Source organism: Antedon mediterranea, chromosome 7 (genome assembly GCF_964355755.1).
Source record: "Antedon mediterranea chromosome 7, ecAntMedi1.1, whole genome shotgun sequence".
Classification (NCBI taxonomy): domain Eukaryota; kingdom Metazoa; phylum Echinodermata; class Crinoidea; order Comatulida; family Antedonidae; genus Antedon; species Antedon mediterranea.
In genome coordinates, this window is record NC_092676.1 from 20,229,332 (window position 1) to 20,806,047 (window position 576,716).

A 576,716-nucleotide genomic window follows, 5' to 3' on the forward strand; every position below is an offset into this window, starting at 1 on the left:
ATAGCACTATATAAATGTCAAATTATATATTATTTAAATTAATTGACAGACAAATTTGACTATTACCATGTTTTATTGGTGTTTTTTATTGAATTATCAGTACATTGATATTTATGAAATGCATTGGGTGTACAAAAAGAAAAAATAAATTATGCAAATCAACCGATGAAACAATAAATTATGCAAATCAATAGACAAAATGTATGCAAATCACATGGTTACGAGTTTCCATTGAAAACTCTACAATCTGTGATATTTGCAGTGGATGTTGACAAGTGTGACAAAACCAAAGATTTCAACACCATGAAAGTGATCCTTACCAGCACTACTGAAGTTAAATCCATTCATAAAAATGTGCATAGGAATTTGAATACCCATTGAAACCGTGTATATTTTATGCCATAAATTTTATTTTGTTTTACCTTTAAGTATAACTTTTATTTAAAAAAAAACAAAAATATTATATTGAGTTCATTTTTTTCAATAAGCTCATCAACATTGTGAATGAATTATAATGAAAATTACTACTATGAATCAAATTTGACGACATGATTTCTCTATCTTATATATATATATATATATATATATTATAACATTTCATAGAAATCACTTTATTATTTTATTAAAGGTGGTTACACATCAGCAGTGAATATTAATTTGTTTTGGCTTGTTTCTTCAATGCTCTGGCACGAGTACTTTTAAGAATGCCCATGGTGTTCTTGGTCACCATGCTTTCAGGTAAACACTCTAGAACGTATTTCTGTAGAAGGAAAGAAACAAAAAAAGGTAAAAATCTAAATCTAGGTATAAGATGAGATCCTTCTGGATCCAATGCCCTGGATCTACAATTATATGGATCTAGCATTATTTGGACCTATAATTATCTGGATCTACTGTTATATGGATCTACTGTTATCTGGATCTACCATTATCTGGATCTACCATTATCTGGATCTACCATTATCTGGATCTACCATTATCTGGATCTACCACCGATTTCCAATTAAAAAATGTTCCAAAGGCTTTCCTTAATGGGTGAGAACACTGGTCTTAAATTAGGTGTTATTTTATTTGCTATGTTTAATAATTACCTGCAGAGCATGGGAAGTACATCCCATTGTCAAACTCTCCACACCAACTGTTCCCAATGCACTGCTTACATATGTGTCTGGGCTTGGAATTGTCCAAGACTTTTTCTTTATCTTGCTAAGTTTTGTTGTCACGAAGTAAGGTGCAACACACTTTAAAAAGATTTTTAAAAAAAATTGGAAACATCTTTTTATTTATTTAAATAAATTCAAAATTACAACCAACAACAAACACATCCTAAAAAAGCTACTTTTTATTCCATTCTAAATGATCACATGATCCCAATTCATAAATGAATTATCAGCACAAAACACACTTTATATGATCATATGCAAATGAAACAGAAGAACTTGAATATGTTATCAGTAATCCGATCCACTCAAGCATTATGACTGACTATGGGTTATCAAAAATATCTTTGAAGCTATTGTCTTTTGGAAATAAACGAAAATAAACCAAATCGCATGGGCACATTACACTTTTCTTGTCAAACTAGTTTGATAGTGTAGACAGAGCTTTACAATAGGATTATGAGCTCCGGAGATCAAAGGGTTTATCTGTGGCTGCGACATGATCCCCTTAACAACACTGTGCCACAGAGAATGTACATAGTACAATACTGTTGATGTTTTGTTGCAGCCATACATAAGATCAAAGGACTGTTACAAGTGTCCTGTTGTTAGATTGCCTTGATTAGTTTGTGGGATCATATTCCAACATAATTTATATCAACTTACTTGAACTACAATGCCTTTGTCTTGATACTCATAATGGAGGCATTGTGATAGAAAGTTTACATATGCCTATGAATAAAAACAAAATACTTTAATATAAAAACTGGCATCTTTCTGTTAACCCTTTCACTGCGGAGCGTTATTCCCACCTCTGTGCATAATATATATTTAAGAAAAACATATGATATTTTAATTAATTGCAAAAAAATACTAATTGAGATAATTGTGTAATTATTTTTGTGGTGTGTGATGGGCAAAGGGTTAGTCTACAGTTAGGTATTAAAAAAAAAGTAATTTGCATATTGATGACGTCATGTGACGTCATTACAGGTATTTTGGATTTCGTTTTTTTTATCAAATCAATGATAAAAACTATATTTTCTATAAGAAATTCTTATGGAATACGTTTTTCCAACTGGATATTGATGAAGATACGTATAAAAAATAAAAATATAAAAAAAAATTTAATTATTTTTATTGTTTTATAAAAATTATGCACAAATCAAAGTTTTGGGTCAAAATCGTGAAAATAATGACATTTTCGAAAAATTCCCTATAGTACAAAAACTAACTATTTTTTCAGAATTTTTTTTTTTTGCGTGTTGTGATAAACACCATGTTGCCCTATTGGAGCTGGTAAATTTGTGTTACTTTCAAAATGGCCGCCATTACGCTACTCAACACAACTTTCCAAGATAGAAATACTATTATATACTATACTATATATAATATAACTATAGAGGGCGCATTATTTTCAAGACGATAATACAACTATAGAGGGCCGTTTTTTTTTGCTGGAAAATTTTTTTAATGACTTCCAAAAATATTCAAGTTCATCAAAAAAATACAGAGGGTGCTATATATTATAGGCAAATACGATTAAATCATTGTTTTGCCCATACCCGGTAATACCGGGTATACGTATTTCAACGACGTCTGTTTATACCCGGTAGTACCGGGTATACGCAGTGAAAGGGTTAATTTTACAACTTAACACAACACCTGCATTTTGTATGGTGTGCAATTTTGGTGTGTGTAAACTCTGGCGAGTTGAAAGAGTTACTAGACAACCAAATGTTTTGTAATTTTTGTATTTTTTTAATGTCTTAATGTCACATAATAGTTATCAAATTTGAAGCAAAAATAAAAATTGCTATAAATTAGCAAACCGTCTTTTTATTTTCTATGGGAGTGATTTATTTTAACTGCAAAATGGTCTGATTTGATTAACCTTCATTTGTTCAAGTATTTGGGGGATAATACATCATTAACACATAGTACACTAAACACAGTTTTACCTTGGTTGCTGAGTAAAGAGCTAAAAGTGGACATGTTGATAAACCAGACGCGGACGACACATTGATGATTGCTCCTTTCCGCCTTTAAAGAAAAATTAAATTAAATTTACTCTACAGATCTAATAATACTAATATATTCCATATTTTTATAGTAGAGAATAGCAGTTAGTAGTGAATAAGTAGAGAGCAAGGGGAGGGGTTTAGAGAGCAAGAGGGAGGGGTTTAGAGAGCAAGGGGGAAGGGGGTTTGATGAGCAAGGGCAGGGGTTTAGAGAGCAAGGGGGAGGGGTTTGGTGGGAGGGTGTTAACAGATTAGCTTTTTAATTGAAATACTGTACAATACAATCAGTAATACCAACAAAAGAAAACACACACAAACCTTGTTTCCATTTGTGGAAGACAAATTGCAATCATCTATAAATATAAAATGTATAATGTTTAGGAATTAGTTTTAATATATAATAATTAATAATAATAAATTTAATCATTTATACTGTACATACAGTACAAGGAGAGGGAAGACAGATGGTGGAATGGTAAAGGAACCAGGATGGCATGGAGTCCAATACCTGCCTCTACAATTGTTGTTTGTGAACAGTGATACTACTGGGGCCATCTAGAATAAATGTTATTACTCGGTCATTTTTGGATCTAACATGTATGGAAATATACTTCTATAATGCAGCTAGTAATCAGCGTCAAGTTGTGTCTTGACCTAACCAGGTACCCATCTGTACACCTGGGTGGAGAGGTAAATGTAAGTAAAGTGTCTTGCCTAAGGATAAAAGCAATGTGACAAGCATTGGATTCGAACCCATGATCTCATGATCAGAAGTCCAACATCTTACACACTGCACCACACGCCCTCACAAGTTTGCAAGAACATTCCATCACATCATTTAAAAACCCATCTTTTTTCTTTTTCTTTGTAATTTCTTTCTGTTTTTTCTCTCAATCTTTTGATTATATAAGCGCTTTATAAATCATTAACATTACAGTATATTAATATGAAAAATATTCAAAGGCCAAGTTTTTTACCGGATATGAATCTAGAAGCAGCAAAATAGTACTTAAATTAAAGACTATGTTCAAAATTAGAGATTACATAACAATGTCAGTTGACCTCAATTATATTTAAAATGTTTTTACAAACTTCTCTGCACACAGGTGTCTATGTTTTGTACACACTATCAAACTTTGTGACAAAAAAATGTGATATGCCCATATATGGACATGATGATGTCATATCACTACCATATATTGGCATATCACTTTTTTTTTACTAGTTTGATAGTGTAGACAGAGCTTAATGGTCTGCTTGCTATTAGTAGCTTTATTTTTTTGCAATGAAAATAAAACATTAACAAATATCCTTTTAATGGTCGCAATCCGTTGTCTATCATAATCGAAGAAATATTTTAATGCAACTATTACGGTTTTGATCCTCGTAGCTATAATCACATGATGTTATTTTGACCAATCATGGTCTCTTATTTACATAGGTTATTCATATACTAAAGATAATAATCTTCTAATGGTACTAAGATGCTTTCTATTTGAGATTTTGACAATATTCCATTTCATAAAGAAAACTTTCATTGAGATAAAAAAAGGAAGCATTTGATCCATTACTACTATTATATAAAAATCTCTACATTAATTACAGATATGCATTTTTCTCCTGTCCTTCCCATTGTATTTTGTTTAATATCTAAAGTGCATTTCCAATCTTAGAATATGAGAATGAGAGGATATTAAAATGTATATGAATGGTGATCTTTTCTTTAGTCAAATTTTTTAGATTTTTAAAATCAATTTAATTTATGAAATTAAAATTAATTATTTACCTTTTTCACATGACCTTCATGTTAAGAATGAGGATGTACAAAATTAGGACACAAGTAGCATTAGATAGTTCTTGTTTATGAATAACCAATTAGTCAGTAAACTAGATTGTATAGTATAGTAAACTGGATTAATAGATCAAAGTATTGAAAAAGTCATTTATACAATGATCACTCATCTTTATTTGACATTGGACAAATATTGGAACAATAAACTATTTTTAATAAACAGGTAAAATGTTATACAACCATAGAGATAATAATCGAAGGCTAGAGGGAGTACTCGTGACTGGAAAGTGATTGCAACAGGAAGGGGAACCAACAAGATGGCGACAGTAAATCCGTTATTATAAATATTACGTTATGTATCATACGTGAGAATGTAAAGAATACTTCTCACATTTATATGGTCAACACAGGTCGATTGCAGTTGTCATCTTCTTGGTTCTCTCCATGAAGAATCACTTTTTGAACTGCTAAAATTGGGGTCCGCCCTCTAGCCAATCTAATAAAAGTTCATTGTATAGAGTATCACGGTGTGACGTCACAACAAAAGAGGGCGCTGTATGGTTGCTAGCAAACCAAAAAATGCGTTCAACGCTACTATGTTGATAAACTGTAAAGATCTGTATTTGTATCAAATTATGTATCTTAGATTGATTTTTTAAAACTTAAACTGTAGTTGAAGAATAAATAGATTATTAAAAACAAATGTTTATTGATCTTTTGAAATTTTAGTTTGTTTTTATTGAAAATTATTAAGTTTTAAAATGACTACTTCAATAAGCCTATTCCAAACCATTGGTGACCTTGGAGTCACTCAGGCAGGTTGAACGCATATTTGTGACGTCACACCGTGATACTCTATACAAACATAGTTCACTTACCATTGACATGGACAAACAGTTACAGTTAAGCATATCAACAATTTTCTGTAGGAAAAATAAATCAAAATTCAGTGTTTATTTAATACAGTTATTTTCATAATATTTTTACACAGAAAAAAATATCTTTGCCTAAACGCTGTTATGAAGAGCTACACTGACATAGACCCCAATTACTAGAAGACTGCCTCTTGGATGCGACTGGCATCAGTGGAAGGAACAAAACTGTACTGTACTGTAGACCCTAATTACACTTAGATTGGGCCAGGCTATAAGTCGGCAATTGGTACTGTAATTGTAAATACTCCAGAGTTAGGTCAACCTTAGGGCAGCCACTCAGATCTTGGGACCACCTCTCAAGGAGCTTATAAGTGGGCCAGCGCATGCAGTGAACTATGACCACTTGCTTGAGAAATGAAGTAATAAATTGTCAGTGTGTAAATATGGTCATACAGTATAATAATAATAATAGACAGGCTAGTGATATTAACAAGTTAACAACTGTGTATTCGTTACCTGTTTAACATTTTCAAGCTCAAGGAAATAGTTGGGGAATGGATAGGACATGCCAACATTATTCACCAGTACCCCAATCTCTAAACCATCTAACTGTGTTTCAATGTCACCGTAGATTTCTGGACCTTTACAAAAATCCACTGCAATAACACGAGTTTGCACTTTGTATCGGCTCACTGTGAATAACAATGATAGAGAGATGTGATGACTAAATCACTTACCCCAAATGAATTTGCTTATTTCTACTATTCGGCAGTGTTGAGGCAAAACACCATATGCCTCTCAATCTAACAACAGGATACTGAGCTTCGGAGATCAAAAGAATTATCTGTGGCTGCGACACAATCAATTCCATGGCTCTTACTGACATAAAATTTGTCCCTTGTGTGTATGAATAAATCTATTTTGTACTTTAATGGGTGGTTGGGCCATGCAATATTGAGAATTTGTAACAAGATACAGTCTCGATTTTGAATTTTTACAGTACCTATTTCAGAGGCTGTTTCTTCCAGTTTAGACATTGTCCTACTGATGAGAACCATATTCAATCCCATCTTTGCAAGCTACAAAAAAAAGGAAAATAAAAAATAAGCATTATACAAAATACAAAGTACTGTACTAACTGTAGGTGAATAAAGTTGTTCAACTAAAGTACAACATTTATATAGCTAAATTTCACGAAGAACAATGCGCTTAAAAAACCAACATAAATGTTCCTTTGCCCAACTGAACAATATTTAAAGTGTATTAATTAATAGACTTGTTTGCCTTTACCATAAGTACCTACCTGTTCAGCATATGCCTTACCAATACCATCTGTGGCTCCAGTTACAACTGCAAAATTAAGTAGTCACCATTTTTAGATTTAATATTTAGGAATGTAGAAAGAGAATAAATCAATGCAATGTTACATCAACGTAGGGATATAACACACTGTAACTACACATATAGAACTCATATTCTGCTCTGGTTACCAAGTAAAATTTTGTGTTTTTTTCGATGAATTTTAGGCAATCAAAACAAATTGTTTTCAATCATACAGTGATGTAGGTCTAGGCCAATATTTTAAGGCTTAATCTACTAAGGGCATTTTACAGTAAATTTTTACGATATTTTAATTAACATGGTGTACTGAAATTCACTGTTTTTTACGCTCGGCTGGTCATGAATGTTTTTTTTTTCATCTCTCTCATCATGGCCTCTCTGCGCAGCAGCACAAAGGTGTACTCTACTACTACTAGCTAGGCTAGTACTACTATAGCTCTATCTAGGTAGGGCCCAAACATAATAAGGGGCCTATAATAGTCCCCTAAATGTTTTATAAATAGAGTAGGCTAGGTCTAGACCTTTATTTAGAGTAGGCCTGATGTGGTAGTTATCATTTTCATAGGTAGGCTTCTTTTATGTTTTACCCTAGGCCTACTTGGACGCCAGTCGTTTGTTTAATTCTCACAGTAAGACGCCGAGTTGAACGCGTTTCTTTCGCTAACACACACACACTTTCATTACCATACCTGCCCATTTTCCAAGCTTAGCTAGATTTGTGTTTAAACCCAAAGAACGGCTAAAAAAGTACGCCTTTAATGCACGGATAATAGAAAGTAGTATCTTGAAAGCAAGATAACTGGCAGTGACTGCTCCAAGCGCAGCAAATGCTTGGTTCAATTCAATAAACATGATGCAAAGTTTGCAGCATGCAGCCTGTCATCCAGCTACTAGCACAGCGTGAAAAAAGAGAGATAGAAAAAAAAGTGTTTTATGCGCATGTGCAAAGTAGGCCTATTTTGTGTCCCTCCTCCTACTATCTGATCTAACTCGCAACCATCAATCCTGGCCCTCCCCACCTTCTGTCTAAAACGCCAAACCCCCTACCTACCTCCAGAAGATATTCTTGTTATGCATAAAAAAATATTGCACAATTATTATACCTTAATCGATTTAGGTATAGTAAGCTGCGTTAATATGAATCATAGTATAATGTGTAAGGTAGCCTATGGGCATAAAAAACCCATAAACCAGTGTAATCCAACTCATTTTATGAACACGTTCCGACCAAGTAGGCTCCGGTAGATATAGGAAAATAAAATATAATTCAATTATAAATGATAGACTTGAAGAAAGAAGAAGAAATTATACAATGTCGACATAATCATTTCATCTTAGTCTACCGTACTGTTCTCTTGACAGTACTTCTACAACCGGCACGGCCGTTTCTTCTTGATTTAAAATCGCTATAGGGGATTATACCGGTCCACCATGTTTATCATCCTGAATATCGTGCAAAACAAGCATTTTCTAAATTGAATAAACGAGCTTTCTTTCAATTATTCCAAAACTATTGTTTTTTTTATTGAAAAATAATCACTGTAATTAATTGTAGTGGATCACCTAATTTATACAAATCGTGTACTTTAAAAAAAATGTTTTTTCCGACGAGTTAAGTAGGGTGTGGCCTACTAGTTCATTACTTGCGTTCGTGCACGTAGGAGGAAGAATAATGACGTCGTTAATTTAAAAGCATTATTAATATTAAAATACTTTGGCCTAAACGTAATCTTAGCATTTTAGTAATGATACAATTATTATTTTATATCATTTATATAAAGGCTAAATGATAATTAAAACATAATCATTGTATCAAATTAATTAATGTTGAGGTTTGTATTTTAAAAGAAGAATAATAACGTCGTTAATAATTTTTAAAAAGCATTATTAATATCAAAATATTTTGGCCTAAACGTAATCATTACTATAGTAATGATACAATGATTATGTTATATCATTTATATATAAATGATATAACATAACCATTGTATCAAATTAATTAATGTTGAGGTTTGTATTTTAAAAGAAGAATAATGACGTCGTTAATAATTTTAAAAAAGCATTATTAATATCAAAATATTTTGGCCTAAACGTAATCATTACTATAGTAATGATACAATGATTATGTTATATCATTTATATGATATAACATAGGCTTAATCATTGTATCAAATTAATTGATGTGAGGTTCGTATTTTAAACTGACCGTTCGATAAAGAAATCCCCACATCCTCATTATTACTTGTTTGACCAAGCGACTAGGCCAGACCAGTATGCATGTTAAAATTATTAAAAAATTAATCAATTTGTATTGTAATATCGCTTGTAGGCCAATAAACAAAATAAACAAAACAATTGTTAACTTTTAAATTGGATAACGTGTTTGGATGTTCTCATTTATCACAAAATATACTTTGTTAGTATACGGTATACCTCATATTCTTTTTTCAATCCGTCTCTGTCAAACCTGCTCAAAACGTATTTTGGGCTGATCAAAAAAAAAAAAGAATCGATGCGTTTCATATACAGTTTAACAATAATTTATGTTATTATAATTTAATTAATGTAATGATTAAAAGCAAGCTACCGGCCTAGGTATTATTTTGATTGAAGGTTTTATGTTTTCCCTATATTGTTGTTGTAGGCCTACACAATACAATATATTGATTTTTTTTAAACGAATATCTTAACAATAATGATAAATTCATATTCCTTTCACCGTATGTAATTATTCTGTAAAGAATGAATATAAGTTGAATGGAGATAATCATTTCATGAATTGTTCTCTTGATCGAACCGCAGCCGATTTGAATTGAACAGTCAGGCTTTGAACCGAATGGAAATATTCTCCCTACTCAACGAGTACCGTACATCATGTATGATACCACCAAACTTTACTGTTAAATTCTAGATTGTGAGGCATTTGATGAATAGACAAACTGCCTTAAAATACCGTGACATGTTTCGGAAAACTATTCTCATCATCAGAACTAGGAGTTGATTTCTGTTCTGATGATAAGAATAGTTTCTCGAAACATTTCATAGTTTTTTAAGGCAGTTTGCCTATTCATCAAATGCCTCACAATCTTGATTTCAACGAATTAAAAAATGTTATGTTGTAGATCAGTATTCTTGAACATGTTACTTCTCAATTCCATTGTAATTCCTTAATTATAAAGTAGACCAATTTAACACAACTGTCGACGGTACAGTAAAAGTGACAGTAGGCCGGCAGGTTTAACTCGCTTTTCAGTAGGCCTAGTCGGTGTGAAATACACTCATTTACTTGCAATGTGAATTGTACACTGAAGTTATTTATATGTATTTATTCATTATAAGGAAGCTTTCGATTTGCAATGACGTAGGATCTACCAAGGCAATGTAACAACGGGATGCTGAGCTCCGGAGATCAAAGAGTTTATCTGTGGCTGCGACATGATCAGTTCAACACCCCCTTATCAGAAACCGTGGGCCGCGTGGCGGAGAATATGTGCATAGTACAGTTACTGTTTATTGGCAGTTCTAATCTTCGCAAGGCGAAAAAAAAGTAAGTAAAAAAGAAATGTATTTGACCAATTCTTGTATTGTTGAGTTACATTTTTTTACCAGAATATATAAGCTTATCATGATAGTCATGGTATCTTTATTTTGTCCAGAAATTTATTTTGAAAACTGGCTTATCATAAAACAGTAAAAAATACACAGAAAAATAGCACCAACAAGAAGGAGACCACAACACTGTTATTTGTTCTTATGTGTTGCTGTTCAAAATTGTAGCCTGATCGTTAACGTTATCAACACAGATTATTTAAAGAAGATAGAAAACCCGTATTATTTTGATTCCTGTTATTTATTCATGGGTCCCAATTAAAGAAAGAAACCACTTAAATGTTATTGCACGAGTCACTTAATTAGTAGTATTTAACTAAAGGCCCTATCATTATCTGAATTAAACCTTTAGACCATCCCTCTGTTAATTATGCTGATTACTGTCAATTAATTCGCACCTTCCACTTGCGCCAATTCCGCAAAACAACACGTGATAACTACTTCCTTTGTGGCTACACTTCCAATTTTTGCTAACGAAGGCGAGACTCTGCGTAATCATCGGTTAGGATGTAAAAATGTATTAATTTAATAGGTAAGTTAGAATGTATCATCAATTCTAGTTGAAATTCGAGGTCAAAGTCGTCACGAACTATGATTAAAAATATACAAAGCATTTTCGAAAGTGACATCTGATGAGAACCGGATCATTGACAAATTTCATAAAATGTGCTTCATATTATGTAACACCTAGTATTATATACCTAACCTTGATACAGGCACTAAATGTGATACACATGTGATGGAATTATTACTATTTTATAATAATAATTTATCCGTAATTATTACGGATTTTGCCTCTATAATTATTTTATGTGGAAATACAAAAAAAAAACTTTAAACAAATTGATTGTTTTGATATTGAATTAGATATTTAGGCCTAAAACCTTGTGAATGTTATATATTTTTTAAGCAAATGACTCGACTCGACTCCATACACTACATAGGCGCGCATAGTTGGACACAAAGATGCCCGGTAATGTACCACTTGACTTTCTAAAATCTGTGAATGCGCCGAAAGGTTTGTCATTAAGACGATTTTCAGAATAGCAAAAAGGAATGAATGAGTTTTAACAAAGGATTATAAATATATTTCTTTTTAGTGCAAACTTTGCTTCTCTTCGTCATGTCACGTGCACTTTTTACAGTCGATTAATCAGTATAGGCTATACATCTAACAATAAATAAATTAAATTATGATAGTACATTTTATAAGGCTAACATAAATGTCAGGTGCACTCTTACACCATTTGATTTTCTCTAAAGTAATCAACAGATACCGTATAGACGCGATGATAACTTACATTGTGTTTCCCTCTCCAAATGGAACCTAATTGCTACAATTTGGTCCTTATAATTATAACTTCAATCTTTACTTTTTAGAAATAATCGATGTGTTATTAAAACATTAGGCATTCATTTTCCATCTTCTTTTTAATCAGCAAAGTGTGTGTTATCATAAAAAACTACCTTTTACGATGAATTTTTATCCTAATTACTGGAAATTGTTCAAAATGAACGAAATGAATGAATAGATTTGAATCCAATTGTTCAGTCTTTGACGACACATTCTGATTTTGTGAATAATAAACACTTGCGCATGCGCAATAAAAGGCAAATGTATGTATATAATAACGTGTTAGACCCTCACACTTGAGAGATTGGCCAGCATGGTTTAAAAGCTGATTTGAAGATAACACATTCTATCACCCCAGCCGTTTTAGGTTACCAGGTACGTTAACATAAAATAATATTCTGTAAAACAAAATGTGCTATAATTAATAACGGATATACAAAAAGTGACTTGCGCATGCGTAGTATAATATAGGGATTTCTGAATATAAGACGTCTACTTTTTGGAGAGATTAAGTTATTTAGTTCGTAAGCTGATTTGATGAAGAAGAGGTAAATGCTTTCGCTAGAAAATTAATCATTGGTTTGCAGGTATGTTAATGTATTACTGATTACTTATAGGGCTAGAGTAAAAATGAGTAGGCCTAATAAAAAGTTGTAGGCCTAGGTACTATGTGAAGAATAATAATGTGTGTGGCCTAAGTAAATGGATAATACATTTGTATATTTTCTTACGGAGAAAATACATAATGTAGTTTTCCATAATTGTACATATTTCTTATTATTGTCAAATGTAAAATAAGTTATTACATATTTAAATTATGATTTGACAACAAAAAAAACAAATAAAAAGCTATTCGCTTGTCTAGATTTGGCCTTATAAAAGTATAATTGCTCACTTAAGTAACGCAATTATAATTAAATAAATAATACCTTATTATTATTAATATTATGTGTAGTAATTTTATAGGATTTTTTATGTTACGGAATTTAGGCAAATCAGTTCGTAACAATATTACTAGTGTGTATAATATGCTCAATAATAGGAAACAGTTACATTACTGAATTAACTCTTCCACGGTATTTTGAAAATAAAATTGAACAATTATGAGAATTCCAGTTCAAAAATATAGTGGATGATGTAGTACATAAACAATTTGACCTTCAATATTTTATAATGTTTTAGTATTAGGCATAAGCCTTTTTCTTTGTTTTACAAATCCATTAAATATTCTAATTCAAATCATATTTATCTATGGAAAAAAAATGTTCTTTAATAATAATAATAATTAGATTTGGTGTTAATTGTAGGAACAAACAGTACTATACAGTAATTTTTTCTTTATCATTTATTTTTCTTGCACGATACAAACTTTACAGCAATCAGAACTGAAAAATTAGAAGTTACGGTATGAAAAAAACAATTAATCACAAACCATATTTATTTTGAAATATTTTTATGAACAGAAAATAAGAAGAAAGGAAATGAAAATAAGGCTTTTAAAACTTTTTAGATTTTTAAGATAATATTTATTTCTCTAATATTTTCCAAACTCTCACAGGTTTTAAGCTTTCCTTTCAATGCTAAAGTACTAAGTTGACGACACATTGCGTTCAAATCCAAAACAAATGGGAGAAAATAAGATTAAACGTACAAATAAGGCATTAGCTCTAATTTCTATAAAAAGAAGACAAAGTGTACAATCAAACACTACTTGTTTGTTTAGGATATTTATTTTATTTCATAAAAGAACTATATACTGTATGTTTGAGAGAAAGTGTATGTTATGTATAACATTTTTTAGAAAGGTAGCCCTAATTTATATTATTTATATTTTAATGTTTATGGGCTAAACTTGATTAATTGTAACCTTTCCCTTGATATAATTAATTATTATTATTTGTATGTTACAATGTTTATAATTTATATTTATGGGTAAATAAAGAAAGAAATAGTAATTGAATTTGTATATAATTTCTATACATTATATTTTATAAAATTTCTATGCATTTTTTTCTTACGGGATATAAGAATTCATATTCGTGTTTGTGTTCCCTGTGATTGGCCGTGATTGGTTGAAACCGTTCCACGTGTTCGTCTCCAGGGAAAGGAGTGTGCCCTGAAATAGGACGGGTTTACTGTACATAAATGTTAAGGATTTTAACCAGTCAATATTTAATCAAAACAGTTACAATTATTACTAATATTAATGTGATTCTATAAAATAAATAATTAATAACCTTTCTCAAGATTCGTGTCTAAGGTATATTGATTATATATATTGATTTTTTTAGATTAAGGAAAAACCAATTCGAAGATATGCTTTTGTTGAACATGCACTCTAAATAATTAATACCTTAATCGTATTGTTAATGATCACAGCAATTATTAGGGGAAACAGAATATCTAGGTTGAGTATGAGTTACGTGTGGTGGCCACAGACCAAAACGAGACTCAATTAAGGTACTAATAGATTGGGATCATGGGGTTTGATACAACTTGTATACTATTTTGAATGTATACCGTATCATGTCTACTTGATAGTAAGAAGACCGAACGTTAAGCGAACAAAACTCGGCGTCTCAGATTCTGTTTCATCTAATAAAAATATCCTATATATGACGATAGGAAATTTCATTGCTTGCATAATAATTATTATGCTTGCATAATAATTATTATTGCTGTTTATTGGTAGTCAATAACAACATATTAACATAGAATGTGTAATTGTTAAATGATTTGATGCGTAAATATTAAAAACTAACAAGATACAAAAGATTATAAAAGACACCAAATTCAATCAATTCTTTATAATTACAGTTTCCTTCATCTATCACCCCGAAGCAAAAACTGCACAATTTTTGATTAATATGAGGAGCGCAATGTAGGATTAAGGATTAACCCATAATCAAGAAAATATAAACAATATGCCAGAACATTTGAGACCGGGTTGCGCGCTTCGAGTCTAAAGAGAATAAATTATTCACGTGGCTATATTGATTATACAAATTTAATACAAATATAGAAATATACTACAATATATTTTGAATATTTATTTATTCATTTCCTTTTATTTCGGATATACATATACAAATAAAAAAGAAAAAAAAGAAAACAAAATTTACCAGAAAATTAACAATAGCGACTTCCACAAAAAAACCTACAATATTCTAAAATATCAATTTGCACCAAGACTGGTTGGTAGGTTGGTTTGTGGAAGTACGTTAACTTTGGTTTTAATTAGACTATTACAACTGTCAGGAATTCTGTTCTTAAAAACATGAATGGAGTTATATTGTTTGAAGAAACTCAACGGTTCTTTTTTTTAGAACTAATATACGTTGTATATTATCTGGAGTATCTCCAATATTCATAGAATGAGGAACGTTCTGCCAAAAGCGCCTAAATCTAGATACAATTTAAGACAAGTTAAAGAATTTTGCATTCCAAAAAGTAAAAACGGAACGATCAAAAAATATCATTGTATAACTTTGGTCTCTTTCACAAGTGGTAGGCATAAATATCCCTGCACAGTCGTATCTTCCCCTGACTTCTGTTTTGTCTGTTCTTCGATGTTTTGTGTAATTTGATTTTTATTGTTGATGGATATGATATATTTTCATTTAAGTATAAGTATATATTTTTGTATAATTCAACCCAAAAGTTGCAATAAAACTATTTTATCAGTTATCAGTTTATTCGTTACAAACATCGTGCTTGCGCTATTTTAACTAGGTAATTTCAGTGGTAGCTTACGTAACCAGTTGTCAAAGCAAACTCTAAATGAGTTTACATAGGCCTAACAGTCTTTCAATAAATTTACTCCATATACATTAGACTTGCCCCAAGTCTGTATACATTGTCTTTTTTTGTTTTGTTTATTTGATTTTATTTCGATTTTTGTGTGAATATATTCAAGCTGAAGTATACGTATGAAACGCCATATGTGCCAAAACATTTATCTTTTTACTAATATTAAGACAAAACTCTCTATGGAACCCAGACTACATATACATATACACTGTTTAGTACTTTTTTGAATAAACGAGTTTAAACTACGCCATAAATATGTCGTTCACTTCACGTTGCACATCTTATCTTATCGTATCATGCCTACTTTTTAATAAGAATAACGACCGTTAATCGATCAAATGATTCTCGTAGTATATCGTTAATGAATAACATTTTCATTCTAAAAACTAATTATAAGTGTAAATACGATATTCAAATTCTAATTGATCATTCTTGACCGCAAGTTGTCAGGATACCATACGGAGAATATGTACATATACTGTTGGTATTTGTCGCAGCAAGACATAAGATGAAAAGACTGTTACGAGTTCCTATCTTTGCAAGGCAATCCTGTTGTTAAATTGCCTTGTAGGATTATCATTATAGCGCATTTGTAGTCTGTATTAAGTAAAGAGGAATGCATTGATACAATTTGATATACGCCCAGGTGGGCGAGGGCGTGGGAGGGGTCCGAAGAGTCGTGAACCCCATGCCACCCCTCCCCTTAGATGTATCACACATTGTAAATGGTATGACTAAACGATGCATTCTTTTGTATTTTACAGATTTATACTTTGAAATAAGTTCATGATGAACGCAACTGATGACGATATGTATTCTCCACTATCAACAACCGAGTGTGAAGAAATCATAAGAGAGCCTATTGATTTTACAAATCCGTATACAGGATTACTACTAGGCTTCGGTTTGATAGGCTCAATTGGTAACGCTATGGTAATTGGCGTGATCGTCAGCTCCAAGTCTCTTCGATCTAAGATGACCTACAAGTTGGTGTGCAACCTCGCATGTGCAGATTTCATAGCATCACTTTTCATGATTCCACGACCAGATGTACTCTATGATCAAAGCATTGCGATGAGATTTGTCTGCCGAGTTTACGGTTCTGATTTCCCGCTCTGGATGAGTTTTGTAGTGTCTGTAATGGCATTACTAATGATGGCGTTGGATCGTTACTGGGCCATCGTAACTCCACTGAGATACCAGACAATCGTGTACTCAAAGAAGCGCTACCTACTCCTTGTCTTCCCGTGGGTTGCTGGAGTTTTGATACAGGGCTTCTGTATAATCGTCAGAGATGTTGATGAGTGCGGTAAATGTAAGAACTTTTACAACTGGGAATACGCTCTACCTTTAGTCGGCAGTTCGGTGTTTATATTTTCCTACTTAATACCTATCACCTGTATGATGTTCGTTTACTACAAGATCATACAAGGTATGGCTACAATGGCGAAAAACATGGTCACATACAAACAAGACCAGTCAGCTAAAAAGTTAGAGAAAACTAAGACAAAGATGGTGTGGGTATTCTTCGGTTTGACTGTATTCTTCACAATAACATGGGGGCCAGATCAGTTCTTATACCTGTCATACACTATGGGTGCTTCTGTGTACAAGGGGACGGTATATAACAAACTTATCGTTCTTATTGCGTATGCGAATAGCATAATAAACCCACTAGTGTACGCGTTTACGCAAAAGACAGTGCGAAAGAAATTGGGAATCGATTGCAAGAAGAAACGACGACGAGATCAAACAGCATACTCAATCGACAACAATTCATCAGCAATCGACAACACAAGCCAGTCAAGAATGTCAAATACCTCTATAAGTTCCATTTAAAGTTATATGTGGCACTGCAGTTACAGAATACTCGCAACTTCATATGATTTTCGTACGGATGTCAAGAGACAAAAACTAGTCATTCAACCCAAATGGCATGGCTTTCGGAAAAGGGTCTACTAATAGAGACGCGCGATAGCACCCAATGCACCTCGCATGTCACACGTAATGTAATTGTTTACACAATCAGTATTGTATCTACAACATAAATGTCTATTGACTATTCAATTATCCACTATTATTTAGTGCAACGTGGAAAAAAAAACTATGCATTAACAAAATCGATGACTAGGTACTTTATATCAATATTATTCAAACGCGTGCGCACAAATACTGTCCTTAGTAATTCAATGTTGATAGATAATACTATAAAGATGAATTCATTGTTTCGTTACGAGTTATGTGTTTGCTTATAATTTAAAAGAAATTTAATATATATAATCAATATGAATTATTATTAGTAAAGAAAGATCAAAGCGCCGTACATAGTAATAACAGAACCGGTATAATGATATATAACATATAAATGCTTTAAGATCGCAACTTAGGAAGCAAGTAAGTTTTAATATGCTTCTTAAAAACATGAGAACTAGGAGCCTGACCAATTACTAAGGAGATACTATTCCAAAACCAGGGATAGAAAACGCATTGTCCAAAACCCCTAGTGACAGGGACAGAAAGGCCTAGAATGTCCATGGATGATCTAAGGCCAGTTATAGGCCTAGCCTACGACAAGGCCCATGTAAATGAATGATATCTTGCAATGTATTTCGGGACACTATAAACAATGTTGTACTTATCAAGTCAGGATTTTTACAGGGGGGTTTTTTTTCCCCAAAAAAAGGCACTTATCCCCTTTATGGGAATTACCCTCCGGTGTAACCTCCCCCATCCAATGACTGCCTTATAAGATTTAATATCAAACGTCCTATATCAAAACACCAATGAAAAGGCAGAAGAACACTAAATTGCTCTCCCTGTGTGCTCCCCTACGAACCCCTGGCTACGGGCTTGGTAATGCAGTGATGCGATAAAATATCTGATTAGGCCTACTAACTCAATTTTTATTTTAAATTCTACCCATGTAATCAGCCTTGTTTGTTTCCATTAGTATTGTAGGCCTACTTACTTCTTCATCACTATTTCTTTAAATACTATATTTTAGGGCTATTCAGTATTTAGTCTTAAGTGCCGCAATAAAATTACCACACCACATATTTTTGCTTCATTCAAAGAAAAATGGTAAACATTCTACATATATACTATTATCTTAACACCTTTTGTGATTTCTAAACACACGTGTTAAGTGTAGTATGTTATGAAGTCACATAACATTCAGTTAATGAGACAAAAAATACTGTGTTTAATATTTATGACAATTGTTTTAATTAGCTTCGTTGAATGTTGACAAATTAGTTTTAAAGACAAATTTATTTATTGTTGCAACCTGGAATATAGCACCTGATTCTCGTATTTGAAAAAGAGGCAATGTAGGCCTATAAAGTGTAGTCAGGAGACAGAGGGCTGTAGTCAGTCAGTAGACAAGAAACTCCAGGCACTGTTTATTGCGTTCGAACGCGTTCAATTGAGTCAATAAATAATTTCCACTAAATAAAATGATAACGCGTGAAACATGCCAAAATCTTTCATTGATGTGCGTCCAAAACTACTTTTTTTTGGTTGCTATATTATTCAAATATTCCTATATATTGGAATTTACGAACATTGAAGCTTAAAACGTGCTGAGAAATTTTAATTTAATTTAAAACTTCCTCATATTATCAATTTATAGCATAATACACAATTGTCCTTTGTAATGTCATGTACAATAAATATTTAGTGTCACTCCTCGTGTACGAGTTAATTTGGCACATATAATTATTAGTCACGCACTGTGATGCATTTATCAAATTGATATTCAGTATTAGATGTTATGGACACATTATCATTAAGAAATAATAATACACACTGCAGGTCTACTTTTCATGACAATATCGAAATATTGATCATGTTTGACGGCGTCGTGTATGCATCACACATAATGTCTCTTTTGGTGATTGTTGTACTGTCATCAACCTTGCGGCTACTAAAATAATATTTGTTTGATACGTGTTTTGTATTAATTTTAAAATGTTATATCGTTTGAGTATCTAATCAAGTTGAATCGATTAACTATTGTTATTTATACAATGCATTGTACTGACCACTACCGACTTTCGCCCGTATACTATGTAAATGAGTTTGTACTTATGACGTCATCGAATTGAAGAAATAAATTCAGTCCTTAAGTCCAATTTAAGTTAAATTACACAAACCAATGTCAGAGACTGAGATACCTACCTGTGGCATGCCATTGTTTAGTGTCTATAACTTTTGTATGGGTATGGATGTAATGAAATAGACTACACAAACCAACAGTGGTTTACCGCCTGTCCTGTGGCATACGGTATTGTAGTATCTTTGTGGTGTGGTAGTCTAGAGGTAGTAGTGTGCTTGTGATAGCAAGTACGAAATCTCACCAAATTGACTTAGAGCATCAACAATGGGTTTCTCTCTATTCTGTACCATTTTATCCAGGAAGAGTGTATTTTAAACTCTCATAATTGGCCATAAATGTCTTTCTTCTTGCCTTCCATTCCAATAGACGGTACCGTATTCAACCGAGCACCAGTTACTAAGCAATAGACTTGTGTTTTGTAAAAATAAAAATTGATAGATAGATATAGAACTTTGTATGAAAGATTTGAGAAAGAAAACAGCAAAATGTTTCCCACAAAAAGTATATTTAAATATAAAATGTAAAGACAATCGAATCATATTTGTGCATTTTTATTCTAAATGATGCTATTTTTTATATTCATAATGTGTTTTGTAATGTAACGTTTAGTGCAATAAAATGTATAGTCACATGGTTACCTTGTGGTTTTATCTATTTTGTAAATCCAAAATAAAGTAGTTTTGTCTTTTTTGTTTATCTCAAAATTCTCATTTTTCAAATTACTATTTTATTTTACATCTTGTCTTTTTTTTAAATCGAAAAGTACTCCTTATTTGTAAGTTAAATTAACCTAATTTCTCCCATTTAAAAAAAAACATGGTTTGATTTGAACGCGGTTGTCGTCAACTTAGTACGTCTCTAGCCTTCAGCAGAATTCACATGAACTTTTTGAATTTACAGGCACAGTATTAACTTTGTGTACTTTGATAATAGCAACCCTCTCGCCTAGCCTTTTTTTCAGATTCAAGATGGAAGCATTAGATTCATTTAGAAACAATTTTACTTTTATAGAACAGTGATGAATGTGTGTATTATTATGAGAGAGTGACTGACCTATTTAACTTAGTGAAACTGAGTTAAATAGGACATTCAATCATTCAACATGTCTTTATTTCCAAATGACAATCGAATTAAATAATTATTACAATTAAGTTTCCACAAACGACTCAATGTAATAACAATACGATAAGCAATAACATTTTGATAGAATTTTAAATAATCCAAATGATACTTAATGTATATACACTATGCTGTTCTAGTTTGTATTATAATAAGAACACTGAATTCGATTTACCTATATTAACAACCATTATTAAATAAACAAAGAAAAAAACATACAATATAGAATGAATATTTTTAAAATTTTTTTTTTTAGCTTATTAAAAAACCAGAAAAGTTTTCCAAATGCAAATTAACCCACGATCACATAATATTGGCGATGATGTATAGTTTAAGTTTTAGTGGGATTTACTTTTTGGCGTACATGGCGTGTCATAGCCTATTTAACAGGAGCAGAACCTACCTAAAAAAGTTGGCAGAATCTAGTCAAGTTCAAGAACTGTCATTTTATTTTCATTTATTTTTTCAATTATTTATTCGACACAATCGGTCAAGGGGTTGCGACAGCAACAATGCGCCATAACACGAGTGTGTCCGCAACCATAATACAATACAATATAAACGAAATTTGCTTTCCGAGCATAGAGGTATAAATAAATTAATAATTGTGTCACACTGTTTCTTGGTATCCATTCAGTGATAGTTTGCCAAAATGTAATGCCTCGTTTTTAGTCGCGTGGACGCGACTCTATAGTTCACTATGTCGGTCGGTCGGTCTGTCTGTCTGTCTGTCTGTCGGTCTGTCTGTCTATCGGTCTGTCTGTCGGTCCGGTATCACTATGCGTTTTATCGCTTTTCTGTACTTTTTGAACTGTTTTGATATCAACATGTGGGCATTTACGTGAAATTGTGCACCTCCTATTGTGAATGACGTTAGAGTTGCGCAACACGCGCATTTAAAATTTTAAAATGCGCAAAATTGATTTTTAATCAACTTTCTACGCGTTTCTTGTCATTTTGAGCTGTTGGCCTTGTTATTCTGCAGGTGGCGCTATGTTAATTATTCTGCCAGAGTCATTGCTTATCATATAAGATAATCAGGGAAACTGTTAATAGTCTTTTTATAGAGATACACCATAAATACAACATAAATTGTGTGGCATTTAATCACAAGATGTCAATCGTACAAGATCTTTCATTAAAAGGTTTCTTTACTCTTGACACTACTCCTTAAGTTACACGATATTAAATTGAAACATTGATTCGAGTTAAAGCAATATAGTAGTCGATGATCAGAATCTCAATTAACCAGTTGATATTCTATATGTTTAACAAGTTCATTTGTAATGTAACTATTCCACACGAATCTCAGTTCATGCGTGAGTTGACAGGAATAAAAGGAGACAAACATCGTTTTTTACTAGTTTTGTTCTAGAAGTTCATATTATGAACAAACCATGTTTACGAAACGATTCAAAATATGTGTTATGTAAACGCAATGTCGTGTCTGTAAAATGATCTAGATAATTGATGGGTTTCACTAACGCCTAATTTATTCTAGCTAATAATTTTCTATCTATTCAGTAAACAAAATTCAGTTACGACAATAAAGCAGCATTATTAAATGTATTATATTCTGATTCTTTCTTCAAGAAGACACTTCTCTCAGAAAGTTTTTGCAGCAAAGATTTTGTTATTTAATGTAAGTTGTAAATCTTTTTTTGTTTATTTGTTATTTTATACATTTTCTGTGGTATAATTTTGGCCAGTATAATGTTACAGAATTAATTGTTTACCTACACTGGTATATATACTACCGAAACTACAAATTTGGCAGTGTTTCGGTTATACAGATTTCCTATGCGAAGGTTTTCATCGTTAAGATTATATTTTTATTGTTTATGGCTAAATGGCTAATTTTCCGATACATTAAAGCATTGTTGTAAAACTTGTTCTTAATTACAAAGGAACCGTTTAAACTGAATGTCTAAGATGAACACGACAACGTGCGAAGCTACAGTTGTTACCAATACTGCTGAAGACCCCTTCAAGATCATGGTGATGTGTTTTGGGTTGATAGGTTTAATTGGTAACTCTATCGTAATTTTCGTCATCATTACATACAAATATCTTCGATCAAAGATGACATACCAGTTAGTGTGTAATCTGGCCGTTTGTGATTTCACCTCATCTTTATTCATGATTCCTGTATCTGACATCAAATACGATCAAAGTATTCTAATGAATATAGTTTGCCGAATTTATGGTTCACACTTTCTAATGTGGGCGTGTTTGTCTGCTTCTGTGATGGGCCTGTTGATGATCGCATTGGATCGTTATTGGGCTGTAGTCACTCCTCTAAAATACCAAACAATCATTTTCTCTAAGAAGCGTTACTTTATGTTAATTTTCCCGTGGCTTGCTGGAATGTTCTTACAAGTATTTAATGTCTTTGCTAGCTTTGTCGATGAATGCGGCCAATGCCTGGAAACATTCCATAGAGATTATGTGTTTACGCCTATTGCAGTAACCGTTTTCTTATTTTCGTACCTAATTCCTATAATATACATGTTTTTTATTTACAAGACGATAATCAAAAGTATGGGGGAAATGGCAAATAATATGAATAAATATCAACAAAACCATGCTGCTAAAACTCTAACAAAAACTAAATCCAAAATGATGTGGGTTTTCATGTTCTTGACAGTTTTCTTTACAATAACTTGGGGTCCAAATAAGTTAATTTGGCTGTATGCTTCGTTAACTGGTCACTCGTTATGTAACAAAATGCCCCAATTATGTAAAATCATGTTACTAATAGCGTATTCAAACAGCATTCTGAATCCGTTTGTGTATGCGTTTACACAGAAGAAAGTTAGGAAAAATGTATGCTTTAAATAAAAATGTTAATGACAGGGAAAGTTGAAAAAGTATAACAAAAAGATATTTAACGTGTACAGCGATGGTACTACACCATAGTAGGTTGTACGCACTTATAGGCCTACATATTTTACAAAATATAAATAAGATTTTTTACTGACAGTAATCATTAGATTGATTATATTTACAACATAACTAGTTTCAGAAAACAGCAATTGATGATATAAGAAGGTACATGCTGGAGTTAGAATTAAATCACGAAGTCATTGATACCCACATCATTGTCATTTTTAATAATTTGCCTTTTGATTGATAAAGATAATGATTTAGAAATATTAGGAAACATAATCTAAGTTAACAACTTAATTGTATATTTCTACTCTGAACCACTGGAGCACATTCCACTATTGTGCAATACCAAAAGTGTCCAAACTTTGAAAAAGTGAGGCCAGCCATGATTCTATATTTCTAACTTTATTCTTATCATAATGCCATGCCGCAGCATTTTCATAGTTTGTTTTATATTACCCCAATTGTAAGTGCCTTTATTAAAAATAGAAGAAAAGTCTGATTACTTTTCAGAACAATTACAAATTTACCAACACAATACTGTCGCAATCACTGGCTGCATTATACTAATTGTTCTTGTATGTTTGTTAGTTTTTCTTTTAATAGCGATACAGCAGACCATATAAAATATAACTATTGTGTGGCGTCATTTAATCACGAGATGTCAATCGTTTAGCATCTTTCATTAAAAACCTTTTTTTTCGTATTGACATTCCTCCTTAAATTACACGATATTACATTGAAACATGATTCGAATTATAGAAATAGTAGTCGGTATGAACGAACCTAATTATGTAACCAAATCTCAGAACAATAAAACCAATTCTTAATTAACCAGTTGATGTTATCATGAAAGACAATGATAATTGTTTGGATTGAACTAGTCGAGGATTGAACAAAACTATCATCTAAGCTAAAACAGTTTATTTGTATCGGATGATGTTCTTCTCTATGTTATATAACGAAACTGTCCACGTGAATCTTAGTACAACGAAGCAAGTTGAAAGGGCCTGAAAAGGAGATTCACCTTGGAGGAAATTTAGGTAGGCATCGCAGCGACATTTTCTAACCGAATTAACATGTTGTGGTGGGCTTCTAGAGATAATAATGTAGGCTGCTTGGTTGTTTAATATTTTGGAAAGGTTAATTTAAAACAGGCAAAAACATTTGGAAACAACCAATGCCTAGCTGTTCACGCTAATGTATTTTAATGAACTCGTTTTGTTTTGGCAGTTTATGAACAGACCATGTTTACGAAACCATTCAAAATGTGTGTTATGTAAACGTAATGTCGTGTCTGTAAAATAGTCCAGCTAATTGATGGGTTTCACTAACGCCTAATTTATTCCAGCCAATAATCTTCTATCTATTCAGTAAATAAAATTCAGTTACGGTAATAAAGCAACAATATTAAATGCATTATATTCTGATTCTTTCTTCAAGAAGACACTCCTCAGACGTGTATTAAGTTGTTTCAGCGAAGATTTTTTAATGTAATGTAAGTTGTCAAATTCTTCTTTCTTTTTTGTTATATATATTATTTATTTGGTATAGTTTAGGCCTGTTCTCACCAGTCTAATGTGTGATTCCATTAACTTTCCGACACGAATTTTTCTCATGTTTCGGTTTCTATATTGGTGTATAACATTGTGTACAAACAACTTGTGCAGTGTTTTTCGAAGGTTCCTTGGTTAAAATTATGTACCCTAAAATATTGTCAGTTGGTATGGATAAAAACGCTTTTTTAATATATCAATAATCATTTTGACTAAACTTGTTCTTATTTACAAGAAACTAATTGTCGAAGATGAACAAGACAACGTGCGAAGATACAGTTGTTACCAATACTGCTGAAGACCCCTTCAAGATCATGCAGATGTGTTTTGGGTTGATAGGTTTAATTGGAAACTTTATCGTCATTTTCGTCATCATTACATACAAATCTCTTCGATCAAAGATGACATACCAGTTAGTGTGTAATCTGGCCGTTTGTGATTTCACCTCATCTTTATTCATGATTCCTGTATCTGACATCAAATACGATCAAAGTATTCTAATGAATATAGTTTGCCGAATTTATGGTTCACAATTTCTAATGTGGGCGAGTTTGTCTGCTTCTGTGATGGGCCTGTTGATGATCGCATTGGATCGTTATTGGGCTGTAGTCACTCCTCTAAAATACCAAACAATCATTTTCTCTAAGAAGCGTTACTTTATGTTAATTTTCCCGTGGCTTGCTGGAATGTTCTTACAAGTGTTCACTGTCTTTGTTAGCTTTGTCGATGAATGCGGTCAATGTTTGGAAACATTCAATAATGGTTATGTGTTTACGTTTATTGGAGTAACCGTTTTTTTGCTTTCGTACCTGATTCCTATAATATACATGTTTTTTATTTACAAGACGATAATCAAAAGTATGGCGGAAATGGCAAATAATATGAATAAATATCAACAAAACCATGCTGCTAAAACTCTAACAAAAACTAAATCCAAAATGATGTGGGTTTTCTTGTTCTTGACAGTTTTCTTTGCAATAACATGGGGTCCTGATAAGTTCTTCTGGCTGTATACTGCGTTAAGTGGGCAATCGTTATGTAAAAAAACGCCCCAATTATGTAATATTATTTTACTAATTGCGTATTCCAACTGCATTCTGAATCCGTTTGTGTATGCTTTTACACAGAAGAAAGTTAGGAAAAATGTATGCATTAAATAAAAATGTTAATGACAGGGAAAGTTGAAATACAAAGTAACAAACAAGATAGTTCAACGACTACATCGGTGTTAATGCAACATACTAGGTTGTACGCACTGGCCTACATATTGCATATATAGATAATTATTAACTTACATTAGATGAAGATTTAGAACATAGCTTCGGAAAGGAGCAATCCTGGATGCTGGTAGCCTATAATAAGAAGGTGCATGATGGGGATGAATTTGTAGACATTTTTGTTTTTATTTCACGGAAAATAGGCCCACCGGTAGGCCTACTTAAAGACCCCTTCCCTGCAATTTTGGACGTTTTTTGGAAAATAATACATAATTATATATCACTTTAAAAACATTAAACCATGTCATTCCTTGTCTTAAATGTACGTTTTATGGTAAATTATGATAAAAAGTGAGAAACAATGCACTACCTAAGTAGCTCGCGGCGATCGACCTCTCGTGGACGGTCTTAGGCCTAGCCTAGCTAGGCTTAGTTTTGTAGGCCTAGCTGGTAAACATCGGTAACGTACGAACATCGTACGCGAGCTATATACCTATCCTGACGTTGTATAGTTGCTGCATTAATTGTCTTTCTATTTTTGCCAGACTCCGTTGATACAAATTGGGGAAAACCCAGTATTTTCGCTGAAAAGTTAGGAGTCTTCCATTTGTTTTGGCCTCACGATCGATCGAAAAGTGGGGGAATTACAGGTGAAAAACAAAAATATCAATCCGCGCGCAATGCATTTTGGGATTTATAGCGGGCCGCTATAATTATTAGAATCGGCTTATTTTTCACATTTTTAACCGTTTAAAGACGAAAAAAGTTATCGCAATAGGACCATATAGTATTATTTTTACATTAAATATAGTTTGTGATCTTAAATTAGATCTAAAAAACGTAGGGAATGGGGCTTTAAAGAGGTAATATTATTAAACTATAGTGATCCATCCTGTCTAAACTGAACGTATGGCGAGGGCTCATCGTCTGTTCAAAATGTATATAAAAAAGAGATAATTGTTAGAAATATTAGTTAACATATCAGAAGTTAACAACTTTATTATGACGTATCTATTAAGCACTATGACCATGATCCTACTATTACGCAATTTACCAAAAAAGTGTTTAGTTGTATTGTATTTGAATAACTGACGTTTGTGTTCAAAGTATATCGCCCTCTCTTTCCAAAAACAAACGTAATTGCTTTCAAGAGGGCGCAATTACTTTATTTAACAATTTTGCCTATTTCAATGCATTTTAAATATGATTAAAATAGAGTATTGGGATATATGATATACTTGAGTTAAAATTGGTAATAGAATCCCTTTTAAAGTTGTTATGTATTTTGTTTTGTTTTTGTTGGAACTGGAATTTTCTCTGATCTATAGAGGGGTAGTAGCTCTGGAATATGGGCAGCAGACGATCAACAAGAAATCATCGTCGATCGTTCGTCCTACGTGTCATATATCACAAGAATGAGTAATCCGCGATTTTCCCTGTAACATTAATATTGTCCATGTGGTAGGGCGCCGTCATTAGTGTGGATGTATCTGGGATGTATACAACTTTTTGTGACGGTTTCACTAATCAAAGGCTGGACCACCTGATGATGAAAAATGTTATCAACTACATGCCAACATCATGTTAAATACTATTTGGATATTTAATTGTTCGTTTTATGCAATTTATTTAGTAAAAACTGCCGTATAAACAGTTTGCTTTATCAACCGGACGCTACGATAGCGTGACCGGACGTGTTGGTGTTTACGCGTTTTCACGAAGGATAGTTTAATAATATTCCTATATTTAACTTGTTTCTGGTTAAAAAAATAAATGTTAATGACATTTAACATTTTGTCCTATTAATAACATGTATTTTATACTAATTTATATCATAAAAACAATACTTAATTTACCGGGCGTAGAGTAGTACACGGCAATGGTAAAGAATAGGCCGTGCTGAGTAACGATTCGTTGATTTTTGGTGTTGCTGTGTTAGACCTTTTTTGTGAACTAACTTAGCATGTTAGTAAATAATTGTCTGTAAAAGTGAATGTACACTAGTTTGTTAATATATTATTATAAAATAGTTTACAATTGCAAAAACTATTATCATAATTCTATTTAATGTGACATGTATAATATCTATTAAATCAAGTCTTATCAAAGATCTTATAATCTAAAGATGTGACACCATCCGCGTTTACGCGTAACACTTTAGAAGTGTCAAATTATAGTGCGCCCCCTCGCTTAAACAAGTAACGAACTTTTGCGTGACGATCGCAATATTCTTTAGAAAATGGGATTGAGGAGTCGCGCCAAAGTTTGTATGGTTAAGAAACACTGAATGAAAAGAGAAAAAGTGGAGGGATGTACTGTGCTACAATTAATTGTAAAAGCAATTCAAAGGCCAACCCACAACTTTAGTATATAAGATCTTTGGTCTTATTTAGTATGCCCTTATGAGGGCGGGCATCACTCACTGGAGCTCTCTGTTGTTACAAATTTCTCATGCAAAAATCGCGGAATACTCATTCTTTGCGTGTGATATATTCTTTGGTATCGTGTGTACACAGCGCGCCACGGTTAAAAGGATGACCTGACACGAATCTGACACTCTTTCTTTAAATCTGAAGAATATCACCTCCTCCATCCTACACATGGTGTCGCCGCCCACACTCATTGTTTGTTGTTAAAGTTGGTAAGTTATTTATATTGGTTTTCCCTATAGGCCTACAAATATTATTTTAGTTGATGCAGGTCTAGCTAGCTACTACTACCTAGCCTAGCCTAGCTAGGCTAGGCATGACACCTAGGCCTAGGCCAGAGCCTATAGGCCTTAGTGCTTACTACTACTAAGCTAGTAGGTAGTAGTAGGGCCTAGCCTAGTAGGCCTACTAGTAGCTTTAGCTAGCCTATCTAAATTAGGCCAAGTCTAGAGGGCTTACTTACTACAGTAAGTGACTTCCTAACACTAACAGTAGAGTAGAGTAGGCATGTATTACTATTAGTACTATTAATTAATAATATTAAATAACAATGAACATATTATAGCATAGGCCTCTAGTAGGGCCTAACTAGGCTAGCTAGGCCCATAGACTAGGCCTAGCCTAGGCCTAGCCTCTCTAGGCTAGTAGGCCTATGTTATTATCCTGCCTGTGGGTGGCTGGCAATACTTTTGCCGAACAATATAAAAAAGAGTTAGAAAGGTAGGGCTCAGGAGGGGCCTAGGCTGGTAGCATAGCACTAAACTAAAAGAAGTAGGCTATACTCAGCTCTACTCTATTAATATAAGGTTTATCGCAAATAGCGTGTGCGATGCATGATGGGAAGGATTTGGGAGCAAACGTCACAACGCGTACGTACGTGATTTGTTGTTTGCACGTACGCGTCGTGACTTTTGCCCTCCAAACCATCATGCATTGTGCAAGCTATTTGCGATAAACCTTATTATAGGCCTACCTGGTTTGAATAAGAATTTATTTTTAAAACATTGTTTTAAAACGTTTTTCGTTTAAAAGTGTCCTTAAATAATCATTTTATAATATGAAATGTATACTTTTTATAAGTGTCATCAAGTTAAAAATTGCATACACTACACATCAGCAAATAGTTGTCAATTAATAGCACAAGAATAATTATTTTTATCTAAAACGTACTTAAATGACCTGTAACATTTATACGTTACAAAACAACTAATGCGATCTGATAATGGAATATAAGGATTATTTATGCTCCTGATAGACAGAAACTAATTGAAGAACAATTTAAAGGTTAGGTTTATGAAATACGAGTCTTTTATCTTCTGTTTTGATACATTGAACTTTTAACACAATATTGATTCTGTCGTATTCGATTTACATGCTAAATCATTAGATAACTACAGATTATTTGTCCATATGAATTTATCGTTGTGAATTTCCTTCATGATTAAACAAAGATATATTTCCGGACAGCCTGCTAAATATATGTAACGTAAAATCATATTAAATTTATTTTTATTTAATTGATTTTAACCTCTTTGCACTTTTATCCTTAATACATATAGGCCTATATACACGTCATGAGCTAGTTTGCAAAGTGTCGAATTGCGATGCGGCGAGTTTGCCTATAGGGGCGACTTTGAAAATGGACGAAATACCGTACACGGTACACAATTGGTAGTTAGTTACCTCTGCTAAATTTGAATTATCCCCGTTTTCATTTCGTCAATGTGCAAATTCTTGGTGCGTTATATCACTTTCCACAACATGACAAATAGCTAGAATGATGACAGCTATATTAAGCCCGAAGATATTTGATTAATAATACAAGTAATTAATAACAGGTATAATAGTCATGGTAATAATTGACCGATAGGTTATTCCAATCCAGTGTGTATTCTATTTCATTACCTCCATACCTGAAGATATTGTATTGTTAACACCCCACGACAGGTTAGAGCATCTTGCCCATTTTCGAGTCGAGTGGCCGAGCGGTTAAGGAAGGAAGGCAGGGGCGTTGCAAAACCATAGCTATCAGCAGTTTATACAATCGGCACCGGTTCAAGGCACGCCTTGACCATTGATCTGGTGGTAGTCTTCTCGGATAAGGGACCCTTAGGGGAGTAGAAGGCTGTGGTATGAATGTGTCGTCCACACCTGTGCGCAACTCAGCCCAGTAGGCAGGCAGGTTATTCCCTCATTCACATGTTTTTTTAACTCTCGGAGTACAAATTAGTACTAGGCCTAGTACCATACATGAAGATGCCTTTCGCCCCTTTCACATCGCCTACTAGTTTACACACAGCGGACCAGCATGCATCATTTTGTATGTGTGCACCTAGGTATGTAAACTCCGTAATAAAAACACGGCCTATAAATATTAAGTTGAATAGGTTCCAGGCGACGATTCGACTCAATATTGATAAAAAGACAAACTTGTTTTGGCACATATTGCGTTTCATACGTATAATATTTTTAATTGGAATTAAAAATTATGGAACCAACAATACGTTTTGTTCGTATTGTCATTTTCATTTTATTTTAATGTGTGCGGACCGTTTGCGATCTCATAACTCAGTACTACTGTATTATTATTCATTTTGGACATTTTGACATTTTTTATTTCTTAAATCTTATATAGATATTGTTAACGTGATTTTAAGCAATGAATTCTTGATGTGAGTTTGAGCCTTGCGGCTAGAGATTATACGCTTTCCGATGTGAAGAGAATAAAATGTTAACTTGTCTATATCCACGCAGCTGGATGGCAGCGCATCTATCTTGATTTGTTTTTTTGTTTTATTTTTATATGATTTTTAATCAATTCCGTTAATAATTTTGTTTTATAATCAGTGATGTGGTTCAAGGTTATATAAAGTTTAGACCTCAGAGATTATAACTGTCGTAGCATTTCTTTAAAATCATGCGTAACACTACCATTTCAACGACATTGTTGGGTTGTCGTAAAAATATGTTTGAAAAAAGTCACCCGATTATATGTATCTGTCTTCACACATGTCATTATATGTCCAGTATCATGGTAAATTCTGTAATACAGTGTCACGTATCACATGTGACGCCGCCTTTGGCAACAATACTGTACAACAGTATGCTCGAATGTGACAAAATTGAAAGCTGGTGTTTTCAAGCTCATTTATTTCGTACGTTAGCCAGTCTTGCATTATACTTGTGTGTGTTTCGTAATTAAAGGCCAGTTTACACAGACGAGTGGTAACGGTAATAAAAATATAGTCTATGTTACTCCTTATGACCATTTACACACAAGGACGGGCGGTTTCTGCTCAGGATAGATACATTCTATGGCGGAAAATTGCTATATGGTTTTCCACTGACCGTTACCGCTCGTCTGTGTAAATTGGACTTGTTTGTTTGTTTGTTTGTTCTATCTTTATACTGGGTGACCTCTTCAGTCAAAGACTGATCTCCCAGAGGGCCCAGTTGGTGATCAGTGGCTGTGATGTACTAATACACCGGAGTAACCCCCTACTCGTCTCGAAAGATGTACTAGGTTCTTTAAAGTGCACACGAGCAAGTTGTGTACACTGGACCTACGGTTTATAGTCCTTATCCGAGAAGACTCGTTCTACCACCAGAACCATGGAGTGAGTGAGCCTCGAACCCCTGCCGATGTTATGGCTACGTGATTACGGTTCCACTGTCTTAACCGCTCGGCCACTCACTCACTTAACGCGGTACGCCCCCTTTGGTTACTGCATTTACTGATTAAAGATACCATTACTCGTTAAAAATATCCTGTTATTTTTTCTTATGAATATGAATAAATTATGTCGGTTTTGTTTAAAGACTTTAGTTTAATCATGTCTATGTTGACCTAGAAGGAGAGTCACGAAAACGACCAAACCAATCACAAGCTACAATTCCGATGAACCATCGCGTTGTGATTGGTCAAATTATTTATGGCGCAATACGTCCCCGTTTGTGGTAAAGCTTCTTCATGTCACTGTGTGTTTTATAATGTACATCTAATAAAAATAGTACATATTTACAAATTACATTTAACAGAGCGCCAATGTTTCAAACCAATGATTTGATGTCTTTATATACTGCTTCGAAGTAATATTAAATAATTAATAATACAAATTATATGGCATACAGACAAAACCCGAAATGTCGATTGGTGGTAACGTAAAAAAAAGGACAATAAATACTTGGGGAAACTAGTCTTTATTGTGACCTGTGTTTTCTCTATGTCCAATAAAAAAAAAATCCTGATGCAATTCATTTAATTTCATTCATTTATCTTTTTATTTCGGAATATCATGGGGACATAATCGACAAATTATCGTGCAATAATCGTGCAATTATCGACAAATCTATTTAATCATTTCAACGGCATTTTTGTTTGGACCAGGTGACTTTATGACGAATTCAAGGAAACCCTATGCATTATGTGTTATATAATGTAAGTGCAAAGTATGTGTTATTGTTGAACAATTTCGCACATTATAATTTAAAATAAGTTTTAACTTAGTAGTTTTATTGGATTGTAATTATTGTCTTTTTTCCCCTCAATTATAATTTATTTAATATAATGTATTATTACGTCACACGTAATACATAATACTGCTATTAAAGCCTGTTTTCCTGTCGACGTTATTCGACGCTATCGTCGTTGATCGTTAACAGTTCAATGACGATCGTTTGAAAACGATCAAGTTGAAATGATAACGATAGCGAGTACCTTTTCCTGTAAATCGTTAACATTTCAATGTTTACGTAGAAGATTGCCGATTATTGTTAACGATAGCATCGAATAACGTCGACAGGAAAACAGGCTTTAGATTCCCGTTATTACGCTGAGCTCGAGCATCGGCTTAGTACCGTGTCATGCGGCTGTAGTCATCAGTCAACGTAGTTAGATATTCGTCATCCCTTGTAGCCGGTTTACTGTTTTCCGTCGTCATTATCATCGTAAAATCAAGGCAATAATCATAACAATCACCATACGTCATTATCATAACATTAATCACCTTCTTCAATGCGGAAATGGGTGATTGGGTGACTGACTCTTCAGAAGAAGGGTAATCGTGGATGCATGCGTATATTATCATATTCCCCTCGTTCGTTCCATGGGCGGAGAAGTGTCCCCTTACGCTTGGTTCCCACTACTAGCGAGGCAACGTAACGCAACCTGCGTTAAAATGTCCTTCCAGTAATCGTGCTTGCCCTCGTCTTCGTAAAATCAAAACCGCGATGTTTACAGCATTTTTGCGTTGTCGGTTTCCACTTGTGATTACCGCAATATAGCACTTTTCGTCAATACGCTGCGTCGCTAGTGGAAACCACGATTTAATAAAGATGTCCCTTAATGGGGGTATCTCAGGGGAGGGATTGCGGTGACTGTTGTGGATGACACATATCTATTAATACAAAGTATGCTTCATAACATTTCTTGAATTCTTTTGCAAATTTATTTTCATCACCTAATAAATATTTAAAATACGCATATACATATCAATAAATAAATAAATATTGCCTCTTTTTTAAAACTTTATACAACAATAAATAATTATATTATAAGTAAACAATATATATTATATTACGCTCGAGCTGTCGATAACTCGGTATCTATTGTACAGACAGTGATACAGTGTTACATTATATATCATATGTGACGCATGTTTCATATAGGCCTTAACCTTAAACATAACATAATACAGGCGCCACGTGTGATACATTATGTGTATTAAGACATTTGCTTGTATACTGGACATATAATTTCATATGTGGTGATACAGTACAAGAATTGAATTCTGGCAATTGTGTAGGCCTAGTGTTATAGCGAAATATACGGAAAATATTCCGTCGTCAAAATATATATATAATAACTTGAATACCATGAATATCGCGAGTTTCATAATTAATAATTCTATATTGGAATGAACAGCAAAATAATTACATCATTTTCCCTGTTTTCAGATGTAGCCATTAGGCCTAAGACAACGTTGCGGCAAATTTAGCTAAAGAACAAAAACATATTTTAAAATCATTTTATGTAAGCTATGATTCCCACTTCTACTACCGCATTCCTTGTGGTGCGTGCATCCTAAGGCGTGGTCCCCACTAGTGACACAACGCATGGACGTACCTGCAATGCAAACGAGTTGACCAATGACAAGCCACTGTTCAAATAATCCATCGCTTGTGATTGGTCAAATCACTTACGTTGCGTTACGTCCTTGCGTTGCGTCGCTAGTGGGAACCAAGCCTTATGGGAACTAAGCTTTACAGACAAATTAAGACAATGCATTGCTTTTGCAAGGATGCTATGAATCTGGTGTAAAATCAATTTATACATAGCTGACACATAAAATGGAAATTCTATTCTATGCTATTTGTGAATTGTTAGACATTTTTAAATTCGTTTAAACTTTTTTTCCTAGTTTTGTTTAGCTTTGTTACAAAAACCCTCATTTTGATTTTGATAGTACACTGATTATAGGAGTGGAATATATAATATCTAAACAAAATAAATATTATGTAGACGCGAGGCTTTATTTTATTTGTATTTTGACCTGCATAAAGTCGTATTCTGGTACTGGTAGTGTTTAAAAAAAAAACATCTATGGCACACCAGAGCGGACTTTATAATTGGCTTCAACAAGGTGAAATGTGTTCGGTTTTCGATAACTTTTCAAAATACTGTGGTTGTCATAAATAACGAAGTTTACTGCGAATCAACACGGTGTGGACAGCTCTCTAAAGTAATAATACTTTGGTCGCTTATAACTGAACATGTACAGTACTAAACACAACGTTTCATGATTTCCTTGCCGGCCTGTTTCTGCTCAACATGAGCTCCCTCAAAGCATTTGATGGTCCGACAGGTTGTCCATTATTATCGATTAAGCCTTCGTCAAGTAATTGTTGATATTTTTGTCTTGCATCTTCTACTCTTACTCCCCATGCTTGTAGTAGATTTACAAATGCATCAATAGCGTCTGCAATGAAAGAATGACATAAAACATTTAGATTTTGTGAACTGTATTAATCTTTAAATGGAACCGCGTTTCTCCAGCCGCTCGGCCGTATAAAAATTACATTTCTGATCACGTAATTTAAAGATACACGTAAACATAATGTATACGCAGTACAGCAATGTTAATATCAATCTATCTCTTTGCAATATCCATAATTGAAAGAGATAATCTGCATCATGTAGTGTAACATAGATGTTGGTTTATAAGGATTCCAACATGGACGTACGCGAATCGTAATTTGACCAATGACAAGCGACAGTTTCGGATGACTCATTGCCGCTTGCGTTGTGATTGGTTAAATTGTGAAACGTGGCGCTACTTATGACGGTGCGCGTCAAATTCATGATTTCTGTCTTTGTATCATTCTTGACTTAGATTCGTTAAAAGTTGCTTTTGAAAATATTACAATTTAGAGGATGTCTTGAATGACAACTTCAATTTATATTACTGAAGAAAAATTGGCTTTTAGTGCATCGTTTGACGTTAATCACTTTTTAGTTTCAATGTTGGGGACTCACGCGACACTTTATATTTATTGTTACCTTTTTCTATACAATTGATTTTGACCAAATGATTAAAACAAATGCCAATTGCAACTTACTTCGTTTTGAAATACGTTGAATCTCATGATTATTTTGCTTTTGTGATTGTGATGCCGCCTGTTCCATTGTCTGTCCTAAAATGAGTCGACAAAGTAGCCTTGATGTAAGGGAATCAGCTAAGCAAATTTCTTCTACTGTTGAATAATCTAACGTTAGTGGTTCTTCACTATCTTGATATACAGGTCTGCCATTTACAGTAGATGATGTCGATGATAGTAAGATTGAAAGTACCAGTAATATCAGTGGAAAAGTATATGTTCTTACTTCCATTTTATGTATTTCTGTACAGATAAAACAAATATATATATATTTTTGTTATTAAACAGTAAAAATTGATATTTGTAATATTTTATACAAAACAACGAAATTTGACTTTCGGATAAACACAACATTGATATGAAATAGTATTAGTAGAAAACATGCACACAAAACATTTGGTTTAACACAGTTATGTCGCCCCCATGCGATTTACTTAGACATACTTATAAGATACTGTATATAATTGGTTATTTTGTCGCTAAATATCTTTTTTTTTCTTTTTATTTCATTTCATGGATAAAAGTGGGAACGAAGATTTAGTCTATAATTATGTAGATAATACGATCTACTGTAAAATATGACGTGGGTCAAAGTGGGAACGAAGCTTTAATCTTCTATAATTATATAGATAACACAATATACTTTAAAGTGGATACTGTATAATCTTATTTTATGCGTTTATATTATAGAATCATGATATTTCATAAAGGTAACACCGTGACTATTTCAGGGCAAAGTACGATCATACATCAGCATTACATCTTGACATACAAAAACCTTGCCACTAAATGTTTTGCATAATTATCGTATATATTTACTTCTCTTAAAATCGCATGCGACGAAGATATTGAGCGGTTAATTCCCCTTTTAGATCTGTGTATCGAGACCATGATAAAGTAAGCTTGGCTGCTTATGTTATCATAACAATTATGCACTAATAAATATAAGAACGCAGCAATAAGCAGGTGGCGTTGCTGAAATTGCTGCGACCTATTGTCATAACGCTTTAAAAAGGCATCAGGAGTGCCTTTAATCTCATCAGTGCGTGCGTCAAAGAAATAATAATCAAAATAATTTAACAGCCTAACGAGCACGAGTAAAACAGTTGCTGAACATCCATGAATAATAACATGTTTCGTAACTGTTATTTTCTTCCGGTTTCCAATTCATTGGATGATTTGACTGTAACTTACGGTGGCGACATGTCCGTTTATAAATAGATGGACTATTTCATCGCTCATTACATGTCATGCATCATTTAAGCGCGTTCGTAACCATGGTGATGCAATTAAGGGAATCGATTAGTATTTTGTTAATGGAATTAAAATATATTTTTAAAGTCAAATTTGTTATCTGGGGAAACAACAATTGTTTGTTTCACGCGATGTGCCCTAGTATTTCTTATGTTAGTTTTTCAGAATGCGGTTGAATTTAATATGTGATAAACCTAAGCCTTTGATTCAGTAAATGTAGCACTAATCAACACATCTATAAACCCAAACCTAATACATATTCAAAGGGCAAGAAAAGTTGTGATGTCGTTCACACCTAAATAAATTTACAAGTTTATAACAAAAATGGTGGTGCCATATATTCAGATTTGAATTGACCCTTGGTTTTGGTGAGCCCCATTTCTCGCGTCCGTGTGAACTAATCTTTAGCAGTTGCGAAGGAGCACATAATTTGCTATTAACCTTGATCGCTGCAACAAGATGATGACGAGCAAAATCACCTTTAAAGTTAATCAACCTATTCACCTGCATTAATCAGGAAAAACTAATTATCTTTTCTGCAATTTTGATAAATGTGTTTATTACCGACATTAAACCGTGATTGTTCTCGAATGTGGGTTATTATATGTAGTTCTCTCTTATTAACTTCCACTGCGAGATATTAACCAAATATCTACACACATCAATTCTTGCGTCTAATTTAGCATTAATTACAACGCTGCCACACATCTTTCAGTTTTAATTTTATATCACAAACATTTCTTTCATTGTACAGTATTCCCGTATATAAACAAGCTTGGTTTAGAGCAGCATTGTGAAATATGTTCTTTAATTCTAGTTTCTAAATGCTTTTGTATGAATTTATCTGAATGAATGTCAGTTTTAATAGAATGTATAACAGGGTATTCTCGGAAACGTTAAGAATAAAGACCCATTATTCTAATTAATAATAATGAATAATAAATCACAAATTGTAGTTTTCGAGAGACATGCATAGCTAGATTTACGATAGGTTTGTGGAAACGCTGTGAGTGTAAAACGCGCGGTTATTACGGTTCAAAGTAACAAAATACACGTCACATGCGCAGTTTGGTGAATATCGCTCACGCAATTTGAAACGGTTTTTCAAGCGATCAATTACGCGGAACGCGTACACCCTCATTGACACAACGGTTGCGCGATAGGTTGCACCTCGTGTTCACCTCATATATCGGTGTGAACCAACCCAGGCACATACGCGTCGATTGATATGAAACATTACTTAAATAATTGTGACGGATTTCACATATAATTGTTTTATTTTTAATAATTGGATTAAGTCATCGTACTGTCAAAGAACTTTAAATGAAATCGCAAACAATAATTCGTGAACTATTAGTATCATTATCATTCGGCATGTCGAAATATGACCAGACTAGCGTAATACAGTAGCGAAGTAAATGTACTATTTGTCGAAATACCTTGCTACAGTTATACCATACGATTGGAATGTCAACCTTTTAAACTATAAACTAAAATATTTGATTGCGAAAATAGATTTATCCCCTAAATCCGTCTCATTCGTTGGAATGAACAGTTGCAATACTTGCGCTATGCCACATTCCGTCGTCAATTAGACAAATTTCAATTACCAAGTGTGCACATATATTATTTAATAGGAAAACACCTTTATACACTTTAATTTTAACGTGAAACGGATGCAACCTATTTGTACTGTAAACTGAAACGTCTTCAGAAGCGAACATCACTGTTTTATTTAATCGTATTGATCCCAAAATGGAAAACGTACACATTGGCGCACTTCCAATGCGTTCATTAATCGATGCTATATATGGCAAAGGTGGATGTTGGCAATTCATTCATTCAATCTTGTAGTAGTAAAACGGTCTTGTTTACTTCCGTGTGCCATGTCGTAATGAAAGATGGTTCCCTAAACATATAATTAACGTCTATAAATTCAATATTAGAGTACTGAATAACGAAAGTCAATTAACACATTTCTAATTCATTAATTCGCTAATGTTTCGCAACGGAATTACACGCTTCTAACCTATTATATTTGATAGGAACGTGTTTTTTTTTTGCCGTATGACTATCAATAATGAAAGGCAGGAGCTGAGGAACACAGTATTTGTCAAATTAGTGGTAAATCATGAATAGGCATTGTAGAAATGAAAAGCGTCACCGTAGATAAACAGTTCTTAATTTAACATAAATTATTATCAAATTATACACAATTTATACTTAATACTCAACAGCGATGATTTTTCTGCAGATACTCGATTTTGTCGTATTTTTTTTTTTTTTTACAGTAAAACATCTTTAAAGTGGACAATATTATTTATCCTAATAATGTCGCCAATTTCCGATTTTACACTATGGAGGTACATACCTCTATGATACAATCAACGTTTAGTCACATGACATACTGCAGAAGAATGATCAACGATGAATATGGATTATTGGTATATTAATACAAAAATATGGGGTGGGCTGAACGATTTTCAAAACCAATAAAAAAAATAATAATAATAATAATAATAAATAATAATATATTTATACAGGATAAAACAATCAGATAACAGTGTATCTGTTTTACATTGTGGTCCTGTCTTAATCAAAATATACAAAAGAGAAACTTAATTAAATATAATACATGTCAGTTTTTATGAAAAGAAATGAGATTTGTATCTAGCCTTAAAGGACGTAATTGTTGGTGCCGATTTAATATTAATTGGCACCAAAGGACGAATTCATTTTACTAAGAGTGTATTTAGGTATTGTTACATTCAAATTTTCTACTCCACGTGTTAAGTGGGTGTGAATATCGCGAATCAAAAAATATATATAATAATAAATAAAAAAACTTCAATAACGGATAAAAAATGAATGAACGAATACAATTTACATGTCTTTTTCTTACGCATCAATACGATACTATACGACAGGTAAGTGATAATAATGCCATTCGTATTACGAATTGAATGAGATAATAAACCTCGATATCATCACACTGTATTTCGATGGCTTACATTATTCGTTGAATCCTCATTTCAAAAGAGTTACCGAATATTGTTGGAGATTAGCTACACCACGCTAACCGACGAAACATTATATCTGCCGGATTACTTCAAAATCTCACTTAAAAACATTCTTTTCAGCTTGGTGACAATTTGCATATTAAAAACCGACCAAGAATGCCGCAGTTAATAATGCATGATTATCTCGACTGAGATACAAAAATAGATAATAAATAGATAAATACAAAAAAAGGGGGAAATTAAACAAGTTAAACTAAAGAACAAGAAATGAAAAGGTTTTGGAAAAAATTACTCTCTCATTAAAAATCTATTAACCTTTAAAGATTGTATATTTATAAGCGTGGTTTGAAAAAAAAAAGAAAAAAAATATTTAGCGACAAAATAGCCAATTATATACAGTACCTATATTGGGTGCTTTATAATGATATTTATAATAATTAGTGTACACTTACCTATATAGATTCTTATATTATATGAATATGAATATACATGATATGCATAATTAATTATTGATAGAACATTAATATTAATACTTACAAATTGATTAATTGCAGTGTAAATTATTATTTCCCGACTTGTCGCTCTATTCCAATAGTAATATTTGTTTCTCAAAACTTCGACACAAAAAGACTTTTAAATCAAGAAAAGAAATTGTTTCATCCTATTCATAAAATATCTGCTTTGGAACAAATAGCAAATAACTTCATATATATATATATATGTGCTGCCACCCCGCAGTATACACGCAGCCAATGGGTGTCGAGTTGAACCGGTTCCGGATCTTAGGGGCGTTACATCCATTTCAGTGATCTGAAGAATTTCTACTTATTATTAGTTAGTACGTTTACGCAGATAAAACAACAGTGATATCGATTATATATATTAATATAAATAATAGCATGTACAGCTATCGCTATTGCACGTAACTATTTGATACACACAAGTTGTATATGACTCTGTGGAGTTAACAGTGCCGAATATTATAATCACAGTGTGTTGATAACAAAGTTTGCGGTACACGACGTTTCGATCAATATACTTTGATCGTCCTCAGGAGTGAGAACGATCAAAGTATATATGGATCGAAAAGTCTAGAAACTCAGCAGTTCTTTTCAGATATACGTGGTATAGGCCTACCGCAAACTTTATATCAACATTACATATGATTTTTCCATGCAAACTTTTAAACAATATAATTACAGTGTGATTATGAATTAGGATGACAATGGAATTGCGGTAAAATATTCAAATAATAATTGTATTACAGTAGTTTCGCCTCCTTTGGGACACTCCTGTAGGGGGACACTCCTGTAGGGGGACACTCCTGTAGGGGGACACTCCTGTAGGGGGACACTTCTGTAGGGGGACACTTCTGTAGGGGGACACTCCTGTAGGGGGACACTCCTGTAGGGGGACACTCCTGTAGGGGGACACTCCTGTAGGGGGACACTCCTGTAGGGGGACACTCCTGTAGGGGGACACTCCTGTAGGGGGACACTCCTGTAGGGGGACACTCCTGTAGGGGGACACTCCTGTAGGGGGACACTCCTGTAGGGGGACACTCCTGTAGGGGGACACTCCTGTAGGGGGACACTCCTGTAGGGGGACACTTTCCCATGAAACGAACGACAGGAAATATGGCACGCTAACCCGTCAATATGAAATATGCCTATATACTAAATGTGACTTATTTTACATGTTTGCAATTATTATTGTAAATTATTACCTATACAACAGTTCAGTCTTTACTGAAATCATCAGTTTTGTTTTGTCATTATAATACCACTAATATGATTGATTTGTACCACGCAGGAATTTCGTGTGAACACTTTTTATTGAGGATCGTACAAAAATCCGTGGGTCTTTTTTTGAAATAGCATCCGAATTGATTGCATGGTTAAGTTTTTAGTATGTCCTTAGACATAAACCAACGGACATCTTACTGACCACAATAACTAGACGTTTGACAGAATATGACATCAAAATCGTCATCATATTTGTTTGACACTGTCTGGTCACAAGTGGGCCTAACCGTTATAATTCAATTCATCACAATTGACCATTGTTATATTAGTGTAGACATGGCCGAAAATGAATTTATTTAAAATTGATTTAATAAGTTTATTTTAAACAGTTTTTAGGATTGTAACTTTTATTTAATAGCGTTTTCTCCACATTTAGACACAAAAAAAAACACCCTCGGCTATAGAAAATTAAGCAAAGCACTCTTCTTTTGTGAAGAATTGTATTAATTTGGAACCTGATTTATATGGTATTTTTCAATAAGTTGTTACGTTGTATTTATTGTTGACCGGTACGGATGACCAAAAGTAAACATTGGAGATTGGAGATTTAAATCGTTTAAAAAATGAGCAGTGATTGTGAATGTTGTCTGACTACTAAACTCATGGCCGGGTATAAAGCATCAACTGTAGAAACGAGACGCTTGTTACAACCGTTAATGTAGAAAACGCCAGCTTATGTCGAAACAACCGTTGATGTAGAACAACCAACCGCTTATGTAGTAAAACCTCCAGCTTATGTAGAAACACCAACAGCTTATGTAGTAAATAAAAATCAACACCAGCTAATGTAGAAACAGTCAACAGCTTATGTAGTAACGAAAATTTCCTCCCAGCTTATGTAGTTACTATCGCCAGCTAATGTAGAAAATGTTATATATTTTACAAAAATGTCTCATTCATGTGCAAATGCATCGATCTTTACTTAGCTATCAGTCTTTCCACCTCTTGGTTGTTTCGACATTAGCTGGCGTTTTCTACATTAGCGGTTGTAACAACGCTTCGCATCAGGCATTCTTAAAAGACTTGCTTCAAGTCTGTAGTTATTGTATTTTTTTTGTAGTCCATCAGTCGGCGTTTGGTTTTTTTTTTGGGTGAGATCAAGATTATACGTATGAAACGTCATATGTGCCAAAATATTTTACTAAAATTAATTTGAAAATACGTCTAGATCCTAGACTACAGGCCACCGCCTTTGCGCTCTGATAAAAAGTTAACTGAGTAAACTCATGTTTTAATGTGATTGATGTTCCACTATTTGTTGATGATAAATGTCTTCATCTCGGCTTAGCGGTTGCTGAAAGTTGCATTTAGCATGAATATCTAGATTATTGTTCTTAATTTGTTTGAATTTACATTGATCACATCACAGTAGCTAATTATTCATTCCAAAGTAAGAAAACATACACATTCCAATAAGTACATATAGCAATAACGAGCTTTTTAGAATATTCGTCTAAGTTTGAAGTTACAACAAGTGGATCATACGTGATACTGTATCTCAGCCTGCTGTGGATTAACCCGGTTTCCCACTAGAACGCAACGCAAGGACGTAAGCCAAGCGAATTGACCATTCACAAGCGACATCGCTTTTGATATGGCCAATTCGCTTGCGTTGCGTCTAGTGGGAACCACCAAACTTTAAGGAGAATGATAATGCATAGGATGATGGCTATGATAATATATAACAGGACACAAACGTTGACGACGTGCGTTATCAAATGTTGTTAATAAGTTTCTCTCTTGTTCCACGTGACGGATCTTTTTTTTTGACAAAATGTAAGTCTGGCGGATGATAATAAACGTTACACAATGAATAAGTCACTCTTGTTTAAGTCTCCTTGCGTCATTGCGGTGGTGTATTATATCCAGCTACGAAAACTGAGAACATAAATGGTACCCAACCTATGTCAAAATGTCAATACTAATATACAATAATTCACGGCAACCATTTTTAATGTAATGCGAATTTAATCCCATCCACCCACAGCAACCTTTGAATATATGAAATGATAACATCAATAATTGTATGATTCATTTTTTTTCCAGTAAAGCCATTTATTTTGTGGGGCCTTTTACAATCACAGCATCTCGCGTGCTTGTAACGTTTATTTCTGCTGTGCCACAGAATAAGACCAAACAACGCTATAACGTTAAATGACATCGCGGTACATAAATAAAAACCGTTGGTTAATAAGTATTGCGCGTGCGCGCTCAGTAATACGTCACACCTGATATACTATGTTTCATATGTCTATTGACAAACTGAAAAACAATATAATTGTTAGATGTAATGGGTTTCGGATAAATCATGCTGTATAAAAAGGAATTATCACGGGGAATGGGTTAATTGTTAACTTCCAACTAACCATAACCTACGTGATTATCTCCTATGAAACCTAACGCGTAATAAGATGACGTCACATGTATGGTTGCTATTATTGCGTACGCGTTCACATGTGTATTTCACTCAGTAACGAGGTATGGTCTTTGTGTTTCGTTCACACTTACCTAATAGTGTCAATGACTTTCACAATATACATGTCAATCATTTATTCTAATATTTATCTCCATATTGATTGTGTTTATAACTTCACAATGGGTGCTGCGTGGTGGTTTAAGTGGTAAACTAGATTCGCGTTCACACGCGCACTCTCACGGATTATTTCCAGGTTGTTTTATACTGACAGCAGCACGATCAATCAAACTTCATATGAAGGGGTTTACAAATTAGGAATGACAAACACCATTATCATCGTTTTAGACCGCCAACCTGAACATGAATGACAAACATGAATTTCTAGGAACAATTATCTTCCATCTAACCTACAGTACGTCACATGACTAATAGATACATAATGAAAGTGTTATGTATATACCATCATTACCTAATAGTGTAGCCACACGATTTAAAAAGTAGCGATAGTATTCGTCATCAGCGAAAATGTATATAGCTATTTGACAATATAAACAAACTGTGAGAGTGAGTGCCTGTGAAAGACTGTCATTCACCCCCTGACCCGAAGATCGTTATTTTACTGCTGTGGTCAGGTTTTCCTATTCAAATATTTATTTACGGTTATTCATGAACTTAAATGGATAAACGATTGAATGTTGTATTATACAAGTGATTGATCAATTATAACAGCAACATGATCAATGTATTACCCGGATAAATAACCAGGATGGAAGATTTAATTGGTCATTATGGAATATCACGTGATTTTTTTTTAATTATGCAGTAAACATCCACATCATTAAAGATATATTGTCCCCCTGAAAAAATACTTTTTACAAATGTTGTTGTTGAATATGCCATTTTAATTCCACATAATAGTTATTCACTTTGACCAAAAATTGAATCTAAATGAACTGAATATAAATATTGATTATAAGATGAACCCTACGGCACTCATAACAATATTGTATTTTTGTATTATATTAAGGTTAATCATGTATCAAGTGTACTATGCCACATTTGTGTTTCCTCGCATGAACTTTCATTATTTTAGAAGTACAATGTTTTGTATTTATTTTATCTCAGCATGACTCTTTATAATTCTGTGGTATCATCAGAAGAAATTCGTGATAAATGAACGACGGGGTTGGTTTCAAGTTAAATTAAAGATGGAAATGGAGGATGAAATAAATTCGTTACTTCTCCATTTCAAGCGGTTGAAAAGTAAATGTTTTCCGGTGGTATAGATCCAAATTGGACAGAGCTCACTGGTCGATAAGACCAATTATCGATGCGAATCCAACTGGTTGGGAGAGAAACAAGCCCCTCTCAACAACACAGTTAGACCTGTTCTAAGTATTGTATCTTAATTTGTTCTGTATCTAGCAAAGTGTGGTTATAAAGTTTCACATGTTCGTCACATATTACAAATGTATCAGGAACTATTTCTAAATGTTGGTTAAAGTTATGAGAAACAACGTCACCAGTTGCTCAATGAATGAGTGATAAAAATGTTATAAACCATTGTCAATCAGCAATTATACAACTTTGTGATAGGCGTTGTTGAGATATCATAATGTACATTATGTGTCGATCTTAATTGTTCTGTTTTAGAAGTTCAGTGAAATCAATTTAGAACCATTAGAATACAACATGTTAGTTTGGTTCGTATTGACGTTTCTTGACGTCTCTGACGGATGTTGTGATTTATAAAAGAATGTTAAGACATTCGCTGTCAGTCAAAATTATAGGAAGCAGTTTTTACTAATTATTTTCAAAAGAACGTGGTAATGTTTCGGAAGAAACCGGAGACAATTCCATGATCGATAATGATAAAAGAAGAACAGTTAATTGTTACGATATGGTGCTATTTTGGTACCTCTTTACAGTAGACTGTGTATAGGCCTACGAGTATAACTCATCTATCCATCTCACCTGTGTTTGAATTGAATCTCAATTTTTTTACTTGGCTGTATCTACTTATCGCTTCCAATTGACCCATAATGGCGATGAAAATTGTCAATAACAATTTAGTAATATTAGACTGTAATACTCATAAATTTGTACAAAATTAATGATAATTTCTTTGAATAATGGATAGCTACTATTACTAAGTATAATTTCATTTTTAAAATAGAGGAGATTAAACCGTCCGTTTTTCTTATCGTTCCTAGAATAAGATAAGCCGAATAATTGTCATAAATGACACATTATCGGTACCTTTACTATTAGTAATTTATCACATATTTTAACCAAATGGCATTGATGTAAACGTAAATATTAATGGGTTTCTTTTTAAATGTTTAAATGTTTTAATACCCATGTAAAATGATCGTTATATTAATGAGGAATAATCGTGTACACATACATATTAATTTCGCATTCATGTTACCGGAGCCTTCCATCATTCCTTCTTTTTTCACTTATTGTCTTCTTCAATTTATCTCACTATAAATAATCCTTGGAGTCAGCATGTTTGTTGTCATCATTGTCTTCTTCTCTGTTCTTCGCTGTCAATTGTAGTCGACATGTTTGTCATCATTTATTGTCCTCTCTGTTTCTCGCCTTCATCTCCATGCTTGTCAATATATTCTTCTACGTCTATATGTTGTCTGTTCATAACCGTTTTCAAAGTCTTATCGTCATTTTCGCCTTGATCTCCCGTTTACGAAATCGCCATCATCTCCACAACCGGTATATTTAGTCGCCGTATCTAGAATTCGACACATTAATTCACGTTAAACACAGATGAATATTATAGATGTGCCTTATTTTATTCACAACATCATACACGTTTCATAATCTATATTATATTACAATAGTGATATTCTGCGCCCCAGATTAACTTATCATGTCCAATACATTTACTATTTATTGCTGTCCTCATCATAACTTTACTTCGGTACTTAATACACGTTCATTTGTCATTTTGTTTTCTAAATTATCTCTCTTTTCCCACTCTATTTTTCAAACTTTGGTGAATCTATCTATCAATTTCTAACAATGTCTTTTGTTCACGTTTTATCAACTTTTTCATTTTTCTAATAAAAATTATTAGTCCATCAAGATATGCATTGACATAGTTCAGCAGATTTTGCAGACTAAAACTCTACTAATAAATTGAGCGATTATTATTTCTATTATTAATTACTTCATTGCTATTATACTGTATTATTCGAATATTATTACTGAATATTATCAATAGCCATATTATTAATGATAGTATTGTTGTTATAATAACATATAGTAATAATAATAAACAAAATTTCATATTAAAGTACGATGGATGTAGTAAATTTGTGATTTGGGAGTGTCCCTGAATATCGGTTGGCTGTTAGTGTTTATTTGGAAGTGTCCACTTGATAGAGGTGTCTAAAAGGGAGTGATTTTTAGTGTATTTTTCTTATTGACTCGATAAAACAAAACATTTTTGCGATACTATATTTATTTCGTCCGACTTACGTCATCGCTTTTATATTATCAGTGTTCGATTATTTTGGTTTTAATAGTTTTATCAGTAGGCATATACTATAATGATAATATTATGAATGTATTATTAATAATAAAAATAAAGACAAGTTCACTAGAAAAGTGCAGAGCGATATTGGTGTTGAAAATAAAGCAAAAGATATCATTAATATCGATATTTTTATTTTTAAAAAAAGTTTCCAATATTTTGTCCATTACCATTACAATCCGACATTCGATTTTTCTATGTTACCTAATCTTGTCATTATGTAATTTATTGTTTCTTAATAATTAAAAAAAAACATTAGCTTTAGTCATTCATGAAAAATCTATTTAGATTTTTTTTGATAATTAAAAATATATGGTCCACCCGCAAAATATGTTTAAATTTTGTTTGGTGAATATGCCATTGGCATAAAAATTTGAACAAAACAAATGTATTTACATGAAAAAACTGTAAAAAGCAAAAAGGATCAAATTGGCTGCCAGCCAATAGAATTTTTATTGAATTTAACCATTTATTATGTTATTTTATAAGTGAAAACATTTTTGTTTTGTTCTACAGCTCACTATGTTGGTCGGTCGGTCGGTAAACACTAACTCAAATTTGAAGCACGCCACTGCAGCTATGTATATGGCCTTGTTTTTCCTACGGAAGTGATGAACTTTATTAAAACTACAAAGTAACATATATTCAATGTCTGATTTAATTAATCTTTATATTTCATGTTTTAGGGGGACAATACATCTTTAACACAAGAGTATTTACATCATTATGTAGATAATTAAGTAATTGAATTAAAAAATTAAAATCATCCTAAGATGATGTAATCCCACGCGTGACATCATCTTAAAAAGCTTTGACGGTTTCAAAAGTCAAAGATGATTTTAAATTTATAAATAGAATAAATTAATTAGACCAGCTTGTTATTGCGCTTCTTCTCCAACAATATTAAATGCTGACATATATGACGAACATTTCGATTTAGATTTTTGTATCACAATCTTACATTCGCATTTTATTACCATCTTTTAAAGCTTTTTATCTAAACGTTATTTGTAGGCGTAGATTAATATCATGACAATAAGCTAATTTAGTACTTTGTCACGTTTCTACTGCACATTTAGCACTGATTTCTTACGACCTAACGGCCTTTTCGTGGACAGATCTGGATATTTTATTGTTGTTTGTGTAATGTTTACATTAAAAGTCATGGAAAGTTTATTATTCATTTCCATTTACAATCGTTCTTGGAATATTGCGTTGTTTTCAATTGTTGAAGAGTAAAATGAATTGTTTATTAATTGTGGTGTGTTTTTTTTTTCAACTACTGTATGTATATCAATGAGTAATCGTTATGTGTCTTTTATGGACTCTTCGAAGTTTTAGTTCATTTTGCTGTAGCCTACACATTTTTATAATATATATAGGCCTAAGTCTTCTATATTCTCTTGTAAAAGAACAAAATTTAGAAAAGGTATATTTTACACTCCATTTCGTTCTCCTCTTTCTTCACCATTTATTTAATTTTTAAATGTGATAATGTGTATATTATAAATGAATTGCAAGTTTCTCCACAATCAACGTTTCCTAATAATCTTAGTAATGACTATCGGCACGGTCAACATTGCGTGCAATTTACTATTTTCTATCGGTCGGACAACCGTGCGCAATTTACTATTTCCTATATGCACGGTCGACATTGTGTCTAATGTATTTTTTTCACATGGTTATTGTTTACAAAGTTTATTATTATTTTTCCTAGAGAAGTGTCCAAATGTCAATTGTGTTTTAGAACTGTTTCTATAAAGATTTCGTGTAGTTATAAATATGCAATATCCATTGAGTGCTTGACTGTGATCGGGTTTTTGTTGTTAATATAATTGATCGATCCTTTTAGTTTCTTCTCATCATTCATTACCTTGCCGCATTACGGTTTACTTGATGCATTTAGTTAAATAGTATTAAAGTAATGTGAATTATTTTTGTTTTTTAAATTATTACCGTCGTATAAATCTACATTTACAATTGTTTTGTTTAACAGATCAGAAGACGTTCTACAAATATGGATCGGTAATAATTAGGCCTTTCAATAAAACGTGTCAAAACTAACTCGAATTCATGTCGACAATGAGATGTATTTGCTGTTACAATTGATCATGAGGTTGGATATAATAAATGTACAAGCAAAATCATGATGTTTTAGGTGCGGCCTAAGGTATTGTGTGTGTGGGAAGCCCCGTATGTCTAATTTCGTGGAATTTACTTTTTTTTCTAGAATAACTCAAGGTTAAATGGTTTTACCTACTTTACAAGATCTTTTTATATAAATATATAAATAAAATGATAATAAATCTACTCGGTTAGCGGGAAATGGCTTTGGTCATGTTACAAAAGGAGCTAAGAAGTTGTCAAAACAATACATATATACCGGTACTATCTGATAACTTAACCACATAAACTCATAGAAAGTAGAAAGCCTGTTGCCATTTTCCCCTTACTGTACTGCTTTTGTCCGCCGTGGGAGATGACACACGTTTTTCAGCATCAAATTCAGGCATCACAAGCTGTACTATACTTTGAGTTAATATTTTCTTCCATAGCTTTATTTAATTACTAAGCCCGTGCTTAGGAAAGAAATATATATAATTAGTAAAAGCATCTGTTTAATAGATACATTTTATATAATATAAATTGACGTGCTTTGGTAGCAAAACAGGACACTCAAAAGTGTAATGCAACCGCGTACTTAGTCTCATAGACTAATCCATTAATTCCGAAACCGACTATTAAATTCGGAAACAAAATATAGATGAAATTTGGTAAATATTATTTATTTTATTCTAATTAATTTCACTATTACCACCGATGGTGTCTTATAGATACCGACATTTTTGTCAATTACTTCCGATGCCATTGACCTCTCAACTTATTGGCTTCATAAGTACCTCCGATGTGGAAATATAATATATCTTATTTTTAACATGCCATAACTTAGGATCCGGCAATGGCTCGAACAACCACCGCTTACAGGAGAGAAGTACCTGCGACATTTTTTTTCATAATACTCACGGACATGTTTGTCCTTTCTGCATATGCAGTATATCTTTCCTCGCGGGATAAAAGAATTCACACATTTATTTTTCATACATTTATTTGTTTGACAATCGGTGGTCCGGTCGTGTTTGCGTGAGCAAAGAAGCGCGAGAACATATCGTGTCAGCAGCCCCTATCATTAAAACTTAACTCGGTGCTTAAAGGGATAGGGATGGGGAGGAAGTTAGTTTCCCTCTCTGGGTAGAATTCCCTAGTATATGAGTATCCTAGTGTTTCAAAACTCCCTGAGGCATAAGCATCTTTATATGCAGACGATTTAGTAGGCCTACTGTAAAGCTCTGTCTACACTATCAAACTAGTTTGACAAAAAAGTGCCCAAATATGGTAGTGATATGCCCAAATATGGTAGTGATATGACATTAAGTCCATATAGGGGCACATCACATTTTTTTGTCACATAAAGTTTAATAGCATAACAGAGCTAAAGATGAGTTCCATGCGTTTCTGAAATCCGCCTTTGAAATATATAAATTTACAAATAATTAAGTAAATTTATATATACAGTAGATGTAATAATATTACATAATAATAGACAGATTTATATAGCGCAAATAAACGATGTCTCTATGCGCTCGACAATAACGAGAAAGAGTCGAAAACAAAAGGACGAGAACAAAAAGACAAAAACACCAAGCTAGCACACAAACCGGAGTATGGGGATACACCATCATCACCAGAATATGTTATGTAATATGTTATATTAACTTCGATTAGGTAGGTAAGTGCAGTCACAGAATAAGTTCTAATATAATAAATATAAATAATACTAAATATATATAGTAGTAAAGGGAAATGAACATTATTAAGAATCATTATACTATAATATCCCCTGTCATTGTTGTATAACTATTATACTATCGTCGATAGAATGAACGTGATGTGAATCTAAAGTCAAGTGGATACCATTATAGAGAAAACGGTGTCAAGGTGTATATATCGACGCACCTGTCGGTAAGTTCAAACGGAAATCGCGAGGGACTGCCCGTTTATAGAAAACGTACGGTAATTAATGGATGAAACCCCACCGTTTTGAGTAATACACAGTACTCCGGAACAATACCGTTTGGAATAATCCGGAAAATGCTTAAAGTGTATGCGTGATATATGAAGTAGGCTTTATTTATCGTATATAAGAGGTTTTTCATATTCACTGGCGGATCCGGCAGTTGATAATACATTTACAGGCACAGAATAAATTCTAAACCGCCCAGTGATATACTGAAAATTAATAAATTAATTTGAAACATTAAAAAAAAGGAAATCGGTGAGAATGAGAAAAAAACCCGAGATTCGAACCCGGAACGTTCTGTTTGATATGCAGATGCCCTAAACATTACACCACTAGACTGGTATCAATACGTTACGGACGCGCAGCAGTGATCCTACAATTATCAATTCATAACAACGTTTAACAATTTGAATTCATAAATTGTATGTAAAGTTGTTTGTAAAAATGCTTCCAGGTTAAGAGAAGGATTTTGTACTATTCGTCACTACTACTCTTTATTTAAGTTTTAATGGTTCGGTTTAACTATAATTTACACCACCACTAAACTGACCATTTGTCGAGTGTCACCACCGCTAAACTGACCATTTGTCGAGTGTCACCAACACTAAACTGACCATTTGTCGAGTGTCACCACCACTAAACTGACCATTTGTCGAGTGTCGCCATCAATAAACTGAACATTTGTCGAATGTCACCATCACTAAACTGATAATTTGTCGAGTGTCACCACCGCTAAACTGACCATTTTTCGAGTGTCACCAATAATAAACTGACAATTTGTTGAGTGTCACCATCACTAAACTGACAATTTGTCGAGTGTCACCACCACTAAACTGACCATTTGTTGAGTGTCACCAACAATAAACTGACCATTTGTCGAGTGTCACCATCACTAAACTGACAATTTGTCGAGTGTCACCACCACTAAACTGACAATTTTTCGAGTGTCACCATCACTAAACTGACAATTTGTCGAGTGTCACCAGCACTAAACTGACAATTTGTCGAGTGTCACCACCACTAAACTGACAATTTTTCGAGTGTCACCACCACTAAACTGACAATTTGTCGAGTGTCACCACCACTAAACTGACAATTTGTCGAGTGTCACCACCACTAAACTGACCATTTTTCCAGTGTCACCAGCACTAAACTGACAATTTGTCGAGTGTCACCACCACTAAACTTGACAATTTGTCGAGTGTCACCAGCACTAAACTTACCATTTTTCGAGTGTCACCAGCACTAAACTGACCATTTTTCGAGTGTCACCAGCACTAAACTGACCATTTTTCGAGTGTCACCAGCACTAAACTTACCATTTTTCGAGTGTCACCACTACTAAACTGACAATTTGTCGAGTGTCACCACCACTAAACTGACAATTTGTCGAGTGTCACCACCACTAAACTGACAATTTTTCGAGTGTCACCACCACTAAACTTGACAATTTGTCGAGTGTCACCAGCACTAAACTGACCATTTTTCGAGTGTCACCAGCACTAAACTGACCATTTTTCGAGTGTCACCGCCACTAAACTTGACAATTTATCGAGTGTCACCACTACTAAACTGACAATTTGTCGAGTGTCACCACCACTAAACTGACAATTTGTCGAGTGTCACCACCACTAAACTGACAATTTGTCGAGTGTCACCACCACTAAACTTGACAATTTTTCGAGTGTCACCAGCACTAAACTGACCATTTTTCGAGTGTCACCACTACTAAATTGACAATTTTTCGAGTGTCACCACCACTAAACTGACAATTTTTCCAGTGTCACCAGCACTAAACTGACAATTTGTCGAGTGTCACCACCACTAAACTTGACAATTTGTCGAGTGTCACCAGCACTAAACTTACCATTTTTCGAGTGTCACCAGCACTAAACTGACCATTTTTCGAGTGTCACCACCACTAAACTGACAATTTTTCGAGTTTCACCACCACTAAACTGATAATTTGTCGACCCCACCACTAAACTTGACAATTTGTCGAGTGTCACCAGCACTAAACTGACCATTTTTCGAGTGTCACCAGCACTAAACTGACCATTTTTCGAGTGTCACCACCACTAAACTTGACAATTTGCCGAGTGTCACCAGCATGCACTAAACTGACCATTTTTCGAGTGTCACCGCCAGTAAACAAACCATTTATCTTCCATGCATTCTGGGCTCCATATTTCTTTAGCCAATTGTAACAACTTTTACATCACATTTCTATTTTAATCTTTAGATTTCATCGCTATCATCTGTATGAAAAACCCTACAACTTTAGCATCCAATTCTACCATCCAACAATATACAGAGATGGGCCTCTTTGTGAAAACAAGCCCTTTTCGAGGTTTTATGGACCCTTCTTTTGTGTATGTCTAAATCATCTCTGTGCGTTAGTCACTCTCTACCAGTGATACACTTTCTCCCAGTGATATAATAATGTTATGCCGTCAGAAAGTGCGACGTTTACTTATTTATAAGGAGCACCTCTATCACCTCATCAGCAGGACCCAACAATGTGTCCCCTAATAGCGATATCCTCTGAATAAGGGTGGCTCTTATATTTCCCCTTTTAGTTCGTTTCACATGGCAGACCCCCCCCCCCCACCCCCCTTTCCCCAAGGACAGATTCTTTACTAATATTTATTAATAGATTATGACGATTCGATTTCGAAACGATTCGATTTCGTAATGATTCAGTATCTTTTCGCAGAAAGTAACGTGTTCAGTAAATGATAAGTCCTCCTCCTCCTGCGTTAAACATGTCATTTCTCATGACGCATTCAATAATAGCGACATTATCACATTAAAACTCATTAAGTAGGAGTAACCATTCCAACACAATGGCCGTAGTGTTAAACATTATCCTCCCTCCATCAGTGGCGTAATGGCTATGAGCGCTCACTGGCTAAACCCAGGGGCCCCGGAGCTTATGGGAGCCCCTGAGTAGGGCCGGCTCTGAGGAATAAAAAAGGCATTAAAATATGTCAACAAATTCTAAAAACGCTGTCTTCCAGCGGTGTAGGGCAACTTTTTAAAGTTCCTAAACCAGGGGCCTCTGCGTTACGCCAATGCCCTCCATCCACCCTCCCCTCCTGGTTTGTTTCACTGGAAAGTGTCCCTAGTGGGGTATCCTAAGAGAATAACGTCTTCACCAAGGGTCATTCAGCCGGCAATTATTAAAGTCCTTCCCATTCAATTAACTAAATTAAAGTAATAAATATATGCGCGTAAGTATAAAACAATTACCATGCACAATCGCAGAATTTAATATTTTTCTCTAGGCCTATTTCAAAATAATAATAAAGCCATTTTCTGTCCATGTCACGATACATAATTTGTAGTCGTATTACTATATGGTTATATTAATATGCAAAATGATTCTGTGACGGCTACTTTCGTTTGAACTTCCACAAATATAGTATATTAATTAAAATGAGTAATTTATTAAAATGATCTTAATTTGTGCGATATTATAAAACGTATTAATCTTTTGCAGAATTATGAGTCAGTGATAGTGATATATTTGTGCGCTTTGTATCTTTATATGGTCAAGCGCATGGTTCACCGCAATTAATTTCTGAGATTATTAACTAATCACGATGCATCAATCATCATAAATGAGGTACAGATCAAAAATAATAATATTTCATCACTATGTGATATAAAGTACTCTATCAAATCACAGAGGAATTACTTTAGAGCAAATTATGTTTAGATCGTACCCGCAGTCATGTGTAATATGGTTCAAGGCCATGTGTGTTAATTAACCCGTAACAATCAACTTCACCACACCTTCATTGTATCTAGGATACATTAAAATCACATAATTGTTAGAATGGGGAAAATTATACGCGTAAAATAATCGTACATGACGTAAGCATTGTCGTGTTTACCGCGTTGTTGTTGTTTCAGTTAAAACAACATGATTGCTTTCATATATAAATAAATAATTGTATGTATTAAGTGATATAAAATAGCATGTTTGTCAATGCAAATGTTCTAGTATAATATCGTTTATGCATTACCAATTCTTCCGTTATCAATATATCATGATTCTTTATAAATTGTTATCGTTATTATCATCTTATATTGTGATATTATTATTATTGTTATTTTAGTAGTATATTGATATTAATAATAAAAAATATTATTAATATCGCTGGTGTTACAATGTACGATAATCATTAAATGGCGGTGATATCTTTAGCGTGGTTTCCACTAGGACGTACACGTGTTGACCAATGACAAGCGACGGTTCGAATAATCCATCGCTTGTGATTGGTCATCACGCTCGCGTTGCGATGTTGCGAACCAACCAGACATTAAACGCAGCGCAAGTGAGTTGATCAGTAAAATGCGATAGAATATGATAATTCGAACTGCCGCTTGTCATTGGTCAACTGGCTTGCGTTGCGCTTACGTAGTGGAAACCAAGCTTTAGTAGTAACGTGAAAAAGGAATTTCAACAAAATGGAAAAGCCTATTATCAAGCCTGGTGACAGTCGTACATTACACATTTCCATTTGAGTCAATGCGCAGTCCCTGTTATATTTTGTATGTGTTTTTATTGTATAATTAGTGGAGATCTTGACTGCGTTTTTTTTAGTAAAATATTTGAATGAGAAAAATGCTCGAAGGTTTATGTCGATCAGAAACTGCTAATAGTTTTAATACGGGTTGAACTTATGTATAATTAGTAATAATTCGTAATGAGTGGGAGTCAGAGAGCGAGTTGGTGTTATATTGAATGTGATATTTTAGAACTCTGTAAACAAGTTATCGATTTAAATTAAATTACGCCAACTGTAGATTGAATAAAAAAAAATGAATAATCAATTATTGATGCCAACTATACATTAATAGAGAACCATGTGATGATGGTGTGTGACGTGAACGTCAAACGTTAACAAACATAATTTGTTTCACTCGGAAGTTATCTATCAATGTATCATGAGAATAAAGATCAGTAGGTTACGAGACTCGAGGCAACATTGATTCTACTATCGTCTGCGCATGTCCACCAATCGGCTTGTGAAGGTCATTTTGCTGGCGTTTGTATACTTACAGGCCCGTAGCTGGGGGGGGGGGTGGTGTTTACCGCAAACACCCCTTAACCGACTGCGAACCCTCATCCCTGACATGTCCAATACCCTCACCTCACCTCTGAAAATCCTTCAAATACGTGCCCAACAATACAAAAGGTTAATCATAAATTGAAAGATTCGTAAACTCGTTCGTGAATAACTCTAACTTCTTCCCTGTATTATCATATGTCGTGCGATACGTGTCTGTATGAATTATGTGTGAGATTACCATTTCCGGCCATCTAGGTGTATCATTTAACAAAATTGGCTTCGGCTCAGGCCCAACCATGGAGGGGGCGGGGGGGGGGGGGCGGGAGGGGCGGGGCGGGAGGGGACAGTGACCCATCCCCCCCCCCCCTTGACAGATCCTGTCCTATTTAAAAAAAATGTATTTATTCAATTTCCAGGTATACAGACAACAACATTACCAAACGAAGTGTGGATGGAGTACCCTGTGGATTGCCAACAGTGCAAGCACTATCAAAGTGGCTCTCCAATACTCCAAACCACATACATAAATCACATAAAAATTGAAGACACACAAGATACAGATCAAAAGATCATAAATATGAAAACTACAATATGACATAAATAGGACACCTATAGGACACACCCTCCTCCACTCGCCTTCGCCAAATATGAGAACAACACAACGAGTAGGCCTATGATGAGTCTATATATTTGCGAAGACACCGCCACTTAAGTTTGCAGCTATATAAGTCTTATGATTATGCTCATTACGTTTTGATACGCTACTATAGTTGCGTAATTATTAGGGCTGCGTAATTAGAGCTGCGTCGTAAACTCAGAAGGTTCGAAATGAAATTTTAAACTTGTACAGATAATTATGGGGAATCGTTTTGAAAACAATTATAAATTTTGGGTTTTGGTTAAATATTAACGACGTTTCGTGTTCACGAAAATCGAGTCATTTTGCGCACTCGTAGAAGCATTTTTCCCATGCGCAAAATAAGTATTGGCTAATATTTTGTGCACGTCGCGTAAAAACGACTCTGTTACCTCAACCATCTATGCAATTGGTAATACCATGTCTCATTAAAAGAAAATCATTTCTGAATTCATTTCGCATTTACATGTTATTATCTTCAACGAATTTTGGTTAATTCATATATAAAAACACCAGTATGCCTCAAGGCGTCACTAGTTTATCCTACTTTTAATTTGAGTAATTAATTTAATATATAGATGTGCGAAATGTGTACCCCGCTGGGGAGCTTAACTTGATTATTGCCCAAAGTGATTAATGGGTACCTATTTAAACGATTTGTTACAATTGGGGAAAAAAGAAAATACACTTTGTACAATGTTGGAAATAAATCCTTTGTCATTTACGAAACACAAAATGCTGTCGCCTAATGGATTGGTAGGGAAATGATTCATTTATCCATCGGTAGAAACATCATCATCATTTCCATTTATTATTATCTGTATGAATAATACATTGAAAATGGTGTTGCTCTAAAACATTTTTACACAACACAATGCAAACAAAAAAACAACTAAAAAACAGTACAAAACCTCAAACATTCTGTGTTCTTTTGCATTGAAACTGTTGCGGAATCTATTTGTATGAGAGACGATGTACAGGTAGCTTCTACCGCGCTTTAAAAGAAAAGGATCACCATGCGTTATATGAATTCTCAGCGTGTTTTGACCTAATATTAGTAAAAATGCACATATGGCGTTCCATACGTATAATACTCCAGAAAAAAAAAATGAAAAGCCGACTGGTGAACTAACATAAAAAATACAAATTAAATACAGACTTGGGGCAAGTCTTATTTGTAAACACAAGATGACAAATATTTTAACTGCAGTTATTGAACTACAGTTACGAAATAACCTAAACTCAGTTAAGAAATAACCTAAACTCAGTTAAGAAATAACCTAAACTCAGTTAAGAAATAACCTAAACTCAGTTATGAAATAACCTAAACTGCAGTTATGAAATAACCTAAACTCAGTTAAGAAATAACCTAAACGCAGTTAAGAAATAACCTAAACTCAGTTAAGAAATAGCCTAAACTCAGTTAAGAAATAACCTAAACTCAGTTAAGAAATAACCCAAACTGCAGTTAAGAATAACCTAACTGCTTCATAACCGAATACTGACCAATTCCGCCAGCATAGACGTATACTTTTAACATTCGGATTAAGGATATGGCCTGGACATATATGATAAATGATACGATATATTATACGATAATATATACGACATTCATTAACACTTTAAATGGCTTTTAATTCCGTTTTTCTAAGTTTGATGAGAAATATAAACGATTTTGTAACTTTCCACTTCTATGCGTAATCCATTGTTAATAAGGAATTCTCATATTACAATAATGGGAATTCGATATCATCAGTAATTTACTATTAATAATAATATTCATAATTTTGTATATATGATTTAAACACAGCGAAATGATTTCATTGGTTTCTTTAACTTCAATGATTAGATAATCAAATTATTGATAGATATTCACTTATTATGTGTATTGATTAGCAAAACGTATTCGTAAATCGATTAATTTATTGATTTCATTGGTTTGCTTCGATTATTCTGAGAACAAGCTTCAATAATGGAAAATCGATTAACTATTGATAATACAGAACTTTTTTATTATGAAATATCGACTATCGAAAATCATTTTGCTTACTGTGTGAATCGATTATTTTATTGATTTCATTGGTTTGCTTCGATTATCCTGAATACCAGCTTTAATAATGGAAAATCGATTTACTATTGATAATACAAAACTTTTTATTTAAAATATTGACTATCGAAAATAATTTTGCTTACTGTGTGAATCGACTGATTTAATTGGTTTACGATGGAAAATCGATTTACTATTGATTATAATAGAAAATATTATGAAATATTGATTATCGAAAATGACGAAATGTGAATCGATTGCTTTTATTGATTGTATTGCTTCACAACGATTATCCTGAGAACCAGCTGTATTTTCAATTACATGTCAAAGTTCAATGATATCAAAAGATAAACGCTTTCAATAAGTTAATACAAAAATCATCTAAAGCTCTGTCTACACTATCAAACTAGTTGACAAAAACGTGTGATGTGCACATAATGGTAGTGATGTGCCAAAATATGGTAGTAATATGCCAAAATATGGTAGTAATATGACATCACCATTACCATATATGGGAACATTTTTGTCACATAAGGACTGTGAAACTTTATCTAATTATCCTTAGTTCATTTTGTTCTGTTTCCCTTGCTTGACGTTTTCTGTTTTGTGATATATTTCTGGTGAAAATGATGTATTTGTATGTTTTGAACCATTTTGAAATGTATTTTATGTATGAATTGAATAAATTCAATCAATACAGTTTTATAGTGTAGACAGAGCTTTAATAAATCAAATTTAAACCAAAGAAGTGAAGATAATATTAATACTTATTTCCTCTATTTGTATTTATAAATAATACTCTATTTTTACTTTTATTTACTAAAAGTATAATATTGTGAAAAATATGAATGTATATCATAACGTCAATCTTCCCTGTTATTATGCTGCGTGTCACACCACCGGAAATATTTTTAATTTAGTGCTTAAAATAGCACACATCAAAATCATTGTTTTAATTGGCTAATTCCTTTAAAAAAAATCATATATACTAAATATAAATATACTATAAATGCATGGATTGGTATAAAATTTGTGCTCAAAATACGCAATGACGTAAGTGTGCCACAATATAGACGGCCAATCAGGACGCGATGGATCATTTGAACTGTCTCTTGTGATTGGCCGACTAAATTGCGTTGCACCTGTTATGTGTATACGTCGTTGCGTCCAAATAAGAACTTATTCCATGAATGCACTGTCTTTAATTCATTCATTAAAATCATCATTATTTATTAACAGGCATTTATTTATATGGAAATGTGTTTTGTCTAATGTAATCTTTAGCATAGTACATTGTACCTATAATTTGACACAATTAGAATAATATATTGCATTGTTCTAGGCATATGATGATTTGCATTATACCTTCCATCGTAATATATTCTTACTTCCCAACTTTACACAATGCAATTGTTTTAATCTATTTAAAACGCTTAATCCAAATAATTTGTTGTAAACATTATCAAATGCGGATGCAAAAAAAAATGAGAGTTTTAATGGCAAGAAAGAACAATGGCCTCAAACGAACTATAGCGGCATACATTGAGATGGACATTTTTTCCTTGCAAGGTAGTAAAACAACCCTGCATATTCGAAAAGTTAAAGATATATTGTCCCCCAAAAACATGAAAAAAATTTGATTATTTTGTAGTTTTAATCAAGTTAATCACTTCCGTAAATATTTTCACTTATAAAATGACAAAATAAATGGTTATATTCAACCAAAAACTCATTGGTAAATGAAATTTGACTATTTTTTTCTATACAGTTTTTTAGGTAAATACATTTTTTTTTCGACTAAATTAAAATGACGTATTAACAAAAATGGTGGACAATACATCTTCAAGGAGATTTGTCATAGTCGCTTTTAAAAATGTGACAATTGTGCTTTTGAAATATAAAGGATAGGGCGGAGACTCGACGTGACAAGATGCGCCATTTAGAAATTACACTTTGCCGGAAAAGTTTGGTTTAGGTTTCACTTCATAACACTGTTTTACTTTATTTTGCATACATTTAAAAACTTCCGGAATTGTCCCCAACCCCAAGATAGTACATAACGCAACATGTATGTCATAATGTTTCGCAATCCGCAGCGAATCAAATCCCTATTTAGCCATCAGTGCAAGCTCGGTGGTCTAAAGATGTGAACGCAAGGCTAGTGATCCGGATCCGAGGTCGTGGGTTCGAATCCCCTTGCGAGTTTTCTCAATGTATAAAATACAAAATGACGTCAGAGTAGGGGAAACCTCTGACCTGATCCGAGCTTAGGGATGTTATTTTGTATTTCCCTTTTTTTATGAGTTGTATATTATATAATGACTTCAAACGGTGCCGGTACCAAGGAAGAGTTTATACATTCACTTTTCGCTAAGGAGTACTTATTTGTCCCTATACAAAAAAGATGTTCGAGTTCGGGCCGAATCAACTCTAACCTATAACGCTAAATGTATTACACACGGGACATTCCAACCCTTTAAAAGAAAAAGAAGCATTTTGCGGGCCTACTCATGTATAATGATAATGCCTGTATAATGGAAGGCTTATGTAAAGCCTTGTCTACACTATCAAACTAGTTTGACAAAAAAAAGTATGATGTGCCCAAATATGGTAGTGATATGACATCATATCATCATGTCCATATATGGGCATATCACATTTGTTGTCACATAATATGTAGACGTTACAAGTGAAACACATAAGAATATGTGTCATTATCCCTCTGCATATTAAGTCGCATTCAAGTATGAGACTTTAAAAGTAGCCAATGAAAACGGCCCTCGCTAATTACAAATAAAGAAGTAACTATGTAGAAGGGAAAAATGTAAAATTTAGTACTATATTTTAAATAGACTGATGACGTAATCTTGACCAGGATTTATACCTAGACCTTTATACATGATGGTCGTCACAACACCCTGATTGATCCGGATCTATATTGACTGTTTATACTTCCTATGTTTGGACACAAGGATATATTTCATTTTAGCTGTCAAATTTCTAACGAACTATTCCGTTATATCAATTACTATTAAACGGATGTGTTATCTATTTGATGATGACATGCTTTCAGTGGATTTACTGCATGCTAGTTCGATTGACCAGACGAGTTACGCAATAACCTCACACTTCCTAATTTTGTCAGACAACTACTATACGTGCGATAAAAATGGTACGGTTTGACGCATGCGCGCATCTCTTCTTTTTCCTATTAACTGTTTAGATTTGAAGATAGTCCTAATAATGTATTAACCATTTTATAACGAACTGTAATCAATCAAGTTTCTTTTTTTCAATGATAAGACAAAATAGTAAAAAGCATAAAAATATCAAAATTACAGAGTGAAATATTGGACAGCAAGGACGGAAAGAAAAGGCAATTACCTGCCTTTGAGCTCAACTTCCATTTGGTTTAGAAGATATCAAGCAAATAATGTAATAAATGAATTAATATCAAAATACATAATTATAATAAATATAATACAAAGTGAAATCATTATTAAAGATGATATAATAATTAAAAGTTGATCACATACCTAATACAAATTCTGTGACTTTAGTTTTAAAAGATTTCCTATAATTATTATACCTTATATAATTACTTTTCGCTTAATTTCTGGTATTTTTTCTATGTCCACTTATACCGTTATATCGAATTGAAATAATTATTATTCTAGGAATACCGGTATGTATTATTAATCTATTTTAAAGTGAAGTGCTTTCAATGACTTTAGTGATTCGGTGATTTATTTCGATTTGGAGCATCACGTTTTGTTACCAATTAAATAATTTGTCGTTGTGTTCCGGTCAAAACTTTTAAAAGGAATGTTGGCAAACAGATATTTTAGAATGATGTGCAAATATTTATGTTGGTATTTCTACCTGTTTATCCCTTTTATTGGGTATTTCTGTTATTTGCAATATTATCTGGTCAGGGTAATATTAAAGAACCCAGCGCAGGCCATGGTCATGTTCGAACATCTTCATCGAGGGGGTAAAATACAAACATTTTTCAAAGATTCCATAATAAAGTTATTCTATTTCAGTATTTAGTATATTATGTGAATAAGATTTAGCATATGACAATCAACAGACCTTTAAGCCAACAGGTGTACGGACACCTTACTACATTCCATCGCATCAGTTCATCTATTTCTTCCTTATTCATTGTTTTTATTGAAAGATATAAACATGTTATGTAGCGGTTTCGAATACTTGGAACCCCGTTACGTTACGGGGACCTACGACGAGCGAGTGACCAAGCGGTTAAAGATTGGTTCCGATTTGGACGCAACGCAGCGACGTATTGATGCAAAGTGCTGTATTTCTTAAAAATCACAAGTGAGAACCGACGACGCAAGAAGCGGGGGAAAACATATAACACAATTATTAGAAGGGCATTTTCTTACGTTGCGTAGATTGCGTTACCTTTCGTCGCTAGTGGGGACCAAGCTTAAGACAGTGAAAACCCCATACCTTGCCATATTAACATCAAGGGTTTGAGCCTCACTCGCTCCATGTCACTGCCTCTATGGTTCTGGTTGTAGAACAAGACTTCTCAGATAAGGACTATAACCCGTATGTTCAGTGTACACATATGGCTAATGTGCAACCTTAAAGAACCCATGCGGTAGTACATCTTTCGAGACGAGTAGTCGTTACTCCGATGTAGTAGTGTACACACAACCACTGTCACACACAGACTCATCATAACTCATCAAGGGGGGGGGGGGCCCTAGATTGTCAGCATATGCTGTTTAGAGTCACCCTCTATAAATAAGGTGAAATTTTAAAAAAAGCATATCATGGGCAAATTATGTAATCAGTGTTATGGTTTGGTTAGACTTAGTTTATGGCCTAATGTAAAATCATATTGTGTGTACTAAAATTGAACAATACATCAAATGTTTAAAAAACATCATAAAAGTCCAAGCCAAAAATAGTTGCCACAGAATAAATACGTACATTTCCCACAAAAATGTTTACAATTGAAAGGTTAATTTATAGCTTTATAGTATACCAAATATATTAATGTATCTGTTTAACTTCAGTTATGTTTTCCCACAGATTTTGTAATTTTAACGCAAGGCATGCACTTCTAAAAGCAGTATAAACGGACACCATGATTCTAATTTAGGATTTGAACCAACGACTTTATAATGATGTGAACTGTATTCGCTTGTTGGTAAGTCAGAGCTATCTTTTCATTTTACGAAATGATTTTACTCTATATTTGCTAATCGTTCAGATGAGACATTATTCCCGTGTATATACGTTAAGGATATGTTTGTGTGTGTCGAAACGAGTAGGGGATCGTCTCCCCACTCTTGCACCGATCATACCCGGCAGCGCTCTTTATGAATGTCGACGGGACGAGTTACCGAGGGACCTGTGTCTCCCCTTGTACTGATCAAGCTAGGCAGCGCTTTCTTTGTGGCTGCCGTCCAAATGAGTAGGGGATCGTCTCCCCGCCCTTACCATGGTAGAGAGCGATGTGACCGTCCATGTGTCTAAACGAGTAGAGGATTGCCTTCATACATTTTGTAGAATATTGATCATTGTATAGACAGCGCTCTTTCACGTCTGCCGTGACTTTGCTGATGAATACTGGAACATAAAACAATAATGTATGTAGCTGTCTGTTATGTTTAATGCAATATCCTTTTGATGATACGAATTTCTTTTGTTTTTTCTCAAAGGAATTATCATTTATATTAAAATTATCTATTCTAGCTTTAATTCTGACCTAAAACCATATAGCAGGCCAAAGTGTCTTCACTGTGTGCAATTTACAATTTATTACGTCTAGACGATTATGGTGAACAATACTGATATTATGGAATGCATTTACACTCATTGAGATAGAAATAACATCAAGTATAGTTTCTTCTCTTTCAACAAACCGCATCATAAATGATGTGTAGTGACGTGTTTAGGACGTCGCGTTTTAAATAATCAGGTACCGTATATACGTACCTGTAAGGTAACGTGTTGAGAGCGTTGTGTTTTATATAATGACAGATATAGATTGTACTAGTTACTAGTTTTTTTATGTGCTATTTGTTTGTATTAGAGCCTATTAGTTCATTGACCTCTAGTACACGCTCACCTTTTCCAAAAACATTTGTTTTTGTGTACGATAGATGTCGCCACATCAATATTATTACCGTACGTAGTTAACGTTTTTTATATAGGCCTAGACTGAGCACTAAATGCATGTTTGTGTTAAGTTGTGAGCATGGCATGTTCAATCATGTCATCGTTGTCTTCACCATCACATAGGGCCTACATTAACAACATGCCGCAAATGTACGGTGTAATTAGCTAATAGATACGTCACATTAGGACATCAAGTAAATATCTAGATCTTACGGTGATGAACGAGAACTCAAATAAGCTTATGAAAACTGGTCAATGAATTTGGATTTCTCAGTGGGAGATAAATTTGTCCTTCTGATAGTCCAGTAAAATATTTTGGTATGTAAAATGATTGCAGTGGTCAAAATAAAGTATAAATACCCATGGGCTAATATAAGGAAAACAACGTAAACAAAATAGGATTTTTTTGTTGTTCAAGTCCAAACCAAAATCCGGTTTTTTTTAACCCTATGATGGTGTTGTATAATGTTTGAAATAATTGGGAATACCAGGGAAGAGATATAATATTCTACACCCTAATTTAATCATGGTTTTATCAAGAATTTAAGGCATTTAAGACGATTTTAGTTTGATAAATCCGGCCCATGGATACTAAACAGGCCTAGATACGTTTTTTTTTTATTATTTAGGCTAAAATGATTTAAAACCTAAATTGTTCGATTTTGTCTTGTATTTTTAGAATTTATTTCTAAAAAAAACTTATAGGCCGGCTACTTTTGAATTCATAGTATAATCTAACCGATGTTTGTTTATATCAGTCTTATTATAAAGTTCAGATATTAATGTTGATATCTATCAAATATATACAGATGATGATTGAGATAGGCCACACTCTATTCAAGATTTAAGATAAAGAATTTGTCAACAGAAGTATTTTTATTATTAATAAATAAAACTTATATTCTCATAAAACCGATGAAGCGTGCGTCGCTTACCGTAATAAAATAGGTGCTGCTACCCCCCAGATCTGCCACAAATAAAATAGGTGCTGTTACCCCCAGATCTGCTACCACAAATAAAATAGGTTCTGCTCCCCCCAGATCTGCCACCACAAATAAAATAGGTGCTTCTACCCCCCAGATCTGCCACCACAAATAAAATAGGTGCTGCTACCCCCCAGATCTGCCACCACAAATAAAATAGGTTCTGCTACCCCCCAGATCTGCCACCACAAATAAAATAGGTGCTGCTACCCCCCGAGATCTGCCACCACAAATACAATAGGTGCTGCTACCCCCCAGATCTGCCACCACAAATAAAATAGGTTCTGCTACCCCCCAGATCTGCCACCACAAATAAAATAGGTGCTGCTACCCCCCAGATCTGCCACCACAAATAAAATTGGTGCTCCTAACCCCCAGATCTGCCACAAATAAAATAGATGCTACTACCCTCCAGATCTGCTACCACAAATAAAATAGGTGCTCCTACCCCCAGATCTGCCACAAAAAAATAGATGCTACTACCGCCCCTCCCCCACCCCCAGATCTGCCACAAATAAAATAGATGCTGCTACCCCCAGATCTGCCACAAATAAAATAGATGCTACTACCCCCCCCCCCCACCCAGATCTGCCACAAATAAAATAGATGCTGCTACCCCCAGATCTGCCACAAATAAAATAGGTGCTGCTACCCCCCAGATCTGCCACCACAAATAAAATAGGTTCTGATACCCCCCCTCCCCCCAGATCTGCCACCACAAATAAAATAGGTGCTGCTACCCCCCAGATCTGCCACCACAAATAAAATAGGTTCTGATACCCCCCTCCCCCCCCCCCCCAGATCTGCCACCACAAATAAAAGAGGTGCTGCTACCCCCCAGATCTGCCACCACAAATAAAATTGGTGCTCCTAACCCCCAGATCTGCCACAAATAAAATAGATGCTGCTACCCCCCCAGATCTGCCACCACAAATAAAATAGGTTCTGATACCCCCTCCCCCCCCCCCCAGATATGCCACCACGAATAAAATAGGTGCTCCTACCCCCAGATCTGCCACAAAAAAATAGATGCTACTACCGCCCCTCCCCCCACCCCCAGATCTGCCACAAATAAAATAGATGCTGCTACCCCCAGATCTGCCACAAATAAAATAGATGCTACTACCCCCCCCCCCCCCCCACCCAGATCTGCCACAAATAAAATAGATGCTGCTACCCCCAGATCTGCCACAAATAAAATAGGTGCTGCTACCCCCCAGATCTGCCACCACAAATAAAATAGGTTCTGATACCCCCCTCCCCCCCCCCCTCCCCAGATCTGCCACCACAAATAAAATAGGTGCTGCTACCCCCAGATCTGCCACCACAAATAAAATAGGTTCTGATACCCCCTCTTCCCCCCCCCCCAGATCTGGCACCACAAATAAAAGAGGTGCTGCTACCCCCCAGATCTGCCACCACAAATAAAATTGGTGCTCCTAACCCCCAGATCTGCCACAAATAAAATAGGTGCTGCCACGAATATTGTCACTAGCAAGCGTACAGTATTTTGATTGACATAATCTGTTGTTATTTGTCTCTTTTTTTTCCTCAATTTATACTTTCATGGAATGTGACATTTACAAAACCATAATACGTGAACATTTCAACCTGTGCTGTGTCACCTTCATGGGGACTACTAGTGCATACCTAATACTAGATTCCGAGTAAAAATACTACTAAACTAAAAATATTCAAAACACCTTGATATTAATCAACAGATTACAGCATTATTCATTTAGTTAATGTCATTCCTTTGATGCATTCGAGCATAAAAACAATTTACTTGAGCAATAAGCAACATGTTTTTCATGATTTGACCGTGGCGTGCCATATGCGGAATCTTGGTTATTTCAACAACGATTTTAATCGAAGGGTGACTCTATTAGTATTACGTAATTAAATTCAATATGTGAAATATCAACAACAATAGAAAAAGTATTTATCTTTAGATAAGGACAAAATATTTTGTTAAAAAAAACTCCATAACGATAACTATTCTGTTGAATATCAATACCGTGTCTAAACCCTATGATAACACTTATATTGCTAAAACATGAAAATGATGCAGTAAAATAGGGGATGATTCAAAGGAGGGGTTGTAGGCCTACTATTTAAATATATAAATTAAATATAGCTTATAAGGGGTTTCGATGCTTAGATATTATTACTAAATAATTTAATTCGTCACATTGACGAATTATAGGTGATCATTTTTATAATTTTTAACAACGATGCACGTACGCTGTGATAGTCAAAACAATGTTTACTTGTAAGAGCCTATGTTAGTAAGCCCAGGGAGGTATCTTTCCTTGTATGCCTGATACAGTCGGTGAGGTGGCCCACGTGTGTCATGTTTAGAGCGTCTTGTGTGACGTGTCTAATCTAACCATGATGTTTATTATCTTGTGCTTCTTGCTGCCGTGCTTCTCCCCCTGTGAATGTATCATCACCTTCTGTATTAAATTCACTATTGATGCTACCTATAGCGTCACTTGGAGGAACGCGCCTAAAATTAATACTTATAGTAATAAATCGTTTACACAATGTAATTTGATTCATATTTTTGAACCTATAATCATTCATGAGAAACTAGAGTTTTGATCCCAGAGTTGCCAACACCTTTGTGACACCTATAGGTTATACTATATTTATTTTGAATTAATTTTAATTATTTATTCACTCACACCTGCTACCAATTGAATTGGTTTAATTTTCATTAAAATGCAAATCATTGTGAAGAATATAGGCCTAAACAATGAGTGGGCGAACCTGTTAAAATGACCTATAATATCTAAATGACTTTACATGTAAACAGCATCTTAATTTGTCATTGTAGCGTACTTATCTTTTTATATATGGACATACAGTGTTTAGGCGTCCTAATTACTGCAATGCGTAAAACACCTTTATTCATTTAATTCAGTGATACTGTCAAAAGACACTATAATACAGTAGTACGTTGAAATGCTGAAAATAATGCTAGGCCCTTCGGTATTCCACAACTGGGTACTATCTAATGCAGTATTCCATCCTCGATAATTGTGCAACTGTTAGAAAGATCAAGGTACACAAAGTAACGTTTACGTGCACGTACATTATAATGCCAAAAATTACGTGCACGTAAACGTCATTTTGTGTATCTTGATCTTTTTAACAGTTGCAAAATTATTATCGAGGATTAGTAGGCCTATTATCATTGGCAATGATTTAATTACAAAAACTTGATAAAGTTTGATAACAAATTTTGTATGTATTTATGTTTTTAAAATTACGCAAGTTCTAGATTGATACTCCAGTCATTTGTTTATACTAGGCCTATAAACATGGAATTGTGAGAAACTTTACCGTTTACAACCACGGGAAACAAACGTATATCATTTATAAATAGCATATTATTATTGACCTAAAAATAAAAAAAGTACACGTCAGTTTTGTCAAGACATCCTATTGCTTTTGTAGTTTTATCATTCTGATTGATTTATAGTAAGGAATTTTAATTGATGGATAATATTAAAGTCGCCCAAATTCTGTTTTACCTCCGCTAAGATCAAGCCTGTGTTCAGAGGTTTAAATAGTAAATATGCTTCCCTTTGGAATTATAAATACCAAAAGGTAACACATTTCGTTCAGAGTGCGTTGAACTACCGTAATACAGTATTATAGTAAAAGTGAAAAATAAGGAATGTTTTTCGTACTCGTTATTTAGGAAGAGTACCAGCCCATTAACTAATTTCTCAATGATTTGGCTTATTAATAGCAAGATTCCAGTGATTCAATGTAGGCCTATCACCCTACTCAATATATTGATTATGGGGTGCTGTCATGACCGTGTTTTTTTAACGAATTTTTAAAAGAGTTTTGCTATTTCTTTGGTCAACTACATTGTCAGTGTCGATATGTATTATTTATTTCATTTCAAATTTTAATTTTTAAACGCAATATAATAGTAATTGTAATAACAGGGACGAGTGCAGAGCTACTTCCCTGATAGTAATGACAATAATATTTAATAATAATTTTAATTTTTTATTATAGCCATTAATTTCCCCTCCGTTTATACCCTCATTCATAATCTCTAAGAAGCCTAATTATATATAATTATAACAATTATGTTTAAATGATATTACCTGACACCATACTATACTCACGTCACAAAATGGCTTACATAAATTCGCTACACGCGACACAGTATAATCAGGGAGTTGTAATACACCATTATGTGTATCACATGGTGGTGCCAGCATGTATCATGGAAAGGTTTGATCAGGGAGTTGTAATTATACTAATTACAACTCCCTGATTAGGTTAATGGTTGTGTTATGGTCTATGATACTGTCATTACATGAATCTGTATTACGGAATGTTCCTATGATACTGGAGGAGAATCTAGATACAGTACCGATAATCGGTCGCGTGTCAATAATTATGCTGCTTGCTTTTTTCCGCGAAAAGATCCATGCGCAAGAGGGCGTATTACGCCTGCATTAATTTTGTTTGTATAGTTTTAAATAATATCAGTATATTATAATGAATAAAAATCTTTCTCTTAGAGAAAGCTATACTAAACAATATCTAATTTACGATCATGTCGCTGTTAAAAAAGATATATGTATCTTACAACGCAATAAAATTGAGCCTATGCAATTATAATACAGTATATCACATGAGGACGTAAAATGCGCTTAAACTAGATTTTGAGATGTTCGTTTATAATAGACCATGATATGTCTTTATATTATGCGTCTTAATAAAGTGCAAAGCCTGGATTTAGTTACTTGACTCTCAATTAGGTAAAACATTTCAGACTAATTCTAATGATATTGTTCCACTCATTTGTCGTTAATATTATTACTAATATGGGTGAATATGTATTTACACCGTCAGTATAAAACTATTAAATATTGTAGACAATTACACGATAATTGCATTAATAGTTTAATTCACTTTATTTTAAATGCAATAAAATAACTTTTATTATCTGAAAGTTCTCAGGTTACTTTGAAAGTACCTTTTAAAAAAATAAAATAGATGACTCCAGCAATAAACAAAATTCCAATAATTATTTATTTTATTATTCGCAGTAGTTATTCTAATTATCGTTCAATTATTGTATTCTCATTAAGGCTTTGTCTAAAAAAGTATGATCTTCTTAAATAGGGTAGTGATATGCCCAAATAGGGTAATGATATGCCCAAATAGGGTAGTGATATGCCCAAATAGGGTAGTGATATGCCCAAATAGGGTAGTGATACGCCCAAATAGGGTAGTGATATGCCCAAATAGGGTAGTGATATGGCCAAATAGGGTAGTGATATGCCCAAATAGGGTAGTGATATGCCCAAATAGGGTAGTGATATGCCCAAATAGGGTAGTGATATGCCCAAATAGGGTAGTGATATGCCCAAATAGGGTAGTGATATGGCCAAACATGGTAGTGATATGGCCAAACAGGGTAGTGATGGCCAAACATGGTAGTGATATGGCCAAACAGGGTAGTGATATGCCAAAATATGGTAGTGATATGCCCAGATATGGTAGTAGTGATATGCACAAATAATATGGTAGTGATATGACATCATCATGTCCATATGTGGGCACATCACATTTTGTTGTCACATGAAGTTTGATAGTGTAGACAGAGCTCTAGGTCCTACCATTTGCTATCTATCCAAAATGGGAACTGAGGAAAATGGTGGTGTTTTCGGGGTGTCACCTTGCGACATCTTCCTCGGACGCCGAGTATTATGGCAAATTGGCACACAATCAAACCTCATAGTTATGATTTATTCCTCTCAAAATAAGATTCTACAATTTCCATTAAAACATTGTAATTGCACATAATTCATTCTATCTATACTTATTACCACCGGGGACATACGTTATACATACATATCTGTTCTAATATAACAGTTCTAATATAAGAGTTATAATTACTAAATAAATGACGGTATTAAAGTCAACGTTTTGCAATCATTATATGTTTTACTAATGTTTATTGACTGTATATTCAGGGAGATGTAAATCTCCCTGGTGCATATTACGACAACAATTGGCAGAATATTCATAAATACCTTGAAACTAATTGTATTTTATAATTAAATTTTTCTGCGGTAATTTTAGCCTAAGCAATATTTAAAGATGTATTGTCCCTTTGACTAATTCCCAAAAAAAATAATTTTTTTATTTCGAAAAAAAGTGGGTCATTTTGAAGTATCATAATAGTTATTAACTTTCACCAAAAATTAGTTGAAACAAAAATAATTTAACCGAAATATGGACGTTTTTTTTTGTTAAAAATCCTAATTAGCATCATGCATAATGCATACTCGTGGTTTGAAATCTTTCGAATATTTTTTTTTCATTTTTTTTGTGTTTCAAGGGACAATCTTTAAGATTTGAAATACAATAAAAGCTTAAAGATGTATTGTCCTGAAAAATAATTCTTACAAATTTTTCTTTTTAATATTCCATTTTTATGTAACATAATAGTAATCCACTTTGACAAAAAATTTGATCGACAAAAAATGTTTTTTTGGTTGAATTTTACCATTTATTTTGTCATTTTATATGTGAAAACATGATTTTTTTCGTTTTTTTTCTATTGAAGTGATTAACTTGATTAAAACTACAAAATAACATATTCAAAGTCTGATTTAATTAATCTTCATTTTTCATGTTTCTGGGGGACAATACATCTTTAAAGGGATGAGGAGTTTGTTTGTGATGGTTTCTGGGTCATAAGGCATCGTAATGAGACAAGGGAGAATAACATAAAATGTCTGATATGAGTTCTGTAACAAAATGTATAGGCCTATCAGGGGAAATTGGAATCTGTAAGATGTATGTAATTGATTTTACGATATTAATTTGTTTTACGAAATCAGATTACTTAGAACCTATTTCTCTCTTTTGTTTCGTACGAAGGATGTGAACCTCGGTCTCCGCATGAGTCTTGTTTGTGTTCCATGCTCTAAAAGCAATTATGTGATTTTCCAGCTCCTTTATGTTTCTTTTTATTGTAGTAAAATTATAGTTTTTTTTTCAAAGAAAGCATGTGAACCTCGGTTCCCGCATGGGTCTTGTTTGTCATTCATAATTTAATAGTGTTAATATTTTCAGTATGTCATAAAGATAAATGAGAAAAAAGTTTTTAAAAAACTCTTCGTTGACATAAAACTAATATTTCTGTTACAAAACACGATGGCGATGAACTCCAAAGATTCGGATAAAGTTCGTTGTTATGCAGAAACACCAAACTCATCTTCAGACATGTAGCCCCAGCGGGGGAACGACATCGGCAGGGTTTACATTCGCCGGCAGACAAGGCTAAATTTGTTTGACGCAGTCAGCAAGCTACAGGAAATCATCAGAGTGAACTTACGTCGACTGACAACATAGACTAATTATTGTAGTCGACACCTCGGGTATAGACCCTACCTTTATTAATCCCGCAGGTTTATTGGAATGAACCCACTAAGCATCAAATGAATGAGACACGTTATTGTATGTGTGAAAGCCTTACATTTTATTCAATAAAATTAAAATGTAAATGTATCGTATACATAAATCCAAATAAAAGAACCATTGAATGAGAACACATTGTCACAGTGAACCCTGTTTGAGTTCATATTCCATGGTGGCGTCGTTCATTATCTTGAATTTATGAACATTACTTAAGCTCTGCCTACATTATCAAAAAAAAGTGTGATGTGTCTAAATATGGTAGTGATATGCCTAAATATGGCAGTGATATGACATCGGCATACATTTTTTTTGTTTGTCATATAAAGTTTAGACATAGCTTAAGATAACAATAATAAAACTTATATTTAATTAAAGAACAATTGATTGGGAAGTTATAGCAAGACACTTCCATCTGCAATCAGTATAGAGCTAAATAATTCCAGTTCAAAATTATGTAAAAAGTAATGGATTTAATATTGTCTTTTGCACCGATCGTCACGTAGATTATATGCGGCGTTTCATCGTCGACATTGTCAGATATAGTGAGTATATTCACGACGAAGTGTTTGTATTTTCAAGTTGACACACTTCGGGTGTAAAAATTCGATATCATTTTTGTTTTATTTAAAGATTGATGATAACTGCCAATATTAACACTTGAGTCTCGTCTAGTCATTTCTTTAGCGGGTGATTTGATTTTTCTCCAGTGTATAGTTATGACACGCCATGTATGCCAAAATGTTCCTTTTTATGAACATAACTAACATCATTATAGTGGAATTATTTGTGTTTTATTACGTTGAGTTTATTTAAAACAATAAAAACATTGATAATTATTGTTTATCCATAAAACATTTACATGTTTTACTTGATGCTGCTACATTAGTGACATCTTAGAAGGCTTAATACATTGATCAACTTAAATTACATAATTATATTCATATAACATTTGTAGTACCATCATTTTACTCTCTCGTGAGTTGCAAAGTATCAAATTAAAGTCAAAAAATTAATATAAATCAGTCAACGGATTGAGACGTAACGTAGCGTAATAGATGGCATTTGCAAAAATCTTACGAGCTTATTAAAATCCATATTTTGTAAAAGCAATAAAACGAATTTGATTTGTAACATGTGTTATTCTGATTCTACTGGGTGATGTCGAAATCTCTTTGTAATAACGTTTTATTGTTTTCGTTATTACATGTACCTTGTATTCGTTACCGAACTGCAGATAACATTATTAGATTGTCTTACACGACTTCTGATAACCATACGATTGGTGATTGACAAGCGAACGTAAGACAATTCCATTATAAAGTTATTTTACATCTAATAATAAAATTCGTAGAATTCGGCGTTTTTTTATGGCTTAAATAGTAAGTTTTAGTATATTATCTTATAGCAATCTGAATTGTAATCATACAGTTATGATTGACAAGAGAATAAAAACACGATTTCATTATAAAGTTATGGATTTCTAATAATAGAATACATTATAATGACGTTGTTTCATTACTTTCATAATATAGGACCTATTTCCGTCATACTTTTTTTTGTATTTTAAATTCCAAGTAGACCTATTAAACTGTTTGTAGATTCAACAATTTGACAAGCATAATTACATGTTTGTTGCAATCCTCTTAAAATTTCTAGAAGTTTTTATCGAACTTTTGAAATCCGAGAAAGTGTTAACGCATTGTATTTGCTTATATCAAAGAAGGACATTTGTTTGCATCATGACTTTGAATGGATGGATATCTTTCTTTAAAAATATGTTTTCAAATATATTTTATTCTGACGTCATTTCCATAATTTGTATTGATAAACATAATGGTGTATCCGATAGCGGTACGCCATACTGACGGCAAATAAGCGAACAGATAGGAATAAAAAAACCGTACAAATGTTGTTATTTATACATTATTACGATTTTCTTCATCTATATCAAGATAGCATTTCGCAGCCTCCGGCTTTGTTCGAGTTTTTAAAATGCATTTCGGATTGAATACCACTCTTTTACGATCAACACATGGATATCTTATAGAAAGCGAAGTCATATTTGTACTTGATTTCGAGTTGTAATGCAGAAAACGTCCCAGTTCCGAGTACATGAGGACTAGATATTGGTAAACTGATTCTAAATAAAAGAGTTTATTCACTTCACTAAAGTGTCATAATGTCCGAATTTCAATTATCTTCACGAACATCAATGAGGGATTGTTCGTTTTTACAAACGTACTAAGTCACAGAAGTGTAAATTCAATAATACAAAATACAGTAATAGTAAATGTCGTATATATTATGAAAGTAAATGAAATAACGTCATTATATTATAACATATAAATATGTAAAATATAATTTCTCCCATTATTTGAATGGAAAGGGACGTCTCAAATGTCTACACTATCAAACTAGTTTGACAAAAAAAGAAAGTGTGATGTGCCCAAATATGGTAGTGATATGCTCATATATGGTAGTGATATGACATGGGCACATCAATTTTTTTTCCACATAAATTTTGATAGTGTAGACAGAGCTTAAAGTGGACACTAAATTAGAGGTTATGGTATAGTACACCATGCAATGTGTGAGTCCAAAAAAGGAAATAATAAAGTTGAGAATGTCTCGATATTTCGGTCATTGGGCCTATGCTAACTACATGTCTTCTGGGGTAAAGTTAAGTAGACGAATAATATACCAAAACGTGGAGATATTCTAAACTGTACTTTATTTCCTTTTTTTGGAAACACATGGTATACCGCAAACCTTACTTTATATAAGAAATGTCTCTTTAAAGAATAATTACGATTTGTGGCATTATATTAAAATTAGATAGAGACAAGAATGTTACACGCACAAACTTTAGCTTACAATTTCATTTTTTAAGGTGAAGTTGGTAAGGGGACGGGGGTACTGTAGCAAGAGAGTTAAAAACGATTTACAGTAATAAGCATTAAATATCATCCAGACATGCAGTGAAATTAGGCAAATATAAATATTCTTTTCCTCTTGCATTTTGAATTGAGTAAGTCATTGATTATGGGCATTTTAGAGTATAATGTAACATTTGAGAATGTAAACACGTTCATAATTGAAACTATCTACAACTTCGGAAACATAAATCGGAATAAAATGATATCGATCTGTGTATGTGAAATTATTTAAAGATATATTATCCCCAAAAAACATTGTGATTAAGGAAAAAATGCTCTAAATATGCAATTTCGCAGTTTAATAAAGTTTATCACCTCCGTAGAAAAAATTTTATAAAAAGACTAAATAAATGGTTAAATTCAACCAAAAACCCATTGACTTCCAGTCAATTTGACAATTGTTTTACTTTAAATTAGTTTTCAGGTAAATCATTTTTTTCCCGATCCAATTTTTGGTCCAAACGAATAATTATTATATGATATTAAAAATAGAATATTCAACAAAAACATTTTTTTTTCAGGGGGACAATATATATTTATAAGTTCATAACAAACTTTCGATCCAATTTTTAGTCCAAGTGAATAGTTATTATATGATATTAAAATGGAATATTCAACAAAAACATTTGTTTATTTTTCTTTCAGGGGGACAATATATATTTAAAAGTTCATAACAAAACTTTCTTAAGCTCTTTCTACACTATCAAACTAGTTTGACAAAAAAAGTGTGATGTGCCCAAATATGGTAGTGATATACACAAATATGGTAGTGATATGCCCAAATATAGTAGTGATATACACAAATATGGTAGTGATATGCCCAAATATGGTAGTGATATACACAAATATGGTAGTGATATGCCCAAATATGGTAGTGATATACACAAATATGGTAGTGATATGCCCAAATATGGTAGTGATATACACAAATATGGTAGTGATATGCCCAAATATGGTAGTGATATGCCCAAATATGGTAGTGATATACACAAATATGGTAGTGATATGCCCAAATATGGTAGTGATATACACAAATATGGTAGTGATATGCCCAAATATGGTAGTGATATACACAAATATGGTAGTGATATGCCCAAATATGGTAGTGATATACACAAATATGGTAGTGATATGCCCAAATATGGTAGTGATATACACAAATATGGTAGTGATATGCCCAAATATGGTAGTGATATGCCCAAATATGGTAGTGATATACACAAATATGGTAGTGATATGCCCAAATATGGTAGTGATATACACAAATATGGTAGTGATATGCCCAAATATGGTAGTGATATACACAAATATGGTAGTGATATGCCCAAATATGGTAGTGATATACACAAATATGGTAGTGATATGCCCAAATATGGTAGTGATAATCCAAATATGGTAGTGATATGACATCATCGTGTCCATATATGGACACATCACATTGTTTTTTTTAAACATAAAGTGTGATAGTATAGACAGAGGTTAAGAAGCCCCCAATAGGCTACACAACATGACATTGATGAAAATCCAATCAGGGAATTATAGGTGAACATAGTTCAATCTTTTGATTTTTGGGTTTGTTTACGTCATTTTATTGTCTGTGTGTTAAGGGTCATTGAGTAAATCTTAGACAGTAAATGTTGTAAGAATAATACGTTGAAATCACCTACATTTCCAATACTGCAGTTTTATTACGAAATTAATCTTAATTTACTGGCCGCAACTTTCAGACAATTATTGACAAAATGTTATTAAAATATATAAATAACCTATATAGCTTAACATCGTAGAAAGATAGCCTTGAGAATAAAAAAAAAGTATTGATTTTTTTTTCAAATTTCAAAGAAAAGTGTAGATTATGGTTACTGTATCGTATTGCTATAACGTAATGTTTGATAGCCGTTGGCGATTAGCAAGGAGAGACATAATAAACGTGATTTGACAAGAAAAGAGGTTGATACAACTGAAACAAGGTTCAACGATTTACTTTACATTTGACAGCAGTATATGAATTTTGCGTTTGACAGTTCTCAATAATCTTTCTTCAATCCTTTGTAGAAAGACGTAACCATCATACGTTCATAATTTATCAGGATTCCTGTTGATCACACTTCCCCTTTTAAAATATTGAACCATCAGCAGCAACGCGTCTTCAAATCCTGCATTATGCTAAAAAGAAACCTCTTTTCTATGCAAATCTCTATGCTTGAAATACATTTGGAAAATCTTTTTTCAACCACCACTCGTCCATATCAGACGTTCTGCTGATGGTACTCCTCCTTCCTTTAGTATCTTGTAGCCATCATCATAGTACATATCCAAGGATTCCTGTGTCCCGCTAAAAAATGTCCTTTCTACCAATCTTCAATTTTTTAATTCCCATTTAGAAAATCTTAAGAAGAAACAACCACCATCCATCTATATAAGACGTTTTGATGATGGTATACTTCCGTACTTTAGGATCGTGTAGCCATCATCATAGTACATGTCAAAGGATTCTTTTGTCTAGCTTAAAATCTTCCTTCTACCAATCTTGAGGTTTCAAATCCATTTTGAAAATCTGTAAATGAAGCAACCACCATCCGTTCATAAGACGTTTTGATGATGGTATACTTCCGTACTTTAGGATCGTGTAGCCATCATCATAGTACATGTCAAAGGATTCTTTTGTCTAGCTTAAAATCTTCGTTCTACCAATCTTGAGGTTTCAAATCCATTTTGAAAATCTGTAAATGAAGCAACCACCATCCGTTCATAAGACATTTTGCTGATGGTATACTTCCGTACTTTAGAATCGTGTAGCAATCATCGTACATGACCAAGGATTCCTGCATCCCGCTAAAAATCTTCATTTTGTCATCTTCATGTTTCAAATCATTTGGAAAATCTTAAAAAGAAGCAACCACTATCAGTCCATATCGGACGATCTGCTGATAGTACTCCTTCATTTAGAATCTTGTAGCCATCATTGTACATGTCCAATGATGCATGCGTCCTGCTAAAAAATCCCCTTTTCAACCAATATTTATGTCAAATCATCTGGAAAATCTTAAAAAGAAACAACCACCGTCCGTCTATAGACGTTTTGCTGATAGTATACCTCCTTCTTCATTTTTTAGATAGTACTAAATATCCCTTAACAAAAATAATAATAACAAATACTAAATTGAATATTTCTACGTTCAAAACTTGAATTAAAATTGTTGTAAATTTAGTTAAAATGCATTATTATATATTACTAGGCCTAGGTGTGTTTGTTTTTTGAGTCACGTGCAAACGCGACTCTACAGCTCACTATGTCGGTCGGTCGGTCGGTAAACACTAACTCAAATTTGCGCATGTGACTGCAGCCATGTATATGGCCTTGTTTACATTTATGCTGATGATATTCTTGAAAACGCAAATTGAGATAGAACACCCACTATTAATATTCTATTTTTGTTCTCATTTTTCTAGACAGTGGCTTGACTCCAATCATTCAATTAATTGACTATTATCATAGTTTTCAGACAACGTTAATTCTTTATTTAGCATCTGTTTAGATAGTACAGGATCGTTTTCATCGTCCAATTATTGTCAAGTCCGTTTTAGCATCATTCCCATTCAATTGTCTGGTATTTTAATAACTATATTATTATTATATTCATAATAATAATACATCGAGTGAACATCTTTTTACAGTCATTGTCAATCATCGCTGTACTCCCGCGGTGTTTGCAGAACATTTCACAATAGTTGTTGTCATTCATTTAATTTTCATTGTGGGAATTACGTGTCTTTGATTTTAAATGAAAGTTCCGTTGTGTAACCACTCATTATGTACAAGTATGTAAAATAGATTACCTTGATGTACTTAGGCCTGCATATTCCGTTAAAACGGACTGGTCGCTATTACACTGTGGTACTTTAACATCTTGATAAGAACGGGAAGCTTTGTTCCCCTGGACGTAACGTAAAGATGTAAGCGTAACGTGAGTTGGCCAATCGACAGTTATACAGATAATCGATTTCTTAAGATTGGTTAAATTAATTGCGTTGCACTTCCGTCATTGCGTGCGCCCTATTAAGCTTAATTCCCACTAGCGACGCAACGTAACCGCAATCTACGCAACGTAAGAAAATGCCCTTCTACTAATTGTGTTTGCCCCCGCCTGCGTGAAATCAAACCTGCAATGTTTGCAGCACTATTGCGTCGTCGGTTCCCACTTTGCGTCAATACGTCGCTGCGTTGCGTTCTAGTGGGAACCACGCTTCAGTGGGAACCAAGCCTTGGTTCCTCTAAAGAAACACAATGAAGTAGAATCAACGCAAGCGTGTTGTCCAATGACAAGCGACAGTTCGAATAATCCATCCCGATGGATTGGTCGAACCACTCCCGTCCTTACGTGCGTCCTAGTGGGAACCAAGCTTTAAGAAGGATGATAATGCATGATGGCAATGATAATATTGATGATTATGATGATAGTGTTAGTGATGGTGACAGGAGAATACTTTATTCACGATACGATATTGTAAAAAATGAAAAGAGTATCATAAAATTTACCAAAGAAAGAATTTGTTTATTTTTTTATTTGAAGATGAATATCATTTCCTTTTTATTTGTTCATTGAGAATGCGCATTTTATGCAATGTTATTATTACTTCATCAAAATGAATCAAGGTTCTGTTCAATAATACAGGGATTATTTCAGATTTAGTTAAATCATGTTTAATTTACATATTATTTTAAAGGAATCATAATTCTATGTTTAGTTTATAAAAGTCTGTCTACACTATCAAACTAGTTTGACGAAAAGTGTGATGTGCCCAAATATGGTAGTGATATTCCAAAATATGGTAGTGATATTCCTAAATATGGTAGTGATGTTACATCATCATGTCTATATTTGGTCACATTACATTTGTTTTTTGTCACATAAAGTTTGATAGTGTAGACCGGTAGTATAGATAGTGAAAAGTATTTAGTTGGGCACGATCATGTTTGCGCCTCCTTCCGACAAACGAAAACGACATGTTTAGGCTATTTAATTTATAGTATATTGTGCAATGGTGATCTTGCCCACTCGTTGGCTTAACGTTAATCTTGTTTATCAATAATATGACTAGTAGTAATGAGGATCATTAACGAATAATCTTGTTTAATCCCCTTAGATATATCTCCCTTTTATAGTAGATAACTTTTCATTAAATGATTCCGGCCACAATATATTATATTAGTAAATTGTATTGAGTAGTTACCCCAACAAATCATGAACGCACTTATATTATAACAATGGTCTATCGCAAATTACGCAGTTTACGGTTGGCCTACTACTCGCGAAGCAGGATTATAATTTTAATCAATATCTGGCCTGATCCAAATCATTGATTGATTAATTTAATCAGACTAAAGTAAAAGAGAGGGATTATTTAAAACAAATAGACTCTTCATTGACGGAAACAACAAATTGCTTGTTGTAGGCCTACACCAAAGGAGATTTTAGTTCCCAGGACGAACCGTGCAGTCATTTAAAACGACATTTCATTGTCATCGAAAAGGATGGTTCACCAGCACTTCAGAGGTTTCTTTCCTGACATCCATGAAGACATGCACTTACACTGGGAGATTGGGAAGTCCGTGGTAATTGAGCGCTGAATATTCTTGTAATCTCACTCACAGTCACACTCGATTATCAAACCATACAGAACTAAACCACTTGAAGCTATGCTGAACGGGTTGTAATAATATAGGTAGAACCCCTAGAGGACACCTTTGGGACCAACAAAGTACCCCTTAATAGAAGTGTTCCCTGGGCCGTCATGTTAAAACGTTTGCCAGAACGTTTCCTATTGTTAAACTTCTAACAGTTCATTTCAGAATAAATACCGGTAATTGAAAAGGAAACAATAGTTGAAGAAGACGAGATACATGATGACATGCTAAAATGATATTATAAAACCAAGGATAATGTTTATTTTAATATGCAAGAGTATCACAAACAACCCTTGGGAAGTATTATTGGATTACGCGGCTGGCATGGGAGCACGTACGTGTGACGTTTCATCTGTAGGCCTACTTATGTGACGTCAACTGTGTGTGTGTGTTTTCTTGTCTTCGTTGTCTCTTCTTCCGAGGAAGCGTCGTGCCTGGGTGTGACGTTTCATCTGTAGGCCTACTTATGTGACGTCAATTGTGTGTGTGTCTTCTTGTCTCTTCTGAGGAAGCGTCGTGTCTGTGTGACGTTTCATCTGTAGGCCTACTTATGTGACGTCAACTGTGTGTGTCTTCTTGTCTTCGTTGTCTCTTCTTCTGAGGAAGCGTCGTGCTTGTGTGACGTTTCATCTGTAGGCCTACTTATGTGACGTCAATTATGTGTGTGTCTTCTTGTCTTCGTTGTCTCTTCTTCCGAGGAAGCGTCGTGTCTGCGTGACGTTTCATCTGTAGGCCTACTTATGTGACGTCAACTGTGTGTGTGTGTGTGTGTCTTCTTGTCTCTTCTTCTGAGGAAGCGTCGTGCTTGTGTGACGTTTCATCTGTAGGCCTACTTATGTGACGTCAACTGTGTGTGTGTCTTCTTGTCTTCGTTGTCTCTTCTTCTGCTGAGGAAGCGTCGTGCTTGTGTGACGTTTCATCTGTAGGCCTACTTATGTGACGTCAACTGTGTGTGTGTCTTCTTGTTTTCGTTGTCTCTTCTTCCGAGGAAACGTCATGTCTGCGGTTGTGTCGTCCGTCGGCCATTTACCGTTACCTGCGGTAAACGGCCGACGGACGTTTAACCATATTAAGTGTTGATGACGCAGAACTTGTTTTGATTATTCATAACGCCCAAGTACCTACATAACCTTTAGGGCCCTGGATTGAGGGGATTGGAGAACTTACAGAAAATAAATGGATAATGTCACCATAAAATCTCTATAGGTTTATGAGAAATGCTATTTCTAGTATAGAGAAATGTAAAATGTAAACCAACGTGGGTGAACACCTGTCAAGATATAGTAGCAATTACAGGTAGACTTTTGAGAATTCAACTTGGTGCTTATTCGCGAAGGGATGCTGTATTCGAGTAAAGTAGGTTAGGCGTGTGCGCGATACAAATGGAAACTTTGACGCAAAGCCGTAAGATAATGACGCAATCGAAACGCAACAATGATGATCTTGCGTTGATTGAGAGAATGTGGGTTGTTGTAATTACAATTTTAGTTTGATTTTCTAAATCCCAAGTACTCACAACTAACGGCGGAAATAATCATAGTTTCCCATAAATTTACATTTACTACACACTAGGGCATTCTATATCAATTTTTGGATTAGACTTTTCTGGGAATTTTTACGGAATTATAATAAAAATGATTCATATTTTAATAATAGATCTGGACACCATCGGTCTTCTGTATGACGTCAGAAGAAGTATTTGATTTGATCTTATTTAAATTGTATTTATTCAAAAACACCCCCAAGAAAGGAAAGAAAGAAATGTATACATAATACATGAAAATCACAAACGTAAATAACAAAAAAGACAATCACAATTTACATACAAAATATTTAAAAAACATTTAAAACACCTTTGCTATATTTAAGTTTAAATCTGCAATAAATGAAATTGTAATGCTTTTGCTGTGTAATTGTTCATTATTTTGCTAATTTATACTATTTAAAATTTAAACAAATTGGTTAATGGCGCGACTGTTGGTATAGACTAATCTAACACACTGTAAACCTTCACACTGAGATTAGTCTGAATAAGATCATAATATTTTTGTTAATTTAAAAATACATTTAAAAGTAAACAAACATTATATTTTCACCTTGACTGTTGGTTAATACTACACCAGACTAATTCAAGTCACTTTTCATCGTATAACTTCCGCACTTAGATTAGTCTGAAGAAGAAGATCAAAATGTTTTTATTAAATTATTAATTATTATAACTCTTCAGTAAAACTAACACAAGGTATTTACCCGTAGGAAGTTTTTGAAAACCTTGACTTATGGATGGATGTCCGTTACAAATATTTTATCTAATGCAAATTTGATCAGACGCGTTAGCAAGTTCACGGATATTTCTGTCAAGGGACACGCATACACAATTTAGCCGACAGATACATTTGAACCATAATGTTTACCATAACACGTGGAATACTGTACTCGCGTGTATGTTTTTTCAAGTGAAAATCGAGTAAGCCTTTATGCAGTATTCATCTAAAGAAAAATATTATCTATTATTATTTATTTTTTATGTTGACATAAAGTTTCGAGGTTTCGATCAATATACTTCAATCACCCTCATGAGTGAGAATTCTAAATTCTCCGCAAACCTTCAAACAATATGTATTTTTTCCCCATGGATAACCTATACTTCATATATAATAGGCGTGGGGGTCCCGGTGAGGAGGGAGGGCAGCCGGTGGAGTCTGAGAAAAGTTTACTAGAGTAAAAGTATTTTCCTTTATAACATTTACGTGAAGATTATTGTTGTCTATTTGGCTTTTATAGCGTACAATTTCAATCAGCTTATTTTTCATAATTCGTTTGCATGAATTCACTCACTTATTATCAAATCATCGCATCTATCATTTCTATCAAACCACCGTCCCAACTGACATGTTCATAATAATCATTTACGACTATCTGAGTGAAAGAAAAAGGAAAGAATTAGTAGGCAGGGAATTTTAAACGGGGGGAACGCTAAAAATATTTAGATACTATTGTTAGTAAGTGTAACTTGTTTTTTTCATTTTTCACTGCAAAACCTTGGATTAGATAGCAAAACTAAATTTCATCTGTACATTTTCTTTCGATTATTGTAGCACTATTTTTAATTCACTAAATGTTTAACCATCAGTTGTCATTTGCTTGTTGCCCTTTCCCTGTAAATACCGATCATTCATTTACCTTTTATTTTAACCTTTTTTTGTAACACATTTTTGCCCTTTTGCCATGTTTGTTTGTGTTCGTTGTTTTTCGTCTTCTGGTTCTTTAAAAAAAAAATCTATATATATATATTTACAAATATTGTATTTTTTAATGCATCCTGTTATTTGCCTTTGGCTGTTGGATGTGAATGTGTATTTGTGAATTAAAGTGAATGATCTTTCAAAAATAGATAAAAAAAAAACTGTAGGCCTAGGGCTAGGCCTAGTTCATATAATTCCATTCAAACGGGAACCCATGCCTCTTTAAACATCTTTATTTCCGTAGGCCACATCCAGTGACATGTTCGTTATGGGGTAAAATTGCGTTGAAAAAAACACAAGATACATGTTGGAGGTTGGAGCACAATAGGTATGGACATTTATTGAATATTCTGTATTATTAAATTGTTATTGCACACGAACGACGTTGATGGCAGTATCTACAAAATGTTTACACAGCAAACAAACAATTCTCTGTACCAAGATAAAAATCAAATTAATAAAATAAATCCTAAATTAAAAGGACAGGTTATTCATCCATATTCTAGATAAATATCAACCTTTGAAAAAATGTTTTCATTGGTATTAAAAATATTATAAAACTATAAATAATATAATTTATATTTTAGATAAATAACAGATTACAGTATAAAAATACTACACATAAGTAACCAAGTTAAAATTAGAAACAAAGTCCAAAATATTAAAGAAAAGAAAATTAATGTTTAAATAATAAATATCTATGATATCAAAGTAATCGTTTATAAATTAATTAAGTGACCGCACAATTTGTTTTGTGCCTGTTAATTTATAATATATATTAGAAAACCACACTTTCTTGTCTTAAAGCCTCTGAAAATGAAAAAAAATATTGTCCAATAATATAATTTCTAAAGTAAAAAATTGAAAATTAATATAAAATTTTCTTCACACAAACAAAAGCTCATTATCAAATCAAATGTAACAAGTAACAAAATTGTAAAAACTGTAATAAAACTGCAAAACTGTACAATAGCAAGTCTTTCTAGATATCTTGCTTTGAAACTGAAGATGTAAAAACAAATTCTTCACAATCATATATTAATGACTGCAATTATTTCTATTTTTTTGGGGGGGGGAGGGGGGGGGGAATGCCACCTCATTTTACCTTTAATATGTGAATTTGTTAAGTACTTTTGTGTCTATTTCATTTATTGCTAGATTTAAACGAACACGACCATAGAAGTAGCTAGGCTAGGCTAGGCCCGGCCCGGCCCGGCTGTGCTAGGCTAGGTGGCAGATCCAGGAATTGTACAGGGGTATGTAGCTCTATGAATAAATTAATACATTTTTTTTCTGAATTGATGTGTAAAGTTGATAAAATAATAGAATAGGTAAACTGTTTCTATTCTGAAACATATATAAAGGTGGGATTAAAAGGAAATGGTGTGACTTATATTTTATACCTGAAATGGGCTTATACCAGAAGATGGGCTTATACCAGAAGATGGAATTATACCAGAAGATGGGCTTATACCAGAAGATGGGGTTATATCAGAAGATGGGATTGTACCTGAAGATGGGCTTATACCAGAAGATGGCCTTATACCTAAAGATGGGTTTATGCAGGAGAGGGAATTGTACTTTAAAATTATAATAAATAGTTTTATTAACAAAGTTTATAAAACAAATTTATAAAAATATTATTTCTTAACCTATTCTATAAAAAATTCATAAATAAAATCATATAAAATTTAATATAAAATATAGAGCAAAATCTAATGACATAAATGTAAATATTTAAATGCTTAGAAAGAATACCGCTGCAAAGATTATCTTTTAAAAATATGGATTGTAATAATTTGATATATGTTGCACATGGATACAAAAACTACTTTGAAAGTAGCTTTGTGTCAAGGACAAATGTCTGGCCAATTATAAATAAAGAAGATAAATAAATTTAAGAAAATTTAACATTGAATACAAAAGTCAAACCGATGACACCGAAGATAAAAGAGCAAGCAATGTACGATGTTGTCGTTCCTGTCAATTCCACAATGACGCCGAAAAGAAATGACGCAACCACTTCCGCAAGGAAATATGCTCCATCAAGTAAGGCAATATCCGTACCTTTACGATTTAAAAGTTTCGACGTATCAACATCGGGAAAAAAAACCTACGAAAAAAAAAATTGAAATAAGAGAATATCATACTAAAGGTTTTAAACTGTAGTCTGGATTGATATGACATTAGAGAGCTTCGATTTGGAGAATTCATTGTGCGCATGTAGAGAAGTTGGAACATGTTTCCTAACGCAATTTCTTAGTGGTTTATAGGTCTGTCAAATCTTTCGTCACGAGTTGCTGAAATCAAACACTCCTTTTTGTACAAGGAGTGTTCTGTTTTGAATATACCCTTTCCAGTTTTATTTAAGTGACTTGCACTAAGTGGATCACCTATTGTGTTTGTAATTAAACCAAAGAGCTTACCTCTGGCTGTTCGTGATACATGGTTAAAACTGTGTAGGGTAGAGTAGTAACAACAACATTACCAAATCCAGTTAACGAAGCTAAGAAAATAACCACAGCAATGTTATCCAAGAATAAGATGAAGAAAGTTGCCATTGTAAACATGGCCATACCGAATACATAAACTGCTTTAGATCCAAACATGTTGATTACATATTCCAGGGATGCCGAGAATATCATGGAAGTCACACTGTTGAGAAGTAAACCCCAACTGCCCATACGAATACCTAAAAAAAAAGTTTTTTTTTTTAAATTTTGGTTTTTAATTTTTTAATGTTTAATTATTATTTTGTTTTTAATTCAAAGTTAATAGTGTAAAGGGTCTTTCACGCCTATTCCGGCATGGTTACGGTCCAGCACCGGCAAATCAAATTGAACGTCAATGTTTCGTTGTCACACGGCTATACGTTAACAATTGCCATATAGCCACGTGTAGTATAAAAAAACATTGATGTTCGCTTTGATTTGTTGTCATCAGACCGGAACCGTGCAAGAACAGAAACGTGAAAAAAGGTTTTTTTTTACCTTCTTCATATAGATGATTATTAGCTGATTCCTTGGCAGCATCAGGGTTGCCATGATAGAGAGATTCTCCCATAAAATCTGTAAAGTACAGGCGGAAGCCCATGATGCCAATACAGGTAAATAGATCAGCATACCACAACTTCTTAAAGTTCACAGGCATAGAGGTATATGAATTATATGTGTCAAAAATGGTTATCTTGGTAATTGTCTGAGAAATTGTTTTTATAAATCTGAATACTTTAACTAGAGGTAACAGTAGCAAGGTAAAACATGAATTTAATGTTAAATGTTCATAAAAAGATTTGTGTATAGTATTTGCAGGTGATAACACGTCTGTTTTGTGAGTATCATTCGGTAAAATGTCCAAATTGCTGTCTGCAGTTTTTGTAGAATTTTCTATCGATAGAAGTGCTTGTTGCCTTTCATTTGCTGATGTAACACAGTTCGTATTTAAATTTTCCAATGGCGGATCGATTGCTATACAAATAGAAATAAGCATAGATATAATAAATATAACCACGAGAATAGCAAAAACAGCGAGTTCTTGATCTCCTACGTAAATGCCAAACGAATTATCCATCCAGTTGATTGACGTGATGAGATAACCGAGACATCCACCTAGACTCATCATTAACGAGAACATTGCAAAGCTTCGGTTGTATTGAGCTGCCGTCTTACACGGGTCCGACAACAACGACTCAAGTGGCGTGTAGCACGCTTGTGAACTGAAATCGAGCAGGATGACGGATAAAGCCATTATGCTTAACTCGGCAGAATGCTTGGATATTGGAATTATGTGGGTCATTCCATGCGCTATTTTATTTCCATTAGGAATAAATATAAGTGATAATAAGGTTATTGCACAAAGTAGTAGGATGAACGGTTTTCGTCTACCGAAACTTGAGGTACATTTGTCGCTCATCACGCCCATTACTGGAACACAGAACAGGGCAATGAGTGGTCCTATAGCCATAACAACACTCATGCCACTTTCTGAGAAGCCAGCCTCCAGTAGCATTGGTGGAAGGTAACTGAAGGCTGCTGAGGTGCATAGTTCTAGGCTGCATGTTATTAAGTTTAAAAATATCAAATAGCTTAACCCAAATCTGAGGTCAACCGTCATTGTACTAGAAAACTAGTCAAAGTGACCCATCTTCAGTATTGTCCATTCTTTTTTATTACCTGGAGAACAAAAAAATAGATTTATTACCTTTTAATTGTAGTTTTAAAAAAATGGGGGAAATATACCTCAAATGCAGGATGAAATTTTGTGGATGTTATGTCCATGTAAACATAATGAGAATACAGAATACAGAAATTGATTGGTCCAAAAGGAAAGAGGAAGTTGAAACAATTGACAAAGCTATTGAACAGTGAAAACTGAAACAAAAAGGATGTCTTTGGCCTCAGTATTGCAGTGTGTTATACTTTGAACCATTTTCTAAATCCTTAATCAAATATTTAATATTTGTATTAATAATCTATGATAAACATTATCAAATCAAACTGTGAATTACAAGCTAACACAATGCTGCCGATAAACTATTTTATAGTTAAATATTTGGTCAAGGATTTATTACACTTTCTCTACAAATAAACCTCATCCACTGAGCTTCAGTTTGTATCGATGAGGGGGTTTGGCGAGCAATTTGCAACTGGGTTGTTCTGGGGTGTGTATATCGATATGATTTTTTATGACTTTGTATATTATACTGTATGTATAAAGCTAGGCCTACAGGGAGCAGTCTGCGTGGCGACTAACTAGGCAGGATTTTCAGGCTATCCTCCTGACCTCACCTTGACTACAACTCATGTTCCTAATGCAATGATGGGCTAACTTAACTCTAAGCACAAGCCTTTTGTTAGATCTTACAGTCTAACAAGGTTTCCAATTAGTATAGGTCTATTATAACTGTATAAACATAATTGCTAAAATAAAAGTATTACTAGGCCACTAGGCCTTTTAAGACAGTTTCGCAGATTTGACACATCATTAATGCATACCGAAACATGTTTTTTTCTTTGGTATAATGTAAACATTCAAGACAAAAAGATAAATTTCATGCTTGACTGACCTCAGTGTTGGGCGCCGCGCGCGGCAGAAAGTAATATACGAAACTGCTTGTTGTATGGTGGATATTAATTACCTCCCGTTTTCAAAACAGCACTTAATTAACACCAAAGAATATAATCATCATGATTATATATTCTTTGTTAACACCCTTTCCCTTTAGTGTACGATTGAGATTGAACAGAATGAAAATCATCAAATAAGACCTTTTTACTTTTACAAAACATGGATTGTTTTTCGCGCCGCGGCTCTAGCCAGCTATGTCCCAGGAGGACACATTCATTAATAAGCTGTTTCATAGCGGTAGCTTTAGTATTTAAGGCTGACAGTTTTGCGAATTTGGAAACTCGACTATAATTTATAGGTAGCTGCTGGACCCAAAAAACGTCTGGGAGAAGAAAGTCTATGAAAGCCTTTGCTGATAATACAGTATTATTGAGATGTAGACGGAAATCTGTAAAATCTTGTTCAATAAATAATAACTTCGTTTTTGCTGTCAACCAGGCCGGTATTATAATAAGTCACTGTCAAATAATCATTCGATAATGGTCAAAACTTTATTTTGGCTCTGTCAACATAAAGGGAGGTATTTACAATGACTTTCTTTTGACTGTCAATCTAGGCCAATGTTATAATAATACGTCGTCAGATATTAAATCATTGAAACAGTCCTGGTAAATTTTTTTTTTGGTTATCAGATGCCGTGGGGGGGGGGGGGGGGGGGTCCAATCAATTATCGTCAGAAGGTGAACAATCAGTCTAGGTAGCAGCAGCAGATTATTAGGAACGCCTGCTCCATTAATTAATCCAGAAAAAGGTTTGTACATTATCTATTTGTTTATTAGCCTTCTCCTAACACAATTATATATATTTTTTAAAAAGGTTTTATAAGTGGTTTCAACATTTATGATAGTAATGTCACAGTTCTGTGTCTGGACGCAAGTTCATAGACCTACTAGTTATATTATTCATATTAACTGATACTACTCTTCATTTACCGTAAAGTTCAGTTTTAATGAAATATATAATATAAATTGGCTTCGTAACAATTATTTAGTGTTGAAAAGGTTAGTTTTTTGGTGATAGGTGAAAATGACATGTAACTTCGTAATCAATTTTTTTTTTATAAAGGCCCAATTACACTATGACGATAACGACGGACGATAAATATATAGCATGCATTTTTTTTACATAAACCAAAAGAAATTAGAAAGGTTTTCGTTCTAGACCTATAGGATAATCATTTATGCTGTCTTTGATAAAAATAATGTTTTTCAAATTCCAATCAAATGACGTCATGATAAATAAAAACAATAAAATCGCTGTATTGTCACGATATTATTGGTCTTACTAATCATGACGTCATTTGATTGGACGTGTGAAAATATAAGAGCAAAGCAAAATTGGGCTTATCAACAAATAAATACTTTCGTTCAAAATGTAAAATAAGACTGCACAATTGGGCTTATCAACAAATAAAATACTTTTTTTCAAAATGTAAAATTAAGACTGGAAAATTGGGCTTATAAACAAATAAATACTTTTTTTTTTCAAAATGTAAAATTAAGACTGGAAAATTGGGCTTATAAAAAAATAAATACTTCCGTTCAAAATGTAAGAAAACATTTTTTTAATATAATCCTTAAGCTCTGTCTATACTATCAAACTAAATATTGATGTGCCCATATTATAATATAGACATGACGATGTCATATCACTACGATATTCGGGCATATCACTACCATATTTGAGCACATCACACTTTTTTTGTTAAACTAGTTGGGACAGTGTAGACACAGAACTATGTATAAATCACAAGAAGTCCCAATTGTTCACTTGCGTTTTGATTGGCCGACCTATTATATTAGATTAATGAAGACTGTTCTTACAACTGTCCAGTCAAAAAGTTACGCGGCGTTTTTTTGTAAGAAATATTTCTTGTTTATAATTAACGTCAAACTAGCCGTGTTTTTGTAAGAAATACGTGTCTTTTTTAAATCGCAAGAAAGTTTCAAATAAGGGCCACCCAAAAGGCCAACAGAAATATTTTTTTAATGGTTTACTCTTATTATAACTGTATCCTATGAAAACACACTGTCGAAGGTTGCGGATCTGCTGGAGGAGGGGCGCGGTTGACAAATAAAACAAATGGATTATATTACTTAAAAATAAAATAGATAGACTAACTAAACTGACGTCACTAAAGTAAACATTAGTAATATGAATAATTTCCTCACGAGATAAACCTTCCAATCCTGCTACTGTAGTCTTTCAGTTAAAATTTTCAGCTATTATAAGCGCACGACGTGTAGCCTACAGTTGGCTTATAAATATATAAATAGGCATATGCGCTTTAAAAGTCCAAATTAAGTAGGCCTAAGAGTAAAAAGGTGGCCGACTAATATAAAATCAGTTTAACTTTTTTTTGTAAATTCATCAGTGAAACACACGTGACACATGTGTGTTTACAACGAATAAAATAAAGTTACATAATATGTTGACTGAAACAAAAATAACTTTTTTGGGAGCAGCCGCCCAGAATTTTTTGAGTGCATTGAAAATGAGGGCGGTGTTTATATTGACGTGTCGCGCTGATTGTTTTTAATTTGACAGCGAAAAAATAGGAGAATGTTTTGACAAAACTAACATCTTTTAATAGGTAAAATTGTATTGTTTTAAGTGATATTAATTTTTTATGATGTACCGTTGTGTTTTGTTGAAAATATATAATGTTTACCTATTCATAAATAGTGTTTATAAATGCTAGGCCTCGTGTACCAACAACTTGCAACCTCCTCACTCCTTTCTCTCAGGCCGCCGCGGTGGTGGTCTTCTGCACCATCAGTACTAAGCTTAAGACTAGCCTATGAGTATGAGCCTGCTGAAAAGTTGGAAACAAACCGAATAAACGTGATGCCAATCAGGGTTTGATTTAGGAAGAAATATATGTGGCATCCAAATACATTTTTCATATAACCTCTTCACAAACACAGTACTATTAGTATTACTAAACTAAAATAACCATATCATCAAACGAAAGAACCGTTTTAAAATATTAACACAAAACAATGCATACAGTATGTACAGTTTACATTACAATCGATGGCCATAGGCTATTATGTGTAGAATAGAAGTAGTCCAGTTTTTACTATTGATAGATGAATAAAAACTACAATGTTTGATATAAACAATTGAGTGACTATTGATGCAGTTTCCTCCAACTTCTACTCTCTGTGATCTACATACTGATTGAATTCATGCCATAATTCATTATCTAAAGTCATAATTCGTTAATAAATATCTTTGAAGGATATACAATACAGTACTTAAAAAATACCAATGCAGAGTTCTCAACTTGCTATAGTATAATTAATTACGGACTTTCTGTAGCTTATTTAAATGCGAAACTATTGTTAAAGAATTTAAAGACATCACATTTATATAAATAATAAATAATCATTTTTGTTTATGTTCTTCAGATGCTCATAAACAATGAATAAATTCAGCACAAAGATGTTATATTAATTTTAATCTAACAAATGATATTTGAAGATGAATCGAACAACGAGAAAAGAACTTTTAGATACGATTGACAAGCAGCAAGATCAACTAACTCGCTGTGAAGGTAGACTTAGAGGTACAGTATGTTTGGTTTATTTACAGTATATGAGAAAGCAATATCCAAGGGTAATTGGTGTGCATTCTCCATACCCCCCCCCCCCCACTCCCCTCCTAAAAATGGTGGTTATCATTCCAATCTCTTCTACTGATTTAAAAAAAATGACCTATATGTTTTTTTACAAAGACCACAAGCCCATCTTCTTGACGTTTGTCACAGTTACATAATTGTTTGTATTCTCTGTTCTGTGCTTCTTTGGTTGAATTGCACTAATTGGTGTTACACAACAACTGACTTATGCGGAGGGAGTAAAAACAGGATAGGACTAGTTTGATATGTGGACAGCGCTTTAGCGTAGTTGTGTAGGAAAGGAAGAAAACTACATTATGCTAATAATACAGTAATATGAAAGTCGGTATTATTTTGGGTTTGACAGGAAATTAAATGCGTCTTTTTTCAAACTGTGTCCCCCAGGAATCCAACCAAGTACAGAACTCACCTGCTTCTAATGACGACAGGATGTCCATAAGACACTTTCCTTACTGTTTCTAGAATTAATTACTAACTTAATGTTTTAGTTTCTTCTTTATTTGTGATAAGAATAACATTCTGAGCCCACAGTTCTCCTTGAACCTAATATGAACTTATTAAAATTGAAACAAATATCCACCAAGCAGTCAACTTAATAATATAGTATTAATAAGTGAAGATGTTTATGTAGATCCAGAGGTATTCTTGCAGTAGTTGAGGTGCTTGGCTACCTAAGCCAAAGTCTTTGGTTCAAATCCTGTCTTATTCTCAAGCATTTTATAAACAATTATAACTTCCTCATTGTTGTTTGATTTGCTTGTGTAGAGCATTTCATGTCACTATTTCCAATTAATTAATAGTGATGAAATAAAGATATATATAGGTAACTTTATTTCCAAAAAATGTAACAAAACCACACACTGTGGATTTACAAAACCCGATAAGTTCTTACATGCATATCTCTCTTACAACAACAAAAACTATAAAATAACGTTAAAATAATTGTTTAAAATAACAAAAGCCACCTATTTCTGTGAATTAAATGAATTAAGTCGTTTAAATTATTAACTTAAATTTTCTGATAAATAAAGCATTTTTAAGTGTACTTAACAGATTGGTTTGATGTTTTCCAATTCGCCCTTTTATTGAATTAGAGTGTACAATACCAAACACCAATGCTAAAAAAGCAGGAGTATCTTCACTCACTCTAAGTATATGGTTAAGCATAGACCACCTAAGTTTAATAAAGATATGATAAATGATAATTTATTCATTGGTGATTTTGCTAATGATGCTGCTTTGAAAAGTAATACAACAACAAGTTGATACTAATGGCCTACAAATTAATAATTGATTTCTTTTCAGATGTTGTTAAAGCATACAAAGGATTGTTGAAAGAGAAAGAGGCATTAGAGGCTGGTGTGAATGCACTTACATCAAAAGAACCTGAACGTATAAACAATCAAGAGAGAGATGAAAATGATTTAAATAATGATTCCACCAATAACAAGGTTTGTAAACATTCATTTCAATTTTAACTCAACAAAATATAGCTGTTATAATATTAATATGTTTCACCATTCATTGTGTAGTTGTGGTTTTTAATTATAGTTGAATAATTATAGGTCTAAATTGTGGCCTTTAAAAATAGAACATTAGTTCCAGGTCATTGAAAATCACTGTTTTTAGTCGCGTGGAAGCGACTCTATAGTTCACTATGTCAGTCGGTCTGTCGGTCTGTCTGTCGGTCCGGTATCACTATGCGTTTTATCGCTTTCTGACCTTATCTTGATATCAGTTTAATCTAGCTAAGTCAATTGTTCACAGTATATTCCTTATGGCCAGGAATCGATGTGGTTATGTTTTCACGGTGCGCAATAAAAAATTACGCGGTCAACGCACGATTTAACGAAATCATGTTTGTAATCATATCTTCACAACCATGAATCACAATTAAATAAAATTTGGTACTCATAAATTTCAGGGCATAAATCATCATATGGCAATACAATTACGTGCGTAGCGCATGTAACGCATGCGTACGCGCGCTTAAAATTTTCAAAATTTATTTTCGATGAAATAAGAGTACGTTTCAGGCAATTTTAAGCGTTTACAAAATTGCCATGAGTGCGCAGATTTTTGCGCGCGTACTGCACGTTAAATGTTATTGCGCACTCTTTTTGCCCGATTTCTGTTTTCTTGACTTACTTTTCAACTCGAAATTACGTTATACGAGCACGTCAAAAGTGACAGGCTACGCACGTGTAAATTAAAAAAATATAACTGTTTTTAAACATTTCAACATGTTCAGTAATTTCGGTCAGTTGGTAGGTCGGTCGGTCGGTCGGTAAACACTAAGCACGCGACTGCAGCCATCTATATGGCCTTGTTCTAATTATAAACAATTTCTAAAGCTTCACCTGCATACATTCTCACCTCCATTTATGAGCACCCACACTTCCGTTTCTTAGCATCCAAACCACCCACATTAATCCTCTCCTGACTCTATTTCTGAACATCCAAACTTCCACCCACATTAATCCTCTCCTGACTCCATTTCTGAGCACCCAAACTTTCACCCACATCAATCCTCTCCTGACTCCATTTCTGAGCACCCAAACTTTCACCCACATCAATCCTCTCCTGACTCCATTTCTCAGCACCCAAACTTCCCTCTCATGACTCCATTTATGAGCACCCGAACTTTCACCCACATCAATTCTCTTCTTACTCCATTCTAATCTTTTCTCTATCTCAAGTTCTGGAAAAACAAGCCATGATCAATGATGTTATAAATAAATTGATTGAACATTTCAGGAGTCAAGTGAGGAACAAAGGTCTACAAAGACCAAAGATGAAGTACAACAACTACAGCAACAGATAATTACCCTGACCAACTCATTAGCAACTGTAACAGCTCAAAAATCCAAGATGGAGGCTAGTTTTCAAGCAGACAAAAAAAGCTTAAGGGTATGTTTAGTAATTTCTGTCTTGATTGTATTAGTTACAAGTAAAGTAAGTTTGAACCCAGGACCTTTGGTTTGGAAGGCAAGCATATTAACCACCAAGCTACAGTATTATTCCACAATGACAATGACCTTCCGACTTTTCCCTATCATCAGGGCAGTTTTATTTTTCATGATACTGTTACTGTATGTCCCTGACCGTTTCTTATATCCCTGACATTTTCAATTGCCATATAATTTGCTAAATTTCCCAAGAGTTTCCCTTCTTTATCTATATTACTTGAAATAACAATAAATAAATATTTTCTCTGAAATCAAAAGATTAAGATTTTATATCAAGTGCAACATTGACCACATTGTTTTTGAAAATATGAGAAAATGTATTTGGTATTAAGAAATAGTATGTCTGAAATTTAACATTCTTTCCTCCAGTGGGAACAAAATATTGAATATTTAAAGTTCAGATTAATAAAGTACCGTACATGTCGCAATATTATGAAGACAAGAAAATGAGTTTAATATAAAGGAACGGTCAGTTTACAGATTTATATTTCCCCTGGTGAATACAAATTTCACATTCTGCTGAATAAAGAGAGTGGGCACAAGATAAGATAAAGTACATCCCATACAACAATGATTTAAACATAAACAGAGTTTAATATCACAGTACGGTCGTTCTATGAAATTATCTTTTCCCTGGTGTAAACTAAAACACAGTCTGCAGAATAAAAAAAGTTGATTGGACAAATTATTAGATAAAGTACAACCTAATCAATGTAGAATTGTTGTCTGACCCAAAATAAGTAACTTGAAACAAAACATGTTATAATAAAATGAAAAAGTAGAACATTGTAAATAAGTACCTGCTATTGCTAAAGAAATTAAGAAATTATTGTATGTAAATAATTAAATGCTAGTTTTATTATATTTCTCCACAATTGAAACATTTTCGGATTAGGTCTTCTACTGACTAACACCAGCAACAGTGCCGCACCTACCAGATGAGCCAGTAAACTGGGTTGACTCCCTACTCTTCCGAAAGAAGAACTGGGTTCTTTAAAGTGTACACTGAACCTTTTTAAGTCCTTAACCGAGAAGACTTATTCTACCACAAAACAATGGTAAAGGAGAGCCTTGAACCTGTGCCATTTTATGGCTACAGTCTGCGTGCGCCCCTGCCTTAACTGCTCAGCCATTCGACCCTCCCATACCACAATGTTCTGGAGAGAACAAAAATACTTAGAAACAACCAATTATCATTCTAAGAAATGATGACTCAAGGTTCTTTACAAAGATGTTTTGAATATAAGACAAATTGTTGTTATTATTTCAATAATGATCAGCAAAAACTTGCATTGTCATTGACTGTATGTAATGTCTTGAGACATGTGTGTGGTCTGTATTTAGAAAAACCACATTTCCCCAGGTCTAGCTAGTGTTGTGTTGACTACCGCTTCCAAGTATGGTTTTTTAGATAATTTTAATTAATGTGATAAATTTAGATCATTATATTTAGTGTTACTGTTAGTAACATAAAATGTGGCACAATTGAGACTAGACTTATTTTTGGTCATCATGTGATGTGTTTAACAACATTAGGATGTAAATGCAGAAAGTAAAAATAAAACATTGTTTCTTTTTAAAGGAAATCCTAACTATTTTTAGAAAACAGAAACTAGTACATAGAATAACAAATAGTGGAACTTTTTGAGTAATTGCAAAATATTATTACAAATTTATTACAAGTTATAGAATTAATATTAATAATAATAATTATGTATTTATGATCCGCTTTTGTGATAAAGCGCTTTACATCAAAGTGAATTGAAAAGCTTAATTAAAAACACTAAATAAATGTGAACCAACACAAGTTACGCAAAGGGTCAGGGTCAATAGTTTGGGAACAATATCGCTTTCAGAATTTCTTTAAAAGTTGAACATTTTGCAATACATACTGTACGGTACACTTCTATCATGCAAAAGAATTCTTTCCCACCCCTTAATTAATAATAATAGTTTATTCTTATTTAACGCATATAAGCAAGTTCTCAATGCGCTGAACATTATTAACCCGGTCATTTTTTTAATCATACACGTATGGAAACATACTCCCATAGTAATGCAGCTATTAATCAGCGCAAAATTGTGCCTTGATCTAACCTGTACCCATTTTATACACCTGGGTGGAGAGGGGCAAATGTAAGTAAAGTGTCTTGCCTAAAGGATACAAGCAATGCGGCGAGAGTTAGATTCGAACCATGATCTTACGATCAGTAATCCAACGTCCAGCACACTGCGCCACACATGCTCAATTAGGTTTTTTTTTTTTTTGTAATTCCTTTTGTTATACTTTTGATTTATAGGAGGATAATGAATCAAAAACAGCAACAATTGTTGAAATAACAGAGGAACTAAATAAAACACGGGTTGAATTAACCGAACAGTTAGATGATGCTAAAGCAAGACTTCGTTGCCAACAAAATGAAAGAGAACAGGAACACATTGATCACGCGGTGATGCTCCGTGAGCTCCAAACTCTTCTGGCACAGGAGCGAACAGAAAAAGAACGACTCGAACATATGGTAAATGCTTGGTTATACAGTCAACTCTCCCAATACGGGACACCTTTGGCCCGGCTTAATTTGTCTGGTTTTCTGGAAAGTCTGGTATTCAGAATGTGTTTATAATGGTAAAAGGGAATTTGGGACCTTTTGGAGCTCAAGAAAAGTCTGGTTTTAGGAGAGTTTCTGGTTTTCAGAGAGTCCGGTATTAGGAGAGTTGACTGTATGAGGATTTTTTATCTATCATTATTCGTTTTTATCCTAGTAAGAGGCCATTCATTTATAATACAGCTTAGTTGTTTTGTGATTTATTTGTAGTACATTAAAAAACAGAAAGTAGTGCATTTGAACAACATAGAGTGACGTACATATAGTTCCCAGTAGACAATGGAACAACTAAACACTTCATATAATGCTTAATAATACTATAATTCAATAAAGTATGTCACTCATAAATTCCATATTAACTGTAACATCTGTAACTGGCTTTCATCTTTTTCAGAGTTCACCCAAAATGTCATTGACATAATTTGTTTTTATTGCATAAGTTGCGTTGCTGGATTTCCAAGAAATATAAGATATTTGTTAGTAATATTTAAGATATTCTTAGCGCCCTCTATTTATGGTGCAATTTAACTAGTGAACGTGACATTTTCCGTACAAATGACAGATTCTTAGAAACATTTCGTGCCCAGCTATAATGTGACACAGATTCATCTTGTTTGAATATACCACAAATGTCCCTTGTGTGTCTTGTCAACATCATGCCCTTTAAATTTTCTTCAAAGTTTTTTTTTAATTTAACATCATGTGATCCTACCCACCAAAGTTGTGGCTTCTCCCTGCTCTAGCAATGATAGGCAGGTTAATGTTCTTTATTGACCCGTGTTGTTATGTTGTCTTAAAGGTGTGTTTCTTCACAAATACTTACTATAATAGTAATTTTTCCCTTGTTGAAGATCTTGAATTTATGTTTGTCACCTTTTTGAGAAGGATAGTGAATAAATTCACTTATACTTATCCTTGGCAATTTGCCTAAATTAAAACAAACCCTCCAGGTAAATGTTTGGCCTATTTATTCTATTAGTATTTAATCTTTCAAACCATTACACTAGTAATGTAAATTATGATAATTGTTACTGTGAACTCATTTTTGTATCTTTGAGTATTATATTTTCTTTAGGCACTTTCAGCACAAGCTCTGCTTTTTTGAAAACAGTGCCTCCTTCATTTGTTTCTGTATATTGTAAGAAATTAAATGTGTTATATATGTTTGTATATGAATCATTTTGTTGATTGATATGCAATATAAGGAATCATGTCAAAATTATTCTGTTGTAGTAAAAATACTACAGTAGCTACATTCTTTACTGCAGTAATGTAATAATGATTTCAGTTTATGAGGCAGTCACAGCAATAAAGAGTGTGTATGATTAAAACTACAAAATGTAGTTACTGCAGTAATTAATAGTTTGTTGTATTCTAATTGATTCTAGGTTGAAGTATTAGAAGATGAAACAGCTAGGCAAAGAAATACACCAAACAGGTAAATAAAAACAAATTGTGCAACCTTAAACCCTAAAAGACAATTTACACTTGTAAGCGTTAAATATCATATTTTATTGTAGAACTAATGAATACGAGAAAACAGTTAAACGATTATCAGATGAACTGGGTGTTGTTCGTGCTAAGTTAAGAGAAACTGAACTCGGGGCTTCCAAACCATCACCTATGCTTCTACATCTCCAACGAGAAATGGCTGAAATGAAGGTAATTGTTTTAGAGTTTAACAAAATGCAATTGATTAATCTTTTGCTCCAGATATTCAAATGTAAAGCTCTGTCTACGCTATCAAACATTATGTGACAATAAAATGTGATGTGCCCATATATAGACATGATGATGTCATTTCACTACCATATTTAGACAGAGCTTTAGATGAGATGCAGAGCTCTTCTTGACCACCTAAAGATTTTCTTTTATAGGCACAGCACAGAATGCAAGTTGAATTAGAACAACAGAAGTCAAAAGAAGCACAGGAACAAGTGAAACGCACTGCATCAATGGAGGAACAACGGGTGGCTGGGTTAGAGGCTAAACTCTCAGAACTATCTGATGTTGTCGGAAACTACTCTAGAGTTAGACAACAGGATCAGCTGGCCATACAGTAAGTTAATTTGTAGAAAATAATTCTAACTTTATAATAATAACTATTTTAATAAAGGTTTCGGGTTCAAATCTTGGTTGGGGCGAATTTTTCTCATTCTCACAGATTTCCTCATCATTTCAAATTAATTAATTAAATTTCAGTACAGGGATCACTGGACGGTTTAGAATTCATGTTCTGTGCCTGATGTGTGATATATTATAACTGTTATTTTGCATACCCAAGTGTATATTATTATAAGAACTTACATAATTTCAGGCGATTAAAAGAGAGAATTACCCAGCTAGATTTGGAGAACACGGCGTTGGCGCGAGCAGCCAATAAGAGTGAAAAGATGGGTGATGACCTTGATGAAACAGCCAGTGTCACAGAGATATTGGAGCGCATAACCAAGTATAAAGGACTCATGAAACTGGCTTATCAGAGAGAAGAAAAACCTGTTGATGTTGATGGCAAGTAGTTTTTATTCTGCAACTTTTTGAACAGTTTAAAATGGTTTATCAAGCGGACACATCTGAAATGATTTTATCATCTTGGTATTGATTGTAATAGATCTCTAGGTGACTCGGTCAGCCATCCCTTAAACATGGCTAACATGTATTGGCACACAGGGGTAGCCTCCTACTTTTCCTACTGGGTTATTTTAAGTGCACATGAGCCAGATGTTTACACTTTACCTCCAGTTTAATTTCTTGATCTAAAAAGACACCAGAACTGTTGTCTAAGAGTCCTTAAACTTATTCCGATATCATGGCTGTTGTTTTTGGTTACTACTTAATAATTGTTAAAGTTTCCGTATTGTCATTGTTTTGTGGTGTATTGTAATTCTAAATTCTAGTGTGCTGTTCTTAAGGGGTTTTTTTTCGAATTAAATAAAAGGCATGCTTGACAATAATATACTGTTTAAAGAATACAACATTACTTCATCATTGAATCTCGCTTCTTTTTTTAGAAATCTGTAACATAGATGACTACTCAAGTTTGGATAGTCAGAATCAGCATCATGCGTGTCAACAGGAACTGAAACAACTTAAGGATGAGTTTGAAAGGTATAAGATGAGAGCACAGAGTGTATTGAAGAGTAAAAATACCAGGGTTAGTAGACAACAACTCTTACTTTTAATATAGTCTCTGTAAAGCTCAGTCTACGCTATCAAACCTTCTGTGACACAAAAATGTGATGTGACCAGATATGGACATGTTGATGTCATATCACTACCATATTTGGGCACATCACACTTTTTTGTCAAACTAATTTAAAAGTGTAGACCATGCTTTAGGCTTGGTTCTTGCTTGGAAGCAACAGAACCAAAGTTGAGTTGACCAAACATAAGCGACAGTTCGGATGATCCATCTTAATGTGAATGATCATCACAAAGTAACTATACAACATCAAATTGCAGGATGGATAAACTGTTTAATAATTTTATCGTGTTTATAGACTAAGTCTAATTTGAGGCTTAGGGAGTGAAGTTGAAAGATTCGTGAGTTACAACCCTTGCACTAGGTCATGATTGAACCCCGGACCTTGCGATTGGAAGGCAAGTACATTAACCACCAAAGTACAGCTCTACTACAAATGTTAACATTTTCTTCATCTATTGCAGGACACCACAAGCAATATGGAGATAGATGGGCTGCAGACGCAACTAAGTGACATGAAAGACAGGATTGTGGTGCTAAGACAGCAACTAGATGACCAAGAGGATGAACATAAAAACAAGGTAATCTGAGTTGAGATTTTTAAGCTCTGTCTACACTATCAAACTAGTTTAATAAAAAAAGTGCGATGTGCCCAAATATAGTAGTGATATGACATCAATATGTCCATATATGTGCACATCACATTCTTTTCACGTAAAGTTTGATAGTGAAGACAGAGCATATTCATCATCAACATCTTCAGCATTAATATCACTTTCATTATTATTCCCATCATCATTTTATCATTACAACTGACAACTTATTTCTAAATCTCTTTCTAAAGAGCTTTAGTAGTATAGTGAGTAAGTAATACCAAAAAGTGACAATGTTATTTTTTTGCAGATATTAAAGATGGAGGCTGCAATGAAGAAGATAAAAGATGGTCACAAATCTGAAATGTCCCAAGCTCAATATGACTTTAAGGTTTGAATGACAACAACTATTTCTTTAAGATATAAATAACACATTTAAATGCCAGGTGTGGAGATTACTGTGAGTGAATGGTTAAGCAGTAGGTAAGCTGTAGGTTCAGTGTACACATCTAGCTCGTGTGCACTTTAAAGAACCTAGTACATCTTTTGAGATGAGTAGGGGATTACCCTGGTGTACTAGTACATCACAGCCACTTACCAGTCTCTGACAGAAGAGGTCGCCCAGTATAAATAAATAATAACAAACTGGTCAATTAAAAAAAATATAGTACATATCAGAGTTGACTAACCACTGTTAGCAACTAATTATTTATTTAATTTATATTAATTTAGCAAAGATCGGCCGAGATGGAGCAGCAGATTCACAAACAACGTGATCGCACACTTGCCTTGCTCTCAGATAAAGATAAAGAAATTGAAAACTTAAAGCAACAACTTCATCCACATAATATTCCACCTTTCCAAAGGTAAATCTATAATTATTTTATGACATGGGCATGTATTTAAAGCCAATATTGATTGCCTGGTTGGGGAGATTTGAATGATTTATATTGGATGATTACATTATATACATTGAGTATAGTGCCTTTTTATACTACGTTTCACAGGTGTTTAAAAAAATTTACAATTTGAAAATAGGTTTTAAGATTCGATTTCAATAATTTAATTTCATTTCGATCCTCAAAGTAGTTTTTGTGATAATTCCACCAATATGGGCCAATACAGCTTTTTATGTTCCATCTCCGAAAATGTAATCCAGCTTTTCTGATAGAAGCTGTCATAATTACAAGTTCAGGTTCAACTCTCCTCCGAGGGAGACTTTATTATGTATATAGGTAGTAGGTCTTTTAAGTAATTTGGACCTCCACCCAGCACAAGACGATGATTCAATATACAATACATCGATTAAAATATTTCAATATATAACAAAGTTACTTATGCTGGGTAATCGGATAGTAACGTATAATTGTTATCTATATACAGTGATGCAAGCCCGTCTTCCAGATCTTCCAGTGTATTTACAGATAATGATGATGAGCATGATGATCCACATGCTGTTCAAGCTGAAGCCACTGTCACACAGCTGCATAACAGACAGTCAGCTGCACTAGTGAGTCTTAAGCTCCTCTCAATTGCATACAAATATCGGTATCTTTGTCAAAAAAATAATACAGTATAGCAGCGTCAATCGGTTGAAGTGGTATTTACATAGGTTAAAAAAAGTCATGCACGAAATAATTCAAAATATAAAAAGTAAAAAATGGACCGCCATATGACTAGCACCCAAGTTTCATTCATGTGTATGCCCACCACCACATGGAAGACAGTAGAAGAACCAGGTCTATCCCCTTATTGAAAATGCTGTTTACAAACTCTATAATTTTAGTTATAAAAGAAATATATTTTTAGGTATATCCTTACTTGCAATTTTTAAGTCAAAGAGATGTCAGGAAATCAAATTAAACAAGAAATATTTCTTACAAAAAACGCTGCTCGCTTATTGAAAAATATTTTTTATTTCAAATGTTTTTGAATGTGTCATTTTATTGTCACATAATAGTTATTTTACCTGAAAAAAATGTAATTTAAAGCAACAAATACTTAAATTGTCTGTCAGACAATGGTTTTTGGGTTTCTTTTCTTTTTTTATATGTGAATAAATATTATTTTTTTGTTACAGAAGTGAATACTCAATTTCTGTCACTTTAGTTAATTTTATTGCTAAGGTCAAATCTGGGGGTCACTTCATCACCCTAGATATTTCAATTGTGAAGTATCCTTTTACAAACACAAACTTTAATGGACTGTTTCGATAATAATTCAATGAATATCTGACAGTGAATATACCAGAAAAATGCTTAGGGATTTGTAATTTTAGCATGACATGTCCTAATAGACTCTTTCCCAGACGTTTTTTGGGTCTACTGTAGCAGCTGGAATCAATAAATCATAGTGGAGTTTCCATTTTCACAAAACTGTCTGTCCTTAGAACTATAACTGCTGCTTGCTTTAGCTTCTGATTGAGTAGTCCTAATGGGACGTAGCGGGCTAGAGCAGCAGCGTGAAAACATTAATCGTTTCCTACATAAAACTATTTGCTGTTTTACTAGCAAAGTTATACTTACCTATAGCTTGTTTTAAATACGATTTCTCACTCTTTACAAGGATCTAAGTCTGAAGCCTATATCTAACATCAGATGACTTAACTAACCAGCATTACATCTATGACTGTATGACTTGTTGGAAACAAAAATGCCAGTTTACCATACCCAGTACTGTCTTAACTACCACATGCATTTAAATGATTGCCAAAAAATTAACAAACTAATGTTTATATGGTTATTATTTTCAGATGAAGGGTGTTGGAACAGCTTCGTTGCTGCACTATGCAGAAGAACAGTCAAGAAAAGAGGTTGAATTGACGATTATTAAGAGAAAGAAGTTAGAACTAGAAACAGCCTTACGACAACTACAAGAGAAACACGCTGCAAGTCAGGAGACCCACCAAAACGAGGTCGAGAAATTGAAAGAAGAAGTGCAAAAATGGAAACGAAATCGGTATGATATACTTATAGAGTATTAAATAGATAAATTACATTGCCTTAAGCCCCTTCTACACTATCAAACTTTATGTGACAACAAAATGGGATGTGCCCATGGGCACGATGACGTTGTTTCACTAGCATATTTGGGCACATCACACTTTTTTTGTCCAACAACTTTGATAGTGTAGACAGAGCTTTAGTTAAAAGATCATGTGTTACAATAGTTGGTAATTTCATTTCATAGTAGATTGATAAGATTTTATTTCCATAATTATTTTCCTTGACTAATCCGATTTGATATTTTTTATTGACACAGGTCTAGAGAAGGCACGAATCTAGAGTATTTAAAGAATGTTGTGTTGGGATATATACAAACAGATGATTTCTCAAGTAAACAAAGTTTGCTCCATGTCATCGCTACAATTCTACATTTTAGTCCCAAAGAGGTAAGTCAGTTTAAGAAAAATTTAGAATTGTCAAGAAAAAAATTGAAAAGATTAAAGTTGGCAAGAGTAAAATTAGCTAAATTTAAATTGTCAAGAGTAAAATTAGCAAGAGTAAAATTGGCAGGATTAAAATTGGATACACTAAAATTGTAAAGACTAAAATTGTCAGCATTAAAATTGTCGGGAGTAAAATTGCCAAAAGTAAAATTTTCAAGATTATAATTGCCAATATTAAAATTGTCAAGAGTAAAAATTTCAAAAGTAAAATTTCAAGAATAAAATTGTCAGGAGTAAAATTGTCAAGAGTAAAATTATCAAGATGAAAATTGCCAAGAGTAAAATTGTGAAGATTAAAATTGTCAAGAGTAAAATTGTCAAGATTAAAATTGCCAAGAGTAAAATTATAGAAGAGTAACATTTTCAAGAGTAAAAGGTAAGATCAAGTTTCTGTAATTGAATGCTATTGTTGCACTATAAATTAACCTACACATTAGCACATATAGACTAGTCCAGATTTGAGAAAAATGAAATGCTGTAGGCATTTGTGTTAAAAGCGAATAAACATGTGTTTTAGGGTAATTTTGGGGTGCTGAATTCAAATTTGCTGTTTACCCGGCTCAATTTTTAGATCTTCACCCTTAAAATGTGAAAAACAAAATGGCCGCCATTTCAGACTTATTTTGGCTTATAACTTGACTTCTAAGTGACGTAGCAAGTTAAAAATGGTGTCTATACCTATGTTTGTGATAGTGAAGATTCCAACTATATTGTTATTAAAGTTGAAAATATTCTATTTCAGCCGCCATGCTGAAATCCAAGATGGCCACCATTTTAAACGTATTTTGGCTTATAACTTGACTTTTAATTAACATAGGAAGTTAAAAATAGTTTCTATACCTATGTTTGTGATACTGAGGATTCCAAATATATTGTTATTAAAGTTGTAAATATTCTATTTCAGCCTCCATGTTGGAATTCAAGATGGTCGCCATTTAAAACATATTTTGGCTTATAACTTGACATATAAGTAACATAGTAGGTTAGAAATGATGTCTATACAGTACCTATGTTTGTGATACTGAGGATTCCAAATATATTGTTATTAAAGTTGTAAATATTCTATTTCAGCCGCCATGTTGAAATCCAAGATGGCCGCCATCATTTTAAACGTATTTTGGCTTATAACTTGACTTTTAATTAACATAGCAAGTTAAAAATGGTTTCTACCTATAGTCCAGTAAAAGTATGGTTGAACCTAGAACAAATTGCAACATAATTTGTTTTTGTTTTGTCTGGTGGATATGGTCCAAATTAACATCATATCCAAAGTTTACCAAAATCGGACATCGTGAAGTGGGTTCATTAGCATAAATAAAAAATGGCCGCCATTTACCATTTTGAAGCCCTGTATATTATCTCCTTATAATATGGTTGGTTTTACTTATAGACCACCTACTGTAAGTGAATTACTAATAATTATTATTAATCAGATGTCTTGTTAATTTTGGACTGAACAAAAGATGCATGTTTCGAATTCATTCATAATTCATATCTTTGTTTCTTTGCAAGTACAGATCGTTTCTCATTCGAAATGCCATTGAAGATGTTACCATTTGCTCCCCAGTGTTTTCTTTAACTACAGATTTTTCCACTATATTGCTTCTTCTTGCTTAAAATATTTTATTAATGATGGCAAAGTAATAGTAGGCCCCTAATAGATTTAATGCTCCATCTGCATTCATGAAAATGAAAAAGTTTCGATTCTATTTCCTGAAATTTTTTGCCAAGGAAGTTAAATACTGCTTGTTGTAGAAATTTAAATACTGTAATTAAGTACCAATTATCAATTTATTCACCATTTCAAATTATTTCAAATTCATAAAGATTTATAACAAATGCTGGTGTGGATGACATAAGAACAAAGCTTGTTTACCGGTCACCGGTAGTGATGGCAAGTTAGAAAATTACCCAAACCCTTTGAATACCGTTGATATGCAGTATCTTTAACTGATGGTTCTTCATCCTTGTTGGCACAATATAATGTACTTTATGCTCGATGAATCTTGGAAACAGCATTATAATATAAGCCAAAAAAGTTGTTGACTTGGTCACCAAACAGGTAAAATTCTGGCAATGAAATAGCAACTTTGATTGCAGATGAAGATGCTCACTTGTTATACCAAGAACTGCAATATGACATTATTTATTTCATGTGTCATTTCAATTTTGGATGTTTCCATACACGTTTGATCCAATAGACTGGGGTAATAATGTTTCACAACATTAGGCGCTATATAAATCCACGATATTATTGTATGAAAACTATTAATTTGGTATCTAATTATTATACTATAAATTAAACTTATATTTATGTGTGTAGGCCTACATATTACCACTAATAGCAAAGCAATATAGCTTAATGTTTATTGCGTAATAATTGTTTAATGGGCTAGGCCGGCTATGTGCAGGTGTTCACAGGTCCCCAGGGCACAGAGAACTACATTCACAACAGGCCTAGGATATGCGCAAAAGCAAGGCACGTCAGAAATGTATGCGAGGCATCGTTTTACCATCATCAAAAAATGCGAGGCATCATTTTATCGTTTCCCAAAATTTAGGATCGATTATTATTCTTTGAAAACAGAACAGTATCAGCAGTAACATATTACAGCATTTTTATTGACAAATTAACAAAAATATATTGAGATTAAACGTGTTTTTCACCAATAAATGCATGAGAAATTGACGCATTCCACTTTGTTTTAGTCCTCTATTATCATTTTGGCCGTGAAGCTAGTTAATTCTATTTCCTTATTCTGAATTGAAGGCATTATATATAATACTGTAGATGAAAAAACCTCAAAACGAAACCTCTACTTCCTCTGGTATCCAGTATCATTTACTAATATGGCTAATGCTATCATCTTACACTATTGATAATTTTATAAATTACAGTACCTTTTTTTTGTAAACATTTTGTACTGTACTTTTATAAGTGTTACCCCAAATTTCACAACAATCATTAATATATGGTAATATCAATGCATAAATAAAATAAATTATACACTACTTTTTAGCAGTTTTCTCAATTTATATATTATTATTATACTGATGTCTTTATCAATTGTTGTTTGTATACATTTAACATGTTTGTTTTTTTACCAATTTTACAATCTATTTCTATTCCGAGAAATGTTTTGATATAAATACGTTGTTGTTGTATTGAATTAATTCTGTGAAGTCTTTTTGACCAACTCTTTCATTATCATTATGAACAAACAATTTGAACATTGTTGTCAACTTATACCAGCCTTATGACTTGAATGAAAAAAACAATCGTTACATAAAAATATACAACATAGCATGATGAGTGTATACACGAATCTATTTCGATACGCTAGGCCTATTTTAAAAATATAAATAATTTATTATTAGGCCTATAATATAGCATAATAGCACGTTAAGAAATGCCTCGCACCTTTTTGAAATTGTAAACTATATGCCTCACCTTTTTGAAATTGTAAACTATATGCATCGCATGCCTCACACTTATATTTGGTGTGCCTCGCTGCCTCGCACAATCGAATTGGAACAATACAATGAAAACCTCAGTGGTCTAATGGTTAGGAGATCTGCATATCAAGCAGAAGGTTCCGGGTTTGAATCTCGGAGAGGGCTTTTTCTCATTCTCACAGGTTTATATATATTTATTTTTTTTTATATATTTTTTTCTCTTTTGTGGCGCAAACACTACTTTTATTCACATTCCTATTATCTCATGTCATTAAATCATATTATTTAACACATTTTTGTTAATTCCAAATGTCATCAGTAACATTTTTACATTTATGAATTCCGTATTACCTCCTTTTTTCATTAATTTTCTAAACACTTGACAATGATCATCATTATCATCTATCTCGTTTTAAAATATTTTACACATAAAGAACAATCCCTTTGTGAGTTTTTTATTTTCATTTGTTTGTTTGCCTTGCACTTTGTTACTACCCTGTGTGTGTGTGTTTGTTTAAAATAGGCGCCATCTTTGATTTCAACATGGCGGCTGTTTACAACTTTAATAACAATATATTTGGAATCCTCAGTATCACAAACATAGGTACTGTATAGACATCATTTCTAACCTACTATGTTACTTATATGTTAAGTTATAAGCCAAAATACGTTTTAAATGGCGACCATCTTGAATTCCAACATGGAGGTTGAAATAGAATATTTACAACTTTAATAACAATATATTTGGAATCCTCAGTATCACAAACATAGGTATAGAAACTAATTTTAACTTGCTATGTTAATTAAAAGTCAAGTTATAAGCCAAAATACGTTTAAAATGACGGCCATCTTGGATTTCAACATAGCGGCTGAAATAGAATATTTGCAACTTTAATAATATAGTTGGAATCTTCACTATCACAAAAATAGGTATAGACACCATTTTTAACTTGCTACGTCACTTAAAAGTCAAGTTATAAGCCAAAATAAGTCTGAAATGGCGGCCATTTTGTTTTTCACATTTTAAGGGTGAAGATCTAAAAATTGAGCTGGGTAAACAGCAAATTTGAATCAGCACCCCAAAATTACCCTAAAACACATGTTTATTCGCTTTTAACACGAAATGCCTACAGCATCTTATTAGAGTGGAAATATGACTATCTGGACTAGTCTGATATTGAGAAGTCTTGTGCACCTATTAGTCGTATATGATAGAGTATAGTCCTTGGTTGGAGGACAACTCCATTCACACTTGATCCGTTTCACAGAACCGATGACGGAGAAGTTTTGTTAAATAATGGGAAATCCTATAGAGAATTAAACAACGCAGTGTGAATGTGATTTTAAGGTGTGGGATTATACTCTGAATGCATTAGCAATGAAATTAATAAATGTGTGCGTGTGTGAATTTGATGTCAAACACTACTATATTTTGGCACACTTTTTTTTGTCAAACTAGTTTGATAGTGTAGACAGAGTTTAAACTAGGGATGTTGGATTTTACTCAGTAATATATTACTATCTTGTACTTTTAAAATCAAATTTGTTTATTTTTCAGGTTGATAATGTAACTAAGAAATTGGCAGCAGGCTGGTGGGGCTAATAATATACAGTACCAAGATATATAACTTATGTAAAACTTTATCTAATGTCGTTACTGTTTTGTTCTTGAAAGCGTTAAATATTATATTTATATAACTTGCTTATTCAGCATTATTTATCTTTTGATTTTTTGTTTTTAATTACCTAATTTTGATTTCCTTTGAGCATTGATACTGTAATTGATTTTAATTAAGATGAAATTCGGGACTATTCTATTTTAAATTGTTAATATTTATATAAATATAAATCACCTTTTGTATCAGATTTAGACACAATCTCTTTCGGTTGTATGGAAATGTTTTGATAGTTTCAAATGATACTTATTGGTTTATCTTTACACAGGGTGCTAGGAAGAAGATCTTGCGTTATTGTAAAATTATAAGTTATTGTATAATTCATCTAAATAAATTATCTACAGTTTTAATATTTGATTAGCTATTTTATGGACTGGATAGTAATATTTAATTAATTGTGCAGGGGGGACTTGGATGGTCTTTTTTGAAGGTTCAGCACCTAAATAATGTACCATACCCTGTGTATAAGCTTGTAGAGAGTAGAGAATTTCAACCATCTTTCGAGAGATTCACTGATATACACAACATCAATCAACAATATTATTCTGAAATATAAGTTACAATTTTGTTTTTTTTTCCTTTTGAACTTAAAGAGTACTCTTGTCAAATCCATTGAATTATTTATTTTTTAATAAAGTGTATAAGGATAATAAAGTGTATTATGGTTTTAACTGTTTTTCACCGACTTTGTGTAACAATTCTCGCCGAATGCTGTCAAGTATTATTATTATATAAAGCATAGTCTTTATGTGAAAAACATTTCATTGTCAAAATCAAGTTTAACTGTCAGCGTTAATCTTCAACTTGCGTTCCATATGTCTCTGTTTTACCGTATTTCAAGTTCATTTAGTTCATCTGTGTCTTTATCATCATCATTAATAACCTTTCTTCCTCCTTCTTATGTTACTAATAATTTTTCATAAATGTATTGTAGTGGAAACCAAAATATTCATGCACAAAGCAAATACTGTAGAGTATTTAACATTTTTTATTATTAATGCTCTTTTTGTAAGACTATTTAACAACTATTAGGATAAGCACTTCCAGGTAAAAGCTTAAAATTTACAAATTTATATATACAGTATATATATTGCCATTTTTATTTACAAACTATATATGTTTACTAAAAATAGCATATAATTTCATAAGATTAAAAACGTATTGAAACTGTGTTAGTCTAGGTTGCTAACAGCTATCATGAAAAAAATCCCCATTTATTTTTTTTCAAGTTTCAATGAATGATTACTACTTACTTAATTACTAATTTGCTTACTAATACGTTGTACAGTGCTAAACATTTCCTCAAACTCTGTATATTTATAGTTTGAATAGGTTTTTGTTTCTTCAATCTGTGCTTATGTTCTGATATGCTAAATTACTGTCTATATTATTTGTATGAGCTTGTCCTGTAACGAAATACGAAATTATTATTTGTATGAGCTTGTGCTGTAATGAAATTGTCTTTTTACGAACCTACATATAAATGATATGGTATTTAAAATGATTGGTTGAATTTGGTTTAAATATTTTCCAAACGATGCAATATTGTAATGTGTCCTCTTTGTGAAACAATGTTCTTTTTTAGTTTCTGAAAAAAAGTTCCTGATTATTTCTCCAATATAAAATAATGATGTGGTACTTTAGCATCTGTTTGGCTAACTTCTTCTTCTCTACTGTTATTGTCTTCATCTGTGTTCTGATCTCTATTGTAGATGTAGTTAGTCTCAGCACTTGTTGCTGTATCTTTAATTGTGTGGTTCACTCCATCATCAGCATTTATTGTAGGTGGAACGTTAGTAGTACTGGCGGAATTCAAAGTGGTGCTGTTTCTCTGATTACTTCCAGCAGATTGTGGAGGATTGCCAGATTTTCTCTTGAGTAGGTAGATGAGAATGAACACCACTATTAAAAGAATCATTGTCGCTGATGCCAGGATTGTGGTTAGTTTGTTTGCACTCTCCTGAGCAGTTGCCTTAGTTGGCGAACTTTGGCATTGATTAGTTGCATTAGTTGTCATTCTGTCTTTCACTGTAAATTCTATCTCATCAGAGCTGCTTTGAGCAGTAGTTGTCACCAGACACTTTACAACGTAATCACCAGCTGTTAAATTGGTGAAGCATCTTTCATTACCATGAAAATTAGTTAAGTTTTGTCCATTTAACATCCAAGTATAATGTTCCTCACTAGATCCACACGTAGCCTGACATTTAAAGCAACGTTCATGCAGTTTATATATTTTGACTGTTAATTGAGGGTAAACTTTTAAAAGCAATGTATAGCAGATTGAAAATTGTATATCAATTCCAGAAATACAATAAAAGAATATACCATCTCCCCATTGATAACCTTTAAAGGTCTGATTAAAACTTACTGTCTGTGTGTCCTTATATAAATGATACAACTCTGTAATGTAATATTTACCTTGGATCCATCCAATTGTCACTTGATAATTGTTGTACTGTTCTTTTATTTGTTTCACCTTGCATCTGATTGTTACCTCTTCGCCTTCTATGATGTACTTTATTAAGTTCTCACAGGCAATTTTCCAATCAATATATCCAAGCTGAAACTTGACGTTTACATTGACGTTACCCAAAGGAATCAGAAAGTACTGATTATCATCATCTTGGCAGATGTATATTCCAGCATTTTGTTGTACATTGAAATAGATGAACAGTTCACATTTAACTCTTGTCAACTTTGATGAGTATCGTTGGAAGTTACTGTTGCCAATACTATATGAACCATATAATGAAACATTATACTCTTTACTTGATGGTATGATCTTCACAGGTTGCATCCCATTTTTGTTGGAATGATACAGTGAATCAAACTCAACATCCTGTTCTTCTGCTGTAACATCTCTGACAAACAGCAAACTGATAAACACTATTAGACACAACATCATTTTTGTTTATTAGTTTAATTAATTGGATTAAACTTCTTTGTTTGATAACTTGGACTGAGTAAACAGATTCCTATTTCAACTGTATGTATTTCTGCTAAATGGTGAAACCAAACTAAATGTCTAGTTTTCCAAAGAAAATAAAAACGTAAAATGTATTGTTTTGCTGCCGTCATGTGTGTAGTTATATTTATAATAAAAATATAATTTTACTTTCTATTCTTAAACTTAACATGATTTTATCAATAACATTTAACTTTCAGTGTGAAATATCTATAAGTAATGCCCTTTTATTTTTTATTTTATTTTATTCAATTTCCAGGGGTAACATACAAAAATCATAAACAAGGTACGGCATCATTCAACAAAACAGAACAAAAGTACTATCAGCACCTGCGGGTAACCAAAAGTGGATCAGTTCAAAAGAACTGCACTGTCGAGTGGCTTTCCCAACTAATAGTACGAAAAACGCAATAGACATGAAAACACAGTGATAGTCTAGATGAATTCGATATCAGTAATACATTTTTTCAAATCCCTTCTAAACCCCCCAAAGTTAAACAGGACTTTGTTACGAACTTCACGCGGGATACATTCCCATATTCGAGGGAAATTAACAAACAGGGAGTATTTAAATGCATTAGTTCTAGCATACATGTGTTTAAAGGTGAGGGACTCTGGATACCGAGAATTAATTAAATTATGCAAACACTTAACTACAAAAATTCAATACTATGAAATTTCATTCTTTGAACCATATCTGGTAAATTTAGTATCTTAAGCCTGTCAGTGAAATCGCCTTCAACACACAATTTAGTAACCCGTCTTAATGACTTGTTAATAGCTATATTATGTTGTTTTTGATGTGGATCCCACACAGGAGCACCATATTCAATAACAGGTTGACATAGTGCATTAAAAAGTCGTAGTAAGATGTTGGTGTCATTGAAACCTACAAACCGTTTGATAAACCCAAGCATTCTCATAGATTTCATCGATACATCATTAACGTGAGCAGACCATGTTTTTAATTGCACTATTTTTTAATGTGGGAAAATATTTTCATGAAATTATAATAAGCATCTATATTACTCTAGTAGCTAGATCAACTTTCGTATGCACTTTGAGGTTCAGAGAATTTGACTTCAGAAATTGGTTTAGGGTGGTCAAACAATCATTGTTGGCTTGGTTACACATTTTGAAAATGTGGCGAAAGGTCAAAAGGTCAGGGTGAAAGGTCATAAGACCAAACACTAATATGTCCTTAAATCTCAACAAACTGGTCACAGCGAAGTAATTTTGGTCTCAAATTGATCAGAAGGTATACATTTATATTCAGTCTAATGGGACATTTTAGTCAAAAATGACCGGAAATGCCATTTCTGACCTTTGACCCACACCCCAGGGCATGTATGTATCTCCGTAACTACTGACCGTGGACACTTGAATTTGGTCTTAAATTGTTCAAAATAAACATTTTGTTATTTGTTGCACATTTTAAAAAATTTTACAAAAGGTCAAGGGGTTAGGGTCAAGGGTTATATGAACAAATATAAATAGATACTTGTATCTCGGTAACCACTCGTCGCAGCAAGTCAATTTTAGTCTCAAAATGTCCAGAAGGCATGCTTTCATATTCAATCTAATGGGACATTTTAGTCAAAAATTATCAGAAATGCCATATCTGACCTTTGACCCACATATCATGGCATCTTCATATCTCTGTAAGTACTGGTCGTAGAAACTTAAATTTGGTATCAAATTGTTCGAAATATACATATTTACATTCATTGTAATATAAAATGTGGTTAAAGGATGAACAGAAATACTATTACTAATGTTTCAAACAAAAAACATATCTCTACATAACTTATCCTTAGACAGTAATGTTATGCAATAACTGATACTTTAAATTGTTTCAATTTCAAGTACTAGTTATTGCTGTCCCCAAGAACATTTTGAAAGAAACGTCAAGCTCAACAGTTCTTTTCAGAATGCTAGAAGTAACTTGCCATGCGTATCCGATTAAACGCCCCGGGCATTTATTGTTCAAAGGGGTTTTTAGGGGGAGGGGAGGCATCTTTATTTGGGGTATAATATGGTAATATGTATAATCAAATAAATACCACCTAGATGTAAAAAAAAATACAGCACAATTAATATCAAAAAGTGAAAAAAATGCTTGGTAAATTGTAGATTATGGTAGTTAATGTAATGTGTTGTGATACAATTATTGTGTGAATGCATGTGGCGGGCGTATTCCACATGATGTTCTATTGGAGGAATGGTGGTGTTTATTTATTTAGGTATTAACCACTTTTGATCGCCATTTGAATCGCAAATTTCTTACTGTGAGTGTTTGGTACTGTTAGATATAATATAAATAAACAAATATACAAATAAGCTTTATTACTTTGAGTGTGGGTAGGCCCTACTGTTAGATTATAAACACATACAAATAAATAAACTTTATTGCTTCTCAACGTTTGTATTAATAATTTAAAAATATATAAACGTCGTAGTGGTGTATCGTTACATGTACTTTTCTATTTCAATCGACTATGACAGTGCGAGTTTTAACAAAGTATTCAATCGCAAATGTTTTACTGTATTTAGTGGTATATTATTTATAGTCCTATAAAACATAAAAAAATATTTCGTTACTTCGAGTGGATATGAATATATTTAAAAATTGTTCCTCTTTGTACCTATCCTCTTCCCCATCCCTCAACCCTAATGTTACATACAAAACACAAATTGGGTTTGTTTAAATGAGTCCAAATAAAAAAATTTGACTCATTTTGTGACAAGTTTCTCTCTCGGAAGTAATTCCAAGGGTGCTAATTTTGGTTGACTACATAAATAATTGTGTCTATTTATTCGTTTCTGTAAACAACAATGTATTAAAGTACGTAAATTTGAAATCTTCTCGCTGGAATTACTGTGTATTCGAGAGCCATCTGTGGGCGCGACCTAGATGGTATGCAAGCGTACCATCTAGTGGTTTTAATTAACCAATCACAATTATATGATTTTGAACAAATGATGGGTCTTAAAAGCTAATGATTGAACAAATTATTAGGCCATTGAAATCATGACGATATAAATTATTATGTTCTTTTATTTCTTAATAAAAAAGTTCCATTTTAATTGTATCAGCAAATTATTTAATCTCTTTTTTTAAATTATATTACAAACATTCTAACATTTATTAATGTATTGTATTTACATTTCAAGTATTTATAAAAAGTACCTCTATATGTATTTTAAGTAAAGTTAAATGTTTTTCAATTAAATTTCATGATATTTTGTTAAAAGCCAATAAATATCGTATATAAATGATATACTATTATGAGGTACACTATATAGTTGTAATATTTTTCATTTGCGATTTCTGTGAAACAATATTCTTTAACTCATGTAGTACATTGAAAGATCTCAGAAAGATATAAAGTTTTTTAGTTTATTACTTGATAATTTCTGGTGACTTCTTTCCTGTTAGTTTCTTCATATGTATGTTTATTGTCATTCTCACTATTTCATGTCGTATCATCAATTGTGTTGATTGCTATTATAATGAGCATTTATATTATTACTAGTTCCATCAGGTTGTGTTGTTGGCAGACTTTTTCTTTAATAGATACATGAGAATAAACACAACTACAGAACGACTGTGGTTGATGTATTATTGCTATTATTATGCTTACGTTATTGAAATTAGCAGTTGCATCACAATAGCGTAGGCATACTGTCTTTCACTGTAAATTCTATCTCATCAGAGCTGCTTTGAGCAGTAGTTGTCACCAGACACTTTACAACGTAATCACCAGCTGTTATTAGACTTTCATTGCCACGATAATTATTTAAGTTTTGTCCATTTAACATCCAAGGTTCACCAGCCATCTCTATCCAATGCTTGCCTCACACATTTTTATAACTTTTGTGTGTTGATCCATTTTTTGATGTCATCAATCCATATCCTACGAGGTCTGCCCCTTCTTCTTTTACCTTGTATTATTATTATATTCTAATGTAACCAATCAAATATCAATATCATACTTTTTTTCTTGCTGCAGCAATCATTCTAGTGGAATCCAAAATAATCAAGCACAAACAAAATGTTTTAGTTAATATTGTATTTAATATTAATGCAAATTCGCTTTTTGTAAGCCTATTTAAACAGAATATTATCCAAAAACCCAACTATTAGGCACTTCCAGGTAATAACTTAGTGGATTAAACAAATACAGGAAACACTTAAATATTTTAAAAAAAAGTTAATATATGCACAAATAAAGTGTTAGTTAGATATTACCAAACTGATATATATTTGCTATATTTTGTTATATTTACAAACTATTATAATTTCATAAGATTGAAAACGTATTGAAACTGTGTGTTAGTTTCGGTTGCTAACAGCTACCATGAAAAAAATTCCCATTTTATTTATTTTTAAGTTTAAATCTTTACTTTGCTTACTAATACTTTGTACAGTGCTAAACATTTTCTCAAACTCTGTATATTTATAGTTTAAATAGATTTTTGTTTCTTCAATCTGTGCTTATGTTCTGATAAGCTAAATTACTGTCAATATTATTTGTATGAGCTTGTCCTGTAACGAAATACGAAATTATTATTTGTATGAGCTGGTGCTGTAACGAAATTGTCCTTTTACGAACCTACATATAAATGATATGGTATTTAAAATGATTGGTTGAATTTGGTTTAAATATTTTCCAAACGATGCAATATTGTAATGTGTCCTCTTTGTGAAACAATGTTCTTTTTTAGTTTCTGAAAAAAAGTTCCAGATTATTTCTCCAATGTAAAATAATGATGTGGTACTTTAGCATCTGTTTGGCTAACTTCTTCTTCTCTGCTGTTATTGTCTTCATCTGTGTTCTGATCTCTATTGTAGATGTAGTTAGTCTCAGCACTTGTTGCTGTATCTTTAATTGTGTGGTACACTCCATCATCAGCATTTATTGTAGGTGGAACGTTAGTAGTACTGGCGGAATTCAAAGTGGTGCTGTTTCTCTGATTACTTCCAGCAGATTGTGGAGGATTGCCAGATTTTCTCTTGAGTAGGTAGATGAGAACGAACACCACTATTAAAAGAATCATTGTCGCTGATGCCAGGATTATGGTTAGTTTGTTTGCACTCTCCTGAGCAGTTGCATTATTTGGCATACTTTTGCATTGATTAGTTGTATTAGTTGGCATACTTTTGCATTGATTAATTGCATTAGTTGGCATACTGTCTTTCACTGTAAATTCTATCTCATCAGAGCTGCTTTGAGAAATAGTTGTCACCAGACACTTTACACTGTAATCACCAGCTGTTAAGTTGGTGAAGCATCTTTCATTGTCATCATTACCATGATAACTATTCAAGCCGTTTAATACCCAAGTATAATGTTTCTCACCAGATCCTTCTGTCGCCTCACACTTAAAGCAATGTTCATACATTTTCTTTATTTTCACTGTTATTTGAGAGCGAACTGTTAAAAGTAATGTATAGCACTGGTTTTCACTTGCTACAGACCTAGCAATTTTGGTAACACAGTAAAAGAATATACCATCTCCCTGTTCATATCCTGTAAATGTCTGACTAAAAGGCAATGTCCTTGTGTTCTTATATAAATTATACGACTTTATAATGTTGTTTTTCCCTTGGATCCATCCAATTGTCATTTTATAATTTTTGTTTGGTTTTGTTATCTGTTTCACCTGACATCCAATTGTTATTTGTTCACCTTCTATGATGTACTCTATCAAGTCTTCACAGGCAATTCTCAAATTAGGATCTTGCATCTCCTTTCTTGTGACATGTGAAGGAATCAGAAAGTATTGATTATCATCATCTTGGCAGGTGTAAATTCCAGCATTTTGTTGTACATTGAAAGAGATGAACAGTTCACATTTAACGCTTGTCAACTTTGATGAGTATCGTTGGAAGTTACTGTTGCCAATACTATATGAACCATATAATGAAACATTATACTCTTTACTTGATGGTATGATCTTCACAGGTTGCATCCCATTTTCTTTAGAATAATACTGTGAATCAAACTCAACATACTGTTCTTCTGCTGTAACATCTCTGATAAACAGCAAACTGATCATCATCATTAGACACAGCATCATTTTTGTTTATGAATAAGTTTAATGAATTGGACTTGTTGTTTGATAACTTGGTCGAAGTAAACAGATTCCTATTTCAACTGCATCTATTTCTGCTATGGTTAAACAAAACAAAATATTTTGCAATAAGGAAATAAAAACCTATAATGTCCTTTTTTAGGTGCCATCATGTGTACTTATTTATATTAAAAATAAAACTTTACTTTCTATTCCCAAAGTAAACTTAATATACTTTTGTTTATGACTCGTTCTGTAACTTTTAACTTTTCAGTTTAAAATATTAAAATACACATCCAAGCTTGAAAAATATATGTCGTCGTATTAATTGCACTCAGTATTGTGAGCCTAATTATGTCTGGAAACAATTTTTTCCATTAAACAATTATAAGCAAAGTATTAAATAATCTATATATAAATTTACGTAAGGGCAAAATGCGGTAAATCGCGCCTTACTTCTAGGATTTTTTCTCGATGGTATATAAAGTTAGTTCGTACTTTCGGTACTGATTTTAACCACCTGATGTAACCCTGTTTACTAATTAAATTAAGTTAGATAATTAGTTATCGACGATTAAAACGAATTTAGGTTCAACGATTTGCCCCAAATAGGGGTGTTTTCCGATCGTGGTATACACTGTCTAATGGATGTCCATCTTGAAAAATACCCGCCATAAAAATGAGAGGAGGCTTCGCATTTTCCTATCTCCTCCTACAATAATTGTTTTTAATAGCTGAAAACCGGTTGAACAGCTAGAGTACAGCATCATAATGTTGAAGACAGGCCGAATTTCTTTAAAAAATACTATTTTTATAGATTTAATATATGTTTATACAAATGTATTGATTTGCGATGAATGGAACATTCCAATCTCTGTTCCACAAGTGTCTATTCCCTCAGGCGTCGTAAAGGCAAGTACTGTATACTCATAACAGAAATTTGATCCATTTTTTTTTTCAATCTGTGCTGCAGAGGTTGGATATAATTTTTTTTTTAACGGATAATGAGCTAGCGTTTTCACTCGCCGTATATTATGTACAAATCTTTATTATTGCAGTTATTGAGTTATAATAAAGATAATTTAATATTTATTGACGATTAAATCGAATTTATGATTTTCCCCGAATAGAGGTGGTTTTCACAAATTGTTTTACATTATACAAACATATACACGTGGTAGTGATGTATCGTTACATGTACTGTACTATTTCAATCGACTAGGACGGTGATAGTTTCAACAAAGTATTACATCGCAATGTTTTACTGTGTTTAGTGGTATATTATTTGTAAAACATGAAAACAATAATAATAATAATAACTGGTACTTGATAGCGCATTATGCTGAAAGCCTCAATGCGCTTTACAAAGACAGAACAATTTAGAAAATTACAAATTAAAAAGGTGGGTTTTGAGGAGAGATTTGAAGCGGGATTTGAAGACACTGGTGGAAGTAGCCTGACGGATTTCAATAGGCAACGCATTCCATAGAGAAACGGATGCCGAAGAAAATGAACGATTTCCATAAAACGTGGAAGGATGAAATATATGGGCAAGAAGAGACTCAGATCTAGATCTCAGAGACCGCTTAGGAACATAAGGTTGAATAAGTTCAATTATTTCGTTACTAAATGGAAAAAGAATATATTTAAAAAATTTTTGTTTTTGCACCCATCCTCTTCCCCATCCCTCAACCCTAATGTTACATACAAAACACAAATTAAGTTTGTTTAAATTTAACTTAAACAATTGGTCTCATTTTGTGACAAGTTTCTCTTTCGGAAGTAATTCCCAGGGTGCTAATTTTAGTTGAGTACATAAATCACAGTGTCTATTTATTCGTTCCTGTAAACGTCATGTATTATTGTCCTGCGGTACGTACATTTGAAATCGCCAGTTTTTTAACGCTGACATTATTATGTATTTGAGAACCATCTGTGGGCACGACCTAGATGGTACGCGAGCGAAGCGAGCGTACCATCTAGTAATTATAATTTATCATAATGTCTATCTATATTTTGTTTCATCTTCACGTTGAAGGTTGGAGGTCAAGCTTCCCCAGCCGTTTCTATACAATGCTTGCTTTTTTTTAACTTTTTGTGTTGATCCATTCTTTGATGTCATCAATCCATTTCCTACGAGATCTGCTCTTTCTTCTTTTACCTTCTATTATTATTATATTCTAATGTAACCAAAAAAAATCTTGCTGCAGCAATCATGAAGTGACTTATTGTAGTGGAATCCAAAATAATCAAGCACAAACAAAATAGTTTAGTTAACATTGTATTTCAATATTAATGCAAATTCGCTTTTTGTAAGACTATTTTTAAATAGTTTAAAAAAAAAGAATATTAACCGAAAACCCAACTATTAAGATAAGCACTTTCAGGGAATAACTTAGTGGACTAAACAAATACAGGGAACACTTAAATATTTAAAAAAAAAGTTAATATATGCACAAAGAAAGTGTTAGTTAGATATTACCAAACTGATATATATTTGCTATATTTTGTTATATTTACAAACTATTATAATTTCATAAGATTGACAACGTATTGAAACTGTGTGTTAGTTTCGGTTGCTAACAGCTACCATGAAAAAAATTCCCATTTTATTTATTTTTAAGTTTAAGTGTTTACTTTGCTTACTAATACTTTGTACAGTGCTAAACATTTCCTCAAACTCTGTATATTTATAGTTTAAACAGATTTGTGTTTCTTTAATCTGTGTTTTGGCCTGATGCTAAAATTCTGATCAGGCATCATCATAAAAAAGTCTTTTATGATATGAATCTACATGTAAATGATATGCTATATAAAATTATTGATTTTTTTTGGTTAAAATATTTTCCAAACAATGCAACACTGTGATGTGTCCTCTCTATGAAACAATGTTCTTTTTTTACTGTGAGTTTCTGAAAAAAGTTATTGTTCCTGATTATTTCTCCTATGTAAAATAATAATGTGGTACTTTAGCATCTTTTTTGCTAACTTCTTTTCTGTGATTGTCTTCATCTGTGTTCTGATCTCTATTGTAGATGTAGTTAGTCTCAGCACTTGTTGCTGTATCTTTAATTGTGTGGTACACTCCATCAGCATGTACTGTAGGTGGAACGTTGGTAGAATGAACACCACTATTAAAAGAATCATTGTCGCTGATGCCAGGATTATTGTTAGTTTGTTTGTACTCTCCTCCTGAGCAGTTGCATTAGTTGGCATACTTTTGCATTGATTAGTTGTATTAGTTGGCATACTTTTGCATTGATTAATTGCATTAGTTGGCATACTGTCTTTCACTGTAAATTCTATCTCATCAGAGCTGCTTTGAGAAATAGTTGTCACCAGACACTTTACACTGTAATCACCAGCTGTTAAATTGTTGAAGCATCTTTCATTGTCATCATTACCATGATAACTATTCAAGCCGTTTAATACCCAAGTATAATGTTTCTCACCAGATCCTTCTGTCGCCTCACACTTAAAGCAATGTTCATACATTTTCTTTATTTTCACTGTTATTTGAGAGCGAACTGTTAAAAGTAATGTATAGCACTGGTTTTCACTTGCTACAGACTTAGCAATTTTGGTAACACAGTAAAAGAATATACCATCTCCCTGTTCATACCCTTTAAATGTCTGACTAAAAGGTAATGTCCATGTGTTCCTATATAAATTATACGACTTTATAATGTTGTTTTTCCCTTGGATCCATCCAATTGTCATTTTATAATTTTTGTTTGGTTTTGTTATCTGTTTCACCTGACATCCAATTGTTACCTGTTCACCTTCTATGATGTACTCTTCTAAGTCTTCACAGGCAATTCTCCAATTAAGATCTTGCATCTCCTTTCTTGTGACATGTGAAGGAATCAGAAAGTATTGATTATCATCATCTTGGCAGGTGTAAATTCCAGCATCTTGTTGTACATTGAAAGAGATGAACAGTTCACATTTAACGCTTGTCAACTTTGATGAGTATCGTTGGAAGTTACTGTTGCCAATACTATATGAACCATATAATGAAACATTATACTCTTTACTTGATGGTATGATCTTCACAGGTTGCATCCCATTTTCTTTAGAATAATACTGTGAATCAAACTCAACATCCTGTTCTTCTGCTGTAACATCTCTGATAAACAGCAAACTGATCATCATCATTAGACACAGCATCATTTTTGTTTATGAATAAGTTTAATGAATTGAACTTGTTGTTTGATAACTTGGTCGAAGTAAACAGATTCCTATTTCAACTGCATCTATTTCTGCTATGGTTAAACAAAACAAAATATTTTGCAATAAGGAAATAAAAACCTATAATGTCCTTTTTTAGGTGCCATCATGTGTACTTATTTATATTAAAAATAAAACTTTACTTTCTATTCCCAAAGTAAACTTAATATACTTTTGGGCGCTAATGCAGTTTCGTACCCACCCCTTAAAATTACTCAAAATCTTCATCCAACCTACTCACGAGTTGTCTACAACATTCTGCAATCATAAAATTGTAAAAAATCGGAATTTTTTTATTTAAAACTATTTTTAATCAATTAATACTGAGCACCCTTCGGAAATACATCGCCAGCTTAGCTTCGCGAAAATCATCGCTAGGCCTGCCGATAAAAGTACGGAGGCCTCACAGGACATTAACTCTATTAATAGAGTAAACAGTTGCGTTCTATAGAGGGCGTAGTTACTAACGTTTAAAGCACGCACCAAATAATTATAATTTTCATTATTTCCGACATGCGTTTCGTATTTTTAATAAAGAAAAGAAATACTATACAATTGCTGTATTCATCATTGTGGGTATCATCATAATTATGTTATGTTTTTAATTTGTTCTTTCATTTTACTAGTAGAATTTCACACATAAAAGAAGATAAATATGGAACTGCTGACTCTTGAAGATATAAGTACTGACCAATTTTCCTCTGTTTTAGTTTATTTTACATTATGGTTTGTAGGTCAAATAAATAAATGAAATGAATAAAAAGAATTACAGTACTTCATTCCTGAGTTACATTGTTAATGTTATAACACAATAATCAAGCTATGACGAATTAATTGTTTTAGTATTTGTTATCACTAGCTAGTACTAGAAACGCTAATGGTTTCCCTGTTTTAAGATTTTATAGAAGTATATTATTATTAATTAACATTTTTTATTCACCTATGAAAGACCTCTTCAAATACATGGAAATAGGAAATGCAACAAAAACAGAAAGATATAATTTATTGAAATGTAATGTACAGTAATACAATAATTATAATAAAAATGTTTTCCATCAATTACTAGAATTTATTTTACTTCTGCTGACACTGAATACATCATTTCATGTCTTTTATTTCTTCTTTTTTATCTTCTTTCCTGTTGTGTTTATTAAAATAAAATCAAATAAAACATTACATAATGAAGAAACTATTCATTAATTTATTTCAACAATATTTTATGAGGGTGGTCCATCCAGCCGAAGCTGATCATTAGGGACCCTTACAAAAAATGTAATTTGACAAGACAATAACACACAATATTCAAAATAAATAGAAGTTCTAAAAATTAACAACATAATTAAACACAAAATATTTCTTTATGAAAAAAACTTAAAATCCGTTTCACGAGGAACATGTAAAAAATATTTTATTATCGCCATAATATGATCATAACAGCGTCCTCTATAGATCGATGCCCTATGAGGCCTCCGTACTTTCATCGGCAAGCCTAGCGATGATTTTCGCGAAGCTAAGCTGGCGATGGAAGGGTGCTCAATTATTAATTGATTAAAAATAGTTATAAATAAGAAATTATCGATATTTTACCATTTTATGCTTGCTGAATGCTGTAGACAACTCGTGAGTAGGCTAGATGAAGTATTGAAATCATTTTGAGTAATTTTAAGGGGTGGGTACGAAACTGCATTAGCGCCACTTTTGTTTATGACTCGTTCTGTAACTTTCAACTTTTCAGTTTAAAATATTAAAATACACATCCAAGCTTGAAAAATATATGTCGTCGTAATTGTACTCAGTATTGTGAGCCTAATTATGTCTGGAAACAAATTTTTCCATTAAACAATTATAAGCAAAGTAATAGTTTAGTTAACATTGTATTTTAATATTAATGCGAATTCGCTTTTTGTAAGACTATTTTTAAATAGTTTTAAAAAAAGAATAGAATAGAATATATCGTTAAAATTGCTCAATTAGCGGATGACACCGTAATTTTTTCACATGACGAAGGTAGTTTAAAATATTTCTTTAATGAGATTGAGTCTTTTTGTAGTGTTTCAGGGTTAACATTAAATAGAAAAAAGACAAATGGTATGTGGATTGGTGTAAACGAAAATAGTGTTTCAAAACCATTAGATATTACATGGACTAGTGAACCTGTTAAATTTTTAGGAATCCATATAGGTTACAATAAGCATTTATGTGAAAAGAGAAACTGGGACAAAAAAATTACCAACCTAGAAAACGTATTAAATTTATGGAAAAGAAGGAATCTTACCTTTTTTGGTAAAATAACTATTATAAAAACACTTGCATTGTCTAAGTTTATATATAACGCAAGTATAATTGATGTTCCCAAAGATATAGTTAAACAAATAGAAAAACTATTATATACGTTCCTATGGGGAACCAGAAGGGAAAAGATAAAGAGAATAACCTTAATTAAAAATATTAAGGAAGGTGGTTTAAACATGCCAGATATTAGCTCTGTGGTTGAATCACTTAAACTGAATTGGGTCAAGCGACTGTTAAGTCCAGATCCAGGTAAATGGAAATGCATACCAAAATATTTCCTTCACCCAATTGAATATACAATAAAAAGTACTAAACTTAATGTACATGATCATGCTAACTTGAGAGATATGCTGTATATACTGGAGAGTGATGGTGTAATGGTAATATCGGACTAGCATGTGATAGGCATGGGTTCGAGGTTATCTGTACCATACAAATTGCATCCTTAGGCAAGATGCTTTACTCTCATTGCCTAATCTGGTAGGCGCTGCACTGCTGGCTGCCGTGGGTCCGTGGAGGGCCTAATCCGAATTTCCTCACTGAGGACAAATAATAATACAAATACAAATTCTACAAGAACATGATTAATGCTGTTGTAAAATTTAATAATATTGTGTATTCAGAACCAACAACTTTAATAGAAATAAAAAATCAACAACTATGGGAAAATAAGTTTATACTATCTAACAATAAATCATTGTACTTCAAATCATGGTTATATTCTGATTATAAAATAATTGGTGACATATTTATAAATGATAGAGTATGTACCGCAGGTGAAATAATCTCAAATTTGTATAAAAAACATAATGGTTTAATTGAATATTTACAGCTTATGAATGCCATACCAAATGGGTGGAAAGAAATTATTAGAAAAGACAATACAAATAATCAAGATGTAGGTAATAATGACTCATTGTTGCATAAGAACATTAAAGGATCTATCTACTATAAATATTTTATAAACAAACGTTCCACTGAACCAGGTTCACAAAGAAAATGGGAATGTGAGCTAAATAACGTAGAAATAGATTGGAATAAAGTATGGTATTATAAGGTATACAAGATGAAACATATAGTTAAAGTTGCTCAATTCAACTTTAAACTCTTACATTGAATATTACCGTGTAAAAAAAGATTAAAATTGACAAGTATTTACACTTGATTAGAATATTGTAATGACATATGAGCTTTGACACGGAACTGAATAAACGACCTCTTTGGTCACGAACCTGATCGAGCGTGTATGACTATGAATTATATGATATTCTAAAGTCTCAAAACATGTCAATGGCGACGAGGATTGGTATACAAAGTATATAGGCGTATTACGTGAGTTATATACAAGTTACTGAGAATGATTAGGCTAGACACATTGGACAATATTCCACCATTTGAGGTAGGAAACGATCCAACTAATTTAGCGGCAAGATGGCGGCAGTGGAAAAAGGCCGTGCATATTCTCATCACAGCGAAAGGCGTGACAGACGCGACACAGAGAGAGGCAATTTTATTGCATGCGGGAGGCATACGCCTGCAAGAAATTTATTTTACATTGCCCGAAATAGTTGTTGAAGACGGAGAGGCGAGACCTTCTGCTTATGAAATCGCCATAAAGAAGCTTGATGCTTATTTTGAACCTCAAGTGAACTCACCATTTGAGAGACATAAATTTAGGAAATTAAGCCAATTTGAAGCAGAATCGGTAACAAATTTTATAATATATATATAAAGAAAGTGTTGTTACAAAAAGGTAACGATTTGACTCTACCAAAAGCAGTCAACATAGCAAACTCATTTGAGCTAGTACAGAAGCAGTCGGAGACTATGGCAACGGGCAGTACTAGTAGAACAAGTAATGTAAATGCAGTTCATCATCGTACAAATCATAGAGGTGCATCGAATGACAGAAGTAGTGGTAGTGGCAAGTATTATAAACATAAACAAACACATCAGCAGCAACAGAATCCATGTTATAGGTGTGGAAGAGGCAGACACAAGCCGGAAGATTGTTGGTTTAAAGAGAAAGACTGTAACAATTGCAAGAAAAAGGGACACATTGCATCACAATGCAGAACAAGAAAGAATACGAGTACCAGTAAGCGACAACAACAACAAAATCAAGTACAAGCTGAAGAAAGCACTAGTGAAGAAAGTGATGACAGTGTAATGATGGCTTCAATGATCAGCGAGTCTAATGCTTCTAACCCAATAAAAGTTGATCTTGAACTAAATGGACAGAAATTTGACTTTGAGGTTGATACAGGTGCTACATTCACTGTTGTACCTGAATGCGTATACACAAAATTATCAAATGTTTCTCTTTTAGAGACCAATATCTTTTTTAAAAGTTTTACAGGTGAACGGGTTAAACCCTTAGGTACATGTACTGTAAATGTGCAGTATAAAAACCAATGTAAGAAACTAGATATGTATGTTGTAAAAGAAACCAATCAATTGTTATTTGGCAGAGATTGGCTGCAACACATTCAACTAAATTGGTCGGAACTAATACATAGCCCACACTATGTTAACATTGTAAATGTCGATGCTCAGATAAACAAAATACTAAATGAACACAAAAGTTTGTTTAATGGCAAATTAGGTCAACTTAAGCATACTAAAGCCCATATTGAAATGAGAGAGGGGGCTACACCTATTATCAGTAAATGTCATCGTGTACCCTATGCTTTAAAAGAACCAGTTAACAACGAAATTGACCGATTAGTCGAACAGGGAATATTAACACCTGTTAAGCATACAGAATGGGCTAGTTCAATAGTGACCATAAAGAAAGGAGAGGGTATCCGAATTTGTGGTAATTATAAAACGACTATTAATCAAAATTTGAAACCAGTGGCCCCGCCCAATATTAATGTAGACGATATCTTATCAAAACTGGCAGGGGGACAGAAATATTCAACGTTAGATTTAACACAGGCATATAATCAGATGGAGCTTACTGAACCATCAAAGGGTCTGTTAACGTTAATAACTGAGAAAGGTTTCTACCAAGTAAATCGACTTGTTTACGGTGTGGCTTCTGCCCCATCTATTTGGCAAAATGCGATGCTTAAAATTATTATTGGCCTAGAACAAGTCATGGTTTATTTGGATGATATAATAATAACAGGAAAAGATGATGCTGAACATCTTAAGAATTTGGAAAAAGTTTTGATTCGATTGGAAGAGGAAGGTGTAAAACTAAAACGTGATAAATGTCATTTCATGAAAGAATCTGTTACATATTTGGGTCATGTAATTGATAAAGATGGGGTGCATAAAAGTCCCATTAAAGTTGATCAAATTATGCAAATTCCACTTCCACAAGATGTTGGACAAATGAGATCATATTTGGGCATGATAAATTATTATCAATCATTCATTCCAAATTTAGCTACCTTATTGAGACCATTATATGCAATGATATGTAAAGGTAAATCATTTGTGTGGACTGAAGAAGCGCGAACAGCTTTTGATAATTCAAAGCAAGCACTGGCTAACTCAGGTTTTTTGGTACATTTTGACTCAAGTTTACCAGTCAAAATTGCGACGGATGCTTCACCGTATGGGGTGAGTGCTATACTTAGCCATATGATCGATGAGCAAGAGCGTCCAGTCAAAATTGCTTCACGCGCATTAACTAAAGCGGAACAAAATTATCCTCAGATAGAACGAGAAGCGTTGGGAATTATTTTTGCGCTAAAGAAGTATTATCCATATATTTATGGAAGAAAATTTACACTGATAACGGATAATAAACCTTTGGTTACCATATTTGGGCCTAAAAAGGGTCTACCAGTGTTAGCTGCGGAGAGAATGCAACGTTGGGCATTATTTGTAGCCGGGTTCAACTATGATATTGAATTCAGATGTAGTAAGGCAAATGCTAACGTAGATTGTTTCTCCAGGTTACTAATTGATAAAGCGGAAAACATAAACATAGATGTAAATGTTAACTTTATGGACATGATAAATGCATTGCCTATAACAGCTGACGAAATTAGTAAAATGACTAGTAGAGATAAACATCTAAGTAAAGTGAAACGCCTAATAATGAATGGTTGGGTGTCAAATGATGATAAAACCATAGAACCATATTATTTAAGACGTAATGAATTATCGATAGAAAAAGGTTGTATTTTGTGGGGAGAGAGAGTAGTACTCCCTCCAAGGCTCCGTAGCAGGGTCATGGATGATCTACATTGTGGTCACCTGGGAGTTGTTAAAATGAAGAGCATTGCTCGCTCTTATATTTGGTTTCCGAATATTGATTCTGAAATTGAACAGTTGGCTAAGGCATGCGATCCTTGCCAACGTATTCAAAATAGACCAGCCACAGTGCCGATGCATCCCTGGGTACCTGCTAGGGAACGTTGGGAAAGAATTCATATTGATTTCGCCGGTCCATTTCAAGGAAAAATGTTCCTTATTGTAGTTGATGCATTTAGTAAATGGCCAGAAGTAAAAATAATGAATTCGACCACATCCACGAACACAATTGAAGCACTTCGACAAATGTTTAGTCAATGGGGTCTTCCACAAATAGTAGTTTCGGATAATGGAAGTCAGTTTACGGCTTCAGAATTTAAGGATTTTATGAGAGCAAATGGCATAATTCATAAGTATTCATGTCCAGGTCATCCGGCTACTAATGGTCAGGCCGAGAGATTTGTTCAAACAATGAAACAAGGTTTGAAAGCCGCAATTGATGATAAATGTTCAATTCAAACAAGGTTAAGTAAATTTCTGTTAGCGTACAGAAACGCTGAACACAGTGTAACTAAACAATCACCTGCTCAATTGTTTGTAAAGAGACAGCTGAGAACAAGATTAGATTTACTTAGACCTAATGTTAATATAACAGTTAGAGATCACTTACATAAAGAGATGGAAAAATCTAATAAGAAAATGAGAAGTTTTGTTGTGAATGATCAAGTATATGTAAGAGATTTTAGGAAGGAAGGGAGTCACAAAATTAAATGGGCTCCAGGAACCATAGTTGAAAAAAAAGGTCCATTAAAATATATTGTTAAAGTGGGATCATACACATGGAAAAGGCATACAAATCAAATCAGATCTAGAATGGCTGATGTTTCAGAAACCGAGACCGGTAATCTGGAGGATTTGTTAGACCAATTGCTTGATAATGATAATTTAGAAAGTAATGTAATAAATGACAAAGTTACGGTAGTACCGGAAACACCCACTAGGACCCCAGCTCCAGTGCGAAGGTCAAATAGAGTTAGAAAAGAAAGAATGAGATTAATTGAAGAATGTTATCTAGGAAACGGGTAGAAGAAGTAATTAAGAAAGAAACAGTCAAAGTATAAGATAGGAGAATTAACAGAATGATGTTTTATGGAATGATGAAAAGATTGTTTAAAACATTCTGGAAATGTTTTTGTTAAAATGTTTTTGTTGAAATAGTTGATTTACTTAAAACATAACTTGTGCAAATTTATTCAGAAGATAACTTTTAATTAACAAGGGAGAATGACAAGTATTTACACTTGATTATAATATTGTAATGACATATGACCTTTGACACGGAACTGAATAAACGACCTCTTTGGTCACGAACCTGATCGAGCGTGTATGACTATGAATTATATGATATTCTAAAGTCTCAAAACATGTCAAAAATTATGGAATTTGGCAGAAAATAATTTATGTGACAATTGTATAAATCAGATAGAAAGTGAACAGCACATGCTGTTTGAATGCAATGCCATTCAATGGACATGGCACAAATTTAAAGGTGTGCTGGCTAATTGCTTTCCAGCTGAAGATAATATTACATGGTTTAAAATTGTTACAGGAACAAAAAACAATATTGTAAATGAATTGATTTCTATGTTTTTATTCTGTATATACAAGGTACACATAATATCCAATGGTGGAAGAAAAGATAAAGATGATAAAAAAAAGATCTGGATTCTTTTCACTGCTGAAGTTAAAAATCTAATAGAAAATGAACATATGTGTAACTTCATTAAGGCACAACGTAAATGGGGTGCAAAAAAGGAAACTCTGTTACAATTGATAGCATGAATATAATCTGTATGAAGTGTTTTTTTTTCATGTTTTCTAAAATGCAATATGTTTTGTTTATTTCCCAATTACAAATTGTATACAGAAGTAGAAGTAGTATTATAATAAGAAGTCATCGGGTATGAAGCGTCTCACATACACACAGAGCCAAAATGGCATCTTGGACTTGCACGGTGTATGGACTCTAACCTTACGGTTTTCATTTAAATATTTCATTCCACTCTATCATCCTTATCTAGTTTTCAAACTTTTGCATTCCTCTTTTTTCATCTCATCCCTTTTGTCTTGGTGAAAAGGGAGGATATTTTATATTCCTCCTCTGAGTTTATAGCCTCTCTACCAGAACATGAACAAGATTTTATAAGTACGTTTTTAATGACAGTTCATAGACTTTTATTACCATCTTTTATCTTTATATTTTAATTAACATCTTTTTAAAATTGTAAATGAAAGCATGGTTATTATATTGAAATCAATCATCTTTTTATGTAAATATGCCTACTTTTTAACTACCGGTACTTGTTAACTTGTAACAATCTTAGTAATATACAACAGAAATAGAAATATTCATACAAATAATTAATTGCTACAATGTACCTTTATTTTATATATAATATATATACATATAAATCTGAGAATTATAATAAAAGTGGGAAGACCCCACACAAGACAAAAAAAAAAAAAGTAATAGTTTAGTTAACATTGTATTTTAATATTATTGCAAATTCGCTTTTTGTAAGACTATTTTTAAATAGTTTTAAAAAAAGAATATTAGCCGAAAACCCAACTATTAGGATAAGCACTTCCAGGGAATAACTTAGTGGACTAAACAAATACAGGGAACACTTAAATATTTAAAAAAAAAGTTAATATGTGCACAAAGAAAGTGTTAGTTAGATATTACCAAACTGATATATATTTGCTATATTTTGTTATATTTACAAACTATTATAATTTCATAAGATTGAAAACGTATTGAAACTGTGTGTTAGTTTCGGTTGCTAACAGCTACCATAGTCCAGTCAATTTACAGTTTCAACTCCCAAAAGTAGACAAAATTGCAACAAAAGATTTTTTTTACTCAACTTAAAGTTAATTTTACGATAAAAAACATACAAAAAGTCTACCAAAATCGGACAACTGGAAAGGTGATAAAAAGACAATAAATCATAGCACTATTTCATTAAAATATGTTCGTATTCGGCGTAGTAATATTGTTAGAAATTGTACCATGAAAAAAATCCCCATTTATTTTTATAACTTTTTGTGTTGATCCATTCTTTGATGTCATCAATCCATTTCCTACGAGATCTGCCCCTTCCTCTTTTACCTTCTATTATTATTATATTCTAATGTAACCAAAACAATTCTGGCTGCAGCAATCATGAAGTGACTGATTGTAGTGGAATCCAAAATAATCAAGCACAAACAAAATAGTTTAGTTAACATTGTATTTTAATATTAATGCAAATTCGATTTTTGTAAGACTATTTTTAAATAGTTTAAAAAAAACAATATTAGCCGAAAACCCAACTATTAGGATACACACTTCCAGGTAATAACTTAGTGGACTAAACAAATATAGGGCACACTTAAATATTTAAAAAAAAAGTTAATATATGCACATAGAAAGTGTTTAGTTATATATTACCAAACTGATATATATTTGCTATATTTGTTATATATACAAACTATTATAATTTCATAAGATTGAAAACGTATTGAAACTGTGTGTTAGTTTCGGTTGCTAACAGCTATCATGAAAAAAATTTCCATTTTATTTATTTTTTTACTTTGCTTACTAATACTTTGTAGGCTACAGTGCTAAACATTTCCTCAAACTCTGTATATTTATAGTTTGAATATATTTTTGTTTCTTTAATCTGTGCTTATGGCCTGATGCTAATCAGGCATCATCATAAAAAAAAGTCTTTTATGATATGAATCTACATGTAAATGATATGCTATATAAAATTATTGATTTTTTTTGGTTAAAATATTTTCCAAACAATGCAACACTGTGATGTGTCCTCTCTATGAAACAATGTTCTTTTTTTACTGTGAGTTTCTGAAAAAAGTTATTGTTTCTGATTATTTCTCCAATGTAAAATAATGATGTAGTACTTTAGCATCTTTTTTGCTAACTTCTTCTTCTCTGCTGTTATTGTCTTCATCTGTGTTCTGATCTCTATTGTAGATGTAGTTAGTCTCAGCACTTGTTGCTGTATCTTGAATTGTGTGGTACACTCCATCAGCATGTACTGTAGGTGGAACGTTGGTAGTACTGGCGGAATTCAAAGTGGTGCTGTTTCTCTGATTACTTCGAGCAGATTGTGGAGGATTGCCACATTTTCTTTTGAGTAGGTAGATGAGAATGAACACCACTATTAAAAGAATCATTGTCGCTGATGCCAGGATTATTGTTAGTTTGTTTGCACTCTCCTGAGCAGTTGCATTAGTTGGCGAACTTTGGCATTGATTAGTTGCATTAGTTGGCATTTCTTCTAGTTGGTCTTTCACTGTAAATTCTATCTCATCAGAGCTGCTTTGAACAGTAGTTGTCACCAGACACTTTATAACATAATCACCAGCTGTTAAATTGTTGAAACATCTTTCATTTTCATCATTACCATGATAACTATTCAAGCCGTTTAATACCCAAGTATAATGTTTCTCACCAGATCCTTCTATCGCCTCACACTTAAAGCAATGTTCATAAATTTTCTTTATTTTCACTGTTATTTGAGAGCGAACTGTTAAAAGTAATGTATAGCACTGGTTTTCACTTGCTACAGACTTAGCAATTTTGGTAACACAGTAAAAGAATATACCATCTCCCTGTTCATACCCTTTAAATGTCTGATTAAAAGGCAATGTCCTTGTGTTCCTATATAAATTATACGACTTTATAATGTTGTTTTTCCCTTGGATCCATCCAATTGTCATTTGATATTTAATATTATTTTTTCTTATTAGTTTCACCTTACATTTGATTGTTATCGGTTCACCTTCTATGATGTACTCTATTAAGTCTTCACAGGCAATTCTCCAGTTAGTATCTTGCGTATCCTTTCTTTTGACACGGGAAGGAATCAGAAAGTATTGATTATCATCATCTTGGCAGGTATAAATTCCAGCATTTTGTTGTACATTGAAAGAGATGAACAGTTCACATGTTACTTTTAACTTTGGAGAATTTTGTTTTAAAACATTGTTGCCAACACTATATGTACTAGACACATTATACTCTTTACTTTACTGTATGATCTTCACAGGTTGCATCCCATTTTCGTTGAAATAATACTGTGAATCAAACTCAACATCCTGTTCTTCTGCTGTAACATCTCTGATAAACAGCAAACTGATAAACACTATTAGACACAACATCATTTTTGTTAAGTTTAATAAATTGGATTCAACTTCTTGGTTGTTTGATAACTTGGTCTGAGTGAACAGATTCCTGTATTTCAACTGTATGTATTTCTGCTGTGGTTAAACCAAACAAAATATTTTGCAATAAGGAAATAAAAACCTAAAATGTCTGTTTTTAGGTGCCATCTCGTGTAGTTATTTATATTAAAAATAAACTTTACTTTCTATTCCCAAAGTAAACATAATATACTTTTGTTTATGACTCGTTCTGTAACTTTTAACTTTTCAGTTTAAAATACTAAAATACACATCCAAGCTTGAAAAATATATGCCTTCGTAATTGCACTCAGTATTGTGAGCCTATAATTATGTCTGGAAACAAATTTTTCCATTAAACAATTATAAGCAAAGTATTAAATAATACTTATAATTTATCATAATGTCTATCTATATTTTGTTTCATCTTCACGTTGAAGGTTGGAGGTCATGCTTCGCCAGCCGTTTCTATACAATGCTTGCTTTTTTATAACTTTTTGTGTTAATCCATTCTTTGATGTCATCAATCCATTTCTTACGAGATCTGCCCCTTCCTCTTTTACCTTCTATTATTATTATTATATTCTAATGTAACCAAAAAAATTCTTGCTGCAGCAATCATGAAGTAACTGATTGTAGTGGAATCCAAAATAATCACGCACAAACAAAATAGTTTAGTTAACATTGTATTTTAATATTAATGCAAATTCGCTTTTGTAAGACTATTTTTAAATAGTTTAAAAAAAAGAATATTAGCCGAAAACCCAACTATTAGGATTAGCACTTCCAGGGAATAACTTAGTGGACTAAACAAATACAGGAAACACTTAAATATTTAAAAAAAAAGTTAATATATGCACAAATAAAGTGTTAGTTAGATATTACCAAACTGATATATATTTGCTATATTTTGTTATATTTACAACTATTATAATTTCATAAGATTGAAAACGTATTGAAACTGTACTGTGTGTTAGTTTCGGTTGCTAACAGCTACCATGAAAAAAATTCCCATTTTATTTATTTTTAAGTTTAAATCTTTACTTTGCTTACTAATACTTTGTACAGTTCTAAACATTTTCTCAAACTCTGTATATTTATAGTTTAAACAGATTTTTGTTTCTTTAATCTGTGCTTTGGCCTGATGCTAAAATTCTGATCAGGCATCATCATAAAAAAGTCTTTTATGATATGAATCTACATGTAAATGATAGGCTATATAAAATTATTGATTTTTTTTGGTTAAAATATTTTCCAAACAATGCAACACTGTGATGTGTCCTCTCTATGAAACAATGTTCTTTTTTTACTGTGAGTTTCTGAAAAAAGTTATTGTTCCTGATTATTTCTCCAATGTAAAATAATAATGTGGTACTTTAGCATCTTTTTTGCTAACTTCTTCTCTGTGATTGTCTTCATCTGTGTTCTGATCTCTATTGTAGATGTAGTTAGTCTCAGCACTTGTTGCTGTATCTTTAATTGTGTGGTACACTCCATCAGCATGTACTGTAGGTGGAACGTTAGTAGTACTGGCGGAATTCAAAGTGGTGTTGTTTCTCTGATTACTTCCAGCAGATTGTGGAGGATTGCCAGATTTTCTCTTGAGTAGGTAGATGAGAATGAACACCACTATTAAAAGAATCATTGTCGCTGATGCCAGGATTATTGTTAGTTTGTTTGCACTCTCCTGAGCAGTTGCATTAGTTGGCATACTTTGGCATTGATTAGTTGCATTAGTTGGCATTCTGTCTTTCACTGTAAATTTTATCTCATCAGAGCTGCTTTGAGCAGTAGTTGTCACCAGACACTTTACAACGTAATCACCAGCTGTTAAGTTAGTGAAGCATCTTTCATTGCCATGATAATTATTTAAGTTTTGTCCATTTAACATCTAAGTATAATGTTCTTCACCAGATCCTTCTGTAGCCTCACACTTAAAGCAATGTCCATGCATTGTCTTTATTTTCACTCTTAATTGACTAGGGTAAACTTTTAAAAGTAATATATAGCACCGATGGTTTTTATTTTTAAATTTGGTAACACAGTAAAAGAATATACCATCTCCCCGTTCATAACCTTTAAATGTCTGATTAAAAGGAAATGTCTTTGTGTTCTTATATAAATGATATGACTTTGTAATGTTATTTTTCCCTTGGATCCATCCAATTGTCATTTTATAATTGTTGTTTGGTCTTGTTATCTGTTTCACCTTACATTTGATTGTTAGTTCTTCACCTTCTATGATGTACTCTATTAAGTCTTCACAGGCAATTCTCCAATTAGGATCTTGCGTATCCTTTCTTGTGACACGGGAAGGAATCAGAAAGTACTGCTTATCATCATCTTGGCAGGTGTAAATTCCAGCATCTTGTACATTGAAAGAGATAAACAGTTCACATTTAACTCTTGTCAACTTTGATGAGTATCGTTGGAAGTTACTATTGCCAATACTATATGAAACATTATACTCTTTACTTGATGGTATGATCTTCACAGGTTGCATCCCATTTTCTTTAGAATAATACTTTGAATCAAACTCAACATCCTGTTCTTCTGCTGTAACATCTCTGATAAACAGCAAACTGATCATCATCATTAGACACAGCATCATTTTTGTTTATGAATAAGTTTAATGAATTGGTCTTATTGTTTGATAACTTGGTCGAAGTAAACAGATTCCTATTTCAACTGCATCTATTTCTGCTATGGTTAAACCAAACTAAATATTTTGCAATAAGTAGGGAAATCAAAACCTAAAATGTCTTTTTTTAGGTGCCATCACGTGTAGTTATTTATATTAAAAATAAAACTTTACTTTCTATTCCCAAAGTAAACTTAATATACTTTTGTTTATGACTGGTTCTGTAATTTTCAACTTTTGAGATTAAAATACATATCCAAGCTTTAAATATATGCCGTTGTAATTGCACTAGATATTATGACTTTATGTCAGGGAAAAATATTTCCATGAAAAAATTATAAGCAAACTATTAAATAATCATAATTGATCATAATGTCTATCTAAATTTGATTCCATCTTTACGTTGAAGGTTGGAAGTCATGCTTCACTAGCCGTCTCTATCCAATGCTTGCCTCACACATTTTTTATAACTTTTGGTGTTGATCCATTTCTTCCTCTTTTACCTTCTATTGTATTATTAAATTCTAACCAATCAAATATCAATGTCACTTTTTTTTTTAAGTGACAGACTTTTTACATGATGGATCATTATGTGGAGTTGTGGCTTGGTGGTTATGATGCTTGGTGACCAATCTAAGGGTCCTGGGTTCAAGTCCTGTCATGTCAGGATTTTTTCTCATGACAATTTGCAACTCCACTTTCAAAGACTTGTAATAAGTCTTTGTTTATGTAGAGCATCTGTCGTGTGAACATGAGAGCAACCTTTTGGAGGACGGACAGTGATTGAGTTCACTTGTGGTTATCCTTGGCAATTTGCCTAAAATTTAATAAAAACAAAATTTAAAAAAAAAAGAAATTATAAGCTTTATGACCCAATATGATAAAGCAGTAGGCAAATTCAATCATAGTGATAAAAATGTTTTAATTTTTAATGATTCCTAATGACACTATTTAAAAATTACAATTATTTTGTGATCAACAAATTTATTTAATATCTTTCTAAAAATAATAATATACAAATTCTATGTACTATATTACATTAGTAAATACTCTATTTACATTTCAAACATACTTAAACGTTTACAGATTAAAGCATGACAAATTATTGTATATAATTAAAATTCTTGGTGAATTCCATGTTGAAACAAACTGTTCAGTTTGTGCTCTTCTCAATTTGCAGGTTCCTCATTCAAATAGTTTTGTAGGGTTTATGAAAGTTAAAACATTGTTTATTTTACAAATCATTGTCTGAAAAATTGAATTGGAAATGGCTGCGACTTCTGCTTGTAAAATATATATTCCAGATTCCAGATATACTGTAAAGTTCTTCCAAAAACAAGCTACCTGTAACTTCAGGATTTACTTGTAAATTATTTTGTTCGGAGAGTACTATTGGTACAAGTTGTATAGTGACAGCTGGTAATTGTTTGGAACTTGGTAAAGTCTTGTATCATGAATGCAAAGATTTCACCCTTGCAAAACGAGAGAGTCCAAGACGTCGGGGTTGACTCAGAGATATCAGTTTAACACCGCCTAAAGGATTCTCTCCACCTTTAAAGATAAAAACACATAGCATAAATTAATTTTACAATGCAAAATCAAAAGTGTGAACACCACAGTCTGGTATTGAATACATTGTTGTGTTTGTATTGCCCTGTAGCATAATTGTGTAATTTTTTTTTATTATATTTTTATATTATTACTATTATTTATTTCTTATTTACTTATATTTATGCATTGTATTGTTTATTATTATTTGATAAAATCATTATTAGTAGTTATTTTAAAGCTCTCTTAAGCTTATATGGTCTTTTCGATGCTTTGTTCCTATTATTTGAATACTTTGAATTAATCTGTATTAACTTATCAAGTTTGATGCATTGTGGAATATAAACGATTTAATGAAAAAATTGTAGGGCACATTGCTAGGGGTCGTGTGGATGGTGAAATAAGAAGCTGGTTTAGTGAGTGTTCTTTTCCAAATTACTGTAGGTAGGGGTAAGCAAATTTGGGACTGTAATTTTCTATATTTTACCATTGTTGTTTTTAATTATATTTATGTAAAGGGTATTAGGATCCTGCTTATGTTCTAAAGAGTTTATTGTTATTTATTTATTACTTTTTTTTAATTTCTTTATTTGGTAATCAAGGTTAAAAAACAATTAAAACATAGAAAAACAATTGCACGGATAAACAGGCCTTGATTACAAGGAATGCCAAGAAAAGTTAAAAACTTAATTTCACTTGGGTCCTGTAACAAAGAACTGATACAAAAGTACATACAAAATTACAAAAAGATTACTGAAATTTTAGGTAAACAAGCTTTCATTTAAATTCTTAAAACATTTTTGATTGAATATAATTTTAATGTCACATAATAATGTTCCACTTTGACCAAAAATTGGATCGAAAAAAAAAAATATTTATCTGAAAAAATGTAATTCAAAGCAAAAAATAGTCAAATTGGCTGCCAGTCAATTGACTTCAAACTACAAAATAACTAAACCTATTCAAAGTAATATTTAATTAATCTTCATTTTTTATGTTTTTGGGGGACAATATATCTTTAAGTGCAAAAAAACAACTGAACCCATACCAGGAGACATGACTATAGGCTTCCTAACGATCTCTTTTGGTGTGCAGTATGTAGCGGTTTTTGACACACCACTTCTATTAGCTGGTGGTGTGAATCCTCTGCCTATTGTCTTTGTTGGAATCATGGCAGCACTTTTAGTTGGTAATGAAGCTGTCGGAACTCTGCTAACTGAAGTCATTTTACTAGGAGGTGATGCTTTAGTTTTTTTGTCAGCTTTCCCTATATATTAAAATCAAAAATATTATTGAATTTGATGAATCTGTCTAACAAATACATATGTAAACTACAGTAATTTTTCCCAACATGAACCATGACATTTTGCCGATAAACATTGTTTTGAGGAAAGTTGTATAACCGTTTTTTCACAGACGTCTTCCAAAAGCTTAAAAACAGGAAAGAAAGTTGTTAAACCAGTAAAAACAAAACATACCTGTCGTTGGCTTGGATTTCTTGGTAGTATTTTTTTCCTTATTTGCTACAGTTTTCTTTTTAGGTTCCTTTGTCATCTTTTTTGGTTTGGATACTTCATAATCACTTTCGTCACCATCATCAGAAAAGTCACCATCGCTTCCGTTATCCACATCACCTAATAAAAATGTTCTCATTTTATTTAATAATTAGGGATGGTTTTACACTACAATTGCGGTCATTTTTATACCCCATGTGTATGCATGCATGTAGTATAAGAGTAAAGATGTGTACAGCAAACAAACGTACAAATTCTCTCTCTTACAAATATATTCTACAGTGTTAACACTAATTATTACCCATAAAGTGTGGTTTTCCCTAGACCGCGATGTATTGACACAAAGTGCTATATTTCATAATCACAAGGAACTGACAACGCAAAAGTGCTGCAAACATTGCTACAGTATATCAAATCAGTTTGATTTCATGCAAGAACACTGTAAAACACAATAGTACAGCACGTAGCCAAGTACGCTGAATGAACTTATTATTTTTTTTTTTATTCTATGTCTTTAGGCCAAGGATTACCAATAGTAAATTAATCACTGTAATCCCCCTGATAGGTGTATAGTCCTTTTCCGAAAAGACTTGTTCCACCACTAGCGAGTCGGCCTCAAACCCTTGCCATGTTGCTGGCATTTTAGGTACGTTAAACGACGCCCCTGTCTTAAACGCTCGACCATTTGACTCGCCATTTGAACCAGATCGAGTCTACGACAACTGGCGTTGATGTGCAATAATCAGGTTTGATTTCATGCAGACTGTAGCAAACACTGAGGAATCATATGTAAACAAAGATGATTTAAACTAACCAACATGGAAATCATCATCACTATCATCGTCTTGATTCTCTGCTAATGATTTTCTCGGAGCTGAAGCTCTTCTTGATGGTTTGCCGCCCTCTCTGACATCTTCTTCCAATATCTCAATACTTGGTTCATGGGTAGCAACACAGTTCTGATTAAGTTGAGGAGGCTGTATGGATGTTAGTAAAGAATGCGGAGCTGCAACAACTGGTGAGACATTTGCTTTTGATGGTTGTAAATTACTTTCATCTAAAAAAAAAAAAAAAAAGGAGAATTTATTATTATATTTATTTCTGCCATTATTCTAAGAAATGCAACAAGACCCTTTGCCAGTCTACATGCTGAATGTGTATACTTTCAGTAATTCAAAATGTAATCGCACAACAGATTTTACCTGCAAAATATATCATTAAATATTATCTAATACTAATAAGTTTGTATTAGTGATCATTTATTCAAATGTCTTACTTCACATTAAGGTAAATTATGCCCAGTATCGTAGGTAGATTCTGTAATACAGTGTCACACGGACATCACATAATGCCCCTGTATTATGTTAAGGTTAAACCAATGGCTGGGATATTGTATACATTTATATAGGTACAGTACCAAGAATCAGCTAGATTCTTGGAATAGTAATTTCATGTTTTATTGTTTTTATTTTTCAAGTTATAATATGTTAAAGTACACCTTTTTACCATTATTATTGTGAACTACAGCTGCTATTTCATCATTTTCCTTCTGAGATTCTTGCTTTGATAATTCCAACACTTTCTGAATTTCTCTTTCAAATGACTGTTCCTCTAATTTTTCCAATGATATCCTTTTATTTTAAAAATACAGTAAGTACATTAGTTTTCCATGGTTTGGTAAAACATTCCAATTTGTTTTGCACTCAAGTAAAGTTTAATTTATTTGTTCATACCTTTCTCTTTTCTCTGGAAGTTCACTCCTCTTTTCTGCTGCTGTAGATTTCTTCTTTTCATTTTTCAATTTTGTAGTTTTAGTTTGTTTATGATTAGTTGCTTTTTTGTCTACCCTTATTTTTTTAAGTGGTGGTGTTGGAACTTCAAAATCATCTATAGTAGATATAAAATAAAAAATAGAATTAATATATAAATATAAATAAAGTTTTAATTGAATGTTAAAACAGTAGGCTAATAATATTAATAAACAACCTGACCTAAATATGTTTACTTATTATTAATTATTTACACAGCCGACATCAGCTCTTAAAATTGAAATATACTGTATATTTTTGTTGAATACTAGTGTAGTATATTACATTTGCTTAAGCCACAGGATTATTAATAGATGTATAGGCCTAATCAAATAATTTAAAGAATTATAACAAAATAAATTGTTGTTACCATCACTTCCATCTTGTTGAACAAATGATGAATAGTCAATAGCTTTACGCGACCTGAAAGAACAATGGGAAATACAAATAATAAGATAAAAAAGTATACATTAAAAAGCAAACGTCTAAGTTATGCCTAGGCTGACACAACGGGCAGCCAGTTCACTGACACTCTCTGCTCAGGTGGCTGTGAGTGATCTGATCGAGAGAGTGTTGCTGGTTTGGTTAGGCCTAGCCTAAATAGGCCCCTACTTAGCCTAGCTTTGAAGATGGATTTCATTAAACACTGCCTGATAATAAATTATAATATAAAATTTACCTATGAGGTCTACCAAAGTCAGACATTACACAGATAATAATAAAATCAAGTAAAAAACATGAACAGGAATGTGAACCCAAAAACAATAACAAAATCGAACTTCCCGCTCTAGACTCTATAAACCAGACTTCGCTCATCTCTCATGAAAGAGAGGATCAAGATCACGACAGGAAAATAGTCTACTAGGCCTAGGTCAATTAAGGTCAGTAAACATCAACACACTGATTTTTTATGCAAGTTCCAAATAAAACGTTTTTTTAGTGTGAATTTGGTTATCTTTAAGATGGAAAATGAATTCCAGTTTCCATTCAAGTATAAGGGAACATATTCAAAACTGTCAGTTCCTATTAGCTTCCCATTTGACGCAAGTATCGATGAATTTGTAGGCCGGTTAATGACCGCACACAACTTGCCCTGTTTCATTCAATCGGGTAGGTGGTGTACTGCCATGCTATATAGCTAGGCATATGCACGAAAGGTTTTGGTCGTTTCATCCCAATATTAAGATGCATAGTGACTCGTTACTAACTTACTGTCATTCGAGAAACTATGCAGCCATGCATCCATTTAATTAATGTCATGTGAGTGGGGTTTGAAATTTAGGTTTATGATGTTAATTTTGGATATCATAATCATCATTTTTTGTTTTTACAAATGTGTTTTTTTGCAAATTATTTCATTTCAGACCTACAGAACTCGCTGACAAACTTTATTGCCAAAGGGACAGCCAGTTATCATGATTCTTGTGCACAGGAGGCATTGAAAACACTGCAAATTGGTGACGATGATATTGGCAATCTTGCAGAAAAATGGGCGAAGTCGTTCACTCAGGTCTGATATCATTTTGGTTGGAACAACCCAGAATTGAGCTATGTTTAGTATCATTCTATGATTCTTTTTATTTGGACAAATGGCCAAATTAATTGATTGTTAAATAGTGCTTACTATTGCACTCAATGTGACCCACAATTGTTCAATCAAATGACAGGAATTTATTTAGGTGTTATATAATATACATTATTTCACAGGAACATGTTGCATATACTCAAGACTTAAAACCAAAACAAGATGATAACTTCGCTGAGATCTACCACCAGCTGATTCATTCTCCTGCATTAGAGAGTCTTCTAAACTTAGAGCATACTTATGCAATGGCAGTGCAGGATGTCATCTCAAACAGAGACCAGGCAATGGCTAAACTACAGGCTAGGTAACTAAAAGGACTTATTATTGCTTGTGTGTGAATTAGTACTACAGTATGTACAGGAGAAAGTTTACTGATCTTGTTTCAACTACACTACCTTACTATCTTCAGTTTGAACACACACAGTTAGATTTACAGTATCTTTATAGACTACACTACCTTACTATCTTTAGTATGAAAACACACTTAGATTTATTTTTATAAACACTGTACCTTTATTATCTTCCGTCTGAACACACACTTATATTTATCTTTATATAGACTACACCACCTTACTATCTTTAGTCTTAAAACACACTTAGATTTATCTTTATATAGAAGACTACTGTACCTTTAATATCTTCAATCGAACACACACTTTGATTTATTTTATAGACAAGTGAATGAGATGGAAAGAGCTGTGCAGGGACTGGATGTAACACATGATGATTTACAAGTCAATAGACTTGCTGCTCTGCATTTTGAAAACACACAGGTACTGTATTATCTTTTGTTTAGCTTTTAAGAAAAAAGATTCTTTATGTAATTAATAAAATGATAACAGTATTTTCAAAATTCTCACCTGAGAAGTGCCGATAAAAACCATATAATGTATTTCTTTAGGTAGAACCATCAATTACAAGCCCTCTTTATTTTTGGTGTGACTTTTCTAATTTAAAGCTCTGTCAAACTTTATGTGATAAAAAAATGTTATGCGCCTATATACAGACATGACGATGTCATATCACTGCCATATATGGGCATATAACTACCTTATTGGGCACATCACACTTTTTTTTTCAAACTAGTTTGATAGTGTAGACAGCTTTAAATTAGAAAAGTCACACCAAAAAAAAGACACATGATGCCACAATGAATATAAATTCATAAATAAACTTTTTTAAATTTTAAGCTTGCTGAGGCAAAATGGGCAAATGAATTAATTAATCTGCAAACCAATCAGAAACGAGAATTTAAGGAGTGGGTGTATCGTCTAAATGAAGATGTCAAGAACGGTCAAGAAGGTCAAGTGAGGTAAAGTTAGTTGACCTATAATAGTACTTTTAACCAATTTTATACATATTTTATAAATTGAAACGCAATTCAACATTTTTGCTGCCATGTTGTAATCTTTTTGTTTATGAATAAATTCAAATGAATGAAAATAAATGAAATATACAAAAATAAGTTCTGTTACCTAATTTGAAGATTGTTTTAAACTTCCCACAATAAGAAAGAAAACCACACTTGTAGTGTCTAGTAGATGATACTCCCTAAAATAAATAAAAAGATAGTAATACCATAGTGTCTTTTCTTGATTTATTCAGTCGCAAAATCCGAGCAATGTCCGACTCTGCACCGCCACCAGTTGAAGAACAAATCCGAGTGGATGAAAGGAGAATGGAGGAGAGCTTTACAATTCATCTAGGTAAGTTCTTTTCTATTCAGTGGCAGATCCACGATTTTGAAATTTGGAGCCCAGGACCTGAAATGTTAAAATAAGGTGCTGAACTTAACCTACTGTAGTGTCCTATCTTTTACATTTTAAGTTTCAAGCCAGGCCTTCCATTACATCGATTATGTTTCTTCTGTATTTATGTAACCTCCTAGTAGTGGGTTTGTGTCTCACTCTGTTGTGACATCATTCCATTGAAATATTTTCAGGTGCCCAGATGAAAACGATGCATAATTTAAGAATTGTCTGCATGGAGATCCAGGAACTGTGTAAACACAAGCCACTGCGAATAGAGTAAGTGTATTTTTATACTTACCTATATTTGAGTAATAAAAAAGGGAGCTTGTGGGGACCTAGGGCTATGACCTGCACATATTAATATGTTGTTAATCATTGCCTAGAATGTCCACCAATCAAGTAAGAAAGCACATCTCCAATGTTCCTGCATTCACACAATGAATTAACATGGCATAACAAGTTTATTTATTTAAGTGAATGTGAATAAAAATTTTCATATAAAAATTTAAAAAATTAAATGCTTTGCAGTAACACAATAATATATATGTTTAAATTTCAGTGGACGAATCCAACCCCAACCGCAGCGTTTGCAGACAGCCATGTCTCTCTTCTCAAACTCCTTGAGTGGTTTAGTATTACTAGTTGACGATAGAGTAAATACATATACCGGTGTTAAAAGAGGTAAATACACTAATTCAATTTAATACTGTGTACATTCATTTCCTTATACACAGGCATAAAAAGGGTTGTCATAAAATCGAAAATACTGATTGGCTAACTGGAAGTTGATTATTTATTTATTTATTTCAGAATTTGCAACAATATGTCAACAATCAACAGACTTTCACTTCCCAGACTTAGAGACACAGATTCGTGTTGCTCAGCAGTACACAACAAAAGCCAACACAAAACGGCAGCTACGTAAAGCCAACTCAGGTACTAAACTGATTGTTATATTATCTCATTCTCATTGTGAAATAAAGCAAAAACAACAAGTTGATATCAACTTATTTTTATGTATTGATAAATCATAGGTAATAAATATATACAAATAATACACAGGACAAACAATTATGATAACAACTTTAGACAAAGAATTTTAAAATAAATACAATGTGAATGTTTATTTTTTTTGGATCCATCAACTAAAGATAAACTTAACCTCTCAACTATATTTTACTTCTTTATATTTTTTTAAGATTCACCTGCTGGTAGTTGTGCTTCGCCCTCGGATGAAATTTCAAGTAATCTAAAACAAGGTACAAATGGCAAACTGTGTCTAAGCCTGAGGGGTTTCTTTACTGCACAAGGTTGTTGGGCTAGTTAAGCATATTTAATATCAATTGCGCTGTTGTTCTAGTTTGATATGGGCATTTAAGCAAACAATCTTGGTACGTTCAAACCCTTAATCATTGTCTACGGGCTTGCACTCCCACCTAAAAACTTTTTTATTAATATTTTATATTCTTTTATTTTTCCTTTAAATAAATATAATTTGTTTTTCAGGTGATTTTTACATCACAAAACACTCAAATCTAGCACAAGTACATGTGGTCTTTCATCTAGTAACTAATGACAGTGTGAGGGCGCCAGACTTGAATTCAAGACATCCTGTAATAGTGGCTCTACGGAGTGTTCTCAAGTGTTGTGTCGATTTTGATGTTCACTGCATCAGCATTCCACTGCTGCTTGTATATGAAATGCATGAGGTAATAGGACATCAACATGTTCACATTACAATGGCTTAAGGCTTCTTAGCAACATAGAGATATTATAGTGAACTATAATACCTACCTACACTATAGCTTAAGGCTTCTTAGCAACATAGAGATATTATAGTGAACTATAATACCTACCTATACTATAATATTTCCATATTAGCATTTAATAATTATTATGGGTCTCCTTCTATTTTTTTTTATTAAAAGAATAGAATTAATAAATATTCATGAAAACAAGTTGTAATTTAAGGTATACACAATTTAATTACTCTTGGTAGTCTAGCACTTGTCGTCACTTATATCTCACAATGTAATAGGTGATATACACGATGATGGAGAATTCATTACAATTTAAGAGGTCACCTTTAGGTTAAGTTCATTATAATCAAAATATGTATTTAGTGTTGATTTTTTTATTAACAGGATTTAAGATTATAAGGTCACAGTAGGTGACGCCATTTAAACAGCGTCCTCTAGAATCGTACTCTACATTTTTCTACACATTATTCTCTTACAGGAATACAATAAATGCAGAAGTGTCGTGTGCCAAAATGTCTTGGATGTACATTAATCTCTCTCCTCTACAGTATAGAACATAACATATTGAGGGCGCACAACTACTTTCTCTAAAAATAACATTTACTCTATTCTATCCCACAATACTTTTTAAAATTTAACAGTTACACGTTTTTTTAAAGTTCTTTGTCTGTATTCATCAATAGATTTTTTCTTAATACTTTTTTTTGTATTTAGGAAATGACTATTAGTTGGTGTCTAAAGCGAGCAGAGTTGGTACTTAAATGCATCAAAGGTTTTATGATGGAAATGGCGTCATGGAGTGGCAATCAGAGTCGAACTATTCAGTTTATTGTTCCAAAAGTATGTACCTATCCTACTTTTTTTTTTTATTGTTGCTTTTTATTCTAAGAATCCTTTAATATACTTAATTCAGTCTTCAGTTACCTTGATCAATAGATGTTTTATAGAAAGTATGTTTAAGTTCTATATGCGAAAAATTCCCACTAATTTTCGTGTAAATGTGTTTTGTTGGGGACCCCTTTGGAAACAAGCCTTTGGGCTTAAGGGGTTAATTTCTTAAGTTTAATATTTGTATTTTTCTATGTATTTATTTTCATTCAAATATGCTGTTTCATAAATTTTACTGTTCTTGGAAAGCAATAAATATTACTTACTTTTTCATTTACTCACATTAGAAACCTTATTTAGAGGACACCTTTAAGAGCCAACAAATTGTCTCCTTAGTAGAGTGTCCCCTGAATAGTGGTTGACCATAATGTTAAAACATACTGTATTTCCCCATGTTTGTTTCACAGGAAATTTTAAATAGAAATGTCTCCTGAATAGGTGTGTTCAACGTTAGGAGTGAGTCAGAGTGGTCTGGTGTTCTACTGTATTGAAATAATTTTTTGAAAAAAAATCAAAAAAAATTTTAAAATGAATAAAAGAAAAAAATTAAAATCAGTTTTTGTCATAATAAATTTTTAATTCAAACTTATGTTTTGATTTTGTACAGGGTATTGCTGCCGATCTGTTTGAACAGCTGAGCTCTATGCTACCACAGATATTCCGTATGTCAAGAACCGTAGATTTGACAAGACAGTAACTAGATAAAGGCCTAAGCTTTGTTGTTTTTTTTTTTAAAGAAGTTTGAGTGGTTTCATGGGGCGAGTATAGTATAAAAATTATGTAAAAATAATAGCATTAATATAAATTCAGTTATATTATTTATGATAATAATTACAGATTATGCAGAGGAAAATCCCCCCTAAATATGTTGCTGTCATAGAACATATAATGAGCTGGAATGAGTGAAGATATTCTTACATTTACTGCATTAATTTGATTTTGAAAATAAAATAATAATATTTGGTTTACAAATGATGGGAGAACCCACAATTATTAACAACTATTCTTAAAAAGTGTATATTGTATATTTCCATATAAGAATTCAATATAAATAAAAATATTATATAATTAATATTTGGATTTTTGAGTTTTATTTAATTATTTTATCACAGGGTTAATTATTTACTGTATCCTGTAAATTTTAATGAATTCTTGAGTTAGGAAAGTTTTGTATTTTCTTATATGTTCATTACATTCACTAGGCCTACATATAAATTACATATAAGCCTACATTTTTCACAAACAATATTGCAAGACACCTAACAATCCAATAACATACAGTTTACATATAAAGCTTATAAAACAAATAGCTTATCCATGTCGTTGCATGTTAAGGATTCCATTGTATTTATGATACACTGAAAGTATTTTCGATAATTCATTAGTTGAGTAGCAACGTTTTGACCTTCTATAAATGTTCTTATATGGTACAAACATTTATGAAAATCTCCTGTAGTAATGGTTACACTTTTACACTTTTGAAATAATTAACATGTCACAGAATATTTGCTGTGAAAATTTATTTATCAAATCAATAATTATGCTTAAACTTGTCTATAGGGCCTATTAGCATTAATTATTAAATTAACTAACTCTAACTTAAATTTTTTTTTCCAATTCATTGACTCTGAACTGTAATATTTAGTCTAAGATGATTGACATAATTTTTACTGAAATCAATCTCAATGTCATAATTTTTAATTTGTTGGAAAATTAAAATTTAAAAAAAAAAATAGGAAATTCTTTAAAATACAAACTTATACTTTAATAAAATTATCCTACTCCCTCCGCTGTGTCCACGTGAATAAACTGTTCTGTTTTTTTCATGACTTACTTACATTTATTGCAAATATTAAACTATAAGTCAATTATGTATTGAATATCGATAGAAAAGTAACAACTCATTTGCTATGTGGTATTCTAAATAAGACATAATTAATTATCAGCGGGAGGAAATCCAATTGGTACAACCAGTACAAAAGCAGGATTTGATGAACTTGACTATATAGAGAAAGAGCGAAGATTGAGTGCCTCTCCTTCCTCCTTGAACTTTTTATGTATTTGAGGCCTAGAATTTGCTAAAATGATATAATTTTTACGTCAGTTATAAAATAAGATCACAGGTGAGATTATGTTTATTGATAAAGTGAATTAGGAATATTCCTGTTTGTTTCCACATTTGTGTTATTATTTCTAGGCCGTCTCGGCAGGCACATTTGTTCTCTTGCAAGGCGATCGTTCTCCGCAATCCGTGACTGTATAGAACGTTGTTATGTGTGCCTTCTTGGGCCTAGCCTAGGTCTTGCAATATAAAGTCTATGACACTGGCACATTCGTTGAAAAATACATACACCTAGCCTAATAGGGTAGGCTAGATCAGTTGAATGTATTAATTAAAAAGACAATTAATGCTAATCATAATAATTAATATAATAAAATGCATCAAAAAAGCTGTATCTCAGTCAGGGCCGCATATCACAGACGGAATCGTTCCCAGGCCAAATCATCCCGGGCGAAAATTACATAGGACCTAGCAGTGTCCAGTATATCTAATTTTTTTAATGTCATTTTTATTCTATTAAATGCACAATTGATTCAATGAATTGTATTTGTTTTAAAAAATGTATTACTCATCACTTTTCTTTGCTGTCATCCTTGCAATTCACCATTCCCCTTATTAATTACCAACTTATATTTAAATGTAAGTCAGGGTCTTTCACACATGTTTCGGCACAGTTCCGAACCAGCAAATCGTACGTCAATTTGCGTTTTCACGACGCTCCACGCCAATTGATATGTGTAAAAAAAAAAAAAATTTCACTTATAAAATGACAAAATAAATGGTTAAATTCAACCAAAAATCTATTGGCTGGCAGCCAATTTGACCATTTTTTGCTTTAAATTACATTTTCAGGTAAATACATTTTTTTTCCGATTCAATTTTTGGTTAAAGTGGATAACTATTTGTTACATTTACAAGAATTATTTTTTCAGGGGGACAATACAGTAGTATAAATGATTGTGCAGTTTTAATTTATATAAAAAATTTAAATTTTCACATTAATCTAAGTTTCAATATGTAAGCAATTTGTTGAATCACCCTTTAACCCACCAACCAATGGCCTCAGCTAACATTGTTGTATTTGTTATTTATAATTCATTTTTATTAAAGATTTCCTGAGATCCTGTCTTTACAACACAAGTATGGTTGTTGAAACACCCTCAAATGTGGTGTTTGTGATCGACGGCACTGCTAACCTTGCTGCCAATTTTGACAAATTAAAGACATCCTATATCATACCAACACTAGAGTAAGTTCAAAGTTGAATTTATTTATTTCACATTAGATATATCCTTTTAACACACATACATAATACAGTAGAATCCTGACAGCCCTATTCAGCGGACATGAATGAGAAAAACTATATTTTAACACTAAAGAACACTAATTAATATTAAAATAGGTACACTTTGTTGGGTCTTGAAGGCGTCTACTTAATAGGGGTACTACTGTAATAAATTCAGAGAAATTGATCAAAAGAAATTGCTGGATAAATTCTCCATTCCTCATTTTACCAACTTTACTTTGTTGTTGGGCTTAATAAAGCAAATGATTCTATGCCCCTCTGGATGTTCCTTTCCACGTTCTCCTGAGACTTCACATACTAAAATGTGAAGTATAGGGGGCTCACTTAGCCATATTTTACTGTTTCTCTCACAAAGTGATGTATGTTCGTTTTTATTGTTCTTTATTTTTTCAATCCATAAATTGAACAATATAAATATTACAGCATGGCCATTAAAATCAATGGTATGAATTTAATATATACCAATGGAAGATAATACATTTATATCAACAACAATTAATTTTCAATTGGCCTACAGATAAAGCATCACTTGTTAAAATATGTTACGACAAAATGGCTTTGTTTTTATCTCTTTTTGCTAAAAATTACCTATTATTATCTAACATTTTTACTGTATTATAACAAAACATAATAATAATGTGAACAGATATATACCAATGTTTTTTGTACGTTCTTGTCAAACGTCCATGTCGTGTTGACATACTGAATGATACTGTGGAACTAGATATCAAAACACTACCATTTACCATTTTCTGGTGACCTGATACAGTAAATTGGGGATGGGCTTGTACCTGAGAATCTAAAAATGTAACTTAATATTAATCCATATGTATATTTATTAGCTTATTATATTGGCCTTTTATTTTGTTGTTTTTAGGCATTTCAATGGTGGACCACTTGTAGAGAATGATTTCTGCGGAGATGTAAGTAATTTAAATATTTTAAAATATATTTTAGATAATTGTTTTATCACATCAAATAAAATATTTGATTTTTTTGTATTTTCCTCGACAGAAATATAGCATAAAAAAACAATATAACTAACAAATATAAAACATTCTTTAAATGATGATAACTAATTTGTATTGACACAATGACCATATTGAAAAAACCCTTCTTGGGAACACCTCTATTAAGGGGACATTTTCCTGTGAAATGAACAGGGAGTAATTTCGCCAGTGTAGCATAGCAAAAAGCTCTACAAAACAACCTTATTGCTACACATGTCTAAAATTGTGTAGCAAAAAATACAATACAAAACTATGTTTCTTGACTCAAAAAATGATATTTTTCCCTGATGAGTAAGAAGCAGTATACTTAAACACTATTATAGCCACCCCCCATAGACTCCACTAAAAGGAAAACTTTGTTTGGTCCTCTATAGAAATATTATAGTTTACTATGATATCTATGGGTCCTGTAAGTGTTCTATTGTTTTTTGTCTTGTGATTAAAAGTGTCAAGAATAATAGACCACTACCCAATAAGATATAAATTTCATATTTTTCTTGCCATCATGTGATTTGCTTGTTATTGGGTTGTTGTAGTTTCACATTTAATTTCCTACCATATTAAGATTATTTAAAGCAAGTGAAAATATTAAAAACAGCTGCATTTCCTTTATTTATTCACAGTTCATTGACGATTGTACACTATTATAGTACAATACATCATTGTTTCTTTGTGGTAGTTATGATCCAACACGGATCTGTTTTTCTGGTGGGAGTCAACTTTCAGCACAATTTTTAGTGTATTTTATGTAATTACTGTAGGTGAAATAATATTTAAAACAAATCTAATGTTCTACTGTACATTATAAATTGGATTTAAATTGTTATTTCATACTAATATCATTGTGCAATTTCCACATTGTATAAGAAAGAAATAAAGTCTGACCATTATACCTCCATGGTCTGACAATATAATTTCCTCATCTTGGGGAGCAAGCTTATAGCCAGGTGGGGTTCGAGGATCCAAACAAACCCCCAATTTTTCCTAAAGTTCGCTTTTCAAAGTAGAAACCATCAGCGTAAGTGGTGGTAAACAACGTTACACTGTAGCTTTACAACATGAGCTCATGACAATTTTTGCACCTTTTTATGGAAAATCAAACCTTCTCCCTTTTCTTTTATTTCTGGCAACAGGCTTGGGGAGGTTCATTACTTAATACATTAGTATGGCACCACAAGTATGGAAAATTAATTGTAGATAAGCCATGTTGTCATTAACATTTATATACTGTAGTGCCCATTTCTATGAAAAGCTCATATTCAGCGGTGCTTAACATACTTTCATAACATTGGTTAAAATAAAAAGTACTTTGAATGTTTGTTTTTAAACTGATAATTAGTCATTCAAATGTTTAATGTAAATGGTACACTGTTCTTTATTCTTGGTCCAGCAAAGGTACACCAATGGTCAGTCTTTTGTTTGTGGGATTGTTATCTTAACATCACTAGTACTAGACTGTTTACTGCGCGGTATAAAAAGAAAGTCTCAAAGTAACTTGGTGCGGAACGTTTAAGTGAACGCCAAATGAGGAATGTTATAATATGTCATAAGTTTAATACATGTGTAGTTGTTCTTAAATGTGTCATTGTGACATTGACTTCATGTTTAATTTGTCAGATATTTGCCATTATGATTTCTGATAAAAGTTATCATGATTTCTGGGTTATCTATTGCTGTACTCTTTTTCTTTCTTTCTTTCTTATTATTCAATTCAGTATATATTAATTTAACCCTCACTACAAATTACAATAATTTAATTATGAACTCTCCATGTAGCAGATGTTAGTAATAGAGAAAAAGAAGGATGCGAAACTGTACTGTACTGTAGGGTTGAAACAACAACATACTCACTGTGTTTCTTTCCAGGATCTATTAGAGCCTTAAATATGATGTAGACACTTTTTTTTTGTAATGTTTTTGTTTTTGAGTTCGTGTTGTGTCCGTTGGATATTGTGCTCCGCCAACAGAGCAAACAGAATTTCTATGTTTTTCCTAAAACAAATGATAATAAATGATACTTGACTTGACTTGACTTGACTTGACTGCTCTAACAACTAAATCTAACATATTTTTCTAGTGTAAACTCATTGTACTCTTAGTAATTTTAAATTCATTTAAATATTATAAGATAATATTGTATACTTTAGTATTAACTTGACATAGCTATGGTATAGTTTACTTGCATGCTACTTGGAGGAAGTGTTGGTTATTTGCCAAGTAAAAATTGTCCAGATTTGTATGGAAAATTTTGAGATTAGTTCAAGGATTTTAAAATAGGACAAATAGTATACAGTATCAGATGTAATGATATTGGACAGGTGTTGGCAAAAAATAATTGTTTACTAGTTATTAACTAAGGGCCTGTTTAGACCTACAGATTTATGCTTTTGTATCATATGTGGCGTACAACTCAATAGGTCTGTCTGAACCAGGAAAAGATTAGTTAAAGCCACCTCTATACTGATCTTTCGTTTGTTACGACGGCTCAAGGTACAATATTAGTGAATTACGATATAAAAAACAGGCATCAACGATTTTGACCTCTAACCAATCAAATTTAATCCTGCACACTAGATGTTCGCCCAAATTGGTGACACTTCAGTTTCTAATGAAAGCGTTGGTTAAGCGAGTTGGTTAACACTTTGCTGTTATGATGCAAATTATGATACGACATTGCTTGTGATACGAAAGCATACAGTAACTCCATGGATCTGAACATACCCTTAGTCTCCTTAATATGACCAATATCGCCACAAATTAAATCTATTTACTAATTTACCTGTACTCTACGCAAATAGTGAAGCTGTAGCTGGGTGGTTAACATGCTTGCCTTCCAATCCCAAGGTCCAGGGTTCAATTCTGACCTAGTGCCAGAGTTGTAACTCCACTCCCTAAGCATCAAATGAGACTTGTAGTTTATAAGCAAGATAGATTATAAATTTAGTTTTTCCATCCTTGGCAAGTTATTCGCTATTGGAAGCTTATGAAATAAATAAAAAACAACCAGTTTGAATAAAAAAACTGTTCTTATGTGCCTTTGAGTTTTTGTTCATGCTCACTTAGAGCTTTGAGCAATAGATGTTTCCTCCATTTTTTCACAATTTTAGACTGATGGAAACTCATTTCCGTGCATGTATTCACGGTTTGTCATTTTCTTGTCATAATTCATAAAAATTATTAACTGAACACAATTACTGTAAGGATAATAATACAATTTTATAAAGTATCAATATCTTTATATCTTTACTGCTTTATTTATAAAATTACATTTTTTTTTAATATAACCAATAGTAATATGCTGGTAATATTTTGCCAAGTACTTCACTCATTTTCTTTGTTTTAATATTAGAGAGAGTGTTTATTAAATTGTTCATTTGGATGGCAAACATAAAAAAGGAAACAGAACTTTTCACATGTGGACCTACACACATGTTTGCTCAAAAATGTACAGAGTGGCCAACACAGATGTGCAATGTCTAACGACGATTAGCGTTTAAGATGATGATGATTTTGGTTGTTGTTTTTTTTTATAGTATGGAGGTAATATCTATTGCTTAGTGATATATCATAGCATTGATCATCTTCCTGAACCAACAGTGTCATTTTACACACCCACTAGCAACGCCTGGCAATTTCTGAAATGGATTGAAGATATACCGTAAGTATTCACATTTTAAAGCTCTGTCTACACTATCAAACTAATTTGACAAAAAAGTGTGATGTGCCCAAATATGGTAGTGATATGCCCAAGTATGGTAGTGATATGCTCAAATATGGTAGTGATATGATCAAATATGGTAGTGATATGATCATCATGTCCATATGGGCACATCACGTAAAGTTTGATAGTGTAGACAGAGCTTAACAAATATATTTTCCAATAACATTTATCAACAAACTCTGTCCATAAACGAGAATAAAGTACATGAATATGAAATAAAGGATTGAAAGCATATTCCTGAAAAAAATGATTATAAAAACCCTGTGTGTTGGGTAAACCTAAATAAATTGAATGAAAATAAATAAATAAATAAAAAAATTGAAATATTATAATCTAAAAAGAACTAATTAACTATAGAGGACTTTGAGAGAGCGTCCTCTGCACACTCCAGCTGATAGACATCTGCAAGGTCAGTCAAAACATGGAGGTAAAGGAAATGAAAACTGAAGTAGAATGAAAAAAAAAAAAAAGTTGATGCAATTATAAGAAAATATGTATGTAAAGAAATGAATAATGTGTTAATTAAAGAAATAAGATTATAATAAGAAAGTATATTAATTAACTATTAAAAAATAAAAGCTAAAATATGTATGTAAACATTATTTAGAAAGACAATGAAAAAAGTTAAAATATGTAAAGAAATGTACTACGACATAACAATGTTATTTGTTAAGAGAAATAAATGTACTGTATGGAAATAAAAGTGTGATGACCCCATCTAATTGTAAGACAAATAAAAAAGAAAGTAACGCAAAGAACGACCCACTTCATTTTTCTTTATTGCCGTAATGAATTATCCATTTGTTGTTGCATACGAATCTGAACATTCAGAATCGTGCCCAAAATATTTAGTCGCTCATGCAGATTTGTTTATTTTCTAAGGACACACAGACAAACTGTGAGCACCTTGGCAAAGGTAAAACAATTATAGCTAAATTATAATACAATTACCAATTCAAATATTTTGAACTATTAAAAAATGAAAATGTATTTATTTAAATTTTTAATGACATGAGCTGAAAATGTTCATAATTTTTTCCATTTATGTTCAATTAATTAATTTATTTAGGATTTTAATATAATAATATGTACAACATTTTCTAATAAAACAGGTGTTAGATTTTGTTTGCAATTTTGCAGGCACTGTGGTTTTAATTTATGATGATGTACGTTTATTCCAGCCTATTGAACATTGAACTTCCTGTGTGTTATCTCTATATGTAATTTTATTTTTCTCATTATTTAGTCTCACTTAGCCTATGGCCGTTGCAATGGAAGTTGACAAGCTATATACTACAGTAGAATAGCTCAGCATGAAAGCTTTTCTTACTGTATAGACATAATACTATTATTATTGTTTAATAATTATAATATTTGAGTAAATGTGAATATAAAATTTGGTTTTAGATTTGTTGGAGGTGGAGGAGAAGCGTCAAGTCTAGCAGCAGAGGGGTTAGGTGCAGCTCTTGGAATTCTTGACGACCTGAAAATTAAACGTGACCACGGGTAAGTGCCATTATACATTATGAAACAGTTTTCTGTGTGACAAATATCTATCAATCAATCAATTGTTCGATTTATATAGCGCCATTCCAACATTCATTGCTCATGGCGCTGATGAATAAGGTTGCTTTCTTAGGTTCATACTTGTATAAGCCCATGCGAATTTAAGATGGGTTTACTCTATAGAGTGGGTTTATTATATAAGACTAAATGTTATTGCATAATAAATATGAAGATTACAATTTGTGTTTATTTTAAAAATGTCATCTTGATTAGAGGTGTCCCCTGAATAGGGATTGGTTAAAGTGTTAAAACATATTTTTCTCCTTATTGTTTCCCAGGAAATGGTCCCCCTAAGGGTATCATACTATTAAACTTTGATTTTTTTGCTATAAAAAAAAAATGTGTACATTCCATTCCATTTTTACCATGGACCCTACAAAATAATTTACAAAATTGACAAAAACCAGATATTCTCTTTATTGACTAATTATTAATTGTAATATTTAATATGTTTGTTTGTGTGAAGGTCGATTGTTTGTTTACCTTATTTCATTTAATTTAACCCTGACGCAATAAATGTCTTCACACTGTATGTGTATTTAACCTATTCAATAAATCAGGTGGGGAATTTACCCAAAAAGAAAGCTATATTCTGATAAACAGTATGTATCACATTTATTAATGCGTGTGGTAAATTATTGACTATCACAGTGTGTATTCAATATGCAGTAGGTTTTAAATAACAAAAGACCTTTAAAGCCACTTTCTATTAGATAGCAATAGAATGACATTAGACTACCCGTCGAGACTCTTTCACCAGGCTTCTCATCATACAAGGGAAGGCAAATTAAGTGAGTAATACATTTTTAGATGGCCTATGTGTACATAATTTACACATCTTATGATTTTACATTAAAAGTCCTAACATAGATTATTTAACTATTTGGTTATTGTAAATTTAGTTTAATTAAAACTCTAGGTAACATATTAGTATTGTACAACAATAATTTATTCGAATGTGCAACTATTTGATAATAGGGTTTTTCTCTTCAAAGAAATTTAACAAATTAAAAAGTCATGGTAACAGAAAATTACCAACCGTTTGACAGGTATACACATTTTAGGTATGATAATCATTTTATAATAAAACAAATTTTTGAATCATAAAAAAATACTCTTACTGTTAGTACCATACTTAAAAATGTATGAAAAACCAATACTGATTTATTTAAAACTGGCTCCAAATAATGAGATGGAAACCGATTCAACGTTTTGATCTTTGTTGTTGTTTCTCTTGTTATTTGTTTTATACTATAAAATTATGAATATAACTAATAACTATAATAGATTTGAGCTATAAAGACAGTACACATTATAATCTACAATAAAAACAGTTTCATGAATGGAAGGTTAGCATAGAAATCAAAACGTGGGGGTGTAGACTATTTCAAAATCCTGGAAAATTTGAAGTGACTCATAAAGCTAATAAAAACAAACATTTCCATTTGTTTGTTTGTGATAATCTACTTAACTATTATATCACCACCATTTATACAAACATAAGGTACTTATGTTTCAGACCTACAAAGATATAATTTTGTAGGGTAAACTGAAAGGGAGGTTACATAGTAATTAGCATCATAACAAAGTTTTAACTTTATTAACAATTGTCACCGATTGGGCGAACATCTGGTACGCAGGAATCAATTCCATTGATTAGTGATTTAAAAAAATTAATGTGACTTTCGTGTCGTCAATAATCTTGTATCTTGAACTCTCATATCAAATGAAAGGTCAGTGTTGTAAGAGAGGTGGCTTCCACTAATCTTTGCTAGTTTGAAGTTGTGTACTACAGTGTACACCACGGAACCATAACTCTGTATGTCTGAACTGGCTGTTAATTCTGGTTGACGGTAATTAAGGTAATATACTGTATTTTATAATGTAAATTTGAGGCATTTCATACAGTAGGGTAGGTTAGATGACACCTATCTGACTGATAGTCTGAAATTTAGTGTACATGCTGTACCCTCTAGTATTATAAGTAAGAACTGAGTAATTGATACCATGGAGGATTTTTTTTTTTTATACTGTTCATCCATGGAGGTATAAAAATAGTTTACCTCCATGGTTCATCTACATATTAAAATTATCCTTTAATATTACAAATGCATTATTTAAGTACAATAGCCTTCTGTGTGTAAAACCTTCTATTGTTCATATTCTATTGTTAAATACATTTTCCATACAGCTTGATCTGTATTTAATTGAGGAGGTTCAATGTTTAAAAATTTGATATCCCATAATAATAAATGTCAATTGTCATGCTGTATTCATTATCAAACAATGTTGTCATGGACATCAACATAATCATGTGTAATATAAATGTTCAGCCATTGATCGCATCGATACAAGTCATTACAAGATTGCATTACTCTCTGGCTTTTTCCTCAGAGAGATTCATTTAATGTTTGAAAACCTGATCGACAGGTTATATTATGGAGCACTCAGCGTGTGCTGATGCTTTGCCATTGTATTGACCTGAGTTGACCCTGTCACGGTTCACTGCTTCATTGCCATTTCAACTGCATAGATAAACACCACTGCTATATTTGGCAACTCATGCCTTATTACACAGACAGTGGTTTTATAAGCAAACGACATAGGAAACTACAGAATAGCTGTTCTGTGTATACTTAAACTATGCAGTAGACATTCTGGAATATACTTGTGTACATGGTATAGCGGTGAATCTTGGATTTTTAGCTGCCAGTGGCAGTGACCATTCCACTGATTGTTGACGATTCATTTCTCTTCATCAAGGTTTGTATTGTTTCTTGTGTTGACCGTGGTCTGTACATTTTCATTCAACAATGTGGAACAGAGACTAGTCACTTCCTGAACTAAATTGTATTGACAATTTATTTCACATTTCACAGACATCATTTTCCTTTTGATATTTGTGTTAACAGCTTGGATCTTTGATGAAATGTCATTAATTAAGTCACTTGGAACATATTAGAATTAAACTTAGAATTTTGTCTCGATATATAAACATTTTTCAGTATTAATACAGTATAGCACAGTTTAGTAGGAGTAGGCTATTTGTTTTGTTTATGCTGTGTGAAAACTATGTACAGAATGTAATTATAAAATTTTAATAATTTTTCGGATTTTGGATACACCTCCCAAAATTTGAACGATGTAGTTATTATATAGACCATTAGAGTATGTTCAACTACTGTACTTTCTGATATATACAGTACATCCTCCTTCGTCCTTAAAAACGAAATTTTGTTGTGGAAGGTTTGGTTGTGGTATAAGACAAATGTATTGGGCCAGCCTTTATGGTTATACCTGCCAGTGTGGAAAATTTTGCATAAAAATAATTGTGTTATTACAGTACTCAGAGTATTACAGTAGTTAATATATTGATATATAATTATAAACCAGTCTGGATTACCCTGTGTCTGGTACTACCACCAGCATTCTTTCCTGGTACTACGGTATAACACATTACTAACCCAATCTGGTTTTACTATCATGGTTACATAGGAATAAACTTTACTCTGGTGTATACAATACCTGTGTCATGGTACAGTACCTGTATATTTCTACTAACCCACTCTGTTTTAAACCATGTCATGGTACAATTTACAGGTAAAAACTAACCCACTCCATTGTGTATACATACTGTATGCCATGGTAATGTTACATAAATAAATTTCTCCTGGTTTTTGTAAACTATAAATAGCTTTTGATATTTCAATTGTGCTTGGCAGTTATATAATTGAATTTTGCAAACAATAATAGCAAGCACATCATAGCAGTAACTCAATCAATAAATGAGGTGAGAGAAATAGCCTTTCTCTTAACACAAACCAGATGTATTGAATCGGTTTTTATGATGGTACATAGCATATCAAGGGAGGGGGTGTTTACACCTTTTGCTCTCCCGGTTTTCTTTTATCTTGAGTTGTATAGATTCTATTAGCAATTGCCTCTCTGTACTGTGACCTTTCATAAACAGTAGGTTTTATCAAGCGAGCACTGTAGAAAGAAGTAAAAGTGATACAATTATAGGTTTTTGTATTCTGTATGGATACAGAAATTTCAATTCAATTATGGTGATTACATAGACTCTTAAAAGGTACTGTACTGTACTGTACAGCATTTTAATAATTATGTAATTTATGGCCTAGTTATTATGCATAATACTTCTAAAGCTCTGTCTATAAACTATTAAATTTTATGTGACAAAAACATGTGATGTGCCTATATATGGATAATGATGTCATATCACTTACTAGTACCATATTTGTTCATACCACTACCATATATGGGCACATCCCACTTGAGAGCTAAGAGGCTCAGTTTGAAAGCAAACACTTGTTTCCCATCCTGTAAATACAACAGATGGAGACTAGCTGTCACAGCAATTATAATTCAGAAATATGTCAATATACTGAGTAAACCTGCATGATATTATTAATCTGTACAATAGACCTACAGTATTTTTAAAACTGTTCTGAGCCAATATTTCTTAAGTACAATTAAAGTGGTAGGTAGGCAATATCATCAAATACTTAGTCTACATATTAGGATTAATAATCCATATATTGGGATTTTTAATCAACATAGTAGGATTGAAAATCCACATATTGAGAATAATAATCAACATATTGGGATTAATAATCAACATATTGGGATTAATAATTCACATATTGGGAATAATAATCCACATATTGAGATTAATAATCCACATTTTGGGATTAATAACCCACATATTGGGATTAATAATCCACATATAGGGATTAATAATCCACATTGATATTAATACCTAAAGTAGCTTCTAGCTGGAAAAGTGGAAACATGGTGAACATGTGACCAAATTGACATGTTTTTTTTAAATCATATTCTGCTATTTTATTAGCTCTTTCACTGATTGTAGATTTCAATCAGAAAATAGATTGTAATGAGAAAATCTGTTCAAAAGCCATTATAATAATACTGCTTGAAAGGCAGCAAACTTTCTGAGAAAACTCGTTTTCAATCTAGTTGCTTGCAGTGCTGTATTATTTAATTTCATAATAACAATATGATTTCAAGTTTATTTATATACATTTTAAAGTTTTAATAGTAGCTTTGATGAGTGACCTCTTTTCTAATCTTATAACAAAAGATCATAGTTTGAATAGAGATACCTATGTATGGTATTTAAAACGTTACACCACTCCTATTCTATACAAAATTTGTGCCATAAAATCTCCATATTTGTACATGTCCATAAATTATTACCACTGTAGTGTACCATCAGTTTTTAACAATTTATGCATGATTTGGAATTGTTAATAAGAAATAAGTTAATTCAAGATCATTTAAAATTTATGACCGAAATTGATCCTGAAATGTATCCTGATTGTTTAATCTGACTGGTGGTTGTAACGGCTATCATTAGCAATCGTAATGTAAGACTTGATTACAGTATCAGTGTTCATGCCCTTTTAATTATACAAATAGTTATCTTGTAAAGACATTCGTCATACTTCATGCTGTCACTTTATAGGGTTTTAATTTGTGAGAGCCACAACCTTTATTAGCAGCATTACTATGAAAACACTTATTTTATAAAGAACAATCTAGAATTAAAGATAGCAAACATAAGAAATAATAATAATAAGTTGTTAGAGTTGCAACCTTTATTTGCAGCATTACTAATAATGAAAACACTTATTTTATAAAGAACAATCTAGAATTAAAGATAGCAAACATAAGAAATAATAATAATAATTTGTTAGAGTTGCAACCTTTGTCAGCAGCATAGCTTACTAAATAACAATGAAAACACATTTAAAAAATCTAAAATTAAAGATACTGTAGCAAACATAAGAAATATAGAAACAACATATTTTTTTAAACTGCATGTCGCTTTATAGGATTTTAATTTGTTAGAGTTGCAACCTTTGTCAGTAGCATAGCATTACTAACTACTGATATGAAAACACATATTTTATAAAGAACAATTCTGAATTAAATATAGCAAACGCAAACAAATACATAAAAAACATACTTTGGTTATTATTACTGTTTAGACAAAGCTAAAGAACATTTTATTTTGTAGTTACTACAATTGACCCATTTGAAAAGCATGTACAAATCATGGATTACTGTAAGTTCTTCAGAGCCTGGGGTGAAATTGACTCATAAAGGGTACATTTCGTTCAAAACAGTTTACTGTTTTGAACGCTGATTGAAATGCATTGTCAGAAATCAGTAAATTTCTTCATGGGTAGACATATTTGATTTGCAGCTAGGATTCATTTACAGTGGTTTGCCATACCTTGCAGAGAGACCATAAACCGTTAAATACACTTCTACTGTCTGTAGTTGTTGAAATAGATTAAATTTCATACTGCAGCCTATTGAAACGTATCCTTCCTATTGTGTATTGTTAATTGAATAACGATATTAGCTCCAAATTAGTGAAAGTCCAACATAAGGAAGTGTGTGATTGTGGGGACAATGATATCTAATTGGTTACAGATGCATTGAGCGTCAACAGTCCAACCTATGAGCAATTATCGTGTGATATTGTATCAGTTCTCTATAAATTAATAGCAACTGTGTTCATCAGAATCATACCATTATAAGGGTATTGCTAAACACCGCAAACCCCGCAAACCCCCGCAAACCTCCAAAAAAACATAGCAAACCCCATCGAACCAACATAAAAGTGATTGAATCATGTAGTGTACAACCCACTGGGTATATCAATGTAAAAAAAATAATACATTTTTACTGTTAACTAATTATTTTTAAAGTGATTGAATCATGTAGTGTACAACCCACTGGGTATATCCATGTAAAAAAAATAATACATTTTTACTGTTAACTAGTTATTTTTAGGGTCAAACATCATTTTTTGGTCAAAAATGATTGCTAATTTTTAACCAAAAAATGATGTTTTATCCCCAAAAATAAGTAGTTAACAGTAGAAATTTAATAATTTATATACCCAGTGGGTCGTACACTACATTATTCAATCACTTTTATGTTGGTTCGGTGGGGTTTGCTATGGTTTTTTGGAGGTTTGCGGGGTTTACCAATCAATTTTGACCAAAAAATGATGTTTTACCCCAAAAATAAGTTGTTAACAGTAGAAATTTAATATTTTTTTTACATTGATATACCCAGTGGGTTGTACACTACATGATTCAATCACTTTTATGTTGGTTCGGTGGGGTTTGCTATGTTTTTTTGGAGGTTTGCGGGGGTTTGCGGTGTTTAGCAATACCCCCATTATAACAGTTTTTTTAAACTCTGTAAGCTAAAAGCTTTGCGGTACTGTACAGTACATAATTGATAATAATAGTCTTATTCGTGCCAAGCTTACCTGGATAAATTAACAATAGCTCATGCTCTCCAGAGAGAGGATTAGATACGAAAGCTTAAAGTTCCTAGGATACTCCTGGACCATAATGGACTAGTCCACAACCTCATTAGTATGGGATGTGGAGCTGGGTAGGGGTGGTGGGAACTATAAACATTCCAATTTTATATAAACTAAAAGATATTTCCGGAAATGAGTTTCATGTAAAAAAAAATAAAAAATTACTATTTATAAATAAAATGTAAAGTAAACTTTATAATCAAACTACTATGTTGTGTTTTTTTAAATGTATACAGACTTTAAATAAGAAAAAATATTCATAGAAAATAATGTACTTTCTGTGGTTTGACAAACAATTGGCTAATTCATGAGTTTCTTTGAAATTGATGATGTCACAGAAATGGCATTGGTTGTGACATTCACTTGATTACATAAGCCATATAGTACACCATATTATCTTGCACAATTCAATTGATTGCCCAGTGTGTATTTCATTATTTAAGCTCTGTCCACTCCAAACTTGTTTTACAAAAAAGTGTGATGTGCCCAAATATGGTAGTGATATACCCAAATATGGTAGTGATTGATCACCATTTAATGGGCAAGGCACATCACATTATTTAACCACATAATAAAGTTTGATAGTGTAGACAGAGCTTTAGACCCTACAGTAGTATTTATTTATTGTGACATTGACTTGGTTACATAAGCCATACTGTACACCATATTATTCTTCACAATTCAATTGATTGCCCAGTGTGTATTTCATTACACCTTACTTAGACCCTACTGTAGTATTTATTTATTGTGACATTGACTTGGTTACATAAGCCATACTGTACACCATATTATTCTTCACAATTCAATTGATTGCCCAGTGTGTATTTCATTACACCTTACTTAGACCCTACTGTAGTATTTATTTATTGTGACATTGACTTGGTTACATAAGCCATACTGTACACCATATTATTCTTCACAATTCAATTGATTGCCCAGTGTGTATTTCATTACACCTTACTTAGACCCTACTGTAGTATTTATTTATTGTGACATTGACTTGGTTACATAAGCCATACTGTACACCATATTATTCCTCACAATTCAATTGATTGCCCGGTGTGTATTTCATTACACCTTACTTAGACCCTACTGTAGTATTTATTTATTGTGACATTGACTTGGTTAACACCATATTATTCTTCACAATTCAATTGATTGCCCAGTGTGTATTTCATTACACCTTACTTAGACCCTACTGTAGTATTTATTTATTGTGACATTGACTTGGTTACATATTAGCCATACTGTACACCATATTATTCTTCACAATTCAATTGATTGCCCAGTATGTATTTCATTAAACCTTTACTTAGGCCCTACTGTAATATTTATTTATTTTATACAGTATTATACAGTATTAACAATCTAAAAAACAAGTTGAATATTTTCACTTAGAAATATTATACTATACTTGACACAAGATTTTAAACAAATTGAATTCTTCTGTATGAAACTTAGTACATGACTGAGTATAATCCCAGGGGTGCTGGGTATCTAATTTGGGAAAAATTATTGGGTTGTTTATACAGTTACTCAGATGGTATTAACAATGGAATTGATCAAACTTTTATGTCGGAATTTAGCATAAATTTAATAGGTGGTGGGATTTAATACTTGAGCATGGGATTATAATCGGTCAGGTCATATATATTACACTTTACATATAAATTAAAATACTAAACTGATTGGTTTTGATTGGATAAAAACACAATGAATGAATATAAAGAGCACAATAGAAGGATAAATTACAATATGTACAGCTTGTGGAATGTTGCTCTCTTATTGGCTAATATCAGTTGAACCCCTCCTCATCAAGAAAGGGTAGGGAGACCTTATTACAACCTTATTACATTGTAATTAATATTGCTTTAGATTTTTTATTGTAATGTAAGTATCACACAGAGAGAAAATGGTTCTCATGTACAGAGTAAATTTGAAACTGAAATTATGTTTTAGGCTCTGTCTACACAATCAAACTAGTCTACAGAAAAACTGTCATGTGCCCAAATATGGTAGTGATCTACCTAAATATGGTAGTGATATGACATTATTCTGTCAATATATGGGCACATTACATTTATTCGTCACATAAAGTTTGATAGTGTACAGTAGACAGAGCTTTATGCTGTGCAATAAGAACCCTTAATTGCGTATTATAATATTTATATCTCACTTTGATATTCTCTAGGATATTTCAGAGGCATTTGCCTGAATCATCTCAAGTTCTAGAATTATTTATGTTGTGGTGTTATTGCAAGCAGTCATCTATTATTATAATAATATTACTGAGAACATTTTTGCTACAGTAGTGTACTGTAGCATAGCCAAATGTTAGTTAGCCAAAAACGCAATAGGAAACTTCTCCAAATACACAGGATGATCAGCAATTATTCATCATCATCATGATCATCATCTTCATCACAATCATCATCTTCATCATGATCATCTTCATCATTATCTTCATCATCTTCATTTTCATCTTTATCATCATCTTCGTCTTCATCGTATCTTCATCATCATCAGTCATCATCTTCTTCTTCATCATCATCATCATCATTTCTTTACCATAAATCTTCACATCACCCTTTTGCCATCCTCTTTCAGATTTTTTTTTTTTTATCTTCATAGGATAAATTTCAAACAGCAGTGTGTTCTGTTTTGCAACACTCCTCCCTTTGATGCACCAATTATGGAAGGCCCACGTTACATGGGGTACACAGCTGAACAAGTTGCTACCAAGATGGCAGAGGTTTGTATTTTATCCAAGGGTTTATTTATAGATTAACTAGAGAGGGAACTGGCAGGTCCGGCTAGGTCTCCATAAATTACCGCTGTATATCTGTTCAAAAATTAGAATTGAAATAACTAATTTATTAGAAAATTTCTTCAACTTTAGCATTGATATGGTCAACACATTTCAACTGCGTCATAGTGGTGTGTGACTACAAACGGATGTGCCTGATTGTTAAGCGTGTTGCAGCCCAATTTGTGGTCCCTCTCCATGGTGAATCACTGTGATTAATTTGAATTCACTTTCTAGTTAATTATATACAAACTCTTTGTATTTTGTACATTTCTGTTTTGCTATATATGTGTCTATGCAATGAAAGTAACATAAAGACCTATGATGTCATGATTACCTTTAACCTATATCCAGTGATTAATTTACTGAAGTTCCTAAAGGAAATAGTATTTGAATGAGCTATTGAATTGTTATCAGTGTTCGCAATTAACAGGTGGGAAGTCACGACTGTATCGATTCTGTATTCACTTGTTTAAGGTCACACGCAAATGAAATTTACCAAAACGTCAGGAATGTTTTTACAGTTTATAGGCTTTTCACATGATGAATAATTTTCTGACTGAAAGTATGACAAAGGATTGTTTTAAAAAGATTGTTTTAATGTAGTTTATATTTACTGTATTTGCTACAGCCAAATTGTTTGGGAACATTGCCATAGTGGTGATATGCGTTTTGATTCGAGTTCTAGCTATTTAGATGTCCTGGGATTATAAACATGTTGGTGTTTTTATGTACCGTATGTACGGTAATAGTTAAAAGTATTAAAGGAAACCACTGCAAACTGCCCTATTACATATGTGTAGGTTCAAGCCACATTCAATGTACAGTACAGGACAGCCAACTTTTATTCTTGGACAAGTGAATATCTCACAGATACTTGTACTGGGACAAATGGGAAAAAATGCTTGTGAACCTGATCTTTTAGTAGCTCTGAATATCTGCTGACCATAAATTAACCTTTACAGTAGGAATGTAGACAGTTTAATAAGAGTATTACATTCATTCACTTAACCTTTCACCTTTATTATAGCGTGGAGTAAACTTGTCTGTTGTCAGCCCTCGGAAGTTGTATCCCTTGCAACGTTTATTTGAACGAGCCTTAGGCGATGTCCAGATGACGTCGGTGAAAGACTATTCAGTTGATCCTCACCATTTGGTGCTATTACAAGGATTTCAGTTAAAAGGTAAAGATTTATATCATAATATGGATTATTTCTCATGATAAATAATCTAGCAGTTATCCCTATATATTCTGACGTGGAGGGGCTAACCACAGCATTTACCAAGGATAAGCAGTAGGAATATTAGCATACCATCAAGGGACATGGGAAAGCTTGTAATGGTAACTAACACCAGTACAAGCTTTGTGTGAGATTATTGATCATGGAGTTGAATCTTGGCATTTATATCATTTGATCTAATATTCATTGTAAAGCTTTGTCTACACTATCAAACTTTATGTAACAACAAAATGTGATTTGCCCATATATGGACATGATGATGTCATATCATTACCATATCTGGGCATATCACTACCATATTTGGGCACATCACACTTTTGTTGTCAAGCTAGTTTGATAGCATCGACAAAGCTTTAAATGCATGTAGCAATGCTGACTTCATTTGCTGGTAATATTAACTAATGGATTGTGTGCTAAATGCTTGTCTTTACCATCTGTGAATGTAAAATGAGAATTGTACAAAAGTATTATATATCATTGCTAATCATCTTTGCCTCCAGCTTTAAAGCCTTTCCAAAGTATAAACCTTACTTCCACTACCTACTGTAGCTCACGTCTGTAGTAGCCATGTTTTTGTATATTTGTTTTTACCTCTAAGGGAAACAAATTATCATAAGCTAGGCTAGTTTGGCCACATATTTAATACCACTTTTGGGTGGGGAAAGGTGTTCATTCAAACTATAATTTTCTCCAATTGGTACAACTAAAAAAAACCAGGAATGGAATTACCCATCCTACTCGGGAGATGCTTATTTTACACACTTGGCAGTATCTAGTTTGTTTTTAATGGTATTTTTTTAACAGTTTAAATTTTTTTTGTGGAAATTCTCAAGTCTATCTCGTTTTTAGCTTACCTGGATAAACCGACATGGGCCTATTCTCTCCGAGAAGAGAGTTGGGATGTTCCCACTTGAGGGCAGGGTCCATGGAATGAACCATTATCTGACAGAGGTGTTTCATAAATTGTTTATATATATATTCGAGTTGTAGCTCTCTTTTCGGACAGAATAGGCCAATGTTGGTTTATCCATGTAAGCCAGCACTTATAGACAACCCAACACCACTTTTGGTTTGTGTATGTTTTTATATAATGGTTGATTCCAACAGAGCAATCATCAACCATTGCTATGGATACAACAAGTGCTCCTGTAGCTAAAGTGTCTCCATTGAATGGAACTCCAGCAAACAGCGTTTCCACCGCTTCAAGCTTCTCAAAGCCCTCTCCAACATCTACAGGTTCGACAACTTTCATTTTATGTTTATTACTTAGCTTATTTACCATATTTCTTTTGACTGGCCAAAATGCAGTGATATAACTACAAAAAAAACTTAGTTTAGTGGAATGATCTTTGGAGGTTTAAGTGACTTCTATAAGGTGCTAATTAAACATCAATCTCTAACCCCATGCACAAATAGCTGTTTAGTAATCCTTAATAATACACAACTTTGTCTAATTATGATGGTACCTTTTGAATGGGTGCGAATTAGTTTAAATTTGGTTACTAGACCCACCCTTTCAATTCAATTCAATTCAAAATTATTTAATCATCCCACACGGGGCAATTCAAATAAAAAGGTCTGGATTAAAATGATCTTACAAAATATACAAAATATTGATAGGAGAGATTATGCTGATTAAATTGGGTTAAAGACCTTTAACTTGACCACACCCATCTCTAACCAGTATCTACTTCCATGCACAAATAGCTGTGTATTATTCCTTAATAATATAAAACTTTTTCCAAATATGATGGTATATCTACCACCAACAAAACACCCTTTGAATGGGTGCGAATAAGTTAGATTTGGTTACTAGACCCACCCTTTAAATAGTGATACAGGAATGCAAGTACAGTAGTTTCTTTAATAGGATGCTGATTAAGTTAAAGATCTTTATCTTTATGCTAGGTGATCACACCCACCTCCAACCACTAACTAATTCCATGCAAACACAACTTTGAAATACTATTACTATAACATCATAGATATGTGCCTAGCATAACCTTATGGTATATAAAAATTATTATAGAGATTGGTTGACCAAACAAAATCAATAAGCTGTTTAATCAAATGGGGGAATTGGGGAATTAATGTGTTTGACTGTTTTAATGTTTGTTATCATTTGCATGTTGTTGCATGTTCTGTGTCTTGTCTTTGCATGATTACAATATCTTTGGGATTTCCTCGGGATTTCCTCAAAATTATTCCTTAATTATTGTATTTTGTAAAGTATTGACATTGATGTTATTGCATAATGGTTGAATCAATTTCCTAACAGTAACACATCCTATTATTAGGACTGTGTAATTACCAGCCTATAATTTGTGCATATAGCCTGAAATGGAGAGAGACAAGTTCTTGTGAAAGGTTATGCATAAAGATAAAAATAAATCTTAAAAGTAAAGTACTTAAATGTTTAATGACTGACATTAGGTCATCATTATTATTATTATTATTTTTATCATTAAGGCCAATTTACACAGATGAGCAGTAACAGTAAGCGGAAAACCATGTAGCTTGTCCCACATAGAATCTGTATCTATCCTTAATGGAAACCACCTGCCTACTCCACGTTTTGTGTAAATGGTCATAAGAAATAGCATTGATTTATATTTTTATTACTGTATTACTGCTTGTCTGTGTAAATTGGCCTTTATTAATTATACTGTTGTTATTAAGCATTATATTTAAATAAATAGGTAATGTTTTGAGTTTTATTTACAGGCGTAAGTGGTGGAGCACAGGTTCTGAGTCCAAGACCTACAGGGGGGCATATTGGTATTGGCTCACCCTCAACGCAAGGTTCAGTGGCAAGTGGATTCAAGGTGCCAGTTAAAAATACAAACACTGGTACTTATAATTCATTATTTATCATCATTCCCTTCCACACCATCACCAGTTTTGATTTTCGTAATTTTTTAATTCGTGACAACGCAACACTGTAAGCACAATGGAAGTGAGTTGACTAATCGCAAAGTTTGAATGAGCCATCGTGTTGTGATTGGTCAAATAACTTACGGCACGCTTGGGGGAATTAAGTGCACAACTGAAGCATTATACTCTGAGATTATTCTCACTACAGTTTACTATAGTGGAGCTGTAGCTTGGTGGTTAACGTGCTTGCCTTCCAATCCCAAGGTTCGGAGTTGTAACTCTTTCAACTTCACTCCGTAGGCCTCAAATGATAATGATAAATTATTAAAATAGTGATCGCTGATGGATGCGTATGAAATTAAAAAAATTAATTTATTAATTTTTAAGTATTTTTATATTTCAGGAATATCAAACACAAACAACAAGCTGCAGTTTCCACAGGGAAATATGCAGATAAAGACAAACAACCAGCCAAAAGTAGCCATTGCCAAAGTACAACCACAACAGATACAGCAGAGTCCAGCCAGTATGACAACATCCACCACACAATATAACACCTTCCAAACGCAACCAACACAGCAGCGTATGATGAATAGTCAAGTGTCTACGGCGAGTCCGATGACTAGTAATCCAATGGCAAATTCTAATAGTATGGGCATTTCAAGTATGGCAACTTCTTCAATAGTCAACTCCGGTATGGCTAATTCCGGTATGGCCAATTCCGGTATGGCCAATTCCGGTATGGCCAATTCCGGTATGGCCAATTCCGGTATGACAAATTCCGTTATGACAAATTCCGGTATGCCTAATTCCGGTATGCCTAATTCCGGTATGGCTAATTCTGGTATAACAAATTCCGGTATGACAAGTTCTGTTATGACAAGTTCTGGTATGTCCAGTTCCGGTATGGCAAATTCCGGTATGGCAAATTCCGGTATGACAAATTCTGGTATAGCTAACACTGGTATGAATAATCTGACTATGGCTAGCCAAGGTATAACAAACAATCCAGGTATGAACAATTCTGCAATGATGATGAACAGGCCAGCAGGTAATCAGAACATGGCCCAAGCCAGGCCAAATGTCGTAAGCACAAAGGGAGTAGCAAGTATGCAAATGTCAAACCCTATGGACGTTATGGTCAACAGGCCTAGGCTTGCCGTTCAACCGAACCAACTGACTAATGTAAGTAAGGTGAATGCTGTAAGGGCTGGTATTGCTCAATTGAGAGCTAAAAGATTACAGCAGCAACAACAACAGCAGCAGCAGCAACAACAAAATGCACCTAATATGGCCTTCAAAACAAACCCAGCAATTCCACAACCAAAGTCACTGCCTGGTCCAACAGCTGCGGCGTCAGTACCACAACCAAATGTTACCATCAAACCACCATTTGACGTAAGTTTTTATTTCAGCAAAAATTATTTCATGAATTTGACTAGACTTGTATATCTTAGATATCCTAATTGCTATGCATGTTAAATTGGATTTTTAATTGAAAGCTGCACCTAGACAACATATTGGGTATGCTTTCATTGTTTTCGATGAATCTTAATTCTGTATCTATATTTTGTCCACTAGACTAACACTGTGGGAATGCCAAGTGTACCACCGGCAGCTCAGCAGGCTGCAGACGCCGCTCTTATCACAGCTCGTACACAAGCAATTGACTGGCAGAACAGGCGTAAGTTGCTAATACACCATGTCATGATAGATAATTTTAGAGATACGTAAAATATCTCTATTTCTCTACAATGACAAAAATGTTCTAAATTGACTATTTTTGGCAATGTTCTTTAAGTTGTATTCACACACAAGAATTAATCATGCATAGAACAGAGTTAAGCCTACATATCCAAGTTTCAACTGACTTAAATGCTTGTGTGATCAGTTAACTCTCTTATACCTCTGTGTCGTTAACTCTGATGTACCTCCGATATAACTCTTAATAGGTTTCAGAGAATCACCTTTGTAACCTTAATTCCAACATATTTCAAAATTATAGAAATACCTTCAACTCAATTACAATGAGGATATATCAATTGTAATTATTTGTGTTTAATGCAAGAATAAGATAAACCACATCTGATAGACTACATTTTATATCTAATAGACTGCATTTTAACTTCGATAGACTGTATTTTAACTGCTATATAGAAAAGAATAAGTTCATGAATAAATAAATATGCCAGTAACATATTGATTGATGGAAGAATGTCCTGTATTATGTAATTTATATTTTTTATATTTTTTTTCAGCTCCAACAAACACACCGCCTAACATACCAACACCAAATTTTACGATGAACCCAAGTCCACAACAGCCGACACCAAACATGCAACAACAAGTACAGATACAAAGACAGCAAGCAGCAATGGCACCGAAGATGCAAGGGAACATAAGACAACAGATGACCAATGCGATTGCACCAAACACAATTATACCAAACCAAATGTCACAGACTCAAATGGCACAAAAACCAAATCTGGTACAAAACAAACATTGGTCCCACTAATAATAAGTAACATAAAGAAATTAGAAATATTTAACAGTGCTTGGAATTGTTTGCTGCTATTAGTAATAATAATAATAATAATAATAATAATAACAACTTTATTTAAAAACGAATGCAACACTTGAATCACCATATTGGTGTTTTTCACAAGGCCGTTACTTACTACAGTAATTACTTTCAGCTGTATTTTATTCTAATAATATTTTATGGAGCACATGATTCTAAGCCTTAACTGTATACCCCGACATATACAGTTGATGACATGGTCCCCTTGTTACCAAATTAATCTGCACATGCAGTAGTTATGGCAAGAACCTTATTTCCAACAAAAAACGAATTTTAAAACCGATTACAGTATTTAAAGATAATGAAGAAAAATTGTGTATTTAAAGTCCTAGTTTTGTTTTGACAATAACAATAATTTTTTTGGAAGAAAATTCTTTAATATGCAAATTGATTTAGTTTCCTTTTATCAAGAGTCTGTTCAGCTGTTTTCTACAACAGTTACAATTAAAAATATTGACTTTCATTATTAAAATGTTTTTGCAGAGAATGCCATTGGGGAGACATATTTGGCAAGGTGTTTTGGAATGGAATGAGGTAAGAAAAACTGTTATGAATTTTAATATTTTGATATGATGTTAAGATCTGTCTACACCAGCAAACTTCATGTGACAAAAAAAATGTGATGTGCCCATATATGAACATGATGATGTCATATCACTACCATATTTGATCATATACTATATTTGGGCACATTAAATTTGTTTTTTGTCAAACTAGTTTGATAGTGTAGACAGACCTTTAGAAAGAGTTTTGTAAATTCCCTGTTTAAATAAGTACTTCCTTAAAGGTCATCAACAGCCTGGCTTCTCATTAACGCTAGTACAGTAGGTACCTTAAGGATTGTAATGTAATTTTATTAACTGTAATTTTGTATTGTTTTATTCGTTAGCGTTCTAAAAGTTGTCAAGGTCAAGATACAAAGATTACAAGGTCACTGAACTGTAGCGTTACAACTCAAGATGAATCGGTTAAAATGAATAACTGGCCAACAAAGTTGGTTATGCAGATAATTCCACCAAATATACTTGTAAGTGTTTGTTAAGGTTTGGCTTATTTAATTTGGACTATACAGCTTTCATTTATTCAATTATGTGAAGGTCCGCTCGTAGATTGATACTTAGAGGTCTGTCTACGCTATCCAAAATTGTGTGATGTGCCCAAATATGGTAATGATATGATGTCAACAACAAAATGTGATGTGCCCATGTATGATGATTTCATATAACTACCATATTTGGGCACATCACATTTTTTTGTCAAACTAGTTTAATAGTGAGCTTAAACCTGTAAATATATATGTGTTTTTCCACTAGAATTCGCTGAAGCCTCTCATTCAATCTTCCAAACAAGTTCTGTTCACATTTCCAACTGACAATGATCCTGAAGCGCTGAGTTCACTCAACCGTGTCATGCCTACTGGATTTGTAAGTACTGTAGACTGATCACAAATGGCATAATTGCCTCAAAATCTCACATATATCGGTCTAATTTGGTCTTGAAAACTTGAAAAATTAAACTTTATTTACCTGTTTGTGTGTATAGTGATCACAAATAGTCAATGTTTTGAAATCTCGGCATTAAAGTTTGAGACTCCTTTTTAAGCCTGGCGCACACTAGAGCTATTGGCTGAGCCAACTGGCACGAGTAACATTCGGCTCACTAAAAAATTTGCCGCAAACTGTAATCGGACTCACACTAAACGCCTTCAGTACGTGATTTTCTGATTGGATAATTACTTAATACGGTATACGGCACCCGCTGGCATATTATAATCAATCAAACGTGTCATACTAAGTGAAATTTTTAGTGAGTTATCTGTTCACGTTTGGCGCACACTTGAGGAAATAGCATGTCAAAAAATATTAAACATGATATTTTCCTCAGCGGCATGCATGGCCAATTCCTCACGAAATCCCCAGCGCACACTGTGAGCAACGTGCTACTCGTGCCAGTTGGCTCAACCGATAACTCTAGTGTGCGCCAGGCTTAAATGAACTCTTAACTGACCTAGTCTACCATTGCAAGATATGTACACATAGTAATATTTATTTAGATATTATTCTTTGTTCTTTTCCCTCCAAAAGTACAAAAATACTTTCAATCATAATTGTGCTCAGAGTCTAGATAATTTTAACAATCAACAAACACTCAAAGCGCTCTGATCTTTACAAAATAATGCTATATAAATGCCACATTATTAATATATATAATAAATAGTATTACTATTAGGTAGTAACTTTGAGTGTTTCTTTTGTATAGGCTGGTTGTGTACATTTTGAACAGCGAATGGCCCCACAACGTGTTACTGTTCTAATGCTCTACTATGTTGTACAAAAGAAACAGTTTATTGGCATGATTCCAAATGACCAATCACGATTCATCAACGAGTTTAAAAACATTGTGTCAAGACATAAAAAAGACAGAGTAAATGTAAGTACATGAGTTGTGAAAATGCACAGTGTACAATGTGATAGAAAATGATTGTTTTTGTGACAATATTGTGTAGGCAGAAACAGAGCAGTGGGCCAACCACCATGCAATGCAAAATATAACCCATAGTGGAACTGTAGCTTATTGGTTCCAATCCAAGGTCCGGAGTTCAATCAATTGTAACTCACAGCTCTTTCAACTCCACTTCCTAAGCCTCAAATGATGAGTTTATAAGCATGATAAATTAGTAGTAAAGTAGTAAATGAATAGTTTATCCATCCTGTAATTGACGAGTTACTTGTTGTTGGATGCATATCAATATTTTTTTTAAATAATAAATTCTATAGTCACCAACAGATAGCCTTTCTTTGTCAGTGCTTTTATGAATGAACCAGTTGGGAGCAGGAATGGTAATACACTAAACTCAGTACCGTTTTGATTTCACAGTAATTTGGGAAGTTACCTCATGACAATAGGTTAAGTTCAGCACTGTTTAAGCCCTGTTTCTCTGCCTATTTCAAAATCCTGAACATGCTACTGATAACCAAAAAGAAAAAAATGTTGCTGAATTACGCTAACTTAGTTATTTATTGATCATTTTCTGCCAACAAATAACAACTGGTATGTATTTCATCTTTATCATCAACTCTCTTCTGTACCAAATGTTGTAAATGTTTATATTCGTGTTTATAGCTGCAACAACAGTTTCAACCTGGTCAACCAAGGCTACCAAATGTACCAGCAATGGGAGCAGCATCCACTGCGCCAATCAACAGCAACCTAGGAATTCCTATGGTACAGCAACCGACACAACAGCAGCAGCAGCAGCAACAACAACCAGCCCAAGCACAACCACCGACACCGCAAACGCAACCGCAAACGCAACCGCAACAGCAGCCGCAACAGCAGTCTCAGCAGCAGCCGCAACAACCACAGGTATGTACTTGTATTAGTAAATGTTGCACTGTTTTTTTTTTATTGAGTTGTATTGTTTTATCACACTCACAATTTGTTATGTGTTTATTTTTGGAAATTACTCTATTTTGTATCTTAAGCTCTGTCTACACTATCAAACTTTATGTGACAACAAAATATGATATGTCCATATATGGACATGATGATGTCATATCACTACTGTATTTGGGCATATCACTACCATATTTGGGCACATCACACTTTTTTTGTCAAACTAGTTTGATAGTGTAGACAAAGCTTTATGCACTTGGTTGTGTTGAATTAGTTTTGATATCACCGACTTGTTCCAATAAAAGTGATGTTCAAGTTCTTATTGCCCCTTTTCAGAATCCATGCACCATCTATGCATTGTGGGAAATTTGACAATAATATGAACTGGACATGAAGTTTAGTTAATCCCATATTTATCTCAAAACACAATGAATTGCAGATTGAAGTTTCTGTTCAAGGAGGGAAGGTTAAATATCAACAATCTAGATTTAAGCGAAAAATCTGGGACCATAACATTTAGTGGGAATGGGTGGTGCATGTTTTGCAAAAGGGGAACAGGGGTGAGGGAATTGTGCTGTATCCAGTGGTGTAACGGCTATGAGCGCTCACTGGCTAAACCCAGGAGCCCTGAAGCTTTTCGGGGGCCCCTCGTTTATTTCGTTTCGTTTCGTTTATTTATTTTTTTCTACTCACTTATATATATATATATATATATCATTTACATTTACATAACATATATTAAATGTGGGTGGATGGAAGTCACAGTAAGTTCACTGAACTTTAAGTTGTGGCTCCCGTATGCCTATAAGTATACTAACATTGCTACAGAGTAGACTAAAATATGAATATATAATAGTGAAAGTACATAAAATAAAAAAAAAAATAAAAAATTTAAATTATAGAAGTTAAGATAAACCAGGCAATTATATAATATAATGATAAAAGGGATAATGATAACAATTAGAGTACAATATGAAATATAATTAAATATGGTATAATAACAAGTATAACGATACAATGTAGCGGAGATTATTGAATACCAGGGTGAAGGATTTAATGCCATGTATCACCACCAAATAAATAAGGATAAAAGATCGGCGAAAAATTATGTAGCATATTCTGACACCATTTTGTGTTTGAAATTAGATTTAAAACTAGAAAAGGAAGATTTCTGTTTAAGTTCATTTGAGAGTGAAGTCCAAAGTTTGGGACCAAAATAATACATAGAAAATCGTCGAGCCTTAACATTTAAATTATCGAGTATATAATTGTTAACAGAGGATCGGGTTTTATAGGAATGGCGTTCGTCAATTCTTGTAAATAAAGCATTAAAATGTGAAGGCAGTAAATTGTTAGATAAACGGTACATAAATGAGGCAACTTGTAATTTATTTAAATCATAAATGTTTAAAACGTTAAATCTTTTAAAAAGTAATTTTGTATGGGCTCTAAATGATTCTCCCGCGCAAATCCGAAGTGCACGTTTTTGTAGTTTAAAAAGGCGGTCAATTTGAGTTTTCTCTAGACTTGTCCAGGGGCATAACGTATTAAATTTATCTAGAGTAATTGCCCAACATAAATTGGCATAAGAAAGGTAAGGCAAGCTTTATCCTGAAGCTTTTCGGGGCCCCTCAGCAGTTCCCAGAGGAAAAACAGGCACCAAATATGTCAAAAATGCTAAAAACGCCCAAGACGTCCAGCGTTGGAGGGTTCCTAAAGCAGGAACCTCAGCCCTCTGCGTTACGCCACTTTCTAAATATTTGCACCTAACGATTTTATTGGGTTACATTTGTTACTTTTAACCACTCAATAACTAAAAATAGATTTATGGCTATTTATTGGTATTATTTAAATTATACTGTATATAACTACATAGAGATAAACAAACTAACAATTGCACATAACATTACACTGTACCACTACACAAGCTGCTATACAATGTTTTGATTACTGACTAAAAGTTGTTGTGTTACTTTTCTATTATCTCTCTGTTTTCTTCAGATGTTTAACACTGCAATTAACCAGAAAATTTACAAAAACCAGGTAAGTTTTGAAATTTATACAACAGGAAGGGATGTTACATGCTGTATAACAAATGAACTTGAGAAATGTGTTAATGTAATAGGCATATGGTATACACAATCTTGAACTGTAATGGGCCTGTGTTTGAGGTTGTAGGGCAAGACAGACCTCATTCTCACCACCTTATTTATACCAAATATAAGTTAATTGATTATCCCACTCTTATTATTGATGTTTGTAGTGTTTTTGGTTTCTTTTTGTGGTTTTCTGTTGGTATTTTTTGTTTGTTACTCACTTTTTAGTCATATAGATGTCTATAATTTGTAATCATTTTTGTTTTCTTTATATTTATTTTGGAATTTTTGTTTTTGTTTCTCTTGTTGAATTTTGATTCATAAACATTGAATCTTAAAATAATGTTACATAAAGCCATTTTCTTGTATGCCTATATTCAATCTTATTTTAACCATTTAATTGTCATGCTATCTAAAAAAAAAGTTTACTTTCTTATTTCATATTCTTAGCAACAAAACTACAGAATAAGTTGCTTTAAGCCGATTTTCCACTAGGCGAATTTATTCGCGCGAATTGAAGGCGTCAGCTAAGACGCATGCGTAGAGAAGGATTTGGAAGATGTTAACATGAATACACATGCGTACAAGCTGGCGCTTTCGATTCGCGCGAACAAATTCGCCTAGTGGAAAATCGGCTTATGTTGGAACGCAAATTTCAGTTTTGTTGGATACATTTGTGAAATCTAAATGTTATTATTTTATGTTGATTATTATTTTTTTTTTTGCATATGAAAATTTCACTTAAATTAAAAAAATGTTTTATTCAGATGCAAATTCAAGAATTAGAAAAGAATTTAGCAGCTGCCCAGGTCCAAAGTCAACAACTCAACCAGATGAAGTTGCAAGTAACATATGTAAATACAGTTTTGACTTATTTTTTCTTTATTTAATTCTATACAGTCAACAGTCCAAAACTGGACAACAATCAAACTTAAACCAATAAAAAATTATTTAAAATGCATTCTGAAAACTAAACATTATGAAATACCAAACATTTTGAGATAACCCAATGGTATCCAGTTTTGAAAAGTTTAGTACTAGAAGTTGTAGAAAACGAAATGAAACTAAATCCGTAAACTTTAAAAAATATGTAAAAAAAACTATAAAAAAAAAAAAACCCCACATAACTAAAGAGCTGTTTCTGCTGTATAGCGCCGAATAAGCCATTTCAAAATAGATTAAAAATATAATTTTTATATTGACTGCATTTCTGCTCAATTGTTGCTCCTAAATAACCGTTTAAATCAGTGGTTGGTCGATCGTCAACGGAAAACCATGGCAGTACCCAAAATGCAATGTGCTCTGGCGGTCAATTCAAATGTTACTGCATTGTTGTAGTTGAATCAAAGTCAACAGCTGTCAATCAAATAACCGTTATTTTGCATTGCAGTTAAAAGTAACCGGTTAAACACCGAATTGATTGGGTATTTTTAACCGTTATTTTCATTTAACCGGTTACTGAAAATTTGTCCTGTTTCTGCTTCCAAATATTTGGGGTTAATTTATTCACACGATTTCCTCTTCTTAAAATATTGTAGCAACAACAGCAGCAACACCAACAGAAACAACAAAAGCTACATCAGCAACAAGTAATGCTGCAACTACAGACCATACAGCAACAAAATCAGCTTCAGCAGCAGCAGCAGCAGCAACAACAACAACAACAGCAGCAGCAACAACAACAACAACAGCAGCAGCAACAGATGAACACAGGGATGGGGGTCGGAGGTCAGGCTACAGGTCAACAGTTACAGTCCAACAATCCTCAACTTCGACATCTACTAATGAATCAAGCGCAATCACAGGTGAGTTGTTATAGATTTAGTATCTGCTGTTATTAGTTTTAGTATTTCAAATTTGGTTTATATTTTTTATTAAATTATGCGCGTATGACTTATCAAGCTTTTAATTTAAGTCTTTTTTGGACACCTCTATTAAAGGGACACTTCCCCATGAAATAAAACAGAGGCAATACATATTTAACACTACAGCCAAAAAATTGGTAAATTTGTTGTTGTCTTTATATGTGTATATTGATCTGTGCAATTTTTATTGTTATGTAAATCCCAAGCAATTCAGTTTCTTTTCTGTGATTTGTGGATATATTAGAATAAATAAATAAATTAAAAAAAAAAACAAAAACAAAAAAAACCCCTGTTCAGGTGACTATTAAAGGAAAATGTTCTCTTGAAATGAACTAAGGCACAGTATATGTTGTAACAGTACAGCCAATCTTATTCAGTGGATACCCTTATTTAATGTAAGTGAACACTTTGTTGGATCATGAAGGTGTAGTTTCCTAATAGGGGTGTCCTCTGAATACAGTACAGTACTTATTTGAGCCCATTTTACACTATATAACTGTACTATAAGTATTTATATTATCCTCGCCAATTATTTAAAAATAATATAATATGTAATATACTTTTCTAATACTCAATAAATATGAAAATGACAGGGCCAACAACCAACTCAGACAGCTGTACCAAACCAACAAGGATGGCAGCTTCAGCAACAGCAACAACAGCAGCAGCAACAACAACAACAATTTCAACGAGGACCCGCCCCACCTATGATGATGCAACAACCAATACAAAGACAGAACATTACCCAACCAAATCAAATGGCAATGAACCAGAATATTCAAATGAACCAATCAGGAGCAACTATTGCAGATGACCTTAGTATTATTGATTTATTAAAATAGTTTGGTTTAAATAACTATGTTTTTACACAGCATTGTCATTTTTTTCAGTAATTTTGCCTTTGGAATTTTAATCAAAGATATATGGGAAAGGCAAGAGCATTAGTTATGAATAGGATATCATCTTTCTGAAATAGTATAGCTATGCTTATGCACAAAAACAGGGACATTGAATGCCAGCTACAATTGCCAATGATCTTACCATTTATGTACTGATAAATGTTATGATGGTATGCCTATTATTTATATATCAGAAGTAAAGGATAAATAATAACACATACTTTGTTTAAGCGGCGTACAATCTTAATTAATTATATTATTAGAATACAATAAATTTACAAAACAAATAAGAAATAAAGCTTTAGGTATTGTTAATTAAGAAGTCCTATTTATGCATGGATGGTCACTGTGGCATAATATTAATAATATATTATCCGATTTAAGTTTATTCACAACAGTAGATTATTGAGTAAATAAGTTAGAGTATTGGTACTAATTTGGAATACAATAGAACCCTTTCTTCAGGAAACCTCTATTTAGGGGACACCTAACATTATATTGGGTCCTGAAGGTGTACATTTAATAGGGGTTTTACTGTATATATATATAGATATGTGCTGTAAAAAAAGTTAATAATGAATTTGTGCCTGTCTTGCATGTGGTTCTACCTGACTGGTAGTAAATAAATAAATATGAGACAACTTATTGTATTATTTATTAAGTCCACAAGATCTTTTTTTACATATTTATCAAGTGAGTACTGTATTATATTCTCTGGTTTTAATTTTGTATTATGATAAAGATATCAGTGCTAGTGAAGCGAGTTCCTGTAAATTTAAAAATTGTTTGTAAATTTTTGTTTATGTCGATACTCAACATTAAAAATTTGGTTGGTTAAATACTAGTGATATACACTAGTAAAATGTGGCCACGCCCTTGTTTGCAATGTGTGTGGTTACCAGTACACTATGGCCATACCCTCATTTGCATTTTGTGTGGTCCCCAGTACAGTCAAATTATGATTCCAGATTTTTAAGAAATTGGAATTTTGTGTTTTCAAAAAGTAGCAGAGTAACATATGTATGAGTATTGTATAATAGATTATGTATAACAATTTTTGTTAAGAGGTTGTGATGTTAAAATATAATATTACATAGTTTGGTAAACATACTCGACACTTTGACCAAATGTCTGGAAAAAAATCACTGTTAATTCTAATTTAGATGTAGAAATTGTGACAAACATTTCATACAGTAAAATATTATCAATATTTGTATACTAGATATTAACAATGTTATGTTTGTTCTATCAAGAGAATTATAAACAATGTAGAAAAGTTTGTGATTGTCCAGATCAAGATTTGTTAGTTTTATACTATACTGTATATATGTATAGTAGAGAAACTGATGGCCAGGATTGCAACATTATATAATGACATTGCAGCAAGCATTGCATATTTTGGGCTAGTGACTACTTTGAACAGTTAAACAACTTACATTGCAGATTTTGGACTACTACATTTTACAACAATTTGCATTCAATATTTTTCTGGGCTATTTCTGTGTAGAGCATTTTTGTGGGCGTTGGATACTCTATGTTAAGCCATCAACCATTCAACATATTGTATATTTTTCGGCTAATGCCCTGATGAACCACATGAGTAAAAACATTGAACATGGCACATATTTGGGCTACTGCTGTGTAGAGTATGGAAAATTACATCATTGCTGAATTCTTTTGGGGGCTATCATTTTTTGGGCACTTTAGAGCACTTTTGGGATTTGCATCAAGGTGTAAGTTTACAAACTTTTGAAGATGAAATAAAAAAAAAAACATGATTAAGTTGTATTGTATTTTGTGTTTTATATGCTATCTGTTGTGGTCATTGAACTGAATAAAAATTGCAAATTGCAATGGATAATATAAAGCGTTTTATAAATACAGTATTTGTATAAATAAACAAATAATAAATAAAGCGCGACCTCAATTTTATACTGATTTTTGGTCATGTCACTGAACTTTCTAAGTTTTTATGATGACAAAAATAATGGAGAAAGAGGGCGATAGCGCCACACCCACCAATCAGATGATAGAATGCGGAGGCCGAAAAAAGAGATAGCGATAGCCATATTGTGTGAAACCGCAGGGTCTGATTTCCGCTATAATAGTGGCTTACTGTCATCATTATAAACGTGTTGGACGGCAACGAAAAGGTATAATCTATGTTCTTATTCTGAATTATTTAGGTATGGTTTTAATGTTGATGTCGGTTAGTGAGAAGTGTGATGTTAGGCTTTACCAAAAGGACAGGCTTGAACGTCGACGATGATGTAGGCCTCTCTCTGCTGGCTAGGCCTAGCTTACAGTAAACACCGCAGTAAGCCAGCATCATATAGGCCTAGGCCTGTGGTCGTGGAGGTCTTTCTTGGTCACACATCACTGTGTTTGTGTTGGTTGGTATAGGCCTAGCGAAGGTTATTTGGCGCCTTATACTATATTCCAACATTTGAAGTTGTGATAATTTTCATGACTAGCCGAGGCCCGTTTTTTTGTAGTGCCTTTAAAAAAAAATTGTTTACACTTTATAATTACAGTTTTTTAAAGTTTGTTGCAGTGGCTAATTTTTATTTTGAGGTGGTAGCCTAGCTAGGCCCTAGTTCTAAATTTGTTGCTGAATAAATTTAATTGTGTAGTGTAGTTTTGAACTGTTTGTGGAGCACTTTAAGTGTATGTTTTGTTCTTTAATTGTGCAATTTATTTTTAATTTTCAGAATTTTGTTTTTATTTTTACGCTTCCTTCTTTCATTTTGCAATTACTTTTTTGTGTGTTTCCATGACAGTTACAAGCCACCAGGATCTGGGGAGTGGGGTACTAAGCATATTATTTAAATTTTGGTTGGCGGGATTAAAATGTTTAATAATTACTTTTTTACAGGAGTTTACATTTAAGTTTACATAAACTCCAGGAGGCGGGTGGTTTGTGACTGATATATTTCCATACGGAGAGGTCACTGTGTTGCATTTAGGGGGGAATATTTTTATGGTACTGGTAGCGCAAGCGTGGGAAATGAAAGGGTGAAGTTAGTAGTTTAAGTCCCTGGCCCGTCCAGTGTCAAAATGTCACGATTTATCGCAAAATTTTAGCAGGGATTTTAGCTATACTAAATGCTAAGCCTGTTGTAAAGGAATCCTACCTTTGAATCAATTAAAACTAGCCGCTTATGTTATCGCAAACCCCGTCACGAACAGTTCCCCTTTTGCCAGGGACTAGTAGAAATATTGGGCTCATCTGGCCTGGCCTTTTTCCTGTCATCTTGGTACAGTAGTTCAAGTCCATAGTATTTTTCAGTAAAACAGGTAGCGCAAGTGCCTCATGTCTCGAAGTGGCTGCTGCAACCCCCATTGTCAGGGCTCGATATTTATAGTGGTCTAGCTAGTAAAATTTCAAAAATCGAGCCCTGATTGTATACTCGTCTGTTACAGTGCATCCTCGGTTTAGAATTTAATCTTATTTTAGTGACCTATGACCACATACTGTTTTATAGTATTCATTTTTTGTTCTTGCTATTCATTATTTGTATACAATGCCTGTAGTAAATAAATAAAACAAACAAACAAACTACTGTATATGATATGTGAATGGAGGAATTGGATTATAATTTAATGCAAATATATTTATAGCAAATTCAATTTGGATTACAGTAGGAAAAGCCTTGTGTTGTGAAAGAATTTCAGTGACTCCTTGAGATCCAAGATTAAAAAAGTGTTTCATCCCAATATTAGCATAAAAATGGTAACAACAAACAAACATACTACATAATGTAACTATTTTCTACAGGTACATGTTTCTGAACAATGTGAATGAACTGAATCTGAACTAACATCTTTTTTATAGTGTTTAGGTATTTAATCTGTATGTTGAGTGGACTGATAGGACAAGAATTGGATAATAGAAATCGCATAGAAAAAGCACTCACAATACAATATCTCTCTTTATTTGTTCTGGGTCAGTTGTTATCAGGTATTTGGCTGGTTTTTTGTTGACTATGATTACGAAGTATTATGTAGATCCCAAGTTCTGTAACTTAGTAATTTAAATACTGATCATTGAAAAAAAGAATCTGAAAAAAAAGTGTTTTTTTTTTTTTTATTTCTATATTGATAAACGAAACATTTATATTATTATTATAATTAAAAATTCAAATTAAAAATTTTTTTTTAATCTTGTACAAATGTCTTCAGCTGGAATTTGTATGTTGCTATACTATAGAATAACCGGTTTCTCAATTGATTAGTAAAATATGTTATAGTGGCGTTCACATCAAACTATAGCTAGTTTTAATTTAACGGGATTATCCATATGATCTCACCATAATTTGGATATGATGGTTTTTTCCTGGACATTTGAATTGTGTGATAATTAATGTGTAGCTCATTTCCAAAGATATTAATCGTAGATGTACCCTTCTGTAAACAGCTTTTTTATGACCTTATACAGTAGAGTGTATACAACACAACATCTGATGATATCTTCCTGTCTAAAAATGTTGTAGGTGTGAAAAGGAAGCATAGAAAAACAATTGTAAAAGTTTTCACATGCACTGCATTAGAGATTTTTTTTTGCGATGAAGTTTAAGGTCATGTCAATTCGTAGTGCGCATGTGCTGCGAGAAAGTTATTTTTCCTTACTCTATAATACGCGACACAGTTTTGGTGGTTTCTGGGTCCACGCCTGGGTGACGACCAACAAAAAAATTAATGCGTAGGTCCTTAGGTCGTTTCAATTAGGAAGCTCCCTAAAGTTCTGTCTACACTATCAAACTTTATGTGATATGCCCATATATGGACATGATGTCATATCACTACTATATTTGGGCATATCACTGTCATATTTGGGCATATCACACTTTTTTTGTCAAACTAGTTTGATAGTGTAGAGAGAGCTTAGCACTGCTTGATTGATTGTGCATTTTATATTTTAATTTAATAGAGTTATGGCATTGCGTTGTACTTTGGACCAATAGTAATGATTTTATGATTACAGTGTAGTAATTAGTATGGAACCAACCCAGAAAGTAAACAATTCTTTGGATACAGTATACAAGTGGCTAAATTATTTAAAATGTAAAAACTAATTTAACAATCTTGCTAATTAGGAATCTTTAATGAAGGTGTAGTAAATTAGAACCCTACTGTTAGTGTTAATCAATTTCACGACCTAACAACAAATGTGCCACAAGAGAGTGTCCCCTAAATAGGTGTGTCCGTCATATAGCGTTAATTACATTCATTTCCTGTCATAAGTAAGTGTTTCCTTAATATTAATATAGGGGTGTCCACTGAATAGGCTGCAATACTGTAGGAGGGGTTAAATAAGTTGTAAATGGCTAAATTGGGCGTGTTTATCTGAACAGAGTTACAGAAAGCTACCAATAACTCTAATTTAATGATAAACACAGTACATACCTGAATTATGAACATCCTAAAGTTATTTATAATAAAGTATCATATTGAACACTCTACATACTGAATAAAATGGTACTTGAAAATGTACGATAATATTTGCTACTGTAATTCAAAGCTTCCTAGTGACATTTTATGCAAGTGTACAGTAGATAACGCAGGATTATAGAGTATTAAAAAGCAGGTCTGGAAGCTTTAGAGTGTGACCTGATGGCTTTAACGCATGGCTACAGTGCTGGTATTGAACAGCTCAATCTAGTGAATGTTTCTGAAATGCTCATGGTGAGCATGCAGTGGCTCCATGGTCGGCCTAGCCAGCCTGCGCTCCCCCTAATTAAACATTAGAACATTATTAAGCCAAGCTCAGCAATTCATTTCACAATATTTAAACCCCTACCAGCTCACCTCCCTCCTCCCATTTTCAATCCTGGATCCTCCAATGGCATGCATTCTATGTTGTTACAGTAATGTATTTTAATGTTAGCAAGGATTACAGTACAATGTATTAGTAATACTGTAGTAGTATCATCAGGAAAAGGAGAAAACTGGTCAACAACACTTAGTTATTTTATACAGTGGTACTTTGTAAGTACAGTAGATACAATTCCTACCTTATTTTCCGCTTACCATTACCACTCTTCTATATATAAATTTACGTAAGGGCAAAATTCGGTAAATCGCGCGTTTTTTCTAGAATGTTTACTCGATGGTATATAAAGTTGGTTAGAATCTCGGTACTGATTTTAACCACCTGATGTAACCCTGTTTACTAATTAAATTGAGTTAGATAATTAGTTATTGACAATTAAAACGAATTTAGGTTCAACGATTTGCCCCAAATAGGGGTGTTTTTCGATCGTGGTATACACTGTCTAATGGATGTCCGTCTTGAAAAATACCCACAGACAATAATACGAGGATGCTTCGCATTTTCCTATCTCCTCCTACGATAATTGTTTTTAATGGCTGAAAACCGGTTGATCAGCTCGAGTACAGCATCATAATGTTGAAGACAGGCCGCTTTTCTTAAAAAAATACTATTTTGATAGATTTAATATACGTTTATACAAATGTATTGATTTGCGATGAATGGAACATTCCAATCTCTGTTCCACAAGTGTCTATTCCCTCAGGCGTCGTAAAGGCAAGTACTGTATACTCATAACAGAAATTCGATCCATTTTTTTTCAATGTGCTGCAGAGGTTGGATATAATTTTTTTTTAACGGATAATGAGCTAGCGTTTTCAGTCGCCGTATATTATGTACAAATCTTTATTATTGCATTTAAACCACCCACATCATCACCCTTCCCTCACTGGCATGAGTAGCGTTGTAAAGCCAGTAGAGGATAGGCCTACGGTGCATCAAATCCCCTAAACGCAGAACAACTTTGGTGGGTAGGGTAGGAACCAACTTAAGTATGAATTGGCTCTAAGAAACAATTGAAAACCATTAGGCCTACTAATAAAGTTGAGTTAGATAATTTAATTTTTATTGACGAGTAAATCGATTTTATGATTTTCCCCGAATAGAGGTGGTTTTCACAAATTGTTTTACATTATATAAACATACACGTCGTAGTGATGTATCGTTACATGTACTGTACTATTTCAATCGACTAGGACGGTGATAGTTTCAACAAAGTGTTACATAGCAATGTTTTACTGTGTTTACTGATATATTATTTGTAAAACATGAAAACAATTAATATTTCGTTACTAAATGGATAAAGAATATATTTAATATATTTAAAAATGTTTCTCTTTGCACCCACCCTCTTCCCCATCCCTCACCCCTAATGTTACATACAAAACACAAATTAAGTTTGTTTAAATTTGACTTAAACAATATTGGTCTCATTTTGTGACAAGTTTCTCTTTCGGAAGTAATTCTCAGGGTGCTAATTTTAGTTGAGTACATAAATCAGTGTCTATTTATTCGTTCCTGTAAACGACATGTATTATTGTACGTACATTTGAAATCGCCAGTTTTTTAACGCTGAAATTATTATGTATTCGAGAACCATCTGTGGGCACGACCTAGATGGTACGCGAGCGAAGCGAGCGTACCATCTAGTCTGTGTAAATTGGCCTTATAATACTAAGTTATTACTGTGGTGTTTCTTTTTTCAAGAAAGTTTATATGAATTGTAATTTTAACCCAAATTTCTATTTTTTTTTCCTATTTTTATAGTCTAGTAAAAAATGTCAGAACAAGGGTACGAGGACCAAATAATTGAGGATGGAAAGAGTTTTTGGGAACTGGGACAATACAAGCGAACGGTAAAAAGGATAGATGATGGACACAGACTTTGTAATGATCTAGTTATGATGCTGAATGAGAGGAGTGAACTGGAAAAGAAATATGCAAAGAGTTTACGTAACTGGTCCAAAAAATGGAGTGATCTTATTGAAAAAGGTTGGTAAATCTGAGTTGATTAGGAGGTGTACAGTATGAAAAATGTATTTTTTCTGTTTCCTTTACTGTGGTGTTTCTTTTTTTTCCATGAAAATTATAAAATGAATTTTGACCTAGGTTTTTTACAGCAGATTCATGTTAAGAAGGCACCTTTTGTACTATACAAATTTCCCCTGTAATAATAAAAATAGGGATGGTAGTATTAAAACATATATTTCCCTTTATTTTACAAGAAAGTTTGCCCCTTAATAGAGATGTCCTAAAGGATGGTTCTACAGTACTCTATGCAAATTGGCATGTTTTCCAACTTGTTTTCCGTTTTAGAAATCTGAACCCCATTCTAAAATGTTGGCGTCATTTTCATGTAAAACTACACTTGTCAATTATTATTATTATTATAGACCTACCCACTACATTTTGAGACTATACAGTGTAAGGCTTAAGTCTTCCAATCATGCCTCAATTTCCTAGGCCTTTCGTTATTGATTGAAACTTTGAACTTTGAGTTTCATATAGTGTTGCAACTAATTATTTATTATTATTTAACCTTATTAGTTATTTATGAATTTATAAACAGTTTAAAAATAAACGACATACGTATTACAAGTGTAAAAAACCTTTCAAGTATACACAAGGCAGCCAAACTATACTTTATCTTGAAAAAAAAATGTTTTTCCAGGTCCGGAATATGGTACAACAAAGTCTGCGTGGAAGGCGGTTCTTACGGAATCAGATCGTAAGTGTGATCTACATCTAGAGATAGGAAGTAAGCTAATACAGGATGTACAACAAAGCATCAAGGCATGGCAGAAGGAGAACTACCATAAAAAGATGATGAATGGATTTAAGGAAACCATTGAAGCTGATGAAGCTTTTAGAAAAGTAAGTAGTGGCACAATAGCTGGGTGGTCTTGCTTACCAATATGAGGGTGGTGGGTTCAAATCATGGCTGTGAAATGCCCTGTAATTAGTTGTATTTTATTGTAAACCATTGAAGCTTATGAAGCTTTTAGAAAAGTAAGTACTGGCACAGTAGCTGGGTTTGTCTTACTTACCAATATGAGGGTGGTGGGTCAAAATACAGTATTGCTATTAGGACTAACTATTCTTAAGCCACTTAATATTAACACTTAAGGTCAAATGCCCTGTAATCAATTTGTCAATGTGCATGGGTTGCAGTGTGTTGGACATTGGATTACTGATTGTGAGATCGGGGTTCGATCCAAAAAAATGACCAGGGTAATAATGTGGACAGTGCATTGGGAGCTTGCTTATGCGCTATATAAGAATGAACTATTATTATTATTGTATTTTATTGTTTTTTCACACACTCTTTAACAAAATATTTCATATATTTGATGATCATATGATGTTGTAGCTGAATGTGACCTAATATTAATAACAAGACTAGAAAGAAATTATGGTTTAGTTTCATTTCATGGAACTTATTAAGTATGCACAGTGTTACAGTACAATAGATTCCTTTCACACAGCATCAATCATTAAGAGGACACTATGAATATACTGTATGTGAAACCTATACACTGTGGCCAAAGTTAATCCCTATTCAAATGACACATCTTTTAAGGAGTTGATTTCCGAAGTTTTGTCCCCGTAATAGGGGCTCGACTGTATTGGATCTTCATTGATTATGCAGGCCTTTAATAATGATGAAGCCTTCATTAGATCTGAACTTCTGTAGCTATTCTTATTATTATTTCTATTCTATTATTGTATTTCTTTGTCTGCATTTAATTAAATATTATTACACATACAGTTACATTACATTTTAATTTAATTTCACGTTGGCAGATACTGTATATTGTAATTTAACTTTTACATTACATATAGATCAATAACAAGCTCTAAATCCTTCACATTAACCATTTCTTAATTTGATTACTTTACAAGCTGAATGTAATGTTGGGCAATATGGACATAATCTTGCTTGAGGTCAACTAACAGTAAATTATTTCAAAAAGATTTGGAGAATAAACCTAAAGGAAATGCCTTAATATGCTAAGCTCTGTCTACACTATCAAACTTTATCTGATGTGATATGCCCATATATGGACATGATGGTATCTTATCACCATATTTGGGTGTGTAACTACCATATTTGGGTACATCACACTTTTTTTGTCAAAATAATTTGATAGGACTGTAGACATAGCTTTATACAGAATAGTGTGCGAAAAAGATGTTATTAAACTAGAAACTTAACGCATCACCATGTATTAATTTAAGTATAATTCTATAAGAAAGGAAACCTACAGAATGATAGTGAAGACCACGTTTGTACGTGCAATTTTAAGAGAAAGCATCTAATGTAGCTTAGGACTTAACTAAACAAAGACCAAAACAAAAACATAGCTACATAACAATCGATGCACCAGCAAATGGAAATAATTTAAAATTTTAAAATATCTTTCTAAAGTATTACAGTATGAGATTGGTTACATTGTACATACCATAATAATATCCTAAATTTAGAAAACAATATTAAAAAGCATTAGATCTTTAATTTGTCATGAATAGGTCTAAAGTTTTCGCTAAGCTGTTTGTTTATCCTTGCTTTAAGCCTGTTCATTCTGAATAGCTGCTTCGTCAAGATGAAGAGTAGAATTGAAAGAGCTTTAAAACGCTTTGAGTTCACTGTCATGTACGGTAGTGTGATCCCCTTACACATCAACAACCGCAGTCGCAATTTATAATACCTAAAGTGCTTAAATTATTACTTGTTAATATCTGTGCTTAAAGATTTATATCATATAGCGCATATTTTGGAAATAGTTGATAGAAATAATAACGCAGCTAGAATTGAGTAGATATTAGAGCGTTTCATGTTATCCACTTTCCACTGTCATTTATGTAGATTATGTGTGTTACTGTACATCCGATTATAAAGTATGAATTCTCTATAAATGATAAATAAAAAAAAATAACAGTATGTTTAAGATGTTGTGTAAACAAACAAAAAAGGGTGGGGGGGGGGGGGAGATTGATTATCAAAAAGGGATTACTAAAGGATGCTCTTTGGAAACTGTACTTGTAGTATTTGAAATATGACTACCTTTGTATATAATTGTATAATCTTTTATATTTATATAATATTATAGATTTATCATATATTTAATTTAATAACTATATAAAACTAACATGTTAAATTACATGGTGCGTTAACACAGATAATGGAACAGGCAAAACGTTCAAACTTAGTTTTTATTTTTACTGTAATTCCACTCTTCCTTTTTTCAGGCACAAAAGCCTTGGGCAAAGCTTTACAATAGAGTACAACAAACTAAGAAAGCATACCATGTTGCTTGTAAACAAGAACACTCTGCAGCAAACCTAGAGAAAAATGCGGCCGAGGATACCAACATGTCACCTGACCAGGTTTGTGACAATTACAATTGTACTACTGTACTCATTTTGGACATCTCAATTCAGGGAACACTTTATGGTGAAACAAACGGAGGCAGTGACATAATGCAGAGGCCCCTAGTTTAGGAACCCTAAGTGACCCTCCAACGCTGGAGCCCTCTGGCATTTTTAGCCCTATTCGACTTTAATGTTTTTTCCTCTGGGCACTGTTCAGGCCCCCCCCCCCCCCATAAGTTGCTAGGCCCCTGGGTTTAGCCAGTGAGCGTTAATAGGCGTTACGCCACTGACAAGGGATCACCACTATTAAATCTGTGTGGGTCCTGAAGTTTAACCGTATATTTCATAAATGAAATTATTATTTTTGTTTGTTTTTCTATGGAAGTGAATAACTTTATTGAAACTCAAAAATGGAAACAAGGGGACATATTAACACTATAGCGAACACCCTGTTAAAGCTGTTTGGGTCCTGAAGTAAAACTGTATATTTTATAAATGAAATCATTACTTTTCTTTGTTTTTCTATGGAAGTGAATACATTACAGTATACGTTGTAACTTCATTGAAACTCCAAATCAGCCTATCAAAGGCTGATTTTATTCATCTTAATTTTTTTTTTCTTCAGTTTTTGGTGGACAAACACTGTACCTCTTATAAATGTTGTTTGTAATGAAGCTAACTTTTAACTTTATGAAATTAATATTTTATGTTAAATAAAATGTTAATATCTTGTGGCGTTAGATTTTATGGCATTTTCCCAATATAAATAAATAAATTATTATTAGTTTACTACTGTACGTAAGCATTTACATTGAAAAATAACAGTGCACACATATTTATGAGTATATCCATTATTAAACACATTAAAGACTACCTACGTAACAATATTAATTCCTATGTTTGACAGAGGCATAGATAAATTGACTTTTTTCACTAAATGGATACCTGACATCAAGTGACGTTTGTCTTTCCGCTAAGCCACTTCAAGTCATTCGTAATTTAGGACTTAGCATCAAAGATTAATATTTTAGATGTTAAAACCCACTCAACATAGTATCGTACACCTAAGTAGGTTTAGATAAGAATTTAGTAAAGCCTCAACCGACAAAAAATTATTTTGAAAAGATACAGAAAGTAGAGAAATCCTATGCACATGTTTTTATAATATATTTCTGTTTGTTTGTCTGGATCGAACCATGAATTAAAGAATAGAAGGATATGCATCGACGTGAGATCAAGGGTTCCTTGACTCTCGCCGACAGACCGCGGACCGCCCACAATGTTATCAGTTTAATTAACCGCATGGTAACAACGAAACGGTCGCGTGCCTAATATATTGTTTACTGCACATGTGCAACAATATTTAACCTTGTTGGCTACGCTTCTTTCGCGCGTTCTTTGGTGGCATGATGTTTTAGCGCTAGCAACAATGGCGACGAACAATTTATACGATGACAAATTTAGTTATAATCTTTCTGATGAGGAATTGTAGATGCTATAATTGTAATTAGTATAGGTTTCTGCCGCGATTGATCTACGCTAATGTTTTTACAATAACTATTTGTTGTCTCAGCCTACATGTAAAATTACAAAATCAGCAAGGATACTAGGCCTTCTAGGCTTACTAGTAAACCATATGATTTGCCGACATTGATACTGCCTAGGTAGGCCTAGGCTAATCTTAAGTGTAGTAGAGACAACGTGTAATCATGATCTATATACTCACCGTTGTCTTACTTCTTGTGTGAATAATAATAGGTACTTCGTTTGTTCGTGATTAAGTTTGCCCTGCGTGTACTTTTCAAAACGACCACTAGGTAACGAATCGCAACTATACATAGCCAGCCAATCTCGGATCAGGGATCGCTGTTTTCATTCAATTAGACCCGGTGATTGGATGTGATGTGGATGACATAACCACTAGCCAATCACCAGGCACTACAATTTAAATATAATATCACATCGATAATTAAGGAGATTTATGAAGAAACCACTGCTTAGCCATATATTAAAAACACGATTGTTGTATGGGTGAACACCGGCCACGCTAACAACATACATGGTCAAATGCATAATTTAATATTCTATAGATTACCGCAATTTTTAAAGACAGAAGATGGCAGGCAAATAATGATAATTCAAATATAAAAATTGCATATTTTATTAATATTACCAACTACTTAAAATTACCAGTCGTAAGAAAGTGAACTTTTCGTAGTCCGATTGTGATGAAACTAAAACAGAATTATTCAGCAATATATTTTTGTTGTCAATTAAACATCGACGCAGACATGTCAATAGAACATTCAGACCGCGCATACGATTTCTACATGGTTACGTTTTGGTCTCAAAAAATGTAACAGTTGATTCGCAGCGTTTTACAGAGGGCCGCGGTTAGAGACACAAGAGTTCAATGAGCGTGTTTGTTTGATTGGCAGCAGTGCTTTAGTATAGGCAAGCGCGTTGTAAAATCGTTTGATGTCACCGTCGATGCATATCCTTCTATTCTTTAATCCATGATCTAACAGAGTCCTTGTACAGAATAGTACACACAGTCCTTCGGTACTGTGACATAGAACTCTATGCAAATCATGTGCAAACTTATGTTATCCAGTGCCAATCGGTTATCCTGAGCGGTTACAGTAATTTCGATTTTTTTCAGCATGTTCATTACAAATTGTGTAAGCACATGCTAATTTATGCTAACTCTCTTGCGATAATTCAATGATTACACTGCATCAGATTTAGTTTAATGTGTTTTTTACGTATAATAAAAGAAAGCAGAATTTTCTGTAATTGGTTGATGTGAAATTAGGGGACATGGCCTATGTTTAGTATGAACACAGTGATTCCTCCTTTTGGACACCTCCATTAAAAGGACACTTTCCCATGAAACACACTTGTGGCAGAGTACAGTATGCATTAGCACTACTGCCAACCCTGTTCAGGGGACATCCCTATTAAGGGGACAGTTGGTTGTGAAGGTGTCCACTTAGTAGAGGTTCAACTGTAGATTCCAGATTAGGTACAGAATAGAGTAACTCAATCATAATGATTTTATTCAACTCATAATGATGATGTTTTTGAGATTTATGAGTTTTATTTTAAACTATTATATAAACAAAGCATTAAGCTTATATGAGATCATTTTTGATATTAAAACATTGAAACACGTCTGACCTTCAATACATTTCACCTGTCTAGCTATACAGTGAGAACAGTTACAATCGAATGTATCATCAATTTCCTGCTATCACAGTACATACAACATGTTTCCATTGGTTACGCTGTGCTAAAACATTATTAACAAAACTCTCATTGTGAAAATAATATCCATTCATTTATTTATTTAATAGTATGTAGGCCACTGACCCAATAATATATAATTAAATTAATATTAGTATAGTATCTCTGGCGGAAGTCTTGATTATTAAAACTTTTATTTTGCATATTCTTATCTCTTATGTTTAAAGATTAAAAATATTGTCCGCCTGAAAAAATTAATGTTTATTAATATGCCATAATTTAATGTCACATTCATTATTCACTGAAAAATGAATCTGAACAAAATTATTTACCTAATAAAGCCATAACTTTATTTACATAAAATAGTTATCCGAAAGCCCATTTTAAAGATTTAAATTGTATTCATCTTTGTTTTTCATGTTTTTGTGGAAGTAAAACATAATTTTTTCTTTTTCTCTTAAGTACAGTAGATATAATAATACTAATAATAATAATTAATAATAATAAAGATTTTATGATAAATGCTTTTAATCTGTATATATAACACTTAGCTTTTGAAGTATATTTGTTATCAGTAATACAATTTATCTCAAATATTCTTCAGGTGAAAAAACTACAAGACAAGGTTGAGAAGTGTAGAAATGAATGCGAGAAAACCAAAGATAAATACACAAAGGCACTGGAAGACATCACGGGAATGAACGCACGTTATATGGAAGACATGAATATGCATTTTGACAAGACGCAGCAGTTTGAACAAAGCCGACTTGATTTCTTTAAGGAAACGTTGCTACAGCTACACCAAGTACTTGATCTGTCACAAAATCAACAGTAAGCTTAAAATGTTATCTTATACCCCTACAGTGTCCCCACAAAATAGGGTTGTACTTTTGAATAGTGGTTGACTGTAGTGTTAAAACCCTTTTGCCCTTATTTCTTTATACAGGAAAATGGTGTGTGTCCCTTGATAGGAATTTCCCAAAGAAAGATTTCTAATTTGTACTGTATTAAAAATAAATCCATTTTCCCAGAAACAGACATTATACAGATCTTATATTTTTCAATATTATTTTCTGTATTCAAAATTCTGTAAGAAAAACTGTAGCATTATTTTATGATGCAGTTCTACATAGTTTCCAGGCATGAGTATTTCCAAGTACTTGATCTTTCACAAAATAAAGCACAGCAAAAAGCTATCTATCTTACATACAGTACTATCTATTTCGAAAACAAATCCAATTTCTTAGAAATAGTAATGGAATTACTGTCCTAACAAAAATGTATACAATCACTTGTTTGATTGTGTGTTTTTGAATTCTTGTGAGAAAGAATAACCGTATATTATGATGCAGTTCTGCTTATTGTATTTACTGTTAGTTATTGTACCAGGCAATAATATTCTCACTGACATAGTGATTATTCTTTTTAAATATTACCATTAAATAGTACATTTTCTAACAATATATATTGTATTGCGTGTAATGTTAAAACTATTTAAATATTTATATTATGATGCAGTTTTGCATATTTGATATACTATTACTCAGGCAATAAGTATTCTCACTGACAGAGTGATTATTATTTTTAAACTTTACCATTAAATAGTACGTGTGTAATGTTTAAACTATTTAAACTATTTGCAATGTCAAAATAACAAAAGGCAAGGTGCATATTGTGACTTGTATAAGCCTATTCTATGTTAATACAGTTCAGGAACTTTGAATTAGATTGAAAATATAGATAACAATGAAAGGAAATTAGAATAAAGAATAGTAAGTGAAAAACGATAAAAGAAACTTGTCACACACTCGTAACTCGGACCTTAATATAATATTTTTCTTATCAATTAGACCACTAGACCTTGTGTTGTTATAGCTAGGTATGTTCGGTTTTTCCGGTTTTTTACTGCTCATCTGTGTAAATTGACCTTTAGCCTAGTATGAGTCTTCAAACTACTAGATGTGCTAGTATTAGATTAAGCCATGTTCTTAATAATTGAAGATACTCATTAATTAATGGACTATATGGTTTAAATTAAAATATTGTACCTACCATCATTGTTTGTGCTCTGCATTATTTTTTTTGTTTATATTTTGATCTAATGTGAACTTTGACATTTGATTAACATCGCAGATGTTTTAACACTAACAGTAAATTCATAAACTTATGTATTTGTAACAAAAAAGTAATTTTATCTTTTTATAGATTTACTCAAGTTTATTCAAACTTTGTTACAACGGTACAAAATGCTGACTCGGACAAGGATCTCAAATGGTGGAAAAACACAAACGGATCGGGCATGCCCATGAACTGGCCTACATTTGAGGTAATCTTGTTGCTTGAATATCGGGCTACTTAATAATTTGTATTGAATTTTGTGTGAAAACTAGCAATAATTTAAAACCTATACTGTTAAACAACATTTCAAAATATTAATATAGTATTAGCTTGATCTAAAAGTAATTGAATAAGATATATTCATTTCCTCATCAAATTCTCTAAATAATCGTAAACTATGTAACAGTATACAAAAAACGAAATTAATTTAAAAACGTTTCTCAACACATTTACAATACATGTACTGGAATGCATAAGTGAAAATGAAATTAAATAAAAAACATTTTTCAACACAATAACAATACATGTACTGGGATGCATAACTGAAAATTAAATTACAAATTAATAAAATTGAGAAAAAAAATTTAAAAAACTACCATTTCAATAGGAATATTCTGAAGATTTATCACGAGCGATCACGTCAAAGAAATCAAGAGGAAACGTGAGCGGGGTCGGAGATAAAGGCGTGGCAATATCCTCGTACCGATCGACGTCAGAGTATTCAAATCAAGATTACAACACGATGAGCAGGTTTGTTAGCAATTGTTTGTTTTCATTTGTTTTGTTTAACTATTCTTTTGTTTGTTTTCTTAGTTAATTATTTGTTTTGAGTCGTTTACTTTAGTTAGGTTTGTTTTTGTTTCACTTGCGTATTTTATTTTTGAGAATGTTAATGTTTTTTCATTAATTTGTTTTATCTGTTGTTTAAGTCTATTTGGTGTATTTATAATTTATTATTTGTCTACTTGTATTTTGTTGGTCCTTTTGTTTGGTTTTTATTGTTACTGTATTGTAGAAGTTAGTGGCCAAGTGTCGTCTAGTCAAACTGTAATGTTCTTAGGTCCCCTAATGATCAGCTTTGGCTGGATGGATGGACCACCTCTTAAAACATTGTTGAAGTAAATAAATAAAACAATACAAAAACTTCAAAACATTTGACCATAAACGAATAAGGACTTCTTTTGTTTGAAATTTTAAATATATAAATGTATGAGAAATAATTCTTTTTCATGTTTTATTTAAATTTATTATAATTATTGCTTACATAATTTTAGGTATAAAAAGAAACTACATAAAAGGTATATTTGGCTTCATAACTGCAGCAAAAAAGAAGAAAAAAAACACAATTTTCCATAAATTGATTTTTTCCCCTGATTTATTTTCTATGTTTTAGTTTGAATCAGAAATCTATAAATTAAAATATTGCAGTGCATTTCTAGAATAACCATAATTTAAAAATTTGTTTTCTGCATTTGCAGCTTTCTTATGAATAGAGAAAATTTTTTTAATATATTTCCTTTTTTCATATTACAAGTATAGTTGTATAGTTTAATTATTAAGAAAATGCAAAATTGGAATCATTTGTTTGTCAAAAAATCGTTTAGTTTGATTACACAATGGTGGAACCCCTATTAAGAAACCCCCTGGTATAATAGGGGTTTCCTAAAGAAAATATTCTACATTATTTTAATGCTCGTCATTTTTAAATATTAATTTCTTGGTAACTGTGTATTAATATTGCTCTGCTATCAGTATATGCAATTATAGAGATTTTATTTGCATATGTGTGCTATATAAATAATGTATTTTCTAAACAAATAAGACTTCAAAGAAAGAAATTATTTAATATGCAAATATTGTTTGATATTTATCATTGTTGAATGAAAAATATGCTGTTTGCATTTAAAAAACAAAGTTTATACTGCTTTAACAAAAATAACACTGTAGCATACATATGTAAATACAGATCTGTGAATTCTTCTGTGTTGGTTACTAACAAAAGCGTATAGCTCTGAGAACCTTTTAAATATTTATCACAGATTTACTGGCATCTATAGGCAGAGGGTGACCTTTAACCCCTATGATTCTACTGTAGAGTGAGTGTAATGTTCACATAGTATAATGGTTTTTCTTAGAACTTGGTTGAATGTTTTATTTGCATGTTTTATTTTTAGACAATTTATACGCTTTATTTTTAGACAATTTATACTGTTTCACTAATTCCTCTGGCTATATCTTACAAATAGAAGCTAGATAGTTTTTCCATTTCATTTTGCTTTATTTGATTTACACTCTCCCAAAATCAGACTTTAGTTTGGTCTAAAAAGTTCCAAATTTGTTGAGGTAATTAAAAAAAAAAAAAATACTTATGACAGCGTCTCCTTAGAGATTTAGCAATGAGTACAAAAATAAAAAATAATATGTTATGTAAAAAAAAACCCAAAACAGGCAGTATTTTAAATGTTTTTAATAAATAAATTATTATTTGCATTTTTTCCAAGATACTGGCAACCCGAAAGGCAATTCTAAATGTTTAAACATTGTTTAAAAAATAATTTAAACAATTTTGTAATTACCATTTAAAATTTATTTTAAATATTAAAATCTTGTTCTATCCCCTGAGTGTCTGGTATTGGGAGAGTGCCTATTCTTCTATTACAACTTACTAGAGTAGAACTCCTATTAAGGATACATTTTGGGACCCTTAAATGGAATGTCCCCTAAATGAGGAATATCCCTAAGGAAGGGTTCTACTGTAAATTAAATTGGTTTATTTTCTTACAGTAGTGGCGTAAATAAGCTTTCTTTTTGAAATTGGAAACAATTTTTAACCATCCATTTCAAATTAGTTTCTATTTATACAAGAATTTATTTGTACTGATGTTCAGTTTCAACAACTCAAATCACAACTTTTCATAGATATAATATTCACTGTGCTCTTTGAATCAAGTGCCCCCTAATAATAATAATAATAATAATAATATAAGGGTCACTATTAACAGGGTGCTCATTAATCCAATAAAGCAATCAAAATGGTTTAGTGCTATTAAAAAATAAATATATATAGAATTTGATTAGAAACGTAGTTAATTTTGATTGTTAGTTTCATCAAGGGAATCTAACCACAGGATGCTAAGCTCAAAGGGTTTATCTGTGGCTGCGACAGGATCAATTGCCCTTAACAGCCCCTCGTGCACCGCGGACAATATGTACATATTACATTACTGTTGGTATTTGTCGCAGCCAGACATAAGATCAAAAGACTGTTACAAATTCCTATCTTGGCAAGGCGAGCTCAGTGTCCTGTTGTTAGATTGCCTTGGTTCCATCAGATATTTCTCTGATTTTAATAGAAAATCATTTCTCATGAGTATAACAGCAAAATTAGTTTAGAAGAATTTTAATGCGGAATATAATATATGTTACTTATGAATTTATCAGTATGTAAATATTCCAGAAATGCAAGTATAAAGAAAAGAAAAGCATGTAGAGGTATTTAAAAATTTAGTAGTAGCTTAGGTATTTAAACGAGTAGTTTGAATAGTTATAATTATCATCAGCTAGGTAGTCAACTATCGCTTTTGCTGAATTTTTCTTAGAAGCATTTACATATGATCATTTGATATTTATTTACTTTCTTTTGTGTTTTTCTTGAGCTTTTTCATTTAGAGGTGTTTTTCATTTACTTTTCTCAAACAGTGGCATCCCCAGCTGTATATTCCTTGCTAGAGATTTTTTCGTATAGGCTGATCAAAATCACTTTATAGGGGGTTAAATGTCAAAGGTCAAGCTTTGCCCTTGTCAGCTGGTACTGCCACTGTTTGTATCTTCATTATTGTTTATTTTATATCTTATTGTCATTGTAAATTGATCATGAAATTCATTCATTGCACCGATATATAGGAATAATGGGGAAGTAGAAAATCAGGTTTACACTTCATACAGGTGAGTCGGTGTGTGTTACATGCTGTGATGTCTGTCGCTTTGTTTTTTCATTGTTGTTGGTTTCATGAGTGCAGGCTAACTAAACCATTATATTAGCACGGCCATTTTACTTGTATCATCATTTTCTAATCAAGCTATGTGGTGGAGGTTTTTGGTTTAAGAATTGCGCACTGGTAAAGTTACATCTAGTATTTAATGTTGTACTGAGTATAGCAACATCCCACAAAATACAGTCAACTCTCAAAACTGAGAGAAAATCGATAACTCTTGCAAAACAGACCTTTCTTTTTCCTCCTAATTCTTTCATTTTGAAATGCACTTTGAAAAAAGTAAAAAATGGCTAGCCCTGGTTTTCAACCAATTTCTTCTCAATAACCATCAGGTGACATGCAAAATATCTTTTATATTAAACTTGTTGCTTATTGTTTAAATGATAATGGAAACATATATGGTACACTATCTCAATACATTTTATTCAATACTATAATACATAATTATCAAAATATTGAAAATAATCATTTATTAAGTCATATTAACAAATCTATTTTTTAAAATAATTCTATTGTGATGCAGTGTGTCAAATTTTAAATTCAGCCAATAATAATTATATATTAGATATAGACTTCCTTGGCTACAGATAATAATAACAGTTCAATTTGAATTTTATTCAATTTACTGAAACTATATATGGCATGAGTATTGCAGTACCGTATATTCATTATTGTGCAAAATATTTTGTTTAATTGATTGAATAAGAGTATAACCCTTTTCTATCACACTGCTTTTTTTTATCTATGTGAAGTGCTTCACTGAAACTTTATTTATAAGTGCAATAGATTTATTCTAAATGTCAAGTATTTGAATTAATTGTGAATACTTGACAAAGTAACATTAATAACATTTAGGTACAATACTATTTATATACTGACATTCTTTCCTAATACATATGAGTATTCTGTTTTGAGTTTTCTGAATATAGTAGAACCGTATATAACAGGTTCCACTGTATGTATATTTTCAGATTTCAGTAGAACCCCTATTAAGGGACACCTTCAGGACCCAACAAAAGGTCCCCCTAATAGTGGGGTCCTTTGAGTATGGGTTGGCTGTATTAAAAACATATAGGTTCTTGTTCATTTTACTGGGAAGTGTCCCTTCAATAGGGTTGTCCCAATATAGTTCAACTGTATCTGTATATATTTTCAGATTTCAGTAGAACCCCTATTAAGGGGACACCTTCATTATAGTGTCCCCTTAATACAGATGTCCCTAGGAGTGGCTGTAGGCTGTGACTGTTAAAAAAAATTTTGTTTGTTTTACTGTAAGAAAAAGTGTCCCTTTAATAGTGTTGTCCCAGTATAAGTGTTCTACTGTATTTTGAGATTTTAATATTTAACCAATATATTGTTAGTTTAACAAGTGTGTCAATCATGGATATTATTATATTATTACTTTCTATGCTTCCCAAATTGCAGTAAAACTCTTATTAAGGGGACTCCTTCAGGACCCAGAAAAGTTTCCCCTTCATAAAAATGCCCTATCCCTTGAATAGGGTTGGCTGTAGGGTTAAAAAATACATTCCTTATTCGTTTTACACTGTAGGAAAGTGTCCCCATATAGGGGTTGTACTGTATTTTGAGATTATTATCTAGTACTGTATATTGGTAGTGTGTTATTTACATTTTTAGCAGTGGCATGAATCATGCATATTATATTATTATTACTTTCTATGCTTACTCTTGGTTTGCTGTGTTCATTGTGTGCTTTTTGTGGATAAATAACGTAAACAATAAATTATAAACATGGTTGCAGTGATGTCATTGGTTGTGGGAAATTGATAATTAATATTACTTTTTATTAGCTTTACGTAATATATACAGATTGTAATAATATGACTAACTATAACAATCAAATATTCGCTGCTAGAAAGAATAATAATCATTTTCACAAGTGTAACTGTAATTGGAAAATAGGGGAAACAAGTGAAATCCTTGGGTAACAAATACTGTATACTTGTACACTCATAAATAATTCAATAAGTATGTTGAATTGACTTAATAATATTTACTATAGAAGTTACAATGTACTCCAGTAAACACAATGCATACATGTCTTCATACAAACTTAGTTTGTAAATACACAACTAGATTAAAACATTAAATTCATGTTTTATAGCAAAAGGTTACTTTAAGAATTAGATCTTGTGATTTTGATATGTATATAGTCATATGATTTGCTTATGATAATTTTATATTATATCGTTTATTATGTCACATCCTTTTTAATCATATCAATCTGATTATTTTTTTATATTTATTTTATTATAATGAATTTTGTTTTTCAGTACTCAATCGGGATATTCTGGCGACCAGGATCCATCGGCTTACAATAATTATGGGTAAGATTGACAAAGGTGTAATTCAAACATAAAATACCATGTTAAATGGTTCTGGTGGGAGAACGAGTCTTCTCGGACTATAAACCGTAGGTCCAGTGTACACATTTAGCTCATGTGCACGCACCTTAAAGAACCTCTTTCGAGATGAGTAGGGGGTTACCCTGGTGTACTAGTACACACACAGCCACTGATCATAACTGGGCCTTATGGGAGACCAGTCTTTGTCTGAAGAGGTTACCCAGTATATAATAAATAATAGAAAACTCTGTCTGTGGAGAACATCTCAATATTCCCTAGTATTTCCATTGTCATACATATCTGTTTTGAATTTTCACTACTTCCTGTTCTGTCATGTTATTTAATGTACATTTCAAATTTTGAATTTTGGCTGTGCACGTGAACAGCACATGTTCTTATATATTTCTTGTAACCCTATTCATTAATTGTATAAGCTTTCATTGGACAATAATATGATATGAAAAACAGCACTAAAGCTGTTTTTTTCCACTAGGCAAATTTATTCTTTTCTTTGTATTTTCCTCTATTTTTCTCAACAAATCACACTCAAGAATGTTTGATTTGCGCTAATGTATACGACTAGTGGAAAACAGGCTTAATGTAATACAGAATAAAGGTTAAATAATTTAAGAATCTCTCCCCCAACATCCAAATCCCCACCAGTTGTTGAATCAAAGAATGTTGCCTGTGTTCAGAAATTCTAATTTGAGACCACAACCTTAACATTTCTATAGCTAAACGTATATGTATGTTTTAAGTACCTTTGTTATTTAATACAGGCTCAATATACCCTGTTAAAACCAAGATAAATGAAATTACACAATGCTTTTGAATGTAATTTGTACTTGTTTATATGTACACAATAAAACTGTTAACACAACGATATTAATTAATTGTTTAGGAAATTTCTGGTAGAAACTAAACAACATTACCACCCAAATGTTTATAAAATAAAAATAAAGAATATACAGTATTGCATTATTTATTATCCTTGTAACTTCATACAAACATTTCCATTTTGCATTTCCTCATAAATATTGAGAGCCTTTACATTTACGCTACACTTAATACTATCAATTTACTTTACCTTGAACAATGAAAACGGTGTACGGTAGTTTAATTAAACATGTCTGGAAGTAATAAACAAGTATGAGTTCTAGTTCGGCATTTGTGCCAAAAATATAAAAACAAATCATGATTTTGTTCTTGTAAAATCTTGAGATGATGACCAATTAACTAATTTGTCAATTCTTTATGCTAGTTCTGATCCTGATGGAGGAAATCCATTCGATGATGAGGATCATGAAGATCATGATGAGATGAACGGAGAAGGAATTCAGGTGAGGGCGCTATATGATTACACAGGAGCTGAATCAGACGAACTTACATTCAATCAAGGTATGCCATTTTTGTAATTTTAACCCACATTCACAAATCTGACCTCTGTGTCTGTGCCCCAGGACTTGAATCTAGGTCAATGTCAGGTTAACAACCAAGATTTATCAATAAGCTCTGTCTACACTATCAAACTTTATGTGACATGCTCATATAGACAAGATGAAGTCATATCACCATATATGGGCACATTGGTTTGATAGTGTAGACATAGATTTAGACCAAGTTTAAATTGTAGAATTAATATTTTGTCTGTTGAAATCTTTTGAGGAATGAGATTATGGCAAATAAGACTGAGTTTATAAACAACATTGCCATTTATGAATTATAAATAACCTGTGAATGAATACTGTAATGACATAACTTTATAAATATTTGGTTCAAGTACATGTGAAATAATTATGATCTTTTCAAATTTCAATGATTTTTATTAATATTGATATGGTTTAAAGTTTATTTTTAATAAAAAGACATTTGAGTGCATCATAATATAGAGAGAATACAGTATCAGAAATATCTTCACATCCCATAATGTTATTAAATTATCTTACCCAAGCATACAATCAGTATGGCTCAGACAGGTTCGAACCCATGCCTTTCACATACTAATCAAATATCCTTACTATTATGTCATATCACTTTAAATACAGCAGGCAATATCCACCAGGGCCATGTTTCTTAACTTTGGTGATTTGACAAGAAACTTTTTTTAATGTGGTATTGCCATATATTGTACAATAAATTCTATACTGTACATAGGCCTATTATACTGTACTATATTGTACTTGTATTTATTTACAGGTGATATTATCATAAAGTTAGAAGACGAGGATGAGCAGGGTTGGTGTAAAGGTCGTATACACGGTCATGTCGGTCTTTACCCGGCAAGTTATGGGGAATCGATTTAGAACTGACAGTGATAAGTAGATATGTTGCACTTTGTATTAACAAAGCAAAGTAACAAACTAGATAATATGGAGCTTTTGAATTTGTGATGGCAGTATAACAGCATGGAAAGTTCATCAACTGTGTTATAACATAACATACATTATGATAAGTTGCGTTTTTAAACTGAGCATTAAACCGAGGAATACCTTACCTTATATGAATCCGCGGTTTGCTGTGTTGTGCTACCGTTACAAATTAAAAGCTCACTACTTACATTTTATATTTTTTAATTCCTTCACTCAATTTCTCTAATAATAATTTACCTTTTATAATCTTACTAAAATCGTGTTTGTACATTGTATGTATCTTTTTTCACCTCACTGGCTTATCATACGTCAAGCATACATTAAACAAACGTGTTGTATAATAAAAGTATAAATATTGGACAAATCTTTTTTTTTCATTTATTAATATTAATTAAATAATAGGGATTATGATTTCATCTAATGTATTTGCAAATAATATGTTTTAAGTAATAACAAATTCAGAAGAAAAATATCTTTATTTAAATTCATGTTCATTATGTTAATGCCAGTTTTCTTAAAATTTATTACCTGAAATTGTTTATATATTACAAAAGTTTAAGCTTTCAGCAAAATAGGTTAATAAAGATCTAATATTTTTATAAAAACCATAAAAAATTATTATTTAATAAGAATATGTATAATTGGTGTAAAACAGATGACAGATGGAAAGAAACATAATGTAATGGAAAGTGGTTGTATAAATAATTTGAATGTCTGTTAGTTATTAAATGAAATATAGTTAGTTAAGTTATATATTGGTACGTTGTACACTATTGGATTTGTTCTTGTAAGCTGTATATTTTAATAATTTTTAGCCTGTTATTAGCAGTTGTTGTGCGTAAAAACCTCCCCAGAAAAGTTTCAGTTTCAGGCCATGTGATCTAATTTCTTCAAGTTTCAGTTTTTAGGAATTCTGTTAAAATCAGAGAGATGATTGATAGGAAAAGTGAATATATTATACACGTTTCTTAAGCTCTGTCCACACTATCAAGGTTTATGTGACAAAAAATGATATGCCCATATATGCACATGATGATGTCATAGCACTACCATATTTGGGCACATCACACTTTTTTTCGTCAAACTAGTTTGATAGCGTAGACAAAGCTTTACACACTGTTAAATTTATACATAGAGGAGGAATTATGCTTTTTCCAAAACAGATAGTGAGGAGCCTTTTCTGTTGGCCAATGAAAGTATCTTTTTGTTGTATTATATATATGATCATAAGTACATATTGTTTAATAGTTGCATTTAGCAGTATATTATTTGAAATAGAAAATGGTACAATGGTATTCTAAACCTCTCTTAAAACTGGTGATTTTCTTTATATATGTAGCAGTGTACAGTAGTTGATATTATTAAGGCTGTAGCTAGCATTGTAAAGGTTTGTGTTGAGACCAACAGTTTCGATTATTCTATCTTTGTGTATAAGTCGTGTTTACTGGCTTGGCTGTCTTCCCTTTATGTACACTGTTAAAATTTACCCATGCATAGGTAATTTGTAGATGTTGATTTAGCTAATGGCTGGGTCTGGTTACCATAGACATGGATTGGGCAGGCCCTGTCGATGTGCGTAGAGGATTAACATATTCACTGCCAACCATTATGAGACTAAAGCTTTGTCTACACTTTCAAACTTTATGATTGTGCCCATATATGGACATGATGATGTCATATCACTATCATATTTGGTCATATCGCCACCATATACTTGTCCGTGACTCATGACTTTCAAGAAATTTACTTGTTTGTAGTAATGTATCATAGATCTGTAATAAATCTATTCAGTGAAAGAATACAGTTTGGCAGTGAAGATGTTAATCTCATTTCAAAATTGGTTTTATGTTCCGATTTAATACTTAAATAACAATAATTATTTATAATTTTTAGATATGTAAAATAATAGCTGGTCGTGTATTTATGGGGGTAACTAAGCTGATATATTTTTAGGTATAAAAGTAAGATTTATATTGACCTCTTTCCTTTTTTTTCGAGATTGAAATGTTTGTCAGTAAGATAGCTATATGTGTAGCATCAGGTATTTGGTAAAAACAAGTATGTACCATTCTTTTAAAATTGGTACTAGAGTAAAGTAGAGTTATTGTGAGAATTTAAGAAGGTTTAATTGAAAGAGCCTACACCTTGTATTATATTTAAGTACAGTAAATTATTGCTGACGGAATGCTGACCCACCTAGGATATTAGTACTGAGGTTTCTCTGGATAGATAAATAAGGAATTTGGAAAACCGCAGAGAATAGACGAGAAGAAGATAGACAGAAGACAGAGGGACTTATCAATAGCACTACGCAGCACACAAGATATACCAAATCACTAGAAGAAAAAATCACACCCACATTGGTGTTCTGTAACTAAATTAAATTCAGATAATGTAATGTTCTGCCTTAAAAGCATTATGTATACTATGAACAAATGTAATTTAAACAGAAATTAGATCCTATTTACAGATTAATGTTGTTACTGCAATTTCTTGAAATATTAAAATTTAACTGGGTTAATATAAAACGAGCGTACAAAATACATTCGGTACTTGCAACCTAACTTTGTAATTATGCATACATTCATTTGTGTTTATACTGCAATACATGCTGACAAAATAGCATTTCCATTCTCTAGTTTGAAAATAATGTTCTATTCTTTAACCTAACTATGGCACGCTACAGTAATTTGTAACACCACTGATGACAAAGATAAAATATTTTATCCCAAAAATGTTTGATCAAATAAAGATTGTAATTTATTTTGTCAGCATCTTTTGCAGTACACAACTAATTAAAAAATAAAGATTTTGACTTGAGATTTTTGTGAATGAGAACATGTGTACAGAATGCTTGGTTTTGTAAACTCCATTTCACAATAAAGACGATAATATCCCAAGTTTTTTTTCTTTTTATTTGTTTTGTGGTGAAAACCTTATAAAAAATGTTTTCACATTTACATACATGGTAGTTATATACTAATGTGTATGGTCCTAATTGGCATATTCAAGAAACTTTATCGTTTAGTATAGTTTGTTAACTCTATGTTCTGCACAAACTAACAAGCCGTTTTTAGTTAATGTTTACTAAACGAAAAAGCTGTCCTAATCAAGGGAATTAATTTCTGTTTATTTTTTGTATAGAAACTTCCAAACCAGTCTTTCAGTTAACAGCATAATTTGAATTGCACTCCACAAATTATTATCATTACTATTTTGCTTTAAACAACTTCATTTTTTATTGTATACACCCGTATAAAAGTTGATGTTAACTTATTGTAAAAATTAGGTCAAGAGATTATTGTTCTAATTGGTCATCCTCTGCCTTGCTCTCCTCCACCAGTTACCATCATAAATAATACAATAGGAACTATGTACATCCACTGTAAAAGAATATATACAGTACGTAAATGTAGGCCCTTCACATTGCACTATACAAAAGCATGCACTATTATCATTATCTTTTATTTATTGTGTTGTACACTACAGCATAGTACTTACATATTTAGCCAGAAATGACCTATTATCTGCTCCACCACCTTTGGCCTTTAGTAGTTTTTCATCTTCTAACTTTTGTACAAAAGTTTGTGTGTCTGGTCTGTAAAACAATAATAATTATTTGTATAAATCTTAAGTTATATTTATTTTACTGTGATTGCATAATACTAGTGAGGGTAGGTTAGGCAAAAGAATATTTTTAATTCTTTGGTTAGATGGTATAGGCTTAAAGCTATGCTATCTTGTATACTACCTTAGGCCTATTAAAACATCTCTGCATGCCTCTAGAAGTTAATATTGTTCTAGGCACTTCTAACGCTTCCACACTATCAAATTTTATGCGAGAAAAAAAAAAGTGATGTACCCATGATGATGTCATATCACTATCATATATTTGAGCACATGACAAACTAGTTTGATAGTGTAGACAGAGCTTTAATCCAGAAAACTTACACAGGTCCTGATACAGTAAGTGACAATGTAACAGTTGAGTTGAAATCAGTGAGCGAGCTACTGCTGACGGTATTGCCTTGACATGTTCCTTGTGCTGGACTTATGATCACGCTTAAAACATTTCCAGATTGGTCAGCATGGATTGTGATGTCATCGCTGATATGCGACTCAACTAAAGAACACTATGTAAAAACATAATATAATATGGAATTGACTGAATAAAATGTATGTACAATAGTATATAAAGATAGACCAATCAATCAACTACAGAAAAGAATGGGATTTATTCAAGGTACTTACCGCTTTTGTGAAAGTGTAGACATAATCGTTGGCCTCTGAGAAGTCATCTTCATCAAAGGATTCAGATAAATGTGTAGGTACTCTAACTCTATAAAAGCCACCCTTTTTAGCGAGAGCCTGCAAAATAGAAACAGAATGAAAATACTAAAAATTTAACTGTTTATTCCGACATAAATTAAATTTGTATGTTTATTCACAAAACAATATTGGACGGAAAATATAAATATGTATTGGGTATGGGTCCTAATTTTATATGAGTAAAGTGTCATTTTAATTCATCCCATAGTTTAAAAGGTTTTGTATTTTTGAGAAGTGCACTATATGTTTCAATTTAAAGTTCTGTATAAAAATTTACTTTTAGTTTTCCTTGCTCCGCAGAAGTTAATGGAATGGAATGAGTAATTGTTCCGGGTCCCATTTTAAGCGGAGAACGAAAGTGTATACTGGCACGTCTCGTAAATACTGCATCGGGACCTGTAAAGTAAAGATTCAATTAAATATGTATAAAATTCTGTAGTAGTTATGGGAATGTTCAATACAATAATTATAACATATTCATCAAGAGAGCATCCATATAATAATTAATATATAATTATTAATAATTTAATTATAAAAATATGGAACACATTTTCAAACCTGATTCAAAGCTGTGTTCAAGCGGTAAACTTAGACCACCAACAACTGGATCATCAACTGAAACCTGGGAATAAAAGGTATATATGGTATCATTATTGCGCAAACCAAAAAGTAACCTAGGCCCCTTCTGTGGCCTACATATTGACACCACAAGCATTAAGCAATCCGACTCGGCGACTGCCCTCCTTTCTTATTTTTATACAGAGAGAGCCTAGGCCTAGTCCTAGACCGTAGTAGACTACGACGTAGGCCTAAAACTATCTGTGTATTACGAAAATCTTAATAAACACATATATTATAGTATAGTGAATAGTAAAGCATTTACATACTTTTTTGCTAAATACAAACGTGTAAAGAAATGCTTGCAAACAAAATAAATGAAGAGCAAAATTCCGCAAGGAAATCTCCATTTTCTTTTCTTAAATACTGCCCTCTATTTTTTCTACAATAAAACGCGTAAGTGGATATTTATCTTAAATCGTACATATGGTCTCCCCGTACATTGTAGATGTTAAACGCTATATTAATATTATACAGATTCGTACATTTTATCAATTTTATCCCAAGAGGACGATAGCAACATTTTGGAAAACATTTTGAAGATGGCAGACGTTGTACCGACTTCAGCGAAAAAGGCAGAAGAAATACTTGAAGACGAAACATTAGCAGAAGAGGTACAGTATAAGTGTTTAATGTTGTATTCACTGAACTGTTTCGAAGTATCAATATATTGCACAATTTAGGTTAAAGCGCTCATTCTCCCGACGCGATATATCCTAGGGCTAGGCTAGGCCTAGGCTGGACTCCTACTCTAGTCGCCGAATGTGGGATAGGCCTAGGCCTAGGCTAGGCAGGCGTGGCCTAACTAGGCATAGACTAGTAGTTCGGCTAAGCAGGAATACCGCCCATCATCAGCCTAGCTTGCCCAAACTTAATTTCATTGTTGTCTCTTAATCATCTATATTTACTAATTTAAGGAAAATGATAAATAAATTTGATTTTTTTATCATGTTTATTGTTTTGTTTGGTCATCATTATTAAATCATATAAAAAAAATCAGGATTCAGTGAAGTGAAAAACAAATGCATCCACCGTGATATTGTTATTTAAATTAGGCAAAACAAGGCCCCAATATATTATTTATTATCAATAATAAACAGCTGTGGGATTTTTTGATAGGTCAGGCAGAAAGAGTTAGTAACAGCTTTAAATTTGGGGAAAATTGTGTACATTTTATTAACCATTCATTTATCATTTATTTTTTTAAATGAAATATAAAATTTAATGACAAAAAAGATTGACGTTTCGGAACTGTCATGGAACCATTCTTAAGAACAATTGAGTAAAAACATAAAATAATTAATTCATGAAATCAACACTTCTTTTAAACTTCTCCACAATTTATAGTTCAGATGTCTAAAATGTTATTATGCCGATTGTCTTTACAGAAATTACTAGATGAACTGGAGAATGAAGAGCTCCCAAGTTATATAAGAGAAGCAAGGTTGTCTGAATTAAAAGAACAAGTGCAACAATTTCAGAACCTCAAAGAAAAAGACTATGGAAAGTATAGGTATATAATGCCATATAAGTAATTAAACTTGTTTGCTACCTGCTGATAAAATGGAATCACCCACTAAAAATATATTCTTCAATCTTGTATTCTAACAACCAACAGTGTACGGCATCAATTACAGGTTTTTATTTTTTTAAATAGTGCTGACAGCTGATTAAAAAAAACAATGACCTCTTATTTTTCAAACCAAACATGCAAATCATTCATTTACACCATCCCCCCCCCCCCTCCAAAAAAAAGGCCAATTTACACAGACACACGGAGGGTAACGATAATAAATAATATAGAATCTATGTTCCTTTTGACCATTTACACACAATGCGGACAGTCAGTTTCCAGGTTAGATACAGATTCTATGTTATTGATTTTCCGCTTACTGTTACCACTTGTCTGTGTTTTGGCCTTTTTGTGTATCACCCACTTAAGCTTGGTTCCCACTAGAACGTAACGCAAGGACGTAAACGCAACGCAAGCGTTTTAACCAATGACAAGCGAAGTTATAGACAGTTAGCAATCACAAGCGAATAAGCCATCGCTTGTGATTGGTCAATTCACTTGTGTTGCGTTACGTCCTTGTGTTGCGTCGCTAGTGGGAACCACGCTTAACATAAACAATCAACAATTACTGAATACAGTGCTGTATTAACCGCTACGTAACAAAACTCTACTCAACCACTAATTATATTAGTGGTGATACAGAACTATTCCACTTACTTGGTGAGGCATTGTAATATATTTTTCAAATAATTTTTTTTTTCAGTGAAATAGTAAAAGAGAAAGATATATTAGAAGTTACCACCAACGAGAGGCATGTGGTAATCCACTTCTATCATGAAGATTTCCGTCGATGTGCAATTTTTGATAAACATCTTAAGGTAGTTTGTGATTTTCAGTACAATCACTCTTTCTTCCCAGGTATTCTATCTTAACCGTCTTTCACACCTTCTCTTGTCCGGTTTCGTCAAATAATTTGCATCGCCTTCTCATGCTAAAAATGTAATCTGCCGTTACAACTCTGTCGGACCCCTGTAAATTTAACAATCGACAATAAAAAAAATCCAGAAATCTATCGGACCCCTCTAAATTTAACGATCGACAATTTAAAAACACCAGAAATCATGATATAATGTAAGGAAAAAGCATACCATTACAATTTAGTCCTCATGTATATTTATCCCAATTTCTATAAAAATGGTTATTATTTCATCTTCTAGACTTTTAATAATAAATTGTAGACATAATTTTGTGTCCGCTGTTCGCAACTAAACTTGCATGATTTGTTTTTTTAGACTTTATCTGAAAAGCATTTCCAGACCAAATTTTGCAAAGTTGATGTTAACAAAGCAAAGTTTTTTGTAGGGAAACTGAAGGTCCAAGTTTTACCTACTGTAATATGCTTTCGAGATGGCATAGTTATTGACCGGTAAGTAAAGAACATTACACAGCCTGGCCTGAGATGTCTTATTTTTTCAATGGAAAGTGTACAAAACTTTGTTGAGAAATTATCATGACAAGGTTCTAGTTTTGAAAATTGTAATGCAAAAGATAGGACATCAAAGTAAACTCTTGCACTTCTTTTCACTATTGTTAGGTCCTGTGCGCCACCCCCTCCCTATTTCCAAATCCTTCAAAATAAAATCCCCTGTATAACAATACAAATCCAAAGTTAAGTCAGATCATCAAATCAAATCATCAGAAACTTTGGATGGTAATGCATTACGTCACATGTGTTGTAATACAGTAGTCTATGTAATATCTATCATCAATTGTGTATATTAACAGTAGAAATTCATAGTATGTTTATTTTTATTTTTTCAGATTAGTAGGGTTTGAAGATTTAGGAAACACTGATGACTTTACAACAGAACTACTAGAAAGAAGAATAGCTAAATCAGGTAATAGCATTAACATACAGATATTATAGTTCACCATAATATCTCTTCTATTGCTTTTGTTAATAACTGCATTTTACTCCACACAACTATATATACTATAGTGTACAGTATATAAATCAACCTTTATTTTCCATCATAACAAACATTTTAAGATAGAGGATGTTCAACAAAGACAACGTACTAACAGCATTCTGCACATGCTTATATGTTTATGTGCACAGAATAACTTTTACACTCAACAGCTCCATGGACGTTGATGGGTCGCTATTATGTATTATTATTATAGCTAGTTAATGGGTCAGTGGTTGTCCTAAATAGTACTGTGCTATGTTTGTATGCATCTACAAATATTTTAATTACTATCCTCATTTCATTTTAACTAATAATCAAATGTGATGCGTGTCTGTCTGAATAGCATATAATTATATTTATTCATATTTTTTAAAGGTGTAATTCAACTTGGTGATGTTCAACCAGTAGAAAATAAGAGCATTTTTGGCTTTGCAAGAAGATCAAAAACCAGCGACAGTAGTGATGAAGAGGATTATTGATGGGAAGAAACACTGGAAAGCTGTACTTGTACTAAATGTTTTAATGCGTATATGTTTTATATATATACTGCTTGATCACTGAGAATGTATGAGCAGGGAGTTGTAAAATAAGTACAACTCCCTGCTATGTGCGTGTCATACTAAAATGCAATCCTTTTTGTTACTAAAGGCTTTTAAACCGTACAATGGATTGAAATAACACTTTACACGTGTTCCTACAGATCCTACCTGTTGGTCTATATTATATCCAAGATCATGTTTTTAACTTGGCAAAATATAATTTTGCTAAGCATAGTGCTTGCTTGTTTGTTAGCACGATAGTGTCTACAAGTTGTCATCCTGAATGCTTTGTTGTAGGTATATACTTACAAAACATGCCTATTGCTTTTCAGAAAAATGTATATGGTGACAAAAGCTATTATATTAAAATCTGACTTACTTAGATGCCCTATTCTTTTAACATGGACCAAAATATCAAGTAGTGAGCCCTCTCTCTCCGAATATAGTTTTCATTATAGAAGTTTATAAATGGTACAAAAATAGATATGGGACATCACTATTGTGCAATTTACAGTATTGTACTTTTTTTTTTACCAGAAACAGTGATACTGCCACCTATAGCCAATCAAAGTTCTCTCACACACACACACATATAACACAATAGTCACCATACATTAGGGAGTTGTAATTGGAAAACAATTTCCTGGTCACATGTAGCATGGTGTGAGACAAACAAAAATCGCCCACACAGAATATAACTTTAAAGATTTAAAAATAATTACATAATGAAATTAATTTATTCAATCTTTGATGATATATAATACTGAAATGAAAATAAAAAATGCGTAGAGCTAGGTTGTCCGACTTGAATATATTATGTATTGAAGGAAGATTTAGGTTAATCTTTTCTTTAATATTATATTTCAGTAAATATTATCATTCACATATAAATCTTGACTGTTTGGTCTGTGTGCTGGTGAGTAGGGGAGGGTTTGTGTTATGTTTGTAATCATGTTTTGTTTCGAACCTTATGGCTCCTCCCACTCAGGCTTGCCACCTTCTTTTGCTTTCTATTTTTATTACACTGACATTTATCGGAACTGAAATTGTGACATTCTTTTATGATTATCTGATTCTTTTATGATTTGTATGTTACATTTTCTTTTTTTTTAAACCTTATTATTTCGTTGCATTGTTGTTTGAAGGAAATAAATGTTTATTTTGAATTGAATTAAAGAGTTTTCCATTTATTTGAGGCATATAATTGTAAAAAAAAAAAATTGGGAAACTATCTTTTAATTCTAGTAAGTAGGGCACTGCTATAACCGGTTCATCATACAAGTAGGCCTGCTACTAATATAATTAATATTCATTTATGATATCAGATTGTTCTTACAACATGAACAGTTTCATAGGCTATTAATAGTACAGTACTCACGTTTCACAGTCAACTGTAGTTAACTTTTGTTACATGCGGAAATCTAACAATAATAGGCATATTATTATTTTATAAGAAGGCTGTTATCCTTATTAGTAAAATAAAGCACCTGATAAACATAACATCTTTGTATTCATTATTTGTATTAAATTATGTAATAGTTAGGCCATGAAAATATAGGTGATCGGGTGTGTATATTCTTGAATATTCACAGTATTACAGTATTAATACGATATTGTATACAGTATTAGAATTCTACCCGGTAAAACATACGTAATTGCTATTGTTTTGTGGTATTATCGATTTAATACCACTACCTTTAGAAATATTATGCAAAAAACAGAAAACACTGTTTGCTTCTACGTAACAAAACCGGACGCACAGAAACCCCCGTGTGGTAATAGACGATCCTTGTGTTTTGTTGACAACAACCCTGACGGTATACTACTTGTGTAGTCGCTTACCAAAACCAACCACCAACCACACCTCTTATATAATAATTCACATCTTTATCAAGTCAATTGGTGTTAATTGAAGGTAAGTGTGATTTGTTATACATTAATTATTGATAAAATTGAAAGCTGGTGTACTTTAGGAAGATTAGAATCATGTAAGTAAACAATATTATCGCGGCTAAGTGCGGCGTATTGCTGCCAGCGACTGAAAGCGACTTGTGGGTTGAGGCCTGCTGGTGGAAGAGAGTCACTGTGGTGTGGTAGTGGGGCTGGTGGTGGGGTGGTATTAGTGGTTTACCTGGCCTACGTTTGCTAGAAAATTGTTTAAAATATATCGGTTAAATTATAGTATGATTTGAATACTTAGATAGGCCGCCCTAGGTCATATTTAATTGTTTTCTAATTTATGATGAAGAAGTGTATGGAATTTAATTAATATGATTAAAATTGATAAATGTACTTAGCATATGATACAGTGGTAGGTAGTGACAGTAGGTTTCCTTATATAACTATTTATAAAATAACAGTCATTATTTGCTTTCTATTTTAATATATTTTCTTCTATAAATAAACAATTCCACTTCTTTGGGAATCTAGGGTTTTAGGGAAGACCGTGAAATACTATACTTTACATAACAATTATATGTTTTAAATCTAGACTAAAATAAAACTGTATCTCAGAATCAAATATAGTTCTGATACAAAAACTGTATTAGAATTATACAGAAAATGATAATTCTTGATGTTAGGTGAGAGCATATATTATTAGTTTTAGCTGCAAAATTTACTAAAAATTAATTTTAGTGGATTATCGATATATCTAACCTTCAAAAAGGATTATTTGCAAATAATGATAATAATTCTTTATTATATAGAGGGAATTTCTACAATAATTGTAGACTTTTTATAACATGTAAAAAACAAAAAGAGAACGCTGAAAATTAGTTGAATGCAAAATCAGAAAAAAAAAGTTATCGAAAACAAAACTTTAATATACAAATTTAGTATACAAATTTTATATAAAATTCTAACGGGAAGTGTTTTGTTTTTTTTCCGAAATAGTGACAAAATAGTTTGCTTTATAACACACCTTGTCTATATCTGCTATGCTGATTGGTTGGTTTCATATCACATGACGTGTATTACATTTTCCTATTTATTATCTTTATGAACCATAACATTAATATATTTAATTTATATTAATAATATTTTATTTATTTCCTGCTCTACTGTCTGGTCTCCCAATTACAAAACTTATATAAGACAACTTGAGAGAGTTCAGCGTACTGTAGAGCAGGGAGTTGTACTCCCTGTGTAGAGCAACTAAATTTATTTTTAATAATTTTGAAGCTGATTACAAATGCAGACTTCAAACATGCGATTTATTACCATTATGTTATAGGCGTCACTTTACTGATATCGTTTTTCTTATTAAGATTTTCAATTCTAATATAATTAATACTGACCATTTATTTAATATTCGTAATCCACAACGTATTACTCGTAGCTCTTCTTCTGTTGGTACTTTTTTTGATATTCGTCGCTGCAGAACTGAATCTTCTTTTCAATCATATATATCCCACGTGTTACCAGAATTTGGAATAACTTACCCAGTGAAATCCGTTAGTTCTTTTAAAACCAAATTACTTAATTATCTCAATATTTATTTTTTAAATAATTTTGATATGGAAAATGTGTGTAGTTGGTCGCTTTCTTGTCGATGCTTTTATTGTAGAACGTAATTTATTTATTTTTCTCTGTTCTGGGTTGACCAACTAGCATAGGTGTTTAGTTTTGGTCTTTCCGTGCCTCCTTTTATAATTGTTTTGTCTTCTTTGTTATGTATATGGCAGAAATTGAATAAATAAATTTTAAAAAATTAAGTTTCGCCTTGCAAGTTTTATATAGCACTAAAGAATCAAAAGTTTGTTTGATAAATATTTAGACACGCTTTGTTTGGCTTTATTCATATAATAAAGTCTCGCATATTTGGTATGTCAGAGTAATTCTTTCACATTCAGTGCGAACAATGCTTGAGACTTACTTCATTTATTCTGTCCACAAAATCAACACAGTATAAATTCTCAAGTAGTATAATCATCAATGATATAAAAAAAAAAATTAAATCTTGCTCAACTTTATTTTCAGATTTCATAAGGGTAATGTACTGTACAGTCTCTCTAGAAGTACAGTAAAGTTGGTTTAATAACTTCTTTTGAGGGGACACCCTAAAAAACCCATCCCCTTAATAAAGATGTACAGTATTGTCCCCCCAAAAACATAAAAATGAAGATTAATTAAATCAGACTTTGAATAGGTTATTTTGTAGTTTTAATAAATTTAATCACTTCCATAGAAAAAAAAACAGAAAAAATATTTTTTTTCACTTATAAAATGACAAAATAAATGGTTATTTAAATCCAACCAAAAATCTATTGGCTGACAGCCAATTCTACTATTTTTGGCTTTAAATTACAGTTTTTCTGGTACCGTAAATAGATTTTTTTTAGATCTAATTTTTGTTCAAAGTGGATAATGTGACATTAAAAAGGCATATTCAACAGAAAAATGTTTAATAATTATTTATTTAGGGGACAATACTTCTTTAATAAAGTATCTTTGGGCTAGTTAATATTTTCCCTCATTCATGTCATTGAAAAGTATACCCTTAATAAAAGTGTCCTCTTAGTAGGGGTTAGACATAGTGTTAATACATATATAGTTTTCCTTATGTCATGGAAAAGTGTCCCCTTAATAGGGGTGTCTCAAAGGAGGGATTTTACTATCTGAAATTTTAGTATGGATCCTAAGGCCTGTTTCCACTAAATTAATTGAGTCGCCCAAATTGAAAGTGTCTACCGTACATCATGCATAATCATATTTCTTATCAAAATCAGTGAAATTAACAGTTAGCACTTAGAAGTTTCTATTTTTGTGATCCAAAAAATTGCAAAATTTATTATAATACAGTGAGTAGCTCAGGAAATGAGTTTCCATGCGTTTATGTGCATTCATGTATATCGTCAACTCTGTAGACACATAAACGAAATTAAAACTACAGATCTTGTAGTATAAAATGGTAGTATAAAATGTTGGATTTTTTCCGCCGAATAATTTGCCTAGTGGAAACTGGCTTCATTGACTGTGTTATGCGCGATTTGAACGATTTGCGCAATTTGAAATTGCGCAAAAAAATCCTTGCGCAATTTGAAATTGCGCAAAGAATTCTTGCGCAATTTTAAATGGCGCAAGGATTTTTTTGCGCAATTTCAAATTGCGCAATCAACTTGCGCAATTTCAAATTGCGCAAGAAAATCTTTGCGCAATTTTAAATTGCGCTGCACAATTTGTAAATTGCGCAAGATAGTTCTTGCGCAATATGACACCTTTGCGCAATTTGAAAACGAACTGTAAATTTTCCCATACATGGCTAGGCTAGGCCTAGGCAGAGGAGTTTAAAATTTAGTATTTTATTATATAAATAAGACCATTTCAATGAAGATAATGTTTAATACTCACTTTTTAAGTTTTTAATATTAGTTTAAGCTGGGCCATGTAACCTAGTCAGTATCAGTAGTCCAGACCCTAGCTAGGCTAGAGTAGTATAGCCGGCCGCCCGCGCCGCGCCCGCCTGGTGGAACACCACCGCTTCGTTTTCCTTCGTCGGTTCTTCGACGGTATGCTAACTTATAACAATATTTGCACTACTAAAATAAGGAAATGCGATATTTATCTTTAATTTTGAATCATTCTTAGAAATTACTATAAAAATATGGGTGTGCATGATTTCACAATCTGTCGAAAAACCTTGCGCAATTTGCAGATTACTTGCGCAATTTAATACGTTGCTTGCGCAATTTGAAACACATGTTTCAATTCAAATTGCGCAAGGATTTTTTTTGCGCAATTTCAAATTGCGCAAATCGTTCAAATCGCGCATAACAACTGCACTATATTTCTGCTGTATTCTGCTTATGAATTCATTTCAATACAGTGATTTGGTCCAATTGTGTCAAAGTTAATTTGTGGTTTCTAAATTAAATTCCATGTAACATGTATGCTGATTAATCAGGATGTATCAACCATTTTCAGAATATGAATGCTGAAATATATGTGATAATACATATTTCTATTTATAACTAATTAATGTACTTTTTTTAACTACATAATGCTAAGTTTATCATTTAAGGATTTTTATTTAAACAAATTGATATTTCCTAGCATAAGAAAAATGGTTTTATTATAAGAGAACTCCCCAAATACTGTACAACAAAACCTATTCCTGTTTTTTTACTATATTTCTGTTGAGGAAAACAATTTTTGTATGTACAGTACGGTACACCTTTTTTTATGTAACAAATATTGGTTTGATTCGATTTGACTTGTCCCGCAAAATGTACAGGGAGCAACATAGTCTATTTCGTGCCTGCTTACCTGGATAAACCTACAATATAGCCTCTCTCTCCGAAGAGAGGATACAATTTACGAAAAAGAAAAATCCGTATATATAACATAGCACCCCTATCGGATAATGCACGCATCCGTAACCACGCCCTCAAGAGGGAGCCATCCAACGTAGTAGCGTCATCATTTCTTTTCGTACTGCCGTTGTGTTCGTACGTGATACAAAGAACGATAGATAGATAGATAGATGTTGGTTTGTGAATTTTAATATACTGTACAATATAGTACATGGCCAACGCCTATTCATGGACATCATTACTGAATGTCCCAAAGGTGTCACCTTAAAAGGGATTATAAATATGATATAAATTATATATTTTTTGGATACAGTAGTTAATAATATTGTATTATTATTAATACAGTAGGTTACAAGTATAGGATATGAATATTTTATATCAATATTGATTGTCTATTGTTAGATAGACAACAGTCCAATTTATGATGCTTATGTCATTCGTAACTCCTTATTTTCTATTGATTTGACATCGTTCGCTATTTGATTGGTGACGCAAACTGTATACAGTATTCTACAATACACATAATAATTGATTGCACTTGTAGTCGGACATGGACATTTCTTCTTTGATATTTTTATACCATTATCTCTTGTTGAATCAATTCTTCAAAGCAGCAAAGAAGCCCTAAGCCATCTATTTAAAAAAAATGAATTTCTTCTGCCGCAACGAAAGGTCATTGAAATATTACAAGAAGAAATTAACTCTGGTAGCAACATATTTTCCATTTTGCAGTTAATATCTGTGGCACACAAAATAACAGTTTTACTATCTGCAGCTCTTTATAGTTTATAATGCAATATACTGTGTTAGTAAACAGTACAGTACATGTATTTACAGTATGTTAAGCAATGGAGTGCCATCTTAAGCTATGTCTATACTATCAAACATATTCCCAAACATGGTAGTCATATACAGTACCCAAATAAGGAAGTGATATACCCATATATGGTAGGCCTAGTGATTTGACACCATGTCCATACATATATATGTACAGTATATGGGCACATATTTGTCACATTAAGTTTTATAGTGTAGACAGAGCTTTAGATTTATAAAATAATGTTAATATACTCTCCCAATTCCAGATTCTCTGAAAACCGTACTATAAACTCTCCCAAGCCAGACTTTTGCAAAAGGTCCCAAATTCTTCTTTACCAATAAAAACACATTCTGAATACCAGACTTTCTGGAAAACCAGAGTTGAATGTATACTAAATTAGAGAGGGTTTTTATATACCTGTAGTGGGATATTGATTGTTCAACCTACTACAGTATGTCTAGAGCCTTAGTTTCCAAATACAACAAAATTGATTTTTAAGTTGCGCTATAAACAGTTTTTAAAGTTTAATGTCAGCAGTGAAATAAAAGTGATGTTGATTCATATAAAAAGTATCAGTTTCCTTCAGAACAAATTACAAAATATGATTTTTTGTTTTTGTTCCCAGATGACTAATTTTAAAACTGGATTTTCACACCAATATGTAAACTATCTTGTTAATGATCTTGTACTTAATCTGCAATTAAGCTAGGCCAATTGCTGCGGCCATACTGCAATTAAACCAGCAAGCACTTTACTCATTTTGCCACTGAATATTATAATGGTTTCACTGTTTTCTTTGCTTTATTGCAGCAAATCGACTTCATGTTATCAAGCTTTTATGTATCATTAACATTTTGTTGTCATAGTGCTGTTCCAATATGTTTTCAATGCTAATTATTGCACAATCAATATGTATGCTAATTATTGTATACTGATACTGTATAAACATTCCTTGTAAACAGAGTGTACATTACATATAGACGCATAAACTGTTTTGCTATGATCTTTCACCTAACAAAACTCTGGAGTTTATACTGTACACGCCAGGACATCAACACAAATATTTTGCATGTCCTTCCCCCCCCCGACGGTGTCTGTAACCTCCAGTGGCCGTATTCGCCATTCCCACTTACGCTAGGGAAACAGTTACCCTATATAATTTTAAATCTCCTATCTACTGTAAAGTGAGTACAATTTAAGGGAAATACTTAAATACTTATTAAAATAATTAATATTTATGGCAATACCTCACTTCAGTGTAAGATTTACTAGGAGTATTAGAATAGGGAAACAGTTTATGAATCTAGATACACACTATGTTTTGAAGGGTTATGTACATTACTGTACTGTAAGTAAGTTACGGACGTCATACTACAAGAAATATTTACATAAAATCTAATCTAAGAGAAGATATAATGGAAATGAGCATTACTATATCTCCCAACATCTACATTTGTAAACTCAAAAACTACATTTTCCAGAATTGTATATATCTTGCTTTAGTCTTGCCATGGAGTAGTGTGTTGTAGCTGAGTTATAATAATAATAATAACAACTTTATTTTCATTTCATTTTCATTTCATTTATTTTTGTCTCATAAAAATGCAATATAAAAAAACATGGACATGAACAAGAAAACATCACGCAAAACCAGGCAGAGACAGGATTCCTAAAAAGCGAACTTAATCACTATCTAGTAGGTCTCCTATTGCACTGATTGTATAAAAAACATTTAGAATAAAATTTGTATTAAACATTTTAATGTTTAATACAAATTTTTACAAATTTTTGATAGTATTATATGCAATTTTAAAAAATTGCATATAATACTATATCAAAATAAATTAAAATATATATTTAAAAACGGATGCAACATTTGAATCACCAATTTGGTATTTTTCACAAGAATTTAAATTTTGGCCACTCCAAGATCAGCCAAAAGCTCTCAAAGTATTTATATTTTTCAGCATCATACCCTGGACCGGCCCAAATCATAATTGTAATAGGGTATTATAGATTACTGTAAAATATAACCTACAGTACAACTTGCACATATGAGTACAATAGTACAGTATTATAAAAAAGGGGGTATACTGTAAAGCATTGAAATGACACAATGTACAGTCCAGTATATTGCCTGTTGTACATTATTTGTTTAACCTTTGTTGTTGTTTAAACAATATAATAATTTGTATGTTATATCACTGACTATCATATTTCGATTTTAATATCATTCATGTTCTTCCTGATTGTCAGTTCTTTCTGTTTTGAAGTATATTTATCAATTTTATATTATCATTATATTTACAAAAGGTCAAGTGTTCCAAAAAATTAAATATCTACCAATAAATTAAACTTAAAAATGCTACATACTGTAGATGTGAAGTATAATTGTAAATCGTAAGTGCTCATCGCAAATACGATGCTTGATTTGCGCTGGAGGATTTAAACGTACGTGAATCGTTATCGTTGTACGAACGTGTGTCAATCAATCAGGACGTCGACGTAGTAATGGAAAATAAGGTTTAACTGTACATTTGTGGTTTTCTATGATATTAGTGCAGATGGTAATGGTTAGGAACGTTGAACTATAATCACGGTAAAGCCTGCCATTTTAGAAGTACTATTGAGATTAGATGCTTAGTTAGAGGGTACTTATAGTAATGTGATCAGCATATGAGTATGCCATTTTATCCCTACTACGTTTTATTGTGTCACGTCAAAGCATACTTTTTGTACGTTTTTAAGTGTGAATGACTCCAGCCTTATTTGGTTTTTTTTTAGAATATTTCGAGAATGAATAATTGTGTTTATATCAGTGTATTTAAATGTTGTTGAAGAGTAAATACTGGTTCAAAATGGCTAATAATTAATTTGTCATTTTTGTCATAATTTGTTGACATCATTTTCATTGTTGGTTTCTATTCTGATCCCAACAAAGTGTCACTATCCAATCAAATTTTAACAATACCATAAAAGCCCATGGGTCAGGTCTAATGGAAAGGACAGGGAGGTGAAAAATAATTATCATTTTTCACCTCCCTGGTTACGACATCTGTATATTAAGTACATATCATTACAGTATATTATGATTTGATGAATAAACATATTTGTATATGTAGAAGGTTCCGAGTTTGAACCTTGGTGTGGGAAACTTTTTCTCATTCTCACAGATTTTCTTTATCGTTTTGTAAATTAATTAATATTCCGTATACCTGTTAATTTATATAATGATAATATACAGTAGAAACAAATTAACTCATTGTTAACAACAATAAATAATTTCTTGGTGTTTGAAATCTTCGCATACATAGATTGTACAGTTACCGAGTACAAGGCGTGACTTCAATCTTGCATAGTGATATTAATGATGTAGCCATATGCCGTTGTCTCTCTTCGTTGTCTCTCTTCATGGTCGACTCTCTATTCATATTTAATAATCTCTTTGGTATTTACCAACACAAGTACTGTAGTAAATCACAGCATCAGTACCAACCCTCATTTTTGTATGATTTATTTGATAACCATATTTATTTAATATTGATAGCTGATTAAATTTAAATATTGCTTAACATGTGGTACAGTAGACATTGACGTAGATATACTTTGTTATTAAAAAATATATGACATTCTCAAAAAAATGTTCTTCATTGGCATAATACAAATTTCTGTAACTTACAGTATGCCTATAAGAAAAACATTTAAAATACATGCACTTTACATACTAAGTGTTTGTTTATGAACCAACTACCGTATTTATTCAAATTGCTCAGGAGGGTTTTTAGTATGGATTTCATTTGAGGGAGGCGTTTATTCGGGGGATTTTTGGATTTAAAACTAATATGGTAAAATGTATAATCAAATAAATCCTCCTAGATATGAAGAAATACAACACAATATACAACACATATAACATCAAGTAGTGATAACATACAGTAAAAATTGTATCAAAATGCTTGATAAATTGTAGATCATGTCAATTACCGTACTGACGCGGGTATAAGCCCATACTCGGGTATAAGCCCACCCCCGACTTTTGACTAATTTTCATGAAAAATGAGGCACTCGGGTATAAGCCCACCCATTAATTCGAAGATCTACAGTGTGTGTCGTAATACATTATTTTGTAATTGGCGACGTCCATACACCGAATACACCTACCTTTGATCATAACCAAGCTAGGCTAATATACGCTAGGCCATATGAGGCCTAGCGGTCTTGTTTTGTTTACACTCCATCGTGGTCGAAGATCGCTTCACACACGACGCTACAAGTCGCCAAAACGGAAAACCACTATTTGGTATCGGCTGCCATAAACAAGCTTATTAAATTTCTTTGGTACATTTCTATTTAACGAACATTGTATACTTGCTTTTCTGCTTGATAAATTCTTGTTAAATTGATGTTTAAAATAAGATATTCTACAATAAATTACACGAACTATAAGCTTAATTTTCCGACACTCTACACCTCGTGTATTAGAGACACAACGTCGTACACGTGAGGGCGCTCGCTCGCATGGTGGAATACACAGTGTACATGTGCTGTTTTTGACGATCTGCATTTTTGGATCCTCGGGGTATAAGCCCACCTCCCAAACTTAACATGATTTCATGTTCGAGGGGGGTGGGCTTATACCCACGTCAGTACGGTAATAAATTCTACTACAAGTAGACATATGTATATTGTGTACATAATATGTAAATCAATTGTGTTGCATACTAGCACTGTGTAAATTATATATGAATAATACTGTCAAATTATAGAAACAGTGCTCATATTCGGAACATGATCTCATAATCGCGTCGAGGATAGATCATCGACGAACGTTCGATTACAGGGTGAGTATCATACCATAGACCACAGGGCATATACGGTATTATCTTATATATGCATATGGCGAGCATTTATTCGGGGAAATAAATAAATGCTTTGATATGATACCCAAATATTTCGCTAAGAATTTTGAATTTCAATCTATATGCGTATACTTACAATATTTCAATAATGAAGTGAGGATGGATGGCAATTTGGGAAATCAAAACAGATTAACATTAATCTATATTTCATCCAATAATCCACTGTTCTTATTTTAGGCTCCATTAAGCTTTTAAATCACAGTTTTAATAATTATATAGTTTAAATTCGGTTCATTTTGTGTTTTAATATCTGAACCAATGACCCTGGGATTATGGATGAGCTTACAACCTCCAAACCACAATGCCATTTATAAAACAATAACGCAAATTATATTTTAAATATGCAAACTACATCTGCATTTTATTTGCTTGTGGCAGAAATAGGCCCTAGGAATTGTACAACTGTCTTGGAGGGGAGTCCGTAAACATTTTTAACTTTTCGCCTTGAAGGGGAAAGGCCTAATGTTGGTTTATCCAGGTAAGTTAGCACTCATACAGACTACCAATATCACTGTTTGTGTAGTATTAACTTCTTTAGCTAAAAAATATTTCTAGGGATTGTGATGGAATGATACTAACTGTTAGGGTCTGTTTCTGCTGCATAGAGCCAAATAAACTATTGACGGAAATCAATAGCATTACCCAAAATGCAATGGGCTCTGGTGGTTAATTCAAACATTACTATAGTGTAGTTGACTCAATGTTAGCAAATGCCAATATAGCCATTATTTTAAATTGCACAGCAATAATAGGTTAAATGACGTTCTAATAACATTGAGTCGATTGGCTGTCTTTATCCGTTATTTTCAGGCTACCATTTAACCGGTTACTGAAAATCTGTCCAGTTTCTGCTGCCAAGAAACTGGAGTTAATTTATTCAGATTGTTAATAACTGGTTATTTTTTAAGAAGCAGAAACAGGGCCTAAAAAATTGACACAGTAGGCCTAAAGCTGATCATATGAAACTTGCATAATTATTTGATTTGTTTTCACTTTTAGAATTGTGATAAATACGCCGCAATGCACAAGTAAAATAATTACTGTATAATTATTAAGATGACTCTTATACAATCATATACTGTTACTAGCCAATAAGAACCTCATAATTAAATCTATAATAATAAGCACATGAATTATCAAAAAGATAAATTTATCTTTCAACACCTTTAACAGGTGAATCCCACCTCTCTAGAGTGATAACTTATTAAACTTTTATACACATTGACTGAATTCAGAGTATTAAATATAGTTATCCATTAATAATTGAAGCTTTTTAACAGTTAACATTTTAATTTTGAATGATAGAAAACAGATATTTTAATGACATAATTCAATTGCTTTTCAATGATGTAGAGTTTTCATATTATTATAAATAATTTGTTAAATTCATAATGGATCCAAAAATGATGTCCAAATGCAGATGTTTTGAAGCCTTTGTTTCTATCCATGTATAACATTCATTGTCTATAAGTTAACATTTTCAGTTTTAATGATAGAAAACAGATATGTTAATGACATGAATTGATTCAATTGCTTTTCAATGATGTAGAATTTTCCAAAAAATAATTTGTAATTGATCTCGAAAATATAATTAATTGGAAATCCTTGATTCAATTTTCATGTATAACAATGATTTTCTATAAATATTTTGTTCATGTAGCCTACAACAATGATTGTCTATGAGTAGTGTAGGCTTGCATTGTATGGGGTGGGGATACAAAGTTTCCGTAATTCTTCATCTGTATACACACCAAAATATATTATAAAAGTTTAATTGAAAAAAAAACACAATTGTTTGCAATGTATATTTTGTGTTGCTTTGTCAAGTTTTATTATAGCACAATACAAAAGAAAGATATATAGATATATGTTTAATAGTCGATAATAAAATATTGTGTTGTTGTACGTATAGCATTTTGTTGTACAAATCAGACTAGTTCCTCCATTAGCATTTATTAAACCACAATCCGTACTTAATGGGTTTGAAGTGTAAAAAAGGTTTGAGAATGACACAGTATGGGTCAATGAATAAACAAAATAGGGGCTCTCAATACCGCCTATAACCTACACAAATGACTAAAGCCTTTATATTGTTAGTAAGGTTGGGCAACTATTGTGTTTACGGTGACGTGTTCACTGTAAGGAATGTGTAAGGCTTTGAAATTTAAGGCGTTTTAGGAACCTGTTCTTAGTCAGACTTCACAGAGGACTTGTCATTGCTCTGGTGAGTACTGGTTTTTAGGAGTTACCAATTAGATATTATTGGAATTTATATTAAGATTGTCAAAGTGTATGTTATTGGAAAGTGAAGATATTTCAGGAAATCGTGCAAGAACATTACTAGGTTAAACCATAGAGAAATCTATATATTTCCTCCATGGTTAAACTTGAGATCTGCCTGAATATTGACAGTTAACTGGAGAGCAAAGTGGTTTGGAGAGTCTTAGTTCGTTTTGAGATAGTAGGCCTATGTTGATAAGAGTTGACTGTGGTTTATAACCATTTAAAGTGGTGTTAGTTGATTATATTAAGTTTTCTCCATACTTTCTGCCCAAAGGTAAGGTTAGAATAATTGGCTTACATCAAATTGAACCAAAGATAAAACTTTAGCCACTCTTGGCGCCTAGTAATGGTGATTGTGACAATAGTTGTAAGGGACTAGCCTACAGCAACTCTTGTACTCAAGGTAAAGTTGATCTATCCCCATTGTATAGTGTCCTGAGTTTCCTGTGGTTCAACCGATCATATTTGAAAAAAAATAAGAGAGTATTCTTAATGTTTGCAATAAGGTGAATGGAATTAATAAAAACTGCTGAGATATTATAGTAAATTGATGTATGATATCTCCTATACATTTTACACTCAATTACTTTGTTATATTTTTAGTCGCGTGGAAGCGACTCTATAGTTCACTATGTCGGTCGGTTGGTCGGTCTGTCTGTCGGTCCGGTATCACTATGCGTTTTATCGCTTTCTGACCTTATCTTGATATCAGTTTCATCTAGCTAGGTCAATTTTTCACAGTATATTCCTTATGGCCAGGAATCAATGTGGTTATGTTTTCACGGTGCGCAATAAAGAATTACGCGGTCTAAGCGTTTACAAAATTGCCATGAGTGCGCATATTTTTGCGTTAAATGTTATTGCGCACTCTTTTTGCCCGATTTCTGTTTTCTTGACTTACTTTTCAACTCGAAATTACGTTATACGAGCACGTCAAAAGTGACAGGCTACGCACGTGTAAATTAAAAAAAATATAAATGTTTTTAAACATTTCAACATTTTTAAACATGTTCAGTAATTTCGGTCAGTATAGTTCACTATGTCGGTCGGTCTGTCGGTCTGTCGGTCCGGTATCACTATGCATTGTAGCACGCGACTTAATGGCTGTTGGCCTTGTTAAATCCATGAACAAATTAAGGAAATATAACTCGGGACACAAAAATCTATTGGTTCTTTAAAAAGAAACTGTACTAGAATTCTGTAACTAAACTTTCTATTTTACTTGTAAATGAATGTACTGTATATAACAAAAATAGTAACAAAAATAGAAAATTAATTTAATTTTTAGTTCCTTATTGCGTTTCAAGTGTTTCCATTGTTCAGACTTAATCTGATTTAGAAAAATAAAATAATATGCTCTACTTTCCAAATCAGAAGAAGAAGAATATTATTCACTTACTAGGTTTTAAAATAAGTTGTCAATTAGGGAATATAGATAACACTATAGGAAACATTGTGTTATCTTCCATTTCCATGTTTGACGTTGGGTTAAATCCATTTTAAAGGAGGTACTATACTTATAAAAGAGACAATGTAGTCAGATACAGTATTTTACAGTATTGGCACTTGTTCTGTATTAATTATTAATGTACAGTAAGGAAATGAGCTGTTAGGAGCCCTGAGCATTTTTTGGTACATGGCTAGGATCCCTAAGCATTTTGTGTTACTTTGGCTAGGAGCACTAAGCATTTTGTGTTACGTTGGCTAGGAGCCCTAATCATTTTGTGGTATGTTGGCTAAGAACCCTGAGCATTTTGTGTTATGTTGGCTAGGAACCCTGAGCATTTTGTGGTATGTTTGCTAGGAACCCTGAGCATTTTGTGTTATGTTGGCTAAGAACCCTGAGCATTTTGTGGTATGTTGGCTAGGAACCCTGAGCATTTTGTGGTATGTTGGCTAGGAACCCTGAGCATTTTGTGGTATGTTGGCTAGGAACCCTGAGCATTTTGTGTTATGTTGGCTAGGAGCACTAAGCATTTTGTGGTATGTTGGCTAAGAACCCTGAGCATTTTGTGGTATGTTGGCTAGGAGCCCTAATCATTTTGTGTTACGTTGGCTAGGAGCCCTAATCATTTTGTGGTATGTTGGCTAAGAACCCTGAGCATTTTGTGTTACGTTGGCTAGGAGCCGTAATCATTTTGTGGTATGTTGGCTAGGAACCCTGAGCATTTTGTGTTACGTTGGCTAGGAACCCTGAGCATTTTGTGTTTACGTTGGCTAGGAACCCTGAGCATTTTGTGTTACGTTGGCTAGGAGCCCTGAGCATTTTGTAGCGTGTTGGCCAGTTCTTTCTTGTGCTGCCTTATATCATCTCCTTGCTTGTGGATCCTCAATATTTTTCAACCTGGTGCTACTACAGCTGAGTAAACTGGGAACCGTTCTCACAGTATCAGGATTAGAACTATATACATTGGCCCTTTCGTAGAAGTGACCGTTACAAAATAATGATTTACTTCCAGCATGGGTTGTAGGAGTATTGTGTGTACAACAAGAATACTAAACATCAATCATTGTATGGCATGGGTTATGGAAGCTTTATAAAGTAATATTATATGTACATGTTGTTATTTTTAGCATAATACCGTTAGTAATTTCTTATCAATTTACTTCCTTGATGATGTAATACAGTATTCATAACAGGAAAACAATAATATTATTAAGTATAATAGTAACTGATAAATACTATTAAGGGAATGTTTGCTGCCAATTGTTTTATTTATAATACAATATAGTGAGAGTTCACACCTTTTTTCAACCCTACCTTGTTGTATACAGGAGATCATTTGTTATTATAATCATGTGATAATGACTATTTCAAACGATTGTATGTGTGTACCTAAAGCTCTGTCTACACTATCAAACTCTGTGTGACAAAAAAAAAAGTGATGTTCTCATATGTAGACATGATGATGTCATATTACTACCATATTTGGGCACATTTTATGTAATGTAATGAACTGATATTTTTGTTTATTTATCACTTTATTAATAGCTTTGACTTTAGTTTTGCATTACACTGTAATAAACAATTGCTCAAAATATAAACTTTCAAAAGTAACTCGACATATCTATCTAGAAAATAATAATATTCTGTAATTAAAATGGTGTTATGTAAATTTTATCGTTTTCAAAAATATATACAGTACACATGTATTTTTATTGTGTGAATGAATATTTGGATGAATACTGGTAAAAGAGGTGAAATAAACAGGGGTCTTAGTTAGTTCAGGGAGCACTTATTTTTTGAGCCAATTTGGGTTCCCCCCGCCCACCATGTCCTTTCAAACCTATTATAGAGATCATCCTCGGAATAAAGACCTATTAATGATTATAGATGCTTGAGAACTGTACAGTGGTTTGACTTTGCAGGAGTAGAAATTGACAACACAGGGTTAAATATTTGAATTAGTTACAGTTGACAAAATGTCTTTTGTCGAAGTTATTGTCACACCTTAAGTTTGTAAATACCTTTCCTTTGAGTTCGTCATTTCAGCTTCATTGACTTTAGTAAATCGATGACAACCAATAGAAAGACCGCTATTAACTTGTATTAATAGTCATTCAATCTATATTGTGCAGGTTCGCCTCTCCCAATACCGGACTCTCAGAAAACCGGAAAACTCTCCAAATGCCGGACTCTCTGAACACCGGAAACTGTCAATATTTGAAACTAAATTTCACTTGTTAAAGAGTTCTATAAAGATTTTTGTAAAATATTTGCAATTTAGTTCTTATTGGCTTACTGTTAAATAATTTTTTTGATATTTGTTTTATTTTTTTAGTCATTTCAATCAAAGTTTGAACATCTCTGAGAAGAACAAATAACAAACATGGAAGGCTGTGGTTTAAGTTGTATGAAGTATTTATTGTTCGTGTTTAATTTCATAATATGGGTAAGATTTACTATTCCTTCTCCAACCTATACTTCACAATTCATGACCTGTTTAAGAGAACACATCATTTAAGAATACACACTACAGCTAGGCATTGATTCTGATTTGTTAAATAATACCAGTGAGATTGACTAAACAATCCGTAGAGGAAGAAGAATTTAAAATAATAATTTGCATTCCTTCCTATGTGTATGGTTATCTGTATTCAGTCGAGTTAAATTGATTGTAATGATACCTTTCAGAAGTGTGTAATAAAGTTTCTTTAATTTGGACTAGCGAAATTCAATTCAATTCAATTCAATTCAATTCAATTTCATGCACAGTAGTAAAATACTGTATATAGCCAAATAATGTAATATAATAGAGCTGTGTTTCCACTCGAGCGGTTAAGCCAGAGGCGTCGCAAACCATAGCTATATAATCAGCACAGGGTCAAGGCACTCCTCGACCATTGTTCTGGTAATAGAACAAGTCTTCTCGGATAAGGAAGGTTCCATGTTCACACCAGGCTTGTGTGCACTTTAAAGAACTCGGTACATCTTTTAGAAGAGCACTGGTGTACTGGTCCATTCAGCCCCTATCTTTGTGGACAGACGAACAGGCGCTGTTTTGTGGCAGTATACGACACAAAGAGATTCTTAGAGGAGGAGAAAGATGTGGTACACACCTGTGCACAATTTAGCCCAGTAGGCTGCAAGTCGCAGGTTATTCACCCATTTATCTTTATAGTCCTTATCGTGAATTGTACCATGATAAAGTTTATTAATTATTTGATATTATTTTCATTACCCTAGCTTGGAGGTCTTGGCATGCTTGCTCTTGGTCTCATTTTATATTTTGGAATTGAAGATTGGGTTCCCATTGAAGATCTAGCTATGCTGTTGGACAATGATCTTCTCAGAAGCAGTTCGTACATCCTCATTGCAGCTGGTGGCCTTGTCTTTCTTCTTGCTTTCTGTGGGTGTTGTGGAGCCATCATGGAAAGCAAATGCTTACTTGTTTTCGTAAGTATTAACTAACTACTCTTTCAATTTTGATTGTGTGTTAGCAATGTAATGAGTAGTCCGTACAATTTACTTTAGAGTAAGAGAAAACAATCTGTGATCTGAAGGTTGTGGGTTCGAGTCCCACCCAAGAAATACTTTTATTCTCACTGTACAGTATTAAAGATGTTTTGTACTCCAAAATTATGAGAAATAAAGATTTATAAAATCAGACTTTTAGTAGTCCATTTTGCAGTATTAATGAAGTTATACACTTCCATAGGAAAAAAAAAGGATTTTACTTATAAAAGACAAAATTAACAGTTAAATTTCACCAAAAACCCATTGACTTCCATTCAATTTGACTATTTTTTGCGTTAAATTGTAGGTTGTTGGGTAAATGTGTTTTTTTCGATCCAATTTTTGGTCAAAGTGAATAACTGTTTTGTGACAGTAAAATGGCATATTCAACAACAAAAATTAAAAAAATAATTTTTCCAGGGGGTACAATACATCACACAGTACAATGTACTTCGCAATAGGAAACAAAATCTGACCAATTCAATTCACAGTAGTTTTAATGTTATGTTAATTTGCATCTACTCTACTAATATTATTTATTTTATCTATTAAAGTATTTCATGATATTGCTCATTGTGTTCTGCGGACAATTGGGAGCTGGCATCCTTGCATCTATCTATTCAAACGAAGTTGAGGATGCTATTAATGACGAACTTAAGGATGCATTCAAGGAAACATACGGAAACGATACTGATTTAACTACAGCATGGCGAACAGCAGAATATATAGTGAGTTAATAATAACGATGATCATAAATTTACAATTGTTTAGCAAATAATGTATAAAGCCTCTACATGCGGTTGACACATTAAAATAACATGCTGTACCATCATAAAGAACAGTATGCTTCTTATAAAACTATTTTACCAAAGCATTTGAAATGACACAAATCCTGTCTGTGAAAAGCTAACCCCTTATTTATCATGAAGGAGTACCACCTTTATAAATATTAATAGATAGATTTATATAGCGCAAATAAATAATGTCTCTATATACACTCGACAATAAAGAGAAAGAGTGGAAAACAAAAGGAAGAGAACAAAAAGACAAAAACACCAAGCTAGCACCCAAACCGGAGCATGGAATCCTTACTTGCCATGAAGAGATTGTTGTCACATTAAACAACCCCTTACCTACCATGAAGTGGTGCTGCCATTAATAGAGTTTGGGTAAACTCACATATACAATACATGTCACAACACGTATATGGATACATTTGAATATATATAGCTTTTTATCATTTGGGCAAAATCATTTTACATACCGCTAGAGGGCTAAAGTGGTACTGTCATTAATAGAGAGTTTGGACAAACTCACATATACATGTCACAACACGTATATGATACATTTGAAATTAAAGCTTTTTATCATTTGGGCAAAATAATTTTACGTACCATATTAGAGGGCTAAAGTGGTACTGTCAGTAATCTAGAGTTTGGGCAAACTCACATATACATATCCGTGTCACAACACGTATATGGATACGTTCGAATTTATATAGCTTTTTTATTTGGCCAAATCGTTTTATGTACTGTTAAAGGGCTAAAGTGGTACTGTCAGTAATAGCAATAACCTCTTACCTACCATCAAGGGGGTGATTACTTTGTCATATGTGGTAGAATGAACAACTCCAACATGACCAGAATTTGTACTGGTTTTAAAACTACTGGAGTAGGGGTGGGGAAAGATACCCGCTCTGTGGCTAGTATTTTTTTTGGTATATTCTAAATGACATTACAATATTAATAATGTTTTTTTTTGTAAACCCATAGTTGGATTGCTGTGGATATGAAGGATATGAAGATTATGCAAAGCCAACGACAGCTGATGTTTATTCATTATACCAATTTTATGACAAGAAAAATGGTTTCGATGTTTTCCCTGAAAGTTGTTGTGTTGGGGCTACAGATGAGGAAGGCTCTGCTCCCAATCCAGAAGAATGCAAAGTTAACGGTTTTAATTCAGTTGTATGTATTATATATTATTTTTCAATGTCACTGTTAGTCTCCTTAACAACTCATAAAACCAGACAAGGTTTCACAATAGTGAAAAGCAGACTGGTTATGGTAAACAGTTTGAGAATAATGTACATACAGTATATAAATTTTGAATGAAATATGGAATAAACTCTAAAGGCCAATTTACACAGATGAGTGGTAACAGTAATAAAAATATAGAATCTATGTTACGACCATTACACAAAATGTGGAGAGGTCAGTTTCCACTCAGGATAGATACAGATTCTACGTGGGACAAGCTGCGAGGTATTCCGCTTAGAGTTACCACTCGTCTGTGAAAATTGGCCTCTAATGTCCAACAACATACTAAAAACTAGAAAGCCACTCCGAGAGGGCATACCTCCGCCTACTGTAAAATTCTCCTACATAAGATTTTTCCGGTAAAAAAAAAAAATATATATTTTTAGTAATGCTGTTTGTGATTTAGGCTAATTTCATTACAAGCATGTGTATGCGAGTTTGGTGTAATGGTTATGTAACAAGCCTTTCAATTAACAATAGCTTCAGTCGACTAACAATAGAACAGCAACGCGAAAATCAAACGAGTGAATTTGAAAAGAAATAGGTTTTTTAAACTACCCGCATCAAAAAACGTGCACATTAAATCAGATTATGTTTTAAAATTACAAATCACAAATTATAACTCTTGCCTCTTGTTAAAAAATGAAGTTTTTTGGACAAGTAGTTCTCGAGAAAATGCAATTTCAGTTTACTTGTTACTTTAAGACTGCTCGCCAGCTTTTGAAAAATTCTGTCCTATCTTTTAACACTAGCAGGTCTGAAAATAATTTAAACACTGCAAATTAATAAAGATCAAATTAAATATACGCCATAAACAATTGGAATATATTGTGGGGAATAGTATTATAAAATTACATAGGGAGATTTGATGATAAGACATTTTGTTTAAAATCGAGTGAAATCCCGATAGCTGAGATTTATTGAGTAAACTGGCAGGAATAACTGTAGGCTATCTTCCTGTGTCCCGTTAGGACCGAGATGTCTGCCCATGTTGCAAGCCGTAATGTCTTCTTTCTTGGGCCCAGTCTGTCACGGCAGTTAGTTTCAAAAGATGATTAAATTAAATAATGTATTAATAATTATTAGGATGGTATTTATTTGAATAAACGCCTCTCCAATAAAACATCACTTTGAATAATAATCCCACCCCCCCCCCCAACCCAACTATCTAATAAACGTCCATCCACATTTATAATAACACAATTATAAAATTTGTAGTAGAATTCACCGCACTGTTATCTACAATTTACCAAGCATTTGTTATTCTTTTTTACCACTTTTCATATCTATTGGAGGATTTCATTTGATTATAAATGTTACCATATTATTAAAACTAAAAAATATCCCTCGAAATAAGCACCTCCCTCAAATGAACTCCACCTCCCCAAAGGGCCCTACCAAACAATAAAAACTATACTGTAAAATGTTATTAATCATCTAAAACACTGTGAAACAGAGTAGTTTAGTTTTACGAATTTCAATAATGGTAACCTACAGAAAACGTATAAAGGGGAACATTAACATTCCGAGAACCATCGTCTACACTTCCTAGAGGGGGAGCAAGCGAAGCGAGCTCTAGTATTAATGAAGCATAAACAAACAGTGTTGTAATTAGCGCCTTGAGCACTTTTAGTGGATATGTGCGCTATATAAATTGTTATATTATTATTATATTATTAGGCTAGTAGTCTAGTACTAGCTTCGCTGAAAGGCAAAACTTCGACAGACAATTGGAACTTATCTAGTAGGCTAATTATGGTTTTTCCAACAATTCCACTTGTCTCTTGTAGGGATGTCCCCATTAATTAATCAAAATCTTTAAAACGATCTAAAGCTAATTTAAATGCCTTTTTGAATGAAATTAGTACATATATATGTCCAAATCGTACACAAAAATCTGTTGCCCGCGGTGGTGTTTACAAACGAAACTCAGACCAGACGACAGGTGGTGCTGTTGTATTTCACAGTACAGAGCCGGCCATATTACAAATGCAGTATATCTAACATTTAATTTGTATACAGTACTAGATTTTTTTTCATCAGCGAAACGTGTTTTTTTTTTCGTACACAAAATAAAAATGTTTAAAAGAGAAACGAAACCGAAGCCAGACAACGGGTGGCGCTGTTGTATTTCACAGTACACAGTCATATTACAGTATATCTCAAATTTAGGGTAATTAGTTTTCTAGATTTTTTTTCATCCGCGAAACGTTTTTTTTTTCGTACACAAAAATGTTTCAAAAAGTACTATTTAACGATCGTTGAATAGTGCGTACTATTGCACTCCATGTGACCCACATTCGTCCAATCAAATGACAGGAATTTATTTAGGTGTAATATAAATACATATAATTAATAGCATTGTAAATAATAATAATAATAATTGTGTTCATGTATCACTGAAAGAAGAATTTCAGAGTATGCATTAATTTTCTTCTTTTTTTTTCTATTACATTTTAGGGTTGCCGAGTGGAAATAGAAAACTTAATTGATGATTACATTGTGTTTATTGGCGCTGGCGCAATTGGGGTTGCATGTGTTGAGGTAAGAAAGGATATAATATCCGGTTTGAGTTTTATCTAAGCTAGTTAAGCTTCAGGGTGATAATAAATACTGCAGTTTAAATAAGTACAGCATTGTATCTTCAAATGATAAATAGTAGGAACAATTTTAGAAATACTAAATTGCTCTTAAACTAAAAAAAAAAGTGATAAATACTGAGGACAAGGCTGACCAATCATAACTTTGATCTAACCAAAGGTTGTCATGTTTTTGGTGTTTTTTGTTTGTTTTTAAAGATGTATTCTTAAAAAATTTGTTGTTGAATATGCTACATAATAGTAATATTAATACAGTAATAATTAAATTTGACAAAAAATGGGATCGAAAACAACAATTTATTTACCTGAAAAATGTAATTTTAAAGCACAAATATGCAAATTGACAGCCAGTTATGGGTTTTTGTATTAATTCAACCATTTATTTTGTCATTTTATATGTAAACACATTTTTGTTTCTACATAAGTGATTAGATTTATTAAAATTACAAAATAACCTATTCAAGGGAGAGTGGGACAATACATCTTTAAATTGAGCATTATTTAAATGATGATATCAACATTGCATGGACTGATTTGTTCTAAACGTTGTGTTTTATTATTTCTTTCAGCTCTTCTGCATGCTCTTTGCAATATGCTTGTGCCGAAATGCGGGAGAATCGGATTAAGTCAACATCATCACACAGCATTAGTCAATGGGGAGACATTTAAGGCACACAAAAGGGACTCGTTTTTATTATTACAGGATTTTATTTTTTTATGTTATAACAATCGGTGTTTTTTTTAAGGCTTTCTTTGTATAGATAGCATGTTTAGTATGTAAATATATATATTGGTTAGAGAATACGTTAGTGTACTTTTCTGTATATATATATAATGTTTGAGCTACCAAATTTGACTGTAATTTTGTAAGGAAAAGGGGCTGACAATGCTGAAGGTTTTAACCATACATGCAAGGCTGATTTATCTTTGTTTTCTTCCTCCAAAACAGATTTTTGATACAATTTCCATAATATTACATAATTTGCAATGGGTGGTATTTCATTTCACATTTTTCATACAGTATTCAAAAGGAACAATTTTAGTTTGTTTTAAGCCAGTAAATTATTATCGTATTTGAAAAATTAATTTCATCGAGTAACTAAATAAAAAAGAATCACTTTGTATCTTACAATGTTTGGAAGGGTTACTTGGGTAAATAACTGTGTGTGGAGTATTTATGTCATTGTTATAGATGTTATTGATCTTTCGTTTTCGTGATGTGCCACGCGACAACACGGCTGTTGAGTCAAAAAGTCATTCTATGTATGCACCGAGCGACTCTCTACTCTGTGTAATCGAGTGAAAGTCGTGAAAATGAAAGCGCCTTAATAACCTACTTGTAAATACCCATACCTCAACCATTTTAAATGGAATATACTATAAAGAAAACGCTGTGAACAAATTTCTTATGCAATGAACAATTTTGTAGGCAATTGCTAACAAAACATATTTGCATTTTGTTTGAAACTTGTTGTTATATCCAGAAAAATAATCCTGATTTATTTCATATACCATATACAATTTTATTCGAATATAGTGTTCCTTTTATTCGTCAGATTTTAGTTTAAATTAATTGTAAGAAAACGAAGGTTAGATATACTTTTCTTGTAGAAAAATACTAGATGTATTTGTATATTTTGGTAAACAAAAGTGTCTTATTTGGTGAAGGTATTTTAGTATAATAATTTTATTTTAATAATGTTTAAAATTTGTTATCATTCCATTTATAGTTATCAAATAATAACATTTCCTTGTCTGATTCTGTAGTTTTTATATTAATTATGTGCAAAAATCTTGTTAGTTAAACATTTTCAATCATTTTGGTTTTTTCTTAATTAGCATTGTTTTTGCGCTAGTTTAATATTATTTTTTTTCTTTATAAAATTGACAGTGGCCATATTCACCAATTACACTTAAGTGAGGAGGTATACTAAGTATTTCACTTAAGTCAATACATATTTATGAATTTCCCTTAAGTGTTATTTACTTTATCCAATGTACTGTGGCCATATTCACAATCACACTTAAGTGAAATATACAGAGTATTTCACTTAAGTCAATAAATATTTAAGAATTTCCCTTAAGTGGTATTCATATAGGAAATTTTTAATATGAAGAATATGTTTTTGCTTTAGCCTAAGAGTGAATGGTAAATACAACCACGGATTCCTAGTAGTTGTTGATTGGTTAATTAAAGCAGTATTTTACTAGTATTCCATATATGGTTGCAGGCTACAATATAACACTTTAACATACATTATAAGAGCTTAATTCAAAGCACGTCGTTTGTGGTGTACTGACGTAATTATATTAAATAATACTTTATTTTTTGTAGTGTTTGTTATAAAGAATGGAAATACCACAAGAGTAATGATAGAGCCAAACCACAATTTGGTGGAATTGATGAGTTTAAAAAAAAAATGCATTTCAAACACTTTGGAGCTGTTTATTTTCTTGCTCGTATATTTATTTTTGTACTAAAGTTATACAGTTAGTCTTTTTAAAAGTATACCTAATATTGTGTTGTATTTCTCTATATTTAATTACTTTTTCTATTTTCTTTCTATTTATACTATTTGTACTATTTTTCTATCGAATCAACAAGGGTGAATAAATGTTCTATTTACATTATAAATTTGATTTCTTTCTTAATGTGTTTTAGATGAATTATTGTTTTCTCCCAAAATAATTAGTGTTATAAAATAAGAAAAGATTGAACTGTTAATTATTGTTTTGAGAGTACAATCATGTATTGCAATTGCATGTTGTATTCTTTTTAAAAAGGATATTTTGTAATGGAACCTAGTAGGACTGTATGTGGATGTGGGGTGTGTTTTGGTTGGCGGATCGCATGCGCTCGGGTCAACCTACTACCGTACGGGAGAATCTGGTCTTAGAGATCTTCTCCAATTTCTTTTAAAATGTGTTAAAATGCAATTTAACATCAATTTTACTACAGTATATTCAAAATACTGTAAGAATAAAAGAGTCGTTAGTAGGGCTTCAGGGGTCACTCATAATAGAGTATGGTGCTGTGTTACAATTAAGAATATTCTTCGATATCGGGTGATTATCTCACTCGGATAGTTAATACTGTAACAGGTTGTCCTTTTTCGACATGCTTTGTTGTTTAAAACCATAATAATGCTTTAGTTCAAATATCTATATTCATAATGTATACTGCAGACACCATTGGTAACATAATATAAATACAATTGCTGTAGAAGGATTTGTAACAATGTTTTTCACCCATCGATTAATTGGTATTTCAATACTGATGATCGTTACGATATTTCGAATACACGTAAGTATCAACCGTCTTAACTATTTCTACCAGGTGTAAATACCGGCTAAAAATCCTCTGCAGCTCTCATTTAGACTGCAGACGAACACCAGTTTGGTGTTCGGGTTTGAGGAATGTTTAAATTTAATTGAATGTTTAAGTAAGACCAAGGTAAGTTTAACGGGTTCGGCTGCAATATATAAGGTAAACCTGAATAAGTCCTTGTAGGCTTATTACTATTAGTGATATATAAGGTAAACCTGAATAAGTCCTTGTAGGCTTATTACTATTAGTGATATATAAGGTAAACCCGAATAAGTCCTTGTAGGCTTATTACTATTAGTGATATATAAGGTAAACCCGAATAAGTCCTTGTAGGCTTATTACTATTAGTGATATATAAGGTAAACCCGAATAAGTCCTTGTAGGCTTATTACTATTAGTGATATATAAGGTAAACCCGAATAAGTCCTTGTAGGCTTATTACTATTAGTGATATCTTTTGTACAAGTAGGCCTATAGGAATACCGCACTACCAGTAAAAGCCGTAGTATAGGCATATGCAGTGAAACATAGAGAAAAACGGTATGAATCTATGGCCGTGTTTCCCCAGCCAAAAAATAACCGAAAAAAACTTCATGTGGTGGAAACGGGGTTTAACTGATTCCGCTCGAGAAAAATTATAATAATAATAATGATCTTATTCAAATCAGATAATTATCGGTTAATTTTTATCGGTTAATTTTTATCGGTTAATTATCGGTTAATTTTTGGCTGCGGAAACACGGACTATAATCAATTGATTCTTTTCTTGACAGTGTTTGTGGTTACCATCAATCGAATCATCAGACGCCCACGATCAAAACGGTTGGCTTTTAATTTTATATTTGCAACTTTTGTAAACTTTTATTTCAATAAATTTGTGTTATTATCTGCTGTTAGCCTACAATCTTGATTGATTAATGTCATTGAGAAAAGAAAAATTAACGTTAATTTGATTTGCTTACTTACTTTATTTAGGCCCTAATATAGGCCTACATCATGTCTAAAAGATGGGCCTACTGTGGGAAAGATTGTCTAAAAGGCCCACTGAAAGAAATGTTGTCAGCATCAGCAGTAACAGTTTTTTTATATATTTATTTCAAGATAAATTCGGAAACAACGATTTGGTGGAATTGTTTGGAAGTGATAAACATCAAAGAGATGGACAGTCAGAACAAGAACATTTTGTAAAAACATTGATCGTTACAGACGATGAAATGACCAGTTTCCATGGTGATGGTTTGGAAACGTATCTGTCAACACTTATTAGTATGGTAAATTACGTCACGTCTTAAGTTTTATTAATAATTAGTTGTATTGTCGCGAGAAAACAATTTCAAGATATTTTATAGGCACCGTAACATTTAGAAGATTCATCTATACTTCTAGTGGCAGTGCTTCTACTTTTCTGATATTAAGTCTGTAGATTAAAACTAGCATTGCCTATTTCATGTTAGGTTTCGACTTTGTACAAATCACCGATATTGGAAAACAGCGCCACAATACGGTTTGTAAAATGGATTCAACTAGAACATATGCAGGTAAGGACCTATTTCTTATAAAGAGCTAAAACATTTTCGATTGCTCATTCAAGAAATTAGAGTAAGATTACTTTATAATAATATGATGGTGACACGGTCTTGCAGAATACAACTATATGTCAGTGATTCCTGTTGGTAACATCTCCGGTAGAGTGCACTGCAGATCATGTAGCTGACACTAGACTCTATGTGACAGACTATGCCAGTCATCTAGAAAATAGTCTACCTGTATTAAGTACTTTTAATACACGATATCTGTCACTAGGTAGACACACATCGTCATACTGTACATAATAATAGTATATTACAATTATTAATAACCTGACAACATTATTTTTGTTTAGGATGGTTTTGTTGTAGGCTATGAAGCATCTGATACACTTAGACAATTTTGTGATTGGCAGTTCAACGTATTGCATATAGACCTAAATGAAACAACACCCGACATTGATGTTGCTGTTCTTCTAACTAGGTAGGCAGATGACAAATGCGATTAACTGAGTTGAAGACCATTTAGCTTCGTACCAAGACACCAGACGCTACGCATTCTGTTTAAACGTATCATTAATTTAGTGTTTCCAGGCATTCTGTGTGTTTCTCTTTTATTTTATACTTTGTCCACTACAGGTTTGTGGTTTCAAGCGTTTTGTAACGTTATTTACACATTAATTTAAGGTTTTATTCTATTGTATCCTTCACTTCTATTTTCATATAATTAACCTTACGTAAAAGTATACTAAATTGAATTTACGCTTCTTCACGTTTCTTCAGACACGACATAGGAAAATCAGAAACACATAACGGAAGCGTTAGACGTATCAACATGTTGGGATTGTCCGATAGAGGAGGGGCGTGTAGTACACGTCACAGGTGTATATTGGTGCAAGACAACGGACTTTCTGCTGCATTTACAATTGCTCATGAAATTGGTCATAGGTAGGTTTCACCATGGGTTTTTTTTATACCTCCATGGTTTCACGAAATCTATAAGAATGATTACCTAGGCCTATTTATACAGTATGAAATACGGTGTCGGCGGTTTGTTGGAAAAGGGAATGTATAGGCCTAGGCCTACACAGGCCGTCGTTGTATAAGTAGGCCTACGAATGAGTTGATGTCATTTTGGTACTTTTCGTATACGATACGGTATAATAATAACTACATATTATTACTTTTCTCCATAATTGATTTGTGAATATACAATGGTTCTGGATCTAAGTGTTGCTTTAACTTTCAACCAATCAAATTAAGCCGGTCAGATCCTGTAACTCACATAGTGTGTGTATATACCGTGACCCGCTTGGTAGGCTCTTTTACCTTGTTTGGGGTTCGTCGACATTGGCACTTGATGATTCGACCTGTTTTACATGCGGTGATTAATATTTAAAATGGAGAGAAATTTGGGAAGAATGAAAACCAGAATAGATATATTTTGCATTATATTCAGTCTTGGGATGAAGCATGATGGTAATGATAAACTCTGTCCAGACGATGGTCATATCATGTCACCGGATCCACCGACAGGTCAACGAGCGTTCACATGGTCAGCGTGTAGTGCACAGTACCTTCGAAAGTTTCTAAGGTTAGTCCAGAAAATGAATATTAAAAAAAAAATCATATATAATGTTCATAAAGAATGATGATGGATCTAAGGCTACTCCAAATAACGAATAAATAAAGTTATTATACTTCTGCAGTGTTTACTAATATTTAGTATAATTAACCATTATTTAGTTCAGAAAAATCGTCATGTTTACGCAGTGATGTTAAAGGAAATGTGGAAGTCGAACATGTCAGTATAAAACCAGGCCAGGTATATGACGCCAAGAAACAATGTGAACTAGCGTACAGTGACTCTCTCGAAGAGTGCCCTGGTAAAATGGTAAACAATTTGTTGTATAGGCCTACACATTGTGAGTGATGATAAAGTATTTATGAGTTGTTTGAAATCATATAAAATAAATGCTTTGATCGAATCTTGTTGTCAAAATGCGTAAGCGTAAAAAGTGACTGATAATTTAAAGATTATTTTCTCAGATGAAGCCCGTAGCCAAGAGTTCGTTGTCCACAAAAAGAGGAAAAATCGTCACAAGCTAGACTAGAATTAGGCCTTTTACCATTGCCACTGGTCTCGCTTAAAAGGGCACTTCAGGTAAAAGGGGGTTCGTTCGTAATTTAAATTTTTAAAACTTATATTTAGTATGATTTACTGTTATTTTTAGGTCGAATGCACCATGCTGTGGTGTCTACGACCGTTGAACGGCAGTAGTACTGGACAGAGATGTACCTCGAACCTCACACCAAAAATGGATGGTACTAAATGTGGTGAAGGAAAGGTAGAGACACATTTATTCAGCTATTTCATAAGTATTTAAATAAATATAAATGTTTGTTAATGATTTGTTTCATTGTAGTGGTGCGAAAGTGGAAAATGTGCTGATAGAATTAGTACAAACACGAAAGTTGAAACACACGCTTCTGTCACCACTGCGAATCGAACCCATGATACTGTGACATGTTATGGGAACGGTTGTCACAGAAATACGGAAGAAGTCAATGATTTTAATGGTTAGATTAAAATTTCAGTTTATAGGCCTGTCATAGGCTATAGCAATCTCGAATAACTAGATTGTTGCACTATAATAATAATGATTGGGTAATAATTTTTGAACATACGCTTTTATATCAGCGGCACATTTCGACATGACGGTGCGTTATAGAATACTGACAGCGGAATCGAAACTTTCATTTTTCTTTTCAGTTCATAATTACACCTATTTTGAAAATCCCAAGCAAGTTACGTCTCGTGATTATCCAAACAATTATCCCCAAAACACTGACCAGACTTACGTCATCAACGCGCCAAATGGTTACGTGATATACTTAGAATTTTCTTCATTTCATCTTGAAAATCATAGCTTATGTCTTTATGATTATGTTCAGGTAGGTCAAAATGAATTATAATGGTTATATTATTTAATGACAATTTATAAAGGGCGGAAACCTATAACATTACGTTAATCGTGAAACCTACATGTGAGAAGACCACTAAGTTTCATACCTATATTTTCTTTTTTCTTCAGTTCTCTGGATGGGACGTTAAGTTGTGGGTCCCGTTTAGAAAATTCTAACCCTATCAGGAAAGAGTTCACGCTTCCCTGAATCAAAGATTTTTGGGAATTTAGCATTTATGAACATTCCCTGCTATGTTCCAGAAATAAATGCCGATGGCTATATAATCACATATTGATAATTTCGACTCCAGAGATATTTGTTAGAAGCGTGTCGCCCACATTTATAATAATAGAAAGATAATATAGGCCTAGATTATACACAAAAGGGGCAAAATCGTCACAAGTTAGACTAGAATTTGGCCGGTTTATAATTACTTACACTAGTCTTTGAAAAGTAAAAAAGGGGTCGTTCGTAAATTTAAATTTTAGATTTAATTCCAGATAGATTTCGTAATGTTCATTTTTTTTTTTTTCCTAGATTTTTGATGTTGGTTTAAATGAATATGCAATATACTGCGGACAACTGTCAACACCGTTTCACATTACGTCACAATCGCGAATTCTTAACCTGAAATTCTACAGTGATAGTAGCATTCAGAAGTCCGGCTTTTCCTTCCATTTTATGTTTCTTCCTGACTTAGGCTTCAAGAGGAAATTCAGGGATTAAGCAGGGATTATTTGGGGGTAAACTCCATGGATAATTACCCAATACCCTGAAGTGAATTGATTATCAGAATTATTTTTCCTAGTTCATAGGCCTAATCATGGTTGGACACGGTAGCTTGAGTAGGCCTAACATTTCTTTTTAGAATTTTAAAACAAATGAAATGAAAAAGACATGCCTGAAACATAACTGAACTGAATCAGTTCATTTATTTCGTATGATTTTATTATTATGTTTAGGCCTGAACGAAATAAATATGAAATAATAATACGATGTTTTGAATGAGCTCTTTGTTTATTATGTTAACCTTTAATCTGTATATCTATTATCCATCATCCCATATATTTGCATTTTTAAAGTATTTAATTAAATTCATATTTTCTGTAAAAAAAATGTTCTATTTTTATTTTCTTTTGTTTTACTGTTTATTGCTATAAATATACGTGTGACAATTAGCATATTTGGCACTTTTATTCATTCACCACACGAAACATTATTTCTTAAGTTACATATCTTATGAGTTTAATATAAAATTTAAATTAGTTAATCCATGGAGAAATAATATTTCTCCATGGTTAATCAATGGACGATGGGCCGATGTTGTAGGCTATTCGGCTTCTGTTTGTGTAATATTGAATAAATGGACTCTCATTTCTTAATCGTTAATTCCGGTCACGTCCCTGGATGGATCCTGCAAATCATGCGTGTGGTCAGGCCACCTGTGTCAGGCAAAGATCGTATAGCGCCACGTAGTGGCGCAAGATATGGAACTGACGCTCGAAAAATGATAATTCCATGGGCAGCCATTCCGGCAAGCGGATTACCCAGTAGGCAATGCGGCACGCCACCAAATCAATGAAAACAAATAGGATTTACATCTACGCGATAAACAGTACGACTTTATTTTATCTTTCGCGTCAAAATGAAAGAACATCTATATAAAATTCGATTATATAAATTTACTCCATTTGATATTACACTTACATATGCGTATATCACTGTCCAACCTCAAACGGCTACAGAATAAACACTGACTGTATGGAGGACGAATTTTGTAGGCAGTCGGTTGAGGCATAGTTATAAATAGTGTCGCGGGGCGCAGCGCGATGCTACGCACTTCACGCCCAAGGTCGGCCGCGTTTGGCCTAGGCTGGGATGATGGCTTAGTTTATGTGCGAGAGAAGCATTTTTTTGGAGATGAATTGTAATAATTGCCAAATATATTGTCCAAAACTGTCTTTTTAATTTAAAAATAAAGATGAAGAACAAAATAAATATGAGGATCAAATTTATAATTTAAATTTATTAAATAAAAAAAACAAACAATTCATTCATTCATAATAACATTTATTTCTTATCATTTCAAAGTAAACAAAATAACAATTTAAATATAAATAATTAAGAGGGAACACCCAGAAAGTAATAACATTTGGAGGTTTCCCTCCAAAAAAACTTGTGACGGGTAGCCAGTTAAGAAATTGTAATCATATTGGAGTTTAAACAAACAGAAACAAAACAAGACAAACAAACATGTAAAGCAAGACAACGACAAATTAACAACAATAACAACATCCTCACGATTTTTGATTTCATTACATTTAATTATTTCTGTTAATGTTATTATTAATAAAACGCTATATTGTCTTGTACATTTTTATTAAAAATTCCTAATTCCCGAACAGCTTCAGTTTTTTTCTTAATCTTCCATCCATCCAAGCCTTGTTTGATCCATCTATCATCAAGACGCCAATCAATATCATTCATCCTCCCAGACTTTTTTTTATTAATCATACTAACTAAACTAGGCCTAGTATTCGGCATTAAATATGCCAAGCCTACTACTACTAGTACTAGGCCCTAGATCGGATTGCGCAGAAACGCCTGCCTGAACTAAATTTAAACAACAATTTAATAATTTTGTTAATGTTTACTAACAAAAAAATATATAGGCCTATTCTAAAAACTTACCACTACAATTTACCCAATACAACACGAGAAAACTTCCCGAACAAACAATAACACGTCACACGTGGATGTGGTTCAATGGTTTATTATACACTTCCGGGGTATGTGATCGCGTAACTTGCTTGCCGGAATGGCTGCCCATGGAATTTCACTCATGCGCAGTGTATAAGAGATAGGAGTTCCCTATCTTGCGCCACTTCGTGGCGCTATAGTATCTTTGGTGTCAGGTGACAATCCGAATCGGCAGCAGCAGTAATATAATAAGGTAGGTAGGTAGGTGGGACGGGAGTTCTAGCTATATAGCAATCATTTTAAACCCATAATAGATTGTTTCTAGGTTTCTGTGAAACTACTTCCACAATATAACCATCTTATAAGCCTTTAATTTTAGATGAATGAAGACCTTTAGCTAGCTAGAATCTAGGCTAGCCTAGGCCTCCTATATCTAATCTAGCCTAGCAGTAGGCTCTCCTCTATAGGAGGCCATGACCTGTGTGTGTTCAAGTGCAGCGAGGGTAAAAATATAATATAGCCTATCTAGGCTAGAGCCTATTAAATATTAGGCCATTATGAGCTGATATAAAAATGCTATCAAATACATTCTAGCATCTTGTTTAATATCATATTATTAAATATTTTTTGGTATAATGTCATGCAATATATATTTTAATTTTTTGTATTTAAAAAAAACAACTGTGTGATGTCAGTCAACTGTGACAATAAAACATGGTCAACTATGCATATGATGTTATTGTTTACTGTATATTATTATATGGGCTGATTTAGGAAACAATGAATCTATAATCATATGCACTGTGATAGCCTCGCATGTCAGGAGCACTGAAAATAATAAATTGCATACGTCATTTGTTTTTAAGTATATCTTTCTTGGAAGACTACAACATATAAAACACAAACTAACCATGGTTAAGCAAAGAAGGTTTACACTAGCAAAGCATTTCGATGGGATGCCAAAGGAAAGTGACGTTAAAATTGTAGAAAAGGAGTTGCCAGCCTTAAAAGATGGAGGTAGTATACAATAATTAATTCATGGGTTTAGTTTTCTAATGTGGACCTGAGTGTAATTAACAATAATTTGCAGGCCAGATAGAGACTACCTTATATAGAGGTGATGATGAGGGCGTTAGACCGAGGTTCGAATCCACTTCTCGCCGCATTGCTTGTATCCTTAGGCAAGATACTTTACTTACGTTTGCCTCTCTCCACCCAGGTGTATAAATGGGTACCCGGTTAGATCAAGACACAACTTTGCGCTGATTACTAGCTGAATTATGGGAGTATGTTTCCATAGGTGTTTGATCCAAAAAATGACTGGGGTAATAATGTTTAGCGCTTAGAGGTTTCACAACATAAGGCGCTATATAAATCCAGGATATTATTATTATTATGATGATGAAAATTTTTATCTGCTTTTAGTAAACAAACTTATTTTACTTTCAGAGGTACTTCTTGAAACTATGTACTTGACGGTGGACCCATACATGAGGTATTAAAATTAAAATTGTACTAATATTTTGTAGATTTGTTAAATTTCCATTTTTTTAAAATTATTCTAAATTCTATTCTAAATGTATAAATTAACCACCTCATACATTTTGAGAATTTAGCATTTTTTAAAAGTTACCTGCTGTACTCCCGAAATATAAATGGCAATAGGTAGCAATCTATTTAACAAAAAAATACAAATGTATAAATTAACCACCCTATACTTTTTGTGTACTTTTTAAACGTTTTTTTTTAAATCTTTGTATGAATTTCTCAGAGTTCGGGATAATAAAATTGTTTTTGAATTTAATTGATTTTTACCTTTACACGAAACTGCACAAATCAATTTTTGTCAACAAACAATTTTAACTTTCCTAATTCTTCCTAACACTCATTATTAATCATAGCTAATATATTTTGACTTTTATTTATAATAGTGTACTATTTGTTTCTGTTTTTTTACAGGCCATATAGTGCAAGTTGGAAGATAGGTGACACAATGGTCGGTGAAAATGCTGCAAGGTAGCACAATTCCAATATTCATTTTTCTATAAATTTTGGTTTACCTAAAAGCACCCATATATAGAGATTTAAAAAAAATGAGTAGTACAGTAACTACCTAAGTAAATGTCCTAATCCTAAATCTGAAAGTTTATTGGTGCTCAGTTTATTACTTATATTTAATTTTTTACGGTACTGTAATAATAAAAACTACAATTTGATTTTTTGTTTTTGTAGAGTGATAGAAAGCAAGAATTCTGAATATCCAGTAGGAACCAATGTTGTTGCATTTAACGGCTGGGTTAGTCATTCCATATCCAATGGAAAAGATATCAGGAAAATACCAGCCTATCCTGATGCCTTTCCATTGTCATTGTCACTTGGAGTACTTGGTATGCCAGGGTGAGTTGTCAGAATATTATGAGCTTAAACTAATCTAAGCAAATAGAGCAATATTACAATATCTAACAATATAACTACCTTGATTTTGTACCTACAAACCTATAATAACCTTAAACTAATCTAAGCAAATAGAGCAATATTACAATATCTAACTATATAACTACCTTGATTTTGTACCTACAAACCTATAATAACCTTAAACTAATCTAAGCAAATAGAGCAATATTACAATATCTAACTATATAACTACCTTGATTTTGTACCTACAAACCTATAATAACCTTAAACTAATCTAAGCAAATAGAGCAATATTACAATATCTAACTATATAACTACCTTGATTTTGTACCTACAAACCTATAATAACCTTAAACTAATCTGAGCAACAAATAAGGCGATAGTACTATATACCTAACAATATAACTACCTTGATTTTGTACCTACAAACCTATAATAACCTTAAACTAATCTGAGCAACAAATAAGGCGATAGTACTATACCTAACAACTACCTTGATTTTGTACCTACAAACCTATGATGACCTTAAACTAATCTAAGCAACAAATAGAGCAATAGTACAATATCTAACTATATAACTACCTTGATTTTGTACCTAGAAACTTAGTGTTCGGTAAAGTTTAATCTGTCGGAGGATTATTTACCTAATTCCAATGTTTCCTTCATGGTTGCAAAATTAAAAGCTTCATATTGTTAAGTACTTATTCTGTGTAGCATTTTTCCATTAAATATGATTCAGTGCGGTGTATCTCATCCAGAACTAAGCCCAACTTTAATTAATAGCAATAGCAACTAGCAACAACACTTCCTACATTTCAAATGTAGTTTAAAATATTACTTTTGTTACAATTCTAAATAATCTATGCAGTTTTTCTTTCAAAAATTTCACATTTGTTTAAGACAGGATGACTGCTTACTTTGGGGTAACTGAGATTCTACATCCAAAGGCTGGTGAAACCATATTTGTGAGTGGTGCAGCGGGTGCTGTGGGTGCAGTCGTCGGCCAGCTTGGAAAAATATTTGTAAGAAGATCTTATTAGCCGAATTTGTTCAACAATTTAAGATACGGTAGAACCCCTCCAAGGGGGCGGATCCAAGGGGGTTAGGGGTCGAGGTTCCCCCTACATTTTGCAAATTGTAGTGCAAAACATAGGACATCAAATTAAGCTCAGCCTTTCATTTCACCATTTTTAGTTCAGGTTCACCCCTATCCAGGGACATGCGTATTAAGGAAACCTTCCCAGAAAACTGATAAGTGCAATATATGTTTTAACACTTTGGCCTACTCCTATTCGGAGAACACCCATGTTTCATAAGATTCTTTTTTTGGTCCTGAAGGTAGATTCCTAATGTATAAAGAGCAATTTTGAAATGAAATTACAGTATATAATGAGAAAAACAACATTAAAAATTTTTTTTTTAATTTATTAATTTTCTTTGATATGATTATTATAATTTTTAAAGGGTTGCCGAGTTGTTGGATCAGCAGGTTCAGATGAAAAGGTTAAGTACCTGAAAGAGCTTGGTTATGACGGCGCCTTCAATTACAAGACTACCACTAACCTTGAAAAGTCGATCAGCGACCTGTGTCCTGATGGTATTCACATGTACTTTGATAATGTAAATAATTTCTTATATATAACACACTGACCCTATTTAAGGAACACTGTTAAGCGAATGAGGCCAATGTATGTTTAACACTACAGCCAACCCCTACTAAACGCTTCCTGAATTCTTTTATTCCGTACTCAATTAGACATTTTAATAACCGTAGTTAAGTCGTTGAATTTTGTTGCTATGTAATTTTATTGTATTAACCTTTTAACTTTGACCAATTGTATGTCACATGAATTTCCGTATAGACAAATAAAATTAAGTGGACACGTTTATCAATAATTTTCATCAAAAGTTAATCCTTTTCTGTAATTTATGTCTCACAGAGATTGGCAGGTTTTTTTTTAGCGCCAACCGTAACAGTGTGACATTACAAAAGTGACATTTTCAATGGTCGATGTAATTTTTTTTAGGTTGGAGGTGATTTCTCAAGTACAGTGATAAACCTCATGAACGATTTTGGCAGGCTTGCAATGTGTGGTGCCATCTCGGGGTATAATTCAGCTGATCCACCAAAAAGTATGTACAGTAATTAACATAATAGTGATGAATTCAAATCTTGCGCGGATCCAGGAGTAGCGCTTGCATTGCACGCTCTCACCCGTGACAGCTAAAATGGCTAACATTTTTGACAAGGCTATTATTTAAATTATGATGTTACTGTTGCCCTTGCCCCCCCCCCCACTCCCCTCGTTTAAATCATTCTGGACCCGCCGCCTCTTCAACTTTAACACCACGGAGGCCGAGGTCATGGTCGTTCCCAATGGCTGATCTTTATATATATGCAGTAAACTCAATTCTGAAATGACAATGCTGTGGGTATCAATGGCTGGATCTTGATGGAAATACAAAATAAAATAAAAAGTACAAAGATATTTCAAAATGATAAAGTAAACAGTCAGAAAAATGGACACAGTATACTAAATGTCAACAACAAGTGCACCTTGATCATGTTTTAATATACCAGTTCTCAGATTGTATTTACAATATATCATTCTCTAACAAAGCAGATAGAACTCAAAATTAGTCTTCTACTTAATTTAGATATAAGCTAGCATTTACTTCGATTCTATTCACATAATTTAGCATTTATTCGGATTGATTGTTTGTGCTCAAATTGGTTATAATGGTTTTTTTTTTCAGTTATTAATTTTCCAATAGTTGGTAAACAGCTGAAAATTGAAGGATTCATTGTGAGAAGATGGTTTAATAAGTGGCCAGAAGCCATTGAAAAGTATATTCAATATATCAAAGAGGTAGGTTTATATGTCTATCTTGTCAATCCTGAGGAGTCCCCTTAAGATGTAAATAACCTTTTGGGCATTTAAATTCAAGTGTCTGTGACAAGCAGTTTCCCAGATATAGAGTATGTTATTAAAAATGGCCGCCATTTAAATTGTGCAAATTAAGCTACTTTTCAATATCCAAAAACAAACAACAAACGTTGATAGTTGTGTTCTGTATCGTCCAAAGAACCAATTTCATATATAAAACTTTTCCTAATTAGGTTTAAAAAAAGGTAATTTTTTGCGTTTTTTGTTGTTCTTATCTCTGTTTGGTTTTTTTTATTTATGGTATAAAAATAATTCAAATCATATCCGATTTGATTGCAAACTCTGTACTGAATACTAATTTTGTTCATGTTGATGTTCACAAATGAGACTCTAGATCACCTAACTTGTGATCTGAAGATCACAAAAGCCTGTGATCTGGAAATCACAATAGTAATTGAATCAGTACAGTTCAAGACATCAGTGGTATGCCCTGGAAGTAGAACAGTCTTCTCGGATAAGACTTAAAACTGCAGTTCCAGTGTACACATCATTTTTCAGAGTAGAGTTCCATCTCCACCAAGTTGCGTACAGACGAATGATGGCCATAATTTAATTTTTTTTTTTGTAGGGAAAGCTACAATACAAGGAACATGTGACAGAAGGATTTGACAACATGTTCAAAGCTTTCTGTGAGCTGTTCACTGGAGCGAACTTTGGAAAAGCTATTGTCAAAGTTTAACGATTATACAGCATTGAAAAAACTTGAAAGTGTTTAACTTGTTTAAAAGAAAGAAGAATAAGTCTCCTCTCTAATTTTTCTTTCCTATTCTAAACTAAATATAAAAATGTTAATATTAGGTTGGTGATTCATATAATATAAATTTGATATGTGGTGGAAGGGAAACATTTAGAATACTGATTGCAAGTTCTTCTTGAATGCAGTAACAATCAGATTAAAATTATGTTTGAAAGTACTATTGAAGTTACTAGTAATTTAAACCATGCAAGTAATATTTTAAAAGCAACCAAAAATTACTATATTTGGAATAATAATAAAATAATCAGTATTATAGAATACTGTGTGTAATTAAGAAATCGATACTTTACTAATAAAACAAATCACTAAATGTCGTCTTTGTAAGAGTCTTCATTTATTGCCAACATCATTGTTGAATTTCATTGGCAACCATTCAGGGTAGAAAATGCTATTTTATATCAACGGATGTTTGAACATATCCAAGGTGGTTTAGCGTCTTTACTCAGAAGGTGATTGGAAAGCTGTCAAACTGCTGGTAGAAAAGTGTTGACATAACGATTTTGAAGCATAGGCTATATATTATCACATATGGGATGAAGTTTACAGTCAGAAGACCTCATGCGGCTTGCTGTTTATTGTCGCTAGACACGATACAGCTAATAGAATCGGCTTTGACCTTCATTTTCTTTCAGAGTTCTCTGCAAGTTTTTGTGAACTTTACTGTGTCTTACAGTCACGAATATTGTTTTTCTGCGTTGTATATTAATGAAATACGTTTGAAATAGGGCTAATCATCATAATAGTTTACTGTCGGAAGACATAATACTGCATGCTGTTTAATGTCGCTAGACACGATACACCTCGTCGGTTCGGCTGTGATCTTCATTTTCTTTTAGAGTTCTCTGCAACTTGACTATGCCTATACAGTCAGGAATATTGTTTTTATGCATTTTATATTAATGAAATACGTTTGAAATAGGTCTAATCATCATAATAGTTTACTGTCAGAAGACATAATACTGACATCATTCGGCTGTGACCTTCATTTAGAGTTCTCTGCAAGTTTTTGTGAACTTTACTGTGTTTTACAGACACGAATATTTTCTGCATTGTATATTAATGAAATACGTTTGAAATAGGGCTAGCTTAATGTATATAAAGTTGACCACGTTGACACGTGTCACGTACACAAAACCTGTTTATGTTCAACCTATTGATGGTAAGCGTAGGCAATGTTCCTTGCTGTATAATTATGAGCTCTTTCCCCCATATATACTGTTTTATTCTTTTTTTAACTCCATCGTATATTTATTATGAGGTATGCTTGGAATAAAAATTGAATCACTTCCAAAAAACGGTTTTAGCATAATTCTATCTACTTCAATAAAACCGCACTTTCTATAAAACCTCGTCGCCTTTGTTGACCATGTGGTGGCAGTCAAAATAGTCAATTCTGCATAGCCACACTGCGTACAGAACTCTTTGGCAGCTTCCACCAGAAGACGTCCGACACCACAACGTTGATATCCGTCACAGACGTACATCCTGCTAAGCTCTGCAATTCTATCACCGACTTTATGTATTGCAACTGTACCAATGATGGTGCCATCCAGAACGGCAACTTTATAACAGCAATTGCCATGAGCACACTGCTGACAAGCGTTTTGTCCTTCTATTTCTGCTTTTGTACATAATCTGTACCAAAGTTGTACTTGATAAAATCGGAAACAAAAACACGTCAGGAAAACAGCTATGGAACAGATTAACGAAGCAGTGAAGTACAACGTCAAACAGCAAACTATGAACAATATTGTTGTTGCAAAAGAAAAGAATGTGAATGAGTAGATCGCGTTTTGAAAATATTTGTTGAAATCTACGATTCCTTTGGCGAATATCTTGATTGCTATATCAACCTCGTTCGGTTGAATATCACGAATAATGACGTCTTTCTGATACCGACGTGACATCGTTATAAATCGAAATTCTGCTTCCGTCTGAATTAAGCTGGACGTTAAGAATTGGGAATTGCCGGTTAGTTATTATATAAAAGGCGCACTAATATACTCTCTCTCTCTCTCCGCCGAGTGTAGATTTGTCCCGGTAATTTTAATTAATAACTAGTGTAGGCCTATAAGCTAAATGTCATGGCACCAGCTTCTGCGAATAACAACCCTTGGCCCTACCAATTAATACAACCCATATGGTATGAAAACACTATGCATATTATTATTTAATTAATAAATAAATAATGTACCAGTTTATTTCTCCAATTTCAAAGAAATAGGCCTATATATAGGCCTAGTCATAATCCTACCATGTGCTACACTTCTAATAGCGCACGTGTGTACGTAATACTAATATACTCTATGGTATAATGATGACAAAATGTCTAGCAGGTCCTTTATCATTTTGTATTCTGAAAATAGTTATTATCATAAAATAGCCTAAAAAGGAAAAACTCTCCTAAAACTTAAAAAGTGATTCACCAGAAGAACTACCAACTCAGAGCCATATATATAAAGAGTTCGGAAATTAAATGGATTAAAGCTATTTTTGTTGTTTAAAATCATGTTTGCAGTAACTTTATAACTTCGTTATTATTCTAACAAAAACCTTTAAACAAATTGATTGTTTGATATTAAATTTGATAGTTAAAGTCTTTTGAACGTTATACATTTTTAAAACAAAGGACTCAACTCGATACTCTACATAGGAATAGTTGGACATAAACACAAACACGGCTTCTAATCCATTAAAAGTCTTTATGGCTCTGTGTACCAGAGAGATGTAATAAGAACACTCTCACCAACTACAAGTCGCACGCCCTCTATAGTGTACACCTGTGTCCTTTAGGCTGTTACAGTATTTGGTATTTAAAACAGATATTAAAATGCTGTTTATTATTACATTATTAATTACAATTAGAAATAATATTATAGAATTGCGAATATCTATAAATTATGTGTCTTTAAAAACAGTCAAGAGTATAAGCAATATCTGATATAAATATAGGCCTAGGCCTAATATTAAGTAATATAAAAACAATAAAACAGAGGGAGTATGCGTAATTCATTGATTTTTACAAACAAAACACAAAAATTGAGAATAATGGCGGAGCGGTTACGACGCGATCCGCTACCGCCTCCATGGAATTACGCTGTTACAGCCGATGGGAGGATTTTTTTTATAAAGTAAATATACTACATGTTATTTAAAAGATACATTGTGATAAAGATTAACCCCATTCGACGAATAATATTTAATTTTGTTTATAATTACAGTGATAAAACTCAGCGTACCACCTGGTTACATCCGGTGACGGACGAGCCGGTGGAGACCGGGATGCTGTCAAGGGAAGGTCAGTCGCTCTTCCTGTAATTAGGACCCTGGGCCTAGCTACAGTTAAGGGGCCGGCTAGGAATAAATTAATAAATGTGCTAACCTTATTTAACAGGAAGATTATGTTAAATATGATGTTTACCTTAAGAAATGAGTTATAACTCCTAGCTAGAAAGAAGATGCTTTTTTATAATTTGTTAAATATTATAATGTAAATAAATGTGTTGTGTGTAGGCCTATGTAGGCCTAGGCTATGTATGCTTTATCAAAATATGTACTGTACTGTATGGACTGTAGGCTAGTCCTAGGCCTAGCCTCTCTACTATCTATAGTAGGGAGGTGCGCCTACTACTAGCTAGGCTAAGGGCTTCTCTAGTAGTTGTGGGGCCAGGATCACCTACTCCTATGGCTCAAAATTATGTTTAAAATGTAAAGAAAAGTTTGCACAACATACATCAACCCAATAAAATCACTGGCATAATACAATTGATGATTATTTATTAAATATTTCTGTTTTTGCTACTAAATATTTCTGCATAAATGCTGGATTTAACCAAGCGAATTAATCAAACAAGCTGTTGCACATTTAAACACAAAATTTTCCATTATCCGATAAAAATTCATCTCATAAACTAATACTAGTATTTTATCGTTTAATTCAATTAATTTGAATTCAATTGAATTTATTTACTAATTTGTTCACAGATTTACCAAAGGGATGGCAGCAAGCAAAATCGATTGAGGGAGCTATATACTTTGTTGAGTAAGTATATTGCATTTCTATTTAATTGGAATATTATTAATCTTTTTCTAACTGAATGATGTTTTCTTATTAATACAGTACATGAGTTATACTGTGTGAGTGTAAAGCAATAAATGTACTGTACATGACTATACGTATATTACAGACATCTCTGGGGTTCAGCAGATATACTGTAGCTGTCAAAACAGTGAAAATATTGATGATGAATGAATGTTTTTTAGTTGAATTAGGATATTTTTATGATAGGTGAAAGATTACATTTACCAATGCGGATCGAGTCATTACATAAAGTAATAACAACAATAATATTTTATAACTTTAAAAAAAAGATCAATAGCCCTACAATTGAATAAAGTATTTGGTAAAGCTCTCTAACACTATCGATCTTTATGTGACACAAAATGTGATGTGCCCATATATGGAAATGATGATGTCATATCACTACCATATTTAAGCAATCACACTTTTTTTTGTCATTGAACTAGTTTTCCAGTGTAGACAGAGCTTAAAGTATCAAATTACTGTACCTACTGTAGTAGTAGTAAATTGCTTAAAAAGTAAACAATTCAAGAGAAGATTATTCCATAATTGCAACTAATTACTTTCCACAATAGAAGTGTGTGCAATGCAAACAATCACAGCTGTTATTAACATATCACACAGCACTGGTGGTAATAAATAAATGTGAAAATGCCTTCAAATGGAATGTATCATTGAAAATAATTGATTTTCCATAAATGTAGTAAGAATACATAATGTACAGTAATAGTTGTTTTAATTCAATTTCAAGGCATGATGTACAAAAATTATGTGTATTTTTGCCCAGATTGACATTCCTGCACTCATCACCTACTGTAGTACTGTACATTCCTCTTTGTAAAATGATGGTACAGACTATAGTACTATAGACTACATATAATGAAGGAAAATGAAAATAAAATAAAAGACCACCAGCAATGCCAAAAGAAAACTAGATAAACCAAAAAAAAGAGAGAGAAAGACTATACAGTATTGGGTTCTCAATCAGAATTTACAGTTACTGTATGTCTACTCAGTATGACAATGTATTTTAGTATTTTCCCCCCATGGCATGACACACTAAGGGCCTGTTCAGACCTACGGAGTTATACTTTGGTATCATACGCGGAGTACAACCCCATAGGTCTGAACCAGGAAAAGATTAGTGGAAGCCACCTTTTTCGACACTGACCTTTTGTTAATTATGACCGTTAAAGGTACAATTAGTGTTACATAGTTCCTGTAGTCTTGCATTACAATTTTTGCACCCTACCCCCTAGACAGCAACCAGCCTACGCCTTTGACATGCCAACGTAGAACCGTGCACTGTTGTCTAAACGGGCCTGTACAGTATACAATACAGTACCTCCATGGTATGATACTGTACAGTATAAAACTCCTCACACACATAATTATATTCACAGGCAAAACTTGAATGTAGAGAATACATATTTTAATGACATTTCATGTACAGTAATAATTGTTGTAATTCAATTTCAAGGCATGATGTACGAAACTCGCTTTCTAAACAAAGACTGTTTTGAAAACAAACGTAGGAATTAATTGGCAATGAAAAGCTATCTGTAATTTTATGTATGAGGTATAGCACAGTACAGTATCAGGTGCCATTACCTTTAAGTGATTGCTGGGTCAATAGTGTCCATTGGTTATATTATAATTGTTGTCAAGTAGCCCTTGAATTGAAGGCATTATGCATTATACTGCAACAGTATGATATAAAGCCTAGAACTCTTTTGCTAGCACTAGAACGCTTTCCACACTTGACCTTCTTTAATATATAACAAATAACTGTACATGAAGTTACAGTAAGTTGTACATCAATCAATTACCTGAGAGGTTTTGTACTTACAGTTAGTACTGTTAACTCAGATGTACAGCGTGTTTAGTAAACGTTACTGTATGTAAACTACATATACCAATCATGGTAAAACAATGAATAACTTTTGAGTCATTTAAAAGCATTTGATTTTATTTCTGTGACACATGCTTTTACTATTTTATCCCTCCCCTTGTAGCCATAGGGAAGGCAGATTCCGAGGGAGCAAAAGGACCATTGCTTTGAAGGGCTGTTTCGATTCATTTAAAAAAAAGTTTTTGTTGTATGATGACTACATACTGTACACTAGTGTATTAACTATTAGTATGTGGTATTTTGTTTTTTCCATCACACTCACTCACTGTAGTAACTTAATTAGTATTAGTAATATTTAATTGACAATTAAATTACTCTTTTACATCTACCTTTCACTTCAGTCACAACGAAGAGACTACGTCTTTTTATCATCCAACCTCATCGAATGTAGAAGTGGAGAAAGATTCAAAGTTTCATGTCAAGTAAGTCTGTCAATAATCATTTTAACTATTTTGTTGTACAGTATTTTTCTATCTATTTTTAAGGTTTTGATTGTTTTGATTTTTGTTGTAATTTATTAACAATCTTTTGTGATTTATGAACTTGACAAGTATTAATGCATGATAGAATTAGTGAAGTACTCTGGTAAATGTTATCTAAATATCTTGTATATTTTGTGTACTTTATCTTTGTTTATGTTGAACCTTTGTTGACCTACTTTACTGGTTGTACAGTAAAATGGTTAGTTTCTGCTTCACATAATGCTGGATTATTGTACTTTGAAAGAGATATTGTACGGTACTAAAAAATGTAATGTACCCATACCGACCATAATATTTCAATGTTTTTGTTTTGGCGTCTCTGACACAAGCTTTTGCTTTTTTGGTGACGCCACCTTTTTTGGAAATAAATGTTGATTTTGATTGATTGATTGAAAATACCGTTTTAAAACATCGCATTACTCTAAATGCAATGTGGTCAAACGACCAAAATAATGCAACGTGGTCAAACGGCCGAAATGCAATGTACAGTTGTAGTCAAATGACCGAAATGTAATGTGGTCAAATGGTTTGTTTTTTTTGTCGCAGCTAAAATTTGATGAACCATTCCAAAATTGAAACATTCCCTTAATTTATTGACCAAATTAGAGTTTGTACATAATTTATCTCATTTTATAAAATGTTATTTCTGTTTTAATTTTAATTTTGAGACAAAAAAAGTTACAGAAAAACTATACAAAGTAATCATAACATTTACTTAGATTTGTTTTAATTATTTCTAATTAACAATTTCCTGCAAATTACAAATCTTCTTCATTTAAATATATTTTAATTCAATTGTGTGTGAATGACACACCAACTATCCTGTTCACACTAAACATATTGTACATTTTTTATGTCCTACTAATCTAGTTTTGATAACTTGTTACCTTGCCTTAGGCATGTAAGCCTTTAATACAATTATAATGACATAGTGTTAGTTTATGATTTACAGTTAGTTTTCTCTACAAATAGTAACAAGTATTGTACGCCAACTTATTTTTATTTGTATTGTTAAGGAGTAAGTACTTTTGCAGTTGTTAATGTTATTCTAACAAAATTAAGTTAAGAGTTGGCTTGTACATGGAGCTATAGTATAGTGTAGTTCTATAGTCTGAATATGAACCAACCAGTTTGGATCCATTGAGGAGTGCAGTAGATTTAACTAGTTTAACTTTAATAGTATTGTGTACTGTAGGTAGTGCATACTGTAGGATCAGTGTGATAATGGAACTTCCATTTTAAGCACTAACCATTAGGACCACTTGACTTTAACACCATGGATTACTGTACACTTAGCGTTAGATTAACCTCTGACCTGAACATGAGATTATACAGAATGAATACAGGAGCCCGAGATTATGTTAACAAAATATTGACATTAAATATTAATGTGAAAACCTAAAGAATGATTTACAGTATGTACATGTATTGTATGTACTATCTAGTACAGTAGGCCTACAGTGTTATATAATATAACAAGCTGTGGAGAAAATTTGGCTAGCTAATAGTTGATGTACAAAGTACAAAGTTCATTATAGTTAGTTACCTGTAGGCTTTCTAATTAATTACACTAAAGTGTTTTACAAACACTTTAATTTATCTGTCATACATTTTTGTATGATGAATATGATGAATATGATGAATATGAAACTTTCCCAAAGCTATAAAATACTGTACCTGTTAAGTTAATAATATAATAATAATAATGGAATTGATTGATTATATAAAATACTGTACCTGTTAAGTTAATAATATAATAATAATAATGGAATTGGTTGATTATATAAGTATTAGTCCTACATTATCAAATTTTCAAGTTACTGTATGTCATTGTCATCTACAGTATGTATGATAATATAATGTTAATGTTATTGTTAGGGAAAATACAATAATTAATATCAGGATTATTTTAACTTTATCGATGGAGGCTCATATCAATTCACTGTTGTTCTTCCGTAAGGATGTGCACAATACAGTACTTGTAGACAATTTCAAATACAAATTTTTACCTTTGACTAATTATAATAATGATAATAACAGTAATGATAAGCGTTTTACACACAACGATCCATAAAACATCCAAAAAAGGAAGAATTGAAGTAAAAAAAGGTGATTATACTTGATTGTAGTGTTATGAACTAATGAATGTCAGCACCAAGATTAAATTCCATTTAAGTGTACCTTTACATGATAAATACAGTTGGTGAAATATGTACTGTGATGTGTAATAATATGTATGTGTTTTATTGCCGATTGTACTGTACAGTATGACATTAATCTGTCCCCCCAGCCTTTCAAATATCAGCTACATGAATTCACCATTGTTTAAAAGCAGTGATTCAGAACTCTGGAATTCTTTGTTTATTTAGATATGAAACAAGAATTTCATATTCTGACAGGAATTAATTTCAACCGACTACAGAACTAACTCCCATTGTTAAAATTCTACCACAATTTAATACTATGGTATTATTATTAAATGATTGAATTATAATATGATGGTTGTTTGTTTGGATTTTAGCAACACACCTATATATGTCAGTATTGTTGGCCGATTGAGGAATTTTGTGGTAAATTTTTTTCAGTACCATTTATTAATAACCTTACAGTATAATAGGTTTTTTGTTATATAAACTTTAAACGAATTGTTTTTTTTTTTCGCATACTGTATTTATATTTGTACACATATTTGTAATTCCATAAAGTGCAATAAAGCTTGAACCTAATGTGTTTTTTTAAAGGATATTTTAATGCTAAATAGTAAATGTATTTTAGGAATATATAGTTATAGTACATCTCATTAATACATGTTTTTGGCTCTTAGACGACCATTTCCTTTCAAACTTGTCCCTTTTGTTACATAGATTATAACATCGCCACAGTTGACATGTTCACCTGTCGGGGGCATATATTTTTTTGGTGATAAAATCCAATCCACAACAGTGCGTTTTTAAAAGTCTACAATAAAGCTCTGTCCTAAAACTATCAAACTAGTTTGACAAAAAAAAAGTGTGATGTGCCCAAATATGGCATTGGCAGTGACATGCCCAAATATGGCAGTGACATGCCCAAATATGGTAGTGATATGACATACAGGTACGTATATGACTCTTGAGCACATCACATTTTTTTGTCACATAAAGTTTGATAGTGTATACAAAGCTTTACTGTATTTAAAACATACTAGAGTGTGCTTGCTACTTGTGTAAAAACTGTTTACTTAAAAACTGTGAAAGTGAAGAATAGACATTTGAATACCTATTGTAGTCCATTGATGCATAAACACAAACAATGATCAACATGGTGTAAGGTTAATTTCAGAAGGTTCCATCTGCTAACTTGTTTTGTTATGATAAGTGAATGAGTGATTTGACAAAGGTTAGAAAAGGTCTGTTGTTGTTTATGGTTAGAACATGATAAGGATAGACATGTACTGTATACGTACTAACATTAAGAAAACAAAACTGGTTAATGAATGAATTCTCTCACATTCTTTGCCAGTGCCAGAGAAAGATCCCAAAATGGAAATACAGTAAAAACCTAGGGGGAACCATACAGTAGGAACACCATATATAGAATTGGCTGTATTGTTTAAAACATGCCAATTTTTATGAGAATGTGTCCCCTCTCTAAGGTGTCTCCTGAATAAGAGTGTCCAAATGGAGGAGTGTACTATAAGGTGATTTTATATGGCGAGAACTGTGTGAAAATGAAATCGGCACATTTCACAAGAAATAAATGAAATTTCCATTTGTGAGCAATAGTTTTGAAATGGTACGTTACACAGGCTTTAGAGTTTGTTTGTATCGTTTTGTTTCTTAACGTCCTCAAACAAAAGCTCTAATGCCAGACTACTATACAGTACATGGTTTTACTTTGTTAACACGAAAGCTGTATCCTAAATGAGTTTTAAATTACATAAGATCGTAAACTATCCACGTTCAATGAACTGCCAGTTTATTTTGGCATAATCCAAACACGTTTTAACTTATTAACTAGCATCATATTCCCAACTCCTGTTTCAAATTTGAGTATTAAATTCTGCTTTATCAATCGACATCTAATGCAGACTTCACCGCTCTCAAATAAATGTCCCAACACCTTATTAATTATCTTTAATTAAGGAAATTAGTTAACGGTTCTCTGTTACAATTCTTTTATTGTTGCGACAAAGAATGAGTCAGAAATGATTGAGCGGTGGTGACTGTGTGCAAATGAAATCAACCTATTTCACAAAAATAAATGAAATTTTAATTGGTGAACAATAGGGCGGTTGTTTTGGTAAAACATACCTTAAGGCGTTGTACTTTATTGGCTGGTAATGGTGTGTAACTGCTACTAATATACTACCTGTACACACAGTATATTTGTACTGTATATTGGCTATGACTTATGAGGTATGATCGCTCACTGGATAAACCCATGGGACCCCGGGGCTTAATACAGGGGGGCCTTGAGCAGGGCCTATAGGAAAAAACATGCATTAAAAAATGTTGAATAATGTTATAAACGCCAGAAGCCCCCAGCAATGCAGGGCCACTAATCCAGAGGCCTTAGGTCTCTGCATGCGTTATGCCACTGCCCCCAGCAATGCAGGGCCACTAATCCAGAGGCCTTAGGTCTCTGCGTTATGCCACTGCCCCCAGCAATGCAGGGCCACTAATCCAGAGGCCTTAGGTCTCTGCGTTATGCCACTGCCCCCAGCAATGCAGGGCCACTAATCCAGAGGCCTTAGGTCTCTGCGTTATGCCACTGCCCCCAGCAATGCAGGGCCACTAATCCAGAGGCCTTAGGTCTCTGCGTTATGCCACTGTACATAGAAATTCATACACTACAACATTTAATTAATTTCATTCCTTTTTCAAGAAATTTAATTTAAAATAGTAAAATAGTAGTAAAGTTTTAAATAAAACATAATTTGCAATTAGACCTAACCTTTGTTAACTTTGCGTTACACATCAGATGAAGGATATTTTATTTTTGATAAATCATATCTTTAGGCCTACTGTGTTTCTAAAGTCTAATACTGTGTACAATATTTATATCATGTGCAGTTTAACTAATACAGTACCAATGGAGTATTTACTTAAAAACTGAAACTGTACAGTACTAACGGTAATAATAGACTTTTGAACACCTTTGTATTACATGCATTTAACATTGGCCAATGAAAACTTTCTGTTTACTGTACAGTAGGTAAAATAAGTATAACATATAGCACACAAGTTTAAGAAAATTATTGTGTACTTATCTTACTATAGGTGGATCCAATTAACCCCTTTTCCTAATTAAAAATTAACAATCCACCACAGCTCATTACAAGTTTTTAAACTTTGACATGCAAGAGTGACTGTTACAGACTTTGGTGAATCGTTTCTGTATGGAGGGCGCTTATTCAAACTATTGTCAATTATGCATTTAATCTTGATAAACAGTAAAATGAATAATGTATTGTGTACTTTGCTTTTAGTACCTCAATTATCTTTAATTATGTCAAATCATTTTTCAGAACGCATAACTACTTTGCTGCTGTTAAACTGTTTAACTATTTTGAAGAATGTTTTCTTATCACAGATTGCCTCAAGAAAATGAACAGAACACAATAGTGACCGCATCACCCACGAGAAGAGCAAGACTTGCTAGCGACGACAACAAATCGAGCATGGTATACAAAGCAGAATCAGAGGGCAGTACACCTGCAACTCCGAAGGTCAAGAACCGGGTAATTCCGAAAAATGTTGCTCCGCAAGTGAAAAGGCGTAAAGATGATACGGTCACTATGAAAGGATGGCTGCATAAGATGGGGTCAAAGTTGAAAGCTTGGAAAAAAGTTTGGTGTGTCATTTCAGACTTCTGTCTGTTTTACTATAAAGGTACAGTAATACATAGTTTATAGATCACAGTTCATAGTTCACATTTCAGCATCTTGATCAATATTATCATTTAATCTTTGACATCATTATCATCAAAATTATCATCTTCATTGTAACATTAAATACCCTGATCATCTTTAAAGAAAAATGGTTTTTAAACAAATCTATATTGATTTAAAATTTTTATTCTGTACTGACAATTTTGATTTATTCCAGAATACAAAATATAGATCAGTTTATGTTATTAGTGAATAATTAAGTTGATAATACAGGTATAATTAAAATGAATTATTCTTCTCACATGACTTTCCAATTAACATGATAATTAACAGAATTGTATTGTTACTATTGTCAGTACAGTTCATATAGTGCACGCATAGTACACTATTTACCTTCATTGGAATGTTGATATACCAAGTTATATTATTTTTCCATGGATGAATTGTTATACTAGTTCATCAATGAATGTAAACTTTTATTTTGCAAGATCAAATACCTATTTATATTATCATAATAATGATCATATTGATCACCTGTCCGGTTCTATTAATAGTGAAAACTCCAATAATTATTTGAGAGATAATAGGATACTTTGCCACGGTACTATGACATTTACACTTACTTAATATGCTTCTATCTACCATATGTTTTCTCCTGCATACCAGGAAAAATCACCATTTATAATTCTATTATTCCTGGACTTTTTATTTACGTTTTATCACGAGATGTTAATAAAATAATAAAATATAATTTTGTAAATAAAATTCAATTCCGTAAATATCATCTAACACCATATGGGCAGGTTTACAGAATTTGTTCTGGTTTATTTATGAGGTGTAGGAGAATATAATTTTAAAAATTAGATTCAATTCCGTAGTTATCATCAAATACCTAATGGGCAAGAGGATCGTATAAGAGTACTCTTGCTTTAACACACTTGCTCCAATATACAGTAGGTGGTGTGTGAATGTATGTAGTTGATGCAGCTTCAAACTGGCATCTGATTGGCTAATATGATGCACCTGATTGCCCCTTCCAATGGTGGCTTGCTTTGTGGGCTGTGATTGTGGAGTTGACCCTATAGTAGTAATAATAACTCTATGGCTACTCCCTCTAATTATAGATCATTTTCTGGAAAATATTTATATCTGTACATTATTTCTATCATAACTGAAATTACATATACTGTAATACTATATTTAACAATGCTTATTTATTCAAATCAATAAAATATGTTTTCTTTTTTTCTGTAGGTCCTAATGATGTTAATATGCAAGGATCAATAGTGCTACCGAGTTATGAAATCAAACTAGTAGATTACGCAGACAAGGCCACAAAGAAATATGCATTCAAAGTAAATTATTATACACATAAATATTGAAATTAGCAAAACATTAAGACCAAAATAGGAGCACATCAATATGTTTAATGTCTTAGTCCAAAAAGCGGATAATATTAATGATAAAAACAAATCCACATTTACGAATAAAACATAATGTAGTATGGGGCCTAGTTTACCTTAATTTAAGCTTGTAGAACCTAAAAATATTAATCAAATCCTCTTGGGCGAAGAGCTTGTTTCTCAATTGATGATGTACTGTATGCTAGGCAACATTTAACCATTTTTTAGGACTAATTTTAAACTTAATACAAAGTAACTTTGAAATGAAAAGTATGTGCAAGAGTGAAAATCAATAATCTTCTGCATGATGTCCAGGTACTCTACCATTAGACCACTAGGAATACCAAAACAAAGCATAGAATTTTGAAACCATAAATCCATGCTTATTCAATTTACAACGATTTTTTTTGTTAATTAGTGTTGTCATAAAAACATGAGAACCGTTATTTTTGCTGCTGAGACACAAGAAGACATGAGGCAATGGATGGAAGCGTTATCCAAGGCGGCCAAGGTACAGATGGACCTAGGATATGGGTAAGAAAAAATGCTCATCATGTTTGTTCATTTTCATCATGCTGGGTTTGTGTAATTTTCATCATGTTTGGCACCAATATTTTCACATGTTCATTGTTATAATGTTTGACAATGAAATCAACATTTTCATTTTCATCATCATGGACATGTTCATCATGTTTGTCACCAATATTTTGACAGGTTCAAGTTTGACAATGACATCAACATTTGACATGTTCATTTTCATCATCCTGGAATGTTCATTTCATCATGTTTGTCACCATATTTTGACATGTTCATTTTCATCATGTTTGTCACCATAATTTGACATGTTCATTTTCATCATGTTTGTCACCATAATTTGACATGTTCATTTTCATCATGTTTGGCACCAATGTTTTCACATGTTCATTGTTATGTTTGACAATGACATCAACATTTGACATGTTCATTTTCATCATCTTGGACATGTTCATTTTCATCATGTTTGGCACCAATATTTTCACATGTTCATTGTTATCATTTTAGGGGCACTTTGATGTTTTTTGTTATCATGTTGATATGTTCATTTTCATCATCTTGGACATGTTCATTTTCATCATGTTTGGCACCAATATTTTCACATGTTCATTGTTATCATTTTATTCGCACTTTGATGTTTTTTGTTATCATGTTGATATGTTCATTTTCATCATCTTGGACATGTTCATTTTCATCATGTTTGCCACCAATATTTTCACATGTTCATTGTTATCATTTTATTCGCACTTTGATGTTTTTTGTTATCATGTTGATATGTTCATTTTCATCATCTTGGACATGTTCATTTTCATCATGTTTGGCACCAATATTTTCTCATGTTCATTGTTATCATTTTATTCGCACTTTGATGTTCTTTGTTATCATGTTCATTTTCATCATGTATAGTGTAATCACATCAATATTTTCATCACTGTCTGTCTGTCATTTTCAACATCTACACTGTCATCATTGACTGACCTAATTATATATGTTCAAATATATAATATAATAATGGTACCCCTGGATCACTGGTTATTTTTATTGGATTTCCAAAACAATACAAAAGATCAAACATAGCTCACTCTACAGTACTTATTATTTATGATAATTAATATATTCATATTAATTGTTATTCATTTGCCCTTATGCTGCCATTCTGTATCATGTGATAGATACTGGTAGTAATTAAATTAATAAATATTACTATATCAACCTAAAAATATAATATCATGAAATTAATTGCAATACAGTAGTTTCATGTTTTGTAACACATATGGCTACCTTTTGTCACAAGACAAGTAAATGAAAGAAATTTACTATAATAAAAGGTTGATGTTTGTTTGCATTTGAAATCACCAGTACAACAAGCAGCCATATAATAATGATAATATAGAATTATTTTACAATTTTTTGTAGTACATTTGGTTGAATATAAACCAATGTGAAAGCTTTAAAATAGTTGAAATTTAAGAGAGTTAATAATACCCCTTACACTGCTGAGCTAAGAACAAACCTGTTTTGTGTGTGCCATTCCACCTTATAATGTAAAGAGTTTTTTTTTATCATACTATGAGAGCCCTGGTCTTATAGTAGGATATCTTCTTATGAAGCAGAAGCTCCAGGTTGAATCTTGTTTATGGAAGCTTTTTCTCATTCTCACAGATTTCCTTATCTTCACCGGTCCGTTAATTAATTTCCAGTATGTAACTTACTGAGAAGTTGGGAGTTTACTGTATCAAATTTATATTATTTTACAGTATAATTGTCAGCGCTGCTTTGTATTCATATTAATTCATTATTTATATTAGGTACTCTAACTTGCATTTGTGAAGGGTTAGTGTTGCCTGAAAGCTCTGCAAATCTTTCTGGCTGTTTTTATCATTTAGATTTAGCATTTTTGCTTATTTTATTTTGTGTCTCCATGAGATCCAGCCACTGATACTGACAGCATTTTCTTTCAGTAATTCGATAGTGGATTAATATAATTGTATAAAATATTTTTGATGTTTCACAGGGAATCGGTTAAAAGCCACAAAAAGCACAGAATTAGTGATGATGAAGATGGGGGCTTTACTAACTTCTCTCAACCAACACAAAGTGAAATAGATCACAACAGGTTACGTAGGGACAAGGAACGTAGCTCGTTTGAGGAGGATGAACGATCTGGTAGTGGTTACGATTCAAGAAATGAACGAGAGTACGGCCGTCCAATATCCTACCAGGGACGACCGAATGGTTACGAAAGACATAATGAGGTAGATAATCATCCAGGAAGAAAAAATAATGATAGTTCTCAACGAAATTACCGTGATGGTACTCCTCCAAGACACGAGGTAGCACATGATGACAGTGTCACAGAAGAAAGCAATAAATATTCAGACAATGACATTGAAGAGGCATATTCAGAAGAAATACGAAGAAACAAGATTAATAAAGATTACTCCCTAAGTAGAGATAAAGGTATAATATTTGATTTTATTCCATAATTTTAGGTTTTTTCTGTTTATAGCAACACTTACGTGCAGTGACTATTTTATGATAAAAAAATTGGTATTTACCATTCAAATTCACTTTTAAATACCTTTTCTCAATTTAACTGATTTGCACAAATTAATACCTACCAAAATTGTGAAATAATTTGTGATGATCACCTAACATTTCACTCATGAATGGTTTTTGTTTTGCACAACATGTATTAGTACTAACAATGCATGTTTTAGCTGCTATACTGACTGCTGTAAAATTCATCCCCGAATATATGCCCATCCCAAATTTGGAGTATTAGTATGGAGGATTTTGCAACCTCACGAATATGATAACGAACAAATTTACTAAAAATGTAACTACAAATAATATAAATAGGAATACTGTTTAGTATAAAAGAATAAATATTTACTTATTATTGACGCTTTTAATATTTTTCGTTATCATGCGATACAGATTAGCTAATGAAAATGGAAACTTTTTTTCTGAAAAATTACCGTAGACAAACCTTCCAAATGTTGAACTACCTTGTCATTAGGGAGCTTTCGATTTGTAATGACCCATGACCAGGTCAGATCAATCGCTGTGTCGTTGGTCATCACCTGGACCTACTGTAGAAACCATCAAACCTTTGTTGAGGTGAGAACACGGGTCCCAATATCTGCACATGCGCACAACATAGTTGGTCGTTGCATATCAAAAGCTCCCTATTACTTGGGCTTGGCACTCAGTTGGATATGTACAGTTTTATGTACCCTGTATTTTTTTTAATGAATGCTGTGTTGCTATTTACTGTCATCTTTCATATAACACTATTAACTTTTTGTGCATGACGTTCTTTAAACATTTGTTTATCTACTCACCATATAGACTATCGTAGACTTGGCACACAGCCTCACACGCCCGGTCTTTACCCGGTGTCGTACCGAACCCTTCCACGTAAACGTTCCTCCGACTATTATTCGTCAACGGATGACTTCACTTGGGAAGGTTTGCAATCTTTATAACCAAATTTGTATTCTATATTCGTTCTTCGTTCTTTATTTTTTGTGATATATTTTTTAGTATCATTTATTGTATATATGTTTTTATTTTATATTCTTTTCCTATGTTTGTTTATTTGTCTTATATTAGTCCAGAAGTTAACTTATTTCTAAAAATGACATTATCATGATAAGTTTTTAGCACAGAATTCATATCATAGTCATAATCTATTTTAGTATTGTTGCATGAAAGCCATTAACCTAAATAGTTTTGAACAGGTGTATGTGAAATAAATGTTTTAATTAAATAATATATAATCTGTTTATTAAACAACGCCGATTGTTTATGTACTTTATCGAGACAGTCATTCAGTGTTGTAATATCAATCACACTTGGTTTGTAAATTGTTATTTGAGTGAGTGTTATGTGAAACATGACTGTTAAAACTTTTCTTAAGATTGGTTGGTTTTTGTGTGGACACATTTCTCTGGCAGAAAAAAAAATGTCTTGAAAAGAATGGTATTCAAAACCATATTCTCTGCTTAATAGAAACAGACCCTTAATTTTCTTTTTTTTTCTTTTTTTTTATAAAAATAAATTATTTAGGATACTTTGTATTAAAAACCTTTTTTGTGCTTTGTTTTTATTATTTTAATTCAAAAACACTTTTTAACAATTTGTCATTACCTTTTAAAATAATTTTAGTAAGTGGAGCCCTTTTAATTTTGTGATTTACAAAATGCTACAAATACTGTAGAACCTTATTAAGGAAACACCTTCAGGACCAAACAAAACTCTTTTTATGGATATCCCCCAACCCCCAAATAGGGATATCCCCTAACCCCAAAATAGGGATAACCCCAAAATAGGGATAACCCCAAAATAGGGATATCCCCTCAATAGAAGTTTCCCTAAAAATTGGCTTCCCTTCGATTCTATGTTATTACTTTGTTGGATACAAAGAAGTAACAATTTAAAAATGGTATAAACACCCAAACCATTTCAACACCCATAATATATTTATGTAACATCAAGATTAATAGTCCAAACATCTGCTTGTCATTGCCAACTCATAATCCATGCATTTTTAAAATTTATTAACATTCTGTGTCAAAACTATCATTATATATTTATATACATTTATATTTAAAATGATTGAAGCATATCATACGGTAACATAATTAATATTTTGTCTAAATTTTCTAAAGAGCATCCAGTGGAAAAAGAGAATCAAGAGATACAAAGGTAAAAATTATTTATTGGTTCATGTAACACTTCAGTTAAAAATGAATGATATTAGCATTCCAAACATTCTTTTGTATTGTGATTCTAAACGTCTGTCTATGCTACAAAACTAGTTTGACAAAAAAGTGTGATGTCCCCAACGTTAGTGGTATGATGTCATTGTGTCCATATATGGGCACATCACAATTTTTTGTCACATAAAGTTTGATAGTGTAGATAGAGCTTAAGTTTAGTCACATTGCTGCTGGTTACCTAGGCTTTAGGATATTCCTAGGAATATTTTGTTTGATATTATGTTGCCCTTGTAGACAGACCCCTGTTAGGACATCAGGCAAGTTCTTGCCCCACCACTGGGCTGCAAAGGAAATGCTACACAAACTGTATTGTTTTATAAACATAATTTTTCCTTTAATTTTCTAAAAAAGTACGATTTACGACAGATAATTAGTGTGTTACAGATTAACAGATGGGAAAGGTCTAATGATTTAGTAGACCTATACCTGGTCTATTAGTAAGTGTAGTGATTTTATAGAAACTATTCTAGACTTTATCTATATCTACTGTTACCTATAACATTATTCACTTCTTATTTGTATTAGAAGTTCGGTTCATGATTTAAGATCTCCAGTGCATAGACAAGACCTTCATTATAGTGATGAATCGTACAGCTCTCAAGAACAGCTTGGAAGAAATCGCGAAGCATCAAAGAGACAGCCAACCAGGCACTCAGACTCTTACAGACATCAAAGCCCATCCAAAGACTCTCATAAATTTCCAGATTCTTTCAGAGTAGACCGTAGACAACCTGATAACTACCAACGTGGATCTGATCCAGATAGGAGATCAGCAACTCTTCAATATTCAAGAGAGTCACTACGAACTGACAATTCAATGCCACACCGGCAGGAGAATAGACAATACTCTTCTAGAGAATCTCTTCCGTTGTCGCATCTTTCATCCCCGAGTAATGCAGAGATCCTGCCAAACTATAAGAGGACAAGCAACCATCGACAGGATGATAGTGACTCGCAGAACAGTCGAGATTCACAGAGACGTGATGGAATAGGCTCGAGGCAGAGTTACCATAGCGACAGTGGAAACAGATCATTGAGGACAAGCCCACCGAATAAAGACTACGTTGATAGAGGACACAATCTAAAGAAGAGACCAGATAATCTAAAGTTTGATTTTAAACATAACAATAATTATCAAATACAACAGGTGAGAAGGTGAACAATTAATTATTAGAAATTTACCTCTGTCCTTTTAAATTAAAAATTTTTCCAAAACTTTTCTACTTAACATAAATTCTTTTATTTGTTATTAAAAAAAATCTTTCCATAAAATGATACAATGAGCCGCAATTCAGTTATAACAATAATTACTGTAGCCATTACTAGAAACGAAGCCTTGTCTCATGAGGGCCCTGAAATTGATTTCTAGGTAATCTTTTTTAGAATGGCCTGTCTTCGCCAGAACAAAGGTCAGCTCTTCAGAGTCCCTGGGTTCAGGATCCACCTTTGCTAAAAGAAGAACAAAGACCAACTATCAATAGTCCAGTGACTTACAACCCACCAAGACCAGAGAATGATTCACAACCACTGAGAGATGGACAGCTTGAATTTAAAAGCAAGGTTTGTGACTACATTTTCTTGGTGGTTGTTACTTAATTACACAAGATTAAGACATTTTGCAATAAAAAACAAAAATGCCATCATTATTTTTTGTTTTAGAGTGAGTACCCTGAACAGCGTTCCTATTTGCAGAGTCCAATGGTACAGTCTAATGTGCAGCCAAGCTTGACAAGTGAACAACGGTCAGCCATTAACAGTCCTGTAGTTTATGATGGTGATGCGCCACAATGGCCTTCTCAGAGCATGATTGACCATCGAAAAATGAACGATATAAAGTATAGGTAAATGTCTTTATGCTAATGCCTTTATGATTCCTAGAATAGGAAAGATATTTACATAAAAATATTTATATTTATATGTATTATATTTATAACATTTTTCTATATTTGTAGTGAGAGAATTACACCGAAGAAAACAAGCTCACAACACATGGCTCCAAATCTCTCCAGGAGCAGTACATTAGAATCAAAGAGACCTCCTTCTCAGAGCAGGCCTTCTAGCAGAAGTGGTTACATAGATGAAACAGACATCGCACCAACACGTAATGATTTACTCTTGACCAGCCCACCATTTGATAGAAGTGTAGAGGATGTTCGTAATGCCTACAAAACTGAAGAGAATCTTTCAAGACAGTCATCTCGAGCTGGTGATCACTGGGAGAGGGATAGATCCGCAGCACCCTATTACAAATCTCAAAACGGCAGTCGAAATTCAAGAGATAGCACACCAACGAATATTAGACATATACGAAAGTCTTCAGGTTATGATTCTTATGGAGAAGATTCAAAAGTGGAAGGAAGGAACAGAAGTGGATACTCTCCTGGAAATCGCGACCGCGCATACCATCAAAGGACACAAGATTATGTTCCTCATAGCCAGATGTCATCCAGGCAGTTGTATCGAGCACCAAGTCACGAAGCATCAATTAGAAGTGGTCAACTACCAGCTGATCGACACAGAGATTATATTCCACATGATAATGTCAGAAAGCAAAGGAAAGCTGATAACCAACGCTTTGACGATGACATAAGGTTTGTAAAAAAACTATCCTTTTATTTTCATGTAATTTTGAGTTTATTATTTATTGCTCTCATTCGTTGCATCAAAAACGATAATACTATCACTTATGAATGGCATAACACAAAATAATTATAAGTACCTTAAATCATCCTGGGCATCATGTCTGGGTATAATAAAAACTTGTGTGTATTTGTGTCTGTCTGTACTCTCACACAGAACAAAACAGATTTACATTACATTTCGAAAAGGTTTTTTGAGGTTTTATTTATGGTAGTTCTTATTTTTATTTATAGTAGTGACTCTTCAAGTCAACAACCTGAAAGACGTAGGCCTCAACAAGAAAACAAAATTACACCCAGCAAACAAAACTACACGCAATCCTCCCCCAGCAAACGACGCCCGGATTCAATGATCCGAGCAATGGAAGAGAAAGGTAGACAAAGCCGATCCTCTTCCAGACGAACAACTCAAGAGATATTTGAGAGTGAAGGAGCAGACCAGTTTCCTGCCATGGAAGATAAGGTACTAAGAAAATAATAAATATTAGAAAATTCAACCTTGTTGAAAGTACATGCACCCATGAAGCCTGCCATCTTGATTTGAAAGTACAAACCCTAAACCAACCGGGTTACACACTGAGCCACCGGGTAACACACTGAGCCACCGGGTAACACACTGAGCCACCGGGTAACACACTGAGCCACCGGGTAACACACTGAGCCACCGGGTAACACACTGAGCCACCGGGTAACACACTGAGCCACCGGGTAACACACTGAGCCACCGGGTAACACACTGAGCCACCGGGTAACACACTGAGCCACCGGGTAACACACTGAGCCACCGGGTAACACACTGAGCCACCGGGTAACACACTGAGCCACCGGGTAACACACTGAGCCACCGGGTAACACACTGAGCCACCGGGTAACACACTGAGCCACCGGGTAACACACTGAGCCACCGGGTAACACACTGAGCCACCGGGTAACACACTGAGCCACCGGGTAACACACTGAGCCACCGGGTAACACACTGAGCCACCGGGTAACACACTGAGCCACCGGGTAACACACTGAGCCACCGGGTAACACACTGAGCCACCGGGTAACACACTGAGCCACCGGGTAACACACTGAGCCACCGGGTAACACACTGAGCCACCGGGTAACACACTGAGCCACCGGGTTACACACTGAGCCACCGGGTAACACACTGAGCCACCGGGTAACACACTGAGCCACCGGGTAACACACTGAGCCACCGGGTAACACACTGAGCCACCGGGTAACACACTGAGCCACCGGGTAACACACTGAGCCACCGGGTTACACACTGAGCCACTATAGTGGACAGACATAATGTCACCGTAGTTGGCTGCCGATGACATGATGTGACCCTTAGGGGAGAAGAATGTTAAAAAGGTGTAACATCCACAGCGCTCTGATCTTCATGTTGAAATAAATGTCGCATTATATATATTTATATATTATTTTCCTCTATTTCTTTCTAAAATTGATTTGTATTTTAAAAGAAGTAAAGACAAATATATATTGTAAATCTTGCCTTCAAATTATCAGCTGATTTGTCCTTTGAATTAAGACTTGGTTAAACAATGCCCAGTGGATTTGTTTAATGATTTGCTTTAATTCATTTTGCTTGGTAGACTGAACCAAGAACCACCAATCGGTTTCGTAAGTGGCAACAGAAACTTCAACCATACATCATTCTGAACACTGGTACTCGTGTTAGACTCAGCATTTCTGCAGATGATTTACTTGGTAAACCGGTAAGTAATATTCTGCAATCTTCCTATGCTATTAGATTCTTTATTTTATTTTTGTTATATTATATTTATTATTAAGGGCGACGTCTGTCAATTAGTCTTACATTCATCTGAATGATGGAGGAATCTAAGCCAGGACTGTTTTAAAGCACCTTTGGCTGGTCCTACCATTGACCAAGGGCTTCTCTCGTCCATAAAAGTCAGTAGTGCTGATTTTAAATGCCTAATGAGACCCCAGCTTCATATACAGTACAGTGGAGTAGCTTACTGCAAGGCATTTGCAAGTGAACAGTTAGAATGTCATAAAAAGGTATCCCATATTCTTACAAATATTTTATGAAACCAGATGAATTTATTAATGTACTGTTGTATTCACAGCATGAGGAATTGGTGCTGTTGTTGATTCAGCTGAGACGAGATCAAGCTAACCTACGTACGATGAACCAGATGATTCGAACCGAGATGACTAAATTAACAGATCCAGATCTTCCAGAAGATAGTCCTACCAAAGCAAGAGCCAGGTAAACTCTTCAATTATTGTGTTTTTTTTAAATCAAAATAAAGATGCATAAATGTGCTTGGAATGTAGAATTTTAGGTTAGAAGACAATGAGAACGACCAAAATTGAAGAAAGAAAATTTAAGAAGCAGCAATAATAAAATTAAATTTTTATAATTCTTTATTTTTATCTTCTTGCTCTTTTTTTTGTAGACGCCATTCCTTGAAAAATCCGAGCCAAGATTTTACAGAAGAAGAGATGTACCTGCTAGAATTAAACCAACAGAAAGAGGAAGTAGAGAATGAGATAGAAATCAGTGGTCCATTGGTGAGCCTTGTGGACAACCTAGTAAGGATGGGCAGTCTGTATGGTGGACAAAATGAAATGCTGGCACAGCAGTATTATAGAGTAAGTATAATATGAGACCTCACAGGTTTTAGAGAAAAGTAAAAGAATCGAAAACTTTTGAGAACAGAATGAGAACCGCCAATGTTGATGAATGATGTATACTATGAGGTAGGCAAATAATTTCCTGTGAGAAGTGGAATTTACCAAGTTTATTTTAGGGTGAATTGATAAGTGTAAAGGCACTACCTATTGGCATAGGTTACTAAATAGAAAAACTATTTCTGCATTTTAAAGGATGAAGTAAAGAAAGGAATGAGTTTTAAACCACCAAAGAAGCTGATTGAGTTCTCAAGGTCATTCCAAGAACAACGATTGACAAAAGATCTGGAGAAGGAACTTGATGAACTGGAAACGGTAGAAGACAGAGAGTTGGAAGACAAACTTAGTCACCTTCATTTCTTAGATACTAGATTACAAGAGATTTCTGTTCATGTTACTGATCTAAAAGAAGATAAGGTATAGTGAAAATTGAAATTGATATAATTATATAATTTATATTAGGTTTCTATCCTTCTTGCTGAACTTCCAAAGACTTATAATGTACCATGTCTGTTTGTAAGTAATTGTATTAAGCCAGAATTGTGGAAGGTGCATTTAACTTGTAACCATTTACCTTGTTAGAAATCTGAACTTCAGTTTATCTAAATCATTAAAACAAATCTCTTATTTTTTTCAGGATAAAATTGAACGCGCTCTTGGATCACTCAGTCGTCAAAGCAGGAGCCATTGGGATGATCCTGAAGCTATGGAGAGAATCAATGAACAACAGTATAGATTGGAACGAGATTTGGTAAAAGTTAGAGAAGAGCTTGCTTACAGAACCAAGGTAAAGTTTTCTTAAGTTACTATGTCGAATGTTTAATTTAAAACATGAGATTATAGTAATGAATTAAAGGCTGCTATCAAAACTCGATTGAGAAAGTGTTGGTTTATTTCTATTCAATTATGTTGACATAGAACTGAAAGTTGAGTTGAACATGTTCTACTTATCTGGAACTTTAAAGAACTAGACACAACTGAAGCTTTTTGCCTGTAAATGTATCTTTAAACAATATCTTATCTCATTTTATATTTAACTTAAGTTACGATGCTGTGTTTTTATCATATAAATCTGTAATGTGTGTGTGTAATAATTTGTCTTATTTGTTTATGTATTGTCATGTTTTTATTGTTATTGTTAAAAACATGCATAATACTCCTTTGGCTTTTTCCCTCCATTTTTGCATTATTTTAATTATTTACTTTATCAAATAATCTTATACAATTTGGAAAATAAATTGAAATCTTGGTAATACTATGTGGACGTACATTTTTTTTATGTTAAGTTGACTCAACATAAGCCTGTACTTTTGAAGTTATTATAAATAGATTTTCTTTTTCAATATCTCTTTATTATTTTTTAATTTAAGTAAGTAAAAAATAAATCGTTAATCTTTATATAGGAGTTGGAATCAATTACTGCTGAAAACAATCGTATTGAGCATGAGGTAAAATTATTACGTTCAAAAATGGAAGATGCCAAAAAACGAGGCAGTCAATCTGAAGCTGACGAGATGAAAAAGACGAGAATGCAGATTGAGAAGGAGTTACAGCATGTTCAAGGAATGATAGCTGGCCTGGAAAACCAGAAGAATGCTCTAGCGAGCCAGATGGCCGGCATCAGAAACAACAAGAATGACCATTGTGAGTACCTTATTAAATAATAGTCACTCTTATTAAATAATAGTCACTATCCCGAAACTGGACACGATTTGCGCTGGCCCAAACAAAGTTTTTATAATGGCAATTTGTGTATGTCATCTATTTTACAGTATCTCTAAGTTCTTCCCGGACAAAGTTTGATGATTCCGAGAGCAACAGCAGTTACACAGTAACTGATCTGGATTCAATGCAGTCGTATGACATCACAGACGATGCACTGCAACCAAGTAGCAAACCACCTCCAGTTTTAGAAAGAAAAGAAAGCATTGGACGTGTTAAGGTATATTTTATTAATTTTTTTCTGAAAATATTTTTACTTATGAGCATGGTTGGTAGGAACAATCTTGAAGTAGAATTGAAGCATTGACCTCAATTTAAATGATTATGAGTAAGTAAATGAGTAATTAAATATAAATAATGCAATGTTTGGCAACGTTATTCACGACATCATCTTAAACACTTCGGTGTCAATCAGGGACTTAAAGTTGGAAAGCTCTCGAAAAAATCCGTAAAAGCAGCAGCTGATATAAAATAAAAAATGTATTTATTATTGTGTTGTTATTTTCTTAACATATAAAAATAAATCTACTGCATATAAATATATAAAGAATGTCTAATATGGGAAATTAAATTTAACTTAGGAGCTCAAAATGCGGCAAATGACATCAAGAGAAGACCCAATCCAGCAAAGGCACTCCACACCAGTTTTATCGAGCCAAGTGCATGAACTATCACCAGCCTTCACTCCACTAAGGATTGAGACCAATCAAAATAACTTGCACCCCTACAACACTGTCAATGGCACACCTTCGTCGCTCCTCACAACCTCAAACACATCATCTGGAAGTCCAGCAGCGAAAGATAAAAAACAGACGGTTCGAATGCGAAAGAGAGAGTCTGAAAGAAAAAAGGATTCTGATGTACGAAAGAAACGGTCCAGCTCAGCTTCTGGTAGACGTTCAGGAACATTTGATATCAGATGTAAGTTGCTATTCTCTTTATTTCTGATTGTTGATTAACAAAATTAACTTAAGTTTAAATCTTTTTACTTTTTTATTAACTCATAGACACAAATAATGCACTAGCAGATTCAGGTTTGCGGTACACCATGTGTTCCAAAAGCAAATATGGTAGTAATATGCCCAAATATGATAGTGATATCACATCATCATGTTCATATATGGGCACATCACATTTTTTTTTGTCACATAAAGCGTTATAGTGTAAGTATGGTTGTGAATGTCTCAACGTTTTTGTTGTTATGCTACAACCGTCCTTTGGAGAATGCTGCCAACCTTTAAACAATACACAATGCAATTACAAATTTTATGCTATTTTGCTATGAAAACATTTTATTTATTTTTAGATGACTATAAACCAAAAACCAGAACTGAACCGCAGGGTCTACGTAGAACTGCATCCATGCCGGACCGCAAGAGTCTTATGGGAGAGCACATTGTGCCAACCAAACAGTACACAGAGGTAGAATCATAAATTCTCATTACTTAGTGCAGTTGCAAACAAGAAAGATTGTTGTTCAGTCCACCAAAAGTCAAATACAAATATTGATATGTTGACTCTCCTTTTTTTTTTCATAGGGAACTGATTGTGGTATTGTTTCCGATTCAGAGCTGGAACCGAAACATGTAAGTATTTTTCTTTGTCCCAATGTATTCAGGTGATTAAGAAACTTCCAAATACCCCTCAAATGTGCAGAAGCTCCAATACATACATACATGGTTGCTTCATCTTGTTTGTAATTTACAAACTTGAGATTTTTATTGCAATGACTGAAACAAAACAAAATAAATGATTTTTTTTGTTTCAAAGATATTTTAAATTTAAAATGTTCTATTTTATTATACATATATTTTAAATTAGAGTCAATTTACAAATCAGAATATATTTCAAATATGCGTGTATACATAAATTAAACTTCACATCTACAAATAGAAGTTAAATAAATGCCATGAGTGCCACAATTTCAAGGGAATTAAATATGAAAATGCGTATAGTTTTAATTTTATTTTTTATGTTAATGGGTGTGACCTTGTTGACCTTATTTCAATGTAGTTTTCACAAGACTTGGATTTACGCGACTTTCAGCGTGCCATGATCACTGCTGACGACGAAGAGGTCGCTCTTCAACGTAGCTCTAGTGAGCACGTTTTAAACAGTGTCAGTACGGAAGAAATGCGTAATAATGATGAATCGAGTGGGTCGTTGGTGAGTCCACTGGTTCCAGCTTGCTGTACTGAATTTCATCACTATATAATATGTAGTTAGCACTCTTTTGTCCACTATCCACAGTACATGGTTTTTTAATGCTTTATTTCTGCTTGAATTATTTTTCACCTACCTTTTTAGCTGTACAATTGTATTTATTGATTGTTTGCAGTTTATCATTAGTGGTGTTAAATCTAGTTTTGTATGTCATTTATTGTGTCTTTTCATAGTATCATCACTCTCTGACATTGTTTGATATTGTACCACCCACTTTTACAATGGAATAACCCGATAAAAATATCTGGAGCCCACAACCGATCCATAGATTACAGTGAGCCTTCAATCAAGATCGTGCATTGTATGTGAATAGGCCAATAATACAGTAGAATTGTTAATCACATATTAACCATTTATACAGTAAAATTGCTTTTAGTAAACATGTTTTTGAGATATATTTTGTATTATTCAACTGCTTTCTATTTTATTTTTGTAACTGTTTTTCCTGCTTTATTCTTCTGCACTTTATTAGTTTGGTTACCATACACTGCCTCTTTGCTACATACAAGCCAAACGTCGATACGATACGAAGAAATACACCTCAAATTTTGAAACCATTCCTGAACAAGTGTCCTCACTGGTATCTTAGCATGCCCTCTGTAGTTTGCTGTAGTGTGTTTCATTGTCATTTACCTTATCATTTTTATACGCATGTAATTGTGTAGAGATTAGAGAATTTACCCTCTTCCTTAAAATGTTACACTATGTATGTTTGTATAATTATGATTTCATATTTTGACAAATTATAACACGTTGACATGATTATGAACCAACTCTTCCTCGAATCAGTAGATGTCATTTTTCATACATAACCTTTAACTATGTAAATATGTCATCTTAGAGAACACACACTGTAACATTTCCATTATAACCTATGATTTTCCTAACCCAGTCAACAAATTCCTTCCTACTACATCCAATGCTCATTTGCAGCTGGAAAATCTGGAATTCTTTTTAATAGTAAATAAGATTTTGGCACTATTTGGTCCAATTAGTCTGATTTTGGGATGGTTTTCAGAGAGTAGGTTTTGTGATTGTAGTAGGAAAGAACTCTTTGGAATACCAGATGTTTGGGCAAACTCAAATCTGTTAAAGTTGACTTTGACCTTACTAATTTATATTTCTATTTTTTAAATGTGCATGGTTGTATGTACAGTATTAAACAAATGTGGTAAAGCTCTATTGAGCTAATACATGTGGCAAGCATTTGTTCAATATTTATATACAGTACAGTATTTTGTATATAAATAATGGATTGAATAACATATTAATTTACTTTTTTTTTTCGTTCATATTCAACATACAAATCCCTTTTGAGTCATGTTGAAATTAAAGGCTGTCTTTCGAAAAAATATTCCTTCACATTGCTCATTAAATTAATATAACCAGATTTTTTCTCTTTTGGGGGACCACACTTAAATTTCCTCACAATTTATTACTTATAAATACCTTGTATTATCATTTTGTGTGAATGAATGAACTTGAACATATTTATTAAAATTACTGATTGCATGTGATGATTGGGACAATTGTTAAAGTATTTAGACATAATGTAACAATATTCTCTTTGTGTTTAGTTGGGGCCGCCACCAAAGATACTCATACCAGAACGATACAACCCACTATCTGATGATGGTTACGAGGAAATGACAGAGGAGGAGAAGATGAGACGATCAGAGAGAGCTGAAGGAATTAAGAAAATGTTAAGCTCACATAGGTAAGTATCATTAATTATATAAGAATAATATTGAGCTTAAAGCTCTGTCTACGCTATCAAACTAGTTTGACAAAAGTATGATGTGCCCACATATGGTGGTAATATACCCAAATATGATAGTGATATGAAATCATCACATGGGCACATCACATTTTTTTTCACATAAAGTTTGATAGTGTAGACAGAGCTTAAGAGCTGAAAATATGTGAATTTGAGATAAATCATGTAAATGAAAAGTGAATTATGAATGATGACATTCATGAGGGATTTAGGGAGACTGACAATCGTGTCTGCAAAAATGTTTGTGCCATTTTAAGAGTCAGGCTTGGCATGTGAGTGTTCTCTTGTTTGGCAAGAGATGGCACCAGATGGTGGTAGTTTTACCAGTCTTAATGGTTGACAACAGAGATGACTTTTTTAAATAAGCTTTTTAAATCACATTTATGTGTGATAAAAAGAATGAATAATAGTTTTACCTTTATTGGTATCATTCTTAGTATAGACATTTGTTTCTCTTCCAGGTCTCAGTCTTTCTATACAAAATGGCTTCACACAACTCACTACTAGATAATGTAAATACTAATCGGCATGTGCTTTGTATTGTAATGTCAAGATGCATGTTGTACTTGTCATGTTTTGTTCATTATTTGTATACTATTTGAGCTATGTTTGTGGCTTGTTTTGATTGCAAAAATGTATTTATTTTAAAGCCAAACTATTTTTTTTGTTGCAGCAAATTCAATTTTTTATTTAGCACCTTCCGAAAAAAAAGCATGGTTTCGCTTGGCAGATTGACTATTTTTGTTAAATATTATATTTTAGTATTTGAAATATCCATTAAAATCCCATTATTACATAAGCATATTTTCATTTTTACATTACTTTTTTTTTTTTAATTCTTGGCCTATATATTTTATTTATTTTCATGCTGATCAAAATCATAGCTTTACCATAACTACAGTAGTGAACCTAGTTTAAATTGGGCTCCCCTTATTTTAGATGTTTACTTCCTGTTTGTGGGTTGTTGTTTTAAGTGATGTGATTGTGCTTGGTATAGAGGTGGTGGACTTTTTCCTAGTCTCAATCCCGCCACTCAGTTTAAACCTCACACACCCATTATTACATTTTTACCTCCCTGGTAACTTGAAGGGTTAAGTGATGTGGTTGGGTAGAGAGGTGGTAAGATTTACCCAGTCTAAAGCTCTGTCTACACTATCAAATTTTATGCGACAAAAAAAAAAGTGATGTGCCCATGTAAACGATTATGTCATATCACTACCACATTTGGGCACATCACACTTTTTTTGTCAAACTAGTTTGATAGTCTAGACAAGATTTAACTTAATGCTTCCACCCAGTTTAAATTGTTATGAACCCAATCTTCATTTTTTCCTTCCCCTCCTTTCGGTTGTTGACCTACACTGTCCAATTTTATAAATACTCATAGTCAAAATATTATACATTTTTAGAATATATGTTTCTCAGCATTTATCAATATATATATATTTATTTGTAATAAAAATGATCTGTAATTAAAATAGGATTTTCACTATTTTAACGTTTTGTTTTCAGCTTTTTGTCAGCTTGTGTATATAAACAGATTATGTTGTATATTCCATACATTATACTTGCTTATTTATGTTGTTGTGTTAAAGCAAAGTGTGTTTTATAATCTTTGTTTATGAAATAAATTTTATTTTCTAAATTTATTTGATTTGTTACTACTTATTAAAGGCTATACTTCCAATTAAAGATCCTTCCACATTTTTTTGGTCACACAAAATGTAAAATAATGTGATAGAATTGAGCATATTTATTTTATACACAAAAAAAGGGAATTGTGCATGAGTTAGTGATTATTTCAAATATTGATTTGTTGCGTATGGTTACATTAATGAAGTGATGTAATTATTGATTGATTGATCAATTGATTTATTGATTGATTGATCAATTGATTTATTGATTGATTGCTTAATTCATTGATTGATATAGAGCTTTATATACTGTACATAGTTATCATATGCTGCTTTAAATGACATTTATTGATCTTTAAACCACAGTTTACAAGAGTGGCATCCCCGGGAATTGTAAGTAAAATTAGTGAGATATTAATATGGGTATTAGTTCTGGTGTTGAGTTTATTTATCCAGTAGTTTGGGGATGACAATTAACATGAACATTAGGGAGCTCTCGATTTGCGATGACCAAACTATGTCATGTTAGTTCATTGTGCACATGTGGAAATATTGGGACATGTGTCGTCACTATAAGGTTTTATGGTTTCTAAGCCTAGACGACAACTGACGACACATAGATTGACCTGGCCTAGGTTGGTCGTCGGTCATCGCAAATCAAAAGCTCTCTATTCTACCATTACCCGTATAGCATTTAAAGGGTGTCTAGTTTCTTTTTCATATATAAATTAAAACATATTACATATTTTAATAACTTTGAAAATAATCTTGTTTGCCTATCAACTTTAGATTTAAATTTAATGACATGTTAATGAAAAGATATTTTATTTTTATTTTCATACAGAAAAAAAATAGATATTTTTTTTTATTATCATGCACAAAAAAACATCTAGAAGTTGATAGACTAGCAAGTTGTTACTCATTTCATTTTAAACAATTGGCAATTAATTGGTTTTTTGCTGTAACTTTTTCTATTCTATGTAACTGCTTTTATTTGCCATTCAACTTTTTAAATAGTACTTTCGTTCATGCTTCCTGCTTGATAGCATGCTTATTATACCATGTTTCTATCAGTGTGGTTGGGATGGGAGTTAGTAGTTGGTTTGGTGATATGAAGGGAGTTGGGTTATAGGAGTTGTAGAAATAGGAAAGTAAGGTGAAGTGGAGGATTACAAAATTAAAATCTATGGGTTGTACTGACATGACAATTAATCTATCATTTTCATATAGTAACATATCTCTGAATCCTTTCTTTCTTTGCTCTTTTTATCCTTATTTCCTTTCATCTTAAATACAATTTTCTCATGTTTGCTTTTTTTTGCTTCTAATTTTTATATCCCCTTTCAGTTCATTTATTTCCTTTCTTCATTCATTTCCTTCATCTTCCTGATTTCTGTATAACTGCCTACTCACTTCTATAGGCCATTCATAGCATGTGATTCTTATTAGTTTAAAGCCTTGCATTATACACACGCACACTGGATGCTATGCTTATTAACATGATATTGCAAATTTGTGTTTATTAATTAAAGATATTCATTTATTAATGATAGGAACAAAATAATTGAATATTATAATATTGGTGGGAGGGCGGTGTGTCGTTCAGAATTCCTAAATCTGCTAATGTACTTCCTAAATCATTATAAAAGCAACTTAATGTTTCCAAACATACCTACAATTTACTTATAATGATGATTTGATCTTAGTCAAAATTACATTTCATTCAGATCACATACTTAGTTTCAATCAGCTTAAGAAAAACATTGAAATTGGCTAAAAATGCTGGAGGTGGCAGTTTTTAACGGGAAAAACCTCTGACAGTCAAGGTTTTAATGTGAATTTCCATGATTGTATATTCCTTTACTTTTAGAAATTGTCTGTTCTCAATGTACTTAATATAAAGTACGAAAAAAGTCAGAGTACGGCAAAAATCTGAAATAATGGTTCTATAAAAATATATATAATCAGTGATGACTTGATCTTTATGACTATTTTAGTCAAAATTACATTTCAATCAGATCACATACTTAGTTTCAATCAGCTTAAGAAAAACATTGAAATTGGCTAAAAATGCTGGAGGTGGCAGTTTTTAACAGGAAAAACCTCTGACAGTCAAGGTTTTAATGTGAATTTCCATGATTGTATATTCCCTTACTTTTAGAAATTGTCTGTTCTCAATGTACTTAATATAAAGTATGAAAAAAGTCAGAGTACGGCAAAAATCTGAAATAATGGTTCTATAAAAATATATATAATCAATTCTTTTATTTTTCAGTATGTATGACTGGCAGGAAACAACAGAGAATGACGATGAGGAGATGGAGAAAATTAGACAGGGGTTAAAAAACGAAAAAGAAAAACGGGAAAATATACTACAAATGAAAGCAGACCTTGCAGAGGAGATTAAACAACATACAAAGCTGATTGGTGGTAAGACTGATGGAAATTTGACAAATTTTAACATTTTTTTTGCAAGGGTCAATGACGCTCATGCGTCTTCAGAAGAAAATTGAGATAAAAGTTAAAAACAGCAGAAACAAGACAATTTTTTCGTAACTGGTTAAAAAATAACGGTTAAAAACAACCTTTCAATTCGGTGTTAGAATGCCATTTAACCGGTTATTGCTGGGCAACTGCTGACCTTGAGTCAACTACACTGCAGTAACGTTTGAATTAACTGCCAGGACCGATTGCATTTTGGGTAATTCTACTGATATATGGAGCAAAAATTGAGCAGAAATTCAGTCAATATAAAAATTACATTTTAAATCTATTTTGAAATAAATGGTTTATTCGGCGCTATGCAGCAAAAACAGTAAATGAATTTCCAATGCACTCACTAAAATTATACATTTTCTTGTTTGTTTCACAGCTCAATCTCTCAAGGTCAGTCCATATTCAGGAGGGGAAGTGCAACGGTGAACACATATGACTGTTAATAACTCATTAACCGTACCAAAAAATATCTCCATTTCTTCCAGTTTGTAAATATTTATTATATCGGTGCCTTAATATAGTGTTTGAAGTCAGAAACCTTGGTAGATGTTATTAATGTCTGTCTACACTATCAAATTTTATGTGACAAAAAAAATGTGATGTGCCCATATATGGACATGATAATGTCATATCAGTGAGTACCATATTCACTACACACTTTTTTTGTCAAACTAGTTTGATAGTGTAGACAGAGCGTTAGCGCAAATTGATTGTGTACATTTTGGATAAAGCACAATCTTGTGTGATTTTAAATTTTCTTTAGCATGTTTACTGCCAAATATTCTGTTTCATCTGAAGTGGCAGAAGCATGTTAAAATCTCCTCCAATTTCTCTGTTGTTTTCTGTCACATACAACTAGTTATCTATGTAAAGACTATTTTAAATACAACTTTGTTCTTATATACGGTATGTACTTAGTTACTGTATCTAAATCACTGTTCACTATCAAACTAGTTTGACAAATAAAGTGTGCCCAAGTATGGTATTGATATGACATCATCATGTCCATATATGGGCACATCAGATGTTCGTCACATAAAATTTGATAGTGTAAACAGAGCTTTAGCTTTTGTTTGCAGTTATTTTCAATTTACTGTAATATTATATATATATTCTTTAAATAGATCAATATTTAGCATAGAACAGGGTTTTTCTGTCTGCCATTATTATTATGTAATTGACAGTTTCATAGATTTCTTAAAACCCTTGTAAGACATTAGTTTATGATAGCTGGGTTAGTACCAAAGAAATGGCATGCCATGCAAATCTGAAAACTGAGATTGAAAATAAACAATAGGTTTCACACTCAGATGGATCAGCACAGCAAAGGATACTCTGTCATTGTTTCCTTGTTCCCTCCCCTCCAACTTTCCTCCTACAATTACATTATCACATCATCCTATACATTCTTATGCCTGACTCCAATGTCATCTCTTCCAACTCCAACATTCTATAGAGGAAAACAACCATATACTATCATGCCAGCTGACTTCATTTAATAATTTCTTCTTTTTATTCAACCTTGAATATTCATTCTTCTATCAACATGACATTCACCCCCTGATTTCATTCTCTCCAAAGATACTATCGCACCATTGCAATGCATGGTGTTACAGTATACAGTTTCCATTCTGTCCATTAAATACTTGCCTTATGCTTTCGAAATTAGGCTTTCAAATTTAAACTGATTGAAAGAGTGGGGAAAATTGTGGGGAACCATGACAGACAATTAGACCTATCAGTTTTCAATTGTAAAAATATGTACAAATATAATTCTAATGCTTTACAACTAAATAGCCTTGAGGTTGTCTTTCTAACTCGTTGCCATCCATTTAAAAAAATTAGAAAATTTAGAATCTATATTATATAAAAATAACGTTTTTAAAGAGAATTTTAACTGGATTAATTTTCATTTCATTTGTAAATAGCTTAATTTTTTTATACCAATTGTGAATTTGGTGCAACGAAAGATAGGTTTTTATTGTAGTTTGAATAGTGAAAATATAATTTTTCTTTTATATGACATTGTTATTAATTGTAATACTACTGTAAAATAAACATTTAAAATAGCAAATTAATTTAAAGTATTATAAAGGAAATGATGTAATACAGTATTTTAGTTTAAAGTTTATTTGATATTGCTATACATTACTGTATCGGAATAAATTTAATAATGAATTAAATTTAATAAACATTAATATTAGTGCTTGGCAAATAAGAAAAAAATGTTTGGAGGAAAAAAATCCTCCGGTTTATTATTGGGAAAATAGGTGGTTTATTCTAGGCATACTGTACATTGGAATGCCTTGATACAATTTGATTCACTTCTTAATATTTAGTATCAAGAAATATTCTATATCATCTGAAATACAGTAGAATCTCTATTTAAGAACCATTAATTGTAGTCTTATTAGAGGTGTCCCATGAACATATTTCCCTTTCTTGGGAAAGTGTCCACCACTGAATAGGGGTGTTCCAAAGAGGACTTCGGTATTTAAACCCAATGAATATTAATTACAGTGTCAAATTAAGGATCATAAATTCTAGACAGAAGTTTAATTTATTTGACCTGCTAATAAGGTCAAGCATCGATGATATAGTATATAACAGGTTAAAATTTTAAATCACCCCATTAGTCATCCACTAAATAATAGTTACATAATCACCCCCATTAGTCATCCACTAAATAATAGTTACATAATTGATTTAGCAATACTTAAAAGTAATATCTTTTATTGATTTAAAGCCTTTCTTTTGTTTTTCTTTTATTGTCTTTCAGTAATTATAATATTTTTGTATACAAAACACTGTACAAATCATGTGTAGATATATTCTATACTTTACAACTAATAATATCTCTTTTGAAGCCTAGTTAGTGCTAAAAACGCCTTTGAAATTATTTTAAAGATTTGCAATAACTTCTTTTTTGCCTTGATTGTTTAATTGATAAATAAGTATAATTTAGTATGGAACGCTTATTATGCACAATTAACAAATTAACTATTAGTATTTGATACCTTAATACATAGCAGCCTTAGTACATTGACTATCATGCCTTTTTCTTTGATTATCACATGACTTGTTAAATTAAATGAATTTTATAATTAATTTGGTAGGATACATGCTGTTAAAAGAAAAATATAAACTTTACTGCAAATAATTTTTGTTTGACAATATAATAAAAATAAGAAAGAGATGAAATGAAGTAGGCCTAAGTAATTTTTTATTATTTTCTATGTAAAATATAGGTTTTAAAAAGATTTAATTTTTTATAAGAATTGAGTGTAGTGGATATAATAGTTTTTTTGTTATGCCAGGCTTAATGAGAGTTAACTGCTAGTTACATACAATTATGCACAGTTGGAAAGTTTATTATAAATCATGTTGTGACTTTTCACCAACACATTGCTGAAATTATAAATGTTGGGGCCTGTGGCGCAGTGTGTTGAGTAAATGAGTGGAATGTGTATTCCGTCACGTCCAGAAACACAATATTAAAGCATTTATATATTTTGAACATAATCGTTGAAACTTTGGATGTGGGCGTCCTAATTTACATAGGGTTTTTTAACATTTAAATTTGGTATGTTATGTGTAACGTGATTGATGTATCTTTTTTCAAATGCTGATTTATATTTACATTATTATTATTATTGGTTTGACTTGCAAATTGTAATAATGAAAAACTTCCATCCATGTATAAGTAGAGTTTTTAGTTTTGACACTAAAGTATAATAATTTTATATCTAAATTTAGTTTGGTCGTGAGCTCTGCCTGCCATTGGATTGTAATGCAGTATGGACGGCTACTAGGGCCATAATAGTAGCGTTTAAGTTAATATAGTGTTTTTCTGAATTAAATCAATTGATCATGTTGAAAAAAAGGTATTAAATTAATTTTAAAACAAAATAATTGTATGAATGATTATGTAACATGGCTTTCTTTTGTTAAGCTTTGTTGTGTTAAATGAACTCAAATCAACTTTTTTCCGTCGTGTATATCACATTTGGTATGCGCTGACGCACCTAAATTGCTTTGCACATGTTACATCAATATTATATACATATTTTAAAATGTCCATATTTGGCCATTTTTCGAAAATGTCCATGTGCATGGACATTTTCGCCAAATTTCGACCCTTTTATTTGTTGACATAACTAGTTACTATTGCTCTATAAGATATGGCCATATTTAGGTGATCATTTAGAATAAAATGATCACCTATTGTTATTGTATCAAATCTTTATTATTCTTCTTCTTCTTCTTCTTCTTTCTGTACACTTTTTGTTTAACAAATATCTCAAAAAGTTAAATGTCAATGATTACCAAAATTTCACAATGTCTTTCAAATACTGTAACTTAGTCCTAATAAGCTTTTCAGCGTGATCACTCATCCGTGACAACACGTATACGCCATTTTGTGAAATCACATTATCAATCATATCTCCATAATTCATTATCACATATTAATGAAATTCACTACATGTAAACTTCAGGTCAAGGTAAAAAATATTAGCAAATAAAAACCTGCGAGTTTCAAGGTCATGCGCATGAAATCGCGCGTTAAAATTTTAAAAAGCTCAAAATTAGGTTTTGATCAATTTAGAGCATGAATTAGGCCATATTTTTGCGTGTTTCAAAAAATTACTGCGCAAAAACACGTTTTTATGTCAAAACTGGTTACTGTAGCACAATTGACATGTGCAGAACCCATTATTCGTCTCTGCGCATGTTTATTATGCTATAGTAACCATTTATGTCAAAAAATAAAAGGGTCGAAAATCGGCCATTTTTCAAAAATTTCCATGTACTATAGTACATGGATTTTTTCCAAAAAATTGCCAATTTTGGACCTTTTTATTTTTCGTTAAAAGTGGTTACTATAGCACAATTAACATGCGCAGAATCCATTAGTAGACTCTGCGCATGTTTATTATGCTATAGTAACCATTTATGTAAAAAATAACCACTTTTGACATAAATGGTTACTATAGCATAATAAACATGCACAGAGTCGACTAATGGGTTCTGCGCATGTCAATTGTGCTATAGTAACCATTTATGTCAAATATGGTTATGATAGCACAATTAACATGCGCAGAACCCATTATTCGACTCTGCGCATATTTATTATGCAATAGTAACCATTTACGTCAAAAAATAAAAGGGTCGGAAATCGGCAATTTTTCGAAAATTTCCCTGTACTATAGTACAGGGATTTAAAAAAAAAAAAAGGCAAATTTTCGACCTTTTATTTTTCGATAAAACTGGTTACTATAGCACAATTAACATGCGCAGAACCCATTGGTCGACTCTGCGCATGTTTATTATGCTATAGTAACCATTTATGTCAAAAAATAAAAGGGTCGAAAATCGGCTATTTTTCGAAAATTTCCCTGTACTATAGTACAGGGATTTTTTCCAAAAATGCCCAATTTTCGACCTTTTTATTTTCGATAAAAGTGGTTACTATAGCACAATTAACATGCGCAGAGTCGACTAATGGGTTCTGCGCATGTCAATTGTGCTATAGTAACCATTTATGTCAAATATGGTTATGATAGCACAATTAACATGCACAGAACCCATTATTCGACTCTGTGCATGTTTATTATGCTATAGTAACCATTTATGTCAATAAATAAAAGGGTCGGAAATCGGCCATTTTTCGAAAATTTCCCTGTACTATAAAAAATATGGCCAATTTTCGACCTTTTTATTTTTCGATAAAACTGGTTACTATAGCACAATTAACATGCGCAGAGTCGACTAATGGGTTCTGCGCATGTCAATTGTGCTATAGTAACCATATTTGACATAAATGGTTACTATATGCATGTTTATTATGCTATAGTAACCATTTATGTCAAAAAATAAAAGGGTCGAAAAAAAATGGCCAATTTTCGACCTTTTATTTAACATGCCCAGAACCCATTATTCGTCTCTGCGCATGTTTATTATGCAATAGTAACCACTTTTGACATAAATGGTTACTATAGCATAATAAACATGCATATAGTAACCATTTATGTCAAATATGGTTACTATAGCACAATTGACATGCGCAGAACCCATTAGTCGACTCTGCGCATGTTAATTGTGCTATAGTAACCAGTTTTATCGAAAAATAAAAAGGTCGAAAATTGGCCATATTTTTTATAGTACAGGGAAATTTTCGAAAAATAGCCGATTTTCGACCCTTTTATTTATTGACATAAATGGTTACTATAGCATAATAAACATGCGCAGAGTCGACCAATGGGTTCTGCGCATGTTAATGGTGCTATAGTAACCAGTTTTATCGAAAAATAAAAAGGTCGAAAATTGGCCATATTTTTTATAGTACAGGGAAATTTTCGAAAAATGGCCGATTTCCGACCCTTTTATTTTTTGACGTAAATGGTTACTATTGCATAATAAACATGCACAGAGTCGAATAATGGGTTCTGTGCATGTCAATTGTGCTATAGTAACCATATTTGACATAAATGGTTACTATATGCATGTTTATTATGCTATAGTAACCATTTATGTCAAAAAATAAAAGGGTCGAAAAAAAATGGCCAATTTTCGACCTTTTATTTAACATGCCCAGAACCCATTATTCGTCTCTGCGCATGTTTATTATGCAATAGTAACCACTTTTGACATAAATGGTTACTATAGCATAATAAACATGCATATAGTAACCATTTATGTCAAATATGGTTATGATAGCACAATTGACATGCGCAGAACCCATTATTCGACTCTGCGCATGTTTATTATGCAATAGTAACCATTTATGTCAAAAAATAAAAGGGTCGAAAATCGGCTATTTTTCGAAAATTTCCCTGTACTATAGTACAGGGATTTTTTTCAAAAAATGGCAAATTTTCGACCTTTTTATTTTTCGATAAAACTGGTTACTATAGCACAATTAACATGCGCAGAGTCGACTAATGGGTTCTGCGCATGTTTGTTATGCTAATCAAAATAATATTATCTACACACGTGAAGAGCTAAAACAAGAACACGTTTTGTTGATTATCTCAAAACTTTGCTTTATGCAGTTGAGTCGTTCTTTCATTACGGGGCAGTATAGTACAGGGAAATTTCGAAAATTGACCAAATTTCGACCCATTTATTTTTCAACATAACTGGATGAGGATAACACAATATATGTTCATATATGGCAATATTTTCGCATAATAATTGAATTTTAAAAAGTGGCTATTTTAACCATGTTTCGAAAAAAAATTTCAAAAAATGACAAAATTTCAACCCTTTTATTTTTCGACATAACTAATTAATATAGCTATATAAGATTATGATAACACAATTTATGCGCACATATGGCAATATTTTCGCAAAATTGAATTTTAAAAGTGACTATTTTGACCATGTTTTTAAAAAATCCCTGCTTATTAAATAATGAATTGGCATACGCAGACGCCCATGATATGATCAGCGAATTTTACCTCAATATTTAATATATACATATTGTTGATATTTGGCGATTTTTCGAAAACTTTGAATTGAAAATTGTTGCACTCAAATAATCTTGCATGGTTGTATATTATACTATCCACTATCAAAACATGTTGCAGCACTAATATTTATACTGTAGGCACATTACAGAATACAAGTTTACATATTAAATATTGCTAAAATTTATTAAATAATTCTTTCGAAAAATATATTATTTTAATTTTTTACAAAGTAAACAATATCGTATACTCAATTGTATCAAATTAATTAAAATTAAAATATATAAAATGAATTATCATCAGAACATCAGGCATTTTGCTTGTTTAGATTCTTGTCAAACATACAAAGACAAAGAAATAATGTGATTGTAAAGCAAGCAAGTGTTTTGTAGTGTAGTGGAGCTGTAGCTTGGTGGTTAACGTGCTTGCTTTCCAATCCCAAGGTCCCGGGTTCAATCCTGACCTAGTGCAGGGTTGTAACTCATGACTCTTTCAACTCCACTCCCTAAGCCTCAAATGAGACTTAGTTTATAAGCACGATAAATTATTAAATAGTTTATCCATCCTGTAATTGGCGAGTTGAATAAAAAAAAAAAAAAGTACTGTATATCATAAACAATATCATGTAGAATGTATTTAATTATAATACTGCATATACTCTATACTAACAATAATTTTTGGCGTAGTGACTTTTACTGCAGTCATCTGAGCAGTGAAATACAAAAAGCATTCCCGTTTCACGGAGTGATATCTTTTGCACTGGATTTTTCAGCTAGGAAAAACCGTCTCTTTTGCTGGACAAGAGGGAATAGGTGAAGCTCACCATTAACTTAATTCTCCTGGTAAGGGAAAGGTACTGGGCTGTTTGAACAGCCACTTGGTTATGAATAAAGTATCCTATTAATGCTGTTCAAGTCATTCATCACACAGATTTAATTATGTCCATTGAGATTTTGATAACTGGTGTAAAACACATCTAGCAATCTGCTGCTGTACCAAAACCACTAACTGTTATCTAGTACAGACTACTTGATGTTGCAAAGAACTGATTTGAGGAAGATTGTTGGACTCTGCTTTCTTCCTCTCTTCATGTTCTTACAGGAATATAATACTGTTTATTCATCTCTATATAACTCTTTTCAATATGTTAGAAAGCCTGTAGACTTCAGTGGTGGTAAAATGCCTAGTCTGGCATGTCTCAACTCTAAGCTGGCAGTTGTTGGTAATGTATGTTGTAAGTAAGAAGCTTTAGGCCGTTGGTGGTGGGTTGAAGCGTGTAACAACATTCGATGATTACGTGGTGGGCCCTTAACTTTATTAGTAATAGCACGAACTAGGTCTCGTGCATGCTTCAAACTGTAGGCTATCAAAAGAAGAAACAAAATAATCAGTATGACAAGAGCTATTGTATGAAGACAACTATCCCTAATGATAGTTAAATTACACGCACCCTTTACTGTGTTATTAACCTCATTTATTTATTTATACCTTTTAATCTTGCTTTAACTTCATCTGTAAAAAACCCACATTCTAACCAGTCATCAAAATCTACGATGCAGTCAAATGGTGTAGTACCTTGCTTGTTCCTGTGCCGAATATTTGCACCTATGATATAAACAAAACATAGAGTTAAAATTGAAATTATCCCACACAGGTGACAAGAGTTTTATATATACAGTATAAATAATATTGTACAAAAAGTAATACACTCCCCTTCAAAATTGAAGTAGTTTTAACATAATCATAGTAGAACACAAATTTTGGGGGACCTATTCTGGGGATACTCCTATTAAATGTGACACCCTCCCATCAAACGAATTGTTTTAACACTACAACCAACTAGTTAGGGTACACTTTGTTGGGTTCTGAAGATGTCTCTTTAATATGTGCTCTACTCAAATTCTTAATGACAATAATAATGATTGTTCTTAGCTTACCATTTGCTAACAGTACACTGGTTGCAAACTGGTTGTTAGCTTGTGTTGCAAAGAACAATGGCGTACAATTGTCATCATTTACAGCATCTACCTCAGCGCCATACTGCAATAAAAGTCCCATGATATCACTTGACCCTCCTAACATCCCTGCTGCATAATGGAGCGGTCTAAAATTACAAAAGTAATTAATATAAAAGTGAAGATATGACAGTGTTGACAATAATTACTATGTATTATATATCTGTAAATAAGAAACAACTTACGTGTTTCCACCAGGATATCGTTGGTCTAAATCAGCCCCTTGCTCAAATAAGAACTCAATTAACTCCAGGCATCGTTTACTAAAAAATAAAGTTTGATACTCCACTCTACACATCTATGCCATTTTCCTTTCAAAGGGTGTCCATATTGGGAATAATGACATATGTAGAGTCTATACAGGTAGGGATCTCACAAAATAGACTACTAATATTCATAAAGGCATAATAGTAAAAATTACCCATATAGAATTTATATGATAATCTACATGCTTTATAGTCTAACTTTAAGAACTACAAAACTGCATTAAAATACAAAAAAAATGATTATTGACATTGCATATATAAGACAGCCAACATCAACTTAAATAGTGGCAGGTGGGAATGGCAATAAAGACACAGCTATAACTTACTATAAGTATTACTTTTTGACATTAATAGGACAATGTAAAGTAAATGAAAAGAATAAGGTGTATGGTAACGAAGAGAGAGATAAGAGACAATCAAGGGAGTAACCTGGTTGCATAATTACAAATAAACATGTAGAGATGTGTTGGTGTTGTTCGATTATCTTATAAAAATAAATTAATAAAAAATACCTTTGTATTTGTTCTGTCAATATACGATGTACCAACACATCTTGTTCATTATCTTTGAACGTGAACCCATTCTCTACAAGCCATTTGGCACAGTCTAAGTAATCATTAGCCAAGGCAAGGTGTGGCAGACTTGGAGGTATCAATGGGTCTTCTTCCTTGATTGAGGCTAGCATAGTGCCATCTGTATCCATTCCAAGAAGGTACTCGATGGCATCAATACGGCCTTGCATGGCACAGCAATGCAGGGCTAGCAGTCCTTGGTTATTTCGGTGAATTAGACTGATGTTGTGTACCATCTAAGTAGAAGAGAAATTGAGAAAAGCAAATTTATTTCAGTACTTCAGTATTTTTTAGCTTCCAGGATTATCCTGGGTTTGCTATCTTTATAATGATTAAAACGTGGGTATAATTATACAAGTTCAATTTTCTAATGAAAATAGAAGTATAACGTAGGCATTGTTTAAAGGTTTGCATGGTGAATAAACACTAGCATTATCTAGTTTGGGGTGGTACACCATATACGGTACACAGAAAGAAGAACTGACAGTCACAATAGCATATAGGAAATTATGGAGGAATCTAGTTATATAAGTACGGGTATGTCCCGAACTAAGTAAGTAAGTATTCGGTACACCTTACTTTATAAGAAAAATGCCTTACTAGTGTTTCTAGACAGTCTATTTCTGTTGCTTTGCTAGCTTCTCCGTAGCATTTGACATGAAGAGTTGTATTACCTTCTCCATCTGTGGAGTTTATGTCTGCTCCATTCTCCAACAAGATCTACCAAAACAATATTTGAACATCATATTTGAGTAAATTATATAACCAACTAAGTTTATATAAATATACAATCTATCTACTGTACTCCAAGTAATTTATTTATTAAATGTCTTTGTTTTCCTTCTATCTGCATATGGTGTTAGTTATTTATTGCACATTTTTTAAATTTAATTTGTAATTTTCTATTATCATATACTAGATCTAGGTCGTTTATTTGTATATGTGTTTATATATCTAACAGTATCCACATTCATAGTAACAAATTTGAGATTCAAATGAAGACCAAAAATGTTTAATACATATTTACAGTATTGTCAAAGTATTGAAATACTATATCTAAAGGTTTTAAGTTTATCCCCAAGGACCCATAAATTTACCTACTTGTGTTAAACCAAATATAAGATATTTTATTATACCAAAATTAATACTAAATGTTTATTACTAACCTTTATGGTGATGGCATTGTTAGCACGATGTAATGGAGTTGCACCCTTATAGTCATGCAAGTTCACATCCACTCTTTCTTTCAGTAACTCTTTGACAACAGCGATGGCACCAAAATATGTTGCAGTGTGTAGCAGAGTACTGCCATTGATACATCTGTACAAATTAGAAGGAAGAGTAGTAGGAAATTACAATGAAAATTAACACAAAATCTTAAAACAATCTCGAAATAAGTCATGTCTTGGGTACATCAGTTGATAACATGTTAGTTGATAACATGCTAGTTAATAACATGCTAGTTGATAACATGCTTGTTGATAGCATGCTACTTGATAACATGCTAGTTGTTCATAACCAGTACCGTTGTAATAATTTTACGATCATTCGTATAAAATATCTTAAAGGTCAAGAGACTGATCCCATACTATTAACCCAGATTGCCTAATTTGTAACACAGTGTGCAATGAAACATCTGTAAACAAGTTACCTGCTGCGTAAGCTGGAGAAGCGACGTACACCAGTCACATGATCTTCAACCATTTTTTGTAAAAGGTCTGTGTTGCCCCTCATTAACTTTGGAATACAGGTTTGTAAATGGTCATGATATGCTAAAAAAAGAAAGAATTATCATGAACTGAGCTATATTTGTTTGCATTAATACTATTAATATAAAAATCTAAGAAACAGATGCAATGATTTCTTTATTTAAGAACTGTTAAATTGATATAATAAACTTACAAATCAAATATTGCTTTAACTCCTCATTTCTAACTGAATCAAATGCTGTTTTACTTTGTTTATTCTTGCTAAACACGTTTGCGCCCCATTCAACGAGTAACTGAAAGAAAAATTCAAAGGTTGGATATATCTGTACTCCTTTCCAATTAACTAGGACTGATCTACACATTACATTAGGTGAAATATAATGCAATTAGTAGAGTCTATACAGTTAGGATCTCACAAAATATATCAGATTGTCTTACCTCGGCTGTGTTTTCGTGTGTGTCCTAAACAAAGATGAAAAATAATAAATTATTATGGAATATAATTTAGCATTATGATAAACATGTAAATGTAGTGCATTTGACCAATGACAGCATGTTCTACAAAACAAATGAATATGAAACTAAAACCAAAATGAATAGGCAATATGAGGTTACAAGTGAGCGAGTTCAAACCTAAAATATGAAGTGTTCAAATAATGATTAACAATTTGTCTGATTCTGGAAAACCACAACTCTTGGACCTGTGCAATGAACATGTTTGTTGTTGAGTGAGACACACATTTTAGAAACAGCTTTTCATTGATTCCTTGCAGTGCAATGCCAATTACTGTGCAATTAGATCACTGATGGCATCGTATTTAAGAAATAGTATTCAAGAAATCTTCCAGTATTACATGGTAAACATGTAAACTTTCTCCATGGAGATCAGCGAGCGTTCAATACATATTAAAAATACCCAACATGTTCATTGCGTCAGGTGGAATTGAAATTCTGTTGCCAATACGTTCTGGTTGTAGATGAATATCCATCACAAACAACACAACAAGCTAAAATGAAAGGAGGTGAAAAAAGGCAGGCAGGAGATGTAATATGACCATGTGTTCACTATGGGATAAAACAACACACAGCATAAACCCCATCACCTTATTATTCCGTTTTCTTTTATTTTTAAAGGTAGACTTATATTGATGTTCGGCACAAAGACGGAATATATTGCCATGCCGATCCCATGGGTGTATCATGTGTAAACCAGTAAAGTATGTATCCTGTCCTAAGTCCTGGTAAAGTTAGTAAAAGAGAAGATTTTAGCACATCAAAAGAAGATTTAGTGTAGTAGGCCTATATTCTTTAAAGTTAAATGATCAACAATTACTTAGCGGTGATTAGTATACAAGCCTATAGCCAGGATTGTCAAGTAGGCCTAGCCCGATTACAGTATTCAAAACACTTCCACTTCTGATCTTTGGTTTATAAAAGGCACTTAACTTGGGGTGGGGGTGGGTTTGTTTGGACACTATGAATTCCCCTGTACTGGCTATGGGCTTGATATAACATAATAAATAGTTTACTAAGATGTGTCTACTGTAAAAGCTAGTCGAAATAGCCATTCCTATAACAATATGAGTCTGTGTAATGCAAAAAAGAATTAAACACATTGTTTATAATTAGTTTGTTAGTCACATGTAAATCATTATTATTCCTTTAAAACCAAGTGAAGAGAAAATACACCATCATCAGAAAGGTTAAGTCAAACGGCAAAATCCAAGCAACCCATTAAAATACATTATTTCTATACCATTTGTTGCGATGCATATACTGATGTGCCGACCTCATCACTAACACGATAAAGCTGTTCCAATGAATATAGTATAATTATAACAAAAAAGACTAAATATTATGCTGTATGAAGATTTCTGCTATTAAGTAATACAGTCAACTCTCCAGAAACCAGACTCCAAAAACACCGGAAATTTTCAGTTAACCAACATTTTCTAAGGATCTTACAATGTAATTGTAAAAAAATATAAAAAGAAGCATTTTTGACTAACACAGGCCGTCAGATTTGTTGGAGATTTCACTGTATATATACCACTGAGGCAAAACTCTCCCTTAGCAGAAATGGTCCACAGGCCTGTCAAGAGTGTCAGCCCATAAAATACACAATTGTAATTTGATTATATTAACTGCCCATCAAATACAACCCAAGGGTACTATTAGGTCATTTACAACAAGGTCACCTGGACAGCTCATGAAAATTCCTACATGGTTTTCAGCAATTTCAGTAGTGAAGTGACTGTCACACTCCAGCTGGCCTCTCATGTGTGTCAAGATAAACAATCAGAACTCCTAAATTGTTTAAAACACAGACCAAGATTTATTACCCGGATTTTTTCAAAAACCCGGGTGAAATGGACTGATTCTGCTAAGGGAGAGAAATGCCTAATCTTCTTCAGAAAATCCTTAAAAATGCATAGAAAGTTATAAAAAGCTTTATACATGCAAGTCTTTGAGATAATTATGCTGTTTTTATATAAAAGAAAAATTGAAACATAGTATTTTAAGGTATAATATTAGCAAATTGTTTTATACATTATTAAAACAATTTCTGTTATTTTAGCTTATAATACAGTAAAAAAAAGAAGACAAATTTGCAAGTTAACTAGTACAACAACACAAACTGTTTATCAATTTTACCTGACTTATTCCTTTTGATAAGCCTTCCACAGCATTGAAGAATGGCGTTGCTCCCAAGTAGTTTTTAGTGTCAATATTGCAACCACTCTCAAGCAGATACAATGCAACATCCTAAGTAAGTAAAAGATAACAATTACTTTATATACTTTATTAAATACCACTTGGTTACGATCAGTGGCTGTGTGTGTACTAGTACACCGGGGTAACCCACTACTCGTCTCGAAAGATGTACTAGGTTCTTTAAAGTGCACACGAGCTAGATGTGTACACTGGACCTACAGTTTATAGTCCTTATCCGAGAAGACTCGTTCTACCACCAGAACCATGGAGCGAGTGAGCCTCGAACCCTTATGGGTTATGGCTACGTCTAATTACAGGTTTCCACTGTCTTAACCACTCGGCCACCCATTGGTTAGTAATAAATTTGACTAAAGTTACATACTGCTTGCCCGAATGACCACCGAAAAGCACTGCATAATATCATCTAACCCTAGGAGGTAGGCTGAACTGAGTTTTGACTTGTTAAATGAGTCTATTATGGTCTTAAAAAGGTAAAGGCAAGAACTTACATAATTTCCATTTCTGGCTGCCATATGAAGTGCTGTGTTCAGTGTTTTCTTTTCTTTTGCATTAATAAAATTAGGTTTCATATCCTTAAAAAATACTACCAGTTTCTGGATGGTATTGAGCTCTCCCAGCTTTGCCGCTTTAAAGAACAAATTCTCCCATGGTTGGAAGTTACCAGGGAATACTTGGTAAAGGAAGCTGCCATTATAAGAAAAACATGGAATTCTATTCATTATACTAATAATAATAATAATAATAATATTTATTCGGTTACTCATCTTATTTAGAATTTAAAAACTTACACAGTGCCAGTTTTCATACTTTTGTTTCTTGAAAGACTTTCAAAATACATCTAAAAATGAACATTAAAGATAAATTTCTTAATATTAAAACCAAACTATCTATATGTCAACACTAACTAGTTTGACAAAAAAAAGTGTGATGTGCCCAAATATGGTAGTGATATGCCAAAATATGGTAGTGATATGGCATCAGTTTGACAGAGCTAGAAACGCAAAAAATTGACCTTTGAGTTAATCAGCTTTCTATACTTGTTTTCGAATGAAACTCTTTAATCACAAGGTAGGAGGGGGTTTGGTAAATATTCAAACAGCGGAAACAAAATCATTAAATGCTAACACGATCTCACACAATTTCGCAAACCAATATAATTTGTTTCTCAAATATAGGATGCAAAACTGGGTTTCAGAATAAATGTTTACCTCATATTGCGGATAATCACTTGGATTGATTTCAAGAACCTCATGAGAAGGAAGACCAAGTATGGAACGGATTGTTGCTGGAAAAGAAATAATATTCATTCATTCATTAGAAATATCATTATGATTTATTAATGTAATTTGCACATACTATATAGTAGCACAATATACCTAAAGTCAATTTTCTCTGAAAACCAGAAACTCTTCCAAAACCAAACTTTTCTCAAGGTCTTAAAGGTCCCAAATTCTTTGTTTACCATTAAAAACACTTTCAGACTTTCTGGAAGACCTGACATATTAGCTGTTTCTCAAACAAACTACAAAGTAACACTTTTCCTGTCCCAACAAAATAAAACAAGAAAAAATGTGTTTGTTACCTTTTGATTGACTTTTCCCCTGAGTGAAGTCGTCCATAAATTCTCCAGTATGTATATTCTTCAGGACAATCTTGCGTTCTGGATTAACAGTCTCCCTCATCTTGCTCAAATAGAATCCAAGGCCATTTGACAAGTTTAAGTTTATCACCATCGATAAACATAGGTCACTGATTGTGATTGACCTAAGGAAGTAAATTATACAAATCGTACAGTAATTTTTAAATATATACAAGTTCACATGTAATATAGACAAACAATAGCAAAAAGTGTACTTACCTAGGTACGGGGAATGTGTCAAACCGTTCCTTCATCTTCTTAGAAACAATTTCCCTAGTCTAAAAAAAATAAAATATTATTAGATTACATTATTACTAATAATTTTACTGCATAGTAGCTTTTGTAGTATCCTGTTGAATATGACAAATTTGAAAAATATAATAATAACAGTAACTGTACCTCAATCTGTATTTTGTTTACATGCTCCCACCATGCCTTGCAAGCTTCAATGTCAAAGGTTATTCCAATAGTACTTTTTTCTGAAGAAAACCAAACCAAATAGTTGAGAGAAGATGTCAGAGTAGTTCTCATAAGCTAAAAATAGCTAAAGCAAATAATTGTATTTGTTAAAATAGTATTTTACCTTGTTCATATTCTGCAATTAAGTTTTTAAGTTCTTTCCGTCTTTTGAGCATTGTAACGTTATGTACAATTTCTGGAAAACTTTCCACCTCATGTCGAGCTGCCCTCAACAGATGATCTAGTTCTCGCTGCAAACAAAAGTGTTATAATGTAGAATTATTTTAATTTTTACAGTAGTTTATATCAGCTACTGCTCGAGAACTTTTTTTTGATTGGCACTGAAGTGTTTAAGGTGATGTTCTGGATAATGTTGCCAAACATTCAACAGCATAGTCAAATTAAGATAAACTTTTATAACAGAATGTTTTGCTGTTACGCCGAACAATTATTTCAATATTATTAATTAATACTCATACAATTTTAATTAAATTTAATAATGTGAACAAAACATACCAAACGTGCCAAGATACTTCTAGACTGTCTTAGTTTAAAACCACACATGAAGTAAACACAAAATGTACTACAGATAGCCATCTCATCAGCCTGAAAATGTATAATTAGTATGATTGCAACAATTTAATTTAAAGATGTATTGTCCCCAAAAAACATGGAAAATAAAGATTAATAAAAAGAGACTTATGGTTTAAATCAGTTTTTTTCAGGTAAATAATTTGTGTAATAAAGTGAATAACTATTATGTGACATTAAATGGCATATTCAACAAAAACATTAAAAAAATTTTTTTTTTTTAGGGGAACAATATATCTTTAATGCTTTTCTATTGTTGTTTTTTAAAATACTTAAAAACCACCATGATATACTATAAAATACAGAAGTATCAGAGTGCTAAATTTTCAGAAATACATCATCAAATTTAATTACAATATCAATTCCAGAGTATTAAAAATTAACAATATTAATCACAGATATACTGTATTACACGTTTAAACAATGATCAAATTGACCTCAACAAGATCCTGTGAATCTAGTGGAGTATTAATACGCATTATCTTCTCGTAAGTACGCAGAGCCAGGTTGATTGTCCATCTATCATTCAACATCACTTCTGTAGTGAATGTACCTGGAGCAAAACAGTTCACTAAAGCGCAAAGCACACGGCTATCGACCAAGTCATCCAATGTCTAAAACAGATAAAAAGAAAGTTACTTTATTTCACAGAGCTGTAGCAAAAAACATGTTTGCATGAGTTTGATAGTGTAGGCCAAGCTTTATAGTTAGCATTGTAGGCTCTTTTTTTTAAAAATGGGTAAACCTGTAAACACAAAATGAGTGGTGTACAACAGTATATACAACAACTATGTAAACAACACCTTATGCTAACATACCTGAACATGCAACTTACGGCCTTCGCGGCTCGTCTGTAGCTGTGCATTTATCATTTCCAACACAGCGTCCTCAGCATCAGGCCTAGGCCACATTTTGTTCTTTGGCTTAAACTTCTTGCAATAATTATCCCCTGGAAATGGTGTGTAAGGAAGAGAAGGTGTGGCAGACACAGCCTCTGGTTCCTGTTGAAAATTAACATTTTTCTTGCTTCAAAATGAAGTACAGTGAGAAAGAACAAATGTAATTTATAAGGTCTTGTTTTAATGACAGCTTACCGGAGATGAAGGAAGACTCTCTGATATCACAGCACCGCTTCCAAATCCTGATAACAATGATTTGGTCACTTTTGCTTTTTTCTTCTTTGCACTTTTTTCAGGACGAAGTTTAGGAATCCACTTGAAAAAACATAAAAATACAGTTTCAATGGTTTTTTGATTATTATTTAAATTGTGCAAGGGATAGCATACAGATCTTACAGCCTTGGCATGTTAAAACACTGTCAGATCATTGAAGTTAAGCAACGTTGGGTCCGGTTAGAGCTTGGATGGGAGACCATCTGGAAAAATATTGGGTGCTGTATAATATGGATCCGGGGTCGTCTTATTAGGCAGTTGAAATCAGACTTTCATGTATCTGCCTCAGACTTATTGGCTATGCCTCTTCTCTGGTCAAGGTGGGCACTGGATGAGAGAAGCCCTTGATTAATGATAGGACCAACAGTCCATCATTCAGATTAATGTAAGACTAATTGACATTGTTGTTTTGCGACAGACGTCGGCCATAATAAATAAATCATAATAACGGGTCTTACCTCAAACGGAACTTCAGTGAGAACTTTGTCATCCTTGTGAAGGAGATATTCAAGTCTTTCCCAGGTAAACCAAATGTCATGACACACCAAACGCCACAACAAATCAAACACCTGCAAAATTATATTTTATTTGTTAAATTTATTTATTAGGTAGATTTTCGTACATTATTGAACTCATTGTATATGCGCTATACTAACACCTGTTACTCTGAAACTTGGATGGATCATATTCAACAAGCTCCACCCACTACTTACATGTTCAGCGTGTCTCATTGCAAATAATCTACAATCAACAAATACATCAACTGGAATAATATCACTGGAAAAAAAGCAGGCGAAATATGTCAATATACTCAAATGTCTTCACATTAGTTAAATATGATGGAACCTTCTTTTTGGGAATATTAATGAATCAATGGGTACCTGGTCAGGTCAAAGCACTAACATGCTGATTACTGGCTGCAATATTATGGAAGTATGTTTCCATATATGTTTGATAAAAAATGACCGGGGTAATATGTCGATATCCGTGATTGTGCAACTGGGTGCTAGCTTGGTTTTTTTGTCTTTTTGTTTCCATTCTTTCTCTTTATTGTCGAGCGCATAGAGACATCGTTTATTTGCGCTATATAAATCTATCTATTATTATTTATCATTAAGCGTCATTTGAACATACAGTACATATATGGAATTTGTGCTATATAAACCTGTCTGACATTTAGTTTATCTCATGTCATAATACTTACTTTTCTTTCAGTTCACCTATTACCCACTCCATACGAGACACTTTCTGTTGCTGTGTCAGCCCATCAAAACTTTTTAGCTTTTTGTTGTCAACACCTGTTAGGCCTTTTGGAAAAAAATAAAACAAAAGATAGCATTTTAGATCTTTAATTTATATTTAAGAAAGAAAAAGTACACAACAAAACTAATAATTTGCAATACTGCAATATAGATACTGTTTGTATACATACCTTGTAAAATAATACAGTATATGATTAAGTATACTTTATGATATGAAATTTGGCAAAAAATAGGAGGTGGGATTATACATCAGAATGGAATGTGTCATTCACAAATAATTATTGATGCAGGGGTGCTTCTAAAAACCTAGATGGTACATCTAATGGAGTGTCCATGTCCATCACTCTACCACCCACCACATCATGAACAACATAGTCACTGTGCGTCATGGTCACCTAAAACTTGTAAGTCACTAAGTCACTCACACAGTGGTCTGTCATGGTATTCATGGGAAGTTAAATAAATAATGTACGAAGTAAACCAAGTTCATATATTTACTTTGAATAAGCATTTTTAAGTTGGTTCCTTTTAGCAAGTCCATTATGACATTGTTCAGTAGATGGTCATACGATTGCAGACGGAAGTTCACCCATGCTGTGAAACCGTTGATTTTTGTTCGTAGAGACATTCTTCACAATGTTTACACTTTTGTTTTTGAAATGTTAATGAAATGACGTTAAATTGATTTGCAAGAAATCATATCAATAATTTTTCTGTAGTGTAACTTATACTTGCATGGTTGCAAATCCCTTTCAAGATAAAAAAAAAACAAGACTGTAAGTTAACATAAATACAGTACACAAATAAGCAATTTGAATTACTATACATATATAGGCCTAGGCCTATAAAGCCTCTAGTAATGGTGTTTTGAACAGCTGGTATAATGATAATTCTAGAAATATTTATTTTATTAACCAATTAAATTGATCTAATTAATTTGAAAGGAGGACGAAATGACCACGCGATTTACCCCACAAAAGATCCCTTATTGTTCGGGCTTCGAAAATGCCTAAAAAACGAAAAGTACGAAATGTTTCACAATGCAGCCTAAAATAGTAAATAATAGAGTTAAAAAGTAGTACGTTTTATATAATATTAATAAAAATGATATTATAATGTGTTTCTTGGTTATACATAAACATGATCAAACACATATTACTCAAATAAATCGTCTAAATCAACTACTAACCAAGTTTAAAAAAAATAAATCACGATTCAAAGTTACTATACTTTTTGTTGTTGTTGATGATGCCATGGCGAAGTCAAACAAATGTAAAGCGCATGCGCACTTCAATTAATAACGATCGAGAGGCACATGTAAACAGGTCACGGATAACCACCGGAAGTATTGCTGAAGTTACGCAATCAAATAGTAAAACGCATGACGTTGACGTAGCAACAAAATAACTCCACGCATGGTGTGTAGGCCAACGTGAGCACAGGTCTAAACATGGCGCTCTAAAGTAGGTTTTACACTACAAATAAGGTCACCGGAAGCATTTTATCCTATAACCGGAAGTACTAGGTCATTATCTATAATTGATATTTCCGTTTCCGGTATAAATAATGACCTTTAACAATTGTACTTCCGGTACACTTCAACAACACATCCGGCGTTTATTCGTGACCTCTGTCCTTCTTTCGCTTCTCCTGTAAACAAACTTGGTACACGTGGGTGGTGTGGCGATGTCATAAATAGTGTAAAACTACTATACTTTATTACTCAGTTTTTAGATATATAACATAATATAATTATTACAATTTGATCAGACGTTTTTTCTAGTCTGTATGTTAAATGTAGTGATAGAATATACATTACTAGTAGTGGTTAGTTTTACAGTCTTTTTTAAAGCTAGGCCTAATTTTCGAGTATCACCATCCATGCTGCTGACATGCTGGCGTGTTAGTGTTGCATGCGTGATGTGGAGGAGACACAATAGGAGTCGATTGGTCCATTCGTACCATTACTGTACACATGTACATGATTGTAACATGTTCCTGTATAAATCCAGAGGTTTATATTATTTTAATATAAGTGTATTCATTCATTTTTTTCAGATGTTTAGTAATTTATATTATCTATTTTATTTAATAATTAATAAATTATATAAATATTTAATTAATATATTGTTTTATATTATATAAAATAAATGACCACTTACTGTACCAAACATATTTTAATTTTACTCTTCAGTTTGATCAAAATGACAGCAGTTATGAGATTACCTCCGCTTCCAACTTTGAGGGAGATTATTCGACTTTATGGGCTTCGTGCTGAAAAACATCTTTCGCAAAATTTTTTAATGGATCTCAAATTGACAAGTAAATATTTAAATTAATCATCATTACTATGATCTAACTTGTTCCTAGTTTGTCGGTCAAAATCTTCCTTTGACCAATCTAAACCAAGAAATTAAGTACAGTATATTATATGACATTAAGTTTGTCCTAAAAAATCATAACCCTTAATTGTAATCGTACCTAAACAATGCATTTTTTTTTCTTCAGACAAATTTGTTAAACAAGCAGGGAAGTTGGAAGGTCATCATGTATGCGAGGTCGGTCCTGGACCAGGGGCAATAACGCGGTCTATTCTCCAAGCGGGTGTACAGAATTTAGTAGTTGTTGAAAAAGATAAACGCTTTAAAGAAAGCCTTCAGGTTGTATGGACATTTTGGACGGATCCCTTGTAGGACTAGTCCTATTTTATACCTACATGATTTATTTGATGAAAGTGAAAACATTCATTTTTTTCAATCAATTCATTTTTTCAAACTGTTTTTTTTAGATGTTAGCTGAAGCATCAAATGGAACGTTGAGCGTTGTCCTAGATGACATCTTACGATTTCAATTTGAAAATCATTTTCCAAAAGAAATTTTGCGTGAATGGCAAGATGGTAATATTATTAAAGTATATTTATGTTCAATCACAATCGCAGACAATTTTTGATAAAACCCAGGAAAAATGAAAGTAATTCAAACATGACCTCTCTTTTCTATAAAATTGCTTCCACCATACCCATCCAAAATCTAATTGAAAATCTAGTTCATGTTCTCAAGGCCTGAATCATACTAATAGGTGAAACAAAAGTGATATTAAAATAGTATCATAATTTATTATATTGTTATTGTAATAATCCAATTGTTTATCTTTCTACCTACTGTAATAATAGATTGTCCCAATTTGCATTTAATTGGAAATCTTCCATTTAACGTCTCTACACCACTCATCATGCAGTGGCTAGAAGCTGTGTCTAACCGTACTGGACCATTCTCATTTGGTAGGACAAGGATGTTGTTGACATTTCAGAAAGAAGTGGCAGAGGTATATGTCTAGACTTGTAGTGGAGTTGTGGCTTGGTGGTTATGATGCTTGGCTACCACTCCAAGGGTCCTGGGTTCAAGTCCCGTCACATGTCAGGATTGTTTCTAAGGACAAATTACAACTCCACTCCCAAAGACTTGTAATAAGACTTTGTTTATGTCAAGCATCATGTGTTTGTCTTGTGAACCTCTGAGGGTCCCTAATGATCAGCAATTGGTGGATGGATCACCCTCATTAAAATGTAGTGGGTTTTTATTATCTTAGTCCACCAGTCAACGTTTCGATTTTTGTCTGAAAATGTATGAAACGTCATATGTGCCAAAATATTTATCTTTTTACTAATATTAAGTCAAAACTACATGTCAAGTTCATTTTAGTTGTTTCTTTGGCGTTTTATTAACAATAACAACAACATATTTAGTTGAAAAGGTGGATACAGTTTTCTGACACTTTGTTTTCAAAATTTCTAGTATTCTTAAGGAAATTTTTGTTTTGTTTTTAATCGCAAAGCGTCTAGTAGCACCTGCAAATGATGTTCAGCGTAGTCGTCCATCCATAATGGCTCAGTACCTGTGTAGTGTAAAACACTGCTATGATATCCCGGGAGCTGCCTGTGTACCAAAACCAAAGGTATAAGACCTCTTGAAAAAAAATTATTATCATTTTGTTGCTAATTATAACAATAATATATACAATAAATCATACTCTTGTTATGAATTTCTGACGTAGACGGTACCACTAAAAAGTGAATACATTTTGAAAGCTGTTATGCTATTATGTTATTTTAGATGCATGTCTTTTCCATCAGTAATCGTTCCAGTTTTTGATAAGGCCATGGAAAATACATGTGTATGGTTCAAATTTTGGCAAACTTTCATCACCTCAACTCAAAGTTGAAAAACACAAAGATGAACATTTTTTTATGCTGGGCCAGGCTGATGAGAACCATATGATCGTAAACCAAGTAATGTATTTCTGTTTCAGGTTGATATTGGAGTTGTCCATCTTGTTCCACTGAAGCAACCACTCATTAACCTACCATTTAAGTTGGTAGATAAAGTCGTCAGATCTGTATTTCATTTTCGACAAAAATATTGTAGAAGAGGTGTTGAGTAAGTAAAATATCAATACAATGGTCTTTCCTTGAACCATTGGTAACATTTGTAACGAAACAGAATCCAAAGAGCAATAGTTTTTTGTGTATGTTTAGTAGGATTAACTTTTAAGACGTGTAAAAAGAAGGTCACACACTGGGATGGGGTATGGCAGGTTTACTACTAAAAATGATAGTTGGCCTACAATCCTCTATCCCTCATTCTGGCTCAAAATTTAGAAAGACAATCGCATCTGCTTAGCTAGTGTATGTATTCTGTAAAGCCTATTCAAACCTAGAAATAAATTTGCAAGATTAGATATAAGACGCTAAACTTGATAACATAAACTATTATATTCAACTCTCTTTTCACAGAATTTTATTCCCAGCAGGTAGGGATGACCTAGTTGCTGAAATGTTTCAGGTCACAGTTATCGATCCAACCACAAAGCCTTATAACTTGACAATGGACGATTTTAAATCCCTCTGTTGGGCCTATCACGATATATGTGAAAGGATCCCGGGCTTGATCGATTATGACTATCGGTAACACATGCTAATTTATATGTTGTCGGCTACACATGGTTTAATAATGGCACAAAAGGACATTTTCAAAATGGACATGGCAGCCATCGCTGTCTGCAAGCTGGAACACCACATCGTATTGGCTACTGCTCCAACTGCTTGTTCTCAATATTTGGGAGTATAATCTTTTTTACAAGATGGTATTCATTTCAATTAAAAACTACATTTTAATTTTCAGTCAAATTTTTTTTTTATAATACTGTATGATAAATGGTAGAGCAAATTTGATGTATGTTAGAAGATGTGTATTCTTTTTTACCTTTTACGGCTCTATTTCCCAGAAGAAATTCTGGTACACTAGTCAACAAGCGGTTGTGGAATAAAAATATGATTTACATGGTATCAGTGGCGTAAATGCAGAAGCCCAAGGATTTTTCAACATATTTTAATGCCCATTTTCTTTCTCATAGCATCATTGCTAGTTCGTGCACAAAACAATAATACATGTACAAAAATCTTTCAAAATGTAACAATGGTAACAATGGTACGAAAGCATGAAAGAGTTTCTTTGACGTAAATTCTCAGAACACGCCCGTAATGATGGTTACAATACAGGCCTCGTAGAGGTAACATCAATGTAATACAGTTATAAGAAGCTAGTTTGAAAGTAAGAAATATCCCGGAATATATTATGTAGTAATTTATTACATTTGCGTTGTATGTGTGAATTGGGTATAGCTTAAATAAATCAAGGTAGTTGACAGTGTGTCTGTACAGTAGGTGTACATTTAAAAGATAACAAAGCTGATGCTTTGTACCACATGCTCAAACCCATCTCAATCAATAGTACATTTTAAATATATTGTAGATGGCATCTGCTACATTATGTCCCATAATTGTAAATGATAGATCATAATTTGGTTACAATGCAAGTAGTGCTACACCCTTCCTCTTTCTTGTTTGTTTTCTCTTGCGACCAGCTTCCTGGAACTTGTCTGTAGCGTCTGTAAAAAATGTCACCTCTTTCTTTGTTTCAATCTCACTTTGTAAGAACTTCAAGGCTGCCATATTGAAACCAATAGTATCCTGAAAACAAAAATTCTTTGTATGTAAACTAAAGCTACTATCAAACTTGATGTGACAAAAACTGTGTTGTGCCCATACCGTATATGGACGTGATGATGTCATATCTTTACCATATTTGGGTACATCACAATTTTTTGTAAAAAAAATTATGTTAAGCTAAGTTTACACCATCTTAGTTTAATGCATGCTATTTATATGTTTTTCTAATTTAATAATACTGGACATTTATATCAACATTTATTCAATATTTACCCTCATGTTACCAACAGTTGATGAGATGTGACCCCTAAGTCGGTCAATGACTGGTAGGAGTACCTGATTAGATGTGATCTGCCCATGATGGATCCTGCAAAGAATATTTTTTACCATACTGTAGTTATATTTATATATATATACAGTTCAATTATTTGACGTATCATATGATATGCATTATTGCAATTTAGGTGGTACAGTGCACGTTCAATTTAAAAAAGAAAGATTTTAAGCAACACAAGACTGGCGACTGAATATGTTTGAAGACCAACATGTAGAGTAGTGGGCATCTTTTCAGCAAAACAAATTCACACCCTATTGTTTTTTATTCAACTAGGGACTTCGGATTGGAGATAATAAAGTTATCTCATGTCTTATGTCTAGCCTTCGACATTCACAGTAGGTGTGTTATAAAATAAATGAATGTTTTGCAGTTAAAATTAGAAAATGATAATCATACCTGAGCAAAAATAGAAGACATCTACAGGTCAGTTCAGACTCCCACTCCAATGACAAAAAAACATCAAGAAGTTTGAGTAAATCCTCAACATAATGGAATGGTAATACTAATAGAGCTTCTTCCAGTTCACTAAAGAGTTAATGAACAACAACTGAGTTAGTAGATTGAACAACATTGTTATTTCAATTATTGTAGTAGATATTAAGGAAAGGAATATGGAGAATTGAGTACAAGAGACTATTACTGTATTTCAAACAACCTGAAGGTGCATGTAAATAAACTAATGACCCTAGCTAGTGTAGACTAGAATAGATAGTCTAGACTAGCTAGATAGTCTATCCTACAGTAGTTAGATAGACTAGCTAGATAGTCCATCCTACAGTAGTTAGATAGTCTAGACTAGTTAGATAGTCTATCCTACAGTAGTTAGATAGTCTAGACTAGTTAGATAGTCTATCCTACAGTAGTTAGATAGTCTAGACTAGCTAGATAGTCTATCCTACAGTAGTTAGATAGTCTAGACTAGCTAGATAAGCGATACTACAGTAGTTAGATAGTCTAGACTAGCTAGATAGTCTATCCTACAGTAGTTAGATAGTCTAGACTAGCTAGATAAGCGATACTACAGTAGTTAGATAGTCTAGACTAGCTAGATAGTCTATCCTACTGTAGTTAGATAGTCTAGACTAGCTAGATAGTCTATACTACAGTAGTTAGATAGTCTATACTAGCTAGATAGTCTATACTACAGTAGTTAGATAGTCTAGACTAGCTAGATAGTCTATCCTACAGTAGTTAGATAGTCTAGACTAGCTAGATAGTCTATACTACAGTAGTTGGATAGTCTAGACTAATTAGATAGTCTATCCTACAGTAGTTAGATAGTCTAGACTAGTTAGATAGTCTATCCTACAGTAGTTAGATAGTCTAGACTAGCTAGATAGTCTATACTACAGTAGTTAAATAGTCTATCCTACAGTAGTTAGATAGTCTATACTACAGTAGTTAGATAGTCTAGACTAGCTAGATAGTCTATACTACAGTAGTTAGATAGTCTATCCTACAGTAGTTAGATAGTCTAGACTAGCTAGATAGTCTATACTACAGTAGTTCGATGGCCTAGACTAGCTAGATAGTCTATCCTACAGTAGTTAGATAGTCTAGACTAGCTATATAGTCTATCCTACAGTAGTTAGATAGTCTATACTACAGTAGTTAGATAGTCTATACTACAGTAGCTAGATAGTCTATACTACAGTAGTTAGATAGTCTATCCTACAGTAGTTAGATAGTCTAGACTAGCTAGAAAGGCTATACTACAGTAGTTAGATAGTCTATACTAGCTAGATAGTCTATCCTACAGTAGTTAGATAGTCTAGACTAGCTATATAGTCTATCCTACAGTAGTTAGATAGTCTAGACTAGCTATATAGTCTATCCTACAGTAGTTAGATAGTCTATACTACAGTAGTTAGATAGTCTATACTACAGTAGTTAGATAGTCTATACACAGTAGCTAGATAGTCTAGACTAGCTAGATAGTCTATCCTACAGTAGTTAGATAGTCTAGACTAGCTAGATAGGCTATACTACAGTAGTTAGATAGTCTATCCTACAGTAGTTAGATAGTCTAGACTAGCTAGATAGGCTATACTACAGTAGTTAGATAGGCTATACTAGCTAGATAGGCTACACTACAGTAGTTAGATAGTCTAGACTAGCTAGATAGGCTATACTACAGTAGTTAGATAGGCTATACTAGCTATATAGTCTATCCTACAGTAGTTAGATAGTCTAGACTAGCTAGATAGGCTATACTACAGTAGTTAGATAGTCTATACTAGCTAGATAGTCTATCCTACAGTAGTTAGATAGTCTAGACTAGCTATATAGTCTATCCTACAGTAGTTAGATAGTCTATCCTACAGTAGTTAGATAGTCTATCCTACAGTAGTTAGATAGTCTATCCTACAGTAGTTAGATAGTCTATCCTACAGTAGTTAGATAGTCTATCCTACAGTAGTTAGATAGTCTATCCTACAGTAGTTAGATAGTCTATACTACAGTAGTTAGATAGTCTATACTACAGTAGTTAGATAGTCTATACTACAGTAGTTAGATAGTCTAGACTACAGTAGTTAGATAGTCTATACTACAGTAGTTAGATAGTCTATACTACAGTAGTTAGATAGTCTAGACTACAGTAGTTAGATAGTCTATACTACAGTAGTTAGATAGTCTATACTACAGTAGTTAGATAGTCTATACTACAGTAGTTAGATAGTCTATACTACAGTAGTTAGATAGTCTATACTACAGTAGTTAGATAGTCTATACTACAGTAGTTAGATAGTCTATACTACAGTAGTTAGATAGTCTATACTACAGTAGTTAGATAGTCTATACTACAGTAGCTATATAGTCTATCCTACAGTAGTTAGATAGTCTATACTAGCTATATAGTCTATCCTACAGTAGTTAGATAGTCTAGACTACAGTAGTTAGATAGTCTATACTACAGTAGTTAGATAGTCTATACTACAGTAGTTAGATAGTCTATACTACAGTAGTTAGATAGTCTATACTACAGTAGTTAGATAGTCTATACTAGCTATATAGTCTATCCTACAGTAGTTAGATAGTCTATACTAGCTATATAGTCTATACTACAGTAGTTAGATAGTCTATACTAGCTATATAGTCTATACTACAGTAGCTAGATAGTCTAGACTAGCTAGATAGTCTATCCTACAGTAGTTAGATAGTCTATACTAGCTAGATAGTCTATCCTACAGTAGTTAGATAGTCTAGACTAGCTATATAGTCTATCCTACAGTAGTTAGATAGTCTATATTACAGTAGTTAGATAGTCTATCCTACAGTAGTTAGATAGTCTATACTAGCTAGATAGGCTATACTACAGTAGTTAGATAGTTTAGACTAGCTAGATAGTCTATCCTACAGTAGTTAGATAGTCTATACTACAGTAGCTAGATAGTCTAGACTAGCTAGATAGTCTAGACTAGTTAGATAGTCTAGACTAGCTAGATAGTCTATCCTACAGTAGTTAGATAGTCTATACTAGCTAGATAGTCTATCCTACAGTAGTTAGATAGTCTAGACTAGCTAGAAAGGCTATACTACAGTAGTTAGATAGGCTATACTAGCTAGATAGGCTACACTACAGTAGCTAGATAGTCTAGACTAGCTAGATAGTCTATCCTACGGTAGTTAGATAGTCTATACTACAGTAGCTAGATAGTCTAGACTAGTTAGATAGTCTATACTAGCTAGATAGGCTATACTACAGTAGTTAGATAGGCTATACTAGCTAGATAGTCTATCCTACAGTAGTTAGATAGTCTATACCACAGTAGCTAGATAGTCTAGACTAGCTATATAGTCTATCCTACAGTAGTTAGATAGTCTAGACTAGCTATATAGTCTATCCTACAGTAGTTAGATAGTCTATACTACAGTAGTTAGATAGTCTATACTACAGTAGTTAGATAGTCTATACACAGTAGCTAGATAGTCTAGACTAGCTAGATAGTCTATCCTACAGTAGTTAGATAGTCTAGACTAGCTAGATAGGCTATACTACAGTAGTTAGATAGTCTATCCTACAGTAGTTAGATAGTCTAGACTAGCTAGATAGGCTATACTACAGTAGTTAGATAGGCTATACTAGCTAGATAGGCTACACTACAGTAGTTAGATAGTCTAGACTAGCTAGATAGGCTATACTACAGTAGTTAGATAGGCTATACTAGCTATATAGTCTATCCTACAGTAGTTAGATAGTCTAGACTAGCTAGATAGGCTATACTACAGTAGTTAGATAGTCTATACTAGCTAGATAGTCTATCCTACAGTAGTTAGATAGTCTAGACTAGCTATATAGTCTATCCTACAGTAGTTAGATAGTCTATCCTACAGTAGTTAGATAGTCTATCCTACAGTAGTTAGATAGTCTATCCTACAGTAGTTAGATAGTCTATCCTACAGTAGTTAGATAGTCTATCCTACAGTAGTTAGATAGTCTATCCTACAGTAGTTAGATAGTCTATCCTACAGTAGTTAGATAGTCTATACTACAGTAGTTAGATAGTCTATCCTACAGTAGTTAGATAGTCTATACTACAGTAGTTAGATAGTCTATCCTACAGTAGTTAGATAGTCTAGACTACAGTAGTTAGATAGTCTATACTACAGTAGTTAGATAGTCTATACTACAGTAGTTAGATAGTCTATACTACAGTAGTTAGATAGTCTATACTACAGTAGTTAGATAGTCTATACTACAGTAGTTAGATAGTCTATACTACAGTAGTTAGATAGTCTATACTACAGTAGTTAGATAGTCTATACTACAGTAGTTAGATAGTCTATACTACAGTAGCTATATAGTCTATCCTACAGTAGTTAGATAGTCTATACTAGCTATATAGTCTATCCTACAGTAGTTAGATAGTCTAGACTACAGTAGTTAGATAGTCTATACTACAGTAGTTAGATAGTCTATACTACAGTAGTTAGATAGTCTATACTACAGTAGTTAGATAGTCTATACTAGCTATATAGTCTATCCTACAGTAGTTAGATAGTCTATACTAGCTATATAGTCTATACTACAGTAGTTAGATAGTCTATACTAGCTATATAGTCTATACTACAGTAGCTAGATAGTCTAGACTAGCTAGATAGTCTATCCTACAGTAGTTAGATAGTCTATACTAGCTAGATAGTCTATCCTACAGTAGTTAGATAGTCTAGACTAGCTATATAGTCTATCCTACAGTAGTTAGATAGTCTATACTACAGTAGTTAGATAGTCTATCCTACAGTAGTTAGATAGTCTATACTAGCTAGATAGGCTATACTACAGTAGTTAGATAGTTTAGACTAGCTAGATAGTCTATCCTACAGTAGTTAGATAGTCTATACTACAGTAGCTAGATAGTCTAGACTAGCTAGATAGTCTAGACTAGTTAGATAGTCTAGACTAGCTAGATAGTCTATCCTACAGTAGTTAGATAGTCTATACTAGCTAGATAGTCTATCCTACAGTAGTTAGATAGTCTAGACTAGCTAGAAAGGCTATACTACAGTAGTTAGATAGGCTATACTAGCTAGATAGGCTACACTACAGTAGCTAGATAGTCTAGACTAGCTAGATAGTCTATCCTACGGTAGTTAGATAGTCTATACTACAGTAGCTAGATAGTCTAGACTAGTTAGATAGTCTATACTAGCTAGATAGGCTATACTACAGTAGTTAGATAGGCTATACTAGCTAGATAGTCTATCCTACAGTAGTTAGATAGTCTATACTACAGTAGCTAGATAGTCTAGACTAGTTAGATAGTCTAGACTAGCTAGATAGGCTATACTACAGTAGTTAGATAGGCTATACTAGCTAGATAGGCTACACTACAGTAGTTAATTCAATCAATTCAATTCATCGACATTTTTATTCCATAATCAAAATAAAAACATATACAAATACAATACAAATAATAAGATAATGGAATGGGATACAAAATAAGCACAAGTGCTTTAAGCATGTAACCCTAACAAAAAGATCAAACAATTAGTACAAACAAAAAGAACAAACCAAAATAACATAATGTGATTTACTTAACTTAAATATTTCTATTGTTATAATATTGCTTTAATCTCTGTTTAAACAAACTTAAAGTGGGGGATTGTTTTATATAGTCTGTTAAATTGTTCCAAATATGTGTTCCTTGGTAGGAAATACATTGCTGTCCGACTTTGGTGCGTTTTAGTTGTGGACAGTAGTTTGACCTGTTTCTAGTTGAGTAATTATGGAATGAGGCAGATGTACTAAATAAGTTATTAAATGATTCAGGTAATAGATTATGTTTATATTGATACATAAATATAGCAGTGTGTTTCGTATAAAGGTCAAAAATATTTAATGTTTGGGTTGAAATAAAAAGTGGATGAGAAGGATGCATAAAATGAACATGACAAATATTTCTAAGTGCTTTTTTCTGGAGAATATGTATACGGTTTAAGTTTGTAGCAGAAGTAGCACCCCATACTGTGATAGCATACGTTATTCTAGGTAATATAAGTGCATTGTATACCGTTAACAAGATTTTACTTGATAACATAGACTTCACTTTGTTTAAGACACCAATTATTCTAGAAATACTGTTTGCTACCTCATTTACATGATAATTAAACGATAAAGTTTCATCCAGAAATAAGCCTAGAAATTTAACTTCAGTAGCTTTTACTATACATTCATTTCCCATCCTCAATTCTAGTGAGGTAGTGTCAGCTGACTTATTTCTAGCCTTAAATATAACATATTTTGATTTGTTTACATTGAGCGTTAATTTGTTAGCAATAAACCAGTCCGAAAGTATAGATAACTCCTGGTTCATTGTATCAAAAGCTTGAGTAATATCATTGTGACTATAAAACACATTTGTGTCATCTGCATACATAATCATGTCTACATGGTTACATGCTAGACTAATATCATTAATGAATATAAGAAATAATAATGGACCCAATATGGATCCCTGAGGAACTCCAGTGTTTACTGTCATTTTACTAGATGCAGTATTAACAATAAATGTGTATTGTAGTCTTTTTTTAAGATAGTTTGAGAACCAGTTTAGCGGAACTCCTCTTATACCATAAAATCTTAACTTATCTAATAATATATCATGATCGATTGTATCAAACGCTTTTGATAAATCAAGGAAAACTCCTAGTGTGAACTCTTTATTCTCAATAGCGTTTGTGATTTTTTCAATCGATTGTATTAAAGCATGACTAGTTGAATGGTGTTGTCTAAATCCATACTGTGTTTTACTCAGTACGTTATATTTTGAGAGGTAACAAATCGTTTGATCATACACAATCCTCTCAAATATTTTGGAAAAAAAGGGTAAAATGGAAATAGGCCGATAATTATTTATATCGGAGATGTCACCATTCTTAAATACCGGGATAACTTTAGCAATTTTTATATCAGCCGGGACACAGCCCGATGATAATGACGTATTAATAATATGCAATAAAGGTTTTAAAATAAACGGGGAAGCAGATTTTATGAGTTGGGCACTTATACCATCATGGCCAGGAGAAGTATTCTTTGTGTTTTTAATATAGTGGTTAAGTTCATGTTCAGTAACAGGCTTAAAAAACATTGAAGAGGTAAAATTTCCCTTTAAGAAAGTTCTGTGGGTGATTTCTTCATTTTGAGATTCATGCCTAAATTTATTATTTAGTTTTTCTCCAATATTAATAAAAAAAGAGTTGAATGCATCAGCTTTCTCATCATTATCAGAGAAAGTCTCAGTACCCAATTTTATTTTTGTAGGCAAATTGGTAGTCTTTTTCCTACCCATTATATCATTTAGGATTGTCCACGTTTTTTTAATATCTTGTTTATTTCGTTCAAACTGGACCATATAATATTCTTTTTTCCGATTTCTAATAGTAGTGGTTAACTTGTTTCTAAAATGTATGTACGTACTTTTATTAGTAGTGGTGTTATTTTGTTTGTACTTTTTATATAATTTATGTTTTTGAGAGATAGCTCTGGCAATTTCAGCTGTGATCCAAGGAGATTTTAACTTGTTCGCCTTATTTCTAAATCGTTTTAAAGGGAAACAATTATCAATTGTTTTATTTAAAGTGTTTGTAAAATTTTGATAAGCAACATTCGCATTATTTGAGAATAGCACATCATTCCACTGATTACTTTGTAATTCTTGCAAAAAATACTCCGTTTGTTGAGGAGAGTATTGTCGTTTATATACAAATCGAGGATATTGCTTATTATGTTTTTCCAAAGTATCTACACAGAATATTGGGAAGTGATCAGAAATATCAGTAATAAGTATTCCACTTTTAAGGGACGTAGTAAAACAATCGATGTTGCAATAAATGTTATCAATTATTGAAGCACAATTATCGGATATTCTAGTAGGACTTTTTATGATTGGCTGAAATGACTGAGAAAATATTGTGTCTAAGTGTGATTGGATAGTGTTGTCGGTAGATTGTTGGAGTAAGTTTATGTTATAGTCTCCCACAAGGTAAGCTTTCTTTTTTTCTAGATTAATCATTTGCATTACACATGTTAATTCATCATCAAACTTTTGCAAGGAACGTGAGGGTGGTCTATAAACTATACCACAAATAACATTATTTCCTGATTCTAACTCAATCTCAATAAAAATAGTCTCTGCTTCAGTCATACAAGATGACAGATCATTTCTGATTTAGTTAGATAGTCTATACTACAGTAGTTAGATAGTCTAGACTAGTTAGATAGTCTAGACTAGCTAGATAGTCTATCCTACAGTAGTTAGATAGTCTATACTAGCTAGATAGTCTATCCTACAGTAGTTAGATAGTCTAGACTAGCTAGATAGGCTATACTACAATAGTTAGATAGGCTATACTAGCTAGATAGGCTATACTAGCTAGATAGGCTACACTACAGTAGCTAGATAGTCTAGACTAGCTAGATAGTCTATCCTACAGTAGTTACAGTAGATAGTCTAGACTAGTTAGATAGTCTATACTAGCTAGATAGGCTATACTACAGTAGTTAGATAGTCTATACTACAGTAGATAGATAGTCTAGACTAGTTAGATAGTCTAGACTAGCTAGATAGTCTATCCTACAGTAGTTAGATAGTCTATACTAGCTAGATAGGCTATACTACAGTAGTTAGATAGTCTAGACTAGCTAGATAGGCTATACTACAGTAGTTCGATAGTCTAGACTAGCTATATAGTCTATCCTACAGTAGTTAGATAGTCTATACTACAGTAGCTAGATAGTCTATCCTACAGTAGTTATATAGTCTAGACTAGCTAGATAGGCTACACTACAGTAGCTAGATAGTCTATCCTACAGTAATTAGATAGTCTAGACTATTATTTTAGATAGAATAGACTAGCTGGATAGTCAATAATTACAGTAGTTAAATAGTCTAGACTAGCTATATAGTCTATACTACAGTAGTTAGATAGTCTAGACCAGCTAGATATTCCAGACTATTATTCTAGATAGTCAAAACTAGTTAGATAGCCTACACTAGCTAGATAGATTAGATTAGCTAACTACTGTAGTTTAGACTAGATAGTCTAACTAGTTGGATAGTCTAAACTAGTTAAGATAGTCTAGACTATTAACATGGTGTCTCGAGGAATTTTATTTAAGCTTAAGATAGCTCATAAAGGTTATAATGTAATCAATGTTTTTTTAATCCACATACCTTGAACGCACTTTCTTGATGACATCTAAAACATATCTGGTAGGCTGAAATAAATACATGAATTAAATTGCATTTAGTGTTTATGGTTGAATATTATCCACTACCATACGGAAAATAAGGAAATAAAGGTGAAGATTAAAAGCACACAGACTGTTTACTTACAGAAACTTTGCCAAGAGCTTCAAGGATTGGGTGCATCTTGGGTAATGGGAGCTGAAAATGTACAAATATGTATTTGCATTATCTTGTATTTTCAAATAAATGTTTTTGATAGCGCACTTTCAACCTAGGTGTCACGTTTGGATCTAATATTATCCAATATACTTACAGGTTTCTTAGCTGCTTTACTTTTTTCTCTATGTTCTATAACCTTTAACCTTTCTTCTTTAAATAGCTCTATTGCTTCCATAATTCTTTCCGCTGCCTTCACGGTTTCAACTGTTTGTTTACCAGCTAGAACAGCTTCTACTGCCGTTTCACCAGCAACCTGTATAATCAATACAACATAGTATACAATGTCATCGTGTCCATATATGGGAACATCACATTTTTTTGTCACATAAAGTTTGATTATTAGTCATTATTAGTTGGTTAGATAGACCCTAAGACTTGTTTCATCCATTTCTAAAGCATGGTTACTTATCCTTCAGAGATTGGGATGAAAATGAATGACAGGACTACCTTTCCATGATTGTGGAAGGCTAATAGTTTAACACTGACTACTGTATAAGTTCTATTAACAGGACATACCACTGGTTCCGAGTCGCGTTCAGCTACTGCTGCTTCATTTAACTTCTCTCTTTCGTTTTCTCGCTCCTCTTCAAGCACTAGCGGTTCTTCCGTCCGTTGCCACAACCTCAATGATTTATCGTGAGAAGCAGTGACTATGTGGTTACCACTAGGGCTGACAGCTAGGCACCACACTTCTCCTTGGTGTCCCTGAAAAAAAGTTAGGTAGAACCACAAATATATTAGTAATTCAAAATCTGTCAATAAAAACCAAACATATGGTAGCCGAGTGGACACTTGACCATCATACAGTATCCCTTAATCAAACCAGTTCTTTTATCATAAGGAATAGATTTTTTGTTATCCAAGACTGAAGAAATCCAATTATGCTCAAATATTAGTTTGTTTGTTATTATTTATTTATACTGGGTGAGTTCTTCAGTCAAAGACTGGCCTCCCAGAGGGCCCAGTTAGTGGCTGTGATGTATTAGTACACCGGGGTAACCTCCTACTCGTCTTGAAAGATGTACTAGATTCTTTAAAAGTGCACATGAGCTAGATGTAGACACTGAGCTAGATGTAGACACTGACCTACGTTTTATGTCCTCATCCGAGAAGACTTGTTCTACCACAAGAGCCGTGGAGTGAGTGAGCTTTGAACCCTTGTCGATTTTATGGCTACGTATTAGTTATTTTAAAAAACTAATTTAAGCAAAATCATTGTAACAAAGTTAATGTGTTTTTTGTTTTTTTGTTTGTTAAATCTGAAAAATCAAAAAAAAAAAAGAATCTATAAATGCATCTCACCTCCAAGGTTGTAATAACTTCAAAGTTATCAGCATCCCATTGCTTTAATTTACGATCTTTTCCACAAGTAAAAAACAGATGAGTTTTGGGTACAAACTGAATTCCCATGATGCTGTCATCGTGAGCGAAGATGGAACGGTGACAATCTCCGTAATCCAATCCCCAGATTTTGATATTTTTATCTGCTGATCCTGTGACAATCAATGAACTATCCTGTATGTCAAATAAAATGAAATAAATTAAGATACATTTCTTAATGGATGTATGCAACTGTTTGGACTGAATTGAAAATTGTATGTTTGACAATAACATTTAAAATTAAAACTTACGGAAGATATATCCATGGTCAATACTGGTAACTTATGCCCATATAAGGAGAGGAAGAACTGGAAGGGAAAAAAATAACAAAATTAATTTAGAACTAAAATAAAGAGTTGAAACCCACTTAATATCTTCAATTCCCATACCTAAAATCACACTGTAGTGTTTATGAGTTACTTTTATGTACTTAGGCTATTTGCATATTACATACAACTAGAACGGTGCTTAAATGCGAATGTAACTTAGACTTGACCTGGTAACTAATACTACTGTCTATTATTGATTTTGTTGGTGTACATCACACACACATGAGTCAATGTTTAAAACTAGTTTGACCTCAAGTTGCGTTGTGTACAAACAAACCTTATACAAAACTGTTTCATTATACATACGTACGATTATGTACATACATATATTTAAATCCCACTTTGAGTAGCCATTAACTAAAAGGTCAATATTTTAGTGACTTACTTTAAGGGTGTCTGCGAAGAAGATCTTAACAGTGCTATCTAGCAGCGAGACGGCTATGAACTTCTGATCTGGAGAATACTTAACACACAGGACATCCTCCGACATTTCCAAGGTCCTCTTGTGTTCCATTGAAAGCCTTTTGCTGATTGGACGTAAAAATCATAGCATCCTGTTATTAATTATGTATTTGTATCAAAATGTTCAACATCAAAGATATTGTAGCGAATAATAATATCAATGTCAAAATCAAACATATTTCAATATCAAACATTTTTTCACAATATTATGTGAAAAAACCCATCGCTTTCGCATAGCATATGAAATTATGTAATTTATACCTAGTTCAAGCCTTGTTCAAGCTTTAAGTGCTATACAAAAGAAAATTAATATTATTATTATAAAAGTAGAGCAATTTCAATACAATTTATTTTATTGCATGCAAGTTTGGAGCATTACAAACACACACACACATGTTCCAATATATTCTGGACTACCTGTTATCGAAACGAGCATTTCAATGACAACACCGATATACAAACCTTTGATCAGTTTCTGAATCCACCAATTCAAAATCCCAGAATTTGATTGTCTTGTCTGTTCCTCCAGATACAAATCCACGCTATAGTAAATATAATATTTAAATAGAGATAGCACATACAGAAGGTCTTCAAAAAACACAAACAAATCAATATATATTGTAGTTAGTTTTACATACCGCATATAAGCAGGCCAGAAAGACCTGGTACATAAATTGAAGTAAATAAATGAAAAATCTTGTTGGAAAACAACCATGGCACAGCATTTCTATCGACTTAGTATTTTTGGCTAATCTAAGTGTGGGTTGTCATATACTGCTCATGGGGTGTTGAAACGGCAATTGCAAAAAAAAGTGTAAATATATTAAAATTGCATAAATCTGGACTTTTAATGAGTAGCATTACAACTGAAATACTTACTTTGTTAGGCATCAACGCTAATGACCAGACTGTATTTTCATGTGCCTTTATCTGCTCCATTAATGAACCAGTAGCAATGTCAAACAACTGCAGCGTTCCTTGCTTAGTTCCCACAATGCAATGCCTGTCACCGGGTACGAATATCGAGCATAATGCGTACGTGCAGCTCATAGATCGAATACACTTTAACGTGTCTCTAAAAACAAAGCAAATAAATAAAATGGAATAATGTCAAAGGTGTAGATATGGCAGAGGTAAAACAAGCTACTGTTTTTCATGCGAAAAGACAACATTGTGATTGTAAATTGAAGATCCTTAAACCAAGACAATCTAACAACAGGATGCTAAGCTCCACAGATCAAAGTGTTTATCTGTGGCTGCGACATGATCAGTCACCGCGAACAATATGTACATAGTACAGTAATGTTGGTATTTGTCGCAGCCAGACATAAGATCAAAGGACTGTTATGAGTTCCTATCTTGACAAGGCGAGCTCAGTTTCCTGTTGGTAGATTGCCATCCTTAAACTTACCGGTTCCACAATTTAACACTGTCGCCAGAAGCCGAGAGTATCGCAGTGTTGTCCGAGCTGAAACAGACAGTTCTCACGTCACTACGATGACCATCCCACAGAAGACGTTTAATATTATGATTTTCTGAACTCGTATCCGTGATGTTCATCTGGTGGACTTCAACCGAGTTATTGTGAAGTAATGTTACCAGAGACACCATGTCGTTCTTTTCAACTAGTACATCAAAGGCTCTAATCAATGTAATACAATTATTTATTAAATAGATGCACAAATTTTAACCTGTAAACTATCTATTCAAACAAATTTATCTATTCAAGTGAAAACTGTTATACATCCTACAGTTGTTTTTGAAGCAATGTAAAATAGAATAAATGCCATTAATTATCATCTAGCACATTATAATAAAATGAAACGTCTTAAACAGAAAAGTAAAATCCATTTAAAATATTTTATTATGATGGAAGTAGAAAATATTTTATTTAATATTCTAATTCATCACTAATGGCAACACTTCATGGCTGTTTTCTTCTATGTAAGGATGAATGGCTTTCAATATAAACTGACTTGATCACTATACCTGACTTTAGATGATGTTACAATTTTAGAATGATGTTTAATTTCATCTTCTGCTCCCCGTACTAATTCAACTTCAGGTATATCCTCTTCATTATCTCCAGCTTCTTCTATTTCCCTGATTAAACAAAGAAATTAAACAATTAAGAAAACAAATATGTTAAAAGTACACACAAGCCTACTGACATGTTTGAGGCTAAAGATTTGTTGTGTAATACATTATAGGTGCAGATTCATTCATCAGTGGAAATTTGTTGTCATTTGCATATAAAATATACATAGAAATTATGTTTTCTCCGAGATATACAGCAACAGATAAATAAAAAACATAAAAATAAACAAAAACATCACATCACTCTCATACAGTATACATGATAGGCGAGGGATTGTGGCCCGCTTCTGTGCATTCATGTATATCATTAATGATTACATTCAAGAAGAGGGCAGTTTCCATCTTGTCGGTACAAGATCTTTTTGGCTCCTTTTCACATATATATATATATATCAGTTATAAAACCGCTTATAAAAAAGAAGGGTGTTGAATGTATCCTCAGGAATTATAGGCCAGTAAGCAATCTGTCCTTCGTATCCAAGCTGGTTGAACGCGCATGCTTGAACCAATTCATAGCTTATGTTGAAAACAATACCTTATTACCGGCGTACCAATCTGCCTATCGGAAAGGTTTTAGCACAGAGACGGCTTTGGTTAAGTTAACCAATGACGTACTCTGGAATATGGAGCTGCAAAGGGTGTCTGCGCTGGTATGTATAGACTTGTCAGCCGCCTTCGACACAGTGAACCACGAAGTACTCCTCGACGTTTTGCAGAACAAATTCGGAGTGGCCAATGCGGCATTGAACTGGTTTGATACTTACCTTCGTCCTCGATTTGCCAACGCAACAATCGGCGAAACTAACTCGGAGACAGCCAATTTGTCCTTCTCTGTACCTCAGGGTAGTATATGCGGTCCAGTTCTATACACCATATATGCCAGCACTTTACAAGATCATATCAGTAAGTTTGATATTTCTGTGATGGGATATGCCGATGATCACTCAGTGTATGATTCATTTAATCCAAATTCTAGTTCTAGTATGGAAAATACAATCACCAAATTACAAGAGTGCCTCATACCCATCAACGACTGGATGAAGTCCAACAGACTAAAAATGAACAGTGAAAAAACAGAGTTCATACTATTGGGAAGCAGAGCTCAACTCCTGAAATGCGAGAAAGATCATATCATCGTATGTCAGGACAGAATACCCCGTGGTTCATCTGTAAAATACCTTGGTGTTAATATCGACGACCAGCTATCTTTCAAGAACCACATACGTGATAAATGCAGAACGATAGCTGTTAATTTATACTATATTCGTCAAATCCGCAAATTTCTCTCCAAGGACCTTTGCCAACAACTAGTTCAATCGCTCGTGCTGTCACATATTGATTACGCCAATGCATTGTATTATGGTCTACCTGCTAATACCCTTGCTCCAATGAATAGGTTACTGCACCAAGCTGCGAAAATAATTGTCAGGAAAGGTCGGTATGACAGTGCAACTAACGCCATGCGATCCTTGCACTGGCTTCCGATGTCTCATAGATGTCAATTCAAAATAGCGTGTCTTGTATGGCGTTCGCTTAAAGGTTCCGCTCCAAGTTACCTGAGAGATATTCTTACTGTGCGGAATGTTTCTCGCAGTACTCGTTCAAGCACCAGCAATTATAACCTGACAATCCCACGAACTAAACGAAAGACATTTGCTGACCGTACGTTCGCCGTAGCAGGACCCAAAATTTGGAACAGATTACCAAGTCACATTAAGCACTTAGACGACTATAATCAGTTTAAAAAACATTTAAAAGCACTATATTTCAAAGAATGTTACGATACTAATTGATGTGAAGCGCCGCTGATTATAATTAAATGTTATATAAATGTGCGCTATACAAGTAATAATAATAATAATAATATATTGTACTACTTATTTACGTATGATGTGAATAAAGTTGGTATTAAGTATTAAATTTACACACTCACCTTTCCCGTCTCCGTCGAGCACGCTTTTGTCTTTTCTTGAATCGCTTTTTTGCCTCTTCTTCGGTACATATTAGAAACACCTCTATGTTTGATTCTGGTCCCTGTTAATATAACCACAAGCAATAGTGTCTGACACTCAAGTATATAAATTAGTAGTGAAACAGTAATGAAGAAGTTAACAGCATCTAAAGAACTCACTTTATTAATATTACTATGTTATTTGGTATTTTAAAACTATGCCTAAAGCTTTGTCTACACTCAAATTAGTTTGATTGAAAAACAAGTTTGATAGTGTATATAGAGTTTTAGAAAAGGCTTGGGTCATTCAACTTAATTTTGGCCATTCATTCTATCCACACATAATTATCAACACAGTTTCTTTGTCTATTAATTAAAAAATATAATGTCAATAAAACTTACATGACAACATAGCAATCGTCCGGTTCTATCTGTTCCCATGGAAACCAGTCTTTCTCTGCTTAATCTCATAATTGATCCTGCTTTAACACAGGTCAACAAACTCTACGATAACAAAATTATATAAAATTACAACATCTTTCTTTCTAAATCAAATCATTACAAACAAGAAGTAATCAACCTTCGCCAAGAGTAAAAAGAGGAAGGACCAAGTATCGTGTTAAAGGCCAGGTGCGGGCAAAAATTTCTATTTATCATACATTCCAATAATTATAGATCTATAGTTTCCCCTATGTTTCATAATTTTTGGAATTTTATTTGTGTTACACGAGCTTGTTGAAAATAAGCACTTTGTACACAAATTTTGTAAATAGAGAGGCATTTTAAAAAGCTATGAAAAATAAACAGTGTGGTAAAAAATGTTATCAGATGACTAAATATAGGTAATATAACTTGAATATTACATTTCTGGTATTTTTATTCAACTTCAGATTTTTATTTTCATGCTATAGCAAAAATTATCCACCGTATATCCACCATCTTTTTTCACCTTCTAGGGAGTCACCAGACATGTTATTACATTAGGTTAAGTGCCTAACTACTGAAAAAAAGTCTTCCTGGTTTTTATGGAAGGATTTTGCCAAATTTTGTATTTGACCATATTAATGTAAATTCATGTTTTTTCGTCTTGATTTCTGTTACAAATATTTGATTTATGTACAATTAACCAAATATTATATTTAAAATTCATGACTGTACCTGAGCTTTAAAGATCTGTTTTGACTTACGGCCTAAGATTAGTAAAATAATAAAAAGTGGTCCAGAATTGGAATCCTGGTCTGCGTTTGCAAATATTACTGAAGTCGTCTTTGACAATATATCTATCTGTGGTTTAAATTTGGTAAATATCTGTTTTTAGTTTACTTAGCGGAGGTTAGATTAGCTTAAAGTTTAGAAATAAAACAAACATGTTACCACTTTATCATCTTCTTCATCACTCTTATCATCACCTTTAGCCTTCTTAGATTCAGGAGCCTATAGAATATAAAAGTAAAAAATATGGCTACATTTTGTTTTCAACCATTTACCTTCTAGTAGACATTCAGATTGTACAGGAAAAGGGGGTAAAAATCAATGTTAAAAACCGTTAAAATCTGCAATCGTTGATGATTTTGTTCATTTACCTCATCTATATCCTCCTTGAAATTCAAATACCAAACTCTGAGTTCACTATCACCACAACCAGTTATTAATTTACTGTCATCAAGGCAGATGAAATCCCAAACCTACAAAATTAAGTATTATTATAGAATTATTCTGGTAAATTTTGAAAACAGCTATACTGTTAATTGACGAGTCAAGTCGCTGAGCGGTTATGGCAAGAGCGCAGCAAAACATAGATTGGCACAGGCAAACCACGGTTCTGTCTGGTGGTAGAATAAGTCTCATTTAAAAGTGGAGGTCTAGTATATACATACTGAGATCTGACTCTTAGGGAGATGGAAGTTGTGGAATGTGTTGTCCACATCAGTAATAGACAGGTTATTCCCCTCAACATTTTCATTAAAAACATTTAATACATTTCTGGTTTTAAATACAGGAATATAATTTATCAGTAAACATTTGAACCTACCTCTGTCCGATGCCCAACTAATGTTTTAAAACAATGTTGTGTGTCCAAATCCCAGAATTTAATAAATGTATCTTTAGAGCTAAAAATAAATTAAATACAAATCTATAAATAGAAACATGCAACACTGCCCTCAATTTTCTTCAATCTTATAATCAACTTATTTTTTTATTTTTTACTTCTATCGATAAAGATCTTTTTCATTCATCATTCATCATGTTTAAAGGGTCTTTCTGGCGCTGGAAAATCAAATCAAACGTCAATGAAAACGAAACATTGACGTTCGCTTATGATTTTTCAGGGCCAGACTGGAACCGTGCCTGAACAGTTGTGAAAGACCTTATAGAAGAGGAGATGCTAGAGGTTTACATTCAGTAGTGAATGAATGGCATACCTTAATGTGACGACATACTGAAAATGAACTAAACTACAATTTACCTAGTTATCAATATATTCTTTGTCTTCATAAACTGACACTTGGTTACAATACCCTTGTGACCTTTCAATCGGTACAATCCTGATTCATTAACGATATCCCAAAGAATAACATCTGTATCCTGAAAATAAGGGGGAAAGGAGAATATTGTTATATTAGGAAGGTGCATAATGTTAACAAAATGTGCAAAATATTACATTATACCACACCCATCACCTCACTCTGGTTATATACAACATATTATGGACACCTGGAAGCAGCACACCAAGTTTAATAATAAATAATATACAAATAAAATCATCATTTTTAGCTAATAAATTTGACTTATAATTAGGATTAGTTGATTGATGCCTACCTTAACCTAACAACCACCACAACTGTGTTGAAGAAATAGAGAAAGGAAACATGTCTCAACTTTCCCACATGTGCACAATGTGGAAAAGTCTTTTTGTTTGTTTCTAGCTTGCCACAAATCATACTTTTTAACTGTTTTTTTTTTACTTATTGTCTTATTGAACAAAATTAGAAATTTGAAAATAAAAAACCAGTACCAACCTTTGACCCAGAAGCTAATGTCAAACCTGCTCTGTCAAATGTCAAAGTTGTTACAGCAGATTTATGACCATTGAAAACTATATTTGGTTCACCACTGGAAAGGTCAAATAACTGGATAGAACCATCAGCATATCCTACAGCTAAAAGTTTACTCTGAGGACATCCAGTAAGAGCAGTTACTTCATGTTTATTTCCTTCTAAAATTAACACCTGTAGAAGAAAAAAAGAGGTGGGATTAGTCTGAATCCTAAATCAAGGGGTGGGATTGCACTCGAGAATAGGATTATACTCATATCAAGTAACATACAATATTAATTCAACAATATTGTACAAGGGTGGTCCATCCAGTCGAAGCTGATCATTAGGGTCCCTCACAAAAATAGAACATGATGAGACATGTAACAAAACAAATTAAATTAATATAATTTATAAAGATAAAATAAAGAACAACAAATTTAGAATAAAAAATTAAATGAATTAAATTAAATTGATCATCTCAGAAGAAGATATTATTTATGAATTATGGATTAGTAGGTAACAATTACCTGATAAATAATTTGGATAACAATTTAATTAAATAAAAAAATACAATTTTCACCTTTTCATTCTTTCTGATATTCCAAATGATGACATGCTCGACGGCTGGAACAGCAATCAAATTACTGCGCTCCCCATCAAGGCTAATGTAAACAATGTGTGCGTTATTACTCGCAACGACACCAAAAACCGTGCTTTGAACATATCGTAGATACTGTTTTGTGAGACCCATTGTGTCTTCAACTCTTTTTCAAATTGTTTAATTTGTCATTTTATTCTCTATAAAAAAATAAATAAATGTCAATGAGAGGTCAGATCAATTGTGAAGTAAATTATATGCACAATTTGCAAACAAAATTGCATGTGTAAAATATTTTCCAATTAATAACTATTAAAAAACCTTGAATAAACCAATGAATACGACTAGGATACTATTTTTTTTTTTATTTTATTTTTTTTTATATATTTAGGCAAATTGCCAAGGATAACCATAAGCAAATTCAATCACTATCCTTCTTAAAGGTGGCAATCCGTTCACGAGACAAACATATACACACAATGCTCTACATAAACAAAGTCTTTATTACAAGTCTTTGGGAGTGAAGTTGTAAATTGTCATTAGAAAAAATCCTGACATATGACAGGACTTGAACCCAGGACCCTTGGATTGGCAGCCAAGCATCATAACCACCAGGCCACAACTCCATTCCAGTATGTATACGTCCTACTTCCAATTTAAAATTGTGCAAATGGTTTATTGCATTATTTTTCCAGTCAGTCTTTTTAAATTCCTTATTTATTATTATAATATTATTAATATTATTATTTTATTATAAATATTAAATAAATAAACATGCAAAAATAATTTAAATTCCAGACAATTGTTTATTGTCTTGGTTTGGACTAGCTAGGCCTAGGCCTATACATGGATTTAACATGGCAGTGTAAAATGCTGAGGCACGAATCTAGAATTAGTTTAGGCCTAGGCTTAGCTACCAGTCCTCTCAGACCTGCATTGGCTGTGAGATGTCGTCTGGCCGCTGTGATAAATGTTTGGTTTGCCCTTCCTTGCTTTTGGTTGGCCTGGCTAAACTGGTGCCATTCATTTCGTTTTAAAGAGCTGGCCTGGGATGTTAAACCTTATTTATAGAAAAGCATCACAATTACAAATATTCTTACCTTGAATAGGCCTAGTATTTAACTCATATATTATTCTTAATATAAAAAACGCATGAAATAAATTTTGTCTTATCTACTATCGAAGAACACGTGTGTTGATGTGTGGTCGTCGCGTAACATAATAACCTTTGACCTTACATACTATCAACCAATCACATGTCTGCTCAGCACCGTTAGTACCTAGTAGTTCACCACTCCACCACCACACAACATACACCACTACCACCCCTGGATTTTTGGGTTTACAAAAAGGTTTAGGCTTCTATTTGATGAGCTTAAGCTAGTAGTCTAGGCCTAGCTAGAGGCTACCAGTACTACACACTACATTGGGCTAGACTCTAGTGGTTACTAACTAAGGATTAGGCCGCCGCCGCCGCGCCTGTTTTTTGCTGCGGCCCTGGATATTTAAGGAGGCCGGCCCTAGCTAGGCTAGCTATCTACAGGGGGACTACTACTACTAGACCCCTACTACTAGGGTAGGCAGTAGAACGGCCTCTCGGCCTAGTCTAACTGGTAGTAGTAGGAGGCCAAGGCTTTTATTTTAGTTTAGGTCTAACTTGTTACGAATGCGACATACATGATGAGGGTATGATCAATGGTACATTTTCATTAATATCATGTTTTGTTTAAGATTTCTAAAAATGCCATCTGTGTTATCAACTCTACCCAAGGAATATGGCTACGTTCTAGCAACTGGAACAGCTAGCTATCTGATGTTGCAATATATGGTCATGAAAGTGGTGATGGCAAGAAAGAAGTACAAGGTCAAAGTAAGAAATTTGTCATAACACAATCTCATCTGCGGTCCGTAGTACTGGTCATAATCCTGATTAACTTTCCCCAATATTAAGTCCATTATAATTTATATGCATGAGGTAATGCCTGTTTCGAAGTCTCAAAACAAACGTAGGCCCCAACTATAATAAACTGAATTGACTGGTCGACAAACACATAAATTAAACGCATCACCACAATAATTGTTTGGTGTCGCCGAAGCTTCCATTTATTTGTTGTATTGGCTACACCCAGCACGAAGCTCAATTGTCGACTGGCCCGCACAACAACCTGTGCAATGTTTATATATAGCTAATTTGCATAAAGGTGTAACAAAGAACAATACAGTATGCTCTATTGCACACTGATGTATTCACCTTCTGAACAATGCCTGTATGCAAATATTATTGACCAACTCAATGTCTGCACACATTCTGTGCCTCTAGATAGTTTCTTTCTATTGTTATAAATTCAATTAATATATGTATTATTTTTAACAGTATCCTATTATGTACAGTGAAGACCAGCCTGTGTTCAACTGTGTTCAACGAGTACATGCCAACACGTAAGTATATATCCACCAACAGGTTAGAAAATAAAGAATGCTTACAGATAGCAAGGAAATCTAACAACAGTACACTGAGCTCGCCTTGCAAAGATAGGAACTCGTAACAGTCTTTTGATCTTATGTCTGGCTGCGACAAATACCAACAGTACTGTACTGTACATATTCTCCGCAATGCGTGGTTTCTGTTAAGAGCCGTAGAACTGATCGTGTCTTAGCCACAGACAAACCCTTTGATCTCTGGAGCTCATCATCCTGTTGTTAATTGTTATGACTGTTGGATTTGAATCAAAGACCCACAAATAATAATTGATCTGATCACTTTTATTATTAAATTATTTTCTTTTATTTTTAGACTTGAAAGTTATCCGTCTTTCATATTCTTCTTGTTAGTAAGCGGTCTTCGCTACCCAGTAAGTATTGCTTATTCAAATTCGTTTAAAGACATTTTCTTTGTCCAAATGTATAGATACAACATTACAATAGCAGTTCCCCCCTCACCCCCATGGTTCCACAATTTAAATAACACTGTTTTTTTTCGCAGCGTGCTGCTTCTGGATGTGGAATGCTGTGGATTGCAAGCCGTTTCTTTTATTCATTTGGTTATTCTACTGGAAGTAAGTACTTAGACTATAAGCTAGGCTTAATGTTTTTACTAGCACTTTCACTGCTGGCCTTGAGTGATTAATCAACATAATGACAAAGAGGTTGTGAAATGTGGTGTGCACTGCATTTATAAATACAAGAGTAGGCCTACTTGTACCCAAAGGACTCAATTAGGGGCTTACTTACCATGACCAACGAATGCAAACTCGTTCTTCCTTATAGCGAACTGCATTCACCCACCAAATTTGAAGACTGTGAGACCCCTAGTCTTTGAATAAAGCGAGACAGACATGTAGATATTTGATGAATTATAGTAAAGTACACACAGATTTTAAGTAAAGTTTAGATCGAGTTAAGTATGGTATGTTCTTGTTTCTTTATAGATCCACAGAAACGTCATTATGGGAGCTTTGGATTCTTTCCTTATGCCGCTCTTTTTGGCATGACAATCAGGATGACTGGAGAACATCTTGGTTGGTGGGGATGTTAACAATCCTGTTTAATACTATCATGTCTGATATTTTATATAGTTCAGGAAAATATGTAATTGTACAAATGGGTGTGTGATATCAATATAACAAAGACCAAAGCTATAACAATTTTCTATTTTGTGATTAATGTTTTTGGATTGCAAAAACATTTAATTCAGTTTCTCCCTTGATTATCTTTTACATTAATGGCGATGTATATTTTTTAATAAACAATGATGATTATACAGTTTTCAAACAATTTCATATTGTTGGTTTGCTAATTTTAATATTTTTACTTTTGTTTTTTACTATATTTTAATCAGTTTTAATCAAGTGTAAATTTTGTATTCAATAATTTAGATAAGAGTTGGTCGTTCCAAAGATATTTATGGCATCTTTGTTTCTGAACTGCATTAAGTACTATACTGTACAATATGTATACATAATTTACCCCTTCTAGATTAGACAGAGGTACCTTATTTTGTAGATCTAATAGGAGGTACCTTAGTTTCTTAGAACTAATAGAAAAGGTACCTTATTTTCGTAGATCTAATAGGAGGTACCTTATTTTCGTAGATCTAATAGAAAAGCTAACTACCTTTATACATCTAAACTTGCTTGTGTCATGGAGGACCACAAAACTTGGAAATCTAGCTATGCTGATGTCTGATTGATGAAGATGGTCGACTGCGGTCGATATATGATATGATAACTACCTTATTTTCGTATATCTAATAGAAAAGGTACCTTAGTTTCGTTGATCTAATAAGGGAGAACTTTATTTTAGATATAAATAGAGTAATGAAGTATCAACAAATATGTATTATTTTATTGATGATTAAGTAATAAACCAAAATGAAAACCAATTTTTTTTCTGTTTTTTCAAATGTGCACATTAGACTGCTCACCCCTGACGAGAGTGAGAGTACATAATAATAGTACTTTAATTATCTTGTCTGCTTAACGGATTGACATAAACAGTCTACATATTGATTAGTTATTTCAAATTTTACTTCTTGGAAGAAATTTAAACAAAACATTGACATTCTTTAATTACTGATAAGGTATTGGTTTCACATTTTATGCTAGTACAGTAGTGGGAACTTAGTGGATAGCCGACTTTGTTGCAATTGTTGACTGTGACCCCTTCCATATTGTACAGACATTGTTTTCCTTGTTATGCTTCACTGGTTCACAAGGCTTCTAATACTTCCTCATTCATACAAACAAAGAAATCATTGAACCAAGATATGACAATATTGTACCAGATTTTACTACACTTAATAATAAGCCATAATTATTTCCGGGAGGAAATTTGAGACTATGTCCTATACTGTAGTGGTATAATTGTGTTAAGTATGTTACCATCATGTTTGTTACTAAATACATGTTGTTACCAGGTGCTATTACTTACTATAATCATAGTTTATGCTACAACCGGTGAACTTCTAGGTCAACGAGGACCGAATCTGACTGTTACTGACGTAAATGACTGGCCCAGGGCTAGTGAATTTTTTAACAACTTCGGATTGCCATCTAAACCTTTAGTTGCAAGAGGAGTCGGAGTAAAATCGCCTGCGTTTAGGCTATGGACAGACGAATATTTGAGGCAACATGTTGACAATGAAATGATTGTTACTGTGGAGAGGGAGAAGAAAGAGGACAGGGAAAATGGCATCGCTGAAGGGCTCACATTTGACGAATTCTTGTCAAGGTATCAGGAAGAACAAATGTATATGGTACAAGATATTCCAGAAACGCTAAAGTAAATTACATGTTGTTTCCTATTTCTAGTTGAGAAAAAAAAGAGTCATTTCTACTATTAATCACATAGTAGGCCTATATAGAAATTAGAGACATAGTATAAATTAGGAAATTTAGTTAATTAAGACGATTTTATTGCAATAACTCGACCATTATTCAAAATAACAATAGAAATTCCTCATTGAATCCATGCAGTAGAACTACTAGAACAATAGGCCTTTTCCAGTACAGTATTTGGAAATATCAGCTTACATTGATTATCCGATCAAGCACAGTAAAAAAACATTCATGTACAACAGAAAGTTATTAAAAATTCAGCTAAATTTGATAAAAGTCTAATAATATCCTTGAAGAAACTTTTTATTTTTGCGCTTATTATTATAAACATATTTTTGTCTTACCTTAGGAAAGATGTGATTGTACCTGCACCTCTTCAGTGTCACGTAATGAGTGATAGTATAGCAATATCGGTAATATTTTAACCTGCTAATATTACTAAATAATCATAACAATTTATAACGATTTACCATAGTTCCAGTTTCTTTGTTCGATTTTCATGAGATTTTCCAATATCGAAGAAAGAGTATGCCTAATACAAAAAGTAACATTTGTTGTGACACGCTTTTGCACCGTAGACACAATTCACATTTTCTCGATTTAAACATTGCTTTTAAACTTTAGTTGATGTGGTTTAGTAGTGGTGGTACATCGTCTGTCCTGCATATTGATTCAATGGATAACATAAACTGTGTGTTATCAGGCCATAAGCATGTAGTACTCATTGATAGAAAATATTCAAATAAAGTAAGTAGACAAACATAATCTGAACTGTTTAAAAACCACGTTTAATGTTCTCTTCATTCAATTTTGTTTTTCTAAACAAAATATATACGTTAATGCTTATTGTGTCATTTTTTCATAGCGTGTATGTTTTGTAAATTGTTTTGCCTGCAAAATAAATGGTAATTATTTGATTTTCCTACAGGTGTCTTTAGACCATCCTTCTGAAAACTATTGTGGTGTGGATGTAGACAGGTAAGATTTTGAAATAAATAATTACTACATTTAGGCATAGTATTTACATTAGAGCCTAGCTAAATAGGATGAGGTGACTAAAAAAACCCCACACTACCTAATACCAGCGATAAAGTCTTCTAAACACTAATAATTCATACTGTACGTTGTCAATCATAATAAAAAGTACCGATTTTACATTATTTCCAAGTGTTGACTTTGATAAGTATCCTGGTCTTCTTGAAGTTGAATACTATCACGTTGATTTACATCCAGGTGATTGTTTGTTCATCCCATATCGATGGTAAGTAATGAGATAATCCTACAAACAACTACTTCAAGAAATTGTCATTCATTAATAAACATCAGTAGGCGTTGGCTGAATGTACTGTCCTATGTACCGATTCTTCAGCTGCTGTCCCTAGGTAGATTTTAACTTACTATTGACAGTCAACTAAGTACGAGTCTATGTGTATTAAGTACTTTATTACAAAGCAAGTATTCGGAAATGGACCCAATTGCTGCCTAACTAAATGTCCAGGCCTGAAGTGTCCATCCATCGTGCTAAAATAAACAGGGTCAGAATGTATGTTACTGAAACCTGAAGTTTGAGTTTGCTACTGATTAGGAACATACCACTTCTTCTTAGGTTTCACCAGGTACGTTCTTCTCAAGAAAGAAACATCGCAGTCAACGTATGGTGGAAACATTATACAATGCAGAAACAAAACTTTAGTCAGTGTTTGGATATTCCACCAGAAGAACTTCAAACTTTCGATAAATTCACGTTGGCGGGAATGGATAATACGTTTGACGAATTGGATTTAATCAGGTAACTTTCTTTGTAGATAGGAATTTTGATGGTTTGCTTGGCGAAATAATATAATAATATAAAGTAAAATAAAAAACAATAACATACCGGTACATGGTGTACCACAAACTCATATCATAGTCGTTTACCCTTTCTTTGATGTAATCAAGTTGCTTTTCGACGACCCCTGGACCTTCTGACTATTGGCAATGTACAACATACCGTATAATATAGTTACACTCAACGTAAACTAACCAATGAGTTTTCATTTCTTAGGGATCACGTGTTATCGGTAACCAGAAACTATGATGGTCCAATGGAGTATGAAGATTTTAAAGTATCGATCTTTAAACCACCTCCCGACGAGACGGGCAGAGAAATATTTTTCACGATGTCAGAAGAGGTACGCTAACAATTCTCATTTAAACCTCGAAAGAATTTTTAATTTACATTCTCACCATAGGACATAATTATTTCAGGATCAAATTTTTGGGTACACACTATTCTATTGTATTCTATTTATTTTGTATGTCGCACTACCAAGAACAGAGCACCTACAATATTTAAATTATGTTGATACAAAGAAAAGTCTTAAGATTATGATTAAATATAGGTGCTGACTTCGTTTCTCGCAAATCAACAGGAATCATGTTCCAGATGTGCGTAGCGGTGACAGAAAACGCGTTATCACCAGTAGATTAATGTATGTACACATTGTTTTATTTCAACAGTTGTTCTTACATCTTGACGATAACTACGATGATATCATCGATTTTGAAGAAGTGTCAAGTTTAGAAGAAAATGTAAGTAACTTGACATCATGTTATAACAATATTATATTGAGAAATAGGTTTTTTTTTTCCAAATATAGTTAAAAACATTTTTTGGACCATTCCGATCATTTGTGATAAACAAATGTACAGACTCTCTTTCTCTCTCTTATAATGATGATAATCCTGTAAACGTTTTATGTGCACCGTTGTTTTCTCCTGTTATAATAATAGTTATGGGTTTTGGATCTCTGACGATGTATAGAAACGCTCAGTGTTTACGTTTAGGTTAAGTTAGTTTCAGCTACAAAGGAATAACCGCACTAGGTACCATAATTATCAATTATCATTATAACTAAGACAATCCAAAAATAGAAAACTGAGCTCGCCTTGCCAAGATAAAACTCTTAACAGTCCTTTGATCTTCGATACTTACTTCGTCGCATATTTATCCAACTTAAATCGTACTAAAAGACTATAATTACCTGATAAAAATGTTTATGTAAAAAAGTAAAATCTACAATTTGTGCCTATTATGATCTTTATAGGTGTGGCAGGAGATTTCAGTCATTTTAGGAGAGTTTACCATCAAAGTACAAGAATATGAACGTATCAGAAGTGAAGAGGAAATCAGAAGTGAAGAGGAATGGAAGGAACATGAGAATATAAAGAACGAATTTGAAGAAGACGAACATAAACAAGATGAAAGTATATTATTTGAAGAGCAAGCAAAAGAACATGAGAAAATAAAGGATGAACTTTAACAACTTATTTTGAGTGAAAAATGAGTCGAAGAACAGATAAACTGGCAAGCCAAGTATTTATTTTTCTAAATTGAAATACATTACTTTCTGGGAAACAATTATTTCCCCTATCTATAACATAAGAAACTATTTTTATTATTTGTCGAACAAAATTAAATGCTGAAAGACAACTGATAATACACAACAGCATTTGTGAATGGTTTCAGTGTCAACCTAATTTTAGAGATATTTTAAAAATATAAATAATCATACATGGTGACATTTTTTGTTAACATTACCCATCTTAAATTAGAAATACATAGAAACGCTATCTAATAATATAAAATAGTCATGAATCTGTACATTTGACTATGCTAAATGTTGTATATTGGGCACATATCCAAAACAAGATACATCTACAACTGTAGTTATCGATATCTTTTTCTGTTGCATTGGTGAGCCCCATTTTATGTAGTCAGATGAATAGTTATGCTTAGTGTCTTGACATGGATTTTGCAATGTTTTGACAATAGGAGGTATTCTGATTGTTGCGTATGTATAGCCAGCTGTATCGTCTACCGATAGTATATTTGACGCAATTGAAACGTGTGACGCCGCAGTTGGGGATATTTTAGATGATTTAGATAATACAGATGACGGCGTTACCTGTGACGATAATAGTATTTGTGACGATATTTGTGACGCACTGGACCGTCTTTGTGACGCATACGACACTTCTGGGGGAGATGACGGTGCGTGTGAGAAAGATACGGGAGAGTACTGCACTGCACTTGAAACACCAGTTGTTGTGGATGGCGTATCTGCCGTTGCAAATGACTTTGACTGTAACGGTAACTCCGGTAAACTTGGCCGTGTTCTTAACTCGTCAAATATCTCCTTTTCTCTCGGAGCTATTGTGTATGAGTCTTCATTGCCATATTTTGCTTTCCATGCTAACAGCTGTATACGTGCATAAATAAAAGAACAAAACACGTTTTTTAATTCTAGTTATTTTCTGTGTCTGTAAACGTTTAAAAAGTTTGATAGTGTGCGTTTTAAACTCTTTCAAACATTTTATATACCTTATTGTTAGGTAATCATAATCTAGTATAGTAAATATTGTATGTACATAATATGTATTCTTAATCAATTCCTTTCTGTTTTAACCCAATCTCAATATAGGTCAATAAAACATTTTTTTTAATAATCATTATCTTTATCATCATCAGCATCATTATCATCATCATATCGTCGTCATCATCTTATTTAGCATCAACACCATCATCATCATCTTCTTTATCATTAGGACCATCATCATCCTTATTATCATCATCATAATTCAATTTTATTCCATGTTAAGAAATAGAGCACTACGCCATTGGTAATCATTGAAACCGCTGGGAAACAAATCATAATATAGGAAAGTGCACTATTGAGTACATTCGCTATCTATACTACTTAATTCAGCATTCAGAATGGTATTTTGTCGTAATTTGTCAGTAGTAAATATAGTAAACACTATCAATAAAGGTAAACATTAATACAATTATTCAGACATGCCAACCTTCAATGAGGCTTTATTTTTTCGTCTTTCTTTTTTACTGTCATATATTCTTAATATACATACAATACTTCCTCCTACTCTTTGTAGTCAAGTTGACGTAAAGGTAACGGAAGCTTTTGTTTGTATCGTATCTTAATTGCGTCATTCTTAATTTATGTTACTATAATGTACTGAATATTGAGAATTGTAATTCAATGTAAGAGGTGTACCTTTTCTGCAACGTTTTGCGATATGATTTGATCTTCTTGCCATTTCTTGCGACACCAGCGGCTTACCGTACCGACAACTAAAGACACGGCTAACACAGCAAAGATAATGTAGATGATCTTATCCAAATATCTTGTTGATTTTGTTGTATTACTTATTGCTTGTTCTGGAATTAAAATGTTTTCTTGATGTTTGTATATGTCTTTTTTTAATTAATCCAGTTTATTTCCACTGTTAATTTTAAACACTATCGATTATATATTATTGATATTTTCTTCAGAAATATAACATGAAATGTATAAGCAATAAAACAATGCATATTGTCAATTTAAGAACAATCTTTATTGTCTAATAATCAAATTAGATAATGACACATTTAAAATTCACATAATTTGAACCTGCAACCACCCGCTAGTAGCGACAATCATGCAGTATCGCGTTCTGACAGCAACATTTTCAACGCTTTTTTGCCACTCGGAAGTTTGTGATTCACCTTTACCATCAACAAACCTTGGTTCGAATCGAACCTCAGTGTGGTCGTTTAAATTCTGTTCCGGTGAGCTCTCATGGGAGATTCAAGGTGCTGGAGAGAACGGGGCGATGTAAAATGGTTCCCCTGCTTTTCTTCTTTTTAGTTTATCTTATGATATTTTATGGATCATTTTTGTGTGTAAAGAGCTTAGAAATATTTTATTATTTAGAGGGCTAGGAGTTGAGAGAGAGAGAGAATATTTTAGGAGTAGGGTGTTATTTGGCCATGTTGCTGTCAACCGACACGATCCTGCAGGATATTTGTCGCTACACATACGATAATTGGCTGCTACTACAGGTCCTATATTTTGGAATATTGAAGAAACAAATTTAACTAATTTCATAAGAGACATGGCTTTAACATAAAAAAAACCAGTTAAATTGCTCGTTTGCTGCAAATGAGGTAGAATTTTAAAGAGACTTAAATTTGAAGAAGAACTGCATTATTAACCTGTAGTTGTAACTGCTATCACTGTGCTTCTGGTTTGTTTTTGATTATACCCGCCATACGTAGAGTAAGCTTCAATCTGGTATTTTGTGTCAGGTATCAGGTCGTCAAATTTAAATATTGACTTTCCGTGTTTTAGTACCTATGAATGATAACGACAACAGTGGAGTATTTACATTCTAACTAACGTATCAGTTATACAAGCAGAAGGTTCCCAGTTCGAATCTCGGTTAGAGCAGCTTTTTCTCATCCTTATAGATTTCCTTATCTTTATCGTATATCTATGATTTTCAGTATATCACCGAGCGGTTTAGAAATTGCGAATTCTGATACTTTTGCATTTAATTCCGATTTCCTTTTTGAACTCAATGTTGCTATTAGTAACAATCTTTTTTTTAACATTTAAAATAAATGTATCTGCTAATTACTCTGTTATTTCTGTATTTATCTTTTATGTTGGCTAATTAAATTTCAATGATTAACAATGTTGCGTAATAAATTTCCATAGCTTAATGATTTGTTTATGTCTAAAGCTCTGTCTACACTATCAAACTTTATGTGAAAAAAAAATTTGGGCATATCACTACCATATTTAGACACATCACATTTTTTTGGTAGTGTAGACAAAGCTTTACAGTGCATATTTTCATTTATTTATAAACGGCGTATTTACCTCTGTGTCTTCTGTTTGGTTTGATCTGTTCAGAAATAGGTAAGATGTGATCCCGTACATATTTATATCCGGGTCATTCATCCTCATTCTCTCTTTACTGTTTTCCTTGATGTAAGGTGTCAGCGGATACACAATTTCACCAGATATGTTCGTACTTCCTTTGGAGTTGATCATAATTTTTAGTGGTCCCATTAAAGCTACCAAAAAATTGTAATTGTTTTACTAAAATAATAAGTGATAATCATTAAATGATCAATTAATTAAGACTTTCCTATAAGGACATTCTGGAAAATATAAATGCATTCAACTACTAGTAATTATGTCAGGATTTCAGATCATGCTTTGGGTTGAATGTCTGAATTCTATACTAATACGCAGAAATACTTTTGAGAAAATCAGCGACCAATTCTAGGAAATGCTTATTTCTTATTATACGTCAGTCGAAAGCTCCAAGCTAAAAGATACCTTACCTTCTGCCAAAATATCTTGTGTTGCTATACTTGACTCACTTTCGTTGCCTCTTGCGTAAGCCGTAACTTTAACATATCCGTTTTGTATAGACCTACTACGAGAATACTCGACTGTCCCAAAGACTTCAATGTGACATTGAAGCTGACGTATATTCTGACATCCACTTACTGGTTTCCAACTTAAACAATGATAATACAACCTCTATTAAGGAGATACTTTCGTAACCCTGTCAAGTGTTTCCTTAATAATGGATGCCCCCTGGTTAGTGGTTAGCAGTGTCGGAATGTATACATTATTTCCACCACCCGTTCTTTTTACGAGAAAGTGTCCCCTTAGTAGAAGTGTTGCCTAAACTGCTTATTTAATTATTTATTTCATTTTTTTTGTCCAAAAAGCAAACAAATCTACCCCAAGAATTGTAAAAGAGCTAACATATTCAGTTCAAATTATACCCTAAAAAAGGTAACAAGTACAAAAATACAAAAATAATATACCTGTTGTAATATTCCCCGGATTCTACCGAATACGTCACATCTGTCATATTGCCAATATCCTCAGGAGGCAGCCATGATACCGTACTGTTCAAGTTAAATGTTTTTATTGTCACATTTCGTGGTTTGCTTATACCTGTCAACATCCATTTAACATGTGAAATGATTACAAAATTAAATTTTCAATGCGTAAATAAGCAAGTCAGGCTGTGATACTCAAATGCTCCTACCCAGGTCATCCACCCTTTTACTATATATTTGGTATAAATATAGTCACTGTTTTGACGATATGTTACGCGTTTTAATATACAATGTAAAAAAATAGGAACATTCAAAGTGGGATTGACTCTTAAGCTCTGTCTACTCTATCAAACTAGTTTGACAAAAAAAAATTGTGATGTGCCCAAATATGGCAGTGGTATGCCCAAACATGTAGTGATATGACATCATCATGCCCTTATATGGGCATTTTTGTTGGTCACATCAAGTTTGATAATGTAAACAAGGCTTTACCAGTTATTTTAGGCAGATGTCCGTAATTTTATATAATCATTTATATCGAGACATTTATGGGCACTTATGCTTCAAAATAATGAAAACCGAAGGTTCCCAAAATACACAATGAAAAATGTAATAAAAAACAATGAATTACCTTCTGAGTTGCAGTTAAATACGATGAAAATAAGCAACACTATGATATGCATTGACCACGATTCCATGTTTCAGAACTAAATAAAAATCAATAACTATAATGTTAAGCTCTGTCTACACTATCACACTTTATGTGACAAAAAAAGTAATGCGTCCACATATGGACATGATGATGTCATATCACTATTATATTTGGGCAGATCACATTTTTTGTCACACTAGTTTGATAGTGTAGACAGAGCTTTATCACAGTAAAATCTACTTTTTCTTGTTATATTATGATTAAATATTTCAACAACAAAAAAAGATTGGTGACCAGTAACCCTATAATTCACAAGATTTTCTTTGTTTGTTTCGAGTTTGCTGGAATCTTAACAATTGAATATAATAGTCGAATACATCCGCACAGAATGTTAGGCAGATTTAAAAACCTTAAAAATAAAAAAAGAAAAAAGAAAAAAAAGAAGAAAAACCAAGCTTAACTGACGACAAACTACATGGATAATTGGAACACAGCTGGAAGAAACACAAACTATCCGGAGATTTATTTATTAAAATGTAATTGGTAAATGAAAAATATGTTTTACGCGCACGCAAATTATGCGTTGTGCGCAGTAAAAATACTTACTTTTTGACTACGATAGGCATGCTTTAATAGAAGTAATGTGTTACTGTTTCTCCATTGTGTGTTTTATATTGAATAGAACGAGTAAAAGAAAAATGAAACGACTATTTGTAAAAAAGATGATCAATGGTTGATGAATATGCATATACTTTAAAAGTTAATTAAAAAAGTTAAATCATAACAAACCGAAATATAAAAGCAATTAAATATGAAACACAAAGGCCGTTAATGCATTGCGAAGTTAATAAATTGTGTTTTTATCTTCTTTCGACTCATTTACTTTGTCGGTTTTAAGTTATGTGCATTATTAATTATCAGTTTCGATTGATTGTGATGAGTTGGTCGAGGTCAAAGTAATGGGGCTACCAGCTATACAAAAAAACATGACACGATGAGAATATATCGCGTGTATTTGTACTGTGTTTAAAATTAATCAGGTCACACATTTTGCTGTGTCATGTTTTATATAGAGATTCATATTAGCCAATGTTCGCGTGTCGCACGCATTTAACACGCGATGCAACTGTAAATGCGTTTGACTACCGCTGGACAGATTGAAATCAAATAACGGTATGCGTAATAAAGCCATGTTTCGTAGAACTTTCAGTCAATTCTGCTCACTTTTTGTGACCGGCAGTATCATTCGTTTTCGTCTTTAATATAATCTGGATAGCCTATTGGTGTATACTTAAAACATCTTTAAACAATAAACAATTAATGTTTACAGTCCATAGTCCTATCACATTGATGTTTTCTCCAAGCATACTTCATTATGTAGTCATGATGGCCGAGCGGTCGCAGTCTACTCTTGTAGGCGTGGGTTTGAATCCCACTTCTGACATTACTCTTTTCGTATTTTACTTAAACAGGATATTGTATTGTCCCCAAAAAACATGAAAAATGAAGATTAATTAAATCAGACTTTGAATAGGTTATTTTGTAGTTTTAATAAAGTTCTTTTCTTCTCATATAAACTGACAAAATAAATTGTCAAATTCAATCAAAAACCCATTGGCTGGCAGTCAATTTGACTATTTTATGCTTTAAATTACAGTTTTTTTTTTCAGGTAAATAATTTTTCGATTCAATTTTTATTCAAAGTGGATAACTATTGTGTGTCATTAAAATGGCATATTAAAAAAATGTAAACAATTATTTTTTTAGGGGAACAATACCTCTTTTAAGAAATATTTATTATAGGCAGCCATCTGAATCATTTATTCCATTCAGAGTTCGTAAGCTTTACCATATGTTGTCCTCACAAAAACTGTTTTACATATTATTGGCCTAAGTCAAGATGGCCGAGCGGTCTAAGGCAGATCGCAGAGTCTACTCTTATATGCGTGGGTTCGAATCCCACTTCTAACAATACTCTTTTCGTATTATTTTTACGTTATTTTGCATATTAAATTTGGCTTAAAACAAGGATTTTAGAATAAAGTCTCTATTATAGATACCCACCTGAATAAGTGTTTTACGTTCACAGTTCATATAGGCCTTTCCATCTATTGCCCTCATAAAAAATTTGAAGATATAGTCAGGATGGCCGAGTGGTCTAAGGTCGCAGTCTACTGTTGTAGGCGTGGGTTCGAATCCCACTTCTGACTTAGTTTCACATTGAGTTTTTCTAATTACACACTAATCAATCATGTTGTTAATTCACTGGTATGGTATTCTTAAACAGTATTTATTTAGGCACATCTGATTCAACCTCAAATTTCTAATGAAAATGTTTAATTTATTCAGTTTAAACTTTTGAAACATTTAGGCTTTTCCATGTTGATGTATTTCCGCACAAAAATACTAAGCATGTGGTCAGGATGGCCGAGAGGTCTAAGGCAAAATTAAAGTCTATATAATGAATATCCACGAGAATCAATTTACGTTCACAGTTCATATAGGCCTTGCCATCTATTACCCTAACAAACAATTTGAACATATAGTCAGGATGGCCGAGTGGTCTAAGGTTCAGGTCGCAGTCTACTCTTGTAGGCGTGGGTTCGAATCCTACTTCTGACATAGTTCTTTTGTATTTTACGCTATTTTACATATTATATTTGACTTAAAACAAAGATTTTGAAATTAAAGTCTATATAATGAATATCCACCAGAATCAATTTACGTTCACAGTTCATATAGGCCTTGCCATCTATTACCCTAACAAACAATTTTAACATACATATAGTCAGGATGGCCGAGTGGTCTAAGGCGCTGCGTTCAGGTCGCAGTCTACTCTTGTAGGCGTGGGTTCGAATCCCACTTCTGACATTATTCTTTTCGTATTTTACGCTATTTTACATATTATATTTTGACTTAAAACAAAGATTTTGAAATTAAAGTCTATATAATGAATATCCACCAGAATCAATTTACGTTCACAGTTCATATAGGCCTTGCCATCTATTACCCTAACAAACAATTTGAACATATAGTCAGGATGGCCGAGTGGTCTAAGGCGCTGCGTTCAGGTCGCAGTCTACACTTGTAGGCGTGGGTTCGAATCCCACTTCTGACATTATTCTTTTCGTATTTTACGCTATTTTACATATTATATTTTGACTTAAAACAAAGATTTTGAAATTAAAGTCTATATAATGAATATCCACCAGAATCAATTTACGTTCACAGTTCATATAGGCCTTGCCATCTATTGCCCTCATAAACAATTTGAAGATATAGTCAGGATGGCCGAGTGGTCTAAGGCGCTGCGTTCAGGTCGCAGTCTACTCTTGTAGGCGTGGGTTCGAATCCCACTTCTGACATAGTTCTTTTGTATTTTACGCTATTTTACATATTATATTTGACTTAAAACAAAGATTTTGAAATTAAAGTCTATATAATGAATATCCACCAGAATCAATTTACGTTTCACAGTTCATATAGGCCTTGCCATCTATTACCCTAACAAACAATTTTAACATACATATAGTCAGGATGGCCGAGTGGCCTAAGGCGCTGCGTTCAGGTCGCAGTCTACTCTTGTAGGCGTGGGTTCGATTCCCACTTCCGACATTTTTCTTTTCGTATTTTACGCTATTTTACATATTATATTTGACTTAAAACAAAGGTTTTAAAGTTAAAGTCTTTATTATAAATATCCACTTCAATCAATTTACGTTCACAGTTCATATAGGCCTTACCATCTATTACCCCCACAAACATTTTGACTATAGTCGCACGCGTTTAACACACGATGCAACTGTAAATGCGTTTGACAACCGCTGGACAGATTGAAATCAAATAACGGTATGCGCAATAAAGCTATGTTTTGTAGAATTTTCAGTCAATTGTGGTCACTTTTTGTGACCGGCAGTATCATTTGTTTTCGTCTTTAATATAATCTGGATAGCCTATTGGTGTATACTTAAAACAATAATAATAAATAATTAATGTTTACAGTCCATAGTCCTATCACATTGATGTTTTCTCCCAGCATACGTTAACATGTAGTCAGGTTGCCCGAACGGTCTACTCTCGTAGGCGTGGGTTCGAATCCCACTTCTGACATTTTTTTCATATTCAGTTTCTTTTGCTAATTTTGCTAAATCTTACGCTATTTTACATATTATATTTGTGTCTTATTTTTTATAAATACGTTCACAGTTCATATAGTCAGGATGTTTTCATATTGAGTTTTGCTAATTACACATTAATCAATTATGGTATATTCACCATGCTATCGGGTATTATTCACTAGTATGGTATTCTTAAACAGTATATTTATTTTAGGCACATCGTCAAATGTTCTAACCTGTTGATGTAGTTCTCTACCAATCTGACTCTATTTATACTGCATAACAACAATTTTACTTTATCAGTTATATTTGTTGAATGTTCAAACAGGACTTTACCGGATGGTCAGACAGAAGGGTTGAACCATGGACTCCGTGGTCTGTGTATCTATATTATATCTGTATCAGATCTCTAAAATATCAATATCTGTGATCTGTAAATACGCACAGCAGTAGTAGGCCTTAGTCTAATTTTCTAGAGAACACAGCATTTTTCTAGTCGTGTTTAAATCATGATCTCAATACAATGTATTGGTCAATATTTAATTTTAAATTTATAGTGAGAAGAAGTAACATTTCTGTATCATTGCTTCGAGTGTGATAGGAGTGTATTATTCATGTAAAACAACTAATGTTTACGTATGCCTAAAGCATTTTGTCTCGTGAAAATTAGCCATCGAAATTTACGAAAAAGATAAAAAAGCAAAATAATGATTATTTTTAGTCATATTAATTGGCACCAAGTATGACTTCACTTAATTATGTAGCCCTTGGAGTTCACTCGAGATGCACGCGCGAATAGCTGTGTTTGATGGATAGGATGTTTGAATATAGTACGGTATCTGACTACAATACTAATGAGGCAATTCATCCCCCGATTAATTCGTATGCATAGGTCTGTCACTACATAATCACACAATTACTGTAATCTGAAAAACTTATGAACCTTTGGAACATAAGTTAAGGGCAATGTTTTGTTTATCATTGTGCTTAAATGAAGATTTAATAAGCTGGAAAATCCAAGTTTTGGGTGTTGCTCCAAAATGTGTTCCTCCGTGGTTTTAGTTATCAAAACTGAAACTGAGCAACTTCACAGCTTTAAGTCAATTAACTAGTTGTTACGATGTATACCAACCTAAATCTAGAGGAAAGAAAATATACAGTGACGTAGGCCTATCCCTATTTAAGATTTAATCTGTGAAAACATTTATAAAAGCTAATTTCACTTGATTTTGGTATGGGTGTCTTTCATGTTTATTACCCCAGTCGTACAGAATAATGATTGATAATGACGTAAGTTATCATCCACAACACCATTATCATCATTGACACGGTTGACATTATCAATGTTTCAGTGCTGAAGTTACAATATATGAAGTGCCTAGGTGAAAATTGAAGCCTTACAAACCAGTTACTTTTTTTCTAAGGTGCAACAACAATATTTTAGAATATTTTTGAATTTGGATTACACAAAACCATTTTTTATAAGATTTTATTCTAAATTTTGATTGATAAATCCGATCCCGGTGCTAAATCGCTAAAATTATCTCGTAGATATTGAACTTTACAGGACAAGCACAAGATAAGACAGTGGCTTGTAAGAGATGTCTCTCTGCTCATTATCAGCACATTTTAATCTTTCTAGTTAATATTTTGCTAAATAGAGATTTGCTACCTACAAATCAGAGGTGTTAATCAGATCACGTGACCCAAAAATTACCTGGCGTACCCCGTCTCTGTACTAGGTACGCAATATCAAAGTGAACTATAACTTATGCTCGTTACAGATTGTTCCGATACCGACAGACTCTTACGTATATTATACAGTGGTCGGGTTTCGGTTTTAAAATCCTTCTCTTTTTAAGAAAAGGAGTGTTGTATATTTGTAAATTAGCATAATAAGTTAAATACTGTACAGATTAAGTTTTTTTTGTAATTGGAATACGAACCCATGTGTCCACAATGGCACTCAGTAAGGTTGTATTTCTGATAGGTTTGCTGTCCTGTTTAACAGGTAAGTTACTCCATGAGTTATGTAATCTTAATTCACATTTATTCCGTTTGCATATATATTGTAAATGTTTTTTGTTGTTCCTATATTAAATATTCTTTGTAACAATCATATTATATTTGTTTGAAACAAAAGTTTCAGTGGTATAATTATACCATACATTTGGATATCATTATTACCGAAAGTGATATAGGTTACTAAGAGAAGAGAGAATTGAGTAATGGGTCATTATTAAACACGCGATTTAGCAATAATGGTTGTATCGGTTTTTAGATGTAAGAATTATTATATAAAATAATTTAAAGCTAATTTTGTTTTTAGACCATTTTAATATCATAGTACCGTAGTTCACAAACAATTATATACATGATAAAATCCTAATTTAAAGAAGAAGAAAAAAAGCCCACTGTATGGAAGTCGTGAAAATTAACAGTTTTTTATGCCTTTCTTTCTACTATTTTCATTCATTTCGTTTTTCAAAAAGTGAATAACTATAAAATTTCCTATTCAAAATTTGATTTGTTTTCATCTTTAAGATTTATTATCGGGTGCGTTTAATGCTTATAATTATGGAATTTAACTATTAAATGTTTTGTAGCTCTCCCGATATTAGGAATATGCCATGTATTATCTATAGAGAGTAAACATAAAGGTTACACAAACCTATATAAATATTAGATATTAAAATTGTTATCATTTTCCACGTGTCATCCTCATGGCTACCACTTTAGTTTAAATAGGCCCTGTATAAAATGTTCCCGGTTGATGGACAGAACTTAAAACCTAAATACAAGTTTTAAATGTCACGTTTTCAGATTCCCTTATGCTTTGTGAGGTTAATTAGATTAAATCATTTGCTCTCTGTTCCCTAAAAAAAAATTAAATTATTAGGCCCATATCAAAGAAATTGTTGGTATTAATTTTATATACTTTTTCAAATCTTTATAATGTACATTTTTTAAATGTCTTTTTGTTTGTTTTGTATCTCATGAATGTACTTTTCTGATTGTCATTTTTGTATTTTAAATTGATAATAAAGGGCCCCTGGATATCAAGGCCCCTTGATATCAGGGCCCCTGGATAACCAGCTCCCCTGCGAGGGAACGGAAAGGGTAATCCTCTATAAACATTGTTGAAAATTTTTTTTTTTCAGAAATCAATGGTCAGTTTGACTGTACGTTTGAAAATGGTTTTTGTTCTTGGCAACAACTAAGAGATGATGTGTTTGATTGGACTAGGCTTAGAGGACCTTCAACGACTGGGACAACAGGACCATCGGTGGATCATACGTTAGGAAGTATATACAATTTCATTCTTTTTAATTTTATATAAAAAGGGAGTATGACTTATTCGTGGTGATGATGATTATTATTATATAAAGAAAATTAAACAGTGAAGCAATAACTGCAGTGTAGTACATAAAAACAATTGTGTACAACCAAAGCATTCTAACAACAGGACACTGAGCTCACCTTGTCAAGAACTTGTAACAGTCCTTTGATCTTATATCTGGCTGCGACAAATACCAACAGTTTGTATTATGCACATATTCTCCGTGGCGCGCGGTGTATTAATCGGATATAGAATTAATTCTGTCGCAGCCACAGATAAACCGTTTCATCTCATGTTGTTAAATTGCCTTGGTACAACTGGCTACACCCAATGTATCTTGGTGTCAACAATTGTAGGCCTATTATTGTTTAATATTTAAATAACATATAATACTGTACAGATGATGAAAATAAATTGACGATAATGATAACAATGATTATGTATAATCTATTTAAATTAATATAACATTTTTCAATTCTAAATTATCCACAGCAAGTAGTGGTTATTACCTCTACATAGAAGCATCATCACCGCGTGTCCTAGGCGACACGGCCAGAATTCTAGGCCCCTCAGTGACATTAAACCAGGGAGGCGTTAAATGCGTTCGTTTCTGGCACCATAGCTATGGTTCAAACATAGGGACATTCAATATGTATGTGTCATCGGATGGTGCTAAAGCGAATCTTGGCTCACCAGTGTTCACATTTACCGGAACTCAGGGTGACAACTGGATTCTGGGACAAGTGGACATTGATGAGGCGACGTATGGTGGTCAGTTCAAAGTAGTGTTTGAAGGAGTTGTTGGTAACGGCATCAATGGAGACATTGCCCTGGATGATTTTCAGATATTTTCTGGATTATGCCCTCAAAGTAAGTAACCGATATCTGCGTATGATGCGCGTATGCTATTCATTAAACCCAGTAAACCTATTTTAGAAAAACGGCAGAGCATTAAAACAATGATACATTTTTATCTTCGATTTAAATTATTTCCTTTAAAAATATGATATACTTTTATAGTTAGATAATTTTATCTAATTTAGTTTTAATTTGAGTTATTCATATAAGAGTTAGGATTGCCATTGTCATCTTAACTTCCAGTGTGACTATTCATAAGACAAACATAATATTTCTTCACGAAGACGACTAACAGTCGTGTTGGTAGTCTACGAGAACGATTCATGTGTCGTGAGAGACGTTTACGGAGACCTGAGGTTTCCTTTCAAAAAGGAGAGTGTGTCTACGTTGGGAACTACTGTATAGCGTGTGTACTAAATGTAGGGAACTCATGAAATTTCCTTAACATTTTCAAATTACAGTTGTCGTTACACCAGCTCCTAGTGACAGTCCATCATTTGCTCAATGTGACTTTGAAGATCCACAAATTTGTAACTTTGTGCAAGACACGACGGATGATTTTGATTGGACGAGAGCTTCTGGTGGAACAGATTCTTCTGGTACGGGCCCAACATATGATCACACATATGGAACTTCAAAAGGTTAGTTCATCTATAACTATCAATTTTTGTATCTTCTTATAAGAATTATGATATTTTAAATTTACGATAACAGCAATAGGTCTTGCAAAATAAAAAATGATAAATCGCCCGTTTTCACTGTCCCTTTATTAATTTATCTTAATTGATTATAGTTAGGTTTATTTTCTGAAATTCAATGATGATGATTCGTACAGAAAAATTATGAAAAAAATAAGTGATGTGGGCTTCAAATTCTTTACAGGATTCTACATGTACATTGAGACGTCAAGCCCCAGGACTACATCTGACGCAGCTCGGCTCTGGACAACAACATACCCAGCCACAAACGGGCAGTGCATTGAGTGGTTCTATCACATGAGTGGGTCCTCAGTAAACAGACTAAATGTATATATAGTTGATACATCGACGGGCACTGTTGGCACACCTGCGTGGACCAAATCAGATGATCAGGGTAACTTTTGGATACTTGGCCGAGTTTCTGTGGTAGCTTCTGGTGCATACGAAATTATGTTTGAAGGAATTGTAGGTAATGGGTATACTGGTGATATTGGTATAGATGACGTCAGAATCACTGATGGAGCATGTTTGACACAAGGTTTGTATTGGTGATGTGTTATTAACCCTCGTGTATTACTATTAATTTAATCAGGCTACATTTAAAAAAAATGTATTTTAATTGATTAACTTGGACAAATCACTAATTTCGTATAAATCTTGATTATTGAAATTTATGCTAACATCTAAACTAATTGTACTTTTGGCAGTACATAACTCTTAGCATTTAAAAATGAATCAAGTGTATTAATTTATGTGGAGTGGACTTACACAAATTTTACATTAAATATGTCTCTGCTTAAAATTACCAGCGCGCCCTCATTAAAGTTAAGTCAGACAAACTTTTTACGTCACATGACCTCAAACACCTTTTTGTTATCAAATAAGTAAAGTCTTCTACAAATTACAGTATTTAAACATGTTATAATTATTCTTAACTATTCTCAATGTTTGTGTCGGTAAGTTGTCATAGAGCATAATAGGCTAATGTACACTAAATTGAGTATGTTATAGGCTAACTAAACTCAGCTTAGGCTAAAGTAGGTCCTAGGCTAGCGCAGCACAGACAGGCCAGGCTGAGGTGAAGTAAAGTAGGCCTAGTGAAATATTTACTTGTTGAGCACGACGGCCTCGCTCGGTCGCTAGGTAGACCTAGGTTATCGAATGAATGGGTTTGCCTCACAAATGTTTACCATGCGTGTAGCCTACATGAGTTGGATCAGTTTTACCTCATAAAATAGGCCCTACCTAGCCTAGGCCATGGTCAATAATTGGTGTGCAGGCTATTTTCATGGTCAGCTATGCATTTAATTTATTGCTGGCCCACTGCTATGTGTGCTATTATAAGAATGAACTATTATATTATGTATACCCACAACAAAGACATTATTGATTTGGTAAATCAAGTATTAATGTTCCATGTTTGCTACTACTACTAGGTGATTGTAATTTTGAGTCAGATTTTTGCACTTGGAAAAATGATGCTGGTACAGATGACTTTGATTGGATTCGTATACAACCAACATTTACTTCAATACCCGATGTAGACCATACATTTGGTACTAGATCTGGTGAGTTTAAAATTAAAGAACAATATACGCCAGTCACTGGGGCTAACTTAATTTTCCTTGCTAATTACAACACAAGGGTGGCTGACACATAAATTATATATTATATAATTATGCACTGTCAAGTGTTATCGCCAAACTGTTGTGGTTTGGAAATTCTTTTACAACAAATACACTTTCACTACTTTAATTGTTTCTGACTATAATATTATTAATAGGAATTCAAACATATTTAAACATTGTCATACAGTTAAATAGTTTGTAGTAAAGTATACCATTTTCTAATTGATTAGTATTTATCATAAACAGGTCACTATCTGTACCTTGACATCAATGGACAGACCCAAGGTGAGACAGCAGCACTCAGTAGTAACACCTTCAGTGCCCTTCCCAAAACAGCAAGATGTTTTTCATTCTGGTACAGTATGCAAGGCCGAAATACTGGCCAGCTTTCTATTATCAAAGTGGTCAATGGTCAACGAAAGACACTGTGGTCACTCTCAGATGAGCAAGGGAATGACTGGAACTTTGGGCAAGTGACTGTCCGGCAAGATGATGACTATAAGGTAATCTATCAACAATGCTATAAATAAGCTTTATTCATAGGTTCTTTATTTTGCTCAGTAGAGTGTCTCTGCTAATACTAGCAATGCCCATTCATTTCTGGACTCTTTGCTAGTGAAGAATTAATTTTATTACCCCTTAATTAGCAATCATTTCCTAAGCATGCAATTTTTTTATACAGATAATTATTGAAGGTACCGTTGGTAGCGGCACATTTTCTAATATAGCTGTTGATGACATCCATTTTGGAAGCGCCACATGTGATGGTAATTATAAGCCAACCCATTGTCCAGAAGTCAATATTTCAATGGGTTTTGGTTGAATTTTACTTTTATTCTGTATGTAAAGTCTTTATTTTTTTACATTTTTTTGGCCAAAAGTGATTAATTTTATAAACTACAAAATGGCCTATTCAAAGTTTCATTTTAGTCATTTTTATTGTTCATATTTTGGGGAAAATACATCTTAAACTACTGTATTCTAATAGTCCCCTTTGATTTTATTTTGTGAAGCCTAGTTGTCTAGTCTATCAAGCTAGTTTACCAACAAAAGTGTGCCCAAACATGGTAGTGATATGCCCAAATATGGTAGTGATATGACATCATTGTGTCCATATATGGGCACATCACATTTTTTTGTCACATTAAGTTTGATAGTGTAGACTATTCTTGGTAATGAAGTGAAAATGCAACTAATGCTTTAAATTATGAGCAGACTACTGAAAATTGTTATTACTTATAATTCAAATTGTTTTAACATTTTTATAAAGGAAAACCAAACATAGCTGTACCACTGCCGACCTTTGCCCCATCAACAATACAACCTACCACAGCCAATGTTGTTGTTCCGTCCGGACCAGCCAACTGTGACTTTGAAGCCGGAATTTGTAGCTACACCCAGGATACGACAGATGATTTTGATTGGAAGACGACAAGAGGAAGCACCCCCTCTCGGAATACAGGTCCATCCTACGATCACACACATGGAGCATGTATGTATAAGAATATAAATATAATGTTATTTAATATAAAATATACATAATCTCTATTACCATTATTTATATAATACTTACTGAATAATCTTAACTGCTGTGCTTCAAATTTAAATTTCATTCTGTTTGCATAGTAGTGGCTAGTTCCACTTTAATATTTAAAACTGAAATTCAAATATAAACTGATGTGGGAGGCTTTTATGCAGCCCGCTACAGTGCCTGGACTGCTCCATTTTTCCTTTGAGGGGTGTCCATATTATATGAATAATGGCAATAGTATTTGTACTGTAGGTATCTCACTCATAGACTACAAATACCACTGTTGGTTTGTGTAATTTAGTTTAAAACTAATTCTTTATACTTAAATTGTTGTAGCTGGAAGTGGCAGATACCTGTACACAGAAGCTAATGATGCTGCATCGAAAGACGTTGCAAGGATCCTAAGTGCTAACGTAAGTCCTAGCAGTAATGGCATGTGCTTGAACTTCTGGTACCACATGCATGGTAGCGACATCGGCACACTTAATGTATACATTCAAACTGGAGTTAACATCGGATCTCCCGTGTGGACACGTTCAGGAACACAGGGTGATCAATGGTTGACTGAGAGCATCCCAGTTACTACTCGTAACCAATATAATGTAAGTGAATTAATTAAATATTAAAATATTAAATTTTATTCATTGGCAAGCCTAATAATAAATAAGATATACAGTACAGTAATATAGGCTTCACAACTGTACATATTCCTGAAATATAGGAATACCTAATTACTTTGGTTTTGTAAAAGTATTCTGAAATATAAAGTTAGTGAATGAATGAATGAATGAGTGGTCAAGACATGAACATCATACTAGCTGTTTAGTGGAATGTGTCCACAACTGGCTTGATTAGAGACTTGGTCTTGGATAAGGACTATAAACCTTATATTTAGTGTAAATCCTTTGGTAAAAGTAGGGGTGACCCTGATGTATTTACCTACTGGTATATGACTGCCTAGAACATGAGGTAATCATTATGGACTGAAATGTTGTTGATTAACATCTATTCCACTTTATAAGTGCATTGAGACTTATGTCATATGTATTATTTTATACAGTATTGCATTTTGTAATCTTTCGTTGCTTAGGTGGTATTTGAAGCAATAAGAGGAAGTGGTAGTCAAGCTGATATCGCTCTTGATGACATAATCGTAGAAAGCAAGCCATGTTCAGCAGGTAATGTTTTTATGAGTTCATTCACTCACACATGAACGGAGAATCTTTGGAATAATGGCAATAGTGTTTGTACTGTACAGTAGGTATCTCACTATAGACTACAACACCACTGTTGGTTTGTGTATATTAGTTATTTCTTTACATGATAATATGAAAAGATGAACAAATAAAGTTGAAATACTTTCATAATTTCGTCTTGATATGACGTGGATTGCTCGTGAAACTATTTTATTTTTACTATAAGTAAGTCCAAGTTGACTTACCAAACCTATTCATATTGGCTTGCCTCACTTTTTTGTTTCGTAGTATATATTCAACTTTATTAGTTGACTCTATGGTTTATTTCTGTATAGCGACATGCACACATTAAGTGTAAAGTTATTTTATATTTTATTGCAGTTACCCCCAGTCCTGGCACATTCCCAGGCCAATGTGACTTTGAATATGGAACTGCATACTGTGGTTACAACCAGGAATCTCAATCTGATGATTTTGATTGGAAGCTGGGTAGTGGTGGAACTTCTACAATCAACACTGGTCCATCTACAGACCATACAACAGGGACAAACACAGGTAAAAAGTTCTTGACTCTCTAGGCCTGCATTCATCATTGGGAGTTGGTGGTAGTTTATCAGGAAAAGATTGATTTAATTGGGTCAGTGAGATTAATAATCTCCAGTCTTTCTTTGAAAACTGTTTGAAATACAATGGTTTTTAGATTAGAATAGTCAGGTTTGACTTTATATTGGATAATAATTTTAAATAAATTTCTCTGTATTATTAATGAGATAGAGTTCATGAATTGTATACCAGTAAAATAACGTACGTATCAAGACAGTTTTGTCAAGCTGTCAGTTAGAGTATTTTGTACTTTTTATTGTAAGGTGATGTAATTCATCTTCTTCTATTGTCAGTTGTGTGTTACAATTCATTTACAACTCCATCTCATTACTAAATCAAAACCAGGTGAAAATGTCTTTACATCTCTGTATTATTGTATTATTTTCCAGGCAAATATATGTTTATCGCATCATCAGAACAAAGCAAAGGAACCAGGGCCTGGCTATATTCCCATACTTTTCCAGCATCGACAAGCCAGTGTTTAGAGTTCTACTTCCACATGTATGGCAACCATGTTGGCTACTTGAATGTCTATATTATGGTATGTCAATTGTGGATAAGATTTGTATATTCTCTGTTTTCTATAATGTAAAATTTTTAGGCAGCAGCTGGGGATGTTCCAGTACTGCCGTTCATGGTGAGATCATATAAATATATATATATAATCAAAGAACTTATAACACAAGAATCTCCTGTTCGTCCGAAGCGCGTAACAATTTCGAAAGGCATTGTGGGATAGAATAGAGCTATGGGTGGCGCCATTGTGAGCCATGGAGTAGGGCGCCCGCATCAAATTAGAAAGTCAAAATCATAGAGGGGATCTGCTAATACTCTAGGGGGGTAGAGTAATTGACTTCCTAGTTTGGAGGGGGCGCTGCTCCATGCTGTGAAATGGCGTCGCCCAGTTTGACCTTTTAACCCTGTACTTCCGATACTGTGTTTTGAATGCAAATTGAAGAACAGGAGATTCTTGTGTTATAAGTTCTTTGATATAATGTTGTGGAAAGTTAAGTCACAGTTTCATGTGCCTTTGTTGCTATGCAATTTAGATTGTACTCAATGTATTCCCAAGCCATAGCTAGGTTTGTACAGTAACTGTTCAAAGTAATAGTCTAAACTCACATACATGTATGCTACAGTAGTTCTCTGATGTATATTTAATATTCAGTCCAGATATCTAATTACAAATCAATTAGAAAAATATTATTATAAAATCTTTGAAAGGTTGCAGAACAAAAACCATTGCATAATACTAAATTATGTAATGAGCACAATAATGCAACATAGATTAAATAGCAAACACACATGTTAGAATTACTGAAACTAATTTTATACTATTATACTATACATTGTCTTTTGTTTAGATGAATGGCAAACTAAGCAACCCTGTTTTCTCGATGTATGGTAATCTGGGTAACTTGTGGAATGCTGCAGCAGTCTCATTCACAGCAAGTTCAACATTCCAAGTGTACTTTGAGGCAATTGTTGCTGATGGGCCTAAGGGTGATATTGCCATTGACGATGTTGATATCTTTCAGGGTACATGCTCCACACAAGGTAAGCAATTAAAAAAGAGTGCATTAAAAAAAGAAGATTATTAAAATTACCAGAGTCCACTATTGGGATTACTGTAGTTAAAGAATACAGTCGACTCTCACAAAATCAGATTTTCTTTCCCAAAGGGTGTCAAATTATATTCTAGAGTTAAAAACACCTTCAGAATACCATAAGAACTGGCATTCATGTATGTTTCTCTTAGAAAGATGTATTGTGCCCTCCCATCCCCCCCACACCTGCATGAAAAATGAAAATTAATATAAAAAAAAGATCAAATTTTAAATAACTATTATGTGACATGAAACTAATGAGTACAAATTAATATTTTCTAGGCGAGTGTGACTTTGAAAACTATGACTTGTGTACATGGGTAAATAGCAGGAGCGGAGATGATTTTGATTGGTCACTTGGAAATGGTGGTACTGTCAGTAGTGGGACTGGACCAAGTGTTGACCACACAAAAGGCACTCCACAAGGTATGGCCATAGCGGCATTTTTGTTTGTATGTGTGTGTTTTATTATGCAGTTAATAGTTGAAAAGCATTTAGAATTGTAAAAATATCATCAAGCTTATCACATTCTTTCCTTTTAGGTATTTATCTCTTCATTGAATCTTCTTCACCAAGAAAACTTGATGACTCCGCACAACTATACAGTCAGCCTTTCTCTCCAACATCCTCATCAGGCAGATGTCTTAAATTCTGGTACCACATGAATGGCGGGAACATTGGAAAGCTGCGTGTCTATCAGAAATTGTTACCAGAATCAATTAACCCTCAACTAATATGGGAATATGGAAATGATGATGGGGACCAGTGGTTGCAAGGCCAAGTGCCTATTGTTAGTTCTTTCAACTACATGGTAAGCTTTTAATTACAGTACATGGCAATCTGAGGTTTTTGTATTATTATCAGTACATGTTTGTAAGTCTACATTAAAAGAGATTCAGTATAACTTTGTCAGCCTGTGTTTTCTAAATAGATCATTTTGGAAGGATTGGTTGGTTCTGGTTACCTTGGTGATATTGCCCTTGATGACATCACATTCTCTGATTCAGCTTGTGGCAGTAAGTATTCAAAACTAAGAACAATAAAGGTTCTTCAATTTATATTCTTACCTTCCGTCATATAAATATCTTTTCATATGTTTTTTTTTATAGTTTTACCATCTGGAGCTACTCCACCAGGAATACCAATTGTAACCCCAACACCTGGTCCAACATTTGCACCACCAACGTTTTACACAAGTCCTGTTGACTGCGACTTTGATACCGACATTTGTGCATGGACTCAGGTCCAAACTGATGTATTTGATTGGACAAGAGCACGAGGAAATACTGCCTCTGATTCGACAGGGCCACGGTTTGATCACACAACTGGAAGTAAGTTAACTATTGCAGTATTACCATTAATTAGAAGAAATAGATTACAAAAGGTTACAACAATTTTTATAAATAACAACATTATTATATTTCAAGCTTCCTAGACTTTCTGCATTCTCACTCCTGAGGACGATCAAAGCATGTTGATCAAAACGGCGATAAACTCAAAAGTTCTTTTCAGAACTACTATATGTGGTGTACCGCAAAACTTTATATCATCATTATTTATTTATTATTTTCAGAGGGATACTATATGTACATAGAAACATCTAGTCCAAGACTGCCTGGAGAAAATGCCCAACTAAGCAGCTTAAGCATTGCGTCAGGCAGCAAGTGTTTCCGTTTCTGGTACCACATGTATGGACAACATGTTGACACTCTTAACGTATACATACAGGCTGGACCATCACTGCCGAGCCCAACTTGGAGCAAAACAGGAGCTCAGGGTGATATCTGGCTTGAGGGTCAGGTCACAATTTCAACATCTAGTAGTTATTTGGTAGGTAATCATTTTATGGAATTAATAAGTTTGTATATTTGAGAAAACCTAAAGGAAATAACAGTATAAAAGTGACTCCAAATAGCGAGAGGAAAAAATGTATTGATTTTAAAATTGTAGTATTGAGAAAGCTTTTGGCAACTTATGTATTCATTAATTATTTATTGATTGTTTATTTCTTACTTTTTCTTTCTTTACAGATTGTAATTGAAGGTATCAGAGGAAGTAACTTTTACGGTGACATCGCAATTGACGACCTTCTTCTGCTTGATGGCACTTGTCCTCCAAGTGAGATTTTAAATATTAATGTATTATACGTTCTGTTCTTGTATTATGTAAAACCAAAACATATTATAGTACAATCAATGGAAATGGAAAATGGTTAGCAGACTGAGAAACCCTAGTTACCTGCCAGAATGGTGAGAGGTTATGAGGTCAATCAGATGTGTGTGTGTGTGTTTCTTTATTGTTAGCAGGATTATTCAAAAAGTTATTGCCCGATTTTAAAGGATGGTTTCATAGCTGTATCATGGAAACATGTGATTAAATTGCCATATGCCTAGATGGAGATTTGCGCTCTCTGAATGCCCTTATAGTTTATCATTTGTCTTTCTTCATTCTTAGTTGTTGCTACGCTAGCTCCAACAGCCTTGCCATTCTCTGTAACCTGTGACTTTGAGTCTGAACTCTTATGTGGATTCCGTCAGAGTGCTGGTGATGATTTTGATTGGACCAGAGGCTATGGTGCAACAACTTCAACAGATACAGGTCCAGCCAACGATCACACTTATGGAACTGGATATGGTACGTTTGTGAGAATCATATCTGTACTACCTATGTTATTATTCTAGAATGGACACCCATTCTAGAATACTCAAAGAAAAATGGAGTAGTTATAAGGTCACTGTAAGGTCTACTGAAAAAAGAAGATACACCAACTACTGTAGCAACAAACAAGCTGGCATAGATATTTTTAGTTTAAAGGCCAGGTGCGGGCACAAAATTTCTATTGATCATACATTCCAATAATCATCGATCTATAGTTTCCCCTATGTTTCATCATTTTTGTGATTTTATTTGTGTTACACAAGCTTGTTGAAAAAAAGCACTTTCTTATCAGTGGGGGGATAGTTCAAATTACACAGTAAAATCTCTATTCTTTTGTACACAAATTATGTAAGTAGAGAGGCATTTTAAAAAGCTATGAAAACTAATTGGTGTGGTAAAAAATGTTATCGGATGACTAAATATAGGTAATATAACTTGAATATTACATTTCTGGTATTTTTATTCAACTTCAGATTTTTATTTTCATGCTATAGCAAAAATTATCCACTGTATATCCACCATCTTTTTTCACCTTCTTGGGAGTCACCAGACATGTTATTACATTAGGTTAACTACCTAACTACTGAAAAAAAGTCTTTCTGGTTTTTATGGAAGAATTTTGCCAACTTTTGTATTTGACCATATTAAAGGAAATTCATGTTTTTTCGTCTTGATTTCTGTTACAAATATTTGATTTATGTACAATTAACCAGATATTATATTTAAAATTCATGCCTGTACCTGAGCTTTAAGTGATCTTAAATATGCTTTACTAAACAAATGTCGTTTTGTTTTAATATTATTTCAGGCCATTACATGTACATAGAAACATCAACACCAAGAACAAATGGTGACGTAGCTCAGCTATACTCACCTACTTACAAGGCCAGAGCAGGCAGTGTTTGCCTGGAGTTCTGGTACCATATGTATGGGCCTAACATTGGTTCTCTGAATATCTACCAACAAAAGAATGGTATCGTCTCATCAGTCCTCTGGTCGAAGTCATCCAATGAAGGGATTATATGGAACATAGATCAATTGAGTCTTACGGCTGATGCAGACTTTCAAGTGGTATTTGAAGGAATTACAGGGAATGGTGCAAGAGGTGATATTGCGATCGATGATGTTACTATCAGAGAGGGCGCTTGTCCAAATTCAGGTTAGTTATAGTACAGTTGGAGCAATGCATTTTTGCCTTTAGTTAACAAACCTCGTTAGTGTAGAAGTAATAGCATTTATACAATTTCATCGGGAAGGTTTTTTTTTTGTAAATCCAAAACAATCACAATTGTGGGAGGCACGACTCAAAATATTGGAATTTGTTTAATACAGAAGCAGAAATATTTTCAGAGTTTCTGGTTTTAATAAGTTTGGTTTCTTAGACTGTTACACTTGCTTATTCTTTTTTGTAAAGGGTCATGTGACTTTGAAGATGGTATGTGTACATGGGGTAATGTGAATGGTTACAGTGCTGATACCATTGAATGGATAGAAGGAAGCGGTTCAACTGATACCATATACACTGGTCCAAGTGTAGACCACACTTTTGGTGCCAATGGTAAGTATGAAATGAAACTATACATGCTTTGTTTTAACTGTTTTCTCATTGCATTATTACATGACCGTACTATAATACTATTTTTTTCCGTTTTGACAATTGTTTTCACTATTGAGTGTTGTGACAGTTCTTTTTGAGAGAGGGCGATACACATCGGAACATTTCCACATCACGGTTAAATGCAATAACCTGTTTTATGTTCCTATAAATCACTGTGTGCTAAAGAAAGATTTTTAGTCCCAACCATATTTTCAGTAAACTATAAACTATTCTTTTTATTTTGCTATTTTTCAGGAACATACTTGTTTGTAGATGCAACAGGTCGTTACCCTGGTGACCGTGCATATTTAATGAGTAAATCATTTGATGCAACTACCACTGATACATGCTTCCATTTCTGGTACCACATGTATGGCATCTCAGCTGGCAAACTAATAGTTGAACTCGATTACTGGGATGGACAGGTTTTCCAATCTGAAACCAAGTGGGAAATTCACAGTAACCAAGGTGATCAGTGGCTGATGGCTCAGGTCAAGATTGAGTCTTCTTTTCAACATAAAGTAAGCTTATTTCTGATCACTTACCTGGATAAATTGATTATTGTCATTTTCTGAACAAAGTATTTTTTTGTACAAAGTTCAGTAACATGCATTCAGAGCAAGTAAAAGTAATACTACTTCTATCACTGACCACAGACCATGACCAACCTTGAATCTATATAGGGTAGTGAGTGTCTATAAAGCTCTGTCTACACTATCAAACTTTATGTTTGGGTTAGGACATATATTTGGACAGGATGACTTCATATCACTACCATATTTGGGCAGATCACACTAGTTTTAATTAGTGAAGACAGAGCTTAAGACTTTGTTTATTGATTAATGTCTTTGTCAGATTGTAATAATAGCAGAAGTTGGAAATGGCAACGCAGGTGATATTGCTATCGATGACTTGGTACTTGATGGAGCGAGTCCATGTGCAGTGATTCCACAGATTGCAGCGCCTGTTACACCTGCACCACCTGTTACCGTCAAAACTACTGTGAATGCTGGTACTGTAGGTAAGATGACTAAAGACCTGATGTGTAGACTTAATGCAAGCAAAAATATTTTAATCTCAACGATTATAAGCAACGTCTTAGTTAAGTCGAAGATGCTCTCCAGATGGAATGCCATCCTGAGATGAGTAGTAGTAATTTTGTTTATTTTATTTATTTCATTTATATGTAATTTACTTTCTATGGACCAGAGTTTCCGAAATAAAAGATTGAATGAATGAATGAATTACAATTATTAACACTGTAAGCCTGCACTTATACTACCTTATATGTCCAAGTAGGATAATCCCATCATAAATATAACCCCATTTGGGCTAAATTCAGAAACAAGGCTTAGTTATTAAATCCATTGTTAATTCAATCCAGGTATTAACCTGACCCTGATTTTTGGCAAATTACGTACCCAGGCCTCCATGCTGAACTGTTTTAATTGATCAAAGGTTGCCTTTGGTCCACCACAGTCGTTCCTGTGGCTCATGAATGTAATGAGCTTATGTGCTTGTCAAAGAACGCACTCTTCGAAAAGAGTAGAGGTCATCTCCCAGTTTACTGCTCAATTTACCACCAGAAAGACCCAGAAACAAGTCTAAGGACCAAATATATATATATCATGTTCCGAATATGAGCACTGTTTCTATAATTTACAGTATGATTTATATATAATTTACACAGTGCTACGCAACATCATTGATTTACATATACACAATATTATTTTAAAAACCGTTGCGAATTAAAGTTGGAATTTATTCTGACTTGTTAAGCCTCCACTGATTGTGAGGGCGTTTGTTGTATGAGAGAATGTATCTGGTGGGTGAAAATCTGTGATAACACCATACATGGCTCTGTGGTCTAGTGGTATGATACTCGCCCTGTAAGCGAGAGGTTGCAGGTTCGAATCCCGCCAGAGACATTTTTTCATATAACTAAAAAATACGGAACTTTCGCCAATGAGCTATGCTCGACGCGATTATGAGATCATGTTCCGAATATGAGCACTGTTTCTATAATTTACAGTATGATTTATATATAATTTACACAGTGCTACGCAACATCATTGATTTACATATACACAATATTATTTAAAAAACCGTTGCGAATTAAAGTTGGAATTTATTCTGACTTGTTAAGCCTCCACTGATTGTGAGAGCGTTTGTTGTATGAGAGAATGTATCTGGTGGGTGAAAATCTGTGATAACACCATACATGGCTCTGTGGTCTAGTGGTATGATACTCGCCCTGTAAGCGAGAGGTTGCAGGTTCGAATCCCGCCAGAGACATTTTTTCATATAACTAAAAAATACGGAACTTTCGCCAATGAGCTATGCTCGACGCGATTATGAGATCATGTTCCGAATATGAGCACTGTTTCTATAATTTACAGTATGATTTATATATATATATATATATATATATATATATATACAGTATAAGCAGAAGGTCCGGGTTCTCGGTTGGGGCAACTTTTTCTCATTCTCACAGATTTCCTCATCTTATCGTTTCAAATTAATTAAATTTCAGTTCAGAATTACAGTAATATTCTTTGCCTTTTGTGTTTATATACAGTATAAGAATGATAAAAAAAAACATTACACTCAACACTGAATTAAAACTACAGTGCATGAAATGATTACATTTTGTTTGTTGTATCACTTATTTTGCAGCTCCAAGCTTGATTGACTGTGATTTTGAATTAGGTATATGTGGTTACACACAGCTAAAGACTGATGATTTTGACTGGACAAGACAGAAAGGTAGCACAGCCTCTTCTCAAACAGGACCATCCACTGATCATACAACTGGAAGTAAGTACAAAAAGAGAACTGCAATAATTTATCAACATTCAACATGACAATAGCAAGCTTTTGAATTGCAATCACCATTAGGATGCTCTCCTCATCCAAATCCTTATAGCACAGGTTGCATATTGTATTTTAGATTCAGACGATGCCAAATACAGTAGATCGTAGGTCTTATGTTGTTGCAAGTTGTTAACACTATTCACAGTCTGGTCTCTGTGCTCTTATGCCTAAATTATTATTATAAGGTAAAACTTTATAAAAAAAAAACCTGATCTAAAATCCAGCCACTGATAACCACATCATTTTTTCAGTAATTTTCCTTTGGTGTAATACAATTTTATCTTGTTTTGTTTTTCTTATTCTTATTCTTTTTATTGCCAAATATAAAATACATGAAAAACACGACATACAAAAAAAAAACAATAGAACCAACTGAGTGAGCTGGCATGGGACACAAAAGCGAACCTAATCACTATGACTTAAAGCCTGTGTTCCCCACTCACCCAGTTTCACAAGCAATGATTATATTTGTTTCATTTTTTAGTTGGATACTATATCTACATTGAGACCTCATCACCTCGCCTTTTGGGCGACAAAGCTCTAATCTCTACACCTTCCATGACAATTACCTCAAAGAGATGCCTTAACTTTTGGTACCACATGTATGGCTCAACTGTAGATACTCTGAATGTATACTTCCAAAAGTTTGGCCAACTTGGTACACCAATTTGGACTAAATCACAAACACAGGGTGACCAATGGCTTGAAGCCCTTGTAGATGTACCAGATGGAGGGTTTGAAGAGGTGGTATTTGAGGGTATTCGTGGTAAGACAAAACTTTATCTTTTTTATAAAGGACTGTCTACACTATCAAACTTTATGCGACAAAAAACTGTGATGTGCCCAAATATGGTAGTGATATGACATCATCATGTCCATATATGAGCACATCACATTTTTTTGTCACATAAAGTTTGATAGTGTAAGCAGAGCTTTATACTTTTATTTATTTACTTCTGTTTTTTATATGTTATATGTATTTGCCAGTAGAGGAAGTATTTCCACTCTGAAAATAAGTAGACAAATAAAGAATTGTTATTATACTGTAATTGCTATTGCACGACACGAATTGTATTGGGCAGGTTTTTACATTTTAAAGTTATTAGCCATTTTGATACAATATGATGACCACAATTTATGCTGTGTTATACAAGATATCCATACACATGGGGTATCAAAATGACCGGAATTGTAGTGGAAAGTTTTAAATTACGGGATGCCATTATATAAATCTGTATTCTAATCTATCAACTTACAAAATAATAAATTATGCTTAAGGTTCAAGTTATTTTGGTGACATCGCATTGGATGACATAGTCCTCTTAGATGGTGACTGTAACAGCAATACAGGACCCCCTGCAATTGGTAATTCTGACTGCACGTTTGAAGACACTGCCATGTGTGGTTGGTCTAACATTGCTGGTGATAACTTCAATTGGATCCGTCAGACTGGCTCTACATCTAGTACTAGCACAGGACCTCAGAATGATCACACATATGGGACCAATAAAGGTTTGTTTTCTTTATATGAGGCATAGTTTATTGACTGGTATATCTTTATTCAAAAATGAAAACAACAAATTTACAAAAAATTCATAAAATATAGCAGCATAGTTTGATTCCAAATTGAAGTATGTTTAATTACAAATAACTAAAAGAAAAATAACGTGTAAATAAAACAAGTCTGAGGTCATTCTCAAACTCAATTGAAGATTCCAAGGACTATAATCCTTCACGAAGCTTAAAAATGTCCCCATTGTTCAGTTGAAATGTCATTCCATTTTATTTATAGTTATTTTGATTCCTCTGTTCAAACATTATCATAAGAGTACTGTGTACTACAAGAAGAAGTTGATATTTATTACTTGTATCCATAGTATTGCAAATTTTCACTTGCAGTACAGGATATTATGTTCCAATCATATTATGTATCTTATTAGAGGAAAAATGGCAAAATCAGCACTGTGGTCATGTTACAAGAGATGTCAAAACAAAATAGATTATCTAAAAAAACTCCTAGAATGTAGGAAACCTTTTGCCATTTTTCCCCTGACTTTATTACTCCATGGATAAAAACATTATTAGATGAACATCATGACTCAACTTGTTGATCTTTATTGAATTATCATCAAACTGATAATAACCATATTAAACAATTAGCCTTAAACAATTAAGGTTCTAAAGTAAAAAAACAAAAGGAAGCTGATAAAAAGGCAAGCAAAGAAACGGCATATAAACAATTAGATCATGCATGCTTGGATGTCTCAAGTCACAATTTGTGGTGAATTGCCAAACCCTCTTTTATTATGAAATAAAGTCATGAGCTGCCTATTACTTTATATCCTTATCTCCATGTAGGTTACTATGTTTATATTGAGACATCTTCACCACGTGTGAAAGGGGACAATGCCTTGTTGCAGTCACTATTGAATGCCCAGACCACTAGCGAGTGTCTGGAGTTTTACTATCACATGTATGGCACCAGTATTGGCACTTTGAACCTGTTCTACAAGACAGCTAGTGGTGGTATGGGAACTCCTGTGTGGAGTCTTAGCACAGATCAGGGAAACAGTTGGCGTGGTGCAAGAGTTAATGTATTCACTACTGAAGATTTCCAGGTATCAAATCATTACTCCATGATCAAATCTTTTTACTTTTTACTATATACTCAGTGACAAGGTAAACCAATGACAGAGAAAGGGAAATGGTCAGAGACTACAAAGTGGTGAACTTTCCATCTTGCACTGTGACTGTATTTTATTATAATTTTACTGAGGCCTGGGGAAGATCCTGCCTATGACATGATAATACTTTTCAACACATGCAAAAGGTTGTGTGTGATAAGTGTGTCTTGAAAATCTGGTCTAGATTGCTGTTTTGTAACATGATAAATAATGTTTGTGATGCCCAACATTTTTTTCCAGATTGTATTTGAAGGAATTGTAGGCAGTAGTTATACTGGTGATATTGCAGTTGATGACGTCAAACTTCTTGGCTACAGCTGTCCAGATCCAAGCCATTGCGATTTTGAATCTGGTTTCTGTGCCTGGTCTAATGACGTAGCTGATGATTTTGATTGGATTAAAGGGACTGGTAGTACATCTTCTATTGGTACTGGGCCAGCTACTGACCATACTACTGCAACAGATAAAGGTACTAAACCTACACATCATTTTGGTTGTAAAGTATCCTGTTGTAGATGTTTGTACCACTGTCTACATTATTATCAGATATCGTCTCATTCAATATTAACCTGATTTTATTAGTGTGTGATTTGTTTTTCGCTTTGTACAGTATTTTAACATTTATATTTTATTATGATTGTATTATGATTTTTGTGTGCTTTTTAAACATTTTTATGAATCTTTGTATACCACAACCATAGGGATATTTTAGTTTTCACTACTATAGTTCACTATAATATCTCTATGCCACAACCAAATAAATTTCCCCATGGATAATAAAGTTTATTGAATTGAATTCTCAATTCTTAATATGTTAAACTATCATGGAATAAAAAAAAAGATTAGTACCTCAAAGTACGGCATTCAAACCTCAACATATTTAGTTCTCTAGAAAAATAATAATTTATTTTTATTTGATTTTAGGAAGCTACATGTACATTGATGCAAGCAGTACGGTAGAGAACAGCACAGCACGTCTTAACAGTGAACTGATCCCAGCAACAGCTTCAAACGGACGTTGTTTCCATTTCTGGTACCACATGTATGGTGTTGATATTGGTAAACTTCAGGTGGTACTTACTGATGGGAAAACGGAGACCCTGCTATGGGACCTGTCAAATAACCAAGGCAACCAGTGGTGGGATGCATCTATCGGGGTTCACTATGCAAATCAATTTAGGGTGAGTTGCTTTGGATTATAAATTATAATTAAAATTTATCTGTATATAAAACTTATATAAAACTTGTATAGTCATCCTGTTTATATAATATACTGTATGTATAAATACCAAGGCAAATTACTGAAAATATGACAATACTGTGGGTATCAGTGGCTGGATCTCAATGGAGATACAAAAAAAATAAGTATAAAGCTAACTTAAAACGATAACTTAAAACAGCCAGAAAAATTATAAGAGCTTTCCGGCAACACTAGCCCTTCATCAGTGCAAGTGATATATATGTATCTGTGTTTTTATTGGTAGGTTCCCATTGCTGATCATATCAAAAAAGGTTCTAAAGCTCTGACCAATAAATGTGATGCCATATATGGAAATGGTGATGTCATATCACTGCCATATTTGGGCATACCACACTATTCTATCTAGTTTGATAGTTTAGAATATTCATCTGTTAGCACTGAATGGTACTGAGCAAGGGAGACCAGCAAAAAATTCTTTATCACTTTATTCAGTATCATTTAGTTTATCTTGTTTAAAAAGCAATTAGAAAGAAATTAGTGTTCTAAATTTATTTATCTTATTCATAGTTGATTTTATAAATAATTTATTTTCAGATGGTGTTTGTTGCTGTAAGGGGAAGTGGGTATAGTGGTGATATAGCCATTGATGATGTCACATTCACTGTAGGTGTCTGCGGTGGTCACCCATCTAATGCCGTACAGCCTGGATTCACTACTCTAGCACCAACACAAGGTTCTACAATTAAGCCTGTGCCCACTCCACGTAAGATAATTCAGTTTGTGAAGATTTATTTAAAGCTCTGTCTACACTATCAAACTGTATGTGATGTGCCCGTATATGTACACAAGGATGTCATATCACTGCCATATTTGAGCACATCACACTTTGCACATCACTAATTTGATAGTGTAGACAGTGCTTTATCTTTGAATGAATGGCTGATTTTTATAAGCACTTAAATCCAACACAAAATTAAGTTAATGAAGATTAAAGATTACACAAGGAGTTTCTGTATGAATTTTATAGCTAGTCACACAATTAGGTAGGCGATAACAGGCTTTTGTTTGTAGGCTTCAAAATTTAAGAATATTTGCCTCATTTGGATGATCAATCTTCAATTTGATTTAATTGGCAATATTTATATTATAATTCAATTCATCTTTCTTACTCATTGAAAATGTAAAAAATGTATAGGTTTATTTATATTTACTTTATTAGCAATTGCAGAAAAGGTAACTTTAAATTGTTGTATATTCTTAGCCCCTGGTCCAGTTGACTGTGATTTTGAGAGTGGTGGAATATGTAACACATGGACCCAAGCTAATGATGATGACTTTGATTGGACATTTGGAACTGGGTCTACAGCAACTATTGATACTGGTCCAGCTTTTGACCACACTCTTGGAACAGGTAAAATGTCACCTGATTTTGAAGGTTATGTACAATACATCTTTATACTGTATGGACATTCAGTTCTTTAATAAATAAACTTAATTGGATGTGGTTGACATACACACAGGAGAAAAATGATGAGATTCACATTTCACTAAACAATGTATTTGTATTTCTGTATTTCTTTAATTGCTAAAAAAAACCATTGAGACTTATCATTGTTGTACTCGTTCATTGCAGTGGTTATAACATTTATTTTTCACCCATAAATTGTCTGTAAACACATTTTTTGTCACAACAAGTTTGACAGTGTAGACAGAGCTTAATACAAATTGAAACTTTAATAATGAGACTATGAAGTAGATAATGGCTGAGTAGCCTTCTTAGATCTTATTAACCCTTTTAAGTTTTACACTGGTGTGTCATGTTATGAATTTTTACTTATTCAGCCGCTGGCCATTACATATACATTGAAGCCTCGTCACCAAGAATTGCAAACGACACAGCAAGAATTGTAAGCACTGCATTTTATAGCCAAAATGCTACCCAACATGGTGACGTGGTATGTCTTCAATTCTGGTATCATATGTATGGAACCCATGTTAACCGGTTGAACATACACCAGAAGGTTAGTGGTGTGCTCACTGACCCAATCTGGTCTATGGTTGGAGAGCAGGGAAACCTTTGGAAGATTGGTCAAGTGAATTTGAAATCAACACAGAATTTTAAAGTAAGCATCTCTTTGTCAAAGTATCTTAAATTTAATATTCATAAGTAGTCTTTTTGTGGTACATAATATATTTGTTTTCATTTTTTTTTTGTGGTATTGATACAGCAATTTTGTTTTAAGTACATTATTATACTGATAGTCATATTTTAAGTTTAGTATCAGTTTCCCTTCAGCCAAGATTCTGTCAATTCTGAGCCAATCTGTAGGCCTATTTAACTATTATTTTCTCCAGCTTTTGACCCCTTTTTCAGCACTAATACAATTTACAATCTCTTAGAATTACAAGAGAACCTCTAATAATGAGACACCTTTGGGAACCAGGAAAGTGCCCCTTTAATAGGGTGGGTGGCCTTAGTGTTAAAACATGTAGTTCTTCTCAATTTTCTTTCCACAGGAGATTTAAAAAAAAAAATCATGCAGGTTTACCATCTGCTTTCATGTTACATGGTTTTGAGACATCATGCCACACACTCTTGTCTTTACAATAAAAATGAGATATGTTCTTTACATTAGATTGTTTTTGAGGGTTTACGTGGTTTAGACTACCGTGGTGATATTTCCATTGATGACATCTCAACCTATGAGGGTTATTGTGCTGTACCATATGCGGATTATTGCGACTTTGAAGAGCCCGTAATTTGTGGATATTTACAAGATACAACAGATGATTTTGATTGGACGAGAAGGAAGGGTAGCACTCCATCACAGAACACCGGACCCTCCACAGATCATTCATATAAAACCGGAGAAGGTAATATTATATTTGTTTATGTGTATATTTTTTGGGAATTTAAAACAATAATGCAATTTTATTTTTCATTGTAAATCAGTCCACCTAAAATTACAGCTTTCTGTCATTAGAGAGGATAGGTTTCCATCCAGACTAGTAAATAAATAGATTTATTAATTATTTTCGAATATAACAGTGATGCTGTAGTCTTCTTGCTTTTCATTGTCTGTCAGGCTATTACATGTACGTGGAATCCTCAACACCAAGGCTGTCCAATGAGGTTGCTCGTCTTATTAGCAATGTACATCAACCAACTAATGGCCAATGTCTGCAGTTCTTTTATCATATGACTGGACAAAATGCAGGAACTTTCAGAGTGTACAAAAAGAGTGGTAATCAGTTAGGTTCAGCGATCTATACCAGTATTGGTGATAAAGGCAAATATTGGAATGTTGGACAGGTCACAATCTCTTCACTGGCTACATTTCAGGTAATTATTTTACATTTTGATTAAGTTAGGCAAAACATTACGATTATCAACAATAAAATTATTAATTAAAAGCAAAAAAAAAAAAAAAAGTATTTGAACCTCTCATTTGTTAAGGAGACACCCCTATCAAGGAAAAATTGTCTTGTTAACCAGGGGAATATTCTATCACTATGGCAAACCTCTCTAAAGGCCCATTCACACTAGGACGATAACGATGGACAATAAATATATAAACATGCATTTTTTTTACATAAAACAAAATAAATTAGAAAGGTTTTCGTTCTAGAACTATAGGATACTCATTTATACTGTCTTTGATAAAAATAATATTTTTAAAATTCCAATCAAATGACGTCATGATAAATAAAAACAATAAAATCGTTGTATTATCACGATATTATTGCTCTTATAAATCCTGACGTCATTTGATTGGACGTGTGAATATATCATTTTCATCAAAGGAAGCATAGAAGGTTATTCTATAGTTCTAGAATGAAAAGTTTTTATATTTCTTTTGTTTTATGTATGAAAAATGCACATTTGTCTATTTATCGTCGATCGTTATCATCCTAGTGTAAATGGGCCTTTAAGAGAACTTTGTTGGGTCCTGAAAGTGTCCTCACAAGCTTCTAGTCTACTGTAATTAAAAAGTGGAAATTATTATTTTAATTGAACATTTAGAATGAATGAAAAACCTTTTTTTCAGATTGTATTTGAGGGTATTATTGGACCTAATGCACCTACCTTTGAAAGTGACATTGCAATTGATGATGTCAGTCTAACAGATGGAGACTGCCCTCGTGCTGGTGACTGTAACTTTGAAACTGATCTCTGCATCTGGGAGAATGACTACATCTCAGATGATTTTGATTGGCTTATTGGTAGTGGTGAAACTGATAGTTTATATACTGGTCCAACAACTGATCATACTTTGGGAACTTCTAAAGGGCATTATATGTTTATTGAGACATCTTCTCCTAGAGTTACTGGTGATCGAGCAGTGTTATCAAGTCAGGTTTTCCCACCTATTCAGAGCCGTTGCATTAATTTCTGGTATCATATGTATGGTACTAGTGTTGGTAAATATCTACTACAACGTTTCTTTCTAGTTATGCTTATTATCTTCTAGGGATCAATTGATTCGACATGCTGTACTTGAATGACATAACCCCTAAAGCACATTGAGCACTTTTATATTATTATTAAAGCTAAATATAATATGTGTATTTAAATATCTTCATCAGGAACTTTAAATCTGTACATTGTCAATCCATACACAAATGTTAAAAGAAATATCTGGACTATCAGTGGAGATAAAGGTGATCGTTGGTACCTTGGGTCAACTGATTTTTCAAACTTTGACAGCGATTATTTGGTAGGTATAATTATGTTAATTGATACATAGGAACTTTAGAATGGGGCAAAGTCTGCCCCTCTCTTTTCGAAAGATGAAACGATGGCTTTTAGATTCTTTCTTATCTAACAATACATCTGTGATTTGCTCATCTTTAACAAAGCAATAAAGGAAAGAATGCAAATGGTGTATGAGGATTATGTGTGGGATGTTTATTAGACCCGCTATGGTGCATCGTTCTGTTACATATATTGGAATACAAACAAATTAACCTTTGTAACAAGGTACTTAATGTGCATTATGTTATTTTTTCAGGTGGTGTTCGAGGCTATTAGAGGTTCTGATTACACTGGTGATATTGCTATTGATGATATTCAGTTTACTGCATACACATCATGTGCAGGTATTTCTTACAGAGAAGATTTTTTTAGATTAAACACCTCTAAACCAAACATAAAAAATACATACTATACTCTGACATCACTGCTTGACGTGACTTCAGATTGTGGTTAATGTTATCCCAGATTTCCATTGATTGCCTAGCCTACTAATTGATAGTATTAACAAATCTTCAATATTAAATCTTCAGTCAAGATTCCTAAGCCTTAAAACACTTACAGTACCGAAACCAATACAAATCTTCTTTTTTTTAAGCACTATTTGAATAGCATAGCAACAAAATATGACACGCGGTACTATGACATTACTTGTGTAAAACAGAATAATATGTATTAAAACATACTAATATTATTTAAATGTAATCTTCTAGTCAATCCTGCAGATTCTGTTCCACCAACCACTAGCCCCCCAACAGTGCAGACAACAGTATCTCCTCCAACCCAATCTCCTCCCGGCAATTATGATTGTGATTTTGAGTTGGATTTCTGCCTTTGGACGCAAGCTATTGATGATCAATTTGATTGGAGACGTGGCAGAGGTGTGACAACAAGTCCGGCGACAGGGCCACTCACTGATCATACCTTGGAAACAAGTAAAAACATTATTTTAATGATATTTGCATACTTTGTCTGGCTGTATTACATGTATGAAATATATATATACTCTGTACAAACTGTTATATGATTCTAGATATATAATATTAACACACTTTTATTATTAACTTTTAAAATATAATATACAAATTATTTTCTTTTGCAAATCTAGATCTTGGATATTATGTGTACATTGAGGTGACTCCACAAAATGATCAGGATAAGGCTAGATTAGAAGGACCACCCTTTTCAGGAGGAGAAAAATGCCTAAGATTCTGGTAAGTCTAAAATTGTATTTTTAAGTAGGCAATAAATTCATAGGCATCATAATTTGATGATTTAACATATGTCTATAGATACAATGGAATTGTACTGCATGAGTTTAGAATCGTCAGTTTGGTCTGTTTATATGAAAAATGCTCAGAAAATGCAGATAATGATGGTTTCTGAATTGTTGAGAATCGTAGAAACTGCACTGTGGCCTGCATAAATGTAGGGTTCCTCATCCTTTTATTGTAAACATTATTTTAACAACATTTTTTCATCATAAGGCATCATATGTTTGGTCAACATATTGATTCACTGAATGTTTACATCAAGAATGGAGGAACTCTAGGTCCAGCCAGATGGACCAAGTCAGGTGGTCAAATTGATGATTGGTTTTATGGGGAGGTTTCCCTTCCTGCATCGCCATCCAACTACCAGGTACTGTGTCTGATAAAATGTATCTATATTTTAATAAATAATGGATAATTAGTTTAAACAATGAAAATAAATATTAATTACCATATTCTCATTTCTTTCCACAATATTTATATTAAAAGAGAGAGAGTTTGTATGTTTGTTATATACAAATAATTTTTCTTACTGCACACATCTATACACTGGGGCGGGTATATTTGCTAGTTGATAATAAGTACAGTGTAAATATGGATGACATATAATGTAAACACAAAAGACCTTTTTATGTTGAGAATTCTGATAAGGAAAGCAACTTGAAGCATCTTTCAAGTACGCTGTTTGTAATGTGATCAAAACGTAGAGCAAGAAACCATATGATCAAATAAAGATCTTCTGAAAAGTTAGCTGTGTATTCTGGTTCTTAATGCAAAATCTGCCAATTTATTTAATGTATCTTTTTACTTCCTTTAGGTTGTCTTTGAGGGCATTGCCAATGGCAGAGATCGTGGCGACATTGCTCTTGATGACATCAGCTTTATAGAGGAACCCTGCAAGCTACCTACTGACTGGACAACTTGCGGCTTTGAGAGCAGTGACATCTGTGGTTTTGCTCAGGATGGTACGGATGACTTTGATTGGCAGCACGTCAGTAAAGGCACAGACTCAATCGGCACTGGTCCAGATTTTGATCATACATATGGCACTGCATTTGGTGAGATTCTTTACTTAATTAAAAAAAATCTAGGAGAGAATGTCCAAAACGGTTTTACTAAAAACCAAGTGAATCTTGACTAATCGTCATCCCAAAAATCATTTACACTGTATGTTAGTGATCTACCTGTGAGTGTTTTGCTATATTTTTACTATGCTTGAACCATTAGACATTCTAAACTAATGTGGTATTTTTTTTGGACCAGAAATTTAAAAGAGGAAATATAGTACTTGTTACTGTAATATATATATAACATGTTGGTGTTTGTGTACTGTAATATAATTCATATTTTTGTCCAGGTATGTATGTATACATTGAAACATCAAGCCCTAGAAGACCGTCTGACAAGTCCAGACTCATCAGCACCCAACGTTCTAGAGCCACCGAGTGTTGGCAATTCTGGTTCCACATGTACGGCTCAAATGCAGGCACACTCAATGTGTATGTTAAAGACTCTTCCACATTGGACTTCCCTGTTTGGATGAGATCAGGTGATCAAGGAAACCAGTGGCTCATTGCTCAAGTGACTGTATCCCCATTAGCAGCCTACCAGGTATAGTTTTATATATATTTAGGATATAAAATATAATGATTGCTGTGTAGGTGAATATCTAATGCTTATCCTCATAGAGCTGATAACCCATTATTATTGTAAAGAATTCAGTTATTTTACATTTTTGTGATAAAATCAGCAATTGTCACACGTAGATACACATATATGTAGTTGTTCACCTAACCTTGGCCAATTCTATTCAAAAGACATTTATTTTTTTCCAAAAGACAATAAGTAAAATTTACTTTCATGTGAGCCAAATTTTATTTCAGCTTGTGTTTGAGGGTGTGGTAGGAGTCAGCTTTGACAGTGACATTGCTCTTGATGACCTGACCGTGACCCAAGGAGCATGCCCTGAAGCAGGAGAATGCAACTTTGAAAATGGTTTCTGCACATGGACTAATCTAGCTCAGAACGATGATTTTGATTGGCTGCTAGGACAGGGTAAAACGCCAAGTGGATTCTCTGGACCATCTACAGATCAAACTTTAGGAACCGATGCAGGTACAGTCTTTACTACTAGAGTATATACATACATCTCCTTATATAGCTTAGCACAATTAATTTTCTGGTATAGGAAAATAGTAACAGTGTTGAGTGTTTATGGAATTTCTTAATTCTTATTCTTCTAGGTACATATGTGTTTCTTGACTCTTCTGCAAACCAACAAAATGATGTCGGAGTACTTTACAGCATTCAGTTTGATCCAACCAGCTCTTCAAGTCGCTGCATGAACTTCTGGTATCATATGTATGGATCTGGCGTTGCTTCCCTCTCTATCGGTCTTTATGTAGGCCCCGACCCGACAGCCATCACCAGAAGTCTGTGGATATTGTCAGGCGATCAAGGAAATCAGTGGCAATTTGGTGCCTTCTCATTTAAGAGCTCTGTTACTTATAAGGTAAAATTATGAATATTCTGTAATTAAACTTGTTTAGCTTGGAAAATAAATTCATTATTAACTATCCAACTCAGACTAGTACAATACAAAACTTTCTTTTAATGTTTTAGCAATTAAAAGATGAGGAAGTTATGAGGCCTCCTAGACTTTTTATTATATTTTAAAACAAATATATAATTCATGTAACCTAATACACATGATCACATAATTACTTGTTAGTCGTCCTCATTATTGAGTACATCAGGTCATCATTAACAAATTTCAGTTGTCATATGCCTTTGTGTGAGAGAAAGACAAATTGATGTGCTTCATATATTTTTTTAATATCTCTTTCATCATTTTACTTATTCAATTATATTTCCAGCTTGCTATCACTGCAATACAAGGTACATTAGGTGTAGGTGATATAGCCCTTGATGACATCACATTCTCATCAGGTGTGTGTAGCATTAGTCCATCAAATGCCATTGGTGCACCAGTAACTGCAGCCCCATCCTCTGCCTCAGCTGGACCAACTACACCATATGGTAAGTTACTATAAAACAAATGTGTAAAAGTAAAGAATTGTTAGCAGGCTCAGCAATGCTAGTAAATTTTTTTTTAATGTTAATTGGATAACGAAAATTGCATTGCATGTTGCCAGCAATATTATTTTATTGGGTAAATGATGATCATTTAATTAATCTTGTTACTTATTCTTAGTACAACCTGCATGGGACTGTACATTTGACAGTAACGAACATTGCCGTGTGTGTTGCCAGCAATATTATTTCATTGGATAAATGATGATCATTTAATTAATCTTGTTACTTATTCTTAGTACCATCTGCATGGGACTGTACATTTGATAATAATGAACATTGCCGGGTGTGTTGTCAGCAATGTCATTTTATTGGATAAATGATGATCATTTTATTAATCTTGTTACTTATTCTTAGTACCATCTGCATGGGACTGTACATTTGATCAAGGGTTCTGCACATGGACACAAGCATCCGATGACCAGTTTGACTGGATGAGAGCAACAGGTCCAACTGGAACTGACCTTACAGGACCACATGGTGACCACACTAGTGGTAAGTGGGATTGATAACCATACTTGAACTTGAAGAAACTTGTTTTAATTGAAAAAGAAAAAGCGAAAACATTTGTTTATATATAACTAACACTATGATGAAGGAATAGTGTTGCCCGAAAGCTCTGCTAACTTTTCTGGCTGTTTTACTTTATTGTTTTGATTTAGCTTTTCGCTTTTTTTTGTATCTCCATTGAGATCCAGGCACTGATACCTATAGCATTGTCATTTTTTCAGTAATTTGCCTTTGGATTATATAACTAACACTACATATACTGTATTGTCATTGCCATTGTTTTTCGTTTTTTTTTAAATGTTTAATGATACTAGAGTTGTTTTATTCTGTGGATTGTATGAAATTATAGTTTAATTTAATTATTTCAGAATGGTCACCCTTAAAATAATGGATGCACTTCCTACTAAATTGTATTCACCTTAACATAATTTTGTAAAGCTAAATACACCTGCTAAATGTGTCCTCAGTGACGTAACGGTTATAAGTGTTCACTGGCTAAACTAAACCCATTACACCGCTGTGTGTCCTTCTTTTCATAGGATCTGGATGGTATAGTTACATTGAAACCAGCAGTCCTCGCATGCCAAACGATGCAGCCAGACTAGAAAGTTCCATAATACCAGTAGATGATGGTCACTGTCTTCGATTCTGGTATCACATGTATGGCACGCATGTGAAGATACTGAATGTGTACACAAAGATTGGTGTCTCACTTGGTGATGTTGTATGGGTTAGAGAAGGGACAAACCTTAATAAATGGATATATGCAGAAATTAATTTAAAACCATCAAGTAACTTCAGGGTAGGTTTCTGTTGAGTAGTTCCATTAATTAAAATTATGATTTATATACTTCTTTGTTTAAAGTAAAACACATCGTTTTGCTTCAAAACAAAAACACAAAGCAATAGATATCAACAACTCCATTGTTCTTGATTTGATAGAATGCTTAGGTTGATCAGGGAGTTGTATAATAATAATAATATAATATAATAATACCACATTTATATAGCGCCCTTTTCATGAGTAATCATGCTCAAAGGCGCTTTACAAGCATTATTACCCCAGTATTTTTTGGGATCAAACACGTATGGAAACATACTCCCATATGCAGCCGGTAAACAGCGCAAAGTTGTGTCTAGATCTAACTGGGTACCCATTTATACACCTGGGTTGATATCTCAGTAATTGGCTAGTGAATAATATCATGGAGCTAAAAAATCTAATTTTATAGCTCCATGATAATACTAAGTAAACAATATTATTACTATTGAGTTTTATAACAACTGGGAAATACAAACAATTATGATCAATATGGTTACAGTAAAGTAGTCTGCTATGTCACTGTATTTTTTAGCATTGTCTATATTTTAACTAGATTGTATTTGAGGGTGTGCGTGGTACTGATAATCGTGGCGACATTGCTATTGATGATGTCACAGTCAAAGTTGGAATATGCCTACCACCACAAGGTAATGTTGGAATTTAACGTGTGACCTACACATCATTACTTTGTACAGTATTTTGTAAGCATTTGGTAGCAATAACAGGTGAACTTGTTACATATTATTACACATATGGGTAATCACACTAACCCATTATATGAAAAAAATATGTTGATTATTTTCAGGGGAATATTGTGACTTTGAGTTGGCCGGCCACGATTGTGGGTTCACGCAAGATACAGCAGATGATTTTAATTGGCGACAAATAACAGGAACCAGCGGCACTCCAGGCACGGGTCCATCTGTTGATCATACATTAGGGACTAAATATGGTAATTACATTTTATAAGCAACATTGATAATAACAGGTGGGGAAACAGAACGATAGAGTAGGAATAAGACATGGAGGTATTTATTCCGCCATAGAATATAGTAATTCGTAGGAAAAATAGTTTTTCCTTCTTAAACAAATTGGTAAATGTGAATAATAGAATTCGCTTATGCTTAAGCTCAAAATATATTTAGCTTCCAAATCTCCCATTTCATTTCCATGTCAGGTTGGGCAAATTTTCAAATTTTTAAAAGGAGCTTACTGTTTTTTATATCCTAATCAGGTGGTTACTATTTCACTGATGCCTCAGCGCCACGTAAGCTTGGTGACAAAGCTCGTCTGATTAGCGAGACCCGACAAGCATCCACCGGCTCATGTGCAGAGTTCTACTACAACATGAATGGAGCTGATATGGGAACACTGAATGTATATGTGCAACCTTCGGGCATCACTGGTCAGAAACAGTTGCTGTGGACATTAAGTGGTGACCAGGGTGATGTATGGCACACAGCACAGGTCACGGCTACCTACAGTTCAAACTTTCAGGTAAGCCTAGGTTAAGAATTCAATTTTAACTAGGGTGCGTTTTGCATATTTTCAGTGTTTATAAGACTAGATCAAAACCTATCATTTTCAGTGATTTATTGATCATTAATCATCAGGCTGTCGTCATCCATTGTTGGTTGAAGCCCTCCTCCAGCAATTTCCATTTTCTTCTGTCAAATGCCATTCTCGTCTAGGTTGCCGCGTTTGTGTATTTGATGATCTCATCTCTCCATCTTCTTCTTTTGTCTCCCTCTCCTTCTTTTACCCTTGGTTACCATTCTGTGAACATCTTGGTCTATCTATTATCTTGAGTTCTTTTTATGTGTCCTTCCCATCACCATTTAATTTCTTTCACCTGGAATGCTGACAGGTTTATATCGATGACATTGATATTATTATATTTATTTTATATTGATAATGTATCTTAAATTATTTTTTTTTTATTTTAAAGATTGTTTGGGAAGGAGTGATTGGAACTGGCAGCAAAGGTGATATTGCAATTGATGATATCTCAGTCAGAGATGGTGCTTGTTCTCCACCTGGCGATTGCAACTTTGAGAATGGACTCTGTACTTGGATGAACACTGCTAATGGAGATGATTTTGATTGGCTGAGTGGTCAGGGCGTTGATGCTGGTAAACTTACAGGACCAATTGATGACCACACAAGAGGAGATGACCAGGGTACTTATAATACACACATTGGTTTAACTCTTGTTACAAACATCAGATTTCTAATAATATTTAATAATGCTTTGTGTTGGTCAGTGCCAAGGGTCTTTAAAAAAAATAGATGACTGTGTTGATAAAGACTCTTTAATATTATTGTTACCACACTTCTTAATTACACTTTAAAAAAAAATTAGGTTACTACATGTTTATCGAGATGTCCAATCCTAGAATTCCTGGTGACAAGGCATGGCTTGTTAGTCAAAACCTACAATCTCCTGGAGTTTCTGGTAAATGTATGGAGTTTTGGTAAGTTCTATCAATCATAAATTATATATGTAGTTTCCGATTAGATTAGTTAGGCCTAATTTCATTTTGTACGGTATAAGCTACAATTACATGATATTTTTTCAAATTAATTTTTTATTTTGACATGCATGAGAGGGTGGATATTTGGGAAATAACATGTTCTTTTTCTTTTTACAGGTTCCACTTGTATGGGTCCAACATGGGTACCCTTAGTGTTTATGTAGATGCTGGCTCAGGTAAAGTCTTACTGTGGCAACTGTACTCTGATTTTGGAAATAGCTGGGTTTCTGCTCAACTTCCAATAACAAGTTTGAATACATTTGTCGTAAGTACTGTAGAAAGTTATTATATAACAATTATCAGTATTCTCTCATATCAAAGTTAATAATGTTACCGCTGTCTGCAACAATTTACTTTTATTTTTTATCAATACGAATATCCTCATAGTTAAATACTTTATAGCTGACCTTTACAACACAACAACTTTCAAACATAAAGATAAATGAAAAGGTAATATTTTTTTTTCTAATTTGTTATAAAGTATTGTTGTACTAGAAAATAATTTCAAGATTTTTCTTTGCTTTTCAGGTATATTTTGAAGCAGTTCGAGGTTCAAACCACCTGGGAGATATGGCGATTGATGACATTACATTTGCTACAGGATCATGTTCTGTTCAGCCACCTTCTGCTGACCCAAATGTTGGCCCAACAGCGCCACCTGTCACTGCAAGACCAACAACTGCACGTCCAATTGTGACACTCACTACTCCAAGTAAGTAACCTTTAATACATAAGCATACACATTAAAATTATTGCATCATATTGAATATATTAACAACGACATCATTATGTCTTATTGCTTTGAATAGTTCCAACCCAATGGAACTGTAACTTTGAGTTTGATCTTTGCTCATGGAGCCAAGCTACTGACGATGAATTTGATTGGACAAGAGCACAAGGACCTACATCAACTACTAGCAGTGGACCAATCAATGACCACACAAAAGGAACAAGTAAGTTTTCCATACTGATTACTTCTTGAATAAAGATTATGGAGTATTATGTTTATTATTGAGAGAATAATTTCAGGAGTTCAAAGACTGCTGATATATTCAACAAGCTGAGGTCAGTTAAAAAAAATGTATACTTATTACTCTTTATGTATTTTTAGGTGCTGGATATTACATGTACACAGAGGCATCCAGTCCACGCTTACCAGGAGACAAAGCTAGGTTCATGAGTGCTGACATTCCATCATCTCCGATTAAATGTGTTGATTTCTGGTTCCACATGTATGGCTCCAACATCGATTCTCTCAATTTGTATGTTCAGACTGGTGGTACCTTAGGCAGTGCTCAGTGGAGTAGGCAGGGTACTCGTTCCAACAGTTGGATTTATGGACAGTATGAGTTAGTCTCAACATCAACTTCAAAGGTTGGAACTGTTATTTTTCTGTAAACCATTATTAAAACGCTTAAAATACATACAAATTCACAATATTACTTAATATAAAGTTTGCGGTACACCACGTATATTAGTTCTAAAAATAATTGTTGAGTTTCTTGACGTTTCGATCAATATGCTTTGATCACCTCAGGATTTGATCACCGCCATGCAAACCTTCAAACAATATATAATATTACTTAAGCTACTCAAATAGAAGTATATCCCATCTTCAGGATATCCCAAAATTCTTGTCAAACAATTATTGGTTGCGTATCTTTCTTGTCAATACAGTGATATTGTAAAATTAACTGCTAATTTTTGTATTTCCAGATTGTGTTTGAGGGTGTTATTGGCTCCAGCTACAATGGTGATATAGCGCTTGATGATATCAGAATATATGAAGGATCTTGTCCAGGTAAGTTATAGTTTCCAAAGTACTGTATATGTATGGTCTGATGCTATAAGCAAGAAGTTGTGGGTTTGAATCCCACCCTTAGTGATGTACTATACAGATACTTTAGTCTATAACCAGTAGCTAACAATGTGCATTCCAACTGAAAAAATTTACTGCATTACTATTATTACTAGTTTGGTTCTTTTTTTTGTACTTGTATAGAGACATGCTATCCATAGGTGTACATGCATTACAACATATCTTGACTTTAATCCACATTGTTCCTTCTCATAGGCTTCTTAACATGTGATTTTGAAGATGTAAATCTGTGTGGCTATGTCCAAGATCAAAATGATGTCTTTGATTGGACAAGAAAGACTGGGTCAACTGGTACTACAAACACTGGACCTCCTACAGATGTCACCTATGGTACAGGTTACGGTAAGGCATAGAAAGATGGTATAGTATTTAGGGCTTTTCATAGAGATAAATGATTGAAACACCATTTTATGACACCTTTTTAACTACAAAGATTGAGATTTCAGACAAGCATTAAACCCTTGTATTAAGAAACATACGTTGTATCTGTCATATTTAAAAAATCCCGTTTTCTTTTGTAGGTAACTACTTGTACATCGAAACATCCTCACCTCGAAAGATGGGTGATTTAGCCAGACTCTTTTCAACAACTCACACCTTTGAATCAAACAAACCCACCCAATGTTGGCATTTCTATTATCATATGTTTGGTGTAAACATGGGAACTCTTAATTTTGGATACAGAGTAAGTAATAACAGAACAGATTCATCTAATTCATAGTCTACTTTTGTTTTTTGTTTGTTTCTGGGTTACCTCCTCGGTACATTAGAGTTCACCCAGATCAGCCAGTGTACAGGAAATGATCAGTAAACTACTCTTTTCAAATTGTACACCAAGATATTTATCATTTATGTAAACAGCGTATTAACACTGAACCAACTGCTTTACATCCCATCCAAAGGATTAAGTAAAGAGTAAAGTATCTTGCCTAAGGATACAAGAAATATGTGACGGACAGGTCTTAAACCCATGCCTCATGTATCCAATTTCATTACCATTATACTATAAAACTCTCTGAGATGTCTTTATAAATGTCTTTACTGCACCCAGCATTCCTAGGTGGCCTCCAATCCAACCTAATTTCTTCAACATTTTTTTAGGTAAATGGTAACAATCAAGTGTTATGGACTCGATCAGGTGATTATGGTGATCGCTGGATTCAAGGCGTAGTAGAGATTTCCAGTAGTCAGAACTATGAGATATTTTTAGAAGGAATCCGTGGTAATGGAATCAGAAGTGATATTTCTATTGATGAGATATCATATGTTGATGGAAAATGCCCTGGTGCAGGTAAAAATAATATCTAATTGTACTATAAGTTTTTTTTTTTCTATTTATGTGAAACCTTTATGAAAAAGAAAATACAATAGTCCAGTTGTACCATATACAGTATAAGCATCTTCCATGCCATGAAGAATAATTTAATTTATAATACATGATTTGTTTTAGGGGAATGTAACTTTGAAAATGGTTACTGCTTGTATTACAATTCTCTGGATGATGAATTTGATTGGTTGAGAGGTCAAGGGTCAACAACTAGTGCTTCTACCGGTCCTAATACTGACCACACCGTAGGGGATGGAACAGGTAAGACATGTCTATATTACTGTTCACAGAATTTGATTGGGTACCCCTAAAATCATCAGCAATGAGACAACGATAATGACTTTGTTATTCCTTAGGCTACTACATGTTCATTGAGACATCTAGTCCTCAGGCAACTGGAGACAGTGCACGCTTAGTCAGTGAGATCTTTGATGCTACTTCTGGCAAGTGTGTTACCTTCTGGTATCATATGTTTGGTTTGGACATTGGCTATCTTAATATCTATGTTGCGGAGTACAACGGTACAAATGAGGTTAAATCATGGTCCTTGTATGGACAGCAAAGTACAGATCAGGACTTATGGTTGAGCGGTCAGCTTGGTATTGTCTCACCATTCAAGTGGATTGTAAGTTGATTAATTATTATAAATAACACTAGTTATTATGCCTAATAATTGTGATACATTATATTGATTTTATATATGCTTGCAAGTCTTGGTGTGGCATGCTTTAAGAACGACAGTAGTCCTCCAAACTCTTTAAGCAATAATTGATTGTCTATATGTATAATTACAGTATTTAGAATAACTAAGAAAATTAATTCTGCAAAAATTCATTAAAGATGAAAAAGAGCTTTTCTTCTGAGAAAACACCTAATTTTTCTGAAATGTTCTGTAGGTTATATTTGAGGGCATCAAAGGCTCTGACTTCCGTGGTGACATCGCTATTGATGATGTTGTTTTCCTTGACAACGATTGCCAAAGTAAGTTTTCAATCTCATATTAAATATACATTGAACTGTAATTTCATTAAAACGTTGATATATTATATATAATTTGTCCATCTTTCTCTATCAGTTCAACCAGCAATAGCAGATCCAGCTAATTCAATCAATGCTGACATCATTTGTGACTTTGAAGTTAACTTTTGCGGTTGGAAGCAGGAAACACTTAAAGATGACTTTGATTGGACAAGAACAAATATTGAAACGCCATCTTTAGGTTCAGGTCCAGGATCAGATCACACTACAGGAAATGGTAATAAATGTTGTATTTGCTTTGAAAACTATGAATGACTTACTTTTAAGGAATTAAATTTCACTTAAACTTATAGTACTTAATTGTTTAAAGTTAAATTGATGTTCACAAAATATAATACAGGTATTATTATTTTATCTGAAAAAATGTTCCCTTAACTCAAAGTTTTATGATTTTTTTCTCCTAGGCTACTACTTGTACACCGAAGCATCAAGTCGAACAAAAGGAGATACAGCCTGGATCCTCTCATCTACCAGAGGTCCAACTCCTAATGATGGTAACTGCTTTAGCTTTTGGTACCACATGTATGGTGCCACCGTTGGAAGGCTTCAAGTATTTACTCAAAAGATACACGATCAGACTTTATCAAAGAGATTTTTGAGGTTTGGAACACAGGGAAATGAGTGGTTATTTGGTCAATTTACTATTATTAGTGATGTTGACTTTTTGGTAAGCTAATGCTTAAGCTCTGTCTACACTATCAAACTTTATGTGACAAAAAAATTTGATGTGCCCATATATGGAATTGATGATGTCATACCACTACGGTATTTGAGCATATCACTACCATATTAGGCACATCACATTTTTATTTGTTAAACTAGTTTAATAGTGTAGACAGAGCTTTAGATATGTATTATTTGAATGAAATAACAAGTCTTCATTCAATTTTTAAGAAGCCTTTTGAGAAGAACAACAAGTTGCAGTATTAATTAATTAATTTCCTTTGAACATTAATTGATGAACAATCATTTAGCATTGTACCAATACCAACTTTTAGAACAAGGAAATTGTTTGCATTGACCTCTGACATTGTTAAGAAAGAGATTATTTTATTTCTTCTGTCTATTTGTACTTTTAATCCATTTGATGATTAATTATTATAAGCTACAGTTTGTACTCTCTTTATTAATTTGTTATAGATTTTGGTCGAGGGTGTTATTGGTAGTAGCTTTGAGAGTGACATGGCAGTGGATGACTTTAACTACACCTTGGGAGCTTGTCCACCAGCAAGTAAGATACATGTCAATTCATATTACAGTTTAAAGGCAAATTACTGAAAAAATCTCGATCTCAATGGAGATACAAAATAAAATAAGCAAAAAGCTAAATCAAAACAATAAATTAAGACAGCCAGAAAAGTTTGCAGAGCTTTCGGGCAACACTTCCCTTCATTTGAAAGTGAGAGTAGGGGAGATAGGGGCTAAAAGTCACGAATTCATTCTAATCTCCTCTAAATATTAAGTTTTAGGCTAAATTAACTTAGTTTGTACCTTCAAATATAGCCTAGGGTATGGTCTATATAAGGGGACCATTGATTGTAAAAATACTCTTGACCGTGACCCAGGGGAGCACTTTTTCCCCAATGGGTCAGATGTGACAACTTGCCCCGTACATGGGGCAAGTTGTCACATGCAGTGGGGCACTTTGTCACATCGTTAAAAATAAGACAATATGCATGAAAGATCTGCTTAAAACTTATTTATTTATAGAAAGTGTGTTTATACATAAGTTAGTGAGTTTAGATGATGAATAATGTATTAAAAACAATATTAATAAGTATTAAAGTATGTTGTAATCGATATAGGTCTATTTATAGTCCTGTTGTAGAGAGTTCGCAATACATTTATCTACAATGTCACTTTAAATAAAATCTAGCTAGCAACATAATTCACATGTGAAGTCTGCATCTGATTCATTGATACCAGCACAATCTTCATGAGCCTATTCTTCACAGACAGAGAACATGATCCAGATTCCTCCTGAAACTGACACGGAATAATCTTCTTTGCAGTACAAACACATCCAATTTCTTTCTTGTGCACTTTATCTTTTGAGCTAGGTTTATTCTTCTTCTTTGGTTCTGATGTTCATCTAAAACTTTTTTTTACGCTTTTAATTGCGTACCATATGAATAAAATAGAAAAAATAATATAAACATTGTGTTTTCTCGATTATTAGGGGTCCCTATATCCAATTGACAAGAAAACAAAAAGCAAGAATAGGCCTCTAGCAGTTTATTTATTTATATGACAGTAATAGAGGCCTAAAATAGTAAATAGTCTGTAAGAGAGTGTATATGACTAGGGAACGTTTCTTAGGCCGTAGGACTGGGATAGATAAAACACTAAAATAAAATGTTTAGGGGCAAGTTGTCACAGGTTGTGACAACTTGCCCCACTACCATATTTTATAGAAAACCCACTCGTTACACGAAATCCGTGGTAATCAAGCGACCATACTTGTACATTGTTTAGCACTGATATTTAACTACATTATAACATAAATTTCTCCTTTGTAAACCACAATGATAAGCATACATACCGTTTTTAGTAGAAATACAAAAAGTTGATCTATAGGCCAAAAAATGAGGTGTTTTTAGTACATGAAATCTAGAAATAGTTTTGTCTTGGTCTTCGGTATGTGTGAAGTGCATAGTAAGGGGTCACAAATCAGGTCACTAACTGGAACATTCCATTTCTTTAAAGGGTTGAAAAAGCACTGTGACAACTTACCCCTGTGACTTTTAGCCCCTCCCTCCCCTACTTAGAAAAGATTATAAGCAGGCTTAGATCTATGAAGCAGGCAAGCGCTGGGATAAAAGAATTAAAAACAAAGGAGGGTGGAGAGAGTAAGAGTAGAAAACAAAGAAGGTAGATATAAACAATTTAGGAATAAACAACCTTTTCCATTATTTGTAATCCTCTGTTTTAGAAATATGTGATTTTGAACTGGACAGCTGTGGTTGGACACAAGATAAGACCGATGATTTTGATTGGACGAGAAAGAAGGGCACAACTGGAAGCGCTAACACGGGACCAAGCTTTGATCACACACTTGGAACAACTGCAGGTAATAACAACATTTAATAACTTTTTCAAGATAACTACTAAATTTTATTACAATATTTCCACTCATATGCTCCATTATAGAGCTGTCAGTGGAAATACACAATTGCCAGTTTCCAAAGAAATGGATACTTAATACTGTTATTGTGCCTCTGTATTCTGAATCTGAATAACAGTTGTAGTTTTATTAAATGTTTTTAAATTAAAGTTTCTTAATGTACTTGCTTACATTATATTGATTTTTTAAAACACAATAAAGATAAAGTTCATTTTATTTTTAATATCCTTTCATTTTATTACAAATCTACAGGATACTATTATTATACTGAGGTGTCAAGTCCTATTACACAAGGGGACAAGGCACGTCTAATCAGCCCAACATATTCACCAAGTTCTACCGGGGAATGCCTGCAATTTTGGTATCATATGTACGGTGATAGGATGGGAACGATTAACGTGTATGCTAGGCAGAACGGTAACCTTGGTAATGTCCTCTGGACAGAGTCATTGGACCAGGGGAATGTTTGGAGATTTGGACAAGTAACAATGCAAAGTAATATTGGTTTTGAGGTTAGCCTTTATTATCTTATTTAACCTTATTTAATCTAGTTGAATGTTACCAATCGAACATTTCCTCACAATGTAGTTTTAGCTTTTGCAGGTGGCTAAAATACTGCGGAGGCTAGAACTTTCTTAAGGTAGATGTTGGTGAAACTTAAGGATGAAAGAAACTTGGCAGGTCAATTTAGAATTTCGTTTACTGGCACAAAATTTTGGAATAATTTATCACTCGACATAAAAAATAATACATCAAAAATTAATTTCGTAAAAAATATAACTGAAGAGATACTGATTAATGCTGGCCCACCTCTTTCTTTTTGTCATTATTGTGGTTTTTTTTTTTACATTATTGTATAATTATATTATCAAAATCGTTTGCACTGAACAGTATTATATTTGTTAATCAGGTGTAAACCATTGACTAGCGAAAGCTATTTGTTTATACCGTTTTGCCTTTGGTGAATAAAGAATTATGATGGCCCTGCATAGCAGCACAACTACATCCATGATGAAATATTATTTTTATATTGATTTATGTATTTTAGGCTGTCTTTGAATCACTTCGTGGAAATGGAATTCGTGGAGATATGGCTATAGATGATATTTCAATGATAATGGGTGCCTGCCCTTCAGTTGGTAAGCCAAATATTTGTAGGTCTTAGTAATAAAAAAAATATAAAAAACAATTGTCTAAAGCTCTTTGGACACTATCAAACTTAATGTGATACAAAAATGTGATGATGATGTCATATCACTACCATATTTGGGCACATTACACTATTATTGTCAAACTAGTTTGAGTGTAGACAGAGCTTTATAATGAATGGTTAAAAAAGTAAATACAGGTATGTATGCTTTTGTACAGTATTCATTCAAGTATCTTTTCTTTTGTGTCTAGGTTACTGTGACTTTGAGAGTGACAAATGTGGCTGGCAAAACGAAGCGAGTGATGATGATTTTGATTGGATGAGATCAGCTGGTGGGACACCAAGTTCATACACAGGTCCTTCTACTGATCATACTACAGCCACTGATCAAGGTAAGATAAGAAAAAAACAATAGAATGTTAATGGTTGAAATATAGTGATTAGACAATAAATTTCTCTTAATTTTATTATACACATAAAAATACCACTATTGAAGTGGTGGTGTTCTCAATTCTACCAACTTGCCAGTATAAAACCATTTGTAAAGTTGACAATTAAAGAAGGCTTAACTGTAATGTGAAGCTTCAGTTGCACTTTTGTGTTAACATGCTGATGTGGTAAAATACCCTTTATAGTCTTCACCTTGGCTACCTCAATATTATGATTATAATTACTGTTTGTTGTAGGTTTCTACCTGTTCATTGAATCATCTGTTGGAGTAAAAGGCAACAAGGCATGGCTTGTCAGTGCGCATCTACCACCCACTTCAGGGTCTTGCTTCTCCTTCTGGTATCACATGTATGGACAAGGTTAGCCTTTTTACTTTAGGTTTGCTTAGCAATTATAATTTTTTTTTCATACGCATCCAACAGCGTGTAACACGCCAATAACAGGATGGATAAACTATTTTAAAATTTATATATAAACTGTCTCATTTGAGACTTAGGAAGTGGAATTGAAAAAGCCGTGACTGTCAACCCTGGCACTAGGTCAGGATTTAACCCAGGAAGGCAAGCATGCTAACCACTAAGCTACAACTCCACTACTTTTATGTATTCATTCATAGTCTTGCAATTTAAGTTTTAAAACCCTTGATTTCTAAACTGAGTCTCATAGAAGCTTACAGTAAGTAGTGGTGCTGTATTGAAAACTTGAAGTTGAAGCTAGGAATTGGTAAGCCGACATGTCAACCACCAAGCCACTCTGCCACTACTACTGTATTTGGAGTTTATACATGTAGTAATTCTAAGCTATTATTTCCATTTCTTAGGTGTTGGTGATTTGAATGTATATATGAAAGATTCCAAGACAAATCAGTACATTCCTAAGCTGTCAAGAAGTGGAAACAAAGGCAACGTCTGGTATCAAGCAACCATTGGTCTGATCACAGCTGATGAGTACCAGATTGTTATAGAAGGCAAACATGGTGGCAATTTCACAGCAGATATTGCTATTGATGATACAAACATCGCCCAAGGTTCTGTCTGTACAGGTATATTTACTTGAGGTATTGTATTTAGCAGTCTATTATGGTGATGAACATTTTGTTTGTGTATTTTTGGGTCTGTTGAGAATCAGTTTAACCTCTGCTAAAATGACATCTCTATTTTTTCTCTGTTCTTTATAGGCCCTATATTTTCTGACATATAAATACAATTTACACGGTTTTTTCATTTTAATTAATTTGATATCTTTTAACTATGCCTAACTACAAGATACACTACAAAACCTTTATTTCAATCTATTTTGTTGGCGAGATTTTTCAATTGTATTTTTTAAACCATTGAGGATATAATAATTGGTTATATTGATCGATTCTCTGTTTTTGCTAATATTAATTCTTGTGCCCGAAATAAAGATGAGATCACAAAAAAGGCGAAAACTACGGAACTATCCTGATTAAATCAAGAGACATCCACAAAACACACTTCTTGATCTCTACATCAATTCATGTTTGTCCGTATGTTTAACACATCTAATTTTTATTGTAATTTGCATTTTGACAGTTGATATTACAACACCTGCCACTGTACCAACAGCAATGCCAACACAGCCATCAGGACCAAATGATTGTAACTTTGAGAATGGTAACATCTGTGCCTGGAGACAGGACGGCACTGATGATTTCGACTGGAGGGTTCAACAAGGACGAACAGGAAGTGACAACACAGGCCCGACTGCTGACCATACCAAAGGAAACAAGAATGGTAAGACTATTAATTTATATTCTGCACATATTCTCTTTCACCTTCATGCCACACTTCACTGCTTGTCAGATCTGAAAGGTCATTATTTGACTGCAAAACATTGGCCTAAGATGACCTAGACTAAGTTTATGGTTCTTTGGGTGAAGACATTTATTACAGGCAATGATTGTACACTGCATATTCAGAACACGAATGAAGACATACTATTACTTTCTCTTTTTTGGACATTTGTATGTCCAGATATCTGATCGCAGCACTCACTTGCAATTTGCAATATCTAGTAATGATTATGTCATCTTAAAGTGAGATCCCTAAATCACTGTATGGTATTATTTCCAAAAGCAAAATTGAACAATCCATGCACCGTCTCTCAAGTATCACTATCGACTTCACACTCCTTTCACTCATAGAACACCACTGTTAGTTTGTATAAGTAGAGTATACTGCGCTTATGAGCAATCATTGATTGGAAAGATGGCGCATTATAAATGCCTTTATTATTTTAATTTTTTCTAGAATATTCTGACTGTTACTGAACGTTTTAATCTTCTTTCAGGTTACTATATTTATCTTGAGGCATCTGGAAAAACTGTTAATGAAAAGGCACGTCTTATTAGTGATGGTTTGACAGCCACTGCACGGTTCACTTGCTTACGATTCTGGTACCACATGTATGGACGCCATATTGGAACTCTCAATGTGTATGCAAATTCTAATTTGAACAAACTTGGTAAAGAAAATTCTATCTTTTTTATAAATTTAATTTGTTATTATGTATTGGAAAAATGTATACATTTGTTAGATATTTAGGGAACTAGTAATAAAACTCAGACATACATGAGATAAGAATATTACTCCTAATTCCAAATTATTATTCCTGTGTGTCTAGAAAACTCAGATCTAGAAAACTCTCTGAACACTCTCTCTCAGATATATCTGAGTTTTCTAGATCTAGAATATCTACATATGTATAAAAGTTTCGTATTTTAATAACTGTGTTGTTTGTTTGCAGTATTTTCTTCCTGCATTCTTCTCTTCATGTTTGCTATTTTACTTTTTTTATAGGACAAGTGCTATGGACACGCCAAGGTGAGCAGAACTATGACTGGACGTTTGGACAACTTCTTGTGAATGACACAGCAAATACATTTTACATAGTCTTTGAAGGAGTACGAGGAGACGACTTCATGGGTGATATATCATTAGATGATCTTCAAGTGTCTGACGGAGAGTGCCCACCAAGGAGTAAGTATTTTATTTTGTATATTTTCTAACAAAAAATTAAATACAGTAGATTAAGGGGACACCTTTGTGATCCAACAAAGTGTCCACTTAACAGAGGTGTCCCCTGAATAGGGTTTGGCTGTAGTGTTAAAATATATATATTTTTACTCATTCATTTCAAAAGAAAGTGTCTCCTCAATAAGAGTGTCCCCAGAATAAGGGTTATCCCAAAAAGGGGGTTCTGCTGTAAGTAAGAACTCTATCTATATAAAAACTATTTTTTAACAAGAAACAATTTTAAACCTGACCTTTAATTTGTTTCTGCAGCTTTCTGTGACTTTCAAGAAGATGATATCTGTGGTTATACTCAGGACAAAACAGATGATTTTGATTGGTCAAGAGGTAGTGGACGAACTTTGACAATACAGACTGGTCCTAGAGTTGATCATACATATGGAACATCAGAAGGTAAAAGGACTAAAAATTGACCTTTAAGACGAACCTACAACCCTGTTCATGTAATACTTTACAAATTCAAAAATTATTCACATACTCGTTCCAAAGTTCTGAATATATGTATTGTCTTAATCTAAATTAAGAATTCTTAGGAAATAAAGACCTGTGATAAATAGTTATTACTTTAAATGTTTTAAATTGTTTTTAATCTCTTTTTTAGGCTACTACATGTTCACTGATAGACGCTACTTATTGACAAATGAAGGTGATGCAGCTCGCTTGACCAGTCCAACTTACCCACCCCCATCCAATTATTATGGCTGTGTTTCTTTCTGGTATCACATGAGAGGTATGTCATAGAGGCTTTATATTAACATCGTAGATAAATTATTCACAACCACTATATATCTGATTTACCTATATAATGCAAAACTAAAAAGTAATTTTATATAAGGAATCTGGCACATTCAAATTATAATTCCTAAATAAAATATTGTTGTGCACAATAATATTATGAGTCTCGTTTATCTGTCCATTTATCTCATCTTCATCTTAAACGCTAATCGCTGTTAGACGTTGCCCGTCTCACTTGTGTAAACTCTGTGTGTTTTTGAGCAAGCATGTGTATGGTTCGCATGTGAAAAGTTCTGTTTCCTTTTTTATCTGTCCATTATTCTATTTAAATGTAATATGGTGTTATGTAACTGGCTATGCGGTTGAACATTGTCAGTGTGCTTGATAACTACTTTATATTTATTTCATTCCAGGGGATGACATTGGTTATCTCAACACATACCTTAACGTTAATGGTGTACTCCAACAAATCTGGTCATTCGGAAACATCCAGACTGACGACTTCTGGCGTATTGCAAGACAGAGTGTGTTCCTGACCGACGACTTCCAGATCATGTTTGAAGGCATTGCAGGTCGTCAAGAAGAGGGTGATATTGCAATTGATGATGTACAGTTTTCCATTGGAATGTGTAGTGGATTTTTTGGTAAGCTGAAATTAGGACTAATGACAGGAATATAAAAAACAATACAATTTTCAGTGGTGGATCAAGGATTTTTAAATGGGAGAGTGTTGACATATAATATCAATAATATGTCAAAAATATATATCAAAAAGTATTTCATAATTTCATTTTAGCTGTTGAAAGGAGGAAGAGTGTGCCTCTAATACCCAACGAAATCCGCCCTGGATATGCTATGATTTTCAGGAAAATATTACTACATTTCTTTCTACCTCAAAAGTATAACTATCTATCTTTATTTTTTCAGGCTCGTGTACATTTGAAACCGACACATGTGGATGGACTAATGCAAAGACGGGAGATGAATTTGATTGGGTTCGACACAGTGGTGGTTCCTATTCAGACTTCACAGGCCCTTCATATGATCATACCTATGGCAACCAAAATGGCTGGTAAGTGAAAAAAAAGGAAAACAACTTTTATGTAATGATTGTATCAATGTACAATGTTTAAATAGGTCGAAACTCTAAATTCTTAAATCCAGAAATACATATACTATTATAAAAGCTGTTGAAAAATTAAATGTAATTTAATTAGAGGAATAAATGTTTGTTGTGTTCAAATATACACAAATCAACAGTGGTGTTGGTAGTCTATGAGATACCTACCTGTACTTTCGCACATGTAGAGTCTATACAGGTAGGGATCTTACGACTTCTCAACTTTGTAGCTTTCAAATTCAATACATTTAAATTTCTTACAATTTTATATTCATAAGTTGGTTTGTCATTTGCAGGTATATGTATATAGAGGCTTCGTTCCCACGCACAGCTGGAGAGCGTGCCCGTCTTGAATCTGAAGGATTCTCACCCAATGGTCCAAGATGTTTCCAATTTTGGTATCATATGTATGGAAACTTCACAGGGACATTGAATGTAAGAAATACATTTCATTTTATAACACAAACACATTTTATTGGTCAATTGCTCTATTTTTCAACTCATGAAATATTTGCACAATCTATCCAATGAAAAACATACATGACACTTAATTTGTCTGTGCTACCATAAAGGGTCTTTCACACCTGTTTCGGCATGGTTCTGGTCCGGTGCGAGAAAATTAAATCGAACGTGTTTGTTTTATTATAAATTTATTAATAAATGAGGAATTTCTTTATATTTTAGCTGTTTACAGTATCAGAAAGTCAGTCAAACATAATCTGGAGTTTGTCAGGAAACCAAGGTGACAAATGGATATATGATATGGTTACTGTTAACCAACTTGATTACTTTCAGGTAGGGGTTTTTATTTTTTCGACTTTTAACTTATAATGTATACCCGAAGAGAGATGATTTTAACAAAACCTTAAAATAGATAAAATTCCTTACCGTATTGTCCAGTACAGTACATCTGTATCATTAACATTTTTGTCTTATCCTACAGTATGTGTTTATATTGCTTGATTTGTTGTTGTTTGTTTCTTGTGAACTTTATTCAATCAATCATAATATTTTTTTTATTCATAATAATGATAACCATAATATATGTGTGTGGTATAGTGATATTTACAAAAAATATTAATTATAAGATATATATAGTGATTATTTACAGTTGAATCATGTATTTAACTAATTTACTACTATGTAAAGTTTGTGAAAATATTATCTAAGTTTTTTATTGCTATTTTTTCATGCTTGTATCGCCTACTATTCGTGTGCCATGTTATCCCCAGTTGTCAATAAAGAATGATAAGAAATAATACAAATGTATATACATTTATTTTATAGCTTGCTTTTGAAGCCGTTGTTGGTGACAACCATCAAGGTGATATTGCTATTGATGACCTTGACTCTATTGATGGAACCTGTCTGAACATTGTACCAACACCTACTGGGCCTGGAGGTCAATTTGACTGCGGTGATGGCACTACCATCCCCATGAGCAAACAGTGTGATTTTGTCAGGCAATGCAGTGTGAATAATGATGAAGCTGATTGTGGTGAGAATTTGTTACTCTGAGTAAATCTGATTAAGATCCACACTTGTTCCATTTCATGCTACAGAAGATGGTGTCATAAATCATATAAAAAGGAGGTTCTAATGTATGATATTTACTTACTATGTTTATATTTAGTAGAAATGTATGGTTTGTATGTAGATGACTAACAAAAGTAAATAACAACATGATTTGGACATGAAGTAGTTGAAAAATAAAGTTAAAAATGTTGTGCTAAATAGATGATAATTATAATTATATTCATTTATACAGGAGAATGTGATTTTGAGCGTGACCAGTGTCGCTTTGTGGACATAAGTACCGGTCAATTCAAGTGGTACCGTCGCAGCAATGCAACTGATACCCCTGCTACTGGTCCTGGATCTGACCACACTAACCTCTTTGGTGATGGCTTTTACATGGTTGTTGATGCTAATCAAGGCCAGTTTAACAGCTTTGCTGAACTACAAGGACCCATGCTGCAGCAAACGTCTTCCAGTTGTGAAGTTCAATTCTGGTATCACATGTTTGGAGCTGGTGAGTTATTTGACATTACTGTATTTTAATGAAGTATATAGAACAACAAGTCTTAGACCATTAATAATATTTTCAAGATATTGAAATTATCAATTATAGTTCTTTTACATAATATTTTGATAATAATATATGTTGTCTTTCACAACACTTCAAATGCATATATTATTGAAATTTAGAAAGAATTTTGTTTCATGTATTTTAGACATTGGCACTTTGATGTTGGCACTCAATTCGAACAATGAAAGAACACGCGTTTTCCAAATGTCAGGGAATCAGAGTCCCAACTGGCTGCGAGCTCGAGTAGGCATAGGAAGACTATCATCACCATTCCAGATGTCATTTGAAGCTGTCAGAAGCTTCAGTGTTGTTGGTGACATCGCCCTTGATGATGTCTCTTTGAGGAACTGCGCATTGCCTCCACGTCAAACTCAGTGTCTTGACACCGACATTCAGTTCCGTTGCTCCAGTGGTGCCTGCGTTTACAACTCATATTTATGTGATCTCACGGATGATTGCGGTGATAACTCTGATGAAATGCAGTGTTGTAAGTGCAGTCTTCTTGATAGAATATCTTAATTTTTTTTTAATTTTTAATTGTCGTTATTTGAGTAATTTCTTTAGGATTTAACCTTAACCTTACCCTAACTCTGAGTTAATAATAATAATAATAATATCCTGGATTTATATAGTGCCTAATGTTGTGAAACCTCTAAGCGCTGAACATTATTACTCTGATCATTTTTTTGGATCAAACACCCATTTATACACCTGGGTGGAAAGAGGCAAACGTAAGTAAAGTATCTTGCCTAAGGATACAAGCAATGCGGTGAGAGTTGGATTCGAACCTCGATCTCATGATCAGTAGTCGAACGTCCAACACACTGCGCCATACTGCACACCCTTACATGAGTTAGTAAAGACATTATTAGACTAGACACAAAAATTCTATTTACCATTAACTTAATATTAATATTTTGCTATTAATGTGTTTTTCTAATACCCCACTTCCTTGACACAATTATAAAACAGTAACAAAGCAATAGATATATTACAGTCAATAGGTATCGTGACAATTCCAGAATTTATCAAGGCAATGTTTGATTAGTTTTAGAGAATTGCAGATGATCGTGTCACTCATAGCTTTCTGTTGTTATTATACCATCCCAATACTAATTTTCTTACTACAAAATGAGCACCTTATTCCTATATTTCCCTACAGCTACTTACATGACTTGTGATTTTGAGAGTGACCTCTGTGATTGGTCACAACTAAGAAGTGACGATTTTGACTATACACGAACATCATCAGCACTGACATCAAATGCTGCTGCACCAAGCCGTGATCACTCCCGTGGCACAAGTGCTGGTTACTATTTGTACATTGATCAGAGAACCCCACGTGTAAAGGGTGACAAAGCACGCATTGGAAGTCCGAACTTTGACAGTAATTCAAAAGATTGCTTTGTAAGTAATTCATAAAAGAAATAGTGTGTATCTAATGACCTTTGATCCATGACAAAGTATCAGAACAGTATTCCTTTCACCATTACTTTCCAAAGCTCTTTACATAACCCATTTTAATTTACGTATACTTACATATATATTTTTCAGATGCGTATGTATTACCACATGTGGGGTAGTGATGTCGGTAGCCTCAATGTTTATACAACATCTTATCGAGGAGGACCACTTAACCTTGTTTGGTCTCGCACCGGAGCCGGAGGAGACTACTACGATCGTGCAGAAATCGAGCTTTTTGAATTTGATCACTTCCAGGTAATATAACAAAGATAATAACTAACTATTTTGATTCTCCATGCATGGATGCATGCAGTAGCAAAAATATGTAAAAGAGCAAATTTACAAACTATCTCTCTTTCAGGTTATTATAGAGGCCACTGTTGGTAATGGTGATGATGGTGCCATTGGTGTCGATGACATCAGCTTTGTACCAGAGTGTGTTGTCTACACTGGTATACTTCCAGTTGGCACTACTCCAGTTCCGGTACCAAATCCTTGTGGAGATAATTTCTTTAATTGTGGAGATGGTCTGACCTGTCTCCCTATGGATCAGGTTTGTGACTTCTTCGAACAATGTCCAACTGGGAATGATGAACAGAAATGTGGTAAGTTTAACTCAGTTCAATAGTAAACTAAATCAACAAATAGAAAAAGAGAAAACATTACAGTTATTGCCAGATTAATCAATTAATAAATTAGAGCAGTTTATTAGATTCTGATAGTTAGATAGTGTTTTCTTGTATTTGTTTCTCTTAATTTATTTGTGGAGAGCCTCTCAACTGTCATTTTTTTTTTAATCTTTTGGTAATCTTACCTTATTGATTTACATTTTGTTCTGTTTCATGTATGTTATGGTTAGAAAATGGCAAAGTAAATAATATATGATAGATTCAGGTTTAAAAATATTTCCTGATATTGATTAAAAATATCTGTAGTGTTATTACTCTTTCTTAATCATCTTCTGTTATTTTTAAATTAAGACTAATAACAATTTCCTGTAACAATGATGTAACGTTGTATGTTTCCACCAACTTACATTACAAATATGGTTGCCTCATAGATGAAGTAAGTTGTCATTTTATTTTAAAAGGTCAATGTGAATTTGATAATGCTGACCTTTGTGGTTTAAGAGATGACAGTAGAGGGCAGTTTGTGTGGAGGAGAGAAAAGGGTGGCAACAAACCAAATCAACCAGCGTTGGATCATCACAACGATAAAAACAGTAATTATACTAAAAAACTTATTTCTCCATGATATAACATAATACCCAGACAAATATTTGTAGAATTTAGATACGGAATTTAAATGTATAACAGTGGGTTGATCTCAATTGAAACACAGATTAAATATGCAATTGTTATTGTTTGTTTTCCCGTCTTTAGGCCCTGGCTTCTACATGGCTGTAGAAGGCACAAACTCACAGTTTTATAGTGCTGCTTACCTAGTCACACCAACATTCGGAGAAATTGGTTCTGGGTGTCAGGTTGAATTCTACTACCACATGCGTGGAGCTGACACTGGTGAACTTGCTCTTTGGGTTCAAAGTTCAACCAACACTTTTGACAGCTACAAGGCTTTCTCCATATTCAATGCTAAGGGTAACAAGTGGGTTCAGGCTGTGGTAGCCGTAGGAAACCACCCTGCTGGGTATCACGTAAGTAATACATTTTCTTGTAAAGCTCTGTCTATACACTATCAAAGTTTATGTGACAAAAAAATGTAATGTGCCCATATATGGACACAATGATGTCATATCACTACCATATTTGTGTGCATCACAATCAGTTTGTCTAACTAGTTTGATAGCGTAGACAGAGCTTAAAACGATCTCTACTGATTATTATTATTTTTACAATGGGATGTCGACTATTAGACTTAAATATTACCTATAACTAAAAACCACTTTAATTAAATAGTATTATTGTTAATCTTTTCTCTTTTACTTTTTAACCAGTATTCGTTATAGCTTACAGTGCTTTTTAATAAAATACCCTTTCACAGTTTCATGTTGCATTTGTTTCTTTTTATTAGTTTGAGATAGAAGCAGATCCTGACTTTGCTGTTGGATCTGTTAACACCAACGTTGCCATAGATGGCATCACATACTACAACTGTCACAGTACTGACGTTCCTGCTACAAGTGGTAAGATACATATTATCAGTGAGAATGTTCTATACAAATATGTTAATTGATTCAGGATTTTTATTTGGACATAATAATATTTTTTACAGAAATGGATTGCACGTTTGAGAAGGATTTATGTGGATGGTATCAGGACAGTAACGATGAATTTGATTGGACAAGAACTAACAGTCAAACTCCATCAACAACAACAGGCCCTGGATTTGATCACACTTTGGGGAATGGTCAGTTTAATTTATTTAATTGATCATGAATACATAAAAGGACACTGATTTATTTACAAGGTTATGAATTGAGAAATTAAATACAGTATATTATTAAATTAACTGTTTTTCTAAACTTGTTTACACCATTACATTAGCAACATAAACCAATAAGGATTGGCTGTCTAAGCCCTTCCACCTCCACATTCAATTGAATCTGCCAATCTTTGCAACTATCCTAACTGAAGCATAGGTTAATTGAATTACAAACGGTTGGTTGGTTGGTTTTACTTCTTTTCTTTTATCTTAATACCATAAACTCCAAACAAACATAATAATAAATTTTATATTGTTTAGGTTATTACTTGTACATTGAAACTTCTTCACCAACCCTACCTGGATACCGTGCCCGTCTGATATCCCATCCACAAGTTGGTTACAAAAATAATAATAAGCAGGGCTGCTTCAGTTTCTGGTATCACATGTTTGGCTTGTCTATTGACACACTCAACGTCTATCTCAAACAAGCAAGTGTTGAAACAAGACTGTGGACAAGGTATCAGACCCAAGGAAACCAGTGGCTCAAAGCAGAACTGACTATTGTCAGTACGAAAAAGAGTTGGCAGGTAATTCTTCTCCTTCATGTATTAGGCTCGTTTGTACCAACACATTTATTTAATAAAATTCCCAAACAAAATCATATAAATCTGTTGCATACCTTTTTATAATAGATTAAAGACACGTTTCCTGCAATCTTTGACGTTTTGTAAAAATAATGAACCTTTTTATAATAGATTAATACAAGAAATATTGTAATTGGTAAGTGTTGATTTTGGTTTTGTACACAATATTTTTTACATTATTGTATTAGACCAATAATGATACTTTTGTCTGGCAGATTGTGTTTGAAGCAATCCGAGGTGATACCTTTACTGGTGATATCGCCATAGATGACACATTCTTGGAGGAAGGACCATGTCAACCTACAAGTTAGTAATCTATTTTGTTAAAGTAAAAAATATACAGTATCTTTCAACAGAATTGTATTCCTATCATTAAATTAAATTTTTTATTATTAGTACTATAATACAGTATGTTATAATTTTTTTCAGAGGAATGCAATTTTGAAACTGGTTTCTGCTCATGGACACAAGATGATACCGATGATTTTGATTGGTCGATAGGTAACAACGGCACAGCATCATTAGGCACTGGACCACAGATTGATCATACTATGGGTACCGAAACTGGTAAGACTGCTTTTAATGAGGATTTTTTTTTTATGTTGAATTATATATATTTTATATTTGAAGTATATTTATATATTTGAAGTATATATATGATTAAAATAATCTTTTAATCATACATGTATTATCATAAATTTGATTTTAATATTTTCATTTTTATTTTCACTTCTTAAACTAATTTCCCACAAATCCAATGCTTTGCAGAGAAGTACAATTGTGCTACACTTTACACTACAAGAGCAAATACCTGTGATTTTCATTTACATTGTTTGTCTGTTGAACTTTTCGTTTCGCAGGAGTGCTCATAAACGCGTCATCTCAATGAAGTCGAATTTTTTAAAATAAGGGAGTATGACAGACAGAAACTTGCGCTAACAAATTTGCCTAGTGGGAAATCGGCTTTAAAGTCGTTATGAACATCTGGGTTTAAATGATTAATTTTTCCCTTTTCCTTCAGGAATGTTTGCCTACATTGAAACATCATCACCACGAGTTAAAGGTGATATTGCTCGTATCGTCAGTCCTGTTTTTGACGACACTTTTGGGGAATGTATGCGCTTCTGGTTCCATATGTATGGTTCTGGTATCGGTAGTCTACGTGTTCGAGCCTTAGACACTATCACCAATGTGTATACTGATTTCTTTGAAGTGAATAGTAAGTATTAGTGATAATAAGATAAATATTTCCTTTTTTAATAATAATTACTAGATATCATTGTTAAAAAATATAGGCTAGTGTACAGAAGGAAATATAACAACATGGCACTGACTGAGCTTGCTTTGCCTAGATAGAAACTCGTAACAGTCCTTAGATCTTATGTCTGGCTGCAACAAATATCAACAGCACCGTACAATGTACATATTCTCTGCGGCGCGCATTGTCAGTTAAGGGACGTGGGACTGATCGTGTCACAGCATCAGATAAACCATTTGATCTCCTGAGCTCAGCATCCTGTTGTTAGATTGTCTTGGCGTGCATAATGCTTTATTCTTTATTCTTTATAACATGCCTTTAAGTACCAGATGTCTCATATTTAAAAATAACTGTACTTTTTTAGTTAAGTCAACCTAAATGTATATAGATTGTATAATAGCTTTTCTTTATTATGTACTGTTTATTCTATAGATATGATATTTGAAATAATGATAAATAAACAAATAAGGCATACTGAGAATCCTAATATCAAATATTATTTTAAAGGATATCATTTCAATGATTTGTAAAAAGTAAATATTTCACTAGACGTTTGTTTTCAAATCTATAGGCTACAATGACAATGCTTGGCGATTTGCTCAAACTACCATCAAGGTTGGACATGCATATAATGTAGTGATAGAAGGGGAAGTAGGCTCCAACTATCAGGGTGACATAGCCGTGGATGATGTTTCCATTGTACCAGGAACATGTGGAAGGAGAGGTATGTTTTAAATTAGTCCTAATATTTCCTGTTGTTTTTTGTAGATTTCATATGTAATTTAAGTGGAGAGAGAATTCTTGGTCCTCACTCCATGACGGTTGTCACATAATGCTTTCCTTTCTCTTTTTTATTGTATTTTTATGTTTCATATGAACAGTTTGTCTGAAATAAAGAATTGTAATATGCAGCAATATTGTTATATTATTCTACTTTGATATATTACTGCATTTGAAGCAAGGATATTGTTTTGTAATTTTATTTTTTACTGCATTTGAACTTCATAACAAAAAATATAGTAAAACATATTTTAGTTTAACCTAAGTGATATTAGAAAATAAAAACACAAAAGACTTGTAAATTCTATGTATTCAGGGAGTTGTTCATTAACGTTTTCTTCAAACAATACACAGTTTTGGCAAACCCATATTGAAATACAATGTTTTTGTTGTTGTATTGTTGTCCTTGCAGATTCTTTCCATTGTGGAAGCTATTACAAATAGAGTCAACCATGTGTAAAGCTCATGAATATATAAATTATGTTAAATATGACATTGTTTATTATTTTTATTTATTTATTAAAATATGTAAATTAGTGTTTTACTACTACTACTACTACTACTACCACTACCACTACCACTACCACTACCACTACCACTACCACTACCACTACTATCACTTGTGATTATTGTTAAACAAACATTACTTGGATTACTGCATTCAACACCATTACTGCAACATGAACACTGTAACAAACATACTCTATAGTTTCATTGTGGTCAGTATTGCTTCTCGGCCTTTTGGCTAAGATCATGTGTAATATCTGTTCTTTTCAGCTTAATATCTGAAATGCTGCTCATTGAGCTTCTATATTAAACTGATTTTTTAACCTACTGTAGGCCATGAAATAGGAGCTTGCCCATCCTGGTCACGGGTTGGCCTGGTATTGCAGTACCTCCAGGATCGGCCCATCCTCTAAAGAGGGAATAATCTAATAAAAACAGAACATGTCGGAAAATAAATATTTTATTAGTGTAATTTTGAGCTTTTTGTTACACTCTTTTATTTGATTCTTAATTCAGGTTTCTGTGACTTTGAAATTGACAAATGTGGTTGGATTAATGAGCCTACATTGGATAGCTTTGATTGGCTACGGAATGCAGGGAGCACTCCAAGTGCATATACAGGCCCGACCATTGATCATACTAGTGGAACATCATTTGGTAAGGTTTATTATTATTTTTACAGATGTGTTGTCCCCCAGAAACATAAAAAAATTAAGATTAGTAAAATTTGACTTTGAATATACCATTTTGTAATTTTGAAGTGAATCACTTCCGTAAAAAAAAAATGTTTTCACTTATAAAAAGACAAAATAAACTGTTAAATTCAACCAAAATCCCATTGACCCGGAAACTTTATATCAGCATATTGATTTTCGCCATTCAAACAGTATATGTTTGAATATCAATAAAACCAAAGTGTTGCTAAGAATAAAAAATCCCAGAAAAGTTTATTTCTGGAATACTTATACCATAGTAAATAGTCATTGTTTAAAAAACATAGAGAATTATGTCACCAGTATCTATTGAAAATTCTTTTTATTGGTACCTTTAAATGTCTTCAATTATTGGAAATGCTTCTGTATACAAGTAGTTGTCTTTAAATGATGTTAAATATTTTTATGTGATTTTGGAAATCGTATAACCTCTTGGGTACCTGTATGCCTCCTGTGTACTTGTATACTTATTTTGTACCTGTTCCTCCTAAAACCTGGTGAACTATTATGATATCTTTTTTTTGTACTACAGGCTACTACATGTTTGTTGAGATGAGTTCTGGAAATCTAGGAGTAGGGTCTAATGCTATGTTTGTATCAGAACACCTTCCTAGCACAAATGATGCTTGTTTATACTTTTGGTATCACATGTATGGTCAAGGTAATTATTACACACTATTTAAAATATACACTACATTGATTAATTAATGGAATGATACTACTGCTAGGTACCACCTTTTATTGTCAAAAAAGGTCCACACCCTCATGTATTTAGAACACATTGTTTGGTATGTGTAGGCCTATGAATAATTGCCTTTCATTGGTCAACGACATTACAATAGAGTCATTCATGTGTTAAACTCATGAATATTCAAACATTTAATAAGTATTACAAAATATAATATATTTAATGAAGGATATTAAAAGTCTATATTTTCATAAGAAATAAAACAGGGTGAGCAATATTCTTATGATATATTAGTAAAATAATTCCGACAACAATTCTTTTAATTGACAAAAGTTTAAAATTTAATTACTACAATTCAACACCAATATTGCACCAGCAAGGTTGTAGAATGTAAACATTTTAATTATCTGTATCGCTTCTCGGCCTTTTGGCTGGGTTGGCCTGGTATTGCAGTACCTCCAGGATTGGCCCATCCTCTAAAGAGGAAATAATCTAATAAAAACAGAAATTTCCACTTCTTAAACTAATTTTCCACTAGGTAAGTTTGTTTGCGCAAATTCAACGCTCTGCAGAGAAAAACAATCTTGCTACCCCTTCCACTACAAGAGCAAATAGCTGTGATTTTCATGTTCATTGCTTGGTTCGCAGGCGTGCTCATGAACGTGTCAGCTCATTTCCTGAGCTCTGATTGGTAGCGCATTTTTTATCTTCGTACAAAGTAGAAACAATGCGAGCTACTAAACTCATAGAAATAATCTAATAAAAATAGAAACAAATCAAACAATGTATTCGTTCTTCACCAGGAACTGGAGATTTGAATGTTTACATCAAAGATGACCAGGGTAACATGAGAATAATTTGGACACTTTTTGGTGACCAAGGAGACAAGTGGTTCCAGGGTATTTCAAATCTTGTTAGCTCAACAGAATTTCAGGTAAAATTAATACCTTAATATAAAGAGCATGAAAGTAGTGTGACCTTCTTTTGAAAGTAAGACATGCATGGATTACTCTCGTTAAATATTGTATACATATTAATAAAAAACACACCTTAAATCTTATTTCAATTTTTGTTTGCACCCAGCTATACTCTATATCCATAAATGTAAATCTCAATTCAAGTCACTTTTAAAATCTCACCTGATTCATAATTAGTAAACAGCGTTTTATAAACGTTTATTATTATTACCAATATCTATGTATTGATGTTTAGATTGTTTTTGAGGCTACTTATGGAACCACTTATACTGGTGACATTGCTTTAGACGACATAGATATTGAGGCTGTTGGCTGCCCTGGACAAGGAATACAGACAACACTTGCCCCAGCATTACGTAAGTATACATTTTTTTTAGGGCTTTTGCTCTCTGCGGTTGAAAATCAAATATTGCATGCGACGATTGTACACTGCATAGACCGTTGGTGGTCTTTTGTTATCCAATGAATACCCAACTTTGCAATTTCTAGTTAAGCACAATGATGTTCTTATAGTATGATAATAATTCATAACTTCCTACCAGTAGAACTGACATTGCAGAATACAAATGGAACAGTAGAGTCTAAAGTATTTCCTCCATTATATAATCGTGCATTACAAGTATAGTACAATTAGGATAAATCACAACCCACTTAAGAAATAAATACTGTAACAGTGTCAGAGATGACCTAAAGCTTTGTCTACACTATCAAACTTATGTGACAAAAAAATGAGATGTGCTCATATATGGACATGATAATGTCATATCACTACCATATTTGGGCATATCAGTACCCTATATGGGCACATCACACTTTGTGTTTGATAGTGTAGACAGAGCCTAAGACTTAAAGTTGTGTGTTTACAACTATAATCTCATTCTAAGAAAAGAAGTAGTCCAAGAACTTTCTACCTTTTACACCACACTTGAGTTCAAATACTTTCCTTGTGGCCAAAAAGATGCTGATACTTGTGTAATTACAGCACTGTTGTATTGATTGTATTTTTCTTTGACAGTAATGGATCATTAATTGTCCATGTTTGTTTTTTCAGCAATGAATTGCCAATTTGAGACAGGTTTGTGTAATTATAAACAACTAAACGATGATGAATTCAACTGGACACGAAACAAAGGCTCAACATCTAGTACAGATACCGGACCTTCAACTGATCATACCTTAGGAACAGGTGGGTGCTGCATCTATTTATGTGGAATATCTTTTATACAGTTATTATTATCACAGGGATGTATTACTGCACAGTAAATTAAATTGTTGTCTTTTTTCAAGTCTTTTTAGTTGTACCAATTGAGTAAGTACATTTGTCATTGTTTTTTTTAAAACAATGTTTGGAAAATTTCTGTAAGTGTGATTCTATTCCAGTTTTGATAGATAAATATTCGTTTTACTTTTAATTGTTTTATTATCTTTGCATTTAGTACACAATTTATTGTCATTGAACTTTGATTTTGCTCTGACAGATAGGGTCTTCTAGAGAGAGACAACCTGTGTTTTGCATGATCTGTTATACCTTTTAATAACTTTATTTTTAATAAAGCAAACATCTTATTTTTGTTTTCTAGGTTACTATATCTATGTTGAAGCATCTAGTCCACGCGTAGCAGGTGATAGAGCACGAATCATGACTCCAAAACAAAACCCAACGACTGCTATTACGATGTGTGTTCAGTTCTGGTACCATATGTATGGCCCACATGTTGATCGTCTCAATGTTTACTTGAGAAGTGGTTCCAATGATCAGCTGGTATTTACAAAGTTTGGTACACAGGGTAATGTCTGGCACAAGGCTGAGAAGTCCATTGATAGTGATGATATGTGGAGTGTAAGTTGCTTGAAACATATTGTTGCCACTTAAACAAATAACAACAGAAAAACATAAATACTTCTGTATGTAAACTGTTGTATGGAGCCATAATATCATATTCTAATAAAACCAACATATTTCAATACTTCAAAAAAGATATCCTTTGGAAAAATAATCCAGTCCAGATGAATAGTATAATAAAAGTTTAGATGTGAGACTATCCCGACATTTGTCAAATTCCACCTGAGATGAATCAGAATATAACCATTTCCCATACAGTATATTATAATTAGCGTATGACTTTTATAGGACTCTGATAGCATCTTCAAAATGTTTACTGTTCAGTAATATGTGTAAGAAGTGTCACATTTTCTTGACTTAACATCCTATTGTATACCATATACTAACTAAAGCCTATTTTAAATATTTATGATAGTTGATATTTGAAGGCAAGATTGGTGTGAGCTATGCAGGTGATATTGCTATTGATGATGTCGCCCAGTTTACCGGACCTTGCACAGCTATTCGTAAGTGCATGCTTAAACATTTTTTTAAAAACACATAAATGTATCAAGACATACATTTTTGAAGATTCATTTTTGCTAACTATAGCTTTTAAAAAATCTTTTAGGTGAGTGCGATTTTGAGTTGGACTTTTGTGAATGGACACAAGAGAAATCAGATGATTTTGATTGGTCACGTGGTAAAGGCGGTACACCATCTGCTGGAACAGGGCCAACAGTTGATCACTCAACTGGAACATCAGCAGGTAGGTGTAAAGTTAGTTACCTCTGTAAGTTCCTATACACTTACTCTCTTAGTCGTCATAACAATGTAGTAATAACACGAGACGGGTTAACTCTATTTAACACAAACAACGGTGCCTTTATTATCGATATGGCGTGCTCGCAGCACAACAAAACCGCACACACACTTTATGTGCTCTACAACCTTTGACCTCTCGGTCGCCGTGTCTATAGACACTACATCCCTTCTTTTCTCATTTAAGATAACAAACTAAAATTAACTAACATTAAAACTATAAACTTCTACTCTGTAACATCAGATTCATTTACTTTCTCATTACCCTTTTCAAACTCAATCTTTTTAAGGTCTTTTACATTTCTTCGATTCTGTACACCTTCATCGTTTTCGATCTGAACACTGTTTCCCTTCTTTTCTATTACACTATATGGCATCTCTCCATAAGTCGTACTCAACTTATTTTTCTTATCCTGTTTCACAAACACTTTATCTCCTTTCTTAATTTCTGATTCTTTCGATTTCTTTCTTTTATCCCAATATTCCTTCTGTTTTACTTTACTTTCATAATCCTTAACTCTAATATCATCATCGTTTGGGTCTCTCCCTTCATTACCCATCTCAGGCAACTTGGTCCTGAGTTGTCTACCATACATCAATTGTGCTGGACTTTCACCAGTAACACAGTGTGGTGTTGTTCTGTACGCCAACAGAAACTTATTAATCTCTCTCTTCCACACTTTCCCTTCGGCAGACATTGCTCTAATAGCTTTTAGGAGTGTTTTATTCTGCCTTTCAACTTCTCCGTTTGCTTGAGGAGAATAAGGTGTAGTTTTTCTGTGAGAAATTCCGTTCTCATTTACGAACCTCTTAAACTCATCACCTCTAAACTGAGGACCATTATCACTCACGATCATCTCTGGTAATCCGTGAGTTGTGAACCAATTATCTAAGGTCTCAATCACTTTCCCTGCTGTGGTTGAGTGTAGTACACCTACCTCAAACCATCTAGAATAATAGTCCACTGCTACTAATAAGCTTTCCCCTCCAGGAAACGGACCACACAAATCAATACCAATATGCTGCCATGGCTTTTGTGGCAGATCGGTTGGTTTCATTGGTTCAGGTCTACTTTGTCTATCGACTACCTGACAAGCCTGACACACTTTTACATAATTCTCAATTTCTCTATCGATTCCAGGCCACCAAACCTTTGTCCTTAATCTAGATTTACATTTTACTATGCCTTGGTGTCCCTCATGTGCCAAATTCAATACTTGTTTCCTTAACTCTTCTGGCACTACAATTCTATGTTGCCTTAAAATCAACTTCCCTATTACTGCTAGCTCCGTTCTTACATGTTTGAAGCTTTCTACTTTTGGATTTGACCAATTATTATTAGTGATTGCTTCCCTTAAGCATATCATTGTTTCGTCTTTCATTGAAACTTGTTCTATTTCTTTAGTGGTTAAGGCCATTGGTGTTGCACTCTTTGCAACAAAATATATATACTCTTCAGCTACATTTCTCTTAGACTCTACTACAAGTGGCAATCTTGAGAGGGCATCAGCAGCATTTAACCTTCCTGGTCTATAGATAACACTAAAAGTATACCGTTGTAATCTTAAAACCCAGCGTTCTATTCTCGCTGATGGTTTCGATCGTGCTGAGTAAATAACCTCTAACGGTTTATGATCTGTAATTAAATCAAACTTAATTCCGTACAGATACAAATGGAACCTCTCACATGCCCAAACTATCCCCAGGGCCTCTTTTTCTGTTTGGGAATACCTCCGTTCGACATCAGTTAGCGATCTACTGGCATACAACACAGGCTTAAACATGCCATCATCCTGTTTTTGTACTAGAATTGCCCCTACCCCAACTGGGCTAGCATCAGTTATAACTTGTGTTTTAGCCTTGTTATTGTAATATGCCATTGCTTCTGCACTTGTAAGTGCATTCTTCAGGTCATTTAAAGAATCATTTTGTTCTTTACCCCAGACCCAGGGTTGTTTTGCCCGTGTTAATTTTCGTAATGGTTCTTCCCTTGTTGAAAGATTATTTATATATCTTCCACAATACCCGACCAAACCTAAGAAACTTCTAACTTCCGCAACATTTGTCGGAACCTTTGCTTCTTTCACAGCAACTACTTTTTGTTTAGACACCTCTAATCCATCTTTGGACAATACATTTCCCATATAATCTAACTTATCTAGACCAAACTTGCATTTGTCCAAGTTTGCCGTTAACCCTCTTTCTCTTAATGTATTTAATACATTCTTTAGATTTACGTCATGCTCTTTCTGATTACAACCATACACCACTATGTCATCGGCAATTACCTTTACCCCTTTACATTTTGCCAGTACTTGTTCCATGATATGCTGGAACATTTCAGGGGCACTTGTAATACCGAACATGAGACGTTTAAACCTAAATAACCCACAATGTGTTATGAATGTAGTTATGTCACGTGACTTATCATCCAGTTCAATTTGGTGGAACCCCCATTTAAGATCTATTTTCGAGAATAGTGTGGCTCCATTCATGTCATGTAAAACTTCTTCAATCGTCGGTATGGGATATCTAACCCTCATTATGGCCTCATTTGCCCTACGCATATCTATACACATTCTCAAATCATCACTATTTTTCTTAGGTACAAAAACTGGTGGTGATATCCACGATGTGGGACCCTGTACCGGCTCTATTATGTCATGATCTAACAACTCATTTAACTTTCTTTCTACTGCATTTCTTAAGTTAAAAGGAATTCTTCTTTGTGGTTGAACTATGGGCTGTACCTTATCATCAATATGTATCTTTAATTCATAATTCTTTAATTTACCAACTCCGGTAAAGACATCCTTGTATTCGTTAAACAACTGATCATTTTTGTCATTGACTTGGACATTACACAACATATCTATCTTTAATATGTTAAGATCACTTGCACCTCTATACCCAAGGATTGTACAACATTCCTTATTATCAATTACCACAAATGTTGTATTTATACCTTTTTTTCCATAATGCACATAGGCATCAAACTCTCCTTTTACTCTTAATGGTTCTTTTGATCCATAAGTATACACTTTCATCTTGCTAGGCCTAATCTTTATGTTTAATTCTCTAGCAATATCATAATTAATAATATTTACACTGGCTCCTGAATCAATCAAACACCTTACATCTTTACCGTTAACATTTACAGTACACAATGGTTTAGTATCTTTTGTTTTTATAACAAATAAAGTCTCAGAGTTATCAGTATCACTATCAGAACTACTGTTCGTCGTGGTTTGATACACTTTTCTTGGTTTAGACTTTCTTGAGTGATTACTTGGTTTTTTTGACTGGCACACTACCGCAAAATGTCCAGATTTTCCGCAATTATGACATTTCTTGTTATTCACAACACTACAAGCTTTAGCTATGTGACCTGGTTTGCCACAACGATAACACGTCTTATCTCCTCCACTCGAGCTCGAAGCACTACTACTGTAACTTTTCTTAGACTCCGCCCACTTTTTTCGGTTACCATCGCGACTTCGCGGCGGTTGTTTTGACTCATCGCGTACGCGCCTTCGACGCTACTACCTTGTTGTTGTTGCGTGGTCTGTAATCTCGAAGCTTCCATTTGATGGGCCTGCGTGTCCGCTAGCTCATGTGCCCGTGCTATTTCTAACGCTTTGTCTAATGTTAATTTTTCCTCTCTAAGCAATCTAATTCTCAACTTCTTTGATCTACACTTTTCAATTATTTGATCTCTTATCATATCTTTTTCTAGTTCAGTTTCGTACTCACATGTTTTTATCAATTTCTTCAGGCGTGTAGCAAAACTGTCCATCGTTTCCCCGTTCTCCTGCACAGCTTGTCGATAAACATGCCTTTCAAACGCAACATTTTTCTTCGGCAAAAAATAAGCATTTAGCGCTTCGATTGCTTTTTCATAAGTGTCATCTTCCTTTGTTAACGTTTCAAATAACTCCTGTACTCCTTCCCCTGCTGTATGTAATAATATAGCCTTCTTTTGCTGGATGTTTTTGACGTTGCTCGCAACTATGTACAACTCAAAAGATTTCCGCCATTTTTCCCAACGTTGTTCGAGGGCTTGGCTGTCCGTCGTATCAAAACCGGCAATTGGGCTTACCTGAAAAGCCATTCTATAAATTTATACTCGTCGCCACTGTAAAGTTAGTTACCTCTGTAAGTTCCTATACACTTACTCTCTTAGTCGTCATAACAATGTAGTAATAACACGAGACGGGTTAACTCTATTTAACACAAACAACGGTGCCTTTATTATCGATATGGCGTGCTCGCAGCACAACAAAACCGCACACACACTTTATGTGCTCTACAACCTTTGACCTCTCGGTCGCCGTGTCTATAGACACTACAGTAGGAAATCTAAGTTACTGGTATATCAGGGAAGAGTTAAATTTTACTCTTCCCTGGGTATATGAACGCTGTATTACTAGTACTTGTTACAATTGTTTTATAAAATTGCGATTGCTTGATTTTATAGGTTATTTGTTACTACTTTTAATACAGTAGCTCTTTGACATTGCGTTTTACACCAACAAATAAACACACAGCATACAGTATAAAATAGCTATCCATCAATATGCAAATGCTGTCATAGCGAAGTAACAGGTGAAGCCTATTTTCCATTAGCGAACATATTTGCATGAATGAATATATCTGAATTCTGATTGGTTGTGCATTTTTTCATGTCACAGATGTATGTAGGCATTTGTCAACTCTTTTGAATAACGTGAATAAATTGGCCAAGTGGAAAACAGACTTAAGATAGCTATATTTGATGTACATTAACTAATAAACACACAACGAATAGTATACATACACCAATATACAAATGATGTCAAAGCAAAGTAATTGAAAATATTCATTATTATTGTCGGTTTTTGTTACAGGATACTTTGGATACATTGAGACATCGTCTCCTCGTGTAGCTGGTGATATTGCACGGATACTCAGTCCCACTTATCCCGACACGCAAGGAGAATGTCTTCAGATGTGGTACCATATGTATGGAAGTGGTATTGGTACCATGACTGTGTACTCTAAAGATCTTGTCACCAATATTGAGAGTGCTCCGCTTTGGACCAAGTCAGGTGTGAATCAAATTTGTTATTTTAAGTATCACACAAAATACAGAACATTCTTATTCTTGTTTTTGAGTGAACACACCTGAGTAGACTTATAAATATCTAAGCTTGGTTATGTATAAGCACTGAAAGAACATGTCCATTCATTAATTATCATTATGTCCACATTGGAGGCAAAGTAATGTTTTCTCCCCTGTTTGTTGGTGGGTTTGTTTGTGAACAGCCTACAGGCCACATTTTTCAAATCCTCTAGTTTATTACGATTATTATTATTTTTGTTTTTAGGTGACTTAAATGATCAGTGGCGCTTTACTCAAATATCTGTGTCAGCTGCACATCAATATCAGATAATTATTGAAGGTGTGGTAGGCTCAAACTACCAGGGCGATATTGCCATTGATGATGTTGAGATTACCACTGGCTCCTGTGGACGCCCAGGTAGGGAAATTCTTCTTTCTTTTTTATCTTACATACTGAGTGAAAACATCATAGTTGAGAAATATTATAAAAGTTAATTATTTCATTTTCAGGCTTTTGTGATTTTGAATCGGATATGTGTGCTTGGACAAATGATAACTTTGATGACTGGGACTGGCTGCGTGCCAATGGTAATACACCAAGCTCTTATACAGGACCAACAACGGATCATACCACTAATTCAGACCAAGGTACTGTATATCTATACTGTTAAACAGTCAATAAAGATTATATTATGCATACGGTTATGTTAAACGGTCATAGGATTATTCACTCACTCACTCATCTTTACACACATTATATACACATTGTTGATAAGTGTGAATAGTAATATGAATGAAACAGTAATGCAGTAGTACTCCTTCAGGATTAATAAAATGTCCCCATAATAGGGGTGTCCCCTGAATAAGGTTGTAGTGTTAAAACATATATTGCCCCTCGTTCATTTTATTGGAAACTGTCCCGTCTATATCGATGTCCCTTGATTGCCCATGGAGCTGCTAATCTGATGAAGTACATTAATACAGAAAATAGTCCGCAACAATGTACAGAAATGTTGCAAAAATCCTATCTCTCATTAAGTAACTGGTGCTCAGACGAATAACTAGTTGTCCATACCTTAATTTGTCTAATATCACATTTTTTAAAGGATTCTATGTGTTTTTTGAGACATCACTCAGTGGCATGACGATTGGAGACAATGCTCAGCTGCTGAGTCAGCATCTTGACCCTACAGCTGTGTCTTGCGTTGATTTCTGGTATCACATGTACGGTTCAACCATCGGCTCACTCAACGTGTATTCTGAGGATGATTCCCGTTTGAAAACGTTGCTCTGGAAACGCTCTGGTGATCAAGGCAATGTATGGATACATGGAAACTTGGAAGTTATCAGTCCGCGAGAATTTCAGGTACAGTGTATAATTATGTCTATTACATGAGATTCCTACCTGTAGGGACACTACAATTGTCATTATTCACCCCTCTAAAAGAAAATAGAACAATCCCACACATAACATCATCCATATATTCCTTTCGAATTTCATTGTGTAAAAATCAACATTGGAAGAGAGTAAATTAGTTCAAATGAAAAGAAATTGTCATAGACTACCAACATTGCTTTTAATTTAGTGTAAAAGTCAATTTTGTGAGAACCCTACCTGTATAATGACTACAATTGCAATACAGATAGGTATCTCACTCCTAACCCAGAAAAAACCACTGTTTAGTTTGTGTAGAAGATATATAGTTAAGAATTTTATTCAGGTGAATTTTTTCTACAGTATTTTCCTAGCTACTTGCTTTTGCTTGGTGAATGTCCAGGGAAATGGTTTTCGTAAGTGTAGCTTCAGAACAAAATTCAAAGGTTAAAATGATTGTATGGTAATCATATAAAATTTTTTTGAAACAGATTATATTTGAAGCCACCTATGCTGGCTCTTACACAGGCGATATTGCTTTAGATGACATAGACATGGAAATTGGAACTTGCGATAGTCTTATTATACCAACTACTAGAGCTCCTACTCAGGCACCAATACCAACTCACAGTATGTAGACATTGGTAGACATTGTACTGCAAATAAATTTCCATTATTGAGAAAATGGAGAAATAAATGAAGCCTTATTCACTTGTTCCATAATTTTAATCATGAAAATATGAAAAAAACTATATCAACAAACAGCAAGTTATAGCATTGCTATTTAAATTGTTATTTTTTATTTTAATCAAATTACTTTTTTTCTTCAAAATACTGTGAATACTGTAGTATTCAAATGTATGTTTCTTACTGCAATGCCTAAGAACTCATTTGATCTTACATTTACCATAAAAACCGTATGCAAAAATCTTTTTTTTAATATTCAATAGTCTCCATAAATGTGACATTTTGAATAAAGCTTTGTCTACTATCAAACTAGTGTGACAAAAAAGTGTGATGTGCACAAATATGGTAGTGATATAACCAAATATGGTAGTGATATGATGTCATCATGTCTATATAGGTGCACATCACATTTGTTTTGTCACATAAAGTTTGATAGTGTAGACAGAGCTTCAGTTCTCTTGAACACAATAAGCAACATTATTATTTTTTGTTTATTTCTCCTTTAGCTCCAGGTATATTTGATTGTACGTTTGAAGCCAATATTTGCAGCAACTGGAAGCAAGATAAATCAACTGATAACTTTGATTGGACAAGACAGCGTGGCTCCACATCATCGGTAGACACTGGACCAGGGTTTGATCATACTACACTCAGCCCCAATGGTAAAATGTTACACAATACACAGTTGTTAATGTAAAAGTTTTAGTTTGGCTTGTTGGTTGTGGATTACATTGAGAAGCAACTAAATTAAATTAATGGAAACTGAATATTACAATGAAGGAATATAGTAATGCAAGACGGATTCCAACAAAAAACCTTGTTGTGGGATTGCCTAAAAAGGGTGATGTGCCCAAATATGGTGGTGACATGCCCAAATATGGTAGTGATATGACATCATTATGTCCATTTATGGATACATCACATTTTTTGTCACATAAAGTTTGATAGTGTAGACAGAGCCTAAGATAAGATTAATATATTAACAATAGAAATAATGATACCTACAGCATTGTCATTTTTTTCAGTAATTTGCCTTTGGATTTAAATAAATATATATATATAAATAAATCCAAAGGCAAATAACTGAAAAATGACACTGCTGTGGGTATCAGTGGCTGGATCGCAATGGAGATACAAATTAAGCAATAAGGTATATTAAAACAATAAATTAATACAGAAAAATTAGAAGAGCTTTCTAGCAACACTAGTCCTTCATCAGTGCAAATAAATGTATATATATAATACTGTACTTTTATTCCTGTCCACCCAGGCAGCACTTGCCAGCTTTATACTATGACGTTATCCAAATTCCTTCACTTGCACTGATGAAGGGCTAGTGTTGCCCGAAAGCTCTGGTAACTTTTCTGGCTGTTTACTTTATCGTTTTGATTTAGCTTTTCGCTTTTTATTTTTGTATCTCCATTGAGATCCAGCCACTGATACCCACAGCATTGTCATTTTTTTCAGTAATTTGCCTTTGGATTTATATAATACTGTACTTATACACATTGCTACTTTCTTTGTTGACTAGGATATTACATCTACATTGAGACAAGTGGTCAAACTAACAACCAGAAAGCAAGACTTATATCTGTCAACATTGACACCGCTAGCTACGGCATGTGTGTTACTTGGTGGTACCATATGTATGGTGCCAACATCAACAAGTTGAACATATACAGGAAAGATGCTAACACCAATGCCCTCGATCTTGAATGGCAGCGACAGGGTAACCAGGGCTTTCAGTGGAAGTATGCACAGGTCTTCATGAATGGTTCATTTGCAGTATGTTTAATTTTGCTTCTTTTTTTTCCAAATTCCAACTTCATCTATGGGCTTCATATAACCTCAGAAATGTGAAAAATATAACAATAAAAAATAATGATTTGCAGAGAAAAGAAAAACATTTAAGTTTTATGTTAAGTACTACTATAATTCTACACGAACTTGGTTATTCAAAAATAACGTTTGAAATTCGTGTACCCAAATTTATAAGTAAAAACGTAAAATACTTTTAGATAATTAAGGACTAACTTCATGTAATGTAATGTACGAAAAACATGCATGAAATTGATTACATTACAGGTTGTGTTTGAAGGAGTAGTTGGAACTAGCTATCAGGGTGACATTTCAGTAGATGACATCTACCTTACTGATGGTGACTGCCCATCACCAGGTATGTCTTTTATATTTGATGTCCAAGGGACAGAGACTCAAAAGAAAAATTACTATGGTGCCTGGACTGTTTCATTTTCCTTTTTGTATTGGGTATTATGACATTTGTATTATATACAAATAGGTATCTCACAAAATAGACTAAATATTGAATTGTAAACTTTTATTTAGCCATTTGTGATTTTGAACATGGTAATGATGTCTGTGGATACAGTCAAGATAAGAAGGATAATTTTGATTGGACCCTTGCAAGTGGTTCAACCGGTAGCAGTGGGACTGGACCATCCAATGACCACACATACGGCACGTCCGCCGGTCATTACATGTACATCGAGTCTTCTTCACCACGAACATTTGGTGATAAGGCACTCATAAGATCATTGGAATATCCATCAACGTACGGTCAGTGTCTGCGGTTCTGGTATCACATGACTGGAGATAATATGGGAGCATTGAAGGTTTACGCAGAAATGTTAGGTGATAAGGGAACGGCAATCTGGTCACGAACCTTTGCAAGCCCAGACTTTTGGAGGTTGACAGAAGTTAGTGTAGTGGCTCAATACCCATACAGAGTAAGTGTGTTTATAGTTCAAATAGAATAAAAGATAAACATTTTTTAATCTATAGTGCAAAAAAATGCAGTACTTTACTCAAAGCTATATCTTTATCAACTAACTGCTTGTGATCGAAAGTTCAGAGTGTACAAAAAGTGTTTTAATAAGTCGAATAGTCTATAGAGATTTGCCTATTTTTGATAATTAGAAATTGCCCTTTATTCAGTAATCTGGTATATCAGGTAGTTTCCAATGTTTTCTTACTTGTGTTTCTTGTGTATTATATATCTTAACATATGACAATTGTTATTGTAGATTGTGTTTGAAGGTATTGTTGGTAATGGTTGGTCAGGTGACATAGCCATCGATGACATCTACATAAAAAATGGCATTTGCAATCAACCAGGAACATGTGACTTTGAGACAGACATGTGCACATACTTTAATGTACCATTTGATGATTTTGATTGGTTGAGAAACAGTGGGGCGACTGGCAGTGTGACAACTGGACCAACAAATGATCACACACTTGGAACACCTTTTGGTGAGATTTGTTGCATTGCCCCCACAAAAACATGAACAATTAAAAATCAGATTTTGAATAGGCCATTTTGTAATTTTAATGAATCTTTAATAATAATGGTAAATTCTTTTTATGTTTTAAAAATTAAGCGATTAAGTGAGGAGTGAAATGTGGAATTGTTTTTCTCTCCATTTAAATAAATATTTATTTTCTTTGAAGTAACAAAATAAGAGATACAGTAGAACTCCTATTACAGAGAAACTTTCCGGACCCAACAAATTATCCCCTGAATAGGGGTGTCCGCTGAATATAAAAGTCACTCAGTCCACTCACCTGTCAATGAGTTAAAATACTAGGGTGGATAAGGTGGCGTGTAGAAAGGAAATGGCCACCCTGCCACATAATGCCTAGGCTTATTACAAGTAGCTCCTAACCGCTCATTCATTCAGAATGAATACAGGTCGACCTTTACCTTTATTGTAACATGTGTACATATTTAATGTATTTATCTTTAGGCTACTATGTTTTCATTGAGGCTTCAAGCCCACGAGTGATCGGAGAACAGGCATGGCTTGTGTCTGAATCTTTCCCAGTAAATCAGGATTTCTGTTTGTCCTTCTGGTATCACATGTATGGTGCGGATGCTGGTACTTTCAATGTTTACCTGCAGACAGCCATCATTGACCCATCAGGCTGGGAGCTTAAGTGGACACTTAGTGGTGATCAGGGTGACTATTGGCAGCATGCACTTGTTGATGTTAAGAGCACAACAACCGTGTTTGAGGTAGACTTTCTTTTTTTCCTATTTTAGCTTTTATAATTACGCAGTGGCTACACCTAGACTAGGCATAAATGCACTTGCTATACAGCCCTCAAAGCCTAATAAAAAAAACATCCCTCTTGGCAAATGGTGAGGAAAGATGTAAAAAAATATACCAATGGGTTTTAGACCCTTGCCCAATGCCATAGCATAGCATTGCGAGACCTACACAGGTTTACAACATTAATGGTATTACATTGTATGAAATCATAATTCATTTGTCTACTGTAGGTTGTGTTTGAGGGAGTAATTGGCAGAAGTTACCTCGGTGATTTGGCTCTAGATGACACACAACTGTATGTCGGAACATGTGGAGCACCTACTGATCCACCACCCTGTGTTTTCCAGTGTAAAAACAAGAACTGTCTCACTGATAAAACATTAGTGTGTAACTTTATTGATGATTGTAATGATGGTAGTGATGAAATTGACTGTGGTACGTAAATATAAATAAACAATATGCATACCTAGAAAAGTTTTAATAACTACTTGTTTGTTATTTGCTTATAAAGCTGAAACAGCTTATATCCAATTAACAAGCAATAAGTTACAGTGCACAAAAAATATCAATTGTGAGACACAATATGCTGTACATACCAAGAAATTTAGGTAAAGAAGTTTAGATAACCATATCGTTGCAGTAATTATAACATTGGGCAACATCTTAAATGGCTCAGTTTTGTTGGTTGAAAAAACTTCCATCAACCTCTACACATAAAAAAATGTGTTTCTTTTGTTATTGTAGGTACTTGTACATTTGAGGGTGGACAGTGTGGGTGGAAATCTCTTGACACAGGCACATTCGAATGGGACATGGGTCAAGGTTCAACCCCATCTGCCAATACTGGACCATCAAGAGATCACACACTTGGAAGTCCCAATGGTATGTACCATTTTAATGAATCTTATTCGATGAACGATTATCACTTTTTGCCTGCTTGTGCAGTGGTTTTAATGATTTTTTAAAATGATTGTTATATCTTCGGTTTAGTGGTACTTCTTCGTTTATTTGAATATTTTTTTTTAATTGCATATACATTTTAGTACTTTTTACTTTTTTGTATTATAAAATGTTACAGTTTCAGCCTTCCAGCTATTTGTGGCATTGTTCGTCCTTTTTTCACAATAAATATACCTGGAATAAATTATTATGATTTTTAAATTTTTACTACAGGCCACTTCATGTATGTTGATGCAAGTACAGGCTCCAGCTATTCTAAAGCTATCCTGCTATCTCCAGACTTAAATGATGCTTATGCAACCTGTATGCTGGACTTCTGGTATCATATGTATGGCTCAGGTCAGTATTCCTATGGCTAATTTACCAGTATAATGATATTGTAGCTTGAGGAAAATGTCATTTATGGGAGATGTTTATTACGGTGCATGGACTATACCCTTTTTTAGGGTGTCCATATTTTTTCATATTTTGGGGAATAGGCCTAATGACATATGTAGAGTAGATATCTCACTCATAGACTGTTTGTGTACATTTTCACTTTTATGTATATGTTACTAATTCAAAGATGAATTATATTTTTAGATATTGGAGATCTTGCAGTATATCTTCGAAGTGGAAACACAAAAACCTTAATGATATATCTCACAGAAGATGAAGGGGACCAATGGAATAACATGCAGTTGGGTATTGGTAGAGTATCAACCACTTTCACGGTAAGACTTCTTATTAAATCCTACTTGAATTGGCCAAAAACTTGATTTACTCCATAATAGATATTACACCTTTTATGTAAATCTTTTGTTAATTGGTATTTTTATTAAAATTTATAGATTCAATTTGAGGCTAGACGATCTTACACCACTCTTGGTGATATTGCCATTGACGATGTGAGTTTCAAGAACTGCAATTTACCACGTAAGTTTTGTACGCACTATTAGATCCAAAACAATGGAAAAGTAAAATTTATAAAAATATTTACATATACACTACTCTCAGTAAAAAAGGCTGCATACACACAACACAATACTTCTACATTAACGATTTAGAATACTACTTTTTGGATTAAAATCAATTACTAATTATTTGTTTCAACAGCCGTTCAAAGCAACTGTGGAGCAGGTCAAACTCAATGTTCCCGTGGAAGCTGTGTCAATAATGATCGTCTTTGTGATTTGACTGATGACTGTGGTGATCGTAGTGATGAAGCTTCTTGCTGTAAGTTTGCCATTGAATACCTACAGAAATATTTTAAAATCAATATTTTTTTACCCAATTTTTGTTTAGTTGATGGTTAAGGCATGGAGCTGTAAAACATAGCCAGCTATAGTATGGCATAGCTTCCACATACATTGAGAATAGTTCTGGTGGTAGAAACTGGCATAGCTTCCTCCAGGCATACCTTGAGAATAGGTAGAAGAGTCTTACTGGATAGGACTGGAGGTCCAGTTTGCACTTAAAAATCCCAATACATCTTTCGGAAGAGAGTACATCTCAGCTCCGTCTATAAAAGGCTGAAGGAATGTTGACCCCAGATCCATACAGCCAACTACAATATCGTTGAGACTGTCTCAGATGCGTTCGCTTGATATTATCAATATTTATTTTTGCAGCAAATTACGATATGTGTGACTTTGAACAAGGTTTTTGTACATGGCAGCAACTGCTTAATGATGAACTTGATTGGTATGGATACACTGGTATTACACCTACCGATTACACAGGGCCTACACGTGATCATACTACAGGCTTAGAATCTGGTAGATATCTGTACTTGGAAACATCATCACCTCGAAAGCAGGGTGATCGTGCTAGGATAGGAAGCATGAACTTCAGAGCCACTAGTTCTGGCAACTGTATGGTATGGACTTCTTGTTACTACTAAAAGAAACTTTATAATTACAACAATTTCAATAACAATAGTACATTCTTACTCCTGGGGAAGATTGAAGTATATTGATCGAAACGTTGAAAAACTCAACAGTTTTTTCAGAACTATATACATGCTGTACAATAATACAGTAATTAAATTGCGTAAATATTACAACTTTTTTATTATTTTATACTTTTTTTTCTGTAGCTTCGATTTTACTACCACATGTATGGACAAAACATAGGAACATTAAGCGTATACACCCGTACTGCCATTAATGGACCTTTGACCTTAGAATGGTCCAAGTCAGGAAACCTTGGTGACTACTATGAACGTGGTGAAATAGTTTTTATAAAGTCGCAGGCTTTCCAGGTTATAATAGAATCAACAGTTGGTGATGGTATATATGGAGATATAGCAATTGACGACACATCATTTACTACTGATTGTGTACGGTCCAACAACAATTTGCCTACCATACCGACAGGTAGCCCCACGACACCAGCAACCACAGCACCACCATGTGGCACCGGTTTGTTCGCTTGTACAGATGGTACTTGTATTGATGTGCAGAAGAAATGTGATGGTGTTGATGATTGTTCCGATGGTTCTGATGAATCTGAATGTGGTAAATATTGTACACCTCTATATAGCCACCATTTAAATGTTTAGTACATTAAATCCCTTATTTGGGATACCCATATTCAGGGCACACCCCGATTTAGATGATAATTTGCCATAAAATGAATGTTGGGACATATATGTTTTAACACTGCAGGCTATTTGAGGACACACTTATTTAAAGCTCAGGTACAGGCAATAATTTTTAATAACATTTTTGGTTAATTGTACATAAATCAAATATTTGTAACAGAAATCAAGACGAAAAAACATGAATTTCCCTTAATATGGTCAAATACAAAATTTGGCAAAATTCTTCCATAAAAACCAGGAAGAATTTTTTTCAGTAGTTCGGTAGTTAACCTAATGTAATAACATGTCTGGTGACTCCCTAGAAGGTGAAAAAAGATGGTGGATATACGGTGGATAATTTTTGCTATAGCATGAAAATAAAAATCTGAAGTTGAATAAAAATGTAATATTCAAGTTATATTACCTATATTTAGTCATCTGATATCATTTTTTACCACATTGTTTAGTTTTCATAGCTTTTTAAAATGCCTCTCTATTTACAAAATTTGTGTACAAAAAATAGAGATTTTACTGTGTAATTTGAACTATCCCCCCACTGATAAGAAAGAGCTTATTTTCAACAAGTTCGTGTAACACAAATAAAATCCCAAAAATTATGAAACATAGGGGAAACTATAGATCGATAATTATTGGAATGTATGATCAATAGAACTTTTTTGCCCGCACCTGGCCTTTAAAGTGGATGTAAAGGTGTCCCATTAATAGGGGTTCTATTGTAATATTAGTGAATTTTCTACGTATAGTATTATGTGAAAACATTTTTTAATATGAAATAAAATTTATTCTACCAAGGCACCTGTACCTTTGAATCTGGTCAGTGTGGATGGACTGGTCTAAGCAATGGACGTTACAAGTGGGAACGACACACAAGCAACTCGGCAACTGGCCCCTACAACCCTCCCAATGACCACACATTGGGCACTGCTGCTGGATGGTACATGTATGTTGACAGTACAACTGGTTCTTTCTTAACAACTGCAATATTGCTTGCCCCAGATTTGGGTGATGTTGGACCAAAGTAAGTTATTAAATCAAGGAATCGTTTTTTATCTGTATTACAAGTGTTCAGAGTTTATAGCCTGTCCCTACCACAGTACCAGAAATGTTTATTGGCCATAAAAGTGTGCCATTATCAAAACTTCATAAAAATTGTTCATATTGTTTTTTTTTTTTTAAGTAATAATGCATAATACCTTTTTTTAAAAATTTAGCTTATAGTATTATATTAGATTTAACTTCATATTACTTTGTAAATTAAATATTCTCAGTTCATTTTTATTAAACGAAAATTTCAATTTTATTGAATTTTATTATTTAAAGGTGTGAAATGGACTTTTGGTACCACATGCGAGGTAGTAACGTTGGCACATTGGTTGCTGTTGTCTATGAGGGCCTAATTCCACAGTCTCTGGTCACAAAGATTGGAGATCAAGGTAACCAATGGAACTCAGCCACCTTAATTGTTGGACAAAGAACTGCTGGCAATTATGTGGTAAGTCATAGAGCGTTTTATATGTAAAATGTTGTTCAGTCCAATCGCCTAATACCGGATACCCTTGAGATGGCTTAATGTGTCTGATTTTTCAGATAGCATTCCAAATGTGTTTTTAATGGTAACGGAGAATTTAGGACCACCTTTAAAACAGAAACAGTTTCCAGTTTTCAGAGAGTCTAGTATTGGGAGAGTTGACTGTATTAACAAAACACAATAGTTTAATGAAATCAAGTGATTATTATAAGCTATTATTACAATAGTGTTTACTTGTTTTTCACTATTATATCAAATTTAAATTGGTGTCTTGATATTATTATTTTATTCAGATTCGATTTGAAGCAACACCAGGCTCTGATTTCCAAGACTCTAATGCATTGACTGACATGGCCATTGATGATGTAGTATTCACTAACTGTATTGGATTCCAGTCAGGTAAGTAGTAGACATGGATTATACAACATGTAAAGCTCTGTCTACACTATCAAATTGGTTGTAACAAAAACATGTGATGTGCCCATATATGGACATGATGATGTTGTATCACTACCATGGGCATATCACTACCATATTTGGGCACATCATACTTTTTTGTCAAACTATAGTTTGATACTATAGACAGGGCTTTACTGTTGATCGGTATACATGATGATTCAGCCAAAGTTATAGTTGCAAAATGCACAAGGATTGTATAACATTCCAGAAGGATAAACACTTTATTTAAACAAATTTTGCTTTCTTTCGTTGATTTATAAATCTTACCTTTTTCTTGTATTAGATCTCACCTGCACATTTGAAGGTAATGGGAATGGAAACATTTGTGGATGGAAGCAAGATCTTACAGATGACTTCAACTGGAGTCTTCAGAAAGGAAGCACAGGCTCTGTGAACACTGGTCCACAATTTGATCACACTACTGGAAAAGGTAAATATACATTTTGTGTAGCATCTTTGACATGTGTTTCCAAACTTACATAAATTATGTATGAGAATGTATCAACGTTTGGTTGTTATGTTGCAACCATCTTCTGGAAAATTCTGAATTTCAGAACAATTCATTATTTTTATAATATGCCGCACATCTATACCATTTCATGGTTGTTACCATTTCTATTCATTTATATCTAAGAGACTTTTTCTTCTTTTATTAGGTTACTATGTGTACATTGAGACATCATCACCAAGGGTTAGTGGAGACTCTGCCATACTAAAGTCTGGAGATCTTGCACCTACTTCTAACAACTACTGCTTAGAGTTTTGGTATCATATGTTTGGCCCAGATGTTGCTAATCTAAATGTTTACCTGAAGATTGCCGGAGTTAAAAATCTGGTAAGTGAGCTAGTTATGTCATTTCGTTGTAGAGTGTGTGGCGAAAGCTTTGAGAATTATGATAGGATAATTAAAAATTAAAATATTATTTAAACTTTATATTTATTATGTAGATTTGGACAAAAACGGGAACACAAGCAAATGAATGGCGAATAGCCCACGAAACTGTTTCTAGTGCATTAAACTACGAGATCATCTTTGAAGCCTTCGTTGGCAAATCATTTGGAGGGGACATTGCTCTCGATGACATCTCATATTTATCAGGAGATTGTCCTGCATCATGTAAGTTAGCCAAATGCAGTTCTTCGCAGTATCAATTTGACCTCTAATATATTTTATGGTACAGTACTGAAAATGTAGTAACCTTTACTTAATTAAACATTTATTTGATTCTCAGCTGTTTGTGATTTTGAGGCCGATTTCTGTGAATGGACTAATGCCAAAGATGACACTATTGGTTTTGATTGGCAGCGTGATTCTGATGGTACACCATCCGTTGGTACTGGTCCAGAGGTTGACCATACATATGGTACACCATTAGGTAAGATACCAAAGCTTTTTTTGCCAATATTATATACATTCATGGCAAGTGAAGAGAGTATAAATTGATTTTTCATTTAAATGGTGAATTCATAGGCTGATAATCTGTCTTTGATGACATTTTTGTTTCATTTTAGGACATTACGTATATGTTGAAACATCAAGTCCACGTGTAGAAAATGATCGTGCACGTCTAGAAAGTCCAGTATACGATGACGGTAGAAGCGATGAGTGCCTTACTTTCTGGTTCCATATGTGGGGTGATCATATCGGTTCACTAAATGTATATCAATGGAATACAGGAGACACATTTGTGTATCCATCCTGGAGCAGAAACGAAGATCAAGGCAATATGTGGCGAAGGGCAAAGGTCACTATAGTAGGCTCTACAAAGACTTACAAGGTACTTTACATTACTATTTTCTTTGCATCCTTCCTCCATTTCCTTCAATCCATGGTAAAGTTTAAGATTATTCAAACATATACACAAATTAAAATCATAGAAGGGTTTGGTAGTGCTAGCATAGTTGTTTGGTTTGTTTAGCCCTGTGCATACAGCCATTAACATGTTTGAATTGTAAATTTAACTTTTTCTCAGATTGTCTTTGAAGCTGTGACTGGCGAAAGTTTCGGGGGTGACATTGCAATTGATGACATAGCAATACTTGATGGAGCATGTCCCCGAGACGGATTCTGTGACTTTGAAACAGACATGTGTGGTTGGACAAATGACTTTGTTAATGACGATTTTGATTGGCTAAGGGATACTGGTGGTACTCCAAGTAGTTACACAGGACCAACTGCAGATCACACACTTGGAAATGGTTTAGGTAAGTTGATGTCCAAGTCTATTAGGGTTTCTATTCATTCTCACTGTTGCTACCCTTGTCGTTCATAGATGTAGCCAGTGTAGTTTTTATTATTTTACGTTATTTTCTCTTCTAGGTTTCTATGTTTTTATTGAAACATCAAGTCCAAGATATGTAAATGATAAAGCTTGGTTAGTGAGTGAACATCTCTCTCCATCTGCAGGTAAATAACAACAAGTTTGAAAGATAAATATTTATTAAGGCTATTGGCATTGCAATATTCATACATAGTGTCCCTTGAATAGGGGTTGGTAGTAGTGTTAAAACATATATTGGCCCTCATTTAAAAAAAAACTGTCTTAGTGGTTTAAAACAAACATCAGTGTATCTTGAAGGAATATTTGTAACTCTCATTTTGTATCATACAGGAACTTGCCTGAATTTCTGGTTCCACATGTACGGCACTGGTATTGGCGCACTCAACATATACACCCAGACGTTGGACAGTTCACCAAAACTTATCTGGTCAAGGAGTGATAATTATGGCAATTTGTGGGTAAATTCTAAAAGTACATTGATGTCAGCTGATGAATTCTGGGTAAGAAAATCTATTCTTCTTTTATTTGATAATAGATTAGAGTATTATTATTCAAACCATATTGCCAAAGATTAGATGTGAATATCTGTCCTAATATGCTCTATAAAAACTAGTAAAATTGATTACCACCATCAGGAATGTTTGAGATTGAATCAGATAATAGTGGTTCAATGTTGGTATGCACTGGCAAAATTAATTTTTTTTTAAATCTATTAACGTAATGTTAATGTTTTGTTTCTGTATTTACAGGTAATTTTCGAAGGTGTGCGTGGTACCAGCCATGAAAGTGATATTGCATTGGATGATATTGAGATCAGAAATGGTCTGTGCGCTATAACAATTGCTCCACCAACCACACCAGTTCGACCAACGTATCGTAAGTGAACATCAACAGTTGTACTATCATGCTTTACTTAGACTCGCAAACTGCATGATTTGATCACATAACATATTCAGTTTCAATTTGGTTATTACTTCAAATCCAGCAATTGTTTTTCCACCATCTTCTTATACCATAATCTACATACAGGAATTTTTCACATGTGAGGAATTGTCCACATACCATTCTATGCAAAGTTCCACAATCTGATCGTGCACGTCTAGAAAGTCAAGTATATGATGACGGAAGAAGCGATGAGTGCCTTTAAGTACAAGAGATGCATTTGTGTATACATCCTGAAGTCAATGCAATTTGTGGCAAAGGGCAAAAGTTACTATACAACATTGATAATTGTGTATTTAATGTTGATATAATAGTCATTTATTTTCATACAGTTACTAGACATGTCTTCATAAATCATGGATTTTTTAGTATCATTGTCATCTTCATACCATTAATATTGCTTTGGGATGTGATCCTGTTCCTCTATTTTGTAAGTTTTTAGTTTATTTATCATAGTATAATATTATCTTACAGTAGACTACATACAATCATTAAAAAAATGAATAGTGTTTTGTTTAAACAATTTTTCTCTTTAAATTTAGCTGCCGACTATCATGACTGTGACTTTGAGACTGGTATCTGCCAATGGGCTCAAGAGAAAAATGGGGATGACTTTGATTGGATAAGAAGAACTGGTAAAACATCTTCAGCTGGTACAGGCCCAACCTATGATCACACAAAGGGAGATATATCTGGTGAGAACTGGTTGCAACTGGTTTTTATGTTCACAAAATTTGTGACTAGATTTACACTCCATAGCCAACATTAAACAAGTATTGATTTTTAAAATAGTTACTGTTTATAAGTTTTATCTTAAATGTTTCTTTTTGTATATTAAATATAACATTTAATTTCATGTTAGGCTATTATCTATTCATTGAAACATCCGACCCACGTCAACCTAACGACACAGCACGCCTTCTAAGTCAAACCTTTGGTAATGGTGCAGCTGGTGTCTGCATGAACTTTTGGTACTACATGTATGGACCTCATGTGGATGAACTGACCATCTTCAAAGTTATTGGCAGCTCTGAGACTATTCTATGGCAACATACTGGATCCTTTGGACCTCAGTGGAACTATGGGCAAATACACATTGTTGAGCCTAGCGTCTTTTATGTAAGTTCATATACTTCTATCAAAAAAACTTTGAAACTGTGTGATTAAAATGCCACTTTACAAACATACTAAATACAGAATCTACACAAACCAATTGTTGTGTTGGTAGTCTATGAGTGAGGATACCTACCTGCCAATTTTGGCATATGTATGTAGAATCTCTACAGATAGCGATCTCACAAAATGGACTATTATTATATTTTCCTGCAATTAAGAAAATTATTTTCTTTCTTAGTTGGTAGTACAAGCTAGACGTGGAGCCAGCTGGCAGGGTGATATATCTGTTGATGATTTCTGGTTCAACTCAGGCGATTGTCCAGCAACTGGTATGTATATATATTTAATATTAGGTAATTAAATATTAGCAATATTGTCATTGTCCTAGCTTTAAATATGAATGTTCTACTCTACCACTGTATGAGTGTTTTTGTGTAATATTACGATCATTGTATTTAATCTTGTCTTTACTATATTAATTTTGCTCATACTGTATTTGTTTCTATTTTTAGAACGATGTGACTTTGAGAATGGAGATTGTGGCTATACACAAGATTCAACAGATGATTTTGATTGGACATTGCACTCAGGGGGAACACCCAGTCAGGGTACAGGACCTGCAACTGACCACACATATTATACCAAATATGGTATGTTGAATTTTGTTTGTTATACATTTTTTTACATAGGTTCTCTTTTTTTTGTCCTTTCTTTTACAAGTGAAGAGCAGGAAATATAGATTGACTTTTGTGTTTTTCAGGTCACTATATGTATGCCGAAATGTCATCACCGCGGCAATTTAGAGATGTCGCTCGATTGGACAGTCCTGTTTACCCAAAAACTGATGGAAAATGTCTACAATTCTGGTATCACATGTATGGCCAAGATATTGGAACCATCAACGTCTATCGAAGAGTATCTGGCACGTACACAAAACTCTGGTCAGATGGATGGACTGGTATTGATGAATGGCACGTAGTAGAAGTAACTGTCATTAGTTCTAATGACTATCAGATTGTCTTTGAAGCCATCCGTGGTAACAACTTTCAAGGAGACATTGCCATAGATGATATTGTGAAATTGGATGGTGAATGTCTTCCATTTGGTGATTGTAACTTTGAGACTGGAAGTCTTTGTACTTGGAAGAATGCTGAGGCTAAGTATGATGACTTTGACTGGGAGAGAATGCATGGGTCAACACTCTCAGGAAGCACAGGACCAATAGTAGATCACACTCTTGGATCATCTTATGGTTGGTAAAATTTTTTGTTGAATGATTGAGTGATTGATTGAGGTAGCTTAAAAAATTACTAATAAAAAAGGGCATTGAATTCCTTTCTGTAACCCGACAACTATTGTTGGACCAGTAAAAGTTTTTTTGTACAACTGTGAAAACATTAACATAATTGCATTATTGTTACGTTATCCTCTTCTGTTTTAGGCACATACTTATATGCTGAGGCATCTTCTCCTCGAACGAATGGTGACAACGCATGGCTTATATCTGGCATCTACTCTGGCAGATCCTCTCGATGCATTGAGTTCTGGTACCACATGTACGGAGAACAGATGGGAACACTGCAAGTCCGCCAATGGCCATTGTCCTCTGGATACACCCTTGTCTGGAAAACAGAGGGCAATAAGGGAGATGTTTGGCGACTTGGTCAAGCCACATTACCAAGGGTCAATGGAGACTATGAAATTATATTTGAGGTCATCATTGGTTCAGGATTTGAAGGAGATGCAGCTATTGATGATATAGTATTCATTGATGGTGATTGCCCTAGTATGTACTTTCTTGATATAGTTTGATTAGTTTGTTAATTTATAGGAATATAAATTGAATCCTATTTGGATGTGGAAAGAAGTAATTATTAGTCAATTTGTGAATTAAATTAAATTTTACAACGCAATCCAACACTATTAAAATAACGATTTATTTGACTTTTTTTTTCATAAAGACACACATTTTAATCTTAGTATTCTCTATTGCAATGACTCCAGTATAGATGTCTTGTAGTTAAATTATTGGTTTAAGTTATCTTCAAAGTGTAAGTCGGTTTTACTGTTTACTGTATTATCTTGTCCTTTAGATCCTCCATCTGCTTGTGACTTTGTTTGCAATGACGGAACTGATTTATGTATTCCGTCCGACCAAGTTTGTGACTTTGTTAATGATTGTGCCAACAGCGCTGATGAAGTTGACTGTGGTAAGTCTATTGTTCAAATAATAAGCAGCTTTCGATTTGAGATGAACAGGACTTAGTGCATCCGACTATGATTTCTTATTGTTGTTAAAAATATGCATCTGGGAATAAAGGTGATGGCCTATGTATAGTCATAATGGATGTTACATAGCCAATGTCAAGTGTATTTCAAATATTATTTATTAAAAGTTTAGCATTGGCATTTCTGAAATATTGTGTATAGGTCACAGCTGTACATTTGAAGTGGATGAGTGCAACTGGGGCCAGAACAGTGACAGTGAGTTTTATTGGAAAAGATACAGAGGTGCTACACCAACAGAGAATACAGGACCTGCTTATGATCACACTTTGCTTTCTGCAGCAGGTAAGTTGTAACTAGCTAAAGCATTGTAGAATGGTTATTTTTGTTTGTGCTATTTTAGGCTATTTGGCTGATGTAGGAATATATTATTTTTATATTATCTAAGTCCAAAGACAAGTTACAGTGGTAAAGATACAAAAGAATAAGTAAAATGCTGAATCAAAATGATAAAAGAAAGAACTGATTATTTTTTGGAAAACACTATTTATTCTTCGGGCTAATGAGAGTACTCAAGAGAAAGAAAATGGAACAATGATTGATTAAACTATTTTTCCATTCATTTATCACCAGGTTGGTATATGTATGTTGCGGCTGGAAATGGCGATAGCTCCGCATATGCCTCTCTGTATACACCAATATACCATAATTCTGCAGCCAGTTGTGAGGCACATTTCTGGTACCACATGAAAGGTAACCCAATAGGTACCCTACGAGTGTACCTAGATGAACAATACTACCTCTTGGTTCCATGGGAGATCACTGGAGATCAAGGTGATAGGTGGAATCTGGCATCAGCTCCACTAGGAAGAATTACAGGAACCTTCAGGGTAAATTAAGATGCTTATTTTAAAGTAATATTTTGTTTATTCTTTTTACCATATTAGGTTCAAGTTAATTTGGTATTTATCCACATGATCATCTTCTGTTGCTATTGTATTCTATTATTCTTAGAGAAACCTCCAGAAAACATATAATTGGGTTTTTAAATAGTTTCAACTTTTAGAATATTATAGCATACTAGGTTTTTTTTTTTTGTTAAGCATGATCTTCAGTAATTGTATATCGTACTTCTTATCATAGGTGTGGATCCAAGCTCAGAGAAGTTTTGATACTCTTGGTGATATTGCCATTGATGATATAACATTTTCAAGATGTGGGCTTCCACGTAAGTTTGCAAACCATATATATTGATGGAGATCCTAAGATGGTCTGATACCGGTGTCTTTTATTTATATATTTATATCTTTAAACTTGTTTTTTGTCATGTGCTGCAATAGCTATAGACGTTAATGCAAAATAATTAAAAGGAAAAGAAACCCAAACAATTATATTAATTTTTATTTATATTTTGCCTATTTTTTTGTAATCCATATTTGGATATTATTATGTTTTATTAAATTGAATTCATCACTTTGTTGATTATTATGCTGTACAAAATCATTTTTTTTACATGTGTTTTTTCTTTTCAGCGGTTGGTGATGGTACATGTTCCTCTGATCAGTTCCTTTGTACCAGAAAGGCATGTATAGATGAGACTCATGTCTGTGACTACTCTGATGACTGTGGTGATTATTCTGATGAGGCTTCTAATCTATGCTGTAAGTACAATAACACATTGCTGAAAATAGTGATGCAAATAACCTGCACCATCAAATTGAACAGTTTAGTAACTTTTCCTACACTATCAAACTAGTTTGTCAAAAAAAGTGTGATATGCGTAATTATGGTAGTTATATGATGTCATTGTGTCTATAAAGCACATCACATTTTTTTGCCACATAAAGTTTGATAGTGTAGACAGAGCTTTAAATATATATTGTCAAAAATGTATTTATTGTATATATATATATATATATGTATTGTTAAAATTAAAAATTATATTATGTATTCATTCTACATTAGCAAATTATGATCGATGTAACTTTGAACGAGGCTTCTGTGACTGGACACAACTGACAACTGATGAATTTAATTGGAGAAGAACAAGAGGAACTTCAGATAATAATGCTGCTACTGGACCACTTCGAGATCACACAGTTGGAACATCATCAGGTGGGTGCCATCTGTGTAATATCAACATTTCCTCTTAAATGGAAGGTGCACCAAGGCAATCTAACAACAGAATGCTGAACTCCATAGATCAAAGGGTTTATCTGTGGATGTGACACGATCAATTCCACGCCACTTAACAGACACCGCACGCCGCGAAAAATATGTACAGTACTGTTGGTATTTGTTGCAGCCAGGCATAGGATCAAAGGACAGTTACGAGTTCCTATCTTGGCAAGGCGAGCTCATTGACCTGTTGTTAGATTGCCTTGGTGCACAGAAGCAAAGAAATAACAAACATTCTTGAGATAAGCCAAGTGTTTTAAAGAGTTAATAATCAAATTACAGTATATTGGATGTTTATTTAATACTAATATCAACAATTGTGCATTGTACAATTTCAGGCTATTATCTATACACTGAAGCAAGCTCTCCAAGGGTCAAAGGTGACAGAGCCAAACTTGCCAGTCCAATCTACAAGAGAATACAAAATCCAGGTGAATGCCAGGTAAGGATTTCTAAATGTCATTGTCAGGCATCACTTAGATTATCCCTAAATATCCAGTTGTATCCCAGTCTTAGCCAAAATGAAACTTGAATAGCTCTGCCTAGATGTCAGGCTGCATCCTAGATGAAATGATAACCAGGAGACCTAACTTAAGCTCTCTTCCATGGATAATTTGTATAAAATAAGTATTTAAACTAACAATTTATATTTTTTCAATTCATTTGTATAGTTCCGTTTCTGGTTCCATATGTATGGTGACAACATTAATACTCTGAATGTGTATAGTAGGACCGCAATCAATGGACCAGTCACCTTGCTATGGTCACGATCTGGTCATGTTGGTGATTATTGGGAAAGAGTTGACCTGGTACTGAAGAGCAGTAACGACTTCCAGGTAAATGATAAAGTGTTGAAAACTCAATTACATATTACAGTTCATTATTAAAATATTATTCAATTATCTAGTGAAGTTGTGGCTTGATGATTATGACGCTCGGCTACCAAGGGTCCTGGGTCTAAGTCCTGTCATGTCAGGATTTTTTCTAATGACAAATTACAACTTCACTTCACCAAAGACTCACTCAATAAAACCATTTCTTGTGGATATGTTTTTCTTGTAAATAGATTGCCATCATTAAGAAGGACAGTGAATGAATTCGCTTATGGTTATCCTTGGAAATTTGTCTAAATATATTAAAACCCCAAAACCTTTAGCTTTTCTATATGTTATTTTCTATAAATATTTTGTTCTATTGTAGATTGTATTCGAAGGCATTCGTGGAGATGGACCAGAGGGAGATATAGCATTTGATGACACTTCATTTACTCCTGGTTGTCAGCGATCAGGAGGTAGGAAGTTATTTAACTGCATTTGGTGTGTTTGATTAGGGACTTTTTTCCATTGAGTATTTTGACTTAAGTAAACTTAAGTCAATACTCAATGAACAAGCTTGCAATAATTAATATTTATTGTTTACCAAGAAATAATAAGTAAAAATAATAATTTATTCACTCACTTACTCAATACAAATACAGTATATAAGTATAATAATGTAATATATAAGTAATACAATATATCAATCCAGAGGAAAATTACTGGAAAAATGACAATGCTGTGGGTATTAGTAGCTGGATCTCAATGGAACAAGGCCATATTACATGGCTGCAGTCACATGCTCAAGTTAGTGTTTATCGACCGACCAACCAACCGAACGACCAACTAACCAACCGACATAGTGAGCTGTAGAGTCGCGTTGATAAATCAAAATGTTAAAATAAAAAGCCAGAAAAATTGTCAGAGCTTTTTGACAACACTGGCCCTTCATCAGTAATACAATAAATAATTGAAACACAAGTACCGGAACCAAAAAAGCAAAGCTTGTAGATTCATAGAAAAAGTACCTAAATAATATACAGTATTTGCATTTTGAGCACAAAGGTTACTGAATATGCAATATACAAAGTGCAATATTTTATTCATACTATTTCCATATACTATACTGTGAAGTCTATTAGGTCTTTTTATTTTCTATTTTCTACTTGAACATTTTTTTTTTGTCAGGATCTATACCAGTTATGACAACTGTGGCAGTTCCAACAGGACCAACTGTAGGTCCATGTGGTTCAGGAAGATGGCAGTGTGGTAGTGGAGAGTGCATCTTTTCTGCTCAACTTTGTGATTGGAATGTAGATTGCTCTGATAAATCAGACGAGGCCTTCTGTGGTTAGTATTTACCTTCTGAAAATATACTGTGTTTTAAATAAAATAATATAATAAATAATTCATTACTGAACCTCCAAAAATATACTATACAATAAATATGTTATTATGGGCATTATGGATGAAGTGTAGGTTCGGTAATATATCTTATCACAAGAATAACTTCGACTTTAACTTGACTCTTAATTTCAGGACCTTGTGATTTTGAAAGTGGACAGTGTGGTTATACTGATGTGAGCACTGGGTATTATGAGTGGCAGTACAAACAAGGTGGCGCCACTGAAATACCATCTAATGACAAAACAACTGGCGGAATAAGTGGTATGTGTTATATCTAATTATAAATTATTATCTAACATAATAACAATAACTTGCGAATTACAAGATATGTTGTTCAAAGTATATGGCTAACATATTATTTAAACAAACACACTGTTTGAATGAATGAATCCAACACATTTCTTTTATATTGTTTTTGACAGGTCACTACATGAAAGTAGATGTTGGCAATGGTATTTTTGTATCATCCGCTTTCCTGCATTCACCTATATTACATGGTAGTAGTGATTCTTGTAGAATGTTTTTCTGGTATGTCTATCAGGTAAGAAATACTTTTTATTTATTCATTTTAAAGTTTTTGTTTATATTCTTGTTCTAATATCCTTCCTTAAAAATCATTAGGGGCTTTGCGATTTGCGAAGACTGACGACCAATCTAAGTCTGGTCAATTGTCACCTGGACTTAGAAACCATTAGTTGAAGTTGGGAGCAAGGACATATTCCAATATCTCGGCATGCATACAATGAATTACATGACATTATAACGATTATTTTGTCAGTGAGATATAACCTGGTAGTACTTTTCTTCTATTAAACATTGTATCTATATTGTATAAGAACAACTTCTATCACCTTCCAGTCTGCAGGAGCAGAATATGAATTCAATATACAAATCCTAGATGTGAATGATGTCAGCAATTCATACTACATCTGGTACCCTACTGGTCAGTCTAGCTTATTCTGGAGACAGGCATCAGTTGGTCTTGGCAGAATCAGTATGGATTTCATGGTACTCTTTTTATCTTACTACTACTACAGTACAGTATATATTTTTATTTCTTGTAAAAATTTATTGTGTGTCACACAGACAAGAATCTTAGACGTTGTGGCATACTGGTAATGGTCACAGTTGCTGGGATTAATAGTGATAATGTGGTACTGGTGGTGTTTTTGTGATGTTTATACTCATGATTTTGGTGATGAATGTCTGATACTGTGATAATTATCCTAAGTATGACAAAAATTGGTTTATTTTGATGTAATAAAAAGATGATAATCCATTCTATTTATTTCTTCAGGTGGCTTTTGAAGGATATCTGGGAGATGTCAGTGACATCATTGCTCTTGATGATGTCTTTTTTGATGGGTGCTCTCTTGGGGATTTCATTGGACCATGTGAATTCCAGTGTAGCAATGGGCTATATTGCTTACCAAATAAACTCCTCTGTGATTACACAGATGATTGTGGAGACAAATCAGATGAACAAAGTTGTGGTATGTACATATTTTAAAAATATTAATAGCATGTTAACACATTTTGACTGAACTACTGATCTGAGTGTGGAAAATCAATGCATCATCTAAAAAATGTCAACCCTCATTTAAAAAAGGGGGCTCATAGATACCAGATAGCCTGTGGTTTCAGTTGGAAGAGTTATCCTCTCTAAATAAAGTTGAAATAAGATAAATAAAAATGAAATGTATTTATGGCCTTACTGTTACTTACCAACAGAGTATTATTTTACCTCAATTTTATATCAGCAGTGTAACTTTTCTTTCACATATATATGTTAGGATTTAGTGTATTTTATGAAAAAAGATATTGAATTCATAGATATTCAATGTTTAAATTTAATATAAATTATTCAATATGTTATATTTTAGGAGCATACACTGAAAGATGTGACTTTGAGTCAGATTTATGCAACTGGAACCAGGATAAAGATGATGATTTTGACTGGAGTTGGACTACTGGAGAGACCGGTGGTCAAGGAGGAGCACCCGGTGTTGACCATACAACAAATACAAAGGATGGTCAGTGCTCATGTTATTTTACAGATCTGTGCACCTTATTGTGTAGATGGGTTCCATTCCTTCATTCATTCTTCTTTCGAGGATGTGTATTATTTGTACTGTCTGTAACTGTCTTAATGTTAATAATCTACTACCTACTAACCTATAATTAACATAATATAATTTAAAAGACTGCATAAATACAGTTCAATTTTACTTATGAAGAGGTTTTCAATGGAAACAACTATGTTGAAGCTTTTTTATAGTAATTTATTTTATTTGCAGGTAAATACTTGTACTTGGCAACTACACTCACCAATACCGATGAAAAGGCTAGACTGAGTAGTAAGGTGTTTGACCCTGTACAAAAAGATAAACAATGTCTTGTGAGTAACACATTGTGGTATTAGGGAGCTCTCGATTTGTGACTTTGGGAGCTCTGGATTTGTGACTTTTAGAGCTCTTGATTTTTTAAACTGGACTTAGAAACCACCAATATAAAAAGCGACCTATACAATTAATTCTGCATTATGCTATTGTAAATTCCAATTGCCAATATTGTTCCAATCAAGTGTGATCCTATTTAAAGAAACATTAACAATGTGCAAGACCGGTGCAAAGATGGACCACCCAACCACTTGCTTAATAAAGTTGGTTTATATCAGCAGCCAGGTGTCATGATGTTTGTTAGCAGCATCTTTTCTTGTTATGAATATTTGAGAAACTTTGTGCATAGTTTCATAAAACAAATTGATTCTGGCAATAATGTTTTAATTAGAACATTCAATAACTTTGTTAAGGAGTCAAAATTGTACAATAGATGGTGTAAAATCATTTATTAATTTTGTTTTTTTTAGTCTGATATTTCTATTTTTTTTTTCGTTATGTGTAGTATGTTCTATTTCTATGGATATTTATCTGAAATAAAAGAATGAATGAATCATCCATTAAGGATTTTTTTTACATAATATTATTTCATCCCTAATGTACTTGCTAACACTTTCTGTTTGTTCTTTAGATGCGTTTCTACTACCACATGTATGGTGAGAATGTAAACCGTCTTACTGTATACAAACGCACGTCACAAACAGACTTCCCAACTAGCATGTGGAGCATGGGAGGCAGCAAGGGAGATGTTTGGCTTAGGGGTGAGGTTGACTTCTCTGTCGGCACTAAATTCCAGGTATATAGTTAATAATTTATTTAATTAATTAATGGAAAATAAACATCTGAGTAAAATACCTATGATAACACTATCGAAATCCAAGGACAACACCAAAACAAGAGACACTTTTATTGACACAAGAATCATAGACAAATGGAATGCACTACATAGACAGTACCACTAATAATTTCAAACAATCATATGACAAACACATTAACATATACAAATTAACATATACAAGAGAGGAGGCAGTCAATAGGAGTATTAAATTCATTTGTCTCTGATTCACTTTTTCTTTAGAAAAATTGATCTTGCATAGAAATACATAATCTATGATACAACGTTTTACTGATATCTTTATGATATAGGTTGTAATTGAAGGCGTAGGCGGTCCAGGTCGATTTGAGGATAACATTGCTATTGATGACATATCATTTACTCCAGATTGCAACTTAGATCCTACCAACACACTACCAATCACTATTGTACCAACAAGTAAGAAAGACAACTTATTGATATTAAGTTTATTGTAAATAATTAAAGGTATACTTAAATAAGTACAAGTAATGATAGTGGAAATCAGTTGTTGTGGCTCTCAGTCTTGGTTCAAAGAAGGAATGTGGAATAGCCTTAAATCCGTGTTTAAACAAAAAGGAGGCCTTATACACTAATGCTCTGTCTGCTATATCAAACTAGTTTTACAAAAAAGTGTGATGTACGCAAATATGGTAGTTCTATGAGGTCATCATATATGGCCACATAAATGTTTAGTGTTGACAGAGCTATGCACTCTGCTCTTGAGAAGAAAGTGATTTTTTAATGTTGAAATGATTACTTCTTTTAACAGGTGGTCCAAATTGCACTACTGGCTATCAACCATGTAGGAATGGCACGTGCCTACCATACTCTATGTTCTGTGATTTTAAGCATGATTGTTCTGATGGATCGGATGAGGAAGAGTGTCGTAAGTTAACTAATAAATACAGTAGAACCTCTTCTTTGGGACACATGTAAAAGGGACACTTCCTTGTGAAACAAACAACGTTGGCAGTTGCTTTAAAGATATGTCCAACCTCCGTTCAGGGAACAATTCTTAAAAGAACACTTTGGTGGGTCTCTAAGGTGTCCCCATAATGGGGGTTATACTGTAACCAATATTTTACTTTATTTTAAAATCATTGGCCAAGTTGTCTATGCTACAATTTCAATTGTATAACAAATTACTAGATAACTAATATTTTATTTTGGAGAAATATATTTGGCTGTATGCTAAATAGTTATAATGGCTTGTAAATCATGTTGAAGAAACTTTTGCAATGTCAAGTTATTAAACCAATACTCTCATTAACCTAGTCCATAATTAATATTTATTTATTTAGCATGTGCAAAAGGTTCAAAGTTCTAACTTATGCTAAGTATCACTGTTTTAGTCAAATTGAATTTACATATTACTTTCATGATGTACTCATTTATCAACATCAATTGCCAGGTTGACATGATGCTCATTTTCCTGGAACAACAATGTTTGTGTTCTTCTAAGTAAACAATCCTGTCAGTACTAATTTTTATATTGCAAAGCTCTATAAGGTTTGAAGATGTTTTCATGTTTTTTAATTGTGGTTTCAAATGTTTTCTGTTTTTCATTTACTACAGCTTCAACTTGTAGTTTTGATTCAGGACTTTGTGGTTGGACACAGGTGGAAAGTGATGATTTTGATTGGTCAATTAGAGATGGTTCTGCCCCTGGTGATTTCAACGGACCAGTTAATGACCACACATACAACAGTCCAAAAGGTAATATTGTTTCTTAATTAAAATATAATAAATAAGGTTGATGGTGCAATTACACAGGATTATCGAGGGTCTTTCTTTAGTTCCTGCAAGTGTTTAGCAACTATTGAACAAAATATTTTAAATGAAATTAAAACACCAAGTTATTCAAATAGATGTAATAATACTTACTGTAATGGAAGGCTTCTTTGCTTTACTGATATAACATAGATACAGTAGACACCTTTATCCAGATGACACCTTTATCCAGATGACACCTTTATCAGATGACACCTTTATCAGATGACACCTTTATCCAGATGACACCTTTATCCAGATGACACCCCAGATGGCACTTTATTGGGTCCCAAGTGTCTCTTTAGTAGGGGATTTACTATAGTATAGAATAGAAACCAAGGTGCATTTTAAATGACATGCTAATATGATGAAAGATCAGCAATATCAATTACAACATAAGTTAACAAAGAAACTAAATTTACTCATTTGTTCCCATTAAGGTGTGTACTTGTACGTTGATGGAACAACAACAAGACCTGACCAGCGTGCTAAACTCATCAGTCCTCTCTACCGATTGGCTGGTCTAGAATGCCAGTTCAGCTTCTGGTATTACATGTTTGGTGTTGAGTACGGCGACTTGGAGATTTACCAAAAGACTACTGATCGTGAGTTACGACTGGCAAAGGTGTCTGATGATCTACCGGATTACAATGTCTGGCAGAAAGAGGTGGTTAGCATTGATCAGTGTACTAAGGATTTCCAGGTATGTTATTAAAAACACATGAAAATGCCAATTTCAATTTTGTAAGATCCCAACCCGTGTAGACACAACAATTGCTATATTCACATAATACTGACACCTCTTGGAAGATAAATGGGACATTCTAAGTGCCATACTGTAGCTAGCCAGTTAATGTCCAACCCAATCATCCTATTACATTCCGAGATAACCTGGTAGTTGTTGTGTCTATACAGGTAGGTATCTTACTCATAGATTATAACACCAGTGTTGTTTTGTGTAATAATAAAATATGAAGCTTTTTTCATTTATTTCCATAATATACGTAATTATATGTAATATACATTACATTTTTGATTACATAGATATACATTGATGCTGAAGACAGACTTGTAGCTTCAATATCCAATGGTTTTGCAATTGATGACTTAAGATTTGACAACTGTGCATACACACTTCCTAAGGTCTTAGGTCAATGCTTGACAGATCAACGTCAGTGTAGCAGTGGCCATTGTTATCCTATCTCAGCAAAATGTGATTTCAAGCCTGACTGCTGTGACGAAACAGATGAACAGAACTGCCGTGAGTCAATTATTAATGTGTTGTACAATTTATATACAGTAGAAGCTCTATTATAGGAAGTAAAACATTAATTTTCCTTTGTTCCTTTTCACAACAAAGTACACAATGTGAATAATAATCTTATTTTTGTTTTCAAATCTTTATATAGAGGATTATCGTCAGTGTAATTTTGAGAACAACATGTGTGATTGGAATCAAATGTCTAGCGATGAATTTGATTGGTCTAGACACCAAGGCAGTACAGGTTCCAGCTCTACCGGACCTAGTAGGGATCATACTCTTGACTCCACATCAGGTACAAATACTTTCTATTTAAAATCATCTTATTAAACAATTATGCATATTCAATTAATTAACAGTTTCTTCCAGTTTAACAATACTGGTCATAGAATGTATTACATCTGTCTTCTTATTCGCATATTGGTATAATACCTTAATGTCACTTCATTTCTTTTTGGGAAAAGATATCCTACAAGTCTCTAGATAGATTATATATTAATATTAATTGATTAACGTTCAACTTTTAAATTAACTTTATAAAACTAGATTTTTGGTGGTAAAGCACAATCTGGGAAACTTAGTGATACTACTAGTCCTAATTAGGTTTCATTCATCTTTTCTGTTGTTTTTATAAAACTAGATTGAATTTATAAAAACACAAGCTTGTAGGATTGTGCATTTGATGAAATGTTTTCTTTATTTTTAGGTTGGTATATATACATTGAGACATCTAGTCCACGACTGAATGGAGACAGAGCTAAGATAAGCAGTTATGTCATTAAGAGTACTGTGCAGACTTGTACAGTAAGTAACTTATGTGTCAAATACAGTAGATATTGCTATAATTTAAAAAAAATAACATTTGGCTGAATAAAAAACCTCTTTCCTAAAGCTCTGTCTATACTATCAAACTTGTGACAACAACATTTGATGTGCCCATATGGACATGATGATCATATGGTCATATCACTACCAGATTTAGGTATATCACTACCATATATGGGCACATCACACTAGTTTGATAGCTTAAGTTGGTAAACCAATTAATGTACTTCTATTTTTCTTTAGATGCGTTTCTGGTATCACATGCTTGGAGATCATATTGGAACCTTGAATGTGTACACCAGAACCATGGTGAATGCTCCAATGGTTTTGGAATGGACACAAGAAGGGGATAAGGGAGACAAATGGTTCTTTGGCTCCGTTGATGTTCGTAGTAGAGGTGAAGATTTCCAGGTACGTATTGGTATAATGATGATAGCATGATGGTTAGCAAGCTTGCCTTCCAATCCCAAGGTTCAGGGTTCAATCCTGTTTTAACCCATGACTGTTTCTATTCTATTTCTAAAGGGAAACTTTGTTTATAAACACAATATAGTTTACCCACCCATCCTGTAATTGGTTAAGTTACTTGCTGTTGGATGTGTTGAAATAAAAAAAAATTAATTTACATTTCTTTTACTTATTTTTTTTTTTTTTTTTTAACACAGTAGTTTATTATTACTACCTACGTTTTGTTGTTATTTCAGATTATTATAGAGGGGATTAGAGGTTCAGGAATCCGAGGCGACATCTCATTGGATGATATTTCTTTTACTCCTGATTGTGAAGCATCTTCCCAAGATCTACCAGTTGTAACAACACCTGTACCTACAAAAAGTAAGTCTCCAATTCTAAATAGTAGCATAATAAAAAATAATAATAATAATGATAATAAAGCAGTGTACATTCAATAAATAACATTATTTAAATATTTTCTTTTTAGTTACAACTATACCATATTTATGTGTAAATCCATTAAAGTTCCAATGCCGTGATTACACATGTATTGATAGAGAAAAGCAATGCGATTTCAAGACACAGTGCCCTGACAGATCAGATGAACTGGGCTGCCGTAAGTGTTGTTCTTATTAACTTAAAGCACAACTCCTTTACTCAGTCTCCTTAATTAATAGATGTCCAGTTCCAATTTTATTTTCCACTCACAAACAAAATTATGTAATTGAAGACAGAAAATGTAAGATATTATGCAGAGCACCAACTTCTTTATGGTAATATGTAATGTAACCTTAGAAAAAAAACAGTGGAAAACAAGTGTAAGAGCAGTGGTTTTGGTTAAAATTAATCTCACTGGGCTTTTTCATGTTTTTTCCCTTTATTTTTCTAACAATATTTTATTAGTAATATCATTTTCACATGTATAAACCCACATATAATAATAAGTTAATCAAATTATATTTATTCTACTTACAGCAACAATATGTGACTTTGAGGATGACATGTGTGGATATGCTGAGCAGACAGATGATCAGTTTGATTGGCATCGTGCCAATGGACTTGATACAGTATCTACTCCAGGTGTAGCACCAAGGAATGATCACAGTGTTGGAGGATCTACAGGTAGGGACAAAGTTTAAAACTTATATTAAAGAACAATCAGACATACATGTAGTGTAATGTCAGAAATGACATATACAAGATTTATATTTGTATAAACCTTAATATTATTTACCTTCCCAGGATACTATATGTACGTGGCACCTTATGGGCAAGCTGGTCTTGACCAAATAGCTGAAATCATTGGCCCACAATATACATCTGCTGCCGACTATTGCCGTGTCCACCTATGGTACATAATAACAGGAAGGAACATAGGCAGTCTGAAGTTGTCACTTCTCGACACAACAGATATGACTGAGACTCTTTTATGGGATGAACGAACTGATCGCGGTAGTGAGTGGACGCAGGTTACTGTTGGTTTAGGCAGACGAGTGAATCCATACAAAGTAAGTCTATTTGTGAGAAGTAGGTATCATAGCCTAAAGTTATAATTGATAATAATATAATAATGATAACTTATATCAAAGTCCAAAGGAAGTAAGAGCTGGGTCTTGGTGACCCATGGCAGTTGCAAGAACAGTGGCAGTGATACTATTAATCTTCCTGTTTTGATTTTTTTTTTTAATTTCTCAGGCTTAAAAGTGTATGTACACTGCTTTTGAATGTTCTGTCATGAATATATTACAGTTATTGTTACCTATTTAATTACAAATACATCATTTCAGAGCATTTTAAAATAATACATATATAATGGAACTGTTGGTTTTAGATAATGTTTAGCTATATATTTTGAATGTAATTTGCATTTATTTTCATTATCAGCTACGCTTTACTAAAGAGCGCAACATCAACTACCAAGGTATGATTGCATTGGACGATATTGAATTTGATAACTGTCATCTGCCAGACCCCGTACCATCCTGTGATACCACCAAGAATTTCTGGTGTGAGAACCAGGCCTGCATAGACAAGAACCGGGTTTGTGATCTTGCAGACGATTGTGGAGATGGCTCTGATGAGAAGGTTCAGTTGTGTTGTAAGATGGCTTATCTTTTTGTTTAATCAATGTTATGTTAATAAAGTTTGTGGTACACCATCTGTTTATAAAGTTGAACAAATCTCACATTTTTGGTTTCTGCAACTGTTTCATTCAATGGATTTATAATTAAGGTAAAAACAAGCCATTATTATTATATTTTTCATTCTATTTCTTCTATAGCAACTTCTCTCTACAAACGATGTGATTTTGACAAAGATTTCTGTGACTGGACACAAGCTAAGGAAACAGATGAATTTGATTGGCTTAGAAACAATGGTCCAACAAACTCTATAAATACTGGGCCTTCACGTGATCATACAACTGGCACAGCTAAAGGTAAAACAATATATTGTAGAGTAGTAGATATGTATTTATTAAAATCAAATTTAAAATAAAAACAGCAGTCTTAATTAGTGGTAGTAGCATTGTTGATCCAAAATAATCCTCATATTGAATACAGTAGAACTCCTAAGAGGGAAATCTTCTTGATCCAACAAAGTGTCAAGCTCTGTCTACACTATCAAACTTCATGTGACAAAAATGTGATTTGCATACCAGTACTATATTTGGGAATATCACTACCATATTTGGGCACATCAGACTTTTTTGTCAAACTAGTTTGATAGTTTAGAACATATATTGTCCCTTGTACTTATCACAGGACAAGAAGTTCTACTCTAATTATTTTCACAAAATTTAATATCATTTTCTGTTTGTAGGATATTATGTATACATTGACCCAGCTATCAATCAGAACTATTTAGAGTCTGCAGAACTCATTAGTAGGAAATTCCAAGGAGTTGTACTAGGAGGTGACTGTAAGGTAAGTAAAAACTAAAGCAACAATGATTAAAATATAGGATGACAATTTAATAACTACTGCAGTAGTAGTAGTTTGCATCAGTGAGCTAAGGTAAAGGGTCAGATGTTTACTCTAATCTTGTAGAGTACATTTGAGAAGACCTGAAAACATTCTTGGGTGAGACATTAACTCCAAAACACCACATCAGTGTGGTTGTAAAGATGATACTTCAATTGTCATCAAATTGTTCTCACATATATAGAACTGTTTTATAGTACTGCAGCAGCTGCACTCCAGTCACACCTGATACACATTTTTTCTTTCAGATACGGTTTTTCTACCACATGTTTGGCGATCACATCAACACGCTGTCAGTATCCACTCGAATCTACAAAGATAGTAATAGAAACGAACAACAGGAGTGGAGTCTTTCTGGTGGACAGGGTGACTTCTGGGAACGAGCTGAAATATCTCTATCAAGGACTGTTGACTTTAAGGTAAGGTAGTTTAATGATATATCATATATTATATAACACCTATATAAATTCCTGTCATTTGATTGGACGAATGTGGGTCACATGGCGTGCAATAGTACGCACTATTCAACGATCGTTAAATAGTACTTTTTGAAACATTTTTGTGTACGAAAAAAAAATGTCTAGATGTTATATAAAACAAATAATGAATGTTTTGTATTCGTGTAATGGTACAAATAATGGCACTTGGTGAATGATGAAAGGTTATATCAACTCGGCTTTGCCTCGTTGATATAACCTTTCATCATTCACCTCGTGCCATTATTTGTACCATTGCACTCATAAACATTCATTATTTGTATATTATGGCATCTATACGATCTACACAAAGCAATATGTAAAGTATATTTAATTGTGTGTGTACCATTTTTCTTTCTAGACTAACGATTTAGAAACATTTTTAATGATTTGTGAAAAAACATTACAATTATCAATATGTTGTTGTATTGATTAATAATTTAGTTATGATAAATCCATATTTTGTGACTCTTTTAATAGGTTGTGATCAGCGCTGATGTTGGGGACCAAATCAGAGGTGACATTGCAATTGATGATGTGACCTTTACCCCAGGTTGCGTACCATCAAATGGTGACCTGCCTAACGCTCTACCAACCCTTCCAACTTTAAGGACATCACCAACCCCAACAGCCCACCCGTCTTGCCAACCAGCAGAGATGTTTTGTGTCCCAGACAATAAATGTATCACACCACAGTTAATGTGTGACTTCAAAAACGACTGCTCAGATGGGAGTGATGAAGATGGCTGTGGTAGGAAAAAATTATATATAATTACATATAATACTGGAATAAAATATAAAAAAATGTCTTATTTCATCTGATTCTCCATACTGTATCTTAATGCAGTATCTTATGATTTAGTGTAGCTGTATCACATAATTATCTTTAAACAAATTCCACATTATTATTTTATTATTATTATTTATTCAGGCAAAAGATACATTTTACAAAATATAATACAAATCAACAAATTAAACAAACACAACGCAAAAGAAAATATAAAATCATAGTCACTAGCTGCCAGGAAAGCACAAAAGCAGCCTAAGCCACTGTCACCAATTAGGTGTGTACCTCCAACCAGTGACTAATTATTACAAATAATATATATAATATAGATGATGATAAAGTTAATATCTTAAAAGAATAATAAATAATAATAATAAATAATAATAAATGAGTACAAAGTACTGTAATATTTCCTTCCAATTGTTTATTAACTTAATTAGACAGGTTCCATTTCTCAAAAAACGGCCTAGAAAACGAATCAAGAAGCATTTTTGGGTAGAAGCTGGGATCCACTTGGTTTAGGATATTTCGACCTCGCTGATTACGAATATGGCGGATCCCAAGCGAAATTCGGCCATCTAAGCCCTTAATTTGCATAATTAAAAATGGCGGCCATTTTTTATAATTACCCTATATCTCGAGAACCACTAGTCACAGATAATTAATTTTGGTGTCAAAATGTTTTAAATATATGGTTTTATATTCACTTTAATGACACATTTTCTCAAAAAATTGATGCAAGTCGTATTTCTGACATTTTGACCTTTGACCTTGATTTATCGTATCTCAGTAACCAATAATCGGAGAGACACGAAATAGGGCTCAAATTGTTCAGAAACTATACATTCATATTTATTATAATGAAATGTTTTTACAAAAAATGGCCGATTCTACAACTATTGACCTTTGAACTATTAGTCAAATATAATAATATAATAATAATATAACTTTGAAAATTGTGGTCTTATGAATTTTTTTTTCTTTTTAAATTGTTTAAAACATGTGTGTTTCTATCCAGTCTAATGGCATATTTTGTACAAGAATGGCCGATAGTATGGTTATTGACCTTTTAACTACAGCATAGGCCTACTGTATACTAAATATAATATAATTGCATAACTATGAAATTATTTATACACAATAATAATTAGTAACATTATAAAATTCACTGCCATCAAATATGATGTGTTATGATTTATATAGATTTAAAAAGGAATTTGAATACGCAAGTTACATTTTTTGAAATTTGAAATTTGAAATTACCTGCCATCAATATGATGGAGTGTGCTTATAGATTTTCTAAAATGTGAACATGTCAGCTACATTTGGAAATTACCTGCCATCAATATGATGGATTATGATTATAGATTTAAATAAAAATTTGAACACGTAACCTACATTAGAAAATTACCTGCTATCAATATGATGGATTATGATTATAGATTTAAAAAAGAATTTGAACACGTCAGCTACATTTGGAAATTTGGAAATTACCTGCCATCAATATGATGGATTATGATTGTATAGTACCTGCCATCAATATGATGGATTATGATTATAGAATTAAAAAAGAATTTGAACACGTCAGCTACATTTGGAAATTGGGAAATTACCTGCCATCAATATGATGGATTATGATTATAGATTTTAAAAAGAATTTGAACACGTAAGCTACATTTGGAAATTTGGAAATTACCTGCCATCAATATGATGGATTATGATTGTATAGTACCTGCCATCAATATGATGGATTATGATTATAGATTTAAAAAAGAATTTGAACACGTAAGCTACATTTGAAAATTACTTGCCATCAATATGATGGATTATGATTGTATAGATTTAAAAGAAAATGTGAACACGTACGTAAGCTACATTTGGAATGAACATGTTAAGGGCATCAGTTAAGATCATTCATGCAAAGGTTTCCGTCATCTTTAGCGTTGTTACAGCGGCATAAAGCTGTACATGGTAGTTTTGACTTCTTGCACCTACATCTATTGGCAGGTTATGTATCGTGTCTTGCATCCACAATAAATCATCTCTAACGAAGCAGTAGGAATAGCTTCATTTTTCAGAAGCACTGGTTGAAGTTTACCATTAGATAGCTCCCAACCAAAATATGTTGGTGATGGCAAATGCTGGATTGGCGATACAGCTTTTTTCCATACGAGTGCTTGGAAGTGTGCTCTTTTTATATGTTGGTGCACTGCATCGCTTGTTGGAGGTAATGCCTTTTTTTTTTAAAGCCTAACTTTATTGGTACTTTTAACTTGACCAACACCGTAAACGTAGCAAATGAATCTTTCCGATTTCATAATAACTTGGTCACTGATAGGTTTTCTCCCAGGTCTTTAATTAGTTCATACCTTTTTTTAATACTTCCCATGCCGATGCCTTTGAGTGACCACTTAGATATGAGCAGTGAAGAGTTAAATTACTGTATGTATGTATTAATATAATTTAACTCTTCCCTGGATATGAGGTAGTATCGCATCCACTAATAGTGTGGAATGGAATCAGTGCTTTTGCAGAACCCTCGGGCAAGGCTTGAAAAATGTCTTTTATAGATACTTTCTTTTTTTGGATGTCCCTGTCATCATCCATTTGGATACCATGCTTTGGTAGTGAGACACTAGAATCACTAGTACGTCTGTATCCCTAGAAGCAACTACAACTGTGTCGTATCGGACATTGGCAGCATGACAAGTCTCGTGTCCGATTCTTCATGGTCTGACCAGAGACAACGTATTCGTGTACAATTTTGATGATTTAACAACTGATTCTTTCATAAATCCACCAGCTGTGACAATTTCTTTGTCTATAGGAGCTTGACGAATCAACTCCTCTGATAGAAATCGTGTCAGATCTGCATTATTATCTTGTAATGCCAACAAGTTTGACCAGCAATTTGGCAGCGGTATTTCACCACTTTCTATAATTCGACGAATTGGTCTCTGTGTTTTGGTTCATCTTTGTCTGGTGGTGTCCTTTATCGACAGTTTTAAGTTAGGCATGCCATGTTTAAAAAAAAAAAAATTACCTCCAACAAGCGATGCAGTGCACCAGCATCATATAAAAAGAGCACACTTCCAAGCACTCGTATTGAAAAAAGCTGTATCGCCAATCCAGCATTTGCCATCACCAACATATTTTGGTTGGGAGCTATCTAATGGTAAACTTCAACCAGTGCTTCTGAAAAATGAAGCTATTCCTACTGCTTCGTTAGAGATGATTTATTGTGGATGCAAGACACGATGCATAACCATATAGATGTAGGTGCAAAAAGTCAAAACTACCATGTACAGCTTTAATATGCTACTGTAACAACGCTAAAGATGACGGAAACCTTTGCATGAATGATCAAAACTGATGCCCTTAACATGTTCATTCCCAATGTAGCTTACGTGTTCACTATTCTTTCAAACCTATACAATTATAATCCATCATATTGATGGCAGGTAATTTCCAAATTTCCAAATGTGGCTGACGTGTTCAAATTCTTTTTTAATTCTATAATCATAATCCATCATATTGATGGCTGGTACTATACAATCATAATCCATCATATTGATGGCAGGTAATTTCCAAATGTAGCTGACGTGTTCAAATCCTTTTTTAAATCTATAATCATAATCCATCATATTGATGGCAGGTAATTTTCTAATGTAGCTTATGTGTTCAAATTCTTTTTTAAATCTATAATCATAATCCATCATATTGATGGCAGGTAATTTCCAAATGTAGCTGACATGTTCACATTTTAAAAAATCTATAATCATACTCCATCATATTGATGGCAGGTAATTTTAAATTTCAACAAATGTAACTTGCGTGTTCAATTTTTTTTTTAATCTATATAAATCATAACACATCATATTTGATGGCAGTGAATTTTATAATTTTACTAATTATTATTGAGTATAAATAATTTCATAGTTATGCAATTATATTATATTATATTCAGTATACAGTAGGCCTATGCTGTAGTTTAAAGGTCAATAACCATACTATCGGGCATTCTTGTACAAAATGTGCCATTAGACTGTATAGAAACACACATGTTTTAAACAATTTAAAAAGAAAAAAAAATTCATAAGACCACAATTTTCAAAGTTATATTATTATTATATTATTATATTTGACTAATAGTTCAAAGGTCAATAGTTGTAGAATCGGCCATTTTTTGTAAAAACATTTCATTATAATAAATAAGAATGTATAGTTTCTGAACAATTTGAGCCCTATTTCGTGTCTCTCCGATTATTGGTTACTGAGATACGATAAATCAAGGTCAAAGGTCAAAATGTCAGAAATACGACTTGCATCAATTTTTTGAGAAAATGTGTCATTAAAGTGAATATAAAAACATATATTTAAAACATTTTGACACCAAAATTAATTATCTGTGACTAGTGGTTCTCGAGATATAGGGTAATTATAAAAAATGGCCGCCATTTTTAATTATGCAAATTAAGGGCTTAGATGGCCGAATTTCGCTTGGGATCCGCCATATTCGTAATCAGCGAGGTCGAAATATCCTAAATCAAGTGGATCCCAGCTTCTACCCAAAAATGCTTCTTACATCATATTTCAGAGGAAATAGAACTTGTCTAAATCAACAGGTAAGTACTCTCATGTGATACTCTATTTAGAAATTTGCATGACAAATAATTAAATTTGCCTAGATACCCAGGAAGAATCGGCTACTTAATTTTGATGAGTATACAGCATCCATATAATAAATATGTGTCACTTTATTTTTTTTTTACAGTAAAACCAAAATGTGATTTTGAAGATGGTCTTTGTGGTTGGGAGATACAGACTGGTATGAAACGTGATGCTCCTCTATTTATGTTTGTACGTGGCCAAGGGGCTAGTGCTACTGACGAGTATAGGCCTGAAAAAGATCACAGCATAGGCACACCTCTAGGTATGTTGACAGTGCAAATGTTAGTTTTTGTTTTAGTACTAGTGGCCAAAAATGCTACCATGGCATGACTCTCTCTCTCTAACACTCATCTAGTATGATCTGCCGTTCTCTTCCATAAGAAGTTGTTAATCTCCATTTGTGATGTCATTACTCTATTCGATTCTCTGTCTTCCTCTTGCTCTTGTGCCTTCAATTGTGCCCTCTAGAAGTGTTCCTGCCAAGTTTCCTGTTCATCTTCAGTTCAGCTCTTTGCAGCACTAAGATATTAGACATTCTCTCTTTCCATTTATATTAACAACACCATTTATTAATTCTAAGGTAATTATTACCTCTACAGGTTATTACTTGTATGCAGACAGTTCCCCTGGTGACACAGGTGATGTAGCGTACATAATGTCACCTATTATACAGCGCACAAGCTCAAATTGCAAGCTTAATTTCTGGTACTATATAAACGGTGCAAATGTTGGTTCTCTGCGTGTGTATACAATGTTTGATCTGGACTTCAAAGAGAGATGGTACATCGGAGGATCTCAAGGAACTCAATGGAATCAAGCGGTCATCTTGCTGGATTCTGAAAGAGAAATAAGGGTAAGTGTTTATTTTTTTACTGAAACTTGTTTAATGGCAGTGAACCAAAACAGCATAAGGGCCTTCATAAAACACACAAACAATTAACATAAAATAGTGTATGTTAAGTTAGTGTCCATTTTGTAGTATATGTGTCTGGTAGTATGTATATATCACCTTATTTTGTTTGAGTTTTTGCCCAAAGTATAGCTATACTCGGAAGATATGTGTATTACCTACGTACAGTATGTATGTTTAGACTACAGTTGTTTATGTATTATAGAACTTTTGAGTCTTATCTTGTGTTTTATTTAAAGGTTGTGTTCGAAGCAACTAGAGGTCTAACATTCCGTGGTGATTACACAATAGATGACATAAGCTTCATCGACTGCTCACCACCAGGTATGTAATACTGTACACAGGAGCAGGACTACCCTTGCGGCACAAACTCCCCTTTTGAATTTTTAAAAGATTATTAATATATGTTCCGAAAAAATATGAAAAAGAAATGTTAGGTTAGGAAAGGTTAATTAACATATCACTATTTTGTAATGCAGTGGTTTTTGTATCATTCTGTATAACATTTTAATTTTAATGAACCAAATATAGATATTTCTGGACGTGCTTGTGAAAATAATGAATACCGCTGTACCAACACCTACTGCATAGACTACAACAAGGTTTGTGACTACAACAATGATTGTGGTGACAACTCAGATGAAGAGCATTGTGGTAAGATATGCTATATAGTGTATGAATATGTGAAAGCATTTGTGCATACATTGATGTCAAATTTTAAATCAAGTACTGGTAATCTTTACAGGTTTTAGCGATGTAAAATCGAAACACACTGGTACTTTTGCATGTCTGTGTAACTTTCTAACAATGGCGTAATGCAGAGGTCTGAGGCCCCTGGTTTATTAACCCTAAGTGGCCCTCCAACGCTGACATATATTTATTTTCCTCTGAGCACTGCTCAGGGGCCCCATAAGCTCTGGGGCCCCTGGGTGTCGTTATGCTACTGCTTTCTAATGAGTTTACATTACATTCCACTGTGGCGGCAAACTAGCGTGTGAAATGTTTGTAACTTGGTAACATTATCTTTGGAGATATCCATGTTAAAATGTGTACATTTGTTTTGCACATGTGAATTGGGTACAACTAATAATAATATACTTGCTCCAAATATCGTTTATTGTTTTTAGTAAAAAATAGTTAGCAGCCTATACATAAAATTAGAATAAAATTAAATTGCTTGTGTTTGACATGAACATTGGAGTGAGAGGTGTAGAGTGGCAATATGGGAGTGGCATAAAGTATTGTACTAGATATACTCTATTAGCATTGTTCTAAATAGTGATGTATGTAGAATACATTATTTCTTCATAAACTTTCCTTTTTAGGTTCTTTCCCTGGACGCTGTGATTTTGAACTTGACATGTGTTCGTGGCATCAGGAATTAGATGACCAGTTCGACTGGACTCTTAGGACTGGTAATACTGGCACCATTGGTACAGGACCTTCTAATGACCACACTCTCAAATCAAATAATGGTAAGTGTTTAAGTGAACATCATTTTCTCTACAATAAGATGATTGCCAATTTATACACAACCATCATTGCATTCTAAAGGTCTTATAGAGCCTCTTGTTGCATGCTTGATGTGATGTGGCCATATATGTACACAAGGATGTGATATTACTACCATATTTGGGCACACCACACTAGTTTGATAGTGTAGAACAGAGCTTTAAGCCTTGGTACTAGCTTCTTTTTAATTTATTATTTTAGGTCACTATATCTACATTGACACTTCATGGCCTCAACAGGAGAATGATGTTGCACGTATAGGCAGTCAAGCATTCTCTGGTTTAACAGGCGCTGGTTGCAGGGTAAGTGTATATTTAATTGAATATATATAATACTAGTACATTATATATTAATTTAAACAATTGTAGTATCATCACTTACACTGATGAAGAGCTATTGTTGCTTTATCATTTTGATTTAGCATTTTTCTTATTTTATTTTGTATCTCCATTGAGATCCCGTCACTGATACCCAAAGCATTGTAAATTTTTCAGAAATTCGCCTTTGAATTTTTAGCATTTTTTTGTTATTTTACATTCCATTTAACAGATTCGTTTCTGGTATCATATGAATGGACCAGAAGTTGGTATGTTGAGCATTTTCATGAGAACATCCTACACCAGTGCTGATGGTTTAAAAAGGTTGTATGACATGTTTGGTGCACGAGGAGACAACTGGTTGCTAGCAGATATTAATATCGATTCTTATGGTGAAGCATTTGAGGTATCTATATTATTGTTATATGTCAGTAGAATTTTCTAGTATTAGAGGGTTGGTAGTGCCAAGCACAGTGAATAATAAGAGTCTTTCTATTTAAAATGGAACAGCTCAGTAAGCATGCCTCAACACACAGTATCTTGTTAGTAAATGTATAGTGATTAAAATGATTTTTAAAACAACATTTAAGGTTGCTGTATTCACCAATTAAACTTATTAATTTCTTTAATTTGATTTTCTAATTTTAAGAGTGGTTTGGTGTGATTGAAGACAAACTAATTTTCGCCTGTCTTTATTGCATTTAACAGATCGTAATTCAAGGTCAAAAAGGAACAGGAAACCAAGGCGACATAGCTATTGATGATACATCATTTACAACAGACTGCGTCACAGGTGGTTCGATACCTGGATCTCCGCATTACAACGACACCAATTTGTATTGTAGTGATGGAAGATTTGCTTGCGCCACTGGAAATAAATGTTATGAATCATCTCGTCGCTGTGATTTCATCAAAGATTGTCCTGACGGTTCAGACGAAAATTCATGTGGTAAGTTTTTAGTTTTGATATTTATAATTATATATACAATGTTATTATCTTTTATTATATTTTGCTCCACCTATATTGACACATTTGGTACCTAGGTTGAAATGATGCTTCCCAATCTAACTGTATTAATACATAAATGCTTATTTTATAAATATAGGAACTACTTGTGACTTTGAGTTAGGAATGTGTGGCTGGCAGAATTCAAAGTATGACAATGGTGATTGGTCGATGGGTCAACCCAGTACCGGTGTACTGAACACTGGTCCAGCTAAGGATCACAACCCAGGAACAGAACAAGGTGAGTGAAAGAGGAACTGTTTTTACTGAGGTACAAAATTGTACAAATATATATTTCTATATTTCATAAAGGAATTACTCAACAGATAAGTTTAAAATTGTTAATTAATTGTTTTCAGCCATAAATGTGTTATTCAATATTCATTTGATTTTTGTTACATAAAAAATGTACATGATAAGAAAAAGTTTAAATGTGTTTTATATTTTACTGTATTATACACTAAAAATATAAAACACAACACATTAATTAATATGTGATATTGTTTTTATAATGTTTTAAAATATTTGATTCAGTTTTAAATATTTTTAATCCATTTTATTAGTGGCGGATTTCCTGCTGTCGAATGTGACTGAAAATAAATAAATAAATAAATCTATGAACAGAATTTATCTTGAAAAATGAGCAAATGGTAAGAAAAATCTTTACCGTGATTTGGATTTAGTATTAATTGTTATATTTATACTGTTTGAAAACAGGTCACTATATGTACGTTGACACCAGTACACTTATTGACGGTGGTGGTAACAAAGAGAAATCCCAACTTCAAACCCTCTCCTACCGACACTCAAGCTCTGAATGCACAATCTCTCTCTGGTACCATATGAATGGACCTGGTATCGGATCTTTTAACATCCACCTCAAGACATCCATTGGTACTAGTACACTGTTTTCCGTTGCGGACAATCAAGGTAAAGAATGGCACCATACTGGAGATGTGCAGATTGGCGATCAAGATTTCTTTGTAGTTATACTGGAAGGAATTCAAGGAGTTTCTGTTACTGGAGATATTGCCATTGATGATATACTGTTTGCAAATTGCCCAACTGGTAAAGAACAATGTTTATTTATTTCTTTCATTATAAAGCAGAGGGGATCATGCGGATGACCCACTTCAGCATTTATAAGCTTTTACAATTCTGTTTTACTTTTTCGATTAAACATGCTTCTAGAGTTGTCAAATATAATTTAACAAGTTTTTGCTTAATAAACAATTTTAAAATTAAATGTTACATTAAAAACTGTAAAGATACAGTAGTAAAATTCCGAGGCTGAATTTTAAATTTTGGTTTGCTCTCTAGCTAATTTCATTGGAGATTGTCGTGGGGATGAGTTTACTTGTAATGATGGAACGTGTATTGGCCTTGATCGTGTCTGTGATTTTGGAATGGACTGTTCTAGCGGAGAAGACGAATCCCAGTGTCGTAAGACTTGCACACAATTTACTTTTAATGTAAAGCTCTATCTACACTATCAAACTAGTTTGACAAAAAAGTGTGATGTGCCCAAATATGGCAGTGATATGATGTCATAATGTCCATATAAGGGCACATCACCTTTTTTTGTCACATAAAGTTTGATGTAGACAGAGCTTTATGGGTGGATGGAAAATTTGAGCTTTTAATTATAGTTTGACACAGTGCTTTAAATCTTGTTTATAGGCATATGTTTTATTAGAGAGAGTTAGTGCAGTGTTATTATATTATATAGTGTTATTTTTTGATGTGGTGTGAACTAATTGAAGTAATTATTTTAAAATATATCTTCTAGCATCTCATGAAGGAGACTGTTCATTTGAGAATTCTTTTGAATCAACTTGTAGCTGGATGCAGCTTGAGGGAGATCAATCTGACTGGGAACAAGGAGCATCAACACCGACAGATGGCACTGGTCCAGATGCAGACCATACACCTGGAAATGGGGGTAAGTCTTATTTATTATTGTTATGAATTGTTGAATTAAAAATATAATAACCTAATAGCTAATATGGGCAAGGTGTTCAAGGCTCATTTGTTCCATGGTTCTGGTGGTAGAGTCTCCTCGGGTAATGACTATAAACCATAAGTCAAAATACTGGCACAAAAACAAAGTACATTTTTTTTGGGACAAAAAGGGGTTACTCTTGTGCACTACAGTATTTCACACACAACCACTGTCATTGACAGATGAGAGAGAACCTGAATTAGCTGCACTGACATGAACTTGACAGAAGAAGCATGTAATTGAAAGTGTAACAGTTTACAGTGCCATAAGCAATGATCATTACTATACAAATGGGTATATTTCATTAATATGACATTAATTATAAAGTGGATTTCTATTCTAGAAATTAAGTTGATTATACAAACACGTATTAAAACTATTTTTCTTCTTGTAGGCTTTTTCATTTATGCTAGTTCTGCAGACTTGCAGAAAGGCGACTTGACATGGGTTGCTACACCATCATTTCCAGCAAGCAAGAACAGTTGTATTCTACGATTCTGGTACTGTATGAATGGCTTCAACATGGGAGGTCTAAGGGTATGTTCAGGCTTATTTTTAATTTGATTGAATTAGTTGTTTCCTCTTGTGAACATAGCTATAGAAAAGAAGGACAGTGACATAAACACAATTAAAAGTTATTATGGAGCTTTTGCTTTGCGACGACCAATGACCGACGATCAAACTATGTCATGTTGATTCACTGTGCGCGTACAGAGATATTTGGACGCGTGTCCTCACTCCCCACCGCGACACCAAAATTTGATGGTTTATAGGTCCCGACGACTGACGATAAATTGGTTGACCTATTAGTAGCCTACTTCACACCATAAAAACCTCTTCTAGGTTTATACAATGGCGGGTGATGAAGGCTTCAAGCTACTGCAGTGGGAGCTGGTTGGTGATCAAGGAGAAGGCTGGAATTATGGCAAGTTGAACATTGATAATAACCAAGATTACCGAGTGGTGTTTGAAGCTATTGCCGGTGATGGAGAGCTCGCTGATGTTGCCCTTGATGATGTCTCATTCACAGCTGGCTGTAGAGATCCAGGTAAGATGCATTTAACATCTTTTTGCTTAAGTCAAGGTAGTTAAAAAGTTTGTGAAAGTGAAATAGCTTTAATCTTTATTTATCAAAATATTTCTGGAATTGAAAACTGACTTAAGCCAAATCATTAAGATGCTTTTTTGTTAAGATGTTTTTTTGTCAAGATAATTTTTTGTGCTAAAAATGTTTATGATAAATCTGATTCAAGGCCTTTCATTGAATTTCAAAACATTTGGTAAAGGCATATTTTACATAACTAAAAATAATTGTTAGAGAGTTTTGTCTTACATAATATATAACATACTTCATTTACAGATGCAATATTGCCAACACATTACCCTGGCACCTGTGATTGGAACCAGTTCTTCTGTCCACGTGATAAAGTTTGCATCCCAATAGGATGGGTTTGTGATGGAAAAGTAGACTGTCCTTCAGACCTCTCGGATGAGCCAGCTGATATTAAAAATTGCCGTAAGAGTTTGTTTATTTGACTTAGTAATGTGTGTCTTTAAAGCTTGGTTCCCACTTGGATGCAAACGACAGTTTGGATGACCCATAGCGTTATGATTGGTCAAATTACTTGCATCGCGTTTACATCATTGTGTTGCGTCCTAGTGGGAACAAGCTTAAGAAGTTAAGTTTCCAAAAACATATGAAACTATGGAACAAATTGAGATGAATATTTGTTTTTTATTTTCAGCTAACAATACCAGAACAACTGTTGAACCAGTCAATGGTAATAATGGTAAGTAAGCATTTTATTATAAACTAAAAATCTAAAATACTATGATACAGAAATGCTTGCACCCACACATTGTCTCCACTTGTGTTATTGTTGTTTCTATAGTGCGCCGATTGTCCCTCGTTGCCTTAGTTTGCTCAAGTGTTGTATTGTCAGTGTTTCGACTGGTTATCGTTTCTATCAAAGTGTTTATAATCATCATAAGATAGTGTCTCAATATGGTAGTGGTCCAACAATTCATATGACCAACAGCTTATTCTCGTTTGAGCTTTTTTATCAATGGCCTATTAAACAATAAACAGGAGGATATTTAAAAAACAAATATAATAATCCTTTATGGTAGAGGTGGTTGTATAGTAAAATTTGTAATCTGCCATGTGACAGGCTTTTTAATTAAATTTTTTTTTATAGAATATGAACCCCAATAGGGGTACATGTAATGGCAGGACGAATATATTTGTGTGAAATAAATTTTAATGTAGGAATATTGTAAAATGACAAAACTAACTTACCCCTCTGTATGGCTTTGTTTTTTTAGAAGCTGTATTTATAGCTATAGGCGTTATAGTTGCCATTTTGATGGTAATCATCCTCATTTTAGTTACGTATATGGTAATGAAGAAAAGACAACAAAAGTAAGTTATGTGTTTCAGATTGTAGTATATAATTTACAATAAATATCAATGCTGTAGGAAATCGTACAATATCATATAGGAACATTATTAATATTGAGTGTTTTATAAAAGGCACAATATTAAATTTAAAAAAATGAATTTATTAATAATAATAAATTGGACCTATATAGTGCATTATGCAAAGCCTCACTTGCCTAAAAAAAGATATAAAAAGCGGAAAATTAAGAGAACAGAAAGAGTTAAAAGGGTGAGTTTTCAGAGCAGCCTTAAAATAAGTGATTGAAGTAGCCTGGCAGGTAGAGATTGGTAAACCTTTTTTTATGTTTATTTATAGACGGTTTGGCGACATAACAAACATGGGAAAATCCGGTGTAGATAATCCTGTGTATGGAACAGATGCGTATGGAGAACCATTAACTGATGTAAGATGCTTTATTATTTGCTGGCTTAGCAAATAAAGTTTAAAGTATAATTGTAATCTATTACACTATTCATCTTGGTTGGACATTCACCAAAGATGATATAACACACCACTGTATTTCATAGTAATTAAAACCAAAGCCACACAAACTGTATTATCTGTATAGCCATACAGGTAAGTTTCTCACTCATAGACTACTAGGGGAAGGATAAAAGACCTAAAAGGGTATATCGCTTAATGTTAGTAAATAGTAAGACTCATATAACACGATGGGGCCTACAATATTTTATAATCTTTTTATTTAAATTACAGTTTGCAATGAGTAATGTTGATACCTCAATGTTTGTAGGAGAAAACTATGGAGCAGCTGCCTCAGCCTCATCAGTATGTACACAATTTGATAGCTTTAAAACTATTTAAAAATGTATTGTCCCACCAAAACAGGAAAAATGAAGATTAATTAAATCAGACTTTGAATAGGTTATTTATGTAGTTAATCACAATTCTGTGGAAAAAAACGAAAAAAAAAAAAGTTTTTCACTCATAAAATGACAAAATTGGTCGAAGTGGATAAACGATATTATTTGACATTAAAATGGCATGTTCAACAAACAAATGTTAAGAATTATTTTTCCAAGGGGAAAATACATCTTTAAACTTTAGTAACAATCAGAAAATATTGAATGGTGTGAAAATAAAATTTTAAAAACAAAATATTTGTCTTTTCAGAAATCGGGGTTTGACAATGTATTATATGGAGAAGCTGGTGATGTACTAGACGAGGCATTAGCATAAATTTAGTTTATTTTATTATAGTATTACTGCCTTTACATTTTGTGTTTCTTGTATATTACAATATACAGTATTGATAGAATTGTCCTTACTTTTGCTCATTGATATATTAATATATGTCCACTTAAATGAAGTGCCTACTAAATGGCCAATCACACATGGTGGAACTGTTAAGCATTTTTATATAATAGACACCTGCAAAATGCACTCACAAACATATTTTCAATTAAGCAGTGTTATGAATGAATTGCATTTTTAAATAATATCAGAAGTTTATTTTCCCCAAACAGAATTATTGGATACCATGAGAGAACTCCTTTCATTACAGCACATTATACTTATCTTCATAACCTACAAATTAAACCTATTATATAGAATTTAACTGGGCGTGTTTATACATGAACTGTAATTGCATTTATCAAAACTATAGATATGTTTGTATGTGTGTATTTTAAAAGTCAAATGCCATACAGGACCGTCACACTTTCTCTTTCTTTTGGTCTCACAAAATAATGTAAATACAAATAGAAACAGTTTAAAATTGTGAAAGCTTGTTTAAGTAATATGTAGAGTATATTTTAAATGTATTAACTTGAAATAAAAGAATTCAACAATAATTGTTTGTGATGTGGTTTTGTTGTTTCAGATTTTTGTTTAAAAATGTTATAAAATGTTGTACTCGATTAATACTTTAATCATGTATTGTCCCCCAAAAACATGAAAAATGAAGATTAATAAAATAAAACTTAGAATAGACCATTTTGCAGTTTTAATAAAGTTATTCACTTCTGTAGAAAAAAAGCAGCAAAAATAATTCTTTCACTTGTAAAAAGACAAAAAAAATGGTTAATTTTAACCAAAACCATTGTCTGACAGATAATTTAGGTATTTTTTTGCTTCAAATTGAATAACTAATGTGACATTAAAATGGCATATTTATATCTAATTCTTACAATTCAATCTATAGCACTATAACAGTATATTTTCTAACACATAATATATCTAAAGCCCGCGCAAGTTGCATTCTGAAGATTCAACCAATCAGCGCACAGGAACTTTGTAAATAATTATGACGTTTTGCATGCAGCAGACGATTTGAATGCCAACATATATTGTGATTGTTGATACATGTGTCGGATTTATACTGGGATTTTATTCTTTAATTTGAGGAAAACTATTGTTTTATGGAAGTTATAGTAACCAGACTACAAATAAAAACTTGAAGGCTACTATTACCAGGCATTTAATTACAATACTTGGAGCAAAAGGTATGTTTTTTAGCTAGATAGCTAGGCTAAGTTTAGCTGGTCCTCTCATGAGTCTTAAGTATTGGTATGGTAGGCGCCCAGGGAGCATCCAAATCGGCATAGGCCTAGACTTATAGGTAGGCTTAGCCAAGTCAAAGCTAGATTGATGAAGGCCAGGTCATGTACACTATGGATGTCTAACTATAATCTATCATGTCAAACAAAGTTGACATAAATTCGTTTTAATACTTATACTGTACCTATTAATTTAAAGTAAAATTAAATCAATTTTTTAAAAACATGTCTGTACCAAAGTACAGATACAGAACAGGGAGAGTGGTTTAATATTTATTGTAGGCTATGCTCGTCATAAACATAGCTTATGGGTTGCACAGATTGCTTTTGCTAAATAATTACATTAATAATGTTTAATTAAATAAGATGCAAAATACAGAGTTAAGCACTGAACAACCAACAGAAAATGTTTTAATTATCAATTTTGCTGAATATCAGCAGAAGTTGTAGCTTAGTTTTTGTGTCTTGGTACCAATCCCAAGGTTTTGGGTTACTAACATACTCACATTGACATAACAAATCAACAAAAACGTCTGGTTATTTTAATATTTATGTTATTCAGGTACATAAGTACAGCTATTGTATTGCACATCTACAACATAAAGAAATGAAATACAAACATCTTATCACACAGACATGAGGATAATACAGTAAATGGTAAAGAAAAGTTGAATGCTAGTACTAATTGACATTACGCAGCACCCCAAAAGACAATTATATATTTTATTTTACTAGACCTACTTTTATATCAATATACATTTCAATTAAATTTTCATCTTTTCTTAAAACAAAATAGTCCCTCTTTCAAATTAAAATATAGATTATTTTCCCATTTTATACACCTCATGAATAAATTATGCTTTATATACTTCTTTTAATGATTTAATTATTTTTCATTTTTACTGAACTTTACGTTTACTAAATTGTAATATTTTGTTATTATTGTACCGTAGACTACTATAGAATCGTACATCTTGATATGAAAAGAAAAATAATATGGTTATGTTTGTAATTTGAATACATTAAATAATTTACACTTTCCTATACATGCTTTGATGATAGTTACTTTATACACAAATACCTTAGTAGGAAATATTTGTATACTTTTTAAATGTTTACACATGTTTTTTGCGACAAAAAAGAACAACACCTGTTTATAAGTAGTACAATTTATCAGTGAAACATCCACATCATCTCATAATGAAAATTAAAAAGTCACAAGGGTATCTAAAAAAGGACCTTAACTTGATTGAAAATAAACTTAAACTTAAATGATATCAACATAAACATTATATTCAAGTTATGAATATATAATAGCTAGCACATTCAATTTAAACTTTAAAATAATAATTTTAAAAAATACATGTTTTCAGTATTTTGTTAAAACAGTTTCTGCAAATTAGTAGTAGTAGTTACCAATTTTAGAACTGCGGAATGTAACATAATTAAGTACGACGATTCTATACATAGAATAAAGCATTGGAAGTGAAAATATATTAATCATACTTACTAAATTTATATAATGACCAGCTGAGAAATATGAATATCATAAATCTAGTAACTATTCCTCAGCAGCCCATTTATTTAACGAGTTAAATACTATAACATCAAGGCGAAAAACAATCAGTGCATTGAAATGCAATAATAATGAGCAAATTTAATTGCTGTTTGTTTTATAATATTTATAGCATAAATTATAAATAATAAGTACCAGGAATTTTTATTGGTAACAAATTTGCACAATAAAATAATCTGAAAGACAGGGAAAAATATACTACTGTAATTATACTGTATAATATATTAATAAATTAGCTTAATAATTAATTCTCCTTATTGCAAATATTGGAAAGCAATTACTCTTTTTACAAATCCCATTGATATTGACTTCAGTTTGAAAGCGAATTTTTTAATTAAATAAAAATATAAGAAAGGTTTATACATAAACTTTATTGATAGAATGGGATGATATTCAACCTACTTACTATAATAATTTATAAGGTGGTATAAAAATTAAAAGTTTGAAAAAAAAACTTTCAGTTTAAGAAACTTTACTAATAGTATATAAACATAAAATAGTTTTAGGATGCCTCACCCTTTGTGTTGAATATGTATTTTTGGGGCAGATTACACAAGTAAGTGAAATCCACTCTGAGACTACATGCCATTATTCCCAAATATTGACACCCCTTGAAATAAAACTGATTGACCTGTGAAATTTCACCTTTTCTCCCACCAGTACTGGGTGCATTGTAACTATCAGAGAGCAACACCTTTTTACAATTCATAGTCCACTGCTTCTCAATCCACCAAACATTCATTCATCTATTTAGGAATACCAATTTATATCATATATTATATATTTATATATTCTAATTAATCAGTATAGGCATTTACCACTAACATTAAACACACATCACTTTTAAATAAATCTTTCTATCAATGCTTACTGTAGCTTTTTTACATAATCTACAGCTGCTATTACTTGAGTTGAATTCTTTGAGGAGTGAAGAAATCTTCATGCTTAATAATACAATAAATACTTCATTGTTTAGACTGGAATGTACAAAGTACGTACTTAGAAGGCATCGCGAATGTTTGTAAAATGTCTCACAGCTAAATCCACTGGAAGATTAAAATCATATTCACTTAATTTATCCAAAAGTTGAAGAGCTCCATCAAAATCTGAAAGAAAACAAATGTCAACATTTTAATGATTCCAAAAGAATTCAGCAATATTTGTTTCTACTTTCATTTAAAACTACTTGGATAAACCAACAAAAGCCTACTTTCTTTGAAGATCAAGACTTTCCACAAATGGAATAGTTAAAAAATGTTTCATCTTACTTGTTTTCACAATGTAACTCCAAGAATAATAATAATGGTCTATGATAGAAGTTGTTCGACATAGCAATCTGCACCAATTAGTGAGTTTTCCTTCACTGTAGTGTAAAAAAGAGACTGTGTTAGTATAGTTCAAATACTAGCAGTACTTGTAGGAATACTTAAAGCCAGGTTCCACAATTATAGAAAATGATAGTAACTAACGCTAAACTATAGAACAAACACATAGAATATTATGTGAACTCACTTTAATGCTTGGCATACAAATGCTTTGAACTGCGAGTCAGCACTTCTTTTCAAAGGGCTGTGACTAGAGTGTATGAAGTCTACTGCAGCTAGGAGGGTTTGTTTAGATGTGATAGCAGTACCACCAATTATGTCCAGATCGAATGCTTGCGACAGCTTTCTTGCGGGAGAACTTGTGTATTGTCTACCATGCTGGAGAAAAATTATCATTATTATATTTAATTAAGTTATGATGGCAATTACTAAATGAATATAATGATGAAGAATGGAGTTTGTCTGTGTAGTCTGGTTATGAATTAAAAACAACCTTAAGATATTTTCCCTAAATATTAAGTATTTCCCTTAATATGTAAGTGTTCCTTTAGATTGGTGGGATTTCCCCAAAAACAAGGAAAATGAAGGTTAATAAAATCAAACTTTGAATATGCCATTTTATAGTTTTAACACAGTTAATCACTTCTGTAGAAAAAAAACTCGAAAAAGTAATGTTTTCACTTATAAAATAACAAAATAAAGGGTAGTAAAATGTGACAAAAACCCATTGGCTGGCAGCCAATTTGACTATATTTTGGTTTAAATTGTGTTCAGGTAAATATTTTTTTTTTAATCCAATTTTTGAATTTACATTAAAATGTGACATTAAAATGTAATACTGTATGCAACAAAAAAATGTAAAAACATTATTTTTTCAGGGGGGGGGGGGGGCAATATATCTTTAAGCTATGATACTTAGGAGACTTACTTTTATTTCATAGTACCTCATGAAGACATCCCAAATGTGTATCCTTTTTGGAGCAGGAGCCATTTGAGGCATTAGACAGGTTGTGATTGGGGTCATAAGGGCTTGACTGGTGGTATGTTTCATTAGACCATGCTCAAATAAATCTCTGAGGACCGGGGCTAGTTCTTTGCGTACTGTAACTGTAATCTCATCTAGACTTCTACTCGTAATTGGACTCTAAAATAGGAGGATATAACAGGTAGGCACTTGGCTACTAAAAGTAGTACAAAATTCTGATAATATTTTTTATTATTTTTTTTAATAAAATAACTCAAATAAATTCTCTTAGTTAAATATTAAAACCACGCCTCTGTATGATGCTCAGTTAATTAGTTAATAGAAAACCTATTGTATAAACACCAAATTAATTGAATTATGAATTTTCCAAATGTTTACATTAGATTTGGTGAACACCGCCCAAATTGTAAATTATCAGTAACTCCCTCATTTGGGAAATCCATATTCAGGGAACACCAACCCTACTAATGGGACAATTTCCTGTGAAACAAACAAGGGTTTATATATGTTTTAACACATGGCCAAGCCCTATTGAGAAGGCACTGCTGTACTTACATCTGAGGCATCACTGCTGTAGTCAATGTCTTCTGGTGGATCTTCCTTATGTTTATTTACCAACTCTATTACATGGTTTACAGCCCTGTCAAGCTTCTTTAACATGTCACTAAAAGATATAAAACAATTGATTTGCTAGCAAAGATAATTTAAAGCTCTGTTTACACTATCAAACTAGTCTAGACAAAAACAGTGTGATGTTCCCAAATATAACATCATGTCTTATTTTATTTATTTTCCAAACCAACAGTAAATCCAAAGCTGACCACTTCCATGTGGCCATTCAAATATATATTTTAAACAATGTACTATTATATTATTAAATTATTATTATTATAACAATTTTAATTTTACCTGCACATATGCTTCATTGTATTACAAAAATAAGAAAATATTCCAGCAAGAAATATTATAGACTCCAAGTCATTACAGTATATTTCAACAATCAAAGCTGAAACGCATCTTTGTCGCACAGTATGCTTCACTTGAACACTATATTCCTAGTTCCTTTTACAGTTTTACTAAAATTGACCATACTTGATTCTCTTTTGTGTAATTTTATAAGCGTATCAAATACATTTAAAGGCTTTGGCGACGCAATTTAATGACAACAATATGTATCCCTTTCAAAAAATACAGCTTGTCATTTGGGATTGGATGATAATAATAATAAACCATACGACCTTTTAAAATATTTTACCATCTGTTACAAGCTAATTATCATATGAGTGTATATATGTGGGATATTAATTTATGTAAAGAAAAGGTAAATAAAAACTAAAATGATTAATCAGGAAGAATAGAATATTATTAATTAAACAATTTTTAGTGCTTAACTTACTAATAAAAAGATTCAATAAAAATATTTAATTGCAAAATGTAATACAGTAGAATTGTACATTTTGGAACCTCTATTAAGGGACACTTTCTCATGAAACATGAGGCAATTATGGTTTAACATTAAGGCCCTCCCCTACCCCGATCCAAAGTGTCCCCTTAATAGAGGCTCGACTATAAAATAGGGTAGAGTAAATTTTCATTACATAAACAATTATACAACTAATAAACTTTGATTAATTTTAATAGCCAATAAGGCTAGTTACTGTACACTAGTTTGTTACTTGAGTATACTCTTGTATGTAATAGATCAGAAAGTGCTAGTGGATAACAAGAGATAACCCTAGGGATACAAGTATAGGAACATAGATTTGTTAAACCCTACATTATAATATTTATAAACTACATAAGGGTATTGTTAATCTCTGCAAACCCCATTGAACTGACATAAAAGTGATTAAATTATGTATTGTATGACTATTTATGACTATGTTTTTTTTAGGTTTGCAGCGATTTAGCAATACCCCTACAAAATAAACAAGAGTTCATTTAACTTACTAATAGTCAACATTCCTTTCTTTCTTTGGTAATCGTTCTTTCATTTTATCAGTGCCACACCCTAATTGATGAATTGCAAGATATTGCAGAACTCGAAGCATTTTCTTGGCCGCAGATATATTTGAGTCAGTTATTTTCTATATATCAATAAAAAAGAATTTTGTAGTGTTCATACAGTGCTTTAGAAATATGTGTACAAAGCACAAGGTATCAACCAAATCATTGGGGGTCATTGCCACTATAATATCTCATATACTGATATACTACGTATTTAAATATTAAAATAGATTGATATTTACCTGCCGCTCTTTTTCTTTCGTTCCGTTCATTCCACTAGTTCCAGGAGATGGTGGATGGGTACAACATGGGGTCTCTGAAGTGCCATCTGATGCAATTTCATCTTGTGGTAACAGGTGCTACAGTAGTAATTAAGACTAAATTAAATATAATGTCAACATTCCGAAAACAAAAATTCTTGGAATCTAATTAATAATCACAATCATGAACAACTATTAAGTTTTCACACTACTACTAACGATTTCTAGTACTACATTAAAAATATAACAATTTATGCTTACGTTTCCCCTTTGTTGTAGTTTACAGGTGCATGCCTGGTCTCCCATTGGTCCCGGTGTTTCAACCTCTCCTTGTAAGAATGAAATAAACCTCTCTAAGTCACCAATTTGCTGCTTTAATTGGCCAATTACTTGTTCCTTAACCTTCGCAGGATTTACTATCTGTAAAAAAGAAAATAAGAAAAATTAACATGGAAAAAATAACAGACTAGATCAAAATTTAATCACAACCATGTAAAATCCATTGGCATTTGACTGAAGAACTACTGTACTTAAAAATACTGTAAAACCAGAATCTTTGCAATATAAAACTTGAAAAATAAAGTACAAGTAAATACTGTACTGTAAACAAATCGCGTCAATCCATTGTGGGTGCGACCTTTGTGTGTTAAAATGCATGTTCTCTGTGTGTAACCTTCGTATACAGTAGTATACAGAGTACAGCAACAAGATCTTGTTGTGCATGCGACCATTATGTTATAAAGATTGACGAACATACCACATTCTGGTTTTATAGTACTCTCAAAATATGAAGACAGAAATTAACTAACTCTGCCTACAGCTTGATCAACCATTTTTCGCAGATCATCCAAACTAAGATTGTCCAAATCTTCAATCGGCAGTTCTAATTTATCTTTAAGCTGGTCAATAATAACACCTTGTTTGTCCATTAATTTCCTCTGGGGAATTTCACCTGAGCCCTCCTGCAAAAAAATAAAAACATTTAACATGAATCATGATTTTTTCTTGTCTTAATGGAATGTTAACCATTCAATATACCAACCAATGATATTAAATACTGTGACTCATTCCATACTTTAGGTTTATGGTAATTTCATGCTGGTAACTGGATAAGCAAAACTTTATTATACTGAGATAAAGTTTCAATTTTTTTTCAGTTAGTAACAAATAGGAAATTCTGAATTTGATAATATTCCATTCATTTATCACACTACCAAATGGTTGCTAACCTCATATGCAAATTCTTCTAGGTCGTCAAGTTGTTTTTTTAATTGGCTAATTAATTCCATTTGTTTTTCACGCTGTTGTAGCATCTTCAGTTCATGTTCTTTTTCACTCTGAAAGAAAAAATTCATTTTTATTTTTTTTTCTAAACACTAGCTTTTTGTTTACTCTGCTTTAAATTTCTGCTACACACAAATTTATACTTCTGTTCAGGCTTATTCTAACAGAATTAATAATTTTATTTATGTATTTACCATATCTTCAAGCATTTGAGCATCTTGTGAAGTACATCCTCTAACATCGGGACAACCCTTGAAGGCAAACTGCTCTAAATCTTTGAGAAGCAACTAAAATTTTAAAAAACAAACAGCTATAGTACATAATTGTGTATTTAATTTAGTATTGCTGGCTGCTAAACTTGAGTTACATGTATTAGGTATTCAATATATAAGTTGTATTATTTTTATAACTGTTTGTTTAATATTTAAGTTATTGCAATGTTTGTATGATAAATATATTATTAACCTAAATTATAAATTCAACTGTACTGTATAACTACAAAATTCCTATTATCTTTGTCTGTAGTGACTCTTACTTATTTAAATGCAACTTTTAATCCTGACACCATACATATGGTGGTAATTGTGTAAAGTAGAGGATGATTTTAGGCTAGTAAATAATGGGGTTAGAGTCCCAGTCTCTCCATTATTCACTGTACATGTGCCTCGCATTACATTTTATTTTTTTACAAAATGGAAAATTATATAATTATGAATACTTTAATACTATTACTAATTCTTAATAAAATTAAGACTATGCATCGAGCCAGTGTACAAAATGTCATCCTGCCTACACATTGTACTACTATTATTATACATACTGTACGTCATGCTTCAATAAACAAATTGCTGAAAAATTGTGTACAATGCAGTATGGCATCACTGCCTTTTGATAGGTTATCAGTTTAAGTAGTGTTTGTGTTGATTGTGTGTGGGTGTTGATTTTATAGATTTATACAAAATACCAATAAAGCGTAATTTCAGTACTTGTTCAGTATGCTATTGCTATGTATATAGTGTTAGAAATGTATGAAAATGGAAAGGGGGAATTATGATGGTAAGACCATGAAAATATAATTAATTAATAATTATGGATGACCGCATCCACCGTGGTTGGTTTTAAACAAATAAATTATAAAACAAAAATGCTAGAAAATTATAGCATCTTTCATCTTATTCATTTAGCAATTCCAATTTAATTGTTTATCTGGATTAGAGTGTTAAAATGCTTACATGATCATAATTTTCATTTCGCAAGAGGAAAAAATAAATTTGTATGATAAATTTCAAAATAATATTTTTGAATAATCTATCAATTTTAAATTACTGCATATCCAAGGGCAGTACATGATTTTCTTGCCAGGGTTGTGACCATTGAGAAATGAGCAAAGCTTTTTTTAAGGCTACCAGGATTGTACCTCCTATTAAAAGATGTAAAAAAATATTTACAGTACAGTACCTCTTTCTCGTCAACAGGAGCGTGTACGATTTGTTTCAGTCTGAACTGAACTTGAGCAAAATGAGTTGTTAGTGCTAATAATGATGAGTTTAATTGTTCTTGTTCTTTTTCAAGATGTTCTAACTGATCTTGCATCGCAACTGGGCTGTAAAAAAGTAAAACATATGGATTTTATTTTATGCTGTTAGAGGAAATGCTTTAAATGTGAATACAATTGCTTTATTTTGAAGGAAATCGGGCACGCCCAGCAAATTTTCTGCGGAAACAACTTCAATGATTTCCAGTTTAGAGAATGATGCACCTGTGTTGAAAAGAAATCCAAACAGAAATATGTTGGCAATTATGTTAAAACGAACACATTTTTAGTCGCAGATACTGTATCACCCATTTATTGTATGATACGTTTCAATACGGTATGATTCTGTAGTGATCAGTGGCTGTATTCACCAATCACATTAGGAAAACTGAATTCAAATTTATAAATCCCTCTAGTCTAACATGTGTGTGATTGTGAATACGGCCATGCAGAATACAGTTAGTGGAATAAAGAATGCACCATCCAAATTATTACAATGCATTACAGTTATGGTTACTACTGTATTAATTGCGTGTGCAATTGCTATGACTGATTGCAGTGTGATGTAGGTCGGTCAGCCTGGTTTCAAACAAACACTCTCACCTTACTAGCCCGTTTGGCGGTGGTGTATCTGGCCGGGTTTTTCTGCTTTGACAAAGTGTGCAATACATGGTAGTCCTGGCCACCAATATGAGCCAAAAAGAATGGTAGCAAAATCAAAACAAGTTATGTAGTAGATAAAAGGTAATCCGCAATAATATCAAGGTCAGCTTATATTCCAGGTACAAACAATGCGTGCTTGCAGTAAATTCTCAATTAAAAATCAATAACAACAACATTAGCATAATAAACATGTAGTTTGTGTAAAAATTATAATGCATGTTTTAACGGCAACAGATGTTATTTTAATAATTTTTTACATAGTTCTATCACAACACTGGATGATAATATTCTGGATAATGATGTAAAGACTAATTGAAACAATATTGAAAATAATAATTAGCTAGTTGGATCAACACAAAGCAACAGTCAATAGTTAATACAATTAATCTCTTTAATTATTTTTAATAGCGTATATTTCTCAATTCATCAGTAGTAATTTTAATGATTCTTTAACTCTTGAGTTCAGGCACTGACAGAATGGATATTTCTTTTAGAAATTAAAATACAAATTCCACTTTTCATCATTACAATACAATAAGATATAGGCTGGATTAGGTGATGAAACCTCGCTCTACTTGTGTGATTTATAGTATTGTTGTGTTTATCTTCTTTTTTCCTACTTTGAGATTTCAACTGCAGTGATTCGTGATATTCTTTTTCAGATTTCTTCTTAATTTATTATTCCTCCGACATTAACCTCATCACTGTACTCCTGCAGGTCTCTAGTTGTTATTTTGAATTGTATCCTTATTTTGTCATTTTATAGCTGCAGAGTGTACATGTTCATTTTGCCAAACATTAAAATCACAGCCTCTCCTTGCTTAATCTCAAAACTTTTAAAAATCTTGCATCAATGATGATTATCAAGACTTTTCCCCCAGCTATTTTATCTTTGGTAGAGTCACTGTGTACCAATATTCCAAGCTGTATCTACTTTTTCTTCAAAATCCTAAATCTTTTATTCACTTTCTATAAAGACAACTACTTCGTTGCAATCACAGTTTCCAAATCCTCATTTAATTCTATTTAAAATCTCACTTCCAATCTTGATATATTAATTAACATGATGTTTTTGCATCTCTCTACATCTTGTTTTCCCTGTTTCCCTTTCCATGGGCTGCATTACACTGAATTTGAGTAATCCTCCTGCCAAAGCTGTCCCTCCCAGTAAACTTGTCATAAGCCTTTTGTAATTCAAAAACATCCTAATGCATTGCACAGACCCCTTGTTATACAGGGATTAACTGTTTATTGGCCTGGATGCTGTATGGTGGATACCAGATGGTCCACTGCTCTAGATTTCACATCGTGACATGCCTACCTATACTGTTAGTACTATCTTTATTACCAGGGAAGAGTGAACATTTATAATTTCACTCTTCACTCTTCCCTGGTACAGTATTACTAAGTATGCACATGTTTTGTTCGACTATACTCTATAGTCTAATGTATTGGGACCTTGTATTGTATTTAATCCATTCAATTGAAATGTTAAACATTCCTTTTTGCTATGTTTCAATGATACGACATTACAGGTCTCCCTCCAATTAAAGACCTCTCTTAGGATCCATTTTTTTAGGATCAGTGTCATAGCCACCAGTACCAGTTTCAACCTGACCACCATTTCACAGAGGCTTTTGATAACTCAGTGGCTTAAACAGGGATTGTTCCTTTTTTTTGGCAACTGCACCATTTTATTTCTTGTGGATACATCAGTGAAGTCTCCCTTCAATTAAAGACCATTTTGGGACCCAGGTTTTAGTGGTCTTTAGTAGCATTGTCTCTAATTAGAATTCCTCAGCTATAATAGTAAAACATAGGTGATCATCAGGGGCGGCACTATAGCTTTCTTTGATTGGAGGGAGTCTTTATCAAATTAATTTAAAACTAATAAATTATTTAAATAACATGCAAGATAAAATGAATTAACATTTGAAAGTAAAATTAAAGCAAACAATCTAATTGAAAAAAATATATTTCCCTTTATCATAACAACATAAACTGGCACCTGTTGTAAAGGGTAAACTGTTCATAAATGAATGCTTGAATATTCTAATTTATGCTTCAACAGACAATTCACAGGCCAATATGATATTATTGACTGGGAATCGCATCATTAACTGTTTCTAATTGTTATTGATATCATATCAGATTACTTTTACTGTGGTACTGTAAACACTGTAGAAAGTAGCAGACAACAGAAATGAGAGTGTAGGGAGATTATTATTAATCTTTTATAATATTCTTAGAACAAAAATCATCTTACTCTAACTTTGCTTTTTAAGTCAATGGGTTTTGTCAGTTAGTAAAGTCAGTTTTCAAAATAACCTGAGCAAGTTCGATAAGTAAAGCTTCAGTTTTTCTTGAGACATTAGGGAGGTTTCGCAACCTTACGAATACGATAACGGATACGTCATACATTTGTGAAACTTTTGAGCTGATCCCCATTTCATATTCGTAAAGCGTATTCGTGTTGACGAATATCACCAGTCATATTCGTAACTACAAAACGAGTATAGTTTTTGATCTATTTTGCACATTTTGCATTTGAATTAGGAATGATTCATGATTATAATATAATTATAGATTTATTGAAAGTAATTTACTAAAGTAATTTACTAAAATGCCAGGTCAATTTAGATAAATAGCAGTTTTTAAAGTCATCACTCGCTTTGATGTTACGCTAGGCCTAGGCAGCCAAGCACCAAGCAACACGTACCTGCGCTTCGCTCAAATTTACCACAGTCATATTTTGGACGTGCCTCGATATTTCGTTGCCATGCGAAACAGATTTTTTTATGGCTTACGAAAACGAATCCGTTTTTGTATTCGTAAGATTGCGAAACCTCTCTATTATAAACTAAAAGTTTTGATAATAATGCCACTTAACAGCTCTGGGTTCCAATGCAGATAAAATAGGAGGCTTTAGTTATTTACCTGGGTAAGGTTTGGCTCCTACTCATTAAAGTTAGCAATAATTATGCCCATGAAGCCAATTTACCTGCGTACAGTAGTAGACAGTACAAACAATAGATAATAATAGACAGTAGTTTAGTAGACAGTGGCGTAATGCAGATGGCAAAGACCCCTGGTTAATTAACACTCATAAGAGGCCCTCCAACGATTCAGGGACGATTCGGCCCAGGACTATTCGGCCCACTTTGTGGGCCGAAACTCCTCACTTTAGACCAAATTCATATTCATTTTTTTTGGTATTTATCCAGTTTTTAAAGGTGTCTAACAATCCGTATTTATTGATATTGACAATCTTGATATAATATATATATAATAAATTACTAAAAAAACGTAATTTTATATTCAATTTATTACTTCGAAAACCTTGTTTATTTCGTGCATTCGCCAAGCAGCCAACAGAGGGTGTACCTTGTTTACATCGTTCACGTGACTAAAAAATGATCATTTTCAACAATGTTTTCAAAATGTTTGCTTTATTGCATCTTTATCCCTAGTAGTACTACAGTACCCCATAGTCTCTCTGAAAATAAAGTTTGGGAAAAAAGCTTATTTTATGCTTATAAATGCATATCAAAGCCGATAAATTTAAGTGTGGCGAATCGTCTCAGGGCCGAATCGTCCCGGGCTGAATAGTCCCGGGCCGAATCGTCGCAGGGCCGAATTGTCCTGGGCCGAATCGTCTCAAGGCCGAATCGTCCCGTTACCCCCTTCAACGCTGGGTAGTTGCATTGGGGCTGCTCATGTTCTGGGGCCACTTAATCTCTGAGGCCCCTTTGTTTATCCCTTGAGCGCTTATAGCTGTTACGGCACTGGTAGTAGTTTATCTTGTTCTTAAATCATGTACACTTACTATTCCTCCGTGATTGATACTGCTGGACTGGCAACAGCACCCAGTGGCGCCCAGCGTTCCATAGGTGGATTGTCACTCAGCTGATCTTCTACTGAATCGTCTGTCATGATCCCTTCGTCTGTCATCATTTATATTGGTTTAAGAATGTCCGACGAGTACTGAAAGAAAGACATGGTTCATAACATTATGATGAATACAATTAGAAAGGACAACATCAAGGTCACACTCCATCTACGCTTGAGAACATCGTGCCTCTGTGATCCTAACTCAGGCTGGACCGAGAAACCTAACAGAAAAAAATCCTCTAGGCAATGGTGAGAAAGGATGATGATGTAAAGACGATGGTTTTAGTAAAATAACACACAAATTGGTACAAATAAATAATGATATTTATTCATTCATCTTCCTATTCACTGTTCAGAATAATAAAAGCCTAACCTAACCTGGTTTATTTATTTGTATTAATATTAAAAACTCCATTATTTATTATTAATTATTCATTCATTTCATGCATCTCATTATAATTATTTAAAAAAAAAAAAATTATAGGCCTAGCCTAGGCCTGGCCTATAGTACGGTAAGGTAAGGATTCAATTTTCTACCTACCTATGGTAATAATGTCTAAAATACAGGCTGTCCCTACTAGTCTACTATACACCACATATGCAGCAGCAGGGTTCTTCGTCGGATTTTCCTTCCGGCAACAAACCCTTCCACCACCACCTGTGTAGCTCTGTACTCGAAGATGAGTCGTTGGTCAGCTACACGATACGACGGGACGACGTCCACCGGGCGTCCACCAGCTGTTTCGTTCAATCAACCAAGTTTTTGTCCTTAAAAACCTAATTATGAGTGGTTTAATAGCCAATGTGGTTTCTTATTATAAATAGACGTAGATCGGCAAATAAATCACCAGGTGAACTTGAATAAAATTGAAGAAAACCTTAATTATTAAATCAAGACACACGTCAATAATGTTGAAATGGTTGGTTGTCACTTGGTCACGGCTGAATGATCGCTAGATTGTTGTTGTTAGAACAATTATTATTGACCATACGTTTTGTCAAGCAGCAAAATAACGGTGTTTGATTGGTTGAGTACCAAATTAGATAACAAAAACTTCTCACACAGCTTGTACAAAATAAATTGAGGGCGCTATATACAGATTATTGAATCTGAACAAATTTTTTGAGAAAGCTATAATAATAATAATTTATTGGAAACTTCACTTTTACAACAGGGGCACACTTTGATGATAAAGGTGCGTTCAAGTAATAACATACACGAGTAAATTAAATTATTAACTTAAAAATAAATCAAAATGAATCAGTGAAAGCTATAAATGAGTGAAAGCTATAAATGGAAAAACGATAGAACGGCCGGAAATATCTTTTTTGATACGTGATGGCTTTATTTCCCAGTATTTTATTTTATTTTTTTTTTTATTTCATCATCACCCTACAGTGACCAAACGTCACCAAACGTATATATTTAGGCTAAAGAATTTATATTATCCTTATTAAGAAAATTATAAATAAAAATTATAAAGAAAAAAAAAAATCCGGATTTTTTAGATATTCATTCATACTTTTATTAGTATATATTAATTTCAATTCGTGTCACCGTTGCTTTATCCGGTGAGCTGCTCAATTGATTGGTCCAATGACCGACTCTATTATTGATAAATTATATTGATTGACGTTCTGGTCCTCTTATTATTATTCTCTTATATGAAAGTCGAATCACCCGAATACCATTGGATCGTTTAATCATCAGAGTTCATGAATTGTTGTCAGTCATTGTCATAATAGTTCATCATTATCATCAGTAACCAAATATATCAGACAGGCACTAGAATACTTCGACGTTTCTTACTACTAGTAGTAGGACTGTCAGCAAACATTTTTGCAAGGTTTAAAGCATTTGATTTATAAGCTTTGATTCCATATTTCAGTTTAGAACAAAGTGCGCATCGTTTCCTTTCCCGTTTGTTTGCGTGCACCTCTACGGTTGGGTCGAAATTAGTAACTTTCCTTGACCGACGAATCCGACGGCCTAATGACTTGTTGGAGACAAGTGGTGGCAGTGGTGGTAATGGTCTTGGTGGCATACTGTCTGGTTTATCCAATGCAGCTTGTGCCACTTCATCTGGTTGTTCAAACATTGGCTTTGGCGGCAGCTTCCTTAATTTATATGAAGATACACTTCCAGTAATTTCTTTAGTTGGTAGATCGTCATCTTTTGAGCTTTTCAAAGTCAGTGATGATCTTCTAGATTTACTTGGCACACGCGCCTTTTTTGATTCCGATAAATCAAGTGCAGACTTGGCAGTAATGATGGTCTGTTTTGGTAACTCTGGAAGCTTCCTCGGTGATGGTTTTAGTGCAGCTACATTTGGCAACACTGGAAGCTTCCTTGGTAACGTTTGTACCACATCCACTTGTTGAGTTGGTAAATCAGGTACCAGATGCTGATTCGGTTTACTAGCGGCTTTCTTTGATGATTTCATTGCCTGCTTTCTCTCCTTTTTTGTCATATCTGTAACCTCCAGCTTCGAACGTGATATATTTGACGGCTTTCGTGGTTTGGCCACTGCCACATCAGGTATTGGAAGCTTTCTTGGTAAGACATCTTTTTTCGGCAAAGGTGGTACTCTCTGAGGCAATACTGGTAGCTTTCTTGGTTTAGCTACGTTATATTCATCCCTTTCTTCTACAACCTATATGTAATTGTTTAAAAACATGTAATTATTATTGCAAACAATCAATATTAATTTTGGTGTCCTATAAAAATTATAAAACGGTTAACGGCCAACTATCGTTAATTAATGAGTTAAGTTATTCACGATGGGGAATCGTCTAACTCAATTATTGCTCAAATTCCAACCTTCACACAAGAAACTATTATGTAACATAATATGGCGTAATACATTGTAATTTTGTTTTGTAAATTTATAGCCAACCTGTGTGCGGTCGGTAACTTCTGAATGGGCATCATTTTTCTGGAGAACTGCGGCGGATTGCACAATCTTCGGCGGCTTCACAGGTTTACTCAAAATGCTTCCCATAATTGTAATTAAAATAACTACTGTGCTATTCTAAGCAATAAAATAAATAATTTCAAAAGATTTTAAGGTGAATCTAGTGAAAACGAAAGTCGAATTTTTGAAAACAACGGAGCGAAATTATTTTCGTGTCGATAGTTTGAGTCGAAACGATGTATTGTCGTGTTTGATTAGGAGCGTATTTAAGTTTCATTTGTTTCGTCAACAATCGTATCTAAAACACTCTAGTTGCCCAACAACAGTGTGCGTTATGAAACATACGCGCGTGCGCCATTAGCAACACATCGCGTGGAAATGACGTACGGAACGCCAAGATCGTCTGAATTCGTAGTTTACTGGATTAAAAAAAAAATCAAAAGACGCTTTTTAAAATGAACATCAATTTTAATGCTGTATACCAGAAACGTATCTAATACGGTACACAATCTTTCTTATAAAAATAACTAGACATGGTTACTGTTTTCTAAACTTAATAGACCAAATCCACCAAATCGTGCTTATGCTATTATTGTATCATACTTATGCTATTGTTATCATACCACCACTGAGTATAGTATGTTCAATAGTTTTTTTTTGTCTTATTTAGGATCAACCCACTTTTATTTCTTCATCAATAAAATGTTCGTTTACAATGCATTGCACTTTATGTTCAATAAATTTATGCAATATCACTTATTAAAAGGGAAATCATAGTCTAAAACATCAATACAATTAATCATCTGCAAACACTTCATCTATCTTTTAGCATAGTGTGTAAAAGTTTTGCAGTACAATTTTATTTTTATTTATTGTCTGGGTAAAGATGTTTCTTGCTAATTTCAAAGTGTTTTCTTTTTATAGTAAAAAAAAATCTTTGGCATACATATTTAAATTTTAATTCAAAATACAATCATTCCATTTATTTGCAGTACCCGCTGCTTTTAAAAACTAAAATTTAATGAAACCCTTATGAAGAACAATAAAAAATATTAAAATATTTGTTTAACTGTAACAGTTGTTAAACATTCTTACTTCTTTTATAACAAGCATTTATAACATTCAAATAATTATTTTTTGGATGATCTAAAGTCAAATAAAAATCGTAAAACTTACGTTTTTTACTCTATCTTTTTTATTTGAATTGGATCATCCAAAAGAAAAATTATTTGAATACTATACAGAGATCCAGATGAACCTTTTTACTAACATTTATAACATGGAATTATATCTGTCCACTAATATAACATTTTCTATACACTCTCTCTATTATAGTTTTAATGAGTTCAAATTGAAGTTCTGTAAGAACTGCGATTACTTTCAGAAACGCTAAATGAACTGCCGCTAATGGAAGAAGTGTTTATACTGTCTGGCCTTTTCATTGACCCTTCAGCAAATTTATCTCGAAATGGTGAAAATACAAAATATGTTATTGTAGAAGCAATGAAAATGGTAATTGCAATGTAACCGTTGTACGTCATGACGGCTAACATGAGAAAGTAGCCAGTTATGACTTGTAACAGGTGAAGAGTGGATCGTGTTACATGAAGACGCAACCTGTGAAATAAATAAGATGATAATCAGATTGACCATTAAATGTATATACTTTTCCCTGAAAAAATAAATGTATCAATTAAACATAATAACTATTCATTTGGCTAAAAAAAAAGAATACATTAGAGGCAGGAGCCCCGGATAGCGTTACGAAGTCGTTAACTCCAGACAGCACAGCTAATGTGTTTTTCCAAGGATAATTTCTCAATACCTAAACTTTGTCACCGCCCATAAGTGAGCTTTCCATTAACCATTGGCCAATGAACACCATGTAACCTACTTAACCAATTTCGTCACATGGTTCGTTGGGTATAGTAATTGATTGGGTTGTTTAATACAATGACCTTGCTCTACTGAAGTACATACAAACATCGGCATACATGATCCACATGAGAAGAATAATAAATCCAAAGGAAAAATACTGAAAAATGATCTCACTGTTTTTAAATCGTTTTGATTTAGCTTTTTGCTTTATTTAATTTACTTTGTTTCTCCATTGCGATCCAGCCACTGATACCCACAACATTGTCATTATCTCAGTAATTTGCCTTTGCATTTATATTACACACAGGAAACTGATTATACACAGAAAAAAAAGATACAGTAAATATAAAATAAACACAATTCGTTTACAGTCAACAGTATTGTTTTACAAAGAACACCGCCTTCCTTTGAATCAAATAAGGCGGAACGCAACGCATCATTATTTTGCGGCACACTATTGATTGCGGATTAATAGATAACAACACTCGAGATAACCACAATTATAAATAAATTAAGCTGCTCATGATAATTATAATAATAATTTATTGGCACTACACTTTCTCTATCAGTGTGACACTTCAACTTGTGAAGGTGCGTCCAAAGAAACAAAATACAGTATAACAATAAAAAAGAGAAATAGCAATAATTATAATTGGTAAAATATTTAGATTTTAATCCGCGTTTTCCTCTCCATTGTTTAATAACCAATTAATACTAATAATAGGCTGAACATGTGGGACGCTGGTTTGGATCATTTGGAGCTAAGACTATTCGTGAAAGAAATAAAATCGCGTCTGTACATTCATACACGTTTACATTTTTTTTTTTAATCTATGATACTGACAACAATTATATATTTTTATTTTAAAGAAGTTAAAAACATTGTCGTAACATTGATGTTGTTATAAACTCAATAATCATAACTAAACATCTCCATCTATTATACAATACAAACCATACAGTGCAATACAAAATTAGTATAATTAGTTTTAATGTGTTATTGACCTTCATTGTTATCATGACTCATCTATTAAGCGATTCAACGAATAATGTGCACAAAATAGGACAACATTTTGTATGCCTAATTTTATAATGATATTAAAATATAGGATATATTTTTTTACAAATAACGCTTTAATTTATTAACATTGATAATTATGGTACTATACGCCTGTTGAAGAAGTAAAAAGTGAGTGAAAAAATATAAACTGGTCACATTTCTATACACTGACTTAGTGACTAAGTTAAATACTAAGCGGAAAACATCTAAGTAAAACGATATCTAAACACTACAGCAACTAACACCATTAATCTGAGTTTGCATGTTTTAGTGCATTCAAAATGTCGATTCGATAATCTCGTTTCCAACTTTCTGCTGAGATGTTGCATATGTGTACAATGCATTCTATGCATTTTCCTTCGATTGATAGCTTTACGTCAAAACGTGTCGCAAAAGCATATCTATCCCCATTTGTTTTCATGCGATAGTCCCAACCGTTACCGAGAAGAAAGTCTAATTGTCCAAAACTTTCTGGCGAATATTCTTCACGAAAGCAGTTACTGGCATTAAGACCAAATAACTTGGTATCTATGCCCTGTTCGTATAATATACTAAACCGCACTTGCCTTTTTTTGCTTGATAAACCGCGCTGTATCTGTTGGCGTATACACCTTCTTAATGTAGCTTTTCGCTCTTCATAAGTTGCCTTTGAAATATTAATAAGAGAATTGACTCGTTCTTCGGCTGCTTGAAGTGTGGCACGACGGCGTTCAGCCCACCTTCCGTTAATTTTTAGCTTAACAGGCTTGGGATTTGTTAGGACTTCGGTAAAGGATCCTACCATCAATAGGTTATATGTTCCCAATTTTCGAAGTTTGTAACCACGTCCCTCAACAATTCCGTCGTTATTATTGATATGTAACGATGTTAAAAAATGATAAATATCGTCGTCATCGGTTGGTAGAAATGATCCAATTGAAACTAGTTCATCTTCTAAAACACATTGTGTAATTTCCTCGCTTTCTTTCGTAGTTCTTTGATGTGACAAATTTGCATTTTCCAACGTTGCTAGATGTCGACTATGCTTATTTTTCATGGGTTTTCGTTTACTCTTTTTGTGTTTAGAGCTAGACACTTTTTGTGTTGATGATTGAACATCTTCTAGATTCGGATTAATATCTTCTTGGTATTTGTAACAACTTAGGACATCACAGTACCCAATAACGATGTGTTTGGTTTCATCACTAAAATCGTAAGATATTTCTAATATTTTACGAAAGGGATCGTTGATAAGGACATTGCCCTCTTGTTGTTTCGATTCTAGGTTAAAATTGATTGTATCTCCTTCGACCAAATTCTCATGCTTTACCGTACATCTCATTGGCGCACTCAAGTCATGGACCTTTCTCTTCCGATTTCGCTTACCCAGTTTTTCCATCGGCGTTGTTTTTCGAATGTAATTTGGTAACAGAAATGTGTCATGTTTTGACTGCCATCCTTGATAGTGAACACCAAAATGATTACCATCAGGTAATATGTTTATTCCAGTGATAGTTGCGGCTCTCCAAACACCACATTCTTCATCCAATACCTCTACATTTTGACCTATGTAAAACTGTGCCATAGAATTCATGCCGCTCTCTTCTTCCATTGTTTAGGTTCCTGTAAATAACAATACAGAATAATAATGTTTGGGCAGGAGGATACTTTATAAAAACCCGCATTTATAACACCGTCCAATCAGAAAGCTTCCTGTCTACGGTAATGCGGTTACCAAACAATGAGCTTATCACCTGATTAGGCCTACCTGACCGTGATGTAATCAAATGTGGCAATCCCAAGCGTTATAATGTATTTATTTAATATAAATTTACAGTAATCAATGTAAGCCTACTAATCGACTTATGAAGAAAGCCGGGTAACGCAAAACTCACAAGATAGGAATATGTTTACACCTCGTTAACATTACGCCGAGCACGTTCGTTCCACACTCTTTGTTGGTCTTCTGGGCAATCTTTCCATAGTTGGCTAAGGGCTCTGTTTCTCTCAATAAAGTTTAGTTCTTGCTGATGACGCATTACCTAATATTTAAATAAATTATAATTAATTATAATACCATATTGAAATACCTCTTAAATGTAAGTTGACAGTAACAATTAACGATTACAATAATTATATAATAAAAAGCAGTACGCGTATTCAAGGAAGAAATATATTTCTGTATGTTATTAAATTCATAATATTTGTATAGCCTCATACCTAAGGCCATTTTATGATTTTTTTTATTGAGTTTCCATTTTAAGTGCAATGAAATCGGTTCAGGAAAGAGTAAACATTGCATTTTTTTCCCCTGATCGGTTATAAACATAGAACTACTTGTATTAATAATCATGTTATACCTCCGGAATGTTTTCTTGAACGAATAAGTTATATCCCGACAACCTTCTTTTTTTCACAGGGTTTGGTTTTCTATGTTTCCTTTTTATTTGGACATTTTGACAAATTTCTTGCATCGGTTGTCTTTGTTGACGTTCTTTTTTCTTTAACATTGTATATGCGCTGGCATCTTTGCTGTTAAACATAATAACATGATAATCAATTGGTTAAACATAATTATACTGTACGTGGAAAAGTTATCAGCCCGGGAATGTTGTTTAAAAAATGACAACCGACTCAGTATGCGTTTTGAAAATGTGTGTGTGTGTTATTCGAACCGTATGTTAACTTTTTAGAAAGGATAGAAAATTCAGATTTCAAGATCTGATTCATTCTGCTCTTAGATGGGTCGTTCCATTATTAAACAGAGGGTAAGAAATCTGAAATACGTTTAGGCCTACTTTAAAATATAGCACTATACCAGGGAAGAGTACGTGTAATTTCGATATTCTCTGATCTAATTATTTTTATGCTAAAGATAATATTTCTATTAATTAATTTCTTAGCTAATGTAGTAAATTTAATAATTAAATAAAAACATTATTCAAATTATGCAAAAACCACCTTGTAATGCATACACTATTTAGGTTGTATTATTTCATAGAGATATTATAGTGAACTATAATATCTCTATGATTATATATACTATTTAAGATATATACACTCTGATTAATAATGGAATGATCTATTGGAATGGATAGGTAAAAACCTTAATGAGAAAAAAACACCACTAACCTGTTATATTGTATAATGCTGCTGTCGGGTACTACCGACTGAATTGTTGTCAAAGGTGCATTCTGAAGTCTGGAAATATTCAATTTATAGTCTTCTAATGACGTAAAAGTACCCTTTTCAAGATTGTCCAAGATTCCATCACTTAAAATGTCCACACCTCTTCTAAAACATTCGGCCAATGTCGAGGCAACTTTTTTGGGCTCTCTGTCACATTCTGCTTGTGTTGTTATAACAATAAAATATGTAAGAGGAACATTATCTTTTGGGAGTCCCCTCCACCAATAGCTTCCACCATATTTACTGATGATTTCTTTGATGATTTCGTGTTGTTTATACAAGCGTCCCACTATGATGATTGACATGCCTTCCAGAGCATTCGATGTATCTTGAACATTTTGAAGGGCTGCATTAGATTCATCGTAAATCCCTTGGTCAAGTTCATTGGTGGCATCCGTGTTGTGATCATTGTCCGGTTCGTTTAGTTCGGACTCATTTAGGTCATGTTCACCCGGATGGTCAGGATTCTCATCTCGATCGTCATACCCTTCAAGAGACATTCTGTTTTGCACGTACGTATTAAAGCGCTCCTGTGCGTCTACTGGACACTCACGCATTCGGTGGTGGATCATCTGCCATTGCCATTCAAATATTTTCAGAATTGGATCTTGTTTGGATGATCCACCACCGCGAGTTGTATGTTGATAGAACCTACACATGTCCATATAGTGAGAACGTTCCCCCTGTTCTGTAGACAGCCTCATAACGGAGTGAAATGGGTAACTTTGTAGCAACTGAGGGACAACATCGATGAACTTCATTTCATAACCTGTGAATACATTTCCATACTTGAAAAGGATCAAACGATGGAATTTATCGGCATGATTAGTGTATTTAGAAATTTGTTCATGTCCATGGCCCCACGAATAATCATCCACCGATACACTACCATTCTCTCGTCCTGGGAGAATAATTACAGACTCGTCTCTTAGCATCCTGTACATGTGAGCAAGATGGTGAAAAATTAGTTGTTGCAGAAGTTTTACACTTATAGATCTGGAAGGCAGATTTAGAATACGCTGAAGATCTACGGGAAGTAATCGCGAATGAGGTGTGTCTGGTAAAACATTATCGAATATGTCCGGGAAAGGAACGACATCATATGAAAAAAAGTCAGTAATTGCCGGGTATACAATTAACTGTGCTGACGGTTTGTTTAAGGTGATCTGTTTAAGTTGGTCATCTTCAAACACTATGTGGAATCCCCCGTCTTTATTTCGGTGAACACCGCGAGCCTTTATATTGTTGACCAAATGTTGCAGTCGGACTTTGCGTAGAGCAACTCCATTAACTCCCGGAATTAACGACGTGATTCTAAATGGTAGAAATTGTGTTCGTAAAAAGATGTATATAAAACACGCTTACTAAAAAAAGTATATCAACATAAATATCAAACACATTTTACACAGCTTTATCTCAGTTTTAAACATTAATTAATTCAATAATAATATTGCAAATATTTGCGCGCAGTAGCGTCTCGTTTAAATTAACGCTTGCTTCTTGACGTGACGAATATGGACGCTAAAGCGTTACCGTATTTGTTGTCTACAATTGTTCAGATTAATTTACAAAATATTTCTAAATTTCTAGTGAAAATGGATGAAAATGTATACTATATTTTGAAGGTACTTACGTATGAATGTCTTGTATAACAAGTCGCAACTGGTGTTCAACAATTCGTGTTATACCATGGTCTATACAAATACCAAAGTGTTCAAGTGGCACATCTAACAGTCGATGTGGATGTACCCTCCCTACTCTTTTTCTTACATCTGATCTTAGTCCACTCTCCTCATCATAAAGCTTATTTTCCTCCTTGATTGTTTCAATATAAATATTGAATCCATCGGCGGTTAGTGGTCCTATCTTACCTCCAAGCACAGCATCTTGAAATTTGGCATCCGACGATATAAATATTTTGTGTCCGTGCTCTTGCATGTGACAAATCCAATCGTTTATATAATTATTTTTGTCATATCTTAAATTAGATTCGAGATTGGCCCTGTCGTCCCCAAAATAGAAAATTGCCACTCTCCAAAAATCTTTAGGGCTATGAAATCCTTTACCTTTTAGAGCCTGAACATTATTAATGTTCGTAAGGCCAAACACCGTTGATTGTCGCCTTCCCATTATACGAGCATCGCCATATAATCGCCACCACTCTTCACCATCTACATAATGGTACACATACATTAATGCATCATGTAAAGAGTGAGGATCAATAAATATGCCACCAGGTAGAGAAGTGGGCTTCATGATCCGCTCGAATTCCGCTTTATACTTTTTCTTGAGCACACGCACTTTGTTATTTGCGGCAAATAATCCAGGTAGTCGCTTTCGGAGCCACGTTAATGCCTCGACGACATTAGTTGTGTCCTCCAAAAATAGTAAATCGTGTTCATTTATTTGGAGTTGTTTAATTTCATCTCTACAATAGAAATTTAAAAAGTGAAAGCTCAGTAAGTTATAAATCTGCATCCAGGCACAGGATGGATTAAATGAATGGTTCAATTGTTAACGATGTTTTTAATCAATACGGTATTACTAAATAGACTACTTGTTGTAATTATACAAAATGTCTTACTTTACAATTTCATCAAAAAGAGATTGTGTGGCATGTTTGGATGATTTGCCCTTTCTAAGGATTGTTACTAAATCTTCGGCAGAGAGTATTCCGTCCCATTCTTCATCTGTAGAAGCATTAGAGATGTCCCTATAGACATAAATAAACAGAATTCAATAAATCACATTATTGGTCTAAAGTTCGCTTTTCCATTCCTGTCAGATTGTAAAATTTAACTTTAAAAATATCAAAAGAAAAAAATTGCCATTTTCATTTCAAACAAGTGAACGTCACGTGAGGATTCTATATATCTTAATAATGTGGTGTCATGCCCATGATAGTAATGAATTCTGTAATTATTGTTTTTCAATTTATAAATATTAAAATACTTACCAAGCTAGTGCATCTAATAGATCTGATTTATCCCCGCCGTGGATATTCGTTGCAATTTTCAATATTTCTTTTCTCTGATCTATATTTCTGCGGGAAATTCTATGGCCCAACTGTCTAGTTTTGTTTTCTTGTGGTCCATCACCGTTGCCAATTTCATTGTTGTACTGCCTAATCAGGTTGCTTGTTGATTTTAGTTTATTTTGTACGCGCTCATCTTGTATCATATCTGCGATAGGCATGGGATTGTTGACAACAGATGCGGTGCACTTTTCTATAATAAAGTCACGCAATGTGTACAAATTTAACGTATATTCGTCAATATCATCGATGTACGTCTGCAACATAGCTTCCGTATCTCGAAGATGTCCACCACTTAAAATGAGAACGGTGAAGTACGAAACGCTAAGGTGGGTGCGTTGGCTTTTGTTTTGTGGTAGACTTTCATTGCGCACAACCAATCCGTTTTGATAAATATAATAATCGTACCGTTTCCATCCTCGATGTTTCTGTCCATTAAACATTCCTAAGAACTTCATAGCATCAGCTACAGCAACATAATAACTCCCTTCTCTTTCACACCCAGGTATATTACATGGCCATCCCAGTTGCTCTGTTCCTCTGTACATATTGTTTGGATTATCTGACAGTCAACCCGAAAAAAGAAAGAAAATAAACTTACATTTTACCAGCTAATTACACTAACAATAACAATTAGGCTATATATTCTCTTTACTATGAAGAAAGTTACAGTACAGAACCCGAACAGTTCTGTAGGAAAATATTGAATTAGTTAATTAAACTCATACTATAAGGCCTAACAGAGTACTTGACATTAATCTGTAGTTCAGTAACATTAGTATAATAGGCCTAATAGATTTCACAGTAAATTACTGACATCTCAGCATTATGTAAATTTAGCATATTGTTAACAGTGTAGGCCTATCTAAATTAGATAAAACGTATATAGTACAGTCTATCATAACTGTATTAAAATACAATTAAACTTACTTTGGCATCTTTGTCTTGAATTAAATATAATGGTTGAGAAGTATTATAACGCGGCTTTCACAGACTTTCACTGGAAAGGACTGAAGAGAAGAGAATGTTCGCGCCAAAATTTGCAGGAGTGGTGTGAAGGTTATCTCAATGTACTGTACAGTACATTAGTCTTCGCCTTAGGGAGTTGTTTGCCTTGATTTTAAACACTTTTCAATATGTAATATACCCCCCTTTCTACATAGGCTTTTTATTTACTTAATTCATATACATAAAATACTAAGGCCAATGTATTACATTTTGCTTGTAGTTTTTAACGACTATATAAGACGTCGATCTTCACAAATTCTCCCGGGCCTGATACCTCTTTACCTCCAGACGTGTATCTCACTTATACGCCTTTGGTTTTTGTTTTGTTTATATTAAATTGTACCTTATTTCTTATGTTTGGTAGCCTTTTGAGTTTCGCCGCTCTTAATTATAAATTTTCTTTTTCACAAACTCTGTACATAGAAAAGAAAAGAGAAATAAATGTTCTGAAATTAAATGAATAAATGAACCAAAACAACCAACCAACCAACCGCCTCTCACCCCCTTTCCACCCTCCCACCCAAAGACCTCGCATTCGGGAGATTTTGATTTCGATACTTGAGTAAAAATACCGGTTATTTATATATTATATATTTATATTATTATATATCCCATTACCCTAGAAACCACAACCCCTCTAACTATTTGAAAAAAAGTGTGCTATCCATTTTAAAAAGTGTGCTATCCATTTGAAATAGCGTGCTATCCATTTGAAGAAAGTGTGCTATCCATTTGAAATAGTGTGCTATCCATTTTAAAAAGTGTGCTATCCATTTGAAATAGCGTGCTATCCATTTGAAGAAAGTGTGCTATCCATTTGAAATAGCGTGCTATCCATTTGAAGAAAGTGTGCTATCCATTTGAAAAAGTGTGCTATCCATTTGAAATAGCGTGCTATCCATTTGAAATAGCGTGCTATCCATTTGAAAAAAGTGTGCTATCCATTTGAAATAGCGTGCTATCCATTTGAAAAAAGTGTGCTATCCATTTGAAGAAAGTGTGCTATCCATTTGAAGAAAGTGTGCTATCCATTTGAAAAATTAAATTGATTAAATAATCACTGTATATAATTAAGTTTTCCAAGTTGCTTCTTAAATGTAATTTATCTCAAATAGTAGGCTGCATGTTGATGAAGACGATACTGATAAAAAGCTCTTCTCTTCTCATTTTAATAGTTCTTTTGAAACAATGGCACGAAACTATAGTTTTTAAAGTGATTTATTTGATTTGATTTATTTCGAAATATCCATAAATATATAAATATACAATACAATTTGATAAAACAAGAGACGGCAAGTACCAAATAATCTTACATAGGCCTATAGACAAAAGAAATGGATTTAACAAGGATAACACACAAAAAAAAAATTAATTAAACTTTTGAATGTTAATTGTGATGGTAATTAATGAGTATTTATAAAGAAGTTTTTTGAAAGAAGAGTACCGGAAATAGTAAAATTACCTAATCAGTACTGATACAGAACATCCTTTGTATTAATTAGGGCTACGTCCCAGGGATCCCGAAATTAATAAGATAGACAATACAAACAACTGAATAAGAAAATAAACCGATTTTACGCATGACCGGATAATTGCGGTCTGTTTTTGATCTAAAGAAGTCGTTCATAACACGGTAAATGAATGTTAATTCCAATCAGGCCGCATTTTAACATGGATTGCATTGGTGCATTGTAGCTTAATCTAAGAACATCAACATGAATGTCTCCGATGGTAGTATACATGCAGAAATTTTAAAGAATTTTGTACCTGGAAAAAAGTTTGATAAAGTTCCAGTATCTGTTGTGAAAGATTTTCTGAGTCAAAAATACCCACATATTACTACAAATCAGAAACGCGGACGTCTTTTTAAACAGGCTTTTGCTAAAGTAGGCCATTCAATTCGACGAATGAGACCTGGATCGAGGAAAGGAAGAAGTGAAACATGTTATTATTATGTTCGTAAGCAAGTCGTCATAACCGAAGATAATGATAACGTTGAGGATGAGCGACAATCTGCTGTAATGGAAACAGATGAGAAACAGGCAAAGGAAATAAATGAAAAAAGAAAAGCAGAATATCTGAAGCTTAGACTAAACCAAGAACAGGAGATGCGATGCCAAGCTATACAGGAATTGACCAAAATAAAACCAAATTCCTATATTCACATTCCACGAATAGACAGTCGTCATTTAGTTGATTTGAAGAAAACAATTGGGAATGGGTCTTTTGGATGTGTGCAGCTTTATCGGTATCGTAAAGATAATGTAGCTGTAAAAACATTTAAAAATTATGAAGGCCTCAGTGATCACAAGCTTAGAGAGGCAATATTTCGAGAAGCAAATATGATGCTTTCGTTTATTCCTCATCCCAACATTGTCAAATTTTTAGGATATATTGTGTCTCATTCAGCCAAGAACATATCATTAGTGACGTTGTTTGTTGACGGGAAAACACTAAGTTCACTTACTAAGACGGCAAGGAATCATCCTGAAAAACGCGGTAAGAACTGGTATTAATTTAATTTTTGTGGCTTTTATTTGATTTTCTTTACTATTATATGAAAACAATGCAAGTATAAATAACCTGATTTTTAATATTTTATTTTAATATAATTTAGGTCTACCCTGGACAGCAATGATGAAGCATGTAGCGGAGGGCTTGATTGCCCTTCACGAACAAAATATCATTCATAACGACCTAAAAGAAAACAACATTGTAATTAGAGAAGCAGACTACCGTGCAGTAATTATAGATTTAGGTATACCGTTTTAGGTTTGTGTTGTTTTAAATGATATAAATATTGTGTGCCTCTATACTACAGTAGGCTTATATCATGTTTTTAACAAAATATTGATAATAATGTCGTGGCAAATTTTCGACAAAAAGCCAATGAATGATGGGCGGGGGACGGGATGGCGACACAATTCAACCACTGACCAGATAATACTCGAATATTCTTTTTTTTGACAGGCAAATCGACATTCGCAGATAAACCTAAATGGAATAAATACAGTTTAGGGTCTAAGCAATCTATTGAGGAATATAAGAAGAAATATCCGTGGATAGCGCCTGAATTAATTGAGGACAAGGTTCTCCCGTCTTCATTTACCGATTGTTATTCCTTTGGTTTTGTCTGCAAATCGGTATATATACACACGCATTCCAATGACATTATACTTCAACAAATATGGGAAGCCACATATAGATTAATTAATGATCGTTATGATTTGTCCAGTATAATGCAATATTTTAATTCTGTTACCATCAACAATTGTTAACAGATAATGCATCTTTTTTGGGTGTAGGCTGTAACATGGATTAAATTCTTTAATCCATGGCTGTAATGAGCTAGCCTCAAGGTCTGTGTAAATTCTTCAAGTCAAAGGTCGCACACTGTCTTAACATTATTTGTATTTAATTATTTCTCCATTCATTTATGAAACATTAAACCATTACTGTAAAGTTTATAAATAAAGATTTTTTTTATTTTTTGCTGTGGGAGAGTTGGTGTCTGAGAGAGACCAAATAAACTAAAAAATTGCCGTCCTCATTTTTTCGGAGCTTGTTTTATATTAACAATAAATGAACATGAACAAATATAGAATCTTAATGGCTTTTTTTTTTTGGTTTGTTTTATATTTTATATCATATCAAACTTGTATCAGTGGACCCTCATGTGATTGTAGGCCTAAATCGATTGTGTAGACATACAAATAGCAGTATCTGAGCATGCGTAAATAATAATGTTCTTAATACCAGGGAGTTGTTATTAGTACAGTACTCGTCGTCCAAACCATTAATGATAATAGCTACTTTGTAATAATAATTGATTGGTTTATCAGCAAAAAAGCATGAACCATGGAGGAAAAAATCAAGATCAAACGATGCCAGTGCACCTAAAAGTGACTCCAGTCAATTGCGAACATAGGCCAAGTTAATCACGGCGATGCCGGGGGTTTCCGCTATTTCTATGAAGTAGCCTAAACCTAGGCCTAAGCCTGCATCTATCATCTTTATAAACTCCATTATTATTATTATTATTTGAAGAATTACATGCCTTGACCAGGGAATTATAAAATGTATAGGTCCATGTTTTGACGACACACAAAGTAGCACATTACAGTAAGATAATAATGACGTAAATACTATTAAGTAACTTTCTTGGCCGTCATTGGATAATTTTAGGAAGTACGTCCTACTCACTCAGTCACTGCTCTATTTACAAATGAAGGGTTCTAATTGGTCAGCTAACAGCACACTGCTTGAGGCAGTTTAAATTCTCCTTGAAACCGTCCATAAAACACGCCATTACTCATACATCTGTCGTACCGCTAATGACCGAAAACCTCACTTTTTGGGGTTTTCAAACGTAACGCTATCCGGGGCTCCTGCGCCTAATGAATTTATTGTACCCGATTAAACCATATAAATTAAAGAAAAGACCATTTCAACGAGAAAACCATTCTCTGTCTGAAATTCATACATAGGTTTTTGTTAATTTTAAATCTTATTTCCTTTTTTATAAAGAAAACTACAAAATGACATATTCAAAGTTTGATTGTATGCATCTTTAATTTTCATATTTTGGGATCTTTAAATTAACTATAATTTAAAATGTTCAAATGTACCAAAGTACATGAACTTATATGCATTTTTTATTTGTAACTTAAACATACCTTCTTTTTTGTATTTTAGTAACACTAGTTGGAATCCTGAGAGGAGCTAACAATGCAGTTGGTGACCCTGGGCTTGTTTCTTGGTTGGCTGTGTTCAGTGGATTTGCTTTGTATTGACTCTGTACATAGCTTGTTGCTACAGATAGCATCCCCAAAATGGCCGCAAGGACACAAACAAATATTATTGCACCAAATAACTCTAAAAATAGATACATCAAGAATAAGTATTTTTGACATACATTACAACAAAACATCATTGAAACCATGGAGAGGTATAAAATATGTTGAAACCAAGCTTCCTGTATGTACATGGCTTGTTGCTACAGAACATCCCCAAAAAGTCTGTTGTATTGTGTCACATTGTGATGTCATTATTGTTGCATGCTCTACAACTTCCTGGTAAGTAAATACAGTATGTAACTTTCTATTGAGCCTAAGATTCTCAGTGCAATTCAGTATCGGAGAGAATATTATACAAATAATGAATGAGTTGAATGGGAAGAATATATAATGAGTTGAAATATTGACTGTTATACTTTCAATGAATGGACATGTTCTAAATTAAACTTTTATTCAACTAACCCGCTGTTTTTTGGTACACGGAAAAAAATACTACGACCATTTAATAGTGCATATTATTGCATGCCATGTAACCCACAATCGTCAAATCAAATTACAGGAATTATTTAGGTGTTATATAATATATTTTACCTCCTGCTGTTTCTATCATCCAACTCTTAAATAAGAATTGACCAACATCTGCTGAGAAGTAGAATGACATGTGCATCTAAAAAAAAGAAAGAAAGTTAATAGTAAAAGACCCCTTCCCTGCAATTTTGGACGTTTTTTGGAAAATAATTAAACATTAAACCATGTCATTCCTTGTCTTAAATGTACGTTTTGTGGTAAATTATGATAAAAAGTGAGAAACAATGCACTACCTAAGTAGCTCGCGGCGATCGACCTCTCGTGGAGGGTCTTAGGCCTAGCCTAGCTAGGCTTAGTTTTGTAGGCCTAGCTGGTAAACATCGGTAACGTACGAACATCGTACGCTACCTATATACCTAGCCTGACGTTGTATAGTTGCTGCATTAATTGTATTTCTATTTTTGCCAGACTCCGTTGATACAAATTGGGGAAAACCCGGTATTTTCGCTGAAAAGTTAGGAGTCTTCCATTTGTTTTGGCCTCACGATCGATCGAAAAGTGGGCGAATTACAGGTGAAAAACAAAAATATCAATCCGCGCGCAATGCATTTTGGGATTTATAGCGGGCCGCTATAATTATTAGAATCGACTTATTTTTCACATTTTTAACCGTTTAAAGACGAAAAAAGTTATCGCAATAGGACCATATAGTATTATTTTTACATTAAATATAGTTTGTGATCTTAAAATTAGATCTAAAAAACGTAGGGAATGGGGCTTTAACTTACTGTACTCCATTCATGTTTCCGTACAATTACTGTACACTATATTTTGCATTTAATACCCACTTTTAACGTCAATCCTAACCATCAATTCACAAATTTTGTGGTTGATGGTACAGTAAGTGACATGAAACAAACAAAAATTAACTTCATGTGGATATACAGAACCTTGGTAGAACATTTAAAGACAAGTATTAATATAGGAGTAACAAAAATACTGTACTAAGCTTGAAACCTGCTTAATTGTAATGATATTGAATACAGTAATTAGATTACATTTATAATGAGTTCTGCACCACGATGGTTTATTTTTGCTGGTAGTGGTACTACAAAAACAACTCAATAGCCACGTCTTATTTTAGAATTAGATCTACAGGTCAAATATTGTATATAGTTTTGATTTTCAAATTTATTATAAAAAATGGTACTATAAGACATACTGAAAGGAAACATTAAAACCCATTTTCTGTAACTGTTTTTTCATTGTAGGGAAATCATTTTCTGAAATAAAATTAATCAATCAATAATAATATATTAATAATGATTATATAAAGGCAGATGAAACAAATAGCAACATTGGTTCTCTCATTACAAAAGTAACAACTTTACACTCACCATTTTTTGGTGGTGGTTCCTAAAAAGAAACTTTTGTAAAATTTTCTATTTATTTAAAGCCCCATTCCCTACGTTTTTTAGATCTAATTTAAGATCACAAACTATATTTAATGTAAAAATAATACTATATGGTCCTATTGCGATAACTTTTTTCGTCTTTAAACGGTTAAAAATGTGAAAAATAAATCGATTTTAATAATTATAGCGGCCCGCTATAAATCCCAAAATGCATTGCGCGCGGATTGATATTTTTGTTTTTCACCTGTAATTCGCCCACTTTTCGATCGATCGTGAAGCCAAAACAAATGGAAGACTCCTAACTTTTCAGCGAAAATACCGGGTGTTCCCCAATTTGTATCAACGGAGTCTGGCAAAAATAGAAAGACAATTAATGCAGCAACTATACAACGTCAGGCTAGGTATATAGCTAGCGTACGATGTTCGTACGTTACCGTTGTTTACCAGCTAGGCCTACAAAACTAAGCCTAGCTAGGCTAGGCCTGAGACCGTCCGCGAGAGTTCGATCGCCGCGAGCTACTTAGGTAGTGCATTGTTTCTCACTTTTTATCATAATTTACCATAAAACGTACATTTAAGACAAGGAATGACATGGTTTAATGTTTTTAAAGTGATATATATGTATTATTTTCCAAAAAACGTCCAAAATTGCAGGGAAGGGGTCTTTAACAAATTTAAATAGGCCAATAATATATTTAATTATCAAATGACACAGTTCCGTCGATGCACAGCATTGTAGAAGCATATTCTTTGTCCCGGCTATGTTGTCCAGAGTTGCGTAACGGTAACAGTCAATTGTAATCTTGGACCGGGCCCCTGTCTGCTTCTCTCTGGAAATGGGGGTACCTGGCCTAGATAGAGATAGGCCTAGGCCTAACTTCTAGGCCTAGGATCAGTTTTTTTAAACCGAAATTAGAACACAAGTATCAAACCAACCTAGTTGAAAACTACTGAAATTAAACTATGTCATATAATCTAAATAAAGAACTCACGATTACAACATAGAATCCTTACGATTGCAATAAAATTAGATGTAAAACTGGGTCTACCCAGCAGCAACAAAAACGCTGTTGTTGTTTTCTTCTGATCTTCAGCATGTGATGTTAAATTGCGCATGCGTTCAGAAAATTACGGACACCGAGTTCGTGTTTTCACAGGGGATGTTTGACATAAGATTTGACATAAAAGTACTGTAAGTATAATAATAATATAATTTTTAATAGGTATAGCATCTAGTAGACATATAACTAATAGTTAGGCATAATATGATTGAACAAATAAACCAGTTTTACCACAGTCTATGCTAAGAAGCTAGGCCAGGCCTAGCTAGCTAGGCCAGTCACTGTCGCAGAGGAAGAGTCCTGCTGGACGTTGTCTCGGCAGTGCTCGGTTAGTGCAGGCGCAGTCATCATCAGGCCTAGGCCTAGGCTAGAATTTATTATTATTATTCATAATAAAACTAGCACAGATTATTAACTAGGCCTACCTATGCTATGCATAATAGACAATGGTAATTCACTCAAAATTATTTAGAATTTTATTTTGCTTTAATTAGGCCATAATTATTATATTAATTAATATATTAATTATTATTAACATCATGGACCATGGTCTAGTTTGGATCCGATAGGCAGTGCAGAAACAGTTACTGTACAGTAGGTAGGAATGGGCATACTGATGTAAGCGGAGTATGGTCGAAGCGGCCGCCAACCAAAGCGGCCGCCAGTTTAATATCGTCATTTGTATGGAACGCCATGTGCGCTTTAATCTTTGATTGCCGTTGTCAACGCCATGGCCTATGGCGAGTTGAGTTACAGCTAAATAAATATAAGCCAACTCATGTACTATCAAATCTTTATATTTCTATAATAATTAAGTTTGCCTGCCGATAAATCAATGTATATTTTATTTGTATTTACTATTAACTAATACATATATCGAAATATATTTTGCCGAACCTTTATATCTCGTTTACATACTATTGAATCCTTATACAGTATTGCAATAATAATTTACGTATACGATATTGCCGAATCTTTATATCTCGTTTATATACTATTGAATCCTTATACAGTATTGCAATAATAATAATTTACGTACGGTATTGCCGAATCTTTATATCTCATTTACATACTATCGATTTTTATACAGTATTGCAATAATAATTTACGTACGGTATTGCCGAATATTTATATCTCATTTGCATTTAACTATCGAATTTTATACAGTATTGCAATAATAATTTACGTACGGTATTGCCGAATATTTAAATCTCATTTACATTTAACTATCGAATTTTATACAGTATGGCAATAATAATTTACGTACGGTATTGCCGAACCTTTATATCTCATTTACATACTATCGAATTTTATACAGTATTGCATTAATAATTTACGTACGGTATTGCCGAATCTTTATATCTCGTTTACATACTATCGAATCTTTATACAGTATTGCAATAATAATTTACGTACGGTATTGCCGAATATTTATATCTCGTTTATATACTATCGAATCTTTATACAGTATTGCATTAATAATTTACGTATACGGTATTGCCAAATCTTTATATCTCGTTTACATACTATTGGATCTTTATACAGTATTGCAATAATAATTTACGTACGGTATTGCCGAATCTTTATATCTCATTTTTACATACTATTGAATCTTTATACAATATTGCATTAATAATTTACGTACGGTATTGCCGAATCTTGATATCTCATTTGACATACTATCGAATCTTTATACAGTATTGCATTAATAATTTACGTACGGTATTGCCGAATCTTTATATCTCGTTTACATACTATTGAATCTTTATACAGTATTGCATTAATAATTTACGTACGGTATTGCCGAATCTTTATATCTCATTTTTACATACTATCGAATCTTTATACAGTATTGCATTAATAATTTACGTACGGTATTGCCGAATCTTGATATCTCATTTACAGACTTAATCAAATCTTTATACAGTGTTGCATTAAATAATAACTTACGTACGGTATTGCCGAATATTTATATCTTGTTTACATACTATCGAATCTTTATACAGTATTGCATTAATAATTTACGTACGGTATTGCCGAATATTTATATCTTGTTTACATACTATCGAATCTTTATACAGTATTGCAATAATAATTTACGTACGGTATTGCCGAATATTTATATCTCATTGACATACTGTACTATCGAATCTTGGTTTTTATTATTAGTAATAGTGTGTGTTATACATTTAAGTGTTATTCCATTGTAATACATTGTTTGTGTTTTCAATAAAGCAACATGGGACGCCCACCTAATGTGCAGCAGCACTATTGCTGGCCGTCAGTCGAGTTATTAGCAGAAATTCGCGTAATTAATTACTGTATCAAACAGACACTTTCATCTTATTTTAGTATTTAAAACTCATTTTCAATTGATCAATATTTAAATATCTGAAGTAATAAAATAGTGTAGGATATTAAATAAATTGCTGTCATCATGTTATTGTATTAAATTATGATTGCGAACACTACTATAGTTACTTTACTAATTAATTAATATACAATAACAAATATTTTTAATTATTAATATATTTATATATTTTGATATACTTTATTGATTGGTTTATTTATATATAATTCCTAATAATTGGCTTATTATTATATTATATTAATATACAATATAAACACCACAATGTATTTTATAGACTTTATTAAACATATGTATATCATTTAGAACAGTTAAAATAAGTAATCATCGATTCGCCATTTCGTTTAAAAGAACGTACGCGTATCACATTCAATCTGTAAAAAAAAAGAGAATAAATTACATAATAATGTAGATTGTTATTTACGTCCGAGGTAAAGAAAACCTGTCGAAACAATGACAATCAAAGATTACAAAACAACGACAATCAAAGCGCACACGGCGTTCCATACAGATTACCGTTATTGAACTAGCGGCCGCTTTAGTTGGCGGCCGCTTCGACCGTAATCCATGTAAGCCTGTATATATAATAAATTTAAGAGTGTGAATGAACATAATTATTATAATATTAATAGCAATCTGCAAGTTTATAAACTTTTTTTGATTACAGGTAAAGTGCAATGAAGTTGATACCCGAAATGCTGACATCTAATTAATTTAACAACAATTTCGAGAGTTGGTGTGTCGCCAACACAAAATTCAAGAGGTCATAATTATTTTAACATACATGGTAGTCTGTTGAAATAAGTATGGACTATGAATTTAAGCAAAGGACCACTCAACAGAGGGAGAAAGTTGAAGACTTGTTTGAATATGAAGGATTCAAAGTAGGACGGGGAACATATGGACATGTCTACAAGGCCAAATTAAAGAAGGGAGGTAGCGGCGGACGAGAGTATGCCTTAAAACAGATTGAAGGCTCTGGAATATCAATGTCAGCTTGTAGAGAAGTAGCAGTACGTTAAAAAAAATGTATTAGTATTTGTTCTTTGAAAAATGTAACGTTCTATTTTGAAATCACGGCTTTTAAACTATAATTTTCTTTTGATAAATTCTTTTTCTGTTCCACAGCTTCTAAGAGAGTTAAAGCATAGAAATGTGATTAGTTTAAGGAAGGTATTTCTATCATACAGTGACAGAAAAGTGTGGTTGCTAATTGATTTTTCAGAACATGACCTTTGGGTAAGTAAACACTTTTTATTTACTGTAGTAAATCACCCAACTTAATGTAAAATTTACTGAACACTTTAAAGCTCTGTCTACGCTATCAAACTAGTTTGACCAAAAAAGTGTGTGATATGCCCAAATGTGTATGGGCAGATCACATTTTTTGTCACATAAAATTTGATAGTGTAGACAGAGCTTTACACTGTGCGTTACAATGGTTATACAGTAGAATCCCTCCTTTGGCGCACCTCATTTCATGGGACACTTTCAAATAATCAAGGTTAAATATATGTAATGTTAACACTACGATCAACACTATTTTAGTCCCGAAGGTGTGCTCCCCCCACCATAAAATAGTTCTATTGTATATTTAAATTACAGTATAACATGTGATTATTTTTTGTAATAGCACATTATAAAGTTTCATCGTGCAAGCAAAGGATCCAAGAAAGGATTTCCTACCACTGTCCCAGCCAGCATGACTAAATCTCTTCTATACCAAATTTTAGATGGCATTCGGTACCTACATGCCAACTGGGTACTGCATAGAGATCTGGTGAGTAATTTACTGCCATTAGTACCTATCAGTTGTAGCTTATTCAGCATTGTTTGTGCTATATTTTTCTGTCGTACAGTCAACTCTCCCAATACCAGACTTTCTGAAAATCAAAAATGCTTCCAAAACCTTACTCTAAGTCCAAAAGATCCTATATTTGTTAACCATTAAAAAAACATTCGGAATACCAGACAAACAAAAACTTACGCCATCCTGTATTTCTGTAGATTGAAAGAATGATTTAAAAAGAAGAGTTTAATTATTATTCACTGTGATTTTTGTTGTTGATTTTATTGTAATGAAATCTTTTGTCATTTTAGAAACCTGCAAATATTTTAGTTATGGGTGAGGGTCCTGAGAGAGGTTGTGTTAAAATTGGTAAGCAGAGATTTATATACAATAATTAAATTCTATTTCTCTATTTAAAACAAATTTATTTTAATAGTAAATAAGGAGCTATCAATTTTCAAGGACCTTTTACCTTTATATTTATGAAACCATCAAAGCAATGTGTTAAAATAAAAAAAATTAACATGACCTAACTTGTTACTAGGATGTTGATAGCTTTCTAAAACCTTGTCTACACTATCAAACTTTATGTGACAAAAAAATGTGATGTACCCATATTTGGGTATATGACTACCATATGTGGGCACTTTTTTTGTCAAACTAGTTTGATAGTGTATACAATGCTTACTAAATTACACCATAGAACTACTACTTTAATAGGCCATCATGTACACTTTAATCTAAAAAATTCATTTTGTTACTTGTTTGTAGCTGATATGGGATTTGCACGATTATTTAATTCTCCACTCAAACCTCTTGCTGACCTTGATCCTGTTGTAGTGACCTTTTGGTATAGAGCACCTGAACTTTTGCTAGGAGCAAGACATTATACCAAAGCTATTGGTAAGTCATTACATTAAGCAATTAATTTAATAAGCTGAAACTACTCTTCATAGCAAACTTATGACAGTCATATAAGCACATAAAAATCCAGCTCAACATCTTTGTTCAAAGATTATTTATAATTCAGTCTGTTCCTAGCCTATCTGAATAAACTAACCAAAGTCTACTCTACAACAAACTCTACAAAAAAAAAAGATTTTACACCTATCCAAAAAAATATATGCCCTACATATTATGTTTATAAGATTATTATCTCATCTTCAGATATTTGGGCTATAGGCTGTATATTTGCCGAGTTATTGACATCTGAGCCCATTTTCCACTGTAGACAAGAAGATATTAAAACCAGCAACCCTTACCATCACGATCAACTGGACAGGATATTCAATGTTATGGGCTTTCCACAAGGTTAGTTGTCTCCCCCACCTTCCCCTCGCAAAAAAAAAGAATAAAAAAAAACTTTGTTCATAAACAACAATTTACTTAACTGAGAACAGCATTGATGGAATTTATATTCCTTTTTCAGACAAAGATTGGGAAGATATGAAAAAAATGCCTGAATATCCAACACTTGTTAAAGATTTCAGGTGAGTTATATGTTTTAGTTAATTTATAATATTATACAATGTGTTATTTACACCAATACATTTGTTACAACTAAGCTTATTAATTTTTTTATTTATCTCGGTATAAAAACTTACAACAAGTAGCTGTACAATTTAAATAACAATAAAAAATGCAATAAAAACAAATAAAAAGGTACAACAATATCACTCGGATAGAGAAGCACACTTACAATGCAATAGTAACATGTTAGCAACTAAAAATAAAATGTGTCCGGGATTTGAATTCTGATATTGTTATATCTTATATATATATATAATATATATAAATCCAAAGGCAAATTACTGAAAAATGAAGATGCTGTGGGTATCAGTGGCTGTATCTCAATGGACATACAAAAAAAAAAGCGAAAAGCTAAATCAAAACAATAAAGTAAAACAGCCAGAAAAGTTAGCAGAGCTTTCAGGCAACACTAGCCCTTTATGAGTGCAAGTGAAGGAATTTGGATAACGTCATTGTATAAGAGTTGGCAAGAAATAGAACAAAAGGAGATAGGGTGGTGAATATATATATATAATTATATATTCTAATATATAATATTTATTACTGTAATTTAAAATAAAGTGATTTCATTTTTTAATATAGTCGTCCAACTAGCAATCCATCCAGTGGAAGTAATAGCAGTGGTAATGGTTCTAAACAGTAAGTAAACACTAGTTTGCATTTATGTATTGTTGTACTGGATTCTCTGGGAGAACAGTCTTGTACTGAAGAGGTCACCCAGTATAAAGAAATAAATAAAAATGAAGTTTGTGTTTGCTTTGAATCATTGCCCTTTGTTGTAAGTAGGCTGAGCCATCGGAGACCTTTAAGTAAAGAACTATAACATTGTCAGTTAAAGACTCATGAAGAGTGATTCCCACTAGGGGATTCAACGCAGCGATGTATCGATCCAAAGTGCTGTACTGCATTATGTACAAGTGGGAACCGACAATTCAATTTGATTTCATGCAACATCGCAAGGCGAACGAACACGAGAAACATAGTACAGTGCATAGATAGGTCTATGCCGGAACTAAGTTGACGCAACCAAAGCAGGTTTGATTTCATGCAAATGGACAAGCACATATTATTGGAAGGGCCTTTTCTTACAATCCGTTTTGCTGCGTCGCTAGTGGGAACTATGTTTAATTGAATCTTTAGATCCCACCCACAAACAAAAGTGTTTCTACACATCACCAGGTATTCAGATTATTATTATTTCTATTTAAAAAAATTATGTTTAGACTTGCATACAATAGTAGTGGACTAGCTAAATATATGGAAAAGCATAAAGTACAAAAAGACACTAAAGGATTCCATCTAGTAAGTACTTTACATTTTTTCATACTATAATGATTGGTTTTAAAAATATTAATGCCATAAATCATTTCATTTCATCATTTATTTATCAACATTCAATAATCAATAACTTTAACATAAATTGAATAATCACGAAAATAAATAAACTGTTGATATGGGCCAAAAACTAGAAGTACATCTGACTCAGTTGGAATTTGTAAACAAATTCTCAATATCATGGTGCTGTTGAAATCCAATTGGATTTGAACCATGAAATTGGTCTATGGTAAAGCATCTTCATATCAATTCAGATCATTATATATTTTTTTTATAATATTAAATTAATAACATGCATGTGGGTAATTGTGTCTTCTAGCTTTCAAAATTATTAATAATGGATCCTGATAAAAGAATCACATCAGAACAAGCATTAGAAGATGCTTACTTTAAGGAAGATCCTACTCCAACTGCAGAGTAAGTAACATAAATAATGAATAATGGATTAAAATACAAATTATCAATGAGTTGAATGGGAAGAATATTGTCATGATTGCAGACTTCCAATGTATGAAAGTATTCTATCCATTCAATTATTACAAAATATTTTTGTCTGTGATGTATAAATGCATGTAAGCTCTGTCTACACTATATAGAGAGGGCGCTGATCAAGCTGCAGCCATCACGTTTTTCTTGTTCGCTCTTTGCTTTCTTCTTTTTTTTTGTGTGTTTTTTGTTCGTAGCCCCTTTTTTGATGTAATTTGATGATTTTTGATGTTAGTAACTGTTCCCGATTGTGCTGTCTCGTTTTTATAGTCTTGTGAACTGTTTTTTACGTGTTATATACTCTCCGACCAACAATCTGCAACATAGGCTAGGCTACCCCGCTTCCGTTGGCCGCTACAATGTGCAAGCAGAATTCCACCGGCACTCGCTATGATGAGTTAACAACATCCGGAAGCGTGATCAGAGCTAGGCCTAGGCCTAGAGGAAGGAGAGCAGGGCGGAAAGTACGGCGCATGATTCCAGTCATATTCAATGTTTTCCCGATTGAATCTAAACGGCCTCACATCATTTATAGAACCCCTGTGAGAACTGTCATTCATATCGCTACTTCAACAAAGCAGGATAACAATAGGCTAACGATAGAGAAGAATATTAAGCAACAACATTTGCCTAATTTTTTAGTAACGAACGCCCAATCGCTGATCAATAAGCGTGATGAATTTCATCTGTTGATGAATAAGGAATCAGTTAATGTTGGTATAATTACTGAGAGCTGGTTTTCTACCACCCACCATCAAGACCAACTGGACATACCTGGTTATGCCCTATTCTCCAAATGTCGTGAAGACCGACGTGGGGGTGGAGTAGCAATCTACAGCAAAGATGGCCTCAATGCTCAAGAACTTAAGGTTGCAGCCCCCCCTGAGTTGGAGATTCTTTGGATCAAACTAAGAGGCACCAGACTACCTAGAGGACTATCGCAAATTGTAGTGTGTGGTATATATATAGTCACAGATTCACCACATCAACAGTTATTGAAAGAACATCTAATCAACACAATTGATGAAATTCGCACACGGTCCCCAGACACCGGATTTTGCATAGCTGGTGATTTCAACCGTATGGTAATTGGTGACATTCTTAAAGGCAACGATTTTCGTCAAATTGTTAAATTTAACACGCGTAATAATGCTGTTCTTGATCTAATCATTACAAATATGGATGACACGTTTTATACAGCACCATCTGCATTAGCGCCTATTGGTATGAGCGATCATGTGTGTGTACTATGGAAACCAAAGATCAGACCGCGACTCAACTCTACAAAGAACATAGTGGTTCGTCCATTTTATGAATCAAGAAAATGTGAGTTTGGAAGATGGTTATTAACACAGGATTGGCTTGAGGTGATCAATAGCGCTTCTACTCAAGACAAAATGGACGCTCTTTATAACATTTTGAACAGTGCAATAGATAAGTATTTTCCGACAAAAAAAGTAAAAATACACTGTGCTGATAGACCCTGGATAACTAATTGCATTAGAGACCTAATAGCTAAGAGGCAGACTGCTTTTGCTAGGGGGGACACAACACTTTTTAAGAAGTTACGAAATAAAGTAAAACGAGAAATTGAATTGGCCAAAACTAAGTATTTTTCAACTAGAATAAGACACCTACGGCACAATGACCCACGAAAATGGCACTCGCAAATTAAAGATTTAACATCATCTAAAATGGGTCGAGATCTAAATATTAATGTTACAGACATATCCGCCTCTGATCACATAGGTATCGCTAATGCAATTAATTCCCAGTTTGCTAGCATTAATAATGACATACCCCCACTAGACTATTGTATTTTACCGGCATATTTGCCATGTAACAGCCCTGCACCGCAAGTTAAAGAATGGGAGGTTTATAATAAGTTAAGAAAAACCAACCCGCATAAATCAGTAGGACCTGATAAAATACCACCCTTAATTCTTAAAGAGTTTGCCCTTGAGTTAAGTGAACCCCTCACTAATATTTTAAATTGCTCATTTAGGGAAGGAAGTCTCCCGACCCAATGGAAATCTGCTGTGACTGTTCCTATCCCCAAGGTACATCCACCAAAAATTGATAAGTTAAGACCTATCTCGTTAACATCTGCCTTTGCAAAAGTGGCAGAGCAATTTGTTTGTGAATGGGTGGTATCTGATATCCAGAATAAATTAGATGTAAGACAGTATGGCAATGTCAAAGGGGCATCAACTAGCCACTACTTAGTACGTCTAGTTCATGATATGTGTGCTGCAGCTGAGGAGGCTCATAACATAGGGACGGTTGTCCTTACGGACTTCACTAAGGCCTTTGATCGAATTGAACACAACACCTTAATCAATAAAATCATCGACATTGGAGTCCGTAGGTCTATCGTCCCTTGGATTTGTAGCTTCCTCAGCTGCAGAGAACAATGTGTAAAATATAACAACTCCCTATCAAGTGCTATCACGTTAAAAGCTGGTGTCCCCCAGGGGACTAAACTTGGTCCCATTGCATTTCAAATCATGATCAATGATGCTGTTAAGGGTGCTAAAACGAATGCTTTAAAATACGTTGATGACCTATCTGTTTATGAAAATCGTAAGATAACACAACCAGGTCACTTGCAGCATGATCTTAATGAGTTTCATGATTGGTGTAAAAGGAATATTATGGACCTGAACCCTGCTAAATGCCAGGCACTACAAATATGTTTTAGTAAAAGGAATATTCCTGAAAATAAAATTTATATCGGGGGTAACGAACTAGCATTTGTCACTCATGCTAAAATACTTGGAGTCACGTTACAAAATAACTTAAAATGGGATAAGCATATTGGGGATATTGTCCTCAAGGCTAATAGGAAGCTTTTTATTTTAAGGAGTCTAAAGAAATTTGGCTTCAACCCTGATGAACTATGCTCTGTCTACTGCGGGTATATTAGACCCCTCCTTGAATATGCCGATGTTGTATGGCACCCCGGCTTAACCAAATCGCTTAGCAACTCTATAGAATCTGTCCAACGCAGAGCATGCCGTACCATATTGGGAAGGGATTTTAGTTCGTATGACAAAGCTCTAAAGGTCTGTAACATCTCATCCCTTACTGATAGGAGAATAGCTCACAGTCTCAAATTTGCCAAGGGAATATCTCAGACTGTTCATTCTGCCGATCTTTTACCGGTGACACGGTTTGAAAGTCATGGGAGGTTGCTCCGTAATAGTAATAACATTTCACAATTACCATCCAGAACCGCCCGTTTCAGTAACAGCCCAATCCCTTATTTTATCCGCCTGCTTAACGCCTGATTTTCACTCATTTTTGTATAATTTATTATTTTGTATGTTTCTATTTTGTATATTTTTATTGGTCTTGGTACATGCATGTAAAAGTTACCCACAATCTGGCCTTTGGCCACTAGTGGTAACTTGTGGCATGGTGGTGTCTAATGTTTTTTTGATGTTTTATATGAAATAAAAAGAATAATATACACTATCAAAATAGTTTGAAAAGAAAAGTGTGATGTGCCTAAATATGGTAGTGATATGCCCAAACATGGTAGTGATATGACATCATATCCATATATGGGCACATCACATTTTGTTGTCGCATAGAGCTTTAAACTAGTTGGAATAAATGTTAGCAGTTGACATCACCCAGCTTCTGGATAACTACTATATAATAACCTAATGCTTAGTGAATTGAGTTAAATATATGGTAACATAGGCTTACATTTTTTTGTTCCACACACAAGTTACATGAGAAACCGGTGTCAGGTCAAGTTTAGAGAATCCTTTAATTCAGATTTTCAAATTACAATACCCATATATTTGTGTTGTTTCATTAAACAATTTCCATGTTTTTATTTTAGTGTATTTGGAGGTCAAACCATTCCATATCCTAAAAGAGACTTTCTGAATGACAGTGAAGATGGTGATGATAAGTCATCATCAGCAAGCAAGGTAATAGAGAGTTTTCGCACAAGCATGTTAACGATATTTCTCAAAATGCAACATGCAAGTTTCAACCACTTTGTAAACAAAGCATGTTCACAAGATTTATGAAAATCCTTAGTTATGTGTGTCAAGAACCTTATTTCTGAAAACTATTGTCAATGAAAAACGTCAATCGAATGGTATCGAAATATGGAAAATTCTGCAGAATAATTAAGAAACAAATGGTAAATTTAAAGATATGTTTTTAATTAAACCAAACAAGAATTGTTCTTAACAACATGTTATTTATTACTCATTATGCAAGTTTACAAATGCCTAGCTAGGCCTAGTCTCTAGGCCTAAGGCATTCCATAATTTGTTTTGATGAGAGTGGTGTATGTTGCTTGCACGACACATGAGTTTTGTTCTACAATTCCTGTCAAAGTGAAATCAAAATTTCTGGAAAATCGGTACACCTCGGGAGAAAAACACACAGACAAAAGGCCTGCTTTTATGTTTCCGAGTTGTTACTGCACATGTGTGTATTGGCCTGGTATTAAACTGACCAATCATAATAATCAAATAGTTAGCAACTATGCTTTCCTCCAGAGATTTCTTATGGTTCGCATATGCGTGTATGAAAACGTCTAATAAATCGGGAGATCGAACCTGGTTACAACATATTACAAGTTTATGCTGGTGTGAGAAGGGTATTAAGTTAAGATAGATAGTATAGCAAAAATTGTCTACATTTGTAGTTAGTATCATTTTATATGTATGTATTTTATTTTCTTTTTGTAGACTGCTAGTTCCAACAACCATGCAGCAAAGCGAATGCGAGTGTCTGGACAAACAGGCTCTTCAGGTGGTGGCATGGTTCAAGGAGACTATCAGGGCCAACAGAAGGTAGGCACATTCATTCTGTTATATTCTTTTATACAGTACCATAGATAGTGATGACAACTGTAACAGTACAGAAGAACCTTCATTTTACGTACGGCACTGTCACAGGACAAAGCTAGATGTGAGGCCTAGCTGTGAGGCCTAACTAGAAAAGTATATGCAGGCTGTGCGATGTTTAAGTAAAGGAAAAAAAATCAATGTTCTTGTATTTTCTATCAATAAATAAAAACAGTCGCTGCTGTAAGGGTAATGCATGCGTGTGGCTTGTCTCACATGTTATGGATTTGTTTTTGTTAAATAGCTCCATCAATGTAAGAAATTAAAACTATGTAATAAAATACTAAAAAATGATGACGTCATCGGTCATTTTATGCAGACGTAAAATCAGAGTACATAAAACAAAGGTTCTACTGTATTGTTGTCCGTATTCACCAATTTAAAATGAATAAAAATTCTGAGAAACAGTTTTTATAAAAAGAATGTTTTGCAGTTTTTTATTTTTCTTTTTTGTTTTGACGATTGAGACTGGAATCAATGGGTGTTTTAAAATCGGTTTTATTTGTATGTGGACCCGTTTCTGCTGATGCTGTTTCTATTAAAATATGTTTTAGTATAGACTTATGGTGTGAAAGAGGCATTGAAAAAGTGTTTAAGTACAGTAGCTTCATGCATATAAAAAATGGTAAATCATATTTCTTTGCATTTAGCATTTGAGTGGGTACCAGCAAGGCCGGTCAGCCCAGCGTGAACAAGTGCCCTCACAATCAAAGTCTGGCATGATGTACTCATCCAGTTCAACTCAGCAACAGTCAAACAGTGGAACGTACCATTCACAGCAGCAACATCATGGTAGTCATCAACAACAGCATCACCATCAACATAGATATTGAGGAAAATGTCTTGGAAATCCAGGCACTAAAGCTCTGTCTACACTATCAAAGTTTATTTGACAAAAAAAAATGCGATGTGCCCATATAATAGACACGATCATATCACTGCCATGTTTTGGCACATAACACTTTTTTGTCAAACTAGTTTGATAGTGTAGAAAGAACTTTATGTTTGGTTCAAGTCTTCTTCGATGATGATAACCCATCTTGTGATGAAGAGAATTGTAAACTGCCATTTGATAAACCATTCCTTAAAATGCACATAATTTTTCACATTACTGTAGTGTACTGGCCCCCAAAACTCCTGATATTTGTTAATGTAAATATCATTTTTCTGTAATTTTTCAGCATTATTTATCTAAATATTGTGTTTGTAATTAACATTTTGCTATTAAATGTTTGCAAATACAATATTTGAATTTATAAGAAACTATTTTCATAGTACACATTCTTTATTTATCCAACTAAACAAATGCAACACTTCTTTCTTACCTTAAGCTCTGTCTACACTATCAAACTTTATGTGAAAATGTGATGTGCTCATATATGGACATGATGACGTCATACAATATTTGGGCACATAGTTTGATAATGTAGACAGAGCTTTAGGTTTGCAATAAAATTAAACTTTTAAGTAACTAACATTGACATCATTATTAAATATTTATGAGACTATTGATTTACAGACTTTTTAAAGTTTAATGGCTAAGTTTTGTGATTGTAATAGCTTCATGCAGCGAACTCGATTCTCTGTACTGAATGAATCTTCACAGTACCTTAAAACCTCGAAAAAAATCCCCCCTCAAAAAGAAGCGCCCCCCCCCCCCCCTCGAAAACAACCCGCCTTCCTTGATTTGCAAAAAATAATCTCGAATAAAAGCCAATCTAGAAATCAAGCCCACTGGAAAAGATAGTATAGTCTTTGATTGTAAAATGGCAGAGAAATGTCATACCTACACATTTTACCAATCTACCAAATCATAAATTCCACCAGCAGTGGAAGTGAAAGTATAAAAGCCAACTGACTTGTATCGATAATACTGTAATAACAATTTTCAGAGAATTCCACATATGTTCAAATGACACAAGATAAACAGTAAAATTTAATTCAATTAAATTTGTTTTCACAATTAAAACCTCATACATTGACAATATAAATATATCAACATTCGTGTGCTGGAGAAAACTGACAAGCAAAACTTTCCCTTTAGTTGGTCTAACCAGTATATTTCGGAAGATAATACTCTAATACATGAATGACGTTACTGCTTTCATGATTAAACCCTTTTAGAAATAGTCCTTTCAGAAATTTCTGCAATTGCAGATTAAAAGTAAATCTTCTGCTGTTATCTTTCAACATAATATTGTGCATGATTTTTACTCTTCCTCGGTTTGTTAAAGAATTTCTCGCTTGCTTTTATGCTCGCATTAAAATGCAATTATTATTTTAAGCTATATCAACTGTATATCCTGTTGGCGCATTAGAGTGGTTACCGATAAATATGGCAAAGGAACTAAAACCCTATCAAAATCTGTCAGCAAATCTGGGTCTTCGTTGAATATGAAAATTCATATCTAAAAATACTCATTGTCGGATGATAATTGTTTCTAAAGCTCTGTCTACACTATCAAACTAGTTTGACAAAAAAGTGTTATGTGCCCCCAAATATGGTAGTGATATACCCAAATATGGTAGTGATATGACATCATCATGTCCATATGTGTAGGCCTACATCACATTTTGTTGTCAAAAAAAGTGTGATAGTGTAGTCATAGCTTAAGTAGGCCCTAATTGATAGTCGGGAAAGAATCATTACCGGTATAGTTGATAATTTACTCATTTGTTCTTGAGATTGGTTCAATGATGGTTCCGAAACTAATTTAACCGTAAAGACAAATTCACACAATCTCTCCCCACCCCCAACCTCCCCACCTCCAATAACATACGTGCAAATGATGGAGATTATCATGAATGCTTATGACACTGTTAATCTAATTGGACTTTGAACAATACAGCGACAAGTAGTTATGTACATTGACTGGACAGAATGCAAATGGTCACGAAATACTGTATTTGTATGTTAAAACCTACTACTGTTGTCTGTACTTAGGCCTAGGCTAGGCCTACTAGTGTGTGTTTTTATTAGCTCAGTCCAGGCTCAGTCTAACATGAATGACACCCACTGTAGCGATGAAGCACCGTCATCGGAGGAAATGATTCAAGGTTCGTTTCTTTTTTGTAAGCCTAATAGGCCTAGGCCGTATTTTACCTCAATTTATTTTCTTACAAGGGACAAGGGACAATTCGAATAATCCATCATTTGAGATTGCGTTACGTCGTTGCGTTGCGTCTCGGTGACACCAAGCAACGCAAGGACGACGTAAACGCAGCGTAAATCAACCAACCACAAGTGATGGATTATTCGAACTGTCGCATGTTATTGGTCAACGTCGATAGTTGGAACCAAGGAGCATTATTCGACACTCGACATTGTCATAATAATTTTACCCTTTATGCCGTTTGTATAGGCATATTCAAATTTGATAATACAGCATTATTATTATTGATTACAAATGAAAACAGATATTAAAATCGTAAACTAAATATTCAGTTTCAATGGTGACAAAGCATTTCAATTCATAACAGTTTAGTTTCAGCTGTTGCTGTGGAAATATGATATGTATGTTCTATGGAAAACAATGATCTCACAAAATAAATAAATCGTAAATTGTAGGCCCTACATAAATTATATAAATCATCAATTCACTCTTAATTCGAAAAAAAAAAAGAAACCAATAAAACAGAAGATCAGAAACTAAATTAAAAAAAAACGCCATTACGGATTAAGTAATTTGTATTATGTTGTAAAATCAAAATAAAATAATAATAGATACATTTATCCATGATTAAAGATGAATTGTTCCCTAAAAAATATGATGAAAAATGAAGATTAATAAAATCAGATTTTGAATAGCTTTTTTGTAGTTTTAATAAATTTAATCACTTCCGCAGAAAAACACGCAAAAAAAAAGACAAAACAAACGCTTAAATATATAGTATCTTTAAATTAAAAAAAATATAAACAAACTAACAAAGCAAAATACTTATTTGGAATGGTAAGAGACAAATAACATCTTGTGTATGTTTTTTAATGCTTTACAAAGCTACGTGTTAAAACAATGGAGTTGAGTTGCGGCTTGCTACGGTGGCTATGTTATGGTTATGCTGTCATGTCAGGATTTTTTCTAATGACAATTTATAACTCCACTCTCAAAGACTTGTAATAATACTGTACTTGTTTATGTAAAACATCTTGTGTATATTATATTGCCACCTTTAAAGTGAATTAATTCGCTTATGGTTATCCTTCGCAATTTGCCTAAATATATACATAAAACAAACAAAACAAAATTGAACGACGCCTCCCCGTTCCTTTTAATGCTTGATTCCCACTAAAGACGCAACACAAGAATGTAACGCGACATAAGTGAGTTGACCAATCACAAGCGATGGATTATTCGAACTGTCGCTTGTCATTGGTCAACACGTTTGCGTTGCCTTTACGTCCCTGCGTTGCGTCCTAGTGTGAACCAAGCCTGTGAATGTACTTTTAATTATATACTATTTTGTTTACAGTAATCAGACGTCGACGTGACATTCTGATATATGTCATAATAGCTGGTATACTGTCGTGTCTTACTGTCTTGCTATTTGTAGAAATTTCATACAGAATTGCTAGAAATCAATTTTACAGTGCGTCACGTACTATTATTATTATCCTACTTGCACTGTATCCAGTAAGTCTTACATTTTTCGTAAATACTATCTTTTGTGGTTCACCACCACCTTTATTTCTAAACATTTTCTACCTTTTTTCATTATTTTCTGTTTTCCCTCAAAATATCATAATTTCTTAACTTTATTATCATACCATTAATAAACATTAGAATTCATTTAATATTTTTGTTTTCTGAATTACTAAACATTAATACAAAGTATTTACTTAAATCGTAAATACTATTTGTAAAATCAAAGAATAGCGAGAATATTTTCCCATATTCTTACCTATATTATACGTTCTGAGTGCCCGATTAAAATAGTCCAGGTTGCATGGTGGGTGTGGTAGAAGGGAGTGCAATTATCTAATCTTTTTAAAATTATTTAAAGGCAGAAGTGGTCGTTTAGATCATAGAACAAAATATACTGATGTACATATCTATATATAAATTTACGTAAGGGCAAAATTCGGTAAATCTCGCCTTACTTCTAGAATTTTTACTCGATGGTATATAAAGTTGGTTCGTACTTTCGGTACTGATTTTAACCACCTGATGTAACCCTGTTTACTAATTAAATTGAGTTAAATAATTAGTTATTGACGATTAAAACGAATTTAGGTTCAACGATTTGCCCCAAATAGGGGTGTTTTCCGACCGTGGTATACACTGTTTAATGCATGTCCATCGTGAAAAATACCCGCATACAATAATACGAGGATGCTTCGCATTTTCCTATCTCCTCCTACGATAACTGTTTTTAATGGCTGAAAACCGGTTGAACAGCTCGAGTACAGCATCATAATGTTGAAGACAGGCCGATTTTCTTTAAAAAAATACTATTTTGATACATTTAATATACGTTTATACAAATGTATTGATTTGCAATGAATGGAACATTCCAAATTATTTGGTTTAACCATACTTGCATACCTCAAATGGTTTAACACAAGTAGGTAAATTTATAGACCCTTGGAGAATAAACAGAAATAGTATTGTAATGCTATACAATACTGCAAATAGGTATTAACCACTTTTGATCGCCATTTGAATCAAAATTGTGTTGGTACTGTTAAATATAATATAAACAAATATACTAATAAACTTTATCACTGTGAGTGTGGGTAGCCCCTACTTTTAGATTAAACACATAATAATATAATACTTTATTACTGTCAGTTGTTTCTCAACGTTTGTATTAATTAATAATTACAAAAATATAAACGTATTAGTGGTCTTTAAATGTACTTTACTATTTCAATCGACCATGAGACAGTGACAGTTTTAATAAAGTATTAAATCGGAAATGTTTTACTCTATTTAGTGGTATATTATTTATAGGCCTATAAAAAAATATTTCGTTACTGAGAGTGGATAATAAAGAAATATATTAAAGAACCATTTAATATAAAGAATATATTAAAAAATTGTTCCTCTTTGTACCTATCCTCATCCCCAACGCTCAACTCTAATGTTAGATACAAAACCCTAAACTCTAATAGATACAAAATTGGGTTTGTTTAAATGAGTCCAAATAACAAATTTGGACTCATTTGTGACAAGTTTCTAGGTGCTAATTTTGGTTGACTACATAAATCATTGTGTCTATTTATTTGTTTCTGTAAAAGACAATGTTTTATAGTCCTGCCGTACGTACATTTGAAATCGCCAGTTTTTTTACGCTGAAATTACTATGTATTCGAGAACCATCTGTGGGCACGAACTAGATGGTACGCGAGCGAAGCGAGCGTACCATCTAGTATAGAAAATAAAGTAAAACATGGAAAATAACCATTTTCAATTTGTAATTTGATCTCATTTTATCATTGAAGGAGTTGGTGTGTTCGGAAGTGACTTTTAAAATAGATTATGTTACATGTTATTATTTTGTATTAAATTTAAATTTGGGTAGAAGCGTTTGGGTAGTAATGTTTTGTAGTAAATTTTGTTGAAATTATCTGGTTATATATTTTCCTACAGGTATCTAGCGTTACATCTTTCGTCGGGGTGATTATTCCAAGAGCTTCATTGGTTGCTAACCTAACAGCATCTTTGTACGTAACAAATCATTTTAAAGATCTATAAAAAAGTTTGGTGGTGATAAACGCAGCCCTGTCATGATTTCCTGAAAATAATAAAGGCACATTAGTACGGTACTATATGCACACGTTTCTCACGTTACGTATTAATGTTAACACTTTCTCTGACGTTTCAATTATAATTGCTAATTAAATGGAAATACAATACTGACAGTATCGTCTTTTAAGTGTTGTTACCTCTTGAACGCACCGCAAACAATTTGACTAATCACGTTGCGATGGATCGTCGCTTTGTGATTGGTCAACTCACTTGCGCTGCGCCTATGTCGTTGCATTGCGTCCAAATGGAAAACCAAGCTTCATGATTGATAGAATGTATTTAGGCCTCATAGATATACTATAGTAATATATCTTTGTAGGCCTAGTGTTATGGTAGTGAGATGATTTATAGCAAACCCACGCCTATTACATACAGCCACAATGGGCCGAAATCCAACCAAACTGAGCGCTTCCCTGGCTGTCGTGGCCTAGCATCCGATTCCGAGATAACAATGTTGTATTTTTGTCAGCATTGTATTGATTTATTGTATAATTATATAAAACGTTATAAAACATATGATTAATGTTTTGTATTCGTTAAAGAGAGAATTTAATTTACAGTCATTTAACGAGTTCATTGTTTCAACTCATTATTATATTATATTCTTCCCATTTAATTCATAGGCCTATACATTTAAACTGTTTTTGTTTATGCAGAATTTAAAATTGATTTAAATAATATTGAAAAGTCACAATAAACATTCTTTTTTTCAGTTACTATTGTATATGTCTTTACCTTTTTGTGGTTTTGGTAATTGACTACTATAACGGTGTAGACTCAATGATTATTAAACTGAAGGATCGCCGAATTTCTCTAGCCAGGCCTCCGATTGCATGTTGTTGTGACTGCCTTCCAAAAATTAACATGACAAGGTAAACTGGAGTAGCATTCCTAAGTTGTATTGTATTGTTTTGTATTATAGGCCTACAAAATATAATAAAGTGTACAAAATAGGTTTTCTTGGAAAGATCTCATCGAAACTTTACTCAAGCAGCCCAGACTACCTCGTGTAAAGTTATTATGTAGAAGCATTGTTTTTTTACATAAATATTATTACCTGCTATTAACATTATTTTAACAGAAGTAATTTTCACAAACTTCGTCTTGGAATTCTTCAGAATGCAGTTGTCCGACCAATAAGTCTATTCATAGCTGCTACATTGTGGGCAGATGGTACGGCGAAAGCGGTATGTTGAAAATACATTAATTATCTCATTTCAAATATTTTTGAATATAATTGAAATTATAGAGCATGTAACCCGGATTCATCCAGGCATTCGCGCCATTCGCCAAGGCGAAGGTCAGATGGATGAATGTATTTGTTTTTTAATGATTTTGTATTCTCTTGAATTTTTCTAAAGAAATTAGGCCTACTATTGATTGCGTGTACCATGTTATTGACTACAAAATGGTGTCTCGAGAGATCATATCCTAACAATGTTCTTTTTATTATAAATATTATTGAAAGAAACAACACATTTCGATATTTCGATGTAATAACACTGTGATTTCGATGTTTCTCTCGATTTCGATTGTAATATAAATAGTATTGGCTTTAAAATCTGGAGAAACAAAGTAAACTATTTTATTGTTTCCTGATCATATATATACAATATAAATGTCTCTCTTAACCTTTCGTATACAATTTAAAATATCATGGTCTTATCCATATACTTCTTCAGTAAAAACAAATCTTACTTGGGTCCTTTCCACTTTCTCTCTCCATTGGTTATAACATTGCACATAGGAATTTTGGAAGGCATAGTGTCAGCTGACTATATATTTTCAAATTATTGAAGCATTTCATATTTGATACTTTTACTTTGTTTTTTTTTGTATCACCCGTAAACTCATAGATTTTCTACTCCGTAGACCTTTTTTTTATTGTTTGTAGGCTTATACATGCATATTTTCTATACTTTGACATTTTATTTTTTAAATCATCATCACAAACATAATTATAGCTATCAGTTAATATGCCTTTTGGTTTTTGTGTTCCAACTTCCCGTTTGATGTTTTGTCTTACTTTTTTATTTATTGTAATGGATATTGAAGTCTTACAAGACTTATCTTCTCTGATCAATGGTTAGAGTATTACACATTTTACAAGCATGGAAGAAATTACCGCTCAGCATATCATTATTACTAGCTCAATAATTAAAGTAATTAGTTGGAAATACTAATTACAAATTATTCTTTAAAGGTTGAAGCCTATCTGTACATGAATATTATTACTATGATTTCTTCAATATTTGCTGTGTATTCGTTAGCAGTAATTTACAATGCTTCGAAAAAGCCACTAAAAGAGTTTATGATCACACCAAAGTTTATTGCAATGAAACTAGTTATGCTGGTTGGAAATACCCAGCATTTTATATTAAGTATGCTGGCCTATATTGAGGTGATTCTTCCCTGTAAGCCGCCATTTAACACACAAACTCGAGCGAACAGTAAGTATAATATTTACTGTTTTGTCTATTATTTCATAAACATGCTAGGTTAACATTGATGTCCATTCCGTGAGATCCCTACATACTCTACATAATTGATATGAAATGATGCCATTATTCCCAAATATGGACACCCCTTGAATATCACGGCGAGGGTAGTAGACTGGAGGGATTGCTATACAGGTAGGTATCTGACGAGCGTGCGCATAGACTACCGTAGTATATGCGCCAACAACACCACAGTTTTTGGTGGTTTGTGTATTTTAATGTAAGCCTAAGTGTTCCCCGGTATCAAAATATTTTATTTCAACTTAAATATTTGCTTATTCGTTGGTTGTAATTGCCTTTTTGTATTAAAGATGTATTGTCCAGTTGGAAAAAATATGTATTTAAAAAAAAACATTATGCCATTTTAATGACAAATAGGCCTAATACTATCCTATTCATTACATTCACTTTGACCGAAAATGTAAAGCAAAACATACTATTGTCTGTCAGACCGTGGTTTTTGCTAAATTTAACGATTTCATTTTGTCAGTATTAGGTAAGAGAATTATTTTTATTCGTTTTCTAAAGAAGTGTATAAATATGGCCTATTCAAATCTGTTATGTTTTTAGAGGACAATACATATATCTTTAAGTATTATGTGCTTCCTCGCGGACAGTAAATAGGCCTCTGTTTGCCTATTCATTCATCAGTTATTTTACTTTTATTCTGGAAACGGATGTTCATAGTTACAAAATCAATTGCATAAATATAAGGTTAAATAAAAAAGGCACAAAAAAAAAAACCACCGGTATCAGATCATCTCAGGATCTCCATCATTTTGTTATGGACCTTGGATGATTCAAATGATGATACCATAATACATTCTATCATTTTTTCTATAAAAGCTAAATACAATATATGCCCATGGGTATTGCACTAGTCTACATTACTTTTATTCATGAGTTTCGTGTTTTGTTTTTTTCTGTATGTGTTAGGTTATCATATTTTCAAATACAAATTCAGACCTCATAAAGGTATATATTATAAATATAGGTATACATTTCATTATTAATAAGTGTTTTCCGGCATCAAATTCTTTGTGTTGTGTTCCAGGATTTATAAAGCGCCAATGTTATGAAACCTCTAAGGGCTGAAGAAAACACCATACATTATAGACCTTCATAATTATACAAAGTGATAACATTTACACAAATCTCATTCCAAAAGAATTATTTTACTTTTGAAATATCATTTTCAATTTCTTTTATAGCAATATTTTATCGAAAACCATCCACAGACGTTGACAACCCCAATAATTTGTATTTTCTAATTTATATTTCAGCGATTTATAATATGCTTATCATTTATGAAACTTTTATTATGTTGCTACTCGGAAGGATATTCATATTCATTTGGCGAGAGAAAGAAAACAGCGATTCTGAAAGTAATTTTGAATTATCAGAAAGTATTTCTATAGTTGAAAGAAACATGTGCTGCAAACAAAAGGTCGAATCTTCAACGAGTGATGAAAACGCATCTGTAACAAATATACCAAAGGACGTTGTATAGAACGAACTAAGTGTTAATTTATAGAGTTTGATCAATGAGCTTAATAGACGCGCATCTAGATGATTGTCAATAGGCTGTTAAAACAACATAGCATTGGTATTATTGTGCTCAATAAATTATTATTTTGACGACATTTACTACAGTATAAAAGAAAATCAATTAAATCGTTACGTTATTGTATTTTTTTAATGTAAAGCAAAATGTAATACCGGTACACCACGTATTAGTTCTGGAAATAACTGTTGAGTTTTTCGATGTTTCGATCAATATCAATATTTATTGAAACGAAGAGAAACTCAACAGTTCTTTTCAGAACTAATATACGTGGTGTACCGCAAGCTTTATATCAACATTTGATTTCGCCATGCAAACCTTCAAACAATATATTATGTAAAACCGTAACGAAAGTCTATATTAAATAAATAACCATGACATTACAAAACAATTCCACGGAGTATAACGTATGTACTTAAAGCATTGTTGACTTCCTTATCCAATTCAATTTTGGAGAAAATTCCTGAAATACTATATTCCTTATAGAAGTGTGATTGTATATAGTCAACATCGACAGATGTGTGTGACGAAAATGTAAAGAGATCCTTATCGGAAAGTTTAATAACGCCTGAGGTTGAACATTGAAAAACATATGCGATATTATTGTGTGTGAGGAAAATTAAAAGCCATCTTTATCGGAAAAAACACATAGATATTATTGCATATAATATAATTATGTTGTTATTTTTTGTGTTACACACCAAGGCCCACTTATAATTTTTTTTAAATGTTTACACCCCACCCACTCAAACAATTCTACATCTATCTGAAACTAAACGAATGGTTCGACTTTTATTTAATGCTGTTAAAAGTTCGTATTCGGCTGGCATGTGGTGATTGGTGGTATAATTCAGTGTCCTGTTGTCGTAGTAATGATGTTTTAACGGTTTGCCACTCGGAGATTTATAAAATGGATAAAAACCATATAACGAAACATATTGACACATTGACCCAGCTGCTGTATACATGATTAACCCCAGAGATGGGTTTCTTATTTTCCAAAATCTGAAAGAAAAGTCATTTGTTGTAGGCTATGAAGAAAATTATATTTATGCATGCATAATTTAATGTGCTGATGATGTCAATTTATTCCTGTTATCTTTAATTATGTTCATTTTCAGTATGCATTATTATTATTATTTTACTCGTTGAACATTCTTGTAAGAAACGTTAAATCCCCAGCTCAAATCCACTGTCTTACAAAAACGGAAGTTAATGAAAGAATAGTAAGATTAAGATGATACTTACTTTGTAACTAGTGGTAGCATACCTCGGTACGAATATACAATTCTAACTGTTAAATTATTCTGTTTGATACCTGCTACAAGATTATGTGCGTAGCTTATATTCTTTTCTGCGTTCAATTTAGAAATCCATATATATGTGTCATTAAGCTCTTTAAACGTGTCGTATGAAGTTTTGTAGCAACTATTTGAAGTGTTTGTTAGACATATACTGCTTTCGATACTGGCGGCCCCATTGAGCACCATCATATCTATTTTACCACCAACGTCTTGTTCAAAACCAATAGTTTGTGCAAGATTTCCTCTAAAAACAAAGTCGTGTTCATCTATTTCACGTCCACAATTGCTGTTTAGTAGATTACCAGCACTGCCTACAACTGCACAGGATCCTTGCAGAGGAATACTGTCGATACCTTCTGGTAATTTTGTCATTCGTTTGTTCTGTTTGAAGCCATCTTTGTAAATTAGTGTTAATAGAGACGGTTTAAATCCAGCCTTCTGAAGTCGTTTTCTTTAATAGAATACAAACTTATAAATTCTGGGCTTATAATTGATTTAAAAAAACTCTAGACAGGCATGTTCGAATTCAGTATGAGGCATATGTATACTTTTTGTTCTATTTCGTGAGAACAAACCACTTTTATTTCATTCAAACCACCGTAAATTTTACATGTAAAATCAGTATTCAAAAAAGTAATATAGCATATGCATACTAAAAACTCTCTAATATTATTATTATGAAAAACAATTAAGGAAGAATTTTAGCATTTGCCCTTTATATTTTTCAAATTTCCCTAAATTTAGACTTCGAATATGCCATTTTACAGTTTAATAAAGTCATTCCCACTTAAAATAGATGAAATAAACGGTTAAGTTTAACCAAAACCATAGTGTGACAGACAATTTGAATATTATTCGTTTAGTAATCATAATAATAATATTCTCTCTGAGCCAATATGCTGCTTTCATTGTATTTGTTTGTGTCATTATTATTAATGAATCCGTATCTTGTAAAAAGTACACCAAGATCATTGTATTATATTATACAACTTATATAGAAATTCAACAGTTTGTATTTATATACAATAAATGTTTCGTCACCAAATCTGATTTTAATTGGTGTAGAATTCTTTCAAGTCTATCTGAAAGAGTAAAGCTCTGTTTGGTATTTGCTATTTAAGCAGAGACCATGCATACATTTGTGGTGGCAGAAATTAGATGATCAAAAGAAGGCTGCAATAGGCGGGGTAGAAAAAGAAAATAGACATATATAGTCAAGTTCTATTTGATATGATAACTAGGAAGGTATAATGCCACCGTGTATTATGATCAGTGAAATGATTACCGTATCCAGTAAAAACGAAAGCAAAACTTACCTCATATCTAATGCTTTGCTTTCTTTAATGTGATTAGTCAATACTTTCCTACAAACAAAATCATAGGTTAAAATTATAATGGATACACATAAACTAAATACTCTTTTGATAAGAAGTAATAACTAAGATTATGGTACTTATCGGAAAGTTTCGTTTTGGCAGCTCCCTACCAATTAATTTCATCCGGCAGTGTGCTAATTTTAAATTTTTTAAACCACGCTAAAGACTTCTTTTCGAAGTGTCTTAATTTACGGTTATTATACATTACATCATACATCTTAATGTTGACATTTCCTACTTTTTCCAGCTTGCTTTGTTCGCTTATATAAATGCGACTCTTGTTTATATATATAAAAGTATCTCTTCGGAGATCCCGCCTGCGATTTTTTTTTTCGTAATTAAGTTGGGAACCCCCTTATGAAACGTCACAAAATAAACATGAATAATTCATCAGTTAAATTTTCTTGTTCCGTGTGCACCCAAGCGTATAGCAACAAGAAGTGATTATACACAAGTGCGGTACGATTCTAGGCCTATCTCCGCTGTGGTTGCCGCGTGGGATTTCATAAAAGAATAGCGGCGTTTTGTCAGGGGCGGATCCAGGATTATTTTTGCGGGGGTGGGGGGGGGGGGGGGGGTGGCACACGCGATCGTAGAGAGAAAATGGGGAAAGCCCAGAAAAAAATGCATTTTATGGTGTTCGAGATCACTAACGCACTCTGATTCGATCATCTGTAAAGGGTCTTGCACAACTCTTCACAGTTCCAAACTTCAGGGTGGCGAAAGTATTTTTCCCAAAGACTTTCTCTGAAAATCCGAGAGAGGGCGTCATATTTCGTCCCATTGTGTAGGGGGAGCATTATGCATCTCTCTGCGCTCGCCTTTTGAATGAACATTTTAATATGCTGCGCTTTCCGAATGAATTGCCGATTCTTACAAAGGGAGGATATCGCCTTGTTGTAGGCCTAACTACAGTACGTATACGCCTTTTTCACGAAACGGAAGACATCTTCGATCGATGACAAACAATGCCGTGCAACTAAGCGTAACCAACAGAAATAACATAACGTTTTCAGGGGATTTCAGGACACCATGTTAATTAAAATAATATCGTAACTCTTCAACGGAGGATCGTATGAGAAAAAAAATTACTGTAAAATGTTCTTAAAAGATTTTCGTATATCACTGTGTGATTAAAAAAAAAATGTGAACATTTTTTTTAACTGCTTAAAATCTATCGAAAAAAACACCACAGTGTATAAGCATAGGCAGGCCCGTAGCCAGGTTTTTTTTGGGGGGTTCGGGCGAACCTCCCCTTTTGCGCGAACCCCCTTTTACCAGCGAACCCCCCTTGAAAAACAAAGGCCCCACTTCCAAAATCGTGCAATTAATTATCAATTATAGCAGATTTTTTGGTCATTTTACTTCTATTGACTATGTTTAAATCGATCGAATTCGAATATACAGATTGTCCGATGTCAAAGTCACTGCTGAGCGTGAGATCGAGAGATTGTTGAGAGATGATGGTTATAAATATGACAAAAAAAATGGACTGACCAATCGCGTGCTTCGGCCGGGCTTTTCGGAACGCACAAGATCACGTTCAGTTCAGTTCAATCTTTTTGTGGATTTTTATTTTTTTCCTGGAAATATTTTTCATTAAACCAAAGAATTTCACTGTGTAAACTTGAATAAAAATGGTTAAATTGGTACGTGTACATTTATATTTCGGTGTATAAGACGCACTTTTGACACGCAAATTTGACCTCTAAATGTTACCCTAATTAATTTAATTACCTACTAATACTTAAATTAAACCACAGTGTGGTAACAAGTTTATTGAATTTTTAGTTAAGGTAAATTGTCATCCTCGACTGTATTAATTAATATTACAGTACGCATTAGATATTCTACCCAGGCCTAGTAATATAATACTCTCTGAACTCGGTGGTTTATTTTTATTACATCTCTATGTCAACAATCACATAATTTTATAATCATGTAGGCAATAGTTCGTATGTCAAGCAATATCTAAAAGAGTGTGTTGTTATTGTGTTAAGTAGCTTCCCCTAATCTCATAGTGTATATGGCCAACAGTGCTGGCCACCAGGCAAGGAGCACATGGTTAGTGCTCTCCTCTCCTCATATTGCTGTAATGCATGCATGGAAATAGGAAAGATTTTCATATAGGCCTACCCAACATGATATTCCTGGTTCATTATCAGCCCAAAACACTGAACATCATTTGGATTGATTTTATAATGGTCATACACACAATAAGAAGGTATATATTTAAATAATATGAAATTAAAGTTACTTAAATAGATATAGGCTGTAGGCTGGGGGCCAGTGCATCGTAACTGAAACAATATGGGGATTTCCCTTTTCATTGAACGTTCAGTTGAAGTAGAGACTGATTACGATGTAATAAAGATAAGATAAGATAAGATAAGATAACTTTTATTGATCCTCAAAAAGGAAATTCATTGCTCGTCATAATAACAAAGAAAACACTATAAAAACAAATATAGCATAAAACCATTCAAGGCAATCAAATAAAATTATATCATTTGATTCTAATAAATATGTCTCAAATATCGTTGTTTTATTATTAAAATACCATTGTTTTGATTGTAAAATGTTTAAATTTCGGCCTAGAAATAAGTGCGTCTTATGCATCGACTACATAAAAAATACTAATATTTCAGTCTCCGTTATGGGTGCGTCTTATACACTGGTGCGACTTGTACACCGAAATATACGGTACTATTTGTTTTTTATGTTTATAGGATAAGAAATTATTTAAGGGCCTAATATAATATACTTTTTTGCAACAATAAAGCTGTATTTCATGATCAGTACTACTAACTTCCATAATACTGTACTATATAATTTCTCTGCATAATTCAGATTTTAGTAGGTAAAAAATGTCTCTGTAAGCTTATTAAAACAACCGAAATTGCTCTGAGAGCCAAAGCTTCCAGGGGCCTTCGCCCCCTGGACCCCGACCGGGGGCCCTTGGCGGCCCCCAGCCTACAGTTGCTCGCTGCGCTCGCAAAATACTTGGTGTCAAGAAAACCCCCCTCTGATGCATTCTGGCTACGGGCCTGTTGTAGACAAACAAGTATTTAGTCTATATTGCTTTGTATAATAATACAATAGACCTACAAATAATTTTTAAAGCAGTTGCTGATGTCTATTCACAGTCCACTCCCCCAATACAGGACACAAGACATTTCTGGAACAGCAGACATCAAACTGTCCAGTATTATCATAGTTGAATAATAATATTAGTAATATTTTTTTCTTGGTGTTTTAGAAGGTCAATCCTGGACATTCAGAAATGTATCGATGAACTGGAAACCAAGCAGCAGATAATGCTCGCAAAATACTTGGTGTCAAGAAAACCCCCCTCTGATGCATTCTGGCTACGGGCCTGATAGGCTGAAAACGCTATGTTATTTCTGTTGGTTAAGCTTTGTTGCACGGCATTGTTTGTCATCGATCGAAGATGTCTTCCGTTTCGTGAAAAAAGGCGTATTGGTCCCTGGGTGTAGCATGACTCATATATCAACGCCCGCGGCGTTTATGTTAGTACACAAATATACGAATTAATAATGTTCAATACTCATTACTTTATTAAAGGCACTATGTGCGTGCGATATTCTATGTAGTATGACTTGGATACTCTCGTTTTATTTAAATTTTTGTGGCTAAACTCATCGTTTTTAACATAAATTCGGACGATTTTTGCTATAAAAGTTGGGTTTTCATAATTAATTAACAATTACCTACTCTCGTTTGGTAGATATTGCAACATTCTGAGTCTCGTTTTTTTTTCCGTTTGGTGTTTTGTAGGACCGCGCTCGCCAAAGACAACAGTCGTTCACGTGTGGGAAGGGCCGTATTTCATCGCCTTTGTTGAGGATAAAAATTATCCTAGGCGATCGGGCGCTGCACGACCCTCCCCATCATGTTATTGAAGGCGCCATGAGAATTAATTTTATTAGCGATGTAAGTAGGCTTTACAAAAAACAAAACTTGTAGACCTGGAGACAACATTTTATTTTTTTAACATGTTTGAGTGAGATGTTCGGCGATATATGCACACGTGTGTACTCACGACGTCGATGTAAACAAACAGCCAACTTACTACTTCCGTCTGAGTGTATTGCATTTTGGGTAATGATGACGTTTTGCTCGACGACAACCCATAGATTTAACCGGTTATTTCGGAGCACAAATTGAGCAGAAACGCGGTCTTGTTATTGTTATCTATTTTTAATCTATTTAAAAATAACCGGTTAAATTGCGTTATGCAGCAGAAACAGACCCGATCGACGCTTGGACCACAATGAAAATAAGTTGGAATCGTTCACCTTTGTTCCCGGCCTCAAACCCCTCCCCCGCTCATTGCGCACGCGTCTATTCCTCCTCTACTACTAGGCCTAGTACTAGTACCAGATAGAGAGTACTACTACCCTAGACTATTCATATCAGTTATCCGTGGGTCTCTTATTTTATAGCAAAAATATCGCAGTATAGCCTAAATAAAGTATTATTATTACACAGTAATAGGTTAAATGATGTTGCACCTTCTTTTTTTTTGGACATGATGAATAGTGTGTGTCACGACGGTGGAGGTAGTCTGGGTTCCAGACGGAGTTTTGTCTTAATATTAGTAAAAAGATAAATATTTTGGCACATATGGCGTTTCATACGTATACTACTTGATTTTGGATACTCCTAAAGGGGTCGTCAAACACACGGCCAGCATGTGGTTCTTTTTTGGCCAGCCTGTGGTCCGAGGGCGCTAGACATTTGGCCAGCCTGTGGTCCCGAGGGCACTAGCATGAAAACACACAGCCCGTCTCTGTGATTCTTTTTTGGCCAGCCTGTGGTTGGGGGGCGATAGACATATCGGCCAGCCTGCGGTCCCAAGGGCGCTAGACATAACTTTTCCATGCTTTTCTAAAGTGAGCCCTCTACAGCTGTTTTCATTTTATAAAAACTTCACTGTGCTTTGACAAGAATATGTGTGGTCTTAATGTATTATATTAGATTATTATTTTTTATATTAAATAATGTTTTTGGACACATTTACGGCCGCCATGTTGTTGGTTCTTCCTCCTGTTGGAATCACTTTTCAGTCTGGAGTACGCCCTCTGGTGTTCTTATTACATCTCTCTCTGTCTATGGCTCTCTGCTGGCTGACCGAAATGTCTAGCGCCCTCGGGACCACAGGCTGGCCAAATGTCTAGCGCCCTCGGACCACAGGCTGGCCATAAAAGAACCACAGGCTGGCCGTGTGTTTGACGACCCCTGCTCGGATACTCCGTCTGGGGAAACACGCACAAGTCACGTGGTTTGACACCAAGAATTCTTGGTGCATACGATTATCCGGTTGACTAGTTTCAGCTGCATGCGATTGGCTACTCACTCGTACGCCGTTTTAATATTCATATTTCAGAAGTTCAAAGACTCGCATATGTTACGCTTAGACAACGTGTACTTGGTACATTGATGAAAGTTTCTGAAGGCTAGAAATGATTTTATATGCCTAGTAGTTCGGTAAACATTTGATGGGATTTTTCCCAAGAACATGAAAACTCGTCTTGATAAGATAGGCTGCTTCTCCGCAAATCAAACATTGAATGGATCATTTATTACGCGGAGATAATTTGATTTAATTCCCACCCAGACCCTGTCCTGTTCTGTGTAGTGTGTGGTGTAGCTTTGTTGTGTGCCGGTGGTATGTAGGCCTACTTTATTGGCGTTTTATTTGGCAGGTCATACGTGCGAGTTGAGTAGTAGGACCTACGAAAGAGGCCTAGGCCAATGACTAAACAATTAATAAAAAAACAACTTGGCAACACGATTTATCAACAGTCTCGTCTCGTACATTCAGCACTGTACGTACTCGATCTTTTTCATTTTGAAACAAGATGATCATTGGTTGATTCGAAATCTATATTTACATACCGCCCGCCCCATATAGCCAAATACGGTATGATCACTACGTCATTCTTATCGGACGTTTGCGGTCTACAAATCGATTTCTATACGCGTTTCACAAGTCTGTATTTTCAGACAAAAATCGCGGTCGCAATAAAAACAAATAAATAAAAAAGAAAATACAGACTTGGGGCAAGTCTACGGTGGAGGCAGCAAGCAAATCAAACTTGTTACGTACACGCATATTAACCGATAGTTCGCACACGCACGCGCTGTTGGATGTATCATTATCTGTACAACAACAGCACGTGTGCTTTGTTTTGTCCAGACAATTCCAAATATTAAAAAGTGTCTGTTGAGCTATCGTGTTTCGGTAATAAAACAGACTGATAGAAGAAGTTACCCAGTTTCTAATCTAAAAACTTTTTTTTAAACTTTTTTTTTTACTTCTGTTTGATACCTGCTACAAGATTATGTGCGTAGCTTATATTCTTTTCTGCGTTCAATTTAGAAATCCATATATATGTGTCATTAAGTTCTTTAAACGTTTCGTATGAAGTTTTGTAGCAACTATTTGAAGTGTTTGTTAGAGATATACTGCTTTCGATACTGGCGGCCTCATTGAGCACCATCATATCTATTTTACCACCAACGTCTTGTTCAAAACCAATAGTTTGTGCAAGATTTCCTCTAAAAACAAAGTCGTGTTCATCTATTTCACGTCCACAACTGATGTTTAGTAGATTACCAGCACTGCCTACAACTGCACAGAATCCTTGCAGAGGAATACTGTCGATACCTTCTGGTAATTTTGTCATTCGTTTTTTCTGTTTGAAGCCATCTTTGTAAATTAGTGTTAATAGAGACGGTTTGAATCCAGCCTTCTGAAGTCGTTTTCTTTAATAGAATACAAACTTATAAATTCTGGGCTTATAATTGATTAAAAGAAACTCTAGACAGGCATGTTCGAATTCAGTATGAGGCATATGCATACTTTTTGTTCTATTTCGTGAGAACAAACCACTTTTATTTCATTCAAACCACCGTCAATTTTACATGTAAAATCAGTATTCAAAAAAGTAATATAGCATATGCATACTAAAAACTCTCTAATATTATTGTTATGAAAAACAATTAAGAATTTTAGCATTTGCTCTTTTTATTTTTCAAATTTCCCTAAATTTAGACTTTGAATATGCCATTTTACAGTTTAATAAAGTCATTCACTTTAGGAAAAAAACGAAAAAAATATTACCCACTTATAAAAAGATGAAATAAACGGTAAAGTTTAACCAAAACCATAGTGTGACAGACAATTTGAATATTATTCGTTTAGTAATCATAATAACTAATATTCTCTCTGAGCTAATATGCTGCTTTCATTGTATTTGTTTGTGTCATTATTATTAATGAATCCGTATCTTGTAAAAAGTACACCAAGATCATTGTATTATATTATACAACTTATATAGAAATTCAACAGTTTGTATTATATACAATAAACGTTTCGTCACCAAATCTGATTTTAATTGGTGTAGAATTCTTTCAAGTCTATCTGTTTCTTGTATAGCTTACAATGAAAAAGTAAAGTTCTGTTTGTTACTTTCTATCTAAGCAGACCATGCATACATGTGAATTTGTTATGGCAGACATTATATTATTATCAAAAGAAGGCTGCAATAAGCAGGGTAAAAAAACCAACAGAAATAGTCATATACAGTAAGTTCTATTTGATATGATAACTAGGAAGGTATAATGCCACTATGTGTATTATGAACAGTGAAATGATTACCGTATCCAATAAAAACGAAAGCAAAACTTACCTCATATCTAATGCTTTGCTTTCTTTAATGTCATTAGTCAATACTTTCCTACAAACAAAATCATAGGTTAAAATTATAATGGATACACGTAAACTAAATACTCTTTTGATAAGAAGTAATAGCTAACATTACGGTACTTATCGGAAAGTTTTCGTTTTGGCAGCTCCCTACCAATTAATTGGGTGCACGCGGAACAACAAATTTAACTGATGAATTATTTATGTTTATTTTGTGACGTTTCATGAGGGGTCCCCAACTTATGTACGAAAAAAAAAATCGCATCCCGCCTCGTGAATAAAAATACTGAAAGATGATGGCGTATCAATTTGATCTCTGGTGCGCGTGCGTACAACTGAGGACTAGTGCTGTTCCGCCGTACCACTGAAAACTGAAATTGAAAGAAAAAAATAGTCTAAATTTCGGTAAGACAATAGATTTTTTTTGTTAAATTTAATTGTTTGTTTTGTCTTTTTTTTTTAAAAGGAAATCATGATATTGTTGGTGTTCTTAAAGGCCAGGTGCGGGCAAAAAATTTCTATTGATCATACATTCAAATAATTATCGATCTATAATTTTTTTGATTTTATTTGTGTTACATGAGCTTTTCGAAGTGTCTTAATTTACGGTTATTATACATTACATCATACATCTTAATGTTGACATTTTCCTACTTTTTCCAGCTTGCTTTGTTAGCTTAAATAAGCGACTCTTGTTTATATATATAAAAGTATCTCTTCGGAGATCCCGCCTCGTGAATAAAAATACTGAAAGATGAGGGCGTATCAATTTGATCTCTGGTGCGCGTGCGTACAACTGAGGACTAGTGCTGTTCCGTCGTACCACGCCGAGAATGTTAAAGAGTCGCTATCCAATCGAGTTTGAACAATACCATGAAAGCCCCAGTGGTCTAATGGTTAGTACATCTGCATATCCAGCAAGCGGTTCGAGTTCGAGTCTTGGTTGTGGCGACTTTTTCTCATTCTCACAGATTTCCTCTTCTTTATCGTTTCAAATTATTATATATATATATATATATTCAGCAAAAACGTCGGCACAAACATTGGACTGAAATTCCTATTCCTAGTAGACAAACATTTTCCAAAAGATAACAAACTAAGAAAAATCTTCAACCGAAACACTATCAAGATTAGCTACAGTTGTATGAACAATATGAAACAGGTAATAGACAGCCACAACAAGAGAATACTCAACCAGCAGCCCGAAACAACATCCGTGGAAAACACGCAAGAAAACAAAACATGCAACTGCCGACAGAAAAACACATGCCCGCTAAACGGAAATTGCTTACAATCATCTGTAATATACCAAGCCACAGTTACACGCAAAGACAAATACACCTCGGAAACTTATATCGGACTCACTGAAAATGATTTTAAAACACGATACAGAAATCACACCTCATCATTCCGTAATACACGTTCTAGAAACTCAACCGAACTCAGTAAACATATTTGGACACTCAAGGACAACAACACAGACTATTCAATTTCATGGCGCATCTTGGCATCTACTAAAGCATATAGTAGCGCAAACAAAAAATGCAACCTCTGCCTCAAAGAGAAATTATTTATCATCCGCCACCTTGAATTATCGACATTAAACAAACGTAACGAACTTGTGTCCGCCTGCCGGCACAGAAAGAAAGCATTGTTACATAACAGCTGACATTCCAAAACATATCACCTGTAAATGCTAATTCTACAAGTAAATGTGCTTATAAGCAACTTTGTAATTGATTCTTCTCATTATAGTCTCCTGATGAGTGAGTTTCACGACTCACGAAACAAGCCTGTAGAGACCAAACTGTAGTTTTTACTTCTTTTCCAGACTTAACGTATATTTTAGCTCTACTTTACCGTATTGAGCACTTTTCAGACGGTTACATTGAACCGAACATTTATATATATATATATATATATATAAATCCAAAGGCAAATTAGCTGTGGGTATCAGTGGCTGGATCTCAATGGAGATACAAAATAAAGCGAAAAGCTAAATCAAAACGAGAAGTAAAACAGCCAGAAAAGTTAGCAGAGCTTTCGGGCAACACTAGCCCCTCATCAGTGCAATATATATATATACTGTATATATATATATATATACCTTAATGTTGATATTTCCTGTTTTATTGTACAACGTATTTGGAGCTTTCTTTGGTCACTCATATAAAGTTAACTCTTTGTTATTGTTATAACTACAGTTTAAATTATACAATATACCTTAATGTTGATGCTTCCAGATTCACGCTGGTGTTTAACCAACCCCTGAAGGTGTCATATTGCTTCCTATAAGTTTAAAATACAAATATGATATCGTATATAAAATAAAAACAAAAATAAAAAAACTGAAATTGAAAGAAAAAATAGTCTAAATTTCGCTGAGACAATAGATTTTTTTTGTTAAATTTAATTGTTTGTTTTGTCTTTTTTTAAAAAAAGGAAATCATGTTATTGTTGGTGTTCTTAAAGGCCAGGTGCGGGCAAAAAATTTCTATTGATCATACATTCCAATAATTATCGATCTATAATTTTTTGGATTTTATTTGTGTTACACGAGGTTGTTGAAAATAAGCACTTTCTTATCAGTGTGGGGATAGTTCAAATTACACAGTAAAATCTCTATTCTTTTGTACACAGATTTTGTAAATAGAGAGGCATTTTAAAAAGCTATGAAAAATAAAAATGTGGTAAAAAATGTTATCAGATGACTTAATATAGGCAATATAAATTGAATTTCTGGTATTTTTATTCAACTTCAGATTTTTATTTTCATGATAGCAAAAAGTATCCACCGTATATCCACCATCTTTTTTCACCTTTTAGGGAGTCACCAGACATGTTATTACATTAGATTAAACTACCCAACTACTGAAAAAAAGTTTTATGTCGGAGTATGTTATCGGAATAGTATGTAGTATGTTATGTTTAAATGTTAAAGCGCAATTCCATAGAAATTAGAATAATTAAATGTTAAATTAAATTGAAATAATCAATCGTCTCGATTAAACATCCGTTGATTATTTAATCGAATCGGCGGTGCCGCGCGTTGTAACCTTTGATGTAGGGTCCGTGAGTTTTCCATGTAATTTAACTCTTCCCTGAAATAATTAAATAAATTGTACATAAAATTAATTGGAATTGTAGATTGTTAATAAGAAATAAAAATGATTGTAAAAAGAAAAAAAAGTGACTGAAACAACAATGATGATGGATTGTATTGTCAGGGAAGAGTGTAATTTAACTCTTCCCTGGTATTGTGGTGTTATTTAAGTATGTAGTATTGTATTAAGTAATTGAAGTAGTAATTGTATTAAGTTATTAAGGATAAATGAAAAATAATATGCAAAAGATTGAGGAGTTACCTAAATGAAGGGGAGAATGTTCAGAAGGTGAATCAGTGTGCAATAGAGCATACTGTATTGTTCTTTGTTACACCTTTATGCAAATTAGCTATATATAAACATTGCACAGGTTGTTGTACGGGGCAGTCGACAATTGAGCTTCGTGCTGGGTGTAGTCAATACGACAAATAAATGGAAGCTTCGGCGACACCAAACAATTATTGTGGTGATGCGTTTAATTTATGTGTTTGTCGACCAGTCAATTCAGTTTATTATAGTTGGGGCCTACGTTTGTTTTGAGACTTCGAAACACTGGTTTTTATGGCAGAATTTTGCCAAATTTTGTATTTGACCATATTAAGGGAAATTCATGTTTTTTCGTCTTGATTTCTGTTACAAATATTTGATTTATGTACAATTAACAAGATCTTATATTTAAAATTCATGCCTGTACCAGAGCTTTAACGAAAGTAAATAATAACAGCATAAATATTTCGTCCGTGTTGAACAACCGTGTTATTTGAATTACGCATATTTTGTTTAGGAATTCTTTATCATGTTTGAAATAATAGGTTATTAAAAGATAAAATTAGATTATCATTATTAATGTCATCATAAATGTCATCAAGTAAAAATAAAATTTTGCCAAGTAATAGTACCTGTTACTTGTCAAAATAAATTGTTTTTTTTTAGGATTACTCAAAAAGTTATTGCAATATCTTTACCAAAATGAAAATACAGATAGATATGTGGTCAATGACCACTCAATTATATTTTGGAGGCAATCCGAACCAGGGTCCCAATTCTGGACCACTTTTAGTATTATTTCCAGACCTATCTAGTGTTAAAAGATAGTCAACTGAAATTGCATTGCTACTTGTCCAAACAACTTTGGAGCAAGAGTTATAATTTGTGATTTGACATCAGGGGCGGACCCAGGGGCATAGTGGCAACACCCATAATTTCATACTAAATGTTGTTTCTGCCACTAAATTAAAATCACATACACATGTTTGTAGTGAAATTAGCCTAATCACACACAGCATTAAGACACAAATAAAAATTGTTTCCCCGATGAAAGGAGAATTTATTTGTTTATGTACTCTCGGAGTGCCGTCCTAGTTATAAACCAATTCAAATTGATACATGAGGTTGCATATATTTACAAATAATTATAACACTATTTTGAAATACAACATGTTAAACAATACAAGTTAAGCTTTAAATATATAAATAAACAAAAAGATGCTTTTGATCTAAGATAATTGGTTAGATGTTTTGCCCTACTCTGACGTAATTTGTACGTTATACTATATATATTTGAGTACAAAGAGTAGGGTAACACATCTGACAAATTACTCAACTCCCTGACGCAAAGCTACTCCATAGTAGTTAAATAATGATGATTATTATAAATAGTAACAAACAAAATGTAATCACCAATCAATTTCAATATAATACACGTTACAACTTACGGACTGTTATCACTTGAAATGACTGTCCGATGCTTTGCTATGATTTGAAAAATATAGACGGTAACCGCACCCAGTAAAAACCAAGTAAATCTTCGCGCTAATATTGACCGAGAACTTGCCATTGAAAACTTGCTGAAAGGTGATAGCGAAACACAAATAATCCTCTAACAGTGATGAGAACCTTTAGAAATATAATATTAGTAAAATATTTTATAAAAATAATTTAGGCTACTGCAGGCAAAAGTAAGCGAAATCGCGGAGGAAATAAATAATTAATGTGCATAGACGATCAAACTGCGACTGCGTCCTTTTGTGTTCACTAAACCGTGAAAATGTGTTTCCTAGTAATTGCATTATGGAACAATACCGTATACCATAATGTTATGTATGTCCATGTAAATGATAACATTTTATTTGTTCAAACTACATAGTAAAATACAGTTAGAAACAGGAAACAACATAGAATAATGTGAACGTACAGAGGAGAAACAAAATAATGTTCAAAATCAAATTCCAAATAACAAAGCTTGTTTCTGGTTACTACGAGTTTTTTTTGTTTTTTTTCCCTACTTACTATACATACACCATATTCGTAGTTATATTCTGCTACTTCTGTATTAAACGCTATAGTTTTTGATCTTAATTTGACCGCTTGCTGAGTATTGGATAGTTCCTACTCTTGCAGGTTTCTGCTATTTCTTAATTAAAATGTATAGTAACTGAGTAGTTGCTGCATAGTTTTTGCTGTGTCTATCTTTAGAAAATGTCTGCAATTTCATCGCTAGTATAGCTAGGTGGGCCTATGGCTAGTAAATGCTGGTTTACATTGTACCGTACCACTTTACATTTAAAAGCTAGTTTTTGCTATTTGACCGACTTGACCTGTAATTGGTTAGTTACTTCATATAGTTTCTGCTATTTCTATCTTTAGGAAATCTATTTGACCGTAGGTATAGTATTATGAGTTACTGCTTCCTTACATTACCGCTTTCCAGTTAAGCGCGCTAGTTTTTGCTATTTGTGCGCTAAATTGTGTACTTACTTCATAGTTTCTGCTATTTCTTTCTTTAGAAATATCTCCTATTTGACTAGCTTTCATGACTAGTTACTTTTTTTTCTCTTTTGTGGCGCAAACACCACTTTTATTCACATTCATATTATCTCATAGATGGCTAGTTACTGCTGACTTTAGAAAATGTCTGCTATTTGACCGCTAGTTAGCAATGACTATAATAGTTAGGCCTACTAATATTAGATAGCTTTAGCAACGAAAACGGATACGTCATGCACACGTATTCGTTTTCGTAAGCCAGTAAAAATAGAGAGGTTTCGCAACGCTACGAATACTAATAACGAAAACGGATACGTCACGCACACGTATTTGTTTTCGTAAGCCAGTAAAAATTGGTTTTGCTTGGGAACGAAATATTGAGGGCGCCGTCCAAAATATGACTGCGGTAAATTTAAGCGAAGCGCAGGTATGTGTTGTTGTAGTTACGAATGACTTGGGATCAGCTCAAAAGTTTCACAAATGGATGTGTGACGTATCCGTTTTCGTATTCGTAAGGTTGTGAAACCTCCCTATTATTAATGTATATTCGTCAATTCATATTTCTTTCATACTTTTATTGATTCGTGGTCGAACACCATTTTATTATTCAAAATGTGCAATAACCAGCTGTCCAGGTCAATATGCACATGTTAAGTGGAACCAGGTCGAAATGGAACTTACACAACGTTCTATGAACAACTTTGTGCAATATTTTTTCTACTATTTTAATGATGCTGTTTACATTGACGACGATTTTCATCCGATACCTATTTATTATTCAAAATGTGCAATATCAATAACTGGCCTTACATCATTACAAGTACGAAAGAAATCGAAGGTTAAATTCCTTGGCAGGGCTGTGTCATACTATTCAAATTCGGTTAGTACTCTACGTATTTGGTCTGTTGTACTTGGAGGGGACATAGAAGTCAATCCTGGCCCAAATGCTACTAATTTGAATAATAAATGTAGCTCTTTAAAGGTGTACTACCAAAACGTTCGTAGTGTAAAAAATAAAATGGAATCGTATAAATCGGAATTGTTTAGTCACATGTGCACAAGATACATAGACGTTGTAGCACTAACTGAAACCTGGTTAAATAACACTGTAATTGATTGTGAACTGTCTTTAGATGGCTTTAATCTATATCGCAGGGACCGGCAAGAGGACAAGAGAGGAGGTGGAGTTTTAATCTTAATTAACAACAAATACAGGTCGTGTCGTCTCATTAAGTTTGAAGATGAAAGTCAAGAACTAATGTGGGTCAAAATTCAACTGTCTAGAAAAAAATTTTTAATTATTGGTATATATTATCGCCCACCATCGGCACCTAAATCTCAAATCGATCGTCTCTGTGAGTCTATAAACAATGTGCAATATGAATTTCAGGGCTTCAATCATGACGTTATGTTATTAGGAGATTTTAATCTACCTGAGATAAAATGGCGTTTGAATAGTTATAATAAGTGCAATATTGTTGAATGTGAAGCTCCCGACAACTCTAATGGCAAATTTTTTATAGATAATATTTTACAGGGCAATAATTTTAATCAATTTGTATATTTTCCGACATGTGCCGATCACACTCTTGATCTTGTCTTGTGCAATACTATATGCCATGAAGTTTCATCCGGTGAAGATATTTTTCACTTCTGACCACTGTGCAATAAATTTTAAATATCCTATAGAGTTTAACAAACACCTTATCAATAATGACGATCGATTGTTACATAACTTTAAAAAACTTAACAAATTAGATTTTATACAAACGCTTTCTCATATTCCTTGGCATTTACTTGATCTTGCCGTTGACATTGATGACGCAGTTAATTTATTTTATGATTTTATTTTTGCTGCTATCAAAGATCTTGTCCCGGTTTTTAGACCTAAGAGAAAACTCCCACCATGGTTTGATAATGAGCTCTACACTGCTCTGAAATCTAAAGAATCATATTTTAGAGAAAAAAAACGTAATCCAAATAGGTTAAATATTGAAAATTTTCGATTTGCTAAGTCAAATTTTAAACGACTTTGTAGATTTAAGTATCGAACCTATGTTAATTCATTATGTTGTAATTTAAGTTGTAATCCGAAACGTTTTTGGTCTTGGATAAAATCCTCAAAAAAAAATAATAATAACATTCCTTCAGAACTTCATTTTAATAATCAGTCAGCTTACACTGTAAAAGACAAAGCAAACTTACTTAATCAATTTTTTTATTCTGTTTTTAGTCCTATTAACAACGATTTGGATGTTCCTAATCTTCCTGAATATCCCATTGATTGCTTATCTAAACTTGAGTTTAATCAGGAGGTTATAGAAAAGCACATTAATGAAATTGATTCTCATAAGGCTTCAGGTAATGATGGTCTAAGTAATATTGTTTTGTCTTTAGCTGCCAAACCTCTTTCTTTCCCTTGTAAAATTTTATTTGAAAGATGCATTTCTGAGAAACGTTTTCCGATAAAATGGAAGCAAGCTAACGTGTGCCCTATCTTTAAAGCTGGTTCTAAATCTGATGTACGGAATTATAGACCGGTTTCATTGTTGCCAACTATTTCTATTTGAAAAAATTGTTCACGACCAAATTTTTAAACATATATCACCAGTTATTAGTGACCATCAACACGGATTTTACCCAGGGAGGTCTTGTGAAACAAATTTGTCTGTTCTGTTGTCACATGCGTATGACGCAATAAATGCAAAAGGGCAATGCGAAGTTGTATATACAGACATGGCTAAAGCCTTTGACAGGGTCTCCCATAAGTTACTCTTGTTCAAACTACAACAATTTGGTCTAAATCACGATTTAATTTTATTTTTTACAAGTTATTTATCGGACAGGTTTCAGAGAGTCACTTTTGATGGTAACACGTCTGAATGGCTTCCAGTTTTATCTGGCGTGCCTCAGGGGTCGATTTTTCCTTTGTTCCTCGTCATTCTAATGTTCTTATGTTTGCTGACGATATTAAATTATTTAAGTCTATACAAACCTTAAATGATATGTTGTTGTTACAAGAAGACGTTGACAGACTCATTCACTGGTGCGACACTTGGAATATGTCAGTCAATGCCTCCAAATGCAAATCAATGTCTTTTACTCTTAAGAAAAAACCCATCTATTTTGACTTTTATATTAAGAATATTATACTTGAAAGAGTCTCTGTTCACAAAGACCTTGGTATTTTTTTAGATAGTTCATTAACTTTCTGTAAACATATTGATTTTATAGTCTCTAAATGCAATAGACTTTTGGGTTTTCTTTGGAGACATTGCAGACATATTAACGATAAAAAGGCATTAGTTATTTTATACAAATCTTTAGTTAGGTCGAATCTTGAATTCTGCAGTGTTATTTTTAACTCTATTTCTCTTGCCTAGTCTTCTAGATTACAAAGTGTTCAGAACAAGTTTTGTCGATTTTATGTGCGTAAATTTGGTTCTATTAGCAAAGACGTTCTTATTAATTTAGCGGGTAGGCGTAAGTTATTTGATTTAATTTTTCTTTTTAAGGCTGTGAACTCAATTTTCCATGGTAATTTTGAAGTGTACTTTCCTATTTCTGTTCCACAATATCAATTGCGTAATCCTGCTTTATTTTCTATATCAAGAGGGAGGGTAAATATTACTAAAAATGGTTTTGTTAATCGTTTGCCTAAGTTATACCACTCACTATGAAAAATTGATGGATCTGTTGATGTTTTTTTTTTATTCCCTTGCTTGTTTCCGTCACAAGGTTTTGTCTAATGTCAGTAATATTTAAATGTTGTCTTGTTATCTATTGATTTTTGCTTGTATATAATATGTTATATTTTACGACTTTCAACCCTGTTAATGGTGACGTTTGGTCACTGTAGGGTGATGATGAAATAAAAAAAAAAAATAAAAAAAAAAAAAACACGGTAAAATACAGTACATTATAGGCCTAGTTAATGTTGGCAAATAAATATTTTGTAAAACTTGTTAAAACTTGAAATGAAACTACAGTAAGTTACAGATATGCTTACAGTACATAATAATAGTTATGTTAGTTGCTAATAGAAATAATTAACGAAAACATTTATTGAATGTTTAAATTTCGAACGCATATAAATAAGTGTGAACAAATACGGATTGACTGACGAGTATATAGGTATGATGAATGTTGCTGACCAAACATATATATCTTCTGGAATATCCCACCAATTCAGGTCTGAAGCAATCCCCATCACTATAATCGGAAACCAGCAACAGAAGTCGGTAAAAACTATAATCATTAGTTTCCATATCAGTTCACAGTGGCTCCTGATCGCTTAACAGAGAGGAAAATCGTGACATAACTCACAGCAATTACAATAAATCCAAGAGCGTTGAATGCAATAAATATGACAATGGCATACTCCCAACCCGCTAATCGGCTTCGTGTTAGAGGCTCAGTCTCTTTGATATCATTGGACAAAAACTTACCCAAAAAATGCCGATGATGATTCTACACGTTTTGCGGTTCAGACGTTTAGTCTCCTATTTGAACAAAATTAACCAAAAGTTGAAAAGTACAAAACATGCTTCTCTGATAATTGGATTACAGCTAATGTGATCGAGCACAAAAAAAACAAGAATCCGTGACAGTAATAACAGGCTACAGGCAGAGCTGTTTGAAGTGCCTGACCCAGTAGTAGCAAAACCGGATGGAAATCTTAGTGAAGCTAATGTTGACATTAGAGCTATGTTGACATTTAACTCATGTTAACACAATATTGTGCACTGTCAACTTTGGTTTGTAAATTGAACTGGGGTTTTGTTTTAGGAGTTCTGAAGTTTTCAAAGCATACCGTTAATTTTAAGACATTGTATAATAATCATTCAGGTCCAAAATTAGGTTAGTTTGTTAAAGTACAGTCGTTTACATAGCATAGAGTTAAAAATTAAATCCCTTAGAGAGGGGAAATCGTTTTTAGCATTTAAACAATTAGAATTGTTCATTCTTAAGTACGTTTAAACATGAAAACTGCAGACATATGTTACACTGATTTGTTTTTTACTTTTGAAGTTAGAATGGTTTATCTGCAAAATTAATTACCCAGAATTCCATGTAAAGGCGCTGACAGAAATATGACAGCAGGCTCATTTCAACTAACCTTTATATGTATTATGTAATACCAAATATCGAAATAAACATATTAGAATAGCAGCAATTGGATTCAGAATTTTCAATCGTGTTTTTTTCAAAACTTTCAAAAGTGTACTGGGACCTTGTTAATTCTCGGTTGACGACATGGTTTGAAATTCTTTAATCATCTATCATCAACTTTCTTTATCTAATTAGTATACATTTGATGATGATGCATAAATAACAAAGCTGAATTAATTGTGGAGGACCTGGATTGTATTTTGTTGGGATATTTTTTTCTTTTGATGTTGTTTGCACCATTTTGCAAGTGTAGAGCGCTATAAAGCACGCTTTGACAACATTCACACGAAGACACAGACCTGTGTGTTAATGTCATTTTATTCTAAAAATGACGAATAACTTGCAGCACACTTACAACAGTTTCTTCAGAATGTACAATGGTGCTGCCCCAAACAAATTAGTTAAGTAATATTAAAAGTAAAACAAGCAAGTATAAGATGAAGTTGGAATAAAATAGGCCTATATATAAAATCATAAAATTACTTGAGCTTGTAAAGTTAAAACAACTGACATTGGATGCCCAAAAGCCCCACATTCATCCGAATTAAACAAAAGAAAAGGCGGAGCAAGGGATGTGAAGGCGGCCGGAATTTCTTGCAGTGGTAGTTAATTCAGATTCAGATTCGATTTATTAAGTCATTCATACATAGTGCAATGATAATTGTTTCCTTGGCAGAAAAACACAAGCAAAACAATACACACATTATTTACATTCGTGATCAACAACAACTGATCAAGCAATATAAAATACAACAGACCTAATGACCTAACTTTGAAACTCATTGTTGCGTAGTCTAATAGCGCTAGGTAAGAATGAAAATTTATGTCTATTTGTTTTAACTGGAATTGTTGTTAATTTTCCAGATCTGGTAACTACTAACTTATTGTTGAGAATATGAGATTCATTAGATAAAATACTATTTAATTTAGATATCATTTCATCATTACACATTTGTGTGATATCTTTAATCTCGACACCAGTAATTTTGCTTGCATTCCTAACTATTCTGTTAACTCACTCACATTTCTCTTTGTTAGCACATTTGCCAAAGTAACACAGCAAAAGCTTAATACAGATTGAATAACACTTAAGCACATACAAAAGAAACGGATCTTAAACAACTATAATAGTAAAACCAAACATAGCAAAAATTACAAAACTATTCAACGGAGCATACAGGTAAAACATTGTTGACTTTCCTTAAGCAATAAAGAAATTGAATTGAATTGAATTAAGCTCTGCATACACTATCAAACTAGTTTGACAAAAAAGGTGTGATGTGCCCATATATGGTAGTGATTTGACATCATCATGTTCATGTATGGGAACATCACATTTTTTGTCACATCAAGTTTAGAGTGTAGACAAGGCTTTATTCAAGTTAAGAATATAATTATGATTCTATAGTCGAAATCGGCGGATGTGTGTGAAGAACATTGAGAGAGATTCTTATCGGAAAGTTCAATAGTTTTAAAGTCTAAGGTTGAACATTGAAAAACACATGTGATATTATTGCATATAATGTTGTTGTTATTTGTTGGATTACACACAAAGGGTACCACTTATAATTAAAACAATGTTTACACCCAACCCATTCAAGCAATTCTACATCTATCTGAAACTAAACGAATGGTTCGATTTTTATTTAATGATGTTAAAAGTTCGTATTCGGCTGGCATGTGGTGATTAGTGGTATAATTCAGTGTCCTGTTGTCGTAGTAATGATGTTTTAACGGTTGGCCACTCGGTGATTTATAAAATGGATAAAAACCATATAACGAAACATATCGACACATTGACCCAGCTGCTGTATACATGATTAACCCAAGCGATGGGTTTCTTATTTTCCAAAATCTGAAAAAAAAAAAAATAACTCATTTGTTGTAGGCTATGAAGAAAATTATATTTATGCATGCATAATTTAATGTGCTGATGTCAATTTATTCCTGTTATCTTTAATTATGTTCATTTTCAGTATGCATTATTATTATTATTTTACTCGTTGAACATTCTTGTAAAAAACGTTAAATCCCCAGCTCAAATCCACTGTCTTACAAAAACGGAAGTTACTGAAAGAATAGTAAGATTAAGATGATACTTACTTTGTAACTAGTGGTAGTATACCTCGGTACGAATATACAATTCTAACTGTTAAATTATTCTGTTTGATACCTGCTACAAGATTATGTGCGTAACTTATATTCTTTTCTACGTTCAATTTAGAAATCCATATATAAGTATCATGTAGCTCTTTAAACGTCTCGTATGAAGTTCTGTAGCAACTATTTGAAGTGTTTGTTAGACATAAACCGCTTTCGATACTGGCGGCCTCATTGAGCACCATCATATCTATTTTACTACCAACGTCTTGTTCAAAACCAATAGTTTGTGCAAGATTTCCTCTAAAAACAAAGTCGTGTTCATCTATTTCACGTCCACAACTGCTGTTTAGTAGAATACCAGCACTGCCTACAACTGCACAGGTTCCTTGCATAGGAATACTGTCGATACCTTCTGGTAATTTTGTCATTCGTTTTTTCTGTTTGAAGCCATCTTTGTAAATTAGTGTTAATAGAGACGGTTTGAATCCAGCCTTCTGAAGTCGTTTTCTGTAATAGAAATAAAAACATATACATTCTGGGCTTATAATTGAATTTAAAAAAACTCTAGACAGGCATGTTCAAATTCAGTTGCATACTTTTCGTTCTCTTTGTTAGAAGCAAACCATTTTTATTTAATTCGAACTGTCAATTTTACATGTAAAATCAGTATAAAAAAAGTATAATATAGTACTTCAATAAAAACACTTCAATATTATTAGTACGAGACTTTGGTCTTTTTGTTTTTCAAATCACCCTAAAATCAGACTTTGAATCGGCCATTTTTCACTTTTAATAAAGTTATTCACTTCCTTAAAAAAAAAAACGAACAAAATAATGCATTAATTTATTACAATTTACATTACATGTACTGATAATCAATTTGAATATTTTTAATTTTGTTATTTATAGTTATACCTTTTTGTTCTGTTTCAAATTATAATAATAATCTAGTTTGTGTAATTAATATTCAAATAGATTTATCAAATGAATCCGTATCTTGTAAAAAAGCCACAAAGAGCATTATAATATTACACGGTATACAACAAAAGAAGGCTGCAATATAAGCGCGTAGGAAAAATGGAAACATCTTTATAGTCAAGTTCTATTTGCAGGAAGGTATAATAGTCTAGTAGGAAATGAGGGTTCCCATGCACCCCTGAGGTATATTTTTTTAATGTGATTTTTTATAATCTCAAGTATGTCTAGTAACCAGATCAGGTTGTTAACATTTTCAAATCGTGTCCCATGGGGTTGTTTTTGACCCATTTAGTCGGCCATGTTGGTTTTAACAAATTAACATTTTTTCGCATTTCTCAGGAACCAGAGGTCGTAGAAATATAATTTTGGTACCAAAGTACTCAGTATATGTATGTTTGTATATGCTGTAATGAAAGTTTTTTGTATACAATTACAGGAAGTATGATTTTTGACCTATGACCTTGTTTTTAAATGGTGTCCATATCTCAAAAACCGGCTGTCATAGAAACTTTAGTCTCAAATTATGCAGAATACCAACATTTATATTCATGGTAATGCAAAAGTTTGTCCGAAAATGATCGGAAATGATATTTTTGACCTTTGACATAATTTCATTTACATTTTTACACAATTTTGTCCATATTTGAGGGCATTAGCAGTTCTCGATAACTAACAGACATAGAAATATAATTTTTGTGTCAAAGTACTCGCGATATGCATTTTTATATTCACACTAATGAAAGTTTTTTGTGAAAAATGACCGGAAGTAGGACTTTTGACCTATGACCTCAACTTTAAATATTTTCATTATCTCAAAAACCAGTTGTCATAGAAACTTGGTTTTAGTCTCAAATTGTTCAGAATACCAATATTTATATTTATGATAATAAAAAAGTTTGGCCAAAAACGACCGGAAATGATATTTTTTTATCTTTGACATACTCTTTTCTTTTTTGTCAGTACAAATTCTGTTCGTATTTTGTTAGCATTATCAGTTCTCGATAACTAACAGACATAGAAAAAACATTTTTGTGCCGATCTTTGTTAGTAACAATACACTAGGAAAAATTCGTTGTTTAGTTATCAACATTCCGACCTTTAACCCTATTGAATGATTTTGTAATGATATACCTTATCATTTTTAATTTTGAGATTAATACATACATACATGTATTAATTAATCTTCATTCGAAAGGAGTTCTTCTAGGATGTGACCATCCTCATCTAACTCTTCCTCGTCCAGCTCCTCAGATGTTTTCTCAATCAGATCAATGAGAGAAGGAGGAAGGACAGCACTTTGTGACCAAATTGGCTCTAATATGTTGTCAGTTTTCTGCCAGCCTTGTTGATGGGTGTGAAATAATCAATTGTTGATTTTGTTGAGAGTTTGACTACTGAAGTTGCTGAAATGAAGCCACCAAACCCTGGAACAAGTTGATTTCCTTCTTGTTGACATCCAATGAACCGTGCATGAAACCAGATAAGATGCTCTTGTGTATACTTGCAGTACACTGTATCGTTAGTTGCAGGTGGTGTAAAAACAGTTGCATCTTGAAATCTGGGTCCAACTCGACCATACAACTGCACAGGAACAAGGGTTTCTGGTGTTTCAATCATCCGGGACCTTATATTGCTTCGCTCATAAAGAGGTAACAAGCGGTCGTGGTCAACGGTATTAAATCCAGGCTTTACCTCTTGTATCATGATCCCGCCTGTGGTATTTACCATATTTGAGCCATGGATGTTTGTGGTAACTTTGTTTAGATTATCCCACTCAAGATGGAACACATCATTACCATCACCAGTAATGATTTGTGGAGTAAGGAATATAGAAATTTCATCTACAGCTTTCACCAGTGCTGTTTCAAGTTCTAAGCTGAAGTCGTATGTCTCACAATGACCCAACCTATTCAGAATAGTTGTCAATTGCTTACTGCGATAGAGATGTCTAATTATGGTACTATAAGGAGTATGTGCTTCGGCAACTTCCACTTGCCTTTGTCACAGCACGGCATATATCCTAAAATAAATCAATATATATATGACAATATATATACATCAATGTATTGTGTAATTTTAAATATGCGTCGTGTACAAATAACATACCAATAAACTGTTGCAGAAGGCTTTCAAAGAACATTCAGTTATGATAACTGTTACGTACTGTTACGTACTGTAAATTTGTAAGAATAAATTTTAATGTGTCATACCTGGCCAATAGAAAGCACAATACGTCTTGTCTTTTCATTCATGTTCTGCATGTTTTCATCATTAGATATAAGTATACTCAAAAAGCTCAAAAGATTTGGTGGAAGAAGTTTATCGGCTGCGTTGATTTCTAAATCACTTGCTGTAGGTGGCCACGGAAATGGCTTCATTTCTTTAAAACCTTGTTGTACAGAATTTCGAAGTTGCATCGCCATATTTTCATACTGGTTTTTCAATCCCAGTATATATGCATAACTCACTGCATCAGCGACAGACAGATTTTTGCTAAAAACAGCATTATAAGTAATACACCCCTTATCACCTGGGTTAACATTTGTAATAGTAATGCATTTGCTTATATGGTGGTTCTCTAACTGTGCCTCGAGTTTCTCACTTCTATACTCTGGAAGGGAATCCCATTTTCTCTAACTCTTTGACATAGGTATCACGAAGTGATGACATTAGCATGACTTCTTGCTGCCCAATTACATGTTCTTGAATAAAATAAATTACACACGTCAATGCATTTAAGCGGGCCTCACCTTTAAGACCATTATCATTATCCACATTCAACGACTGGATGTATTTTACATACTTTAGGTTGAATTTTTTTCTGCATGATTGGTGGAAATTGGCGTCGCGGGCAAACAGGTCTTCACCTTGCACTAAGCAATGTAGGTCATGCATTCCTAGTGCAAGTGACCGAGGCTCAATTTGTTTCCATGTGGGATCTTTAAATACACAATTTTCAGTTTTATAAACAGGAAACTTGATGCACCTTTCAGTCTTTCTAGACACTTTCAATTTAGGTTTATTACAAAAAATACACTCTGGTGGAAACAAACTGTTCGTAGTTGATGGTTGTTTACGATTTGAGCGGGAATTTTGAGCTGCACTAGATGTTGAACTACATTTTAAACGATGTTGGTTAATAATAAAGCGTTGGTAGCAAGCACGATGATAACCAATTACATTCAAATCAGTATTTTCGAGATTCTCTGGAATACCTTTACAGACATCCTCCATACGATAAGGAGAATCATAAGGTTCGGTAAGTCGTTTGTCACGAATAATGTAGCTGATTCAACTTCTCTGAGGCTGATCCCTTGATATCAGTGAGCGGAATAAATTGAAGATGCTCAATACCTTTGACATGTAAAATGCAACTTACCGATGGACGCTTCCGAACATTTTCTATTTCATCAATATCAATCTTGCACTTTTTTGAGTTTGACATGATTATTAAACAATAATCTCACAAGAATACATGTAATTATGTCAATATAATAAAACAACAACAGCTTTTAAACATACTTTTTATCCCAGTAAAATTGAGTAATTATTTCCTGAGTTAGGTGAGATTAGTTGTAAGTTTGTTTTAGAACATTGTGGAATATGAAAAGCATTTTCATTGGTTGAAAGTGATGCAGTTTTAAAACAACCTGATTGGTTGGAAGTTAGAAGATGATGATTGGTTGAAAATATTTTCTTTGGAGCCTTTTTTTTGGCGCATTATAATTAAACTGACAAAAAAGAAAAGAGTATGTCAAAGATAAAAAAATATCATTTCCAGTCGTTTTTGGCCAAACTTTTTTATTATCATAAATATAAATATTGGTATTCTGAACAATTTGAGACTAAAACCAAGTTTCTATGACAACTGGCTTTTGAGATAATGAAAATATTTAAAGTTGAGGTCATAGGTCAAAAGTCCTACTTCCGGTCATTTTTCACAAAAAACTTTCATTAGTGTGAATATAAAAATGCATATCGCGAGTACTTTGACACAAAAATTATATTTCTATGTCTGTTAGTTATCGAGAACTGCTAATGCCCTCAAATATGGACAAAATTGTGTAAAAATGTAAATGAAATTATGTCAAAGGTCAAAAATATCATTTCCGATCATTTTCGGACAAACTTTTGCATTACCATGAATATAAATGTTGGTATTCTGCATAATTTGAGACTAAAATAAAGTTTCTATGACAACCGGTTATTGAGATATGGACACCATTTAAAAACAAGGTCATAGGTCAAAAATCATACTTCTCGTAATTGTATACAAAAAACTTTCATTACAGCATATACAAACATACATATACTGAGTATTTTGGTACCAAAATTATATTTCTACGACCTCTGGTTCCTGAGAAATGCGAAAAAATGTTAATTTGTTAAAACCAACATGGCCGACTAAATGGGTCAAAAACAACCCCATGGGACACGATTTGAAAATGTTAACAACCTGGTCTGGTTACTAGACATACTTGAGATTATAAAAAATCACATTAAAAAAATATACCTCAGGGGTGCATGGGAACCCCCATTTCCTACTCTACTATAATGCCACCGTGTATTATTAACAGTGATATGATTAACATATCCAGTAAAAACGAAAACAAAGACTTACCTCATATCTAATGCTTTACTTTCTTTAATATGATTAATCAATACTTTCCTACAAAAAAAATATCAAATTGGTCAATGGATTTTTAGTTGAATTTAACCATTTATTTTGTCATTTTACAAGTGAAAACATTATTTTTTTCGTATTTTTTCTATGGAAGTGATTAACTTTATTAAAAATACAAAATAACATTCAAAGTCTGATTTAATTAATCTTCATTTTTCATGTTTTTGGGGACAATACATCTTTAATGTTGATATTTCCTGTTTTATTGCACAACGCATTTAGAGCTTGCTTTGGTCGCTCATATAAACTTAACTTATTGTTATTATTATAACTACAGTTTACACATTATATAATATGCTACCTTAATGTTGATATTTCCAGATTCACGTTGGTGTTTAACAAGCACCTGAAGGTGCCATGTTGTTTCCTAAAATACAAAAATGAAAAAAAAAAATAAATAAAAAATTGAAATTCAAAGAAAAAATAGTCAAAGTGTCGGTCAGAGAATGGATATTTGGTTTAATTTAGTTGTAATTATTTAGTTTGTCTTTTTATAAAGAAAATCATGATATTGCCTACGAAAGTGAATAAGAATAGTATACTCAAAGTCCGTGTTGAACAACCGTGTTGTGAGAATTATTATGCACATTTCGTTTAGAATTTGTTTATGTGGTAGTGTATTGTGGTAGTGTATTAAAAGATAACATTAGAAATGCATTGAAAGAATTATTAATGTCATCCGGAAATATTTAATAGAATCTATTTCTAAATTTATTTAATTTTGTGTATAACAAAATTTATATTAAATAATATTTCATATAATTGTTTTATAACTCGGGTCACTGGTTAATGGGAAAATGTACTGTTTTAAGTTCTAAGCCACCAAGCCGTTTTATTATTATCATAAACTAAACAATTATACATGAGGTTATATACATTGACAAAGTTGATTTAAACCATCTAATAACACTATTTTGAAATACAGTATGTTAACAGTACAAGTGAAGCTTTAAATATATAATAAACTTTAGCAAAAAGATACTTTTGATATAAGATAATGATGTTGATTATTATTAAAATACTAATATTAATCAACAATCCATTTCAACATAATAAACACAACAACTTACGGACTGTTATCGCTTGAAATGACTGTCCGATGCTTTGCTATGATTTGAAAAATATGGACGGTAACCGCACCCAGTAAAAACCAAGTAAATCTTCGCATTAATATTGACTGTGTTCTTGCCATTGTAACTTCCTGCAAGGTGATAACGAAGTAAAAATAATCCTCTAAAGGTGATGACAACCTTTAGAAAAATAGATTTTAGCAGTAATAATATTTTACGGCAGTGCAAAATTAAGCGAAATCGCGGAGGAAATAAATCCTTAACATAGACCTTAACCGACAGCCTGTTGTGTGTTCACTAAACCGTGAAAATGCGTTTCTGGTAGAAACTACATTACCAATTGCATTATGGAACAATTTACCGTATATCGTATGTTATGTATGCATTTTATTTGTTCAAACAACATAGTAGAATACAGTTAGAAACAGGAAACAACATGGAATAATATGAACGTACAGAGTAGAAACAAAATAATGTTCAAAATAATTAAATGCGTAATAAAGCTTGGTTCTCAGTAGAGACGCAATGCGAAGACGCAGATTCTACGCAGGTTTTGCACAGAGAGCAAATAAATGGTACATTATACATTCTATAATCTAATAACCACCAGAAGAAAATTTCTCTCCACACACTGATCTTCCACGAAAAGCAGAAAACTGAAATAGATTACAATATTTATGTAACATCTGAATTATAGGCCTATATGTAACCTATATAAACACATTAGGCATAGAAAGTTATTTCTAAACCGCCTGGTGATATACTGAAATTTAAGTAATTAATTTGAAACGATAAGATGAGGAGAATGGAAAAAAGTCGCCTCAACAACCGACATATAAAATGCCCTTCAATTCAGTTATGCTTTTCTGTTTTTTTCTACAATCCAGATGCAACTTTTAAATAATGAATAAAAATGTCTAGTTTTATCTTACCTTACTGTTGTTTAAATTAGAATGTTCCCTTCGATTGTTGCATGTTTGAAGTTTAATGAGTGAGGCAAACCAAAATTGATCGATCTGAGCCCATTGATAGTATCATATTCTTGGAAAGAAGACTTCGATTTGGTTGTTCTCATGGTCCGTTCATACACTGATCGACAAAACTCAAAGAATAACAGTAAATGCTTTATTTTATATAGTTGCTTGACATTAATTATGCATGAGATGTTTTCGGATCGATCTGAGCCCATTGACAGTATAATATTCCCGGAAAAAAAATATCGATTTGGTTCCCTTGGTCCGTACACACACGGATCTTCGAGAAAACGCCACAAACCCCCCTGTTTTTACTATACAGTAGGCCTACTATAACTTTATATAGTTTCATCATGACATGCAATATTTATAGAGTTATATAATACATGATATTAGTAGATCTTATTCCATTTTGTATCACAGATTTGATTCCTATGTTCCGTTAGTTTTGTTTAAACTATGTATTTTCCGCCTTCTTATTGTTCCTGTTCTCCTTGAAGTAACATGAATGATCGATTCAAGACAAAAATAAACACTTAAGTGCGCTCAAATTCCAGTAGTCGCTAGACTGTGCCCTGTAATTATATCAGTAGGCCTAGCTCTTTTTTAAATGTTGTTGATATTTTATACATATGTAGGCTATGCAAAGAGTTATACAATGCATGGGATTGATCGATCTGAGCCTATTGTATATAATCAGATTGTTAAAGGCGAGATTAATCCATTTGTTATTGTATTATTCGAAAGCTCCCACTGGTGGTACGAGGCCTAAAGTTGCATTTATCTTTAATCATATAGTATACACCTAAGTTAATTACTGTACCAAAAACATATCCACTTAAAACATGGGTTTTCAGGTTATTCTGCTCTTTCTGATAAAGTATAGCTAGTTCGTGCTAGTTCCTATAATAGAGCAGTTTACTAGTTTTTGCTATTACTTTGCCATTAGCTTTTCAGTTAGGAGCAGTTACTACAGTGGTTTTCTTGTTGTTTCTGGTTACTAGAGGCTTCTTTAGTTTTTTCCTGCTTGCTATATATACACCATATTCGTGGCTATATTCTGCTATCTATTGGCTGCATAGATGTTGCTGTATTAAGCACTATAGTTTCTGTTTTAGTCACTTTTGCTATTTCGCCGCTTTGTAAGTATTGGATAGTAGCAGATAGTTGCTGCTATTTGAGCCTCAGAATTGGGTATTACTTCATAGTTTCTGCTATTTCTTTCTTTATAAAATTTCTGCTATTTGACCGTATAGCTATTATGGCTAGGCATATAAGTTACTACTGGCTTAACAATATCACTTTACATTTAAGAGCTGGTTTTTGCTATTTGACCGTTAGAATTGGGTAATTACTACATAGTTTCTGCTATTTTTTTCTTTAGGATTTCTAATTGTAACAGTTATTTGTCTTTTCAAGCTAAATCATAAATTTATGAAATGACTCCCAAATATGGGAGTGATATGATATCATCGTGTCAAATTTGTTTGTATCGCATAAAGTTTGATAGCGTACTACAATGTGGTTACTGCTATTGCTAAACAGTTTAGAGGTAAAAAGTAGACATAATTATAGAACATAACAATTATTCTCTTAATATTGTTATTTCTCTAACAAAACACTTTGTTTCATGTTATGTTTAGTTTTATTTGTAGTACAATGGCTTAATTGTTCTGTATATAAGGTTATATTTTAACTTTTTGTATTGTATGGACTGAGTGTACAATCCGTTTGGGCTTTGGCCTATTCTCACTCCTGGTTATTTTTTCACGCCGCGGCTTTAGCCATATAAACCCCCAGAGGACATAATCAATAAGAAACTGTATCAACGCGAAAGCTATATATCTAAGGCAATTTTAATATTTTGTAAACTCGACTAATTGATAGGTCCAAGAGGCTGGACCCAAAAAACGTCTGGGAAAAGAGAGTCTATGAGGGCTCACTGTTGAACGATTTTGGATTCTCACCCTTTGATTGGTTGACGCGAATTAACAGACTGCGGAAGAAATTTCTCACGTGTGCCGTTGTCTCTGAGGACTGCTGCATGCATGTCCTGTTGTGCGTCCTGGTGGTATGTCCATCGCACGTCGGGAAAATAATGTATTGACATTCTTTGAATTAGGTTTTAATAAACATATAATATCATATTTGATTGAATTTTACAATGTTGATATACAAAATATATTACTAAAAACCGTAACTTTTAAAGTTCATACAATTGCCTACCGAGGGCGCAATTTATTTACTTCGTTCGTGGCTAAAAACGATTATTGTCGGCGATGTTTTGGACCCTATATTTCGAAAAGTCAGATTTTCATAATCCATTCTTTATTTTAATATTGATAGACAATATTAACAGGCAATGTATGCTATTAACTTCTAATGTTGCATTGTTATCCCTACATAGCTAGGTAGTAGGTCTATATACTATATATACTAGTAGTATGTGTGTGAGCCGGGTCTTTAGGGAGTTAATGCTCCTACCCGGGAATATGTATATATACTGTAGTTTAGTTTATGATTATATTTTTTTCAGTAGGCCAGACTATATTTACACAAAAATGTTTACTACTGATTGTTAAACAAAAATAATAAATCATTATATCTGAAGAAAGAACAATCAAGCGCCGTTTTTTTGTAAGAAATATTTCTTGTTTATTGTATTATATATGACGTGTATTATTATGTTATATAGTAGTACGGTAACCTAACCCTTAACCTAACCATATATGATACAGACTTGTGCATGTCACTGCTCCTTAATAATAATAATCAGGAGATATAATACAATATGAATTTAAAAGTTGGAAGCAGGATGTGCAGATAGTGAGCACACAATGAGCAAACATGGCCAGGGGAAAAGAATAATGGAGATATTGAGCCCATAATGAGCAAACATGGCCAGGGGAAAAGAATAATGGAGATATTGAGCCCATAATGAGAAAGATGGCCAGGAGAAAGGAATAATTGATATTGAGCACATAATGAGCAAACATGGCCAGGAGAAAAGAATAATGGAGATATTGAGCCCATAATGAGCAAACATGGCCAGGAGAAAAGAATAATGGAGATATTGAGCCCATAATGAGCAAACATGGCCAGGGGAAAAGAATAATGGAGATATTGAGCCCATAATGAGAAAGATGGCCAGGAGAAAGGAATAATTGATATTGAGCACATAATGAGCAAACATGGCCAGGAGAAAAGAATAATGGAGAAATTGAGCCCATAATGAGTAAACATGGCAAGGAGAAAGGAATAATGGAGAAATTGAGCCCATAATGAGCAAACATGGCCAGGAGAAAGGAATAATGGAGAAATTGAGCCCATAATGAGTAAACATGGCAAGGAGAAAGGAATAATGGAGAAATTGAGCCCATAATGAGTAAACATGGCCAGGAGAAAGGAATAATGGAGAAATTGAGCCCATAATGAGCAAACATGGCCAGGAGAAAGGAATAAAGGATATATTGAGCACATAATGAGCAAACATGGCCAGGAGAAAGGAATAATGGAGAAATTGAGCCCATAATGAGTAAACATGGCCAGGAGAAAGGAATAATGGAGAAATTGAGCCCATAATGAGCAAACATGGCCAGGAGAAAGGAATAATGGAGAAATTGAGCCCATAATGAGCAAACATGGCCAGGAGAAAGGAATAATGGAGAAATTGAGCCCATAATGAGTAAACATGGCCAGGAGAAAGGAATAATGGAGAAATTGAGCCCATAATGAGCAAACATGGCCAGGAGAAAAGAATAAAGGATATATTGAGCACATAATGAGCAAACATGGCCAGGAGAAAGGAATAATGGAGAAATTGAGCACACAATGAGCAAACATGGCCAGGAGAAAGGAATAATGGAGAAATTGAGCCCATAATGAGCAAACATGGCCAGGAGAAAGGAATAAAGGATATATTGAGCCCATAATGAGCAAACATGGCCAGGAGAAAGGAATAATGGAGAAATTGAGCACACAATGAGCAAACATGGCCAGGAGAAAGGAATAATGGAGAAATTGAGCCCATAATGAGCAAACATGGCCAGGAGAAAGGAATAAAGGATATATTGAGCCCATAATGAGCAAACATGGCCAGGAGAAAGGAATAAAGGATATATTGAGCCCATAATGAGCAAACATGGCCAGGAGAAAGGAATAAAGGATATATTGAGCCCATAATGAGCAAACATGGCCAGGAGAAAAGAATAATGGAGAAATTGAGCACATAATGAGAAAGATGGCCAGGAGAAAGGAATAATGGAGAAATTGAGCACATAATGAGAAAGATGGCCAGGAGAAAGGAATAATGGAGATATTGAGCACATAATGAGCAAACATGGCCAGGAGAAAGGAATAATGGATATATTGAGCACACAATGAGCAAACATGGCCAGGAGAAAGGAATAATGGAGATATTGAGCACATAATGAGCAAACATGGCCAGGAGAAAGGAATAATGGAGAAATTGAGCACATAATGAGAAAACATGGCCAGGAGAAAGGAATAAAGGATATATTGAGCACATAATGAGCAAACATGGCCAGGAGAAAGGAATAATGGAGATATTGAGCCCATAATGAGCAAACATGGCCAGGAGAAAGGAATAATGGAGATATTGAGCACATAATGAGCAAACATGGCAAGGAGAAAGGAATAATGGAGATATTGAGCACATAATGAGCAAACATGGCCAGGAGAAAAGAATAATGGAGATATTGAGCCCATAATGAGCAAACATGGCCAGGAGAAAGGAATAATGGAGATATTGAGCACATAATGAGCAAACATGGCCAGGAGAAAGGAATAATGGATATATTGAGCACACAATGAGCAAACATGGCCAGGAGAAAGGAATAATGGAGATATTGAGCACATAATGAGCAAACATGGCCAGGAGAAAGGAATAATGGAGATATTGAGCACATAATGAGCAAACATGGCAAGGAGAAAGGAATAATGGAGATATTGAGCACATAATGAGCAAACATGGCCAGGAGAAAAGAATAATGGAGATATTGAGCCCATAATGAGCAAACATGGCCTGGAGAAAGGAATAAAGGATATATTGAGCACATAATGAGCAAACATGGCAAGGAGAAAGGAATAATGGAGAAATTGAGCCCATAATGAGCAAACATGGCAAGGAGAAAGGAATAATGGAGAAATTGAGCCCATAATGAGCAAACATGGCCAGGAGAAAGGAATAATAATAATATCAATTTCTAATCAACTTTCTATGCGTTTCATGTTATTTTGAGCAGGTAAAAAATTCCCACACGCGCGAATTTTTTTTTTTTTTTTTTGAAAACAATTTTTTTCGCGTGATTTATGTTTTTTCAGCCTTTTCTAGTAATTTTACCAACTTTTTGAACAATTTCGACTTAAAATTACGTCATACGGGCACATCGAATTGGATAATTTACGTTCTTTTTTGATGAAAAATTTAAACAGTCGTAGTTTCTAAACTAAACGGTAAAAGTTATTTTTATTATGTATTCTGAAAAGCCAGAAAAGTTAGCTAGCTTTCAGGCAACACTAGCCCTTCATCAGTGCAAGTAAAGGAATTTGGATAACGTCATGGCATAAGAACTGGCAAGTGCTGCCTGGGTGGACATGAATAAAAGAAATACAACAAAAGGTAATATATAATTATATATTCTAATATATAATATTTAATTACTGTAATTTAAAATAAAGTAATTTCATTTTTTAATATAGTTGTCCAACTAGCAATCCATCCAGTGGAAGTAATAGCAGTGGTAATGGTTCTAAACAGTAAGTAAACACTAGTTTGCATTTTCCAAGATGGCTACCAAAATCCAAGATGGCCGCCAGAAAAAAGGAAATGCCATATATCTGGCTGTAAAACTCGTAAATCAACAAATGGGGTGTAAATTTAAGGGTTTCTGGGGTCAATGAAACAGATGCTGGTTATGCCATATTGCTCAGACCACCTATTTCCAAGATGGCGGCCAAATTTCAAAATGGCCGCTAAAAAAGGGAAATGAACAAATGAGGTATTAATTCAGGGGTTTCTTGGGTCACCAAAACAGATGCTGGTCAAACTATTTTGCTCAGGTCACCCATTTCCAAAATGGCGGCCAAATTTCAAAATGGCTTCCAAAAAAACCCCAAAATTTTGTGTAGGCATATGTGGGTTAAAAATCAGAAATTAACCAAAACAATGTATGAAAAAGGTTTACTTGGCTCGACTTGTTAATGGTTATTGGACTTATATAATAGCTACATTACAGTTTACAGTTAATTACAGTTGATTTACCCTATTTGGATGAACATGTGCACCGGCAAAGAGATGTGCAAGGCAGATTTGCCTTGCTGCATTTGCAGACTGTACAGGCCTTTTTGCAGCCACATTTCACAAAGTCTCTGCAAGCTTTAGATGCCTCTGGAATGGTAGACCAGACAGGTTCCCATGAGTTCCCAACTTTCACTCATGCATAGTCGGTTGGACACGGATTTGTTTGTTGAGATAACATGCATGTTGTCCAGATGCCAGCTTGGTATACGGCCCTCCTAGTGTGCTGGAGTAGTGCATTCTGAGTAGGTGGTATCTTGTCAACAGCTTGCCGTTTCTGGCTGAACAGTTCCATCCGAGCACTGTTAACATTCATGGCGTTACTTGTTTTGTCATAAACTACGACAACTAGTCTCTCAGAATGTAAGTGAAGATGCTCAAACGGATGTGCGGCAAGATGAAGAAAGGAGGCATCCGTATCTTCGTCATAAGCATTCCATGCCTGCCAAAACGATTTCTTCCCTTTACCTCTAAACGCTGAGGTAGTATCACATCCTGACAGGGAGTGGAACATTGGCAGGGAACGTGATTTACGTTCACCGAGATGTGCACAAATGGCGTTGATACTGTAATGAGTGTAGTTCTTTCCAGTTCCAAATGCTATCCAGAGATCAAGATCAGCATTTATCTGAGAGAGGTCATGAAACACACCGATAAGAACAACGACAACATCTGTATCCACAGTTTGCACCTGGATGGATTTTGCTCCATTTTCCAACGCGTGTTTCACGTGAACCACAATCCTAGTGTCTGCTTCCTCTTGATTACAGCTGGACATTTTGAACTGCGTTCCAACATATGTAACATGCTCTCCAGCTGTGATATATACCGAACACTCAGGAGGGATGCTGCAATCCGCAACTTTTGATGAAAGGAATTCAAAAAGTTCTTTCTTGTTGATTGGATCACGGAGGAAGTCATTCCAGTTGCCCGGCAGCTTGGTATCACCTGATACTTGTCTAAGCACACCTTTGCCTCGTTTCTCTCTGGTTCCCTCCTTAAGGCTATCTGGTCGGTATTCGTCCCACACAACATCCACTCGCTTTGTGTCACGTAGCTGACGTTTCAGATGGGGTATAAACACGTTGTCAGCATATTCTTGGAATGTTGAGACATTTATTATAGGTAATGCATGTACTGTCACCGCACCATCCAGAACTTTGCAGTCATATAATACAGGTACCTCTGTGTGGTTTGATTCGATACATTGTAACAGATGACATTTGGTAACAGACAGATTAAGCTTTCCAAACTCAGACAGGGATGGAGGATACAACTGTACTTCGTGTGCAAAGAATTAACTGATGTCACCATCTCTATTTTTTAAGGAAATGTATAACTGGCCGAAGAGTGCCACATTGTTCTCAAGCACCTTTACTTTCTTGCAATCCTTTGATTTGACTTTGAGCTTTGTTGAGAGCAAGGGTGGTGAATTCTTTGAGATTGTATCATATATGGAACGACTACGATCCACGAGCACGGTCTTCACATGCTCTTGATACTTCTTTGTGCCTGTATCTTCTAGTGTACGGATTGTATCCACTACTGCCTCATTCGCGCAGTTACGACTATCAAGAGTTACTAACTCAGGGAAGTCATCCAGGAAGGGATTTCCCATCTTGCGTATTGTGTTAGATAGACTATCAACCTGTTGCCGGGAGGTTTTCTGTGCTGCAAGTCCCTGTTCATGGTGTTCAAAGTTAGCTGGGTTTTCCGGATCATTGTCATGAATATATTCATTCTCATACTGTCTCAGTCTGGCAAGCTCGGGTCCAGCAGTCATCCAGCGTCTGAAGGCAACTGGATTTTCTGTAAGTCCTACTACACCACCGAATGCTTTCACCACTTTATTCTCTTGCTCATGCGCTTGGTCTATTGGAATCGCAGAGTATCTGTGTAACGACTTTGCGATTGTCCAGTGATTCCGAGTTTCAAACTCATATTTGATATCTTGTGGCAATGCCTTCATGTCTCTAATGTGTACAGGCAGCCACCGAGAATAGTTCACATGATCTAACGCAAAGAACAATGGCACGAGTGCCTCTAATACAGAAACATACAATAGGAAGTCTCTCTCCCGATGGGCTCTAACAAATATGCGAATCAGAATCTCATAGTGTGCGATCATGTTCCAGAACTTGAACGTGGGGGATTTCTTAGATAATTGTTCAAACTCTCATCAACATTAGATCTCTGGTTAAATGCTTCATTCAGTAGCCGCTGAGAAACAAGAACAGTGACTTGATGGGCATGTCGAGTTCTGGTAATGTGTGATACTTTCAGGAATGAATCGACTGTTCCAGATGAAGCAACGTCAGATTCAGTGAGAGCCGTTGTCCAAACTGACTCATCTAATAAATCGCCAACAGTGTTCCATAGCGCCTTCTCAATGTGCAGTCCGCCCATACGTAGACTTTCTCACCATAGAGATCTGACCATTTCCATTTTTAAATTTGACCTTCATCTTGAAAATGAGTGACCTGAGCAAAATGGCTTGACCAGTATCTGTTTCAGTAACCTAGCTCAGATACCTCTGAATTGACACCTTATTTGTTCATTTATGATTTTTACAGCCTTATATACAATATTTCCTTTTTTTGGCAGCCATTTTGAAATTTGGCCGCCATCTTGGAATTGGGTGACCTGAGCAAAATGGCTTGACCAGCATATATTACAGTGACCTCAGAAACTCCTGAATTGACACCTCATTTGTTAATTTCTGATTTTTACAGTCTGATATATGACATTTGATTTTTTTGGCGGCCATTTTAAAAGTTGGCCGCCATCTTGGAAATTGGTGGTCTGAGCAACATGACATGACCAGCTTCTGTTTCAGTGACCCCCAGAAACCCTGACATTGACACCCCATTTGTTGATTTATGAGTCTTACAGCCAGATAT

The 576,716-nt window shown here is 33.3% G+C and overlaps 38 protein-coding genes, 2 long non-coding RNA genes and 7 other non-coding genes across 61 annotated transcripts; 35 read left to right on the forward strand and 12 right to left on the reverse strand.

The window, feature by feature from the left end:
* Window positions 1-427: 427 nt before the first annotated feature.
* On the reverse strand, window positions 428-8,083 carry LOC140054264 (very-long-chain 3-oxoacyl-CoA reductase-like). The gene is made up of 10 exons (XM_072099185.1): window positions 7,879-8,083; window positions 7,152-7,198; window positions 6,852-6,927; window positions 6,365-6,540; window positions 5,852-5,896; window positions 3,500-3,534; window positions 3,122-3,203; window positions 1,827-1,892; window positions 1,092-1,241; window positions 428-760 (listed from the first exon to the last, which is right to left on the reverse strand). The coding sequence occupies exons 1-10, from the start codon at window positions 8,039-8,041 to the stop codon at window positions 653-655; spliced, it is 948 nt and encodes a 315-aa protein (XP_071955286.1). The 5' UTR covers window positions 8,042-8,083; the 3' UTR covers window positions 428-652.
* Window positions 8,084-12,358: 4,275 nt separating this feature from the next.
* Window positions 12,359-18,034, forward strand: LOC140055479 (galanin receptor 2a-like). The gene is made up of 2 exons (XM_072100819.1): window positions 12,359-12,527; window positions 16,727-18,034. The coding sequence occupies exon 2, from the start codon at window positions 16,749-16,751 to the stop codon at window positions 17,799-17,801; it is 1,053 nt and encodes a 350-aa protein (XP_071956920.1). The 5' UTR covers window positions 12,359-12,527; window positions 16,727-16,748; the 3' UTR covers window positions 17,802-18,034.
* An 11,320-nt stretch (window positions 18,035-29,354) lies between these two features.
* Window positions 29,355-88,682, forward strand: LOC140055088 (uncharacterized). Its single transcript, XR_011846619.1, has 5 exons — window positions 29,355-29,501; window positions 65,907-66,024; window positions 87,563-87,646; window positions 88,477-88,500; window positions 88,549-88,682. It is a non-coding gene; the product is annotated as an uncharacterized lncRNA (long non-coding RNA).
* Window positions 34,723-41,895, reverse strand: LOC140054389 (uncharacterized). The gene is made up of 3 exons (XM_072099366.1): window positions 41,757-41,895; window positions 36,907-37,188; window positions 34,723-36,266 (listed from the first exon to the last, which is right to left on the reverse strand). Exons 2-3 carry the CDS (start codon window positions 37,175-37,177, stop codon window positions 36,085-36,087), a joined length of 453 nt encoding a protein of 150 aa, XP_071955467.1. The 5' UTR covers window positions 37,178-37,188; window positions 41,757-41,895; the 3' UTR covers window positions 34,723-36,084.
* Window positions 88,683-89,114: 432 nt separating the features above from the next.
* On the reverse strand, window positions 89,115-92,130 carry LOC140054635 (solute carrier family 45 member 3-like). Its single transcript, XM_072099703.1, has 4 exons — window positions 92,106-92,130; window positions 90,309-91,490; window positions 89,745-90,010; window positions 89,115-89,431 (listed from the first exon to the last, which is right to left on the reverse strand). The coding sequence occupies exons 2-4, from the start codon at window positions 91,429-91,431 to the stop codon at window positions 89,216-89,218; spliced, it is 1,605 nt and encodes a 534-aa protein (XP_071955804.1). The 5' UTR covers window positions 91,432-91,490; window positions 92,106-92,130; the 3' UTR covers window positions 89,115-89,215.
* Window positions 92,131-94,963: 2,833 nt separating this feature from the next.
* Window positions 94,964-114,692, forward strand: LOC140054673 (GRIP and coiled-coil domain-containing protein 1-like). The gene is made up of 17 exons (XM_072099746.1): window positions 94,964-95,038; window positions 95,859-96,016; window positions 97,394-97,539; window positions 98,846-98,998; window positions 101,358-101,576; window positions 103,052-103,101; window positions 103,184-103,325; window positions 103,541-103,722; window positions 103,981-104,174; window positions 104,675-104,817; window positions 105,330-105,446; window positions 105,769-105,849; window positions 106,191-106,324; window positions 106,842-106,968; window positions 108,211-108,416; window positions 108,720-108,849; window positions 113,921-114,692. Exons 2-17 carry the CDS (start codon window positions 95,932-95,934, stop codon window positions 113,963-113,965), a joined length of 2,154 nt encoding a protein of 717 aa, XP_071955847.1. The 5' UTR covers window positions 94,964-95,038; window positions 95,859-95,931; the 3' UTR covers window positions 113,966-114,692.
* Window positions 114,693-142,686: 27,994 nt separating this feature from the next.
* Window positions 142,687-147,353, reverse strand: LOC140054934 (uncharacterized). The gene is made up of 8 exons (XM_072100065.1): window positions 147,259-147,353; window positions 146,950-147,002; window positions 146,505-146,658; window positions 146,278-146,402; window positions 145,586-145,828; window positions 144,736-144,891; window positions 144,306-144,524; window positions 142,687-143,260 (listed from the first exon to the last, which is right to left on the reverse strand). The coding sequence occupies exons 1-8, from the start codon at window positions 147,282-147,284 to the stop codon at window positions 143,160-143,162; spliced, it is 1,077 nt and encodes a 358-aa protein (XP_071956166.1). The 5' UTR covers window positions 147,285-147,353; the 3' UTR covers window positions 142,687-143,159.
* Window positions 146,863-153,588, forward strand: LOC140054933 (FERRY endosomal RAB5 effector complex subunit 3-like). 2 transcript variants are annotated; one of them, XM_072100064.1, is made up of 13 exons: window positions 146,863-147,460; window positions 147,944-148,089; window positions 148,287-148,468; window positions 148,838-148,937; window positions 149,355-149,476; window positions 149,770-149,870; window positions 150,107-150,191; window positions 150,475-150,596; window positions 150,726-150,851; window positions 151,115-151,174; window positions 151,422-151,624; window positions 152,390-152,515; window positions 153,171-153,587. In XM_072100064.1, the coding sequence occupies exons 3-13, from the start codon at window positions 148,410-148,412 to the stop codon at window positions 153,258-153,260; spliced, it is 1,194 nt and encodes a 397-aa protein (XP_071956165.1). In that variant the 5' UTR covers window positions 146,863-147,460; window positions 147,944-148,089; window positions 148,287-148,409; the 3' UTR covers window positions 153,261-153,587. The 2 variants fall into 2 exon arrangements, with proteins under 2 accessions (XP_071956165.1, XP_071956164.1); XM_072100063.1 differs by lacking the exon at window positions 146,863-147,460 and adding an exon at window positions 147,472-147,689 and having other exon boundaries at window positions 153,171-153,588.
* An 810-nt stretch (window positions 153,589-154,398) lies between these two features.
* LOC140055264 (uncharacterized) lies at window positions 154,399-189,162 on the forward strand. 4 transcript variants are annotated; one of them, XM_072100554.1, is made up of 21 exons: window positions 154,399-154,686; window positions 155,736-155,874; window positions 156,809-156,854; window positions 160,475-160,599; window positions 162,070-162,168; window positions 172,250-172,370; window positions 173,455-173,608; window positions 174,773-174,901; window positions 176,390-176,515; window positions 176,943-177,937; window positions 178,121-178,223; window positions 178,798-179,027; window positions 179,604-179,654; window positions 180,010-180,147; window positions 180,434-180,544; window positions 181,380-181,550; window positions 182,244-182,486; window positions 184,518-184,559; window positions 185,380-185,466; window positions 186,151-186,417; window positions 187,071-189,162. In XM_072100554.1, the coding sequence occupies exons 2-21, from the start codon at window positions 155,768-155,770 to the stop codon at window positions 187,317-187,319; spliced, it is 3,594 nt and encodes a 1,197-aa protein (XP_071956655.1). In that variant the 5' UTR covers window positions 154,399-154,686; window positions 155,736-155,767; the 3' UTR covers window positions 187,320-189,162. The 4 variants fall into 4 exon arrangements, with proteins under 4 accessions (XP_071956655.1, XP_071956656.1, XP_071956658.1 ...); XM_072100555.1 differs by lacking the exon at window positions 174,773-174,901; XM_072100557.1 differs by lacking the exons at window positions 154,399-154,686; window positions 155,736-155,874; window positions 156,809-156,854; window positions 160,475-160,599; window positions 162,070-162,168 and adding an exon at window positions 163,904-164,090.
* Window positions 189,163-189,403: 241 nt separating this feature from the next.
* On the forward strand, window positions 189,404-215,469 carry LOC140055755 (protein kinase C and casein kinase substrate in neurons protein 1-like). 3 transcript variants are annotated; one of them, XM_072101151.1, is made up of 12 exons: window positions 189,421-189,529; window positions 191,212-191,337; window positions 194,974-195,198; window positions 195,878-196,080; window positions 198,457-198,594; window positions 202,430-202,656; window positions 204,031-204,151; window positions 204,551-204,693; window positions 207,847-207,888; window positions 210,233-210,286; window positions 211,566-211,702; window positions 212,501-215,469. In XM_072101151.1, the coding sequence occupies exons 3-12, from the start codon at window positions 194,985-194,987 to the stop codon at window positions 212,605-212,607; spliced, it is 1,386 nt and encodes a 461-aa protein (XP_071957252.1). In that variant the 5' UTR covers window positions 189,421-189,529; window positions 191,212-191,337; window positions 194,974-194,984; the 3' UTR covers window positions 212,608-215,469. The 3 variants fall into 3 exon arrangements, with proteins under 3 accessions (XP_071957251.1, XP_071957253.1, XP_071957252.1); XM_072101150.1 differs by lacking the exon at window positions 191,212-191,337 and having other exon boundaries at window positions 189,404-189,529; XM_072101152.1 differs by lacking the exons at window positions 191,212-191,337; window positions 207,847-207,888 and having other exon boundaries at window positions 189,404-189,529.
* Window positions 215,470-215,569: 100 nt separating this feature from the next.
* On the reverse strand, window positions 215,570-217,971 carry LOC140055756 (ER membrane protein complex subunit 10-like). The gene is made up of 7 exons (XM_072101154.1): window positions 217,890-217,971; window positions 217,561-217,624; window positions 217,280-217,398; window positions 216,925-217,041; window positions 216,625-216,806; window positions 216,175-216,271; window positions 215,570-216,056 (listed from the first exon to the last, which is right to left on the reverse strand). The coding sequence occupies exons 1-7, from the start codon at window positions 217,968-217,970 to the stop codon at window positions 215,988-215,990; spliced, it is 729 nt and encodes a 242-aa protein (XP_071957255.1). The 5' UTR covers window position 217,971; the 3' UTR covers window positions 215,570-215,987.
* An 80-nt stretch (window positions 217,972-218,051) lies between these two features.
* LOC140054271 (phosducin-like protein 3) lies at window positions 218,052-223,142 on the forward strand. The gene is made up of 6 exons (XM_072099196.1): window positions 218,052-218,234; window positions 219,009-219,133; window positions 219,897-220,011; window positions 220,426-220,559; window positions 220,955-221,031; window positions 221,479-223,142. Exons 1-6 carry the CDS (start codon window positions 218,163-218,165, stop codon window positions 221,580-221,582), a joined length of 627 nt encoding a protein of 208 aa, XP_071955297.1. The 5' UTR covers window positions 218,052-218,162; the 3' UTR covers window positions 221,583-223,142.
* Window positions 223,143-223,428: 286 nt separating this feature from the next.
* On the forward strand, window positions 223,429-248,209 carry LOC140054156 (tetraspanin-18-like). Of its 2 annotated transcripts, none has more exons than XM_072099042.1 (7): window positions 223,429-223,557; window positions 239,761-239,871; window positions 240,666-240,875; window positions 241,490-241,663; window positions 242,708-242,902; window positions 245,435-245,518; window positions 246,144-248,209. In XM_072099042.1, exons 2-7 carry the CDS (start codon window positions 239,809-239,811, stop codon window positions 246,198-246,200), a joined length of 783 nt encoding a protein of 260 aa, XP_071955143.1. In that variant the 5' UTR covers window positions 223,429-223,557; window positions 239,761-239,808; the 3' UTR covers window positions 246,201-248,209. The 2 variants fall into 2 exon arrangements, with proteins under 2 accessions (XP_071955143.1, XP_071955144.1); XM_072099043.1 differs by lacking the exon at window positions 223,429-223,557 and adding an exon at window positions 235,788-235,919.
* A 1,700-nt stretch (window positions 248,210-249,909) lies between these two features.
* LOC140055480 (A disintegrin and metalloproteinase with thrombospondin motifs 1-like) lies at window positions 249,910-252,815 on the forward strand. Its single transcript, XM_072100820.1, has 7 exons — window positions 249,910-250,173; window positions 250,357-250,440; window positions 250,785-250,912; window positions 251,212-251,376; window positions 251,888-252,022; window positions 252,175-252,322; window positions 252,663-252,815. Exons 1-7 carry the CDS (start codon window positions 249,910-249,912, stop codon window positions 252,813-252,815), a joined length of 1,077 nt encoding a protein of 358 aa, XP_071956921.1.
* Window positions 252,816-252,917: 102 nt separating this feature from the next.
* LOC140055081 (uncharacterized) lies at window positions 252,918-254,359 on the forward strand. Its single transcript, XR_011846618.1, has 3 exons — window positions 252,918-253,008; window positions 253,202-253,383; window positions 253,933-254,359. It is a non-coding gene; the product is annotated as an uncharacterized lncRNA (long non-coding RNA).
* Window positions 254,360-254,814: 455 nt separating this feature from the next.
* On the forward strand, window positions 254,815-262,525 carry LOC140053861 (prostaglandin reductase 1-like). Of its 3 annotated transcripts, XM_072098586.1 has the most exons (11): window positions 254,815-254,846; window positions 256,311-256,334; window positions 256,960-257,112; window positions 257,545-257,590; window positions 258,055-258,111; window positions 258,328-258,492; window positions 259,415-259,532; window positions 259,975-260,130; window positions 260,538-260,643; window positions 261,268-261,380; window positions 262,027-262,525. In XM_072098586.1, the coding sequence occupies exons 1-11, from the start codon at window positions 254,819-254,821 to the stop codon at window positions 262,135-262,137; spliced, it is 1,077 nt and encodes a 358-aa protein (XP_071954687.1). In that variant the 5' UTR covers window positions 254,815-254,818; the 3' UTR covers window positions 262,138-262,525. The 3 variants fall into 3 exon arrangements, with proteins under 3 accessions (XP_071954687.1, XP_071954689.1, XP_071954690.1); XM_072098588.1 differs by lacking the exon at window positions 254,815-254,846 and having other exon boundaries at window positions 256,311-256,348; window positions 256,962-257,112; XM_072098589.1 differs by lacking the exons at window positions 254,815-254,846; window positions 256,311-256,334 and adding an exon at window positions 256,351-256,362.
* A 2,738-nt stretch (window positions 262,526-265,263) lies between these two features.
* Window positions 265,264-300,408, forward strand: LOC140055481 (uncharacterized). Its single transcript, XM_072100821.1, has 30 exons — window positions 265,264-265,346; window positions 265,437-265,513; window positions 266,200-266,257; window positions 268,550-268,630; window positions 274,265-274,563; window positions 275,817-275,917; window positions 276,384-276,499; window positions 278,514-278,959; window positions 279,854-279,973; window positions 281,176-281,212; window positions 281,812-282,433; window positions 282,670-282,846; window positions 282,946-283,127; window positions 283,239-283,877; window positions 284,160-284,388; window positions 285,533-285,655; window positions 286,031-286,173; window positions 286,364-286,559; window positions 286,794-287,015; window positions 287,236-287,385; window positions 288,002-288,242; window positions 288,371-288,540; window positions 288,902-289,241; window positions 289,627-289,742; window positions 289,859-289,906; window positions 290,334-290,486; window positions 292,121-292,260; window positions 294,321-294,347; window positions 296,230-296,384; window positions 296,827-300,408. The coding sequence occupies exons 1-30, from the start codon at window positions 265,264-265,266 to the stop codon at window positions 296,874-296,876; spliced, it is 5,541 nt and encodes a 1,846-aa protein (XP_071956922.1). The 3' UTR covers window positions 296,877-300,408.
* Window positions 300,409-303,796: 3,388 nt separating this feature from the next.
* LOC140055315 (uncharacterized) lies at window positions 303,797-317,738 on the reverse strand. Of its 2 annotated transcripts, none has more exons than XM_072100627.1 (27): window positions 317,571-317,738; window positions 316,839-317,089; window positions 316,283-316,385; window positions 315,792-315,855; window positions 315,537-315,647; window positions 315,001-315,120; window positions 314,725-314,907; window positions 314,344-314,520; window positions 313,832-313,921; window positions 313,440-313,566; window positions 313,256-313,335; window positions 313,076-313,134; window positions 312,800-312,981; window positions 312,426-312,502; window positions 312,006-312,055; window positions 311,706-311,901; window positions 311,137-311,247; window positions 308,920-308,943; window positions 308,675-308,774; window positions 308,424-308,544; window positions 307,939-308,092; window positions 307,373-307,492; window positions 306,713-307,008; window positions 306,120-306,197; window positions 305,857-306,023; window positions 305,408-305,524; window positions 303,797-305,282 (listed from the first exon to the last, which is right to left on the reverse strand). In XM_072100627.1, exons 2-27 carry the CDS (start codon window positions 316,966-316,968, stop codon window positions 305,059-305,061), a joined length of 3,261 nt encoding a protein of 1,086 aa, XP_071956728.1. In that variant the 5' UTR covers window positions 316,969-317,089; window positions 317,571-317,738; the 3' UTR covers window positions 303,797-305,058. The 2 variants fall into 2 exon arrangements, with proteins under 2 accessions (XP_071956728.1, XP_071956727.1); XM_072100626.1 differs by having other exon boundaries at window positions 317,530-317,738.
* A 209-nt stretch (window positions 317,739-317,947) lies between these two features.
* Window positions 317,948-321,514, forward strand: LOC140055317 (dimethyladenosine transferase 1, mitochondrial-like). Its single transcript, XM_072100631.1, has 8 exons — window positions 317,948-318,040; window positions 318,535-318,662; window positions 318,849-319,000; window positions 319,129-319,237; window positions 319,514-319,665; window positions 320,176-320,295; window positions 320,650-320,777; window positions 321,134-321,514. Exons 2-8 carry the CDS (start codon window positions 318,545-318,547, stop codon window positions 321,306-321,308), a joined length of 954 nt encoding a protein of 317 aa, XP_071956732.1. The 5' UTR covers window positions 317,948-318,040; window positions 318,535-318,544; the 3' UTR covers window positions 321,309-321,514.
* Window positions 321,515-321,602: 88 nt separating this feature from the next.
* Window positions 321,603-343,649, reverse strand: LOC140055316 (WD repeat-containing protein 3-like). 2 transcript variants are annotated; one of them, XM_072100630.1, is made up of 24 exons: window positions 343,549-343,649; window positions 342,431-342,648; window positions 341,833-342,042; window positions 341,280-341,398; window positions 340,845-340,923; window positions 340,396-340,497; window positions 340,187-340,246; window positions 339,215-339,316; window positions 338,795-338,895; window positions 336,754-336,867; window positions 336,176-336,406; window positions 335,644-335,839; window positions 335,227-335,306; window positions 334,688-334,829; window positions 334,225-334,281; window positions 333,896-334,108; window positions 333,110-333,298; window positions 332,688-332,846; window positions 332,522-332,572; window positions 332,360-332,403; window positions 323,082-323,210; window positions 322,622-322,715; window positions 322,191-322,369; window positions 321,603-322,156 (listed from the first exon to the last, which is right to left on the reverse strand). In XM_072100630.1, the coding sequence occupies exons 2-23, from the start codon at window positions 342,599-342,601 to the stop codon at window positions 322,205-322,207; spliced, it is 2,808 nt and encodes a 935-aa protein (XP_071956731.1). In that variant the 5' UTR covers window positions 342,602-342,648; window positions 343,549-343,649; the 3' UTR covers window positions 321,603-322,156; window positions 322,191-322,204. The 2 variants fall into 2 exon arrangements, with proteins under 2 accessions (XP_071956731.1, XP_071956729.1); XM_072100628.1 differs by having other exon boundaries at window positions 321,603-322,369.
* Window positions 343,650-343,714: 65 nt separating this feature from the next.
* LOC140054462 (glutathione S-transferase 3, mitochondrial-like) lies at window positions 343,715-346,823 on the forward strand. Of its 2 annotated transcripts, XR_011846521.1 has the most exons (7): window positions 343,715-343,800; window positions 344,180-344,318; window positions 344,823-344,887; window positions 345,243-345,300; window positions 345,432-345,504; window positions 345,877-346,434; window positions 346,494-346,823. XR_011846521.1 is itself a non-coding variant. In XM_072099459.1 (6 exons), the coding sequence occupies exons 2-6, from the start codon at window positions 344,190-344,192 to the stop codon at window positions 345,981-345,983; spliced, it is 432 nt and encodes a 143-aa protein (XP_071955560.1). In that variant the 5' UTR covers window positions 343,715-343,800; window positions 344,180-344,189; the 3' UTR covers window positions 345,984-346,823. The 2 variants fall into 2 exon arrangements, 1 of the variants encoding a protein (XP_071955560.1); XM_072099459.1 differs by having other exon boundaries at window positions 345,877-346,823.
* Window positions 346,824-347,254: 431 nt separating this feature from the next.
* Window positions 347,255-353,052, forward strand: LOC140055022 (bifunctional peptidase and (3S)-lysyl hydroxylase JMJD7-like). Its single transcript, XM_072100170.1, has 9 exons — window positions 347,255-347,728; window positions 348,134-348,197; window positions 348,409-348,531; window positions 348,713-348,762; window positions 348,953-349,045; window positions 349,391-349,573; window positions 349,829-349,955; window positions 350,284-350,355; window positions 350,871-353,052. Exons 1-9 carry the CDS (start codon window positions 347,322-347,324, stop codon window positions 351,084-351,086), a joined length of 1,335 nt encoding a protein of 444 aa, XP_071956271.1. The 5' UTR covers window positions 347,255-347,321; the 3' UTR covers window positions 351,087-353,052.
* A 5,858-nt stretch (window positions 353,053-358,910) lies between these two features.
* On the forward strand, window positions 358,911-358,994 carry Trnal-cag (transfer RNA leucine (anticodon CAG)). The gene has a single exon. It is a non-coding gene; the product is annotated as a tRNA-Leu (tRNA).
* Window positions 358,995-359,157: 163 nt separating this feature from the next.
* On the forward strand, window positions 359,158-359,241 carry Trnal-cag (transfer RNA leucine (anticodon CAG)). The gene has a single exon. It is a non-coding gene; the product is annotated as a tRNA-Leu (tRNA).
* Window positions 359,242-359,404: 163 nt separating this feature from the next.
* Trnal-cag (transfer RNA leucine (anticodon CAG)) lies at window positions 359,405-359,488 on the forward strand. The gene has a single exon. It is a non-coding gene; the product is annotated as a tRNA-Leu (tRNA).
* Window positions 359,489-359,654: 166 nt separating this feature from the next.
* Trnal-cag (transfer RNA leucine (anticodon CAG)) lies at window positions 359,655-359,738 on the forward strand. The gene has a single exon. It is a non-coding gene; the product is annotated as a tRNA-Leu (tRNA).
* A 2,462-nt stretch (window positions 359,739-362,200) lies between these two features.
* Window positions 362,201-365,085, forward strand: LOC140055482 (MAM domain-containing glycosylphosphatidylinositol anchor protein 2-like). Its single transcript, XM_072100823.1, has 4 exons — window positions 362,201-362,252; window positions 363,403-363,546; window positions 364,074-364,451; window positions 364,901-365,085. Exons 1-4 carry the CDS (start codon window positions 362,201-362,203, stop codon window positions 365,083-365,085), a joined length of 759 nt encoding a protein of 252 aa, XP_071956924.1.
* A 2,042-nt stretch (window positions 365,086-367,127) lies between these two features.
* On the forward strand, window positions 367,128-372,783 carry LOC140055483 (MAM and LDL-receptor class A domain-containing protein 1-like). The gene is made up of 12 exons (XM_072100824.1): window positions 367,128-367,268; window positions 367,448-367,532; window positions 368,036-368,257; window positions 368,633-368,898; window positions 369,387-369,474; window positions 369,874-370,047; window positions 370,485-370,636; window positions 370,697-370,732; window positions 371,460-371,652; window positions 371,985-372,128; window positions 372,245-372,513; window positions 372,634-372,783. Exons 1-12 carry the CDS (start codon window positions 367,128-367,130, stop codon window positions 372,781-372,783), a joined length of 1,920 nt encoding a protein of 639 aa, XP_071956925.1.
* Window positions 372,716-397,562, forward strand: LOC140055484 (MAM and LDL-receptor class A domain-containing protein 2-like). Its single transcript, XM_072100825.1, has 42 exons — window positions 372,716-373,033; window positions 373,276-373,532; window positions 373,733-373,820; window positions 374,157-374,336; window positions 375,169-375,519; window positions 375,775-375,918; window positions 376,213-376,478; window positions 376,813-376,978; window positions 378,637-378,777; window positions 379,319-379,600; window positions 380,113-380,346; window positions 381,193-381,452; window positions 381,759-381,987; window positions 382,443-382,699; window positions 383,314-383,482; window positions 383,981-384,130; window positions 384,562-384,842; window positions 385,356-385,593; window positions 385,806-385,905; window positions 386,816-387,141; window positions 387,307-387,437; window positions 387,636-387,819; window positions 388,186-388,407; window positions 388,581-388,686; window positions 388,960-389,113; window positions 389,561-389,801; window positions 390,101-390,354; window positions 390,510-390,858; window positions 390,987-391,255; window positions 391,620-391,782; window positions 392,194-392,331; window positions 392,886-393,148; window positions 393,723-393,816; window positions 393,975-394,121; window positions 394,404-394,666; window positions 395,118-395,349; window positions 395,532-395,643; window positions 395,821-395,968; window positions 396,232-396,415; window positions 396,513-396,656; window positions 396,815-397,086; window positions 397,420-397,562. The coding sequence occupies exons 1-42, from the start codon at window positions 372,796-372,798 to the stop codon at window positions 397,513-397,515; spliced, it is 8,523 nt and encodes a 2,840-aa protein (XP_071956926.1). The 5' UTR covers window positions 372,716-372,795; the 3' UTR covers window positions 397,516-397,562.
* Trnat-ugu (transfer RNA threonine (anticodon UGU)) lies at window positions 377,814-377,885 on the forward strand. Its single transcript has one exon. It is a non-coding gene; the product is annotated as a tRNA-Thr (tRNA).
* On the forward strand, window positions 378,181-378,252 carry Trnat-ugu (transfer RNA threonine (anticodon UGU)). The gene has a single exon. It is a non-coding gene; the product is annotated as a tRNA-Thr (tRNA).
* Window positions 397,563-397,630: 68 nt separating the features above from the next.
* LOC140055485 (MAM and LDL-receptor class A domain-containing protein 1-like) lies at window positions 397,631-400,202 on the forward strand. Its single transcript, XM_072100826.1, has 8 exons — window positions 397,631-397,676; window positions 397,778-397,924; window positions 398,104-398,267; window positions 398,684-398,873; window positions 399,033-399,170; window positions 399,266-399,534; window positions 399,806-399,890; window positions 399,985-400,202. Exons 1-8 carry the CDS (start codon window positions 397,631-397,633, stop codon window positions 400,200-400,202), a joined length of 1,257 nt encoding a protein of 418 aa, XP_071956927.1.
* A 2,539-nt stretch (window positions 400,203-402,741) lies between these two features.
* LOC140055486 (MAM and LDL-receptor class A domain-containing protein 1-like) lies at window positions 402,742-408,277 on the forward strand. Its single transcript, XM_072100827.1, has 12 exons — window positions 402,742-402,796; window positions 402,880-403,017; window positions 403,324-403,583; window positions 404,120-404,210; window positions 404,473-404,613; window positions 404,908-405,030; window positions 405,492-405,713; window positions 406,228-406,428; window positions 406,985-407,158; window positions 407,494-407,673; window positions 407,980-408,120; window positions 408,252-408,277. The coding sequence occupies exons 1-12, from the start codon at window positions 402,742-402,744 to the stop codon at window positions 408,275-408,277; spliced, it is 1,752 nt and encodes a 583-aa protein (XP_071956928.1).
* A 32-nt stretch (window positions 408,278-408,309) lies between these two features.
* LOC140055487 (MAM and LDL-receptor class A domain-containing protein 1-like) lies at window positions 408,310-410,113 on the forward strand. The gene is made up of 4 exons (XM_072100828.1): window positions 408,310-408,457; window positions 408,876-409,106; window positions 409,390-409,534; window positions 409,879-410,113. Exons 1-4 carry the CDS (start codon window positions 408,337-408,339, stop codon window positions 410,111-410,113), a joined length of 732 nt encoding a protein of 243 aa, XP_071956929.1. The 5' UTR covers window positions 408,310-408,336.
* Window positions 410,114-410,344: 231 nt separating this feature from the next.
* LOC140055488 (MAM and LDL-receptor class A domain-containing protein 1-like) lies at window positions 410,345-412,190 on the forward strand. The gene is made up of 4 exons (XM_072100829.1): window positions 410,345-410,377; window positions 410,870-411,080; window positions 411,351-411,614; window positions 411,817-412,190. The coding sequence occupies exons 1-4, from the start codon at window positions 410,345-410,347 to the stop codon at window positions 412,188-412,190; spliced, it is 882 nt and encodes a 293-aa protein (XP_071956930.1).
* Window positions 412,191-415,195: 3,005 nt separating this feature from the next.
* Window positions 415,196-434,202, forward strand: LOC140055489 (MAM and LDL-receptor class A domain-containing protein 1-like). The gene is made up of 24 exons (XM_072100831.1): window positions 415,196-415,278; window positions 415,368-415,502; window positions 415,839-416,107; window positions 416,353-416,470; window positions 416,594-416,731; window positions 417,186-417,383; window positions 417,994-418,146; window positions 419,226-419,366; window positions 419,955-420,083; window positions 420,914-421,044; window positions 421,323-421,443; window positions 422,139-422,273; window positions 422,668-422,927; window positions 423,346-423,436; window positions 423,541-423,848; window positions 425,399-425,477; window positions 428,618-428,818; window positions 429,098-429,250; window positions 429,343-429,480; window positions 431,401-431,556; window positions 432,426-432,679; window positions 432,980-433,070; window positions 433,241-433,641; window positions 433,939-434,202. The coding sequence occupies exons 2-24, from the start codon at window positions 415,370-415,372 to the stop codon at window positions 434,200-434,202; spliced, it is 4,062 nt and encodes a 1,353-aa protein (XP_071956932.1). The 5' UTR covers window positions 415,196-415,278; window positions 415,368-415,369.
* On the forward strand, window positions 418,928-419,120 carry LOC140055777 (U2 spliceosomal RNA). The gene has a single exon (XR_011846700.1). It is a non-coding gene; the product is annotated as a U2 spliceosomal RNA (small nuclear RNA).
* Window positions 434,203-434,549: 347 nt separating the features above from the next.
* On the forward strand, window positions 434,550-446,098 carry LOC140055490 (MAM and LDL-receptor class A domain-containing protein 1-like). Its single transcript, XM_072100832.1, has 27 exons — window positions 434,550-434,568; window positions 434,662-434,930; window positions 435,198-435,402; window positions 435,712-435,849; window positions 436,141-436,266; window positions 436,510-436,640; window positions 436,758-436,842; window positions 437,023-437,142; window positions 437,538-437,785; window positions 438,005-438,425; window positions 439,304-439,529; window positions 439,832-440,003; window positions 440,333-440,438; window positions 440,782-440,928; window positions 441,155-441,333; window positions 441,447-441,615; window positions 441,731-441,874; window positions 442,011-442,276; window positions 442,472-442,703; window positions 442,819-442,905; window positions 443,111-443,280; window positions 443,530-443,656; window positions 444,265-444,417; window positions 444,585-444,841; window positions 445,077-445,167; window positions 445,351-445,488; window positions 445,599-446,098. Exons 1-27 carry the CDS (start codon window positions 434,550-434,552, stop codon window positions 446,096-446,098), a joined length of 4,926 nt encoding a protein of 1,641 aa, XP_071956933.1.
* A 294-nt stretch (window positions 446,099-446,392) lies between these two features.
* LOC140055491 (MAM and LDL-receptor class A domain-containing protein 2-like) lies at window positions 446,393-477,896 on the forward strand. Its single transcript, XM_072100833.1, has 48 exons — window positions 446,393-446,433; window positions 449,973-450,078; window positions 450,443-450,533; window positions 451,246-451,407; window positions 451,597-451,725; window positions 451,887-452,005; window positions 452,323-452,472; window positions 452,762-452,957; window positions 453,348-453,497; window positions 453,762-453,862; window positions 454,495-454,659; window positions 455,010-455,136; window positions 455,489-455,605; window positions 456,295-456,435; window positions 456,930-457,192; window positions 457,534-457,750; window positions 457,899-458,045; window positions 458,457-458,554; window positions 458,819-458,986; window positions 459,280-459,409; window positions 459,516-459,644; window positions 460,004-460,150; window positions 460,271-460,536; window positions 460,913-461,126; window positions 461,310-461,465; window positions 461,849-461,952; window positions 462,258-462,428; window positions 462,966-463,236; window positions 468,047-468,205; window positions 468,543-468,796; window positions 469,093-469,177; window positions 469,385-469,507; window positions 470,179-470,328; window positions 470,567-470,667; window positions 470,915-471,088; window positions 471,391-471,631; window positions 471,789-471,929; window positions 472,406-472,756; window positions 473,009-473,131; window positions 473,478-473,630; window positions 474,085-474,227; window positions 474,534-474,738; window positions 475,051-475,206; window positions 475,436-475,480; window positions 476,016-476,112; window positions 476,447-476,534; window positions 476,846-476,917; window positions 477,263-477,896. Exons 1-48 carry the CDS (start codon window positions 446,393-446,395, stop codon window positions 477,326-477,328), a joined length of 7,203 nt encoding a protein of 2,400 aa, XP_071956934.1. The 3' UTR covers window positions 477,329-477,896.
* Window positions 446,610-448,318, forward strand: LOC140054835 (apical endosomal glycoprotein-like). The gene is made up of 5 exons (XM_072099928.1): window positions 446,610-446,628; window positions 446,932-447,048; window positions 447,269-447,409; window positions 447,698-447,954; window positions 448,208-448,318. The coding sequence occupies exons 1-5, from the start codon at window positions 446,610-446,612 to the stop codon at window positions 448,316-448,318; spliced, it is 645 nt and encodes a 214-aa protein (XP_071956029.1).
* Window positions 477,897-478,138: 242 nt separating the features above from the next.
* Window positions 478,139-493,088, reverse strand: LOC140054741 (RUN domain-containing protein 1-like). Of its 2 annotated transcripts, XM_072099816.1 has the most exons (14): window positions 492,714-493,088; window positions 492,108-492,265; window positions 487,543-487,687; window positions 486,279-486,371; window positions 486,030-486,137; window positions 485,610-485,762; window positions 485,062-485,220; window positions 484,783-484,899; window positions 484,484-484,620; window positions 483,089-483,197; window positions 482,477-482,692; window positions 481,736-481,926; window positions 481,492-481,586; window positions 478,139-481,329 (listed from the first exon to the last, which is right to left on the reverse strand). In XM_072099816.1, the coding sequence occupies exons 2-14, from the start codon at window positions 492,233-492,235 to the stop codon at window positions 481,223-481,225; spliced, it is 1,758 nt and encodes a 585-aa protein (XP_071955917.1). In that variant the 5' UTR covers window positions 492,236-492,265; window positions 492,714-493,088; the 3' UTR covers window positions 478,139-481,222. The 2 variants fall into 2 exon arrangements, with proteins under 2 accessions (XP_071955917.1, XP_071955918.1); XM_072099817.1 differs by lacking the exons at window positions 492,108-492,265; window positions 492,714-493,088 and adding an exon at window positions 488,222-488,411.
* Window positions 493,089-495,544: 2,456 nt separating this feature from the next.
* On the reverse strand, window positions 495,545-513,116 carry LOC140055207 (protein SLC31A2-like). Of its 2 annotated transcripts, none has more exons than XM_072100462.1 (4): window positions 512,989-513,116; window positions 510,623-510,698; window positions 509,912-510,110; window positions 495,545-496,704 (listed from the first exon to the last, which is right to left on the reverse strand). In XM_072100462.1, the coding sequence occupies exons 1-4, from the start codon at window positions 513,088-513,090 to the stop codon at window positions 496,434-496,436; spliced, it is 648 nt and encodes a 215-aa protein (XP_071956563.1). In that variant the 5' UTR covers window positions 513,091-513,116; the 3' UTR covers window positions 495,545-496,433. The 2 variants fall into 2 exon arrangements, with proteins under 2 accessions (XP_071956563.1, XP_071956564.1); XM_072100463.1 differs by having other exon boundaries at window positions 495,548-496,704; window positions 512,967-513,061.
* On the reverse strand, window positions 497,931-501,248 carry LOC140055205 (uncharacterized). Its single transcript, XM_072100459.1, has 4 exons — window positions 501,137-501,248; window positions 500,365-500,536; window positions 499,900-500,046; window positions 497,931-499,627 (listed from the first exon to the last, which is right to left on the reverse strand). The coding sequence occupies exon 4, from the start codon at window positions 499,614-499,616 to the stop codon at window positions 498,273-498,275; it is 1,344 nt and encodes a 447-aa protein (XP_071956560.1). The 5' UTR covers window positions 499,617-499,627; window positions 499,900-500,046; window positions 500,365-500,536; window positions 501,137-501,248; the 3' UTR covers window positions 497,931-498,272.
* Window positions 513,097-526,932, forward strand: LOC140055204 (cyclin-dependent kinase 8-like). The gene is made up of 14 exons (XM_072100458.1): window positions 513,097-513,166; window positions 516,071-516,416; window positions 516,532-516,642; window positions 517,037-517,183; window positions 517,504-517,561; window positions 517,964-518,095; window positions 518,360-518,503; window positions 518,622-518,682; window positions 519,305-519,361; window positions 519,946-520,024; window positions 520,377-520,474; window positions 524,397-524,487; window positions 525,262-525,366; window positions 526,071-526,932. The coding sequence occupies exons 2-14, from the start codon at window positions 516,210-516,212 to the stop codon at window positions 526,251-526,253; spliced, it is 1,473 nt and encodes a 490-aa protein (XP_071956559.1). The 5' UTR covers window positions 513,097-513,166; window positions 516,071-516,209; the 3' UTR covers window positions 526,254-526,932.
* Window positions 526,933-528,422: 1,490 nt separating this feature from the next.
* Window positions 528,423-536,177, forward strand: LOC140055492 (organic solute transporter subunit alpha-like). Its single transcript, XM_072100834.1, has 7 exons — window positions 528,423-528,477; window positions 529,891-530,051; window positions 532,011-532,084; window positions 532,883-533,041; window positions 533,251-533,356; window positions 534,373-534,619; window positions 535,951-536,177. The coding sequence occupies exons 1-7, from the start codon at window positions 528,423-528,425 to the stop codon at window positions 536,175-536,177; spliced, it is 1,029 nt and encodes a 342-aa protein (XP_071956935.1).
* Window positions 536,178-536,507: 330 nt separating this feature from the next.
* LOC140054923 (CMP-N-acetylneuraminate-poly-alpha-2,8-sialyltransferase-like) lies at window positions 536,508-551,584 on the reverse strand. The gene is made up of 6 exons (XM_072100045.1): window positions 551,466-551,584; window positions 548,870-548,935; window positions 546,630-546,677; window positions 538,852-538,899; window positions 537,480-537,986; window positions 536,508-537,236 (listed from the first exon to the last, which is right to left on the reverse strand). Exons 3-6 carry the CDS (start codon window positions 546,632-546,634, stop codon window positions 536,978-536,980), a joined length of 819 nt encoding a protein of 272 aa, XP_071956146.1. The 5' UTR covers window positions 546,635-546,677; window positions 548,870-548,935; window positions 551,466-551,584; the 3' UTR covers window positions 536,508-536,977.
* Window positions 551,585-557,651: 6,067 nt separating this feature from the next.
* LOC140054685 (CMP-N-acetylneuraminate-poly-alpha-2,8-sialyltransferase-like) lies at window positions 557,652-566,865 on the reverse strand. Its single transcript, XM_072099765.1, has 5 exons — window positions 566,524-566,865; window positions 565,755-565,820; window positions 565,391-565,438; window positions 559,792-560,298; window positions 557,652-559,543 (listed from the first exon to the last, which is right to left on the reverse strand). Exons 1-5 carry the CDS (start codon window positions 566,643-566,645, stop codon window positions 559,285-559,287), a joined length of 1,002 nt encoding a protein of 333 aa, XP_071955866.1. The 5' UTR covers window positions 566,646-566,865; the 3' UTR covers window positions 557,652-559,284.
* Window positions 566,866-576,716: the final 9,851 nt, after the last annotated feature.

What these genes read in the sequence shown, in the direction of transcription:
- LOC140054923 (XM_072100045.1), bottom strand. An exon ending in AGCAAAGCATTAGATATGAG is followed by an intron (nt 537,987 to 538,851) that starts GTAAGTTTTGCT and finishes ATTCTATTAAAG; the next exon opens with AAAACGACTTCAGAAGGCTG. An exon ending in ATGCTACCACTAGTTACAAA is followed by an intron (nt 537,237 to 537,479) that starts GTAAGTATCATC and finishes CTTTTCTTTCAG; the next exon opens with ATTTTGGAAAATAAGAAACC.
- LOC140055483 (XM_072100824.1), top strand. Translation starts at nt 367,128, where the DNA reads ATGCAAGGCCGAAATACTGGCCAGCTTTCTATTATCAAAGTGGTCAAT. An exon ending in CTACTCGTAACCAATATAAT is followed by an intron (nt 368,899 to 369,386) that starts GTAAGTGAATTA and finishes TTCGTTGCTTAG; the next exon opens with GTGGTATTTGAAGCAATAAG. An exon ending in CACAAAAGGCACTCCACAAG is followed by an intron (nt 372,129 to 372,244) that starts GTATGGCCATAG and finishes CTTTCCTTTTAG; the next exon opens with GTATTTATCTCTTCATTGAA.
- LOC140055317 (XM_072100631.1), top strand. Translation starts at nt 318,545, where the DNA reads ATGACAGCAGTTATGAGATTACCTCCGCTTCCAACTTTGAGGGAGATT. An exon ending in GCTTTAAAGAAAGCCTTCAG is followed by an intron (nt 319,001 to 319,128) that starts GTTGTATGGACA and finishes TGTTTTTTTTAG; the next exon opens with ATGTTAGCTGAAGCATCAAA. An exon ending in TTCAGAAAGAAGTGGCAGAG is followed by an intron (nt 319,666 to 320,175) that starts GTATATGTCTAG and finishes TTAATCGCAAAG; the next exon opens with CGTCTAGTAGCACCTGCAAA.
- LOC140055488 (XM_072100829.1), top strand. Translation starts at nt 410,345, where the DNA reads ATGGTTACTGTTAACCAACTTGATTACTTTCAG. An exon ending in ACCAACTTGATTACTTTCAG is followed by an intron (nt 410,378 to 410,869) that starts GTAGGGGTTTTT and finishes TTTATTTTATAG; the next exon opens with CTTGCTTTTGAAGCCGTTGT. An exon ending in GTATCACATGTTTGGAGCTG is followed by an intron (nt 411,615 to 411,816) that starts GTGAGTTATTTG and finishes CATGTATTTTAG; the next exon opens with ACATTGGCACTTTGATGTTG.
- LOC140054156 (XM_072099042.1), top strand. Translation starts at nt 239,809, where the DNA reads ATGGAAGGCTGTGGTTTAAGTTGTATGAAGTATTTATTGTTCGTGTTT. An exon ending in TGTTTAATTTCATAATATGG is followed by an intron (nt 239,872 to 240,665) that starts GTAAGATTTACT and finishes TCATTACCCTAG; the next exon opens with CTTGGAGGTCTTGGCATGCT. An exon ending in TTGGGGTTGCATGTGTTGAG is followed by an intron (nt 245,519 to 246,143) that starts GTAAGAAAGGAT and finishes TATTTCTTTCAG; the next exon opens with CTCTTCTGCATGCTCTTTGC.
- LOC140053861 (XM_072098586.1), top strand. Translation starts at nt 254,819, where the DNA reads ATGCGTGTGGTCAGGCCACCTGTGTCAG. An exon ending in GCCAGCCTTAAAAGATGGAG is followed by an intron (nt 257,113 to 257,544) that starts GTAGTATACAAT and finishes TTTTACTTTCAG; the next exon opens with AGGTACTTCTTGAAACTATG. An exon ending in ATATTCAATATATCAAAGAG is followed by an intron (nt 261,381 to 262,026) that starts GTAGGTTTATAT and finishes TTTTTTTTGTAG; the next exon opens with GGAAAGCTACAATACAAGGA.
- LOC140054741 (XM_072099816.1), bottom strand. Translation starts at nt 492,235, where the DNA reads ATGATGACAGACGAAGGGATCATGACAGACGATTCAGTAGAAGATCAG. An exon ending in CTCCTGTTGACGAGAAAGAG is followed by an intron (nt 486,372 to 487,542) that starts GTACTGTACTGT and finishes TTAAAATTTTAG; the next exon opens with TTGCTTCTCAAAGATTTAGA. An exon ending in TGAGGTACTATGAAATAAAA is followed by an intron (nt 481,927 to 482,476) that starts GTAAGTCTCCTA and finishes ATTTTTCTCCAG; the next exon opens with CATGGTAGACAATACACAAG.
- LOC140054934 (XM_072100065.1), bottom strand. Translation starts at nt 147,284, where the DNA reads ATGTCTGACTTTGGTAGACCTCATAG. An exon ending in TGATGATGATTTCCATGTTG is followed by an intron (nt 144,892 to 145,585) that starts GTTAGTTTAAAT and finishes CATTTTTATTAG; the next exon opens with GTGATGTGGATAACGGAAGC. An exon ending in GAAATCCAAGCCAACGACAG is followed by an intron (nt 144,525 to 144,735) that starts GTATGTTTTGTT and finishes TTTAATATATAG; the next exon opens with GGAAAGCTGACAAAAAAACT.
- LOC140055484 (XM_072100825.1), top strand. Translation starts at nt 372,796, where the DNA reads ATGTTTTTTTTTATAGTTTTACCATCTGGAGCTACTCCACCAGGAATA. An exon ending in ACTAATGGCCAATGTCTGCA is followed by an intron (nt 385,906 to 386,815) that starts GTTCTTTTATCA and finishes TACCTTTGAAAG; the next exon opens with TGACATTGCAATTGATGATG. An exon ending in TGGACCAACTACACCATATG is followed by an intron (nt 391,783 to 392,193) that starts GTAAGTTACTAT and finishes ACTTATTCTTAG; the next exon opens with TACCATCTGCATGGGACTGT.
- LOC140055492 (XM_072100834.1), top strand. Translation starts at nt 528,423, where the DNA reads ATGAATGACACCCACTGTAGCGATGAAGCACCGTCATCGGAGGAAATG. An exon ending in TCCTACTTGCACTGTATCCA is followed by an intron (nt 530,052 to 532,010) that starts GTAAGTCTTACA and finishes ATTTTCCTACAG; the next exon opens with GTATCTAGCGTTACATCTTT. An exon ending in CAGATGGTACGGCGAAAGCG is followed by an intron (nt 533,357 to 534,372) that starts GTATGTTGAAAA and finishes TATTCTTTAAAG; the next exon opens with GTTGAAGCCTATCTGTACAT.
- LOC140055489 (XM_072100831.1), top strand. Translation starts at nt 415,370, where the DNA reads ATGGATTGCACGTTTGAGAAGGATTTATGTGGATGGTATCAGGACAGT. An exon ending in AGGAACATGTGGAAGGAGAG is followed by an intron (nt 418,147 to 419,225) that starts GTATGTTTTAAA and finishes TTCTTAATTCAG; the next exon opens with GTTTCTGTGACTTTGAAATT. An exon ending in TACTACACTCAGCCCCAATG is followed by an intron (nt 431,557 to 432,425) that starts GTAAAATGTTAC and finishes TTTGTTGACTAG; the next exon opens with GATATTACATCTACATTGAG.
- LOC140054264 (XM_072099185.1), bottom strand. Translation starts at nt 8,041, where the DNA reads ATGTTTATTGAATTGAACCAAGCATTTGCTGCGCTTGGAGCAGTCACT. An exon ending in TAAGCTTGGAAAATGGGCAG is followed by an intron (nt 7,199 to 7,878) that starts GTATGGTAATGA and finishes TTAATTTTGCAG; the next exon opens with TTGTAACTGGAGCCACAGAT. An exon ending in CTCTTTACTCAGCAACCAAG is followed by an intron (nt 1,893 to 3,121) that starts GTAAAACTGTGT and finishes TTTTATTCATAG; the next exon opens with GCATATGTAAACTTTCTATC.
- LOC140055316 (XM_072100630.1), bottom strand. Translation starts at nt 342,601, where the DNA reads ATGGGTCTCACAAAACAGTATCTACGATATGTTCAAAGCACGGTTTTT. An exon ending in ATATCAGAAAGAATGAAAAG is followed by an intron (nt 342,043 to 342,430) that starts GTGAAAATTGTA and finishes TTTCTTCTACAG; the next exon opens with GTGTTAATTTTAGAAGGAAA. An exon ending in CATTAGCTTCTGGGTCAAAG is followed by an intron (nt 341,399 to 341,832) that starts GTTGGTACTGGT and finishes CCTTATTTTCAG; the next exon opens with GATACAGATGTTATTCTTTG.
- LOC140054835 (XM_072099928.1), top strand. An exon ending in CGCTGATGAAGTTGACTGTG is followed by an intron (nt 447,049 to 447,268) that starts GTAAGTCTATTG and finishes TATTGTGTATAG; the next exon opens with GTCACAGCTGTACATTTGAA. An exon ending in GAATTACAGGAACCTTCAGG is followed by an intron (nt 447,955 to 448,207) that starts GTAAATTAAGAT and finishes TTCTTATCATAG; the next exon opens with GTGTGGATCCAAGCTCAGAG.
- LOC140055207 (XM_072100462.1), bottom strand. Translation starts at nt 513,090, where the DNA reads ATGCGCAATTTAACATCACATGCTGAAGATCAGAAGAAAACAACAACA. An exon ending in CATCTAATTTTATTGCAATC is followed by an intron (nt 510,699 to 512,988) that starts GTAAGGATTCTA and finishes TCTTTTTTTTAG; the next exon opens with ATGCACATGTCATTCTACTT. An exon ending in GATGATAGAAACAGCAGGAG is followed by an intron (nt 510,111 to 510,622) that starts GTAAAATATATT and finishes ATCTATTTTTAG; the next exon opens with AGTTATTTGGTGCAATAATA.
- LOC140054271 (XM_072099196.1), top strand. Translation starts at nt 218,163, where the DNA reads ATGGCAGACGTTGTACCGACTTCAGCGAAAAAGGCAGAAGAAATACTT. An exon ending in ACGAAACATTAGCAGAAGAG is followed by an intron (nt 218,235 to 219,008) that starts GTACAGTATAAG and finishes TTGTCTTTACAG; the next exon opens with AAATTACTAGATGAACTGGA. An exon ending in TTTTTGATAAACATCTTAAG is followed by an intron (nt 220,012 to 220,425) that starts GTAGTTTGTGAT and finishes TTGTTTTTTTAG; the next exon opens with ACTTTATCTGAAAAGCATTT.
- LOC140055481 (XM_072100821.1), top strand. Translation starts at nt 265,264, where the DNA reads ATGGCGGAGCGGTTACGACGCGATCCGCTACCGCCTCCATGGAATTAC. An exon ending in GGGAGGATTTTTTTTATAAA is followed by an intron (nt 265,347 to 265,436) that starts GTAAATATACTA and finishes TTATAATTACAG; the next exon opens with TGATAAAACTCAGCGTACCA. An exon ending in CGGGATGCTGTCAAGGGAAG is followed by an intron (nt 265,514 to 266,199) that starts GTCAGTCGCTCT and finishes ATTTGTTCACAG; the next exon opens with ATTTACCAAAGGGATGGCAG.
- LOC140055022 (XM_072100170.1), top strand. Translation starts at nt 347,322, where the DNA reads ATGTTACCATCATGTTTGTTACTAAATACATGTTGTTACCAGGTGCTA. An exon ending in GATATTCCAGAAACGCTAAA is followed by an intron (nt 347,729 to 348,133) that starts GTAAATTACATG and finishes GTCTTACCTTAG; the next exon opens with GAAAGATGTGATTGTACCTG. An exon ending in TGTGGTGTGGATGTAGACAG is followed by an intron (nt 348,763 to 348,952) that starts GTAAGATTTTGA and finishes ATTATTTCCAAG; the next exon opens with TGTTGACTTTGATAAGTATC.
- LOC140054462 (XM_072099459.1), top strand. Translation starts at nt 344,190, where the DNA reads ATGCCATCTGTGTTATCAACTCTACCCAAGGAATATGGCTACGTTCTA. An exon ending in CAACGAGTACATGCCAACAC is followed by an intron (nt 344,888 to 345,242) that starts GTAAGTATATAT and finishes TTTTATTTTTAG; the next exon opens with ACTTGAAAGTTATCCGTCTT. An exon ending in ATTTGGTTATTCTACTGGAA is followed by an intron (nt 345,505 to 345,876) that starts GTAAGTACTTAG and finishes GTTTCTTTATAG; the next exon opens with ATCCACAGAAACGTCATTAT.
- LOC140055755 (XM_072101150.1), top strand. Translation starts at nt 194,985, where the DNA reads ATGTCAGAACAAGGGTACGAGGACCAAATAATTGAGGATGGAAAGAGT. An exon ending in GAGTGATCTTATTGAAAAAG is followed by an intron (nt 195,199 to 195,877) that starts GTTGGTAAATCT and finishes ATGTTTTTCCAG; the next exon opens with GTCCGGAATATGGTACAACA. An exon ending in CAGGTTTACACTTCATACAG is followed by an intron (nt 207,889 to 210,232) that starts GTGAGTCGGTGT and finishes TTTGTTTTTCAG; the next exon opens with TACTCAATCGGGATATTCTG.
- LOC140055315 (XM_072100627.1), bottom strand. Translation starts at nt 316,968, where the DNA reads ATGTCTCTACGAACAAAAATCAACGGTTTCACAGCATGGGTGAACTTC. An exon ending in ATTCACAGGATCTTGTTGAG is followed by an intron (nt 313,922 to 314,343) that starts GTCAATTTGATC and finishes ATACATTTTCAG; the next exon opens with GCTGATGAGATGGCTATCTG. An exon ending in CAGCCAGAAATGGAAATTAT is followed by an intron (nt 311,248 to 311,705) that starts GTAAGTTCTTGC and finishes TTACTTACTTAG; the next exon opens with GATGTTGCATTGTATCTGCT.
- LOC140055487 (XM_072100828.1), top strand. Translation starts at nt 408,337, where the DNA reads ATGTTCACTGATAGACGCTACTTATTGACAAATGAAGGTGATGCAGCT. An exon ending in TTTCTGGTATCACATGAGAG is followed by an intron (nt 408,458 to 408,875) that starts GTATGTCATAGA and finishes ATTTCATTCCAG; the next exon opens with GGGATGACATTGGTTATCTC. An exon ending in TATGGCAACCAAAATGGCTG is followed by an intron (nt 409,535 to 409,878) that starts GTAAGTGAAAAA and finishes TGTCATTTGCAG; the next exon opens with GTATATGTATATAGAGGCTT.
- LOC140055756 (XM_072101154.1), bottom strand. Translation starts at nt 217,970, where the DNA reads ATGGAGATTTCCTTGCGGAATTTTGCTCTTCATTTATTTTGTTTGCAA. An exon ending in CGTTTGTATTTAGCAAAAAA is followed by an intron (nt 217,625 to 217,889) that starts GTATGTAAATGC and finishes TTTTATTCCCAG; the next exon opens with GTTTCAGTTGATGATCCAGT. An exon ending in TGAACACAGCTTTGAATCAG is followed by an intron (nt 217,399 to 217,560) that starts GTTTGAAAATGT and finishes TTTACTTTACAG; the next exon opens with GTCCCGATGCAGTATTTACG.
- LOC140055485 (XM_072100826.1), top strand. Translation starts at nt 397,631, where the DNA reads ATGTGCATTCCAACTGAAAAAATTTACTGCATTACTATTATTACTA. An exon ending in CTGCATTACTATTATTACTA is followed by an intron (nt 397,677 to 397,777) that starts GTTTGGTTCTTT and finishes TCCTTCTCATAG; the next exon opens with GCTTCTTAACATGTGATTTT. An exon ending in CACCGTAGGGGATGGAACAG is followed by an intron (nt 399,171 to 399,265) that starts GTAAGACATGTC and finishes GTTATTCCTTAG; the next exon opens with GCTACTACATGTTCATTGAG.
- LOC140054389 (XM_072099366.1), bottom strand. Translation starts at nt 37,177, where the DNA reads ATGGAAGTAAGAACATATACTTTTCCACTGATATTACTGGTACTTTCA. An exon ending in TCAACGTATTTCAAAACGAA is followed by an intron (nt 36,267 to 36,906) that starts GTAAGTTGCAAT and finishes CTTTCATTGCAG; the next exon opens with ACGCTATTGATGCATTTGTA.
- LOC140055486 (XM_072100827.1), top strand. Translation starts at nt 402,742, where the DNA reads ATGAAGCAGGCAAGCGCTGGGATAAAAGAATTAAAAACAAAGGAGGGT. An exon ending in TACTACAGCCACTGATCAAG is followed by an intron (nt 404,614 to 404,907) that starts GTAAGATAAGAA and finishes TGTTTGTTGTAG; the next exon opens with GTTTCTACCTGTTCATTGAA. An exon ending in TTCTAATTTGAACAAACTTG is followed by an intron (nt 407,159 to 407,493) that starts GTAAAGAAAATT and finishes CTTTTTTTATAG; the next exon opens with GACAAGTGCTATGGACACGC.
- LOC140055491 (XM_072100833.1), top strand. Translation starts at nt 446,393, where the DNA reads ATGTACGGAGAACAGATGGGAACACTGCAAGTCCGCCAATG. An exon ending in CACTCTCAAATCAAATAATG is followed by an intron (nt 470,329 to 470,566) that starts GTAAGTGTTTAA and finishes TTATTATTTTAG; the next exon opens with GTCACTATATCTACATTGAC. An exon ending in ACCAGTCAATGGTAATAATG is followed by an intron (nt 475,481 to 476,015) that starts GTAAGTAAGCAT and finishes TTGTTTTTTTAG; the next exon opens with AAGCTGTATTTATAGCTATA.
- LOC140055204 (XM_072100458.1), top strand. Translation starts at nt 516,210, where the DNA reads ATGGACTATGAATTTAAGCAAAGGACCACTCAACAGAGGGAGAAAGTT. An exon ending in ACACTTGTTAAAGATTTCAG is followed by an intron (nt 518,683 to 519,304) that starts GTGAGTTATATG and finishes TTTTTAATATAG; the next exon opens with TCGTCCAACTAGCAATCCAT. An exon ending in GATCCTACTCCAACTGCAGA is followed by an intron (nt 520,475 to 524,396) that starts GTAAGTAACATA and finishes TTTTTATTTTAG; the next exon opens with TGTATTTGGAGGTCAAACCA.
- LOC140055479 (XM_072100819.1), top strand. Translation starts at nt 16,749, where the DNA reads ATGATGAACGCAACTGATGACGATATGTATTCTCCACTATCAACAACC.
- LOC140054635 (XM_072099703.1), bottom strand. Translation starts at nt 91,431, where the DNA reads ATGACGGTTGACCTCAGATTTGGGTTAAGCTATTTGATATTTTTAAAC. An exon ending in TAATCATCTATATGAAGAAG is followed by an intron (nt 90,011 to 90,308) that starts GTAAAAAAAAAC and finishes CTTTTTTTTTAG; the next exon opens with GTATTCGTATGGGCAGTTGG. An exon ending in TGTATCACGAACAGCCAGAG is followed by an intron (nt 89,432 to 89,744) that starts GTAAGCTCTTTG and finishes TTTTTTTCGTAG; the next exon opens with GTTTTTTTTCCCGATGTTGA.
- LOC140055205 (XM_072100459.1), bottom strand. Translation starts at nt 499,616, where the DNA reads ATGGAAGAAGAGAGCGGCATGAATTCTATGGCACAGTTTTACATAGGT.
- LOC140054685 (XM_072099765.1), bottom strand. Translation starts at nt 566,645, where the DNA reads ATGGCAAGAACACAGTCAATATTAATGCGAAGATTTACTTGGTTTTTA. An exon ending in AGTAAAGCATTAGATATGAG is followed by an intron (nt 560,299 to 565,390) that starts GTAAGTCTTTGT and finishes TTTCTATTACAG; the next exon opens with AAAACGACTTCAGAAGGCTG. An exon ending in ATACTACCACTAGTTACAAA is followed by an intron (nt 559,544 to 559,791) that starts GTAAGTATCATC and finishes TTTTTTTTTCAG; the next exon opens with ATTTTGGAAAATAAGAAACC.
- LOC140055480 (XM_072100820.1), top strand. Translation starts at nt 249,910, where the DNA reads ATGGGCCTACTGTGGGAAAGATTGTCTAAAAGGCCCACTGAAAGAAAT. An exon ending in TGTCAACACTTATTAGTATG is followed by an intron (nt 250,174 to 250,356) that starts GTAAATTACGTC and finishes ATTTCATGTTAG; the next exon opens with GTTTCGACTTTGTACAAATC. An exon ending in GCTCATGAAATTGGTCATAG is followed by an intron (nt 251,377 to 251,887) that starts GTAGGTTTCACC and finishes CATTATATTCAG; the next exon opens with TCTTGGGATGAAGCATGATG.
- LOC140054933 (XM_072100063.1), top strand. Translation starts at nt 147,542, where the DNA reads ATGGAAAATGAATTCCAGTTTCCATTCAAGTATAAGGGAACATATTCA. An exon ending in ATGGCTAAACTACAGGCTAG is followed by an intron (nt 148,469 to 148,837) that starts GTAACTAAAAGG and finishes TTTATTTTATAG; the next exon opens with ACAAGTGAATGAGATGGAAA. An exon ending in CACAAGCCACTGCGAATAGA is followed by an intron (nt 150,192 to 150,474) that starts GTAAGTGTATTT and finishes TTTAAATTTCAG; the next exon opens with TGGACGAATCCAACCCCAAC.
- LOC140055264 (XM_072100554.1), top strand. Translation starts at nt 155,768, where the DNA reads ATGGTTGTTGAAACACCCTCAAATGTGGTGTTTGTGATCGACGGCACT. An exon ending in CCATCAAACCACCATTTGAC is followed by an intron (nt 177,938 to 178,120) that starts GTAAGTTTTTAT and finishes TTTGTCCACTAG; the next exon opens with ACTAACACTGTGGGAATGCC. An exon ending in AGAAAATTTACAAAAACCAG is followed by an intron (nt 184,560 to 185,379) that starts GTAAGTTTTGAA and finishes TGTTTTATTCAG; the next exon opens with ATGCAAATTCAAGAATTAGA.
- LOC140054673 (XM_072099746.1), top strand. Translation starts at nt 95,932, where the DNA reads ATGAATCGAACAACGAGAAAAGAACTTTTAGATACGATTGACAAGCAG. An exon ending in CAAAGAAATACACCAAACAG is followed by an intron (nt 103,102 to 103,183) that starts GTAAATAAAAAC and finishes ATTTTATTGTAG; the next exon opens with AACTAATGAATACGAGAAAA. An exon ending in CAAAAATGGAAACGAAATCG is followed by an intron (nt 108,417 to 108,719) that starts GTATGATATACT and finishes TTATTGACACAG; the next exon opens with GTCTAGAGAAGGCACGAATC.
- LOC140055490 (XM_072100832.1), top strand. An exon ending in TAGTGATGAAGCTTCTTGCT is followed by an intron (nt 437,143 to 437,537) that starts GTAAGTTTGCCA and finishes TTATTTTTGCAG; the next exon opens with CAAATTACGATATGTGTGAC. An exon ending in AGGAGATTGTCCTGCATCAT is followed by an intron (nt 441,616 to 441,730) that starts GTAAGTTAGCCA and finishes TTTGATTCTCAG; the next exon opens with CTGTTTGTGATTTTGAGGCC.
- LOC140055482 (XM_072100823.1), top strand. Translation starts at nt 362,201, where the DNA reads ATGGCACTCAGTAAGGTTGTATTTCTGATAGGTTTGCTGTCCTGTTTA. An exon ending in TTTGCTGTCCTGTTTAACAG is followed by an intron (nt 362,253 to 363,402) that starts GTAAGTTACTCC and finishes TTTTTTTTTCAG; the next exon opens with AAATCAATGGTCAGTTTGAC. An exon ending in GGTGGATCATACGTTAGGAA is followed by an intron (nt 363,547 to 364,073) that starts GTATATACAATT and finishes AATTATCCACAG; the next exon opens with CAAGTAGTGGTTATTACCTC.